General features: G+C 35.8%; 7 protein-coding genes and 1 pseudogene across 17 annotated transcripts; 3 read left to right on the forward strand and 5 right to left on the reverse strand.

The window, feature by feature from the left end:
* The first annotated feature begins 55893 nt into the window (after positions 1-55893).
* On the forward strand, positions 55894-177107 carry LOC123564123 (ubiquitin conjugation factor E4 A-like). Of its 5 annotated transcripts, none has more exons than XM_053536730.1 (19): positions 55894-56004; positions 102209-102328; positions 103155-103448; positions 113159-113262; positions 120193-120357; positions 121180-121330; positions 127988-128193; positions 129179-129361; positions 135111-135228; positions 135915-136130; positions 145641-145898; positions 146562-146818; positions 147742-147908; positions 156353-156545; positions 164076-164189; positions 165093-165344; positions 165681-165932; positions 170848-171005; positions 171248-177107. In XM_053536730.1, exons 2-19 carry the CDS (start codon positions 102220-102222, stop codon positions 171366-171368), a joined length of 3318 nt encoding a protein of 1105 aa, XP_053392705.1. In that variant the 5' UTR covers positions 55894-56004; positions 102209-102219; the 3' UTR covers positions 171369-177107. The 5 variants fall into 5 exon arrangements, with proteins under 5 accessions (XP_053392705.1, XP_053392703.1, XP_053392706.1 ...); XM_053536728.1 differs by having other exon boundaries at positions 55919-56243; XM_053536731.1 differs by lacking the exon at positions 55894-56004 and adding an exon at positions 67693-67711.
* Positions 177108-178198: 1091 nt separating this feature from the next.
* On the reverse strand, positions 178199-197566 carry LOC123562238 (uncharacterized; annotated as a pseudogene).
* A 4938-nt stretch (positions 197567-202504) lies between these two features.
* On the forward strand, positions 202505-259611 carry LOC123564122 (ubiquitin conjugation factor E4 A-like). Of its 3 annotated transcripts, XM_053536732.1 has the most exons (20): positions 213118-213238; positions 216054-216153; positions 216593-216712; positions 224207-224332; positions 230109-230212; positions 232147-232311; positions 233573-233723; positions 234367-234572; positions 235646-235828; positions 236541-236658; positions 237334-237549; positions 239771-240028; positions 241299-241555; positions 244541-244707; positions 246506-246698; positions 250561-250674; positions 251577-251828; positions 252174-252425; positions 253794-253951; positions 254521-259611. In XM_053536732.1, exons 3-20 carry the CDS (start codon positions 216604-216606, stop codon positions 254639-254641), a joined length of 3150 nt encoding a protein of 1049 aa, XP_053392707.1. In that variant the 5' UTR covers positions 213118-213238; positions 216054-216153; positions 216593-216603; the 3' UTR covers positions 254642-259611. The 3 variants fall into 3 exon arrangements, with proteins under 3 accessions (XP_045213395.2, XP_053392707.1, XP_053392708.1); XM_045357460.2 differs by lacking the exons at positions 213118-213238; positions 216054-216153 and adding an exon at positions 202505-202574; XM_053536733.1 differs by lacking the exons at positions 213118-213238; positions 216054-216153 and adding an exon at positions 219115-219292 and having other exon boundaries at positions 216606-216712.
* A 1268-nt stretch (positions 259612-260879) lies between these two features.
* LOC123564121 (uncharacterized) lies at positions 260880-274166 on the reverse strand. The gene is made up of 4 exons (XM_045357456.2): positions 273710-274166; positions 264035-264190; positions 262809-263010; positions 260880-262527 (listed from the first exon to the last, which is right to left on the reverse strand). The coding sequence occupies exons 1-4, from the start codon at positions 273962-273964 to the stop codon at positions 262427-262429; spliced, it is 714 nt and encodes a 237-aa protein (XP_045213391.2). The 5' UTR covers positions 273965-274166; the 3' UTR covers positions 260880-262426.
* Positions 274167-276889: 2723 nt separating this feature from the next.
* LOC123564120 (uncharacterized) lies at positions 276890-312109 on the reverse strand. Its single transcript, XM_053526132.1, has 19 exons — positions 311953-312109; positions 302760-303070; positions 301844-302002; positions 301350-301613; positions 300628-300750; positions 295259-295412; positions 294122-294255; positions 292874-292921; positions 290403-290541; positions 289286-289395; positions 287990-288271; positions 287454-287510; positions 283825-284003; positions 283018-283217; positions 280741-280812; positions 279621-279805; positions 279138-279161; positions 278649-278708; positions 276890-277739 (listed from the first exon to the last, which is right to left on the reverse strand). The coding sequence occupies exons 2-19, from the start codon at positions 303049-303051 to the stop codon at positions 277360-277362; spliced, it is 2862 nt and encodes a 953-aa protein (XP_053382107.1). The 5' UTR covers positions 303052-303070; positions 311953-312109; the 3' UTR covers positions 276890-277359.
* A 3453-nt stretch (positions 312110-315562) lies between these two features.
* Positions 315563-329070, reverse strand: LOC123564119 (heterogeneous nuclear ribonucleoproteins A2/B1-like). 2 transcript variants are annotated; one of them, XM_053536734.1, is made up of 11 exons: positions 328918-329070; positions 324305-324378; positions 323882-324029; positions 323290-323426; positions 322724-322783; positions 321585-321705; positions 320935-321050; positions 318885-319043; positions 317975-318026; positions 317597-317673; positions 315563-316436 (listed from the first exon to the last, which is right to left on the reverse strand). In XM_053536734.1, the coding sequence occupies exons 2-11, from the start codon at positions 324372-324374 to the stop codon at positions 316384-316386; spliced, it is 993 nt and encodes a 330-aa protein (XP_053392709.1). In that variant the 5' UTR covers positions 324375-324378; positions 328918-329070; the 3' UTR covers positions 315563-316383. The 2 variants fall into 2 exon arrangements, with proteins under 2 accessions (XP_053392709.1, XP_045213388.1); XM_045357453.2 differs by having other exon boundaries at positions 317528-317673.
* A 9452-nt stretch (positions 329071-338522) lies between these two features.
* On the reverse strand, positions 338523-384665 carry LOC123564117 (calcium-regulated heat-stable protein 1-like). 4 transcript variants are annotated; one of them, XM_045357449.2, is made up of 4 exons: positions 384515-384665; positions 351468-351630; positions 344314-344436; positions 338523-342819 (listed from the first exon to the last, which is right to left on the reverse strand). In XM_045357449.2, the coding sequence occupies exons 2-4, from the start codon at positions 351623-351625 to the stop codon at positions 342654-342656; spliced, it is 447 nt and encodes a 148-aa protein (XP_045213384.1). In that variant the 5' UTR covers positions 351626-351630; positions 384515-384665; the 3' UTR covers positions 338523-342653. The 4 variants fall into 4 exon arrangements, with proteins under 4 accessions (XP_045213384.1, XP_045213387.1, XP_045213385.1 ...); XM_045357452.2 differs by lacking the exon at positions 384515-384665 and adding an exon at positions 356288-356490; XM_045357450.2 differs by lacking the exon at positions 384515-384665 and adding an exon at positions 353839-353860.
* A 3736-nt stretch (positions 384666-388401) lies between these two features.
* Positions 388402-406377, forward strand: LOC123564116 (active regulator of SIRT1-like). Its single transcript, XM_045357447.2, has 4 exons — positions 388402-388506; positions 397549-397692; positions 403079-403179; positions 403829-406377. The coding sequence occupies exons 1-4, from the start codon at positions 388449-388451 to the stop codon at positions 403973-403975; spliced, it is 450 nt and encodes a 149-aa protein (XP_045213382.1). The 5' UTR covers positions 388402-388448; the 3' UTR covers positions 403976-406377.
* The last annotated feature ends 884 nt before the right edge of the window (positions 406378-407261 follow it).

A 407261-nucleotide genomic window follows, 5' to 3' on the forward strand; every position in this document is an offset into this window, starting at 1 on the left:
GGATATCTCAAATTGCTAGCTAACCTAAAACCAGACAAAGCTGCAGGACCAGACCATTTTTGTCCAGTTGCCCCCAGGAACTTAATGATGAAATTGTTGATGTTCTACTGGTAATCTTCCACATTTTTTCTTCTCAGGCACTGTTCCCACAAAATAGAGATAAGATTTTGTTTGTCCTCTATTCAAGAAGGGGGACCCACATGACTTGGCAAATTATCTGTTATATCATTCACTGTGTAAAACACTAGAACACATTTATGCATCCGATGTCTCTGTCCATCTTTCTTAACGTAACATTCTTTATGACCTCCAGCATGGCGTTTCTGAAGGAGATATTGTAAAACTCAACCAACTGAGTTAATAGGTGAGCTGATTAACAGCACTTCCAGTCGTAAACAAACTGACTTAATTGTACTCGACTTCAGTAAGACTTTTGTTAAGATCATGGTGTCTGTCCACAAGTCATCAAGCGGTATTATGCATTTCTACTTGATAGAAAGTCAATTTGTAGTTTTTGAGGGCGAAATTCCAAAGAAGTACCAATGGCATCTGGGTTTCCACAAGGTTCCATCCTTACACCTCAGTATTTTCTATTTTATATTAGCGATCTCCCATTTTCAATCAAGTCTCAAATCCGACATTTTGCCGACGATAATGTAGTATACATATACCTTATTATGATATCAATTCTGTGGATGGAAACAAAATCCTCCAGGAAAATCTTAACAAGCTAGAACAATGGGAAAATAAGTGGGACATGGAGTTTAATCCTTCTAAATTAGGCACTACATGTCACAAAAATCAAAGCTGTCATCAAAACCAAATATTTACTCCATGGCTATATTTTATAGTTAATTGTCAGTGCAAAATAGTGTGACAGATGTAAAATATCACTTAAATATCTTTAAATGCTAATAAACGCTTAATTTCATAATCATCGCAACAACAAATGAAAACGTCAAAACATAAGCATACAAATACTTGTCCGTCCACAGCTAGAATATGCATATACCATCTTGTCCCTAAGTAATACTATGGAATAACCTTGACCTTGTACAATAACCTGACCACAAAGTTTCAGATGTACTGTGGAATAATCTTGACCACCCTGACCTTGCAGCTTTCAAAGTGGTTGTAGCAACCATAAAGTATATGTACTAGACCAGAGTGCTATGGGTTTTTTATCTTTTAATGCTTATTCTTTTTTAATCACACTTACCATGCTAACATTCCTTTAGCCTTTTCATTTTAGCTGATGTCGGACCCAACAGTCTTTTAGAACTCTTTTTCAACATAACTAGCAAGTCGACGTGTATCCCATGTCTCTATCAGTCGAGAGATGACTTGACATTATGAGAGAGAGAGAGAGAGAGAGAGAGAGAGAGAGAGAGAGAGAGAGAGAGGGAGGGAGGGGGAGAGAGAGAGAGAGAGATTTTTAATACCTGCCTGCAGCCACTTATGAAGTATATACCTACCTTTCATACAGAAATACATTTTCAATTTTTATAAATTAAATATCTGACATGTGCATTGTGAATAAGTTCTTTTTCTATAATTTAATGTTGTGAGCTTGTTTTTGACCTTGTGTAACATTTTTATTACATAGTTTAAAAAAAAAGACAACAGTCTTGATCAACTCTCAAAAGCCGGAAATAATTTAGTGGTTCAAAACCTTTTCATTACCCGTCATACACCGGTCATACACTTCCGTTGCCTCGTCAGATATATACCTTATATGTAATAATATACCAAAACCTAAAATTTTAACTTTTTTAATAAAAGGGATTCACTTACAGTAAATAATGTTTTTGAATACAGGGAGCACTGGTGCACGTATTAAAACCAACAAACAGTAGGTACAGAAAAATACTATCAGTGCAACCAAGTGCCTGTGGGTGTTTTAAAATTCCTTGCTCCGTACTTCCGGTTGAGGCTAAAACATAAATATCAGAACATAAAGTCGGCCAAACGCGTGGCTGTCATCCATCCACTTTTTTTTCAAGTGAAAATTAGGGAAATAAAGTGGTGGTTGGCAGACACATTCCACACCACCTGGGTATTGTTTGTTTGTTTGTTTGTTTTTGGTTTAACGCCGTTTTTCAACAGTATTTCAGTCATGTAACGATGGGCAGTTAACCTAACCAGTGTTCCTGGATTCTGTACCAGTACAAACCTGTTCTCTGCAAGTAACTGCCAACTTCCCCACATGAATCAGAGGTGGAGGACTAATGATTTCAGACACAATGTCATTTTTCAAATAGTCACAGAAAACATACGCCCCGCCCGAGGATCGAACTCGCGGCCCCGCGATCCGTAGACCGATGCTCTACCTACTGAGCCACCTGGGTATGCATCTATGTTCGTACTATACATATATGCTACGAAATTGGATTTAAAAATAGAAATGGATGAATGACAGAGTTCAAAGTGAGGCCCGGTTAGGCTATTTTTGGTCTATAAAATTTGGGTGCTGCGGCCGATTTTCACTTCATCTGGCGTGGAAAGCGACAGGTGCATAGGACCGGAGAGGCGTCTTTATGTAGTCTATAGTATCTGCAATGGTCCATAGTAGTTTCAAAGAAAAATAAGCAAAAACGAGATTTCTATGGATATTCCAACACTGGTACCCACACGTCAATGTAGAATTCGCAAATTTGCACTCCCCTGCCACCTTTAGATAAGAGATTGTTATTACAAGCCGGCTTTGGATTGGTTGAAAAATGTGTAGGAAACCCGTAAGATTCAATGAGACGTAAGCTGATTGGATAAAAAGGTTATGTTTACAATTATAAAATTTGTGTCAAAATCAAGCAATATAATGTTTTCTGAGAAACTTGGAATATTTTACTAGTGTCTGGCTGAATGGTAGACTTTACAATTCTGTATTTAGAAAAGTAGGTGACAGTGGGCATTTTGCCTGTAAATGCCATTCAAGAAAGGGGGTAGGTTTGTCTGAAGAAAAATTGTAAGAAATTGGATCGGATAAGCCTATATAAAATTGCTATTTTTATGTGTCTGAAATGCTGTCTTACTGAAAGAATCACATTTTAATGGTCATTTCTCAATTTTGGGGCATGTGACAGGGTAATTTCTTATAATGGAAGTCTATGGGAAAAGTAATAGGAGTGTCTGACCTGGATAGCGAAATATAGTAGATCTCGCGAAATCTAATCAAATTAGCGAAATCTAGACATAAAATGTAAACTAATGAATATTTTTAAAAATCCTTTTAAGCTTTTATTAAAAATATAAATCTACGCGTGCATGTCAATTTTCAAGAAAAAATATTTATATTAAGGATGGCTTTGAAGCGAAAAACGTATATGGGTCTTGATTTCGCCTGATTATACATGCGCGGAAATCTCAAGTGACAGGTAAAATCAAGACATTTAAGCTTATATTAAGAATATATTTCTTAGTGTGCATGTCAATTTTCAGGAAAAAAATATATTTATATTAAGTATGATTATTAAACGAAAAACTTACACGGATGTTGATTTCGCCCGATTTCATATGCGCTGAAATCTCAGCTGAGAGGCAAAATCAAATCTTAAAAATTTTAAGGAATGAATATTTTTAAATATCCCGTTGAGCTTTTATTAGGAATATATTTCTACGTGTCCATTTCAAGTTTCAAGAAAAAAAGAATAATATTTAGTATGGTGTTGAAAAGAAAGCGTATATGGGTCTTGAATTCGCCTGATTCTGTATGCGCAGAAATCTCAAGTGTCAGGCAAAATCAAGACATATAATCTAAAGTAATGAATATTTTTAAAAATCCTTTTGAGCTTCTATAAGGAATTTATTTCTACGTGTCCATGTCAAGTTTCAAGAAAAAATATTTATATTTAGCATGGTTTTGAAAAGAAAATCCCATGCGTGTGTTGATTTCGTCCTATTCTGCGCGGAAGCAAAATGAAATCGTAAAATTAAAAGTTTGTATTATTTATTAAAATCGTGTTGAGCCGTTCTTGAGAATACAATTCGGAAAATAGAATTGTTTTAAAAGAAAAAAACGTATACGGGTGTATCTTGATGCATTATTCCGATATTAAATCTAAGTTGGATTTTAAAGTTGTTACTTATTTTCATAATAATCCGGTAGTACAATCAATTAAGGAAGGTGTGAAAATAATTGGACCGTGTTGTTGTGGGACTGTGTTACATGCAATGCACGCGGCGGCAATATACAACACAATACACAAATTGTATGCCATGATTTTTTTTATTACAATCAAAGCCATAAATAGATTCTAGTATTTATGCAAATTATAATGTTTCGGAGTGACGTGTTTCTGAAAGCGAAAATAAATAAACAGAATTAGGTAAAAGAATGCTGTCGTTCAGTCTTTTTAATGTCTTAAATCATTATTTTAAATCCATTTCTTTGACTGGAAGGAAGAATATGTTATAATAGTTTGCCAGTGCAAGCATGTCTTTCAATCTAAAGATTCATAACTAAAAACAAAACTGCGATTAATTTAAACACCAACATCTGCTCCATGGCCAAATTCGAGAATCCGTATCTAATGCTAAATATCTCGAACTAGATCTGTCCACTGACCTTAAGTTTAACACACACCTATCTAGATTAACTTCCTACGCAAACAGATCTCTTGGTTTCATTAAACAGGTTGCAGAAAAGTCACAAATTACAAATGTAGCTATAAAGCTACATTTTTTTGTAAATCTAGCTAGAAACAGCTATAAAACCAATAACAATTGTTCAACATATGTAAATATCAAATATAAAATAGTTGTTATCCCATTCAAACGGTTTATGAGATGAAAGACAATCACAAAGAATGGAGATCTATGGAGCAAAGAACTACAAAATACATTATTTTATTAGCTCTTTGTATGGAGTTTCAGTTTCAATACATGTTGCGAAAAGTCAGTACTAAATTTGTGTTATTCTACGATGATTCTCACAAGTGAAACATTCACCAATGATTTATTACAAAATACTGCTGCATTTATTGAAAAAGTGACCGCAAAGATCTTGGTTTTTTGTTATTGTCTTTCATCTTATAAACCATTTGGACGTGATTATGACCATTTTGCATTTGATTTTGACATATTTTGCATTACTGCTTTCGGTTTTATAGCTACTTTTAGCTATATATAGCTAGATTTAGCTATATAGCTAATTTGTGACTTTTCTGGGACCTGTTAAAAGGAATGTAACAACGAAAAATAAAAAAAGTCAGAGAACTAGCATACAAGTCTCTAGTCCGGCCACAAGTAGAATATGCGTCAACTATCTGGAATCCCTACACTAAATCCAACATTCACCAGGTAGAAATGGTCCAGAGACGTGCAATACGATGGGTAAAGATGGACTACTCCCCTCTCTTGAGTGTAACAGCCACGCAGGACGACCTGGGCTGGCGTTCCCTTGAACATCGCAGACTAGACTGCGGCTCATCATGTTTTACAAAATATACCATAACCTAGTTGCAGTATTTTCTATTGCAAGGACGAGCCTTCTAATTAGTTTCTGAAATTTTGTATCGTTATCATAATATACTATTTCATAATCACGTTTTGTCCAAAAAGTTGTTATATTTTGAAGAAAGGAAATCCTCGCGGGCCTCATAAAGTTCAGTGTTTTCTGAATTGTTTTTTCAGTTTTACTTCCACAATGTAGGCAAGAAATTACGGACACCGAAAAAATGCTTGGTCTGTTAGATGCTTACTTTATAAACACACACACACACACACACACACACACACATGTAAACGATACCAATCGGGATGTAAGTTATAAAACTACTAAGTGGGAACTTCTTTATTACTGCACCTACAGTTATCATATTTCTATCAACTCTTATTCTTATCATCTTTAAATTATCCGAGGCTTTAGATTAAAGCTATCTTCAATAGTTAAGCAATGAGATTTTTCACATTCAAAACGGGGCATTTTGTGTTTAAACCAACTGAGGTGAGTGTATAACAAACCGGGTGATTGTGTATAGACGAAACGTGGAATTGTGTGTTTCAACAAAACGGGGAATTAGTGTAAAGACTAAATGAGGTACAAGTGTATAACTAAACGGGTGCATGTGTATAGTTGAAACGAGGAACTAGCTATTAAACTAATATATGCGGAATCACTTGTTGCATAATGTGTATATGAGTAAGGTAAATTGAGGAATTTGATTTGATTTGACGGGTTTAATGCTCGTTTTAGTATTCAGTTATGTCAGGCAGTCAGTTTACTCAACAAACGTTCCTGGGAACATCCAGTAATAGTCTCCCATCCTCCGTAAGAAACTGACAGCTTTCTTACAAAAAGAGACATGGTCGGGAGCAGGACTCGAACCAATGCCCCTTAATCAGTGAGAGCTTACGGTAATTTTAAATCAGTGACCCTAACCACCCAAGCACAGAGGCGGTCAGCAATCGGAGAAATTCTATATTCTGTTTGTAAGCGGTACGTCAGTCCTTTCAAAATTCAACTAAAGTTGCCTATGTCAAATGTTTACATTAAAATTATTGTTTTAAGAAGACATAAAACGATCGAAGAACAAGCCAGATACATGATGCAGAAACACAATATATCACAAAAAATGTATCTGGTTATATCAACTTTTTATTTCGATCAAAAGCATTACTTACAAAAGCGGTTGAACTTCGATATTAAGTGAATATTGTATACTATAGTCCCCACTTATGTTTTAACTAAATTGCTAAGCAGACAATTTCTCCTTCAATTCCGTCTAAACCAAAGAACCGATTTACAGACGCAATATTGTGAACGAACATTCTACCCTTTGCAGAAGAATACTATTCGTTCCAAAGACAGTTATTACTGAATGTGATTGTAAGTACATTAAAATAGTATTACGAATCAAAACATATAAGTGGTTCCTATAACTAAAGAATGATTCTGCTTAAGGAAATCACCCGTATCTGAGCACACTAGAAATAAACAGACAACGGTCCGATCGGAGTTAAGTTCATATGTTTTTCACTTTTTTTACGCTCCTACCTTTGAAATGTTATATTATTATAATGAGTACATTGTATAAATTATAATGATTAAAGCTTTAGATAGTGCCAGTTGCTATTTAATCATGGTTAGTTTCAAAAAGAAAAAGTATTACAAAATAGTAAAAAAAAAATGACGACCGCAGAGTAGGACATAAACCCATGACCTGTACGGATAATGTTTCACTACCTGCTTACGAATGAAGGTAAAATCTCTTAAATATAAGACGAAAAAATATAGTAATAGAGGTGATTAATATGAATAACATAGATCTGAGGTAAACACATGACCCCAAACCAAAAACAGTGACATAGCATTCGTTTTTATTTGCACTTTTTCTCTCTAATAGGCTAGTGAAACTCGATTTTTTTTTAGAAAAAAGACATTTACGGATATTTTCAAAGTAATATTTCAGGTTTTATTATGTAGAGGCAAGAACTCCGCAATGACACGCAGTTCTCGATTTGCATACAAATCGTTATTCCCTGCCCGAGACAAATCGCAAATAATATTAACAAAAAGATGAACAAACATCATTTCGAGGCATATATATTTGGTTAGCGATGGATTTTCATGTTTCTTTTTTCTTCTGTCATGTTTGTAGAAAACCAGGTTGCTTTACACGCTGTCAGGTAATCTTTCAGATTTCTTGGAGGTTATGGGTTCGAATCCCACACTTGGAAAGTCTTTTTTACCAGTTTTCGACACTTTTCCTTTTTGAAACTGATCATTATTTAATAGCAAACTATACTATCTAGAGTTCCAAATCACGAACATGTACAATATAGCATAACATCTTAAAGGTAGAAACATGGAAACTGATACACAAAACTGCTACATTTACCGCAGTTTACTAGTATTTTCAACCAAAAGCAAACGTACATGGCTCTTTCAAACAAAGGACGTGTTGTGCCTGAAAGGTCATGTAAAAATCATTCTGATCAAGGATGAGTGAAATGAAAGCAGTCATAGGTATTGTGGTAAACCTGGGTTTTGGCTCAGAAATATTTTGCTTTTTGTAAATATCTAAATAAATAGTTTTAGTTACCATGTTCTTTTACCGTACATTAAAGAATACATTATGACAGAGCTTTGCTGAAAGTTTAACCCTTATTGAGTAAATATTGGTCGAGTTATTCCCAAAAATATACCTAAAAAACTCCCGACTTCGAGAAAGTTTATCAGCAGAAACCATTAAATGCTCCTAAATACATATTTTATATTTTGCCATGGTATATCCACTTTCAATATATTGTAAATATATGTCTTAATATTTATGTAAAGTTTGAGGACATGACATTATGTAGCTTTAAAGTAATTATGAAAAATCTACTTTGCTTACATTTTTGCTAGTCCACTTCTTACAGACTAGAGCTGACCAATGAAAATATTTATTAACAATATTTAGAGATATTGTTCAGGTCTGAAACTTTACTGTCATGTCAATGATATTAATTTTTAGTTATGTGAAATTTTGTAGATTTTTTAGAATCCTTGTTCTGTTGTAATCCTTTAAAAATGGCCCTTAGATGTGAAGACTGATTTTGGCAGCCATATTGGATATCTTTGGGAGAATTTGTGTGTCCACTCTTTGACACTTGATTTAAAAGCTTTTAAAGCATTATTTGTAATTTGAAATATACTGATAAGGTGCAGTTTTTCTTCTAGTTTGTGTTTATGTAATTGGTTTTTGATGACATTTATTCTGTTTCTTGCATTTGGTGAGAAAAGTTTTACATATTTGGGAAAATGTCATTGACCAATCAGATTGCAGCATCTTGGTGCTTCTCTATAAATATGGGCTTATCAGTTATTTCATGGCTCTTCAAGTGTACACTTTTGGATTAAACACCTCTCTTAGGAAATTATTGGAAATTTGGAGCCAATTTAAGGAACTTTGGAGTTTATTTTTATTGGGGAATAATTGGAAATTCTGAGTTTAATTTATTTGTTTAAGAAAATTACTGGAATTTATATGCATTTTATTTGGACTTTTCCGATAATTTTGACATATTTTTAAAGTACATTATATGTAACTAAATTGCATAACTGGTGTATATATTAATTGCAGAAACTTATTTGTTGACATAATTTATATCTTTGTAGTTGTGAATGTGTGGTTATGAGAGCTATAGGACTTTTGATTTAATAGATTTGTAAAACTGGACTTACTCTTGTGTCTTCATTTATTAATTTCTACATAATGTGTTGACTTTTCCAAATTATAATCTAAATGGTGTTACAATAACTAAACTTATTATTACAGCACTTGGCATTATAATAACTTTGAAATAGCCCAGAATTTAGTGGCTTTATGTAGGAATCTGGCTTTTCCTGAAATTAATTAAGCCAGTGGTGTCGGTCGTCCTGAACATTTACCCCCAAAACTCGAGCAATAAGAACATTGCCAACAACCACAATTAAGGTCCTCGTTGAACAGTTTAACCCCGGGACTGGGGTTTACTACAGTATTTTAAATGCATTTGGTATTGTTGTTTTAATATAATACTTTCATATCCTAAACTATCAAAAAGATAAATGCACTCTTAATAAATGCCGGGTTAGTGTGTTGGCGAAAAGGGCAATGTCTTGAGATCTGTGTTGGTCATTTAAACTGCGTTGGTCACTTACGTAAGTAAGTAAGTCAGAAAATTCTTAATTTATAGCGGCCCCATTTAGCTAATCTATTCGTCTTTGAGGGCCCTCTTTGGATTAGAATGAAGAGTATTTTGATCATAGTAAACAGTTTAACAAAGCTGTAAGCATTGATAGTAATTTTACAAACATGTCTAAACATGATAAACTGGTATTCCTGTTTACTAATCTAAATATGATAAGGCGCGAATTGTCTGCCAAAACCTGCCTTAATATTTTACAGCGTCATATGTATTTTTTTCTATGTAAATTTCTTATTGCATAGGATTAACATGGAAGCCAGTGGCTTCAACTTAATATAAGTATTCTTTACCATTTGACTTCTGTAAGAGCTTGCGAATGTTTTCCATGTTAATTCTATGTTAAGTGCCGTTTTAAGAGTACATTTGTAATTGTGCTGGGGTGCACTTATTACAGTCTCTTGTATCTATTTTATAAAACGCGGCTATATACTATGTTTTAGGAATGGTTTTATTGTATTGTATTATGATTTATACATATATAGAAGAGACGGAAATAAACATAGTATATATATAGTAACAAATATTTAACAGAAATCAAAGAAATTATATATGCATAAAACAAGAGATATGAAATGGAGTTAACATTAAAATCCATTCATCCATCGATCAATTTTATACAGTTAAATTTAAAACATGGCAATGAAAATTAGGTTTTGATTTCTATTGGCAAACAATTCAATACAATTTGCCAGGAATATAAAAGACTATCTTTAAATAGTTCACAGTTTGTATTTGATTAGACTTACACAGTCAGTTGAGATTAAACATTTCCCATTTTATTTATTTATTTTTTTTTTTAAATATATATCAAATTTTCTGTAGCTCCCTTTTACTGTGGCTTATCTCAACGTTAGAGACAGAGGCTAGAGATATTGTAAATTTTATGAGAAAGTGGTATCAGAGAGGATTTTATGGCCAAGTGCTTTACAGGTAATGACTCTAACGACTGATGCCAGTCTAGTATTTGATATATACAGTTCAGGATGTCCAGGGCATTCTTCATAGTACGTAGAGGTAATGCATAGGGGTCTTGGTATCCTCACCTTGATTTTTTTTTCATCTGAAAACCACAAATGGTGCATTTTGGCGTGTATTTGAAGCTAAACATTGCACGAAAACCTTACTCGTTCTAAATCTTTTATATAAAATGTATTATTTTACTATTTTCGTGCTTTGTCATTTTTATCTCGCGCTTCGGGTATCGCCTTCCCATGACAAAGAAGCGTGAAAGACGAAGCACGAGATCACAACGGCGAAGTGCGAAACTATGAAAATTTCAGGCTTTAACATTAGCATTGGGCAGATTTCGTACCAACAATACTGAATCATAAAACAAGTATATACACGTAGCGGGATTGTTGATATAATATTATCTAAACGACATCTAAAACCAAGTATTACACTGAAATCTTGTTTTGATGATTTTTAAAAATGTTGTTTAAGGTCTTTCGAAATATTAAACATATAATTTAGTTACGTAATACGCATTGAAAATATTAAATCACCAATTATATAGAAAGAGCATATTTATCTCACTGTGAATTGATTGTCAAATACTGTAATATCGTATGACTTGTACCGGTGTCAATAGCGTAAGATTTAACTAGGTGTAATTAATGGATTTCTATTGAATTTTATTTTCTGTGGGATAATAGTTGATAATTTCATACACTTAAGTACAATTATAACATATTTCTATGACATCAAAGGCTGAGCGTGAAGCTATTATATCTTTTTTTTTTATTTATATACCGTTACAATAGTTTCGCGCTCAGCTCAAGATAAAGTAAATATTATGCGAGACAAACGTCTGCAGTGCTACACAAAAAGTCATATTCAAAAGCTTTTAGCCTTAAAAATGTATTTTTTCCGATTTCAAACCAACATTTGATTAATTGTTTACACTGTATTATAATTTTGTTATAGAAATTTCCTCCTAGACAGCGTATGACTGTAATATTTCACATGGTCAGGATTATTACAAACTAAGCAATCAGATAGTAGGATTATGAGATAAATTGCAAAACTGTACCTAAATTGTTATAAAACTACAAATACAAATTTTGGTGAATTTCAATGCACGTTAAATCAATTAATCATATAAATCAGTTTGCTAGACAAATAATGTCTATAAGAAACAGGTTCGCTTTATTTTTATTACAAACTCGGATTATAACGAAAACGCACTTGCTTGTACCGATGAGTTCGCTAAAACCGGAGTTTACTGTACTTCAAACATAATATGAAGTAAGCAATGATAGTGTATGAAGCCATCTCCGTTGCATGACACTAGCCAATTAATTGTGTATGGTTGTCAGATTTTCACTACGCAGCTGCGTATTTGCGTAAAGGTAGCTATGCGCTTGATGAGTGTTTTTGCAGAAATATTTCATTTATATAATAAGTATGTAAACCAGTCGACCTATTATACATAAAACATGCCTTCTGGAGAAAACACGATTATCAAATCTTAAATTATCATTAATTTCAAATCTTGATCAAAACCTTGAAATTCATTACCAAAAACAGTGCTACAGACCCGTTTTTGTAGTCATACAATTTTGTTTGTGTTAATTATAGACGCTTTTCCCAGTAATCCAGGTTCGTTTGAATGTATGCTTTATAAAACAAAGTTTGACATGATACTGTTAAAAGTCTCTGATTGTGTATAATAACCAAATATATGATGCTACATTTAGCAAACTTGTTTAATATGGGTATCCCACTTAAGATTATATTGAAAGTATATGCCATGATTTTTTCGCCTGAAGTTTATCCAAAAACTGAATAAATCATTACGTAAAACTGAATAATGTCGTTATCTTTCTGAAAGCTATCTATTGTGTGTGTGTGTGTTCGGGTTTAACGTCTTTTTCAACAATTTTTCAGTCATATAAACACGGGTGTCTACTTGTAGCAGTGAATGCCCAACTTTATAGTGCTGCCTCACTGGAATATCACGCCGTAGACACGTGACATGATACCCCACCCAGTCACATTATACTGACACTACCCTCTTAATTCTGAGCGCCAAGCGAGGAAGCTGCTAGTACCATTTTTACGTCTTTGGTATGACACGGCCGGGGATCGAACCCACGACCTCTCACGGACGCTCTACCAATAGGCTACCGAGGCGGTTCAATAAAAATAATTTACAACATTTTTTTTCACGGGCCCGGCAATAAAATGTCTTCATGTTCCCATTTACGACTGTATTTGAGTAATGAGAAATAAAGATATCGGCAATCATTCAATACATTACATTTTGCATTTTCTGACACCTAGCGAATTCATCTGTGTAGTGTTCTGTTTTCGATTTCATCGTTACTGTCAGTTCAATCAACAGTCTTTTTTTCGCTCTTCTTTCCCCCAAACTATCCAAATTCAATGTTACCACAATACACATACGATGTGATATATTATTGAATTAATAAAAATGATTAGCAATTGAGTGAGGTCGTCCCCTTCCATTAAACAAAATTTCTTAAAACGCAGTTTTGATCAAATTTAACCGTTAAAACAAAAACAACATCACGTTCAGATAACTGTATGCCATATCTATACTTATGCCTGTCTAGAATCGTCGTACAATACAATAATTTCTGACATGTACATATGAGCCTATATGCTTTGTTGAAACATTTTTACATCATAGATTTCAACACATTGCGATTGCTGAAACAAAATCAGTGCGAAAATAGAATAAAAATCCTATGTTAAGATAATTGCATGAGTTAGGTACTGTATGATATAGGTTTTATAATTTTCACGTGTTCTTAATCAGTATTTTAAACGTACTGGAGTCAGATCCTCTTATGCTTTTCTTTGATGTGTAGTAAATAATATCAATCAGTTAATGTACAAATGTTGTTGTTTTATTTTTCCAAATAATGAAACTTATTAAAATTCTCTGGCTTTGCTGTATTAATTACTGTTGAATTTACATAGAAAATTGCATTGTGAGCTGATTATATGAACATCTTTGGAGGTAATACTACATTTATTTTTGTCAAATGCAGCACGGTAATTCAAAAGGAATTAGTATATTTCAGCACCGCGCTTGAAGTTTAAAGTTAGTTAAATGCGATGAATATACATAAAATGTATATATAAAATGTATATTTTGAGTAGTGTTCCTGTATATTATAATATTCTCAGTTTAACATTAATAAAATTATTATTAAGTTGAAAGTTTGTTAAATGCGATGAATATACATAAAATGTATATATAGAATGTATATATTTTGAGTTGTGTTCCTGTATATTATAATATTCTCAGTTTAACATTAACGTTGTCAAATCAAGTCATTAATATAGAAATAAAAGCGCATAACACAGTAAGCCAGAAAAGATATGCGGTAACATAAATATATAATACTGTCTTATGAACGTTAAAAGATATTTAATTGGTAATTGATGAATTAATCAACATAATCTTCTCACTCATGAGCTTATAATGATGAAAATCTTTTCACTCATGAGCTTATAATGATGAAAACATATGTTAAAATAGTGAATATATTTTAAACCTTTGTGTGTATGTACTACGAGTTGTATATACAGGTAAACTGGGGAACTGCAGTAAATGGAGAAAGATACACACTGATGTAAAATTCTGTTTGTGTGTGAGATATGTGTATGACCAGAACCGGCGTACCGGGGAATAAATTTCTATCGCTCAGAATAAGCTCAAATTTCGAGAGATGACTAATTTGAAGGTCAGGAATAACGTGGTATTGTTAAAATGAACTGGGGAATTCCCCGGTTCGAGGCGTATCCCCAGTACGTTGGTGTGTATTCATACGAAATTACCCAGTTGGCAGCGTTTACACACACACACACACACACACACACACACACACGCATACATGTAAACGTAACCAATCGGGAAGTTATAAACCTACCAACTGGGAACTTCTTTATTACTGTAGCTACAGACATCATATTTCTATCAACTCTTATTCTTATCACTTTTAAATTATACGAGGCTTAAGATTAAAGCTATCTTCAACTGTTAAGAAATGAGTTGTTTTTTTTCACATTCAAAACGGGGAATGTTGTGTTTAAACCAGCTGAGGTAAATGTGTAACAAACCGGGTGTTTTTGTATCGACGAAATGTGGAATTGTGTGTTTCAACAAAACGGGAAATTAGTGTAAAGACTAAATGAGGTACAAGTGTATAACTAAACGAGTGCGTGTGAATAGTTGAAACGAGGAACTAGCTATTAAAATGGTGTATACGGAAGCACCTGTTACATAACATATATGTGAGCCGTGCCATGGGAAAACCAACATAGTGGGTGTGCGACCAGCATGGATCCAGACCAGCCTGCGCATCCGCGCAGTCTGGTCAGGCCCCATGCTGTTCGCTTTTAAAGCCTATTGGAATTGGAGAAACTGTTAGCGAACAGCATGGATCCTGACCAGACTGCGCGGATGCGCAGGCTGGTCTGGATCCATGCTGGTCGCACACCCACTATGTTGGTTTTCCCATGGCACGGCTCAATTATGAGTAAGTCAGTCGAGGGATTAAGTTTGATTTGATGGGTTTAACGCCATTTTAAACAGTATTTCAGTTATGTCAAGCGGGCAGTTTATCCAACAATCGTTCCTGGAAAGATCCACTGCTAGTACCCATCCTCCGTAAGAAACTGTCATCTTCCTTACATGAAGTGATAGGGTCGGTTGTAGGGATCGATCCCATGCCCCTTAATCAGTGAGAGATTATAGTGATTTTAAGTCAGCGACACTAACCACCCGAACACAGCGACGGTCAGTCAATAGAGGAAAATCTATATTCTATTTGTAAGTACATGTAGTACGTCAATCCTTCGACATTCAATAAAAAATGTCAGATGTTTACATTAAAATAACTGTTTATGAAAAGACATAGAACAATCAAACAAGAAATATCTTTAAAAATGATGGTCGGCGAATTGTAATAAGGAAAGAAGTTTATGAATTTTTCATCTAACATTCATCTTTCATCTAACATTTTTCAAATTGCAAAACTAAACACCGCACTTTAACAATTAAAATGGTTCTCTTTTAATTTTTCGCAAAGGTTTCGTAGGGTTGCAATTTTGTTTCGTTTATCCTTAGACGAATAATTACAGCACTAGTTTGATGAAGATTCGTGAAGCGGTTCATGGGAAGAGGTCATTAAACGTGTTTATATTTTTAGCTAAATTGGTCCCTATCCCCATTTGTAACAAAATAGCAGGAGACCTTACGATATTGTTACACATCGAGTTTGATAAAAATCCATTACATTTTAGTGGTTAATGCGAAGAATGGCATATCTACTTTTAGCTATAGTGGTCCCTAATAGGGCCCAAGTTCCTATATTAATAAATTTTAAAGAGGACCTTATAATGATGCTCCGGACCAAGTATGAAAAGATCCACCAAGCTGTTGATGAGACGCTGTAAAAAGGCATTTCTATTTTTAGCTCTAGCAGCCCCTAAAAGGGGTTAAATGTCCCAGCTGAACAAAGTTGGCTGCGGGCCTAATAAAGATGCTACAAATCAAGTTTGATTAGAGTACATGAGAAAAAAAAACAATTTAAGGATTTTTTATGTATTATTTTTATTTATTTCTAAAATAGGCCAACTGATCTCGCTTTAACAAATGCATATTCGCTATTCATGAATCTTTGGACAATGACGTCACACCTATAAAAAAGTGAAGGTCAAGCAAAACATACAATTGTAATTATTTTTAATATTTCCGTTTCATAAGCAAAGTTTGACCGTAGTGATATCACATAGATAAACTGTATGCAGCGTACCTTCTTTTCAGTGTAATGAGATTCAGTCATTATATAGCATATATATAATAAAACAGATTTCAACTGAGTTCAATATTTGCATACCATACTAAAGAAAAATATTCATATATAATAAATCAGTTAAATAATTTATAACAAATATATCAAAGGAAACAAGTACTCATTTTAATATGCAATCTGAATAAGTCACAAAAGCAAGAAACCTTTTCATATACAGACGACAATTGCTTGCAACAAGGAAAATCTTATAAAAAGCATTTCTCTACATAAAAGTCTCTTATCACACCCTTATTCATGTGATACGCAGACCGTATTCAGCTCTTTCTTTAATTTGATATATGTTGGTATTTGAACAGGTTTTTATCATATTTATTAAACTTACTTATCATTTTGAGATATATCAATATTCTTGCTAAATATACTGAGCCAAAGTTAGCTTTAAAACTGTGAACAGCGTCGTTTAGGATAAACGCTTTGTCTACATTTCACTCAGCGTAGCACAATCAACAGAGTGAAAGAAATTGACACTCTCGTCCAATCAGGCAGGGTGTTGCATAAATCTTCCATTTTGAAAAATTATCTATAATGCGTTATCAAGTAGTTTGATTTGCAAACTGAAGTCACGTGGCATAGGTAACGAAAACGAATTTAGACGGCGTCGCCGAAAAACGAACTAGATGCATGATGCAGAGATATAATATAGCACAAAACAGTATCTGTTTGTATCAATTTCATGTTTCAGTCACTTTGCATTGCTTACAAGAATTGTTGAACTTCGATATTAAGTATTGTAGTTCCTTCATGTTTTAACTAAAATTTTCCATAAGGCATTCACAGAACTGTGCTAGGCAGACAATTTTCCCGTCAATTCTGTCTAAATAAAAGAATTGATTTACAGACACAATATTGTAGACCAACATGTTACCATTTGCAGTTGTATTCTAATCGTTCCAAAGACAGTCAGGCGCGTAGCTGCTTTTACGCAGATACGCAACTGCTTAGTCAAAATCTGGCAAGCATACCCAAACTGGCTACTTTATTTGATTGCAATAAGAAGTCTATATCATTCAACGATTGCTTATATATTGTTTAAAGTACAGTAAACTGAAGTAAAAGCAAACTGGTTGATTTATCGTGCATTGAAATCCCGCAATAATTGTCTTTGTAGTTTTATAACAATTTAGGTACATTCATTATCCTACTATTTGATTGCTTATTTTGTAATAATCCTGACCATGTGAAATATTACATTCACACGCCGTCTACGCTAACGGTTTAAAGAGTCAAATTTCTATAATAAAATTATAATATAATGTCAAAAATTGATACACTGTTGGTTGAGAAATCGGCAAAGAGACATTTTCAGTGCTAAAAGGTTTTGAATAGGACAATTTGTATAACTCTGCTGACGTAATTTGTCACGCATAATATTTTCAGACATCATAGATATATCTTATAATTGTACTATAAAATTATCAATTATTCCATGGTCCCAATGTTGTAGAAAATAAAATATAAAAGAAATCAAATAATTACACCTAGTTAAATCCTATGCGTATTGCCAAGGTTTGACACCGATACAAGTCATACGATATTACAGTATCTGATAACCAATTCACAGTGAGATAAATATGTTCTTTCTTTATAACTGGTGATTACATTTTTTTCAATGGCCTTATAGGTAACTAAATTATAGTATTATATTTCAGAAGATCTTAAACAACATTCTAAAAAAATTGCCCAATCAAGATTTTTGTGTAATACTTGGTTTTAGATGTCGTTGAGATTATATCAACAATCACGCTGTTTTTAATATTTTTTTCTATGATTCAATATTGTTGATAAAATGTCTACCCAATGTTAATGTTAAGCCTGAAATTTTCGTTTTTTGGCACTTCGCCATTGTGATTCGTGAGCAGGCGATAAAATGCACCATTTGCCGTTCTCACATTGATAAATAATCAAGGGGAGGATACACCGACGCCCCCCCCCCCCCCCCCCCATTACGTCTGCGTACTATGAAAAATGCCCTAGCTACGCGCCTGACAGTATTAACAGTCAAAACATATTAGTGGTTTCTATAAAAATCATTCGGATTAAGGACATTTCGTATATTCGAGTACAACAAAAAAGGCAACATACCACTGAGATTATCTCCCAATCGGGGTAATATTATTCTTGCCTACCTATCGGGGAAAGTATACATTTATCCGAGCACGCGACGGGGAACGATATTCCTGTCTTTCCCTAGGGAAAAACCTTGTCTAAAATAGCGTGCACTAAGATGACGTTACATAGTACTGACCAGTACGATTGCGACGTCATAAACTTTATAAATAATGTCAGGAAATACCCAAACCTATTTGTCTCCACGATCTTTTTTGAACATGATAGGCAAGAAAAATGATCTAACATGTCTGCCTGTGTAAGACGGGGTTTTCCCTACCCTCGGGACAGTGTGTGTGGAATGGAAAACCGAGCGTTAGCGAGGTTTTTTATCCATGCTGTCCCGAGGGTAGGGAAAACAGCTGTCTTACACAGGCAGACATGTTAGATCATTTTTCTTATATTCTTGCCTACCTATCGGGGAAAGTATACATTTATCCGAGCACGCGCCGGGGAACGATATTCATGTCTTTCCCTAGGGAAAAACCTTGTCTAAAATAGCGTGCACTAAGATGACGTTACATAGTACTGGTACGATTGTGACGTCATAAACTTTATAAATAATGTCAGGAAATACCAAAAACCTGTTTGTCTCAATGATCTATTTTGAACATGATAGGCAAGAAAAATGATCTAACATGTCTTATGTAAAAATGAATAAGGTCGTTGTGTATTTGAAAGCCTTTTATTCAATAAAAATCCTTTTTTGTCACAGCCCCGGCAATAAAATTTCTGTTTTCAAAGTTTCCATTAACGATAAGTACATGTGTGATAAGTAATGAAGATATCGGAATTCATTCAATGCATAACATATTGTGTTTTCTGACATCTTGGGGACTCATCTGTTTCTTGTTTCTTTTTTCATTAGCACTGTCAGTTCAATCACCAGTCATTTTCGCTCTTCGTTTCCAAAAAATACAACATTAAGTGCTACCGCAATATACATACGGTATGATATATCATTGGATGTACAAAACTGATCATCAAACAAAATTTCTTAAAATGTCGTTTTTCTACAGACCTGAAGTTGAAGCAAATATCATGTGCAGATAATTGTATGCCAAATTCATACTTATAGTTGAAAGACAGGAATGTCAGTGGCAGGAAAAATTACCCTTGGTATGTGTAGAACGCTGAGACTTTGAGATTTCATACTTTACACATATACGAGACCGTCAATGATAACACTTGATATATTAATAGCCTCGACAAACAGAAACTTTCGTTTTTATGTTACAACTTTTTTGTTTGTATAATTCTAAAAGCGATAGTTTACAAAGGTAAGATGCTTATTAAAACACAGCAAATCATAGACTGTTCTGTAGAACTATAAGTATTAAAATAATGTGCTTCATGTTGCAGGTTCTAGTGACAATTTTTCTACAGGATATATCTGTCTGTAACGTGAATATCTAATTTTATGAAGTTTTTTATTATTATTTTTTTTTGCATAAGAATATAAGCTAAAATTGTTTTGTTGTTGTTTTCCATGTGTTTAATTGTATCACGATCTCCATATTTTGACAAATGTTAATAAACCCGTGCAGCCGCAGCATTATCATTTTATTAGAACCGTCGTAAACTACAAAATATTCCGGACATGTACAACATATTTCGTTGCCTATGCTTTGTTGAAACATTTTTGTAACATGAATTTTTATACATGGCGATCACTGAACAAAATACGCGCGAAAAATAGCATGAAAATTCCGTGTAAAGATAATCGCACGAGTTAGCTATGATCTAGGCTTGTTTAAACAGTATTAACAACGTACTAGAGTCAGATCCTTGTGACCTTTTCTTTGATGTGTGGTAGATAATATCAATCAGATAATGCACTAGTGTTATGATTTATGTGGTCTCTAAATTTGACGAATACTTCACAAATAAAACTGTGTTAAAATATCTCGGCTTTGCAGTATTTATTTCTGTTGACATAAATAATTGCATTACTATTAGACAGCTGATTATAGGTAATGAACATAAAAAATGCAGCCGTTTTGCAAATGCAGGACAGTAATTTGAGAGGTATTAGTATCTACTTTACTTTTGGGAGACCAAAAACTCTGTATTTTATTCCTAAACTGTTGGAGTGAAGTTAGAGGTATGCAACTTATTTCTTTGCCTTAACCAAAAGGAAGCCTCGAGAGACATGCAAACTTTTGGCCTTTTAACAATAATAAGCACCTATGTTGGCTGATTATGAATAAACCCGAGACCCTAATTTAAAAGTTATTAAAAAATGCATAAAGCACGTAAATACAATGCCTTTAGCCAAGAATTTAGAAGAGTTAACGAAATGCAAATAAAGTGCCCCTTTTTAACTATAGACTCTGAGATATAGCTGTAGTGGTGTCATCTGTTTACATATTGCATTAACCGTTGTAAATTCTTTATAGATCTAATACTGACAAATGTTTCCGGAAAAAGCAAATATAAGCACCGCTTGAACTTGAAAGTTTGTAAAATGAATATATAGTGATAGATAATAAATAAACTGTATATTTTGAGTGATGCTGCTGAATATTGTAATATTTTAATACAATATTTCTATTATCAAACATTTTATTAACATGGCAATAACAGCAAAATGGTGAAACGATAAGCCGGACAAGGTATTCGGAAACATAGATATCGTCTTGTGAAAGTGAAAACATATATAATTGGTAATTAATTAATGATCAGCATTATTATTTCACCCATGAGCTTAAAATGAATGTGTTAAATCAGTGATAATGATTTAAACCTTGGTGTGTATGTATTACGAGTTGTATACAGGTTAACTGGGGATCTGCAGAAAATTGCGAAGGTTACACGTACACTCTGATAAAATTCTGTGTGTGAGATATGTGTATGACTAGAACCTGCAAACCGGGGAATAAATTTTTATCGCTCAGAATAGGCTCAAATTTCGAGAGGTGACTAATTTCAAGGTCAAGATTAACGTGGCATTGTTAGATTGAACCGGGGAATTGGCGCATCTCCACTTTGTTGGTGTGTATTCATACGAAATTACCCAGTTGGCTATGTTTACAAACACACGCACACGCACACGCACACACACACACAAAGAGTTTTTGTTTTACATGTGCATTCCCAAGGCCTAAATAATTCTTTGTGTCCGGTAACATGCCTAAAAAAATAGGTAGTAAGTAGGCAGGTTTTTTTTATACATTTTTTATTCAGTGAGACTTTCCGGAAATTATTTTTGTGTCAAAAAATGAATACGAATAATTTCTATCACTGACAATTTTTTAAAGCATAGAATGAGCAGTTTTTTACCTTATTATTAAAAAGTTTTAAAAAATCTCAAAGACCATAAAACATTTAGGGTCTGGTAAAAAATTTAGGATAGGTCGGGATACCGATTACGCACGAAGAATGCAGCGTTGAATATTGAAAAGCTTTACACACGGTACCCTATATTTTAAAATTATCACATACACGTTTCTATTCCCCGTTAAGTTACACTGGTACCGGAAACGTCAATATTTTTCCATATACTGACGCCTGAATTTCATATCGGGTGCGTTACGTGATTCAGTGTCTGTTCTTGCACTATTTTTATCTATTTAGTGCAGTATTGTCAATCCTATTCAGGCTATTGAACAAATTTATGATATTTACATTATATTCATAGGTGTAGATGTGTATGTAATAAAAAGGTTATTATCTTTGCATCGGGAAATAGGCACTCGTTCTTCAGCGTAGGAATAGTGCGCTCCTAAAGTCGCGTAATAGTTGTGCAGTGAAAAATCAGAAAAATCGTTAAAAAAACAGATAGCACAAAAATGTATATCTTTTAACATAAAAACTACAATAAGGATAAATTATTCAATATGTTTATGTTGCTAAAGTTTTAAATAACGAATATTCTTTTTATGTTTTCATGACACTTGTCAAAACTTTATTGTTGTCTCAACTTTGACACATTTATGCACTTTAATCTTTGATAGTCCAGAATGTGCTAAAAGGCTTCTAAATCTATTTGTGATAGGGTCATAATTATGACGTCTGGATAATTTAAATGTTAAGACTTCCTAACTGATAAGGTGTTGATTGCTGTCAAAACTTGTTAATATTTTAAGTACTTGTAAATTCATTACCATGTACGCTTTCTTGAATTTGACTGGTTTATACTGTTAATTACAGTCACTATAAGGGTCATTTTAATTGGTCAGTTATTATATGGTGAGAAAAAATATATTTTCAAGACAGCAGATTTTTAAGGAGAATAGATTTGGATTTCCAAGCAGAAGCACTGTGGTTTCCCACTAGAACGCTAGAATTGTTAATACTTAAATCTTTTTTTCTAATTGTTATATTCTACGGATAACCGTGTGAAAACTGTTAATTGTTACTTTAAACTGTGTGGTTTTCCACTGAAGAAAAATAAAGAAGATAATCTGGAACTATGTTTTAGTATTTGGACATTATAAGTAGTGCCATAATACCTATAACATACCGTCATAAGAGTTTCGGCATTACAAGTATTTCCGCTGAGAACTCGTGCATATTTCCCGATACAAAGCTAATAACCTATAAATATTCCTGTATAAATATATAGAACCAAATACTGAGATAGGTTTGTTCACGCAGTATTCTGAGTATCTCTGGAACAAAACCGAATTGAATTTAGTCGACTGAATTGACGTACGATGAAAGTCACACATTGAATATATTGTGGTACATTACAGTATGTGGCATAGTCTTTCGATAATCGATTTCATATTCGTCAGGTTGCTTTAATGTTTTTACTATTTTTTTATTTTAATTTTTTTTTTCAAGTTTGCAATTAATCTCTGAACAAACTGACTTACTTAAGTTATTCAAACTAGTTCAAAACTATATAGAGTAGAATCGAGATACAAATGTTACCTTTTTCATGTTTGCATAGATGTCTCGTATTCCGGAGGTCGCGGGGTCGAATCCTGTCAGCAGATTTTGACCGTGACTTCAACAGTCCCATCGTTCGGTGCGAGTACTGGTTAGTTTCCAGTAAGCAGTCATCGGGTGTATTTCACAAAATATATTTTAAATGGGAACAAATTTACCATTTAACTGCACTCAATACATAGAACGAATCACACTGTTTCGTGAAAAAAGACCAAGTTAAAACTTGTTAAGGTTCGTTCGCATATTTACCAATGCTCTACACTTTCAGATTATGCATTTGGATACTTCAAGTTTAAACTTCAATGGTTAGACATATATCTTGCAAAATTTGGCAGTTTATTTAGGTTGATTTGATATATTATTGTATACAGCATGCCCTTTCAGTCAGTTTGCTGGTGCTCGACATTTTAGATACATAACAACAGAAGAATCATTTGAGCCCGCTAATCATAATTTACAAATCAGTCTGGAAAAAAGCAACATAAAACTTTAAATGGATGTTGTTTCTTCAAATCTCACAAATTTCTTCATTAAGATTTTTTTTTGTGTAAATTTTTCAATATCACAGTGTACTGCAGACGATTTACTCTAACATTGCTTACTTTACTATGGTCACGTGACCACACTGGAAGTGAACTGTACTTGGATCTACATTGAGCACCTAAATGCTATCGCATTCTGAGTCCCTACGTTTTGTGGGTTTGTCATCGGTAGAATCAAACCTATAATTGTAATTATGCAAATTAAACTGTTGCTCTTTTATTCATATACAGAGTAATTGTACGATAGTTTACAGCTTCTTACGAAGGATCTGAGTGTAATTCTCCAGCTAAAATGGTTTGTTAAACTGCCCATGTGTGGCCAAATCCATAAAGTTTTAACCTTACATAATTTTTTCAACTTTACGGTAAAGAAGGTGTAAAGAGCGGGATTTTACAAAAACAAGTTGCATCCTTCATAACTTAGTTTCAGGATTTCTGTTTATTAAGTTATTCGATTATCCAAATATATAATTAGATTAAATTTGATGCTAAACACTATCAATAAGTATAAGAATAATGAAGTTTTGTATGGCTAATGATTTTAACTAAATACATTGAATTTAACCTGGAAGTATAAAGTTATCAACTGATTTTGAGGAACTTTTAGATTTTGTTCAAACTTCAACTTCTACGGCATATTTGTGTCCCAGGGCGGTATCGATTATACCAGATTTGCCGTATGAAGTGAAGTTTTGAACGTCTGATGATGTGATATCACGAAAGTCAAAACTTCAATCTTTTTACATCTACTATGTCCACATACTCGGCATCAATGACTGAAATCTGGATGGAGGGACATGGCATGATAGTCATTTTACTTGAAAAATGAATAATAACGCGCGATTATCATTTGGTGGAACATTTTATTTTCACTACCAAATAAAACCAATCCGTTTCTGTCGGACACTTAATACGACAATTGCGTTTTACTTAAAACATAAAATGGTACTAGTAGAAGCCTTTAAGAAAAACTTTTATCAGACCGATAAATCTACATATCGACCTCACCAAAAGGCAATAATTGTATAAAAGCACATGCGCAGAAATTGAAAATAACGATTTTGCTTACGAGATATAAAATGAGTTATCATGAATCAGTTCATTCCATTGTTTAGATTACGACTTCGTGATATTTATATTACACAGTGGCGTGCTGGTATGGAACTATGTTCATCGCTACAAATTTATAGAGAATTGAAAAGTTGTTACGAAAAATCGAAATATTTTAGTGTATTAGAAAATGTTAAACATCGAAATATGTTAGCCAAAATAAGATTGAGTTCTCATAAGCTATTTATTGAAACAGGAAGACACAGAGGTATATGTAGAGGCCAAAGAATATGCACATTATGCAATATGGGTGACATAGAGGATGAATTTCATTTTATATTGATATGTCTGTTGTAATGATTTGAGAAATATGTTTATTTCAAGGTATTTTACTACTAATCCTAGTGTTTATAAATTTATACAATTGTTAAACGAAGATAAAAAATCAGTACTGCAAAAGTTAGCACTATTTTGTATTAGAGCCTTTGAAAGACGCGACAATGAATTAGATTAATGTTTCTTTATTACTATATGACTTTGTTATATTGTGTTATTGACATGCTCAGGTCCCTTTATTTCTATTATTAATATCATGTATTCGCTTTCTCTCAACGCATGCATTGTTATTTACATGTATAATACATGTTGTTATGACGATGAGCTCAAGTCTAAATAAACCATATGTTCTGTTCTATAAAAACGCGTGGAAATATGATGTATTATTCAAGCCTTAAACTAATGGGAAAATTGCATTGGACATTATGTGAGGTATAATAATTTAAAATCTGAATTGCACACATTTGTAATCCATGCTTTAAAATGTTCATTAAAAAAATGTTAACATTTTGTGAATAGTTTTATAAGCCGAGGCTGAAATAGTTCGTACTCCGACCAGACCGGGTTTTTTTTTTAATTCTGTGTAAAAAAGATATGCTAGTATTATTTTAAATATGAAAGAAAGAGAAATCAAATGTGATTAAAATCTATAAAAAAATAATAAAGTTAGCAGTTAACTGTTAAAACACGAAAGTTCATTGCTATCACTACCTTCCCGTTTATCCATATTAGGTATTTACCGGGTTTTTTATTGTTTTGTTTTAAACAGACTGAGCGGGTGTGTTTCGGGGGTCCGGGTTCGAAACTTTGCGTAAAAATTTGGAAACGGCACCATTCTTTCATATTTTATACTCCAGTTCATTCATTTCTACAACTTACTGTAACTCAGGGTGTCGTTTCCATACATTCACCCGGTTTTGTTTGAAGCTAAATCATATGATTCATCATTTGAGCAACATTTTATGACATTTTTAGCTCACCTGTCACAAAGTGACAAGGTGAGCTTTTGTGATCGCGCAGCGTCCGTCGTCCGTCCGTGCTTCGTCCGTGCGTGCATCTGTGAACTTTTGCTTGTGACCACTCTAGAGGTCACATTTTTCATGAGATCTTTATGAAAATTGGTCAGAATGTTCACCTTGATGATATCTAGGTCAAGTTTGAAACTGGATCATGTGCCTCAAAAATTAAGTCAGAAGGTCAAATAATAGAAAAACCTTGTGACCTCTCTAGAGGCCATATTTTTCATGGGATCTGTATGAAAGTTTGTCTGAGTATTCACCTTAATCATATCTAGGTCAAGTTTGAAACTGGGTCATGTGCGATTAAAATCTAGGTCAGTAGGTCTAAAAATAGAAAAACGTTGTGACCTCTCTAGAGGCCATACTTTTGAATGGATCTTCAGGAAAATTGGTCAGAATGTTCAACTTGATGATATCTACATCAGATTTGAAACTGGGTCACGTGCCATCAATAACTAGGTCAGTAGGTCAAATAATAAAAAAATATTGTGACCTCTCTAGAGGCCGTATTTTTCATGGGATCTGTATGAAAGTTGGTCTGAATGTTTATCTTGGTGATATCTAGATCAAGTTCGAAATTGGTCAACTTTGGTCAAAAACTATGTCGGTAGGTCTAAAAATAGGAAAACCTTGTGACCTCTATAGAGGCCATACTTTTGAATGGATCTTCATGAAATTTGGTCAGAATGTTCACCTTGATGATATCTGGTCAAATTCGAAACTGAGTCACGTGCCGTCAATAACTATGTCAGTAGGTCAAATAATAAAAAACCTTGTGACCTGTCTAGAGGCCATATTTTTCAATGGATCTTCATGAAAAATGGTCAGAAATTTTATCTTGATGATATCTAGGTCATGTTCAAAACTGGGTTAAACGAGCTCAGAAACAAGGTCACTGCCAAATAATAGAAAAAAACGACGTCATACTCAGTTCAAAACTGGGTCATGTGGGGACAGGTGAGCGATTCAGGACCATCATGGTCCTCTTGTTTTCTTCAGTTTTCTTGTATTTCAGGAACAAAATACCTATTACATAGAGTTAAACCCCTTCTGGAAATGTTTACTTTGATACTTTTATGAAATTTTGTAATTATCTCCCTTTAATATGAAAAGATGTAAAAAGTGGGCCATTTCTTTAGCTTTTGATGTAATTTGTAGTTTTATATTCAAATTTGAATACTTCAACAACTGAAACAAATGACAAGTATGAAAACAGCGCATAGCTTCAAAGTTCATCTATATTCGATCTACCTTGGTTGTGAAATCCAGATAGGCAAAGGGAATATAATAATAATTTCATAAACTTACATTTCTAGTTAATTTTGGCAAAATGTGTATTTATAAATGCAAATCTTTGACAACCTTAATATAAGAGTGTTTATATTCATAACATACTTTAACATACTTAAGCAAAGAAATAATACTTTGTATAGTAAAACACAGCTAAATAGATGATAGGATATTGTGTACTCATTTACTCACCATCTGTTTATGCACTTATGTACTCACTAGGTCAATTACTCAGCATAGATACATGTATTTGTGTACCCGCTCAGTTACTTACTCAATATACTTACATTAATATAGTCACACGGTCTCTTACTCAACATTTGTACATGTATTCTGTACCCACTCCATCACTTACTCAGCATTGTTCATTCATGTACTTACTTGGTCACTTACTCCGCATCTGTACATGTATTCTATGGCATGTACTCATTTGATCACTTACGTAACATTCGTACTATCGTGTATTTACATGGTCACCTACTTAGATTTTTTTATACTCACGTGGTCAGTTCCTCAACATTCTTGCATTCACTTACTCATTCAGCATCCGAACAGGTAGTCATGTACTTACTTAGTTAATTACTCAACATTCACACACTCATGTACTCACTCAACTCGCTCATTTTATTTGTAACTCTCAATTTTTAGCTAGTTTCAGCTAGAACAGAGATTTTATTCTTGTGTATTGTATATAAAACACATTTGATTCTTAGCTACTACGTTTTTATAGAAGATTTTAGTTTATGTAAGGTTATAAATGTATATGATTGGAACGTTATGTATTTTACCTGCAACTGTCAACTTTTATGTAGTTTCATATCGGAGATGTTTTTATTCATAAATGATACTGAATATATCACACATAATTGTTTGTTCAAATGGTTAAAAACAAATGTATTTAAGAAGGTTTTAGGTTTATACGTACAAAAATATAGAATTGTATAGGATTAGCCAGCTATAAGTAATCAAAGTACTGAGAGGACTGATGGGGGCAGTGTTTTGCAGTTTCAAGACTTGATGTAACCCATTCACGTCAGGGGAGTGTATGCAGGCATAATGTAATGCACTTGTGTGTGGCAAAAAATGGAGTGGTCACAACTTTTACAGTGCACAACAATAAAATTTATTAACTTTGTGTTCAATACACTTCTATATTTTGTTCAAAAGGTAAAGATAAAAAATCTAGTCTTGTTCAACAGCAGTCGTTCATCGACAAACAAAACCCTTTCATTGCCAGGTTTGGTAAAATGAAAAAGATAAAGCTATACAATGTATTTCAATTTCTTCAATACTTCTGTTTGCACTCTATGTCCTGACATCATGTGTTCTTAACAGTCTAATAAATAACAAGCAAATTTTGTAACACTTTATGAAAGTTTGGAAAGAAAGTCAAATTATTCCACTATGTGAAAGTTTAAAGGAACAGGATTCCGTTGAACTGACATTGAAAAAAAAACTTGGCTATCTTTTCTAATGTGTACAATACTTATCAATTAAAAAGGTCAGGAATGTTTTTTGTTAGAAATAAGCATCATTTTGATAAGAAGTTGTGATAAGTTAACACACAAACACCTGTAAAAATATTTTTATAGATCTACCTTTTTCCATTCCAACTATTGCTAATATTCCGTAACTGTTTTCTTAAAAACATACATGACATATTCAAGATGATATTATTATTCATATTGTTTGTTATGTTTGTTAGTTTAAACATATTTATTCCCAAAATGAAGATCATATATTGATACAAATGTCATACTGTGATGAAAGCAAAACAGGAAAGGATAAGAATGAAAGACAAGTCTTATAGAATTCTTCTCCTTAGCGGACAAAAATATAACTGCATGAGCATATCGAGCTGTGTTTGTTGATCTAAATAGCATTGTCTGTTTTAATTTTAGGTTATTTAATAAACACCTGTATTTCAAACTATCAATATCATATATATATAATCTTTGCGTTGGCACCGGCTATTCTTTGCTATTTCGCAAAGAGTCCACCGATATGGATGCACCGTGCAACTGTGTATTAAATTTTAGTAACTATTTGAAATTCAATTCATTTTTATGCAACATGTGTGGGTTAACGAATTTTGCTTAACGAATTACAGCTGATTTCGAGATCAAAATATATAATTATACATAATATACAGTCACGAAGGACGGTCCGACCAAGTACATAAATATGCCTTTAAACTTTAACATGTTCTTGTAAAACAGAAGTAATCTGTTCATAGTTTATTTTACGAATTCAAACAATGAGAAAAAAATCTACTGCCGATTATTAGATGATATGATAATTATAAAAGATCAAACTGTCAAATTAACCCCCCCCCCCCCCACTCCCACCCCCCACCCCACCCCCAACCAAATAAATCATAAATTCAAGCTGACGAATAAGTAATGATTTTATTTTCTACCTATTTTATTTCATTTAGAAGACTGTTTTTTATTTTACTTTTGTTATTATTATTTATTTTTATATAGTATTAATTTTTATAAATAACATATCTCTTGAAAATATTTTCTTAGACATGCGAAAAGTATTTCATTTCAGCACTGTATTTTCTGAATTAATATTTTAGAAATAACACCTGCACGGAAAAGATATTTTAACAGAATGCGAATCGGGATCTATAGGATGTTTCCGGATATTTATAGATTCGCCTGCTGATAAACAGTACTGATCGCCGCAAACTGATAAAGTTTCTCCATAATACACATGATACACAACGGTGTCGAGACACGCCAATGAAAAAATCAATAATCTATCGGCTTATCAGTGGCGTTACTTACTTACTTACTTACTTAGTTGCTATTTTCACGCAGAATCAAGAACACATTTTTTGAGCGTACTGAAACTAGTTATTGGATTTCAGAATAGGTCACATGATCAAAACATGTGTAGGTCTCAGAATCGATCACGTGATCAAATCAAGCGTCTTTATTGTTCTTCCGCTTAAGTAGATCTATCATAATTTATATTTACAATGCAGTTTAGTTTTCTTCAGATACTGTTGTTAATATCAAATGTGTAGATCTATTTAATCATATATGGATCAAAAATATAATTGTAAAATGCAATATTAAAGTTATATTGGTAAATACTTTGGAACTTGTTTTCTTTGTGTTGTCAGGTTGGTAATAAACTCGACAAGAAAATTGAAAGACGGTTTGTTAAATTTGGGTGCACTGCCCCAAAAAAAAACGTATAAAATAGTTACTGTAAAGGTGGTCAAGTAATAGTTGATCTACTTATTGTGGGTATTTGTGGCGTGGTTGGATTATGGGCATGGGGATTGTGTTGGTAAATTGACGGTGTAAGGGAAGGGGGATCTCTTAAGTTGTTTCACTTATGTTTGCTGGGGCGCAGTTGGATCGATGCCCTTGTTCAGGGCGGCACGAAAACCCCAAATATACCCAAATCTTACCCAAATATACCCAAATCTTACCCAAATCTTACCCAAATCTGGTCATATATGACTTATTTAGCAATGAATAAGATCAATTTTGTTAATAATGTGTTAATTGAAAACTTTTAAACTGATCTAGAGATATTTTTTCAAAGATTTAGCTATTTTAAACACAGTTATTATGGAGAGAAATGAGTGACCGGAAACACTGGATAGCGCCGAAACATCGGGAAGCACCTTTAAAAAACATGGGATGTTCTGATCAGGTTTTAAATTTTTAAGTGTTATAAATCGATTGTTCATTTAAAAAATATATAATTTGATAAATGTTAGGCTAATTAGATTACATATATTACGGTAGTAAGATAGTTTACATTATGCGAGTGCTTTCTGGTCCGGCGATCCTTTCAATTAGACATAAGAATATTTGAAGATATTTTGAATATATAAGTGCTCCTGAATTTCAAAGTGTAATATTTCATATTTTATGAATTGATTATAATGTTTCCCCAAGCGGATTAATCAGTAATTACCGAAATTAGTACTAACCAACGCACATGAATGTACACTTCACGAATGTAAAAGCACGAGCGGAAATTGATATATTAGATAGACTTCTTTAATTGTAGGGTTAGATTTGTATTTAAAATTAATATATTGTTTGAAAATGTAATAAAATATGATAAATATTTGTCCAATTAGGTCCCATCATTACGGTCATACAATAATATACATTTTGTGCTTTCCGGTCCCGAATCAAAATAAAAGAAACTTTTTTCTAAACGAAATTCAGAGCATAATTAAAACATTTATCATATTTGATTTTGCAACTGGATATATGTCAAAACACGTACAAAAATATACAAACACATGATACTGTTATCATACATATATACATACAAACATAAAGCAGATGACGAACTAATAAGAATTATCATAGCTGTGTTCAGCTTTAACTTAACTTTTGTAAACACAAATTAAAGAAAAGACTGATTTGTAAGTGTTATGAATACGACGATCCAGAATTTCTATACATGTTTTCTTATCATTATTTAACGCACGTTATATATCGTCTTTATTTGCTTACCGGAAAGCTCTTAGCGCATAATGAGGTGCTAATTCAATCACAGCGTGCATATTAGCGATAAATGTAATTAATCCCAGAGATTGCTGTTGTTAAATAATGATTGACACCGAAAATTAGTTGATTTGCGCTGAGATTCACTTACAATGTCTGCTGATTAGGAATCAAATGATTACTGCTTATTAGGCAAGACGACTGATAACATACCATAAGACTTTAAAAAAGTACAAAAACATAGCTGACCTCAAAATCGAAGTATAATAACAATACAATAACTTGTGTCAAAGACCTATCAAAAAAAATTATCATTTTATACTTCTTTCTTTGTGTTCATCTTTTATAAAAACAAAAAATAAAGTATTTGAATAAGTTTTGCTTTTGTTAATTAAATAAGTACATAAGAAACTCCCAATACATTTTCATAACCCCCAAGTATACCCGATGGGTTTTTTATATAATTATTCCTTTTTATTAAGTGAACTTGCGTCAAGCTGTAATAACGTCAGTCAACATAGTAGTAGCTTTCAGACTGATAAACACAAAGTACGTGTCATTCCATGTATCATGTGCATGTACAGCATCAAGAGGTTGATATGTGTAAGAAACATTGTGGTAGTTTTGGAATTCCCTCATTTATAACATGGAGAAAGGAAATATATTTTAAAGCAAATTTAGGATATATTTTTGACGACTGGCGCTGAACATGATAATATGGAATGACCTCGAATACATCAGAAACAAATATACTCACCGCCTCAGAGCGCCTTCAGCATCGTAATCCGTTCCTAGGAATGCACAACATTTTCACAGATATACTAAAATTATATCAGCCTTAAACTCTTCATCAGTTAAATTTCTACCAATTTCTACAACTAGAACTGAACACCCTAAAGTGCATTCAATGCATGGAGATTATGTAATGTTTTTGATGCAATAGTGTAATAGATAACCATAAACAGAAACCTCTACTGGTAAAAAGAACATCTTTTTCTGTGTCTAATTAAGAATAAAATTTAGAAACATGACAAAGCAGCCGATGCATGCATATTTTTAAGCGCTTCCTTTACTTAAAATAACATGGCGGAAGTATATATAAAATGAAAGAAACCTTATGACAGCATATCAATATAGGGCATGCACGTGAAAGTGATTTCAGGACAACAATAATTTCGAGCCATGTTTCTAAGATTTTATCAAGACGAGAGCTTTATTTATTTATAACAAACTGAATTCAGGTTGATACTTGAATGACGTCTCACAAGACAATTAAACGTGCATTTACTTTTATTTTATTATTTGCCCTGATGAGTATAAACGAAACCGGTAGGCAAATATAATGTTACTCATGTAATGTTGTTTACTTTTTCTTTATATATATTTATATATATACATAATTCATAAGAGTACGTCATGTAATATAGACGGTAAAATCGGGATTTTTGAAAACATGATATATATTTCACCTCAAAGGTGAAACAGTTTTTATATTTATCGTGACAAGACCGCTAAAGTCTTTAGAATTTTCAATCTGGTTTAGCTGCTTTTTCTTTCTTTGTAATCGACCGTGATGATCTTATGACAAGTTTATAGTATTTCTTGTTTTCTTTTTCAGTAAGAAATATCAACGCCACATTTAAATGTCACTTTAAACATACTCATCATTTTTTAAAAATAAAATCGTTGATAAGGACGGAATCTTACAACAATTAGTATCATATTTCTAACATGCAGTTTTATGAGGCAACACAGAAAACCAGAATTGTTAAAAACTTAAAAAGAAACATTTTACGAATACATCATAACATGTATCTGTAATTGTTACGAAACACTGTTAAGACATGCAAAGATACACTAAGACATGCAAATACACATAGACTATAAACAACTTCGACGTCAAAGCTTTAGTATACAGAAGTGTCTTATTATTTTTATGTAATGGCTTTATTATACTCCGCGATGTCAAATATGTGATAAGGTATGTTTATTGAAAAAAAAAACAACACAAAAAAAAACAAAAACAAACGGGAGATGAATTTTTAAGACATGCCATGGCAGCCGCAGACAGTTTTCATAAATCACTTACAGTTTAGGAAAGCATTTGCTACAACCTCTGAGCTTTATACGACACAAAAGTTGCACCCGGGACTGGGACGAGGACCCTGCTTTCATAGTCCCATTTTTTTGAGAAAAAAAAAAGATGCCAAAAGTATTGTATTGATATAAAAGTCGTGTTAATTTCTTATACATTACATTTAAAAGATACACTAAATTAGAAAAATAGTGAGATTTTAATCATTCGGTAATGCCAAAAACATTGCAACTAATTTTTTTTAATTATAATCAGAAAACCTAACATTTTAAATATATAATTCATTATAAATCAAAATGGACATTTTCTTCGTAAATCACACGCACACGCACACACACATGTACACAAGATCACACACATTAATTTAAAGCAATGAAGTTTTACAAAACAATGCAATTCAATATTTAATTTATTAGTAAATGATAGTTAAGTATTTGAGATCAAAATCCGCTCTCAACGTTTTCAAAAGAAGTGCACAAAAATAAATATGCTCTTAAACAGTATACATGCATGTAGTTACAAGATTCAACTGTACAAGTGAAGTAAAATGAAAAGTCAGGTTTAAGCCGTGGTTAAACAAATGCATTGCGCCTTTGAAGTCGCGGTCAAACTCCGCATTCGGGATTCGAAACTACGACCTTTAGATAGATAGTACAATGGCAAGTCAAAACCACGACCTTAAAATCAGAAGTACAACTTGTTTACAACAGAAGCACACAAAAATGCACAAGTCCTATCACACTGTAAACATGCATATACATACAACATTCAAAACTACAAACGGAATACAATGATAATTGAGCTTGATACAAATGTATTGCGCCTTTATAACGAATTGCTGAGGTCTCGGTCAAATCCACTTTCGGGATTCAAAACCACGACCCAAAGATCAGAACAAGGGCGTAGGAGCTGGGGCGGCAGAGGCGGCGCCCGCCTCCCCAATATTTCGAGAAGCGGCGGTCGACATGCCGAACTCGTAAATTTTTGAAAAGGCTAGAAAATATAATTGAAAATAAATACAGCGGTCTTCCATTTATCATGAAGTGCATCGGCGACTGAGATGTACACAGAATCTTGTCATATCGCTGACACCTTGCTAGATCACCTTGGTGACAGGGTATTGTACAAATCGATAATCCGCAATGACCGAGGTCGCTGTATTTTCACGCACCGCAGACTCAGATTATAGGCAATACATTAATTTAATTAATGAAAGTTAATCGTATTTAATTGCTTACTTCCAAAATTGCAATTAATGTTGTGTCTCAAATTCTGCCGACAAAGGAGGGTATCTTGAGTAAAACACAAACGCAAATCGGGATCTTTAGATGTCTTTACATAAAATATATTAAATATTTTTGACACTTAAACATATTGTTTGAAAATCAAAGGCACCAATCATAATGATTAAAATCAACGCATAAAATTTAGAAAAATCCGCATAGATTTTACAGATCTAGTTAAATGAACAAATATTACAGATTCTACATAAAAATATAAAGGGCCAATCAGCCTCGCAATTTTGCATTTCCAAATCGATCATTTGATAAAAAGAAACCTGAACTCCGTTCATTCAACCTTAAACAGTGAACCGCATTTTATCTTTATAATGCCATTTAATGACTAAAATGCCACAAGGATTTGATTACCCCTTTAAGTCACGGTCTTGTGCTAGATCCCCTACTTAGGACATTACTGGTTTTACCCTGGCAAGACATTGTCCTAATGGCTATCTAACATCGTAATGCCATTACAGTGTTTAAACATAGTAAACTGTAAATAGGGTTGAAAACTCGAAAAAAAAAATCCCGAGTATGTTCAACAGATACTGAGCAGTCCAACAAGTCGCCAGATTGCACCATTTACTCTAGCTATATGCACAATTTTCCCGGGGCCACCCTGGACCCCGTTCATAGGAGGGGGACCCCAACTCCCCCCCCCACCCCCTGAGAAATATAACTTGCTTTACATTAGAAATACACAAAAATGCACACGTCCTGTCACACTGCATGCATATAGTAACAACATTCAAAAATACAAACGAAGTGCAATGATAATTCAGGTTGAAACAAATGCATTGAAAATTTAATAATGAAAAAGTTGACACCTAACACAATAACATATACCATAAGCAACTGATTTCAATTTTTTAACAACTTCAGAGCGCCGCCTAACAGGCAGGATAGTCGCCAAAGCGATATCGTGTTTCGCTCTGTATTCTTCTTCCTAGTTAGATATTCATATTTGTACAAAAATACAAAAGCGTGCAGTATAACATATATATACGAAACACTGGATTTTTGCGTCTTCGGAGCGCCGCCCTACGAGGCAGGATAGTCGCAAAAGCAAAAATCGTGTTTCGCCCGTCGGTCTACTTCCCAATTTTTGAACTATTAAAGTTTAAGCTACAGAGCTGTGGGTGGGCGTTTGAGTTACGTTACGAGTCTCTCAGATCAAGCATATGCGGTTAAAAAATACCAAGCAAAACATGTTATTACGACAATAAATATAATCACAGGGTTTACCTGTGCATTTCATTTGTTGTTCTCTCTGCAGCTGGGCGTTTTCTTTGTCCAGGTTTTTTGCCGGCAGTCTGCCTTGGTTTTTTCATCTTAAGGGTACCGTTAGTCGATTGAATTTTTTCTCCCTCGGGCTCTGACGGCAGTTTTGTACTCATAAATCTATCAAAAATTTTTTGCTTTTCATCAGAACTTTTATCAAACCAGACATTTTCTGGAAGAAGGAATTTCTCAGAATTTCCAAAAAGTTTATAATTTCCACTACCGTACAGAGCCCGACGGAGATCCACTAGTTGACCCTGCGCAACGGAAGATAACTTATCTACGAGTTCAGGAGCTGATTGAAGTTTATGCTGTGTTTCTTGTTTTAGTCTGTTATTAATTGATTCTGAATTATTATTTGTCCAAAGTTTAGAAATCTTCTTCTCTTTAAGAGGTTTGTAAACATAATCCTTTACCTTTCTGCCAAATATCTAACATAATACGACCGGAATTGTGGGTGGTTTTGAAAATGCAAGGATAAGTTATCTTCACGTTCAGCATATTCAAAATCGTCAGCACTGAACACCAGGCCCCGTGTTCACAAAACGTTTTCAGTCTCAGCTGAGATTGATAATGAAACTTTATTTCTCATTTTTATCTAAATAGCATGTTTAATACTAAATTCTAAGTTAATAACTATTTTAAAGTGACTATTCGGTATTGATGGTCAGACTCATTTGGAATTTAAGCTTGAATGTTTAGCAAAATTGATATTAAAATTTCCAACTCAAACTCAGCTGAGACCGAAATGTGTTTTGTGAACACGGGGCCAGGCCACCTTTGTCTTCATTGAAAATTACCGAAATAATGCTTTGCCTTGTTTTTTCATCAGCCCCAATTCTTTGAAGGTTATGTTTGATGTTGTCCTTCAAGTGCTTTGAACAAAGTAACAAATCTGAGCTAGGGAAACTGTTTTTGAGTGCATTTGTCATAGCCTTTTCGTCATCAGTGCCAAACGTAAATCTGTCAGAACCTAACTGTTCCCTAACATGATTAAAAAATTTTTGATAAGATGTTTGTTCCCCATCCCACTGAAGACAAAGCGGGCCTAGGAAAATAGGATACTGCTGTGTTTTTCTGCTAATGACAGATCGATTTTTATACGACATTGCTGTAACAAAAAAACGGCCTAAATTAAACGTTCGGTCCACCCCTATGACACTCCCTTGCTCTCCTGTACAGTTTTTCTCATATCTAAAATTTGTGTTTTGTGATACAATATCACAAGAGGCTCCCTGTTTTTTGAAAGGATAACCTCCTGTACAAAGTCATTATCATTCAACAAACCTATAACGGTCAAAATGTCATCAGCAATATTTTTTCTTGGTACAGAAACTCCTATATTTGATGATTTTACCTTTTTGGACTGATAATGAAGACGATCCTGAACTTGTCTTGCAGTTTTGGGTGCTGTTGGACTATGGTTTGATGCTAACTCGTTCACAACTTGGGAAGCCGTCTTTAAACCCACTCTTGCAGCAGCTTCTCTTATAATGGTTGGATTTGTTCGCGTATACTCCTCCTCTGAAAATGAATTACCATGAGGAGGTTTCCTATTATTTGATAAACTGCCTAGATATTCTATAACACCTTTCATTTTTAAGTGTTCGAGGCAACCGTCCGCTTCCGTAATAATGCTTACCCGACGCCGGTAACTTGGTTCTTGTTTAAGCGTGGCATAATACCGGTGCAAGGTGATGACACGTTCAGGCTGTGGTTCAAGTGGTACATATTTCATTTTTTTGTCCACAATTTTCTTAATGCAAATGAAACCGTCTTTCTTAAACACATTTTTCATGTTCTTATTGTTATTCAAAATGAAATACTGGTTAACTGTTGTGCCGTTTTCCCACACTCCACAGTCGTCAGTAAATTCCACACGCGAACTTGCATTTGCACTATAATCTACGATCACGTAGACGTTAGATTTTTCCCCGCGCGGAATTGTGTCACATGGTGTTTCTGTTTCCATTATAGCGATTATCACCTCTTCGTTTGACAAAAATCGTCCATTTTTTAAAGTTTTCTTATGAAGGTCACTTGATTTTTCGGTACTATGTATATTGGTAGACTTCTCACTTTCATTATTATTGCTAGAATCGGTTTCTAAAGTGAGAGTATAATCATCACTATCTGTATCATCATCTCTGTCACAGTCAGGATCACTTAAACATTCAAAACGGTTTGGCGTTAGAATTTCCGTTTCTTCTGCCAGAACTGACGAATTTGACGAAAGTCTTCTTCTCTTTGGAACACTCCATGACGGCGATGTTTCTAGAGGTTCATTAGGTGGAGAAGCTGGTTGCTCTGTTGTTTTTTCAGGCGCTGATTTGGTTGATTTCTCCTCTGCAAACCTGGTACACGGAATAGGTTCTTGAGTCGATGAAGCTGGTCTCTCTGTTGAATTCTCAGGGGCTAAGTCGGGTGATTTCTCCTCCGTAGACTTGGCACGCGGAAGAGTTTCTGTGTCAGTTACCGCACTGAAGTGGTTAACAGAGTAATAATCCCCAGGAACAGGAACAGAACCTAACCTGTGCCACAGTATAGCCAGCTCTCTGTCATTCGTCTGGTGGTGTGTGAAGACGGTGTTCAAGAGTGTATGTCCCATGTCTTTCCTCCCATTTGCAAACGGATAGATCACCCTTATCGGCAATGACAATACATCTGCCAAAGCTAAGATGGTCCAGGCACTTGAATCACTTCCTACTTTAGCGGCTGCTAGACATGCACTTTCATAGCTGCATGACAGTCGTTGTATGCTGCGGCGGAGTGAGTGTCTGAGGTAAATATCCATTTTGTTCATAAGGTTAAGACACGTGTGGTACCTTAGTTTTAAACATAGTGTCTCGTTCCCGCATAACAGTATAGAGACGGCATTGAAAAGGCAATCGCCGTCGCCGGAAGTTATTCTTGGGTCGCCCGTTATATCGTCGACATATTCATCGATGACTTGGGCAGCTGTTTGGTCAACATCCGGGAAGTCAGAGGTTTGTTCCAGTGGCACTTCAAACGTTGCGTTGAACAGCATCTCCCGCTGCACCGCCTCGCGTAAATCAATTATGTTCCTCGAAGACGCAGCCTGAAAAACAAATTTAAATAACTATATTTAAAATATCACATTCGTTTAACCCAGTTATCAATTTGTGGGTTCATTTTCAAGTAAGTATATTACAATATGTTATGCGAAAAGCAATTTTGCTCTAAATTTCAGTGACTAAATTTTTAGGTACTTGTCAAGTTTTAAACAAGTGACTGAAATATGATACTACTTCCAAAAATATCGATCACAACATCCGCATTATTTTTACACCATAATCTCTAATAAGTTATTTTCGTTCAAAGCACACAACGTACGCTCACAACGTAAAAGATAAAATGCTACTTTGAATTATTTTCGCATTATTTCTTATATATTGCCTGTTGCTCGTTTGCAGAAATATTAACAGTTTACTGGGAAATATTGATAATTTATTTTATTATACCTCACATAAATGTCCAATGCAAATTTCCCATTAATTAAACTTGAATAATATATCATATTCCCCAGTGATTTTATATCACATGCACAAAATCGTTATTTTCAATTTTCGGGCTGGTGATATGATCCATAATTTCATATCACATGCGCAACAGCGTTATTTTGTTTTTCTGCACACGTGATATTATTGTTTCATATCACCCGTTGAGAGATTGATACTTTCGCTATGGTTATTTTCTTTTCTTATGCTACATGCAAAATATTTCGAAAACAATTTTTCATCAAATATTGAATCGAAACTACAACAATTAGTTTGGAAATGATCTAACTAAGAAAATGAGTGCTCACTCTTATATGTTTCATTTAGAAAAAAAAGTTACCGCCGTTTTTCGAATGCTACTGATTGACGCAATGTTGAAATATTAGAATAAATATAGGGGTCAGCGATATGTAAACGTCTCGACTAAATCTATCAAAAAAGTCTTATTACAGCAAAGTCGCCACAAATTATAAGTCCTAACAAGTAAACACTCTTTAATTCTGTCTGTATTATTTGGTTAGTAATTACTTTTTAATGTTAAATAAATTATTATGTTGATTTCCCATTAATGCTTTCACCCTTATAAGCTTTCGGTATAATAAAATAAATATTGCATTCCAGAGAGGGTGATATGAAAAATGTTCACCCCTCGAAATATGAATATAGACCTCGGCTGGCGCCTCGGTCAATATTCATATATCTCGCGGTGAACATTTTTCATATCACCCTCTCAGGAATGCAATATTTATATAATACCAGTAGTCATGGTTTTTGCATTCAAGCAAGTTTTAATCATAAAATATTTCAGCTGACATTGAAATTGTGTCAGTGAAGTAGATATCCGCATTGACGATTCCATATTAAATGTACATTCTCCTGCCTCTTTAAAAGTGACTTTCATTCATAACTTCAAAACATGCGTATTTAAACAACAATCTTTAAGGGACAGATCGCATACCAAAGATCTATCATGGTTGCTTCCGGACAATGAATGAAAATGAAACATTGCAACTGCTGCCTGCTTGAAACACTGACTACGTAATGACAATTTTCTATATAAAAAAAATAAACTTATACGAAAAAGGGGCACTGTTTCAGACCGCCGTTAGCTCAGTCGGTAGAGCACTCGCCCTGTCAGTGAGGGGTCTAGGGTTTGAGCCCCGGACTGAGTGGACATATTTCTCAACATGTGGAACTTTCATTGTCGATGAAAATAAAGAAACTGTATATATCTAAATGATTTTTACGAATATTGTGAAATATTCAAACTCATATACGTAAATACAGAAAAGTATCGGTACTTGGAGCAAGAAAATTAAAAGTTTTATTCTTATCTTGGAAATTATAAGCTAGAAATAGAAACAAGTGATCCCCACTGGGTAAGATCGTTAGACATCCAAATATATTTTCTTTTAAGCAAATACTACATACTGACGATATGTTGCATACATAATTAAAGGCCAACGTAACCGCATTAAGCGTTTTGACCAATAAAGCATATTTTTGCACATGCAGGGCATGTTCACCAGTATGCTCATTTTAATGAACACTTTCGACAATGTCAATGTCAATTTCACCATGATATGCGTTTTTTTTTCTAGTAGGACTTTCGTCAGCTATGCCAAAAGTGTAAACGAATACATGCATGTTGGTGCACATGCCTTGCAGATGCAAAATATGCAATATTGGTCAAAACGCCTAATGCAGTTACTAAGGCCGTGAGTCGCATAAAATAAATTAATGAATAGCTGCAGTACCTATTTAAATGTCGGTTAGTGGAATTCCGTGTGAATACATCCGATATTAACAAAATAGTAATACAACATAAACTGACCGATTAGGAATTTTGTTAAGTGTATATATAAAACACAATTGCATGTATGTGACCAATCATAATATGACTTATAAGAGTTGTCCGTAACACAGCGCGCTCCACTATTCGGCAATTTGACATTAAAATGAATTTATGTCTCAATAAGAGACCTCTGCTTTAAAAGGAAGATACTCCAAGATATAAATAGACCCTACTACACAGGGGTCGAGTATGGAAGGGATACTGATGATGATGGTAAAGATATATTTTGTGTTTCAAGTCATTATCTTATATAGTACCAATGTTATGTCCAGAAAACGAAGTTTGTCAAAAAATTTAAGTATGAAAGGGGCATTATTTGGTTAAAATTACAATTAGAGTTATGGGGATTGTAACCACACATGCAGATGATGATTATACAAGTCATTACCACAGATATGTCTAAAAACGAAGCTTTCGAAAAATTAATATGAAAATAATTTCAAGGATAACACCTTGGTGAACTTGTCCTTGGAGGATATAATGGGCCCAGTCCCTGACATACTTTGTTTGTATGCTGTACAATGTTTATGTGACGCTACAGTAAGACATAAGGAAAGGTAACAAAGATATGACAGAAAAACAAAGGTTGTCGAAAAACGTTAACCTTAAAGATAACCTAAGTATAACACCTTAGTGACATTGACATTGGATATAATGGACCCTTGACCTTGAGAAATACTGTAACCAAAACAGTTCACGCCGGCGCCGGAGCGGGTAGAATAATTTATTCAAGCATAAAACATTCATGAGAATGTTTATAGCTTACACAAAAATATGAACAGTGTGAACATAGTTCTACGAGAATCTGGAACTAGGTGATACAAATAGAATTTTCCGGAGAGATACATTCAGTGTTACATATCCAGTAATATAATAGACGTTTCAGTTTCAGTTTATTGGCAGATCAGCATTTATACAATACCAATGACGTAACTTCAAAAGCTCATGTCCCCTCTTGTAATATGTTCACATAATTCTTCATTTTATATTTTATAAAAAAAAAAACGATTTAAAAATGATACTATTTTTACATATCAAAATAAACGTCTAAGACTGTAGAATGTCACGATGCATTACTGTTTTAAAAAAATGAAAAATGTAATTAAGAAGAGTCGTCATTATTCGTATTGATCGATCAAAATTTCAATGTCCCATGTTACTTTTGCATTCAGCTCTCTGTGAAGATAGTCTGTGTTTCGTTTAAAGGCGGGAAATTGCACACATGTCGTCTGCAATGTTGACGGAGAGTCATTTCCGGATATTATGCGCAAATTTGTTTAAAAATACTAAAATAACAGAGAAGGAATGGAGAAAACTTTAAATTTAGAGAATTTGTCCCACGCGCGATAAAAATCTGTACTGTTTTTGCGAAAACATATAACATCTAAAGAATTATCATTTGTTCTAATGTTATTTTGGAGAATATACGCTTTTGGTCCTGTATTGAAATGTTGCGTCTTTTCAAACAACCCATTTTATTTATTTCTGTAATCCACAAAATGGGTTGTCCACTCAAATGTCCCCTACAAACGTGAATTAATTACCATCCTCCAAGATAATAAACAAAAGTGTGTCACCAAACTTGCTTAATTAATTATTCATTGTATCGCGAACACCCGATTAACATACACGTGCCGTACATCAATAGGCAATTAAGGACGGTGGGATAATCAAGTCAAAGGTGATAACGTGATCACTACTTAGTACCAATAAAAAGGGAAATAAGGAATGAAAACGTAATATTGTACAGAATGATATTAAATAATCTATACGTATTGTAAAATGATATTTCATATAAAAATGACAGTTGAAAATCTTAAGCTGTAAAGTTATTTCACCAATGAAGGATAAGAAATCAGATTATCTTTATAATGCACCAATTGTGGTTTTGGCGTTATTAAAATGATATTTATTCATCGGTTTTAGGCAAAATTATGTGTAATTCTATACAAAATCTATATGTGCCAATTAAAATGACAGAATGAATATTTACTCAGAATAAAAAATATAGGCCAATTTTTGAAACCATAAAATTGATTTTGACTCTAAATGCATATTTCATCATCATTGATGCAAAATTATTTTTAGCTCGATTAATTGAAAAATATTTAGAGCTATTTGACTAACCTGTGCGTCCACATTCAGATTTGGTTAAGTTTGTGTATGTCAGCTGCTATCTCAGTAACCACTTGTGTTGATGGATTAAAAGTACTGTGAAGAACTGACTTACATAACACAGGACTGATCTATAACTATGTTCTGCTTTTTTTTGTACAAAATTACGCCCATTTTCGACTCATACTTATTCAGTTAACAACGCTGTTTAATAGTCTAGCGTTGCTGTCCTCCGACTCCTCTTGTTTGTATATTTAATTGATACCAATATTGTCTTAAGTTGTAAGAAAGATTAATGAAAACAATATGAAATAAACAATATATGGCTTATTTTCGCAATTATAAAAAGTACTTTCGTTACCGCTTGTTTATTTCATTATTACCCATGCAAAATCGCACGCGTATTTGGCGGGATTTGATTAATAAAAGCTCTTTCGCTTATTTATATATTTTAATTACTTATGATTCGCATTATATTGTTATTAAGAAGAACAGATATCTAAATATCTAATTGTTATCTAGTAATGACTAGTTGAAAATTACTTAATCTTATTTTTATTCATGTCATGCAATCAGATCAATATAATCAATATTATCATTTAATTCATTCTTTGTTACTGGTTATAAAAACTGGTTATTAGATCATTTGAAGCATTTATGACAGTAAAATCTTTAAATTACCGAATATAAAAGCGAATTTGTAGGTTTCAGATTTCATTGTAACTATCCAAACGAAATTGTGTGTACACAACCACATTATGGTGATCTAAATTCTATTTAAGTTTCATAGTTCTAGGTCAAATATATCAAAAGTTATGATACAGAAATTGCCATATATAAAGTACCCTATATAGTTAACACTATAAACTTCTAAGGGCCATAACTCTGGTGTTACTAGGGCAATCTGATTGAAACTTGGCGGCGGGCCGCATAAATTCATAGTGATGAACATGTATATGAAGTTTTATATCAATATTCCCAACCACCACTTCCTAGATATAGCTCCGGACGGACGGACGGACGGACGGACAACGCCAAAACTACTACATCCCTCCGGCTTTCGTCGGGGGATGATAAAAACTAAAATAGCAGCTAAAAGTGCGTCATTTATAGAATACTTTTCGGACTAATAAAAGTTATTTTTGACACAGGTAAATTAATTTTGCTGTCTATTTTCTTATCATTGGTGCGAGATTATTGTTTTTCTTTTTTTTTCGTTTTAACGAGTGTATTGGTATGATTTATTTTGTTATATGAAATAAAATCAAATTAGACATAAAATAAAGTAAATATGGCTTATTTTCGTAAACATTTTTATTTTCGCGAAAGTAAAAAGAAAAATAACCTTATGTTCGCACTTTATGCCTACCGATGATAACTTGGCATGATTTTAATAATATACTTTTATCATACAATTTCCAAAAAAATATTAACCTACCTTGCGCAAACGCTCCATGCCCATGAAATAGTCGAATTCAGTGCCATCTATGGTACGACACGTGACACAGTAATAATCCATGTCAAGGTTTCCCCACAACGTAAAGTTATTGTCAGACATGTTTTGGCACTTGCTATGGTACCACTTGTTGCACAGGCGACACTTAACACGACCACTAACACAGTTAGCATTGCAGACACCACATGGAAATCTACCCACACGTTTTCTGCTAGTAAATTCCATTTTTAGCAAAAATGGTCGTATAGTACGATAATCAATTTAGAATTTCCAGAAGTTCAGTATTTGAGCATAAAGCACAGATTACATAAATGTAGGATGTAAAAGAGGACAGTGACGGCTTTTATACTGGTCACGAAGACCATTCATACCACAGACTACTAGCCAGTCAGTTTACAGACCAGGGGGTATAAATTGCAGGCCCCAGTTTTGCAGACCAGATTTGATAACAAGTACGTTCTAGACTAATAAAGGAAATATTTTACATGTAACAGATGCTTTAATATTGTATCTGGTATTTTTTGATAGGCTTTTCGACAGGAAGTAAATAGATTTGTTTTCATAATATTTTATACGAAATCTAATTACTAAAATAAATTAATAGCCACATTAAAAGAACCATTATGTTGGGGTTGGGGTGAACGTCACACCGCGACACATAGGTCATATGGCGATTTAAAGATTTAAAACACTTATGAATGTACTGTTTTAAAAATCATTTTTCACCAATTCATGTATAAGACGTCTTTATTAGTGATTAAACAAGAATAATTAAGATGCGTGTCTAGTGTTGTTGTTGTTTTTTTTATCTATTTAGGAATTATTTAAAAAAAATGTGAAAATGCTGAAAGAATATGTTATTGTTTCGATGCCCTAAGAATGTAAAATACGAATTTCGTTATTGTTCTGTCTGTGAATATCAAATTAATTGTAGCATTGTTTACTTGTAGACATCATTGGCTATTTTCATTGTCACCTGTATGTTCACAGAACTTGTTATGTTATAATTTCTGGCGATTGTGTGCTGTAACAATATTACACGAATAATATACAGTATACAATTTAACGTTATTCAAACTTTCGGTCAATTTTACAGAACAGTTTCCATGCGCCTATCCAATTATGGTTTAAAATCGAAGAAATCAATGATTTAAATTACATGTTTATTTAATTATTTTAAATATGTGTTTGATTTGTACGTACGTAAGTGAGGTACCATGTACTGTAAATTTTCAAGTCTATCACAGACATGGGCAAATAAATTACGCTCTCGTATAATAAAAAAAGTATATAAATTATATATATATATAATATATTTTCAGCAGTATTGTTAACAGATGATTAGATATTAATCGAGACAAAATTAATCGAGACAAAATATTGATGCAGAAACCAGTATTTCACCAATATTTAACTCCAGCAAATCAGTAAATTAACAGATGCATGCTATAATCAGACATCATAAACGGTGATCTGCAAATTGGACCTCCTGGTCAGCTGATTTATTGGTCGTTTTTTTCCCTAAAATTACCAGTCATATATGTAAAACATTGAGATTTTCTGCTTGATTATGCACCTTCACTAAAATAAAGATTGACATGATCAGATACATAACTATGTTAAAATGAATTAAGATTAATTCAAAATTTCTGACTCTTTTCGTAAAGACACACCGATTTTATTTATTATTATCCAATTTTCAGTAAATTCATATTCTTTCTTTCTTCACACTGGCATACAGGTTACGGTAAAAAATCAAAATTGTACATAAAACAAGTAGAATCATTTGAAAGCGATTTCGCCTTTTGTCTTTATTTATCTTTAAAGAAATGTATCAAATAGCAACATTTAGAATATTTTTCAAATTTTAACCAATAAGGAAATTATTTCGCTCATATTCATCGTATTTTTTTAAAAGAAAACAATTTAGCTTCTAGTCACAAACTTGTTTTCTTTGTTTCAGTATTAATCTATGTCCGTTTTATAGTTACAGTATTCACCTAGGTCCGTTCACAAGTTTAAATTTACAGTAACAGTATTAAACTATCTCCGTTCACAATTTTAAATTTTGAGTTACAGTACAACTTTAATGCTTTAATTTCAGAATTCATCTTTGTCCGGTTTATAGATACAGTACTCATCCATGTCCGTTCACGTGTTTTAATTTAAAGCTTCAGTATTCGACTATGCCCGTTTACAAGTTTAAATCTATATTTACATACTATTTCATCGACGCTTGTTTACAACTTTAATCTTTAAGTTTTAGTATTCATCTTCGTCCGTTTTATAGTTACAGTATTCATCAATGTCCGTTCACAATTTTAAAATTTAAAGTTACAGTATTCACCTAAGTCCGTTTTATAGTTACAGTACTCGTCACAGTTTGTGTTCGTTCATAAGTTTACATTTATAGTAACAGTATATATCTATGTATACTCCGTTGTTATGTGGTTTTGTAGTTACTGATGCTTTTATTGAGAAAAAAGAACATAAATGGCTGTGACAATCGGCGATTACTGCTCCTGCCCGTGTATACAACTACTAGCACTCTTGCCGTCCGTTTTATGTATTTCTGCAATATATTAAATTTAGATAAAAAAGAAAAGATTAACCACTGTCCCTTCAAATATAAAATGTATTTATCAGCTATACCAATACCCGTTTGTGAATTTCTTGTATATATGTTTTGCGCACATGTTATTGCAAAATGTTATTTTGTAATCTGTGCTTCTTCAATAAAGTTATGTTCTGTTTTGTTCTGTTCTGTTCTGTATTTTCAATAGCATAATGTGCATCACATACACATGATTGTTATACATGTGCATAATGTATGTAAATTCTTCATTTAATTTCACTGGCTGGTAGGTGATATTAAAATACGTACTTGAAACGAGTTTGAACGCACGTGTGATTTTCCCACCTAAAACTGAAACTTAACGCCTGACAGGCAGTACATACATATATATACTCTCTTCACATGAATTTCATACAGTTTTATTATCTTGCAATTAGCTATCCCACAGGTATTTGATATTCAATCAGAAAATGAAATAAAACTATCGATGTATCAAGTCACAGAAGCTTCGTATTCAAAAGAACTATCTTCTCTTAAAAATAACGATCTCTAAAGAACACATTTGTTTATAGAAGGGGCAGGGGGCGCGGGGGAAGGGTTGATTTTTGCGGAAGATGCGTACGTTATCTTCTGATTGAATATCAACTTAATGTGGCTAGAAAAGGTGATGATATCAGTTTTCACGACCGTTCTTCAGGATCTTATGTGAAAGAAGGCAGTGAACAGCTCTGTTTATCAAGTGAAATAAATAAGAAATTGGTCCTGAAGTTTCATTTTTCACAAGGATCGTTAAGCGAAAGCAAGTCTAATCACAAGGTGTTATCACGGACAGTTATTCTCATGACCACCGCACTAAAATCGTTGGCATGAATACATTGCTCAATAATTTGGTCATAGTTCAATATTTTCGAATTATTTATAGGAAATTAATTACCAAAACAGTCATAATACGTTCGTTTCACATAATTATAAGTAGATTTGCTCTAAAGATAATATATTTTGAGAAGATTTGGGTAAGATTTGGGTGTATTTGGGTATATTTGGGTAAGATTTGGGTATATTTGGGTTTTTCGTGCGGCGGCTTGTTCATGATCCAATCATGTTATAAATAATTATTATGAATCTTAAGCTAAATGGTGTGTGTATAATTATTTAATAAGAGAATATGTTGTCTCTTGTAGTTCTAGTTAGAACGGTCATTTACATTCGTTTTATGTTTTATGCAATTTTTTATGTTTGTAAATGAATGAGACGTTAATAAACCATAAAATATAAGATCTATGTTCCCTAAGGCAAGATATATTTATTAAATTAATAAATACATCCAGCGCACGGTATAGGCCCCTTCGCCGTAGTACACAACCTAGTGTCACATCGGTAGGTGTGAAATAACGACGTACCATTAACTAACCTGTCAAGTTCTGCTGCTATCTCATGTCTGCCCGGTACACAAAATGACAGGTATTACTTCTTTGATTGAGAGTGATTCAAACACCTAAAATATCTTGTTATTTTAGGTCTTTGCTTATGTCAAGTGCAATACTTTATCAAACATACGTACGTTTCATCAATATTAAATACTTTGCTTGTACTTTTGTAATAATGAAATAAAAAACACACAAATCTGCCTTGATTAAGATGACGGTATAACCATTCGTAAATATATTAGCCTTCCGTCCGTAAGTTTCCGGTGGTTTCCGTACAGTCGGAATTGGCTATTTCCTGGTTCGGGCTGTTCCGGGTCGGGCCGTGTTTTATTAGGTCACAATAGCCTAAATAGTTTTCCCTATATATTCTATATAAAACTGACCTTTTTCAAAGAGCTACCAAACATAGATAGACCCATTTCAGAGAACAAATCCTTACCTCATTTTAAACAGTTATGATAAAACTGATATAAAATGAAGAGAAAAGTAGGGGTCATATATCTTCTAAGAGAGATTTCTCTGGTCACATTTACTTACTGTAAACTGACATCAAAATCACACTGCCGTGACCTGGAAGTACTACTCATACTAAAATTGAGCTTGACTTCACCAAATACAACCTGCTCTCCCATTTTTCCTACCAAAATGTCAACAATACATCCACAATGAAATTTAAACAAAAACTAGCCTCAATTTAGACCTCTGTTGCCATGCCAAGTGAAAAATTAGTGTTCAAATACCTGGCAGCCATTACGCGACTAGACCAGATGGCTCCCACGCTGGTTCCTTTAGTTTAGTTAAGCCTATAAGAAAAACTGTTTTTCTGTAATAGTCTCAATTTCATTTGTATAGTACCATTAACACATCTGCATGAAAAATACCAAGTTTCAGCTTGATTTAATCAGTTTTTCAGGTTTTATGGCATTTTCAGTAACGCGGGTCCCTGCGCCAGTTTTCCTTCAAAACTGATGTCGCGACATAATTTTTAACCAGTTCTTCTAGCCAGAGCTGGTTTTTGCCCTATTTCATAAATTTTTACCATAATTTGCAAGCAAATTACACACTTACACTTTGAAATATACCAAATGTCCCCTCTGAAAGGTATAGATGGGCATAATTTAGAGTGCAAATTTGCATTTTTTAAAAAAAAAATACCCCCAAAACAGTGAAAATGTGATTTTTTGGGTTTTTATCAAGTTTTGCAGCAAAACTTCAATGAAATGCTCATTTTTTACCAAAATCTGACCAAACTAGTTCATTTATATCAATATCTGGACAAATCTCAATTTTTGCCCACATTTTCTATAAGAAGAAAAACTGTTTTTCTGTAATAGTCTCAATTTCATTTGTATAGTACCAGTAACACATCTGCATGAAAAATACCAAGTTTCAGCTTGATTAAATCAGTTTTTCAGGTTTTATGGCATTTTCAGTAACGCGGGTCCCTGTGCCCGTTTTCCTTCAAAACTGATGTCGCGACATAATTTTTAACCAGTTCTTCTAGCCAGAGCTGGTTTTTGCCCTATTTCATAAATTTTTACCATAATTTGCAAGCAAATTACACACTTACACTTTGAAATATACCAAATGTCCCCACTGAAAGGTATAGATGGGCATAATTTAGAGTGCAAATTTGCATTTTTAAAAAAAAATACCCCCAAAACAGTGAAAATGTGATTTTTTGGGTTTTTATCAAGTTTTGCAGCAAAATTTCAATGAAATGCTCATTTTTTACCAAAATCTGACCAAACTAGTTCATTTATATCAATATCTGGACAAATCTCAATTTTTGCCCACATTTTCTTATAGGTCACAATAGCCTAAATAGTTTTCCCTATATATTCTATATAAAACTGACCTTTTTCAAAGAGCTACCAAACATAGCTAGACCCATTTCAGAGAACAAATCCTTACCTCATTTTAAACAGTTATGATAAAACTGATATAAAATGAAGAGAAAAGTAGGGGTCATGTATCTTCTAAGAGAGATTTCTCTGGTCACATTTACTTACTGTAAACTGACATCAAAATCACACTGCTGTGACCTGGAAGTACTACTCATACTAAAATTGAGCTTGACTTCACCAAATACAACCTGCTCTCCCATTTTTCCTACCAAAATGTCAACAATACATCCACAATGAAATTTAAACAAAAACTAGCCTCAATTTAGACCTCTGTTGCCATGCCAAGTGAAAAATTAGTGTTCAAATACCTGGCAGCCATTACGCGACTAGACCAGATGGCTCCCACGCTTCCTTTAGTTTAGTTAGGCCTATTAAGGTTATAATGCAGTAATTCGGTAAAAAAATGTGCTTCCGTGGTCGAAAGAAGTCCCTAATAAATAGATACTAATTTTTCCAATTTCGCGCATTTGCGCGTAAATCGGGGGCCAAATGGGCATTATTTCACTCGTGGAATGAATTTTACATAAAATAGGTCACTTTTCATGCTAATATTCGCATGTTTTCGAGTTGTTTACTTGAAAACGAAAGTAGGGTGTTTATTCTACGGACCGCTTTCTGAAATGCGGCAATATAAGGGTACCTGACTTCAGTTGACTTGCATTTCACTGCATACTATTCAACACCCCTTTTTCTTTTCGTTTTCTTGAAGCAAATGTATGGATATCTTGTGGAAAATAGGTCTACGACGGAGTGAAAATCTATAAACTGTAACAAAATTGTTCTGAAGTAGCTGAGTTTTATATGAAACAAAGAACAATTTCGTTTATTGGTATATAGCCTATAAGAGCTGAAATAAGACTTTTCTCGAAACACATCACAGTTAGTCTTAATAGTCATAAATCGATTGTATATGTTATAAAATGATGTTTTCAATGCAAAATAATCATTAAATTTGAAACAATTTGAATTTTGACCATATTTTCAGTAGATGCGCCTATTTCTGCAGCAATTGCTGCAATAGAAAGGCCAATATTTTGACTCCAGAATGTGCGAAAATGCACAAAATGCATCCATTTAAGTGATATTCATGACGGAATGAATGATATTTCAGAATCAAAGTGAAAAATAATGCATACAGGTGAAACTTTTACCAAAATTTACAATGAAGCGACCATAGATCCTAAATTTAGCCCAGAAAATGGGTAGGGGTTGGCCTCACTTAAATGTCTATATTTCTCTAAAATCTCGAATTTTCACAATGAAACTTGTTAACATGTTCGGTATTACATCTTTCTTGAAAAATATGAAATTTGATAAAAGATATTTCTTATAAGAGCTGAAATAAGACTTTTGTCGAAACACATCACAATTAGTCTTAATAGTCATAAATCGATTGTATATGTTATACAATGATGTTTTCAATGCAAAATAATCATTAAATTTGAAAAAAATTGAATTTTGACCATATTTTCAGTAGATGCGCCTATTTCTGCAGCAATTTCTGCAATAGAAAGGCCAATATTTTGACTCCAGAATGTGTGAAAATGCACAAAATGCATCCATTTAAGTGATATTCATGACGGAATGAATGATATTTCAGAATCAAAGTGAAAAATAATGCATACAGGTGAAACTTTTACCAAAATTTACAATGAAGCGACCATAGATCCTAAATTTAGCCCAGAAAATGGGTAGGGGGTGGCCTCACTTCAATGTCTATAATTCTCTAAAATCTCGAATTTTCACAATGAAACTTGTTAACATGTTCGGTATTACATCTTTCTTGAAAATAGGGATGAAAATGCTATGAAATTTGATAAAAGATATTTCTTATAAGAGCTGAAATAAGACTTTTCTCGAAACACATCACAATTAGTCTTAATAGTCATAAATCGATTGTATATGTTATAAAATGATGTTTTCAATGCAAAATAATCATTAAATTTGAAAAATTTGAATTTTGACCATATTTTCATTAGATGCGCCTATTTCTGCAACAATTTCTGCAATAGAAAGGCCAATATTTTGACTCCAGAATGTGTGAAAATGCACAAAATGCATCCATTTGAGTGATATTCATGACGGAATGAATGATATTTCAGAATCAAAGTGAAAAATAACGCATACAGGTGAAACTTTTACCAAAATTTACAATGAAGCGACCATAGATCCTAAATTTAGCCCAGAAAATGGGTAGGGGGTGGCCTCACTTAAATGTCTATATTTCTCTAAAATTTCGACTTTTCACAATGAAACTTGTTAACATGTTCGGTATTACATCCCTCTTGAAAACAGGGATGAAAATGTTATGAAATTTGATAAAAGATATTTCTTATAAGAGCTGAAATAAGACTTTTGTCGAAACACATCACAATTAGTCTTAATAGTCATAAATCGATTGTATATGTTATAAACTGGTGTTTTCAATGCAAAATAATCATTAAATTTGAAAAAAAATTGAATTTTGACCATATTTTCAGTAGATGCGCCTTTTTCTGCAGCAATTTCTGCAATAGAAAGGCCACTATTTTGACTCCAGAATGTGCGAAAATGCACAAAATGCATCCATTTAAGTGATATTCATGACGGAATGAATGATATTTCAGAATCAAAGTGAAAAATAATGCACACAGGTGAAACTTTTACCAAAATTTACAATGAAGCGACCATAGATCCTAAATTTAGCCCAGAAAATGGGTAGGGGTGGCCTCACTTAAATGTCTATATATTTCTCTAAAATCTCGAATTTTCACAATGAAACTTGTTAACATGTAAAGTATTACATCTTTCTTGAAAAATATGAAATTTGATAAAAGATATTTCTTATAAGAGCTGAAATAAGACTTTTCTCGAAACACATCACAATTAGTCTTAATAGTCATAAATCGATTGTATATGTTATAAAATGATGTTTTCAATGCAAAATAATCATTAAATTTGAAAAAAAATTGAATTTCGAACATATCTTCAGTAGATGCGCCTATTTCTGCAGCAATATCTGCAATAGAAAGGCCAATATTTTGACTCCAGAATGTGTGAAAATGCACAAAATGCATCCATTTGAGGGATATTCATGACGGAATGAATGATATTTCAGAATCAAAGTGAAAAATAATGCATACAGGTGAAACTTATACCAAAATTTACAATGAAGCGACCATAGATCCTAAATTTAGCCCTGAAAATGGGTAGGGGGTGGCCTCACTTAAATGTCTATATTTCTCTAAAATCTCGAATTTTTCACAATGAAACTTGTTAACATGTTCGGTATTACATCTTTCTTGAAAAATATGAAATTTGATAAAAGATATTTCTTATAAGAGCTGAAATAAGACTTTTGTCGAAACACATCACAATTAGTCTTAATAGTCATAAATCGATTGTATATGTTATAAAATGATGTTTTCAATGCAAAATAATCATTAAATTTGAAAAAAATTGAAAAAATTTGAATTTTGACCATATTTTCAGTAGATGCGCCTATTTCTGCAGCAATTTCTGCAATAGAAAGGCCAATATTTTGACTCCAGAATGTGTGAAAATGCACAAAATGCATCCATTTGAGTGATATTCATGACGGAATGAATGATATTTCAGAATCAAAGCGAAAAATAATGCATAAAGGTGAAACTTTTACCAAAATTTACAATGAAGCGACCATAGATCCTAAATTTAGCCCTGAAAATGGGTAGGGGTTGGCCTCACTTAAATGTCTATATTTCTCTAAAATCTCGAATTTTCACAATGAAACTTGTTAACATGTTCGGTATTACATCTTTCTTGAAAATAGGGATGAAAATGTTATGAAATTTGATAAAAGATATTTCTTAATTAATAACCGACCTCGACAGAGTTTTGTCCCTTGATTATCGGGAGGCGTGGCTACAGTCTCTGGCGTACGGTCAATTATTAAAAATACTACGTATTAGCAATTAGGAATGACCTGTCGCTTTTATTTTTAGATTTGGATTTTCCAGCTGTTCCATTTTTGTCGTTTTTATTAATAGATTTGAAAGGTTACTGTAAAAAACCACTGTGACAGGGCACTCTCCCAAAATTTTTAGTATAATCAGGGACATAAATAGATACCTGTAATACATTATTCCTGGTATATAAACATGCAATAGAATGACGAAATTGTGTACGTGACATTTCTATGCTTCATTGTGTCGGAAAGGGCGGATTGGACCGTTATTAAACTTAAACAACGAACGAACGAAATTGTGATTGTGTTGTGATATAGGTTTTGAACATTTTTAATATTATGATAATTGAATAAATTAAAACTGCTTAATTACCAATGTGCCTTTTAGATAATAGTAATGCCTATGTAATTACGTTGTAGGATTATATCACAGGAATTCCACTGTGTATATAACCAATTATTTTGAGAGGAAAGACGTTGTCAAGTTCTATTTTATACAATGAATAGATAAAAGTATTTGTCCGTCTGCTTGTCTATTTGTCGGAAATTAAATAAAGGTAAGATTTAATTTAATAGAAGAGATCGTGTTTGTTATACAAATCCGTTGTATACTGATAAAACAAAGATCGGGTGGGCATACGCCGAGCGTCCATGTTTTTTTTTTTATCAACAGTGATGTTTTTCTAACGGCTTAAACTTTCTTAAAACACAAATGATATAAATAATTTTTTGATCAATGGAAAGGATATAAAACAAGCAATTTATTGATTACTTTTAATCATTATTTCGAAATAATATGGATTAATTTTGAACGCTTAACTTACAGTGTTTTTTCTAAAAGTTTGGAGAATCGCCACGCCGCTATTAAAATCATATGTCATTTAAAACGGTGTTTCATTTTAAAAAGATATTTGAATTAGAAAATATGAAAATCGTAAGCATTTCAAAACTTTTTGAATTTTTAAAATCCATAAATGAGCGAAAAAGTTATTAAAAATTCCGATCCCATACACAAACGATGTAAAAACATTTGTTTTGCCCGTGACGTAACGGCGATCTCTCCTATATCAGTAAGATTTAACCAAAGAGAAATATAACATTGAAATGGTATAACACACATAATTACCATCAAGATATTGTGCGCATTATTTCTATATACTAATTAAAAATTCTAATGTCCCTCATTCATATAATGTAAGATAATTGACTTAGTACTGATAAGACAATATCACCTTTCAGATTATTTAGTATTCAATAATAGAAAGAATTAAGAATTTTTAAAACTTTTTTTTAATTTCTAGCAAACATACATGTAATCAATTTGGCCAGGTTCGCGCCATTTTCCGTCCGAACAGGTATTGTATTCTAGCGGTCTTAACATAAAATTTAGCCTGGTGACCCATATATTTTAGCCATTTTTATGCTCACAATACAATTATCTATACACAAGAAAAACAGGAAAAAATTCTATGAATGAATTTTTTCAAAATTAAAAAAAAAATATTCTTCACTATGGGTATTTTTCACTGAAAAAAAGTTTACAAAAGTAAATATGAAACAATATTTTTTTTTCATTTGTACCCATTATTGTAAGGATAGAGTATATTACAAATATGACTATGATATCAAATAAGTATATAAGAAAATCTGTAAAAAGAAAAAGACCTTATTGTGCTGTCTTGATGTATATTTTGGTTGGTATTTATAAAAAAGCAGAAAATTATGAAAATGTTGAAAAATCGCTAGCAATTTCAGCAACAGTGGGTGTGTTCAAAACATTTTTTCACAAAAACAAGCCTGGTGACCTATTATTTTTATTTGTTCATTGTTTTCAGCATAAATTTTCCTATCATATATGTGAATTTAAAAAAAATCTATGAAAGGAAAAAAACTATAGGAATTCTCTTTAAACATCAACAAAATCGGTAAATGTAAATGTATCGTTTTATTCATGTAACCTTTTATTTTTTTATAAAGCATCAAATGATCAGCAAAAATAAAAGTGGATGCATCTGGAATATATTTGGTATAGAGAAATTTTAATATAATCGACAAAAAACATAAGCACTAATTTTCTTCTGTAAAAGATAAAAAGATACTTGTTTATTGTAGTAGCATGTGCAGTCACAATGACATTGTCGGTCGTAGTTAAAACATATATTTTATCTGATCCAGGGTGATATCTGATTTTTCAAACCATTTCTTAATTGCGCAGTAGTGCCCATATCAGTGGTCAGATTCTTAATACCGTTTTTTTGGTTTTAAGACTTTTTAATTTTCAATTAGCGACTGCTCCTCAGTTTTTATCATATAAATATGGTTCATGTAAAAAGATGTATGTGTACAAATTAACTGTGATAATAGTTAGTCTCCTGTAATTCTGTATTGATATAAATACTAGTTTTGCATAGGAAGTACCTTAGTTGATGTCAGAGGTAATACTTTACAAACACAGGCTCGCACACACACATACATGCATGTACAACACAACACAAATACAACACAGTACATACATACATACAACTTAAGTACACACACGCACACACACACAAACACACACACCACTTGGAATGAACACAACACAAAATACAGCAGAACACACTTGAAATAGCTTTACTGTGATTTTAATAGTGTAATGTACTTTTTAGCTCGACTTTTCGAAGAATAAAGTAGAGCTATTGCACTCGCTCCGGCGTCGGCGTCGCCGTTGGTTAAACTTTCAAACTTAAAGTTTTTTGATAAAGTCAAATATCTTTCTTACTATAAATGCTATTGACTTGAAACTAAAAATAGTTATTTACTATCAAAGTCTACACCATGAGAAACAATTCCCATTACTCTGCTTTAAATTTTGATGGAATTATGCCTCTTTTTTAACTTAGAAATTTTGGTTAAAGTTTTTGATAAAGTCAAGTCAAATATCTCTGTTACTATCAAGACAATTGACTTGAAACTTAAAATATTTATTTACCATACCTGGAGAAACAATCCCCATTACTCTGATTTGAATTTTGACATAAATATGCCCCTTTTTAACATAGTATTTTTGTTAAAGATTTTGATAAAGTCAAATATCTCTGTTACTATCAAAGCTTTTGGCTTGAAATTTAAAATACTTACTTACCATTAAAGTCTACACCAGAAGAAACAATACCCATATCTCTTATGCCCCTTTTTAACTTAGAATTTTTTGTTAAAGGTCAATATCTTTGTTACTATTAGAGCTTTTGACTTGAAACTCTAAATAGTTATTTACAATCAAGGTCTACACCAGGAGACACAATTTCCATAACTCTGATTAGAGTTCTGTCCCTTTTTAACTTGGAATGTTTTTTTACTGGCAAAGCTCTCATTCAGAGTCAAGCACTGAAAAAGTCGAGCGCGCTGTCTTATGGACAGCTTTTGTTTTTTAGATAGTCTCTTGTAATTCTATATAGAATGGCCATTTACTGATGATATATATGAATTTTATTGTTTGTATATATGTATAAAATGGATGAGACTCAAATAAAATAAAAAGAAATATATATACAAAGCTCCGGTCCATTGAAATTTAATTTAATCAGTAATGTAATTAGATCACGCTTTCGCACCTTTTTACGTCCCTTTTACTGATAATTTATTTTTTGTCATTATAATCGCGGGTATATGTTAAATTGTTTTGAACATTTATATATAATCCATTGATTTATAATTTAGAAGCGGACTGAATGCTGTCGAAAATCCTGGTTCTGATTAAATGTATTGCATTTGAATTTTACTTTAGTCTGATAATGTTTTATTGCACATATTATAGAGAATTATAGTTTGGAAATCTCTTGTCAGTATTTGATATCTTACAATATATTGTTATGTATACCATGTATCATTTATATATTATAATATATTAATGCCAATAAACTTGAAACTATATATTTAACATATTGAGAGTAGAGTTCGTGAACTGATATAGATATCAATGGATCGGTTTTTATTGAATGTCATGTCATTAAATTTATATTTCGAAGAATGGGTTTTTATTAGTTCACCTGTCACAAAGTGACAAGGTGAGCTTTTGTGATAGCGCGGCGTCTGCGTCCGTCGTCCGTGCGTGCGTGCGTGCGTCCGAAAACTTTTGCTTGTGACCACTCTAGAGGTCACATTTTTCAAGGAATCTTTATGAAAGTTGGTCTGAATGTTCATCTTGATGAAATCTAGGTCAAGTTCGAAACTGGGTCATGTGCCTTCAAAAACTAGGTCAATAGGTCTAAAAATAGAAAAACATTGTGACCACTCTAGAGGCCATATATTTCATGAGATCTTCATGAAAATTGGTCAGAATGTTCAACTTGATGATATCTAGGGCAAGATCGAAACTGGGTCACGTGCCATCAAAAACTAGGTCAGTAGGTCTAAAAATAGAAAAATCTTGTGACCTCTCTAGAGGCCATATATTTCATAAGATCTTCATGAAGATTGGTCAGAACGTTCATCTTGATGATATCTAGGTCAGTTTTGAAACTGGGTCATGTGCCGTCAAAAACTAGGTCAGTAGGTCAAATAATAGAAAAACCTTGTGACCTCTCTAAAGGCCATATTTTTCGTGGGATCTGTATGAAAATTGGTCTGAATGTTCATCTTGGTGATTTTTAGGTCTTTTTCGAAACTGGATCACGTGCGATGAAAAACTAGGTCAGTAGGTCTAAAAATAGAAAAACATTGTGACCTCTCTAGGGGCCATACTTGTGAACGGATCTCCATAAAAATTGGTCAGAATGTTCTTCTTGATGATATCTAGGTCAAGTTTGCAAGTGGGTCACGTGCCTTCAAAAAGTAGGTCAGTAGGTCAAATAATGTAAAAACGTTGTGACCTCTCTAGAGGCCATATTTTTCATGGGATCTGTATGAAAGTTGGTCTGAATGTTTATCTTGTTGCTGTATAGGACAAGTTTGAAACTGGGTCAACTGCAATCAAAAACTAGGTCAGTAGGTCTTGAAATAGAAAAACCTAGTGACCTCTCTAGAGGTCATACCCTTAAATGGATCTTCATGAAAATTGGTCAGAATGTTAACCTTGATGATATCTAGGTCATGTTTGAAACTGGGTCACGTGCCTTAAAAAGCTAAGTCAGTAGATCAAATAATATAGAAAAACCTTGTGACTTCTCTAGAGGCCATAATTTTCATGGGATCTGTATGAAAATTGGTCTGAATGTTCATCTTGATGATATCTAGGTCAGGATTGAAACTGGGTCAACTGTGGTCAAAAACTAGGTCAGAAACTCTAAAATTAGAAAAATCTTTTGACCTCTCTAGAGGCCATATTTTTCAATGGATCTTCATGAAAATTGATCTGAATGTTCACCTTGATGATATCTAGGTCAGTTTCGAAACTGGGTCATGTCAAAAACTAGGCCAGTAGGTATAAAAATAGAAAAACGTTGTGACCTCTCTAGAGGCCAGATTTTTCAATGGATCTGTATGAAAGTTGGTCTAAATATTTACCTTGATGATATATTGGACAAGTTTGAAAATGGGTCAACTGCGATCAAAAACTAGGTCAGTAGGTCTTGAAATATAAAAACCTTGTGACCTCTCTAGAGGCCATACCCTTAAATGGATCTTCATGAAAATTGGTCAGAATGTTCACCTTGATGATATCTAGGTCAAGTTTGAAACTGGATCACATTCCTTAAAAAACTACGTCAGTAGGTCAAATAATAAAAAAACATTGTGACTTCTCTAGAGGCCATAATTTTCATCGGATCTGTATGACTGTTGGTCTGAATGTTCATCTTGATGATATCTAGGTCAGTTCTGAAACTGGGTCAACTGCGGTCAAAAACTAGGTCAGTAGGTCTAAAATTAGAAAAATCTTCTGACCTCTCTAGAGGCCATATTTTCCAATGGATCTTCATGAAAATTGATCTGAAGGTTCACCTTGATGATTTCTAGATCAGTTTCGAAACTGGGTCACGTGCCGTCAAAAACTAGGCGAGTAGGTATAAAAATAGAAAAACCTTGTGACCTCTCTAGAGGCCATATTTTTCATGAGATCTTCATGAAAGTTAGTGAGAATGTTCACCTTGATCATATCTAGGTAAAGTTCAAAACAGGGTCACGTACCTTCGAAAACTAGGTCAATAGGTCAAATAATAGAAAACTTTGTGACCTCTCTTGAGACCATATTTTTCAATGGATCTTCATGAAAATTGGTCAAAATTTTTATCTTGATAATATCTAGGTCAAGTTCAAAACTGGGTCACATGAGCTCAAAAACTAGGTCACTGTGTAAAATAATAGAAAAAATGACGTCATACTCAAAACTGGGTCATGTGGGAAGAGGTGAGCGATTCAGGACCATCATGGTCCTCTTGTTAGCTCACCTGAGCCAATGTCCGTCGTCCGTCGTGCGGTGTCAGTCAACATTTTCTAAAAAAGTCTTCTTCTTGAAACCCACCAGGCAGAATTGCACCAAACTTCACAGGAATGATCCTTGGGTGGTCCCCTTTCCAAACTGTTCAAATAATTTCATTCCGTGCAGAACTCTGGTTGCCATGACAACCGAAAGGAAAAACTTAAAAATCTTCTTGTCCAAAACTGCAATACATAGAGCCTTGATATTTGGCATGTGACATCATCTAATGGTCCTCTATATAATTTGTTCAAATTTTGCTACTGAGATGAAAAGAGGCCCCGCCCAGGGGGTCCCAAGTTTTACATAGACTTATATAGGAAAAAACTTTAAAAATCATTTTTTCTGAAACTACAAGACCTAGGCCTTTGATATTTTGTATGTAGCTTTGCCTTGTGGTCCTCTATGAGGAGCGTTCAAATTTTATCCCTAGGATGAAAAGAGGCCCCGCGCCGGGGGTCCCAAGTTTTGCACAGACTTATATATAGGAGAAAATCTTCTTGTCTGAAACTGAAAGGCCTAGGCTTTTGATATTTGGTATGTAGCATTGCCTAGTGAACCTCTAACAGAATTGTTCAAAGTATGCCCCTGGGGTAAAAAGAGGTTCCACCCTGGGGGTCACTTGTTATATGAGTTATATAGGAAAAAATACTTCAAAAATTATCAGATCATATTTCCTAGACTGTTTAATTATATTTACCTGATGTACCCAAGTGATTACGGGTCACCTTACAGTGACCTTGACCTACTGACCTACTTTCTTGTTTTTTTAAGATACAGCCTTGAATTTGAATGACATGTACAGTTTTGCATACCGATCTTAAAACTGACTTTCAGTGACCATGAATTTGACCTACTTTCCTACTTTCTAATATTTTAGCATCAGTTTGCCATTTGAAACATGTGGCTCATATTACTCAGGTGAGCGATTCAGGGTCATCATGACCCTCTTGTTAATACTTTGGTAAGAAGATAGTTAAACATGAAATAGTAAAGTTATTAGTATATCTGCGTTTTCCGGCCTGTTCTAATGAGACCACTTTGATGTCCAAAGATTAAGTCTTTAACGACCACACAATAGACAATATTAACGAGAGCTCACGCGTGCCATTGATTAATTAATGAGGTGTTAAAGGATTAACTATGCTATGTTTCAAACGACTAACACGTAATCAACCAGGTGTAAACGTTTCTGTTGATTGTTAAATTGAACAAACCATATTTTAGATTAAATTTATAGTTACGAGTATTTAATTGTGTACAATACTAACAAACTACACACACACGCACAATGTATTCTTACATCATTTTATATACATACAGGAATTAATACTAAATGGTCTAACTCAGTAACAGTATTATTTCCTAAAAAGATCTCCTAATCATACACCTGATCAAAAAGATGCCCTAAATTGTGTTTTTAAAGTCATAATTGCGCTCAGAAACTAAGTCAAAGTAATATTGGATCAAAACATAAAACTATTTTCGAGGGGTCGAAATGTCTTGGGGTTGAAATGTCTTTGGGGTCGAAACGTCCAAGGAAATTCAATTCTGGGGTCGAAGTGTCTTGGGTTCGAAATGTTTTGCATTCGATGTGAAATTCACACAACTTGTTGCACAAGATCATGTTTTTGACACCTTTGAAAGTGGTAAACAAACATATGTAATTGTTATAGATTTTAGCAAGCCATACAGGAAGACCTAGGCTGGCGTTCCCATGAACATCGCAGACTAGGCTGCCGGCTCATCATGTTTTACAAAATATACCATAACCTAGTTGCAGTTAATCTCCCGCCATATGTCCAAATTCCTTACAGGTTAACATAGACACATGCACCCTCTATCTCTACGTCAATTATACAGGTTTCCTCTGACTACCACAAGTAGATTCTACTCCTTCTTTCCTCACAGCATTGTACGTACTTTGGAACAAACTCCCAAGCCACATTGCCACCCTGCCCGACCTTGATCAGTTCAGGCGGGCTGTTGTAAAGATGCAGTATTAATCTGGCTCCCGGTGTTTTTACTTTTTATCTTTTGACTTTTTTTCTCACTATTAACAATTTAATCATGACTAAAACACTTTTCCAGTCTCACTTATCCTGACATGCTTTCACTGTCCGGTTTTATCTCTCTCTCACCTATTTACTAACAATCCGACGTGCACTTATTTCCTGCCTATAACACTCGCGAGAGGGGTTGGCAGTATCCATAGATAGATAGATAGATAGATAGATAATAAACTTGAACAGCTGGGAGTCCGTCCTAAGGCATAACGGTGGATTTCTGAAGGACCGCAAAAATGTAGTCTTACTCGTTCAGTTTACTGGGGTGGCTTATTTTATGAACTGATATTTTATGCCTCATAGCCTTACCCGATCAGCATTTTACTGTTAGGAAAACGAAGACATTAAATAATTTCCAAAAAAGTAATAAAATACTGGTCAAACTTAATGTCACGGTACGGACTTGGTCATGTTTAGGGAGAAGATATGTCAGGCAGCCGGTTAGCTCGGTCGGTAGAACAATCGCCCTGTAGGCGAGGGGACCCGGGTTCGAGTCCCGGACTGACTGCACATTTTTCTCACCCTATGACATTTGGCGCCCACCATGGGACCGTGGCATGCTTGCTTGGTCAGTCTTACAACACTTGCAATATTATGTATACCTCCGGAATCGAGGACGAATTTCCAGTTTGTGGGGGTGTATGTCATGGTGCGGACTTGGTCACGTTAGGGGAGAATATGTGTCAGGCAGCCGGTTAGCTCAGTCGGTAGAGCACTCGCCCTGTAAGCGAGGGGTCCTGGGTCTGAGCCGCGGACTGACTGCACATTTTTGTCACCCTGTGACATTAAATTGCTCCAATAGATTAAACATTAATATTCATGTAGAAACGTCTTAATGAGTTGAATATAACGCATATTTTTAAATAAGAGACTTTAAATCTTCGGAAATATGTTGTGTATAGATGCGAGTGGATATCTACCCAGACACCGGTTTCAATACACAGCTGACTTTTTTTATGATCTGATATTTTATGGTTGTCATCCCTTGAAGCCGCTTACCCGTATCTACATTTTACTGTTAGGAAAACGTAAACATTAAAAAATCCAAAAAAGTCAAAAAAATCTGGGCAGACATAAACATTTATATTAATGTAGAAACTTTAAATGGGTTGAATATAACTCATAATTTTAAACAAGAGACTTAAATCTTAGGAAATATGATGTAAGCAGATGCAAGGAGATATTTACCCCGACACCGGTTTCAAAACACAGCGGAATGCCGATGACCCGAAATTGCAGAAACAAAACTCAAAATATACATTCAAAAAATGTCAGTGAGACTATTTTATGCTTTAATGTCAACATAAATTCATTATCAGAGGTGTAATCATTACAAATATAGTCCTGACTTCCAAAACTCTAAATGCCGCTTTTTTATATTTTGTTTTTTTCATAGTTGCGGCTTTAGAGTTTTGGACCAGGCCTACTATGAAACCATACCAAAATAAAAAGTTGTCCAACTTTTCGTCGCAAACGTAGTCAACTGAAATTTTGAACGAAGAAGTATGGGTATCTTGAAAAAATAATCACTTCTACATCAGTTAACACCATTTGTCAAATTCTGCAAGCAAATCTTACAATAAAATCGCTGATTTTTACAAGTCACTGTTAGATCAGCATCATTTCGGCGGCCATTGTTGAATAGCTACAACGAGATTCTCGCATGACGTAACCGCGCGAGCCGCTAAAATATACATGTAGACCTTGTAAACAAAAGAAATGATTTATACATACAAGTTTTCTTAAGGATTTATCTATGAAAGTAATAATTAAAATCAATTTCAATAAAAAATAACCATTTTCCCAAGTTTTTTTTGCCACCGGGATGCTGATGCAACTTCAAACTCGAAGCGGCACATGTAAGCGCTCTGTTAGCGGTTCGCGCGGGTGAAAGGTCAGTCTCGTATTTCAAAGGAGCAAGATGGCGGCGTAGAGTAAACGTTTCAGACCAGTTCGAAATTGTCAGGTAGTTCTGCCATCAATTATGGGCTTTAATGCGTAAAATTTGGCACAATGGTAGATTTTACTATATATTAACTGATCAGAAAGTGCTGCTGCCGATTTCTTTTAAAATGTACAAACGCGAGCGTGTCAGATTTCTGGCACGATTATTGGTATGATTTCCCTACGGAGTACACTTCAGCGCTCCCGTCCAAATACAGTATATAAACCGAGAGCGCTGAAGATCTTAAGCTATTACAAATACATTGTACATGTTCCAGAAAACGTTCCCAATGGATTTCATTGCGGATTTCCTAACAGAAAAATGCAGAATAAGTTTGAACGTGAAGAGACAGTGACAGTCAGAAGTTATTTTATTAAAAGCCAGTGTCATATATTATTACAGTCAACATTAGCTATGTGTAAGTATGTAAGTTTTGACCAACAGCACTCTACTGCTGCATATCAGATATTCGACTTACCAAATCTGCGGTTCCTCAAGGCTCTGGTCTCGACCCTTGTCTCATTCTTTCCTACATAAGTCTTCCTGACTCCAAACTGTTTGCAGATTATACTACATAGCATATCTGACAGTCAAATCTTCATCAGACTCCTAAACCTGGCAAAATGACCTGCATGCTCTTGAACTGATCCTTTGAATTTTTCACATAGAGGTGTGAAGTGTTACAAATAACAAGGAAAAAAAACCTTTAGTTTATATTTTCCTTTACATCCTACATGGCACTGAATTAAAAAGCACGAATGGCACGTGGTTATTTTTGAAAATCAAGATAAAAAGTTTACCTATTTATGAATTTTATTTAATCATAAACATCACAATTTTAGATAAAATTCATCAAAAAAAAACATACCTTAGAAGGTTTAAGTTCTCAGAAAAGGTCAATAAATAACGATTCTATACAGCCTATTGGTTTTCAAAATGAAGAGTACCCTGATCAGGTGACAACTGCAATGGCGGACAAAATATTGCTGACAGGGGTACCAATTTGAAACTTGAGTGTATAACTTGTGTTCAAATTACGTTGCATGTATTATTTTATGCCAGATCAAAAGAAAAATGGATTAGAAATATTTTGAAATAAAAGATGAGTTCACTGCATTTCATTTGATGAAATTATAGCGTGACAGACTTCTGGCACGATTCCTGGTTAGGTTTCAGCTTCGGATTCGTTTCAGCTCAGAGTTCCGTAACAACATATAAACACCTATGAGCTGAATTTTTTAGCTACACACTCGGGTACACTTCCCCGCCGATTTGGACAATGTTCTCGCTGGTTTTATAAAACTTAACTTTTTCTACATAGCATCCGCTTACAAAAGCTTGGGCTTTTTGTTTTCTGCGCAGGGATACGTGGCTATTAAGATAACTAATTCCGAAATCATCCGGAATGTCCGACAGAAAGATTTCTGTGGCCGCCATATTGTTTATTTTGTTTTGTCCCTTGATTATCGGGAGGCGTGGCTACAGTCTCTGGCGTACGGTCAATTATTAAAAATACTACGCTGGTATAACCAGGGACATAAATAGATACATGTAATACATTATTCCTGGTATAACATGCAATAGAATGACGAAAATGGGATTGTGTTGATCGTGATATAGGTTTGGATAATTTTTAATATTATGATAATTGAGTAAATTAAAACTGCTTAATTACCAATGTGCCTTTTAGATAATATTAATGCCTATGTTTTTATGTTGTAGAATTATATCCCAGGAATTCCGCTGTGTATATAACCAATTATTTTGACAGGAAATGATAAGACGTTGTCAAGTTCTATTTTATACAATGAATAGATAAAAGTATTTGTCAAGTATTTTGGCAAAATGTGTACGTATCAATGCAAACTTTTGACAACTTTAATATAAGAGTGTTTATATTCATATGTTCCCTAAGGCAAGATATATTTATTAAATTGATAAATACATCCAGTGCACGGTATAGGTGCCTTCGCCGTAGTACACAACATAGTGTCACATCGGTAGGAGTGAAATATAAAGACGTACCATTAACTAACCTGTCAAGTTCTGCTGCTATCTCATGTCTTCCCGGTACACAAAATGACCCATCGACTGCCGAAGGTATTACTTCTTTGATTGAGTGTGATTCAAACACCTAACATATCTTGTTATTTAAGGCCTTTGCTTATGTCAAGTGCAATACTTTATCAAACATACGTTTCATCAATATCAAATACTTTGCTTGTACTTTTGTAATAATGAAATAAAAAAACATAAATTTGCCTTGATTAAGATGACGGTATAACCATTTGTAATCATATTAGCCTTCTGTCCGTAAGTTTCCGATGGTTTCCGTACAATCGGAATCGGCTATTACCGTGGTTTGGGCTGGTCCGGGTCGGGCCGGGTTTTATAAAGGTAGCAGATCCGTTTTTGGTGGCTGCTGCCACCAGTGTGAAAAAGAATACTCAGTTTGAGAAATCTTGTCAGTTCTTTAAGACCATACTAACAACACAACCAAAAATAGTTCCAGGCTTTCCAGAGAAACAATTATCTACACAACGTGCAAATATGCAATGCTACAATATATGCCTTAATACCATTTTTAATGTAAAGCAATACAAACTGAAGTCAACGTATTAGTTAAAACAACAACGTGTATGAATACAAATATGCAAATTCATGGTCACGTGAATAAACGATGACCTAATGTCACCTGAACTAGAGCGATGATATTGATTAGCTATTGCATAGTACTAGAGGTCACGTAGCTTATAACGTAGATGAAGGTAGAAACTAAGCCTGGGAATCCAGACTGACAGTTCAAACATGTTTCCTAACCGCAGTGTCACATGTATAACTCCCGAAATTTTTAAGGCTGTATTTGATAAAGAACGATGACTTCTGCTAGTAATAATCCGTGGCTAAAAATAGAAACGGAATTTAAACGGAAAAGTTTCCAAACATTTCCGGTCCATAGACAATACCATGCAGTTTGTACCTCCGATAGCTTTTCCAGCAAGTTGTAACTCTTTATAGATAAGTCAGAATAAACTTAAATGTTCGTCATAGTTATCAAACTGTAAGATATTATATTAATGCAACCCTAGTGATCTAAGAACGTTACTGAATTTTCGACAGCATTGTCTGTTTTCGTTTCAAACACGCAAAAATATGACCACACGTTAATTAGGCTATTTATCGATAATCAGCAGTGATTTGGATTTCCTCAGGCGTTGATATTGCCAATTAACACTAATTAGCGCAAATTTAGTGAGATGATTTATGAACAGAACAGGACAGTAATTTATTGATATAACTTGAACATGTACAGTTCATCGTTATATTAAGAACAAAATATACTAAAACATGCTTAGCAATACGAGGGTGAACAAAACAAAAGAACATTAGTTTAAATTCATTCAATGACCTGCCGTGAGAATCAAATACAAGTATGTTTTCTAAATAATATTCCTTCAGCAATATAAAATACAATATAAGAGACTATATGTATGCATAGATAGACATGTATTCGGTACAATTTCGTCTGACAAAACACGAATTATCAACGTGGAAACCCACAGGTCGCCCAAGCTGACAAATGTTGCAAGCTCGCTTTGACTAAGTAGTGCTACTGTATCACGATTGCATCAACTTGTAAGCTCAGCGATGATATTAATGCTCGCCTTTTTGAAACGGCAATCTGTCAGACTGTAGTAAGTCGTTGGATAACAGATTTGACCAACGGTAAAATTAAATTGTTTCAAGACAGATTCTTCTCACTTCAGCTAAATTCATTTGAGTCGCACCATCAGAAAAACAACATAGTACATTTGTGGCCAGCATGGACCCAGATCAAACTGCGGATCCACACACTCTGGTCAGGATCCTTGCTGTTTGCTAACGGTTTCTCTAGTTGCAATAGGCTTTGAAAGCTAACAGCATGGATTCTGACCAGACTGCGCGGATGCACAGACTGGTCTGATCTATGCTGGGCGCAAACGCACTATCTTGATTTTCTCATGGTGCGTTTCAATATATCTGGGTTGATACAAATATATGTATAAAAATTAAAACGGTCTCGTTTCGCTAGTTACATATTTTTCGCCGATTTTTTTCTCAGTCTGACTAAAATTGTAAGTTTGTCTGACATGTCCAGCATTTTTGCGATGCCTGCTGTTACGTCTAGCGAACTTTTGAGTATAACAGATGGAGTGATAATTAATGCACCTCTAAAATACACTGGCTACAGAACTGACATTCTGAGGTACATTTGTGGTGCATGTTTGTGTTGTTTTCTTTCACAAAAGTCTCGTGAAAACCACAGCTGTCTGACAAGGACTAATTCAGTGTGTATAATAATTCATGACAGTCACTGTCCAAAAGCTTTAGAAAGAAATCTTAATAGCTGAATGATTTGGAGAAAAAGCTTATATTATCTATTTATAGTGAAACATGGTCGATGTAATTTATGTTGTATTTTTCGTCACAAATAATGAAAACGGAACAAAACTATTCATTAAAGACTGAATCAGTGTGTGTGTAAACAATGACTGGCAGTGAAAAAGGATTAATTTTGAAACCAAAGCCGAATATTTTGCAAAACAAGAAGGTTCTTATGGTTTAAATTAACAATTCTTTTCTTTGTAATATTTTACACATTGATTAGCAGCCACCATCAGCGCTTTGAGCGCTTTGATTTTTCTAGTATTTCGGACTTCCGAGCGATGTGTCAGACGGCTTCTGATATCTTACGAGATGCAGACCTGAAAATAAAAAGATACCTGTTTACATCTTACTTGAAGAAAAAATAAAATACATAGTAAACTTCATACAAAGCATAGATTTTTAAATCCACAAGCCACCTGAAAGATAATTTCAGCCCGCGAAAATACATGACATTTCAGCCCAAATTAGCCATATCTCCAACTGGCCTTAAAATGTTAGGGGAAATGATAGAGTCAAATGGCAACTTCCATTCTGTACTCAGTTTCAAGTATTACTTGCAGAGCTGGACAAAAATACCTGTCAACCGATTACTTTTTTCACTATTTTCAACTGTATGAGGCCTATATGACATTTGACAGTTCACGAGAAGCTGAATGCTGATAGTGGTATATACGCATTTCAAGCAGTTATATGAAAGTATTGCCATCAAGCTTACATTCGCATCTGCCAGAATTTCTGCAACATACCATTCTTAAACTTGTTAATCACAAACTCACATCAACAAATATTTCAAACATCAAAACAGCCTTCACTTCAAGGTTTTATCTCTAATGACAGATTTTGACCCTGGCCAATTCGAACCTGTGGCTGGAAACTACCAACTGCTACCTTAATAAGGCTATATAGTATATACCAATAAAAGAAATTGTCCTTTGTTTCATATAAAATTCAGCAACTTCAGAACAAATTTGTTACAGTTTCTAGATTTTCACTCCGTCGTAGACCTATTTTCCACAAGATATCCATACATTTGCTTCAAGAAAACGAAAAGAAAAAGGGGTGTTGAATAGTATGCAGTGAAATGCAAGTCAACTGAAGTCAGGTACGCTCATATTGCCGCATTTCAGAAAGCGGTCCGCAGAGTAAACACCTTACTTTCGTTTTCAAGTAAACAAATCGAAAACATGCGAATTATAGCATGAAAAGTGTCCTATTTTATGTAAAATTCATTCCACTAGTGAAATAATGCCCATTTGGTCCCCGATTTACGCGCAAATGCGCGAAAAATGGAAAAATTAGGTTCTATTTATTAGGGACTTCTTTCGACTACACCAAGGAAGCACATTTTTGACAGAATTACTGCATTATAACCTATAAGAAATATCTTTTATCAAATTTCATAACATTTTCATCCCTATTTTCAAGGAAGATGTAATATCGAACATGTTAACTAGTTTCATTGTGAAAATTCGAGATTTTAGAGAAATATAGACATTTAAGTGAGGCCACCCCCTACCCATTTTCTGGGCTAAATTTAGGCTCTATGGTCGTTTCATTGTAAATTTTGGTAAAAGTTTCACCTGTATGCATTATTTTTCACTTTGATCATTCCGTCATGAATATGACTCAAATGGAGGCATTTTGTGCATTTTCACACATTCTGGAGACAAAATATTGGCCTTTCTATTGCAGAAATTGCTGCAGAAATAGGCGCATCTACTCAAAATATGGTCAAAATTCAAAATTTTTCAAATTTAATGATTATTTTGCATTGAAAACATCATTTTATAACATATACAATCAATTTATGACTATTAAGACTAATTGTGATGTGTTTCGAGAAAAGTCTTATTTCAGCTCTTATAGGCTATATACCAATAAAAGAAATTGTTCAGTCTTTGTTTCAAATAAAATTCAGCTACTTCAGAACAATTTTGTTACAGTTTTTAGATTTTCACTCCGTCGTAGACCTAGTTTCCACAACATATCCATACATTTGCTTCAAGAAAACGAAAAGAAAAAGGGGTGTTGAATAGTATGCAGTGAAATGCAAGTCAACTGAAGTCAGGTACACTCATACTGCCGCATTTCAGAAAGCGGTCCGCAGAATAAACACCCTACTTTCGTTTTCAAGTAAACAACTCGAAAACATGCGAATATTAGCATGAAAAGTGTCCTATTTTATGTAAAATTCATTCCACGAGTGCAATAATGCCCATTTGGCCCCCGATTTACGCGCAAATGCGCGAAAAATGGAAAAATTAGGTTCTGTTTATTAGGGACTTCTTTCGACTACACCACGAAAGCACATTTTTGACCGAATTACTGCATAACAACCCATAACCGACCTCGACAGAGTTTTGTCCCTTGATTATCGGGAGGCGTGTCTACAGTCTCTGGCGTACGGTCAATTATTAAAATACTGCAATTAGGAATGACCTGTCGCTTTTATTTTTAGATTTGGATTTTCCAGACTGTTCCATTTTTATCGCTTTTATTAATAGATTTGAAAGGTTATTGGAAAAAAAATCACTGCGACAAGTCACTCCAAAATTTTTTAGTATAACCAGGGACATAAATAGATACATGTAATACATTATTCCTGGTATAATAACATGCAATAGAATGACGAAATTGTTTACTGCTTTATTGTGTCTGAAAGGGCGGATGGACCGTTATTAAACTTAAACAACGAACGAACGAAATTGTGATTGATCGTGATATAGGTTTTGAAATTTTTTAATATTATGATAATTGAGAAAATTAAAACTGCTTAATTACCAATGTGCCTTTTAGATAATAGTAATGTCTATGTATTTATGTTGTAGGATTATATCACAGGAATTCCACTGTGTATATAACCAATTATTTTGAGAGGAAAGACGTTGTCAAGTTCTATTTTATACAATGAATAGATAAAAGTATTTGTCCGTCTGCTTGTCTGTTTGTCTCTGTTTACTCGGAAATTAAATAAAGGTAAGATTTAATTTAATAGAAGAGATCGTGTTTGTTATACAAATCCGTTGTATACTGATAAAACAAAGATCGGGTGGGCAGACGCCGAGCGTCCATGTTTTTTTTTTTTGTAAACAGTGATGTTTTTCTAACGGCTTAAGCTTTCTTAAAACACAAATGATATAAATAATTTTTTGATCAATGGAAAGGATATAAAACAAGCAATTTATTGATTACTTTTGATCATTATTTCGAAATAATATGGATTAATTTTGAACACTTAACTTACAGTGTTTTTTCTAAAAGTTTGGAGAATCGCCACGCCGCTATTAAAATCATATGTCATTTAAAGATATTTGAATTAGAAAATATGAAAATCGTAAGCATTTCAAAACTTTTTGAATTTTTAAAATCCATAAATGAGCGAAAAAGTTATTAAACATTCCGATCCCATACACAAACAATGTAAAAACATTTGTTTTGCCCGTGACGTAACGGCGATCTCTCCTATATCAGTAAGATTTAACCAAAGAGAAATAGAACATTGAAATGGTATAACACACATAAGTACCATCAAGATATTGTGCGCATTATTTCTATATACTAATTAAAAATTCTAATGTCCCTCAACATTTTCATTTTTGGCATTTTCTTTCATAATACTAACAGTACACGTTCGATATTCCTCACAAATATTTTAATAAGAAATTACTTAAAGGGAATTCCGACAGTTTTTTATGCGCATCTTTCTACGCAGCCGACACTTTCTATGGAAAACTGAACTGAAGTCAACATTTGTTGAAACACGTTACAGACAGTCTTAAATATGAGGAATCTTGAATGAAATAACATTTTTGATAAGTTTTATCAGTAATCAAATGTTGATACTGGTTTATGTTGTATTGACAAGTATCATGCGTGACAGGTATCTTGCTATTTTTGTGGTTGTGTTTTCACATCGCATTTTGGTACAAAGACAGTGTTGTTCATATAATGTAAGATAATTGACTTAGTACTGATAAGACAATATCACCTTTCAGATTATTTAGTATTCAATAATAGTAAGAATTAAGAATTTTTAAAACTTTTTTTTTAAATTTCTAGCAGACATACATGTAATCAATTTGGCCAGGTTCGCGCCATTTTCCGTCCGAACAGGTGTTGTATTCTAGCGGTCTTAACATAAAATTTAGCCTGGTGACCCATATATTTTTAGCCATTTTTATGCTCACAATACAATTATCTATACACAAGAAAAACAGGAAAAAATTATATGAAAGAATTTTTTTCAAAATTTAAAAAAATATTCTTCACTATGGGTATTTTTCACTGAAAAAAGTTTACAAAAGTAAATATGAAACAATATTTTTTTTCATTTGTACCCATTATTGTAAGGATAGAGTATTACAAATATGATTATGATATCAAATAAGTATATAATAAAATGTGTAAAAAGAAAAAGACCTTATTGTGTTGTCTTGATCTATATTTTGGTTGGTATTTATAAAAAAGCAGAACATTATGAAAATGTTGAAAAATCGCTAGCAGTTTCAGCAACAGTGGGTGTGTTCAAAACAATTTTTCACAAAAACAAGCCTGGTGACCTATTATTTTTATTTGTTCATTGTTTTCAGCATAAATTTTCCTATCATATATGTGAATTTAAAAAAAATTCTATGAAAGGAAAAAAAACTATAGGAATTCTCTTTAAACATCAACAAAATCGGTAAATGTAAATGTATCGTTTTATTCATGTAACCTTTTATTTTTTTATAAAGCATCAAATGATCAGCAAAAATAAAAGTGGATGCATCTGGAATATATTTGGTATAGAGAAATTTTAATATAATCGACAAAAAACATAAGCACTAAGTTTCTTCTATATAAGGTAAAATGATACTTGTTTATTGTAGTGGCATGTGCAGTCACAGTGACATTGTCGGTCGTAGTTAAAACATACATACAAAGCTCCGGTCCATTGAAATTTAATTCGATCAGTAATGTAATTAGTCACACTTTCGCATCTTTTTACGTCCCTTTTACTGAAAATTTATTTATTGTCATTATAATCGCGGGTATATGTTTAACTGTTTTGAACATTTATATATAATCCATTGATTTATAATTTAGAAGCGGACTGAATGCTGTCGAAAATCCTGGTTCTGTTTAAATGTATTGCATTTGAATTTTACTTTAGTCTGATAATGTTTTATTGCACATATTATAGAGAATTATAGCTTGGAAATCTCTTGTCAGTATTTGATATCTTACAATATATTGTTATGTATACCATGTATCATTTATATATTATAATATATTAATGCCAATAAACTTGAAACTATATATTTAACATATTGAGAGTAGAGTTCGTGAACTGATATAGATATCAATGGGTCGGTTTTTGGGGTGCAATGCCCCCAGATTTAACAAACCGTCTTTCAATTTTCTTGTCGAGCTTATGACCAAACTGACAACACACAGAAAACAAGTTCCAAAGTATTTATCAAACATAACTTTCATAATGCATTTTGCAACTATATTTTCGATCCAGATATGATTAAATAGATCTACAGATTTTATATCAACAACAGTATGTGAAGAAAACTAAACTGCATTATAAATATAAATTATAGTAGATCTTCTTAAGCGTAAGAATAATAGACGCTTGATTTGATCACGTGATCGATTCTGAAACCGACACTTGTTTTGATCATGTGACCAATTCTGAAATCCAATAACTAGATTCAATACGCTCAAAAAAATGTGTTCATGATTCTGCGTGAAAATAGCAAATACTAAGGAATTGCAACGCCACTGATAAGCCGATAGATTATTGATTTTTTCATCACCGTGCCTCGACACTGTTGTGGATGTGTTTTATGGAGAAACTTGATCAGTTTGCGGCGATCAGTACCGTTTATCAGTAGGCGAATCTATAAATATCCGGCAACATCCAATAGATCCCGATTCGCAATCTGTTAAAATATCTTTTCTGTGCAAGTGTTATTTCTAAAATATTATTTCAGAAAATAGAGTGCTGAAATGAAAAACTTTTCGCATGTCTAAGACAATATTTTCAAGAGATATGTTATTTATAAAAATGAATACTATGTAAAAGATAATAATAAAAATAAAGTAAAAAAACAGTGGTTTACTTGAAATAGAATAGGTAGAAAAATTCATTACTTATTCGTCAGTTTGAATTTATGACTTATTTGGTTCGGGGGGAGGGGGGAGTGAATTAATTTGACAGTTTGATTTTTTGTAATTATTATCTCATCTAATAGTCGTCAGTAGATTTTTTCTCTCATTGTTCGAATTCGTAAAATCAACTATGAACAGATTACTTCTGTTTTACACCAACTATTAAGAACATTTTAAAGCTTAAAGGCATATTTATGTACTTGGTCGGACCGACCTTATTCGTGATTATTTATTATGTATAATTATATATTTTGATCTCGAAATCGGCTACAATCGTTAATCAAAATGTCTTGTCCACAGAAGTTGCATAAAAATGAATTGAATTTCAAATAGTTACTAAAATTTAATACACCATTGCACGGTGCTTATCCATATCGGCGGACTCTGTGCGAAATATGCTTTATCGGCGGTTTCTTGCGTCGGCACCGGCGATTCTTTGCTATAAACAGGTTGGCAGTTATAAAAAGTCAGATAAACACACCAAATTAATTAAGCTATAATGTTTCCAGATAGTCATTAGCCTAGAGCCTCTCTGTGTGTAATGCAGAGAGCCTGCCTGTGCATAAAGAAAAAAAAACTGGTATGCAGAGAGACCGCCGGTGCCACGACAAAACCGAAAGTAAGTGGTTTTGAAAAATTCCATTTACATTTCGGCCTATTTATCTTTATTATTTGGAAGAATATGGTTAAAGACTGTGGAAAAAGTCGGGCTAGTGTTCCATGTCAGTACACCATCAACAAATTTCATCGAGTTGCGAGCAAAATCGCTGATAATTAAAAAGTAAACACTATAAAATATAGAAAAGACAATCTTATGTTCCGCGCTCTTATCTACTTATTTTGAGCGGGCAAATCAGGAGAGATATTTTTTTTTACTTTTTCATGAAATCCGACCTCACAATAGGGCCAATAGAAACGCGTTTATTCTGGAAAAGTACAGCATTTCCCAAACTGAACATGTGCCCTATTCTTTAGTCTAAAGATCAGAACAATATGTATATATGTGTTTAACATAATTATAATGTTCGGGAAATCCTTGAAAAAGGACTGAAGAAAACATTTATTCCCAGATTTTATTTAAAAAAAAAACGCCATATACGCTGATCAAACTTGTATTTATCTGCAGGAAAATTATCGTTTAACGTAAAAAGTGCGCTAAATACTGTTATAATTGCGTGTACATATACGTACTTCATCATTTTTCAGATCGAGTAATTTTTGCTATGGGAGGTATTCCACCACTCCGCGATGATAACTTGCCACAGGTGCCAGTTATATTTTGGCCCCATTTTCTTGGTAACTATCCCTGCAGATATACATTTATGTTACCAGTTTAATGTATTTCATCTATCTGAGGGTGCAAATGGATTCTGATGGTGATATTCGAAGGCAGAACCACCAGAAATCTTGTTCTTTTTCCGCGGGCATTTCGTATCCTAGTTAACTCGAACCTAACTGTATACGCCAATTCGGTAGGTTTATTGATATGACGAAACACGGTTTTCAGAGTGTTTAATGTATTTCTTATATCATGATATTGATAGTTTGAAATACAGGTGTATATTAAATAACCTAAAATTGAAAAAGACAATGTTATTTTGATCAACAAACATAACAAACAATATGAATAACAATATCATCATATATCATGTATGTTTTTAAGAAAACAGTAACTGAATTTTAGCAATAGTTGGAATGGAAGAAAAGTAGATCTATTAAAATATTTTTACAGGTGTTTGTGTGTTAACTAATGACGACTCCTTATTAAAATGATACTTATTTGTAACAAAAAACATTCCTGAATTTTTTAATTGATAAGTATTGTACACATTAGAAAACATAGCCTAGATTTTTTCTGTGTCAGTTCAAGGAAATCCTGTTCCTTTAAACTTTCACATATTGGAATATTTTGACATTCTTTCCAAACTTTCATAAAGTGTTACAAGGTTTGCCTGTTTCTGTTAGACTGTCAAGAACACATGATGTCTGGACATAAAGTGCAAACAGAAATATTAAAGAAATTGAAATGCATTGTATAGTTTTATCTTTTTCATTTTATCAAACCCGGTAATGAAAGGTTTTTGTTTGTCAATGAACAGCTGCAATTGAACAAGACTAGATTTTTTATCTTTACCTTTTGAACAAAATATAGAAGTGTATTGAAAACAAAGTTAATAAATTTCATTGCTGTGCACTCTGAAAGTTGTGATCACTCCATTTCTTGCCACATACAAGTGCATTACATAATGCCTGCATGTACTTCCCTGACATAAATGGGTTACATCAAGTCTTGAAACTGCAAAGCATTGCCCCCATCAGTCCTCTCAGTACTTTGATTATTTAATGTCATTAATAATATGCCATTAAATTTATATTTCGAAGAATGGGGTCTTATTAGCTCACCTGTCGCAAAGTGACAAGGTGAGCTTTTGTGATCGCGCAGCGTCCGTCGTCCGTGCGTCCGTAAACTTTTGTTTGTGACCACTCTAGAGGTCACATTTTTCACGGGATCTTTATGAAAGTTGGTCAGAATGTTTATCTTAATGATATCTAGGTCAAGTTCGAAAATGGGTCATGTGCCTTCAAAAACTAGGTCAGTAGGTCCAAAAATAGAAAAACCTTGTGACCTCTCTAGAGGCCACATATTTCATGAGATCTTCACGAAAATTGGTCAGAATGTTCATCTTGATGATATCTAGGGCAAGTTCGAAACCGGGTCACGTGCCGTCAAAAACTAAGTCAATAGGTATACAAATAGAAAAACCTTGTGACCTATCTAGAGGCCATATATTTCAAAAGAACTTCATGAAGTTTGGTCAGAATGTTCAACTTGATGAAATCTAAGTCAGTTTCTAAACTGGGTCACGTGCCTCAAAAACTAGGTCAGTAGGTCAAATAATAGAAAAACCTTGTGACCTCTCTAAAGGCCATATTTTTCACAGGATGTATATAAAACTTTGTCTGAATGTTCATCTTGATGATGTCTAGGTTAGGTTCGAAACTTGGTCACGTGCGGCCAAAAACTAGGTCAGTAGGTCTAAAAATAGAAAAACCTTGTGACCTCTCTAGAGGCCATATATTTCATGAGATCTTCATGAAAATTGGTCAGAATGTTCAACTTGATGATATCTAGGTCAAGTTCTAAACAGGGTCATGTGCGGTCAAAAACTATGTCAGTAGGTCTAAAAATAGAAAAACATTGTGACCTCCCTAGAGGCCATACTTGTGAATGGATCTCCATAAAGATTGGTCAGAATGTTCATCTTGATGATATCGAGGTCAAGTTTGAAAGTTGGTCACGTGCCTTCAAAAACTAGGTCAGTAGGTCAAATAATAGATAACCTTGTGACCTCTCTAAAGGCCATATTTTTCAAGGGGTCTGTATGAAAGTTGGTCAGAATGTTCATCTTGATGATATCTAGGTCAAATTTGAAACTGGGTCATATGCCGTCAAAAACTAGGTCAGTAGGTCAAATAATAGAAAAACCTTGTGACCTCTCTAAAGGCCATATTTTTCAGGCATCTGTATGAAAGTTGGTCTGAATGTTCATCTTAATGATATCTAGGTCAAGTTCGAAACAGGGTCATGGGCGGTCAAAAACTATGTCAGTAGGTCTAAAAATAGAAAAACCTTGTGACCTCTCTAGAGGCCATACTTGTGAATGGATCTCCATAAAGATTGGTCAGAATGTTCAACTTGATGATATCGAGGTCAAGTTCGAAAGTGGGTCACGTGCCTTCAAAAAGTAGGTCAGTTGCTCAAATAATGTAAAAACGTTGTGACCTCTCTAGCGGCCATACTTTTTATGGGATCTGTATGAAAATTGGTCTGAATGTTTATCTTGATGACATATAGGTCAAGTTTGAAACTGGGTCAACTGCGATCAAAAACTAGGTCAGTAGGTCTTGAAATAGAAACACCTTGTGACCTCGCTAGAGGCCATACGCTTGAATCGATCTTCATGAAAATTGGTCAGAATGTTCACCTTGATAATATCTAGGCCAAGTTTGGAACTGGATCACGTGACTTAAAAAACTAGGTCAGTAGGTCAAATAATAAAAAAACTTTGTGACTTCTCTAGAGGCCATACTTTTCATGGGATCTGTATGAAAGTTGGTCTGAGTGTTCATCTTGATGATATCTAGGTCAGGTTTGAAACTGGGTCAACTGCAGTCAAAAACTAGGTCAGTAGGTCTAAAATTAGAAAAATCTTCTGACCTCTCTAGAGGCCATATTTTTCAATGGATCTTCAGGAAAATTGATCTGAATGTTCAACTGGATGATATCTAGATCAATTTCGAAACTGGGTCACGTAGGCCAGTAGGTATAAAAATTGAAAAACCTTGTGACCTCTCTAGAGGCCATATTTTTCATGAAATCTTCATGAAAATTAGTGAGAATGTTCACCTTGATGATATCTAGGTAAATTCAAAACAGGGTCACGTATCTTCGAAAACTAGGTCAATAGGTCAAATAATAGAAAAACCTTGTGACCTCTCTTGAGACCATATTTTTCAATGGATCTTCATGAAAATTGGTCAGAATTTTTATCTTGATAATATTTAGGTCAAGTTCAAAACTGGGTCACATGAGCTCAAAAACTAGGCCACTATGTCAGATAATAGAAAAAACGACATCATACTCAAAACTGGGTCATGTGGGAGGAGGTGAGCGATTCAGGACCATCATGGTCCTCCTGTTAGCTCACCTGAGCCAATGTCCGTCGTCCGTCGTGCGGTGTCAGTCGTCCGTCGTGTGTCCGTCAACATTTTCTAAAAAAGTCTTCTTCTTGAAACCCACTGGGCAGAATTGTACCAAACTTCACAGGAATGATCCTTGGGTGGTCCCCTTTCCAAACTGTTCAAAGAATTTCATTCCATGCAGAACTCTGGTTGCCATGACAACCGAAAGGAAAAACTTTAAAAATCTTCTTGTCCAAAACTGCAAGGCTTAGTGCCTTGATATTTGGCATGTGACATCATCAAATGGTCCTCTATATAGTTTGTTCAAATTTTGCCACTGAGATGAAAAGAGGCCCCGCCCAGGGGGTCCCAACTTTTACATAGACTTATATAGGAAAAAACTATAAAAATCATTTTGTCTGAAACTACAAGACCTAGGCCTTTGATATTTTGTATGTAGCATTGCCTTGTGGTCCTCTATGAGAAGTGTTCAAATTGTGCCTCTGGGATGAAAAAAGGGCCCCGTGCCGGGGGTCCCAAGTTTTGGACAGACTTATATATAGGAGAAAATCTTCTTGTCTGAAACTGAAAGGCCTAGGCTTTTGATATTTGGTATGTAGCATTGCCTAGTGGACCTCTAACAGAATTGTTCAAAGTATGTCCCTGGGGTAAAAAGAGGTTCCACCCTGGGGGTCACTTGTTATATGAGTAATATAGGAAAAAATACTTCAAAAATTATCAGATCATATTTCCTAGACTGTTTAGTTATATTTACCTGATGTACCCAAGTGATTACGGGTCACCTTACAGTGACCTTGACCTACTGACCTACTTTCTTGTTTTTTAAGATACAGCCTTGAATTTGAATGACATGTACAGTTTTGCATACCGATCTTAAAACTGGCTTTCAGTGACCATGAATTTGACCTACTGTCCTACTTTCTAATATTTTAGCAGCAGTTTGCCATTTGAAACATGTGACTCATACTACTCAGGTGAGCGATTCAGGGTCATCATGACCCTCTTGTTAATACTTTGGTAAGAAGATAGTTAAACATGAAATAGTAAAGTTATTAGTATATCTCCGTTTTCCGGCCTGTTCTAATGAGACCACTTTGATGTCCAAAGATAAAGTCTTTAACGACCACACAATAGACAATATTAACGAGAGCTCACGCGTGCCATTGATTAATTAATGAGGTGTTAAAGGATTAACTATGCTATGTTTCAAACGACTAACACCTAATCAACCAGGTGTAAACGTTTCTGGTGATTGTTAAATTGAACAAACCATATTTTAATTTAAATCCATAGTCACGATTATTTAAATGTGTACAATACTAACAAACTACACACACACGCACAACATATTCTTACATCATTTTATATACATACAGGTATTAATACTAAATGGTCTAACTCAGTAACAGTATTATTTCCTAAAAAGATCTCCTAATCATACACCTGATCAAAAAGATTCCCTTAATTGTGTTTTTAAAGTCATAATTGCGCTCAGAAACTAAGTCAAAGTAATATTGGATCAAAACATAAAACTATTTTCGAGGGGTCGAAATGTCTTGGGGTTGAAATGTCTTTGGGGTCGAAACGTCCAAGGAAATTCAATTTTGGGGTCGAAGTGTCTTGGGTTCGAAATGTCTAGCATTCGATGTGAAATTCACACAACTTGTTGCACAAGATCATGTTTCTGACAACTTTGAAAGTGGTAAACAAACATATGTAATTGTTATAGATTTTAGCAAGCCATGCAGGAAGACCTGGGCTGGCGTTCCCTTGAACATCGCAGACTAGGCTGCCGGCTCATCATGTTTTACAAAATATACCATAACCTAGTTGCAGTTAATCTCCCGCCATATGTCCAAATTCCTCATAGGTTAACATAGACACATGCACCCTCTATCTCTACGTCAATTATACAGGTTTCCTCTGACTACCACAAGTAGATTCTACTCCTTCTTTCCTCACAGCATTGTACGTACTTTGGAACAAACTCCCAAGCCACATTGCCACCCTGCCCGACCTTGATCAGTTCAGGCGGGCGGTTGTAAAGATGCAGTATTAGTCTGGCTCCCGGTGTTTTTACTTTTTATCTTTTGACTTTTTTTCTCTCTATTAACATTTTAATCATGACTAAAACACTTTTCCAGTCTCACTTATCCTGACATGCTTTCACTGTCCGGTTTTATCTCTCTCTCACCTATTTACTAACAATCCGACGTGCACTTATTTCCTGCCTATAACACTCGCGGGAGGGGTTGGCAGTATCCAGAGATAGATAGATAGATAGATAGATAATAAACTTGATCAGCTGGGAGTCCGTCCTAGGGCATAACGGTGGATTTCTGAACGACCACAAAAATGTAGTCTTACTCGTTGAGTTTACTGGGGTGACTTATTTTATGAACTGCTATTTTATGCCATCCCTCATCACTGGCACCAGACCAGAAAGAAAATGCCTCTGTACATGTTATACCTTACATCTAGGTATCATATAAGAACCATGGTCGTGAACGGCAAAATATACTAACCCATTTCAATCGCGTATTTCATAACTAAAACGCGCAGTTCAGTAAATATGTACTATTGATATTAAACACGTGGTAATTTATCTTCCGTTGTGTACCTGTCACATTTCTTCAATACTTCTTATCTTAGAAAAACAACGTGTAGTTTATAGTTTTTTTTCAACGGTACACAAAAAACATGCTTGAACTTCCCTGGTAAAGTTCCGGTCTAGATTACAGACACACTCTGATTGGCTGATGTGAAAAAATGTATGTCCGTCGTCATTTTACTACACGTGTACGTTTAAATATTTATATGCAGCATAAATGTGCAAAATAAATTAAATAAACAGAATACATGTATACCAATGTATGATTTCAAAGTCAAAAGCATATACAAGATGAATTTCATTCATCATTTTGAGTTTTATTGTAAAACTGTGAATATATTGCATTCTGTTTTTGTTTGTTTACCTTTCGCTTAACATGTGCACACTGCCGTGACCTCTAGACCGGATGTTCATTAGGGGAGTTCACGCAAGTTTTTTCTGTAACGTTGACAAAAGCATAAAATATGTGGAGAATCTCTGCAATATGGAATATTGAGACAATGTGACAGGTGCACGAACGAAGATAAATTATCGCTTGTTTGGTATCAATAGTACACATTTACTGAACTGCGTCTTTTAGGTATGAAATATGCGATTGAAATGGGTTAGTATATTTTCCCGTTCACGACCATGGTTCTTATATGATACCTAGGGGTAGGGTATAACATGTACAGAGGCATTTTCTTTCTGGTCTGGTGCCAGTGTCCCTCATAGCCTTACCCGATCAGCATTTTACTGTTAGGAAAACGAAGACATTAAATAATTTCCAAAAAAGTAATAAAATACTGGTCAAACTTAATGTCACGGTACGGACTTGGTCACGTTAGGGGAGAAGATATGTCAGGCAACCGGTTAGCTCGGTCGGTAGAGCACTCGCTCTGTAGGCGAGGGGTCCCGGGTTCGAGCCCCGGACTGACTGCATATTTTTCTCACCCTATGACATTTGGCGCCCAACATGGGACCGTGGCATGCTTGCTTGGTCAGTCTTACAACACTTGCAGTATTATGTATACCTCTGGAATCGAGGACGAATATCCAGTTTGTGGGGGTGTATGTCATGGTACGGACTTGGTCACGTTAGGGGAGAATATGTGTCAGGCAGCCAGTTAGCTCAGTCGGTAGAGCACTCGCCCTGTAAGCGAAGGGTCCTGGGTCCGAGCCGCGGACTGACTGCACATTTTTGTCACCCTATGACATTAAATTGCTCCAATAGATTAAACATTAATATTCATGTAGAAACGTCTTAATGAGTTGAATATAAGCATATTTTAAAATAAGAGACTTTAAAGGTGGTCAATCACATTTTACACTATTTAAGCAACATTTAATGACATTTTTTACTTTTTGTATATTCTGGTAGAGAATTATTTAAGGAACAAAAAGACCGATTACATAGAGTTAGATTCCTATTTGAAATGTATATTTTATTATTTTTATAAAATTTTGTAATTACTCCCCTTTAATATGAAAGTATATAAAAAGCTGGGCATTTCTTTTTATTTCGATACAATGTCTAGTTTTACATTTGCATTTGATAGACATATCAACTATTGAACAATCTGAACCAAAATGCAAGTTTAAAAGCTGTGTGTAGCTTCTGAATTCATTTATTTCCAATCTATCTTGGTTGCGCAAACAAGATAGGCAAAGGGAGGTAATAATAATTTTTCAAACTTGCGTTTCTAATGAATTCCATCTAAATACATAATTTTTAATGCAAATATTAAACAAATATATTACAGTATGTCTAATATTTATACATTTCCTTCGGCAAAGTATGTTTATCAAATTTATACTTATGATAAAATAACTCTATCTTCGTTGGGCAACCAGGATAGGAAAATGAAATTTTAAAAATACCTCCAGTGAAAATCTGATCTGTATTAAGTGTTAAGTGAACATAAATGAGTGTAAATGATCAGATGCTAAAGTTTCGAACAAATCCGTTACATGGCCAAAATCTGATTATCCACCTTTAAATCTTCGGAAATATGTTGTGTATAGATGCGAGTTGATATCTACCCAGACACCGGTTTCAATACACAGCTGACTTATTTTATGGTCTGATATTTTATTGTTGTCATCCCTTGAAGCCTTACCCGTATCTGCATTTTACTGTTCTTCTTCTTCTTCTTCCAATAGTATGCTGGGCCCTCTCTGGAGCAACATCGCATATGTGACCGCTGTGAGGCGCGGCGTGCAAGTAAAATGGTTAAAAGCTGATAAAAACCCCTAGTTTGGGTGTCTAGTGGAGTCTGGCTACTCCAGCCTTGAAGGACTCCAAGGTCTGGGCGGTCGCGATGGACTCTGGGAACTGGTTCCACAACCGGATGCCAGCAGGAAAGAACGAGTGGCGGTACACGTCAGTTCTGCAGAAGGGTAACATGTACTTCTGGCTATGGCCACGAGTGGACAGTGCTGCTGGGTGTAGATATGTATTCCGGGGAATGGCAACTAGGTCGTTGGTAATCCGGTACATCATAACCAGTTTTGCATCGGTCCGCCGCTGCTGTAGCGTGTCCCAGCCGAGTTTCTGGATCATTCCACTGGTGCTACTGGTCGTTCTGTAGTCGCCCATAACAAAGCGAGCTGCTTTACGCTGTACCCCTTCCAGCTGGGTGATGTTCTTGCTGGTATGCGGGTCACAGGCTGGCGAGGCATATTCCAGTATGGGCTTGACTAGGCCGGTGTAGCACTGGGCCTTGGTGTTTCTAGGGCACCTGGTCAGGTTTCTGCGGAGAAAGTCTAGGGTGTTGTTGGCCTTTCTCGTCTTGTCTTCTATGTGGGCATTCCAGGTCAGGTTGACTGCTATGGTCACTCCAAGGTATTTTCCGGTTTTGGTGAAGTTCAGGTTTTGGCCATGGATGTAATGGGAGGCTTTGATGGAAATTTCTTTTCCTGGAGACGCGTATCACTTCGCATTTGACAGAGTTAAATGACATCTGCCAATCAGATTCCCACTGATGTAGCCGATCAAGGTCTTCTTGTAGTAACAGGGTGTCCTGGACAGTGCGGATCTTCCGATAGAGGAGGCTGTCGTCGGCAAACAGGCGTGATGTGGATGAGACTTTCTGCGGTAGGTCGTTAATGTACACGAGGAACAACATGGGCCCCAGTACAGTTCCCTTGGGGACACCAGAGGAGACATCGGCTGAACTTGACTGTTGTCCTTCAACGATGACCTTCTGGGTTCTGTTGGACAGAAAGCTCTGTATCCATTTCAGGGTGTTGCCGTGGATACCATAGTGGCGCAGTTTAAGGGACAGGCGCTGATGCGGGACCTTGTCAAAGGCCTTGCTGAAGTCCAGCAATATGTCGTCTATCTGTTCCCCTTCATCGATTCTTGATGCTAGGTCTTGGAGGGTGACTATCAGCTGGCTATCGCAGGATCGTCTTTTCCGAAATCCGTGCTGGGCATCTGATAGTATGTTGTTGGCATCAAGATGTTGCATGACCTCACTGTGGATAATATGTTCCATTACTTTGCAACAAACGGATGTAAGGGAGATCGGCCGGTAGTTCGCTGGGTTGCTTTTGTCTCCTTTCTTGAAGATTGGCGTGACAAGGGCCTTTTTCCAGTCATCTGGTACCTCTCCCTGGTATAGGGAGGCTTGGAAGATTAGGGTGAGTGCTGGAGTGATCTCAGCTGCACATTCCTTGATGAAACGGGATGGGATGGCATATGGACCCTGGGCCTTGTGTGGGTTGAGATTCTCTAGTAACTTAAGTACGCCTCCCCCATGTATGGTGAACAATTTCATTCGAGGACGCGGGCTGCCAGCCATAGACGGCATGTTGGACAGGTCTTCTTTAGTGAATACGTCACAAAATTGATCATTCAAGATGGTGGATTTGGTTTGGGCATCACTGTATGCAATCCCATCTTTTTTCAGTAGGGGGACCCCACTGCTATCACATTTCTGGCTGTTAATATATGTGTAGAGTTTTTTGGGGTTGGCTTTACTAGACTTAAGTGAAACCATGTCATTGACGTAGCTGCTACGGGCTTGTCTGCTCTCATACTGGACTTCTTTCTGGAGTTGTTTGTAGCGTTGTATGTCCTCTGTGTTTCCGCTCTTCTTGGCTCTCCGGTGGGCTCTCTTCTTCTTACGTGAGAGACGCTTGATCTTCTGGGTGATCCAGGGTTGGTGAAAACGAGCAGATGACATCTTCGATGGAATATCGCTATCAATTATGTTGGTGCAAAAGGTTGAAAATTCGTTCCAGAATTGGTTAATGTCAGTATCAATGTTGTGTGAAGTTGTAAATGAATCCGAGAATGATTTGGTATTTGATTTCATTTCGGTAGGTTGGCCCGTGTCCAGAGAAGAGAAGTAACTTCCTCTTTGTTGGCTTCTTCCTTGGAGCAAGGACTTTTGCCTCGGTGAATACTATGTCGTGGTCAGTAAGGCCTGGCATGGGTTTGGTCTTGCTTACAAGAGAGGGTTTGTTCGTTAGAAAAACGTCCGGTGTGTTGTATCCCCGCGTTGGGAAACTGACAGTTTGTTCTGAGCTGGTGTCACACATGGTGTCCAGGAATAATTCACTAAGGGCGTGGTTGTAGTTGGACCCTGTGACTGTGTTGTTGCTCTTGGATACTGCTGGTGTAGTCCCTCTGATATTCTCGCAGAGCTCTTCCATGTATGTCTGGTCACTACTTGGTGGTCTGTATAGCGCATCAATTATGAGCGGTTCATTGTCGGAGCAGGTGAATGATGCTGCTGTGAATTCAACTGAGGTCTGTATGGGGAGCTGATATATTTTCCTTGGCAGCTATTATAACACCTCCATTGGCATCAGTTGAACGGTCTAGTCTAGAGATGATGTTGTATCCAGGCGGAACAACCTCCCTTTCATGTATGCCGGGATGTAGCCATGTCTCGGAGCCGATGATAATGTCTGGGTTTTACTCACTCAGCAGTAGCCAGAACGCCGACTTCTTCGCTCGAATGCTTTGAAAGTTCACAGTCAATACTCGGAGTGTGTTAGGCTTGCGTCCAGATTTCTTCACTGGTCTTCTTGGGGATGAAGTGAGCTGTGGTGAGCCTATAGAGCTGTCAAGGGAGCTAAGGCTCGATGTCCTGATAGATCTCGGGCTGACCATTCTGGTTGATGGAGGCTGTCCGTCCAAGTAGTTGGATAGGATGCTGTAGGAGTTTTCGGTCATGATTGATGTGGCTTGTGTGTCTGAAACATATGTTTCAAATAAGGAAGTAGAGAAATTTGGGATGCCGCGTGTAAAACATATCCATGTGACGTTGGATGTGATACCTTGGTATACAGCTTCTGGCATGTTCATACATCTGGTGTGGTACCAAGTGTCGCAGGAATCGCATGCGGTAGCTCTCTGGTTGGGCTTACATGGTTTACTGCAAACACCACAGGAAAACTTGTAGTTAGGGCCTGGGTTAGGGTGGCAATCACCAGCGAGTGTTACCCGAATATTCTGTATGTAGAATAGTAGTATTGTTTACAATAAAATTAGGAAAAATTCCTAAAAAAATACGATGTTTTGGGCAAAATGGTCCAGAAATTTCAGTGGTTCTGTTGCATAAACTAGTTCTCTAGTAAATCTGATGTTTTCCTGTCAGTTGCTGCTGCATATCTTGGGGGAAAAATCAACTTTTATCTCTCCGCTCTGCAAATTGCATGCGCGCCTCACAACGACCTTGAAAACGTAAACATTAAACAAGAGGGCCATGAAGGCCCTGTATCGCTCACCTGACCTATTGACCGAAAGATCATCAAGAATAACATTCTGGCCAAGTTTCATTAAGATATGGTCATAAATGTGGCCTCTAAAGTGTTAACTAGCTATTCCTTTGATTTGACCCTGTGGCCTAGTTTTTGACTCGACATGACTCAGATTCGAACTTGACCTAAAGATCATCAAGCTTAACATTCTGACTAAGTTTCATGAAGATACAGTCATAAATGTGGCCTCTAGATTGTTAACAAGGTTTTCCTTTGATATGACCTAGTGACCCAGTTTTTGACCACACCTGACCCAGATTTAAAGTTGACCTAAAGATCATCAAGATTAACATTTTGACCAAGTTTCATTAAGATAAGGTCATAAATGTGGCCTCTAAAGTGTTAACCAGCTTTTCCTTTGATTTGACATGGTGACCTAGTTTTTGATCCTACATGACCCAGATTCAAACTGGACCTTAAGATTATCAATATAAACATTCTGACCAAGTTTCACGAAGATACAATCATAAATGCGGCCTCTATAGTGTTAGCAAGCTTTTCCTTTGATTTGACCTGGTGACCTAGTTTTTGACTCCAGATGACACAATATCGAACTCGTCCAAGATTTTATTGAGGGTAACATTCTAACCAAGTTTCATTAAGATTGGGCTAAAAATATGACCTCTAGAGTGTTAACAAGCTTTTCCTTTGATTTGACCTGGTGACCTAGTTTTTGACCCCAGATGACCCAATATCGAAGTCGTCCAAGATTTTATTGAGGGTAACACTCTGACCAAGTTTCATTAAGATTGGGCCAAAAATGTGACCTCTAGAGTGTTAACAGTCAAATTGTTGATGACGGATGACGACGGACACAGGGCGATCACAAAAGCTCACCTTAAGCACTTCGTGCTCAGATGAGCTTAAAACCCTGCAGTACAAGTTTGAGCATAGGAAGATGTAAATGATGATATTTAAGCAACTGACTTACCTCATATTGAACGGAGCCATTATACGAATGTTAAAGGTAGCATTTCTATTTCTCTTGCCCTTTGGGAACTTCGATGGATCATAGTCAGCCGGATAGTATTTCTAAAAATAGAAACAAATCTGCACTTAAAATAAAGCTTAAATACAGCATGTCTAATAAAAAGTTGATTTGATTTTGAACTTGAAAGAGTTTTGGCCCATTTCTACCTCGAATGTTTTTTCTGCATGAGTGGCGGGGGCATATAGATTTGCTCTTGTCCGTGCGTCCGTCCGAAGTTCGTGACGCGCCTAGCTCAAAAAGTATTTGATATAAATTGATGAAACCTTGCATGAGTCTTTATCATGATATGAACTTGCGCACCTTCTATTTTTCGTCTGGCTCCGCCCCCTAATTTTAGAGCTATGGCCCCTGAAATAGTCAAAAATGCACATTTTCACCTTGTGACACGCCTTGCTCATAAAGTATTTGATATAGATTCATGAAACCTTGCATGAGTCTTAATCATGATATGAACTTGCGCATCTCCTATTTTTTATCTGGGTCCGCCCCCTATTTCTAGAGTTATGGCCCCTGAAATAGTCAAAAATGCACATTTTTACCTTGTGACACGCCTAGCTCAAAAAGTATTTGATATAAATTAATGAAACCTTGCATGAGTTTTTATCATGATATGAACTTACGCACCTCTTATTTTTCGTCTGGCTCCGCTTCCTATTTTTAGAGTTATGGCCCCTGAAATAGTCAAAAATGCACATTTTTACGTTGTGACACGCCTAACTCAAAAAGTGTTTGATATAGATTCATGAAACCTTGCATGAGTCTTAATCATGATATGAACTTGCACATCTCCAATTTTTAATCTGGGTCTGCGCCCTGTTTCTAGAGTTATGGCTCCTGAAATAGTCAAAAATGCACATTTTCACCTTGTGACACGCCTAGCTCAAAAAGTATTTCATATAAATTGATGAAACTTTGCATGAGTCTTTATCATGATATGAACTTGCGCACCTACTATTTTTCATCTGGGTCCGCCCCTATTTCCAGAGTTATGGCCCCTGAAATAGTAAAAAAATGCACATTTTCACCTAATTATGTGCCTCACTCAGAAAGTATTTAATGTCAATTCATGAAACCTTGCATGAGTCTTTATCATAATGCGACCTTGCACACTTGGCATTTTTCTTGAGAATTTAAGCGTTTATTACAGAGTTTTGGCCCTTGAAATAGCCAATATTGAACTCGTCCAAGATTTTATTAAGGGTAACATTCTGACCAAGTTTCATTAAGATTGGACCAAAATTATGACCTCTAGAGTGTTAACAAGCTTTTCCTTTGATTTCGCCTGGTGACCTCGTTTTTGACCCCGAATGACCCAATATAGAATTCATCCAAGATTTTATTGAGGGTAACATTCTAACCAAGTTTCATGAAGATTGGGCCAAAATTGTGACCTTTAGAATGTTAACAAACTTTTCCTTTGATTTGTCTATAGGGGATATTCCCCTAGAATCTGATTCTACAGATACAGATCCATACCCCGAGACAACCCTGTAAGGAATTGTCTAGGGGTATGGACCTTCTTTTTCCTTATATTGTGGGTTATCTAAATCTTTAATTTTGTTGCATATGAAATATCAAACAAGATTTAATCTATATTCACCTTAAACTTGAATCTTAATGTTTTTGCAGATGTCAACGTTCGTCCAAAGTTGAATTGCACAACACCTTTTGTTCATTTTGACATTTATTTGAAGATATAATCTGAATTGTATTGAAATAATTACAATGTAATACAAGCTACTTAGGTGTTCTGAATTGGTCTGAAATGTGGGTCAGCGTTAAAATTTTACAAATATTACAAAGTAAGCTTTTCGTAAATCAGAAATGTCTTTTTTATTGAGAATCTAAATATATAAGAATTTATTTGCTGCCACTTGCATTTTTAGCTCGACTATTCAAAGAATAGTAGAGCTATTGGACTCACCCGTGCGTCGGCGTCCGCGTCCCGATTTGGTTAAGTTTTTGTATGTAAGCTGGTATCTCAGAAATCACTAACGGGAATGGATTGAAACTTCACACACTTGTTCACTGTGATAAACTGACTTACACTGCACAGGTTCCATAACTCTATTTTGCTTTTTTACAAAATTATGCCCCTTTTTCGACTTAGAAATTTTTAGTTAAGGTTTTGTATGTAAGCTTGTATCTCAGTACCCACTAATGGGAATGGATTGAAACTTCACAGGGCCTGTATAAAACGCGAACGAATAACGCAGACAATATAGTTATAGAGGGAAAACGCAGACGACATTTTTGGAAAACGCAAACATGCTAATAAAACAATATTTAATTGTGTGAAATAGGTTTTGGACAATGTATAATCATGAAAGTGATAATAATCAATAAGATAATTAATTCATTGGTTTTGTATAGCTCTAATAGATCTAACTGAGAAAAAAAATCCAAAGGATTGCGGGACTTTTTAAGGGGTCAGTTTGGACATGGAATTTCTTTTCACCTCCTGCAACGTTGTATTAAGAATGTGAAATGAATATAAATCTAGCATTTGTTTTAGACAAAGAAACAACAAAACATGTAAATATGAATTTTTAATAACACATTTATTTAAATTTACAAATATTAATCAAATGAATGTGCGGATGATATATATGATATATAGAATTTTCAGTTAATGTGTTCAATAATAGATCGTATCAATTGAATAATATTTCAAATTGATTACCCACTAGAAATCTAGATTATTTTAACACAAAACTTGTTAGATCTATTGTACATAATTAATATACATATAATAAACAAGTAACCATTTCTATAATTAAAGCAAGTAACAGAGGACTTAAGTATGCAATAATATGTTAACAGTGAATGTAAATATAGAATCATAGCAAATTGATGATAATCAGAATGACATATTCATTTTAATATATTTCATAAAATTGTATATGTACAATACATAATACACCCAACAAATAGTTATCTTCATGCAACAAGTACATAATGCACCTAATTAATTATTGCCTGCATGCAAATACATGTACAATTTAAAGTATTACATAGAAACCTTAAAAAATGGTGTCATTTAATCTCCATATCAGCAGAAACTACAATAAAATGAAGTGTCCGTGCCGACAACAGTGGATGGTGCTTTTGCACATGTGTTATGATACCATATATTGTACACATTCCGGAAGATGGCAAGTACAAAATTTTTCTATAGAAACTACTTTCGTGTTTTTAGGAAATAGAGTAACAGTGTGTTTGTCTTTTGAACCATTAACCATGAAAGCGGACATCTGAGGGACAAGTACAATATTGTTGTCATTTCAGCAGCAGCGTAACCACCTAACCATCAGCATCATCCTCAACATCATCGTAACATCACCAGCATCAGTAATATCATAAGTCATATCAAATTATATGTAATAAGTAATATTGTATAATAATTATATATCAAATTACCTCGGTGATTCGTTATGCACTTTCGAACACAACCTTTCTATATCGGCTACGACAACTGCTGGTGGTTTTGATCCTATGTCGTTTGCCCCGACCATAATGACCACTACCTAAAACTAAAAAAAATAAAATAAAAAGATCTGACATGGTTTCCCTGTGTTGTACATTTTTATTGATCGCGGGGAGGCCGCGATCATATTGAATAGGTAAAGTATATGCGCGCTGGGGAAAATATTTCATGATGGACCCCCTCTGGAAAATCTTTAAAAAAGGAAAGAAGACAAGAACGAAAGAAAATGTTTTTCGAAAAAGGCAACATTAGGACTGCATGTAAAGTATATGCGGCTGCTGCTACATACGACCCCGACATAATTCATACTATTTATCTAAAAGAAACTAAGAATTTTACCTTCAAGAAAGCTTGATATTATCATTTTCCCAAATTTAACAGGTTAGTCCATAAAACTGTCCCAGAATGCAAAAAATGAAGTGCTAAATTTCAAAATTTCCAGGGTGTGTGTGTGGGGGGGGGGGGATCGGACCCCCTCTGAAAAAATTGGCTGTGTCCGTGCATGGTCACTATACCTGTCCAGTACTGGACATTATGGTAAACGCTTCTTTCCTGCACAAATGGCAATTTCGCAACTTCTGTCCGGTTTGTACAAATTTCTGGCCGCGATAAACCATTTGACTTGTTGTCATATTACATGCCTTAAAGAACATACGACATATATATTATATATATCGTCTGCGTTTTCCCCTTATAACTGTTATGTCTGCGTTTTCTAACCGATTAATGCATACATATTTATGCACAAACACTGCTGTCTGCGTTTTCCTTATTCAACTATCTGCGTTTTCTAACCGATTAATTCCCTAAAAACAAACAATCTATATAGTGTCTGCGTTTTCAAGCTCACATAAATTCAACGACAGAAGCATTCGACATATATATGCACATACACTATCGTCTGCGTTTTCCCTATACAAATATATTGTCTGCGTTTTCCCTATACAACTATATTGTCTGCGTTTTCTAACCGATTAATGCCCTTATAACATACGACATATATATGCACATATTCTATCGTCTGCGTTTTCCCTATACAAATAACCATGAAATATTGTACTTGTCCCTCAGATGTCCGCTTTCATGGTTAATGGCATTAATAGTTGTAAAAAATGTTAGGTATTTATCTAGATAATACACTAAACTGGCATGCTCAGATAGACAATGTATGTAAAAAATTGAATGCAAAAATTGCACTTCTGAAAAATATCATCTTTTATCTTAGCGAAGAAGCAAAATTGATGTACTATAATGCATATATCCTTCCCATTCTCGATTATTGTTGTACTATTTGGGGAAAAGATACAAAATGTTACATAAATAAAGTGCAAGTAATACAAAAAAAGAGAGGCCAAGATTATATACTTAACAGACCGATAAGGTTATCTACATTAGACCTTTTTAATGATCTAAAATGGCTTAAATATAGTAACAGGGTAAAATATCACACAGCTGTGATGGTTTACAAATCTATGCATAACATGGTACCGATCTACATGACTGAAATATTAAGTGTCTCAAATAATAAATTGCAAAATCTACGATCAACAGCTCACAAAGATCTTGTTTTGCGTATAACACCTCGTACAAATTATCTTAAAGATTCATTCTCGTACTTCAGCGTTAATATTTGGAATAAATTACCTGCTGAAATTAAGGAATCAAATACATTACAAACATTCAAAATAATATAAAACAACATTTGTTCATGTTACAGTCCAGTGCTTAAAATAATTATATTATTACAGTTTTTACATATCATGATGTCAGTAATTTTTTTATTATTTTGTTTTGTTGTTGTTCGTTTTTCCTCTTTAATAGTCTTATAATTATGTGAGTGTCTGTCGGATGGATGAATGGGAAGCTTCTAATCGTATTTAATACATTGATCATTGATATATATATAAAAAAAAATTTTAAATATGATTTTGTGAAATTTATCGTAAATGTTAGTATACATGTGTATTGTTGTTGTTGTTAACTGAAGGCCATACTGAAAATAAGTTTACGTTTCATTTTCATGTTATGTACACTTTGTATGTTACCTTCATTAAATAAAGATCTTATTATTATTATTATTATTATTATTATTATTATTACAACCGATCTATATATAGTCTGCGTTTTCAAGCGCACAGGCATACAACGACAGAAACATACGACATAATTATATATGCACATACTCTATCGTCTGTGTTTTCCCTATATAACTATATTGTCTGCGTTTTCTAACCGATTAATGCCCTCATAACAAACAATCTATATAGTGTCTGCGTTTTCAAGCTCACATTCATTCAACGACAGAAGCATACAGTGCTTTAGGGTATAGTGGATTTTAGGGTATAGAGGATAGAATGATAAATTTTATATTTAGACTTGAATTATTGTATAACTTTTCATATCATTCTTTTACTGGCATGCAAACAGACATTCTGACATACGTTTTAAATATTTGCTTGTTGTGTTATTTTACATATGTCATCAAATGTAAAATAAATTTATCCCCTATAGACTAAATCAGTGTATATGTAAAAAACGTCAGTGAATGAAAAGTATTTGATAGAAATTTAAAAAGCTGAATGTTTTTGAAAAGAGAATATATTATTATTCTGATTTATAGTAAAGAAATCTTGGAAAGCTTGTCAAAATGTGGATTTCCAACTAATAATGGAAAAAATAACCAAAGCTATCCTGTACACCCTAAATCAGCGCATATGTAAACAATGGCTTGGAGAGAAAAAACATGAATTTCTATTAAAAGGTGAATGTTTTAAGAAGAATAGATGTTTTCTGTCTAATATACTGAAAAAAAACCTACTTTTTTCATTTCTTTGAATTGGAATGCAGGAAAAATTAGTTAGCTATCCGCTATACTCTGTACGACATATATATGCACATACTCTATCGTCTGCGTTTTCCCTATATACACGGGTAAGAAAATGTTCCGCACTGAAATGAAGGCATCTTGCGCAGGATGTTTACAAAAATAACGAGCAAGGCGAGTAAAATTGAATGTTTTTGGTTATTGTCTTTTTACAGTAAAAAACCTTTTAGAAATCGGGGAATGCAGGGGGATGTAGTTGTGTCTTGCCGACAAATTCATGCCCAGTTTGTGAAGAAATATGTAATACTATTATTTTGCGCGCGTTATTGTAGTAGTAAGACAAATCTTCTCAATCCGAACTTTGTAATACAGTGCTTTAGGGTATAGTGTATAGCTATAACTAATTTTTCCTGCATTCACTGACGTTTTTTACATATACACTGATTAAGACTATAGGGGATAGCTTTATTTTACATTTGATGACATATGAAATCCACATCTTGACAAGCTTTCCAAGACTTCTTTACTATAAATCAGAATTATAATATATTCTCTTTTCAAAAGCATTCAGCTGATTTAGTCTAGGAAGTGTCTAGGGGTACGGATTCGTACCTCTAGAATCTACGGATCCGTACCTCTAGACACGCCTGTTAGGGGTTTTCTAGGGGTACGGACCTCCTTTTTCTAGAGATTTAGGGTTATTTACATCTTAAATTTTGTTGAAAATGGAATAACAAATAACACTTAAAACTTGGATCTAATTGGTATACAGAAACCAGCATTCACCCGATTGTTTATCTTCTCTTTCAAAACTTAAATAACCGAGGAACTCCAAATGAATACACTCACGGGGAGGAACTGTTACACGAGACTCGGTTGTGGAGGATATCATGTTACAGATTTAGCTCTTGTTGTAAAATTGATTCGGAATATCCCGAGTACAATGCACGATAAGCCATGCTTGTGAAAATAAAGTGCAGAATTTTGCGTTTGAGAATAACAGGTAGATATATGCCCGTGCAGGAAGGTTTTCCTGTTCTCAGGAAATCCCAGGATTATCCTGGGATATCCTGAGATTCTTTTAGCAAGGCTGCAGAAAAGTCCTGAAGACAGGACTTTTACACTAAAAGACAGGACTTTTGATAGAAAACTTGTCCTGTTCACAGGAAAAAGACAGGACTTTTTCTAAAAGGTACAGGTTGGAAAATCTGGTGATAAATTTGAAACATGATCTTGTAATGGTCTAGTAAGTTTATTAGCCCACCATCATCAGATGGTGGGCTATTAAAATCACTCTGCGTCCGTGGTCCGTCCGTCCGTCATTCCGTCAGTCCGTGCCCGCGAAATGGTGGTTAAGTGACTGCATAACGGTACTTTCTCTTTGGTGTCATTCATTCCGTTCTGTTTATGTGACCTTTTTCTTTTTATGTGACTGTTAGAACAATAGAGAGAACAATGGGGGTGTCACATAAATACCGTTTCGTTAGAACGTCCGTCCGTCCGTTAACAATTTCTCGTTATCGCATCTCCTCAGAAACTACTCGGGGGATTTTGACCAAACTTTGTCAGAATGATGTGTTGGTACCCTAGTTGTATCCCCCTGAAAATCAGACTGGTTCAACAATTTATGAGTGAGTTATGGCCCTTTGTTTATTTCTATATTTTACATAGATTTATATAGGGAAAAACTTTGAAAACCTTCTTGTCCAAAACCACAGAGCCTAGGGCTTTGATATTTGGTTTGAAGGATCATCTAGTGGTCTTCTACCAAGATGATTCAAATTATTTCTCTGGGGTCAAATATGGCCCCGCCCTGGGGGTCACATGGTTTATATAGACTTATATAGGGAAAAACTTTGAATAACCTCTTGTCCAAAACCACAGGGCCTAGGGCATTGATATTTTGTATGTTACATCATCTAGTAGTCTTCTACTAAGATGATTCAAATTATACCCCTAGGGTCAAATATGGCCCCGCCCTGGGGGTCATATGGTTTACATAGACTTATATAAGGAAAAACTTTGAAAATCTTCTTGTCCAAACCACAAAGCCTAAGGCTTTGATACTTGTAATGTAGCATCATCTAGTGGTTCTCTACCAAGTTTGTTCAAATTATCCCCCTAGGGTCAAAAATGGCCCCACCCCGGGGGTCACATGGTTCATATAGACTTATATAGGGAAAAGCTTTTAAAGTGTTCTTGTCAATAACTACAACATTCAAATTTGGACCACATGTATATTTTTGAGTGGCGAGATGAACCTTGACATGAGTTGACCTTGATTTTGACCTAGTGACCTACTTTCACATTTCTGTAGCTACAGCCTTCAAATTTGGACCACATGTATATTTTTGAGTGGCAAGATGAACCTTGACATGAGTTGACCTTGATTTTGACCTAGTGACCTACTTTCACATTTCTGTAGCTACAGCCTTCAAATTTGGACCACACGCATAGTTTTGTGCACTGGAAAAAACTTTGACCTTGATTTTGACCTAGTGACCTACTTTCACATTTTTGAAGGTACAGGCGTCAAATTTGGACCATATGCATAGTTCCGTGTTTCAAAATGAAATTTGACATTGATTTTGACCTAGTGACCTACTTTCACATTTCTCAAGCTACAGCCTTCAAATTTGGACCACATGCATAGGTTTGTGTACCGAAAAAAACTTTGACCTTCACGTTGACCTAGTGACCTACTTTCACATTTTTGAAGGTACAGGCTTCAAATTTGGACCATGTGCATAGTTTTGTATTCCGAAATAAAATTTGATCTTGATTTTGACCTAGTTACTTACTTTTACATTTCTGAAGCTACAGCCTTCAAATTTGGACCACTTGCATAGTTTTGTGTACCGAAATGAACTTTGACCTTTACATTGACCTAGTGACCTACTTTCACAATTTTAAGGTACAGGCTTCAGATTTGGACCAAATGCATAGTTTTGTATTTCAAAATAAAATTTGACCTTGATTTTGACCTAGTGACCTACTTTTACATTTCTCAAGCTATACCCTTCAAATTTGGACCACATGCATAATTTTGTGTACCGAAATGAACTTTGACCTTTACATTGACCTAGTGACCTACTTTCACATTTTTGAAGGTACAGGCTTCAAATTTGGACCACATGCATAGTTTTGTATTCCGAAAGAGAATTTAACCTTGATTTTGACCTAGTGATCTACTTTTACATTTCTCAAGCTACAGCCTTCAAATTTGGACCACTTGCATAGTTTTGTGTACCGAAATGAACTTTGACCTTAAGATTGACCTAGTGACCTACTTTCACATTTCTGTAGCTACAGGCTTCAAATTTAGACCACATGCCTAGGATTGTGTACCGAAACAAACTTTGACCTTGACATTGACCTAGTGACCTACTTTCACATTTCTCAAGCTACAGCTTTCGAATTTGGACCATATGCACAGTGTTGTGTACGGAAATGAAATTTGACCTTGAGCTAGTCAATAAGTCTTGAAATTTGGAACACTCAAAAATGGCACATTGGTTGGCGCCAAGATCACTCTGTGATCTCTTGTTTAATTACATCCTATATTGAAGACCCCTGTTTTGTGAGAAATTGTTTCATTAAGCACATGTGATTGTGGTGTTGTCAGTGTAAAAGGAATGAATATATTATTCTGTATTTCTGGTAAGTTAGCAAACTATTTCTGTACCATACTATATAAACTTCTTCATTTAATGATTTATAAAACAATAAGTTATTTAGAAAAGTATTTTTCTATAAAATCAGTCAGAGCATTAAAAAGTGAAATGTGTTAGTACAGTTTAGGTTATCTGTACATGTCTGATCAAAGACAGTTTCACTCTAGTGAACAGATCATAGAATGATAAAAGCTTTTTGCTCAGTATGAAGCTCATAATTTTATGACTCTATATACTGAATAGTTTTTTCACCTAGATGTTTTGCCAAGAGTGCACATTAAGAGTCTAGTGTAAATCTGAGCTGATTTATGATGTACCAAGAAAATATTTCTGCTATGACAGGTTGTATTGTTTCAGTGTACATGATATATACTTTTTAACTACAAAATATCTTTTAATACATTTATTGGAAATGATAATCCTTATATTCTTTCTGTATAAACCATTGAAATTTAACATTCAATTTGTTAACTGTATTTCCCACCAAACAGAATTTCAAATCATGTTTACAAGGTATTCAATTACATGTCCTGGGGTTTCCTGAAGACAGGACAAGTGTCCTGAGATTTCTTGACATCAGGAATTCCTGGGATTTCCTGAAGACAGGACAGTTCTCCTTAAATTTCCTGACATCAGGAATTCCTGGGATTTCCTGACATCAGGACAATTGTCCTGGGATATCCTGACTTAAAGAATTCTCAAGACATTCCTGGGGTTTCCTGAGAACAGGACAATATATGCTTTTATTTTCTGACATCAGGAATTCCCAGGACATGCATTCCTGGGATTTTCAGGATAGCAGGATAGCATAGCTTTTCTTTGAATTCTGGTGTCCTGTATTTTCCTGTTCATAGGAAAATCCTGGGATTGTCCCATTCTCATTTACCGGCGTGAAAAGTCCCAGGACTATCCCAGGAATTCCTGAGGTATTTTCAGGACATTATCCCAGGATAGTCCTGGGACTTCCTGGGATAATCCCAGGATTTCCTGTTCTATTTTCGCACGGGTAGTTCTGTTATAAATAACGATTTATGAAATTCTGACATGTTCATAGTTCAATAAGTCTGAGGCTTTGGTACCATAATAAATTTGTATTTTAATCCACAAAGATAAGCTTTCATATGGCATGCACACTAGTAGTGGTAGAATTATGCTTAATCCAAATAATAGGTGATAACCTTTTTGCTGGTCACTGTCCTTAGCTGGCCCAGTAAGCCAAATGAATGAGGCTACATTACATTGTGAAAGTTTAGTTATACATAACAGGTTAAGTTGTTTGATTAGGAAACTCACTTGCAGTGTGCACTGAATCTGAGCTATTCAAAGAATAAGGAATGTGCAGGCTGATCTGTTTGCTATTCAGTCAGGAAATTTTCAGTGAGCGCCCCTTCAAATAATAAATAGTACTGTCCAAATTGACTGATAAACAAGTCCATTTTAGAAATTAAGCAGGGTAAATTACTAAAAGTTAATATATTGTTGCAGGTTGAAGAGAGATGGCTGAAAAGGATGATATTGCAAACAATCCATTTGCAGCTTTATTCCCCAGTCTTGACCAAGCTCGGCTTTTTGTTGCAAATAAACAACTTGCTCAAAAAGAAAATGGTACGTCACTTGTAATAAAAAATATAATAGAGTTGTAATAAAAGTAAATTTATCTGAGATGGTGTATTTTACATGAGTCAGTTTTTTGCCAGACCTGGATCACCAGAGACACGTGAGATCCAAGTGTGATCTATCCTGGGGAGTGTTAAAATTCTATGAGAGCTGAATGTAGCATCCTAGATCAAGCTACTGTTGTATTTTATTGTCTTTTATGTACTAAAAGTAATTTACAAAAAAAAACCCAACACGAATAGCTTTACAGAATGCTGATATTTTCAATTGGAATATGCCTCTGAAGCGTCATGACATCATTCTTATTTATGCATGTTGGATACCTGCACTTGGTTTACATAATTATGCAACTTTTTGCTCAAATAAGCGAAATAAAATGTTAAAAAATGAATACAAAAGGCATGATATGGGAGTGGAATCCAACATAGTACAATGCGGACTTTGTGTTTTGCCAGTTATATATAATATGAACTTGTATTTTTCTTTACGGAATTTATATACATTTTGTAGGTATATCTATATGATAAAAAAGTACCTTTACTTGTGAAAACAGTTACTTACTGGTCATGTGATGCTTTTAGAATAAGCAATAAGCAATTGAAAAGTAAAACAGCTTGTTGGTTAATTAGTTGAATTACCTTCTGTGATTCAACAGTTCTTTAATTCCTCAAGCAAGTCCAATAACATATTTTTAATATTAATTCTATATATTGCAAGGAAGCCATCAAACTAGGATGTGAAAAAAGAAGACTTCTTCACTGAAATAATGACTTATCCTTGACTTAATTCAAAGTTTATCTTTTGTCTGTTTTAGCTGCAATATCTACCAAGCCTACAGGGAGTATTGAGGATCATTGTACTGACATAAAGGAACTCTCCCAACTGAAGATACAAATCAGTGATCTACTTGAACAACCTACAGGGAGTATTGAGGATCATAGTACTGACATAAAGGAACTCTCCCAACTGAAGATACAAATCAGTGATCTACTGGAACAACCTACAGGGAGTATTGAGGATCATAGTACTGACATAAAGGAACTCTCCCAACTGAAGAACCAAATCAGTGATCTCCTGGAACAAGTCTTCCTTATCACCCTTTACAATGGTAGGTCATAGAAGTATTTAAAAAAATACCATATTTAAACCTGGTTATAATTGCATTGGGAAATAATTTCTCGAGATGGTAGCCTGAGTAAATATGTTAAATCAGGGTTCAGTTATATATTATTTTGAGTGTACTCTGTTTTTATGAAGAGAAGTGGATGAAAAGCACTATATATTTGCAATGTATGGCACTAAAGAATAGGTTGACATGAGGGGATTGCATGTTGCCGATTAATTTAGGAGTCTAGTGATTAATTTTGTGTGTCTAATTATCAGTTTAAGAGTGTATGAATTAAGTATAACGCCTTTCTGTTATATCATTTCAATTCAGAAAATTAGTAAAATAGTTAATCAGATGTGGTATCATTCTTCTTTGGTGCCTGTATGGCGCCAAATAATATATATTGCTGTGTTTTAATGAAAATAATCCATACAGTACCAGAAATATTTGGTAAAATGCAGATCTTTTGCAGGTGTTCAATAAACTTAAATTCATAACAGATATTCAGCCTATTACATCATCTAAGTCTTCAGTGTGAATTGAAATTCAGTGTTCAATATTTGCATTTGGGCAACAGTAAAAATGTTTACATATTGCACAATGTCATTATATATTGAATACATGCAGCTTCCTGTATATAAAATCTCTTTGTGTTTAACCCTTACCCTGCTGAATGTCTATAATGAACTTGTCCATCTTACAATTTGGACCGTACCATTAACTGTTAAATGGGGTGCTTACCATAAAGATACTGGTTGAACAGCGAACAGTGTAGATCAGACTGCATGGATGTGCAGGCTGATCATGATCTAGTAGTCACTGGTCGCAAAGGCAGAATCAATCGTGTCCAGTATGATAAGGGTTAAGACTTTATTGCTTGAAAGTTCATAAACATACAGTCATAGATAAATGACACAGTTTACATTTGTAATTCATCAAACCTTGTAATATTCTAGAGCGACACAACAATTTCAGGTTTGTATTTAAGATTGTCATATATTGACCCAGCATGTGTAACAAAATATTTTTCTGTCAACCTGCTTTGTAGCTGCCTTTTCCTGATAACCTTAGAATTTCCTTTATCCACGCAGTACAAAATGTACCCATTCTGTAGCATAACCATGCATAAATTCCCTAAAGAACCCCCGCTGTGCGGATATACACATGCATTCTGTGTCCGTCACACCTTTTTGTACCAACAATGATTTCAAAACCAATGAAAGGAATGTTATGAAACTTGACACAGTTACAGATGGGACAGAATTATTGTACCCCCACAAAACGAAGTTTGGGAGGTAAGGTGTGTGTGGTGGGGGGTATATAGGCGTGAGCTTGGCGGTTGGTCGGTCGGTCCGTTGGTTTTTGTGGTTTCCGGATGATAACTCATGAAAGGCTTGACCGATTTGAATAATATTTGGTGCACAAGTGTAACATCAGAAAATACAGGTCAAGTTCGAATTTGGGGTCAATAGTCAAGGTCACAGTGACCCTGAACAGTTAAACAGTTTCCGGATGATAACTTGAGAACGCTTGGGCCTATGATCATATATTTTGGTACACGGGTGTAACATCATGAAATACAGGTCAAGTTCGACTTTGGGGTCTTTAGGTCAAAGGTCAAGGTCACAGTGACTCGGAACAGTTAAATGGTTTCCGGATGATAACTTGAGAACACTTGGGCCTAGGATCATAATTTTTGATACACAGATGTAACATCATGAAATACAGGTCAAGGTAGACTTTGAGGTCTGTAGGTCAAAGGTCAAGGTCACAGTGACTCGGAACAGTTAAACGGTTTGCTTTGGTCTAGGATCTTAAATTTTTGTACACTGGTGTAACATGATTAAATACAGTCATGTTCGACTTTGAGATTAGTAGGTCAAAGGTCAAGGTCACAATAACACGAAACAGTTAAATGGTTTCCGGATGATAACTTGAGAACATTTGGGCCAAGGATCATGAAAATTGATAGCGAGGTTGGTTATGACCAGCAGATGATCCCTAATGATTCAGCAGGTCACAGGTCAAGGTCACAGTGACCCGGAACACTTAAACGGTTTTCGGACAATAACTTCACGACGCTTGGGACTAGGATCATAAAATTTGATAGGGAGGTTGGTCATGACCAGCAGATGACCTGTAATTATTTTGGGTTCTAAAGGTCAAAGGTCATTTAAACCTTTTCCGGACAATAACTTGAGAACGCTTGGGCCAAGAATCATGAAACTTCATAGGGAGGTTGATCATGACCAGCAGATGACTTCTATTGATTTTGAGGTCAAAGGTCAAGCAAGTTCAGCTTTGACATAGGCTTACTTCTGTGACAAGGCCATATTGTAGGGGTATAATTCGTCACTCCTGTAACAACTCATGTTAACCATTTCTTGAATTTTCTTTTTAGCTCACCAGTCACGAAGTGACAAGGTAAGCTATTGTGACCGCTTGATGTCCATTGTGCGTCGTGCGTAGTGCGTCGTCAGTCGTGCGTCGTCCGTCAACAATTTCTAAAAAAATCTTCTTGAAAACCACTGGGCAGAATTACACCAAACTTCACAGGAATGATCCTTGGGTGGCCCCCTTTTAAAAGTCTTCAAAGAATTGAATTCCATGCAGAACTGTGGTTGCCATGGCAACCGAAAGGAAAAACTTTACAAATCTTCTTCTCAAAAACCAGAAGCCCTAGAGCTTAGATATTTGGTGTGAAGCATTGCCTAGTGGACCTCTACCAAATTTGTTCAAATCATGACCCCCGGGGTCAAAATTGACCCCGCCCCAGGGGTCACTTGATTTTACATAGGAAAATCTTAAAGAACCTTCTTCTCAAAAACCAGAAGCCCTAGAACTTAGATATTTGACATGTAGCATTGCCTAGTGAACCTCTACAAAATTGTTCAAATCATGACCCCCGGGGTCAAAACTGACCCCGCCCCAGGGGTCACTTGATTTTCACTTGATTTTACATAGGTAAATCTTCAAAAAGTTTCTAAAAATAAACCAGAAAGCCTAGAGCTTAGATATTTGACATGTAGCATTGCCTAGTGGACCTCTACAAAATTTGTTCAAATCATGACCCTCGGGGTCAAATTTGACCCTGCCGCAGGGGTCACTTGATTTTACATAGGAAAATCTTCAAAACATTTTTAAAATAAAACCAGAAGGCCTAGATCTTAGATATTTTACATGAAGCATTGCCTAGTAGACTTCTACAAAATTTGTTCAAATCATGACCCCCAGGGTCAAATTGACCCCATCCTATGGGGTTACTTGATTGTATATAGAAAAATCTTCAAAATTTTCTTAAAATAAACCAGAAGGCCTAGAGCTTAGATGTTTGACATGTAGCATTGCCTAGTGGATCTCTACAAAATTTGTTCAAATCTTGACCCCCCCCCCCCCCCCCAGGGTCAAATTGACCCAGCCCCAGGGGTTACTTGATTGTACATAGGGAAATCTTCATAAATTTGCTAAAAATAACCCAGAAGGCCTAGATCTTAGATATTTGATATGTATCATTGCCTAGTAGACTTCTACAAACTTTGTTCAAATCATGACCTCCGGGGTAAAATTGGCCCCGCCCCAGGGGTTACTTGATTGTACATTGGAAAATCTTCCAAAAAATTTCTAAAAATCATCAGTTTGACATTTCAAACATGTAGCTCATATTACTCAGGTGAGCGATCCAGGGTCATCATGACCCTCTTGTGTAGTTTAGCAAAACATTACTATTTTAAATTAGGTTGACACCATCTCAGACAACCAATAAGACAGCCACTTTTCACAATGGCCGTCAAGAAGTCAGTATGTTCAGTTTTTCTAATATACTGGAGAATGTACAAAAGGTTTTATGTAAGGTTTTGCAGTGTTTTGACGGTTAATTAAACAATATATTATTTAAAACATACATTGGGTTTACAGACAGGATAGCTTAAATTGGTATCAATAGTATATACTTGGTATAACGACTGGCCATTAAATTTATCTAGCGGTATAGAAAGGCAAATATGTATATCTTTGGCATACTGGCGGGCAAACTTGGCTTTTCATACATGCCACTATGGATGTTCTTAGGATACAGACAGGCAAAGTGTGTATAAGTGATATATAGTCAGGCCATTTTTGGTATCGTTTGTTTACAGACAGTCTCCATCCCATCCGAGCCTAATATTGATGCCACTATTGGTATCGAGGGTATACAGACATGCCATTCTGGGTATCCTGTGTATACAGACTGGCCCTACTTGCTTAACATACAGACATCTAGGGAAAACCTGGCTATACATATAGACAACATTAGCAGTGTGGGGAAACACGTGACTTTAAAAGGCAGCTTACACGGAAAAATGGCCGATCATTTCTCCGATTCGCATGGAAAATCAAGGTATTTCTACTGGTAAACCTTTGTTTTAGGTGTTCTAATATATCCTATCATATGCCCCTTACCTTCCGATTTCCTCCGGTACCCATACTTTGTTCCTTTCACCTTTATTTTCCGAGAACACTTGGGAAGTTTGAATACATTCGCAGTTTTTGGGATGACGGTATCCACGGACCGACACAATTTTGTCCAGAAAATACAAATTACTGAACTAAATGACAGTACAATTACATGAAAAGTTAACCAAGTACCCTGTTCAACATAAACATGTAACGAACTGGCAAAAAGCAAAGCTGCCAAAAAGAGAATGTCGAAATCTACGAAATGGCGCTGAACACGTACACAGTTTTCAAAGGTGCTGTGCACGTACAGGATCAACTATTCTATTTTATATTATGTATAGAAATACTTAAGTTGCCGCGAGTTTTTTGTATTTACACACACTATATGATTGTTTTTCGTTATTTATAATATTGTGACGTCTCAGCTTTAACTTAGTACGTCACCATTGTTTTACGTACCGATGCCAGATAATTCTTTTTTTGGAAATCACAAAGATTTAGGCTAAGTCTGTGGGTAGATTATAGCACAAAATATAATTGTTTTGTTTAAACACAACAGAGAATATTGGCAGAAAACTCTGATTTACTCACTCGGCCATAGCTGTGTAAAAGAATGTACTGGAAATCATTTGAATACACAGCACTATTTATCATATAAAGTGAATTTACTATGCCTTCTAGTTGTGAATAAGGAAACCGCTTTGGTAGATTTATTTTCTTTTGCATAGACGCTCCTTGCCCGAATCAGATGTGTTTTAATTGGCACATTAATTATCTAGGAGTTCGGTGGCATGCTCCGCCGGAAAATTGTTTGGTAAACATACGCCCTGTACTACATTCTGGGCACATCTGAGCACCTCGCCAGCAACACATTATTGTCAATGTATTTTTATACATTTATTTTGACTTTTTTCCAGCATTTGAAATTGTGATCAGATGCCGATACTGACCTATTTCACTCACAGTTTCCCGTAGAACGACTTCTAAAGAGACACTAAGAAATAACAATGCAAAATAGGAAGAACTGATTTTTATTTGTCCTGGCCATTTCCACAACTCTGTTATATTTGAAAATACATCCTGAACTACACTTTTGAGAAACAATTTTTTTTACGTTTGATTTCTCACACTTAAAAATACTACACCATGCACAAAATAGTTCCAATAATTGTCTTGACTTTTAGCTATTCAAAGTTTGCCATGGGGTTCAGTTTGAGTAGTTATACCTATTAATTAACATTCCTAATAACCGCTACATATGTTATTCGCATTTAACAATTTTTGGTAACTGTGTCTGATAGAGAGAGAAAAGGTGTATTCCGTTTCTGTTACATTTATAAATTTATAAATATAAAGAGCAGGCTTTTGGTCAGAAAAGGTCCATATTCTGCATTTCTGTGAAGCGAGTGCATTGATCACGTGGTCTACATCAATGCAGACATCCTTGTGAATGTGTATCAGAGCTAGTAAAGCATTTTATCACTCGTCATTGTTGAACGAAGGTAGTTTTTGAATGCGTTTCATTGCACTGAATGAGCGTTCGCAAAATGCAGATGTTGGAGGCATGGTCAGAAACACAAACAGAATAGTGTTTACACACGGATACAAGACCTTGCTGGGAGGTAGAAGAGTGGTCTGAAGTCTGTGGTTTTAGACTGACAATATTCCAGTTTACTTTCTACTTTGTTATCGCCGGAAAGTCAAAAGTGCCGGTGCCGGTGCCTATTTACACCGCATATGCACCAGATCTTCACGGCAAATGTCAGATACATGTATTTAAAAATGAGATAACAAAGTAGAAAGTAAACTGGAATATTGTCAATCTAAAACCACAGACTTCAGCCCACTCTTCTACCTCCCAGCAAGGTCTTGTATTTTGTAGAATGTGAGTTATCTATCACAAAAGCAATCTTTAAGTGCAGTGTGGCGGCTGTAAAAAGTCTCCCAATACTTGGATTCAGTGTTGTTATATTTTCTGGTCCTTTGGGATCATGGAGTACATTCAGCATAATATTATGTGTAATAGAGTTCCGCTAAAGCCGGTGCTAGGGAGGCACATTTCATTACCTCTCATGAACAGACTCACTAAAACCGTGTCTGCTATTATTCTTCTTGGTTGCATTCTTTGCTTCCAAAGGATCTTTTTACAGATTCTATTGCCATTTCTAGACAAAATGGCCGATAAATACATTGTATACCGTAAACTGCCAATAATCCAAATACAAATTCTGCATCATGGTTGTCTCTATGCATTTGATTTCCAACACACCTTGGTTTAGATGTTTTAGTGCCAAAGTCTTTGATCATACGCATTGCCTTTTCGTATCGGGCAAGCCACACTGCCCAGTCATTCCGCTAATTCGAGGAAACATGTATCTTTGTCTCTGTAACGGCATTTAGTAAGTCCATATCTTCCTTCTGCAAAAGGCTCGTCAGCGCTACGATGATACTTAACAAATTTTCAGATACAAGAGAAATGATAAAGTCAAATCTAAAAACTGCAGCAAAATACTGGCCTGCCTTCTCATCTCCATCTTCACGCAGTGTTTCCAGAGCATGGATTACCACTGGAAAGGTGCTCTTGAACGTGCAGAGGGCATCAGTTCGTCTTGACCACCGAGTCTCAGAAGGGTTCACATTTTAGTACGTTGCTCCATCTCGTCCATTGAAACTGCATCCATTCCCAGTTCCTCGGTAACGCTACCGATCGTTTGCTGAGTAATCGAACAGAAAGCTTATCTTGCACATTTGGCATCATGGTTCGGACACATGGGATTTTAAAGCTGTGTACTAAGGCTAAATTCAAACAACGAGCCTTGCAATGTATATCATTTGCATGTGGAGATCGTTCTTTTATAAGCGTTTGCACACTACGGTATTTTTATGTATTAATGCCCCATCATAGCACTGTGCTGTTAACTTTAAAATACCTAGATCAGCTTCTTGCAAGAAATCCAAGATATTTCGATTAACTTTAACACATCTGATCGATTTGCACACAATAAATTCTATAGGAACTCTTTACAGAGGCACATGCATCATCAGTAGGCCTAATCCTAACGCATAGCGAGAGTTGTTTCTTGGTTGATTTGTCAGTTACTTCGTCAACAATGGTGGCAAAGAAAGAAGCATTTATACAGTCCGCTTACACTTTTTCTCTTATTTGTTTAGAGCAAATTCCTATTATTTCATTTTTTTTAATGTCAGGAGTTTGAATTAGATCTCTATATGTGCATTGTCAGGAGATGTGTTGTTTTTTTAATTTATACTGTGCATGGCCCAAGTGCTCGCTTAAAATATCACCATCCTGTGCAAATGTGTGAACATTGTCATGAAATTATTAACCTCTTCCGTATGGTCGTGCATTGCTATATTCTGTTCCGTACAAACAGCAGTGACCTTTATTATTTCCCCAAGTATGTATCTATTTCTTTGTACTACATTCTTTGTTGATTCAGATATTTTCTTGTTGATCGAATCATTTTTTCCTGTCTTGATAGTCACATAATTTCCCCCTAGGACCGACGCATTGCGGTGACAGGATTTTTATAACGTCTTTAGAGCCAGATGGAAAAATTCTTCGAATCTGTCACTGGTAGTTCTAATATGAAGGTTTTCTCCCTACCGCCAATGCGCCAAAACAATACGTAGTTAGCACAATGTACTTCGTCTTTTGCGATAGATCTATAAACAAAACCACTTGTACCCGGACAGTCATTTTGCACTGAACGTTCTCTGTTTATCACCAAACATTCTGAAAATATGTAAATAAAAACATGAGTTTCATATAGAAAACTAGAGAAACTAGGAAATATATGTAACACCCATCATCCCGTACACCCTCGTATTTTATTGCATATTTGGCATTTTCGGGGATTTTTTTACTCATATTTGAAGAAAACGTGTAGGTACGTGTCTAAAGAGCCTATAGGAAGCTACGTCAGTGTCTCCGAGACGTCATATAACAGTATGTAATTTGATTTCGTAGCGTCATCAAGTGTAACCGTTGATATTACTCTAAATACCGCGTTTATGTAATAAAATTGGGTAGAAATGCAGTCAACCTATAGAGACATTGTAAAAAGGTTTTCTTTTTATTTTCATTTGTGTGTTCTTTCATGAACGTTCAGAATTAGATTATCCGGACAAATATAGAATGTCTGCTTCAGTGCCGTCCATGCATGGACTTTGTAGATCCTGTTTTTCAGAAAATGCGATTTTATCCTTTGACACAATAATTATATAACGTAAACAAACTTTAACTGTATTCACTTTTCTCAAATTAAAGCTTACATATATTTTGCATGTATCAGTGTATAGAAATACAAATACAGTTAATAAAAATAGTACTTACAAACAGATCTACAGCCACTTTATCATTTATACGAATGTCATTCCGTAAAGTTAACCAAAACATTGAACATAAAATGAAGTACACAGTAGCAGCAAAAGAACTTCTTAAAGTAATATTTACACATCTGTTTAGTATAAATACATTTGTGTATGTATAAACAAGTTTAAATACAGAAGCCTCGTGGCAACAAGTATTTCTATAGTATAAAATGGAATAGTTGTTCCTGTACGTGCACAGCGCCTTTGAAGACTGTGTACGTGTTCAGCGCCATTTCATAGGTTTCGACATTCTCTTTTTAGCAGCTTTGTTTTTTTTTGCCAGTTCGTTTCATGTTTATGATGGACTAGATACTTGGTCAACTTTTCGTGTGATTGTACTGTCATTTACTTCAGTAATTTGTATTTTTTTTGACAAAATTGAGCCGGTCCGTGGATACTGTCATCCCAAAAACTGCGAATGTATTCAAACTTCCCGAGTGTTCTCGGAAAATATAGGTGAAAGGAACAAAGTATGGGTACCGGAGGAAATCGGAAGGTAAGGGGCATATGATAGGATATATTAGAACATCTAAAACAAATGTTTATAAACAGATATACCTTGATTTTCCTGCCGAATCGGAGAAATGATCGGCCATTTTTCCGTGTAATCTGCCATTGTTAGTCACGTGATTTCCCACACTGATTAGGTAGCCTTGATACAGAGCTAGAAATGTGACTTTAAATTTGAAAGACCAAAAAAATAATACACCATTCAAATATTTTTTAAGATAGTGTTAACTATTTCTTGATTACTTACAAAATGATTTGTAATTGAAGTAAGGTTTTGAAATTAGAGTTGTATTTATGTTTACATGATTTTAATGTTTCTCATTAGTCCAATATTTACAGGTATTTTCATATTTAATTGTTTATATCACCAGAGACGGAAGAGTATTCCTCTCGGCCTGCTCGCTGTGTGTACATGTCGGGTCTAGCAGACACCTTAGTTGGGCAAACATGGTTAGACTTAGAATGTCTGGATCTGGTAATATATGTATATAAATATGATTTTTTTGTGTATTCACTTATTTAATAAAGACGCGTCAAGATATTTCCTGCTTCTCCTAACAAAATAATTGTATTTGTAAATTATAATTCTATCAAACTTATTATAACCCTTACAGAAGCAAGCCTCTGTGGCGTACATGCTGCGTATTTGCTGTGTATATGCCGCAAACACAGTAGTACGCCAGAGGAGTACATTTTACATACACCGCATGCCGCGTACATGCCGCGTACTATTTCGACAGGTACACAGCATGTACGTAGGAGGTCACTAGTACACTTCAAGTACGCAGCACAGACTCTGAAAATTTAAGGAGTACACTGCATGTACGCAGGAGGGACTTGTACAAGAAAATAGTACACTGCATGTACACCGCAGATACTTTGAAATTTGTGCAGTACACTTCATATACGCGGGAAACACTTGTACAATTTCTTTTGGCATTTTTACTTAGTTTTTTTTTTATAAGTTAAAGTCTGAAGTAAACTTCATATACGCGGGAGGGACTTGTTCATTTTCTTTTGGTGTTTATACTTTGAATTTTTTTAGGTGAAAGTCTGAAGTACACTTCATGCAGGAAGGATTTGTACATTTTTTTTTTTTTTGGAAGCAAGAACTTAATTTCCGAGTAACTTTTATCTTAATAGCATAGAATAGGCCTAGTTCAGATTACCCATACCGAAGAATATTCCTCCGGCCATTAATCGATAGCGGTCAGATTTTCTATATAGAAATAAGAAGGGCATGTACACATTTTACTTAATAACAAAATTACTAGAAATAAGAAACCTTAGGTGCAAAAATATTACCAAAGTTCAACATTTGATTCATCACAAGGTTTTTTTAAATTAAATTTTATCTTAATTTTTGATTCGTTCTTCGCATGAAGTTTGATGCCATCATTTCGTCATTTTTTCCCTTCTTTTTTCCATATAAAATGTGCAAAAATCTCAAACATGCGTTTCTTCAAAGCATTTTTTTGTATAAAACCATTGATATGAAAGCTTAGGTGCAAGAACTTTCCTACTCTCACTGAATTTATCTTTTGAATGATATTTATTTCATTTTTGTGAAATAAAAATTTGATTCGTTCTCAGACGGTTTATTTTCACTAATTTCGAAGAAAAATTAACTTCAGCGCGAAGTTGTTGTTGTAGCGTCATAAGCAGACGGTATTATAGTATGCCGCGTGAACATGCGGTATTGTGATCAAAACGTAAAAGTAATGATTTAATCATTTAATGTAATTTTACTTCGCGAGTAATTCATTTTTTGTTAATATCACAAATTAACAATATAAGAAATGCAATTAAATATTGCAATTAATATTTCGGTTCTAAAAATACAATACAATATATACAATACAAAATCTTTTATTGCATTAAACACACCAATGTTTATAGCAATTGACAACTAACATTTACAAATATACATTACAAGACAAAATCCAATATGTAGAAGCAAGAAAATGATTTTTCCAGGAGCAATATATTATAACATCCCTATTAGTGGTAATATCATATATATATTTATATATTAACCAGCAGACTACTATGGTTCGATTCTCTGGATATTTGCATAATAAACATATTTTGCAACATTTATAACTGTTTTTCTATTTTTACAATTTAGCAAAGATTCAAACTTGTTGAGTGTTGGCCAGCTACAATAATAACGTGGCAAGAACTTTCTCCGAAGAGTTGTATGTTTCGGACAGACTAATAAAAAATGGAACTCTGATTCGACCCTATTCATATTGCAAGATTTACACAATCTCTGTTCCCTTGGAATGTTATTATATCTGCCTGTTTCAATGAACAATTTGTGGGATGACACCCTATATCGTGTTAGGGCTACTTGTAATTTTCTATCTGGTATAACATCCAAATACTTTTCTTGGCAAAACTCAAACTTGAACAATGCATACGATTCTAGGCGTGGGGAGTTATTAATGTTGAAATACCAAGATTGGCAGTATGTATCAAAAATTCTTTGTTTAATTTTCAAAAAGGTAAGTTTATCCATTGCCTGGTTGTTCCAAACAAAACCAAACCCATTTTGTTCTAAGATTTGTTTGACGTACGAAGCCCAATTTTTGTTATTGTAACTTATATTGTTATCGGCGTCGACCTTAAGAACACTGTATACTTTGTGTAAGTTTGATGAGGTATCCTCCTTTAATATCTTTTGCCAATACCTAAGGACAATGATTTTACGAAAAATATGCATAGGCAGTCTACCGAGTTCCCAATATAATGCCGCAACGTTTGTCGACTTTCTAACACCTAGCAGACGACGCATAAATTTCAGATGCACCATTTCAACGTCAGTCGCAGGATGCACTCCCCATATTTCAGCGCCGAAATTGAGTATAGATCCTACTAAGGTGTCAAATAAAGCAACTTTTCTAGAAATTGGAAGTTCAATTTGTTCCATAATAGAGAAAAGATTGTACAATGAAATTGATGCGTGTTGCGCTATCAGTTTTTGCGTCCTCGACCAGTTACCGTTTTTGAACAGTGTAACCCCCAAATATTTAAAGGATTGAACGGTTTCTAATTTGTTACCATATATGTACACGTCACAGGGACTCGATCTTCCATTCTCGAATACCATTGCCTTGGTTTTGTTAACATTGATGCGCATACCCCAAGTATTACAATAGGTCTCAACGTCGTGTAGCATAGATTGGAGAGTTTCTACTGAGGTCGCAAACAGTACCATGTCGTCTGCGTACATTATAAGAAATAATTTGACATCGTCTATTGTGATTATGTTATTCAAGTTCGAATTTATATTTTCAAGAATGTCGTTCACGAAGAACATGAATAATAACGGGGAACTCGGATCACCCTGTTTTAATCCGATGTCTGAACTGAAGAATTTAGACAAAGTTTTATAACGGACACATGACTTGACGGTACTGTACATTGACCTCATTTCTTCTTATGTTGTTGTTCTCACCTTATTTCATATACATTTAAATATCAGTGTCAATTATGCCAATTATGTCAATTAAACACTAAAAGAGATAGCTTTCCTAACGACCCTTTGATCACAAATGCAAACTGTCGTAAAAAGGTAAAATACAGATTTTGTTGTATATATTTTACTTAATAATTTTTAGTAAATAAATTCAAGGTCCGCCTTAATCAAATTAAAGCTGGAATATTTAATTATGTCCGGAGCATTTTTGTGTACAAGAATGTTTTTGCAATGTAAATAATATCTGCATTTAAAACAGAATTGAATTTTACTTCAGTAACTTAATGATATATTTTTGTTTTCGTGAAAATTTTACCTGGTTTCATGATCTTTTCAGTTATCATAAATGTCGTCGTGATTAACTTACTTTCATAATTTATTGTACATGTTCAATTCAAGATAATTTTACATAAAACTAATTTCTATACTGTAATCCTATTGAATGATAGTTTATAGAAGTAATAAAATGTTATAATGCATCACGCATAAATCCTTTTTATTGGACCTGTAATAAAACTTGCCAATTACCTCTAAATAAGGAACGTTAAAACAACACAGACGTTTATAACACTGATAAGGCTATAATTGCTTTTGAATTACGGGTATTTTTGTAATTACAAGGTATAATTATCATGCGATTTTAATCTTACGCATATTTTTTATTTTGCAAGCAGTTTTCATATATTGGTGGAATATGTGTAGTTATATTAAAATGAATAATGTCTGCTTGAATACGGCAAAATACCTGTACCACGCTGATTGCCACTATCTTTTTTTTTAATTTTACAAACTTCCTATTTTACCAATATTTTAAGAATTACTGAATTGATATACGTGTGATGTTCAACCATTTCAGAATAAAATAATTCAAAACCTACACCTGTGTAATTATAAATTGTAAACAGCTGTTTAAAAGAAAAGAAAAAATAACTTACGTATGTATTTTTGTGACATAAGAATGGACGTGGTAGTGGCAGCAGGTATAATACGTATCAATCAGACAATTTTAAAATATATTCGTCAAGTTTATTTGTATTTTGTGACTTCCCTGTTTGATATTTGTCTTTGTTTTTTCTTTTTTTTTGACAAGAATGTGTTATGGCCGTAAAAGTTATAAAATCGTATAAAACATGGTTCGATCTTCTTTTTCTTTGGGGGGGGGGGGGGGGGGGCGCGGTGGTACCTAGGTCTTTTACACATATTATACTTAAAGACAGCGTTATTTAAAACAATGTAAAATCAGATCATATTTCTTAAATATATATGTCAGATTTTATTTTTCAACGACAGCATATTTTATAGATGGGAGACGCCGTAAAAATATCAATGCTTGTGCTATATAAATATAAAAGGAAGTGTCTATGGGTACGAACCTCCTTTTTTCTAGAGATTAAGGGTCATTTACATTTCAGATTTGGTTTGAAAATGAAAAAAAAAAAAAAAATAAATAAATAAAAGACTTCATCGATATTTGCCTTTAACTTGAATCTAAATGGTTTACAGATAGCAATGTTCACCCGATTTGTTACATTGTTTTTCGAAAACATGTTAAAATATACATTCTTCTTATATAAGAATATGTATGAAAATAATTTTATATGAAAGTATGGCTTTTATTGCTGATAGATATGTTATATTGATATAAAAATTAATTTAATTATTATAAAATAACATGTTAAAAATGCTATGGTTCAGAAAATTACATATTAAACATTCTTTTGATAAAAATGACTTGTTTTATTTCTAATGAAAAATCCCTTTTCCATAGTTTGTAACTCCAGTGACATTTCAATTAAGCTTGTTTAATTATCTTATGAAAAACCTTCTCTTTTATTACACTTGATATTGAAATAAACATCCAGGTGACAATACCCGGAGGCAGTAGATATCGACATCGCAATACCGGACACCTGTTACCAATACCAAGTAGCTGTTGTCTCCCCTGATATCGATTTTCTGCAATATCGGTCATGAGGTCAATTCTTCTTCATGGGTATTCTGAACAATGAAAATTTACCAGATGCAATGTTCATTTGTGAAGCTTACATCTTAGTGATTTCTGAGCTGCACCTTGCATGCAGTGTAAAAATATATTCTTTTTCATTCTGAATTAATCCTGGAGCTTTCTAACTTGGATAATTGAAAAGCATTTGCATGTCAAAAGTGTACTACAAACGTACTATCGGTGTATGTGCGGTGTATATCCTGCGTACTATTTAAAGCCCTTGATGTCATGTACGCATCATATACGCTGTATGTACACAGCAAGAGTACGCAGCAGGCCGTTTTCTTCTGTAAGGGAAGTATTAATGATGATGGATTCAATCATTTTCTCTGAAAAGAAATACTGAAGTACCTGTTTTTAGCTCACCTGTCACAAAATGACAAGGTGAGCTTTTGTGATCGCGCAGCATCCGTCGTCCGTCCGTGTGTAAACTTTTGCTTGTGACCACTCTAGAGGTCACATTTTTATAGGATCTTTATGAAAGTTGGTCAGAATGTTCACCTTGATGATATCTAGGTCAAGTTTGAAAGTGGGTCATGTGCAGTCTAAAACTAGGTCAGTAGGTCTAAAAATAGAAAAACCTTGTGACCTCTCTAGAGGCCATACTTTTCAAAGGATCTTCATGAAAGTTAGTCAGAATGTTCAACTTGATGATATCTAGGTCAAGTTTGAAACTGGGTCACATGCCTTCAAAAACTAGGTCAGTAGGTCAAATAATAAAAAAACGTTGTGACCTCTCTAGAGGCCATATTTTTCATGGGATCTGTTATGAAAGTTGGTCTGAATGTTCATCATGATGATATCTAGGTCAAATTTGAAACTTAGTCATGTGCGATCAAAAACTACGTCAGTAAGTCTAAAAATAGAAAAACCTTGTGACCTCTCTATAGGCCATACTTTTCAATGGATCTTCATGAAAGTTAGTCAGAATGTTCAACTTGATAATATCTAGGTCAAGTTTGAAACTGGGTCACGTGCCATCAAAAACTAGGTCAGTAGGTCAAAAAATAAAAAAAAAACTTGGGACCTCTAGAGGCCGTATTTTTCATGGGATCTGTATGAAAGTTGGTCTGATTGTCCATCTTGATGATATCTAGGTCAAGTTTGAAACTGGGTCAAGTGCGGTCAAAAACTAGGTCAGTAGGTCTAAAAATAGAAAAACCTTGTGACCTCTCTAGAGGCCATACTTTTGAATGAATATTCATGAAAATTGGTCAGAATGTTCAACTTGATGATATCTAGGTCAAGTTTGAAACTGGGTCACATGCCATCAAAAAGAGGTCAGTAGGTCAAATAATAAAAAACCTTGTGACCTCTCTGGAGGCCATATTTTTCATGGGATCTGTATGAAAGTTGGTCTGAATATTCATCTTGATGATATCTAGGTCATGTTCAAAACTGGGTCACATGCTTTCAAAAACTAGGTCATTAGGTCAAATAATAGAAAAAACCTTGTGACCTCTCTAGTGGCCATATTTTTCAATGGATCTTCATGAAAATTGGTCAGAATTTTTATCTTGATGATATCTAGGTCAAGTTCAAAACTGGGTCACATGAGCTCAAAAACTAGGTCACTATGTCAAATAATAGATAAAATGACGTCATACTCAGTTCAAAACTGGGTCACGTGGGGACAGGTGAGCGATTCAGGACCATCATGGTCCTCTTGTCCAATGAAAAGATCTTAAAGTCGTTATTTATCTGTGTGAATTCTACAGTGTCATTGCTATACAATATATATTAAATTATTTAACTAATATTTTCAGTGTCTTTAATATGTTTTTATTCACACATACAGGATAGATATGATGCCTGACTTGATAACTACTTATACACTGGAAAAATGAAATGTTACCTTAAAATGTTGCATTAAACTATATGAATAACTAATACTAGTCTTGTTTAATATATGTATACAGGCTGTGTTTGAGCGTTTATTGCTGGAGAACCCTGGTGCAGAGGTTATATCCACCAGAAAATGTCAGAAAAGACCTACCGAGGCATCTCTAGCGGGAGAGTCACAGGTCCTGAGATATCTGTACCAGTGTTTCGAAAGATGTTGCAACCTTAAGGCAGATAATCAGGTATAAAAATTCAGATTAGATTATTCCATTAGGACCATTACTCATATTAACAAGGGTTTGACTTACTGGATATTTCAATTGTATAACATAGCATTCTTCAGCTAATTGCTGGGGTCTCTGTGGCCGAGTGGTTATTGTCCCAGACTTCGAATCACTCTCGTGGATGTGGGTTCGAGTCTCATTCTGGGCATTCCTTCATGTGAGGAAGCCATCAAGCTGTCTTACATAAGGCCGATGGTTCTACCCAGGTACCTGCCCATGATGAAATAATGCAAAGAGGGTCACCTGAGGTCTTCCTCCACCATCAAAATGGAAAGTTGCTATATGACCTGTAATTGTGTCGGTTTGACGTTAAACCCAGGAAAAATGAAAAAATCAGCAAAGTGCTTGGTTAGTGTTCTGAATCATAATACGTAGGTACTTCATATAACACAAGGAGACTTTTACACACTGGCAGTTACTTTAGCACATTGTCCCAGCAGAACAAGAGAACAATCTTTCCAAATATTAGATCTACTCTTTTAGGTTAGTTTTCTTTGTAAATATGCATCATCACTTCATCTTTTTAAATAATATATGTTTAATATACATGTATGTACATTTTAACTTAATTGCATGCTGTATAGAAAATTGTCAAAAACTGTGGTTATCTACTTACTGTGAAATCATTTTATCTCCAAACAAAACAAGAATTGAGTGTAAGACAAAATGTATTTGGTTTCATTGATTTATATTTTTCCTTTACGCTTAATTAAATATGATCTATAAAGTAATTTTATGTTACTATTTAAGACCCATTCACATATATTTTCAATATTTCAGAATGCAAAGTTTGCAGACGTTCTACAGAGAAGTATTGAAGTGATTTTGTTGAATGCTAAAACATGTATGCAACAGGCAGAACTGTACCCGAGTCAAGTGTTATACCAGCAGTTTATAGATCTTTACATGGAGAACAACCATTTTCTATCTGGTATGTAACTGACATTAATTATAAAATTTATAATTTATTAAATCCATATTGTCATATGCAAAGACTTTTTTATTTACCGAAATACTTGGTAAATATCTGCATCATTCCCCCCTTAAATGAAACCTATTTCCCCCAGTTTGTAGACAAGTCCACTCAACATCTTTAACAAAGTTTTTTTTGTGGGCAGCGAAGCGTGACCACAGATTTACCATACCGCAAATTTACGGTCAAAACGCTTATCCGAAACCGAAGAACAAGTAGTTCCATGTCCTCCATAAATTTTATGTAATTCAAGTCTGTTTTACTTTCAGAAAGCTTCTGAGATTCAACTTTACCAAAAATGCACTGCTTAAGTACAAATCTGTCGTAATCTATATTTTATAACAAAACAACGCGTATGAAAATGAGCATGCTTGCTTTGATCACATGACCAAACAATTCTTCATCACGTGATCAAAATAAACTAAAATAACCTACAAAAATAGTATAGTACTTCAGCACCATCCGCGTAGATCTATTATCGGTATTAAAACCAAGTTGCGTCTTTTGTAAACGTTTTAAATTAAAACTCAGTTCCTGCTAGAAAAGTTAATCGAAATTGTATTATTATAACAACACCAAAGAGCTTGTTTTGGTCACATGATCAGAAAACATCTAACTAGCACGGCGTGCGTTCTATTTTCGGATAAAATTGCACCCATGTATCCATTGAACTTTGTAGCATAGAAATGGGTTTATGGAAAGATGTATTGCATGAAATCAACAGAAGAGGTGTTATCCTGTTTATTTTTCATAGAGAAAGATACGATCCTTTCATAATATTTACGTAAATAATTTCTATTTGCACAACTTAGGAAAATAATTGCAGCTGTAACGGAGGGGGTGAACAATTCGTACCTGTTTCCCGAAAATACGAACGTATGCACTTCAGTTTGATTTAATATTACATTCCAGCTGGTGTTTGTGATTGACATATCATTAAAGGGTATAATAAATTAAAAAGAAACATTATTTTTAACAAATTCGCCTTTAATCGCCAGAAGATTTGCGGTGTTTTTGTCCCCAAATATTCACGTTCTGGCGTACGATTTCTTCTCGGATAATTATACAATAGCGGGATTCGGAAGACTGCAATGAAATCATTTGAGATCATTCAAACTAAGTTAGAAAAAATTCAATTTTCAGTATTTAAATTTGAACAATAAAATTCGTAAAAAGGTCCTTTGGAAGCATAGAATGCAACAAAGAAGAATAATAGCAGACTCTGTTTGATTGAGTGTGTTCATGAGAGATAATGACATGTGCAACACCTCTTACACCCCCTAGCACTGGCTTAAGCAGAACTCTATTACACATATGTTGAATGGACTCCATGATCCCAAAAGACCAGAAAATATAACAACACTATTTAAAACATGCATATTGTCATGTTTATGAGGCATATGGGTGGTTTTCAAAATAATGAAGCAAAAGTGTGACATAGGGGTTGAAAATTCAAACTTATTTCTGATGGTGGTCATCTATTTTTTATTATAGCAAATACTTCAAATTTGAAGGAAATAACTTTGGGGAAGTGTTGAGAAATGCCAATAAGAAAATATTTCAGCCTTTAATTCGAAAGTTCAGTGAATTTCCAGTAAGGTGGGTGATAAATGTTGCATGGTTTTATGACAAGGAAATATGTATAACAGTAATTTTTTCAACATAAATGATAAGTAATGGGTGTATGTGTACGGTTTGAAACTTATTTAATCATATGTTTGTGGACATTGGTTTTTAAAATCACCCTTTCTGCACAAATTTGACATGAAAATAAAACTTTACCTAGAAAAGTTGTTGCTGAATGCAAAATAACTACCATATAATTATAAAACCAACTTTTTTCTGACATGTTGCATGTTTATAACCTTATGCCAAATTTCAAGAATGTCCAGTAATTCTAATTTCTAGAATTGTCTACTCAAAATTGAGTTTTTTTACAGATGCACAGGGGACACATACTGAAGATCAGTGTAATATTCATCCATTATTAGTTTTCTATTCATAAAAGACTACTGGTAATAAACTTTAGACAAATACTATCAAAAAAAGTTATTCCATAAAATAACTACAAAATTGAAAATTTTCACTACAAAACCATGAAAATTCAACAAAATGTAATGCTTTAAATGAAAAATAAGTGACTTTATACATAACTAACAAACTGAAATCATTTAATTTAAATGAACTGCTTATTCATATTAGAAAAATGACAAAATACCATGCATGATAAAATGGAATAGTAAAATTCATACATACTTTATAATGTTACTAAAAAGGGTGCACAGGGGACAAATTGTATCAAAATATTTATTCATAGAATATGTTCATGGTAAGTAAAATTCTTTTAACTACATAATATTTACTAGTGAACATTTACATATTTAGGTAAACTTAAGAGCTTAAGAAGCAATAAAATTGATATTTCCACTTTTAAACTTGAAAATTGGCAACTTCGGAAAAAATGCAAACAATGAATTTTTAATTGTCCAGGGTTTCTTATATAATGCTAAATTATCAAGTAATGCCTAAATTTTGCATACACACTGCTAAGAATAAAGAAATGCCACCACAAATTACAGTAATGCTATGATAATTGATATATGTCATAAAAAGGGTGCACAGGGGACATCACTTTTGGCCTTGTGAATGTTTAAACAGTCAGTAATATGTGAAGTTGAAGGCTGCTTTTGTATCTGTTGTAACTCCCTTTCAAGGAAAATAAAGTAAATCCCATTTTATTTAAAGAATAAAAGATATCTGACACTTAACAACTGAAAAGGTGCACAGGGGACATTTTTAGGTGTATAGACATTCATCAAGTTTCTGAGAAAGTCGATTTATTAAAGAAAAAAATCATACTGTGTCTTCACAGCTGAAAGGATAAAGATCTTAGAAAAACATTAAGACTTTAGAAAAGTAATAGGGTTATGAAATTGTAGTGTTCAACATTTAATTTAGTATTTTTTTCACTATTTTTCGTGAAAAGGGTTCCATCACAAGATGTGAAATAGTGTTAACAATAAGATGTAGGTAAAGAAAAGAAGTATTTTATTTAAATGTGCAGAGTTTAAGTTACATTAAAAAGCCACAGCTGTAACAATAAAGCATGATTTTAAAAAGTAAACCTCAGTTGAAAACTATACTTCATGTAAAATGTCACACTTTTTTGGGTGCACAGGGGACAAAATTAGCTATATAATTTAATATAACTTTAAAACTGCTTGAGCCATCAAGATAAAATTCCACACATTTATTGAGTACATTGATTTGGATATATTTTGCTCCAAAACACATTCTAAAACTGAACTGAATTAAAGTAAGGTGAGAGAGAAGAAAAAGCTTCATTATTTTGAAAACCACCCATATTATATTAATCTTCAGCTGAAAAATGACTGAATGCAGCCGGAAGATCATGATGTGTGCTGATATTGGAGATAGTAGTAGTTGTTTTGGTTGTTTTAAAATTGAAGGAAACATTTAATTTCATTGTTAATATTCTTTTATGGTTGCTTTTAGTTTAAGAACTATTCTGAAATGTCTTTTATCTATGTAATTTATGTATGATATATTCATAGCCTGCTTTTACCAAGATGAGATCTCATTTGAAAAAATAAAATAAAATAATCACCTGTCAATGTCACAGGGGCCTAACATGGAAACCCGTTTCTGATCAATAACTTGCGTACCACTTGACCCAGAATGTTGAAACTTCATAGGATGATTGGACATGTAGAGTAAATGACCCCTATTGATTTTTGAATCCCTTGATCAAAGGTCACTGGAACGAGAGCTTTGAAAACAGTTTCCAACCAATAACTTTAGAATCATTTGACCCAGAACCTTCAATCACGATGATAGGAATTACAAAGTTGATGACCCTTAATGTTCTAGGGTAACATGACTTAAGGGGAAGTTCACAGAGCATGAAGATGAAAAAACTCTTTCTGGATCAATAACTTGAGAATCACTTGACCCAGAAAGTTGAAACTTCATAGGATGATTGGACATGCAGTGTAGATGACCCCTGTTGATATTGGACTCACTCGATCAAAGATCAAGGTCACAGGGGCCTGAACATGGAAAACGGTTTACTTGAGAACCATTTGACCTAGAATTTTGTAACTTCATAGGGTGATTGGACATGCCAAGTAGATGATCTCTATTGCAGCCAATCATTAGTATCTCTTTGTCTTTCACTCCTATCCTCTATTGACTTCTTGCCTGTTACGAATATGCATTAGGGGACTAGGGAGACATGGGCAACTTCTAATTTGAAATTTAATTGCCCTCATTGGAAGGAGGAGAGGTATATTGTAATGTTTGATGATGGATGTTGGTAAGTCTGTAGACAAATAAGTTTCCGGGTGATAACTGGAGAACTCTTGGGCCTAGGATCATCAGATCGGAAGTTTTGTCATGACAAGCAAATGACCCCTTTTGATTTTGAGTTCAGTAGGTCAAAGGTCAATATGACATTGACAATAGAACTTTTTTGCAAGAAAAAAAAATCTAGATTATGCTTTGGTCTTAGATCACATTTGATACGGAGGTCATCTAAGACTGGTAAATGACCCATGATTATTGATTTAAAATCAATAGGTTAAATGTCCAGTAGGTAGTGACCAAATAATTTCTGTTCCTTGCCAGTTAATTCATGCAAGTGTTCTTCAAGCTCTTGTTATAATTAGAATCTCCAAACATCACATAATTATCAATTAGTGCATGACATTTGCTCACATTTACTGTTATTCCCCTTGTTCCAGTAAAACAGGGTGTTTCCCATTGATTTGTTAAAAAAATGCTTATAATTCAAAAAAGATTTTGAGCAAAATTAACCAAACCTCACAAAATTTTCAATAAGCACATGAGCTTTGACCATATATTATTTTATTCCCTTTGACAGAGTAAAAGCAAAGATTTTACCCTTGATTTGGTAAAAAAAAAATGTTGAAAATTCTTATTAATCAAAAGTAGTTTAACTAGATTAACCAAACTTAAGCTAACAGTTCATGCCCATTACCAGAAGCAGTCAACCCCTGCCCACATCAGTCCTCTCAGTGCTTTGATTTCAAAATTGGTCTGTAGGTTACATACAGAAAGAAAGGTTTGGAATGCATATGGGTAATGTTTAAGGTCACCATTATTAATCCCCCACCACAAGTGGTGGGGGATTATAGGAATGTCTCCGTTCGTTCGTCCTTCCGTCCTTCTGTCCTTCCGTAACATTTTGTGTCCGCTCTGTATCTCCTAAACCCCTTGAAGGATTTTCATGAAACTTGGGTCAAATGATCACCTCATCAAGACGATGTGCAGGACCCATGAGTCAGTCATGTTGGTTCAAGGTCAAGGTCACAACTCAAGGTCAAAGGTTTGAGCCTTCCATTTCGTGTCCGCTTTGTATCTCCTAAACCCCTTGAAGGATAATCATGAAACTTGACTCAAATGATCACCTCATCAAGACAATGTGCAGAACCCATGAGTTAGCTATGTCGGCTCAAGGTCAAGGTCACAACAAAAGGTCAAATGTTTGAGCCTATCATTTCGTGTCCGCTCTGTATCTCTTAAACCTCTTGAAGGATAATTATGAAACTTGGATTAAATGATCACCTCATCAAAACGATGTGCAGAACTCATGAGTCAGCCATGCCGGCTCAAGGTCAAGGTCACAGCTTAAGGTCAAAGGTTTGAGTCTTCCATTTCGTGTCGGCTCTATATCTCCTAAACCCCTTGAAGGATTTTCGTCAAACTTGGATCAGATGATTACCTCATTAAGAGGATGTGCAGAACCCATGAGTCAGCCATGCTGGCACAAGGTCAAGGTCACAACTGAGGGTCAAATGTTTGAGCCTTCCATTTTGTGTTCAGTCTGTATCTCCTAAACCCCTTGAAGGATTTTCATCAAACTTTGGTCAAATGGTCACCTTATCAAGAGCTCATGAGTCAGCCATGTCAACTCAAGGTCAAGATCACAACTCATGGTCAAAGGTTTTAGCTCTGTATCTCCTAAACCCCTTGAAGGATTTTCATGAAACTTGAGTCAAATGATCGCCGCATCAAGACGTTGTGCAGAATTCATGAGTCAGCCATATCAGTTCAAGGTCAAGGTCACAGCTAAAGGTCAAAGGTTTACCCTTTCACTATCCATAACAGTGGCGGGGGATTTAGCTGTCCTTCAGACTGCCTTGTTGATTTTGCAGTAAACTTCCCCACCATTGTTCAAAGTGTCATTGTAGCCCACTGGACCAGCAGTCCATAGGTGTAAATGGTTGATGATTCGTTGATCTGTGGTACTTTTATGATTGTATGTGAATTTTAAAGACTAGTGATTTAACTTCAAGTAGAAGTTAATTATTTTTCAAATGAGAAAAGAGCCATTCAAATGCAACTTAAATTGCAGCAAAAGCCATGGTTTTCATGCAAGTTCCATGTCTCTTTTAAAAACATTATTCAACCAAGACTAAGATAAAAACTTTAAATACATGGCAGTAAAGTCATTGCTGAACCATTTTTATTTATTTATGTGGAAATTTTTTGCAAAATTCACTGCTTAGATAATGCTAGTAGAGCACCATTATTTGTGAAAAACCATCGAAAGTATATATTTCCTATTTATAGACAACAGCCTGGTGAAGGAATTCTTCACTCGTACAGCAGCAGAGATTCACACTCACTCCGAGGATGGTACCCTGCTCCAGGTTTTCACACCTGTCCTGGATGTTATCAAAAGCAAGTTCCAAAATGAACTGACACTGATGCATCCTGCTGTTAGCAGATATATAGATCTACTCATGTTCTTCTCAAATAGTGTTCCACTAGCAGAGGTGAGTTGTCTCGATCACATGTTGTGATGGGAATTCAAATTTTGACAGAATATCCCATTTCTGGTTTGTTTGTTTTGGGTGGATTTTAAGACAGACTGACACTGTTGAAGGCAGCTCTTCCAATGACCCTTCAGGCATTATTTTAGGCCTAGTTTTGCACCTGGGTTGAACCAATGACCAGGATTATTTTCATACTGGAAAGACTTCACCACCTTAAAACCTCTGGTTGAGTAGGAATGGATTTGAAGTCTGTGCCCTGAACAACTGTTCTGTAAATACTTCTAGCAAAAAAAGCTCTTAATCATTCATGCCCTTAACATCTGAGACTTCTAGAAAGAAAAACATGCTCGGTGCTTCACAAAAGTGCACTAATCAAGGAGAAAATGACATTGTTAGGTAAAAAAGAAAATGGTAAAGTTTCTTGTTTAAAGTGGGTAGTTGAGGAATGTCCTCACCTGGAATGGATAGAACAATTTATTTCCAGCCAAATCATGGCATCATTACCTCCCCAGCATTCAGTCTAGGTGGATACTGCTGGAAACAGTACCAATTTAAGTAATTTTTGTAGTCTAGCCTGCTTACCACTGCGCCACTGACTCCCAATGTGTGTGCTATTTTATACATAACCACAAAGTCATATTTACAATCTGCAAACATATAAAATCTTCTCCTTATCAAAAAGTAAATACAAAGAGGTGGTGGTGTTCAGGACCTTATGCAGCTGACATTGCTTGTGTTAGTTGAATAAGGATAGAGATATTACGTTGTTTTTTTTTTTCAGTGAATTATTTAAATATTGGAGTGAAATATATCTGTATTTTCGCAATGAAAAATATATTGAAATTTTGTTTGATCAAAGTATTTTTCATTCATGAACACAAGATCTTGCATTTTCACCCATGTCAGTCATTAAAATATTGCATCTGGTATATATTGTGATCTTATACAGAAACAAATAAAATATCTATCTTCTACATATTTTCAGACATTTATGGAATACACGACTCCAGAGAAGATAACGAAAGAAAAGGATTTTGAGTTTACATTGCTTGGTTCTGTTCTTGGTTTGAGTTGTATTCCAGAAATCAATAAACCCATTGATCTGTTCAACAACCCATCCAGTACCTCCAAACAAGGACATGATATTACAGAGAGAGATATTTGGCAGGTAAGTTCTGTTCCTCTGATATGTGGACTTTCAAAAGCATAGTACAAAATTAATGTTGGTTAGCAGTGTATTTAAGAGTCTTTTAAGGGTTATTCTTTTTTCAGTTGAGGATTATTACGTTTAGACCTATTTGTTTTACATGTTTTACATCAGTTGTAGAGAAAATTATCTTAACATATGTCAACTGCCCTTGAATGACCAGCACTTGCACCTTGGTAAGGAGTTGTGAAGACCATAGTTAAAATCAGCTCACACCAGAATCTGAGCCGGCATCCTCCAGGTCTTGAGTCAGAAACTTAGGATTTCTGTATTAGATTACTGTACAAAGATATCTCTTGATCGATTTTTAGCTCACCTGTCACATAGTGACAAGGTGAGCTTTTGTGATCACCCTTAGTCCGTCGACCGTCGTAAGTCCGTGCGTCCGTTCCGTCCGTGCGTCAACAATTCCTTGTCTGCACGATAGTGGTTTCATTTATGATTTTATTTTAACCAAACTTGCACAAAACTTGTATCACCAGAAGGTCACGGTTTCTTTCTTGAACTGGCCAGATCCCATTATGGGTTCCAGAGTTATGGCCCCTGAAAGGGCCAAAATTAGCTATTTTGACCTTGTCTGCCAATAGCAGCTTTATTTATGATATGATTTTTACCAATCTGGCACACAACTTGTATCACCACGAGATCTTGGTTCCTTTCTTGAACTGGCCAGATCCCATTATGGGTTCCAGAGTTATGGCCCCTGAAAGGGCCAAAATTAGCTATTTTGACCTTGTCTGCCAATAGCAGCTTTATTTATGATATGATTTTTACCAAACTGGCACACAACTTGTATCACCACGAGATCTTGGTTCCTTTCTTGAACTGGCCAGATTCCATTATGGGTTCCAGAGTTATGGCCCCTTAAAGGGCCAGAATAAGCTATTTTGACCTTGTCTGCACAATAGCAGCTTCATTTAAGATTTGAATTTAACCAAACTTGCACACAACTTGTATCACCATAAAATCTTGGTTCTTTTCTTGAACTGGCGAGATTCCATTACGAGTTCCAGAGTGATGGCCCCTGAAAGGGCCAAAATTAGCTATTTTGACCTTGTCTGCACAAAAGCAGCTTCATTTATGATTTGAATTTAATCAAACTTGCATAAAACTTGTGTCACCATAAGATCTCGGTTCCTTTCTTGATCCGGCCAGATCCCACAATGGGTTCCAGAGTTATGGCCCCTGAAAGGGTCAAAATTAGCTATTTTGACCTTGTCTGCACAATAGCAGCTTCATTTATGATTTGATTTTAGCCAAACTTGCACACAACTTGTATCACCACGAGATCTTGGTTCCTTTCTTGAACTGGCCAGATTCCGTTATGGGTTCCAGAGTTATGGCCCCTTAAAGGGCCAGAATTAGATATTTTGACCTTGTCTGCACAATAGCAGCTTCATTTAAGATTTGAATTTAACCAAACTTGCACACAACTTGTATCACCATAAAATCTTGGTTCTTTTCTTGAACTGGCGAGATTCCATTATGAGTTCCAGAGTGATGGCCCCTGAAAGGGCCAAAATTAGCTATTTTGACCTTGTCTGCACAATAGCAGCTTCATTTATGATTTTAATTTAATCAAACTTGCATAAAACTTATGTCACCATAAGATCTTGGTTCCTTTCTTGATCCGGCCAGATCCCACAATGGGTTCCAGAGTTATGGCCCCTGAAAGGGTCAAAATTAGCTATTTTGACCTTGTCTGCACAATAGCAGCTTCATTTATGATTTGATTTTAACCAAACTTGCACACAACTTGTATCACCACGAGATCTTGCTTCCTTTCTTCAACTGGCCAGATTCCATCATGGGTTCCAGAGTTATGGCCCCTTAAAGGTGCCAAATTGGCCATTTTGGCTTTTGCAGCCATATAGAGACTTCATTTATGGTTTTATTTGATACAAACTTCCAAAATATCTTCAACAACAATAAATCTTGGATTCCATGACAAATCAGATCCAATCGTAGGTTCCAGAGTTATTTTATATCTGATTACCTCCCCTGATTGTAATCAAAATGGATTTATATCAGTAAGTACTTATAGGACTTATTTGAAATTTCATTATCGTTATTAGTTGGACAGAGACAATCAGGGTAGATAACTATGGACTGGTTTTATGTCAAATTACCTCCCTTTATTTCAAATTAAAATGGGTATATCTCCATAACTAATGAAGATACTGATCTGATATTACATTTATGTCAGCAGATTTATTTGGCAGATCCTTCTTTTGTTCAATTACAATATTTTATTTTTTTAATTACTTCCCTTTTACGTTACTATAAATAGCTTATTTTTAGTAACTTTTTTATTATTGGCCTTGGGAAAAACCGAGACCACTTTTCTGTGGTACAACATGGATGGTACCTCCAATTTTTAGCTCACCTGTCACAAAGTGACAAGGTGAGCTTTTGTGATCGCGCGGTGTCCGTCGTCCGTGCGTCCGTCCGTCCGTCCGTAAACTTTTGCTTGTGACCACTCTAGAGGTCACATTTTTCATGGGATCTTTATGAAAGTTGGTCAGAATGTTCATCTTGATGATATCTAGGTCAAGTTCGAAACTGGGTCACATTCCGTCAAAAACTAGGTCAGTAGGTCTAAAAATAGAAAAACCTTGTGACCTCTCTAGAGGTCATATATTTCACAAGATCTTCATGAAAATTGGTCAGAATGTTCACCTTGATGATATCTAGGTCAAGTTCGAAACTGGGTCACGTGCCATCAAAAACTAGGTCAGTAGGTCTAAAAATAGAAAAACCTTGTGACCTCTCTAGAGGCCATATATTTCACAAGATCTTCATGAAAATTGGTCAGAACGTTCACCTTGATGATATCTAGGTCGAGTTCGAAACTGGGTCACGTGCCGTCAAAAACTAGGTCAGTAGGTCAAATAATAGAAAAACCTTGTGACCTCTCTAGAGGCCATATTTTTCATGGGATCTATATGAAAGTTGGTCTGAATGTTCATCTTGATGATATCTAGGTCGAGTTCGAAACTGGGTCACGTGCCGTCAAAAACTAGGTCAGTAGGTCAAATAATAGAAAAACCTTGTGACCTCTCTAGAGGTCATATATATCACAAGATCTTCATGAAAATTGGTCAGAATGTTCACCTTGATGATATCTAGGTCAGGTTCGAAACTGGGTCACGTGCCGTCAAAAACTAGGTCAGTAGGTCTAAAAATAGAAAAACCTTGTGACCTCTCTAGAGGCCATATATTTCACAAGATCTTCATGAAAATTGGTCAGAACGTTCACCTTGATGATATCTAGGTCGAGTTCGAAACTGAGTCACGTGCCCTCAAAAACTAGGTCAGTAGGTCAAATAATAGAAAAACCTTGTGACCTCTCTAAAGGCCATATTTTTCATGGGATCTGTATGAAAGTTAGTCTGAATGTTCATCTTGATGATATCTAGGTCAAGTTCGAAACTGGGTCACGTGCGGTCAAAAACTAGGTCAGTAGGTCTAAAAATAGAAAAACCTTGTGACCTCTCTAGAGGCCATATATTTCATGAGATCTTCATGAAAATTGGTCAGAATGTTCACCTTGATGATATCTAGGTCAAGTTAGAAAGTGAGTGATGTGCCTTCAAAAACTAGGTTAGTAGGTCAAATTATAGAAAAACATTGTGACCTCTCTAGAGGCCATATTTTTCATGGGATCTGTATGAAAGTTGGTCTGAATGTTCATCTTGATGATATCTAGGTCAAGTTTGAAAGTGGATCACGTGCCATCAAAAACTAGGTCAGTAGTCAAATAATAGAAAAACCTTGTGACCTCTCTAGAGGCCATATTTTTCATGGGATCTATATGAATATTGGTCTGAATGTTCATCTTGATGATATCTAGGTCAAGTTTGAAACAGGGTCATGTGCGGTCAAAAACTAGGTCAGTATGTCTAAAAATAGAAAAACCTTGTGACCTCTCTAGAGGCCATACTTGTGAATGGATCTCCATAAAAATTGGTCAGAATTATCACCTTGGTGATATCTAGGTCAAGTTTGAAACTGGGTCACGTGCCTTAAAAATCTAGGTCAGTAGGTCAAATAATAGAAAAAACATTGTGACCTCTCTAGAGGCCATACTTTTCATGGGATCTGTACGAAAGTTGGTCTGAATGTTCATCTTGAAGATATCTAGGTCAAGTTTGAAACTGGGTCAACTGCGGTCAAAAACTAGGTCAGTAGGTCTAAAATTATTAAAATCTTTTGACCTCTCTAGAGGCCATATTTTTCAATGGATCTTCATGAAAATTGATCTGAATGTTCACCTTGATGATATCTAGGTCAGTTTCGAAACTGGGTCACATGCGGTCAAAAACTAGGCCAGTAGGTATTAAAATAGAAAAACCTTGTGACCTCTCTAGAGGCCATATTTTTCATGAGATCTTCATGAAAATTAGTGAGAATGTTCACCTTGATGATATCTAGGTAAAGTTCAAAACAGGGTCACGTACCTTCGAAAACTAGGTCAATAGGTCAGATAATAGAAAAACCTTGTGACCTCTGTAGAGACCATATTTTTCAATGGATCTTCATGAAAATTGGTCAGAATTTTTATCTTGATAATATCTAGGTCAAGTTCAAAACTGGGTCACATGAGCTCAAAAACTAGGTCACTATATCAAATAATAGAAAAAACGACGTCATACTCAAAACTGGGTCATGTGGGAAGAGGTGAGCGATTCAGGACCATCATGGTCCTCTTGTTAGGTGTATTTTGACATATCTATACCTTGTAAGAATTTTTTTTCTTTTTGGTTAAATTTCTTCCCTTTGTTGTTCCTGTCCTTTGGACTTTGATATTTTACTGAGGACCTTCTTGTCCTCAAGTGCAATGATAACAGGTGAGCGATATAGGGCCATCATGGCCCTCTTGTTTGTGAGAACTCTCATATTTTTGTGTAATATGTTTTATATTTACATCGGTGACTTGAACGCCTGTGCTCACATGTGCAATTTATGTAGCTCCCAACCAATTATATATTATTGTCTGTGTTTGGATCAGTCGAAATAGTGGATATTGCGATCATTTTCCTCACCCTTCTGGGACAAAGAATGATCAGTGTCTTACTATATATTTAAAGCCGTATAACATTTTTTTTTACTTAACAGGGAAAAAAAGGATATAGAAACACAGAAAAGTTGAAAGTCTGGTCCACTTGTACTATTTGTGCAATCAATTTATAATATGTTGACAAGATAAGAGCTTACATCTTTGCTAAATTATTTTACAAATTGAAAGAAACTGAAATATATATGTGCTCAGATTTCCTTTGGTTTGATATGAATTTGCTAAGTAGGTGGGATACAAACAATAAATCACCGGACTGTTCTAGGGACCTCTGTGGCCGAGTGGTTAAGGTCATTGATGTGGAATCCTGTACCCCTCAACTGTGTGGGTTCAAAACCACCCATGAGGTGTAGAACTCCGCATGTGAGGAAGCAATCCATTAGGCTTATGAAAGGTTGTGGTTCCAGTCAAATGCCCGCCCATGTCTGAAACAATACCTGAAGGGGCACCTGGGGTCTTCCTTCACCAACAAAGGCAAGAAAAGTTGCCATATGACCTAAATTGTGTAAGTGTCTCTCAAAAACAAAAGCCAACTTACCACATTCTTATGTTAGTTAAAACTTAATACAATTTTCTCACAAATTACTACAAAATGTAAACAATAATCAGTTGTGTTGTTGTTTTTTTTTTCAGCAATTATCAGAGATCAGCCTGGGAGTATATCAGCTGCTGTTCAACATAATAAAATTATCACCTCTACTTAAACATAAAGTTCTCAGATGGCTGGGCAAATGTCTTGCTGAAAACTCAGGTAAATTTATTTCACTTTATGAAATATGTAAACAAATGTTTCAAAGACAGTGCTCATACGCCTTTTAAAAATGCTGTTCTGCATTCACTACTTTCTATTATTGTATGAGCTTCTATTTGTGTATAAATCTGTTCTAATGGTCTTATGTAAATGATATACAGATTGTAGGATGATTAGAAATTTAACAGAATTTCTGTTGATACAGAAAAAAAAATGGACATTGTACAAAAATATTGTTTCTGCATATGAATAAGGAAAAAGATACAATACTTTTGTGCCGATGGAACAACATGAAGAATAGATAAAGTAGACAAAAACTTACAGGAATCATTTAAAACTGAAAAATGTTAAAAATTAAAATGGTTCCACTAATACATAAGAAGGATCTGTTAAAATGTTGTCATACTAACTATTTCATATGATCTTTTGCTCAGAAATCATAATTATTCGCTAGGGACTAATTTCCATTGGTTTAAATCCAGGAAATTTATCCAAATAAACAGAAAAATCTTCCTTCTATATTGTGTCTAAAATTTGAAATCAGCAAATTTATGTCGTTATAAAATAGCCTTTGACAGTTGCAAAATTTTACAGCCTCGAAATGAAAGGTTTTTACAGTATTCTATTTACACATTTGCTGAGGTAAGAATATATTTGACTTTGATATGTATGTTATCTGATTACAGGGAGAACAAAGATCTGGTCGACACATGCTCCACAAGTATTAACACAGCTCCATGTGAGTGATGGCTTCAGTTTGAACCTCTGCTGTGTCATGCTGAAACTATGCCAACCTTTCTCAGAAGCATGCTCACAGAAACTGCTCAAGATACAGCCGAGCTACGTACGAGCCGTAGCCTCAGATGAGAATGACTCAAGACAGAGAAATATTCATGCTGAAGGTACATTAGGTTTTACAACATAACTTTTTCATGTAGCTACTGTAAGTGATGCCAGCTGAACCTGGCTTAGTGGCCGCCTGTATTAAACACCTTGCCTTATTGTGAAATACAACTTGAGGGGAGCGGTGGTCTAGTGGTTAAGGTGTTAGCTACTCAGCCCCACTGGGGTAACGACCACACCTTCTCATATAACAACATTACAGGTTTTTTGCCTGGAAACGGACTCGAGAGTGGTTCAAATAAGCTTTAAGCTTTTGTCACAGTCAAGCTAAAGTAACTACTTGTCTTAACAGCCAGTGAGCTAGCTTCCCAAATTGAATTTTTTGCTCAAATATTTTGTTGCTCTCTTGGGTAGTTTATTAATACACATTGTAACTGCATAGGCAATGCTGCAGCTGGTTCAGATGTATGAGTTTGTAAAACTAGTCTTGTGTGATCACACTGGTCCTTTCTGTATGATGTCTGTTTCTTTAGCCAGATAGTATCTTAGACATTATGTCACAATAAAAAACTTTATAAAAAGTTAGAAAATTATGGCCAGGGTTTCCACTGCAATTTGCCAAATACGCCAATGGCGAAAAAAAAAAGTGGCGGAAAAATATTTTGCCGTAAATGTATTTTTAGCTCACCTGAGCACAAAGTGCTCAGGGTGAGCTATTGTGATCGCTCACCGTCCGTCCATCCGGCGTCCGTCCACACTTTCCTTTAAACAACATCTCCACCTAAACCAATTGGCCAGTTTTGATGAAACTTCACAGGGATGTTCCATGGATGGTCCCTTTTAAAAATTGTTCAAAGAATTGAATTCCATGCAGAACTCTGGTTGCCATGGCAACAGAAAGGAAAAACTTTAAAAATCTTCTTCTCAAAAACCAGAAGCCCTAGAGCTTAGATATTTGGTGTGAAGCATTGCCTAGTGGACCTCTACCAATTTTGTTCAGATCATGACCCCGGGGTCAAAATTGACCCCGCCCGAGGGGTCACTTGATTTTACAGAGGAAAATCTTAAAAAATCTTCTTCTCTGAAACCAGAAGCCCTAGAGCTTAGATATTTGACATGTAGCATTGCCTAGTGGACCTCTACTAAAGTTGTTCAAATCATGACCCTGGGGTCAAAATTGACCCCGCCCCAGGGGTCACTTGATTTTACATATGAAAATCTTCAAAAAAATTCTAAAAATAAACTAGAAGGCTTAGAGCTTAGATATTTCACATGTAGCATTGCCTAGTGGACCTCTACAAAATTCGTTTAAACATGACCCCCAGGGTCAAAATTGACCCTGCCCCAGGGGTCACTTGATTTTACATAGGAAAATCTTAAAAAATCTTCTTCTCAAAAACCAAAAGCCCTAGAGCTTAGATATATGGTGTGAAATATTGCAAAATGGACTTCTACCAAATGTGTTCAAATCATGACCCCGGGGTCAAAATTGACCCCGCCCCAGGGGTTACTTGATTGTACATAGGAAAATCCTAAAAAATCTTCTTCTCAAAAAGCATAAGCCCTGCAGCTTTGATATTTGACATGTGGCATTGCCTAGTGGCCTACTAAAGTTGTTCAAATCATGACACGGGGGTCAAAATTGACCCCGCCCCAGGGGTCACTTGATTTTACATATGAAAATCTTCAAAAAATTTCTAAAAATAAACCAGAAGGCCTAGAGCTTAGATATTTCACATGTAGCATGGCCTAGTGGACCTCTACAACATTTGTTCAAACAATGACCCCTTGGTCAAAATTGACCCCTCCCCAGGGGTCACTTGATTTTACATAGGAAAATCTTCAAAAATTTTCTAAATATAAACCAGAAGGCCTAGATCTTAGATATTTGACATGTAGCATTGCCTAGTAGACTTCTACAAAAGAAATTCAAATCATGACCCCTGGGGTTAAATTGGCTCCGCCCCACGGGGTTACTTGATTGTACATAGAAAAATCTTTAAAATTTTCTAAAAAAAAAATGGAAGGCCTAGAGCTTAGATATTTGACATGTGGCATTGCCTAGTGGACCTCTACAAGAATTGTTTAAATCTTGACCCCCGCCTCCCCCAGGGTCAAATTGACCCAGCCCCAGGGTTACTTGATTGTACATAGGGAAATCTTCATAAATGTGCTAAAAATAAACCAGAAGGCCTAGATCTTGTTCAAGTAAGCAACACTACTCAGGTGAGCGATATAGGGCCATCATGGCCCTTTTGTTTTAAATGTGTATTTCTTTGTCTAAAGTACTCTCTATCTAGCCTAAAAACCAATATTACCCGCGGCTGTTTCCGTTCTTAATACACAATACACAGCGTGTCACCAACCATTCGATATCCATTACATAACGCTGCCACATGTCTCTCGATCTCTGACTTTAAATTAAACATGCGATAAACCAATGACAGCTTTGGATGTAGAACGCGTGACGTATTTTATCGGCAAAATTATTTAGCTACGCCTCTACATGTCATTGTTGATTAAAGTAATTACTGTCAGATATCGTCAAAGAAATGAAAATCATGTTTCACAGACTGACGTAAAAGGCAATGACAGATGAAATCAAAGCACTCAAAGCGCTGATGGTGGCTGCTAATCAATGTTTAAAATATTACAAAGAAAGTGACAACTGAGGAATTGTTAATATAAACTATAAGAACTTTTTTTGCATTTTTTTAATATTCGGCTTTGGTTTCGAAATTAATCCTTTTTCACTGCCAGTCATTGTTTACTTAAACACTGATTCAGTCTTTAACGAATAGTTTTGATTATTTGTGAGGAAAACGACAACATAAATTACATCGAAAATGTTTTACTACGAATAAATAATATAAGCTTTTTCTCCAAATCATTCAGCTTTTAAGATTTCTTTTTAAAGCTTTTGGGCAGTGTCTGTCATGAGTTATTATACACACTGATTTAGTCCGTACCAGATAGCTGTGGTTTTCATGAGACTTTTGTGAAAGAAAACAACACAAACATGCACCATAGATGCACCTCAGAATGTCAGTTCTGCAGCTAGTGTATTTTAGAGGTGAATTAATTATCACTCCTTGGCAAAAATGCTGGACATTAAGTCAGACAAACTTACAACTTTAGTCAGACCGAGAAAAAAGTCGAAAATATGTAACTGGCGAAACGAAACCGTTTTACTTTTTATACATATATTTGTATCCAGATATATTGAGACGCACCATGAGAAAACCAGCATAGTGCGTTAGCGAACGGCAATGATTCTGACCAGAGAGGTGTATGGATCCGCAGTTTGATTTGGGCCCATGCTGGACACAAATGCACTATGTTGTTTTTCTCATGGTGCGACTCGAATGAATTTAGCTGAAGTGCTGCTGATTATCGATTTTCTATAAATAGCCTAATCAACTTGCGGTCATATTTTTGCGTGCTTGAAACGAAAACGAGACAATGCAGTCGAAAATTCAGTAACATTCTTAGATCACTAGGGTTGCATTAATATAATATCTTACAATTTGATAGCTATGACAAAATTTAAGTTTGTTCTGGCATATTTGAAAAGTATTACAACTTGCTGGAAAAGCTATCAGCAGTACAAACTGGTATTGTCTATGGACCGGAAATGTTTGGAAACTTTTCCGTTGAAATTCCGTTTCTATTTTTAGCCGCGGATTATTGCTATCAGAAGTCATTGTTCTTTATCAAATAAAGCCTTAAAGGTCCATTACTAAGGGAAAGTGAGTTGGCAATTTTTTTCATAGCCAGTGCATAGACTTCTGCAAGACACTAAATAATGAAGATTGGCAGGTCAAAATTTACAGAAGGTCTTTGGAACTCAAAGAAATGTATGTGTATTATGTTGAAATTTCAATGAATCGACGGAATGCCCCCCCCCCCCTTACAGAAGAAAAAGGCCTGCTGCGTACTCTTGCTGTGTACATACAGCGTATATGATGCGTACATGATGTGTACTGAAATCAAGGGCTTTAAATAGTACGCAGGATATACACCACACATACACCGATAGTACGTTTGTAGTACACTTTTGACATGCAAATGAGCTCTGCCGCGTACTACTTGCTGCGTACATGCTGTGGACTACATAGTACACAGGATGTACGCTGGAGGAATTTAGTATGCGGGAAATAGTACGCAGCATGTACGCGGCACATACACTTTTCACATGCAAATGAACCTGCGGTGTACTACCCCTGCGGCGTACATGCTGTGTACTCCTGCGGCATACATTCTGTGTACTCCTGGCCCGAGTCCTGCGGCGTACATGCTGTGTACTCTTGTGGCGAAACTGCTGTGATCATGTAAATTCCTTACCCCACCAACTTTCTTATGCAAATGCTGATCATTTGGACAGAAAAAAAACAGAAAAAAGATAAGTGACATGCATCAATAAGTATTTACCCTTACCAAATAATGTAGATTGATGTAATCAAATAAATTAGTATGCTTTTCTTCATCCACTTTTCAATGAAATAAATCAGTTTTTGTAGCATGTAATTTGGTAAACATCTGAAGAAAATGGCGTAACTGCATCAAGGGGAAACAACTTTAATGCAACTAAATATAAGTGTTATAAAGTTCGAAGTATCTGCGGTGTACATGCAGTGTACTACATGCAGTGTACTATTTTCTTGTACAAGTCCCTCCTGCGTACATGCAGTGTACTCCTTAAATTTTCAGAGTCTGTGCTGCGTACTTGAAGTGTACTAGTGACCGCCTGCGTACATGCTGTGTACTCGTCGAAATAGTACGCGGCATGTACGCGGCATGCGGTGTATGTAAAATGTACTCCTCTGGCGTACTACTGTGTTCGCGGCATATACACAGCAAATACGCAGCATGTACGCCACAGAGGCTTGCTTCTGTAAGGGCCCAGGTCTTTTTAACTTTCTTCATACTTCATAGAAAAATAATTGTACATATACTGCGATTTATTTCGAATTTCTACATACCAACTTTCATTTTCAAATAAAATGAAATAGTTTCTGTGTTTTTTAAAAGAAATTAAAATGTTCACTTTCCTTAATATTGGACCTTTAAATTTCGGAAGTTATACATGTGACACTGCGGTTAGGAAACATTTTTGAATTGTCAGTCTGGATTCCCAGGCTATGTTTCTATATACATAAGCGACCTTTTTCAACGTTATAAGCTACGTGACCTCTGGGGCAGTACTATGCAATAGCTAATCAATATCATCGCTCCAGTTCAGGTGACATGAGGTCATCGTTTATTCACGTGACCATAAATTTGCATATTTGTATTCATACACGTTGCTGTTTTAATTAAAACGTTTACCTCAGTTTGTATTGATTTTAGCCACCGAATTTACATTAAAAATGGTATTAAGGCATATATTGTAGCTTTTCAAATTATGCACATTGTGTAGATAATTGTTTACCTAGAAAGCTTGGAACTATTTTTGGTTGTGTTGTTAGGATGGTCTTAAGAACTGACAAGATTTTTCAAACGTAGTATTCTTTTTGACACTGGTGGCAGCTAGCAGCCACCAAAAATGAAAAACGCACATCAGTTATAAATTTCATGGCAACGTTTTAACGAGCGGAATCACGAAAGTAGTATCAAAGTAGCCATTTCAAAGTTATATTTTGTAGCAAAACTTCGGAATGAACGACTGACGGGATGTATCTGCGATAATTTCCAATAATTTTTAAATCATGATCGTAGATTGATTTTGGCAAATTCCAATGAAAAACTGCGATAAACAAGCAGAAATCAATAGTAAAAATTAACTCTGGTCATAGAAAATACATTATAAATTTTCATTTTATAAATAATGCTAGTCTTGATTGCCTTTTTATACACCCGAAGGGATGTATTATGTTATGACGCTGGTGTCCGTCTGTCCGTTAGCAATTTCGTGTCCGCTCTGTAACTCTTGAACCCCTTGAAGGATTTCAAGAAAACTTTACACAAATATTCACCACACCGAGACGATATGCAGAGCGCATGTTTTGGATGTCTTGCTTCAAGGTCAAGGTCACACTTAGGAGTTAAAGGTCATATCAGTTTGTTTTGTGTCCACTCTGTAACTCTTGAACCCCTTGAAGGATTTCAAAGAAACTTGACACAAATGTTCACCACATCAAAACGACATGCAGAGCGCATGTTCCGGATGACTTGCTTCAAGGTCAAGGTCACACTTAGGGGTCAAAAGTCATATCAGTTTGTTTTGTGTCCGCTCTGTAACTCTTGAACTGCTGGAAGGATTTCAAAGAAATGTTCACCACATTGTAACGATGTTCCGGATGACTCGCTTCAAGGTCAAGGTCACACTTAAGGGTCAAAGGTCATATATGACTTTGCTTTGTGTATATTGTTCTGCATTGCAGTGCTCTTGTTTTTATTTGGCAGATCTCTTTTTTTGTACTTACAATAGTTTTTTTTTTTAATTACTTCCCTTTTATGTTACTATAAATAGCTTATTTGAACCTTTTTTATTTATTGGCCGTAGGGAAAAACCGAGACCACTTTTCTGTGGTACAACATGGATGGTACCTCCAATTTTAAGGTGTATTTTTACATACCTGTACCTGGTAAGGATTTTTTTGTAGACTCTGAATATTATTTTTGTGGACTAAGATTTCCTTTTGTTGTTCCAGTCCTTTGGGGCTACAACAGTGAAGTTCTTAAAATTTTGCTCCCATCCTATGATGTAAGCCTTCGGGCGTATATTGCCCCGCTTGGCGGCGCTCTTGTTTTTCGTTTGTCACACATTTTCGCGACCCCAATTTCCAATTAATTTTGGTCATTCAGAGAAGACCTCCCTATGCAAATGTATTTTTTAATTTTTGCTGAGAAGTGCCCAACTATTTTGGCAAAGGAATAATAATAATATTTTCTCAAAATTTAGACCAAGAAACACACCAGAGGCCACCATTCCATGCATACCTGTATTTTATAATTTTCCCCTGACCCCCAACTCATAAAGAGGGTACTAAACCCTCCTTTACCTCAAAATTTTGGACCTAAAAATGCACCAGAGGCCACTATTTCATGCCTGTATTTCAAAATTTCCCAGGGGAAAAGCCCCTGACCCCCCCCCCCCCCCCCCCATCGAAAGGGTTCTAACCTCTCCATTACCTCAAAATTTTGGACGTAAAAATGCACTAGAGGCCACCATTTCATGCCTGTATTTCAAAAATTTCCAAGGGGAGAGCCCCCTAACCCCCCCCCCCCCCCCCCCATCCCCCATTAAGAGTTTTACAATCAAATAATGAAAAAAAAAAACCTGTAAAAATGACAAATTGTTGCAAAATGCAAAGTGTGTTGGAGAATACACCTTCTGGACGCCCCCTCCCCCTATGTGTCGTTGACTTCGATTTTTTGTGGCGGAAAAAAAATTAGGGCCAGTGGAAACCCTGTATGGCAGAAAATGATTTCGTTGATTTTAATATAAGAAATATAAATAATCATACATGTATTATCTATTATGTGATTTTACCAAATGAAGCACAGGGTATTCAGTCAAAAGCTGCAGAAAAAAAGTTTGCCCTTACAGAAGAAAAAGGCTTGCTGCATACTCTTGCTGTGTACATACAGCGTATATGATGCGTACATGATGTGTACTGAAATCAAGGGCTTTAAATAGTACGCAGGATATACACCGCACATACACTGATAGTACGTTTGTAGTACATTTTTGACATGCAAATGAGCTCTGCCGCGTACTACTTACTGCGTACATGCTGTGGACTACATAGTACACAGGATGTACGCTGGAGGAATTTAGTATGCGGGAAATAGTACGCAGCATGTACGCAGCACATACACTTTTCACATGCAAATGAGCCTGCGGTGTACTACCCCTGCGGCGTACATGCTGTGTACTCCTGCGGCGTACATGCTGTGTACTCCTGGCCCGAGTCCTGTGGCGTACATGCTGTGTACTCCTGCTGCATACATGCTGTGTACTCTTGTGGCGAAACTGCTGTGATAATGTAAATTCCTTACCCCACCAACTTTCGTATGCAAATGCTGATCATTTGGACAGAAAAAAACAGATCAAAATATAAGTGACATGCATCAATTAGTATTTACCCTTACCAAAATAATGTAGATTGATGTTATCAAATAAATTAGTATGCTTTTCTTCATCCACTTTTCAATGAAATAAATCAATTTTTGTAGCATGTAATTTGGTAAACATTTGAAGAAAATGACATAACTGCATCAAGGGGAAACAACTTTAATGCAACTAAATATAAGTGTTATGATTTATTATAGACAATGTGTGCGTAGTATGTATTTATTTTCATTAAAATCCATCTGAGAACAATCTAGGACTGGAATTATATAAGCATTTATACACTTTTACGTCCATAAAAAGTAGCGCACCAAAAAAGTTCGGATTGTTTTTTTTCCAATGGGGCGAGCGCAATTAGCCAAAAACGTTCTGAAAATATACGAGCGGCAAATCCGATGAACAACTTTTTGTTTTGGTGAGGCATTAATGAGTTAACATAATGAGCATTAAAGCCTTTATAAAACATGATAGAATGGTGTTTTGCTTAAGAGTATTCAAATAACAGTGAGAGCTATTAATTCTTCTCATTCGGGCACTGTTGAGGCATTATCTTGGTAATTATTTCATGTATTACAAAATGTAATGCAACGAAGTTCAAATAAGGCTTTTCAATTATCCAAGTTAGAAAGCTCCAGGATTAATTCAAAATGAAAAAGAATATATTTTTACACTGCATGCAAGGTGCAGCTCAGAAATCACTAAGATGTAAGCTTCAAAAATGAACATTGCAAATAGTTTGGCAAATTTTCATTGTTCAGAATACCGGTAATCTGAACTATTCTATGCTATTAAGATAAAAGTTACTCGGAAATCAAGTTCTTGCTTCCAAAAAAAAAAAAAAAAAAAAATGTACAAATCCTTCCTGCATGAAGTGTACTTCAGACTTTTACCTAAAAAAATTCAAAGTATAAACACCAAAAGAAAATGAACAAGTCCCGCCCGTGTATATGAAGTTTACTTCAGACTTTAACTTATAAAAAAAAACTAGTATAAATGCCAAAAGAAACTGTACAAGTCTTTCCCGCGTATATGAAGTGTACTGCACAAATTTCAAAGTATCTGCGGTGTACATGCAGTGTACTGTTTTCTTGTACAAATCCCTCCTGTGTACATGCAGTGTACTCCTTAATTTCAGAGTCTGTGCTGCGTACTTGAAGTGTACTAGTGACCTCCTGTGTACATGCTGTGTACTCGTCGAAATAGTATGCGGCATGTACGCGGCATGCGGTGTATGTAAAATGTACTCCTCTGGCGTACTACTGTGTTCGCGACGTATACACAGCAAATACGCAGCATGTACGCCACAGAGGCTTGCTTCTGTAAGGGTGGGTACAAGTTCTTTCAACATTAGTGAATGCCCTCCCCTGAAAGAAAACTTGACTAAGTCAATTGGCTGACAGATTTAGATAAAAGTTTGGTTTTTCACTGCTGTAAAGAACAAGAAAAAGCCATCTCCAATTAAATCATCAATTTGGGTTTCATTTTATCCTAGAATTGATCAAGGAGACGTGCCTGATCCCGCTCGAGGAGAACATATCTCTGACAGAAGAGGAGAGCTACAGTTTCATCACAGAGTGTTTCTTCCTATGCCATCAAGCCATTAATCAGGGATTCCATGTTATACATGGGATGTTCCTGAAGCTTAATCAGAAATTACATCGTATACAACGGGATTATCAGGACATGAGACAGCGGTATCCCAATGACGATGTGGAGCCAATGAGAAAAGCCAAACTACAGATGGAAGAAGGTAAAGTTATTTTTCTAACATAGGAAAGTCAAAGAAGGATGATGATAGACTATGACTGTTTAGGAATAATTAATAGAGTGCTATAATTAAGTACCATATATTCCCTGTTTCCTCTAGTTTTTTAGTAAAAAGCTATAAATCCAAATTTAAATGACTGAATTTTAACAGTTATAGCATTACCTTAGTGCTTGTATTCATCTATGGCCTAAATTAACTTAAATTCTATTTTTGGAAACAGTGGGGTAGGGGCATCTTTTTAGGGGTGGGTGTTAATAATGGGGTATAAGTTATAATGAAAATACCTTCAAGCTGTCTACCTGACAAATGCAAAATTATACATCTGCTGCTTATACTGTAATTTTTATGTTTTTACTAATACATGTACTTTAAAACATTGTTTTAATTGGTTACTAACTCATTACAATAAAAGCTAGATAAGCAAAAAATCCCTGCTGTTGATATGAATAACAATACAGCATATAATGTATATTGTGCTGCTAGATGTCTGTTTGCATCTTCTTGCTGCTAGGTATATAGTGTTACCTTTACCTTATGCATATTCATGAAACAAAGTTTTTAATTCATATTTTTGTACAAAATTAATGTATTTTAGTACTGAGCATGTAATATTTTTTTATTTTTTCCTTTTTTCCTTTTTTTTAGGAATGAAATTGTTCCTGTGTATCAAAGCAGCATTGACTGAGCCTCATATGTTAGAAATGTCAATGAACTTCCACATAGCAACTGCCACCTGGTTGGTCCAGGTTGCTAGGGTGAATGAGGTCACAAAATTTGAACCAGTCACATTCCCTCTACCAGAAGAGGTGCCCACAGCACTTGGCTGTATGCCAGAATTTATCGTGAGCAATGTAACCGACTTCACAATGTTTCTTCATAGATTTAAACATGAGATGTTTGAGGTAGGTAGATAAATTATTACATATTTTATAAACCTGTTTTGAAAAATGGGACATGATATATGGAATGGTGTTTGTCTGTCCATCTGTTCATCAACATTTTCCATTTCCAAACTGTAAGTCAGAAAATGTAATTGTTACAGCTTTCAAACTATACCGGATGACTAAGCATGACTTGAGGAGGATCTTTGTAGTTTCGGGACCAATACTGGCAATAGGTTTGTTTTCTTTATTAAATTCAGTTCAGTTTGTTGATATTTTGTCTTAGTATCCCTCCTGCCCCACACCCCAACACCATTCACACCTCTCTTCCTGTGTAAATTTTTTCCCTTTTACTTTCAGTACAGTTTCTTATATTCTGGCATCCCTCATCCTTCACCCCACACACCTAACCCACTCCCCTACCTCGCTGCCCCTGTATTTTTGTTTTGAGCTTTTAGTTCACTGCTTGTTTCCCAGTGTGCTTAGGAACAGGCATATTGTGCCCCATTTAGCAAAGCTCTTGTTAAAGTTTGCAAATAGAAACTGTGTATATTTTATCCTACAACTCGTTCCCATGTGGTAAAGATGATAAATTTACAAGCAGTCTTACAAACAGACAGTTTTATCAGAAATTTTCTTGTAAATATTTATTCAATACATTTGTTGTTTTATTATGCTCCTTATGTATGTTGTACCATTTAAATTGCCTAAATTCTAAATTGATCAGTACATCAGAAAAGTTAGTAATAAAAATCTTGTTTAAAAAAGAAAAATGTTACTGTAAGTGATTATACCTGACATACTATAATTATACATAAAAAGTAGGGTTTTTTTTTTATGAAACTCACCATTATATGTATTTTGGTTGGTAGACTAAAGTGATTCTGTGGCAGATATTCTCCTATGATTTTAATGTCTTTGTCTTACCGGTATTTATATTTCAGTCTGGAGGAAGAGATCTGACACATTTTATGACATTGATCCTGGTGTTTATGGGCAACCCTGAACGTATGAAGAACCCACATTTGCGAGCAGAGCTAGCAGAAACCCTTGCAGCATTGATGCCTCAAAATTCTAATGTGATTAATGGCAGTAAAGCAGAGTTTGCAAAGTAAATTGTTAACTGAAAATTATCAAATTCATTATCAATATCATTACAAAAAGATCAATCCTGCGGGTCTTCATGCAAAATATACCACATACCTTTAATACTTAGTGTACATGGAAGTCCAATTATATGAAAATCTTACAAAGTTCACTCAATGCTTTGTGAGAAAAGGAATCATATAAACTGTGAAGTCCCTTACAGAAGAAAAAGGCCTGCTGCGTACTCTTGCTGTGTACATACAGCGTATATGATGCGTACATGATGTGTACTGAAATCAATAGTACGCAGGATATACACCGCACATACACCGATAGTACGTTTGTAGTACACTTTTGACATGCAAATGAGCTCTGCCGCGTACTACTTGCTGCGTACATGCTGTGGACTACATAGTACACAGGATGTACGCTGGAGGAATATAGTATGCGAGAAATAGTACGCAGCATGTACACGGCACATACACTTTTCACATGCAAATGAGCCTGCGGTGTACTACCCCTGCGGCGTACATGCTGTGTACTCCTGCGGTGTACATGCTGTGTACTCCTGCGGCGTACATGCTGTGTACTCCTGGCCCGAGTCCTGCGGCGTACATGCTGTGTACTTCTGCTGCATACATGCTGTGTACTCTTGTGGCGAAACTGCTGTGATAATGTAAATTCCTTACCCCACCAACTTTCGTATGCAAATGCTGATCATTTGGACAGAAAAAAAACAGAAAAAAGATAAGTGACATGCATCAATAAGTATTTACCCTTACCAAAATAATGTAGATTGATGTTATCAAATAAATTAGTATGCTTTTCTCCATCCACTTTTCAATGAAATAAATCAATTTTTGTAGCATGTAATTTGGTAAACATTTGAAGAAAATGGCGTAACTGCATCAAGGGGAAACAACTTTAATGCAACTTAATATAAGTGTTATGATTTATTATAGATGATGTGTGCGTAGTATGTATTTATTTTGATTAAAATCCATCTGAGAACAATCTAGGACTGGAATTATATAAGCATTTATACACTTTTACGTCCGTAAAAAGTAGCGCACCAAAAAATTTTGGATTGATTTTTTCCAATGGGGCAAGCGCAATTAGCCAAAAACGTTCTGAAAATATACGAGCGGCAAATTTGATGAACAACTTTTTAATTTGGTGAGGCCTTAATGAGTTAACATAATGAGCATTAAAGCCTTTATAAAACATGATAGAGTGGTGTTTTGCTTAAGAGTATTCAAATAACAGTGAGAGCTATTAATTCTTCTCATTCGGGCGCTGTTGCGGCATTATCTTGGTAATTATTTCATGTATAACAAAATGTAATGCAATGAAGTTCAAATAAGGCTTTTCAATTATCCAAGTTAGAAAGCTCCAGGATTAATTCAAAATGAAAAAGAATATATTTTTACACTGCATGCAAGGTGCAGCTCAGAAATCACTAAGATGTAAGCTTCACAAATGAACATTGCAAATAGTTTGGCAAATTTTTATTGTTCAGAATACCGGTAATCTGAACTATTCTATGCTATTAAGATAAAAGTTACTCGGAAATAAAGTTCTTGCTTCCAAAAAAAAAAAAAATGTACAAATCCTTCCTGCATGAAGTCCCTCCCGCGTATATGAAGTTTACTTCAGACTTTAACTTATAAAAAAAAAAACTAAGTATAAATGCCAAAAGAAACTGTGCAAGTCTTTCCCGCGTATATTAAGTGTACTGCACAAATTTCAAAGTATCTGCGGTGTACATGCAGTGTACTATTTTCTTGTACAAGTCCCTCCTGCGTACATGCAGTGTACTCCTTAAATTTTCAGAGTCTGTGCTGCGTACTTGAAGTGTACTAGTGACCTCCTGCGTACATGCTGTGTACTAGTCGAAATAGTACACGGCATGTACGCGGCATGCGGTGTATGTAAAATGTACTCCTCTGGCGTACTACTGTGTTCGCGGCATATACACAGCAAATACGCAGCATGTACGCCACAGAGGCTTGCTTCTGTAAGGGGTTGTTTAATTTTGTTGGCCTGAAATTTTGTGGTTTCGTCTAGAACAGCTTTTTTATGGAATATAAATTTGTCAGTTGTTATACTCGGCACTAAATCACAGTTTTTTGGGGTTTTTTTGAAAATATTTTACTCATCTGTATATTTCAAAATCAAACTTTGTGTAATAGCTTTTCCAGTGATCCACTAAAATTATATTTAGAAATTGAGGGGCCCACAAAGGGGCAACTAAAATTCATTGTTTTGCATTGCAGCAGTAGATAAAATTGGCACCTGATCTTTTTCTTTATAAAAGTCGAAAAATATCACCTTACTTACTCTAATAATATTTTTAAGTTGCTTACATGGTTTCATGTATATCTGAAGTACTCTTCCTATCTTTTTCCCTACAGTAAAAAAAACAATTGCTTAAAGGTGCTCGCTACAGTTTTTCCGGACGGGTTGATATTTACCCTAACACCGTGCCAATTTGGTTGTGTTTCTAATCGATGTAGCTCATTGCAGAGTTGGAGCGGTCTTCTGTGCATGCCCGGAAGCGATTATCTAATGTCACGTACGGCAAAAATTTGCAAATTATTGTATGTTCGCATGCATTTAATGTATAATGTGTATAATACACTGACTACAGGTTAGGGTAAGTATCACCATGGTTACAAAATATATACATTTAAAGTACTTTTAGTTCAAATTGCTTCAGTCCGACATATACTGGAGTCTGTAATTATGTCTCCCCCAGGAGACATATTGTTTTTGCCCTTTCCGTCCGTCCGTCCATCCGTCCGTCACACTTCATTTCCGAGCAATAACTGGAGAACCATTTGACCTAGAACCTTCAAACTTCATAGGGTTGTAGGGCTGCTGGAGTAGACGACCCCTATTGTTTTTGGGGTCACTCCGTCAAAGGTCAAGGTCACAGGGGCCTGAACATTGAAAACCATTTCCGATCAATAACTAGAGAACCACTTGACCCAGAATGTTGAAACTTCATAGGATGATTGATCATGAAGAGTAGATGACCCCTATTGATTTTGGGGTCACTCCGTCAAAGGTCAAGGTCACAGGGGCCTGAACATTGAAAACCATTTCCGATCAATAACTAGAGAACCACTTGACCCTGAATGTTGAATCTTCATAGGATGATTGGTCATGAAGAGTAGATGATCCCTATTGATTTTGGGGTCACTCCGTCAAAGGTCAAGGTCATAGGGGCCTGAACATTGAAAACCATTTCCGATCAATAACTAGAGAACCACTTGACCCAGAATGTTGAAACTTCATAGGATGATTTTACATGCAAAGTAGATGACCCCTATCGATTTTGGGGTCACTCCATTAAAGGTCAAGGTCACAGGGGCCTGAACATTGAAAACCATTTCCGGTCAATAACTTGAGAACCACTTGACCCAGAATGTTGAAACTTCGTAGGATGATTTGTCATGCAGAGTAGATGACCCCTAACGATTTTGGGGTCACTCTGTGAAAGGTCAAGGTCACAGGGGCCCGAACATTGAAAACCATTTCCGGTCAGTAACTTGAGAACCACTTGACCCAGAATGATGAAACTTCATAGGATGATTCGTCATGCGGAGTAGATGACCCCTAATGATTTTATCGTCACTCTGTTAAAGGTCAAGGCCACAGGGGCCTGAACATGGAAAACCATTTCCAATCAATAACTTGAGAACCTCTCAACCCAGAATGTTGAAACTTCATAGGATGATTGTTCATGCAGAGTAGATGACCCCTATTGTTTTTTGGGTCACTCCGTTAAAGGTCAAGGTCACAGGGGCCTGAACATTGATAACAAGTTCCGATCAATAACTTGAGAACCACTTGACCCAGAATGTTAAAACTTCATAGGATGATTTTACATGCAAAGTAGATGACCCCTATCGATTTTTGGGTCACTCCATTAAAGGTCAAGGTCACAGGGGCCTGAACATTGAAAACCATTTCCGGTCAATAACTTGAGAACCACTTGACCCAGAATGTTGAAACTTCGTAGGATGATTTGTCATGCAGAGTAGATGACCCCTAACGATTTTGGGGTCACTGTGAAAGGTCAAGGTCACAGGGGCCCGAACATTGAAAACCATTTCCGGTCAATAACTTGAGAACCACTTGACCCAGAATGTTGAAACTTCATTGGATGATTGAACATGCAGAGTAGATGACCCCTATTGATTTTGTGGTCAGTCTATTAAAGGTCAAGGTCACAGTGGCCTGTTCATGTAAAATCATTTTTTGGAAATAACTTGAGAACCACTTGACCTACAATGTTGAAACTTAATAGGATGATTGGACATGCAGAGTAGATGACCCCTATTTATTTTGAGGTTACTTGATCAAAGGTCAAGGTCACAGGAGCCTGAACAGTGACTTGAGAACCACTAGGCCAAGAGTGTTGAAATTTTGCGGGATGACTGGACATGCCAAGTAGATGATCCCTATTGCAGCAAACCATCAGTGTCTCTTTGACTTTCGCTCCTGACCCCTATTGACTTCTTGCCTATAGGACTTTGCATTGGGGGAAACATGCGCTTTTTTACAAAAGCATTTTTTATGTCTCCCCCAGGAGACATATTGTTTTTGCCCTGTCCGTCCGTCCGTCCTTCCGTCCATCCGTCCGTACGTCACACTTCATTTCCGAGCAATAACTGGAGAACCATTTGACCTAGAACCTTCAAACTTCATAGGGTTGTAGGGCTGCTGGAGTAGACGACCCCTATTGTTTTTGGGGTCACTCCGTCAAAGGTCAAGGTCACAGGGGCCTGAACATTGAAAACCATTTCCGATCAATAACTAGAGAACCACTTGACCCAGAATGTTGAAACTTCATAGGATGATTGATCATGAAGAGTAGATGACCCCTATTGATTTTGGGGTCACTCCGTCAAAGGTCAAGGTCACAGGGGCCTGAACATTGAAAACCATTTCCGATCAATAACTAGAGAACCACTTGACCCTGAATGTTGAATTTTCATAGGATGATTGGTCATGAAGAGTAGATGACCCCTATTGATTTTGGGGTCACTCCTTTAAAGGTCAAGGTCACAGGGGCCTGAACATTGAAAACCATTTCCGATCAATAACTTGAGAACCACTTGACCCAGAATGTTGAAACTTCATAGGATGATTTTACATGCAAAGTAATGACCCCTATCGATTTTTGGGGTCACTCCTTAAGGTCAAGGTCACAGGGGCCTGAACATTAAAACCATTTTCCCGGGTCAATAACTTGAGAACCACTTGACCCAGAATGTTGAAACTTCTTGAATGATTGACATGCAGAGTAGATGACCCCTAATCGATTTTGGGTCATCTGTGAAAGGTCAAGGTCACAGGGCCCGACATTGAAACATTTTTGGTCAATAACTTGAGAACCACTTGACCAGAATGATGAAACTTATAGGATGATTGGTCATGCAGAGTAGATGACCCCTAACATTTTGAGGTCACTTGTTAAAGGTCAAGGCACAGGGGCCTGAACATGAAAACCATTTCCATCAATAACTGAGAACCTCTCGACCCTGAATGTTGAAACTTCATAGGATGATTGTTCATGCAGAGTAGATGACCCCTATTGATTTTGGGGTCACTCCGTCAAAGGTCAAGGTCATCAGGGCCTGAACATTGAAAACCATTTCCGATCAATAACTAGAGAACCACTTGACCCAGAATGTTGAAACTTCATAGGATGATTTTACATGCAAAGTAGATGACCCCTATTCGATTTTGGGTCACTCCATTAAAGGTCAAGGTCACAGGGCCTGAACATTGAAAACCATTCGGTCAATAACTTGAGAACCACTTGACCTAGAATGTTGAAACTTCGTAGGATGATTTGTCATGCAGAGTAGATGACCCCTAACGATTTTGGGGTCACTCTGTGAAAGGTCAAGGTCACAGGGGCCCGAACATTGAAAACCATTTCCGGTCAGTAACTTGAGAACCACTTGACCCAGAATGATGAAACTTCATAGGATGATTGGTCAGGCAGAGTAGATGACCCCTAACGATTTTATGGTCACTCTGTTAAAGGTCAAGGCCACAGGGGCCTGAACATGGAAAACCATTTCCAATCAATAACTTGAGAACCTCTCGACCCAGAATGTTGAAACTTCATAGGATGATTGTTCATGCAGAGTAAATGACCCCTAATGTTTTTGGGGTCACTCCGTTAAAGGTCAAGGTCACAGGGGCCTGAACATTGATAACAAGTTCCGATCAATAACTTCAGAACCACTTGACCCAGAATGTGGAAACTTCATAGGATGATTTTACATGCAAAGTAGCTGACCCCTATCGATTTTTGGGTCACTCCATTAAAGGTCAAGGTCACAGGGGCCTGAACATTGAAAACCATTTCCGGTCAATAACTTGAGAACCACTTGACCCAGAATGTTGAAACTTCGTAGGATGATTTGTCATGCAGAGTAAATGACCCCTAACGATTTTGGGGTCACTGTGAAAGGTCAAGGTCACAGGGGCCCGAACATTGAAAACCATTTCCGGTCAATAACTTGAGAACCACTTGACCCAGAATGATGAAACTTCATAGGATGATTGGTCATGCAGAGTAGACGACCCCTAACGATTTTATGGTCACTCTGTTAAAGGTCAAGGCCACAGGGGCCTGAACATGGAAAATCATTTCCAATCAATAACTTGAGAACCTCTCGACCCAGAATGTTGAAACTTCATAGGATGATTGTTCATGCAGAGTAAATGACCCCTATTGTTTTTGGGGTCACTCCGTTAAAGGTCAAGGTCACAGGTGCCTGAACATTAATAACCAGTTCCGATCAATAACTTGAGAACCACTTGACCCAGAATGTTGAAACTTCATTGGATGATTGAACATGCAGAGTAGATGACCCCTATTGATTTTGTTATCAGTCTATTAAAGGTCAAGGTCACAGTGGCCTGTTCATGTAAAATCATTTTTTGGAAATAACTTGAGAACCACTTGACCTACAATGTTGAAACTTAACAGGATGATTGGACATGCAGAGTAGATGACCCCTATTTATTTTGAGGTTACTTGATCAAAGGTCAAGGTCACAGGAGCCTGAACAGTGACTTGAGAACCACTAGGCCAAGAGTGTTGAAATTTTGCGGGATGACTGGACATGCCAAGTAGATGATCCCTATTGCAGCAAATCATCAGTGTCTCTTTGACTTTCGCTCCTGACCCCTATTGACTTCTTGCCTATAGGACTTTGCATTCGGGGAGACATGCGCTTTTTTACAAAAGCATTTTCTAGTTTATACCTGTGCTCCAACTCTGCATTGAGTCACAGCTGTTTCTAATCCCATGCCGTACCCATACTGTACATCCGTATTCGTAAACTATAGGTTTTATTCGGAGAAAGGCAGAAACTTCCATCGCTCTATGACATCAAAATGCTTCAGAAACACCTTAAAATCTGCTTATTAAGAAATCTGCTGTTTGATAATTTGATATATCTCTAAGTCATTAGCTCAAACACTGAAAGAGCATTTCGTACCAACCTGCGTTAAATGCCCGCCACACCCCACCTCGTAATTTGATTTAAGCGAAATCTAGTATGGTGACCTATCAATTTTCTTTTTGTTTTAGATTAGGTAGACATAACCAAATGTGTGTGCAGAGTTTGATTAAATTCTGTTATGTGCAACTCGATAAAATAGCAGAAGTACCAACTTAAAATTTACAAAAATATACAAAAATAGCCCTTGGGTCTGCTGAACAACTATTCCTTTCTTTACAAAATCATTTTCTTTTAATTTCTCTGAGCATGTTTGAAATAGATATATTGTTTTCCATTATAAAGATGCTTAGATATCAAATTTATGCTGAATATTGTACTTTACTGAAATATATTTTAGGATTATAGAAATTTTGAAAAATGTTAAAAATAGCACGATCTAAAGGCAAATTAAATTGAAACAAAGCTGGTGACCTAGTATTTTTATTTCTTTTTTTAATACATCATAAAATGATCTTTTAATGCAAAACATTTCATCAAAATCTATTATTGAGAAAAAAGTTACGAAACTATAGCGAGCATCCTTAAGGTTGCAAGAAACAGAGCAAAATGCATGAGGTATCAAGGGTTTTGAAACACAGAAATTGTAAGGAAAACAGCCAGTTACCACATGAATTGTTCATGCAAGCCAGAATGTTCAAGCTTTCAATGCCTGCAAGAGCAGTACTTCATAATTGTAACTGATAAATACAAGTGAAAAGCATTGTAGTGTAAACATATTTATTTTTATTTGGTACAATGTACGTACTAATATTAGTTAGTCACATCCTTAAATGCAAAAAGAACCTCGGCTGTAAAAAAGATTTGGTCTGACTTCCTTCTACGTAGACTTCCTTCTACATAAACTTTTACTGAACAAAAAAGCTGATGTTCCATGCTTTTATGATGTAAGAAAGTGAGCATGTTGATATTTCAGTCTTCATCTAGAACAATTGTTTGCAAACCATCCTCTGATTGACCACTTAGCAGAAAAGTTGATCCACGTTTTCGTGAGCATAGAAATGACAGGACAGAGTGTGGACTTTGAACAGAAGTTTAACTACCGACAACCAATGTATCAGGTGCTGCACTATATCTGGGGAAAAGAAATTCATCGAAACTCTTTCAAGGTACTTTCTTCTCTTGTATACATGTGGTGCAGGGAAAACATTGATCGCTCAAACTTTGAGTGGGATGAACAAATTTTCAAGTTGTCCAGGATTTTAAGTGATCCAACATAAAAAATATAAGAACAGGAGGGGAACATATTAATTACTCGAGTCAGCACTGGAACTGAGCCATTGATGCTGGAGCCAGCAGAGTTTAACTGTGCATAGTGATCTGGCCTTATAAAGATCTATTCCCTTACAGAAGAAAAAGACCTGCTACGTACTCTTGCTGTGTACATACAGCGTATATGATGCGTACATGATGTGTACTGAAATCAAGGGCTTTAAATAGTACGCAGGATATACACCGCACATACACTGATAGTACATTTGTAGTACACTTTTGACATGCAAATGAGCTCTGCCGCGTACTACTTGCTGCGTACATGCTGTGGACTACATAGTACACAGGATGTACGCTGGAGGAATTAAGTATGCGGGAAATAGTACGCAGCATGTACGTGGCACATACACTTTTCACATGCAAATGAGCCTGCGGTGTACTACCCCTGCGGCGTACATGCTGTGTACTCCTGCGGCGTACATGCTGTGTACTCCTGGGGCGTACATTCTGTGTACTCCTGGCCCGAGTCCTGCGGCGTACATGCTATGTACTCCTGCTGCATACATGCTGTGTACTCTTGTGGCGAAACTGCTGTGATAATGTAAATTCCTTACCCCACCAACTTTCTTATGCAAATGCTGATCATTTGGACAGAAAAAAAAACAGAAAAAAAATAAGTGACATGCATCAATAAGTATTTACCCTTACCAAAATAATGTAGATTGATGTTATTAAATAAATTAGTATGCTTTTCTTCATCCACTTTTCAATGAAATAAATCAATTTTTGTAGCATGTAATTTAGTAAACATCTGAAGAAAATGGCGTAACTGCATCAAGGGGAAACAACTTTAATGCAACTAAATATAAGTGTTATAAATTTCGAAGTATCTGTGGTGTACATGCAGTGTACTATTTTCTTGTACAAGTCCCTCCTGCGTACATGCAGTGTACTCCTTAAATTTTCAGAGTCTGTGCTGCGTACTTGAAGTGTACTAGTGACCTCCTGCGTACATGCTGTGTACTCGTCGAAATAGTACGCGGCATGTACGTGGCATGCGGTGTATGTAAAATGTACTCCTCTGGCGTAATACTGTGTTCGCGGCATATACACAGCAAATACGCAGCATGTACGCCACAGAGGCTTGCTTCTGTAAGGGTTGGTTAAATTTTCTGACATAGAATGTAAATAGCTAGATTCTCTATCTTACACTTTTAAAAGTTGATTACAAGTTATTGCAAAACATCTGCCCTTTAGTAAGGAGGGTATCACTCAAATCCTAGATACTGTGCAGTATATTAGAATCATGAGCTTAAGGTCGGTGGTTCTACCCAGGTCGCCATCGATGCTTATAAATAAATAATGTCTGGATGGGCACTTGTGGTAAAGTTTCCTCTACTCATTTTGAAACATCAAAAGTACAAGTGAGAATATACCACCTCGGTAGCCTAGTGGTAGAGCGCTCGCTTCACGTGCTAGAGATAGTGGGTTCGATCCCTGGCTGCGTCGTACCAAAGACGTAAAAAATGGTACTAGTAGCTTCCTCGCTTGGCACTCAGCATTAAGAGGATTGTACTGCATAACTGTATACAAATGAAATTAACAGACCTGGGTGCAATTACAATTATAATTTAATTAATCATAATTAATTACAGTTTTTGTACCCCCCGACAACAAAGTTGTAAGGGGGGGTATACTGGTTTCAGGTTGTCTGTCTGTCTGTCCGTCTGTAGACACAATCTTGGGTGCACCATCTCTCCTCATCCCCTTGACACAATTTAATGAAACTTCACACAAGTGATCAGTAACAACAGTAGTTGTGCATGGGGCATGTTAGGTTCTTTCAGAAAAAAAAATTGCAGAGTTATGGGACTTTGTTTTTTGTTACTATACTATATACATAGACACAATCTTGTGCGCACCATCTCTCCTCATCCACTTGACACAATTTAATGAAACTTCACACAAGTGATCAGTAACAACAGTACTGTAGTTGTGCATGGGGCATGTAAGGTTCTTTCTGAAATTTTTTTTGCAGAGTTACGGTACTTTGTTTTTTGTTACTAAACTATATACATAGACACAATCTTGTGCGCACCATCTCTCCTCATCCCCTTGACACAATTTAATGAAACTTCACACAAGTGATCAGTAACAACAGTAGTTGTGCATGGGGCGTGTTAGGTTCTTTCAACGACAAATATTGCAGAGTTATGGGACTTTGTTTCTTGTTAACATACTATGTACATACAGTCTGCATATGCAGTCTTTTGCGTGCCTAATCTTCCGAACCCTTGCACACAATTTAATGAAACTTCACACAAGTGATCAGTACCAACCCTAGTTGCGCATGGTGCATGTTACGTTCTTTTAGATAAATATTCTGCATAGTTATGGGACTTTGTTTTTTGTTACTGTACTGTATACATACAGTCTATATACATACAGTCCACATAATTATGCAATCTTGTGTGCATCAAATTGCAATGTACTGTGTCAGTGCATGCGAGGGGGGGGGGGTACATTCATCACCTTTAGTGATAGCTCTAGTTCAATCAATTGAAAATAACTAATAGTTGAGACAAAAATCAATTATTTTAATTGTAATTAATTAATTAAAATCCAAACAAATAACAAACAAAATAATTGTCAGTTAAATTCAGTTGCTCTTCAGTAACATGTAGCAATTTGTCACAAACATATGGCAATTAAATATTGGCAAAAATACAGGTTATTGTGCAGTAGCGGTTATCACCTGGGGGTATAAATTTCACACTTGCTGGTCAGACTTCAGTTTCTAAATATTTGACTGGAAGTACATATAGGAGAGATCGTGTTTGTACACAAATCCGTTGTATATTCTATTTTTAGAACTGATAAGACAAAGATCGGGTGGGCAGACGCCGAGCGTCCATGTTTTTTTTTTTTGTTAACAGTGATGTTTTTCTAACGGCTTAAACTTTCTTAAAATATAAATAATATCAATAATTTTTTGATCAATGGAAAAGATATAAAACAAGCAATTTATTGATAACTTTTAATAATTATTTCGAAATAAAATGGATAAATTATAAACGCTTAACTTACAGTGTTTTTAGCTCACCTGTCACGAAGTGACAAGGTGAGCTTTTGTGATCACGTGGCGTCCGTCGTCCGTCATCCGTCGTGCGTGCGTGCGTGCGTAATCCTTGTGACATCTCTAGAGTTCACAGTTTTCATGGGATCTTTATGAAAATGGGTCAGACTGTTCATCTTGGTAAATTCTAGGTCAAGTTCGAAACTGGGTCAAGTGCCATCGAAAACTAGGTCAGTAGGTCTAAAAATAGAAAAACCTTGTGACCTCTCTAGAGGCCATAATTTTCAACGGATCTTCATGAAAATTGGTCAGAATGTTCACCTTGATGATATCTAGATCAAGTTTGAAACTGGGTCACGTGCCTTTAAAAACTAGGTCAGTAGGTCTAAAAATAGAAAAACCTTGTGATCTCTCTAGAGGCTATATATTTCACAAGATCTTCATGAAAGTTGGTCAAAACGTTCACCTTGATGATATCTAGGTCAAGTTCGAAACTGGGTCACGTGCCATCAAAAACTAGGTCAGTAGGTCAAATAATAGAGAAACCTTGTGACCTCTCTAGAGGCCATATTTTCCATGGGATCTGTATGAAAGTTGGTCTGAATGTTCATCTTGATGATATCTAGGTCAAGTTTGAAAGTGGGTCACGTGTCATCAAAAACTAGGTCAGTAGGTCTAAAAATAGAAAAACCTTGTGACCATTCTAGAGGCCATATATTTCACAAGATCTTCATGAAAATTGGTCAGAACGTTCACCTTGATGATATCTAGGTCAAATTTGAAAGTGGGTCATGTGCCGTCAAAAACTAGGACTGTAGGTCAAATAATAGAAAAACCTTGTGACTTCTCTAGAGGTCATATTTTTCATGGGATCTGTATGAAAATTGGTCTGAGTGTTCATCTTGATAATATCTAGGTCAAGTTTGAAACTGGATCACGTGTGGTCAAAAACTAGGTCAGTAGGTCTAAAAATAGAAAAACCTTGTGACCTCTCTAGAGGCCATATATTTCATGAAATCTTCATGAAAACTGGTCAGAATGTTCACCTTGATGATATCTAAATCTAGTTCGAAAGTGGGTCACGTGCCGTCAAAACTAGGTCAGTAGGTCAAATGATAGAAAAACCTTGTGACCTCTCTAGAGGCCATATTTTCCATGGGATCTGTATGAAAGTTGGTCTGAATGTTCATCTTGATGATATCTAGGTCAAGTTTGAAAGTGGGTCATGTGTCATCAAAAACTAGGTCAGTAGGTCAAATAAAAGAAAAACCTTGTGACCTCTCTAGAGGCCATATTTTTCAATGGATCTTCATGAAAGTTGGTCTGAATGTTCATCTTGATGATATCTAGGTCAGGTTTGAAACAGGGTCATGTGCAGTCAAAAACTAGGTCAGTAGGTCTAAAAATAGAAAAACCTTTCGACCTCTCTAGAGGCCATACTTGTGAATGGATCTCCATAAAAATTGGTCAGAATGTTCATCTTGATGATATCTAGGTCAATTTCGAAAGTGGGTCACGCGCCATCAAAAAGTAGGTCAGTAGGTCAAATAATGAAAAAACGTTGTGACCTCTCTAGAGGCCATATTTTTCATGGGATCTGTATGAATGTTGATCTGAATGTTTATCTTGATGATATCTAGGTCAAGTTTGAAACTGGGTCAACTGCGATCAAAAACTAGGTCAGTAGGTCTTGAAATAGAAAAATCTTGTGACCTCTCTAGAGGCCATACCCTTGAATGGATCTTCATGAAAATTGGTCAGAATGTTCACCTTGATGATATCTAGGTCAAGTTTGAAACTGGGTCACGTGCCTTAAAAAACTAGGTCAATAGGTCAAATAATAGAAAAACCTTGTGACCTCTCTAGAGACCATATTTTTCAATGGATCTTCATGTAAATTGGTCAGAATTTTTATCTTGATAATATCTAGGTCAAGTTCAAAACTGGGTCACATGAGCTCAAAAACTAGGTCAATAGGTCAAATAATAGAAAAAACGACGTAATGCTCAAAACTGGATCATGTGGGAAGAGGTGAGCGATTCATGATGGTCCTCTTGTTTCTAAAGGTTTGGAGCATCGCTACGCCACTATTAAAATCATATGTCATTTAAAACGGTTATTCATTTTCAAAAGATATTTGAATAAGAAAATATGAAAATCGTAAGCATTTCAAAACTTTTTGAATTTTTAAAATTCATAAATGAACGAAGAAGTTGTTAAAAATTGAAAATTCCGATCCCATACACAAACGATGTAAAAATATTTTGTTTTACCTACCACCAGATAAACAGGTGTTGATGCGTGACGTCAGGGCGATCTCTCCTATAGCAAGTATTCCTTGAATGATCAAGATTCAGATGAACGAAGCACATACAGTGTTCATAGCAGGAGATTTAATAACATTTTCTGTGGTTGTGCCCCCGTAAAACCCAAATAATTAAATTCTGTGGTTGAAAGTCAGAATCTCAAAAATTGACTTGAAAAACTAAACCCCAAGTACCAGATCCCAAAGCAGTAAAACATTAACAATTAAACTTATACATGAAAAATGTTCAGAAATGAGAAATGACATTAAGTAACATCATGATTCTATTTGTGAATATATTGCCAAATAATTAAAAAAATAATTAATTATTTTCCTTAAAATAATTGTAGTTAATTAATTACTTCTGTAAAAAGCAAGTAATTATAATTGTAATTTAATTGAAGCATTTGTATTTTAAATGTAATTATGTCTCCCACCACACAGTGGTGTGGGAGACATATTGATTTACTCCTGTCTGTGTGTGTGTCTGTCACAAAGCTTGTCCGCACTCTAAGTCGAACAGTTCTCACCCGATCTTCACCAAACTAGAACAAAATGTGTTTGACCATAAGACCTCGGCCAAGTTCGATAACTAGCCAAATCGGCTCAGGCACTTTGGAATTATGGCCCTTGAATTACCGAAAATCCCTCATTTTGCATGCACTTTCATACAGGCAAAACGTACCCTATACTACTAATTAGTAGTATAGGGTGCGTTTTACCTGTACGAAAGCGCGTGCAAAATTAGTAGTTTAGGGTACGTTTTGGATGCACGAAAGCGCATGCGCAAGATGATTAGGCAGTTGTGGGAGACATGCGCTTTTCTCAAAAGCATCTCTAGTTAATTAATTACTTTTGAAAATAATTGGTCCCAAGTCTGGTAATAAATGAACATGGAAGTTTCAGAAGAACTCCAGATGAACTCTACAATCAATGCAAAACTGTTTACTTCACTGCCTTAAATTTGAATATTTTGAAACAGCACAATTTATTTTGTGAAACAGCAACAAAAGGACCACTTGCATGAGAGAAACAGGATTGTTCATGTGCTTAACGTTATTTGTTGAGAGGGAGGGCCACTAAGTTAGAGTCTTGCACCATGTTCCTTTAATTTTACTTCAACAACATTACATTGTATGTTTTTAGCTCACCTGAGCACAAAGTGCTCAAAGGTGAGCTTTAGTGATCACCCTTTGTCCAGCGTCTGTCCGTCATCAACAATTTTACTCTAGAGGTCACATTTTTGTCCCAATCTTAATGAAACTTTGTCAGAGTGTTGCCCTTAATAAAATCTTGGACGAATTCTATATTGGGTCATCTGGGGTCAAAAACTAGGTCACCAGGTCAAATCAAATGAAAAGCTTGTTAACACACTATAGGTCACATTTTTGGCCCAATCTTAATGAAACTTGGTTAGAATGTTACCCTTAATAAAATCTTGGATGAATTTGATATTGGGTCACCTGGGGTCAAAAACTAGGTCACCAGGTCAAATCAAAGGAAAAGCTTGTTAACATTCTAGAGGTCACATTTTTGGCCCAATCTTAATGAAACTTGGTCAGAATGTTAATCTTGATGATCTTTAGGTCAAGTTTAAATCTGGATCAGCTGGGATCAAAAACTAGGTCACTAGGTCAAATCAAAGGAAAAGCTTGTTAACACTCTAGAGGCCACATTTATGACTGTATCTTCATGAAACTTAGTTAGAATGTTAAACTTGATGATCTTTAGGTCAAGTTCGAATCTAGGTCATGTTGGGTGAAAAACTAGGTCACAGGGTCAAATCAAAGGAAAAGCTTGTTAACACTTCAGAGGCAGCATTTATGACCATATCTTAATGAAACTTGTTCAAAATATTAATCTTGATGATCTTTAGGTCAATAGGTCAGGTGAGCGATACAGGGCCTTCATGGCCCTCTTGTTCACTTTCAGCACACTGCTATAGCAGGAGATGAGTTTTAACCACTTGTCGTGGAATTTGTCATCTAATTCTAGAACATTTACATGTGCCTGTGAAATTGATGCAGCCTTGATTTCTTTTTACAGGGATTGGCTGATTCTGCAGAAGAGAATATAGAGAACAAAGACCCTCCACTATTCCTCAGATTTATCAACCTTCTTATCAATGATGCCATCTTCTTACTCGATGAAGCATTAAATGTAAGTACTAACTAATGGTTCATATTTTCCATAACAGTAGTTTCCATCTGCTACTTTTTAAAGTAGTCCTTTATGTTCCAGTCAAAATTTGTTCTATACTGAAGAATTCAATTTAGTGTTGATTCTTTAATCATTGTGCAATACATGTACATTATATATCTAAAATTGAGCCAGTAAAAAGCTAAGGTAATGTATGTGATTTTTATGGTAAAAGTCATTAGGAAAATGTTCTTATTTTCCTGACAGTATATACAGCTCTGATTTGATGTTGCTTATTTACCCAATAATTTATGACACTCTGATTTGATGTTGCTTATTATCCTGGCAGTGTATGAAGCTCTGAGTTGATGTTGTTTACTTTCCTGACAGTTTATGAAGCCTTGATTTGATGTTGTTAATTTTACTGACAGTTAGTGAAGCTCTAATTTGATGTTGTTAATTTTACTGACCATTTATGAAGCTCTGATTTGATGTTGTTAATTTTACTGACAGTTAATGAAGCACTAATTTGATGTTGTTAATTTTCCTGACCATTTATGAAGCTCTAATTTGATGTTGTTAATTTTACTGACAGTTAATGAAGCTCTAATTTGATGTTGTTAATTTTCCTGACCATTTATGAAGCTCTGATTTGATGTTGTTAATTTTACTGACAGTTAATGAAGCTCTAATATGATGTTAATTTTCCTGACAGTTTGTGAAGGTCTGATTTGATTGCTTACTTTTCTAACAGTTTTTGAAACTGTGATTATAATATTATGTTGTTGTCTTTTCTGGCCATTTATGAAGCTCTGTTTTAGTGTTGTTTACTTTCCTGACAGTTTATGAAGCTTTCATTTTATTTTGTTTATTTTTCTGACTGATTATGAAGCTCTGATTTGATGTTGCTTATTTTCCTGACAGTTTATGAAGGAACTGAAGGAAAAGCAAGCTGAGAAAGACGGGGAGGCCTGGCAGGGTATGGACCCCAACCAACAGCTAGAGCTGGAAGACAACATAAGGCAGCTGGGTATGATGGCACGCTACCGTAATGTGATGGGAAACATGACCATTCTAAGTCTGGAAATGATCACTCGGGAAAACCAAACAATCTTCTGTCATGAAAAGATAGTAGACCGGATAGCAGCCATGTTGAACTATTTCCTCTTGCGTTTGGTAAGTAGTTTGTGATACATGTATGTGCCTTGTTAAACTGTTTTTGCCACATTTAGGTTAGGTGCTAAATATCAGTCACCTTCTTTCTCTTGAAAAGTTATTTGTTGGGGAAACTTACATGCAAGACCAAAAAGAAATGGTAACAACAGTGTTAGTCAGAATATTTCAGTTGAGCTCATATAAAGTGAGTTTCTGCTATAGTACATTGGTAAAGCATGTCTGACTTTTCTTGTTTATAATGTTGTTTTCTTACTTTTGGATGAGTAAAGGAAAACCTAAAAAAATTATTGCTTGTATTGTGAAATACTTTTACTTGACTTTACTTTTACTCATCAGGTTGGACCAAGACAGAAAGATTTTAAAGTGAAGGACAAAAATGAATTTGAATTCAAACCAGGACAGTTAGTGTCTGATATAACAAAAATATATCTCAATCTAAGTAAAAAAGAAGGGTTCTGTGAAGCTGTGTGCGGGGATGGACGGTCATACTCAGAAAAATTGTTCCAGCAGGCCATTGATGTACTTCTGAAAATTGGCAGTACGCCTGTACTAATCAGTGACTTTGAAAGACTTCGTGTAAACATTTGTGTAAGTATCTGTGAGTGTGTATTGTTACAAGACCTGTTTAAGGTTTCATGTTTCCTTCCTTTATAATGTTTGGAGGCATTGTTTGACTGATGGTGAACAGCTTACAGACATGAAATAGTACTTGCTGTATAGATGTAAACTTTAAACCATGGACTCTAGTGTTCACAAGATTTTCCTTTGATCTGGCCTACTGACCTAGTTTATGACCCCACATAACCCAGTTTTGAATTTGATGTAGATATCATCAAGATAAACATTCTGACCAAGTTCCATAAAGATTGGATCACAGCTGTAGCCGCTAGAGTGTTCACAAGCTTTTCCTGTGATTTGACCAGGTGACCTAGTTTTTGACTCCACATGACCCAGATTCAAACTTCAGCTACAGATCACCAAGACAAACATTCTGACTGAAATTCTCATGAGTTTCAAACTTAAATTATGGTCTCTAGAGTGTTAACAAGATTTTCCTTTGATCTGGCCTAGTGACCTAGTTTTTGACCCCACATGACCCAGTTTCAAACTTGACCTAGAAATCACCAAGACAAACATTCTGACCAAGTTTCATAAAGATTTAGTCACAACTGTTGCCTCTAGAGTGTTCACAAGCTTTTTAGCTCACCAGAGCCAAAGGCTCAGGGTGAGCTATTCTAGGACCCCCAGGGGTCACTTGATTTTACATATATTTCTATAAGAAAATCTTCAATTTTTTTTAAAAAATAAACCAGAAGGCCAAGAGCTTAGATATTTGATATATAGCATTGCCTAGTGGACCTCTACAAAATTTATTCAAATCATGACCCCCAGGGTCAAAATTGACCCCGCCCCAGGAGTCACTTGATTTTACACAGGAAAATCTTCAAAAGTTTTCTTAAAATAAACCAGAAGGCCTAGAGCTTAGATATTTGACATGTAGCACTGCCTAGTGGATCTCTACAAAATTTGTTCAAATCATGACCCACCAAGCTCAAAATTGACCCTGCCCCAGGGGTCACTTGATTTTACATAGGAAAATCTTCAAAAATTTTCTAAAAATAAACCAGAAGGCCTAAATCTTAGATATTTGACATGTAGCATTGCCTAGTAGACTTCTACAAAATGTGTTCAAATCATGACCCCCTGGGTCAAAATTGACCCCGCCCCAGGGGTCACTTGATTTTACATAGGAAAATCTTCAAAGTTTTCTAACAATAAACCAGAAGGCCAAGTGCTTAGATATTTGATATGTAGCATTGCCTAGTGGACCTCTACAAAATTTGTTCAAACATGACCCCTGGGGTCAAAATTGGCCCCGCCCCAGGGGTCACTTGATTTTACATAGGAAAATCTTCAAAAAATTTCTAAAAATAAACCAGAAGGCCTAGAGCTTAGATATTTGACGTGTAGCATTGCCTAGTGGACCTCTACAAAATTTGTTCAAATCGTGACCCCTGGGGTCAAATTGACCCCGCTCCATAGGGTTACTTGATTGTACATAGAAAAATTTTCAAAATTTTCAAAAAATAAACCAGAAGGTCTAGAGCTTACATATTCGACATGTAGCATTGCCTAATGGACCTTCACAAAATTTGTTCAAGTCTTGACCCCCATAGTCAAATTGACCCAGGCCCAGGGGTTACTTGATTGTACATAGGGAAATCTTCATAAATTTGCTAAAAATAAACCAGAAGGCCTAGATCTTAGATATTTGATATGTTACATTGCCTAGTAGACTTCTACAAACTTTGTTCAAATCGTGACCCCCGGGGTAAAATTGGCCCCGCCCCAGGGGTTACTTGATTGTACATCGGAAAATCTTTCAAAAATTTTCTAAAAATCATTATTTTGACATTTGAAACATGTAGCTCATATTACTCAGGCGAGTGATCCAGGGTCATCATGACCCTCTTGTTCTTTGGTTTGCCCTGGATACCTTGTTTTTGACCCCACATGACCCAGATTCAAACTTGACCTAGAGATCATCAAGACAAACAGTCTGACCAAGTTTCATAAAGACTGTGGCCTCTAGAGTGTTCACAAGCTTTTCCTTTGATCTGGCCTACTGACCTAGTTTTTGAAACCACATGACCCAGTTTCAAACTTGACCTAGAAATCATCAAGACAAATATTCTGACCAAGTTTCATAAAGATTGAGTCACAACTGTGGCCTCTAGTGTGTTCACAAGTTCCTTTATTTGACCGTGTGACCTAGTTTTTGACCCCACATGACCCAGTTTCTAACTTGACCTAGAGGTCATCAAGGCAAACATTCTGACCAAGTTTCATAAAGATTGAGTCACAACTGTGGCCTCTAGAGTGTTCACAAGCTTTTCCTTTGATTTGACCAGGTGACCTAGTTTTTGACCCCACATGACCCATATTCGGAACTTAAACTATAGATCGCCAAGACAAACATTCTGACTAATTCTCATGAGTTTCAAACTTAAATTGTGGTCTCTAGAGTGTTAACAAGATTTTCCTTTGATCTGGCCTAGTGACCTAGTTTTTGACCCCACATGATCCAGTTTCGAACTTGACCTAAAGATCATCAAGACAAACATTCTGACCAAGTTTCATAAAGATTGATTCACAACTGTGGCCTCTAGTGTTCACAAGCTTTTCCTGTGATTTGACCAGGTGACCTAGTTTTTGACCCCACATGACCCAGATTCGAACTTGACCTAGAGATCATCAAGACAAACATTCTGACCAAATTTCATAAAGACTGAGTCACAACTGTGGCCTCTAGAGTGTTCACAAGCTTTTCCTTTGATCTGGACCACTGACCTAGTTTTTGACCCCACATGACTCAGTTTCGAACTTGACCTAGAGATCATCAAGACAAACATTCTGACCAAGTTTCATAAATATGGGTCACAACTGTGGCCTCTAGAGTGTTCACAAGGCAAATGTTGACGCACGACTGACAATGACTGGTCACAATAGCTCACCTTGAGCACTTTGTGCTGTGGTGAGCTAAAAATCAAGGGGTGAGTACAAAATAGGTCTAAGTGCATGTAAATAAAGAAGTGCTCAGACTTTTTTGCACATTTGTGCAGATGTGTGGATTTCATTTTAAAGATGAAATGAGTGGAAATTTTTTATGTTCGTTGGGATAAAAGTATGTGGATGACACAATCACAAAATCAATGAAAATTAGTCCCCCGCCAATATTACGGTAATGATTTCACAGTAGATATTAAAAAGGCCAATAAGATATTGGAGTTTAGACCTAACTTCCAAATGAAAACAAATACAGTTGAAACACGGTATCTTGAATTTAAAGGGATTGGGCGTTTCACTTCGAGACAACCCAAATTCTACTTAAAATGATATTTTGTGCATGTTTTTTGTGGACAGGACTCAAAAATATCTTAGAGATAGCCGCAATTTTGATATAAGCAAGTTGTAGATATGGAGTTCCAACTGTATAAGACTCACCAACTTTTTAGCTCACCTGTCACATAGTGACAAGGTGAGCTTTTGTGATCACCCTTCGTCCGTCGTCAGTCCGTCCGTGCGTCAACAATTTCTTGTCTGCACGATAGTGGTTTCATTTATAATTTTATTTTAACCAAACTTGCACACAACTTGTATCACCATAAGATCTCGGTTCCTTTCTTGAACTGGCCAGATCCCATTATGGGTTCCAGAGTTATGGCCCCTGAAAGGGCCAACATTAGCTATTTTGACCTTGTCTGCACAATAGCAGCTTTATTTATGATTTGATTTTTACCAAACTGGCACACAACTTGTATCACCATAAGATCTTGGTTCCTTTTTTGAATTGGCCAGATTCCATTATGCGTTCCAGAGTTATGGCCCCTGAAAGGGCCATTATTAGCTATTTTGACCTTGTCTGCACAATAGCAGCTTCATTTATGATTTGAATTTAATCAAACTTGCACAAAACTTGTGTCACCATAAGATCTTGATTCCTTTCTTGAACCGGCCAGATCCTTTAATGGGTTCAAGAGTTATGGCTCCTGAAAGGGCCAAAATTAGCTATTTTGACCTTGTTTGCACAATATCAGCTTCATTTATGATTTGATTTTAACCAAACTTGCACACAACTTGTATCACCACAAGATCTTGGTTCCTTCCTTGAACTGGCCAGATTCCGTCATGGGTTCCAGAGTTATGGCCCCTTAAAAGTCCAAAATTGGTTATTTTGGCTTTTGCAGCCATATAGAGACTTCATTTATGGTTTTATTTGACACAAACTTCCAAAATATCTTCAACAACAATAAATCTTGGATTCCATGACAAATCAGATCCAATCGTAGGTTCCAGAGTTATTTTATATCTGATTACCTCCCCTGATTGTAATTATAATGGATTTATATCAGTAAGTACTGATAGGACTTATTTGAAATTTCATTATTGTCATTAGTTGGACTGAGCCAATCAGGGTAGATTACTATGGACTGATTTTATGTCAAATTACCTCCCTTTATTTCAAATTAAAATGGGTATATCTCCATAACTAATGAAGATACTGATCTGAAATTTCATTTATGTCAACAGATTTATTTGGCAGATCCTTCTTTTGTTCACTTACAATTTTTTTTTTTTTTTTTAATTACTTCCCTTTTACGTTACTCTAAATAGCTTATTTTTAGTAACTTTTTTATTATTGGCCGTAGGGAAAAACCGAGACCACTTTTCTGTGGTACAACATGGATGGTAACCTCCAATTTTTAGGTGTATTTTGACATATCTGTACCTTGTAAGAATTTTTTTTTCTTTTTGGTTAAATTTCTTCCCTTTGTTGTTCCTGTCCTTAGGACTTAGATATTTTTTCTGAGGACCTTCTTGTCCTCAAGTGCAATGATAACAGGTGAGTGATATAGGGCCATCATGGCCCTCTTGTTGGACTAAACTTTCTTCTTCAAATATTATTAACTATCATTGTATATATTGTTAATATATGTTACAGGAAGTAGGTCGAGCACAGCAAGAAGAGGAAGAGCTTCTAGCTGACCCTCCGGAAGAATTTACTGATCCCATCATGGGAACTCTGATGAAAGACCCGGTAAAACTTCCAACATCAGGAAATATTGTTGACAGAGCTATCATATCAAGGCACATTCTCAGGTATTCTTGTATATTTCCAATATTATTATGATCAGACTTAGCAATTATATCATTAAGGTTTAGAGTTCATCGGCTAGGATCAGAGATAGGTGGGGTAATAAATTAGTGTTTAATATCTGGGGAAAATAGAAATTCTTTCGATTTCATTGTAAAGGTTCTTGCAGCTGTATAGCCTTCTTACTGGTTTTGGGTTCATTGCATTCATTTACTGACATTTAGCCACATTTTGTGTGCAATTTCAGTGACCAGATGGATCCCTTCAACAGACAGCCACTTACATTAGACATGGTGGTACCAGTAGACGATTTAAGAGAGAGAATACATGCCTGGATAAAGGAACAGAAATCAGAAAGATCATCTTGATATTTACAGAATAGATTTATACACATTCTTACACAGAGTTTTATTTAAAAAAAAAGTGAATACCGATTTATAGAGTGAGGATAGGGCTATATAAGGATTTCACGGAATCAGAAGTGAATAACAATTCACATACACAGGATTGGGCTCAAAGGAACAAGCTGTGTTATTTGTATTCAGCATCTGCTAATTTTGTATTTTCAATCATGATATATATTTTACCATTATTAGCATGCATGAAATGCACAAGGGTAATAATGGGTCACTCTGTAGACACTGAATCATTCCATATTTGTGCCTCGCTATATATTTCTTTTTAAGCTTTTTTTGTTAAAAAGGGTGTTTCTTGTGGCATTGTTATACATTATTACTTCTTCTAGTTGGGGCTTCAGTAGCAGAGAAGATAAAGTCACTGACTTCAGGTCATTTGCTGCTCCCTGTTGTGGGTTTGAAACCTTGTATGGGTTGTAGAATCTTCATTTTGAGGAAGCCATACCGTTGGCTTACGGAACGTTGGAGGTTCTACCAAGATGCCAGCTTGTGCCTGGGGTCTATCTACACGGCTGGAAATTTGCTGTGTGACCTAAAGTTGTGTCCATTTGATGTTAAACCAAACAACAGAAAAAATACTTCTTCCAGTGGATAAATTTCAGATACATTTGCACAGTTTTCTTTTAGTTTGTCATTATTTCATCTATATTTGTATGAATATTTGCAAAACACTGCTAGTTCAAGTGACTCCCTGCTGTGTAAGAAACTGGAGCTATATATGTCCTGTGGCAAAATATGCTGTTATTTTCCTGTAGATTTACGTCACATTTTTGTGCCCCCCCGCTTGAGTGATGGGGGCATATAGATTTGGTCTTGTCCATGCATCCGTCCGAAGTTTGTGACACGCCTAGCTCGAAAAGTATTTAATATAAATTGATGAAACCTTGCATGAGTCTTTATCATGATATGAACTTGTGCACCTCCTATTTTTCGTCTGGCTCCGCCCCCTATTTTTAGAGTTATGGCCCCTGAAATAGTCAAAAATGCACATTTTTACCTTGTGACACGCTTAGCTCAAAAAGTATTTGATATAGATTCATGAAACCTTGCATGAGTCTTAATCATGATATGAACTTGCGCACCTCCTATTTTTCATCTGGCTCCGCCCCCTATTTTCAGAGTTATGGCCCCTGAAATAGTCAAAAATGCACATTTTCACCTTGTGACACGCCTAGCTCAAAAAGTATTTGATGTAGATTCATGAAACCTTGCATGAGTCTTATTCGTGATATGAACTTGCGCACATCCTATTTTTCCTTTGGGGCCGCCCCCTATTTTTAGCCCACCATCATCAGATGGTGGGCTATTCAAATCACTCTGCGTCTGTGGTCCATCCGTCCGTCCGTTAACAATTTCTCGTTATCGCATCTCCTCAGAAACTACTGGGGGGATTTTGACCAAACTTTGTCAAAATGATGTATTGGTACCCTAGTTATGTCCCTCTGAAAATCAGACTGGTTCAACAATTTAGTGAATTATGGCCCTTTGTTTATTTTTATAATTTACATAGATTTATCTAGGGAAAAACTTTGAAAATCTTCTTGTCCAAAACCACATGGCCTAGGGCTTTGATATTTGGTATGAAGCATCATCTAGCGGACCTCTACCAAGATAATTCAAATTATATCCCTGGAGTCAAATTTGGCCTCGCCCCGGGGTCACATGGTTTATATAGACTTATATAGGGAAAAACTTTGAAAAACCTCTTGTCCAAAACCACAGGGCCTAGGGCTTTGATATTTTGTATGTGACATCATCTGGTGGTCTTCTACTTAGATTGTTCAAATTATCCCCCTAGGGTCAAATTTAGCCCCGCCCCGGGGGTCACATGGTTTTCATAGACTTATATAGGGAAAAACTTTGAAAATCTTCTTGTCCAAACCACAAAGCCTAGGACTTTGGCATTTGTAATGTAGCATCATCTAGTGGTTCTCTACCAAGTTTGTTCAAATTATCCCCCTAGGGTCAAATATGGCCCCGGCCTGGGGGCACATGGTTCATAATTATAGACTTATATAGGGAAAAGCTTTTAAAATCTTCTTGTCAATAACCTACAACATTCAAATTTGGACCACATGTATGGTTTTGCATGGCAAGATGAACCTTGACATGAGTTGACCTTGATTTTGACTTAGTGAGGTACTTTCACATTTCTGTAGCTACAGCCTTCAAATTTGGACTACATGCATAGTTTTATGCACTGAAAAAACTCTGACCTTGACATTGACCTACATTTCTCAAGCTACAGCCTTCAAATTTGGACCACTTGCTTAGTTTTATGTACCAAAACATACTTTGACCTTTACATTGACCTAGTGACCTACTTTCACATTTTTGAAGGTACAGGCTTCAAATTTGGACCACATGCATAGTTCTGTTCCGAAATAAAATTTGACCTTGATTTTGACCTAGTGACCTACTTTCACATTTCTCGAGCTACAGCCTTCAAATTTGGACCACTTGCATAGTTTTGTGTACCGAAATGAACTTTGACCATAAGATTGACCTAGTGACCTACTTTCACATTTCTGTAGCTACAGGCTTCAAATTTAGACCACATGCATAGGATTGTGTACAGAAACAAACTTTGACCTTGACATTGACCTAGTGACCTACTTTCACATTTTTGAAGGTACAGGCTTTAAATTTGGACCATGTGCATAGATTTGTGTTCGAAAGTGTAATATGACCTTGATTTTGACCTAGTGACCTACTTTCACATTTCTCAAGCTACAGCCTTCAAATTTGGACCACTTGCAAGGTTTTGTGTACTGAAATAAAGTTTGACCTTAAGATTGACCTAGTGACCTACTTTCAGATTTCTCAAACTACAGCCTTCAAACTTGATGCACATGCAGTTTTGTGTACAAAGAACTTTGTCCTTGAAATTGATCTAGTGACCAACTTTCACATTTCTTAAGCTACAGCTTTCGAATTTGGACCACATGCACAGTGCTGTGTACGGATTTGAAATTTGACCTTGAGCTAGTCAATAAGTCTTGAAATTTGGAACACTCAAAAATGGCACATTGGTGGGCACCAAGATCACTCTGTGATCTCTTGTTAGAGTTATGGCCCCTGAAATAGTAAAAAAGTTCACATTTTCACCTTGTGACATGCCTAGCACAAAAGTGTTTGATATAGATTCACCAGGCTTAATCATGGTATGAACTTGCGCACCTCCTATTTTTCATTTGGGTCCGCCCCCTATTTTTAGAGTTATGGCCCCTGAAATAGTCAAAAATGTACATTTTCACCTTGTGATGCACCTAGCTCAAAAAGTATTTAATATGAATGGTTCAGAACTTGCATAAGTCTTTATCATGATATAAACTTGCACACCTCTAATTTTTTGGCTGGCTCCATCCCCTATTTTTAGCTCGACTATTCAGAATAGTAGAGCTATTGGATTCGCTCATGCATCGGCGTCTGCGTCCAGATTTGGTTAAGGTTTTGTATGTAAGCTGGTATCTAAGTAACCACTTGTAGGAATGGATTGAAACTTCACACACTTATTCACTGTGATAAACTGACTTACATTGCACAGGTTCCATAACTCTATTTTGCTTTTTTACAAAATTATGCCCCTTTTTTGACTTAGAAATTTTTGGTTAAGGTTTTGTTTGTAAGCTGGTATCTCAGTAACCACTTGTGGGAATGGATTGAAACTTCACACACTTATTCACTGTGATCAACTTACCTACATTGCACAGGTTCCATAACTCTATTTTGTTTTTTTACAAAATTATGCCCCTTTTTCTACTTAGAAGTTTTTGGTTAAGGTTTTGTATGTAAGCTGGTATCTCAGTACTTACTAATGGGAATGAATTGAAACTTCACATACTTGTTCACTGTCATGATCTGACATGCACTAAGCAAGTTCCATAACTCTAGTCTTTTTTCTTCTTCAAAATTATGCCCCTTTATTGACTTAGCAGGTTTTGGTTAAATTTTTGTATGTAATCTGATATCTCAGTATCCACTAATTGGAATGGATTGAAACTTCACACTCTTGTTCACTGTCATGATCTTACATGCACTGTGAAGGTCCTATAACTCTACTTTGCATTTTTACAAAATTATGCCCCTTTTTCGACTTAGCAGTTTTTGTATGTAAGCTGGTATCTCAGTATCCACAAATTGGAAAGGATTGAAACTTAACACACTTGTTCACTGTCATGATATGACATGCAGTACAGAGGTCCTCTACTTTGCATTTTACAAAATTATGCCCCTTTTTCAACTTTTGTATTCTTTCAGTTGACAAGGCTGTTGAATAGTCGAGCGTTGCTGTCCTCCGACAGCTCTTGTTAAAGTTATGGTCCCTGAAATAGTAAAAAAATGCACTATTTCACCTAATTATGTGCCTAGCTCAAAAAGTATTAGATGTAAATTCAGAAAATCTTGCTGGAGTCTTTATCGTGATGTCATCTTGCACACTTGGCATTCTTTATGAGAATCTTAGCTCTTATTACAGAGTTATGGCCCTTGAAATAGCCAAAATAGTGGATTTCTTGTTTGTGATGCTCATAGCTGAAAAAGTATAGGGCCTAGAATAATGAATCCTTTTCATAAAATGTTTTTTGAGGCTATACCCCATTAAGACTGCAAACATTTGAATTATTGGGCAAAATTTTCCAGTATTGTTGATACGATTTTTTTCTTCCATTACCTGTTAGAGATTATCTGCAGTCTGGAATTTGTCTTGGCTGTTCTTTATATGAAACTTTCACTGGCTGAAGGTGTGGATGGAAATATCTGACTCTAGGGTAACTGTAAAAGCAGCAATTTACCACAAAACATTTACTCAAGAGGGAGATATTTCCACCTGCACATTCAACTATAGATTCCTTTTCTTGCATACCATATTCTTTAATTAATGGAACAAATAAGAGTAGACAAAAGAGGCACTTTTTTTTTATAAAAGTAGCAAATGAATTACCACATTCATTCATAAAACTTGCAGCATTATTGTAATTGACACTATGCAGTCACTTCTGGTTAGTTAGATGTGCAGAACTGCCTTAAAACCTAACATGTCTTGGTGTTTGTACACACAAACATGTATACATAGGTACTACAAAGTAATTGTTTGTATTTTCAAATATAAATTTGTGTCTAATGTATGTTTTAGTCTTTCACTATCACAAAGCAGGAGGTTGTTAGTTTGAATGAAATGTTGAAACATATATTTTAAGATATTATTCAGATCCATATTGTACAATAAATGAGCCGCGCCATGAGAAAACCAACATAGTGGGTTTGCGACAAGCATCATTTGAGCCGTGCCATGGGAAAACCAACATAGTGTATTTGCGACCAGCAGTCTGGTCAGGATCCATGCTGTTTGCTTTCAAAGCCTATAGCAAACAGAGAAACTGTTAGTGGACAGCATGGATCCTGACCAGACTGCGCGGACGCACAGGCTGGTCTGGATCCATGCTGGTCGCAAATACACTATGTTGGTTTTCCCATGGCGTTGCTCAAATGATGCTGTATATAACGTTGAAGAGTGATTTATATATTTTAATGTTAGAACACTTGCTAATTCTGTACCTACTTCTACATAAATAACGTAGTACAATTGTATATACATAATGTCATTGAAATGTGCAAGCATTGTTTTTAATAGTTGTTTTTGTTTTTGAATTATATGACTGACCTACAAGTAAAGTTAGTGCTAACAAACTATTTTCTTTTTCTTTTTCTTTTACATCATATGTATCCTCTCAATGTACCCTTTGGAGGTCAGAGTTGGGCATTATCCGCTGTTTAGGTTATAAATGATTGAATTTGAAAGATAGAGCTAAACTTTTTTAAAGATTTTTTGTTCTAGTTTATATTTATTTTTATTAACTAGAGAAACTTACGTTCAAGGACTCCAAGTATATGTAGTCAAGTTTAAGGACCAGTCCAAAATATCCCATGGTACGAAGTTATAAAACTTCAGTTCGGTCTCTGAAGCCCAAATATCACTCTTTGGTTGAAATGTTTTCAGGATTATGAAAATACTAATACAATATTCAATATAAATTATATCAATTTTGATCTTTTACGTATACTTTTAAGAAATGTATATTTGAGCCGTGCCATGAGAAAACCAACATAGTGCGTTTGCGACCAGCATGGATCCAGACCAGCCTGCGCATCCGTGCTGTTCGCTTTCAAAGCCTATTGGAATTAGAGAAACTGTTAGTGAACAGCATGGATCCTGACCAGACTGAGCGGATGCGCAGGCTGGTCTGGATCCATGCTGGTCGCAAAGCCACTATGTTGGTTTTCTCATGGCGCGGCTCATTTAACCTTTAGCCTGCTGGTGGAAAGTGATTCTGCTTTGCGATCAGTGCAGAACAAGACCAGCCTGCACATCCGTGTGACTTTTGATCCATGTCTTATCACCAGTATTTAACCCTTGGTAAGAAAGGCCTTAACCTTGTTAAAATCCACCTCGTACAGGATTCAGCCTATCGGTCTTCTTTTTAGGAACCTGAAGCTCTTCCATCACTGCACCTTTCACTTTGCCTTTTTGCAGTTTGTAAATCACTTCCAAACTTCAAATAATACCAATAACAATGGCAGCTTTTCTGTTTCTATGGCAATGGAATAACTGATACACGTATGTTACTCTAGTTAACAGTGATCAAATCAGTTCAATTCTGTCAGTACAGATTAAATTGTTTTATTTATCCCATCTTTAAAATACTTTTCTTGGAGCCAGGCTCCAGTTATATGTAGAACTAATTTGAGTCCATGCACATTCAGGCAAGCGTACTTATGTAAAAATGGCCAAAAATGACTGACTTGCAAACTTAACTAAACTGAAACACAGTATATTACAAGAAATTTATTCTATAGAAAGCCATTTGGGTATACAAGTGTAATGAAATACTGTTTGGAAATAACAAAATCGTATAACAAATGCTTAAATAAATACGTTTATCATACATAATTTATCATGTAATATGATAACTGGTCAACAGTAATGTATCATAAAAAAGCACTGATTTTTTTTGGGACTGGCAATAATAAGTCACAGTCAAACCTGTTCTAACCTTTATCATGCTGGACACAATTGGTTCTGCCTTGTGACCAGTGTAGATCATGATCAGCCTGCACATCCATGCGTCTTCAAGATCTCCACTGTTCGCCATTCAGTCAGTATCTTTTTGGTAATCACCCCTTTTTACAGTTAATGGTTCTGTCCAAACTGAAAGATGGACAAGTTCATTATAAAAATTTTGCAGGGTAACAGTTAAAGGCTATCTCTGAACAGAGACCACCTTGCTCTAAAGAGGGCTGGTTTTGTTTCCTGTTTTAACATTGACAGTGTAATTTAACTGTGAGTCAAATCCACCCCTGAATGAAGACCACCTGTGAATAAAGACCACTTTTAGTCTCTCCCAAGGGTGGTCTTTAGACAGGTTTGACTGTATTTAGAACTGCCTATAATGCCTCATTATGGAAGAATAAACTAGGAAACCACTATACTTTACATAAACGGAAAAACTTTGGCACATGACACTGTTATGCTGAAATATTGCATCATTATATCAGGATGTACGTTTTTTTATTATGCAAAAATAAAGTCAATATTTGCACTATATTAACACATTTTGTGTGGATTTTTATCTGTTACTCAAATTTATAACATTTATGTATAAAATGTAAGTCGGGAAATTAAAAGCTTTATTTAAGCTACAGTGAAACACCACTCACTTGAGCATCGATAACGCAAGCCGCTAAGCTCACGGGTAATTCATTTGGTCCCCGCTGATTTCCTTATATTTTCTATATTTGGATTGCTGGGAACACCTTACAACTTTTGGCTGTAATAAATTAAAGAGCATCCCAACTGCCTGTGTGCTAATCCAATGCTCTTACCACTTAGCTAAAGAGTTTGATGCATTTGTCAGAGATTGGCTTGAAATGTACAGGCTATGTGTAAGCGACTGTAACACACTGGATAACTCAAGCAATTTAATAATCCCCTTTGAGTGTTGGTATTTTACCTTACTGCTGTCATACTAAAAATTTTCTTTGTAAAGAGGTTATTGCATAGATCACATAAAAAGCCGTGAATTTTGCATGTTTTTGGCAACAACAAAAAAACAACAAGAAATATGTATCATTTTAAGCTGGGACTTTCTAGTGGAAGTTTTGTTTCTTAACAAATATTTTACCCATTTTCAGTTAACCAGATAGCAGTTAAATGCTTTATGTACATAAAATATTTGGCAAGGGAGCTTATCGAAGCATACAGAAATCAATATGACATTAACTGCAAAAGACATTAATTGGCACATATCAAACAAAAAATGCAACAAGAACAAATGTTTAGTTTCCATAGTAACAATAACAAATGCAATACATTTTATTGTAAATTACACTGTTATAACGGGCTAAAAACATCATGTACATTATAAAATAATGTACATGTTTCAATTACTGGATATACATGTAATCAGGAAATTCTTTAACTCTGCAACTTAAAGCTTTGTTATTCTGTTGCTGTTTTTCTTAAATATTTTTTTTAATTGAATGAAAAATGTGGATAGGAACAGTTGTATTGAGAAAGTAATACTGAACATGAGGTTTTGATTAACCTAAAATTGACGTCTGTTTCCGTCGTAATGAATGTAGCAATTTATTGCCTGATATTCTTCGGTTATTTTCCTGCCATGCTGCACCTCCAGTTTCACCTAAAAATAAAATTTGAAAAAAAAAAAACATCAGGATTGTGGTTCAACATTAGTTTTGCAGAACTTTCTGCTAGTGGTCCTTATCGTCAAATGGGGGACTCTAAAATTGGAAACTTAAGGCAAAAAGGGCTACTTAAACAAGAGCTGTCTCCGTAGGATGACACATGCCCCCGATGGCACTTTGAATGAATAGTTATGGCCGATGTTAGAGTTTAGGACCTTTGACCTATTGAGCTGGGTCTTGCACGCAACACATCGTCTTACTGTGTCACACATTCATGCATAGTTATTTTAAAATCCATGCATGAATGACAAAGATATGGACTGGACATGCCCATCAATGCACTATCATGAAAAATGATCTTTAACGTCTAAGTGTGACCTTGACCTTTGAGCTACGGACCTGGGTCTTGCGCACTGCACGTCGTCTTACTGTGGTACACATTCATGCCAAGTTATTTGAAAATCCATCCATCGATGACAAAGATATGGACCGGACACCCCCATCAATGCACTATCCTTTAACGTCTATGTGTGACCTTGACCTTTGAGCTACAGACCTGGGTCTTGCACACTGCACGTCATCTTACTGTGGTACACATTCATGCCAAGTTATTTGAAAATCCATCCATCGATGACAAAGATATGGACCGGACACGCCCATCAATGCACTATCCTTTAACGTCTATGTGTGACCTTGACCTTTGAGCTACAGACCTGGGTCTTGCGCACTGCATGTCGTCTTACTGTGGTACACATTCATGCCAAGTTATTTGAAAATCCATCCATCGATGACAAAGATATGAACCGGACACGCCCATCAATGCACTATCCTTTAACGTCTAAGTGTGACCTTGACCTTTGAGCTACGGACCTGGGTCTTGCGCACTGCACGTCGTCTTACTGTGGTACACATTCATGCCAAGTTATTTGAAAATCCATCCATCGATGACAAAGATATGGACCGGACACGCCTATCAATGCACTATCCTTTAACGTCTAAGTGTGACCTTGACCTTTGAGCTACGGACCTGGGTCTTGCACACTGCACGTCGTCTTACTGTGGTTCACATTCATGCCAAGTTATTTGAAAATCCATCCATCGATGACAAAGATATGGACTTGACACAAAAATTGCGGACATACCGACAGACAGACAGACGGTTCAAAAACTATATGCCTCCCTTCAGGGGCATAAAAACTGACAAGGAATCACTTGGTATAATACAAATTTATATGAAATGCCTTTTCCTACAAAAAAGTAGCAGTTTTTATTACATATTCTCTTTTTTAATCATGTTCACAATTGATATGAACATTCAGTAAGAAAAATATAAGGTTATTTACCCATTATAACATTGTACTCCTGTCTAACAGTGTAATCTCAGGGTACACCAGTTCCTAGCACATTGCCAAGTTTAGGGTTTTCTAGTATATTGTGTGAAATAGTTTTGAGGTTCAGAATGCATTTTTATACTTTCTTTCATGTCAGTTCCTTCTGTTTGATCAATTCTGTTGACTAGTGAAGTTAAATGTAATCTGTTGGCCTGAAAATAATTGAAAAAAAAATCTTCGATATTTCTATTCCTGAAAGACTGGATGTTTCTGTATATTACAGTACTTCGATAGAATTCTGAATTTAAAAAAAGCAAAGTAAAAGTGTAGTGGTCTATCACCAATAACAATAATTACATGACTCATTATATAAATCTCCACTCCATAGTTTGTGCTATAGGACCGGTCTATAATTGACATGTTAACTGGGCTGTTAGATCAAAAATTTAAAAATGAAACTGAAAGTTCATTTCTGATGTTATGTATAAGGAATAAGGTCAGTAATTCGGTCGAAAATGTGCTTCCGTGGTGTAGTCGAAAGAAGTCCATAATAAATAGATCCTAATTTTCCCGTTTTTTGCGCAAATTCATGTAGAACGAGTGCTTTAATCATCGTTTTTCACTACTAGAATACATTCTGCATGAAATGAGATGGTTTTCATGTTCTGACACCCCACATGGCAAGTTTTGCAGATCGAAACCGGAAGTAGGTGTTTATTGCGCAGACGAGAGCAAATATGCGCCATTTTTAGGGTAGCAGACCACAACTGACTGGCATTTCACTAGGAACTACATAACCCCCTATTTTCTTTTCATTTTTTCATTAATTTGTGATAGAACTTTCATGAAAAATAGGTGTAGGAAAAAAAAAGTGATGTTCTCTAAAAATACGTAAAGATGACCTGAAGTTGTCGTTTTTTATATGAAACAAAGAAGGATTTGAATTACTGACCTTTAACCGATAAGAGCTGAAATAAGACTTTTCTTGAAACACATCGCAATTAGTCTTAATAGTCATAAATCGGTTGTATATGATATAAAAGGGTGTTTCCAATGCAAAATAATACTGAAATTTGAAAATTTTTGAATTTTGAGTAGATGCGCCTATTTCAGCAGCAAATTCCTGGGATTAAAAAGCCAATATTTTGTCTCCAGAATGTCAGAAAATGCACAAAATGCATCCTTCTTATTCATGACGGAATGAATGATATTTCAGAATCCCAGTGAAAAATAATGCAAACAAGTGACACTTTTACCAAAATATACAATAAAAGGACCATAGGGCCAAAATTTAGCCCAGTAAATGGGTAGGGGTGGCTTCTATTAAATGTCTATATTTCTCTAAAATCTCAAATTTTCACAATGAAACTTTGCAATATGTTTGGTATTACATCTTTCTTGAAAATAGAGATTAAAATGGTGTGAAATTTGATAAGAAACATTTCTTATAAACACTTAATGAATGGCGTTCCGGTCAGTAGTCAAAACTATTTGTTTTCGGACCTCAGGCAATAGTTTTCACTATTGACTGGCAAGCCATTCATTGACTGTATAGTATATACAGTTGAAACTCAATATCTCGAAATCACTTATCTAAAAAATTAGGTTTATCTTGTAGACAATTTTATGTCTCATCCTAAAAACATGTGCACAAAGTATTATTTTAAGTAAAATTTCGGGTACCTGATCCATTGGAATTCAAGATACCAAGTTTCAACTGTACTTCAGGAATTTCTGTTGCAATATAAATAGCATAAAAACAAGAGCTGTCCATAAGACAGTCAAGCTCGACTTTCGAAATATTGTCCCAGAAGCAGGAAAATATTACCCAAAAAGATTAAACATCAAAACAGTTTTAAGTTCAAAAGGGGACATAATTTGACCGAAATGCATATCAGAGTTATGGGACTTGCTGCTATCAACTAGTTTAATAACCCCGAAGGCACATGTGAAGTTCAATTCAATATCTGCATTAGTTTTGGAGATCCATCTTTCATGTAAAACTTTAACCAGCATTTTCTAAGTCCAAAAGGGGGCATAATTTGCCCAAAATACATGTCAGAGTTATGGGACTTGATCTAGTGAGGTTGGTAATTGATCTAGAAAAAGAAAAGATAAGTTTCAAATATATATGCCTTTTAGTAATAGCTGTATGTACTTGCATGCAAAACTTTAACCAGAATTTTCTAAGTCCAAAAGGGGGCATAATTTGCCCAAAATGCATGTCAGAGTTATGGGACTTGACCCAGTGTGGTTGGTAATTGATCTAGAAAAAGAAAAAATAAGTTTCAAATCTATATGCCTTTTAGTAATAGTTGTATGTACTTGCACGCAAAACTTTAACCAGGATTTTCTAAGTGCAAAAAGGGGAATAATTTGCTCAAATTACATGTCAGAGTTATGGGACTTGATCTAGTGAGGTTGGTAATTGATCTAGAAAAAGAAAAGATAAGTTTCAAGTATATATGCCTTTTAGTAATAGGTGTATGTACTTGCACGCAAACTTTAACCAGAATTTTCTAAGTCCAAAAGGGGGCATAATTTGGCCAAACTGAAGGTCAGAGTTATGGGACTTGGTGCTATCAACTGGTTTTATAACCCTGAAGACACATGTGAAGTTTCAATTCAAGATCTGCATTAGTTTTGGAGATAGTAACTTGCATGTAAACTTTAACCAGAATTTTCTAAGTCTGAAAGGGGGCATAATTTGCCCAAAATACATGTCAGAGTTATGGGACTTGACCCAGTGAGGTTGGTAATTGATCTAGAAAAAGAAAAAATAAGTTTCAAATATATATGCCTTTTAGAAACTGCTGTATGTACTTGCACGCAAAACTTTAACCAGAATTTTCTAAGTCCAAAAGGGGACATAATTTGGCCAAACTGAAGGTCAGAGTTATGGGACTTGGTGCTATCAACTGGTTTTATAACCCCGAAGACACATGTGAAGTTTCAATTCAATATCTGCATTAGTTTTGGAGATAGTAACTTGCATGTAAAACTTTAACCAGAATTTTCTAAGTCCAAAAGGGTGCATAATTTGCTCAAAATACATGTTGTCAGAGTTATGGGACTTGGTGCTATCAACTAGTTTTATAACCCCAAAGACACATATGAAGTTTCAATTCAATATCTGCATAGTTTTGGAGATAGTAACTTGCATGTAAAACTTTAACCAGAATTTTCTAAGTCCAAAAGGGGGCATAATTTGCTCAAAATACATGTCAGAGTTATGGGACTTGACCCAGTGAGGTTGGTAATTGACCTAGAAAAAGAACAAATAAGTTTCAAAGCTATATGCCTTTAATTGATGGCTGTATGTACTTGCATGCAAAAACTTAACCAAGGTGTGACACCGACGCCGAAGCCAGGGTGAGTAGAATAGCTAGACTATTCTTTGAATAGTCGAGCTAAAAAGAGCAGAGCAGATTTTTTTTTTGGTTGGATTTAACGTCGCACCGACACATGATAGGTCATATGGCGACTTTCCAGCTTTAATGGTGGAGGAAGACCCCAGGTGCCCCTCCGTGCATTATTTCATCACAAGCAGACACCTGGGTAGAACCACCGACCTTCCTTAAGCCAGCTGGATGGCTTCCTCACATGATGAATTCAACGCCCCGAGTGAGGCTCGCACCCACATCGATGAGGGTCAAGTGATTTGAAGTCAGCTACCTTAACCACTCGGCCACGGAGGCGCAGATTTCTTAAGGAAATGGAGTACTTACACAAACCAACTCACTTTATCAATACTTAATTCAGAGTTATATGAAAGTGTGGATTTGTTCTCTACCACTTAGACCGCAAGTAAACAACTTCTTCACAAAAGGCTGGAGAATACAATCAGATCACAAAGGCCGAGCCAGCATTTTCTTGAAAAGTTTTACTGATGTGAAAATTGCATTTCAATAAATAAGTTCTTTGAATTTAACTAGCTAAAAAGATGAATTGTACCAACACTCAGTAAAAATACCTTTTGAAGAGTGGTACTTACAGGTATAATTGGTTTCTCCATGAACGTATGGAGAGTATTCCGGGCTGATGACTCCTCCTCGGGATGAACAAGTTTGATCCGTGACTTGTGCATTGAGGGACACGGTGGGGGATGACGCACAGGATTTAAACTTTTACTACCTCCAAAATTCTGAAATATAAAGTGAATTAAACTAAACTGATAACCTACACAAACTGTTATAATGTAAAGAGAAACTGGAAGTAACCATTGAATATCCATTTACTGTATCATAGTCACAAAAGTGTTCTTTCTCCTTTATTTAATAGGAGTTATAACAGTTTTGGCGTCAACCCTTGATATATCTTAATGAAAGCCTTGAAAAAACATGATTGTTTGGTCATTTCATATCAACCCAGTGGCATTTTTGAAAAGAATTATAAACCTGTAACGGAAAGCACACGGGCAAAATTTGAAAAATCCTGATAGAGGACCATAAGATGATCTCACATGCCAAATATCAAGGGTCTATGTCTTGCAGTTTTGGTCAAGAAGATTTTTTAAGTTTTTACTTTCGGCTGCCACATGGCAACCAGACTTCTGCATGGAATTAAATTATTTGAACAAATTTGAAAGGGGACCACCCAAGGATCATTTGTGTGAAGTTTGGTGTAATTCTGCCCAGTGATTTTCAAGAAGATGTTTTAGAAAATGTTGACGGACAGACGATGAACGTCACACAACGGATGATGCAGGAAAGACAATGAGCGGTCACAAAAGCTCACCATGAGCCTTTGGTTCAGGTGAGCTAAAAATAAAAACCAACCTTGTTCAGTTCTGCCTTTGCTTTACTCATTTTTTTAACACCTGTACCAGTTTAATTGATGGCAGCTGACTATGGGCTTCATTGTCCAGTTTCTCATCTTCACACTCGCTTCTCTGAAAAAGCAAAATAAAAATTCAACTAGAAATTGCTTTTGTAAAAAAGCACATGTCTCCCCCAATGCAAAGTCCTATAGGCAAGAAGTCAATAGGGGTCAGGAGCGAAAGTCAAAGAGACACTGATGGTTGGCTGCAATAGGGATCATCTACTTGGCATGTCCAGTCATCCCGCTAAATTTCAACACTATTGGCCTAGTGGTTCTCAAGTCACTGTTCAGGCTCCTGTGACCTTGACCTTTGATCAAGTGACCTCAAAATAAAAAGGGGTCATCTACTCTGCATGTCCAATCATCCTATTAAGTTTCAACATTCTAGGTCAAGTGGTTCTCAAGTTATTCTCCAGAAATGATTTTACATTACCAGGCCCCTGTGACCTTGACCTTTAATAGACTGGCCCCAAAATCAATAGGGGTCATCTACTTTGCATGTACAATTATCCTATGAAGTTTCAACATTCTGGGTCAAGTGGTACTCAAGTTATTGATCGGAAATAAAACAATAGGGGTCATCTACTCTACATGATCAATCATCCTAAGAAGTTTCAACATTCTGGGTCATGTGGTTCTCTAGTTATTGATCGGAAATGGTTTTAAATGTTCAGGCCCCTGTGACCTTGACCTTTAACGGAGTGACTCCAAAATCAATAGGGGTCATCTACTTTGCATGTACAATCATCCTATGAAGTTTCAACATTCTGGGTCAAGTGGTACTCAAGTTATTGATCGGAAATGGTTTTCAATGTTCAGGCCCCTGTGACCTAGACCTTTGACGGAGTGACCCCAAAAACAATAGGGGTCATCTACACTGCATGACCAATCATCCTATGAAGTTTCAACATTCTGGGTCAAGTGGTTCTCTAGTTATTGATCGGAAATGGTTTTCAATGTTCAGGCCCCTGTGACCTTGACCTTTGATGGAGTGACCCCAAAAACAATAGGGGTCATCTATTCTTCATGACCAATCAGCCTATGAAGTTTCAACATTCTAGGTCAAGTGGTTCTCTAGTTATTGATCGGAAATGGTTTTCAATGTTCAGGCCCCTGTGACCTTGACCTTTGAGGGAGAGACCCCAAAAACAATAGGGGTCATCTACTCTTCATGACCAATCATCCTATGAAGTTTCAACATGGGTCAAGTGGTTCTCTAGTTATTGATCGGAAATGGTTTTCAATGTTCAGGCCCCTGTGACCTTGACCTTTGACGGAGTGACCCCAAAATCAATAGGGGTCATCTACTCTTCTTGACCAATTATCCTATTAAGTTTCAACATTCTGGGTCAAGTGGTTCTCTAGTTATTGATCAGAAATGGTTTTCAATGTTCAGGCCCCTGTGACCTTGACCTTTGACAGAGTGACCCCAAAAACAATAGGGGCCGTCTACTCCAGCAGCCCTACAACCCTATGAAGTTTGAAGGTTCTAGGTCAAATGGTTCTCCAGTTATTGCTCGGAAATGAAGTGTGACGTACTGACGGACAGACAGGGCAAAAACAATATGTCTCCCCCAGAGGGGGGTGAGACATAATTACTTTATACATCAGTCTGGGGTACTACTTCAACAAGTAACATTTTAGATTACAGTAATTTCCATTCTGAGGTACATCTGAATAATATAAACTGTATTAGTTTTTAATTTTGGTCAACCTGTTGTCAGTTCCAACCGCTTTTTTTTATTATTCTGATATTTCTTTAATTTTGTTTTATAAATGCTTTCTGAACCAGTAAAAAGACCAGTAAGTAATTTTAGTTAGTGTTGTTATATTGTCTGGTCCTTTGGCTCAAGTGGCAAATGACAGTATGGGTCCTGTAATAGAATTTTGCTAAAGTCAGTGCTGGGGGCCATGAGGATTGTTGCACATTTCATAACCTCATATGAACTCAGTCAAACCGAGTCTGCTATTATGCTGCTTCATTGTGTTCTTGCTTCCAAAGGATCTTTTCAGAGATTTAATTAAATATCACTACAGCAGTCTTAAGTTTAAGTGCCATGTGGTGGCTGTAAAAGGTCTCCCTGTACTTGGACTCAGTGTTGTATTTGTATATTGAAATTTTATAAGTTGGCGCTAAGACAGTTTAGCTGGGTGGTGCACCTGATTGGAAGAGCCTGATGATAGCCCTGTTAGTCCAACTGATTTGATGTAATCTTAGGAAATACTGAGATAAATTTTTCATCATATGGGCAATTCTCGATATCGACGTTATAGGATAAATCCTGTTTTCCGGTATTAACTACCAATAAATGCCCGTTCCCAGTTTAATGGTGATGGAGGGTATCGGCCCTTATGGCGGTAGTGTATAGATTATCCCTTTTTTTCAAGTTTTAAACAAAGAAAATGAATAAAAAAGTATTGCAGATTATCATTAAACATTGTTGTAATTAAGATGTAGTAAAAATATCCTCAAAGTTTACTTTATTTTTGAAATTTTATCTTTTATTCCACACTGCCACTTCCGTGGCTCGATACCGAAGGTGTGAAATTATTCGCATATTTCAAGGTAAACGGATTATTTTTGAAAAAAATGTTGCTGAGGTCGCAGAATAGTATTTCCATTGTGAGCATGGTGAGAGAGTAAGAACTTTCCAAATTCCTCATCGTCTGGCAAAAATAATCGCTAATATTGTACATGGTCTTTATATCGGTTAATCTCGCCAGCCCCCTTGACCCTATTCATGGAAATACCGGAAAACAGGATTTATCCTATAATGTTGATATATGGTCATTATCCCCACTTGCGCCAAACACTCGAAAGACCAAAATAATTGAAGCAATTTTCCAATTGTCACTGCTGCCGACGCTTTACATGCTATAGATTTAAATGCCGATTATTTCAAGAATTGGCCATAAATTCAAATAAAACTTACTTATGTAAAAATTATCAAATAATATCCAAAGTTACGAATTTTCTGGCGATTTAAACTTATGTATGTACAGTACATACCTTGTATACATGCAATAAAACCAATAACTTTACATGACTGTGTACTCGTGGGGTTAATGCAGAAAGGAGATAAGTGCCTTCTTTATTCTTATACAAATGTCTCCTTTCTGCATTAACCCCACATACTGTGATTCATCCTCCATTATTATGGTCCTTCAAAGTTTACACGTTTAGATTGCCAGTCACAAATATAAAACAATCTGAACGTCAAATTATTTTGAATAATAGCCCTGTTAACCATTAACTTAAATTTTGGTGAAGAAATTCCATACTCAGAGCAAACATTTACCTAGTGTAATTTTCAGCAGTGTCTCACTGCCTTCTTCAGCACTGACCGACCGGTTATGGTAGGTCACGTGACGTAGGAAGGTCACGTGTTCGCAGGAGAGGTCCGTAGATGGGGGGAAGCTCCAGGCCCTCGTCTCGATTGAGCGATGGTCTCCGCTGTTTTATTTCTATAGCCTCTTTGACTTTGCGTTTGATAAGTCCACTTTAATCGTTTGTCAGAATCTTAGTGTTTTCTGATTTGATGGTATGTCCGGTGTTTTGACAATGTTCATGTATGGCTGAATTTGTTCTGGTCACATGCTCTTCTCCTACGTCATGTGACCTACCATAACCGGTCAGTCAGTGCTGAAGAAGGCAGTAAGACAAAGCCGAAAATTACCCTAGGTAAATGTTTGCTCTGAGTATGGAATTTCTTCACCAAATGTTAAATCTAGAGCATGGGAACAACATCATCAGTTGTATTAACTTAAATGATCTTTTAAAATATAGAGGCCAACAAGTCGGTACTTGAATCAGAGTAAATCCCTTACGGAAATCTTATAGTTTGCCACCAACACTTGCTGCGATCATGCCGCGAATATCCGGCGAACATGCCGTGAACACTTTTGATACAATTGGTATAATTGTTCGCGGGATGTTTTTTTGGTGTTCACTTTTCACATGCAAATTAGTTTTGCCGCGAACAAGTTGCTGTGAACTTCCCGCGAACAAGTAGCTGTGAACTTCCCGCAAGCAAGTTGCTGTGAACATCCCGCGAACTAGTTGCAGCGAACATCCCGTGAACTAGTAGCTGTGAACACCCCGCGAACTAGCTGAAAACCATCTCTACAGAAATTGTGTAAAACAAGAGGACCATGATGGTCCTGAATCGCTCACCTCTTCCCACATGACCCAGTTTTGAGTATGACGTCGTTTTTTCTATTATTTGACATAGTGACCTAGTTTTGGAGCTCATGTGACCCAGTTTTGAACTTGACCTAGATATAATCAAGATAAAAATTCTGACCAATTTTCATGAACATCCATTGAAAAATATGGTCTCTAGAGAGGTCACAAGGATTTTCTATTATTTGACCTATTGACCTAGTTTTCGAAGGTACGTGACCCAGTTTTGAACTTTACATAGATATCATCAAGATAAAAATTCTGACCAATTTTCATGAAGATCTCATGAAAAATATGGCCTCTAGAGAGGTCACAAGGTTTTTCTATTTTTATACCTACTGGCCTAGTTTTTGATGGCACGTGGCCCAGTTTCGAAACTGACCTAGATATCATCAAGGTGAATATTCAGATCAATTTTCATGAAGATCCATTGAAAAATATGGCCTCTAGAGAGGTCAAAAGATTTTAATAATTTTAGACCTACTGACCTAGTTTTTGATAGCAGTTGACCCAGTTTCAAACTTGACCTAGATATCATCAAGATGAACATTCAGACCAACTTTCATACAGATCCCATGAAAAGTATGGTCTCTACAGAGGTCACAAGGTTTTTTTATTATTTGACCTACTGACCTAGTTTTTTACGGCACATGACCCAGTTTCAAACTTGACCTAGATATCATCAAGGTGAACATTCTGACCAATTTTTATGGAGATCCATTCACAAGTATGGCCTCTAGAGAGGTCACAAGGTTTTTCTATTTTTTGACCTACTGACCTAGTTTTTGATGGCACGTGACCCACTTTCGAACTTGACCTAGATATCATCAAGATGAACATTCTGACCAACTTTCATACAGATCCATGAAAATATGGCCTTTAGAGAGGTCACAAGGTCTTTCTATTATTTGACCCTACTGACCTATTTTTGATGGCAGTGACCCACTTTCGAACTTGACCTAGATATCATCAAGATGAATATTCTGACCAATTTTCATACAGATCCATGAAAATATGGCCTCTTAGAGAGGTCACAAGGTTTTTCTATTTTTAGCCTACTGACCTAGTTTTTGACACAGGTGACCCAGTTTCGAACTTGACCTAGATATCATCAAGATGAACATTCAGACCAACTTTCATACAGATCCCATGAAAATATGGCCTTTAGAGAGGTCACAAGGTTTTTTCTATTATTTGACCTACTGACCTAGTTTTTGAATGGCACGTGACCCAGTTTCGAACTTGAACTAGTATCATCAAGGTGAACATTCTGACCAATTTTCATGAAGATCTTGTGAAATATATGGCCTCTAGAGAGGTCACAAGGTTTTTCTATTTTTAGACCTACTGACCTAGTTTTTGATGGAACGTGACCCAGTTTCGAACTTGACCTAGCTATCATCAAGATGAACATTCTGACCAATTTTCATGAAGATCTTGTGAAAAATATGGCCTCTAGAGAGGTCACAAGGTTTTTCTATTATTTGACCTACTGACCTAGTTTTTGATGGCACGTGACCCACTTTCGATCTTGACCTAGATATCATCAAGATGAACATTCTGACCAATTTTCATGAAGATCTCATGAAATATATGGCCTCTAGTGAGGTCACAAGGTTTTTCTATTTTTAGCCCTACTGACCTAGTTTTTGACCGCAGGTGACCCAGTTTCGAACTTGACCTAGATATCATCAAGATGAACATTCAGACCAACTTTCATACAGATCCCATGAAAAATATGGCCTTTAGAGAGGTCACAAGGTTTTTCTATTATTTGACCTACTGACCTAGTTTTTGAAGGCACGTGACCCAGTTTCGAACTTGACATAGATATCATCAAGGTGAACATTCTGACCAATTTTCATGAAGATCTTGTGAAATATATGGCCTCTAGAGAGGTCACAAGGTTTTTCTATTTTTAGACCTACTGACCTAGTTTTTGATGGAACGTGACCCAGTTTCGAACTTGACCTAGATATCATCAAGGTGAACATTCTGACCAATTTTCATGAAGATCTTGGAAATATATGGACTCTAGAGAGGTCACAAGGTTTTTCTATTTTTAGACCTACTGACCTAGTTTTTGATGGCACGTGACCCAGTTTCGAACTTGACCTTGATATCATCAAGATGAACATTCTGACCAACTTTCATAAAGATCCCATGAAAAATGTGACCTCTAGAGTGGTCACAAGCAAAAGTTTACAGACGGACGGACGGACGACGGACACCGCACGCTCACAAAAGCTCACCTTGTCACTTTGTGACAGGTGAGCTAAAAAAAAAAGCATGTACAGAAAAAGTGCCAAAACAAATAAATTAGTAGGAATCAGGGATATAAATTTATTGAATAAACTTGAACACTAAGGTTATATAACAAATCAGATCGTCAATGTCTGAACTTTTTCATATCATATTTGGAGCATTTTAAACAAAATTTTAATGATAATTAAAATATGTTTGAATTTTAACTGTTACTTTCATTTCAATAACAGTGTCTGAGTGCGTATTCATTTCATCCCAATGTTTTCCTTCACACTGCTTATAAGTTATATGTATCACTACAAATCTGTCATAGATTTACATGTTTTATCAGACTTATGAAGCTTAGAAATTGTCAAAATAAACTAGGTTTATATTTCTTTTTAGATAATCTGACACAGCTTTGCAAAAGGTTAAGCATATCTATTTCATTTTCAAAATTCCTTATGTTTACTGAGATATGTGAGTATTGATATTAAACTTAAATTTTCTGACTTACCACAAAAAAGTATATATTTCCTATCAGCCTCTAAACATCACTTATGAAAACTGTCTGTAATGCACACAGATTTCCTTCTAAACATGTCCAGAATATCTGGTTGTAATTAACTTATCAGACTCATACTGTGACCTTACAGATAATGTTACAAATTAATTGATCTACAATTACCTGCTCTTATAAACTCTCTTCAGTAACAGTTTACCAAAAGATTATAATATTCTAAGTTCTTCTCGCGAACATGCCGCGATCATTGGTCTTCCTGCGATTATCCCGCGAACTAGTATCAAACCAATCGCGGCATGATCGCGGTAGCAGTGAATGTCCCGCGAATACTTCCTGCGAATAGGTATGTTCGCGGCATGTTCGCAGCATGTTCGCGGCATGTTTGCAGCTTTTTGACAATACCTTAAGGGTTAATTCATCAAAAATTAATGCCTGTAGGATGATTCTGGGCTCTGGTGGAAGGGTTTAAAACCCTTTTTAAGCCCCTCTTCTTATGGAATTGCTGCTGTACAGCAGCTGCTCAATTTGTTGCTTCACAGTTTGTTCATTAAAATGGTGACAGATCTAATTATATTGTCATTATCGCTGTAAAATCAATTTACAGCCCAGTGTTTTAGTGTCTTAATTTGTATGGAGTTTCTCCCTGCCAGTGCTTATCTAATCTTATTTTGAAGTCAATTACACTTTTAGCATCTACAACATACTGTGGTAATTCATTCCATGGTTTGATAACACGATGAGAAAACTGGTTCAGGCAAAACGTTGTTCTAGAACATGACATTTCAAGTTTTAGGTTATGTCCTCTTGTTAAAGAAGAGTACTTGAAAAATCTCTCAAAAGGACAGTCATCAATTCCTGTAACGATTTTAAAAACTTGTATCAAGTCACCTCTTAATCTGCGATGGTGAAGACTGGGTAATTTTAATTTTTTCAACCGTTCTGTAAATGTAAAGTCTTTTAAAGATTTGTTGCTCTCTTTTGAAGTCTTTCTAGACTGTCTATATCCTTAAGTAAATATGGGTGCCAGACATCATTTGCAAATTTAATATGAGAGCGAATCAATGCAGTGTACAGCTTCATGAAAGTGTATTCATCGATAAATTCAAAACTCTTGCTGATAATTAAGGGCCAATACCGTATGCTGTTTGCTTTGTTGATTTTTGTCGAAATATGCTTACTGAACTTCATGTCTCTTTCAAACATAACACCAAGATCACATTCTTCCTGTGCCACTTTAAGACTGTTGTTACTCATTTTATACCCGTTTTGAGGATTTGCATGCCCATAATGGATAACTTTACACTTATCAACATTAAATTTCGATTCCCATGTTTCAGCCCATTTCATGACAGAATTAAGGTCATCTTGGAGTATATCAGAATCACTTGCTGGTGCATCAATCTTAGTGTCATCAGCAAAAATTTTAATGCTGGATTTTAAATTCTCTGTGACGTCATTCACGTATATAACAAGAGGACCATGATCGTCCTGAATCGCTCACCTGTTCCCACATGACCCAGTTTTGAGTATGACGTCGTTTTTTCTATTATCTGACATACTGTCCTAGTTTTTGAGCTCATGTGACCCAGTTTTGAACTTGACCTAGATATCATCAATATAAAAATTCTGACCAATTTTCATGAAGATCCATTGAAAAATATGACCTCTAGAGAGGTCACAAGGTTTTTCTATTATTTGACCTATTGACCTAGTTTTCGAAGATACGTGACCCTGTTTTGAACCTGACCTTGATATCATCAAGGTGAACATTCTCACTAATTTTCATAAAGATCTCATGAAAAATATGGCCTCTAGAGAGGTCACAAGGTTTTTCTGTTTTTATTCCTATTGGCCTAGTTTTTGACCGCACGTGATCCAGTTTCGAAACTGACCTAGATATCACCAAGGTGAACATTCAGACCAATTTTCATGAAGATCCATTGAAAAATATGGCCTCTAGAGAGGTCAAAAGATTTTTCTAATTTTAGACCTACTGATCTAGCTTTTGACCGCAGTTGACCCAGTTTCAAACCTGACCTAGAAATCATCAAGATGAACATTCAGGCAAACTTCCATACAGATCCCATGAAAAGTATGGCCTCTAGAGAGGTCTCAAGGTTTTTTTATTATTTGACCTACTGACCTAGTTTAAGATGGCACGTGACCCATTTTCAAAATTTAACTAGATATCATCAAGGTGAACATTCTGACCAATTTTCATGAAGATCCATTCACGGGTATGGCCTCTAGAGAGGTCACAAGGTTTTTCTATTTTAAGACCTACTGACCTAGTTTTTGATCGCAGTTGACCCAGTTTCAAACTTGACCTATATATCATCAAGATAAACATTCAGACCAACTTTCATACAGATCCCATGAAAAATATGGCCTCTAGAGAGGTCACAAGGTTTTTTCATTATTTGACCTACTGACCTACTTTAAGATGGCACGTGACCCAGTTTCGAACTTGATCTAGATATCATTTAGATGAACATTCTGACCAACTTTTATGAAGATCATTCATAAGTATGGCCCCTAGAGAGGTCACAAGGTTTTTCTATTTTTAGAACTACTGACCTAGTTTTTGATCGCACGTGACCCAGTTTCGAACTTGACAAAGATATCATCAAGATGAACATTCAGATCAACTTTCATACAGATCCCATGAAAAATATGGCTTTTAGAGAGGTCACAAGGTTTTTCTATTATTTTACCTACTGACCTAGTTTTTGAAAGCATGTGACCCAGTTTCGAACTTGGCCTTGATATCATCAAGGTGAACATTCTGACCAATTTTCATGAAGATCCCATGAAAAATGTTTTCTGACCAATTTTCATGAAGATCTTGTGAAATATATGGCCTCTAGAGAGGTCACAAGGTTTTTCTATTTTAAGACCTACTGACCTAGTTTTTGACCGCATGTGACCCAGTTTCGAACTTGACCTAGATATCATCAAGGGGAACATTCTGACCAATTTTCATATAGATCCCATGAAAAATGTGACCTTTAGAGTGGTCACAAGCAAAAGTTTACGGACGAACTGACGGACGGACGACAGACGCTGCGCGATCACAAAAGCTCACCTTGTCACTTTGTGACAGGTGAGCTAATAAAAAGCACTGGTCCTAGCACAATGCCCTGGGCCACCCCACTACAAACTTTTTTCCAGGTTGATATACTCCCTTTAACTGATACACATTGTCTTCTATAGCATAACAAGAGCTGTCTCCATAGGATGACACATGCCCCCGATGGCACTTTAAATGAATAGTTATGGCCGATGTTCGAGTTTAGGATTTTTGACCTACGGAGCTGGGTCTTGCGCGCGACACGTCGTCTTACTGTGTCACACATTTATGCGTAGTTATTTTAAAATCCATGCATGAATGACAAAGATATGGACCGGACACGCCCATCAATGCACTATCATGAAAAAAGACCTTTAACATCTAAGTGTGACCTTGACCTTTGAGCTACGGACCTGGGTCTTGCGCATGACACATCGTCTTAATGTGGTACACATTCATGCCAAGTTATTTGAAAATCCATCCATCGATGACAAAGATATGGACCGGACACGCCCATCAATGCACTATCCCTTAATGTCTAAGTGTGACCTTGACCTTTGAGATATGGACCTGGGTCTTGCACGTGACACGTCGTCTTACTGTGGTACACATTCATGCCAAGTTATTTGAAAATCCATCCATCGATGACAAAGATATGGACCGGACACGCCCATCAATGCACTATCCCTTAATGTCTAAGTGTGACCTTGACCTTTGAGGTATGGACCTGGGTCTTGCGCGCGACACGTCGTCTTACTGTGGTACACATTCATGCCAAGTTATTTGAAAATCCATCCATCGATGACAAAGATATGGACCGGACACGCCCATCAATGCAATAACCTTTAATGTCTAAGTGTGACCTTGACCTTTGAGCTACGGACCTGGGTCTTGCGCACGACACGTCGTCTTACTGTGGTACACATTCATGCCAAGTTATTTGAAAATCCATCCATCGATGACAAAGATATGGACCGGACACGAAAAATGCGGACAGACCGACAGACCAACAGACTGACAGACCGACAGACAGACGGTTCAAAAACTATATGCCTCCCTTCAGGGGCATAAAAAGTCTTGAATCCATTTAAGAACATTCCCCTTAATCCCAAAAGATGAGATCTTATTTGCTAACCTTACATGTGGGACCTTATCAAAAGCTTTTGCTAAGTCAAGATACACTGAGTCCCAGCTTTGGTGATTTTCAATATAGTCAGTCCATACTTCCATCACATTGAGAAGCTGCAAAGCACATGATCTGTTAGTTCGAAACCCGTATTGATAATAAAATAATATAATATGTTTGCGAATAATTTTTTCCAAAGTTTTACACACAATAAGTTGTTTCTCTGTGGAGTACATTGGGATTTTCAGCACACTCTTCTAGATATGACTCAAGTCTCTGCACATGTGTGTATAGTTCAAGATAGGAAGCCTTGCCCGAAGTGACAAGCCACCAATACGGACCTGTGACTTTGACATACACTGTTGTAAGGGCCCTTAACATTGTGTTTACAGTCTCAGATTGTAGATCAGCTTCTACAGATTGTATTTTCTGATTTGGAGTTTGGACAGTTTTCATTACAGCAAGGAAATCATCTTGGTGCAAGAACACTTCTGCTGAAGTTTGAAACAAAGAACTGAATCGATTGTCTCGGTAATTTCCAATAATTGACTTGATACCGTTACTTGCACAATAAGCCTCCCATCTGTCCCGTAAACCAAGATGGTCACCAGCGGGCCCAAAGATATCTGATGCTGTGCGGGAAATTCGTTCAACAATGGTTTGTTTTTTCGACCAGAACTTAAAAAATGGCAGTCTATCTCTTCCAACTGGTCCTTCTGAAACAGTGAGTTCTTTCTCATACTTTTTCACATCATCAACCACATACCTATCAAACCCAAGCAGGACATGACAAGGCCGTCGCGGGCGGTCCGGCCGGTCCGGCCATGGCCGGACCACTTTTTTGGCCGAGCATGATATCGGCCGTACCAGTTCCGCATAAAATTTCAGCTTTTGCTTAGATTAAAAGTGCCGAAATATTGCCTTGCAACAAGCGGTATCTGTCATGATTGCCCGCAGGGTGTGAAAACTTAGGCACACTTTGTGTCAAAAGTATCGACCCTGCTTGATTGGATTAATCATAATTAAACGCTTATCTGATATATCTTTAATCCGGTATGATATATAATATATAATAATTGCTTTGATGGGGAAAAAAATAGATGTATGTTTAAAAAATGGAAACAATTGTGTTTTTCGCATTATAATAAAACAAAACTTACCCGAAAGATATATAATTTCTTCTAATTATTTTGAATAATCTTAAATAATTGCTTTAAATCAAATAAAATGCTGACGTACATCTCAACTATAAAAGAAATGTAAACTTTGTTTCTATCTACTCTAAATTCTGAAACAGTATGCTTAACTTGTTGCTTATAACGTGTTGCTGCAAAATGGACATACCTGAAATTCCAAATCAACCTAAGACATATAAATTTCTGAAACGCACCTTTGGTCAGAAAAATCCAGTGAAAAGAGTAGACCAGTAGATCGTGGTTGCATTACGATGAAACTAATGACCTCGCTTATTGTCATGTGTGTATGGTTGCTCACATAGCCCTTTACTCCATAGATACGCATTTTAACGCATCTATGCATTACTCCATAGATACTCCTTTTAACGCATCTATGCATTACTCCATAGATACGCATTTTATCGCATTCTACTACACTGATAGTTTAAATGCAAAATACCAATAAAATATATTGGCAATGAAGCCCACAAAAGCATATTTGTGAAGTTTAAACTGTTAATAAAAGATCAGTTTCAGAAAATCTTGTGGTTATAATTGTAATTTATTGATAATTATCACTTTTAATTCAGGTGGCATTTTCTGAAAATCACACTGACTTTATATATATTAGGACAGCTATTGATGGATGGAAAAGTACATAGGTGACCAAAAAACAAGTTATTATTTGCATTCTATCATTCAACTATGGCAAATTATGTAAAAATGAGACATAAGATTGGTGTAATAAAAGGTGTGGTTACCATAACAACCATTAAAATCCATAGATCACTTGTCAACATATGGAATTTATGCTAATTGACCTGGACCCCTTGGAAGTGTGTTTATTGTGCACAGCTGTCAAAACAAAGCAATTAGGGTGTTGTTTGCATCATTATTTATGATGTGGATCAACAAATTTTATAGAAAGTGTCTTTGATCAGTGCTTCTTATCAAAACATTATGTAATTAATTAATTTTATGATCTATGAAGTTCTGTAAGTTTGGTAGGGGTGTAGATTTTAATGATTATAATTAAATGGGTTTGCTTATTTTGAAAATCACTTAATACAGACCTTTCTAGTCTTTCATTTACCTTCAATTAATAAAATTGTGCATTTGTAACAGTAAAAATATTTCTTTTCTGTTGTATCACATGCATAAAACAGCTAAATTATAATAATATTCTAAAGTCTTAGGTTTGTAGCTTTCTATTGTGAAAAATATTTATCACAAAATTATGAAAATTATACCATCAGAAAGGAAATTTAATTCTAAAAATAAATTATGTTGGATGCTAAATGGTTAAAACAAGTATTCATAAACTAATTTTGATCTGAGTAACACAGGTATAAATTTTGCATTTTTCTCCAATAACCTGTATGGAGATAGTGTACAGATAATGCTACTGAGTGTATTGGGTATCAATAATCAATACTATTGTATCTGTATGGAGTAAAGGGATAGACGGCAAGTTGTCAAGTTCGAATCTTGATAAAGCCTTCATTATTAATGCCCCCGTCTGATGAGACTCAAAGAGGGGTCGAAATAGTTTTCTTTTGTATTGGCTGACACTCAGAAGTAGGGCTGGGACGATTTCAAAATTTTGAAACCGGTTAATCATTTGTTTGAAATCGAATCGAACCGGTTAATTGGCCGCCATATTGAAAATGCTCTTTCTGATGACCTATCAATGTACTTCCAGTAGCTGACTTCATTAGGAACTTACCAACTTGATCGTTTGCAAGCAGTGTGACAATTAATAAATCATATTTTGGTGTATTTTATTTCAAATATATCACGACATGCAAATCTGAGACTATTGATTATGTTCAGTCGATGTGTTTTTGCGGAAATATACTGTGGATCTATGTGCTGGTTAAAGAAATGTATAAAGATAAAGTACGACTCGTGATGTTTATTGTTTGAGAGCGATTACTGGTTTTGCAAAATTGAAACCGGTTTCACATAATAATCGAATCAGATCCGATTAACCGAGTAATCGTCCCAGTCCTACTCAGAAGAGTAATGCATCAACATTCATTGGGCAAATGTCGGATAGTTATCCTTGAAAACTGTTATAAAATTGACTGAAAATCTAAATGGAAAATGCTTTCAAGATGCAAGGAAAATGCACTTACAGGCATCCCAAATCTTAAAACCCCCCTTTCGAGCTCTCCCCCCTCTCCTACCTTCGGCACTCGCGGGACGCCTTCGACGTCCCATGGCCGGACCACTTTTTCGAAGCCGGTGATGGCCCTGCATGAGCCATACAGTGAAACTGAAACACAGCTTGTTTTTCAGTATCACTGTTACAGTTAGCAAGTACACTATCACGCCACTCGTTCAGTAGTTTGTCCGCAAGATAGTTTCTCAAGTGAATTTGCAATAAACTGATCAGTTGTCTCCCCTTGTGAACAGTTTTCATCATCAGCACCAGTCATTGTTTCTGCCAGCTCAGACATTTGGTTTTTAGTGACGTTGTTTATTACCTCTGCCGTTTCACACGGTACTTTGGTAAAGCCAAGGCTCATTATCTCCCCTGTGTCTAATGTGACAGACGTGTCGACAATTTTTTCCTTCTTCCGCGTCGTACCATCTCTGCTTATTCCTATATTATGCGCATTTTCTATTTGTTTCGCTATAAAACTCTTTGCCAAATAATGTCCTTCATCTACGATGTTACGTACAGTGCTTGCCGTTGGTAAATCCATTTTCTGAAATGTATAGTTGAACAGGTGTTTACTGACAGCTGCAATTGCATCCGGAATTTTCTCCATGCCAATTTCTAAACCAAACAGTTCCATCACACACAAATGGAGATTGTTACTGAATGACCCATCATCGTTTCTCATTACATATTTAACATTTCGTTTTCACTAGTCAGAAAATCTATTTCATCTTGTTTCTTCCGTAGTTCTTGCTTAATATTTTCATCTGTGTCCTTATCACAAAGTTTTCGCAATTCACTTTTGTAGTAACTTACTAGCTTTTGAGATTTCATCTTTTTATGGCTTGCTTCCCTTAGTTGCTCATTAGCACTGGCAAGAGTCAAATCACCAGATTCAAAGTGCTGAAGTTTTGATTGAAGTTCCTTATTCTCAGCATTCACAGATTCCAACATTCGCTTCTGCTTTCAGGTAAGAACTTTGTAGTGTTCTAAGACTTTTACGCGTAACTTTCGCATTTTCATCTCTTTTGGTCACATTACGTACAGAAAAATGCCCTTTTACCATTTTAAGATGATCCAGTGAATCCTTTTCATTCTGCACAAGACTTTTGAGCACATTCAATTTTTTTTTGTTGCTTTGAAATTTCTACTGTAGACATATGTATATTTTGAAGGGGGCTCATATTTCACTACATATTTTTCATTTTGAACTCATTTAGGATGAAAACAAACATATTTTTGTCCCAGGTCCGATACTGGTGCCTGTGGTTCAGCCTTCTCCTTATTGGATTTCACCAAGTCATCATTTTTCAAATTAAATACATCACCTTCAACTTTGTTTTGTTTTTAACATATCTCCAGAAGTGTTTTGGTTCCGTTTTTGCTTTTTGTGAGATCATTTTTTCATAGCTTCTCTTACTTTTTTTAATACACTCATTTGCAGCATTTCTTACTCTTTTATATATTTATAATAATGAACAGCACATTCTCACATTTGCAACGTGACCAGTCCGTTTCCCGAGGAGAAGGGCTTTCTAAGAGCAGTCAAAGATTTATCTTGATTGGCCCATGGGTTTCCAGAATCGGGCAAATGCGACAATTGTGTTTCCATGTTTACTTTTTTGAAAGTTGGTGCCGAACTTACAAAATCCTCCAATGTGAAGAGTACCTGCTTGTACCCGGTCTTCAATCTTATTTCCCATGATAAAAGCAGTACCAGTCATTCAATACCATTTGGATATGTTTAGTTATTTCCATCGACTCGTGAATGGAGTGACGTGTTCTCTGAAAGCGAAAATAAATACATAGAAATAGGTAAAAGAATGGCCCCATTCAGTCTTTTTACTGTCTTAAATCATTTTTTTAAATCCCTTTCTTTACCTGGGCAGAAGCATATGTGAATAGCCAGTACAATCATGTCTGTAGATACAAGATACAGTACAAGATACAAATTTTATTTAAAGTCGGTGTTAATATACAGACAACATTAGCTATGTATAGCTATTGACCGACATAAATAACAATAGTATATTTAATAACATAATAAAGACGTAACTATTTAAAGAGTTACAACATTAGCAAATCAAAGTTTATAAATAGTACATGAGTTATACATACAAATTGGTTAAACCTGAAATACTGTACATATATAGATCTGTTAATCTTGGCCTAAAAGCTAGTTAAAAGCAAATAGGTGTTAAAACACTGAACTGAAAAAGATCACTAATGCGTTCTTAGAAAATGGTTTAAGACGTCTACCACATCAAATCAGATTTGTTATGGACTGATTAACAGCTGTATTTCAGAAGTCAATAAAAGAAGCTTTCTACTTAAGAGCAGACATGCTACAGACTAAAAAATAAAGCAAATCACTGAGCAACTAAAATGTGCATAATTAAATACAAGCAATCAGCATATGAATAATACTGAGTAAACTAAACACTAAATGTTTGACAGAGGGCGGAAAAAGCAAGAGTGAATATAACAGAAATTATATGAGAGCAACAAGAACAAAGCAAACAGCACATGCATATACTAGAAAAAAAAACAAGTCTATATACCAATAAAAGAAATTGTTCTTTGTTTCATATAAAATTCAGCTACTTCAGAACAATTTTGTTACAGTTTCTAGATTTTCACTCCGTCGTAGACCTATTTTCCACAAGATATCCATACATTTGCTTCAAGAAAACGAAAAGAAAAAGGGGTGTTGAATAGTATGCAGTGAAATGCAAGTTAACTGAAGTCAGGTACCCTCATATTAACGCATTTCAGAAAGCGGTCCACAGAATAAACACCCTACTTTCGTTTTCAAGTATACAACTCGAAAACATGCGAGTATTAGCATGAAACATGTCCTATTAGGGACTTCTTTCGACTACACCACGGAAGCACATTTTGGACCGAATTACTGCATTATAACCACAAAAAAACATATTGGTTGACAGAGGGCAGGAAAAGCAAGAACTGAAAAATAACAAAAATAATTTAATTAGAGCAACAAGAGCATCTACAACTCTGCCCGTCCCACGAGCTAATCAGACTCCAGAACTGATTTAGCCCTGTAACATCTCTGAAATGTTGGGGTAATGAGTTTCAGAGTATGGGTGCCGTGGAACGGAAAGATTTGAGACCATATCTTGTGCTTCTTACCTGTGGGATTTCAGCAGTGTTTGTGTATCTAGAAGAATAAGAATTATTTTTTATTTTAACAAAATCATGAAGATAAGATGGTGACTGCTTGTTAATTATCTTGAAAGTTTCTATAGCCATATATCTTAAGGTAGTTCTGCACGTTTGAAAAACCGGAAGTGATGGCGTAACGTCACTTTTCTGGAAAATGTAGAATAATGCCTGGATTCGGCTTACGGAAACGAAAATCAGTTTATGAATTAAGGGCAACCTGTGAATAAATGTATTAAAATGGTACTGTTACTATCTTTCTAAAGTTAAAATATGATATTAAAACATTTTACACTTTAAATAATTCAAAAAATATGTCTTAAAATTAGCTTGAAATAGGCAGTTCACTTTAATCGTAGCCACATATCTCAAAAATAAGCACACGGACCTATACATTTTATTTCACCTTATTATAGGCCATATGTTTATTTATGACTGTAAGAAGTTTCATTAAAATCTACATTGTAGAAATATTTCTATTCGCGAAAATGTTTTGAAAATTGCGTTTTTCCCATAGACTCCCATTATGAAAACTTGCGTGAGGTCGAAATTTTTCAAATCAGTCTAGCAAAAAATCAAGCACGTGACCCAATCTTTTTTATTTTCTGAATTTTCTTGGTATATTCCAAAGTTTTGAAAAATCAGAGTTTAATCAAATTCTACATTGTAGAAGAAATTTCGATCCTAACGTGCAGAACTACCTTAACTGTCTAACTTTTAGCTCATCTGATTTTTTAGAAAAAAATGGTGAGTTATTGTCATAACTTGATCGGTGTCTGCGTTGGCGTTGCCTGGTTAAGTTTCATGTTTAGGTCAGCTTTTCTGCTAAACTGTCAAAGCTATTGCTTTGAAACTTGGAACACTTCTTCACCATCATAAGCTGACCCTGTACAGCAAGAAACATAACTCCATCCTACTTTTTGCAAGATTTATGGTCCCTTTTGTACTTAGAAAATATCAGATTTCTTGGTTAAGTTTTATGTTTAGGTCAACTTTTTCTCTTAAACTATTAAAGCTATTGCTTTGAAACTTTCAACACTTGTTCACCATCATAAGCTGACCATATACAGCAAGAAACATAACTCCATCCTGCTTTTTGCAGTAATTATTGCCCCTTTTGGACTTAGAAAATCAGTTTTCTTGGTTGAGTATTATGTTTAAGTCAGCTTTTCTCATAAACTATCAAAGCTATTGCTTTAAAACTTGCAACAGTTTTTCACCATCATAAGTGGACGCTGTACACCAAAAAACATAACTCTATCCTGCTTTTTGCAAGAATGATTGCCCTTTTTAGACTTAGAAAATCATGGGTAGGATAATATTTCTATTATACCAAAAAATCAGATGAGCATCAGCACCCGCAAGGCACTGCTCTTGTTAAAGTTGGGAGTTTGGATTTACTTAAGGTATTGGCCCCAAATAGTAATGTTTAAAAAATGGCATTTGCTTGGTATATTCTTAAAGTTGACCATGTTTCGCACTGTGTTGCAAATTTTAAACAACTTTTACCGTGCCTTTTTTTGTAAATTTTGTATAATTTATGGTATTTCCTCAAGCTCAAGTAGAGACAAATTTCAATGTGATGGCCACTATCTAAAACATTTGCAGAGAATTTAATACAGCATTGATTATGCTAAAAGAAACTTCAAACTATTGTTAAACAATTATAAAACACAAAATAAAACTGTAAATATCATTTTTTTCTAGGATGCCTCAGGTAAACAGATTTAATGAGACAGAATTCTAACTCCAACATTGAAAAAATAAGGTCGAATCCAGTGGGTCTGTTTTGAATTTTGCTCACTTCATTCAAAAATAACCTTGGGGCAGAAGTAAAACCTTACTGCATTTCTTCCATAATATGTAACCTAAAGAATAAAGGCAAAATAGAGAACTTTTAGTGTACGTAACTCAGTATTTTTAAAGATATCTGACTCTTCCCCTCCTGATTCAGAGGTAAATTCACTTTGAACAGCAAGAAATCGCTTACACATGTATAAAATGAAAATTTTCCACTTTTGTACAATACATCCATAATAAGTCTTGAAAGAAGTAAAAACTTACTAGAAAAAAAGGAAAATATGGAGAAAAAAAATTTTGGTCCCAGTGGGGCTTGAACCTACGTCCCCCTGAAAATTGCAGTCAAAGTAGGTTTATGGTAGGAATAGAATACTCTTCAAAAAGGAGGTACTCTATTATGGGTCCAATACCTTAATAGCTCTTCATAATCTGAATGATAATCATTGTAGATGAATCTTAAGGCCTTTTTATACGCCCGTTTGAAAAACGGGACGTATTATGGGAACGCCCCTGGCTGGCGGGCGGGCGGCGTCCACAGACTTTGTCCGGAGCATATCTTCTACATGCATGAAGGGATTTGGATGAAACTTGGCACAGTTGTTCACCATCATGAGACGGAGTGTCATGCACAAAAACCAGGTCTCTAGGTCTAAGGTCAAGGTCACACTTAGAGGTCAAAGGTCAAATTCAAGAATGACTTTGTCCGGAGCATATCTTCTTCATGCTTGGAGGGATTTTGATGAAAGTTGGCACAATTGTTCATCATCATGAGACGGAGTGTCATGCGCAAGAACCAGGTCCCTAGCTCTAAGGTCAAGGTCACACTTAGAGGTCAAAGGATACAAGAAAGAAAACTTTGTCCGGAGCATATCTTCTTCATGCATAGAGGGATTTTGATATAACTTTGCACAAATGTTCACCACCACGAGGCGGAGTGTCATGCGCAAGAACCAGGTCCCTAGGTCAAAGGTCAAGGTCACAGAGGCCAAAGGTCAGATACAAGAATGACTTTGTCCGAAGCATTTCTTCTTCATGCATGGAGGGATTTTGATTTAACTTGGCACAAATGTTCATCACCACGAGGCGGAGTGTCATGCGCAAGAACCAGGTCCCTAGGTCTTAGGTCAAGGTCACACTTAGAGGTCAAAGGATACAAGAATGAAAACCTTGTCCGGAGCATTTCTTCTTCATGCATAGAGGGATTTTGATATAACTTTGCACAAATGTTCACCACCACGAGGCGGTGTGTCATGCGCAAGAACCAGGTCCCTAGTTCAAAGGTCAGTGTCACACTTAGAGGCCAAAGGTCAGATACAAGAATGACTTTGTCCGAAGCATTTCTTCTTCATGCATGGAGGGATTTTGATTTAACTTGGCACAATTATACACCATTATGAGACGAAGTGTCTTGCGCAGAACTTTCCCTTCTTTAGAATTACTTCCCTTTGTTAGCCCACCATCATCAGATGGTGGGCTATTAAAATCACTCTGTGTCCGTGGTCCGTCCGTCCGTCATTCCGTCCGTCCGTCCGTCCGTCCGTCCGTCCGTTAACAATTTCTCGTTATCGCATCTCCTCAGAAACTACTGGGGGGATTTTGACCAAACTTTGTCAGAATGATGTATTGGTACCCTAGTTGTGTCCCCCTGAAAATCAGACTGGTTCAACAATTTATGAGTGAGTTATGGCCCTTTGTTTATTTCTATAATTTATATAGATTTATATAGGGAAAAACTTTGAAAACCTTCTTGTCCAAAACCACAGAGCCTAGGGCTTTGATATTTGGTATGAAGCATCATCTAGTGGTCCTCTACCAAGATGATTCAAATTATTTCTCTGGAGTCAAATATGGCCCCGCCCTGGGGGTCACATGGTTTATATAGACTTATATAGGGAAAAACTTTGAATAACCTCTTGTCCAAAACCACAGGGCCTAGGGCTTTGATATTTTGTATGTGACATCATCTAGTGGTCTTCAACTAAGATTGTTCAAATTATACCCCTAGGGTCAAATATGGCCCCGCCCAGGGGGTCATATGGTTTACATAGACTTATATAGGGAAAAACTTTGAAAATCTTCTTGTCCAAACCACATAGCCTAGGGCTTTGATACTTGTTATGTAGCATCATCTAGTGGTTCTCTACCAAGTTTGTTCAAATTATCCTCCTAGGGTTAAATATGGCCCCGCCCCGGGGGTCACATGGTTCATATAGACTTATATAGGGAAAAGCTTTTAAAATGTTCTTGTCAGTAACTACAACATTCAAACTTGGACCACATGCATATTTTTGAGTGGCAAGATGAACCTTGACATGAGTTGACCTTGATTTTGACCTAGTGACCTACTTTCACATTTCTGTAGCTACAGCCTTCAAATTTGGACCACATGCATAATTTTGTGCACTGGAAAAAACTTTGACCTTTATTTTGACCTAGTGACCTACTTTCACATTTTTGAAGGTACAGGCATCAAATTTGGACCATATGCATAGTTTTGTGTTTCAAAATGAAATTTGACATTGATTTTGACCTATTGACCTACTTTCACATTTCTCAAGCTACAGCCTTCAAATTTGGACTACATGCATAGTTTTGTGTACCGAAAAAAACTTTGACCTTGACATTGACCTAGTAACCTACTTTCACATTTTTGAAGATACAGGCTTCAAATTTGGACCACATGCATAGTTTTGTATTCTGAAATAAAATTTGACATTGATTTTGACCTAGTGACCTACTTTTACATTTCTTAAGCTACAGCCTTCAAATTTGGACCACTTGCATAGTTTTGTGTACTGAAATGACCTTTGACCTTTACATTGACCTAGTGACCTACTTTCACATTTTTAAGGTACAGGCTTCATATTTGGACCACATGCATAGTTTTGTATTCCGAAATAAAATATGACCTGGATTTTGACCTAGTGACCTACTTTTACATTTCTCAAGCTACAGCCTTCAAATTTGGACCGCATGCATAGTTTTGTGTACCAAAACAAACTTTGACCTTTACATTGACCTAGTGACCTACTTTCACATTTTTGAAGGTACAGGCTTCAGATTTGGACCACATGCATAGTTTTGTATTCCGAAGTAAAATTTGACCTGGATTTTGACCTAGTGACCTACTTTTACATTTCTCAAGCTACAGCCTTCAAATTTGGATCACTTGCATAGTTTTGTGTACCGAAATGAACTTTGACCTTAAGATTGACCTAGTGACCTACTTTCACATTTCTGTAGCTACAGGCTTCATATTTAGGACCACATGCATAGTTTTGTGTACCGAAACAAACTTTGACCTTGACATTGACCTAGTGACCTACTTTCACATTTTTGAAGGTACAGGCTTCAAATTTGGACCACATGCATAGATTTGTGTTGTGTACAGAAATGAAATTTGACTTTGAGCTAGTCAATAAGTCTTGAAATTTGGAAACTCAATAATGGCACATTGGTGGGCGCCAAGATCACTCTGTGATCTCTTGTTGTTACTATAAATAGCTTATATTGTAACTTTTTCATTACTAGTTGTAGGGAAAAATCGAGACCACTTTTCTGTAGTACAACATGCATGCTACATCCAATTATGAGGTGTATTTTGACTAATCTCTACCTAGTAAAGATTTTTGTGTGGACTTACAATTTTTTTTTGGATTTTTTTTTTTTTTTTTTTTTTTTTTTTTAAGATTATCTTCCCTTAGTTGTTACTATACTAATAACTTATATTGTAACTTTTTTATAATTGACCGTAGGGAGAAAACAAGACCACTTTTCTGTGGTACAACAGGGATGTTACTTTCAAATTTTAGGTGTATTTTAAGGTATCTCTACCTGGTAAGGAGTTTTTTTGTGGACTTAGAAAAACAAATGACTTACAATGATTTCTAAACAACCACAAAATTAAAATTCCATTTGCAAATACAGGTGCTAGAGTAAAGAAACTTGCTGTGACGGGACCCCCCATGAGTGGTGGGGGCATATAGATTTGGTTAAGTTTTATGTTTAGGTCAACTTTTCTCCTAAACTATCAAAGCTATTGCTTTAAAACTTGCAACACTTGTTCACCATCATAAGCTGACCATGTACAGCAAGAAACATAACTCTATCCTGCTTTTTGCAAGATTTATGGCCCCTTTTGGACTTAGAAGATATCAGATTTCTTGGTTAAGTTTTATGTTTAGGTCAACTTTTTCTCTTAAACTATCAAAGCTATTGCTTTGAAACTTGCAACACTTGTTCACCATCATAAGCTGACCCTGTACAGCAAGAAACATAACTCCATCCTGCTTTTTGCATTAATTATTGCCCCTTTTCGGCTTAGAAAATCAGTTTTCTTGGTTGAGTATTATGTTTAAGTCAGCTTTTCTCATAAACTATCAAAGCTATTGCTTTAAAACTTGCAACAGTTTTTCACCATCATAAGCGGACGCTGTACATCAAGAAACATAACTCTATCCTGCTTTTTGCAAGAATGATGGCCCTTTTTAGACTAAGAAAATCATGGGTAGGATAATATTTCTATTATATAAAAAAATCAGATGAGCGTCAGGACCCGCAAGGCGGTGCTCTTGTTTAGCTCACCTGTCACTTAGTGACAGGGTGAGCTTTTGTGATCGTCAGTCATCCATCGTCTGTCCACCATGTCCACAATGTCTTGTCTGCACGATAGTGGTTTCATTTATGATTTTATTTTAACCAAACTTGCACTCAACTTGTATCACCATAAAATCTTGCTTCCTTTTTTGAACTGACCAGATCCCGTTATGGATTGCAGAGTTATGTTCCCTGAAAGGGCCAAAATTAGCTATTTTGACTTTTCTGCACAGTAGCAGCTTTATTTGTGATTTGATTTTTACCAAACTTGCACACAACTTGTATCACCATAAGATCCCAGTTCCTTTCTTGAACTGGCCAGATCCCATTATGGGTTCCAGAGTTATGACTCCTGAAAGGGTCAAAATTAGCTATTTTTACCTTGTCTGCACAATAGAAGCTTCATTTATGATTTGAATAGAATCAAACTTGCACAAAACTTGTGTCACCATAAGATCTTGTTTCCTTTCTTGAGACGGCCAGATCCCATAACTGGTTTCAGAGTTATGACCCCTGAAAGGGACAAAATTAGCTATTTTGACTGTGTCTGTGCAATAGCAGCTTCATTTATGATTTGGTTTTAACTAAACTTGCACACAACTTGTATCACCACAAGATCTTGATTCTTTTCTTGAACTGGCCAGATTCCTTTATGGGTTCCAGAGTTATGGCCCCTGATAGGGCCAGTATTAGCTATTTTGACTTTGTCTGCACAATAGCAGCTTCATTTATGATTTGATTTTAACCAAACTTGCACACAACTTGTATCACCATAAGATCTCAATTCCTTTTTATACGCCCTAAGAGACGTATTATGTTAGCGCCTCGGTGTCTGTCTGTCTGTTGGTTAGCAATTTCCCTTCCCCTCTGTAACTCTTGAACCCCTTGAAGGATTTCAAAGAAACCTGACACAAATTTTCACCTCATCAAAACGATATGCAGAGTGCATGTTTCGGATGGCTCACTTCAAGGTTAAGGTCACATGACTTTGTTTTGTGTGTATATTGCTCTGCATTTGCGTTGCATTGCAGTGCTCTTGTTTTTATTTGGCAGATCCTTCTTTTGTTCACTTTCAATAATTTTTTTTTAATTACTTATTACTCTGTTATGTTACTATAAATAGCTTATTTAGTAACTTTTTTATTATTGGCCGTAGGGAAAAACCGAGGCTACTTTCCTGTGGTACAACATGGATGGTACCAACAATTTATAGTTGTATTTTGACATATCTGTACCTTTAAGAAAATTTCAACTATATTTTCTCATGATTCTTTTGATTGATCGATATAGGGCCATTATGGCCCTCTTGTCTATGTATTATGGGTTATTTAAATCTCTAATTTTGTTGCAATAAAATATCAAATAAGATTTAATCAGTATTCACCTAAAACTTGAACCTAAATGGTTCACAGATACCAGCGTTCTCCCAAAGTTGAACTGCAGAACACCTTTTGTGCATTTTGACATATATTTGAAGATATAATTTAACTTGTATTGAAATAATTAATTAAAACAATGTAATACATGTACTGGCTGCTGCGGTATGGTGAATTTGTCTGAAATGTGGGTCATTGTTAACATTTTACAAATATTACAAAGTATTAAAAAATTAGTATTTCATAAATCAGAAATGTCTTTTCTTTTATTGACGGTCTAAATATAAAAAAAGTATATTTTCTACCACATGTACCACTTGTATATTTTTGTAAAATTGATTCAGAATATCCGAGTAAATGCACAATAAGCCATGCTTGTGAAAATTTAGTGCAGAATCATGCCTTTTAGATAGGCACTTGTAGTACTGTTACAAATAATAAATTATGAAATTATGACATGTTCACAGTTCTGTAAGTTTGAGGCTTTGGTACTATAATAAATCTGTCTTTTAATCCACATAGGTAAGCTTTCATATAGCAAGCCCACTAGTAGTGGTAGAATTATGCTCAGTCCAAATAATAGGATGTTATGACAATGTGGTAACCATTCAATCTGACTAAAGTACTTGATCTTCTAAACGAAGATCTGAGAACGACCCATTCACATTCGTCTTCTGTAGATTTTTGATTTCCACTATTGCTATTTTTATTTTATCCAATCAAACGACTTGTTTGAATGTTAAAGAGTAACAAAAATGTGCAGTCATTCCAGGGCTCGAACCCGGGACCCCTCGCTTACAAAGCAAGTGACCTACCGATTGAGCTAGGCGGCTATCTGATACATTATGACATAAGAATTGTAAATATCAAAAGTCAAGGCTACAGGTAGATTTGCAAGATGTTGTAAGTTAGGCTCTGATTGGTTAGCGAAAGGGTCATCAGAACGAGGCAATGAATAGGTCGTTCTCAGATCCTGTGCGTAGCGTAGTAGGAGATGTACTTTAGTCAGATTGGTAACCATTTTACTGGTCACTGTCCTTAGATCATAATACAAGCTGGCCAAGTAATCCAAATGAATGAGGATAGATCATGTTGCATGCACACTTGAAATACACTTCTCACAGTTAGCACCAAGAAGGCTTGTTGTGTCTCTCGATAAATTATTTTATCAAGCATTGTTTCTGTGCCATTAAAGGGGACTAAAGTCACAAAGTCTTTCCCTATTTACTTTTTGAACTGTGAACTGCATAATAATGTAACGTTTTTCAGGCTGTCTAGCATCCCTAAAATTCCTACTTTTTCCCTTTTTTTTCAATTCGGCTAAAAAGGCCCTATTTTTTCACAAAGATTCTTAATTTTTTAACTTTTTTGCAATGATCAAAAAGAGAAAATGTTTTAAATGTTGTTTAAAAGTTCTAATTCAGAAAAAAACAATTTAGCACAGTTCAAAGCAGTTTACCAGTGGATCCATGTGTTCAGCTTGTTATTGGTTGTGACTAGATGACAGAGATAGGATTTCTGAAGGTAAAATGTGATACTTGAAAGATCTATTTCCCAATGAAGCTTATCTGAGGGATATTTAGTGCTCCTTCACTGGAAGTGTAGCATACATATAGTGCAGAAGTAATACCTAGTTAATAGGTGTTTATAGGTGTAGACATAATAACAAATCAGGTCAAATTCTGATTATTTACTTGGCCTGTTCTTCATAATTATGTAATATGTGATCACAGTTCAGATTTATTCTTTATACATGTATGTATTGTTTGCAAGCTATACAAGTTTCTAGTCAAATATGTAACTGATGCCCATCAACATTTTTAGCTCACCTGTCACAAAGTGACAAGGTGAGCTTTTGTGATCGTGCGGTGTCCGTCGTCCGTCCGTGCGTCCGTAAACTTTTGCTTGTGACCACTCTAGAGGTCACATTTTTCATGGGATCTTTATGAAAGTTGGTCAGAATGTTCATCTTGATGATATCTAGGTCAGGTTCGAAAGTGGGTCACGTGCCTTTAAAAACTAGGTCAGTAGGTCTAAAAATAGAAAAACCTTGTGACCTCTCTAGAGGCCATATATTTCACAAGATCTTCATGAAAATTGGTCAGAATGTTCACCTTGATGATATCTACGTCAAGTTCGAAACTGGGTCATGTGCCGTCAAAAACTAGGTCAGTAGGTCTAAAAATAGAAAAACCTTGTGACCTCTCTAGAGGCCATATATTTCACAAGGTCTTCATGAAAATTGGTCAGAACGTTCACCTTGATGATATCTAGGTCAAGTCCTAAACTGGGTCACGTGCCGTCAAAAACTAGGTCAGTAGGTCAAATAATAGAAAAACCTTGTGACCTCTCTGAAGGCCATATTTTTCATGGGATCTGTATGAAAATTGATCTGAATGTTCATCTTAATGATATCTAGGTCAAGTTCGAAACTGGGTCACATGCGGTCAAAAACTAGGTCAGTAGGTCTAAAAATAGAAAAACCTTGTGACCTCTCTAGAGGCCATATATTTCATGAGATCTTCATGAAAATTAGTCAGAATGTTCACCTTGATGATATCTAGGTCAAGTTTGAAAGTGGGTCACGTGCCATGAAAAATTAGGTCAGTAGGTCAAATAATAGAAAAACCTTGTGACCTCTCTTGAGGCCATATTTTTTGGGGGATCTGTATGAAAGTTGGTCTGAATGTTCATCTTGATGATATCTAGGTCAAGTTCGAAAGTGGGTCACGTGCCTTCAAAAACTAGGTCAGTAGGTCTAAAAATAGAAAAACCTTGTGACCTCTCTAAAGGCCATATTTTTCATGGGATCTGTATGAAAATTGGTCAGAATGTTCATCATGATGATATCTAGGTCAAGTTCGAAACAGGGTCATGTGCGATCAAAAACTAGGTCAGTAGGTCTAAATATAGAAAAACCTTGTGACCTCTCTAGAGGCCATACTTGTGAATGGATCTCCATAAAAATTGGTCAGAATGTTCACCTTGATGATATCTAGGTCAAATTTTAAACTGGGTCACGTGCCTTAAAAACTAGGTCAGTAGGTCAAATAATATAAAAACCTTGTGATCTCTCTAGAGGCCAAACTTTTCATGGGATCTGTTTGAAAGTTGGTCTGAATCTTCATCTTGATGATATCTAGGTCAAATTTGAAACTGGGTCAACTGCGGTCAAAAACTAGGTCAGTAGGTTAAAATTATTAAAATCTTTTGACTTCTCTAGAGGCCATATTTTTCAATGGATCTTCATGAAAATTGATCTGAATGTTCACCTTGATGATATCTAGGTCAGTTTCGAAACTGGGTCACGTGCGGTCAAAAACTAGGCCAGTAGGTATAAAAATAGAAAAACCTTGTGACCTCTCTAGAGGCCATATTTTTCATGAGATCTTCATAAAAATTAGTGAGAATATTCACCTTGATGATATCTAGTTAAAGTTCAAAACAGGGTCACGTACCTTCGAAAACTAGGTCAATAGGTCAAATAATAGAAAAACCTTGTGACCTGTCTAGAGACCATATTTTTCAGTGGATCTTCATGAAAATTGGTCAGGATTTTTATCTTCATAATATCTAGGTCAAGTTCAAAACTGGGTCACATGAGCTCAAAAACTAGGTCACTATGTCAAATAATAGAAAAAACGTCATACTCAAAACTGGGTCATGTGGGAAGAGGTGAGTGATTCAGGACCATCATGGTCCTCTTGTTATTAGACTATTAGATGTATATTTTTTCCCACTGCAATTTTTTGAGCTGTCAATGCTTCAAATTAACAAATTGTTTATTGTGGAATGTGATAGCTGAAAAGGGTGAAGAGGAGACGATTCTTGAGATTTTTCTCACAATCATGCACTGATGTTAACAAATGTATGGCTTGGAAACAGTTTTTGTGAATTTGCTAATTTAATGACATGTGCTGGTTTAATTTGTATTTTCTAAGTATATCAAGTACCTGATGTCCATGCTGAATGTTGTAAAACTATGTATTTGTTGGTGATAAGTGTGTTATAATTTCTGTACAAATTAATCATAGTTATGAGTTTGTTGAACACATGTCTTAGTTCACTCTCATTTTGTGTACTCTGATATGCACTGTTGCTGGCAATACACTGTACTCCAGTTGACAGCATTTCTTACTTTTTGGCCTTGTTTCATTGTTTAAGAAATTAAAGAATAAAAAAATATGGCGTGGATTGTGATGGCTATAAGGGGAGAAGAGGAGGCCATAATTAAACTCTTTACACTCAGACGTAGTAAGTGTATAGCTAGTGACACTGTGCTCTTTCTAATGTGTACTTTTAGTCAAAGTAGTTAATTCTCATTTCTGTTTATTTCCAGGATACAGCCAACAATAGCTGAAAACAGTGGAAAGCTGGTAGACGTCTTTTCTGTAAATAAAGCACTATTTGTGAGTTACTTTTATGTCAATCACATAAAGGTAAGCACATTACATGGTCTTTAAACTCCATATTTTAATTTGAAAATTCCTAAATTTAGCCCTAAAATTTCCTTAAAATTGTACTAAATTCCTAATTTTAGCCCTATTTTTTTGTACAAATTGCCCTAAAATTAGCCCTAATTTTTTGTCGGGGTATGCTAGACAGCCTGGTTTTTCCAAGAAACTTTGGCACTACTTTTATACCATAGTGGTTCTTAAATAACCTGTTGGTGGCAAGTGATTCTGCCTTTACAACCAGTGCAGACCAAGATAAGCCTACATATCGGTTCAGGGTGATCATGGTCTGTACTGTTGGCTATTCAGTCTGGAAATTTTCAGTGAGCACCTTTCGAATAATGAATTGTACTGCCCAAATTGAGTGATAGACAAGTCCATTTTAGAAATTAAGTGGCTTGTAAAGGTTAATATATTGTTGCAGGTTGAAGAGAGATGGCAGAGAAAGATGATATTGCAAACAATCCATTTGCTGCTTTATTCCCCAGTCTTGACCAAGCACAGCTTTTTGTAGCAAATAAACAACTTGCTCAACAAGACAATGGTAAGTCGCTTGTTATGAAAAATGTACTAGCGTTATTGTAAGAGTAGCTTAATCTGGGATGGTGTATTTCACATAGGTCAATTTTGCCGGACCTGGATCACCGGATGCACACAAGCTTCAAGCGTAATCTATGCTGGTAATTCTATGATGGCTGAAAACAGTATTTTGGATCAAACTGCTGTTGTAATGACCATTTTATTATATACCCCCATGTACTGAAAAGCATTTGACAATTAAAAAACGAACATCATAGCATTACAGGTGATTTTTAGCTCGACTATTCAAAGAATAGTAGAGCTATTGGACTCACCCATGTGTCGGCGTCTGCGTCCGCGTCCGCGTCCCGATTTGGTTAAGGTTTTGTATGTAAGCTGGTATCTCAGTAACCACTTGTGGGAATGGATTGAAACTTCACACACTTATTCACTGTGATAAACTGACCTACACTGCACAGGTTCCATAACTCTGTTTTGCTTTTTGACAAAATTATGCCCCCTTTTCGACTTGGAAATTCTTGGTTAAGGTTTTGTATGTAAGCTGGTATCTCAGTAACCACTAGTGGGAATGGATTGAAACTTCACACACTTGTTCACTGTGATAAACTGACCTACATTGCACAGGTTCCATAACTCTATTTTGCTTTTTTACAAAATTATGCCCCTTTTTCGACTTAGAAATTCTTGGTTAAGGTTTTGTATGTAAGCTGGTATCTCAGTACCCACTAATGGGAATGTATTGAAACTTCACACACTTGTTTACTGTCATGATCTGACATGCACTGTATAGGTCCCATAACTCTACTTTGCATTCTTTTTCAAAATTATGCCCCTTTTTCGACTTAGCAGTTTTTGGTTAATTTTTTGTATGTAAGCTGGTATTTCAGTATCCACTTATGGGAAAGGATTGAAACTTCACACACTTGTTCACTTTATGAGCTGATAAGCACTTTGAAGGTTCCATAACCCTTTCTCCCAGTTTTACAAAATTATGCCCCTTTTTCGACTTTTGTATTCATTCAATTGACAAGGCTGTTGAATAGTCGAGCGTTGCTGTCCTCCGACAGCTCTTGTTTAAATCTGAATACTTCCATCTAATATGCGTCTGAAGCGTCGTGATGTCATTTTTACTTACACATGTTGGATTTCCGTGCTTGGTTTACATAATTATGCAGTTTATTACTGAAAAAGCATAAGAAAATGTTTAAAATGAATGAAAGAATTTTGTTATGATCAGTAGTTTGCAATTTTATGTTAGAAGGATGGTGAAGGAGAATTTTAGTTTTTGCCTAGACACAGGCATGATGTGTTTGTTTTGTTTGTTTGTTTTGGGTTTAACGCCATTTTTCAACAATATTTCAGTCATGTAACAGCGGGCAGTTAACCTAACCAGTGTTCCTGGATTCTGTACCAGTACAAACCTGTTCTCCGCAAGTAACTGCCAACTTCTCCACATGGATTATCAGAGGTGCAGGACGAATGATTTCAGACACAATGTCTTCTATCAAATCGTCACGGAGAACATACGCCCCGCCCGGGGATCGAACCTACGACCCCACGTTCTGTAGACCAACGCTCTCCCTACTGAGCTAAGCGGGCGGGCTTGGCATGATGTGTGGAATCCAACATAGTACAAAAGGAAATTCCTTTTTTTCTGCCACTGAGTCAGTCACTGTATGGTAACTACACCGGTAGCCGTGTGTTTGGATCTGTCCAATATGGCCGCTCAAATAAAAAACATTGGAACTTCATATAAATTCTTGAAGATATTTACTACACCTTGCTATGTTTTGTTACCAAACTTTGTTCAGTAATCGCGGTAATGTCTAAAGAAGTAATCGCCGGACTGATATGACGGTCGAAATCATATTTAGCATAGATATATCTTATTAACTCAAGGAAATTGTCCAGTTTTCGGTCAGATGTTCCAAAATTTCATTCTTATTACCTGTTAAATTGAAATATTTGGACTAAATGGATGTAAATATACTTTAGGATAATCTCTAGTATAAGTATGCATAAACTGTGATATGTACAAAACACCTAAGATTCAAAAGGACACAAAACGTATTGTGTAGTAAAAACATGAATGTAATGGTTTGGATAACAAGTGTACACCAGTTTGGATGACTTAATCTCTTTGGATGTTTGTGGTTTGGACTAACACTTTTAACTGCTAATTTTGAAATACTGTTTGTTTCTAAGTAATGTTTTCATATTTTACAATGGTACATGTTCAAATATATCTTCCGGCATACCAAGCATGGTCATCAAGCATTTATTTAAGATTATTTTAAATATATTTTTATAAAATAGGGATGTATACTTTAAAGAAATACACTCATATGTTGATCAATATGAAGGCTGAGAATAATTTTTTAAATGAGTATACACATACCCTTGCAGATGACCATGAAAAAAATGTGTTAGAACTGAGTAAATGATCAATGCATGCTGAAGACTGCTTCAGTTCGGTAGACATTGACGCACACCTCACAAGTGATATATTTGTTAGCACTTGCCCAAATGAACATCCTCGTGGAAGCCGTGCTCCATGATCTAACGGAATTACGTTACGCGACAGGTTTGATATATAGTGTTTAATTAACACATGACTTGTACACCTTATCATCTTCCTGTATGTACTAACAAGTTTATACCCTTGTGGTGATTTTGTCAATGACAGTTCCAAGGTGACGTCCAGATGATTGTTTGTTTCTTTCTTCTACTTTACAAAACTAATACATTATAGTATGTCTTTATATTTTGAGAATAGTTTAAATAATGCACACATCCATACATACACTGCCATACGGTTCAGTTTCAAGAGGTTTTGATCTTACAAGTACATCATGGTATTTCCTATTAAAAATGTTTCCCATTTTAAAATTTCTTTTCTCAAGCGTAGCAGTGAAATTTTCCAGTCTAAAACACCAGTGGGAGAGGAATGGCTGCAAAAAGCAATGGTTAACACCAATCTTCGTTGGAAATTCATACGCACATGCCTAGTTCTACATAAGATAGGCTGCAAGTGCATGAATACATAATATTGTTAATTAAGCAAGATAGTTAGTTAAATAGTTAGGCCCCATTAAAAGCTTTTTTTTCCTGTTTTCTGATCTTACATTTCATGTCTGTCCGTCCGAGCTCACATTTGCATACTTAGGTGGCTATAGGAACAATAGGTAACTGTACTTTTTCTTTGATGTCATTCATTCCGTAAGGCTTTTATGTGGCTATTTTTCTCTTACATGGCTAAAAGAACAATAGAGAGAACAAAAGAGTAGCCACATAAGTATCCATATGTAGGAACTGCCGCCCATCCGTCTGTCCGTCCGCAATTTCATGTCCGGTCCATAACTCTGTCATCCATGAAGGGATTTTAATATTACTTGGCACAAATGTTCCCCATGATGAGACGACGTGTCCTGCACAAAACCCGGACCTCTAGCTCAAAGGTCAAGGTCACAATTGGAGGTCAAAGGTCAACACGGCTTTTTTCCTGTCCGGTCCACAACTCTCCCATCCTTGAAGGGATTTTAGTATTGCTTGGCACAAATGATCCCCATGAGGAGAGGACGTGTCGTGCGCAGAACCTGGACCCCTAGCTTAAAGGTTAAGGTCACAATTGGAGGTCAAAGATCAACAAGGCTTTTTTCCTGTCCGGTCCATAACTCTCCCATCCATGAAGGGATTTTAATATAACTTGGCCCAAATGTACCTCATAATAAGACAATGTGTCATGCACAACTTTCAGACACCTAGCTCAAAGGTCAAGGTCACACATAGCAGTCAAATGTTAACATAACATGAACAGGGTCTGTTTCGTGTCCAGTCCATAACTCTGACATTCATGAAGGGATTTTAATATCACTTAGCACAAGTGTTCCCCATGATGAGACAACGTGTCATGCGTAAATCCCGGACCCCTAGCTCAAAGTTCAAGGTCACAATTTGGGGTCAAAGGTCAACAGAGTTTTTTTCCTTTCCCGTCCATAACTCTGCCATCCATGAAGGGATTTTAATATTACTTGGCACAAATGTTCTTCGTGATGAGACAACATGTCATGCGCAAAGCCCAGACCTTAGCTCAAAGGTCAAGGTCACAATTGGAGGTCAAAGGTCAATAAGGTTTTTTTCCTGTCCGATCCAGAACTCTATCATCCATCAAGGGATTACAATATTACTTGGCATAAATGTTCCCCATGATGAGACGACGTGTCATGCGGAACACCCAGTACCCTAGCTTAAAGGTCAAGGTCACACTTGAGATCAAAGGTCAAGAGGATTTTTTTCCTGTCTAGTCTATAACTTTGTCATGTAAAGCAGGATTTAGATATCAGTTGGCACAAATATTCCCCTGGATGAGACAACATGTCATGCGCAAGAACCAGGTCCCTAGGTCTAAGGTCAAGGTCATATTTAGAGGTCAAAGGTCAAATTCAAGAATGACTTTGTACGGAAAATTTCTTCTTCATGCATGGAGGGATTTCGATGTAACTTGGACCAAATGTTCACCACCATGAGGCACCCTTGTTTTTAGAATTACGTCCCTTTGTTGTTACTATAAATAGATTTTATTGTAACTTTTTTATTACTGGCAGTAGAGAAAAATCAAGACCACTTTTCTGTGGTACAGCATGCATGTTACATCCAATTTTTAGGTGTATTTTGACCTATCTCTACCTGGTAAAGAGTTTCTTGTGGACTTATATTTTTTTTTTTTTTTTTTGTAAAGATTAATTTCCCTTTGTTGTTACTATAAATAACTTGCATGATAACATTTTTATAATCAGCCAAAAAAATTCAATATGAAAACAACTGTGGGTTTTTATATATGCACATTTTAATCCAAGTGTGTTGTAATAACATATTGTACTAATAAACTTTGATAATGTGGCAGTTGACCTCAATAGAATCGACACTGTTTATTTTCCAATACAGGTAAATCCAATAATTGCTTGACAATAGATTTGTGACGGATCATCTTTGAACACCCCTGGACTTATTGGACTCAACTGCCACATTATCAAAGCTTATTAGTATATATATTACAATATTGTTTATACATCATTGACAGATACCAGTTCATTATGTTATACTGCAGTAGAGAAAATTAGGTGCCTTCCAGTAGGGGACTTTGTATTGCATGGCAATACTTCATTCACTTGTTTGGTTACTAATATACTGACTTCTGTTCTAATTTCATGATTGTTTATAATGCAACTCGATGAAAAAAGGCAAATATCAAGTTTGATAGTGCCAACAAAGATCAGCTATTCAAATGCTATGTCACTTTATAAATGCTAACTGAATGAATAAATGACATAAACAAGTACAAAAGGACCAACAATTTTGGTAAGATGTATGATTCAGTTATAGAATTTTCCCATCTTCTGATGCTAAATAAGATACCTGCTTACATACATGAACTTAACCATAAGTTCTAAGTCAATATAGCGGCACAATGAATTAGCAGGAGATTCTTGGAGCCTGTGCACTGCATGTCGGATCATTAGAGTAAATAAGTGTTTGAAGTTTCATTTCATTCTTAAAAGTGATAAATGAAGCTTAATGCTTACATACTAAATAGTACTTGAGTACCAAAGCTAAACCAGTATTTCTTAGCTAAAGGAAGAATGAACTTAAAGTCAGACTTGCAGACTCTTACTTTGCATGTTAGATCATCACAGAGATGTGTGAAGTTTTGATTCACTGTAACTATTGATTATTGAGATTCCTGCGTAGGTACAAAAAAGTTACAAAACACAATTTTGTAAATCGGTAAAAGGGAATCGGGAAAAGGGTCATACCTTTGTACAAAGCAAACTAGAATGATGGAACATGTATATTGCATATCAGATCATCACATTGAACAACTTAGTTTCAATAAATTCCCAGTAGTCATTACTGATATAACATCTTAGAAATAATTAACAAAGAGCATGCCGAAGCTAACGAACGGATGTGAACAATAGCCTTTTGTATTCTTCAAGTAGTCGAGATAAATAATCTTTTGGAATGGTGAAACAAAACTAATGTTTTAAGGGGTTGCATGTAAGTTGGTGGAGGAAAAGGCAAACAAACGTTATTATTATTATTGTTTTGGGCCTTTTTTCGAAGCATTTACTAATTTCTCTTCTAAACAAGCAGTTGAAAAATAGGATAAACAAATGAGTATTTATTAAGAAAAGAAATCAAATTACCTTCGAGACAGCAGGTGGCAGGGCTTCAAAAACGAACGAATTTGATATCTAACAAACCTGACACTCAAACATACTTATGCTGCTATTTGTTAAAGTCGTTTTATCATACATATCAGGTTATATAGTGATTCATTTTGAAAACGTTCTTGGAAATAAATTCGTTATAAAACCTAACACATTATTATGCACCGGTAACAAAAATAATTACAGTAGGTGCAGTGTTCATTTATACACAGTTCTTCCTTTTACCTTAGATATTTACTTTTATGAACTGCAGTTTATTTCTTTCTTTAGATTTTACGCAGTCCTTACAAAAAGTTTCCCAGAAATAATTGAAGGAGATAGATGTGGTTTTATCAACTTTGATACCGGTCTACCGTGCAGGAATGTGAATTAAGTTGCGATCCAAACCAGTGCATACACTAATTCCAAACCGTTAACAGTTTTTCATTTACTTGTATCCAAACTGTTACACACTTGATACGTGTGATTGACTTTGGATGGTACTTTTTCGCAAACATACTATACTTTTAGTTTAGAGACCGATGACAAGATATGTGAAAATGTTTCTTCTTTCTTTTTAACTCATTTTTCTGACGATACAATTACAAGAGTTTTGATAAGATCATTTAAAATTTTCGTTTTCGCTTCTTGATTGCCATAATCTGCACGTTTTTATCACTTACTAACTTGAACTGACATAATTTGATTGTTTTATATTGAATAACTTGCACCTTAGAATGAAAACTGAAAACATAGTAATTTTTTATGTATAAAGATTTGTTAAATCGTACAAAATATCGAAACTTACGTGATGTTTTTGACATTTTTTGCTCGGAGAGGCCATATTGGACAGATCCAAACACACGGCTACCAGTGTGGTTACCATACGGTGTTAGTATTTACTTGTGAAATACAAGCCATATTTTTGTTTACAGAATTTACATGGGTATATAATAAAAAAAAAGTAACTTGACTTGTGAAAACTTAAATATCACTTTAGATTTTCATTTTTTAAAATGGTCAGCTTGTTTACTGGTCATGCAATGCCTTAAGAATTTATATATAATAAGCAATTGAAAAATAAAACAAGGTTGTTGATGAATTAGTTGAGTGGCTTTCCAAACATCCTGATCAATGATTTAACAGTTCTTCTAATGCTTGAAGCAAGTCCAATAACATAATTTTAAATTACAAGGAAGCCATCAGACCAGGACATAAAAAAAATAAACTTCTACCCTGAAACAATGTTTTAATCTTGATTTTAGAGATACAATTTTTTTCTGTTTTAGTTGTGATATCTACGGAGCCTTCAGGGAGTACAGAGGAACAATGTCCTGACATCAAGGAACTCTCCAGACAGAAGACGCAAATCAGTGTTCTGCTTGAACAAGTCTTCCTTATCACACTTGATAATGGTAGGTCATATAAGGATAAAGAAAGCCTAAGAATAAGTTAATTTCATATGAAAACCATCCTCAAGCCTTTTATAACGCTGAAAGAATTTTTAAAATCAGACCACAGTTGAAAAAGATATAGCAGTTTGAAATTTAAGAAAACTGCTGAGCATAGAGGCGGCCATTTTATGTGTTTATGGCGTCATTTTCAAACGTGTCTAGAAATTTAATAAATCTGCAATTTTGTTAGCTCACCTGTCACATAGTGACAAGGTGAGCTTTTGTGATCACCCTTCGTCCGTCATCCGTCGTCAGTCCGTCCGTCCATCCATGCATCAACAATTTCTTGTCTGCACAATAGTGGTTTCATTTATGATTTTATTTTAACCAAACTTGCACACATCTTGTATCACCATAAGATCTTGGTTCCTTTCTTAAAGTGCCCAGATCCCATAATGGGTTCCAGAGTTATAGCCCCTGAAAGGGCCAAAATTAGCTATTTTGACCTTGTCTGCGCAATAGCAGCTTCATTTATGATTTGAATTTAATCAAACTTGCACAAAACTTGTGTCACCAAAAGATCTTGGTTCCTTTCTTGAACCGACCTGATCCCTTAATGGGTTCTGGTTCCAGAGTTATGGCCCCTGAAAGGGCCAAAATTAGCTATTTTGATCTTGTCTGCACAATAGCAGCTTCATTTATGATTTGATTTTAACCAAACTTGCACACAACTTGTATCACCACAAGATCTTGGTTCCTTTCTTGAACTGGCCAGATTCCTTCATGATTTCCAGAGTTATGGTCCCTTAAAGGTCCAAAATTGGCTATTTTGGCTTTTGCAGCCATATAGAGACTTCATTTATGGTTTTATTTGATACAAACTTCCAAAATATCTTCAACATCAATAAATATTGGATTCCATGACAAATCAGATCCAATCGTAGGTTCCAGAGTTATTTTATATCTGATTACCTCCCCTGATTGTAATCAAAATGGATTTATATCAGCAAGTACTTATAGGACTTATTTGAAATTTCATTTTTGTCATTAGTTGGACTGAGCCAATCAGAGTAGATAACTATGGACTGATTTTTTGTCAAATTACCTCCCTTTATTTCAAATTAAAATGGGTATATCTCCGTAACTGATGAAGATATTGATCTGAAATTTCATTTATGTCAGCAGGCTTATTTGGCAGATCCTTCTTTTGTTCACTTACAATAATTTTTTTTAATTATTTCCTTTTTACGTTACTATAAATAGCTTATTTTATTATTGGCCTTAGGGAAAAACCGAGACCACTTTTCTGTGGTACAACATTGATGGTTCCTCCAACTTTTAGGTAAATTTTGACATATCTGTACCTTGTAAGAATTTTTTTTACTTTTTGGTTAAATTTCTTCCCTTTGTTTTTCCTGTCCTTTGGACTTAGATATTTTTTCTGAGGACCTTCTTGTCCTCGAGTGCAATGATAACAGGTGAGTGATATAGGGCCATCATGGCCCTCTTGTTTTTTGTTGCTATGGAAACAATATGGCTGTCATTTTGATCAAATATTTAATTGCTCATAACTTTCTCATTTTCAAGTCGATTTTGAAAATTCGTTCATTTCTCTAAATGATTAAAGAAATCATAGTAGATCACCATGAAAACAACATTGTCTTTCCCTTTAAGATATACCATGTTTTAATTAATAGATCTATATTTAAACACGAGAAACCAGTTTTTCCCCTGGGTAATAATTTCTCCAGATCATAGCCTGAGTAAATGGTTTTATGTGGCATACAATATATTCAGTCTATTTAAATATATTAAAACATGGTTCTGTTATATATTATTTTGAGTATAATGTGTTTTATGTTGGAAAGTGGATGAATTAGGAAAGTACTATATCTTTGCAAGGTATGGCACTATATAATAGGTTGACATGAGGAGATTGCATGTTGTGCAAATTAATTTAGGAGGGCATAGACATCTAGTGAATTACTCTGTGTGTAATAGTAAGTTTAGAGAATATTAATTAAATATAACACCTTTCTGTTATATGATTTCAATTCTGAAATGTCTTTATTATAAAATAGTCAGGGGCCTCCGTGGCCGAGTGGTTAAGGTCGCTGATCACTTGCCCCTCATCAATGTGGGTTCGAGCCTTACTTGAGGCGTTGAATTCTTCATGTGAGGAAGCCATCCGGCTGGCTTACTGAAAGTCGGTTGTTCTACCCAGGTTCTCACTCATGATGAAATAATGCACGGAGGGGCACCTGGGGTCCTCCTCCAACATTAAAGCTGGAAAGTCACCATATGACCTATCATGTGTCTGTGCGACGTTAAATCCAACAAAAAATAAATAAAATAGTCAATGAAATATGGTAGCACTCTTCTTTTGTACCTGTATGGTGCCAATTAATATATATTGCTGTGTTTTAATTGAAAATTATCCATACAGTACCAGAAATATTTGGTAAAATGCAAACCTTTACTGGTGTTCTATAAACTTAAAATAACAGATATTCAGCCTTTTTACATCATTTCTCAGTCTTCAGTGTGAATTGAAATCAGTGTTCAAAATTTGCATTTGGGCAACAGTCAAAATGTTTACATATTGTACATGGCATTATGTATTGAATACATGCAGGATTTTATTGCTTGAAAGTTCAGAAACTAATACAGTCATATATAAATGACACAGTTTACATCTGTAATTTAACCAGCCTTGTAATATTCTATAGTTACTCACAACACAGCCTGGTTTGTATTTAAGATTGTCATATTGACCCAAAATGTGTGACAAAATAGCTTTCTGTCAACCTGCTTGGTACTTCTGTGGAAGGTATTTCTCTGCATGTAGCTCCCTTTTCCTCATAACCTTAGAATTTCCGCCATCCTCGCAATACAAAATGCACCCATTCTGTAGCATATATTCCCGAATGATCCCCCTTTGTACAAGAAGGAGGGAATATAGAAGTGGATTCTCACTTGTCAGTTGACACTTGGGATAGATTGGCAACAACAGGAAACACAGAAAACATCATTACCTATATCTTGAATTTTTTTTTTTTTTTTTTTTGTAATTTCCATTATTGTACGCAAGGTCTGTCTTACAGTAACTTTCTGCCACAATGTTTCAGAAATGCTAATATACTTAGAGGAAGATGTATCATTATACGCCCGTTTGAAAAACGGGACGTATTATGGGAACGCCCCTGGCAGGCCGGCGGGCGGGCGGCGTCCACAGACTTTGTCCGGAGCATATCTTCTACATGCATGGAGGGATTTTGATGAAACTTGGCACAGTTGTTCACAATCATGAGACGGAGTGTCGTGCGCAAGAACCAGATCCCTAGGTCTAAGGTCAAGGTCACACTTAGAGGTCAAAGGTCAAATTCAAGAATGACTTTGTCCGGAGCATATCTTCTTCATGCATAGAGGGATTTTGATGAAACTTGGCACAATTGTTCATCATCATGAGACGGAGTGTCTTGCGCAAGAACCAGGTCCCTAGGTCTAAGGTCAAGGTCACACTTAGAGGTCAAAGGAAACAAGAATGAAAACTTTGTCCGGAGCATATCTTCTTCATGCTTAGAGGGATTTTGATATAACTTGGCACAAATGTTCACCACTATGAGGCGGAGTGTCATGCTCAAGAACCAGGTCCCTAGGTCTAAGGTCAAGGTCACACTTAGAGGTCAAAGGATACAAGAATGAAAACCTTGTCCGGAGCATTTCTTCTTCATACATAGAGGTTTTGATAACTTGGCACAGATGTTCACCACCACAAGATGGAGTGTCATGCGCAAGAACCAGGTCCCTAGGTCTAAGGTCAAGGTCACACTTAGAGGCCAAAGGTCAGATACAAGAATGACTTTGTCCGAAGCATTTCTTCTTCATGCATGGAGGGATTTTGATGTAATTTGACACTTTTGTACACTATCATGAGATGAAGTGTCATGCGCAGTTCCCTTGTTTAGAATTACTTCCCTTTGTTGTTACTATAAATAGCTTATATTGTAACTTTTTCATTACTAGTCGTAGGGAAAAATTGAGACCACTTTTCTGTAGTACAACATGCATGCTACATCCAATTTTGAGGTGTATTTTGATCAATCTCTACCTGTTAAAGATTTTTGTGTAGACTAAGAATTTTTGGGGGGATTTTTTTTTTTAAGATTAACTTCCCTTAGTTGTTACTATAAATAACTTATATTGTAACTTTTTTATAATTGACTGTAGGAAAAAACCAAGACCACTTTTCTGTTGTACAACATAGATGTTACTTTCCATTTTTATGTGTATTTTAAGGTATCTCTACCTGATAAGGAGTTTTTTTGTGGACTTAGAAAAACAAAAGACTTACAGTGATTACTTAACAACCACAAAATTAAAATTCCATTTGCAAATACAGGTGCTAGAATAAAGAAATTTGCTGTGACGGGCGTATATTGTGACATTCTGGCACTCTTGTTTTTCCCCTGATTTTGTTTCAGTAAATTAATGTAATTTAGTTTATCTGTTAGTTGGCCAGGGGAATTTCAAAATATTTAACCGAAACATTGTGACAGAAAGTAACTCTTAAAAAGTTTGTTGTTTTAATGAATGTGTTGTAAGAAAATGAATTTTAGATCTGTTTATAAGCTTCAATATTTGGTCATTCCTGCTGTGAATGCAAATAATTGCAGTAGAATATCCCTGCACAACCTCTGGTACCAGATCAGAAAGAAAATGCCTCCGTACCTGTTATACCCTACCCCTAGGTATTCTATAAGAACCATGGTCATGAACGGGAAAGCGCACGTACCCGTTTCAATCGTACATTTCTCAACTTAAACGTGCAGTTCGGTGAATGGGTACCTAGTATATTGAACAAGCGATAATTTATCTTCCATCATGCAGCAGTCACATTGTCTCAATATTCCATATTGCAGAGATTATCAGCATACTTTATGCTTTCGTCAACGTGACTGAAAAAACTTGCTTGACCTTCCCTAATGAACATCCGGTCTAGAGGTCACGGCAGTGTGCACATGTTTGGCGAAACGTAAACAAACAAAAACAGAATTTAAAAAAATCACAATTTTACACTAAAACAAGAAATGATGAATGAAATTCATCTTGTATAATGATCTTTAATTTGAAATCGTACATTGGTCTGCATCTGTTCCGTTTATTTTATTCATTTTGCACATTTATGCTGCATTTTCACATTTTAGCGAACATGTGTAGTAAAATGACGATTGACATACATTTTCACAAGAGCCAATCAGAATGGTTTTGTAATCTAGAACGGAACTTCACCAGGGAAGTTCAAGCAAGTTTTTTGTGTAACGTTGAAATAACTAACTACGCTTTGTTTTTCTAAGATAAGATGTATTGAAAAAATGTGACCGGTACACAATGGAAGATTAATTACCACTTGTTTGATATCCATAGTATAAATTTACCGCACTGCGTGTTTAAGGTATGAAATGCGCGATTGAAACGGGTTAGTATATTTTCCCGTTCATGACCATGGCTCTTATAGAATACCTAGGGGTAGGGTATAACACGTACGGAGGCATTTTCTTTCTGATCTGGTGCCAGTGTGCACAACCTCTGTAACAAAAAATAGCGCTTAGAAATACGAGACCAAAAAATAATTCACTGGTCAAAGATATGGTTAGCTATTATCTGATTACTTACAAAATGAATTGGAATTCATTATTAAAGGTTTTGAAATTACAGTTCTATTTAAGTTTACATGATTTTACTGTTTCTAATTAGGTCCATATATACTTGAATATGTAATTGCTTATATTACCAGAGGTTGAAGTGGATTCCACACGGCCTGCTCGCTGTGTGTATATGTCGGGCCTAGCAGAAACGTTAGATGGACAAACGTGGTTAGACTTGCAATGTCTGGACCAGGTAATGTATACCCTCATGATTTTGTTTTGTATTCACTTACTTAGTAAAGAAGAAAAGAAGAGTCGACATATTTTCTACTTTTCCTAAGATACACAGTCAAACTCGTTTTATATGAACTCATCTGGACCTCAGAAATATGTTCATATCAAACGAAATTCATATTAATGAATGTATGACTCACCAGATAATTTGTCCGAGCAAGTTGGGCAGTATCACCAGTATTATTGGTGTATAGATTCTGATATATGGAAGTAGTTAATAGTTTTAATCTGATTAAGTTAATTTAGTCAGATAACATTGAAATTACTCAACAAAAGTCATACTTAAACACGTAAAACTATAGGTCCAAAGCGCCAAATTATATTCACCTCCAATAATTATTCTACTGAGAAGTTTGTACTATATAATCATTCTTAGAAGGATAAAAGTTTGTATATTTTATAAGGAACGGGCAACCTGAAATGACAGTAGAATGTCAATAATGTGTTTAAAATTATTGACACCTCTTTAAATCTTGACCTGTCAATTAATTAAATTGTCTCATATTGACATGATACACTAAGAACAGAGTATTTGTTTTTGAATAAGTATGAACTTCTCCATTGTTCAATTACCACGCGGCACACGGTTGACAATATTATTATTTCAGCACATGTTATTTACTTTGATTGAATATCAACACTGTACAGTATTAAACAGTTAAGCGTTATAAGGGCAAATGGCCAACTTCTAAAACTAATTTGTATCAAAACAATTAACCTAATGGGGATTCAAACATGTGTTTGTATCTACTGATTATTTGTACGAAGCGAGTTCGCTATTACCGAAATAAATTTACAAAGGAAATAGAAGGATTTGGCTGGGGAGTCCAGATTTTGTTCATTTTATTCAAAAATTCATATCAAGCGAGTTGGTATTAAGTGGACTCGATTGTAATATATTTGAGCCGTGCCATGAGAAAACCAACATAGTGGGTTTGCGACCAGCATGGTCAGGTTCCATGCTGTTCGCTTTTAAAGCCTATTGGAATTGGAGAAACTGTTAGCGAACAGCATGGAACCTGACCAGACTGCGCGGATGCGCAGGCTGGTCTGGATCCATGCTGGTCGCAAACCCACTATGTTGGTTTTCTCATGGCACGGCTCATTTGTAAATTACAATTCTGTCCAACATGGATATTAATGATGATAGGTTCAATCTGCTTCTCTTAAAAGAACTGAAGTTCCAATTTTTCTATGAAAAGATCTGAAAGCCATAATTTATCCACAGGTGTGAATTCTAGAATGTCAGTACCAAAAGTATACATTAAATTATTATGTCTCCCACCACACAGTGGTGTGGGAGACATATTTATTTACTCCTGTCTGTCTGTAGTTCTGTCAAAAAGGTTCCCAGCACTTCTAATCCAGTCTTCACCAAACTTCAACAAAATGTGTTTGCCAATAAGTCCTTGGCCAGGTTCGATACTAGCCAAATTGGCCTAGGTACTTTGGAATTATGGCCCTTGAAACTTGTTTTTGATCATCAAAGCACTCAAAGGCTGATAAGGCAGTTGAGGTATTTGTGCATGGTTGATTCATATACTGCTATTCAGATGATTAGGCAGCAATATTTTCAGTGTATTTACTAAATTACGTTTTTAATTCACACATACAGGTTAGATAGAATATCCAGCTTGTTTACTACTTGTACTTAATTTTACTAAAGTTTAGCCTGCTGTTGGCAAGTAATTTTGCCATTGCGACCAGTGCAGACCAGGACCAGCCTGCACATCCATGTTAGTTAACTTTCAGTGAACACCCCTTTCAATAATGAATTGTACTACCCAAATTAAATGATAGACCTGTCCATTTTAGAAATTAAAGTAAAGATTAAAATGTTGCATTGAACTATATGAATAGTTAATACAAGTATTGTTTTATGTTTGTATACAGGCTGTGTTTGAACGTTTGTTGCTGGAGAACCCTGGTGCAGAGGTTATTTCAACCAGACAAAGTCAGAAAAGACCTACCGAGGCATCTCTTGCGGGAGAGTCACAAGTTCTGAGGTATCTGTACCAGTGTTTCGAAAGATGTTGCAACCTAAAGGCAGATAATCAGGTATAAAAATTTAGATGAGACTATTCCATTACTCACAAAAACAAAGGTTTGACTTACTGGATATTTCAGTTGTATAACATAGCCTTCTTCAGCAAATTGCAGGAGGCTCTGTGACCAAATGGCGAACGTCACAGACTTCAAATCACTCATGGATGTGGATTTGAGTCTCACTCTGGGCATTTCCTGATGAGTGGCTGCCATCAAGCTGACTTACATAAGTTCAATGATTCTACGCAGGTGGCTGCCTTTTATGAAATAATGCATGGAGGGGCACCTCCATCAAGATTGAAACTTGCCATATGACCTATAATAATGCTGGTGTGACGTAAAAACGCAAGAAAAACAGCTAAGAGCTTGGTTGGTGCACTGTATCATAATATGTAGGTACTTCATATCACCCAAGGAGACTTTTGCACACTGGTGATTTCTTTAGCCTATTGTCCTGGCAGAACAAGGGAACAATCTTACTGCTTATGGCCTTTTTGGTACAAGATGTACTCTTTGAGGTTACTTTCCTTTTTAAATTGGCATCATCGCTTCATCTTTTTAAATGATATATGTTAAATGTATATACATTTTAATCTATGGCATGGTGCAAAGAAAACATGTCAAATACTGTAGTTAACTACTTATTTCAAAATTAATAATTCTGTAGAGGATTTCATGGATCTGTCAAACCACCGAATCATATCCTAGTGAAGAAGTAAATTTCCATTCGTTGAATTCCATGAAGTTACAACCCTACAAAATTGCTATATTGGCTCAAACCGAAAATTTCATGCCTACAGAATTAAATGATTTCACATTATATTTATGCCCATCTTCGAAGAAAAGTGGGTATATTGCTTTGCACCTGTCGGTTGCATTGGACGGTTGGTCCATAGAGCAAATGGTTTCCACCCAATAACTTGAGAACCAGTTGACCAAGAACCTTCAAACTTGGTTATAAAGTAGATGAACCCAATAGTTTTTTGGGTCAAAGGTCAAGGTCACTGGGGCCTGAACAATTTCCACCCAAGCCGTCATGGGGGGAATATATGTTTTACAAACAGCTCTTGTTTCTTTGAAAAGTTATAGCTTTGACTGACTAGTGCCCTAAAATAGCTGACAAATACTCCGAGCAAAACCAGAATTGCAAGTAAGATATAAAAAATTAGGTTTTATTAATATATATTTTTCTTTATGCTTGATTAAGTATGATCTATAAAGTAATTTTATGTTTCGATTCAAGACTCGTTCACATATATTTTCAATATTTCAGAATGCAAAGTTTGCAGACGTTCTACAGAGAAGTATTGAAGTGATTTTACTGAATGCTAAAACATGTATGCAACAGGCAGAACTGTACCCGAGTCAAGTGTTATACCAGCAGTTTATAGATCTTTACATGGAGAACAACCATTTTCTTTCTGGTATGTAACTGACTTTTACTTTAAATCCATACTTGTCATATGCAGATATGCAAAGATTTTTTTCTTTACCAAAATACTTAGCAAAATTTCTGCATCATTCCCTCCTGAATTGAAACATATTCCCCCTCCCCCTCCCCCTCCCCCAGTTTTAAAGACAAGCCCACTTAGTATTTTAAACCAAGTTTTTCAAAATAAGCCTGTAGGTTACGTATAGAAAAAAGGTTTGGAATGTATATGGGTCATGGCTAAGATTGTCATTATTAATTTTGCAGTAAACTTTCCTATCATTGTTCAAAGTTTCACTGTAGTCCACTGGACCAGTGGTGTAAATGGTTAATGATCCCTTGATCTGTGGTTCTTCTATGATTGTACGAGTTTTAAAGGCTAGTGGTTTAATTCGGGGTAGAATTTAATTATTTTACAAATAAGAAAAGAGTCATTCAGACACAACTTAAATTGTAGCAAAAACAATGCTCTTCATGCATGTTCCATTGTCTTCTGAAATAAATGCTTGAAATACATTGCATTGCTGAACCATTTATTTATTTGGTACATTTTGTAGTATTGACTGCCTAGATGAATCTAGTCGAGATCCATTATTTAAAAAAAAAAATCGTGCAAAGTATATGTTTGCTATTTATAGACAACAGCCAGGTAAAGGAATTCTTCACTCGTACAGCAGCAGAGATTCACACTCACTCCGAGGATGGTACCCTGCTCCAGGTTTTCACACCTGTCCTGGATGTTATCAAAAGCAGGTTCCAAAATGAACTGACACTGATGCATCCTGGTGTTAGCAGATATATAGATCTACTCATGTTCTTCACAAATAGTATTCCACTAGCAGAGGTGAGTTGTGATGGGAATTAAAATTTTGACAGAATATCTCATTTCTGGTTTGTTTGTTTTGGGTGGATTTTAAGATGGACTGACACAAGTAAAGGCCTTTCTTCCAATGACCCTTCCTGCATTATTTTAGGCCTAGGTTTGCAGCTAGGTCGAACCAATGACCAGGATTACTTTCACACTGGAGAGACTTTACCACCTTCTTAAAACCTCTGGATGAGTGGGAATTGATTTGAAGTCTGTGCCCTGAACAACTGTTCTGTAAAAAAGCTCTTAATCATTCATAATGGTACACTTATCAGTGTAGACAGTGCCCTTAACATCTGTGCCGCAGAAACTTCTAGAAAGCATGCTCGGTGCTTCACAAAAGAGCACTAATCAAGGAGAAAATGACATTGTTAGGTGAAAAGAAAAGGTAAAGTTTCTTGTTTAACGTGAGTAGTCTACGAAAGTCCTAACCTGGAATGGATGGAACAACTTATTTCCAGCCAAGCCCACAGCATATTTACCTCCCCATTATTCAGTCTAGGTGGATACTGCTGGAAACAGCACCAATTTAGTAAATTACCCAGCACTGAACACTAGTTGGGATATCAGCCGCGACCGGAAATAGAACCTGTGCCACTGACTCCTTATGCATTCACAGGTGTTGCTCAGGTAAAAGAGGTATGTTATGTTGTGCTGTTATATACATAACCACAAAGTCATGTTCACAAATCTGCAAACATGTAAAATCTTCTCTTTATCAATGGGACACAAAGAAGTGATGTTCATGGCAGTTTTTCTTGACCATGTGCAGCTGACATTGCTTGTGTTAGTTGATTACGATTGGATATATTATCTATTTTTCAGTGAATTGTTTATATATTGGACCAGGAGTGAAATATATTATCTGTATTTTCACAATGAAGAATATAATTTGAAATTTTGTTTGATAAGAATATTTTTCATTCATGAGCACGAGATCTTCACCCACGTTTATTTTGCCAGTCGTTGAAATATTGCATCTGATCTTCACTTGAAAGATATTTCAATCTTATACAGAAACCAACAAAATATCTTCTGTATATTTTCAGACATTTATGGAATACACGACTCCTGAGAAGTCAACAAAAGGAAAGGATTTTGAGTTTACATTGCTTGGTTCTATTCTTGGTTTGAGTTGTATTCCAGAAAACAATAAACCCATTGATCTGTTCAACAACCCGTCCAGTACCTCCAAACAAGAACATGATATTACAGAGAAAAATACGTGGCAGGTAAGTTTTGTTTCTCCAGTTAGAGGACTTTCAGAGACATAGTCTGGTATTACTACTGTTTAGCAGAGGACTTAAGTTTTTTTTGAGGAATTCGTTTTTAACGGAGAATAAAGTTTAAACCTCTTCATTTAACGTTTAACATATGTTGCAGAAAAATTTATCACAACTAATGTCAAGTATATACATGAACTCTCATAAAAGCTACACTCACTGAAGCATCCATGACTTGAGCACCTGTACTTACTATGACAATTAATATAGTCCCTTGCCATTCTAGTTATATTGGATTGCTCAAACTGCAGACATGGAGCGATCATTGTCTTACTATAATATTATATGTAAAGCCGACTATTCTAGAGACCTCTGTGGCTGAGTGGTTAAGGTCACTGACATGGAATCATGTACCCCTCAACTGTGTGGGTTTGAAACCACACCTGGGGTGTAAAACTTCTCATGTGTGGAATCCATCCATCTGACTTATGAAAGGTTGTGGTTCTAGCCAGATGCATGCCGGTGCTTGAAATAATACCTCTAGGGGCCCCTGTGGTCCTCCTCCACCAACACTAGCTAGGAAAGTTGCCATATGACCTAAATTGTGTAAGTGGATCTCAAAAACAAAAATCAACTTACCACATTCTTATGTTAGATAAAACTTAATACAATTTTCGTAAAAATTACTACAAATATAACAGTAAACAATTGTTTTATTTAGCCATTATCAGGGATCAGCCTGGGAGTATATCAGCTGCTGTTCAACATGATCAAATTATCACCTCTACTTAAACATAAAGTTCTCAGATGGCTGGGCAAATGTCTTGCTGAAAACTCAGGTAAATTTATTTCACTTTATGAAATATGTAAACAAATGTTTCAAAGACAGTGCTCATACGCCCTTTAAAAATGGTGTTTCTATTATTGTATGAGCTTTTATTTATGTATAAATTTGTTCTAATTGTCATTATGTAAATAATATCCAGATTGTAGGATGATTACAGATTTACAAGGAATTTCTGTTGATATAGAAAAAACATGGACATTGTACGAAAATGTTGTAACTGCATATGAATAAGGAAAAAGATACAATACTTTTGTGCTGAGGCAACAACATGAAGAATAGACAAATCAGACTTAAAATTTTCAGGAATGATGCAAAATTGAAAAATGTTAAAAATTAAGATTGTTCCGCTAATACATAAAAAGAGTCTGTTAAAATGTTGTCATGCTTGTTTCATAATTATGATCTTTTACTCAGAAATCATTATTAATTGCAAGGGACTAGTTTTCATGATTATATAAATCCAGGATATTTATCCTACAGAAAAATCTTTTTATTTTTGCCTCTAAATTTTGAAATCAGCAAATTTATGTCATCATGAAATTGACATTTGACAGCCACAAAATGTTACAGCCATGAAATGAAAGTATTATACAGCTTTCTTTTTACACTTCTACTGAGGTTGAACAGTTTTTCACTATGATGTGTTTGTTAACTGTCTTGATTACAGGGAGAACAAAGATCTGGTCGACACATGCTCCACAAGTATTAAAACAGCTCCATGTGAGTGATGGCTTCAGTTTGAACCTCTGCTGTGTCATGCTGAAACTATGCCAACCTTTCTCAGAAGCATGCTCACAGAAACTGCTCAAAATACAACCAAGCTATGTACGAGCAGTAGCCGCAGATGAGAATGACTCTAGACAGAGAAATATTCATGCTGAAGGTACTTTTGGTTTTGTAACATACATGTAGCTTTTTCATGTAGTAACTGTGACTGCTGCATCTGATGCTTTGTAAGTACAGCTGAACCTGGCTTAGTGACCGCTTGTATTAAACACCTACCTGCCATGATTGTGAAATACAATTTAAGTGGTTGTCTGGTGGTTAAGGTGTCGGCCTCTCAACTTCGAGGTCATGGGTTCGAGCCTCACTGGGGTCACTACCATGCCTTCTGATATGACACCAGTACTGGCTTTTCCAGGATACAGACTCAAGGAAAAGTTTTAATCTTCAAATTGTTGAACTCTAATTTGAATTATCAGGCCATACCAAATTGATTAATAGTTCTTTGGAAAATTTTCAAAAAAAATAGGAGCGGGCTAGCGAAATTTTTATTTTATTTTTTTTTTCTCAATTTTGATTTTTTCAGAGGCGGGTAGATTTTACATGGAGCGAGCGGGCTTTTTTTTTTTTTTTTCCCCAGCTTGAACCCTTGAGGAGGCAGCTATGATTGTATATAAAGTTAACATTTCTTTAGAAATAACACAGAAATCAAACATTTACAGTGTGGGTAACACAGTATATAGCTTTTCTATATGTTTTAAAGACTACATGAATGATTTTGCAAATAAATTCTTGCCAAAACTCACTGAATCACTTTATTTTTTTTATTTTGTAATTTTAATTACTAAGGAATGAGTGTCTTATTTTTAATTTTGATTTTTCTACATTAATCTGAAGACGTGCCTATTTAATGGCACGGGATGAGGAATATTAAACACAAAACAGGCACATGATTGTGTGGAGTAACATTTCTTCTGAAACACAGTTAGATGGCTTTGACACATGAACAAATTTGTGCCCCTAGTGGAACTCCAACCCATAGAGGTGAGGGGAAGTAATAAACCACTTGACCAGTGCGACCAAACGGAGTTGGGCATACAGATGCTTCGACATTGCTCGAATCGATTTGGAATAATTTCTTAACAGATCATGATCAGGCTAGCTTAAGCTTTTGTGGTAGAGATTCATTTCAGGCAAAAATAATAACAGGCGGACAAAGAATGATCCCAATATGGCCACCCTTAAAAGTGTTGTTTGTTGTGCTTTGACTGAACTATAAATTTAGAGTTGGGGAAGTCTGTTTTTTTCAGTTTCTTTCGTTCAATCAATTTACAGCCAATTTTAAATATATCCTGGCGTCATGTGTACAAACAGGCAAAACTGGGGTTACAAAAGGACAGATTTTGTTAGAAATTATTTTCATATCAACACTACTTATTTGAAAAGCTAAACAATTTTTAACTTGACTAAATGTGTTTTGATAGAATATCTGACTGCTGTACTAAAGAAGTTACGTTCAAAAAGATTTGGGCCGAGACAATGTGATAGGTCAGGATCTGTGAACAAATATTTTTTTAAGATAGTAGTTGGCCTCAGCTTTGGGCTCTAGATCTAACATGCTGAATTAAACAACTGATAACAAATGGTTTGAAAACTTTATATCTGAACAATATTTCCAAACATTTTTAACTGCATCCCCGTGCAGGTCTTACAAGTCGGGCTTCGTTCTTTTCACTGTATTGAACAAAAGTAGAATGTGCCTATTTCATTACCTACCGGCACATCGAAGGCCATGTGTGGCACTAGCACAGACACTCCAGATTTAAAACAAATGATGAACAACACTATAATTCCTGACTTTTTGAGTTTGGATCATCAGCTACATGTATTACAGACGCATGAAATCCGATCAATATCACTTTGACGCATTAAAACAGTGATAAAACCTGTTTTGCCGTTATTATTCCGGACCGCGTAATCGAAAAAAAAAAAAAATTTCGGAGATTTTTATGTACGTGCGGGTGGGTAATTTTTTTTTTTTTTCTCGGGAATGAAATTATTCATGCGGTAGTTCCGACGAACGACATATCAATTTGGTATGGCCTCATTGTTAGTTTAGTTAAATCTAATCTTATGAAAAATTTACTCCATGTAGATATAGTATCAGTATATTTAAAAAAAAAAATGTTTGGACAAAAGTTTGTTCAACATTGATGAATGCTGTCCCCTGAAGGAAAACCTAGCTACCTGTAAGTTAATTGGCGGACAGATTACATCATGCAAATACTAATTGTTACTAGCTTTACATAATATTTTTTGTTTTCACTGCTGTGAAGAACAAGAAAAAGCCATGTCCCAGTTTGGGTTTCATTTTATCCTAGAATTGATCAAGGAGACTTGCCTGATTCCGCTGGAGGAGAACGTGTCTCTGACGGAAGACGAGACTTACAGTTTCATCACAGAGTGTTTCTTCCTATGCCATCAAGCCATCAATCAGGGATTTCATGCTATACATGAGAAGTTCTTGAAGATCAATCAGGACTTACATCGTATACAGCGGTATTATCAGGACATGAGACAGCAGTATCCCAATGATGATGTGGAGCCAATGAGAAGTGTCAAACTCCAGATGGAAAAAGGTAAACTTATTTTTCTGGCATGGGAAAGTAAAAGAAGAATGATGATAGATTGTGTACTTTTAAGGGTGATTAATACAGAGCTGACTTCAAATCACTTGCTTCTCACAGATGTGGGTTTGAGTCTCACTCAGGGCGTTGAATTCTTCGTGTGAGGAAGCCATCCAGCTGGCTTACGGAAGGATGGTGGTTCTACCTAGATGCCCATTCATGATGAGAGGCACCTGGCGTCTTCTTCCACCATCAAAGCTGGAAGCTCGCCATATGACCTATAATTGTGTCAGTGCAACATTAAACCCAACAAAAACAAAATAACTACCATATTGTCCCTTATTAAGGCTTCCTGTTAAGGTACATTTGAAACAGGGGTGCTGGGTGCATTTATTATTATTAAGGCCCTAAAAGTTACAATTTTTAGCTCATCTGATTTTTGGGAAAAAAATGAGTTATTGTCATCACTTGATCGTCGTCGGCGTTGCCTGGTTAAGTTTTATGTTTAGGTCAGCTTTTCTCCTAAACTATCAAAGCTATTGCTTTAAAACTTGCAACACTTGTTCACTATCAAAAGCTGACTCTGTGCAGCAAGAAACATAACTCCATCCTGCATTTTGCAAGAATTATGGCCCCTTTTGGACTTAAAAATTCAGATTTCTTGGTTAGGTTTTGTGTTTAGGTCAACTTTTCTCCTGAACGGTCAAAGCTATTGCTTTAAAACTTGGAGCAGTTATGCGCCATCAAAAGCTGACACTGCACAGCAAGTACTATAACTCTACATTGCTTTTTTGCAAGAATTATGACCCCTTTTGGACTTTAAATCATGGTATGACAATATTTCTATTACACAGAGACAAAAAAATCAGATGAGCATCTGCACCCGCAAGGCGGTGCTCTTGTTTTTTAGTAATTATAAGCTGTATGTCCAAATTCAAATTAATGAATTTTAATAGTTACAGCATTATCTTAGTGCTTGTATTCATTTATGACCTAAATAAACCTGAATTGTATTTTTGGAAACGATGGGATAGGGGCATCTTTTTAGAGATATGTGTTAATAATGGAGTGTAAGGTATAGTGAAGATACCTTCAAGCGCTCTACCTGGCAAATGCAAAATTAAACATCTTGCTACTTATACTGTAATTTCTATTGATTTTTAGAATGAATACTGTTGAACCTAACACCAGTTTTTAAAAAATTCACATTTAAGTATACAAAATTTCAGTGTATTTTAATACTAAGTATGTACTGCTTCTTACTTTTTCCCTTTTTTTTCAGGAATGAAATTGTTTTTGTGTAATAAGGCAGCATTAACTCAGCCTCATTTGTTAGAAATGTCAATGAACTTCCACATAGCAACCGCCACCTGGTTGGTCCAGGTTGCTAGGGTGAATGAGGTCACAAAATTTGAACCAGTCACATTCCCTCTACCAGAAGAAGTGCCCACAGCACTTGGCTGTATGCCAGAATTTATCATGGGCAATGTAACCGACTTCACAATGTTTCTTCATAGATTTAAAGATGAAATGTATGAGGTAGGTGAAATAATTATAACACTTTTTATTTGTCCATTTTTATAAAACTGGACCTAATTTATTATGGAATAGGGTTTGTCTGTCCCCCTGTCTGTTAGTAAACAATTTTCCATTTCCAAAGTAAGTCAGGAAGTATATTAGCTACAGCTTTGATGAATAAGTGACAGTTTAGGATGATCTCTATACTTTCAGGGCCAGTAGGTCTGTTTTTAGCTCACCTGTCACGAAGTGACAAGGTGAGCTATTGTGACCGCTTGATGTCCGTCGTGCATAGTCCATCGTGCATAGTGCGTCGTCCGTCAACAATTTCTAAAAAAATCATCTTCTTGAAAACCACTTGGCAGAATTACACCAAACTTCACAGGAATGATCCTTGGGTGGCCCCCTTTCAAAATTATTCAAAGAATTGAATTCCATGAAGAACTCTGGTTGCCATGGCAACTGAAAGGAAAAACTTTAAAAATCTTCTTGTCCAAAACCACAGGGCCTAGGGCTTTGATATCTGGTGTGTAGCATCATCTAGTGGTCCTCTACCAAAATTGTTCAAATTATCCCCCTAGGGTCAAATATGGCCCTGCCCCGGGGGTCACATGGTTTATATAGACTTATATAGGGAAAACTTTGAAAATCTTCTTGTACAAAACCACATGGCCTAGGGCTTTGATATTTGAAATGTAGCATCATCTAGCGGTCCTCTACCAAAATTGTTCAAATTATTCCCCTAGGGTCAAATATGGCCCTGCCCCAGGGGTCACATGGTTTATATAGACTTATATAGGGAAAACTTTGAAAATCTTCTTGTACAAAACCACATGGCCTAGGGCTTTGATATTTGGTATGTAGCATCATCTAGTTGTCCTCTACCAAGATTGTTCAAATTATTTCCCTGGGGTCAAATATGGCCCCGCCCCAGGGACCCCAAGTTTTACATAGACATATAAAGGAAAAAAGTTTTAAAATCTTCTCGTCTGAAACCACAACACTTAGATCTTTGATATTTGGTTTGTAGCATTGTCTTATGGTCCTCAACCAAAATTGTTCAAATTGTACCCCTTGGGTGAAAAGAGGCCCTGCCCTGGGGGTCCCAAGTTTTATAAAGACTTATATAGGAAAAGGCTTTAAAAATCTTCTTGTCTGAAACCATACGACCTAGGCTTTTGATATTTGGTATGATGCATTGTCTAGTAGTCCTTTACCAAAATTGTTCAAATTATGTCCCTTGGATTAAAAGAGGCCCCACCCTGGGGTCACTTAGTTATTATGTTAGTTATATAGGAAAAATATTTAAAAAATCATCTGATCCTATTTCCAAGACTGTTTAATTATAATCACCTGATGACCCCAAGTAATATGTCACTTGACTGTGACCTTGACCTACTGACCTACTTTCTTGTTTTTTAAGATACAGCTTTGAAATTTGGATGACATGTACAGTTTTGCACACCGATCTTAAAACTGACTTTCAGTGACCATAAATATGACCTACTGACCTACTTATAATTTTAGCATCAGTTTGCTATTTTAAACATGTGGCTCATATTATTTCTTTTTGTTAAAGCAAATTGTTATTCAGGTGAGCGATATAGGGCCATCATGGCCCTCTTGTTTACTTTCAGTTCAGTTTCTTGATATTGTATCCCTCATCCCCATCCCCACTATACCTCTTCGAACACCCACCACCCCCATGTAACTTTACTTGCTTTTAAGTCTGACTTCTTGATATTATATTCTGATGGTGGTGAACAGATAGCTCAGTGGTTTGCACACTGGCCTTCCAATCCTGAGGACGGGGGGTTTGATCCCCAGCAGCTACTCGGGGAATTTTCAGAAACGCTTTTCAGTGTCTCCCACCCAACTAGAGGTGTACTGGTCAGGAACCCAGGCAATCCTTGCGTGTATCAGTGCTGTATACTGGGCACGTTAAAGAACCAGACTGTCTATTCAGAACGAGCTAGGCTAAGTTAGCCGGACAAGCCTGTATCTGATTTCTGATCTCTCTGTCGTGGGGGATTTGTCTCACTCTGTCCCTCTGGTCAGATCACTCTGTGTCTGCACTAGTAGAGGATGAATTATGCGCCCTGTGTAGCTGCATTTGAACTATGTAAAGCGCCTTTGAAAGTGAAATTGATCATGAAAAGGGCGCTATATAAATCTGGTGTAATAAATAAATAAATATCCTTTGTCCTCATCCCTCACCCTGATACCACCTGTCCCACCTCTCTGCACCTGTAATTTTTGTTAACTTTTAGGGTCAAGTGCTTATTTCTTTCTGCTCCCAAACTTCGACACCACCTCCCCTTCACCCTCCAGCTACACAGACAAAATGCAGTTAATTGCTGACAGCTCTTGTTTTTCTGTTCTATCCCAGGCTGCTTGGGAATGGATGTATTAGAGCACTTGTTAAAGTTTGCAGAGTACTATATATAATTTATCCGCATCTCTTTCCCATATGGTGGAGGTGATTGGCAAGTACTGTAAAATCATTTAATTTCGTGGGCATGAAATTTCGTGGTTTTGGTCAAAATGGCAATTTTGTTGGGACATGAATTCGTGGATTTCAACTTTTAAACATAAAATAAATGGGAATTTTAATTGTTCGTTGGGATTGAATTTTCTGGATTGGCTCAACCACGAAATCCACGAAAATTAGTCCCCCACGAATATTAATGATTTCACAGTAGTGGATTTATTAACTGATTGTTTTATTTAATATCAGATTTTCTTGTAAATATTTTTTCTGCACATTTGTTTTATTGTGCTGCCTTTTTATGTTATGCTATTGAATATGCCAAAAATTTAATATGATTTGTGCATTTTATAAAACTAGTGATTAATATTTAGTATGAAAGTAGTTATACCTGGCATCCCATACTCCCAGAGAGAAACTGTTAAAAGTTATCTTTTTAACAAATTTGTCGTTATATGGATTGAAAAGATTAATGTTAATATCTCTTGTATAAAAAATGAATCTTATTTATATTCCAGTCTGGAGGAAGTGGTCTGACACATTTTATGACGTTAATCCTGGTGTTTATGGGCAGCCCTGAACGTATGAAGAACCCACATTTACGAGCAGAACTAGCGGAAACCCTTGCAGCATTAATGCCTCAAAATTCTGACATGATTAATGGCAGTAGAGGAATGCTATCAAAGTAATTGTTAACTGAAAATTAGTAAAGATCATGTTAACTGAAAAATAGTACAGATCATGTTAGCTGAAAATTAGTACAGATCATGTTTGCTAAAAATTAGTACAGATTATTTTAGCTAAAAATTAGTAAAGATCATGTTAACTGAAAATTAAGTACAGATCATGTTAGCTGAAAATTAGTACAGATCGTGTTAGCTAAAAATTAATAAAGATCATGTTAACTGAAAATTAGTAAAGATCATGTTAACTGAAAATTAGTAAAGATCATGTTAAATAATAATTTGAAAAAATCATGTTAACTGAAAATAAGTAAAGATCATGTTAACTGAAAATCAGTAAAGATCATGTTAACTAAAAATTAGTAAAGATCAGTCCTGCGGGTATTTATGCAAAATATATCACACACCTTTAATACTTAGTGTACATGGAAGTCCAATTATATGAAAATCATAGAAAGTTCACCCAATGCTTTAAATGGGAAAAGGAATAATATAAATTGTGATGTTTTCTTTGGCATGAAATTTTGTGGTTTCGTCCAGAACGTTTTTTTCATGGGATATAAATTTGTCAATTTCTGTTTTTGAATGGCCACAAGGGCCTGGAAAATTAGTTCCTAACAAATATTACAGGTTGATGTGTTATACTCGGCACTAAGTCACAGTTTTGGTTTTTTTTTTTTTGAGTTTTTTATGCCCCCGAAGGGAGGCATATAGTTTTTGAACCGTCTGTCGGTCTGTCAGTCTGTCCGCAATATTCGTGTCCAGTCCATATCTTTGTCATCCATTGATGGATTTTCAAATAACTTGGCATGAATGTGTACCACAGTAAGACGACGTGTCGCACGCAAGACCCAGGTCCGTAGCTCAAAGATCAAGGTCACACTTAGACGTTAAAGGTCATTTTTCATGATAGTGCATTCGTGTCCGGTCCATATCTTTGTCATCCATGGATGGATTTTCAAATAACTTGGCATGAATGTGTACCACAGTAAGACGATGTGTTGCGCACAAGACCCAGGTCCGTAGCTCAAAGGTCAAGGTCACACTTAGACGTTAAAGGTCATTTTTCATGATAGTGCATTCGTGTCCGGTCCATATCTTTGTCATCCATGGATGGATTTTCAAATAACTTGGCATGAATGTGTGGCAAAGTAAGACGACGTGTCGCGCGCAAGACCCAGGTCCGTAGCTCAAAGGAAAGGTCACACTTAGACGTTAAAGGTCATATTTCATGAAAGTGCAATGATGGGCATGTCCGGTCCATATCTTTGTCATTCATGCATGGATTTTAAAATAACTACGCATGAATGTGTGGCACAGTAAGACGACGTGTCGCATGCAAGACCCAGGTCCGTAAGTCAAAGGTCCTAAACTCTAACATCGGCCATAACTATTCATTCAAAGTGCCATCGGGGGCATGTGTCATCCTATGGAGACAGCTCTTGTTTAAAAATATTTTACTTGTCTATATTAATATTTCACAAACAAACAGTGATCTGCTAAAATTATATTTAGAAATTGAGGGGTCCGTAACATGGCAGCTAAAATCCATTGTTTTGCATTGCAGCAGTAGATAAAATCGAGAGGTCATTGCTTCATTGTAATTAATGAAAAGCGTTGTGTATAAAGCATATTTAATTTTATTTGGTATAATGTCAATAGTGCTATTAGATAGTCACACCTTACATGCAAAAAGATTCTCAACTGTAAAAAATTTTTGGTCTGACTTCCTACTACATAGACTTTCATTGACCAAAACAAGCTGATGTTGTTAGAAAATGAGCATGTTGATATTTTTAGGTATTATCGAGAACAGTTGTTCGAAAACCATCCTCTGATCAACCATTTAGCAGAAAAGTTGATCCACGTTTTCGTGAGCATAGAAATGACAGGACAGAGTGTGGAGTTTGAACAGAAGTTCAACTACCGACGACCAATGTATCAGGTGCTGCACTATATCTGGGAAAAAGAAACCCATCGAAATGCTGTCAAGGTACTTTCTTCTATTGTATATTTGAGCCATGCCACGAGAAAACCAACATAGTGGCTTTGCGACCAGCATGGATCCAGACCAGCCTGCGCATCCATGCAGTCTGGTCTGTTCACTTTTAAAGCCTATTGGAATCGGAGGAACTGTTAGCGAACAGCATGGATCCTGACCAGACTGCGTGGATGCGCAGGCTGGTCTGGATCCATGCTGGTTGCAAAGCCACTATGTTGGTTTTCTCATGGCACGGCTCATTTGTTTAACAGGAAAACACTGATCACCGGAAGTTTAAGAGATCAAAAGTATGAGTTAGAATACATGAAGTAGTAAATGAACATGAAGTTTCACAAGGCCTTCAGATGCACTCTAAAATCAATACAGAACACTTGCTTCAGCTTTATTTACTTCTGTGGTTTCCGTTTGTATATTTCAAAACACTACAATTGAGCCGTGCCATGAGAAAACCAACATAGTGGCTTTGCGACCAGCATGGATCCAGACCAGCCTGCGCATCCGCGCAGTCTGATCAGGATCCATGCTGTTCACTTTAAAAGCCTATTGCAATTATAGAAACTGTTCGCAAACAGCATGGCTTCTGACCAGACTGCGCGGACTATGTTGGTTTTCTCATGGCACGGCTCAATTTATATTTGTGAAACAGCAACAGCAGGACCAATTGCGTGAGTAAAGAAACAGGGTAAGGAGCATCCATGGCCAAGTGGTTCAGGCCACTGACTCTAAATCACTTGCCCCTCACTGATGTGGGTTTGAACCTCGCTTGAGATGTAGAATTTTTTCATGTGAGGATGCCATCCAGCTGGCTTACGGAAAGTTGGTGGTTTGACCTAGGTGTCCTGTGGTATTGAAATAATGTTTGGAGAGGTGCTTGGGTCTTCCTCCAGCATGAAAAGCTGGAAAATAGCCACATTTGAGCCGTGCCATGAGAAAACCAACATAGTGGCTTTGCGACCAGCATGGAACCAGACCAGCCTGCGCATCCGCGCAGTCTGGTCAGGATCCATGCTGTTCGCTTTCATAGCCTATAGCAATTAGAGAAACCATTAGCGAACAGCATGGATCCTGACCAGACTGCGCGGATGCACAGGCTGGTCTGGATCCATGCTGGTCGCAAAGCTACTATGTTGGTTTTCCCATGGCGCAGCTCAATTATGTTATAACTGTATCACTGTGACGTTAAACCCAACAAAGAAACAGTGTAAGGTTATTCGTTGTGAGGGAGGGCCACCATGTTAAGAATCTTACACCATATTTCTCTAGTGTATTGTTTTTCATTTTCAACACAATCCTGTAGCAAGAGTTATGTTTTGAGGAATTATTATGTCTCCCCCAGGAGACATATTGTTTTTGCCCTGTCTGTCTGTCTGTCCTTCCGTCCGTCCGTATGTCACACTTCATTTCCGAGCAATAACTGGAGAACCATTTGACCTAGAACCTTCAAACTTCATAGGGTTGTAGGGCTGCTGGAGTAGACGACCCCTATTGTTTTTGGGGTCACTCCATCAAAGGTCAAGGTCACAGGGGCCTGAACATTGAAAACCATTTCCAATCAATAACTAGAGAAACACTTGACCCAGAATGTTGAAACTTCATAGGATGATTGGCGATGAAGAGTAGATGACCCCTATTGATTTTGGGGTCACTCCATCAAAGGTCAAGGTCACGGGCTTGAACATTTGAAAACCATTTCCGATCTATAACTAGAGAACCACTTGACCCAGAATGTTGAAACTTCATAGGATGATTGGTCATGAAGAGTAGATGACCCCTATTGATTTTGGGTTCCTTCCGTCAAAGGTCAAGGTCACAGGGGCCTGAACATTGAAAAACATTTCCGATCAATAACAAGAGAACCACTTGACCCAGAATGTTGAAACTTCATAGGATGATTGGTCATGAAGATTAGATGACCACTCACTGGCACCAGATCAGAAAGAAAATGCCTCCGTACGTGTTATACCCTACCCCTAGGTATTCTATAAGAACCATGGTCATGAACGGGAAAATATACTAACCCGTTTCAATCGCGCATTTCATACCTAAAACACGCAGTGCTGTAAATGTGTACTATGGATATCAAACAAGTGGTAATTTATCTTCCATTGAGTACCGGTCACATTTCTTTAATACATCTTATCTTAGAAAAACAACGCGTAGTTTATAGTAATTTCAACGTAACACAAAAAACTTGCTTGAACTTCCCTGGTGAAGTTCCGTTCTAGATTAAAAAACCATTCTGATTGGCTGTTGTGAAAATGTATGTCAATCGTCACTTTACTACACGTGTTCGCTAAAATGTGAAAATGCAGCATTAATGTGCAAAATGAATAAAATAAACAGAACAGATGCAGACCAATGTACGATTTCAAATTAAATTTCGTATACAAGATGAATTTCATTCATCATTTCGAGTTTTAGTGTAAAATTGTGATATTTTTAAATTCTGTTTTTGTTTGTTTACGTTTCGCCAAACATGTACACACTGTCGTGGCCTCTAGACCGGATGTTCATTAGGGAAGGTCAAGCAAGTTTTTTCTGTAACGTTGACGAAAGCATAAAATATGTTGATAATCTCAGCAATATGGAATATTGAGACAATGTGACTGGTGCACGATGGAAGATAAATTATCGCTTGTTCAATATGCTACATATCCATTCACCGAACTGTGCGTTTAAGTTGAGAAATGTACGATTGAAACGGGTTAGTATAATTTCCCGTTCACGACCATGGTTCTTATAGAATACCTAGGGGTAAGGTATAACACGTACGGAGGCATTTTCTTTCTGATCTGGTGCCAGTGTGACCACTATTGATTTTGGGGTCACTCCGTCAAAGGTCAAGGTCACAGGGGCCTGAACATTGAAAACCATTTCCGATCAATAACTAGAGAACCACTTGACCCAGAATGTTGAAACTTCGTAGGATGATTGGACATGCAAAGTAGATGACCCCTATCGATTTTGGGGTCACTCCATTAAAGTTCAAGGTCACAGGGGCCTGAACATTGAAAACCATTTCCAGTCAGTAACTTGAGAACCACTTGACCCAGGATGATGAAACTTCATAGGATGATTGGTCATGCAGAGTAGATGACCCCTAACGATTTAAGGGTCACTCTGTTAAAGGTCAAGGCCACAGGGGCCTGAACATGGAAAACCATTTCCAATCAATAACTTGAACTTCTCGACCCAGAATGTTGAAACTTCATAGGATGATTGTTCATGCAGAGTAAATGACCCCTATTGTTTTTGGGGTCACTCCGTTAAAGGTCAAGGTCACAAAGGCCTGAACATTGATAACCAGTTCCGATCAATAACTTGAGAACCACTTGACCCAGAATGTTGAAACTTTATAGGATGATTGAACATGCAGAGTAGATGACCCCTATTGATTTTGGGGTCAGTCTATTAAAGGTCAAGGTCACAGTGGCCTGTTCATGTAAAATCATTTTTTGGAAATAACTTGAGAACCACCTGACCTACAATGTTGAAACTTAATAGGATGATTGGACATGCAGAGTAGATGACCCCTATTTATTTTGAGGTCACTTGATCAAAGGTCAAGGTCACAGGAGCCTGAACAGTGACTTGAGAACCACTAGGCCAAGAGTGTTGAAATTTAGCGGGATGACTGGACATGCCAAGTAGATGATCCCTATTGCAGCCAACCATCAGTGTCTCTTTGACTTTCGCTCCTGACCCCTATTGACTTCTTGCCTATAGGACTTTGCATTGGGGGAGACATGCGCTTTTTTACAAAAGCATTTTCTAGTTATGGGATTTGTTCATCTAATTCCAGATTATTTACATATGCCTGTGAAATTGACACAGCATCAATTTCTTTTTACAGAGATTGGCTGCTTCTGCAAAAAAGAATATAGAGAACACAGACCCTCCATTATTCCTCAGATTTATCAACCTTCTTATCAATGATGCCATCTTCTTACTTGATGAAGCTTTAGATGTAAGTACTAACTAATGGTTCTTTCTTTCAGTAACTGTAGATACAGTGGAACACTGGAGGGGACTATAGGAATACCCTCCCTCCGTCTGTCCATCTGTCCGTCCACAAATCTGGATCCTGCAATTACTCAAAAAGTATTCAAGCTAGGTTCATAAAACTTAGTATGTGAATAGAGGGCAATATGTAGATTATGCTTATACATTATTTTATGCTTGTAGGTCTAAGGTCAAAGCCCGCCCGCTTAGCTCAGTAGGTAAGAGCGTTGGTCTACGGATCGCCGGTCGTGAGTTCGATCCTCGGGCGGGGCGTATGTTCTCCGTGACAGTATAAACACATGTGTCTGACTCATTAGTCCTACCAACACTCGATACATGGGGGGAATTGGCAGTTACCTTGCGGAGAACAGTTGTACTGGTACAGAATCCAGAAACTGGTAGTACACTGCCCGCCGTTACATAACTGAAATACTGTTGAAAAAGGCGTAAAACAAAGAACAACATAATCAAAGGTCTAAGGTCAAGGTCACTAATGAAGGTTTAGTAGAAGTTTTTCTGCTCCATTTGATTTTGCTTATTTTCGTGACTGTTTACTAGGCCCTGATTTGACTTTTTTCAGTTTTCCAGACAGTTTATGAAACTGATAATTGAGCCACGCCATGAGAAAACCAACATAGTGGGTTTGCGACCAGCATGGATCCATGCTGTTCGCTAACGGTTTCCCTAATTGTAATAGGCTTTGAAAGCGAACAGCATAGATCCTGACCAGACTGCGCAGATGACTGGATCCATGCTGGTCACAAAGCCACTATGTTGGTTTTCTCATGGCACGGCTGATATAATGTTGCTTATTTTGTAGACAGTTTGTGAGGCTCTGATATTTGATGTTGTTTATTTTCCTGAAAGTTTATGAAGCAGTTGAAGGAGAAGCAAGCTGAGAAAGATGGGGAGGCTTGGCAGGGTATGAACCCCAACCAGCGGCAAGAACTGGAGGGCAACATCAGACAGTTGGGTATGATGGCACGTTACCATAATGTGATGGGGAACATGACCATTCTAAGTCTGGAAATGATAACTCGGGAAATCAAAACAATCTTCTGTCACGAAATGATGGTAGATCGGATAGCAGCCATGTTGAATTATTTCCTTCTGCATTTGGTAAGTGGTTTGTCATATATATGTAGTACTACATGTATTTGCCTTGTTGAACTGTCTTTGCCACATTTTGGTAAAGTACCAAATATCAGTCACCTTATTTCTCGTGAAAAGATATTCATGGGGGAAGTTACACGCAAGACAAAAAAAGAAATGGTATCCAACAGTGTTAGTCAAAATATTTCAGTTGAGCTGATATAATGTCAGTTTCTGCTATAGTACATTGGTAAAACATGTCTGGCTTTTCCTGTTTATAATGCTGTTTTCTTTCTTTTGGATGAATAAAGGAAATAAAACCTAAAGAAATGATTGATTATAATGTCAAATACTTTTATTGATTTTTTTCAGGTTGGACCAAAACAGAGAGATTTAAAAGTGAAGGATAAAAATGAATTTGAATTCAAGCCAGGACAGTTAGTGTCTGACATTACAAAAATATATCTCAATCTAAGTGACAATGAAGAGTTCTGTAAAGCGGTGTCCGGGGACGGACGGTCATACTCAGAGGACTTGTTCCAGAAGGCCATCAAAGTACTTCAGAGGATTGGCAGTACGCCTGTACTAATTAGTGATTTTGATACACTTCATACTAAAATTTGTGTAAGTATCTTTGTGTGTGTGTTGTTACAAGACCTGTTTAAGCTTTCATGTTTCCTCCCTTTATCATGTTTGCAGGCATTGTTCAACAAAATGAATGCAATACTGTGGTAACTCCTATAAAATAAAGAAGGACTTACGACAGTATTGCGTTCAACCCTAAGATGGTGAACAGCTTACAGACATGAAATAGTACTTGCTGTATACATGTAAACTTTCTCTAATTGTAAATAAGATCCGTAAAAGGTTTCATTGGAATGCAACCAAGCAAAATAATAGCAGACTTGGTTTGATTGAGTCTGTTCATGAGAGGTAATGTAAGGTGCAGGTAAAGAATTATCATCTGTGTAGAAAAAATAAATCAAACTTAATTTCAGTAAGTCAATTTTCACATTCCCTTGCAAACAGCAGATTGAATATTTGAAAGCTATGGTGAGTATTGGCCCCAAAACAACTTTTGTGTTTGTCAAAATTTATTTGATCCCATTGCTTTGTAAAAGTGAGTGTAAAGTCCAGCAGTTGTGTGGTGACAAATGTTTGCAAAGATTATGTCCTACTCCTCTGTCTCATGTTATGAAATTGTAAATTACTTGCATAGAGAACATTTTTGCACTGCCAGAATATTGATCATTATTTAAAAGTAACAGTAATTTTAAACAAAGAAATATGGAATGGAAATGGAAACAAATGTAACAAATTTTGGCAGATTGGTAATTTCTTTGTAAATGAAAAATGTTTGACAGTGTTACATAGCTAATTGTGACAACATTAACAAATGAATGATTCTTTCGGCTTTAATATAATGTGGAATCATTTTATTTCATGGGTATAAAATTTCATGGTTTTCAACGAAATGGCATTTTTGTGGGGATATAAATTTGTGGAATTCAAATTTTGATGATAAAATAAAGTGAAATTTAATGTGTTCATTAGGATTTAATTTAGCGTATTGATGCATGAAATCTATGAAAAATTGTCCCCCATGAGTATTACTGATTTTGCAGTAGAAATTAAGATGGCCAATAAGATGCGGAAGCTAAGACACATCTTCCAATGGAAAACAAATGAGCCGCGCCATGAAAAAACCAACATAGTGGCTTTGCGACCAGCCTGTGCATCCGCGCAGTCTGGTCAGGATCCATGCTGTTCGCTAATGTTTCTCTGATTGCAGTAGGCTTTAAAAGCGAACAGCATGGATCCTGACCAGACTGCGCGGATGCGCAGGCTGGTCTGGATCCATGCTGGTCGCAAACCCACTATGTTGGTTTTCTCATGGCGGGCTCAAATTAAACAGCAACATTTAGAACTAAACCATCTTCTTCAAATATTATTAACTATCATTCTATATATTATTGTTCATGTATTTTACAGGCAATAGGTCGAGCACAGCAAGAAGAGGAAGAGCTTCTAGCTGATGCTCCAGAAGAATTTACTGATCCCATCATGGGAACTTTAATGAAAGACCCCGTAAAACTTCCAACATCAGGAAATATTGTTGACAGAGCTATCATCTCAAGGCACATTCTCAGGTATTCTTCTTTGTTTCTAGATTGTTGTGGATAATTTCTGTTGTTAATAACTGGGAAAGATTGAAATTCTTTTAATTTCATTGCAAAGATTATTTCAGCCGTATAATGTATAAGTGGAAAAGTTCGCGACATGGACATGTTTGCAAATTTTGCAAATTCAAGAAATACACAAAAATATCTGTCAGTGTAGATTTCTACATTCACCAAGACACGTCATTATAGTTATGTAAAGATAAAAAAACTTAGCTTTGGTTCCAAACTTAGCGAAGATTTCTGCTCACGAGATATCTGGAATCTGCAATACAAAAACTTTTTGACAAGCAATTATATCCACTGATACAGTAACGTTGTTACTGGTTTAGGTTTAGATGTATACAAGCAGTTGAAGAATAAGATATTATTTAACAAATTACTAATTAAGGCACTTTCTTCAATACTTGTATCATGAAAGAATGGTTGGAGTCAGTTCTCAAGATATTTTGTTTTAGCCATATAGGTGTGTTTGTTTCAAACCAGTTAGTTTTTCAAAAAGTTGCATAGTTTTAGCCACATTTTGTGTGTAATTTTAGTGACCAGATGGATCCCTTCAACAGACAGCCACTTACATTAGACATGGTGGAACCAGTAGATGATCTAAGAGAGAAAATACATGCCTGGATAAAGGAACAGAAATCTAAAAAATCATCTTGATATTTATGCCCCTCTTCGAAGAAGGTGGGGTATATTGTTTTGCAGATGTCAGTCGGTCAGTCGGAATGTAGACCAATCCGTTTCCGGATGATAACTCAAGAACGCTTGGGCCTAAAATCATGAAAGTTGATAGGGAGGTTGGTCATCACTAGCAGATGACCCCTATTGTTTTTGAGGTCTGTATATCAAAGGTCAAGGTCACAGTGACCCTGACTAGTATAACGGTTTCCAGATGATAACTCAAGAACGCTTGGGCCTAGGATCATGAAAATTGATAGGGCAGTTGGTCATGACCAGCAGATGACCCCTATTGATTTTGAGGTCTGTATGTCAAAGGTCAAGGTCACAGTGACCCTGAATAGTAAAACGGTTTCCGAATGATAACTCAAGAACGCTTGGGCCTAGGATCATGAAAGTTGATAGGGAGGTTGGTCATGACCAGCAGATGACCCCTATTGATTTTGAGGTCTGTATGTCAAAGGTCAAGGTCACAGTGACCCTGAATAGAAAAATGGTTTCTGGATGATAACTCAAGAACGCTTAGGCCTAGGATCATAAAAGTTGATAGGAAGGTTGATCATGACCAGCAGATGACCCCTATTGATTTTGAGGTCAATATGTTAAAGGTCAAGGTCACAGTGACCCTGAATATTAAAACGGTTTTCGGATGATAACTCAAGAACTCATAGGCTTAGGGTCACAAAAGTTGATAGGGAGGTTGGTCATGACCAGCAGATGACCCCTGTTGATTTTGAGGTCAGTATGTTAAAGGTCAAGGTCACAGTGACCAGGAACAGTAAAACGGTTTCCAGGCAGTAAATCAGGAACGCTTGGGCCTAGCTTAGGAAAATTGATAGTTGGGTTGGTCATGATCAGCAGATGACCCCTATTGATTTTGAGGTCATTAGGTCAAAGGTCAAGGTCACATTGGCCAGGAACAGTTAAAGCAGTTCTGATCTTCTTGTCTAAAACCACAGAGCCTAGGGCTTTGAAATTTAGTATGAATTATCATCTAGTGGTCCTCTACGAAGATGATTCACATTATTGCCCGTGGATCTAATATGGCCCAGCCCCGGGGGTCACATGGTTTATATAGACTTATATAGGGAAAAGCTTTTAAAATCTTCTTGTCAATAACCTACAACATTTAAATTTTGACCATATGTATGGTTTTGAGTGGCAAGATGAACCTTGACATGAGTTGACCTTGACCTTGACCTAGTGACCTACTTTCACATTTCTGTAGCTACAGCCTTCAAATTTGAACCACATGCATAGTTTTGTGTACCGAAAAAAAGTTTGACCTTGAAATTGACCTAGTGACCTACTTTCACACTTTTGAAGGTACAGGCTTCAAATTTGGACCACATGCATAGTTTTGTGTACCGAAATGAACTTTGATCTTGAGATTGACCGAGTGACCTACTTCCACATCTCTGATTGTACATTTCATTGACTTCAGATTTGGACTGCATGCATATTTTTGTGTTCTGAATTGAAATTTGACATTGATTTTTACCTACTACCTACTTTCACATTTCTCAAGCTACAGCCTCCAAATTTTGAAGCACATGCATATTTCTGTCTACCGAAATGAGCTTTGACATTGATATTGATCTAGTGACCTACTTTAACATTTCTCAAGCCACAGCTTTCAAATTTGGACCACATACACATTTTATTGTACCGAAATGAAATTTGACCTTGATTTTGACCTTGAGATAGTCTTGAAATTTGGAACATTCAAAAATGGCTCAGTGGATGGCACCAATATCACTTTGTACTTTCTTGTTAGGTTAAAGGTCAAAGTCAGATTAAAACAGAATGGTAGAACTTTAATTTACAGTGAGCATATAATTTCTGTTCCTTGTGCAATTACTAAATGCATCAAGGGGGGCATTTCGTGTTTGACGAGCTCTTGTTACAGATAGATTTATACACACGCTTACACGGAGTTTTATTTATTTAAAAAAAAAAAAGTGAATAGGGGTTCATAGATAGGGAATAGGGCGAATATGGCTTTCACAGAAGGGAATAACGATTCACATGGACTCAAAGGAACAAGCTGTATTATTTGTATTCAGCATCTGCTCATTTTGTATTTTAAATCATGATTGTTATTTTTACCACAATTAACATGCATGAAATGCACAAGGGTAATAATGGGTAACTCTGTGGGCACTGAATTATTCCATACCGTTTTCTTGCTATGTATTTCTTGTTGAGATTTCTTTGTTGAAGGGGGTGTTTCTTGTGGCATTGATAACATCATTACTCCTTCTGCTGGGGGCTTCAGTAGCAGAGAAGTTAAAGTCACTGACTTAGATCACTTGCTGCTCACTGCTATGGGTTTGAAACCTTGTATGGGTTGTAGAATCCTTCCATTTTGAGGAAGCCATCTTGCTTGCTTAACGAAGGTTGATGGATCTACCCAGATGTAAGCTTGTGCCAGAAATAATGCATGGAAGGGTACCTGGGGTCTTTCTTCACAATCTAATAGTGGAAAGTTGCTTTATGACCTATAGTTGTGTCAGTGTGATGTTAAAGGCAACAACAACAAAAATACTCCTTTTCAGTAGTTTATCTTTGTGAGAAAATTCCAGATACATATACACTGTTTTTTCTTTTTGATTGTCATCATTTACATCCATATTTGTATGAATACTTGAAAAACAATTCAAGTAAATCCCTGCTATTAATGAAACTGGAGCTATATGCTGTTATTTACTGTAGATTAAGGTCCCATTTTTTAGACTGATTTCTGGAATCTGTGAGCTTGACACATCATAACTGGAAGATTTTTGGCAAAATTCTCCAGTATTGTTGATACAAATTTGTTTTCTTCCCTTACCTGTTACAGATTATCTGCAGCCTGGAATTTGTCTTGGCTGTTCTTTATATGAAACTGTCACTGGCTGAAGGGGTGGATGGAAATATCTGGCTCTAGGGTAACTGTTAAAGCAGCAAGTTACCACAAAGCATTTACTCGAGAGGGAGATATTTCCACCTGAACATTCAACTAGTTATAGATTCTTTTTCTTGCATACCATATTCTTCAATTACTTGAACAAATAGAGTAAAACAAAAGAGTAAAGCAAATGTATGTCTTTTAGGCACCTTTTCTATTTAAGAAGCAAATGAATTACCACATTCATTCATAATTTGCAGAATTATTGTAGGTTTTTCGAGATAGTTGACACTTTGTTGTCACTTCCAGTTCGTCAGATGTGCAGAACTACCTTAAACCTAACATGTGGTAGTGTTTATACACACAAGCATGTTTACATAGGTACTATGAAGTAATCATTCATATTTTCAAATATGAATTTCTGTCAAAAATATCTTAAAGTCTTTCACTATCACAAAGCAGGAGGTTGTTAGTTTGAATGAAATGTTGAAATAGATATTGTTAACGTGTTATACAGATCCATTTTGTGCAATAAATGATGCTGTATGTAACTTTGGAGAGTGCTTTATATATTTTAATGTTAGAACACTTGCTAATTCTGTACCCACTTCTACAGTACATAACATAGTATATACATAATGTCATTGAAATATGCAAATATCTGATTTTTTGAAAAAAAATGATGAGTTATTGTCATCACTTGTGCGGTTGTCGGCGTCGGCGTTGCCTGGTTAAGTTTTATGTTTAGGTCAGCTTTTCTCCTAAACTATCAAAGCTATTGCTTTGAAACTTGGAATACTTGTTCACCATCATAAGCTTACCCTGTATAGCAAGAAACATAACTCCATCTTGCTTTTTGCAAGATTTATGGCCCCTTTTGTACTTAGAAAATATCAGATTTCTTGGTTAAGTTTTATGTTTAGGTCAACTTTTCTCCTAAACTATCAAAGCTTTTGCTTTGAAACTTGGAATACTTGTTCACCATCATAAGCTGACCCTGTACATCAAGAAACATAACTCCATCTTGCTTTTTGCAAGAATTATTGCCCCTTTTGGACTTAGAAAATCAGTTTTTCTTGGTTAAGTTTTATGTTTAGGTCAGCTTTTATCCTAAACTATCAAAGCTATTCCTTTAAAACTTGCAACACTTGTTCACCATCATAAGCTGACCCTGTACAGCAAGAAACATAACTCCATCCTGCTTTTTGCAAGATTTATGGCCCCTTTTGGACTTAGAAAATATCAGATTTCTTGGTTAAGTTTTATGTTTAGGTCAACTTTTTCTCTTAAACTATCAAAGCTATTGCTTTAAAACTTGCAACTCTTGTTCACCATCATAAGCTGACCCTGTACAGCAAGCAACATAACTCCATCCTGCTTTTCGCAATAATTATTGCCCCTTTTGGACTTAGAAAAATCATTTTCTTGGTTGAATATTATGTTTAAGTCAACTTTTCTCATAAACTATCAAAGCTATTGCTTTAAAACTTGCAACAGTTTTTCACCATCATAAGTGGACACTGTACATCAAGAAACATAACTCTATCCTGCTTTTTGCAAGAGTGATGGCCCTTTTTAGACTTAGAAAATCATGGGTAGGACAATATTTCTATTAAACAAAAAAAATCAGATGAGCGTCAGCACCCGCAAGGCGGTGCTCTTGTTTTTAATAGTTGTTTTTGTTTTTGAATTTTATGATTGACCTACAAGTAAAATTAGTGCTAACAAAATGTTTAGCTATTTTTCTTTTTATTTTACATCATATTTATCCAATCAGTGAACCCTTTGCAGACCAGAGTAGGGCATTATCAGCTGTTTTAGTTATAACTGATTGAATTTGAAAGGTAGAGCTTAGTTGTTGTTACCTGGAGAAATTCCTTACAACGTTCAAGGACTCCTTCAAGTGTATAATGTCAAGTTTAGGGCCCAATCCCAAATGTCCATGGTATGAAGTTATAAAACTTTAGTTTGGTCTCCAAAGCCCAAATATCACTCTTTGGTTGAAATGTTCTCAGGATTGTGAACTTATTGATACAGTATTCAATATAAATTATACTTTATTTGATCTTTTACTTATACTTTTAAGAAATGTGTATTAAACCTTTAGCCTGCTAGCGGCAAGTGATTTTGCCTTTGCGACCAGTGCAGACCAAGACCAGCCTGCACAGATGTGCAGGCTGATCATGTCTGCACTGTTCACTATTTAGTCAGTAATTTTTCAATGAACAACCCTTCAAATAATTAATGGTACTGCCCAAATTGAATGATGGACCAGTCCATTTTAGAAATTTAGCACGGTAAAGGTTAACCAAACGAAATGATTGAAAATGAGATTCGAGCATGGAGTCTGCTCTGAAGTTTAATTTCCTCAAACCCCAGTATCAGTTGATGTCGGATTTGGTCTTGACATTGACCAACGGTATTTCATTCTAAGATTTTTGACTTTTGATCCGTGTCTTATCACCAGTATTTAACCCTTGGTAAGAAAGGCCTTGACCCTTGTTAAAATCAGCCTCATACAGGATTCAGCCTATCAGCCTTCTTTTCAAGAACCTGAAGGTCTTCCATCACTGCACCTTTCGCTTTGTCTTTTTATATGCCCGTCTCTGAAAAAGCGGGGCGTTTTATGTGAACACCCATGGCGGGCGGCAGTCTGCGTCCAAAAGCATGTCCGCTCTCTAAGTCGAACAGTTTTCATACAATCTTCACCAAACTTGCTAACAATGTTTGTGGGCAAAATATCTTGGCCAAGTTTGATAACCACTCAAATTGCCTCAGGCACTCTTGGATTATGGCCCTTGAATTACTTGAAATCTGCGAAATTAGCCTTGTTCGTTTTGATCCGATTGTCAATTTCATCCCACATGGAACCTCACAAATACCTTGATTCCTTTTTTTTTTTTTTTTTTTTTTTGGAGGTTGGGGGGGGGGTGGTAACAAGGCATACAACATCAACATTATTACCTTTACTATACTTAACTGAATATTTAGACATGCATATTTTGTGACAGTCTGGCACTCTTGTTGCAGTTTGTAAATCACTTCCAAACTTCAATTAATACCAGTAACAACGGCAGCTTTTCTGTTTCTATGGCAATGGTATACACGTATGTTACTCTAGTTAACAGTGATCAGATCAGTTCAATTTGGTCAGTAAAATGAAATTATTTCATTTATCCGATCTTTAAAATAGTTTTCTGGGAGCCAGGCTCCAGTTTAACATATGTAGAACTAATTTGAGTCTAAGCACATTCAGGCATGCATAATTATGTAAAAATGGCCAAAAATGACCTGACTTTCAAACTTGAGTAAACTGAAACAAACACAGTATATTACAAGAAATTTATTGTATAGAAAGCCATTTGGGTATACAAGTGTAATGAAATACTGTTTGGAAATAACAAAATCTTATAACAAATGCTAAAATAAATATGTTTATCATACATAATTTATCAAGTAATATGATAACTGGTCAACAGTAATGTATCATAAATAAGCACTGAATTGTTTTTAGACTGGCAATAATAAGCCACAGTCAAACCTGTGTTAAAGACCACCTCTGACCAGAGACCACCTGGCCCTAAAGACAGCTGGTTTTATTTCCTACCGGTATTTTAATATTTATGGTGTTACTTGACCTGTGGACAAAGATCAGCTGTGAAAAAACACCACCTATGAATAAAGACCAGTTTGTGTCCCTCCCAAAGGTGATCCCTATAGAAAGGTTTGACTGTATTTAGAACTGCCTATAATGCTTCATTATAGAAGAATAAACTAGGAACCACTAATACTTTACATAAAAGGAAAATTTTGGCACATTACACTATTATGCTGAAATATTGCATTGAACATTCTCATATCAGGATGTTCTTTTATTATGCAGAAATAAAGTGAATATTTGCACTATGTTTACACATTTTATGTGGATTTTTCATCTGTTACTCAAATCTATAACATTTGTGTATAAAAAGTAAGTTGAGAAATTAAAGGCTTTATTTAAAGCTACAGTGAAACACCACTCGCTGGAGCATCGGCGACGCAAGCCGCTAAGCTCACATGGGTAATTCATTTGGTCCCCGTTGATTTCCTTATATTTCCTATATTTGGATTGCTGAGAACACCTTAGACTTTTGACCGTAATGGATTAAAGAACATCACAACTGCCTGTGGCAGGATTCGGACCCGGGTCGCTCGGGTGCTAGTCCAGTACTCTAACCACTTAGTTAAAGAGTCGACTCCCTAACACAGTTGTCAGAGATTGGCTCAAAACGTACCATGCTGTCATACTAAAAATTTACTTTGTAAAGAGGTTATTGCATAGATCACATAAAATGCTGTGAATTTTGCGTGTTTTTGGCAACAACAACAAAAAACAAGAAGTATGTATCATTTTAAGCTGGGACTTTCTAGTGGAAGTTTCGTTTCTTAACAAATATTTTACCCATTTTTAGTTAACCAGATAGCAGTTAAATGCTTTATGTACATAAAATATTTTGGCAAGGGAGCTTATCAAAGCATACAGAAATAAATATGACATTAACTGCAAAAAGACATTACTTGGCACACATCACACAAAAAATGCAACAAGAACAAAATGTTTAGTTTCCATAGTAACAATAACAAATGCAATACATTTTATTGTAAATTACACTGTTACAACTGGTTAAAAACATCAGGTACATTATAAAAATAATGTACATGTTTCTATTACTGGATATACATATGTACATGAAATCAGGAAATCTGTTAACTCTGCAATTTAAGGCTTTGTTATTCTGTTTTGTTTTTTTTTTTTCTTAAATAATTTTTGAAATTAAGTGGAAAATGTTGATAAGAATAGTTGTTTTGATCAAAAGATGCTGAACATGAGATTTTGATTAACCTAAAATTGATGTTTGTTCCCGTCGTAATGAATGTAACAATTTATCGCCCGATATTCTTCGGTTATTTTCCTTCCAGGCTGCTCCTCCAGTTTCACCTAAAAATAAAATAATAATAAAAAAACATCAGCAGGGTTTATTCTTGATTTTGCAGAACTTCCTGCTAGTGGTCTCTACCGTCAGATAGGGGACTCTTAAAATTGGAAAGGCAAAAAGGGCTAGTAACAAAATTGACGAGGAATAGCTCAGTATACAAATAATTTATATGAAATGCCTTTTTCTGCAAAAAAGTGGCAAGTTTTTATTATATTATTGTCTTTCTTAATCATTTCTGCAAATACATTATGAACATTCAGTATGAATAATATAAGGTATTTACCCGTTATAACATTGTATTCCTGTCTGACAGGGTAATCTCGCGGTGCACCAGTTCCTAGCACATTACCAAGTTTACTGTGTATTCTAGTATATTGTGTGAAATAGTTCTGAGGTTCAGAATGCATTTTTATACTCTCTTTCATGTCAGCACCTTCTGTTTGATCAATTCTATTGACTAGTGAAGTTAAATGTAATCTGTTGGCCTGAAAAAAAAAGAAAATTCTTCGATATTTCTATTCCTGAAAGATTGGTTGTACCCGTATACAAATCTATTATGATCGCGGTGTCGTGAGTTAATCCCCGAGCAGGCATATGGTCTTTGTGATGATTTGATAAATGACATTGTGTCAGAAGTCATTCGTCTGCTGCCTCTGATTCATGTGGGGAAGTTGGCAGTTGAATAGGATTGTACTGGTACAGAATCCAGGAACACTGGTTAGTTTAACTGCGTGCTGTTACATAACTGAAATACTGTTGAAAAATGGTATTAAACCCAAAACAAACAAAGTATATTATAGTACTGTGTTTGAACAAGTAAAAATTTGTCAAGTAACAAAACATGACTAGCTCCATGTTGGGTCTATGCTGGTCTTATATTTACGCATGACTGCGTCCATAGTTTGTTGCTATAGGACTGGTCTATATGTGACATGTTAACTGGCTATAGGACTGGTCTATATGTGACATGTTAACTGGCTATAGGACTGGTCTATATGTATCATGTTAACTGGGCTGTTAAATCAAAAATTTAAAAATGAAAATGTAAAACTTCATTTCTTTTGTCATGTAATAAAACACATAATGAATGGCTTTCCAGTCAATAGTCAAAACTATTGGTCTGCGAACTTCAGGCAGTAGTTGTGACTGTTGACTGACAATCCATTCAGTAACTATAAAAATATACTTTAGGAATATCTGTTGATTCAAAGAAAAAAAACATATAACAGATACCTTGAGAAGATAGAGTACTAGCTCAAACCAACACACTTTTTCAATAGTTAATATGGAGTTATTTGCAAGTATGGATTTGTTCTCTACCACTAACACTGCAAGTAAACAACTTCTCCACAAAAGGCAAAGGTGGAGAACACACTGAGACATCACAAAGGCAGAGCCAGCTTTTTCTTGAAATTTTTTACTGATGTAAAAATTACATTCCAATAAAATAAGCTCTTAAAATAGCTGAAAAGATTAATTGTACCAACATTCAGTAAGCTGGGTACTTACAGGTATAATTGGTTTCTCCATGAAGGTATGTGTATAATGAGTATTCCGGGCTGATGACTCGTCCTCGGGATGAACAAGTTTGATCTGTGACTTGTGCATTGAGGGACACAGTGGGGGACGACGTACAGGGTTCAAGCCTTTACTACCTCCAAAATTCTGAAATATTATGTGAATAAAACTAATAACCTACACAAACAGTTTCTTCTGTTATAAATTAAAGTGAAACAGGAATTAACCATTGAATATCCATTTAATGTATCATAGTCACAGAACTGTTCTTTCTGCTTTATTTAACAGGAATTATGACAGTTTTGCCATCAACACTCAATATATCTAAATGAAAGCCTTGAAAAAACATGATTGTTTGGTCATGTCATATCAACCCAGAGGCATTTTTGAAAAGAATTATAAACCTGTAACAGACAGCTTACAGTGAACAATTATGAGACACAGACCAGATCAAACTAAAAGTTATTAGTAAGGTCACAGGTCACCAAATTATATTTTTCAGAAAAAAACATTTTTTCATTTAAATTAATTTCACGGTCCACTTTTCTACCTTAACAACGTGACTGTAATCAAGCCAATAACTATATCTTTTCAAATTACATACAATTATAGATATGTCATACCTTAAAAAACAGGAAAATTGAAAATAATAGAATTATATATACCTGCGAGTACACTGATAAACAAATGTATATAGGTCCTTGCAAATTTATTTAATCTAAACAATTTATAAAAGTATAAAATATAACACACATCAGTTGAAATAGCTCCAAATCTTATCGAAGAACATTTATTTTTGATACGAATTATTAATGTGTACAAGGCCAAACAGGTCTATGACATGTAAAGGGATTTTAATAGACTTCAAATGCCATTAGCAAAATAATATATGAGGTCATTTAAAGTTATAGTTTCTTTCATTCAGCCAATAGAAGATCTAGAGAGAATTAGTTCCGTCAATACCATGTTTAGAAATCAATACACCATTTTAGTTTTTATACAAAACATTAAAGTGTATGTTTGACTATTGTGAAAGGTAATACCTTATTTACATATTTGTTACAAACCGATAATCTTTTAATACCTGTCCTATGTTGGAAACGTACTGTTTTTATGTTCAAAACATGAATGATTTAATACAAATTTTAAGCTGTTCGAAGTATTTTACCACAAAAGAAAAAGACGTGTAAATGTTCTGCATGGTTTTTAAGCAGATTAATTCTAGTATGGTATTGCATACTTAATTTGAAAATAAGTTTTATCTTACAGTTTAGTTTCAATTTAAATACTTTTCATTTACAAACCTATTTATTATGCATAGACTGAAATGCACTTTGTTATAATGTGAATAATTATATCATGGTTAGAAAACAACTGTGCGAGGACCTACTCTACCACAGACTGAAAGCATTCTGACATAAATGGTATTACATTTTACTTGAGAGCTTCTGCTTCCATGTGGTTATGGTCCACCACTTCTAATTACAAGTTCCTTGTATAAAATGATGACGGGTATCTTGAGTTTCCCTCCACCAGTTTAGTTGAGAAGTAACTATTTGACACAAACGCTGGTTATGCCACATTAAGGTATATCGCAGGTTGCAATTAATGCAACAACAAAAAGATTGAACTTATTCTACTCTTTCTGCAGCAGACGGACAGTTGCAAGTAAACTTTACCATGCAGACGGACAGTTGCAAGTAAACTTTACCATGCAGACGGACAGTTGCAAGTAAACTTTACCATGCAGACGGACAGTTGCAAGTAAACTTTACCATGCAGACGGACAGTTGCAAGTAAACTTTACCATGCAGACGGACAGTTGCAAGTAAACTTTACCATGCAGATGGACAGATGCAAGAAAACTTGACCATGCAGCCAGACAGTTGCAAGTAAACTTTACCACGCAGACCGACAGATGCAAGAAAACTTTACCATGCAGACGGACAGTTGCAAGTTAACTTTACCATGCAGCCAGACAGTTGCAAGTAAACTTTACTATGCATAGGTATTTGCCTAATAGCTTGAAACATTTAGGTTGATAAATAAAATTAAAGTCTGTATTTTCTGATTAGCATCAGCCTCAACTAATGATTTAATTTCTAATATTTTTGATACATCATTTTTGGTAAGAGTTACAGTCTGTGGAGTTCACCTGTTTTGTTATGCATACAAGAGACAAATTTGACGTTACTTTGCTAGGGGTTTCATTTCCACATGCTGAAAAAGTGCTGGCACCCTTACTAGACACTTACATTTACTTTTTTGCTTCATTCTTACCAGACCTATTTATTTCTCTGCTACAAACACAGTAGGAGAGCAGATATGTTTTCATTCCATGTTGTTAGGTCAACAGTAAGTCAATATCATTCCTTAGCTAGACCCCAGTATCTGTAAATGACAACTAGTTGGTTGTCAATTAACCAAACTGTTTTATCTACAAATTAATGTTTTGTGATAAACCATATTTATCGGTCACACACATTTTGAAATCACGAAATTTGATTTCTATTGTTAAGTTAATAGGTTTATAAAATTGAAAAAAGAATAATCTGAATAGATGAAGATTTTTCAATTACATCCTTTTCACTCCTATTCTATAAAATGTCTGACAGGGTCATTAAAAGTGAAATACGATTCCTAGTTTCTGCCAGCATTTATGAGTATTTTTTATGTAAAATACAATAAAATCTCGGCAGGGAGCTACTTATCAATAGATTATGATTTATTTGAGCTTTTTGTCATTGTTTGTATTTTAAAAACACTTCATATTTGATAATGAAAAATGCAATATATTTCATATACAAAGCTTTTCATATAAAATTTTGTATAATATTACACATGTATACATTGTATCTGGTTTAAGATTTTGTTCCTTTTGATAGTGAAGATTTTTAAATATAAGTGCATGTACATTGTATCTGCGTTAATATTTTGTTGTTTTTTGTTTATAGTAAAGATTTTATATGCTGCAGTTAGTTGTACCTTTGTATGAGGGCTGTTAAAAAATTACGACATTTGATGTCATTGTAATTTGCAGTCTTTGTGTAATTTGGTCATATATACTGTAAAAGCAGAAATTTTCGCAAGGGTTTAAATTTCGCTATATTCACGAGGCCTTACATATCACGAAAATTAATTCTTGCATAAATATTCACCATTAGTATAATTCAAATTCAAGTAGGATACCATTTTTACAATTTTGCAAATATTAAACCTCGCGAACATACTCAAAATTTTGACCCTGCGAAAATATGTGCCTTTACCGTAGTTCACAGAACTTTTGCCAATAAGTTAAGTGTATGGAACATTTTAATCACTACTGGTACATTTTCACAATGATAGTCTTATACAACAGTTACTGGTCTACTAGTTAATGAGAAAGTAAGTGCAGCAAGATATCCAGGCAATGTGTACCAGAATTATGGTGCCATGCAGCTGTTAAGGGCACAAGTAAACTATGTTTGAAGTAAGAAACTATTGCTGTTTACTGTTCAAAGATAAATTACTTCTCACAGTATGATTAACTTAGTAGATTGGGATGATGTATTTCTTATTTCATTTTATGATGTTGAAAATTCATAAACCAACACAGTTTTGTCAAAACATGTTTCGCTTTAATAAGCTTCTTCAGTTGACAATAACATACACAATGATACGTGAAATACGGAAATGACGTCGACGCTAATTTATTGGCAAACTAGAGACATAGTGTTTTATTTTTGAACAGCCCTCTGGCCCCAGTGGAATTTTAACCATTGTTGTTTATCTGTTTCACTTAATCAAAACAACATACAAAGTGCTGGGCAGACTTCAAGAAAGTTTTGAGCTAAAGCGGAAGCCATGAGATACTTGGATGTTAAGCTATGAATCTTTTTGTCATCTAGACATGTGAAAACCATGCACATGAGTGTACTGCAGGAAGATATAAATTTGTTTGTTTGTTTTGGGTTTAACGCTGTTTTTCAACAGTATTTCAGTTATGTAATGGGGGGCAGTAAACCTAACCAGTGTTCCCGGATTCAGTACAAGCACAAACCTGTTCTCTGCCCGAGGATCAAACTCATGACCCTGAAATCCATAGATCTGCGCTCTCTCTAATTGAGCTAAGAGGGTGGGCAGAGGATATAAGTAGACTAGAGCAATGTCTGTTTTTGCTGATAAATACATAAAAGACTGCAAATTTTACAATGACCTCATTAATTTTCTTGTTTTGGCAATGTACTGACTTGGGTTAAATGAGCCCTGCTGTAATGTGCATATTAAATGCCTTTCTGAGGGGAAAAAAAGATTTTCAAATAAAAAAAAATACTGCACAATTTTATAATTTTAGCACACTTTTTTTCTTCACAACTTATTCTAATATTACAATTAATAACCCAGAAGCTGCATTCTTTCCATAAATTAAGATTGTTTGATATATTAATGTCAGTTTCACAATAAAGCAGGATAAACTGATTACACAGAACAGAAATATATATTTATTTTAGACTGTACAAGCAAATGGTTTTGATACTCGAAAGATGTTTAAATATTTACCCTGTGATCAAAATCTCGAAACTCTACAGGACTTGACAAGTGGATTGGGCTTGATCGCTATTTAAACATTGTTGAACTGTTTCAAGTAGTCATTGAATCCCCGCAACAATTATTGTGTATCACTTGAAATCCGAAATCTCTTCGATTTGATATTAGATTGTGAATATTGGCAGACTTATCTGACAGCATATAGATAGATGAATATTTAATATGGAAGAAAAAGCTTTATGTTCTAAAACATGTTAGAGTAAACTTACTTTGTTATTCAGTCAATAGTTTAACACTAAATATTGCTTGACAAAAGTCAAAACTTAAAGAAAAAAATTAACTGACGTTGTATGGCTTTCAGGTCAATAGTCAAAACTATTGACCCTCAGTCATTCAGGTCAATAGCAAAAAAAAAAAATTGACCTTCCAACCTAGGGCAATAGTTTTGTCTATTGACCAACAAGTCATTCAATAAGTGTATAATAGTATAATTTAAAACTCTTGGTAAATAAGTACTAATGTTGAATGGAGGAATAAGGGTAAAGACCAACACACAGCCTCAAAGATGAAGTCCCCGACCTTTGGTGTATAAAACTTTCAGTTTTGATATTAAACTGTATTTTACTATTCTTTGTAATTTACAAAATGTATGCCTAACAAATCTTCTAACACAACACTTGATGTTTTGCCAATATCTTTAAAATAATTTTTAAGGTTGTAGAATATTTACAATATTGATAATAACAATGTACCTAAATTCCAACTAAATCAAGTCATAATATAACTGTAGTCATTTTAGAAACCTTTCCTCATTTTTTAATTAAAAAAAAATATTGCTTTGTTTTTATTGGACAAGTGGTAGTCTCATATAAAAAGAAATCAAAGTTGTACTTACTATGGTCAAAGATTCGACAAAAATTAAATTATGTTCTGAGATTATGACAGGACTTTTTCTTCTTTTCAGCAAAATTCATCGAGTCTTATAAACGAATTCTGTATGTATTTTTGTGGCTGTTAAACTTAGTTACCCAGTATGGTCACAATATGAATAACAGCATAGTTCCATTTAAATGAAATTTGGAATATTTTACCATTTAAATGAAATTTTGATTTTTTTACCATTTAAATGAAATTTGTAATTTTTTACCATTTAAATGAAATTTGGATTTTTTTATATAACACTGTTACTACTTAAAGTATATTAATTTATAGAAATGTAATTTCAGTATAAATGACGTTTTATTGAGTACTTGCTTTAGAAGTTGTAAAAGTTCTTATACGAGTATTGAACATACATTTTGAAATTTATACCTTATCAAAAATAAATCCCTCGGATTATTTCTTTTCTCTTCGCTGGATTATTTCTTTTTTTCTTCACAAAAAAAAACAATTCAGATATATATTACATTTTGTCACAACTCGTATATCTTTCCAGAAACAAATTTACAGCAAGTTTTTCTAAACATTATCAAACAAATCCATTGATCTAGTGACAGACACTCAGTAGACATTTTACATTGCTACTATGGGATACCTAAAGTGGCACTTGCAATCTAATTGAACACAAACAAAACATTGGACCAACTTCAAAGATGAACGTAACTGGTAATTCATTCATTCTGCCATTGCCAATTATGTTATCTCAATTCGATTAATTCTACCTATTCAATATTGTATCAAACCGTAAATCAAACAAAGCAAGGTATAAATGTCTCTATTTTATTATGCACAACAAAGTCTGTTGACTATGACAGCCATAATAGTTGAAATAATAAATTTCTTACATGAATGAGACCTGCTGTCAGAACCTGTCAGATTTCATTTCTTTTTTAGAATTGTTTGCTTTTGCTTAAATCTCATTTGAAGCCTTATTTTTGGATTTTTTTTTAATTTTAATTTTCAGCCTTTATTTGGTTGAATATGTTTGTGTGTTGCTTTGAGGAAAAAGTTAGAGTACTCATCAATCTGCCTGTATGTCTTCCTTTATCCATTTTTAAAACCAAAATTATAAGAAAGAGGTGTTTTTCATACTATTCAATCAACTTTCCATTATGACTGGATACTTAAAATATATTCAAAAAGTTGTCCCCCTTTAAAATTGAATGCAGTTAAAAAATTAAATAATTTCAGCACTGGAACATTATTGCAAATGCATCAAAACGAAGATATGTATCAGTTCTTTGATAATGGAGTTTTTTTTTTTTTTAAAGGTGTTGCCCTAGGTCTGGAAGTGTGGCCCCTTTATGCAGTCTTTTTCCAGAATTGTATAATAATTTATATGTATATATATGGTTGTAAATCGAGTGTTCGATCACCATGTAACACAACACACCAATAGGTAATTATTTATATTTTATTTTTAAATATGTCACCAAGTTTAATTAATAACAATATATATCTGGCAATGCCCAGACAGTTTTTATGATTTGTCCAATTAGTTTTACATTGTGACAAGGGGTTTCTGATAGCTTTTATTTGACCAGCAGGCTTAATTTATTTGCTTTTATACATGTGAAATTCTCAATGTGAGTATTGCACAAAATATGATACAATAAATCTAATCTATTTACTAATGATCTTTAGAGAGTTACATTAAGGTTTGTTTAATAAATTAAGGTAAATATAAAGTTTAAACAACAATATCTGAAAAACCAAATGTTCAAAATTTACAACATAATATATATATGAGTTAATTGAGACTTGTTTTGTAGAGTAATATACAAAACAAAATCTTGTTTTATATGCTGTTCAATTTTCATTTAAAACGACCCTTTCTTTCTATGATTTTGGTGTTGTTTGAATTTTTTTCTCAAAATATGGGGCTAACCATTAACAAAAGGTTTTGAAAACATTGTGAAAAATTACTGGGATATCTGCCAATACCTAGCCATATACCCCTAGCTTAGATTTTGAAGCAATTTGTCTCGTTCAGAATGTTGAGCTTTCAGTAACAACATTCTGTTAAATTAAGAAGCAATTTTCTTCTGTAAAGTGTCTGTCTGTCTGTCTTTGTCTGTCTGTAGCTATAGTAAATATTCTTTTAGACCTAAACATGGTTACGTTGTGTTTGATCGAACTTGCTGATAATTCTTTGACACAGTATTTTGTTTTTTTGTCATTCATTCATACGTAAGTACAACATTAGTGTGATTGTTAAAGGTTTCTATTGTTTCATACATTCCAAAATACACATAATTAGCACTAATGTAGTCACGCAAGATAAACAGTGAATGTGGGTATATCACAGACACAACAAGATTCGTCTACTTTTTATGGAACTTGATACTTTTTGTAACACTTAAAACGTAAATTGATACACTATTAATGAGCTCTTAAAGTATATGTCTATTTGAAAAAAAATCACACCGGTATTTTTGGTAGTTTAGTCTTAATGTTACTCATTAGTAAAACTCCCCAATATTTTAAATACCAAGTGTAATTACTGTATTTAAAGTGACTTATAATTCAAGTTGCTTATAAAGTAAACCATACCAATTCACAGCTGCCTTTAAAGGTGGTCAGTCTGGTTTTGTAATGGGGTTGTCTGGTCATTTAAACTTACTAGTATGACACTTGCCTGAGGTTTATAGATGATTTTAGCATATTAAGTGTAAGGAATCCAGACATGTAAGAAAAGTTTTAAGCTTTTTAGCAGAAGTATAACTTTGCATAAGGAATCCAGGCATATAAGAACAGTTTTATTACATTTGTCAAAGGTTTTAATACACAATTATATGTTTTAACAGCAGTTTTTGGCAATGTTCTTAAAATGATCTATACAAATTAAAAATTTCCACTTTGTAATAAAATTATGTACGAGTGCTGTAACTGCTGTTTTATTATTTATTCAGTCTTTTCTGGTAATTTGAATGTCTCAACATATCATCAACTCATTTATGGATATCAAATTTTTTTTTCAATCTCTGTGGGGTGCCATTTTACTACTTATTTACTATTTTATGATACCTTAAATTCATTTTGTGATATCATTATTTTTCAGACATCATAAAATTAATTTTAAAGCTTCCATAAAACAATTTAGGGATATCATTTTTTTATTATTTGATATCAGTCTTAATATCAGTTTTATTTTTTATATCATTATGTTCAATTTCATGATATCTTTTATTTATGATATCAAAATATAATCTAAAAAGAATTTAAGGATTAAGGATGTCACAAAATTGATTGCTTTTATGATATCTTTAGATTGTTTTTATGATACCATTTAATGAATTAGAGATATCTTAAAATTAATCTAATTGTACTCTTCCTGTGTGGAGGTAATAAAGAATTCTATCTATTAAATAGTTTAAAGTATAACAATACTATTGTCTACAAATAATTGATATCCATAAATCAAACTTATGATATTATTCAATCACACATTGGGATAAATTATTTACTGATATCATAAAATCAAAATTGGATTAAGAAAATCATTTAATTAAATCAAAAGCATTTAAATATATCCAGTATTATTTTTTATTTTGTGATATCTGTTATTCATTTACAGTAAGTTTAAATCATTTTATGATAAAAAGAAATAAGTTTAATGATATCTTGAAATATAATTTGTGGTATTATTTAATAAATTTTATTTTTAAGATATCACTGAATGCATTAAATGGCATCACATAATAAATATCAGTATTCCATTGTGAAATATGATGTCAGCGAGGACATTAAAATTTTAATGATAGATGTCACATTTTAATGATATCATACATTGAATTAAGGACATCCCAAAATGAATTTAAGTTAATTAAAAGCCAATTAATTGTAAAATGGCAAAATATGTGTATGTTAACAGAACCAGGTTCATAAAAATTGAAATGTGATCTTTGACATTTTGTAGGCAGATATGAAGTATATTGACAAAAGATACAGACGATCCTATTTATTGCAGAACAAAACACTATTTGATTATCAGAAACAAATCATTATTCAATTATCAGAATATCCGAATACAAAACTTAAGTTACAGAAACAATCGACCGTGAATGATTAAGACGAATTGATCTGAGAACGCACAACTGTAGATTTGCTGTGAATATAACAAAAAATAGCGCTTTGTTTTGAACAAAATGATTGGTGATATCATAGAATTAAATTAATTTGTAATTTGAAAATACAAACCCTTTTGGATGAAGTAATATAGCTGTCATTTGCGCACCACGGCGGTTTACCGATCTGCATTGTGGTTCGATGCATGGGCCGCATCCCGCGAATGCGACCTGCATTATTGGGTGCAGACTGGGCCCTTAACTGTCTGTCTTGATATGAATAATGTGAAATTACGGGATAGTAGCATCCTCCTTCAGTTAATAATGTTACAGCCCTTTTCCCTTGGCCATTGCCAATCGTCACTTGGCCCGGAGTTTTTGTCAACATTTTCACATTAAAACCCAATTAAAATCCAATCAAATTTACAAAATCCACTAATTACATGTTTGATTGCGCATTAAAGCTATCCTGCCATGCAGACGACAATAAACGCACAGCGATCCAATAAATCGGCTCGTCAAATCGATTGTAAATACTCCATTTCAATAGAGAACGTGGTCGATGTTGACACGGGGCGAATAACGCATGACATGACGCTAACTACGCTGACTTCCTGGTTACTGTTGCCAGAAAGTAATTCTACAAAACTTTACGGAAAAGTTTAATTAAACATGAAATGGTTGTAAACAATGGTGTTGTTTTGAATATAAGTTAAGAATTGCTGTACCTAACACTTATTTAGTTCTTGATAAGAGCTAAACGTTTAATCTGCAAACTGTCCCCGTGCCTATGCGCATTGATTTGAAAAGTAGGCGTGGTTTTACATCAGATTTTAACTTTCACTTTCGTTTTGGCACTCCGCTGATCATAATTTGCAATTTAAAGAGAGCACTGTTCATTACAAATTACGAACATATCTTGCTAATTATGTGCCGTGTAAGAAGAATGCTTCGACATTGATACACAACAAATAATAACTATATGGGGCTATTTTGCACGCGTGCCGCTACTGTCTTTAGAAATCGCTTGGAATGTTTTCACACAACTAACATCAACTGTTTACCTCCCCCCCCCCCCCCCCCCCCCCAAAAAAAAAAAAAAAAAAAATAAAAAAACGCAGAGTGCATAACCCATCGTCAAGCTCGCATGAATTGTTAACCTCATTCAGACGACATGCAGAGTGCAAGAATCCGAGGTCAATGCCACACTTGAATGTCAAAGATCAAATAGCATACATTTGTTCCCGGTCCATACTTTCTTAACACAACTAGGATTTTCATAAAACTAGACTCAATTGTTAACCTCATTAAAATAGGACAACAGAGGGAGTGCACAACCCATGTCGCTACTTCTAAGGCAAGGCTTAAAGGTCAAAGGTCATGATCACGATATTTTACTTTCCCTTATCAAGGCGGCGCCTGGGTGTATTAATAGTTCTGCTTTATATATTGTCCCGTTTGATCTTTGGCCTTATGCGCGGATAAAAAACCAGCGATACTTCGTGTGATGTTCCATTAACTGCTCCAAATTACACACTGAGCATTTCATACAAGAGTTTCGTATGTATTTGAATAAAAGACAATTACAATTTTTTGGATAAAGAATAGAAGATACACCAAGAGACGGGTTTAGGGTGTGATCATTTCATTCTCAAAGAGTTATGCGTACGCAAGTTCTCGTAGATAGTAGATACCCCGCGGATTTCAGTTCGTACGAACATCTGCCAGGGCTGGTTGGAGTAAAATAGATCACCTTTTTATAAAGGTAAATGATACTAACAATCTTGTTTCTGTGCTTTGTAGATTGTATGCCAGAGTATGTGACTGAATAAAACCTCTATAGGGGCCTATGTAAAGAGCTGAAAGCCTTAATCTTGAGACCAACGTCAAATTCAAACGTCTTAAGACCGTTTTCAAAATTCAAAAGATAGGAGTTGCAGAACTTTAAATCTGTTGACCAGTCTCAAAACAAAAAAGTCTGATAAATGAGCCGTGCTATGAGAAAACCAACATAGTGACTTTGCGACCAGAATGGATCCAGACCAGCCGTGATGGGCGATTGAACAGCAAAAATGAGGGATAGTGTAATCATGGTAATCAGTCCATTTCTTCATGACATCAAGGTTCTCGCCGGGACGGCTCTTTCTCAGATGTTTTCCCTTTTTTTCTTTTCTTTTCTTTTCTTTTTTTCTTTTTTTTTTTTAAATAGATGGTAATTTTGGATTTTGCTCAGGTACAAGCTGCAGCGGGATTTGTAATTTTGGGATTTGAATAAATCTTTGAAGTATAGGAACAGTAAGTCTCAAGTCGGTAGAAGAATTTTATGGACGGGACAGTTCGATTTGACGATTTTTTAAGACTTTTTCTGTCAGTAAAAATTGTCAGGGGCTGGAGTCCAAAGTAATGGCATTTATTGAAGGTTATAGTCATCTGGAGAGGTTTTGTATGGTTGATGTTCCGCTACTTTTGCATGCGTGTGAAGTTAGTCGAATAATGGTATATATTTCCAAAAAATAAGAATGAAAACTTCCCACCAAACAAGGCCTAAGAATATCAAACCTTGTCGCTCAGTATATCATTGAATCGGGCAGGTCAATTATTGAGCCCATTGATTCAATATATTCATTTACCGCCTCGGTCGCCTTGCAGAGCGTCTGCTTCGAATGTGAGAGGTCACGGGTTTGATTCCCGGCCGGTCATACCAACGACGCGAAAAATGGTACCAGTAGCTCCCTTGCTCGGCGCTCAGCATTTAAAGGGGAACCGAGGGAATGAGGTGTCGAGTGTGATTGATTTAAGTTGTAGAACTTGTTTCAGAATCGACCAATAAAAAAAAATTGTATGAAGAATCATTCACGGGGTTTCTCGAAGCTTGGGCTAACGAACGATCAAACTTCATATCATAATCGATAAACTGTTGGTTAGGCCATGACATTATTGATACCATACCGATACTGCAGAATGGTTTGTGGTAAAAGAAACTTTGTATGACAGGTGAAAGTCAAAAGTAAAGGTCACCTGATTTGACATCTGAACTATTTCCGACCATTATCTTCTGAAATCGGACTCCGTTTTTGTGTTGACTCGTTGTCTCTTCATGGTTCCATTCCATTTTATGACAGACAGCTTAGTTACCTTGGGTAAGTAACAACAGAGCGCATATAGTGAAATAGTGCATATCGGAGGAATCAAGAGCCACCACTGGAGTGATTTAAAGATGCAGTGGACCAGTTCGAGTCATATCTAGTAGTAAAAGTGCATCAACCCACGATGTAAAAACGGGACATACTTATAATAAAGAAAGAACAACACATTGAACAAAACATTTATTTCTGACAATAGGAAAATGTAAGTACATGTCTCTTCTCATCATGATTTTATTTAAATCACTATCAGTTCACTATGTGACACAGACCATTTAAAAAGTTAAAGACTAGACTTAAGGCCAACAACAACCCCTCTGTTCTATTCAGATGTTGTTTTTTCTTTTAAGTAAAACTGTCTTAAAAATTAAAATTTTAAAAGGTTCAATTTAAAACAAGAAGGGTAGTTCCACTTTACAGGCAAATATTGATTTTTCCCCAAATTAAGCACACTTTTTTCATGTAACTGTATTTCACTTGCTTTGTGTCATCAGACATTTTAAGACACTCACTTTATACAAAAGTTTCAAAACAGCACATAACATTCTATACACCATACTACTTCACAATGCCTTTTTTTACCTCTCTCAATATTACAACATTATGTTCGTCTTTATCCAGAGCATCATTCTTTCTCTGTTCACCATAACTGACCTTGTCTATTTCCTTTATTGTAACCCCTCCCTCTAGATTGTCCTCTCCCGCCTCCCCCTCTACTGCTAAACTGACCCCCTCCTCCACTGTATCCTGTACTGTAACTCTCTGATCTCCCACTGTAATTATCTCTCCTGTTTCTGTCACCACTGTCTCCGTAACTACCACTTCTGTTGCCATAGTTACCACTTTGATTACCTCCATGACTACTTCCGTAGCTTCCTCCTTGACTACTTCCATAGCTACCTCCTTGACTACTTCCATAACTACCTCCGTAGCTACCTCCATGGTTACCCGAATCACGATCATGACGATAACTACTGAGACCCTCTGCGACCATTCTTCCAACAGAATCTCTTCTTTCAACTAAAATATTAAAACATTTTATTATTTGTATTCTGTAATTGCATATACCATCTGAATAATCTGACATGCCTAAAGCTGTATAAACTTGTTATTTGCCAAAACAAAAAACACTTTTTTCAACTAAACCAGCATTACAGTGAAACACCACTCTATTGAGCATCAATGACAAAAGCATCCAGACTCACTGGAACTTTCATGCTGTCCAAGGCCAGTTTCCTTAACTTTTCTACATTTGCATTGCTCAAAACCCCATAAAACTAAAGCACTTTTGCTTTTCATATTGCAACTCAAGTGAACAGTGTTTTACTATGTGTAATCATTATCAATCATTTGAGACATGTTACCAAAAAGTGTGTTGCTGGGTTTATTGACAAAAAATAAATTTCTGACTAACAAACAAAATTCAGAGAAGCTTTAAATTTATCTTATTTGAAGAACAACTAATTCATGTCCCAATCATAAACCAATCTGGCCAAAACCCAGACATTTTGTGCATTTCACAGTACATCTGTATATATTTTCTTATGTGAAGTATTGCTTCATGTAAATTTAAGGTATGACATACCAATCAAAGTCTTAACAGTATAACTAGATTTCAAATGAGAAGTTCTCAAAATACAATTGAAAACTCTTTTAACTTAAACACTTCACGAAATATTTATTAGCAGATTTGCCAAAAAGAATTCTTGTGAAATCATTAATATTTGTGGGGGTATAATTTTCATGAACAGTAAGATTCAGTAAATCCAAAAATTAAATCTCTACAAACAAGTTAAATCTATTCTATGCTAGAAGTTTGAAATCTACAAATTTATATTCCTTTGAAAAAAAACGTATGGGCAAATACCTCAACATTGTGCCCATGAAATTAAATGATTTTACAGTACATATAAATATCTACAAACATACCAGTACTGGTGTTTTGCTGTGACCCGTAATAATCAGCTCTAGTATCTCTCCTCCCTTGATCTGTAATTACAAAATAGAAATCTGACTATGCCAACAAATACAACACCTACAAAGCCTCGTCAATTCTTCTTAAACATATATAGGTGAAAATAAGTTTCTATTTTTAACTCTTGAAAAAAAAAAAATTATCACCATGATATGTCAGTTAGCAGCTTTAGTTTAACATGAAATAAAATTAGTTACCACATGTCAAGAATAATCAGTAACTACGGTCATTTTAAACATTCGGTTTTAAGTGTAACAAGAAAAGAAAATTTTACATGTACTCAGTTTCTTCTATTTAGATCATACATTTCACCTCGGGTAAAAGAACACAATTTTTTGCAACAAACAAACATGTAAAATCAAAGAAGAATAACTTTTAACAAACAAATAAGTGTTTCAACATGCAAGAAACAGAAAAAAACCTGTAACTAAGTTACTTTATACCTTGTACTTGTGGTTCCTGAAGTTCTTCAAAAAAAACTTGCAATTGTTGTCATCATAAATTATTTTGACTCATTATATGAAGAAAACATTAACTTAGATAACTATACTAAAATCTTCCTTGTTTGTTTGTTTGTTTTGGGTTTAACGCCGTTTTTCAACAGTATTTCAGTCATGTAACGGCAGGCAGTTAACCTAACCAGTGTTCCTGGGTTCTGTACCAGTACAAACCTGTTCTCTGCAAGTAACTGTCAACTTCCCCACATGAATTATCAGAGGTGGAGGACTAATGATTTCAGACACAATGTCGTTTATCAAATAGTCACGGAGAACATACGCCCCGCCCGAGGATCAAACAAAATCTTCCTTGTACACACATGAATGTTTACTGCACATCATTCATCCAGAGAGGCATTTACTAGGAAGTTATAAGAAATTCATTTTATATCATTTATAAGTATCTGATTTAAAATCAACTGAACTTACCTCCCATAAATTGTCTTTTTGCCTCCTGTCCATATTCTCTTGTCTCTGCAGGTCTTTTCCTTGACTGGTCTCCACGACCTCTGCCACGCCCTCGTGATGGACTTCCTCTCCCACGAGGGCTGTAATGACTACTTCTTGACTGTTCCTCATGACGTGCATTGTAGCCTCTATCACCAGAATCTCTCCTGTATGTAACAGAAGCTCATCTTACTACACATTATTACACACAATCAACAACACTTTATCATAAAGAGAGGCAGTAGTCTAGCGGTTTAGGTGCCAGCCAGTCTATCCAGAGGCCATGGGTTCAAACCACACTAGGGTCACAATCAATACAAACTATTTATGAAATGTTAACAGGCTATGGTTTTTAATCTATTGTTCTTTTTCAAACAGACTTTGGCAATTTGTCCATGTTTAGATGTAAAGTAGCTCAACTCCCACACAACTTTTGATAAAACGCAGAAAATGGTAAAATAACACAAGGAGAATATGCAATTTGTTGACTGTCATTACCGGTCCACTACCTTATAATAATATACCCTATTACCAATGTTTTGCAATCACAAGTCAAATACTTGCAGAGATGCTTGTGACACAAACTTTTAGGCCCTTTAAAGGTCAGTAACTCCGGTCTGGCATGACACAAATTCAGGCGGCTGGGCAGACATATTTTTCACTAAAAAGCTCTGGTCTGGTCTGGCTGTATAAAATCCCAATTAAAACACCAAGGTGCAGAACTTCATAGCTGAATGACAATCTTGTGATGTTTGATGACTCTGGGTCAAATAACTTTTGAGATATGCACAACACAAAGTTACACAGACTGATAAAGGCACAAGGACAACTCTAAGTGACCATCTCTAAAACTGCATGGACAAATTATATTTGAAGGAATTCAAAATGGACAAATTATATTTGAAGTACATGTATATTTTAAGGAATTTGAAAGGGAACAGCACATGGAACATTCCTGTGAAGTTTGGCTGATGCTGGCTTGGTGGGTTAAGAGGAGATGTTCTTTAAAGAAATTGTGGATGACAGACCAATCGACAACAGATATCCAACAATTCTAAAAGCTCACTCCATGCTCTGGTGAACTAATATACGACAAACTAACCCAGTCATTTTCTCCTCCATGCGAGCAATGGTTGTCTTTAGATACTCCATCATAGCCATAGGATCATCTGCCCTGTAAGGATAAACAAAACTTTCGTATGTGAGGTATACCTATCTAATTACCAAAAGAAATCTACAGAAGGACACTTAAGGTATTAAATTTTACCTTCTCAATTTTAAACAAGAGGGTCATGATGACCCTGGATCGCTCACCAGAGTAATATGTTTCAAATGTCAAACTGATGATTTTTAGAAATTTTTTGGAAAATTTTCCGATGTACAATCAAGTAACCACTGGGGCGGGGCCAATTTTACCCCGGGGGGGTCATGATTTGAACAAAGTTTGTAGAAGTCGACTAGGCAATGTTACATATCGAATATCTAAGATCTAGGCCTTCTGGTTTATTTTCAGCAAATTTATGAAGATTTCCCTATGTACAATAAAGTAACCCCTGGGGCTGGGTCAATTTGACCCTGAGGGGGTCAATATTTGAACAAATTTTGTAGAGGTCCACTAAGCAATGCTACATGTTGAATATCTAAGCTCTAGGCCTTCTGGTTTATTTTTAGAAAATATTGAAGATTTTTCTATGTACAATCAAGTAACCCCATGGGGTGGGGCCAATTTGACCCCGGGGTCATGATTTGAAGAAATTTTGTAGAGGTCTACTAGGCAATATTACATGTCAAATATCTAAGACCTAGGCCTTCTGGTTTATTTTTAGAAACTTTTTGAAGATTTTCCTATGTACAATCAAGTGACCCCTGGGGCGGGGTCAATTTTGACCCTGGGTCATGATTTGAACAAATGTTGTAGAGGTCCACTATGCAATGCTACATGTGAAATATCTAAGCTCTAGGCCTTCTGGTTTATTTTAAGAAATTTTTGAAGATTTTCATATGTAAAATCAAGCGACCCCTAGGGCGGGGTCAATTTGACCCCGGGGGTCATGATTTGAACAACTTTAGTAGAGGTCCACTAGGCAATGCTACATGTCAAATATCTAAGCTCTAGAGCTTCTGCTTTTTGAGAAGAAGATTTTTTAAGGTTTTCCTATGTAAAATCAAGTGACCCCTGGGATGGGGTCAATTTTGACCCCGGGGGTCTGATTTGAATAAATTTTGTAGAGGTCCACTAGGCAATGCTACATCGTGAAATATCTAAGACCTAGGCCTTCTGCTTTATTTTTAGAAATTTTTTGAAGATTTTCCTATGTAAAATCAAGTGACCCCTGGGGCGGGGTCAATTTTGACCCTGGGGTCATGATTTGAACAACTTTAGTAGAGGTCCATTAGGCAATGCTACATGTCAAATATCTAAGGTCTAGGGCTTCTGGTTTTCAAGAAGAAGATTTTTTAAGATTTTTCTATGTAAAATCAAGTGACCCCTGGGGCGGGGTCAATTTTGACCCCGGGGTCATGATTTGAACAAATTTGGTAGAGGTTCCACTAGGCAATGCTTCACACCAAATATCTAAGCTCTAGGGCTTCTGGTTTTTGAGAAGAAGATTTTTAATGGAATGCATGGAATTCAATTCTTTGAATAATTTTTAGAGAAGACCATCCAAGGAACATCCCTGTGAAGTTTCATCAAAATTGGCCTGTTGGTTTAGGAGGAGATGTTGTTTAAAGGAAAGTGTGGACGGACGGACGACGGACGGACGACGGACGGACGGACGGTGAGCGATCACAATAGCTCACCCTGAGCACTTTGTGCTCTGGTGAGCTAATAAAAAACCCGGATGACCAAAAGGAAGTATAAATATAACATACAAAACGAAAGTCATCATTATACATAAAAAGGAACATATATAACTGAATGTATCTGCAAATAACTAACGGAAGTTACAACAACAAGAAACTGCACAAACTGGTAAACAAATTAATTGGATTATTTCTAAAGCAATAATTGGTATTATATCTTTTAACAAATTGAAATACTTCCTTCTTTATTTCTCATTCTGAAATGACACTTCCCTGTTTATTTCATCAACTTACACCAATGTTGATGACGGGTAAGCCTACTTGTGCCATCAAGAAACAGTGCTATCATATCTGCTTCCTCATTTTATATATAACAAATATTTGAATCACAATAATACACAAATGCTCTTAAAGTTTAACATATAGTTTTTATAACTATATGTACAAATCTTACATAAATTTTACAGATATTAAGTTTTGACTGTTGCCAACTCATTCCAAACCTTTGTTAACATTTCTTGTATTCAATATTTGCAACTTATATCTAACTAATTATTAATTTTGCTAAACATGCCTGCTTGTTGATGGGGAGGAATATCTTTGTTCTGATCTGTACGAGCTGGTAGACCTGTTCGATGGCGATCTGTCCGTTCTGTATGGAGACTGTCTAGACTGCTCTCCTCTGAAAGACGGATTTCTTTCTTCTCTTCTCTGCTCATAGCCTTGCTTTCCACGACCTCTACCAGCCCTTGAACGTTGTCTGCCGCGATTATTCTGAAAAAACATGGCAAAGTATCCACCTGACAAAAGTGTCGCAACTGTGTGCCCTAAAACACTGGTCTGTTCATTTACCATTTGACGTTAAAAATCAATATAGCATCATAACCCTTACAAATTATGGTCTCTTCAAAAATTCCTGTCTTTGTGTAAATAATGACAGGGGAATTCCAAATAAAGGTTTTTGGGCAGACAAATGCAATGTGGGCCAATATCGAATCAAGGGCTCAACAAATTGTTTTAAAGCAAGTAGTCCTGCAAGACTAATACTGTCACTGAAAGTGATTCAATACACAGAAAGCAAATACTCTGCACATCACCTTGATGATGTAACAGATAATACTAGTTTTATGAAAATCCTTCAAGGGGCTTTTACAAGATATAGACACCAAATTACAGAATTTGTCCTACCCCCTCAGTATGACCTGACATTTGACAAAAGTACCAAGGTTATTCATGTTACCATTGTGAACATTTATCATTTAAGTGTAGTTATTTGAAGATCCATTATACAGAACTAGTGATATGCCTCGAAATATAATTACAGACTCAAATATAACAACCCAAAACAATGTGTCTTCTGGTAAAATAAAAACAAAATTACCTCTCTTTTTGGAGTAAAGTCTTTGAACTGACCTTCATGGCTTGCCGGACTCTGATAGCTTCCTGCATAAAGTCGTAAAGGTAAAACGTCAAGTAAAGTCTGTATAGGAACATTATAGCAATAACTTGTAGATACTATGTATAGGTTAAAGATAATAAATATAACGAATTTTGAATGCACTGAATTCTTTTAGCCATACCAAGTTTGTCCTTTAAAAAGCAGGGTTTATGGTAACCAGTTACAATTTTTGTAGTAATTCAAAATTTTGACAATTTCTACTTGAATAACTTTATCCTAGCCATAAAAAGTTGTGAAGTTGCAAGAAGTAAGGATTTGGTACATAGCAAAACAGCATCATTGAAACAACTGTTAGAAAACTTCAATTCTTTATATTATAACCTGTAACACAAACACAGTAAGACTGTATGTAATATTGATTGCATCACACCAACAGGGACTGTTCTATGTTAACAATACTAGCAACAGTCACAGAAAGACATTTTACAACTGCCATACAGCACAAACTGAGCTATTACATATTGTGCCGGCAATGGCTTTACATGTTGTATTTTGTTCTCAGAAAACATTTATCTACAGCTTATCTGGTTCAATAACTGACCTATTTTTCTTTCCCCTCCCTGGAGATATTTATGTACAGATTACATAGTTTAGGGCCATTTAACAACCTTCTTCTCTGAACCTTCCCTAAAGATATTTATCTACAGCATACCTGGTTTAGAACCATTAAACAAACTATTGCTCTGCCCCCACCCTAGAGTCATTTATATCTAGTTTACCTGACACAGGGCAGGGTTTTCCCTCGGGTTTTTTATTTGGGAGTCCATGGACTCTCATGGCTGCTAATTTAAGGGTCCCTAATAATTTTTGGGGGTCCACAAAGTATTGATCTTGAAATGGACATTATTACTATAAAAATTTACCCTAAAACCGAATGAACTTTATCGTATCTTTTTAATTTAGATAGCAGTTGATTCAATATTTCGGAATGGTATCTTTCAAAATGGCATGAGCTTCTCAATTCAGACTGATTACAAAGGAGGCTTCAGTGCAAAGGAGTTTCGTGACCGATTACAAAAGGTTTCATTTTATTTTTGTTATTACTATATCATACGTTTGTCGGGAAATAGCTTTAAGCTAATGTTATTTGTTAATTTCATATCCGACCTAAAATAAAGTTTCTTGTATCTTGTATCTTGTATAGTCTTTTTGTTATGATCAAATAGCCAGTAATTACCGGCAATAAACGTGTCACCTCGTGTCAATTATGTTGTTCACAGTTTTATCTCAGTTAAAGATAATACTCGATCCTTAATTAGTATCATAATTTCTGTGATTTATTAATATTTTTTCATCAAAATACTTTAAATTTATATGAAATTAATGTTGTTTAAATAAAAAAATAAACCATTCGATCTTTTACGGAACGTAACGGCAATCTTAGATTTTAGCGGTGACAATTAGCGCGGAGAGTAGTTTCCCTTTACCAAAATGGCGAACATCGATAACAAAACTTGTTTATAGGAATAAGGTCAGTAATTCGGTCGAAAATGTGCTTCCGTGGTGTAGTCGAAAGAAGTCCATAATAAATAGATCCTAATTTTCCCATTTTTTGCGCAAATTCGTGTAGAACGAGTGCTTTAATCACCGTTTCTCACTACTAGAAGACATTCTGCATGAAATGAGACGGTTTTCATGTTCATACACCCCACATGGCAAGTTTTGCAGATCGAAACCGGAAGTAGGTGTTTATTGCGCGGACGAGAGTAAATATGCGCCATTTTTAGGGTAGCAGACCACAACTGACTGGCATTTCACTAGGAACTACATAACCCCCTATTTTCTTTTCATTTTTTCGTTAATTTGTGATAGAACTTTCATGAAAAATAGGTGTAGGAAAAAGTGATGTTCTCTAAAGATACGTAAAGACGATATGAAGTTGTCGTTTTTTATATGAAACAAAGAAGGGTTTGAATTACTGACCTTTAACCTATAAGAGCTGAAATTAGACTTTCTCGAAACACATCGCAATTAGTCTTAATAGTCATAGATCGGTTGTTTATGATATAAAAGGGTGTTTTCAATGCAAAATAATAGTGAAATTTGAAAAATTTTGAATTTTGACCATATTTTGAGAAGATGCGCCTATTCAGCAGCGATTTCTGGGATTTTAAAAAGCAGTATTTTGTCTCCAGAATGTCAAAAATGCAAAAATGCATCCTTTTGGTCTTTTCATGCGGAATGAATGGATATTTCAAGTCCAATGTTAAAAATAATGCAAGATAAACTTTCACAAAGTGATACAATACAAGGAAGGCAAATTCTGCACATAACTTGATGATGGTTCTATAAATTTTATGAAATCTTCAGGTTTAAAATTAGACACCAATTACAAGAATTTGTCCATACCCCCTAGTATGTGAATTACAATCAGTTTCTTGTACATTGGAACATTGAATCATTAAGTGTAGTATTTGAAGATCCATTATACAATTTTATAGCCGAATAAGTACAGACTCAATATACGACCCGAAAAATGTGTCTTTGTGTAAAAATATAAAAAAATCCTAATCTCCTTTTTTGGGTAAATTTGTTGAACGTGACTTTCATGGCGTTTCCGGACTCTGATAGCTTCTGCATAAATGAAGGTATTTAAACGTCCAATGAAGTCTGTATGAGAACATTTAGCAATACTGTTTATTGTAGGTTAAAGATAATAAATATAACGAATTTTGGAATGCACTGAATCCTTAGCCACTACCAATTTGTCCTTAAAATAGCAGGTTATGTAACCATACCATTTTTGTATATTCAAAATTTTTGTCAATTTCTATTGATAAACTTTATCTAGCAAAAAAGTTGTGAAGTTGAAGAATAAGGATTTGGTACTAGCTAAACGCATCACTGAAACAACGTTGAAACTTCAATTTTATATTATACTGTAACACAAACCAGTAAGCTGTTTGAATATGATTGCAATCCACAAAGGGATGTTTCTATGTTAAAATGACTAGCAACAGTCACAGAAATACATTTACAACTGCATACAGCACAAACTGAGCTATTACATATTGTGCGCAACGCTTTACATGTTGTATTGTTCTCAGAACATACTACAGCTTATCGGTCAATAACGACTATTTTCTTTCCCCCGATTATTATGTCGAGTACATAGTTTAGGGCCATTAACACCTCTTCCTGAACCTTCCAAAGATATTTAACGCTACCTGGTTAGGACCATAAACAACTATGCCGCCCTTCCTGGGATAATATTACCCGACACAGGGTCACTGAATGAACTTTTTCTCCAACCCCTCCCTATATATTTATCTGCAACTTACCAGGTTTTGGGCCACTAAATGACCTATTTCTCTGACCCCCTCCCATGAGGCATTTATCTGCAACTTTATCTGGGTTAAAGCTACTAAATGACCTCTTTCTCTCATCCCTCCGAGGAGAAATTTATCTGCAGTTTACCCGGTTTACGGCCACTGAATTACCTATTTCTTTACTTCTACCTGGCAACATTTATGTGCAAGCTAGCCTGGTTTAGGGACACTTAACAACCTATTACTCTGATCTCTGCCTGGAAGTATCTATCTACAGCTTACCTGGTTTAGGCCACTGAATTGACCTATTTCTTTGACTTCTGCCTGGAACTATTAAACCTGTAATAAGGGAATTCAAGCAGAATACATCTGATTTGCTCGGAAATCATCTCAGTACTGTTTACGACCATGAAATACCTATTGTTTTGCGCAGGAGAATTAATACTGTAAACTTAAATATCTGAGTTGAATCTAATTTGCATATAAACTCAATTGCTACATGCAAGCTTAAAATCATGCATTTATATGTTCTTATTAATACGTGGTTAAATATAAACAATGGTATTTACAACTTAAACCTCTCAATGCTATGGCTAAGAAAAATGTGCTTACAACTATACCTCTCAGTGGATAGTGCAAGACTATGCTCATGACAAGATGACAGAAATCAGGAATTGCACAAATTTAAGTTCGGAGCATTTCCGAAACAGATGAAATCTGCAACTACAAGTTTCTGACAATGGAAGTCAGTGAGTTTTTGTCATTTCAGTTTTAATGCTATGGTCAAACCAGATTAAAGTGGCAGAATCAAAATTTACCTTTTGGAGATGCTTTTGGAGGCCCCATAGCCCCTGGACTTTTCGCGCTGGCTTGCGGCGAGGACTGAACAGTTCCTGTTGTATTTCTACCCTGATTTCCTCTCTTTACTATACCTCCTCGTCCCCTTGTTGCACCCCCAAATCCCAGGGCTCTATTTCTGATCTTGGCTGCCTGAAAGCTACCTCTCTGTGCCATACCCCTACCTCTTCCTAAACCACGTCCTCTAGACGACTGTTGTCGTCCAAAGAAATTTTGCGACCTAGGACTTCTGTATTTCTTTTCTGAAAAATAGGTTTTTAATGTTTTTAGTACTGCAAATGACATATGTCAGAATAATAATTACATTTTAAGAACTTTTTTTTCCATTTTGGATTATATTTAAACTTCAGGCTTAAACACTGATATTTCAATGCAACGTGCAGAAAAAGCATATCATTATCAGTAGAACACAGGCATATCGCGCTCCTCAAAAGATGTGCAGTCAAGCAAGTTGGTTGCATGGTCAAAATCCACCAGAAATATTTTGAATTGTAGGTCAGCTCGGGTGCTTTTTGGTGTTATTCACTCCTTTTGAAATTATTCATATAATGAAGCATCTCTGTGAAAAACATGAAGGCCAGGACATAATAGATAGCATGCTAAATGCAGAAAATTGATTTTAATAAGCTTTCTATGAGACTCGATTCACAATCAGACATACACAAAGATCAACAAATGTTTTTCACAATCAAGTGGACCTACACAAAATTCAACTACCGATATTCACAATCAAATGGATAAACGCAACAACCAACCATCGATATTCACAATCATTTACATATTCAACCTAATGACAAATCCATGATTTAATCCCAAGCATTTATATATTGTATATTCATCTTTTATGATTTCAGCAAGTATTACAGGAAGTTTATATGCAGTTGAAACATTAATGTAAGCTCTTAATCAGGGTTAAAACCTTCCTATTTACCCTAAAAAGACACCATAATTAGTTATACCTAGAAAACCCACTTGTCAGAATGATTTTTTCTTGGTTTTTGATGATTAAGACCCCATTATGCCCCTCCTGATACTGGCCATTACCTGGGTAGAATCACCAACCTTCTGCTGATGTCCTCACATGATAATCCTAGCAGGACTCAAAACAACAGGTGAATAGCAAGTGATTCAAAGGAATGACTTAACAACTCAGCTATGAAGGCCCATTAGAATCAGGCAAAAAAAAAGATCAACTAAAACATTGCAATTATTTAATGATTTTTGATCATATAGCAAGTTTTGTATTAAAATCTTACCAGAATAAAGCCTGAATATCTTCAGTTGACAGTCTTCGATAAAGACATCCTTGTTTGTGTCCAAACATTGTATGCATGCTTCTTCTGTGTCAAAATCCAGGAGTACACTTCTGAAAGTGTGTTGTATCAAAACTAGTTAATATCACATAATGGTGCTTCTCGAGTAAAGCCAATTTAAAACATAAAACTTTTCTTTAAAACAAGAAATGATTGGCTACATGTAGTTTGTATACCCATAACTTCCTTTTTATTTCTTAGTTTACTGAGTCAGCATTAATATTTATTGAACAAACATAAAATTCTGAAAAAATTCAAGAAAAAAAACAAACCCAAGTCATTTGGATCTACCAGCAGCAGCTGACAGAAAGACCAACAATGAGCAAAACAATGTACCCCGTCTTCTTCCACAGGGGCAGAAATTCTCAGAAACAGAAGTAAATACAAATACACAAAGCCACTATATTTTAGTATTTCTGAAAGACATTTCTGTATCTAATAAAATAAGCAAAAACTATGCCGATTGCAAACAATTCTAGTAAGTCCAGTGCTTGTTTTCTACCCCAGTCCCAACGGCAAATAGTATGTTCCACTTCACAATTCAGATTTTTAACAATGCATTTTTCCGAATTGTAAAGGCCCTGGTCTTGTTCCCAAATCAGTGGGAAAAAAACACTGATGTCTTTCATCAGCACCATGAATTCCATGAAGGACAGTTTTCCTGGTAGAATATCATCAATGTCTAGCATTGTGCAGAGTATGCTCCCCTGATACAAATACTCTCTTGTCTGTACAGCAGAAAAGCCTTTCTGATTTCCTACACTTGATAGGACTGTCTTCTCTGATTTACTTATATTTCATATCAATATTAAAGTTATGAAAACGTAAATGATTTCAAATCTACCAGTGTATTAAATTTTTACAAATATTACTTCTTTAGTGTTTCTAGTATCGCATAAACAGCAGCAATGGTGGTTTTTTTTTTAATTTTTGTATGAATTTGTAAATTCATTCCATTGCAACAGGAATGTTCAAATGTCAACTAAGTAATGCTCTTTTTCAGCACAAGACTTGTATGAAACAAAAGAAGTAGGTGAAGTGTTACCATGTTAAAACTTACCCAACTTTCTTTCCTCCATCAGGCAAATCTTCCATACTCAATGTGATCTTTTGTGCCTCAGGAAAAAGTGACCTAATTGTGTCTTCAGTGACATTAGGTGGGACATTTTTCACTGCAATCTGACGTTTTCTCTTCTCAACTGTAAACGGTACAATCCAAGGCATATTTGCCAAGCTCGGATGCAAAATCCATAACTACACAAGAATGGATTGCAACCGATGAGGGCAACATATGCAGCGTACCTACTGAGTATAATTCCAGGATTATCATTACAATGATACTCAGGTGAAAGGAACTTTGTGTCCAATCAAAGGTCTATGCATGAATCTGTACACTCCAGAAAGTATGTACAATCTACATTGCATAGAAAAATCAAAGAATAAAATAGTTTGTAAAATTGTGGCAAGCAAACTACAAAGATAGTATTTACAGTATAGCCATTTTTTGTGTGCAAGGCTGGACATCTGGAGATGTTTTTCCTTCAACAATGAGATGTGCACATGCAGAACTCAATAAACTTGAGTGGTTCTTCTATACGCCATAATCATTTTGAACAATACATATATGATCTAATACACAGTCAAACCTGATAGTTTGTTGATAAATTCCTCAGACAAAAGCAATTTGCTATTTCTGTTATGAGGCTTTTCTTCTGTAAAAGGGGTAAAGAAATTCTAAAATAAACACTTGTTGACATGTATTCATATCCTCTACAGTTCAGTAAAACTGTTAAAATTTTGGTGTCCATTGCTGGGTTAAAACTCATCTTGTGTACATTTCTGCTTTATATGCAGTAATTTTGACAACAAGACGGATGGAATAACAGTGCTGCAATGGTTTATAAATAGACTTTCTTTTCCAGTTCTCATGTCCTACTGTTGTAAGCATACTGAACGACACAAAACAACATGTCATTTCTATCATAAATGAAATCGCCATTTCGAGGTTTGACTGTATATTTAACTCAAAGACTATAAACTGAACAACACCAAGATAAACATGGCAAAGCCAGCATATACAAACTCTGAAACAGCTGTCCGTGTAACAGCTTTATCTCTATATGCCTGCTGTTGTTTTTTTACAATACAAATTCTTGTTTGCATTACACAAGTATATCAAGCTACAATGCATTTTGATGTCCACAGGCTAAACTACAGCTCAACCTCTCTAAAATGAACATTGATGAGTAAGCTATATGTATCTGTTGTACAGGAGGTTGCCAAGGAGGACAACTTTAAAGCTAAGAATTATATTTCAGGGGTATGGAAATACCTGCCTTTGTACAGAAATATCTGTTTCCTTAAGGTGTTGTTTTACTGTATAACTTTAGAAATATATCTTTGAGTCTTATTGCAATGATATGGTAGGTAAATATTTCAGTAATATGCTTATCTTTGCATCTTTCTCCTACTTCAATGCTTTCATTTCATCTGAGAAAGCCTCGGTCAGATTTGATTGTAATTCATTGTTTGTATTTTCTCACTTATCTTTTTTTCCAGTTTACTGTTTTTTTTGTTGTTGTTGTTGTTGTTGCTGATGTTATATACCATATCAACAAAAATGTTCAATTCCACTTTTTATATCATGACTGATTAACTATCAGCATCCTAGAAAGGTGCATGATAATAATATATGTATACAGATGCATGCATATTAACAATGTCTCTTTCATACACTGAGCGTCTTCATATCAATTTATCATCAACTGTTCAGTTGAACTTTGCTTTTAAGTACTCATATACACAAATGATGACTCGCATATTTCATTTCCGCAGTTTCTGTTCAATTTATGGCACTTGTCATTTTGTTAGCGCTATTTCATATCATCTACATACAAATGTAGTTGTCTCCCCTGCTGACTATCTCATTTAGATAAGCTTGTAGCTGTGTAAATTCTTGAAGCTTCTTCAACAAACATTAAACTTGACAGTTTATTTCACCTGTTAAAATTCATAACGCTTCTTTTATACATTTTCAAGCTGTTTACATCAGATTTTTCTATATAGTTTTTCCACATATATCATCTCCTTTAACCTTGAAATCTTGCTTAAAAGTTTATATGACCTTCAATATCCTGAATAATATTATCTTTCCATATGTATTTCATCTCATAGATCATGTATTTTCTTTCAATCCATTCCTAAGGTCCATCAACGGACTGAGTCCATATAAAATCCATACAGAGCTTGTTTCTTTTTTTTTGCAGTCAAATCTACTACAGTTTCTCAATATTACTACATTTTCCTTTGGCTGTAGTAGGCCTGTATCAAACTGGCTTTGGTAGACTAGATACCTCAGTGGCTTCCAAACTCCGTCCCTATCAATATTTTTCTTCAATTTTCAAAATACATTTATACATAGGTCCTGGAACATCCCAATATACCCTGAAAACAAGTATTTGGCATCCAAACGTTCTCCCTGCGTATCTATTTACCTTACTACGAGTTCTGCATAAAATAATAAATACTTACACATATCAGCCTTTAACTTTCTGTTCTCATCAATATACTGCTTGCATTCTGTAAGTAAAACAAGAAGACTGATCTTTCTGGATTCAGGTGAATTATCTATTAACAAAAGATGAAACAGAAATACCATTGTCTCTCAATCAACTTTTTAACAGTAAAATTTTGGTAGGCAGTATCTTTACACTGTTCACTGGTTTCTTTTTTCTTTTTTTTTTTTTTTTGGTTTAACTTAACACTGACACAGTTATAGGTCATATTGCAACTTTCTAGCTTGTAATGACTGAAAAAGATCCCAAGATGACCCCAAACTCCCATGTACTGTTTGGACAGGCAACTGGGTAGAACCATCCACCTTCCATAAGCCAGCTGGATGGCTTCCTCATATCAAAGAATTCTACACCCAATTAGGGTTTCGAACCCAAAGTGTTGAAGGTCAAGTGAATCTTAGTCAGCCACCTTAACTACTCAGCCACATACCAGTACAACACTGGACAGACAAAATGTCTTTCATTTAAAAGACTAATCACAGAAAAAAAAGTCATCCTGTCAGGGATAAAACCTGCAACCTTATTTAAAACCACACTCATTTAGTTGTTAGGCAGGAATGCTTAGTGTCTGGTCCACCTTTTATGCAACAAGGTTTTTCCCTGATTTCTCTTTAGATGTAAAACAATACAATTGACATTAATCTTTACCCTGCTAAATTTCTAAAATGGGCTGGTCTAACATTAAGTTTGGGCAGTATCATTTAATATTCGAAGGGGTGTTCACTGAAAATTTACTGTGTAATAGTGGACAGTGTGTCCAAAATCAGCTAATTTATACAATAGGAAGTATCCCTATCAACTTGAATATTTAATAAATTCAAAACTTACTGATATGTATGTATTTGAAATGTTCCCAATACCATACACTTAGTTAGAATTATGTCTTGATAGTCAATGATTTTCAATTTAGTACTATTTTCAAACATTAATTTCTTCCTTATAAGAGTTTACACATGTGTTACATTCATATCTTTAACCCTTATCATGCTGGATATGATTGGTTCTGCCTTTGTGACCAGTGTAGATCATGATCAGCCTTCACATCCATGCAGTCTGATCATGATCTGCACTGTTCCCTATTCAGTCAGTAAATTTTTAGTAAACACCCTTTTGAATAATAAATGGTACTGTCCAAATTGAAAGATGGACAAGTTCATTATAGAAATTTAGCAGGGTAAGGGTTAATGCTGATTCATACAGTTACCTTCAACAGCATTGTTGAAAGCTTCTGGAAATTTGACAGACATGTCTCGACCATCAATGTGAAGATTTCCAAGCCTGTATGCGACACGGATCAGGAATGTTGGTGTTGTTATCCCCAATGGCAATCGCACAAACCTGTAATATCGCATTTCTATTTACAAACTTCTCAAACTGTGCAAGCATTCATGAGAAGAACTTGTTCATTCTCTGATGTTTTCGATTTATAGTTTGGTTATAGAAAAGCAACTGTTATAATGAATACTGGAATTATAAATGTTTAACAACATACAGTACAACTTGTATAAAGAGACCACCTAACAGAAGGACAATAAGTGGTCTCTTAACAGGAATGGTCTCTTAATACTACATAACTTGTTCTTTAACAACACATTAAAAGGAACTGAAAAAGTGGTCTTTTGATGCAAATGGTCTCTTAATAGTCATGGTCTCTAAAGCCTGACTGTATTGTAAAATCATCTGATTTCATGGGCATGGAATTTCATGGTTTTGACTAAATGACAATTACTCTGGGAAATATATCTATGGATATCAAATGTTGAACATAGAAGTATGAGGATTTTGTTTAAACATTGTGATTAAATTTTGTGGATTGACATAACTGCAAAATCCACTTAAACTAGTCCCATATGAATATTTATGATTTCATTAAATGTATCTATCAAACATGATAGTAAAGTTTGAACTCAACAAATCCGTATTATTTTAACTTCTACCTAACCTGTTATTACAAACTTGTAAGTTTACAAATTGTCAGCGTAAAACATTTGACAATGTGTTAAGTTATCCCATCTGAACTGCTTACAACATTTTTCTTCTCCATTTCTAATAAATTAATGTCAACTGATATAACAGACTTATTATAACAGTACTTTAATCTGCAATGTTGTATTCAGCTCTAGTGGATATTACCTGACCTCGCCCCGAAAAATTCAGTTGGAATGGCAAACTTACTGACGCATGAAACACTGGGATGCCATCATTGCGATATTTCCTATTGAATATTTTTCTTTATCCGATGGGAGTGGAATACAGGGTTTAGTATTTGTTATTGAAATGCATTTTTGAGACAGAAAATTGTATAATAAAATAGTCTATTACTTAAAAGTTTAATACTAACCCACATTTTTCCTGCACAACTTTTCCGCCTGACTCTTTATCTTTCAGTTCAAACTTTATCTCAAAATTGTCACTCAGTTTCAGTATTTCATGCAGCTTGTCGGATTTCAAGTCCATCTGTCGTATTGGGCCAATGTTCACGGTTAAATTACGTACTGAAAGAAAATGTAATGGTCATGAAAAGAGAACAAACCAGCACTAAGTTATCTGCTAAGGCCTATGATTTAATATAGTTTTGCAATTGTTTCTCAACTACCAATATCTACACTGAAAATGTGATTTCAATCAACAACTTTTCTTGAATTTTGTGGGGGGGTTTTGTTCAATATTTATTTCAAATGTAGAGATAGGAATAGATCTCAAATAACCACCTGTAAATAAATCCATGGGTGACCATTTTGGCACCAGACAGAGGAACATGTATTGAATTTATATACAACAAGAGGACCACGATGGTCCTGAATCGCACACCTTTCCCCACATGACCCAGTTTTGAACTGAGTATGACGTCTTTTTTTCTATTATTTGACATAGTGACCTAGTTTTTGAGCTCATGTGACCCAGTTTTGAACTTGACCTAGATATCATCAAGATAAAAATTCTGACCAATTTTCATGAAGATCCATTGAAAAATATGGCCTCTAGAAAGGTCGCAAGGTTTATCTATTATTTGACCTAATGACCTAGTTTTTGAAGGCACGTGACCTAGTTTTGAACCTGACCTAGATATCATCAAGGTGAACATTCTCACCAATTTTCATGAAGATCTCATGAAAAATATGGCCTCTAGAGAGGTCGCAAGGTTTTTCTATTTTTATACCTACTGACCTTGTTTTTGACCGTACGTGACCCAGTTTCGAATTTTTTTAGTTATCAAGGTGAACATTCAGACCAATTTTCATGAAGATCCATTGAAAAATATGGCCTCTAGAGAGGTTCAAATGGTTTTTCTATTTTTAGACCTACTGACCTAGTTTTTGACCGCAGGTGACCCAGTTTTGAACTTGACCTAGATATTATCAAGGTGAACATTCAGACCAACTTTCATACAGATCCCATGAAAAATATGGCCTCTAGAGAGGTCACAAGTTTTTTTTTTTATTTGGCCTACTGACCTAGTTTTTGTCGGCACATGACCCAGATTTTATTCTGACCTAGATATCATCAAGGTGAACATTCTGACCAATTTTCATGAAAATCCATTCAAAAGTATGGCCTCTAGAGAGGTCACAAGGTTTTTCTATTTTTAGACCTACTGACCTAGTTTTTGACCGCAGTTGATCCAGTTTCGAATTTTTTTAGATATCATCAAGATGAACATTCAGACCAATTTTCATGAAGATCCATTGAAAAATATGGCCTCTAGAGAGGTAAAAAGGTTTTTCTGTTTTTAGACCTACTGACCTAGTTTTTGACCGCAGTTGACCCAGTTTTGAACTTGACCTAGATGTCATCAAGATGAACATTCAGACCAACTTTCATACAGATCCCATGAAAAATATGGCCTTTAGAGAGGTCACAAGGTTTTTTTATTATTTGACCTACTGACCTAGTTTTTGTCAGCACATGACCCAGTTTCAAATTAGACCTAGATATCATCAAGGTGAACATTCAGACCAATTTTCATGAAGATCCATTGAAAAATATGGACTCTAGAGAGGTCAAAAGCTTTTTCTATTTTTAGACCTACTGATCTAGTTTTTGACCGCAGTTGATCCAGTTTCAAACTTAACCTAGATATCATCAAGATGAACATTCAGATCAACTTTAATACAGATCCCATGAAAAATATGACCTCTAGAGAGGTCACAAGGTTTTTTTATTATTTGGCCTACTGACCTAGTTTTTGTCGGCACATGACCCAGTTTTTAATCTGACCTAGATATCATCAAGGTGAACATTCTGACCAATTTTCATGAAGATCCATTCAAAAGTGTAGCCTCTAGAGAGGTCACAAGGTTTTTCTATTTTTAGACCTACTGACCTAGTTTTTGACCGCAGTTGACCCAGTTTCAAACCTGACCTAGATATTATCAAGATGAACATTCAGACCAACTTTCATACAGATCCCATGAAAAATATGGCCTCTAGAGAGGTCACAAGGTTTTTCTTTTATTTGACCTACTGCCCTAGTTTTTGTCGGCACGTAACCCAGTTTCAAACTTGACCTAGATATCATCAAGGTGAACATTCTAATTTTTATGAAGATCCATTGAAAAATATGGCCTCTAGAGAGGTCACAAGGTTTTTCTATTTTTCGACCTACTGACCTAGTTTTGGACCGCATGTGACCCAATTTCGAACTTGAACTAGATATCATCAAGATGAACATTCTGACCAACTTTCGTAAAGATCCCATGAAAAATGTGACCTCTAGAGTGGTCACAAGCAAAAGTTTACGCACGCATGGACGACGGACGCCATGCGATGACAAAAGCTCACCTTGTCACTTTGTGACAGGTGAGCTAATAAAAACAAAAGAATATCAAAACAAGAGGACCATGATGGTCCTGAATCGCTCACCTCTTCCCACATGACCCAGTTTTGAGTATGACGTCGTTTTTTCTATTATTTGACATAGTGACCTAGTTTTTAAGCTCATGTGACCCAGTTCTAAACTTGACCTAGATATTATCAAGATAAAAATTCTGACCAATTTTCATGAAGATCCATTGAAAAATATGGTTTCTAGAGAGGTCACAAGGTTTTTCTATTATTTGACCTATTGACCTAGTTTTCGAAGGTACGTGACCCTGTTTTGAACTTGACCTATATATCATCAAGGTGAACATTCTCACTAATTTTCATGAAGATCTCATGAAAAATATGGCCTCTAGAGAGGTCACAAGGTTTTTCTATTTTTATACCTACTGGCCTAGTTTTTGATTGCACGTGACCCAGTTTCGAAATTGACCTAGATATCATCAAGGTGAACATTCAGATCAATTTTCATGAAGATCCATTGAAAAATATGGCCTCTAGAGAGGTTAAAAGATTTTAATAATTTTAGACCTACTGACCTAGTTTTTTATCGCAGTTGACCCAGTTTCAAACTTGACCTAGATATCATCATGATGAACATTCAGACCAACTTTCATACAGATCCCATGAAAAGTATGGCCTCTAGGGAGGTCACAAGGTTTTTTTATTATTTGACCTACTGACCTAGTTTTTTAAGGCACGTGACCCAGTTTCAAACCTGACCTAGATATAATCAAGGTGAACATTCTGACCAATTCTTATGGAGATCCATTCATAAGTATGGCCTCTAGAGAGGTCACAAGGTTTTTCTGTTTTTAGACCTACTGACCTAGTTTTTGACCGCACATGACCCTGTTTCAAACTTGACCTAGATATCATCAAGATGAACATTCAGACCAATTTTCATACAGATCCCATGAAAAATATGGCCTTTAGAGAGTTCACAATGTTTTTCTATTATTTGACCTACTGACCTAGTTTTTGACCGCATGTGACCCAGTTTCGAACTTGACCTAGATATCATCAAGATGAACATTCAGACCAACTTTCATACAGATCCCATGAAAAATATGGCCTCTAGAGAGGTCACAAGGTTTTTCTATTATTTGACCTACTGACCTAATTTTTGATGGCACGTGACCCAGTTTCGAACTTGACCTAGATATCATCAAGGTGAACATTCTGACCAATTTTCATGAAGATCTCAGGAAATATATGGCCTCTAGAGAGGTCACAATTTTTTTCTATTTTTAGACCTACTGACCTAGTTTTTGACCGCATGTAACCCAGTTTCGAACCTAACCTAGATATCATCAAGATGAACATTCAGACCAAATTTCATACAGATCCCATGAAAAATATGGCCTTTAGAGAGGTCACAAGGTTTTTCTATTATTTGCCCTACTGACCTAGTTTTTGATGGCACGTAACCCAGTTTCGAACCTAACCTAGATATCATCAAGATGAACATTCAGACCAAATTTCATACAGATCCCATGAAAAATATGGCCTTTAGAGAGGTCACAAGGTTTTTCTATTATTTGCCCTACTGACCTAGTTTTTGATGGCATGTAACCCAGTTTCGAACTTGACCTAGATATCATCAAGGTGAACGTTCTGACCAATTTTCATGAAGATCTTGTGAAATATATGGCCTCTAGAGAGGTCACAAAGTTTTTCTATTTTTAGACCTACTGACCTAGTTTTTGAAGGCATGTGACCCAGTTTCGAACTTGACCTAGATATCATCAAGGTGAACATTCTGATGAATTTCCATGAAGATCTTGTGAAATATATGGCCTCTAGAGAGGTAGGGCTCTCATTGATTGGGTCTTAGGCGTATCGGCGATACCGATATATCAGAAGACAAATATCGACGATACATCGATATATTGATTATTAAGTTAGATTAACGACCTATTTGTTCATATGCATACTATATACCTTCCTGTAAATGCTATTTCTAGTTTTATTGCCTACTTTCCATATTTCTGTTTGATTGTGTTGTATTTGTAGTTATAAAATAAAAGAAATACATAAAAATCAATAACATCTTTCATTTTTATTTTGCCTTCACTCCTTTTTTTGCATTTATTCAAATTTACAATTTTGTGAACTTTAGTTGTTTTTTAGGGTCTGAGTGTTTATTTGGGTAGTTTTTTCTCTCTGTAAAATATCGATTTTTGAAAATGGGAATCGATAATCGATCGACAAAAAAATATCGTTGATACATCGATATCGTTTCTATCGATGACAGCCCTATAGAGAGGTCACAAGGTTTTTCTATTTTTAGACCTACTGACCTAGTTTTTGAAGGCACGTGACCCAGTTTCGAACTTGACCTAGATATCATCAAGGTGAACACTCTGACCAATTTTCATGAAGATCTTGAGAAATATATGGCCTCTAGAGAGGTCACAAGGTTTTTCTATTTTTAGACCTACTGACCTAGTTTTTGAAGGCACGTGATCCAGTTTCGAACTTGACCTAGATATCATCAAGATGAACATTCAGACCAACTTTCATAAAGATCCCATGAAAAATGTGACCTCTAGAGTGGTCACAAGCAAAAGTTTACGGACGGACGCACGGACGCACGCATGGACGGACGATGGACGACGGACACCGCACGATCACAAAAGCTCACCTTGTCACTTTGTGACAGGTGAGCTAAAAATACTAGTTCACTACTTAAGAGTATCTTTAACCTTTAGCCTGCTGGCAGCAAGTGATCCTGCCTTTGCGATCATGGTCTGCGCTGTTAGCTATTCAGTCTGTAAATTTTCACTGAAAACCCCTTCAAACAATAAATGGTACTGCCCAAATTGAATGATGGACCAGTCCATTTTAGAAAATTTAGCAGGGTAAAGGTTAAAATGCAACACTTACATTTTGCTATTGATGCTGGGAAAGGTCGGTTAAAAACTTGTTCCTGATCTGGTGTATTTGTCTTTGTCACCTCTGGAGATGAGCTTGGTGTCGGAGATGGCTTCGTGTCAGCAACAGACTGGTCTGCAGTAAAACAAAAACATGTGTCCCATCTCTTTTCATTCAATTAAAATACCATCAAAGTCTTAAAAGATATTTAACCCTGAACAGCAAGTATTTATTCGATCACTATAACCTACTGACGACAAGAAAACCTATTTTAAGGTAGAAATTGTTTTAATTTTCATAGTCAAGCCTAAAGCTTTATGGAAAACTGTAAAATCACCTGTTTTTGCAAGGCCAAAAGGTTTCAACATTTTAAATTGAAATAGGTTTGCAGAGTAAAATATTTATGAGTGATGGCCATCTTGAGAAACATAGATGACTATTCTTATAAACAGATGCACTTCAGCCAGTGTATTTTCACAAATATGGACATTTGAGTCACAAACATTTCTGGTTTTATGTCATTAATTGTAATCAATTATTTTGTTTTTTGTCACGTTCAATGTCACACCGACACAAAGTATGTCATATGTTGACTTTTCCAAGCTTTTGATGGTGGAAGAAGACCGCGAGTGCCTCTCTGAGCATTGTTTCAGGCATGAGTGGGCACCTGGGTAGAACCACCAACTTTCGTTTGCCAGCTGGATGGCTTCTTCATAAAGATCAAATGAAATTACCTTTGGTTGGTGTGACAGGATCAGGAGGTGTGTCAGCTGTTTCTTTTGCTTGATCTGTTTCTGCTGATGATGCAGTTGTGTCTTCTGTATTTATCTTTGTTTCTTCTTCCATGCTTTCCTCTGCTGCGGTAACTTTGTCAGTGTCTAGTGGTGTCTTTTCCTCTATGTCTGTCTTTGCTGCAGCAACATTGTCAGTGACCAGAACTTCTTTTTCAACATTAGTATCATTTGATTCTTTCTTTGTGGTGGCTAATTCACTGGTATCTACAAACACATAACAGGTCCAGCAATACAGTATATACCATACAAAACATCTAACAATTGACAAAATTGTTCTTGGTTTTAATACCTTTTTAACTGCTGGAAAACCTTACCATATTTTAACAAGAGGCTACTTTATACTGGTTCAACTGTAAACAGATGGATGATATGAAAGACGAAAAACACAGTTCAATATCCCACTTCATTACAGTGTAACAAATCTAAGATTTTACCTTTGTCTGAAGTTAGCTTTTTCTCATCTTCTGTGTTCATTTTAGTGTCAACTTCAGATACGGTAACATCTGTTACTTCCTCTTGTCCAGCTGTCTCTGTTTCTTCTTTCTCAGCTACACCCTCTATCATCACTTCAACTGTTTCTTTTGCTTTGTCTTCTGTATTTTTTAGAGGAAAAATAAATTAGATCAGTTATTATATGCTATTCTTACATACCTAACTGTATGTATGTGATCTACATCTTCAACACAATATCTTATATTCTATATAAAAGTATTCCTTAAAATAAAGTTAGACTGAAATTAGGTACAGGGCCATTTACTGAACTTTCTGCCAGACACCAAGTACTCATTGCAAACAACCAACACTGGAAAACACTAGTACACTGGAGAATAAGACACATCCTAGTGTGCACAGTCAACACTGATAACAACAGGCCCCATGTTCACAAAACATTTTTTGGTCTCTGTCGAGTTCCGAGATGGAACTGTTAAAAGCAAATTTTACAAGAACTTGGAGATAACATTCCAATTTTGATTGACAATCAATTCTAAAAAGTCATGTGAAAATAGTTATTAACTTACATTTAATTCTAAACATGCAATTTAGATATAAATGACAAAGTTTCATAATCAAACTCGGCTGAGAATGAACGTGTATCCAGTACCCTGGTGAATACTGCTCTAGCTAGAGTGGGAGCGGTGGTCTAGTGGTTCAGGTGTGGGCCACACAATCCAGGGGTAGTGGGTTCGAGCTCACTGTGGTCACAACAACGCCTTCTCATATCACACCAGTACTGGTCTTTCCAGGAAGCGGACTCGAGAGTGATTCAAATAAGCTTGAAGCTTTCATCACAATCCAGCTAAAATGAATTAGTATAAATTAAATAGCTAGAATGTTTTGTCTATACATTACCATGTACAGCTATTTCATCTTTAATCTCTAAATCAACTGTAATCCCTTCTTCTCCTTTATCTTCATTTGCAGGTGCTCCATTATCTCTCTTTTCTTCATCTCCCTGTGGTTCACTGCCTTCCTCGTTCTCTGTTTCTTTCGTTTTTTCACTATCAGCCGCTGCAGCTGTATCTGTAGTGTCAGTTAGAACTGATTCCTCAGTATCTGCTGGCTCACTGTCTGATGGTACATTCTCAGTACTTGCTTTTTTTGCAGTTGCTGATCTTCGACCTCGCCTCGCTGTTCCAGGCATGATGAATAAGTTACATAAACTGTAATAAAATTTCAAACTGAGTTTAACTGAATTTAGTATCAACTGGTTTCAGTCCAGTGATAGTGTTCTGATGCTTGAATGTCTTCAATCAAAATGAAAATACATAGATAACATTGAGTAATTGATATGGATTATATATGTGTGTTCACTGTTACAAATACATTTATTTTCCCTGACTGAATATACTTTCTTTGTTTCTAATGTTCTAATAATTGCTGAGTGAATACATAATTTTTCATGTTGTTAAGTACGGACAAATGGTGTTTAATATGATTACTGACATTTCTAAATACAGTTGAAACTCTGTATCTCAAACTCATTTATCTAAAAATTTTGGCAATCTCTAAGACATTTTCAAGTCCCATCCAAAAACTATTTGCACAAAATATGATTTTAAGTCGAATTTGGGTTATCTTGCAGTAACACAAGCAATCCCTTGGAATTCAAGAAACCGAGTTTCAACTGTATTTTATAGTAAGAATAAATTTGCTAATGCAAATTTCTGCTTCAGTGAGGGTTATTCTAATCAAGGCCCCAACTGGTACATATACCCTTAAAAGATTTTAACATCAGTTCCTTTTGTTTTCTTGTTTTGATGAATGAGATAACTTGTATTACTGATTAACACAACCAGTATGCAAAATATTTATCATTTTGTAATTTTTGCCTTTTTGATTCTGGTACAATGCGCACCTGGGGACCCTCATCTTTTAATAGTTTGCATCCTTTGTGAATTCTATGCATACAGGACAGAATGTAGACCAAAAATACTCATTGTACAGTTGTCTGAATAAACAGTATAGACTAGTTTAAATCAAAGAAGTTTAAAATACACAGAAGGCCACATTTAAACAAGAGATCACAGAGTGATCTTGACGCCCACCAATGTGCCATTTTTGAGTGTTCCAAATTTCAAGACTTCTTGACTAGCTCAAGGTCAAATTTCATTTCTGTACACAACACTGTGCATGTGGTCCAAATTCGAAAGCTGTAGCTTGAGAAATGTGAAAGTTGGTCACTAGGTCAATGTCAAGGTCAAAGTTTGTTTCGGTACACAATCCTATGCAAGTGGTCTAAATTTGAAGCCTGTACCTACAGAAATGTGAAAGTAGGTCACTAGGTCAATCTTAAGGTCAAAGTTCATTTCGGTACACAAAACTATGCAAGTGGTCCAAATTTGAAGGCTGTAGCTTGAGAAATGTAAAAGTAGGTCACTAGGTCAAAATCAAGGTCAAATTTTATTTCGGAATACAAAACTATGCATGTGGTCCAAATTTGAAGCCTGTACCTTCAAAAATGTGAAAGTAGGTCACTAGGTCAATGTAAAGGTCAAAGTTCATTTCGGTACACAAAACTAAGCATGTGGTCCAAATTTGAATGAATGAGTTGGGTTTTACGGCGAATCGACATAAAAAGGTCATATATCGCCGATGGTCCAAACTTGAAGCCTGTACCTTAAAAATGTGAAGGTAGGTCACTAGGTCAATATAAAGGTCAAAGTTCATTTCGGTACACAAAACTATGCAAAAGGTCCAAATTTGAAGGCTGTAGCTTGAGAAATGTAAAAGTAGGTCACTAGGTCAAAATCAAGGTCAAATTTTATTTCCGAATACAAAACTATGCATGTGGTCCAAATTTGAAGCCTGTACCTTCAAAAATGTGAAAGTAGGTCACTAGGTCGATGTGAAGGTCAAAGTTGTTTTCCATACAAAAAACTATGCAGGCGGTCCAAATTTGAAGGCTGTCGCTTGAGAAATGTGAAAGTAGGTCACTAGGTCAAAATCAATGTCAAATTTCATTTTGAAACACAGAACTATGCATATGGTCCAAATTTGACGCCTGTACCTTCAAAAATGTGAAAGTAGGTCACTAGGTCAAAATCAAGGTCAAAGTTTTTTCCAGTGCACAAAACTATGCATGTGGTCCAAATTTGAAGGCTGTAGCTACAGAAATGTGAAAGTAGGTCACTAGGTCAAAATCAAGGTCAACTCATGTCAAGGTTCATCTTGCCACTCAAAAATATACATGTGGTCCAAATTTGAATGTTGTAGTTATTGACAAGAACATTTTAAAAGCTTTTCCCTATATAAGTCTATATGAACCATGTGACCACGGGGGCGGGACCATTTTTGACCCTAGGGGGATAATTTGAACAAATTTGGTAGAGATCCACTAGATGATGCTACGTTACAAGTATCAAAGCCTTAGGCTTTGTGGTTTGGACAGGAAGATTTTCAAAGTTTTTCCTTATATAAGTCTATGCAAACCATATGACCCCCAGGGCGGGGCCATATTTGACCCTATGGGTATAATTTGAACAATCTTAATTGAAGACCACTAGATGATGTCACATACAAAATATCAAAGCCCTAGGCCCTGTGATTTTGGACAAGAGGTTATTCAAAGTTTTTCCCTATATAAGTCTATTGACCCCCAGGGCGGGGCCATATTTGATCCCCAGAGAAATAATTTGAATCATCTTGGTAGAGAACCACTAGATGATGCTTCAAACCAAATATCAAAGCCCTAGGCTCTGTGGTTTTGGACAAGAAGGTTTTCAAAGTTTTTCCCTATATAAATCTATGTAAAATACAGAAATAAACAAAGGGCCATAACTCACTCATAAATTGTTGAACCAGTCTGATTTTCAGGGGGACACAACTAGGGTACCAATACATCATTCTGACAAAGTTTGGTCAAAATCCCCCTAGTAGTTTCTGAGGAGATGCGATAACGAGAAATTGTTAACGGACGGACGGACGGAGGGAATGACGGACGGACGGACCACGGACGCAGAGTGATTTTAATAGCCCACCATCTGATGATGGTGGGCTAAAAAGTCATTGTTTGCTGTCTCCCGACCCTACTTTTTAAAGTTGGGTAGGTAGGCAAGTAAATCTTTTTTTTTTTGGGGTGGGGGGGGGGGGGCGGGGGGTGGTGATTATACTTTCACCACAAGATAGAATATTATGATCGTTTCTCACAGAATATTTTCTTCTGTAAAAATAAGACAAACCTGTATCTGTTGTATAAAAGGATGAAATTAAATAATACAATTTAAACTGTCTTACTTATTATTTAGCTTACTTGAAATATATGCAAACAAACATAGTTTTAAATTTGGCCGAATGGCAACAAGAGATAATCTCGCATAAGCTCATGTTAGCGCATTATCTTATTGAAGACCCTATGGGTATAATTTGAACAATCTTAATTGAAGACCACTAGATGATGTCACATACAAAATATCAAAGCCCTAGGCCCTGTGATTTTGGACAAGAGGTTATTCAAAGTTTTTCCCTATATAAGTCTATATAAACCATGTGACCCCCAGGGCGGGGCCATATTTGATCCCCAGAGAAATAATTTGAATCATCTTGGTAGAGAACCACTAGATGATGCTTCAAACCAAATATCAAAGCCCTAGGCTCTGTGGTTTTGGACAAGAAGGTTTTCAAAGTTTTTCCCTATATAAATCTATGTAAAATACAGAAATAAACAAAGGGCCATAACTCACTCATAAATTGTTGAACCAGTCTGATTTTCAGGGGGACACAACTAGGGTACCAATACATCATTCTGACAAAGTTTGGTCAAAATCCCCCTAGTAGTTTCTGAGGAGATGCGATAACGAGAAATTGTTAACGGACGGACGGACGGAGGGAATGACGGACGGACGGACCACGGACGCAGAGTGATTTTAATAGCCCACCATCTGATGATGGTGGGCTAAAAAGTCATTGTTTGCTGTCTCCCGACCCTACTTTTTAAAGTTGGGTAGGTAGGCAAGTAAATCTTTTTTTTTTTGGGGGGGGGGGGGGGGGGGGGGGGGGGGTGATTATACTTTCACCACAAGATAGAATATTATGATCGTTTCTCACAGAATATTTTCTTCTGTAAAAATAAGACAAACCTGTATCTGTTGTATAAAAGGATGAAATTAAATAATACAATTTAAACTGTCTTACTTATTATTTAGCTTACTTGAAATATATGCAGCACATCATATCGCAACTTAAAAGAAAAAAAATTACCTGCATTTTTGACCAATAAAAAATTCTGAGGCGCAGCATTTAGAGCGGGTAGGTAGGGAGACAGCAAACAAACATATTTTTAAATTTGGCCGAATGGCAACAAGAGATAATCTCGCATAAGCTCATGTTAGCGCATTATCTTATTGAAGACCCTATGGGTATAATTTGAACAATCTTAATTGAAGACCACTAGATGATGTCACTTTTTTGATGTACTTTTTAAAGTTGGGTAGGTAGGCAAGTAAATCTTTTTTTTGGGGGGGTGGGGGGGGGGGGGGGGGGGGGGGGGGGTGGTGATTATACTTTCACCACAAGATAGAATATTATGATCAATTATGATCATTTCTCACAGAATATTTTCTTCTGTAAAAATAAGACAAACCTGTATCTGTTGTATAAAAGGATGAAATTAAATAATACAATTTAAACTGTCTTACTTATTATTTAGCTTACTTGAAATATATGCAGCACGTCATATCGCAACTTAAAAGAAAAAAAATTACCTGCATTTTTGACCAATAAAAAATTCTGAGGCGCAGCATTTAGAGCGGGTAGGTAGGGAGACAGCAAACAAACATATTTTTAAATTTGGCCGAATGGCAACAAGAGATAATCTCGCATAAGCTCATGTTAGCGAATTATCTTATCAAAGCGTTTGCCGACTTGATCAGTTGTGATCAAATCAACAGACGCTTAATTTAAAGTATTGCACTGGAAATACAGTCAGTGCGTAATAAACCGACTCGGGTCCAATTTCCAAACAACGACTTGATTTCTCAGACTTCCAATCATAAATTCATTCCTTCCCAGTGTAGAAAATTCTAATAACATAAATAAAACACCATTATCATTATAAACAATCTGTAAGAAAGTTTTTCACAACACAAAATTTTAGCCTTCTGGTGTCTGTTTCATACACTGGTAAACATACATGCCATATCTCCCGCCAGGAGGATTTTTCTCCCGTATTTTCAGTATATCTCCCGGTCTCCCGCCGGGACATGAAAACCTCCTGTAAAAAAATAAATTCAGAAAAAAAGTCCTCTGTCGAAAAATCGTATCTCGGACCCAATGTAGACCTTAAGAAAATACTTGAAATTCAATATCGAGTAGCCCGGAAATACACTTCAAACATAATTTTCATAGTTGTCTATAATCCCTAGCTTGTTTATCGAGAGATACACGCCTGAGGCATTAATTATCTTACCACCTACTGTCACCATCTGCAAACAATTAACCATTTAATCTTACCCGTAGACAATTGTAAACATGTGCATGCGAGATTTTAGACTGATTCAATAACATCAAAGCCACTGATCCGTAATTTTTCAAAACAATATGTAAACCAGTCTTAAAATTACGTCATTTTATCGCCACCTGCCAAAGTGTACTTTCGTTTTCGCTGACCTTAATATTTATCGGGAAACACTCGTTTCCCGTATTTATCGAGCCATCAGAGGATGAGACAGGTTAGTGCTAACACTGAGTTTATGTTTCTCAATTTAAATACTTGCACAACATGCAGAAAATCGACAACAATTTCACAAAATTGGCGAGTTAATGTCACACTACACAGAATTTCGGACAAACATGAATTCGGATAAGTGAATTTTATGAAATAAATTGCAATTCATATTGCCCGAATAATTGACTGCCATTCCTTTGTGATATTGTCACGTTGCAATAATTAACGGGAAAACAATTCCCAGGTTAAATACATGTAAAGAAATGACTGCCCTTAAAAGACTGTTTTGACATGATATCTCCGCAATCTTTTGAGTATTGTATGCTTAAACATGTCAAAAAGATCACTCTCCCCAGATGCAGAAGCATCAACACATAAAGCAAAAACAAAGTTCCTGGTTCAATCTTTCATGGAATTCTGAATTTACTTGGATTAAGTTATAATCATGCATTCTGTACACAACTGTTGGCTCCACTCATCAATTCAATGTAAAAAAACTTGATGATTTTTTTCATGGAAACAGCTATTTAGCGCGTAAAAAGTGAGCAAATAAAAGTCTCCCTTATTTTTACCCAAATCTCCCTTAAAAAAAGCCCTGCTGAGGCAAAACTCCCTTATTGACCGTCTGAAAATTATAATATGGCATGTATGGGTAAAATGAGATCTCATTCAGTTGCCACGTGATGTTGGCGAGATTTGCTCTATATGCCTTTCAAGTTGCCGATCTATTTATTTTTATATTGATCAGGTCGGCATGACGTCACATCCGGAGCAGTCGATTATGCAAATTACCTTGGAGGTGAAAGCAGGACCTCGCAATTCGTAACGAATGAACTAGCGATGTGGGTTGTAATGTCTTTATTTTCAAATAAAACAAATCAAGAGTCATCTTTTTTATTATCTGCAGTCCTTACGCTATGGTACAATCTATATATTTTTCAAAAAAATGTAGGGTTTTGTGATAATTGATTTTGTGGCATTTTAAAACGGTCTGGAAAAAGTGACAGATTATGTATTGTCAGCTCTTCGGCGCTACAGAACAGTTATAATTAACACAAGTTCTCAAGCTTATTCAACATTTTCTCAGTTTGCATATATACATATTAAAATAAACTAAATATCTGAGAACATAACATTTTTTATTCAACTTCTTTGCTTAAAATCGTAGCAGTTGTTTCTTTCATCTTTCAGAGAATCTTTCAAATGCTTGAAAAAGATTTTTTGTTTGTTTGTTTTCTCAAGAAAGAACAGATCAAATAAATAAGCAAATTAATTTTCTGATTTTTTTTATGTCTTTTTAAAATAAGCTGATTTTCTAAATGTTTTAATGCTCTGAAATAATTATATTGTTGCCATTTTCTGAAATGTACTTTGTGCGATTTATTTTATTTAGTTTATGTAAAATGCTATAATTAAGTATGAAAGTCACTTAAATAAAGTTTAAAAGTTATACTTTATTCTATATGTAAACTTATTGCAGTCATTTTTTTTTTCTTTATTTTTTCTTTCTTTATTTTTTTTTTTTTTTTTTTGAAGAAATGTACTTCCGGCCAAAAATTAGTTTGGTGAATTGATTTTAAAATTTCAAATGAACTATAAGCTCCGGCCTGTGTATTGATTAAGGTTTTTTATGTTGTAGCTCAATTAATCCCTTTGTCAGTTGACACGCAAATAACAATAATGTGCATCTTCCAAATATCATAAGACCCTGAAGGCATACATCAAACGGATGACAGGAAATTACCATAAGGCCCCGAAGGGGTACATCAGAGGGATAAAACAAACAGGAAATCAATCTATTAATGATAGTCATTAGGAACTGATCAAAACTGATTTTCAATAATATACCACATACTGATTGGTTTCCATAGTGATTTATGACTTATAACTGGAATGAATGCTTTAATTTTGTGGTATGTGGAAGCAGTCAATTGTGGCAGTCTAACAATTAACAAAAAATATGGATATTGAAAACTACAAGATATGACTAAAATTATTCTAGACAAAGCGTGCAAATTATCGTTCACAGTTTTAAATAACTGACAATTTAATACAAAACAGAGTTCAGTATTTTTCATTATTTTCGTAAATGGAAGTCATCAATTTATTAATACGTCCTGGCTTTTCGTAGAAAAGAAACTAGCATGCAGTTATTATATATATCATTTTATCTCCACGTGTAACACAGTAGCTCTAGATGTCCTATTACATTAAAAACAATTGTAACATGTAAAAAAACACCTTTGTGTAATACATGCAGTTAAAGATCTTTTATTGTGATCCTGATACGCTTCGAGGGAGAAAAAATCCCTTCTCCAGTATTTACGTATAGTATAATGTACTATTAAGCTTTAAATTATGACACCTCTCATTAAATCTCATACGAATCAGAATTTAGGTAAGAGGTGTTGATTTAATTAAATTTGGCGTGACTGAATCACTTTTGACACCACAGTATAAGCTATCTGGCTTTCAGAACTATTTTAATAGCAGGCTACAAAATAGCACGAGAAAAGTGTAACGAATGGAGAAACCTAATTTAGATGAGCTAGATTTTCTGTTTTATTTATTTTTAAAAGACCTCCAATTTTTTTTAATTATAATTTTCATCCAGTCCGTCACAAATATGAGACCTTGCAGCTTACACGGATCAATGATGAATATCACGTCTGAAACCTAAAAAAGAAATATTTCTTTCTCGAGAGTGATGTCTGGAACATCATGCTATATTATAAATTCACTGACTTATTTATATTGCCTAAAATTTTACTTTAAGCAAAGAAAAACAACCAGCACTAGTGAAACATTAAACGCTTTTCAATTACAATTTAGCGTTTGCTGTCACCTCCGCTTGTTGCTATGCAACGCGATACGCTGAAGTGCCCGGATATCCGACCTGATCAATAGCTATTTGTTTCAATATATAGAGACCTGAAGTGTGGCAATAATTAAACTTTGGTTGCAGTTCATGTTACTTATTTGTACTGATGCAGGAATCAGCGCTTATTTTGAACTGGTACAAACATTTGCTTCACAGAAACTTTGGTCGCTTTTTCATTAAATTATGTTATCAGTGATACATGTTCAGATTTTGATATGGTGTGCTAATATGGAAAAATATGTGTATCAACTGTGAAGAAAAAATCTGCTGCTCCGAATAATTTCCGCCTTAATATTACTGCCCAGAAGGCACACTGTACTTAGTCCCTGCGTTTACTTATTTAGTCCGATAACTAAACTAGAAATTTAGTATCCGAAATAGCGAAATCCGAAAAATGAAGATTCACACTGTTTGGATTTCCTAGATTAGTAAAACTATTTTCAAGAGGGTTCATAAGGAAAACAATTATCGGCAGTATTAATACAAAACAGCTGTTTTACCTTGAAAGAAAATGTGTAATAGTCCCACAAGAGTTAAAATAAACAGCAATTCCTCGCCGCACAAAAATCCGACGAATCAATATGGATGACCTCCCTTGGGAATCGCTAAAAGCTCGTATACGACTTTTTCGGGACCCTAGTTGGGGTCGGGGAATCGTCCGTAACCGCTAAAATAACACTTTGATTTTTGTCAAACAAATGATGTGCTTGAAATACTTACATGTCGTACGTAAACTAAACTAGTAGTTTACTGAATCCCGCATATGCTACACTTATTAATTTGCAATTTTGAATTGGTGAACTGAACTCCGATTTTTATCATCGAATACTAGTGAACAAGAGACCAGTTATGATCAGAAATTGATTGTTGGGAGTATCTCCGTAGATGTAGATGTATATGAGACATCACTTTCGTTTTATCTTATATAGAGAGAATGTCAGAAATTCCATGACCAATAATATTTTACAGACTATTTTCAAATAAGAACAACGATACACATGTACATATAGGCTACATGTATTTATTTTCTGAAGGCACAAGAACATTAAGAGAAAGGTGTCAATATTAAGCAGAATCTATGTACATGAATATTTTACTAGTATCTAAAGAAGTTAAAACACTATACCTAATGCTGCAAAAAATTAAAGATGGTCATATGGCACGGCAGTGCTAGGTATCGGTCATCATGTTTTAATAAAAAAAATCTGCTTTTAGTAAAATCATGGTCACTCATTTTTGAAAGGATAATTATTCTTATATAGAAAGTCATTTCCTTGTATAAATATTGCATGTTACCCATTCATTTTGTGTACGGTAAAATACATTCAGGTAAAATAAAAACAGGCTCGAGTGTACAATGTCAACTGATTGTTGTGTTGTTTGTATCGCTGAACATTATACTCGTATCCTATGGTTTCTGTAATTAATATTTTGGTCTGCATTTTAAAATCTTTAAAAATAGTTTTCAATTAATCATTATAAGCGCTTGTCAATGACATGAAAAAACATGTATCGCCAGTTTTTTTAACATCTACAAAGAGAGTCTTCAGTCGCAGATTCAGTGTTACTATAATTTTCTTGTCCTTTTGTTGTCATAGCATATATTTATGTATGTATATAACAATGTCAAACCAGTTAAGATAGCCTCACTCTTAGTCGTACTCTTATAAATTCAACAAAACAAAGCATCTGTATAATACAAATCCGCTAAGGTGGGTGGCTAAAGGCGTGATGGATGTTGGACATTTCAATACCGTTCGTGAAAAAAAAAACTGAATCAAACTGAGTCTACCATTAGTTTGCTTGGTTGCAATCTGTAACATTCAAAGGATATTCTTGTAGATTTTAGTTTAACTTAATGGCTGCTAATCTGTTGCAAGTCGACGTCGGCTGCGTTCTTTGATTGCACATTACATGGCTTCCCGTTGGACTTTTTGTCTTTGTTTTTATTGTACATGGATGTGAAGCAGATCGCAAGTGCAGAAAATGTGATTTTTCTTAGGAAATATGTTTTCCTTTTCCTGCAGTCTGGTTTTCTTTTTCGATGTCGAAGCGTTTTTGATCGGATGGTCTTAAGATTTAAAAGTAGTACCCGATTATGCCTCCGTCGTCTGTCTTTAGAGTGTTTTCAAAACTAATCTGGCCTACCATCAGAACACGGTAAGACAGGTAGAAATGACATATAGAGACAACGTGTTGTGAATATAACCTTATTTTGTTGGTAGAGGCTCAAGGCACTTCTGCAGAATCCAATGTTGGTTGTTGTGGAGGTGGGGATTGTAAAATGAAGACGTATAAATGCCATAGTCGTGGTTTCTGTTGTAGCGTTTCTCAAATGAAATTACAGCAAATCCAGTATGTTGTTCATTTTCTTGGTTATGATGCTTTTGTGCTTAACTCCAGCCTCCTAGATATTTTTGACGATGCTATCAACTTCTAGATATAGCTTCTTTGAAGAGCTTATGTAAATACTACTTGTAACTTGTTAAACGCTACATTTCCATGAGTGGAAATTAATGCCCATTTTCTTCTCCTAAAAGGGTAATTTCATGCCAGACCTCTTCTCCTAAAAGAGCGATATGTCAATGTCTTCAGGTAGAAATGGTGACAAGGTACAACTGAGATTATTTCAGCCCTTTACGGGACCTCTTACAAACAAAACGGACACAAAAACGCCGGCGTAATAGCTTCCTCTACAATAACAGTACCTTACGGCTCTACTTCAGATATATTCTGACCTCCTACTCGTCTGTTCGTCCATAATGGTAACTGTTCATTTTAATACAAAAACTGTCTAAAGGAAACTGCTTTTGAAACAAGTTCTGACTAATAACAGTTTTACTTGACCATTTTAGTCCCTTCCACATAATACTAGACTGCAGTTATGAACGAATGGCCATTTCATGTCAGATATTGAAAGCCCGCTGTACAGAACTTGAGAAATCTACAGATAGTACCTAAAATTTTGATATTCAATGTAAATGACAGCTTAGTACATCAATGTACTAAATATGTATTTCTTATAGAAACAGGAAATTTTGAAATTTAAGATCATGGCCATCAGTGAGTGGGCAACTCCCGTATTGACTGGGATTTCCCAATTTTTAATCTGCGTTAACTCAGGTCTCCTTATATAAATATATTCAGTAGTGTATGCCAACTCCGATTGAAACACTAAAGAGCATGTATTGAAGATTCCGTGGTCTCGGTCAATTCAAACTTTAAAAGCAGTCTTAAATTCATAAAATTGAAAGACGACATAATGGTCTTCAAGATACTGAAATCTTGCCAAATATTAACCCCCAGGGAAGTTATCATTTTTTTATTATAAACATGCACAGCACTTTACCATCAATATTTTCCCTCTCATGAATGCACTCAAAGCAGCTGCTCGTATGTTATGGATGAGATTTATGCAAGTTGTAAACCGTTACATATTTCTGGAATTACTCGCTTCGCTTAAATTGCTGGGTGAATAGATGTATGCGAATAGATATATGCAGTATCTGCAAATAATATGACTTCCAAAGTATTCACATTCATTAGGTACGATTAGAAATGAATACAGTGAAATAGACTCAAAGGCGGCATTTAACTTTGAACCTACTATTTCGCGCAAAATCGATCTTGAAAGAGATCAAATAGGTGCAAAAAAGATAAGCCTGGTTCAGGAGCACTACAATGAATATAGCGAGATAAACCAAGTGACATAACTCTGGGCTTACTTTTCGAACAGATAAACATTCGGAGTAACTATGGATACGATTGTAAGTTTGGTGCTAAAAAGACGGTGCCAAGTGTTCACATTACATTTTATTCAAAGTACCCAGAAAGTCAACCAGACATACAATATGAACAATAAGCTTGGTACTGCTCACCCTTTAGTTTCATTAAAACGGTATAAGCAATATAGTCCCCAAAAACTCCTTTTAGGGGCCACAACTCTGTGAAGAAATATCATTTAACAGGGAAGTGTTAATGTAAATGGCCGCTGTACTGATCATTTCTACATTTTCTGCAAGTTTCAAAGTTTTGTGACAGATGGACAGACTAACAGCATAAATCAATATGTCTTCTAATATACTGGGCTACAGAATACAAAAGACAGAGTAGATAGGAATGATTTTATTTCACCAAATAAATCTAAAACGAAACAAAAATATTTTACCTCCAATTTAGAGTATACTTAAAACAATAAAAATGCCTGGATTACAACAGCATTACAAAACTAAATTCTTTTTTTTATATTATGAAATGTTCACAGAAAATCTTGACAACGCGGGGCGACATTTAAAAGCTATTCAAGCCAGACAGAAAGCCAAAAAGGTAAATAGATTTGGTGTAGAAGCTAATGCAAAGTACAGCAAGAGTAAATCGGTTAACACTAACTTAACAGTACTCGATAGGAATATGTTAAATTTTCTTGGAGTATCAGTACGCTATGTCTGTATAGTACCAACAAATTTCAGTTTTATTTGATTTCCAAAGGAAAACGTGACGACAGTTTCTCTGCAACGTAAGTTTCTTGATTCTTTTTGTTTCAACATCTCTTGTTAACCGTTTACTTGCACAGCGGTCTTTAAATTTTATTCAGTCAGCAATGTTTGTTAAACAAAAATCAAAGGAGTAACACTAACTCTTTCACATGACGACGACTATGCAGAATGTCTTTTATCCTTGTTTGAACACCATGAGGATGTTATGTTTACATAATTCTATTGAACTAACTGACATCTAGTAAAAAGAGTGTATCAATAATCAAATGAAAAATTCATCAACTTTAATGACAATACCATTGACAATGATTTTACAAAAGAATATACTGAAATAATAACCAATCACTTTCAAGTCTCTATGCATTATCTTTACATTAGAAACTAAATAATCCACAAAATAAATTTCAGCCACAGATTACGATGAGTTTCAGATTTTTAGAATCTTCCCCAATTTCCTCCGCCACTTCGTCCACCACCACCATAGCCACCTGCAAAGAAAACCAGTACAGATACTTTATAACTGCTACTTAATACTCTCTTTACCTTCATAAAAAACAAGAAATATTACTTCTTGGAAATGTACTCTTATTACACATTCAGCAATGGAAACTTTAACTACTGCAAATCTAGCAAGAAATGTTCAGAAAGTACTGTGGTCTGAAAAGAAAATATTGCGTAACAGCTAATTGGGGAAAGAGATTTTAGTTTTGCATGCTTTGTTGGCAAATAAAACACAGTTTTGAGTTCAGGTACGTAGTAATCTAATAACGAAGGCCGAAAGCACGCAAAACTAAAATCTATTTCCATTCTAGTATGTTTCCTTTGTGCTAAAAGTAGGTCATTTTGCAAAACGTGTTTTAATCGACAAAATACACCGTAAACTCCTTTGTTTATATTAAAGAAAATCTTAAGTGTTAGAATTGTATTTAAAACATGCTTCAATTTATCCACCATGATAAATTCCCAAGTAAGCTATGAAAAAGAAACCTGATAATCACACAACTTTACATTTTTCTTTAAATGTTCAGGGTCTCGAGATAAAAAAAATCCTTTCTGCAGCCAGAAATACTGATCATTCTAGGGAAACATTTTACATAACACACATATATATATATATATCAATTTACAAATAAATGGATGAAATTGTTAATGCCGCAGTTTCAAAGTAAAAAATTGTAACTTTTCACAACACACATCATGTTAAGAATTGTGGTAAACGTTATAAATGACCAATCCAAGAACCTTGACCAGTCTATGTATATATACAGAAAATATCTACAATCAAGAAATGTAATACAGGGCATTTCAAAAACTGCCCTTACAGCTACAAGACCAATCACCTAAGTGAAAACACAGGTGTCATTAGTGTATATATAGAAACATCAATAATCAACAAATTTACGCAAAACAGGGCAATACAAAAACTGCCCTTACAGCTACAGGACAAATAACCTAGGTGAAAACACAGGTGTCATTAGTAATAGAAATATGTTATATATGTGCAAGAAAACCAGAGCTCGGAAATAAGAGATAGAATCTACGCTAATGGGATTGACACAATTCCATATTGTGGCATTACCTTGAGGTGTACCAAAAGGTTTTTTGGGAGACCCCCCAAAATCTCCTAAATTGGATTTGCGCTTCGCACCTAGTTGAAAGTTACCAGCTCCTGAGTATCCTTGGTTACCATAGCCACCACCATAACCGCCGCCGAAATCTCCATATCTACACAAGAAAACAAAAATATATGTGTATAAACAGAAAAGCTTTACGGGTCTCTCAATGAAGAACTTCATAACACAATTATTAGATACACATTCAAAGAAAATTTATATACCTGCCTGGAAAGAAAATTACACTAATTGCCGAAGGCCTGTTATGGTAAATTTCAAAGGAATCTAAATGAGGAGACATAATATTTAGTTGCAGGTTCATAACGTTAGCAAAAGGATTCTGCTAAATGGAATCTGTAACTTTTTGCACCAACTCTATATACAGTGATGTGTAATTTGTCTAGCAGACATACCCTCCTCCAAAACCTCCGCCATATCCTCCCATGCCCATTCCTCCACCACCACCTGAAATAACAAAAACAGAACATATGGCTTGTGACAATACCGTGTATAATTACTGGGAAAAAATTCAGAATTATTGAAACTCAACCAGACCCATTTATAGCAACCACAGAAGGGACCGACTGAAACTGGCCACTATAGACAGGTGACCACTGTATCCAGGTTGTCAATGAAGGGCCTCATTATGCTTGGCCTTTACACAAAGAAATTAAATCATTATGTCACATACAGTGTTCTAGACTGTTTCATCAAGTTAATATTTTTTACACTGGTAGTAGTGTACAAAAATGAAATCCTGTGATCTGACAACACAAGGATTCTTGTGACCAGGACATTGCATTTAGGTGGTTTATTTTCTAGCTGTGATCACATTAGGCAGGACCAATGCTATATAAAATTCATTATTTATAGCTAATTGAAAAGTTGACCATTCAAAGTAGGATTACTCTAATTATAGCAGGTTAAACTGTATATGAAATATCTCCTCTGATAAAATTAACATGTTTAAATCAAGTCTGTTAGAACTCAAAATTTCTCCATTTCTTAAGTTGGTTCCATTTTCATCATCAAGTTGCAATGTTTTTTCCATCTGTCCCTCAGGGCCAATTACTGGTCCTGTTTCCAATGCAAATTAGGCTTCTTTTTTTTTTAATTAAAAGCCAAACATTCTTAATCCAAAGAAAAAATTCCAAGCTGAAATGAATGTTTAAAAAGAAACAAAACTCTTGCATGTTATTTTTTTTTTCACTTATGACTGTAGGCCTGTATCTTAGCAACCCAAGACAGAAATCCTAAAAGATAAATTCTCTAAATTTCACCGAGGATACATAATTCAAAGAACACCAAAACCTTTCTGCTTACCTCGGCCATATCCTCTACTTCCTGGACTCATTGACAACAGAGGCTTGGGTCCACTACCGCCTCCACGGCCACCACCACCACCACCCATGCGTCCTCCTGCAGTATTAGGTCGTTTACGATTCTGTTGTTGAGGTCTGGAGCTTTGCGACTTCCTCTCTTCTATAAAACGTAAAAGCACCAATATGAAAAGATGGCATCAATATAAGACCCTAAAATCACCAAAACATTCTTTCTGGAATTATGTGACAAATTATTCAGCGATGTGATTGCACACTGACCAAAAACCAGGAAATAAGAGGATACTCCCTACAATCTTAAACAATATTACAATTTTTGCACTTACCTTGCCAAATCTAACAACTTCATTTTTCAATATTTTCTGTCATAAGATTTCTTATATAATGTTATGTAAATTATGTTACCCCCATACCCCAGAATTATGCATGGAATGGTATGCTTAGAAAGATTTCTAAGGAACATCTCCATGAGAATGAAATTGGCCAGGCTGTTTGCGAGATGTTTTGAACCTCATACATCAAATGATCCTATCAGCTCACCATCAGCGCTATCAGCAAACATAAAATCCATCATACAGCTCATGATTTACTGTAATTTGTAGCCCAGTTGAACTGTTTCAAACATCAAATCAAGATCATTCCAGAAAATAACAGGTTGTTTGTTACCCTGTTACAAAGTATGGCAAGTAGTGGTACATAGTGGTTTGCGGTAAGTTAAACCAAGTTTCCACCAATATCAGGGTTTTTTCTAGCTAATTTGGGAACATAGCCTATACCCCCAAAATTGGGAATTTTGATGAGTAAATGTTCCAAATTGGGAAATATTTAGTCCCATAGGATATAGTAAGGATGTGTTTAAGCACTTTCTCATACACTTGTTTCACATTGTACAACCTCTTTAACATACTTCCATTACAAAATTGTCCATAATTTGGACAATGTTTGTGCAATTTTGATGGAAATTTTTTCAGAATGTAGATTGGGAATTTTTGCACACATTTTGGGGGAAAAAACACATACTTTTTGGCATTGGGAATATAGCCGAATAACGGCTATAAAAATGGCGGAAAAAAACCCCTGAATATTCCGGCTTTCTTTACTCAACAAGGTATGGAGGTCAAAACTAAATTCCTACTTTGTAAAGCCACATTCATCCTGAAGATAATTCTCATGGTTCATACAGAATATCAGAGACAAAATTCAAGTACTTTTCAAGGACTTTTTACAATTTTTCAAGCACTATTTTTTTTCAAAACCACGACCTAATCTGAACAACTTTTATATGTAATGCAAAAATAAAACAACCATCACTTGTCACACCTTTGAAATGACATAATTCGATTATTAGATTGATGTGATTCACTATTTTGCTGAGGTTTATCGCTTTTCTTGTGATTTTTTAGCGCACTCCTACTAATGATACCTCAAAATTGTCACACGACATACAAATACACTTCGTTCTGACTGCTCTATAGGGCTTCAGCCACTGTTAATATTCGTCTTTTGTCCCCCGCTTACTTGAGTAAACACGTTTATTTTTCTTACTCATTTTAATTCACTGGAAACACTCGCAAATAGCTAAAAATTGCAAGTTATTATTCCCCGTACTTTTTTAAACGGAAACGTGCAAACGGTGATACAGTAGAAATAGCACTCTGTAAATATCGATAAAGTGTGGCCGTAGACCACTATAATAGCATACGAGTGACCCGATCCTGCAATTTCACGAATTTATTTTCATTTTCTCCAATTTATTTTAAGCCTTAAATTCTTTTTGCAAAGCAAAGTTACGGAAAGAATATTTTAAATGAGTGAAAGGTCAAATTCAAGGAGTTTTTTTCAAAATTCAAGTACTTTTCCAGCTTTTTAGGGTTTTTGTCATTTTCAAGGAGATTTCAGGGACTACCATCGAATTCAAGGACTTTTCAAGGCCTGTGTGAACCCTGATTCTGTATTAAAAATAAGAATCAAGCCATAATTATGTTATAAACCATTAATATGGTCACAAGCTTTTGTATCAGAGAAATGTTTACCAAAATCGGGGGCTGTTCTGACTAGTTTCACCTTCTGTCCTTCAATCTCTATCACATTGTTTGCCTTCAGCGTCTCCAGCGCTTTTTCTGCAGTTTCAAATTCCAGACATCCAAACCTGTCATAGATCAAGAAAATTGTCATTTTTCTTTACAGGACAACTATGTTACTTGAACAAACAAACTTGTATTTTTTTGTGAATAACTGTACTGTACGAAGTAAAATTCAACATTATTTAAAAAGAAAGCGGTGGTTATGTAGTTAGGGGGTCGTTCTTAACACTGCGATTGTTGGTCCAAGCCATGTTGAGGTCACGACAGCACCTTCTCATATGACACCAGTACTGGTTTTTCCAGGAAGTGGACCTGAGAGTGATTCCAGTAAGCTACAAGCTTTCATCAGACTCAAGCTAAAATAAGTTAGGATAAAGTATAAACTAAACAGGAAACTACATTATTATCATCTGATAAATGGCCTACCAATGTTTTTACCATATAAACAGAAAGCAAACTACATATTTTAAGATACAAACTTATTTTTGACATTCTGTTATATCAATCACTCAAAATAATACTTTGGTAAACATTTCATATTTCTGTAACACAGGCTGATAAATAAACTCCCAAAATTTAATAAAATAAAATATCATTACCATTGGAAGTTGTGTTGTCTGAGAGTGATTTCTTTAGCCTCTGGAAATTTCTCTACAAGCTGGTCTTTGCCAGTGTCCTTGTCTACGTAAGTTGCAAACAGGCTTCTCTTCATCTTCTCAGCTGAAACCACAAAATAAGTTTCTGAACTTCCTACTTAACTCTGCGACTCAAAAGTGCCTATTTACCATTTTAGTACACCAGGAGCTTTGTTTTGTTCAGAGCTTGCAACATTGTTTGTCAACTTATAAATGCGAGTAGAAATTAGCTCTGGTTGAGCGGAACTTGCAGCAATACAGGATAAGCTTGATATTTTACCTAAAGTGAAATAAATAAATCCAATCTATGACCTATTGGCCCCCAAAACAAAAAGGTTCATCTAATGAGCACAGGCAATCACAGTATGTCTGAAGACTTCTTCAGTTATTCAGCAGGAACCATTTCCAGTCTCAGTCACTGTGACCTAGACCTCTGAAACAGTAAGGGACATCTACTAACAATAGGCAATCATCCTATGAAGTTTGACAACTGTAGACCAAAGCCGTCCCTAATTATCGAGAGGAAATCATTTTCAGTCTTGACGTTGACCTTTTGAATTACTGACCCAAAATATAAGGTATCATCTACTGACCAGTGGCAATCAACTTGTGAAGTTTGACCTCTGTAAGACCACACACTCATTATTGATTAGAAACCAAATGGTCTACCTACTAATGGACAGACAAAAGACCGACAATAAGCAAAACAAGAGCTGTTACTAATGGTGACAAATGCCCCCGCAGCGCCTTGACCTTTGACCTGGTGACCCCAAAGTCAGTAGGGGTAGTGTACTCAGTAATATCAGCATGTGAAGTTTGAAGGTCCTGGGTGCAGTGGTTCGCGTGTAAAGTGCCTTCATGCAAAAAGTTAACGTTGTGACGAACGAACGAACTAACGGATGGAGAGTTGAAAACTAATATGCTCCCTTCCGGGGCATAACAACATTCTCCCTGTTATTAGAAAGGGGGCATACTTAAGCATCTAGCTCTTTTAAGACAACTATTCCTATTAAAATCATACAAGAGCAAGAAGAAATAACAAAAACATCAGATACCGAGGACTCGCCTTTTAAAACCCAGATCCACAAAATAAATTCACTAACCTTTCTTTTTCTCTTCTTCTATTTTCACCTTCTTGGCCTCATGTATCTGAGTCCTTACCTCTGAAATGATAAATACAAAATAATTCAATGGACTATGGGCAAACTGACAAACGGACAGTTTGTTTGTTTTGGGTTTAACGCAGTTTTTCAACAGTATTTCAGTCATGTAACGGTGGGCAGTTAACCTAACCAGTGTTCCTGGATTCTGTACCAGTACAAACCTGTTCTCCGCAAGTAACTGCCAACTTCCCCTCATGAATCAGAGGTGGAGGACTAATGATTTCAGACACAATGTCATTTATCAAACAGTCTCGGAGAACATGCGCCCTGCCCGAGGATCGAACTCACGACCCCGCAATCCCTAGACCAACGCTCTACCTAATGAGCTAAGCAAACGGAGAGAGCTGAAAAAACTTCGGGGCACAGTGCCCTTCTATTCTGCTCTAAAAAATTCCTATTATAATTTATACATCAGTGCAATAGCATGTAGTTCTTTTATAAAGTTTGCCAGAGAAAAACATCCAATCAAAAGTTTTGCTACATCAAAGAGAAGATGAATTTGTTACCTTCCACATGTCTCCTTAGCTCGTCAGGGAACTTCACAGAAACATCTCTAGAAGGACTGAGCTTCAGGTTTGTCAAGCGGTCATACAACACTAACAAGTACTCTTGGGTTCGGATTTCAAATGGTAAGGTAATGTATCTGTAATAACAACAACACTGATTCAATGCTAGTGTCACAGCAAACACAGAAAGTAATTCAATTACAATTACTCATTTTTTCCTACAAAATATAAACATTTTTAACATGATGTATGTTTTTTTCCAGCAGTAACAATTTCAGCAGTAATAGTTTATCAGTTCAGTCTTAAATGTACTTGATCCAGTACCAGTACTAACTTTTTCATCAAATAACTAGCAACTCCCCATAATCAGGAGATCTACAAACGAGTTGTGTGAAATTACCATGCAGAAAAATCCCCTTCCTCCAATGATTAAACTCTTGGCCTCGAAGAGACAACAAAATGCCCTGCCCCCTCTGCAGGTTGCCCAATTAATTTAGGTACCTTAATTATATACAGCAGGCAATTTTCAGCTGCAAGTAGTTCACTATTAGTAAGTAACTATTAAAATATGTCAAAGTAAGTGCACGATTACCCAAGCTTGTCAGTCTGATCAGAGTCGAGAATGGGAACAGTATCAAAGGTGATATCAAATCTCTGAGCCATAGCCATCAATTTGTTCAATTCAGGTGTAGACAAATCCTCCTGACGAATAGGCCCAACAGTAAAAGTGATTTTTGAAACTGAAATAAAATCATTTAATTAAAAAAATAAAATATGAATTTATAGTTTATAAAACATTCACTTTCAAAAATATACAAAATAAAATACTCTTAGTCTGCTGTAAAATACTGCTTTCTTCTACATAATTGAGCAAACTTACAATTTCAAATTGATTTTATTCTTCTTTGTTAGAATTCAAATATACCTGATAAACAAATTTTCCCATACAGACATACAAGAAAATCAAGACTGATTTGTTATAAATCTTAAGTTACATGTTTTAAAAAGCACCTACTCTTTCTCACTACTCCTGGCTTTTTCTCCACTTCCTCATGACCATCGTTTGTGGCACCATTTGCTGTCATCTTGCTGTAAATACAACTAAACTGTCTTAGTGAATCAGCTTTACTTATGACTTAGAGGCACTTAATGGGATTTACTTTTAAAAATGCAGCCAGATTCTGGCTGTTTCCAATCTAAAATAGAACACAGTTTGATATAGGAATCATCTAGGTTCAAACATCCTCATACCAGCCAACTTCCCCCAAGTAAAAATTGCACTTCAAAAGGAAGGAGCCTATACCCTATTATTTGGGGAAAAATAGCTAGGTATTTTCGAAGTGGCTACGAGTCGGACCTTATTTTGGGAATGCCAGTAGCCACCAACACCGGTTCAATAAGGAAAATACCGTAATTTGTCTTAATAATAATGAAAACTTAACAAAATATAATTGATGCCTTTCTGAATAACATTTTAAAATGTGTGATAGCAATTCGATAACTGTTAACTAGTGATGGGCCGATTAGCGGATATAACTGTTTGACGGCTAGAAAAGTCCAACCGATTCCGATAATCGATTATGTTTTCTCCGAGTCGATAGCGGGTACGAATCTACACGGGTATGAACGAAGGTTTCCGAAGGGAAATACGTTGCATGAGAATTTATGTTTACCTTGAAATATCCGAAATATGGACTACCTGCATACATAATGGATAAAACAGAAGTATGCGGACAATCAAACGTTAGTATTGGCTTTGACTAAATACAGAGTTGGTGCGCCCGTGATATATTACAGACTCCGGTATATACCGGTTTAACTAAATTTGAACAAAAATACCTTAAATGTATATATTTTGTAACCATGGTGATTCTAACCCTAACCTTTAGTCAGTATATTATGCACATTATACACTAAATGCGTGAGGACATGCAAGAAAATGAGTATTTTTGCCGTCCGTTCCATTTGATAATAATTCCGCGCATGGGCTGAACGGCTGCACCAACTCTGCAATGAGAAACATTCGTTAGTATTTCGTTTCAGTTATCCAATGAAAATGGATTTAACATCTTACAGTTAGGCACAGCTGTTAACATGGCGGCGTCCATAGCTTCAATAAAAGTGAGGCAAAATAAATTAGAGAAACTTTGATAAATTTTCGTATTTTACAACAGTATGCCCGAGGGAATTTATCTGTTGAAACTGGACACTAATGCCGTCAAATTTCCGTGTCCATGATGTAATTTCAATGGAAAGAACTTTGGTGTTTTTATGCAGTTGCAGTTGTCATCGAATTGTCATGATTTTTTTCTGCCGAAATTCCGTTTACCCAGTACCGCTGACCAGTGTACATAAAAATAATAATGGAAACAGATTAAACTCTGATTTTTATCTGATCATTTTTTTACCAAGCTTCATGACATTGTTATATGCCATAGCAACAAGTAGCTGGAACATGGTGCTACACAGTAGTGTCAGGCTATGGTAACCATTGTATGAAAATATTTATATTACCGAAAAATAACTGAATTCATTTAATGATTTTCTACAATCACTATTTTTGTCAGCCAGAGAAAGACTGAAATATCTGTACTTCCTTCCTGTATGCTAGATATGTTACAGGTACAGGTATACCAGTCAACTGTCACAAATGACAGCTATGAGTCTATGATACATGTACACCAGATTGCAATTTATTGTTGTTTCCCTGTCTGCAACTAATTAGTCAATTCTAAACAAGTTTCTGTTTACCAGGAACCAGCTTTAAAACATCTGATTAATGGTAGTTCTTAATTTTTCAAAAGAGCATATGAATTTTAAGTAAAACAGTCACTTTAAAGACATGACTATCTGAATAAACAAGTATGAAAATAAATAACATTCAACCGATTATTTTTCAGATACATCGCATCGGTTTGCTAACCGATTCCAACCGATAATCGGTTGGAGTTTTCCAACCTATGTCCCATCACTACTGCTAACTTAATCTAATGAATAACAGTTTACAAGATAGCAAAACTATTGTTGAAATGCAAAAAAAAAAAACCCTAGGCAGTGCAGTAACAATGGTTTGGAAATTTTAAGTTAAGTCAAAGATGAACTAAATCGACTTAGTTCTCTACACATTCCAACTAAAACTACTAAGACACGCTGCGACCTCCCATGGTTAACTCCCAAGATCCTTAGGCAAATCCGCAAGCGTGATAAAATGTATACTAAATTGAGGAAATCCAACCAATCCCCATGTAAAAGTAACACCTTCAAAGCCCTTAAATATAGCATCCAAAAACAGCTAAGGAACTCATACTGGTCTTACCTAGAATCAGTCATATTCATGGACGATTCACAACCAGGTAAAAATAAGAAATTCTATTCCTTCATAAAACATAAGAAAACAGAAAATTGTGGTGTAGCACCTCTTAAGCATGAGGGTCTAACATATACTGACCCTGCCACCAAGGCCAATATACTAAATAGGCAATTTGAGTCGGTCTTCTCAAAACCACAACCACTCAGTTTGAAGCAACTCTGCAAAAAAGTTACTACAAACACTTCAGCACCCAACATGCCCATGATCTCCGTTACAGAAGAGGGTGTTGATAAACTCCTGCAGGGGCTCTCTCCAAACAAAGCCTCTGGCCCAGATGAACTCTCACCAAGAGTTCTAAAAGAGCTACACCACGAGATAGCGCCCATCCTTACAATTATATTTAGGTCATCCCTGGAAACTGGCTGTGTCCCGCCAGATTGGAGAAGTGCAGTTGTCGCCCCTGTTTATAAGAAAGGCCCGAAATCCAAGGCCAGTAACTACAGGCCAATATCTCTCACCTGCATAGCTTCCAAATTATTGGAACACATTCTAGTCTCCAACATCATGACACATTTTGACAATAATGACCTCTTAAGCCAGTACCAGCATGGCTTCAGATCTAAGCATAGCTGTGAATCACAACTGATCAGCTTTACACAAGAAGTTTACGACAACCTTGAGCAAGGTCAACAAACAGATGTAATAGTAATGGATTTTAGTAAAGCATTCGACAAGGTTGATCACAATAAATTGATATTTAAACTTAATGAGCTGGGTGTCCACCCTCTGGTATCACAGTGGATAAAGTCATTTCTGAAGGGTCGAACCCAAAGAGTAGTTGTAGACGGCTGCACTTCTGACACCCTGCCTGTCCTGTCCGGTGTCCCTCAGGGATCCGTCCTAGGGCCCTGTCTCTTTCTGACTTACATTAATGACCTACCAGATTCTATTAGAAGTAAGGCAAGACTGTTTGCAGATGATACCATAGTATACCTTACAGTAAAGTCCTCATCTGATGCCCAAACACTACAAAAAGATTTGTACGCCCTTGAAAAGTGGGAACAGGACTGGTCAATGGAATTCAATCCAGACAAGTGTGAGGTGCTGAGAATTACTCGCAAACGAAACCCTGTCATGTTTCCTTACACCCTGCATGACAAGGAACTGAAATCTACCGATACCTCTAAATACTTAGGTGTTACACTAACTAAAGACTTAAACTGGTCTGAACATATTAATACTATTTCCTCTAAAGCAAACAACTCTCTTAAATTCATCAAAAGAAATGTTCAGACAACAAACATAAAGGTCAAAGAGAAAGCCTATAACACCTATGTCCGTCCACAACTCGAGTATTGCTCATCCATCTGGCACCCCTGGCAAAAGTCCCTCTCATACAAAGTCGAAAAAGTGCAAAGATCAGCTGCACGGTTTATCTTTAACGACTATTACTATACAAGCAGTGTAACCCAGATGATTAACACCCTAAACTGGCAAACTTTAGAACAACGGCGCATACAATCTTCTCTCATCTATTTTTACAAAATCCGAACAAATCATGTATGCGTGGACCATAACCATCTAACTCCGACCAGAAACCTGAACTACCTAATTCCACAGTCACGTACTCAATACCACATGAATTCCTTCTTCCCCCGTACAATCAGACTATGGAATGGCCTTCCCCAATATGTACAGTCCAGCCCCAGCCTCAACATATTTGCTGAGCGGCTGGCCACTGTACATCTGCAGTAACTTCCTTCACTATGTTTTTTAACTTAGCACCTGTAGTAATTTTTATTCTTTGCACCTAATGAGTTTTCTCATTTTTAACACTGCCCAGACAAGCGCCTTCCAGTCATAATCGTTAATGATTGTTGGAAGTATCGTGTAGATGTAGATTGGGAAAAACAAGATTTTTAAAGTACTAACCAAACAGCCTAAGGCTTGAGGTTTCCCTTCACCTATTCATGGACCAAGGGAGGCAACTCCAAAAAAAGCAAAATTATCCCGATGCTCATTCAAGTCTATCTATCTATTTATACTGCAGCGCTCCTCTCTGCGAGTATTACGTGCAGCTGATTCAGTTCACAACTGAAATTTTACAATTTTGTAAACTTCCGTTCACAACGGCCGATATCCCAAAATTATGGTAGTGTAAATTTTCCACCACATCACGATTTTTTCTTTGTTTACCCCACCCACCAAAAAATGACTGGGAGTGGAACTGGAAGAGAAATTTTGCAATATCACATCACATATGAATCTGCAAACAATTATAAGAGAGTTCAAAAATGTAATAAGTTCGAATAGAATACCTGCTTTCTGGTGTTTGAGAATTGAAAAACGGAATACTTCGATGAAACAATATTAGCTGGCCGCCCACGCTGCGTGTTTGCGCGCTGTTCACGTGATATCTCGCGATAATAAAATAAATAACTCAAAGAAATATTAACTTCCACAAAGTCTAGTAAAAAGTACCAAGGACGTAAAGATTGACGCCCTTGAATGAATTAATAAATATAATCTACATATTCCCCGTATTTATTGAGTTTTTCTGTCTGTCTGTCTGTCTGTCTGACTGACTGACTGACTTTCCTACTCCACTTTCAATGCGGAAAAAAATATATATACTGTATAGATCTACTGTAGGCTACTCAGTACAGTATGGACAATTTTTTCCAAACTCTGGTGGACGGTTTGTCATCAGGTGAGTTAAATGATTAAAACCACTGCTTCAGCTATCTAGGGATTGTGGTTGGAGTGCAGGAACTTTTTGAATTTAATCCACAGGCAATCGGCGTGTGACTTTGACCCCTTATGAATGATGGACCCCCCACCCTGTTCTCTACAACCCAGATCCCCAACATAATAACAGAAAAACACATTTCCAAAAAAAAAAAAAAAAGCTATATATAAAAAATAATAAAGGTATGGTACTTTACGGCCAAACATTAAGGAAAAAATGGAATGGCCTCAGTAACGATCTCACTGCATGCGTACACAATTTTCGGTCGATTTTTGGAAATCTGGTCTTAATCAACGCATAAAGCATAAATCTTAACGGTAAACATGCACTTTGGTCTCAAGGCTGCATCATTTTGATGCAGCGAGACGCTATTCTTTGACAAAATCATCTCGTACACGAGGTGACCTAACCCGTATATTTCTCGGGCCAATAGACAAGTCAATGGCAGCCACCTATTCCCTTCGTTATTTCCAAGCACAGTCGTGGCCATCCTTTAGAAACATAAATAATTAGTCGCTTACCTATAATACTTCGTCCAGTTTCTCGCATCTCTTGTGCTTTTTTGCTGGTTCAGTTTTTATAGTTATGGCAGTTTATTAGGTCTTGGCCTAAAACAGCAGCTGTCACATGGTTTTTTATTTATCAGTATGATATTTTATAGAATTGTTGTTAATACATAGTCCATAGTCGGTTCAAAAGCACATGGAGTGCTTATGTTGTATTGTTACTTATCTTGCCGACTCAAATATCTTATCTTTAACTTCTGGTGCCTTGAGGTTTTACCACGATAATAATGGCGACTGCGCACATGGCAGCACGCCACTGTCTTCATTTTTTTTTTGTTCTGCTGCTCTTTTCCGCATACCAATGTTGAATGGCACTTTTGAGTCTTGCCACGGAAATAAAAAATTGCTGATTCCAGGTACTTGAAATTGCATTTTTAGACGTTATTTATCTAAGGTTTATATACAATAATAAAACGAGTTTGTAATGAGGATATAATAATTCAGCAAACACAAAAGGAACTTGCGTTGTGATGCATATGGTATATGAATATTTAGGTGTCTTTGTGTTCTTTCCTAAAATTTAGGTGCCTTATATTTAGGACTTATTGTCTTTTATAGGATTAGAGAGAGAGAGAGAGAGAGAGAGAGAGAGAGAGAGAGAGAGAGAGAGAGGGAGATATATATATATATAATATAAAAAGAAACATTATTTTACTAGCTGGCGCTTACCAACCGGTCTCTCTTCAGTAACAAGATCCGCCTTTGACAGGGCTCGAACTTCCGACCCCCTGAATGTGGAACAGATGTAGATCTGCGGAACAGATCTGCCTATAGGCTTAAGTGTAATTGTTCAGTGGATTTTTTCTAACTTACAATAGTAGCTTACACATCTTACACTTAAAACTACAAAACAAATCTATCTCTGATCTGTCTGTTGTTGTTGTGGACTTTTTAAATGACAATGAATAACATCGAAACGTTTTTCAGTTGTTGTTGTTGTGCTGGCAGTGAATATGATCGAGAAGTACAGCAGTGGCTGTTGTTATGACAATTGGTAGGGTCAAAAGATAATAGGTAAGGGTAGATTTCTCGGAAGCACAGAGCACTAAAAACACAGCCTCAGAGCCACACATTTGCAAAGTAGGCCCACAACAAAAAGAAGCTGTAACGGAAAAATATTACAGACGGGTTGCTTCAAACATCTAACAAGTGCATATAAATTTATGCCAAATACAGGTAAGGGATAGAAAGGGGGTGGGGGAGGAGGCTGAAGGGGAAAGTAGAACAAGGATGAATATACAAGACATAATTCTGTTGTTGCTGTACTGGCAGTGAATAGGGTCGAGATGTTCAACAGTGAATAGGGTCGATACGTAATTTAGTTATTGTTGTATTGGCAATGGATAGGGTCGAGACGTAATTTAACTATTGTTTTACTGGCAATGGCAGGATCTAGACGTAATTTAATTATTGTTGTACTGGCAATGGATAGGGTAGAAACGTAATGTAATTGCAGAATAGTGTCGAGGCGAAATTAAGTTGCTGTTATATTGACAGTGGGTAGGGTCGAGACGTAATTTAACTGTTGTTGCAGCCTGTACTGGCAACTGACAGGAGCGGACATAATTCAATTATTATTGTACTGTCAACGGATATGGTCTAGACGTAATTCAATGGGGATAATAAGAACAGAGTTACCTCTGGTTATCTCCACAGAGGGCGCTGGAGAAATAAAGGGTAAACATCATCTCGCCTGACCTTAGATTTACTATAGAATGTAGTAGAGATTCTGCGTAATAAACACTAATTAATTTGTAATTTCCTAGGTATTTGACCCTAAACACTAATTAATTTGCAATTTCCTAGATATTTGACCCAGAACAAAATAAAATCTTAGAAAATAGTCAAATGAATTACTTAAACACATTTATTTAAAGGATTGAATTTGATTATGGTTCAGTATTGTTGTGTACCTCTATGTAAGGGTTATGAAGGAATTCATTTTCCAAAAGAACAACATTTAAAAGGATTGATGGAGAGTAGCAGTAAACTAGAAGATCCTGGGAATAAGACAAAACTGTGGCAACCTAGTAAACATGATATTGTTTCAAAATATTAAGATCTGACTTGCCAAAAACAAAACTTAATCTTGGGTCAAGGATTACATTTGTGTGCTTCAACATAGCTAATTTCCGCAGGTGTATTGTTGGTAAACTTGCATAACTATTATTGTTTTGCGCAGAAATACTAAGAAATATGAACTATTAATGCTGGGCTGTTATATATTTATTTCAACTACATACAATTATTTATCATAGAATGAACATCATATTGTACTGCAAATGTCTACATATATCATCATCAATGTTATTTCACAGATGATCAGCTATTTATTTCCGCAGATACTTTTTGTAGAACAGTTCTAGCTTTGTGTTACAGTACTCATGATCTAGTTTTGTACAAAAATATCCTTGAATATATACATAATGAAAAAGCAATATTGTCTTTTACTTATATACATCTGTCCCTGTATCTGATAATAGTAGTTTGAAGTTTTCTTTAGCTCAATTTCTCCGTCCGTATACTCCAAGTATGGAAACAATTTCCCAGGTTGGATCATTTCTTCTTTCCCAGCATATGGACATTTAACCTCAACTATTGTTTGTTCATTGATGACTCCGTCGGGTGTTGCAGCCAGATATGGTCTTTCTCTACATATGAATAAACCACAGTTGTTAACACTATATCCCGTTTGCTTTTCAAATTTCTTAACTGCTGTTTTTTCATATTGCTTCCCAATTTAGGGAAGTGGATCCTATGGTCTGCTTGCAGTTGGTGAAACGCTTCAGTGGACCAGTCGGAACCCAGAGGTTCTGGTAGGAGAATATATGTTCATCCCTGAAGTCTTGATTTCTGTCATATGCTTAAAGTCTGAAAGTAAGAAAAAGATAGACACCATAAATTCCTCAAACAAGATATAGTGCTAGCATAAGTCATTAACCTGTAAAATGTTATTCAAAGGGCTACTCTCCAGTATTATTGCTTTGTGTAAGCAACACTAAATCTACAAATAATGAGATGCAATAAAGATAGCATCAATAAAACTTGCAATATACACCATGGCCTACATGTACTGGTTTCTCAAGGTTTGAATAGATTAATACTATTTTTCTGAAAATTATTTAATTATAACAACATAAAAACATACCTTGTTAACAAATCTTCCTTTCTGCCTTTGATTGATGCCCCTCTTTTTATTAATTTTCTCTGTAACTGTATAACTTTCCATCCAAAATATTTTGATTTCTTCTCAGAATCCATTGCAAAGTGTAGTGAGATAAGAATCTGGGTCAGCATTGTTTACCCCTTATTTTACTAGCGCCACCTAGCGAGTAGCTGGCTTATTATCCCCATTGCTGTTGTACATGCGATGGATAGGGTAGGGACATAACACAATTCTTGTACTGGCAATGGATAAGGCAGAGACGTAACACAATTACCGGCAATGGATAGGGCCGAGACGTAATTCAGTTATTGTTGTTCTGGGAATAGATATGGTCAAGACGTAATTCAGTTGCTGCTGGTCTGGCTTTGGACACAGTCGAGACGTTATTTAGTATAAGTCGCCACAAGTTGTTAAGAAGCAATGATTAAATGTGTATGTATTCTTCCCAGGTCGCAGTTAAATATAAGTCGTTAGGAAAAACTGGTCATAAATAGTTAAACACCCAATATTAAAACTAAAAAGCAAGGTTCATTCAATTCCCTTTTGGTTGTTACTCTGTTTTGCTATGGCCTAACCTTAGCTTCGATGAAAATATTCTGTTTGATACACATTCCAACCGTGTATATCCAGTAACACCAACATGCGCAAATGACATATATTATTCGTGCAAAATATAATGCTAGAATGCGCAAATAAATGGCGGAAATCACCGCAGAAAGTACACTCGGTGAGTAAACTGGCTAATGTGTTACCTCATAAATAGTGCATGGGACACATTTTTGTCTATTCCCTTTCATTATTAAGTGTCACAAGTCGTTCGACTCATGTGATTACTATAAAATGCGGTAAAATATGCATTACTGTATAGGCTGACGAAACACAAAATTCGCCTTAAACGTTTCGCAGATCGTCAATCTCACGAATGATCTTGAAAAGCAATGATTTACTGGAGTATCTACTTATTGTCGATTGAAACACAATGTTTTCTCAGCCGTATGCACGTATTCAGTTGTTTTTATACTGATTAGTACAAAAGATATTGGCCAGTTTACTCACCGAGTGTACTTTCTCTGGCGATTTGCGCCATTTATTTGCGCATTCTGGTGTTATATTTTGCGCGAATGATCTGTTATTTGCGCATGTTGGTGTTATTGGATATACAAATGTGTACACGATAATTCTATAATTTCATTTATTACTTCATGCAATCCACTGTCAGTGTTTTTCAAGTATTAATTTTCAGATCTTTTCAAGGCATCTTCCAACGTTTTAAAATAAACGGGCGCAAAGTCTACGCTGTTATATCCATCAGTCAAGTCAACTGATATTAAAAAAGATCGAGTATAAGTGGCCAGCGGAAGCTGAAAGACAGCAATAATCCCTACCACACGGTTGATAATCGTGCCACTGGTACCAATATGAAAATGATCTAGATCAGAATTAAGTTAAAACACAACTGATACAAAAAAATCTTCAAAGAAAAGACAATCATGTCATACAATGTAACTTTATTTCATTGAAAACCTGTTTTTAGTACTCCAAAATAAGAATACATTTTCTAATATTTTGACCTTTCACGCAGTGGCTGCACGAAACAAGGCATTGCTACCTTGAAGGTAAAGGTGAAATTTATTTAGCGTCATTTTGTGAAACAAGAGGGCACTGAAGACCCTATACCGCTCACTTGACGTAATTCTTACCCCAGACAACCTAGTACCTAATTTTGCCTAGGTTTCACAGAGACATACATTTTGACCAAGTTTTACAAATCAGGTATATCATTATCTAGGTTTTTCAACGACTTCACCTAATGAAATAGTTTTTAACCTCAGGTGCCCCATTTTTGAACTTGACCTAGATTTCACACAGACACACATTTTGATTAAGATTATGATCATCAAGTTGAAACAGTGGCCTCTAAAGTGTTAACGAGGTTTTCCAATGATTTGACCTAATGACCTAGTTATTTCCCAAGTGACCAGTTTACAAATTTATCCTCGAGTTTAAGCAGGAAAACATTCCTCCAAGTCTAATGAAGATCAGGTAGAAAATGTGACTTTTTGAGCGTTAATAATGTCTTTCTATGATTTGAGCTAGTGATCTAGTTTCTAACCTAGATAATCCAGTTTTGAATTTGATAAGATTTCAAAGAGACTAAAAACACTCTGACATTTTTTTTTCATGAAGATGAAATTGACAATGTGGTCTCTAAGTTTTAACAAGGTCATTCTATTATTTGACCTAGTGACCTATCTTTGAGCTCAAGTAAACCAGTTTTGACTTTACCTAGATTTTATAGAGAAAAAGAGGGTTTTGCATTGTGTAGTAGTGCTTTACCAAGATTGTTTAAATTATCCCCCCGGGGTTAAAACTAGTCCCGCCCTTGGGGCACATGGTTTAAATAGACTTGCACAGGGAAAACAATATAGGCCACGCCCCGGTTGTCTCTTGTTGTACATAGACTTTTGTTTTTGAATTTTGAAGCAACGGCGAAGAAATTTGGACCACAAGTATAATATTTGATACAGGTTTAAATACTCATCTTGAATAGTCTTAATCGTGACCTACTGACCTACTTTTTCGTTTTTGAATATACAGCGTAGAAATTGGGACTACATGTATAATTTTTGATACAGATATCAATACTGATCTTGAATAGTGACCTACTGACCTACTTTCTTGCTTTTGAAGGTACAGCATAGAAATTTGGGCCACGTTTGTAACTTTTGATACAGATTTCAATACTCATCTTGAATAGACTTAATCGTGACCTACTAACCTTCTTTCTTGTTTTTGAAGCTACCACAAAGAAATTTAGACCACCTGTATTACTTTTGATACAGATTTCAATACTCATCTTTAATATTCTTAACCCTGACCTACTGACCTACTTTGTTGTTTTTGAAGCTAAGCAAAGAGATTTGGACCACATGTATAATTTTATAACAGATTCCAGTAGTTACCTTGAAAAATCTTTACACCTTAATTTTTGTTTTTGAAGCTTTAGCAAAGAAATTTGTTCAAACAATCAACTAAACCCAGGTGAGCAATATAGGGCAATTATGGCCCTCTTGTTTTATGATTTGACCTTGTTTTTTTATTTCAGGTAAACCAGTTCTGAGCTTAACCTAGAATTCATAGAGACAAACATTGTAACAAAGTCTTATGAAGATCAAATAGAAAATGTGGTCTATACAGTGTTAACTAGAAGATGTTTTTTTGTAGAAAAGTGCATGTCTCCCCCAATGCGTAGTAGTAATAGGCAAGAAGTCAGTAGGGGACAGGAGCAAAAGTCCAAGAGACACCGATGGTTGGCTGAAATAAGGATCATCTACTTGGCATGTCCAATCACCCCTAGACGTTTCTACAGTCTAATCATCCTATGAAGTTTCAACATTCTGGGCCAAGTGCATCTCAAGTGATTGTTCGGAAAGAGTTCTCCAAGTTCAGGTCACTTTGCTCAAGTGACCCCAAAATCAATAGGGGTCATCCATCACCCTATGAAGTTTGAAGGTTCTGGGTTAAATGGTTCTCAAGTAATTTATCAGAAACGGTTTTCCAATTTCTGGCCCCTGTGACCTTGAACTTTGATCAAGTGACCCAAAAATCATTAGGTCATCTACTCTAAATTTCTAATCATCCTATGAACTTTCAACATTCATGGTAAAGTGGTTCTCAAGTTATTGATCAGAAATTGTTTTCCATGTTCAGACCCCTGTGACCTTGACCTTTGATCGAGTAACCCCAAAAATGATAGGGGTCATTTACTTTGTAAGCTCTATCACCCAATGAAGTTAGATGGTTCTAGGTCAAACGGTTCTCCAGTTATTGATCGAAAATGAAGTGTGACAGGTAGATAGCCCCTGTGACCTTGACATTTGATAGAGTGACCCCAAAAACTATACGGGTCATCTACACTGTAAGTCCTATCATTCTATTAAATTTGAAGGTTCTGGGTCAAATGGTTCTCAAGTAATTGACTGGAAATGGATTTCCATGTTCTGGTCCATGTGACCTTGACCTTTAATCGAGTGACCCCTAAATCAATAAGGGTCATCTAGTCTGCTAGTCCAATCATCCTATGAAGTTTCAACGTTCTGGGTAAAGTGGTTCTCAAGTTATTGATAGGAAATCCATGTTCAGGCCCCTGTGACCTTGACCTTTAACAGAGTGACCCCAAAATCAATAGGGTTCGTCAACTCTGCAGGTCCAATCATCCTATGAAGTTTCAACATTCTGGGTCAAGTGGTTCTCAAGTTATTGATCATAAATGGTTTTCCATGTTCAGGCCCCTATGACCTTGACCTTAAATGAAGTGACCCCAAAATCAATAGGAATCGTCTACTCCATATACCCTACCATCCTATGAAGTCTGAAGGTTCTAGGTCAAATGCTTCTTCAGTTATTGATCGGAAATGCAGTGTGACAGACAGACTGACAGGGCAAAAACAATATGTCTCTAGGTTTTTCTATGATCTGACCAAGTGACCTAGTTGAAAACCTCAAGAAACAGTTTCAAAGTTGACCTCGATTTCATACAAAGTTTTATGAAGATGAGGTAGAAAATGTGGCCTATAGACTGAAGTGTTCACAAGATTTTCATGCCCCAGATGACCGTTTAACCAACGCATCCAACATTTTATTGAGGGTAACATTCTATGTTTCATCAAGATCTGGCCAAAATTGTGACTTCTAGAGTGTTAACAATCAAATTGTTGACAACTGATGCCAAGTGCCAGACACAGGGTGATCACAACAACTCACACTGAGCACTCTGTGCTCAGGGGAGCTTGCAATGAACAAAAGCTCTGTGGAGCCTTAGATTTGTTTTGGGTTTAGCACCATTTTTAAACAGTATTTCAGTTATGTAATGGTGGAATGTTCCTGGATTTTGTACCAGTACAAACCTGTTCTTCACAAGTAACTGCCAACTTCCCAACATGAATCACAGGTGGAGGACCAATGATTTCAGACACAGTCTTTTATAAAAATCGTCATGGAGAACTTACGTCTTGCCTGCTGATCTCCTCATGACCCTGCGATCTCAAGATCTGCACTATCCCTATTGAGCAAGTGGAGTGGGCTGTGGAGCTTTTGAGTGACCATATTGTAAAAACAGTTATACCTTTCCCCCAGTAATTTGCTGGTAAACTGAGGCAATCAGCCAGGAATTGAACCCAATCTTTTGAAAGACTTAACCTTTACCCTGCTAAATTTCTAAAATGGACTGGTCCATATTTAAATTTGGGCAGTACCACTTATCATTCACAGGGATGTTCACTAAAAATTTACTGACTGAATAGCGAACAGTGCAGACCATGATCAGATGTGCTGGCTGATCTTGGTCTGTACTGGTTGCAAAGGCAGAATCAGCCAGGAATTGAACCCAATCTTTTGAAAGACTTAAAGGAATATTAAAGAAAAGAACAAGCCATCTTCATGTATAATTTGTGCCAAAATTTTTATTTGATATTAGTGTTGATGTATAATACATACTGAAAACTTAATTTAACCAGTGATAAAACAGAACCAAAATCAACATGCAATTTGCCTGAAAATAAAACATGCAATTAGCCTGAAAACAGAAGGACTGATAAATTGTTTTGCATTAAATGAGCCGTGCCATGAGAAAACCAACATAGTGGGTTTGCGACCAGCATGGATCCAGACCAGCCTGCGCATCTGCGCAGTCTGGTCAGGATCCATGCTGTTCGCTTTTAAAACCTACTGCAATTAGAGAAACCGTTGGTGAACAGCATGGATCCTGACCAGACTGCGCAGATGCGCAGGCTGGTCTGGATCCATGCTGGTCACAAAGCCACTATGTTGGTTTTCCCATGGCACGGCTCAAATGTATTTCTGTAAGAAGAAAACAGAACTACACTTCTCCAAAACTTAGCATAATGGTGTATACACCAGACCTAACACTGTGTGAGATCAGTCCTGTTTTTGTAACATCTGCTACAAATTTTGAATTATTTTACTTAAAATAAACAGTACTGCACGTGCTTTAAAATATTTAGAGGAAAATGAATATTTTGCAAACGAAAATTTACAAAGAACCAAAAACTAAAGCTACAGCATTTTTTTTTTGTTTAACTGAACGTTTTGATAATAATTCAACGTTATGAAAATGATCAAAAATTATGTATGTGTTACTGAATGAATATTATGATTATTTCCAATTATGAGCAGTCAATTATGATGTAGAAAAAATAATGCAATGACTTTGGAACTACATGTAATTGACTACTTGGTACAAAATACACATATACTGTTACATATTATTGAATCCTTACCTAGAAGAGTTATATTAAAATACAAGAATAATACAGGTCTATTTTCTCTAAACAGACTTCCTTAAAATACTGCATTCATCAACTTATCAACATTCAAAGACAGAAATTTAGACTTATGACAGGAGGTGAAAATGGGCATTAATCATTCACTTAAGACAGGAACCTCAAAGTAATGCAACCTGTATTATTATGTTTTTATACACTTAAAAAAAAATTGTTTTGGATAAAAAAAGTGGCCACAGGGACATAACTGGTTATCAGATTTGGGTTATATACATTTCATTTACGTAATGTTCCCATGTTAACCTAACCAGTGCTCCCGAAACTCTGTGCAAGTATGGACTTATTCTTTCCAAGTAACTAACATGAAAGGATACATGAAAGGATACCACAAACCTTCATTACAAGAAGCTTCAAAAGAAATTTTGTGAACACCAGTCCATTAATTCTATTACATCTACAAGTTAAAAGCAGACAAGGAGCACAGACGAGCTTAACTTAGAATTGAAGATGTTACAAAAACTTTGCAGGGTGAGATAAAAGCCAAAAAGAGAAGAATTGGTTTATACTAACTGAATTCAAAAAGAAGTCATTTTTTTCCCATAAAAACTGAAATTCACAATGATAATAAATACAGAATCAGGACCATCAAGGAAATTATAACAATATCAATTCAAAATAAAAGTTAAAAAAATATATAAATACAATGTCAGCAAATATACATTTTGGCCATCTGTAACAGCTGAACAGCAGTAAACTTAAATACAAATTTAAAATAGTAGGACCGAGTTTTAATGAAGGTCTAGCACTTTTATAGGTATGATACATCATTCAGTCATGATCGAACAATTAAAGCTGCCACAATGTAAATTTACCGGTGTCTTAACACTGAAACAAAGTACAATAGCAGTTGCTTTTAAAAACTTCAATAATTCAAACATACACATTTTCACTAAATTGTTATGTTACCCAACAATGAACGAAACACAGAAAAATCTGCCATTTTCAAAAATAAGCCTATCATGTTATGAAATAAACTTTACTAACCGACACTTTTGTGTTTTTTATAGTCCCATTCAAAATTACCTTTCGACAATGGTTACGTTTCTAACGTTGAGCTGTACAAAGACTTTTTTTTATCCTATAGCAGGAGCCATTTACAGGCCCCTTCCCCCTCCCACCTCAAAAAAAAAAAAAAAAAAAAAAAAAAAAAAAAAAGAGGAAGAGGCCCCTTTCCCCTCTTTGTGTATTGATATGAATAAAACATCCCTATGTGTACATTAAGAAGACTGGGTATTACATAACCATTAATCCTTTCAATTTCAATGAAGATATGTACAACCTTTGTCGAAAGCCATTTTGCATTGGACTAAACACTGTTGATGCGAGTTTATTTTTACTTTCAAATATCATAATTTTCAAACATATTCAATCAAATCTTAATTGATGTATAGCACTTAAATTAATAACAGCAGTTAAGAATTCATGGTACTGAGGAAAACCAATTGATAAGCAATTTTTCTGCGTAGAAATATGAAAATACTTGTAAACAAATAGGTCATGCATAAAATCTTAACAGCTAAACCAGCACTCACTCATAAATCGCAGCAACAAATATATACATTTAGCTTTCATTGTAAAAATAGAGAATGACACATGTCCTCTTAAATGGGACAAAGTCTTCATGTTTAATGATAATTCTAAAGTTATTAACTTAATTTACTGATAAATACAAGAGTGAACCATATAAAATCTGCTATTCAGTAACTGTGAGCTCAAATAAAAAACAACAATTTACAAAACTAGGCCTTGTTCAATATGAACAATTATTTAGCACATTGTCTAATTTTTACTAACATACATTTTTTTTTACAGAATTGTTACTAGCATTAAGAAAAATCCAAGAATCATCACAGAGTGAGGTAAATGTGACTAAATGTTTTACTTTCCGCACCAATGCTGCCAATATATATCATTGGATTGCCTGTTCAAATGATGCACCAATACACACCAATTCTGACATGCCATTCTGGTATTGAGAAGAATAACAGGCTCCGTGTTCACAAAGCATTTTTCGAACTCAGCTGAGTTTGAGCTTGAAAATTTATTATTAGTTTTACTAAAACTTCAAGACTTAATTCCAATTGAAACTGACCATCAATACCGAAAAGTCATTTGAAAATAGTTATTAACTTAAAATTTAGTTTTAAACATGCTGTTTAGATATAAATGACAAACAAAGTTTCGTTATCAAACTCAGCTGAGACTGAAAATGTTTTGTGAACACGGGGCCAGGTCATCATCAACCCTAAAATTTGATTTATGCTGCAATTTATGAATTATACAGCCAAGTTTCTGGACTTGGAATCTTCGTTTTAATTAATCACATCCAAAGACCAATCTGTACATACTTCATAGAGTAAGTCATGCCTTAGTTTTCTACACAACTTGCCTACAGTAAAGCTTTATACACAAAGTACCAATTAAATCTATGACATACCCTGAGAAACCAAGATATTTTTAACGATGGGATATTTTGCTCTTTATGAAAAATTGAGCTAGGAAACACCAAAGTAAATTTAGTATAATAATCTGCTTGGTATTTCATATCTTTGTGGACTGTGTGAAAAAGTACTTTTTTTCATTATTTAAGCCAAAAATGACAACGAAATTTTTGAAGAGCAAAAAGCTGTACAACTCATTTCACTACCAATCAAGAAGTTGTTGAATGATCATGTGAGAAAATACTTATTTTCTGAGAATCACATAAAAGAGATTGAACAATTTAGCTTTTATCACCATCTGAGACGTACCAAAAATGGAATTAATAGTTTTTTCCAAGAACAGCAATGTTATAATAATTTATACAGTCTAAATCCAGTTATATTCATATATTATACCACATTGCCTCATCCTAAAATTTTACGAAAAGTTCCATTATTATAAATAAACCACTTAATCATATTCAATCATGTCAGTGTACTCTGGATTTTTATATTGCTAATCAGTTTCATTACATGTCAGTAACTTCCTTCCCTTTATTATTCGCGGGAATATAAATCATTACATATTTGATAGTTTAAATAAATAGTATGAAGTTAAGGCCAATTAATTTTCTGTTCATTGTAAAAAATGTTTTAAAACATGCAAATTCAGACAAATCTTTTTTTTTTGTTCTATATAACAATGCTTTTACAATCAAGAGTACCACTGTAAACAACTTGCTACTTTGCATATCATTTCTGTATGAAAGTTAGTTCAACATTGGAGCAACTCATGGTCTTGGCGACTGATTGGAACTCCATGTCTCGTGCGACACACCCGGAGCAAGATGAGTAATTGCCACATGTACAGCCTGTGTCTTGGTTTTATTAAAAGGCAACGGTAATTTCCTGAATGTGACATCGTCACCTTCTCTAGGTACATATTCGCCATCAATACTGAAAAATAACCACAGAAAGACATGACTGACCTATATACAACAGTAGAAAATGGCTCAAAAACATCAAATTAATTCTATCTTTATCCCTTTTTGTGTTCTATCTTGAATTCCGATAAAACCCGAGGTACATGTATAATTGCTTTTTGTGATAAGGAGAATTCCACTGAGACCAGAACTGAACACACGAAGCTTAAGGTAGTTCTGCACGTCTGATAAACCGGAAGTGATGGTGTAACGTCATTTATCCGGAAAACGTAGAATAAAGCCTGGATTTGGCGTACGGAAATGAAAATAATTTTATGATTTAATCAAAACCTGAGTAAATTTATTACAATAGTACTGTTGCTATATTTATAAAGTCAAAATATGATATTAAAACATATGACACGTTAAATTTTTTTAAAAAAATGTCCTAAAATTAGCGTGAAATGTCCGCTTCACTTTAATCTTGGTCAAATATCTCAAAAATAAGCACACGGACCTATACATTTTATTTCACCAAATCATAGGCCATATGTTTATTTACAACTGTGAGAAGTTTCATCAAAATCTACATTGTAGAAAAATTTCTATTCGTGAAAATTTTATGAAAGTTATGATTTTCCCATAGACTCCCATTATGAAATACTGTTTGAGGTCCAAATTTTTCAAATCAGTCTAGCAAAAAATCAAGCACACGACCCTATCTTTTTTATTTGCTGAATTTTCTTGGTATATTCTGAAGTTTTGAAAAATCAATGCTTAATCAAATTCTACATTGTAGAAAAAAATTTGATCCAGACGTGCAGAACTACCTTAAACATAACTTCCTCAAAACACAAGGACCAAAATGGTCCTGGGTTGCTCCCCTGAGGAACATCGACAACCTTTCATGAGGAACATTGATGATCAGTGTAAGTTATTTCAAAATCAACAATATACATTGTATTACAAAGTTTGGCCTGCTATAAGTGATTTTTAGACATATGACATTGAACTATGACCTCGACCTTTGAGAATGGGACCGTCGTCTGAAATAAAACAAGAGCTGTGTAATGTGCTTGCCTATTTGAAGCCCTAGCTTCCACCTAACACTTGCTTACATACAGAAGCTTTAGCAAAACTTGAAAAGGGGGCATAATTTTGCTTAAATGTAAGCTCGAGTTATGCAACTTACGATGTGGGGTCATCCCATGATGCGACAGATGTGATTGAGATTGAGAATATGAAAATGTTTGGTCATGTAATTTTTCTGAAACATGTTTACATGCGAAACTGTTACAAGACTTATGTGATAAAAGCGGCATTACTTTGACAAAATATAAACTTGAATAATGTAACTTGCCCTGTGAGGTCAACGTACGATATGTGTGAAGTCTGAAGGCATCTTGCTTTGTCATTTCTGATACATACCGTATATCTACATATGCAAGGGTGCCTTTTTAAAACTTCAGCTGTGACAACTCTAGTCAGTCTCAACAGACAAACCAGCAACAGAAAACTAGCAACTTACTCTGATATGTGTACAAATATTTTATCATTTGTATTGTCTTCAATAATAAATCCATGGCCCTTATTTCTACAGAATTCTTGCACTTTGCCATAGCAAATCTCCGCATCCTTTGCCCTCTCTGTTCTGAAATATTCAAATGGCACCATTATATACCTTAACAAGAGCATCATGATGACCTTGGATCGCTCACCTGAGTAATATGAGCTACATGTTTCAAATGTCAAACTGATGCTAAAATATTAAGAAAGTAGGTCAGTAGTTCACACTCATTGTCAACTAGAAGATGCTTTTGTAGAAAAGTGCATGTCTCCCCCACAGCATAGTTGTTACATGTATAGGCAAGAAGTCAATAGGGAACATGAGGGAAAGTCAAAGAGACACTGATGGTTGGCTGCAATAGTGATCATCTACTTGGCATGTCCAAACATCCCACTAAATTTCAACTTTAGGGGTCTAGCAGTTCTCAAGTTATGAATTGGAAACTGTTTTCCATGTTCAAGCCCCTTTGGCCTTGACCTTTGATCAAGTGACCCCAAAATCAGTAGGGTCATCTACACTGCATGTTCAATCATCCTACTAGGTTTCAACATTCTGGGTCAAGTGGTTCTCAAGTTATTGACTCAAAAGTGTTCAGCCCCCTGTGACCTTGACCTTTGATGGAGTGACCTTAAAAATAACAGGGTCATCTGCTCTGTAAGTCCTTTCACCCTATTAAGTTTGAAGGTTCTAGGTCAAATAGTTCTCAAGTTATTGATCGGAAATGGATTTCAATGTTCTGTCCGCTATGACCTTGACCTTTAATAGAGTGACCCCAAAACCAATAGAGGTCATCTTCTCTGCATGTCTAATCATCCTATGAAGTTCCGACATTCTGGGTCAAGTGGTTCTCAAGTTATTGATCAGAAATGGTTTTACATGTTCAGGCCCCTGTGACCTTGACCTTTAATAAAGTGACTCTAAAATCAATAGGTGTCAACTGCTCTGCATGTCCAATTACCCTATTAAGTTTAAACATTCTGCGTCAAGTGGCTCTCAAGTTATTGATTGGAAAGGGTTTTCTAGGTTCAGCACTCTGTGACCTTGACCTTTGATGGAGAGATCCCCAAAACAATCAGGGTCATCTACTCTGCATGTCCAATCATACTATGAAGTTTCAACATTCTGGGTCAAGTGGTTCTCAAGTTATTGATCGGAATTGGTTTTCCATGTTCAGGCCCCTGTGACTTTGACCTTTGATGGAGTGACCCCAAAAACAATAAGGGTTGTCTACTCCATAAGCCCTGCTACCCTATGAAGTATGAAGGTTATTGGTCAAATGGTTCTCCAGTTATTGGTCGGAAATGAAGTGTGATGGATGGACGGACAGGACAAAAACAATATGTCTCCCCCAGCGGGGAAAGACATAATGAAAGTCAGTGTTAAGACTGGTGTGCAAAACTGTATAATTATGTCATCCAAATTTCAAGGCTGTATCCTATAAAACAAGAAATTAGGCCAAGGTCACAGTCAAGTGACCCCTAATTACTTGGGGTCATCAGGTAATTACATGTATAATCAAACATCTAGGAAATATGATCAGATAATTTTTGAAGTATTTTTTTCCTATATAACTCATATACAAGTTTCACCCAAGGGGCATAATTTGAAAAATTTTGGTAGAGGACCACTAGGCAATGCAATATCAAAAGCCTAGACCTTGCAGTTTCAGGCAACAAGATTTTTAATGTTTTTTCCCTATATAAGTGTATGTAAAACTGGAGACACCCCCGGGATGGGGCCTCTTTTCACCCCAGTTTAGTAATTTTAACAATCTTGGTAGAGGACCACAAGGCAATGCTACATACCAAATATCAAAGGCCTTGGTCTTATGGTTTCAGATGAGAAGATCTTTAAAGTGTTTTTTTCCTATATAAGTCTATGTAAAACTTGGGACCCCCGGGGTGGGGCTCTTTTCAACCCAGGGGCTGTTTTTCCTTTTGGCTGCCATGGCAAGCAGAGTTCTGTGTGGAATTCAATTCTTTGAACAATTCTGAAAGGGATCATTCCTGTGAAGTTTGATGTATATCTGCCCTGTGGTTTTGAAGAAGATTTGTTTAGAAATTGTTGACGGAGTGACAACGCACATCACACAACAGACAATACATGACTGAAGACGGACATTGAGCGGTCACAAAAGCTCACCATGAGCCAAGCTAAAAATACAATCAGAGAGCTTGACTATAAGAAAACAAGCAATAGTAATGTGAGTTAACAACTTCACCCTCTAAGGGACATTTTTCACGAACAAGAGCCGTCCGCAAAAAAGCCAATGCTCGACTATCCCAATTGTTGTTCCAGAAGCAGGAATATTACCATAAATATTAACATATCTATAGAGTTAAATCCAGTATCTGCATAAGTGTTGGAGATAGTAACTTACAGGCAAACTTTAACCAGATGTTTTTGACATAATGTTGCAAAATACATGTCAGAGTTATGGGACTTGATGCTACGACCTAGTTTTATAAACCTGAAAAAACATGTGAAGTTCAATTCAATATTTGCATTAATTTTTGAGATAGGAACTTCAACTTGTATGCAAAACTTTAACCAGGATTTTCTACGTCCAAAAGGGGGCAGAATTAGGCCAAGATGCATTGTCAGAATTATGGGACTTGATGCTTCCAGCTAGTTTTATAACCCCGAAGACACATGTGAAGTTTCAATTCAGTATCAACATTAGTTTTGGAGATAGTAACTTGCATGCAAAACTTCAACCAGGATTTGTCCAAAAGGGGACATGATTTGGCCAATATACATGTCAGTTATGGCACTTGACCCAGTGAGGTTGGTTATTGACCTAGAAAAAGAAAAAAGTTTCAAAGTTATATGCCATTAAATGATAGCTGTATGTACTTAATGCATGTCAGAATTATGGGACTTGATGCTATCACCTGTTTTTATAAGTTGAGCTAAAAACACTTGCCAGATTCTACAAATTCCTCTACAAATTAGGGGACAATATACTAAACAAGAGCTGTCGGAGGACAGCAACGCTCGACTATTCAACAGCCTTGTCAATTGAATGAATACAAAAGTTGAAAAAGGGGCAAAATTTTGTAAAATGCAAAGTAGAGGTATTGAACCTCTGTACTGCATGTCATATCATGACAGTGAACAAGTGTGTGAAGTTTCAATCCTTTCCAATTTGTGGATACTGAGATACCAGCTTACATACAAAAACTTAACAAAAAACTGCTAAGTCAAAGGGGCATAATTTTGTAAAAATGCCAAGTAGAGTTATGGGACCTTCACAGTGCATGTTAGATCATGACAGTGAACAAGTGTGTGAAGTTTCAATCCATTCCAATTAGTGGATACTGAGATATCAGATTACATACAAAATTTAACCAAAAACTGCTAAGTCGAAAAAGGGGCATAATTTTGAAAAAAAAAGAGAGTAGAGTTATGGGACTTGCTTTGTGCATGTCAGATCATGATAGTGAACAAGTATGTGAAGTTTCAATCCATTCCCATTAGTAAGTACTGAGATACCAGCTTACATACAAAACCTTAACCAATAATTTCTAAGTCGAAAAAGGGGCATAATTTTGTAAAAAAGCAAAATAGAGTTATGGAACCTTTGCAATGTAGATCAGTTCATCACAGTGAATAAGTGTGTGAAGTTTCAATCAATTCCCACAAGTGGTTACTGAGTTACCAGCTTACATACAAAACCTTAACCAAAAATTTCTAAGTCGAAAAAGGGGCATAATTTTGTAAAAAAGCAAAATAGAGTTATGGAACCTGTGCAATGTAAGTCAGTTTGTCACAGTGAATAAGTGTGTGAAGTTTCAATCCATTCCCACAAGTGGTTACTGAGATACCAGCTTTCATACAAAACCTTAACCAAATCGGGACGTGGACGCGGACGCCGACGCATGGGCGAGTGCAATAGCTCACTATTCTATGAATAGTCGAGCTAACAAGGCAATCATTATTTAAGTCACTCATATGATTTTGAATTCTAACATGGCTTGATTTGATTTCCAGTTAAACCAACAATGAAATCAAGCTCTGTATATTCTTCAATAAACAATGGTTGATGCGCGGACCGGTAAGAGAGCATTATGACATCAATTATGACGTCAAATTGCTGCATGGTGTACGGTTCATTACTCCTCGGGTAAATGAAGTCCAGCATAATATTTATCAAACATGTCAATGAGCATGTCAGAATGAAAACAATCAAGGCCTTCTTGTGATTTATCGTCTAATTTACCACGGTTCATTGTTCAGGCCTGGGATTTGGTCAAAAATCAAAAGCCTGAAAGTATACATTCTAAAGCCTGAAATGTCCTTTTTCAATTAAATTATATACAGTAATTCACGCAGACAAATGTCTGAAATCAGGACCAGTCCTGAAAAATCATAGGCCTGATCGTTCAGATGCTTCAGTAACCACTCGGGCAAACACCCTTGTGGTTCAATTCCTACGCATCTGAACTCTGAACTGTGGTAAATTAGACGACAAACCACTCAAAGGCCTTGATTAGGTAAAAGGAGAAGTTGTATAAAGGTATTTCTATTTTTATCTCTGGCAGCCCCTTTAGAACTATATAAACAAACATGCGACAAGCCCACACAAGTCTTAAAGATTATGTTTTGGTGGTTTGTACTGTTGCAGTTATGGGATACTACTGACCTTTACCCTGCTAAATTTCTATAATGGACTTGTCTATCTTTCAATTTGGATAGTACCATTTACTGTTAAAAGGGGTGCTCACCAAAATATATGACCGAAATGGCGAACAGTACAGATCTTGATCAGATTGCATGAATGTGCAGGCTGATCATGATCTACACTGGTCGCAAAGGCAGAATCAGTCGTGTCTAGCATTAAAAGGGTTAAAGGCACAAGAAACTAAAGCAATCTAGTAATCACAGGTTTCCTATGCAGTCTGACCACTGTAGACCAAAGTGTTCTTTAGATATTGATGCGAAATACAATTGTCAACCGATGACCGATGGACTGACATACTGACAGACACCATGAGCAAAACAATATTATACCCAACACAGAGACTAATGATATGAAACATTACCTGGCCACCTATAAAGGCAGAATTTTTCTGTAATTAATCTCAGCAGCGGAAGGGAAGGGGCGGAAGGGGCGAGGGGATAAATACAATGCAAATGAGTTTATTGGTCTCTCATTCTAATATTGATTAGTAACCAACAGATGAATCCAGAACCAACAGACATCAATGAGGCAATTAACAGTCTCCTGTATAAAATCAGGGCATTGATAAACTAACAAGAGCTGTCCGTAAGACAGCCAAGCTCGACTATTCGAAATATTGTCACAGAAGCAGGAAATTATTACCCAAAATGTTAAATATCAAAAGAGTTTTAAGTTTCAATTTAATATTCTGTATTAGTTCTGGAGATAGTAACTTGCATGTAAAACTTTAACCAGGATTTTCTAAGTCCAAAAGGGGGCATAATTTGCCCAAAATACATGTCAGAGTTATGGGACTTGACCCAGTGAGGTAGGTTATTGATCTAAAAAAAGAAAAAATAAGTTTCAAATCTACATGCCTTTTAGTAATAGCTGTATGTACTTGCATGCAAAACTTCAACCAGAATTTTCTAAGTCCAAAAGGGGGCATAATTTGGCCAAAATGAAGGTCAGAGTTATGGGACTTGGTGCTATCAACTAGTTTTATAACCCCGAAGACACATGTAAAGTTTCAATTCAATATCTGCATTAGTTTTGGAGATAGTAACTTGCATGTAAAACTTTAACCAGGATTTTCTAAGTCCAAAAGGGGGCATAATTTGCCCAAAATACATGTCAGAGTTATGGGACTTGATCCAGTGAGGTAGGTAATTGATCTAGAAAAAGAAAAAATAAGTTTCAAATTTATATGCCTTTTAGTAATAGCTGTATGTACTTGCACGCAAAACTTTAACCAGAATTTTCTAAGTCCAAAAGGGGGCAAAATTTGGCCAAAATGAAGGTCAGAGTTATGGGACTTAGTGCTATTAACTAGTTTTATAACCCCGAAGACACATGTGAAGTTTCAATTCAATATCTGCACTAGTTTTGGAGATAGTAACTTGCATGTAAAACTTTAACCAAAATTTTCTAAGTCCAAAAGGGGGCATAATTTGCTCAAAATACATGTTAGTTATGGAACTTGACCCAGTGAGGTTGGTAATTGACCTAGAAAAAGAATAAATAAGTTTCAAAGCTATATGCCTTTAAATGATAGCTGTATGTACTTGCATGCAAAAACTTAACCAAGGTGTGACGCCGACGCCGACGCCAGGGTGAGTAGAATAGCTAGACTATTCTTTGAATAGTCGAGCTAAAAAGATCAAATTACTGATGCTAAGATTGCAATTCCCTGAACAAATTGTGGAATAGAGAAGACAAGGATCAAATTTCAACTTCTGATTTGTTTTGATTGCATTGTACAATGTCTCTTGCAACATGTAGCAGTTCCATGAACACTCCCACACAATTAAATATTGTACATTTAAACTAGAATGTGTCTGTAGGACACAGGGTGTGCCCCAGCTTGTACATTTGTTACAAATAAGGGGCAATATATCAAATGTTGGCAGTCTTTAAGGGGTACTATAGCCTCAACAAACATTTATATAAAGGATTCATTCTTCTAGGCCGTATATTTTTTTAGCTATATGAACATCACAAGCAAAAAATCCACTATTTTGGCTATTTTAAGGGCTATAACTCTGTAATTAGTGCAAAAATATGCATTTTTGACTATTTCAGGGACCCTAACTTTGGAAATAGGGGGTGGAGCCATACGAAAAATAGGAGATGCACAAGTTTATACCTTAATAAAGACTCGTGCAAGTTTTCATCAATTTATATCAAATAATTTTTGAGCTAGGCATGTCACAAGGTGAAAATGTGCATTTGTGACTATTTCAAGGGCCATAACTCTGGAAATAGGGGTGGGTGGGTGGAGCCAAACAAAAAATAGGAGGTGCGCAAGTATATATCATGAAAAAGACTCATCAAATCGTCATATCTTTCCCGAAGGGGTCTAACTCACCACCCCATGATCCGTAGATCAATGCTATCCCTAATCACCCAAGAATGCTACAGTCATACAATTATCTGCTGCAAAAAGTCTTACTGTGAGTAAGTTCTATTTCTTCGAGTTGGTACAGGACTCGGCACTAGAAACTTGTTGTGAATTGGAGAGCCTACAGGTGAATGTGGAACTTGCTCTTGGGAAACTTGAGAAATCTTGGCATTATTAACAGCCTGCGCATCTGGTAACCCTGACGACATCTTTCCTGAAATAGTAACAAACAATGTCATCATGTGAACATATCGACTATATCTCTATAAATACAAATTAGGAAGTGTCTGAAATTAACATAAAACAATTATATAGCATTGGTAGAGATTACAGAACACTACTGGAAATCATACATTAATTTGTCCATACAGGTGTTCCAATTCTCAAGTTTTTTTTTTCATTTCCAGCTTATATACAGGTCTCTTTATACAAAAATAACAAAAAGAGGGTAAACTCCTACATCAATTCTTCATCATACAACACATTCCAACAGCATTTTAGCAGAAAACTTCCACTTTTAATTTTGTTTCAAGTGTTAATAATTCAAAACTGTTCTCATTCAGTCAGGCTTTACAACCACTGAAAATACAATTACCTCTGCATTAACACTTTTTTCTCTCTCTGAAAATGATTTACACATATCATAATACAACATAACTAAGAATTCCAGCAAGATTGGTGTAAACAAATCTATAACTGATGCTGACATACTGTGGAGTTGTTTCTAGGATAAACAAGTTATTATAAAAACATTAATCCTTTTTCATGTTAGTAGGACATATTATCTAACTACCTCACAAATGTATCAATAAATTATTCAGGATAGAATATAAAGTTCCAATAAATGGCAAAAACTCATTTTAGACAAACAAATTGGTTAGAATGACCCTCACTTCTACTTCAGCCTCAACTATGAAAATGCATCTTTGATTTGTTTCAATGTAACATACATGTACAACCACTAAACAGTTAGGCACTTGTTCAAATATATATTTAAATGTCCACTTGTATTGGAAAAGTTTATGCTACTTTCAGAGAGAAAGCCCAGGGTCATTATACTAAGGCTGGAGACCAGTCTCAGAATGCAAGCATGCTATTGATCAATTTCAAGACTGTGAACAGAACCATCCAATCAGATGCCTGAGTCTTCAGACTGGTTTTCAAACCAAATTTTCTTTATAGCCTAAGAACTCTCTAACCAGTCTGAAGATTATGCAAATGATAAGGTGTAAACTGGATGAACAGCAACAGGTTATTTTTTCAATCTTAACTATACATTTTCGTGAAGGAATGCTATTTTGAAAGGGAATGATAGTAAAATTTTGCAATTTCTATGAGAAATACCTTCAATTTTACGATCCCCAGTTAACAAACAGCATCAAATAAGATTTAGCATGAACAAAACAGATATTACACATAGTTTTGTCAGGCATTTACTCTCTAATCAAGTACAAGCTGCAAGCTTCAATATTCAAACTGCTAATTTAAAAGTATTAAAAGATCAAAATTTAATACGTTGAAAAATCCAAATTCATTGAATAAGAGTACCCTCAGTATTTTTTTGTAAAACACATAAACCTACATGTATTCTGAATAAACTGGAATTATTGTTTTTTCATGCCGAGTTCCTCTGGACCTCTGTGCAGTCTAAAGAACCAATATTCCAAGTGACCATGCAAGCTTGCTCCCAGCAACTGTCACTTCAAAGAAAACCACTTTCCACTGGAACCACTCCATATACAGCAATAAAGAATTCTCTCAGACTTCAATACTGAGAAATATTAATTAACTACAACATAACCTATGTTTAAACAACGCCTCCTTTGAGCAAACACCTCTCAATGAAGTTACAACTATTAGATAACATTTTCTTATGTTGCGTTCACTTGACATGACGAAAATATTTACTGTACACCCGATGAAAACTTTGATACAAATATTGTGTATAAGTATATAAGTGCAAACATATGACAATATTTTGTTCAAATGCAGAGAAGAATTATTTACGTAAGAAATTCTTATATACTATTCTTATTCTAAAAGTACATGTAAACTGTTATAAATGTTGTCAGCATAATGCTTTAATGATATATGTGGAGCTAATCAAGCTAGACTTCAAACAATTTCATCTCTTCTTTTTTTTTCATTCACAACTTTATTACAGCATGTTTGATTGTAAATTTTTCTTTGTTTGCTTTTGTCCTTGTGAAGTTTTTTTTTTTTCTTTAAAAATCTAATACATTAAAAATCAATCCAAATATAAATTCTAAATCAATACCCTATATAAATTTCTGGTTCACATCATCAAAAATACACCCAGACAAAGTTTGAATAGGAGCAAATGTAATTTGCACCAGTCCTACATGTACTTAGTAGGCACAAAAAATACACCCTATGTAAATTTCCCTCAATTTTGATTCACCTGATAAAAGATTTCAAAACCTTTGCGCAGACACAAGGCTTTTAGCACAAATTTGTCATGGGTGCATGTGTTGCATTATGGGAACGGCACTTTAATCAATAAACCTCTACAGCAGGGATCAAGTTTGGCTCAATATTCTGGGAAAAGTCACTTCTCCTTCAAGAAGTGGGGAAACTCTTACAGAGCAACAGCCTCTCCACAGCAAATATACATTCGCATTCCCATGTGTCTGCTCTAGAGAAGTTCATGCAGTGTAAAAACAGTTACTGTACATAAAATTTATACATAATTATATAAATACAACTTGATGTGCCAAATTATCACAATAACATACACATATGTCACTTTAAATTAATTCTGAATTTTAAAATACTCTACTTATTGAGCAGATTATTGAGTCAATTTTCTCAGTTTTAAGACAATCAAGGGCCATAACTCCAAAACAACACAGACTATCTGGCTGGTTATGGAACTTGGCCAGGAAAATATACCAACATTACAAACAGTCTGTATCTGGCTGGTTATCGAATCTGAATGAGATATTATGGCCATAAACATTATGACCAAAGTTTGGTAGCAATGGATAAGAACTACCGTATTTTAAAATCAGATAGCATTTTGAGTACCTCAAGGGTCATAACTCAGGTAGGTATGCTCAAGTTAGAAAATGTTATTTTTTGCAGACACCATCAGACCAACTCTGCTGCCCTACTCATCATTGAAGTAGTCCGTTTTCAAACTCAGTGTTTTGTTCATAGGAGATAACTCCGGAGACTATTCAAATTTTGTATAATTATGTCCCTTTTCTTCGCAAAACACAGGATAATTAGAGCCAAGAAAAATCGGTCAGAATAATTAACAAAATTTAAAAAGATTATCTAGTTGGTAGCCAGACTAACCATTGCTGATGATCCCATAATACCTCCCATTTCACAGAAATTACATTCTGTTTTCCCCTTGTTGATTTGCTTAATAACACACCAAAACCCATTTACAGTGTCTGCTGCTATCTCATAAAAGTTCTGTGTTTCCTAGGAGAACTCTAGGTGTATCAAATAATGTTTTCCTTAATTTTCTAAATCCTTCTGTAATCTAAAATAGTTTACGATGCTAAAAAAGATAGTCTGAAAGTGTTTACTGTTTTACTGCTGATAGCTTATACAAATATCTACTTAAGACAATTCTCAGCTGACTTATCAAAAGATATATAAAATGTCAGGTACAATACATCTAATGCATAGCAAGACTCGTCTAATGACAGGAGTCTCCAGAATAGTTCTGTTATTTCCGTTTAATATACGAGAAGATGAAAAGTTTTTGTTTCTTTTGGGTTCAACGCCCTTTTTCAGTTATGTAAAGGCGAGCACTTAATCTAACCAGTGTTTCTGGACAAACCTATTCTCGGCAAGTAACTGCCAACTTCCACACATGAATAAGAGGTGGTGGACGAATGATTTCAGACACGTCTTTAGTCAAATTGTGACAGAAAATATATGCCTCGCCCAAGGTTAGGATCGAACTCACATCCCGCAATCTGTAGATCTGCTTTATATCTATTCACTAAACCTTTACCCTGCTAAATTCCTATAATGGACTGGTCCATCATTCAATTTGGGCAATACCATTAATTATTTGAAGGGGTGTTTTATGAAAATTTACTGACTGAATAGCGAACAGTGCAGACCATGATCATCCAGCACGGACGTGCAGGCTGGAGGCATTTTTAAGAAGGAATGTAATGTAGCAGTAGGTGGGGGGGGGGATGGGAGGTGGCGTTGTTTGATAGAGGTGATAGAATGCTAAGTAGGGTTGTGTGATAAAGGTGACAGAATGCCAAGACACACGGAACTTTCTTTATTTTCCCTGTTGAGAGGGTGGGGAGTAATGTGGATTACTGCACTCCAGAAATCCCTTCATAACCATCTATCTTTATTAGAAGTTTAAAGTCAATGCAAAATGTACCTTGAATAGTTTTGACCTTGTGCTCCTGATAGAAATGACTACAGATTAGAACTCAATTTGTGACCTTAACCTTTGACCTCCAACCTATTTCATATCATCATCATCTACCTATAACATATGCCAAGTTCAAAGCCAATACCTTGAATGTTTATGGAGTTGTGCTCCCAACATAAAATATGATGGATGGAGAGATGGATGGACAGATGCACCCATCATCACATAACATATCAGTTTTTCCAAAACAGGCATATAACAATTAACTAAATAACTAAACAAATCATTCTCTTATTTCTTCAACATTTTTACAAAAACATTAAAAATACTTATTAAAGTCAACAATAAATTATGCTTTACCTAAAAGAAAAAAGATTTTTTTTTCCACTATTAATTTTGCAGAAACTCTCCAGTTGACCAACAAAGTTCACTAGTACCTATTATTTCAACAGCAGTGAAACTTTTCAATTCCTTCAGAAGAAAAAACACCTACCTATATTTACTTCCAGTTTGCTATCAAACGACCATTTTCCAATGAATTCGCCTCGTTATATTTCTATGTAATCTGAATACTTCCTGTCATCTACATAAAGCAAAAAAATTATCCACCTTGCCTATCACTGTCACCAGATCAAGAATTAATTCAGTGATTAGTCCAGCTGGAACTTTATTGATTTCTATTAAATTCTAAGAGCAACATTATTACTACACCATTGTATTAGAGGCAAGATATACTAGTAAGACATGAGAAGAAACAAGTGAGCTCCGTCCATTGAAAGATCAATCTTTCTTCTAAAGTATAAAATCTCCTTTGGATTGTTTTCTACAAAATGCACAGAAAATATATCATTCATAATATTTACAATGTGAAGCTCAAAACAAGTGTTTATAGGTGTCTTGACTGACGTGCATACAGTGTGGGAATGTTGTGGCAGATTGCTTCATACAGCAGCAGCACTTGGCGCTGAACATTTTTTATTGAATATCTACAACATGTACTATCTGGGCGAGCTATAGAGTAACAGAGTGGTGGAATATTTATATTACATAAATTTTGTATTCTGGCACAAAATTTTGCAAAGTGTTCTATGATTTACGAACTATATCAAAATAAACAAACAAACAGGTAAAATAATAAGACTATTGCCCATTAATGTGTGTGTGTGTTCGGGTTTAAAAATCCCTTACCGAAAGGGGCATTTGTCATATTTGCTGTCAAATGAATCATATTTTTATACTGAAACTTAATTATAAACTAGAAAATGCTTTTGTAAACAAGAGGACCATGATGGTCCTGAATCGCTCACCTATCCCCACATGACCCAGTGTTGAACTGAGTATGACGTCATTATTTCTATTATTTGACACAGTGACCTAGTTTTTGAGCACATGTGACCTAGATATCATCAAGATAAAAAATTCTGACCAATTTTCATGAAGATCCATTGAAAAATATGGCCTCTAGAGAGGTCACAAGGTTTTTCTATTATTTGACCTAATGACCTAGTTTTTGAAGGCACGTGACCCACTTTTAAACTTGACCTAGATATCATCAAGGTGAACATTCTCACCAATTTTCATGAAGATCTCGTGAAAAATATGGCCTCTAGAGAGGTCACAAGGTTTTTCTATTTTTCGACCTACTGACCTAGTTTTTGACCGCACATGACCCAGTTACGAACCTGATCTAGATATCATCAAGCTGAACATTCTCACCAATTTTCATGAAGATCCGTTGAGAAATATGGCCTCTAGAGAGGTCACAAGGTTTTTTCTATTTTTAGATCTACTGACCTAGTTTTTGACCCAACGTGACCCAGTTTCGAACTTGACTTAGATATCATCAAGGTGAACATTCTGACCAATATTCATGAAGATCTCATGAAAAATATGGCCTCTAGAGAGGTCACAAGGTTTTTCTATTTTTAGATCTACTGACCTAGTTTTTAACCCCACGTGACCAGTTTCGAACTTGACCTAGATATCTTCAAGGTAAACACTCTGACCAATTTTCATGAAGATCCATTGAAAAATATCGCCTCTAGAGAGGTCACAAGGTTTTCCAATTTTTAGACCTACTGACCTAGTTTTTGACCGCACGTGACCCAGTTTCGAACTTGACCTAGATATCATCAAGGTGAACATTCTGACCAATTTTCATGAAGATCCATTGAGAAATATGGCCTCTAGAGAGGTCACAAGGTTTTTCTATTTTTAGATCTACTGACCTAGTTTTTGATCCCACATGACCCAGTTTCGAACTTGACCTAGATATCATCAAGGTGAACATTCTGACCAATATTCATGAAGATCTCATGAAAAATATGGCCTCTAGAGAGGTCACAAGGTTTTTCTATTTTTAGATCTACTGACCTAGTTTTTGATCCCACATGACCCAGTTTCGAACTTGACCTAGATATCATCAAGGTGAACATTCTGACCAATATTCATGAAGATCTCATGAAAAATATGGCCTCTAGAGAGGTCACAAGGTTTTTCTATTTTTAGATCTACTGACCTAGTTTTTAACCCCACGTGATCCAGTTTCGAACTTGACCTAGATATCATCAAGGTGAACATTCTGACCAATATTCATGAAGATCCATTGAGAAATATGGCCTCTAGAGAGGTCACAAGGTTTTTCTATTTTTAGACTTAATGACCTAGTTTTTGACCCTACGTGACCCAGTTTCGAACTTGACCTAGATATCATCAAGGTAAACATTCTGACCAATATTCATGAAGATCTCATGAATAATATGGCCTCTAGAGAGGTCACAAGGTTTTTCTATTTTTAGACCTACTGACCTAGTTTTTGAACCCACGTGACCCAGTTTCGAACTTGACCTAGATATCATCAAGATGAACATTCTGACCAACTTTCATAAAGATCCCATGAAAAATGTGACCTCTAGAGTGGTCACAAGCAAAAGTTTACGGACGCACGGACGCACGGACGGACGACGGACGACGGACACCGCGCGATCACAAAAGCTCACCTTGTCACTTTGTGACAGGTGAGCTAAAAAGCGCATGTCTCCCCAAGAAGTCAATAGGGGTCATGAGCGAAAGTCAAAGAGACACTGATGGTTGGCTGCAACAGGGATCATCTACTTGGCATGTCCAGTCATCCCGCTAAATTTCAACACTCTTGGCCTAGTGGTTCTCAAGTCACTGTTCAGGCTCCTGTGACCTTGACCTTTGATCAAGTGACCTCAAAATAAATATGAGTCATCTACTCTGCATGTCCAATCATCCTATTAAGTTTCAACATTGTAGGTCAAGTGGTTCTCAAGTTATTTCCAAAAAATGATTTTACATGAACAGGCCACTGTGACCTTGACCTTTAATAGACTGACCCCAAAATCAATAGGGGTTATCTACTCTGCATGTTCAGTCATCCTATAAAGTTTCAACATTCTGGGTCAAGTGGTTCTCAAGTTATTGATCGGAACTGGTTATCAATGTTCAGGCCCCTGTGACCTTGACCTTTGATGGAGTGACCCCAAAAACAATAGGGGTCATTTACTCTGCATGAACAATCATCCTATTAAGTTTCAACATTCTGGGTCGAGAGGTTCTCAAGTTATTGATTGGAAATGGTTTTCCATGTTCAGGCCCCTGTGGCCTTGACCTTTAACAGAGTGACCCTTAAATCGTTAGGGGTCATCTACAAGAGTGACCCCAAAATCGATATGGGTCATCTACTTTGCATGTACAATCATCCTATGAAGTTTCAACATTCTGGGTCAAGTGGTTCTCTAGTTGTTGATCGGAAATGGTTTTCCATGTTCAGGCCCCTGTGACCTTGACCTTTGACGGAGTGACCCCAAAATCAATAGGGGTCATCTACTCTTTATGACCAATCATCTTATGAAGTTTCAACATTCTGGGTCAAGTGGTTCTCTAGTTATTGATCGGAAATGGTTTTCCATGTTCAGGCCCCTGTGACCTTGACCTTTGACGGAGTGACCCCAAAATCAATAGGGGTCATCTACTCTTCATGACCAATCATCCTATGAAGTTTCAACACTCTGGGTCAAGTGGTTCTCTAGTTATTGATCGGAAATGGTTTTCAATGTTCAGGCCCCTGTGACCTTGACCTTTGATGGAGTGACCCCAAAATCAATAGGGGTCGTCTACTCCAGCAGCCCTACAACCTTATGAAGTTTGAAGGTTCTAGGTCAAATGGTTCTCCAGTTATTGCTCGGAAATGAAGTGTGACGTACGGACGGGCGGACGGGCGGATGGACGGACGGACAGGGCAAAAACAATATGTCTCCTGGGGGAGACATAATTCTGCATATTCTCCACCTATCTACCAAATTTCATTAAAAAGTCTTGTTTACTTTTTAAGTTACTGCAGAATCAACATTTTTTGTCATATTTTTTTTGCTAAAGCAACCAATTTTTGTCATAGCAAAAACATGAGCTGACATGCCTATTCTCAGTATTTGCCATAGATCAATGTACCAAACTTCATGAAAAAATATCTTTATACTTTTATAGATACCACAGGATCACACTTTGCGTGACTGAAAGTTACCACTTTTCAGATTTGAAGCGTTAATGGTCCTGCTGCATTTTATTCTTTTTTAATATGTCCTTCATCAAACTGAGAAGCACTGTTTCATGGTGAATGTATGGCGCCAAATACAGTAGGTCCGCGTGAAAGAGTGTTATAAGTTAGTGTTATATATGGGAGGGAATAACTTAAAAGTGGTTAGATGTCTAACAAGTTATTCAGCACACCTAATAATCAATTCAGAATATAATTTATGACTTAAGTCTAGAACTGTTCTGTTCAGAAAATTAATGTCTTATATAAAATAGGAGATCAAATTTTATAGCTCTTTTTCACATTATCTGTCTGGCGCCAAATGATTTGTCAACATGACATCAATATTGCTGTGCTTAAATGAAAATATGCATGTTTTTTTCCAAATTAGAATATTCAACAGGGATTGTAAGGCTAGAATTACAAAGTCTGTTGAGATCAAATAATCTGTAACAATGTTAATTACTTTCTACAAACCCACACTGATATTTTCTCAGAAAACCATTTTCTCTCTAGGCTCATCTCAGAGGCAGAGATAAAAGATACTGTAAATTTTTCAAGAAAGTGCTATTAAAGAGGATTATATGGTAGAGGTATTTGTTTTGGAGGACTCTAACAAATTATGCCAGTCTATGTAAAGGCCTGAATGCACTCCTGTTGACTGTACTAGTCTTAATCTAAATCTAGTTTTGAACTCACAGCCTACTTTTGGTGTGTAGCCCTAACCATACTTAGATCTTACTATGTCAGTTACTTTCCTATAGACTCGATATTCTATATTTTCAAAACTTCCTGATGTTAACTTAAAAGAGACAAGACATTTAAATTCTGTCATTGCTTTTTTCTGAACGAATTTCAATAATCTCCACAAAATACATGAAACCATTAATTCCATGTTCTGGAGAAAACAGACCTCGAGTGTCTCCATATAAAGCTTCTTATTAATATATTAACATCATGTGCAAACAAAAATAATAATTGTCTCCATGCTTCAGAATGTCTTCGGGGAAATTAAAAATAACGTGAACAACTGCGCAAATATTTCCTCAACATTCTGATGTAATATTCTGAAAATTCATTTTAACTTAAAACAGGCTTTCAGAAACTTAGTACACCAATGTTTCAGCCACTAGATGAGTAGATGTAGCACTCCCCAATATCCCTCCAATCTCCACATCTAAAGAAAGTTAACAAGACATATACATATTTCACCTTTAGCCTGCTGAATTTCTAAAATGGACTGGTCCATCATTCAATTTGGGCAGTACCGCTTATTTGAAGGGGTGTTAACTGAAAACTTACTGTCTGAATAGCAACAAGAGTGCAAGAATGTCACAATATACGCCCGTTGCAGCAAATTAGCAAATAGCAGCTGCGTTTGCAAATGGAATCTTAACTTTGTGGTTGTTTAGTAATTATTGTAATTCTTTTGTTTTTCTATGTCCACAAAAAAGCTCCTTACCAAGTAGAGATACCTTAAAATACATCTTAAAAAAAACCTGTAGAGATAGGTCAAAATACACCTCAACATTCGTTGTAATATGCATGTTGTACTACAGAAAAGTGGTCATGATTTTTCCCTATGACTAGTAATGAAAAAGTTGCAATATAAGCTATTTATAGTAACAACAAAGGGAAGTAATTCTAAAGAAGGGACCTGCGCATGACACTTCGTCTCATAATGGTGTACAATTGTGCCAAGTTACATCAAAATCCCTCCATGCATGAAGAAGAAATGCTTCGGACAAAGTCATTCTTGTATCTGACCTTTGGCCTCTAAGTGTGACCTTGACCTTAGATTTAGGGACCTGGTTCTTGCGCAAGACACTCTATCTCGTGGTGGTGAACATTTGTGCCAAGTTACATCAAAATCCCTCCATGCATGAAGAAGAAATGCTTTGGACAAAGTCATTCTTGTATCTGACCTTTGGCCTCTAAGTGTGACCTTGACCTTAGACCTAGGGACCTGGTTCTTGCGCAAGACATTCCATCTCGTGGTGGTGAACATTTGTGCCAAGTTATATCAAAATCCCTCCACGCATGAAGAAGATATGCTCCGGACAAAGTCTGTGGATGCCGCCCTCCCGCCCGCCAGGGGCGTTCCCATAATATATCCCATTTTTCAAACGGGCGTATAAAAAGTGAAGACCAAGAGGAGCCTGCACAAATCTTGGTCTGCACTGGACACAAAGGCAGAATCACTTGCCACCAGCAGACTAAGGGTTAAACGCACTGGCCTCAAGATCGTACAACAACAAAGGAAAAAGAGAAAATTTTAAGGTATCAGGAAATCAATGCTATATTTCAGAAATTCTTAAGAAAGCTTTGTAACTTAATTACTGACAAACTATATGTTATGGAAACACATGAGAATTTATTAGTTGATTTTACTAATTTTTACACTGAATATTGAAAAGCGTTTGTAACGCTTTAATTGAGGTAAATCACCTTAATTATAAATATGCATATTTAACAGTCGTCACATACGTATTTCTAAGTGGAGTATTGGTAAAGACAGTGGGAAAGTTTTATTGCCGCGGCAGCCCGGGTTCGATTCCCTACTCGGACATTTTATTTTTTTTCTTGATTTGGAATTTTTAAGATAGTTTAGAAACAAAAACTCATATTCTTATGTTCATAATATGATCAAACTTCAATTTCAAAGAAAGATCATTTTTAGTCAAAATCAGAAGGGCAATGCCTTTAAAACACCCTTGTGTATTCTCATTTGCCATAACAGAAAGGAGATAACTAAATTAAACAGAGCTTTAAAGACAAGTTCTGTTAATATTCAAGTACATATGTATTTACAATATCAAAACAATATAAATAATGTTATTAATGATTTTCCTATTTTCAACAATTACTAGACTTGCTTCTGTTAAATTTAGATCATGTAGATTGTGTATCATGTAAAAACATATTGTAGAAGTTGTATATACCATGTTTTTCACTCCATGCTCGAATAATACTTGTTACTATAAAATTGCCATTAAATGACATTCCTATCTGTACTATACCTTATTATCACGATATTCGCGTGCATTCATTTTAACTCTCCCAACCTTCACAATTTTCTAGTACATGTATATGCTATTTATACAACACACGACAAGAGGACAGTAGGCTATTCTTATACGAATTAATAAACCGGATTACTTTTACGGAATATTGTAGGTAAGCTTCAGAACTCATTTAGTATTTTTACTTTTAGATTTTTTAAAAACTTTATATAATTATGTTTTGAAGACTACTCACTTTTTTTTGTTCAGATCAATAATAGAATGTATCTATCAATTTTTCTATTTCACGTACTCAAAATATAATGTGTGTTTTGACTCTTACGAAGTGTATGCTCTGTTCTGCTCGTACATGTAAAGAGAAAGTCCGATCTAATGTAATTTTACGGTTTGTAAAATTTATAAGTTGTAATAATTGAAGTCATTCTTTGTGTATCTTACTAACTCAGGTAAAACAGAATGAAAATGTTGTATACACCCTTTATCTATTTTACGTCGTGCTTGAATAACAGATATTACTATAAAACTGCCATTGAATGACATCCCTGTCTTTACTATACTTTACTATCACGATATTCACGTGCAATCATGTCAACTCTCCCAACCTTCAACTTCAAGTTCAAGTTCAAATACATGTATATACAAAAGACAGGTGGTTAATAGTCTATTTTTAAACGTTTTTCTCTATATCAGATTATTGTGATTGAATATCGTAAATGAGTTTCAGAATTCAATTGGATGTATATATGTGATGAAGACCACCCACTTTCTCCAAAACGCAAACATAAGTTTGTTGTTGTCTTTTTTTACTATTATTATTCATAACGATAAGACATTGCCACAAAAAATCCATTGTACCCATAACCTAGAATGTTCCTATTATTTTTCTATTTTACCGTATTACACTATTCTTAGCTATAATATGTGTTTTGACCTGCTATGCTCTGCTCTGTTCATATATGTACAGCGAAAGTCCAATTCAATGTAATATTACGGTATGTAAAGTTTATAATTTATAATTGAAGTCGTTTTCTTGGGTATTTTCATGTGAACTCAAGTAAAACGCACTATAAGGTTGCATACTCTCTGTATCAAATAGTCATCTTTGAGAATACTCTAACGTATTCTAATTCATGCTTGAATAACACTTATTACTATTACTACGAAATTGCCAATGAATGACATTCCTCTCTGTACTATACTTTACTATCACGATATCCACGTGCAGTCTTTCTAAATCTCCCAACCTTCACCTATATGTTATTTATATACCCGACAAGCGGTCAGTAATGCTATTTTTAAAGGAGTGAATTATTGGTTTTTCCCATATCAGATTATAGTGATCTTGAATATGTGTTAAAGACTATACACTTGTTTGCTTGTAATGTTCATACTGTTTAGTTAGTGTCATTAAAGTCTATTATTCTTATCCATAATATAGAATGTTCTATTAGTTTTACTGTTCACATTTTATTATACTGTACTAGTAGGCCTATGTTTTTTCTCTTACGAAGTGTATGGTAAAGTTATATCTAATGTAATTTTACCGCATGTATTATTTACAAAATTTAATTGTAGACGTTCTTGTCACTGTACTATCGGACATTTTTGTATCGACGGATATACTGTTCGATTGGATCATGCATAAAATGTATATAATTATCTATGCAAAATTATATTTGTATGAAATATGCATGTGTTTTAAAGACAAAAGCAAACGTAGTTACTCCATGATACAAAGTTTTAGTATGAAAGAAGTGATATTCTATGGTAATGTATACCAGATACAATTTTACTTGCTATGGTTATAAAAAAAAAAAAAATTAAGAAATGATTATAATACTCATAATATAAATATTACTATATAAATATTGTTTTCACCTTTTACTTGAAAGAAGCGACATTTAACTTCAATATAGCATAATTGAAATTAATAAAATATTCACTTTTTGGACAGTGATTACATGTTATAAGTAAAGATGTACATGTAGCTCGCATTGTTTACAACGATAATCATAATAACGAAAGTAGTTACGATCCTAAATAACTTCACACAAATTAATATTTCCTCAGGAAACTCTCATCTTTTTATGCTTCTTTTTTTTCCTTTTGCTATGTTTTTTGTTCTTTCCATTTTTCTGTTTGAGAATATGCTGCTGTACTATTTTTGTGTCGGCTTATGTGGTCATGTTTTGTGCTCTGGTCCTCTCTGGCTTCGGTGTGGGGGCTCGCGGGGGGATTACATTTGCGCACTTGTTCTATTTATTCTTGCTAAGCTTGAACTTCACATTTTTTACTCGTAATATAACTCGTGCGCGAATCGAGGCGACGACTCAAGATAGTATCAATCTTAAACCGTATCATAGCTGTGGCTTATTTATAAACAACGTTTTGCGATTTGACATTACATTAATATTCACAGAATTGTTTATATATAGGTTTCTGCAGTTTGACATGGTTTTGATAAAAATAGAATCGATTCTATATCAATCATTGGTTGCAATTTGGATTGCTACTTTAATACGTTTGTCAGGAGATGTTCATCCAAATCCGGGACCAAACACCCCAGATAATTCTTTCTCTAGTTCATCTTCATCCGTAAACCTTCTCAAAAATGGCCTTAGTATAATGCATTTGAACATTCAAAGTCTTCGTCCGAAAATAGATCTTCTCGAGATCGAAGCCCAATCCTATGACATAATGATTTTCTCAGAAACTTGGCTTACATCAGATATCGACAGTAATGACCTTAAAATTCCGAACTTCGGTCTCCCGTTCAGAAAAGATCGAGTTGATAGAATTGGCGGTGGTGTTGCAATCTATTTGCGTGATACCTTACATGGTAATATACGAAATGACCTCATGATCAACGGATTAGAGGCTATCTGGATTGAAACAAATATAAATGATAAAAAACAACTAGTAGGCGGTTTTTATCGACCACCGAATGCCAATAACGAATACTGGTCACTCATAGAAGAGAGTTTTGACAGGGCATATAACACCAAACTTGAAAATATAATAACAGCAGGCGATTTTAATATAAATGTAGCTGGCTCGCATTCACATAAAATCGACAATTTAGTTGCGTCTTATAATTTTGAACAATTGATTACAGAACCTACCCATTATACGGAAAATTCGAACTCTGTTATAGACTTAATTATTGTAAAAAATAGCAACAGCGTACTAGCTAGTTTTGTAAATGACCCATTTATTCCTGACCTTACCAGATATCATTGTCCCGTTGTTCTAGTCTTAAAACTAATCAAAATGAAAAATGACAGTTTTAAGAGAAATATTTGGAAATACGACCAAGGGGATTTCAATAATTACAGATCTATTTTAGGAAGTGTTCACTGGGATTCTATTCTTTCAAATTATAATATGGAACATATAGCACTAAGCATAAACGAAACCATTATAGACGCCGCAAAGAAATCAATTCCGAATAAAGAAGTAACTATCCGCCCAAACGACGTTCCTTGGTTTAAGAGTAATATCCGTAAACTAATTAGAAAGCGAAACAGATCTCACAAACAAGAGGACCATGATGGTCCTGAATCGCTCACCTATCTCCACATGACCCAGTGTTCAACTGAGTATGACATCGTTATTTCTATTATTTGACATAGTGACCTAGTTTTTGAGCACATGTGACCTAGATATCATCAAGATAAAAAATTCTGACCAATTTTCATGAAGATCCATTGAAAAATATGCCCTCTAGAGAGGTCACAAGGTTTTTTTTCTATTATTCAACCTAATGACCTAGTGTTTTTTGAAGGCACCGGACCCACTTTTAAAACTTGACCTATGATATCATCAAGTGACATTCTCACCAATTTTCATGAAGATTCAGTGAAAATATGGCCTCTAGAGAGGTCACAAGGTTTTTCTATTTTTCGACCTACTGACCTAGTTTTTGACCGCACATGACCCAATAACGAAACCTGACCTAGATATCATCAAGCAATTGAACATTCATCACCCAATTTTCATGAAGATCATTGAGAAATATGGCCTCTAGAGAGGTCACAAGGTTTTTCCTATTTTTAGACCTACTGACCTAGTTTTTGACCCCACGTGACCCAGTTTCGAACTTGACCTAGATATCATCAAGATGAATATTCTGACCAATATTCATGAAGATCTCATGAAAATATGGCCTCTAGAGAGGTCACAAGGTTTTTCTATTTTTAGATCTACTGACCTAGTTTTTAACCCCACGTGACCCAGTTTCGAACTTGACCTAGATATCTTCAAGGTAAACATTCTGACCAATTTTCATGAAGATCCATTGAAAAATATCGCCTCTAGAGAGGTCACAAGGTTTTCCTATTTTTAGACCTACTGACCTAGTTTTTAAACCGCCACATGACCCAGTTTCGAACTTGACCTAGATATCATCAAGGTGAATTTCTGACTAAATTTCATGAAGATCCATTGAGAAATATGGCCACTAGAGAGGTAACAAGGTTTTTCTATTTTTAGACCTACTGACCTAGTTTTTGACCCCACATGACCCAGTTTCGAACTTGACCTAGATATCATCAAGGTGAACATTCTGACCAATATTCATGAAGATCTCATGAAAAATATGGCCTCTAGAGAGGTCACAAGGTTTTTCTATTTTTAGATCTACTGACCTAGTTTTTAACCCCACGTGACCCAGTTTCGAACTTGACCTAGATATCATCAAGATGAACATTCTGACCAATTTTCATGAAGATGCATTGAGAAATATGGCCTCTAGAGAGGTCACAAGGTTTTTCTATTTTTAGACCTTATGACCTAGTTTTTGACCCTACGTGACCCAGTTTCGAACTTGACCTAGATATCATCAAGGTGAACATTCTGACAATATCATGAAGATCTCATGAAAAATATGGCCTCAGAGAGGTCACAAGGTTTTTCTATTTTTAGATCTACTGACCTAGTTTTTAACCCCACGTGACCCAGTTTCGAACTTGACCTAGATATCATCAAGATGAACATTCTCACCAATTTTCATGAAGATGCATTGAGAAATATGGCTCTAGAGAGGTCACAAGGTTTTTTCTATTTTTAGACCTTATGACCTAGTTTTTGACCCTACGTGACCCAGTTTCGAACTTGACCTAGATATCATCAAGGTGAACATTCTGACCAATATTCATGAAGATCTCATGAAAAATATGGCCTCTAGAGAGGTCACAAGGTTTTTCTATTTTTAGACCTACTGACCTAGTGTTTGACCCCACGTGACCCAGTTTCGAACTTGACCTAGATATCATCAAGGTGAACGTTCTAACCAATTTTCATGAAGATCTTGTGAAATATATGGCCTCTAGAGAGGTCACAAGGTTTTTCTATTTTTAGACCTACTGACCTAGTTTTTGATGGCACGTGACCCAGTTTCGAACTTGACCTAGATATCATCAAGGTGAACATTCTGACCAACTTTCATAAAGATCCCATAAAATATGTGACCTCTAGAGTGGTCACAAGCAAAAGTTTACGGACGCACGCACGGACGATGGACACCGCGCGATCACAAAAGCTCACCTTGTCACTTTGTGACAGGTGAGCTAAAAAGCTAAAGAAAACTAGAAAATGCTTTTGTAAAAAAGCGCATGTCTCCCCCAATGCAAAGTCCTATAGGCAAGAAGTCAATAGGGGTCAGGAGCAAAAATCAAAGAGACACTGATGGTTGGCTGCAATAGGGATCATCTACTTGGCATGTCCAGTCATCCCGCTAAATTTCAACACTCTTGGCCTAGTGGTTCTCCAGTCACTGTTCAGGCTCCTGTGACCTTGACCTTTGATCAAGTGACCTCAAAATAAATAGGGGTCATCTACTCTGCATGTCCAATCATCCTATTAAGTTTCAACATTGTAGGTCAAGTGGTTCTCAAGTTATTTCCAAAAAATGATTTTACATGAACAGGCCACTGTGACCTTGACCTTTAATAGACTGACCCCAAAATCAATAGGGGTCATCAACTCTGCATGTTCAATCATCCTATGAAGTTAAAACATTCTGGGTCAAGTGGTTCTCAAGTTATTGATCAGAACTGGTTATCAATCTTCAGGCCCCTGTGACCTTGACCTTTAACGGAGTGGCCCCAAAAACAATAGGGGTCATTTACTCTGCATGAACAATCATCCTATGAAGTTTCAACATTCTGGGTCGAGAGGTTCTCAAGTTATTGATTGGAAATGGTTTTCCATGTTCAGGCCCCTGTGGCCTTTACCTTTAACAGAGTGACCCTAAAATCAATAGGGGTCATCTACTCTGCATGACCAATCATCCTATGAAGTTTCATCATTCTGGGTCAAGTGGTTCTCAAGTTACTGACCGGAAATGGTTTTCAATGTTCGGGCCCCTGTGACCTTGACCTTTCACAGAGTGACCCCATAATCGTTAGGGGTCATCTACTCTGCATGACCAATCATCCTATTAAGTTTCAACATTCTGGGTCAAGTGGTTCTCAAGTTATTGACCGAAAATGGTTTTCAATGTTCAGGCCCCTGTGACCTTGACCTTTAATGGAGTGACCCCAAAATCAATAGGGGTCATGTACTTTGCATGTACAATCATCCTATGAAGTTTCAACATTCTGGGTCAAGTGGTTCTCTAGTTATTGATCGGAAATGGTTTTCAATGTTCAGGCCCTTGTGACCTTGACCTTTGATGGAGTGACCCTAAAATCAATAGGGGTCAATTACTCTTTATGACCAATCATCCCATGAAGTTTCAATATTCTGGGTCAAGTGGTTCTCTAGTTATTGATCGGAAATGGTTTTCAATGTTCAGGCCCCTGTGACCTTGACCTTTGAGGGAATGACCCTAAAATCAATATGGGTTATCTACTCTTCATGACCAATCATCCTATGAAGTTTCAACATTCTGGGTCAAGTGGTTCTCTAGTTATTGATCGGAAATGGTTTTCAATGTTCAGGCCCCTGTGACCTTGACCTTTGACGGAATGACCCCAAAATCAATATAGGTGATCTACTCTTCATGACCAATCATCCTATGAAGTTTCAACATTCTGGGTCAAGTGGTTCTTTAGTTATTGATCGGCAATGGTTTTCAATGTTCAGGCCCCTGTGACCTTGACCTTTGACGGAGTGACCCCAAAATCAATAGGGGTCATCTACTCTTCATGACCAATCATCCTATGAAGTTTCAATATTCTGGGTCAAGTGGTTCTCTAGTTATTGATCGGAAATGGTTTTCAATGTTCAGACCCCTGTGACCTTGACCTTTGACGGAGTGACCCCAAAAACAATAGGGGTCGTCTACTCCAGCAGCCCTACAACCCTATAAAGTTTGAAGGTTCTAGGTCAAATGGTTCTCCAGTTATTGCTCGGAAATGAAGTGTGACGTACGGACGGACAGACGGACGGACGGAAAGGGCAAAAACAATATGTCTCCTGGGGGAGACATAATAATACTGAATATTATTGGGCAAAATTTCGAAAAATTAGAAATGAGGTAACGAAACAAATAAACAAGAGGACCATGATGGTCCTGAATCGCTCACCTCTTCCCACATGACCCAGTTTTGAGTATGACATCGTTTTTTCTATTATTTGATATAGTGACCTAGTTTTTGAGCTCATGTGACCCAGTTTTGAACTTGACCTAGATATTATCAAGATAAAAGTTCTGACCAATTTTCAAGAAGATCCATTGAAAAATATGGTCTCTAGAGAGGTCACAAGGTTTTTCTATTATTTGACCTATTGACCTAGTTTTCGAAGGTACGTGACCCTGTTTTGAATTTTACCTAGATATCATCAAGGTGAACATTCTCACTAATTTTCATGAAGATCTCATGAAAAATATGGCCTCTAGAGAGGTCACAAGGTTTTTCTTTTTTTATACCTACTGGCCTAGTTTTTGACCGCATGTGACCCAGTTTCCAAACTGACCTAGATATCATCAAGGTGAACATTCAGATCAATTTTCATGAAGATCCATTGAAAAATATGGCCTCTAGAGAGGTCAAAAGATTTTAATAATTTTAGACCTACTGACCTAGTTTTTGACCACAGTTAACCCAGTTTCAAACTTCAACATCAAGATGAACATTCAGACCAACTTTCATACAGATCCCAGGAAAAGTATGGCCTCTAGAGAGGTCACAATGTTTTTTTATTATTTGACCTACTGACCTAGTTTTTTAAGGCACATGACCCAGTTTCAAAATTGACCTAGATATCATCAAGGTGAACATTCTGACCAATTTTTATGGAGATCCATTCACAAGTATGGCCTCTAGAGAGGTCACAAGGTTTTTCTATTTTTAGACCTACTGACCTAGTTTTTGACCGCACATGACCCTGTTTCAAACTTGGCCTAGATATCATCAAGGTGAACATTCAGACACACTTTCATACAGATTCCATGAAAAATATGGCCTTTAGAGAGTTCACAAGGTTTTTCTATTATTTGACCTACTGACCTAGTTTTTGAGCTCATGTGACCCACTTTCGAAATTGACCTAGATATCAACAAGATGAACATTCAGACCAACTTTCATACATATTCCATGAAAAATATGGCCTCTAGAGAGGTCACAAGGTGTTCCTATTATTTGACCTACTGACCTAGTTTTTGATGGCACGTGACCCACTTTCGAACTTGACCTAGATATCATCAAGATGAACATTCTGACCAATTTTCATGAAGATCTCATGAAATATATGGCCTCTAGAGAGGTCACAAGGTTTTTCTATTTTTAGATCTACTGACCTAGTTTTTGACCGCACGTGACCCAGTTTCGAACTTGACCTAGATATCATCAAGATTAACATTCAGATCAACTTTCATACAGATCCCATGAAAAATGTGGCCTTTAGAGAGGTCACAAGGTTTTTCTATTATTTGACCTACTGACCTAGTTTTTGATGGCACGTGACCCAGTTTCGAACTTGACCTAGATTTCATCAAGGTGAATGTTCTGACCAATTTTCATGAAGATCTTGTGAAATATATGGCCTCTAGAGAGGTCACAAGGTTTTTCTATTTTTAGACCTGCTGACCTAGTTTTTGATGGCACGTGACCCAGTTTCGAACTTGACCTAGATATCATCAAGGTGTACATTCTGACCAATTTTCATGAAGATCTTGTGAAATATATGGCCTCTAGAGAGGTCACAAGGTTTTTCTATTTATAGACCTACTGACCTAGTTTTTGAAGGCACGTGACCCAGTTTCGAACTTGACCTAGATATCATCAAGCTGAACATTCTGACCAACTTTCATAAAGATCCCATGAAAAATGTGACCTCTAGAGTGGTCACAAGCAAAAGTTTACGGACGGACGCACGGACGAACAACAGACGACGGACACCGCATGATTACAAAAGCTCACCTTGTCACTTTGTGACAGGTGAGCTAAAAAAGCAAAAGCGGACTATCAACTAAATCTTATAAACAGGATTAATGATAATTCATTAACTGTCAAGGAGTGGTTTAAAACTGCAAAAAATGTAACTAAAAACCAGAAAAACACTGATACTATCCCAACATTAATAACCCGAGATCTGACTGCCTCAACAAATACAGAAAAGGCGGATATTTTAAACAATTATTTCTGTAGTCAGTCAAATACAGATGATACTAATAAAATTTTGCCGAATATTGAACAACCCTTAAACACTCTTTTATCTACTTTGCAGATTTCGAGGCAGATGTTATCGACGCCATTAATCAAATGGACTCATCCAAAGCTTCTGGCCCTGACCAGATAAGCCCAAAACTGTTAAAAGAGGCATCCGTGGAACTTTCAAGTCCTCTTTCGCAATATTTCAACATTCTTTTAGCGAAATCTTTCTTCCCAGATGAATGGAAAAAGGCAAATGTTACGCCAATTTTTAAAAAATCAGATCCCTCTAATCCTGGAAATTATTGACCTATATCTCTATTAAGTTGTGTGGGTAAATCAATGGAACGTTGTGTACATAAGCATGTTTATTATCATTTGATAAATCAAAATCTACTTAGCCCATTTCAGTCCGGATTCATTCGTGGAGATTCTACAACAAATCAGTTAGTTTATATCTATAATGATATTTGCAAGGCTCTTGATGATGGCAAGGAGATACGAGTAGTTTTCTGCGGTATTTCAAAAGCGTTTGACCGTGTTTGGCACCATGGATTAATACATAAATTATCGTCTTTTGGAATAAGGGATTCCCTTTTACAGTGGTTTACATCATATTTAGAAAACAGAAAACAACGCGTAGTCTTAAAAAACTCAAATTCAAAATGGAGGAACGTAATGGCCGGGGTGCCACAGGGCTCGATCCTCGGGCCTCTTCTTTTTCTCATTTATATAAACGACATTGTGAAAAATATTAAATCAAACATTCGATTATTCGCCAATGACACAAGCTTATATCTAGTAGCTGACGATCCAAAAGACGCCGCATCTCAACTCAACTCTGACCTCGGTAAAATACATCACTGGGCAAAAACTTGGCTAGTTGATTTTAATCCTAATAAAACGGAAACTCTTCTCATTTCTAGAAAGTATAATAAACCTCACCATCCGAACTTATTCATGAACAATATTCTTATAAAAACAGTAGAAGAACATAAACACTTAGGAGTCATATTTTCAAGTGATGGTAAATGGCGCCCTCATATTTCATCCGTTATTACTCGTGCATGGCAGAGAATAGGAATACTAAGGTCGATGAAATTTATTATCAATAGACAATCGCTCGAACGCCTTTATAATCTTTTATAAGACCACTTCTCGAGTACAGTGATGTCCTTTGGGACAACTGTACTGAAGAACTTAAACGCAAACTAGAAGCGATACAAACTGAAGCAGCAGGAATTATTACCAGTGCGACGAAGCTCTGCAGTATTAACAACCTGTATACCGACTTAAAGTGGGAAACACTATCTAACAGAAGAAAGAAACATAAACTTATACTATTCTACAAAATGAAAAATGACATTACCCCAAGCTACTTATTTGACCTTATCCCTCCTTCTACACAGAATAGATATCAATTAAGAAATAACACGAATATTCCCTTATTAAATTGTCGTACACAATTATATAAAGATTCTTTTATTCCATCCGTGATTCGTGAATGGAACGTGTTGTCCTAAGAAATCAAAGCAAGTCCTTTGTTAGAAATATTTAAGAGACGCTTAAACAGCAACATAACCAAACCCCCGCCGCATTACCTTTCAGGAAGTAGGATTGGTCAAGTACTACATACTCGTCTCCGTCTAGGCTGCAGTTCCCTAAATTATGACCTTTTTCGAAAATCAATTTCAAATAATCCTTATTGTATATGCGGTGAACCAGAAACAACAAATCACTACCTTTTATCATGCCCGATTTATATACCACAAAGACAATTGCTCCTAAATGAATTACCTTGTGCACCCACTATTGATAACTTACTGTTTGGTAACGAACACTTAACAACGACTCAAAATATATCGGTCTTTACTAAAGTGCAACAATACATCGTTGCCTCGAAGCGATTCTCCACGTGACCGGCATACCGGTGCGTGCGGGTGACCATTGGCGCCGACTGGCCGCATGCAGCACATTCTTAGTACCAAGCAGCATTTCTCAACTATTTTCACAATGTTCATACTTTACTAACTAAAAAGATATAAAAAGAGTTTAAACTAACAAATAATTAGACAAACACCATATTCTTTTACACTATATCCTTACATGTTTTACTGTCGAGGAAATGAATTAATATAAGTTTTCGCTGAAAACTTGTTTTCAGATCCTTTACATCATTTTGATTGTAAATGTTACTGTATATATTTATGTACATGATATATCTAATAAATACTGTTTAAACTAACAATTACTAGACAAACACAGAAAATTCACATTCTTGGATTATGGAAGGCTTCAAATTTTGTGCAAAACAACTATCCAGAAGGAAAATATAAATGCATAACTGCATGGTTAGTTGAGCATTACTTTCAGCCTTATAGAAGAGCTTAAACAGCCAATGCAAGAACAATTGAAACAATATTTTCTACTACAGACAGTAATTTACTAATCTTTGGCAAAATTTAATATCCGATTAACAATTACCACAATTAGGAACTAAAAATAAATTATACAATTATGTTATGTTCATGAGCAAAAATGTGGCAGCACAATATTATGACCATTTAAAGCCCAATCAACAAATAATATATGTTGATTGGGCTTTAAAGGGTCATAATATTATAAATTTCATGTTTATGTCCAAGAAATCAAATGTTATCACAAAATTATTATCATGGTTCTTGGTGCAGATCTTATGTTGAAAAACTTTTAAATACATAAATCAAGCACATTTATTACACAGCCAAAATCTATTCAGTATACATTTTTTGGTGTGCATTGTGTTCAAACGATTAATGCCCCTTCTGATCTCTTGTATTTTTTCATTCATATAATGTGTTTAACAGCAATATGTCCCATTCACACTCAGTTAACAATTTTCTTCTATATTTTCTGACAACACAGTCACACAGAGAAAAGGTAGTCTTCCACATGTAGCTTCTTATTCTTGTCTGCACCCTAGAGGAAAATCACAAGTCTCTTACAGCCTTAAAAGCCTGAAACTACCTACTACTTAAAGACAATTAGTGGCTATCATTAACTTTTACTAAAAACTTTCTAGGCTTCTGGAAATTCACTTCTATGTGTCTCTACCAATCAGGAATATAGAGAGGAATTGTTGCAGTCTTAATTGGACAAGGAAATCTGTCATTTTTTCTCTGATACTGTAAAATTATTAATATTTCTCAGGGACAAATTTTCATGGATTTTAACCCTTACACTGCTCAGTTTCTATAATGAACTTGTCCGTCTTTCAATTTGGAAAGTGCTATTAACTGTTAAAAGGGGTGGTTATCAAAATGATACTGACTGAATTACAAACAGTGCAGATCTTGATCAGACTGCACAGATGTGCAGGCTGATCATGATCTACACTGGTCGCAAAGGCAGAATCAGTCGTGTTCAGCATGATACGGGTTAAGGTTGCATGAACCCACAAAAAATTAAAACCCCAATGAACATATGAAATTCCAAATAATTCTAATTCCACAATTTGACATCCACAAAATTCATATTAAAGGACATCAGATGTTGAGATCTCCAGACTATATTCAGAATACACTTACATAAATCAGATTATCATTACAGTAAAAGCTTCTGTTCCTAGCACAAGGAAAATAATTACTGTCCAGAAACAGTTCTCAACTTAAGTTAACGCTGCAAAATATATAAATACTAGAAAACTGTAAATTGTGGATGGTCACATTGTATCTATATAAAGAAAGCAAATCAGCATCAGTTTAAGACAAAAAAAAACAACCTTTGTCACTATCATTATTATATACTTACCAATAACATTCCATAAATCATGTTTGACCCTTTTTTTTTTCTGAAAACACGTATTTGCCCCCATGTTCTGTCCAGGTCTGTCATAGGTAAATGGGTGTTTTCAGACTCAAGTACACTATAACCTTATGACATTGACCCTTCATTAAATGACCCCAAAATGGAATAGGGGTCACATTACGATCAAAAACAATCATTCTATGACATTTAATGACAAAAGGCCTAAGCTTTCTTCTGTTTCTGATTGGAAACATGTCATTCTAAGTCATTCTAACCTTGCCTTTGGCCCCAAAAACATTAGGGGTTAACAAATAACAACAGCCACTCATCCTATGAAGAGTGACTATTATTATGACCAAGCATTTTCAAGTCTGAGTGGAATTTTTTTCAGTTTCATGCCAAAATCACTGACTATGGCATTGACTTTGAACCTACTGGCCTCCAAGACAATAGGGGTCATCTACTGACCACATGCAACTATCCTTGAAGTCTGACTGCCATATGTGTGCTCCAGGTAATGCTTCATCCTGGGGATAAGTACCCCCAGATTTGAATGCATGGGTATAAATTGTAACATCTGAAAAAGCTGGGACTACAAAAATGTTCATGATGAAACAACGTATGGACAACACGCTCGACTATATTCGACAATATCTTGGTATGTGACAAAATGTGGTAAAATTGCTGTGTGCTAATACACTGCCTCCCAGAAAAAATGAAATATTTGTTTGTTTTGGGTTTAACACCATTTTAACAGTAATTCAGATATGTAACATTGGGCAGTTTTCATTAGTATTTCAGGTATGCAACAGCGGACAGTTAACTTAACTCTTGTGTCAATACTCAACTGTACTCAGCAAGTAACTGCCAACTTTTCTGCATGAATCTGAGGTGGAATTATTTCAGACACAATGTTCTTTATGAAATTGAGTACATACTAAAATCATAAGAATTCTAGAACAGTTTTGGTGCATTCAGACATATATTTGAAGATATGACCTAGCCCATTTTAGAATATAAATCTATATGTTAAATTATGTTTCAGCTTGTGAAAAAAAAAGTGCTTGCCAGCTGTGCTACTGCCTGTTCATGGGTGAAAATGAAATGTGCAACATCCCTCACACTCCAAGGCACAATGAATTTTAATAAAACTTGGTGAGGAAAGCAATATAATATATTTATTATTTAACTAAATTTAATCAGTGTATGTTTAAAAAAACAAGCAGTTCTTTTTACAAACTCATTCTTTTTACAAGTCAACCCTTTTGAGTTGTTTGTTTGATAATGAGTATAATTAAAACTTTTATCAAAATATCTGAAAAGAACATGATGAAAGACACCGTTACTGAAATCAAGCAGAAGTACACTATGTGACCATGTATAAACAGATACATCATATTCGCTTCCCTTCCTCATATTTATAAACATTGTCAGTAATTAACGATACAACAATGTTGCCACTCCACTCCAGTTAACTGATCCACACCAAGATCTTCAAAACGGAATATTTCCATCGCCATTGATTGAAAGTCTAATACAACAAAATAGGAACAAACTTCCCATAATATACATGTATGTCAGTACAGAATATTTTTTATAAACAATTCTTTTTTTCTAATATTTGTTTTTGTGCGAATGACTACTTTTTCTCACTTTTGTAGATATATGTGCAGGAAACTGAAAAAACAAATATCAACTTGATGTGACTTTAGGTGAAAAACTATGTGCAGGAAACTGAAAAAACAAATATCAACCTGATGTGACTTTAGGTGAAAAACTAAAATTGTGTCCATAGGACACGGATGCTGCCACATACAGCACCATCCTCTAAATAGCAAAGTTTTTATTATGAAAGGGCCATAATTCTAGAAAAAATACCCACAGAAAAAAGTCTATCATTTATGGTCATCGTCACATGAGGGTAATTCATTTGTGAAACTTTCAAGAATACCCTTTCAACTGTGTTTGCAGACACACAAGATTTTTATCTATATTCTATATAGCAAAACTATTAAAAGGCCATGATAACTGTGGTAAAAAAGTCACAGAAAAAAATTGGTCATCTGCACATCAAAGTTGTACATTGGTGAAAGTTTGAAGCAAATCCTGCTAATAGTGTCTGATAAGTTGGACACACAAGATTCCGTATGTACATACTGCAGCAACACTATATGCCCCTAACATAAATGTGTGTTATGTGTGTGTGTTTGGGGGGCATAAAAACAACTTTCTAAAACATGAAGAAACATCGGCATTCACTAAATATCAAAAATTGCTGACAAACGGATGTTTTTTATAATTGATCATAAATATGAATGTCAAATGCATTCTGCTTGATTTAAATGTAAGTTACGGTCAAAAGACTTCATAGCTTTATCACAGCAAGTGGTTCCAACATTGTTTAAGTGGTGAATTATGCACAGAAAATGTTGATAAGTATCAATATTTCCGTTAAAATACTGACGCATGGGTGAAAGTTGAAAATTTTGAAAAACCTCAACATTCAGCTGGGGAGCCTTGGGGCCAACAGGGCCCCTGCTGAGTCCAGGGCAAAGCCAAAAGCAACTTACAAGGATTATTTATAAAATCCGACCATGATAATATTTTTCTTCTAAATTCATTCTTTATAATATAAAAGATTTGACAGTTCCGTGTTTTGGTGAAAAAGTGAATGGATGTAAATTTCAATTTCAAAGTGTGGACAAATCTTCAGTGCTTTCAGTAAGACAATATGTTCAATTGATGTGTAAAATAGGTTTCTTTATCCGTTGTTGGTATTTAACTTTCGCCTTTTAGTCACTTCCATCGTGAACTTGTTAAACCTTCCGCAAGATATTTTGCGGAAAACTCTAACGGGAAATTTAGAACTTCGATAAGACGTTGGACTATATGAAATGTAAAAATCGTAAAATATTGAAGTCGGACATTTACTTATAGAACTAACCCTACCTCCTGCCCTGAATATCTAAACAAATTAACACGATTTGGAAAAACGACAAGAATCTGAAGCTCCAGCATATGCCTAAAAAACTTTTATCCTTGCTGCTGCCAATGTGAATCTACAGTCGCTTAAAAGCACTCCAAATTATGTTGTTGTGCTAGTTGTTTGGAGAAAGTTGTCGAGAAAAATATTGAAAATGTTGAAACAACTGGTGCACTGGAAGTAATGAGAGGGCAAATGATTATACCTCCCCAGCCCCTTAGTCTGAAGCATATATGTTCCAACGTCCTCTCATCCCCAGTCTCCAAGATGAATAAGATACAGGACACCACTGAAGGTGTGGAAAAACTGCTCCATGGCCTATCCCCACATAAAGCCTCAGGACCTGATGAATTATCCCCACGCATCCTAAAAGATCTCCACCATAAAATTGCTCCTGTACTTGCCCATATATACAGGTTATCTCTCGAATCTGGCCTAGTACCCAGTGACTGGAAAAAAGCCCCCGTATTTAAAAAAGGTCTCAAGTCTAAACCTAGTAACTATCGTCAAATTTCCTTAACTTGCATTGCTTCTAACAGGGGTCTAGCTGGGTCCAATTTTTTGGGAGAAGTCACTTCTCCCTCAAGCTGATTTAGGGAGAAGTGGGGAGAATTTAGGAAGAAGTGGGAAGACGTTTCCTACCGCAAAGGCTGTTGAGTGATTCGAAAGGTGGCTGTAATTTTCTGGTTTCTAGATAAAGAACATTGATGTGACCATTCATTTTCTTAGTTAGATCATTTCCCATACAGTGGTTATTGTTCCATTACAAAATTCTGAAAAAAGTTGTTTTCAAAATTCAAGCTGATGCTGTAAATGTAACCCGCCGAATTCTGGTTATATCTTGTAAGTTGAATGAAGCGTTTATTATTAACACTGAGTCATCGCCTCGGTGAATCATTGAATGTCAGTATCTCACTCGAATAAAACTGAAAGTAATACATAATTCAAATCAATTCATCGCTGGAAGTCAATTTAACGTAGTTAATACATCACATGACTTTCTTTTATCATAGATAGCAAACAATTGTGTACAATATTCCAATTAATCGCATGATTAATCAGCAGTTTCTTTATAAAACATTGTTTTATGCTCTTGAACATGTTGACAATTAAAAACGCGGTGTCAAAGATGTAACCGCGGCACTAATTGGCTAAACACAATCGACTCTGGTGTATCGGATAATCTGATTCGCTTTCACATTTCTCAGGAAAATATTGCAAGTACCAGAAGTAGGCGAAGCTTAAATTATGCTACCGGCGTGTGTTTGTGTATTTCAACACCTCGTTATGACACTGTGTGAATTGTCAACAGTCTGGGCAGCAGTAATAAACAAGTGCGGAAGTCAAAGAAAATCGGGCACCTTGCATTTCGCTTTGAGGTTAGATCTGAGCAAAGTTTGAAGTTCCAAAGCGCCTATTTCGCTCAAGTCACCCACTCGCGAGAGCCCTGTTTTAAACTCCTTGAACACATTGTTGATTCCAATCTTATGACCTATTTTGACAAGCATAAGCTACTTAGCTAGTTCCAGCACGGCTTTAGATCAGGTCACAATTGTGAGACTCAGACAGCTCATTAATTTCACTCAGCAACTTTACAATAACACTGAACAGGGTCAACAAACTGATGATACTGTCATGGACTTTTCAAAGGCGTTTGACAAGGTCGATCACATTAGATTAATTTATAAGCTACAATGCCTTGGTGTCAACCCACAAATTACCAAATGGGTCAAATCTTTCCTGTCCAACCGATCCCAGAAAGTCACTGTTGATGGTCATTTTTCCAGTGAACTTCCTGTACTGTCTGGAATTACCCAGGGGTCTGTTCTTGGGCCATGTCTCTTCCTGGTTTATATCAATCAGTGCTCACGCTGCCAATCGACATCATCGCTAAATGGCGATTATTTTATTCAAATGTCGAAAATGGTGATTAATTTATAAAAATGCTAAAACAAAAAATATTGCAAAAAATTGTCATTAAACTGCCGGAACATAGTTTTATTGACAAAAACGTGCGAAGTCGGTAGCAGGAAGTGCATATGCCCAGAGGCATAATTATCCCCTCGAAACAGTGACTTTGACATGCTTAATTGAACACAGTCTGCAGTTGATTGACTGGCCGGTAATTATCGGCAATTAGCGTGACACCTTGTGTCAGTTTTGTTGTTAAAAACTTGTGAGGCAGCTAAATACCTAGGCATAACCATTTCCAAAGATCTAAACTAGTCCAAACACATTGACAATATTACTTCCAAAGCAACTTCCACTCTTCGCTTCATACAATGAAATGTCAAAACTGACAATAAAAAGGTCAAAATTGCTGCCTATAACACCTATGTCTGCCCTCAACTAGAGTACTCTTCAAGCGTCTGGCATCCTTGGCAAAAAACCCTTTAATACTAGCAAAGTCGAAAATGTTCAAAGGTCAGCTGCTAGGTATGTCATGTACGACTACAATTACACCAGTAGTGTTACACAAATTTTGAAAACATTAGAATGGAATACACTCCAATATAGAAAGTTACACAATTCATTAGTAATGTTTTATAAAATAAGGACCCTGACAGTTGCAGTCAACCAATCTCATCTTATTCCAACTAGAAACCTAAATTACTTAATCCCCATGTCTCACACTCAGTACTTCTCTAACTCCCATTTCCCAAGAACCATCCGACTCTGGAACTCCCTACCAACTTATGTCAAATCTAGCCCCAGTCTCAGTATCTTTAGAGAGTCTGGCGGTGGTCAATATGTAATTCTATTGCCTCTGTCCTATTTTAACTGTAGTGTGTAGCATACTGTCTTTTTTAGCTTTTATTCTTTTAACATAAAAAAATAAATTTGTTACATATCATTTCTTTAACCGTTTCTCTGACAGCGCCGCCCAGTGATAGTCGGAAATCGACGGTTGGGTGAAAGATGTAGATGTAGATACAAGTGCGCATGTTATGTTAGACCTATACCCCACCCTTTCGCTTTCATAAATTCAATTGTTTCAAGACGCAAACAGTTTTACTTGAACATGTTGAATTGGAATACTAATAGTCCAAATAATTGTACTCGAGAGTTGAATATCGTTATATTATTTTGACTTGTCGATATCCGCCTCCGAGTACAAACCAGAAAAGGTAAAGAATGTGGAAGCACTGTCCTCTTCTTTGCGTAAGTAAGACCCAATGGAATCCGTTGGGCGGGAATTATGTTACAATAATGCAACGGATAAAAAAAAGAAATACATACATAGAAAGCCTGTAATTTTTCCTTTTCAATGATGTATATATTACCGAGATTTCTTGAGAAAAATTCAAAATATGGCAGTTAAAAAAATGCCAAGGTTTATTTAACACGAGTGTACTACATATCACAGACACTTGGGGGCCAGCACCCCTCCCCCTCCCATGCCGCCCCTGACAACCTTCAGTCAATACATTTTTGTTTTTTAAAACAAACTGAGCACATGTCTTGATCATCCAACGACTTCTGTTACCATTTCAACATGTTTGAAAAATTCCCATACTCTATCAATGCTCAAAAAAACTAAAGACAACTTACTCCGAGCGTTTTCAACACAAACTAGCTTGTCCAAGGAATAGGAGAATAGATTCCAGCTTAATATCAAATTTACTACACAGAGCCGGGACACAGACAATATCGTTAGTGGTTAAAATAAAAATACTCGCCCATCGCGTCAATTGCCGCGGTGGCCGAGAGAGTACAGACGCTGGTTCTGTGAGCTTACTTTTGGACAGGGCCACAGGTTCGCTCCGCGCTATGGGCGATCTTTTTTTTCCTTTTTTAGGCATTTTTTTTTATATCTTGAGAATTTATTGTTTAAAAAGAAAATGAAAATATTATATTAGAAAAAGAAAAAAAGAATGCCCGAAGCGCGGAGCGAACCCGTGGCCCTGCCCAAAAAAGTTCTTTTAAACCCAGCGTCTGTACTATCTCGACCATCGCGGCTGTTGACATTCTAGGCAAGTATTTTTATTTTAACCGCTAACGATATTGTCTGTGTCCTGGCTCTGCGTAGTAAATTTGACTGCGCAACATCAAGCTGGGATTTATTCTCCTATTCCTTGGACAAGAAAATCGTGTTTACATTGTGAAGTAAGTTGTCTTTAGTTTTTCTGAGCATTGATAGCATATGGGAGATTTTTTAAACATATTGAAATGGTAACAGAAGTTCTTGTATGATCGAGACATGTGCTCAGTTTGATTTAAAAAGCGAAAATATATTGGTTGAAGGTTGGCAGGGGCGGATTGAGAGGGGGACAGGTTCTGACCCCCAAGTGTCTGTGCTACATATTGGAAAATGGCCGATCACCAGTAAACACATTACTACACGAAGCGTTTTCATTGGTCACGCCTCCGACCGCCATTACATGAAGACGATTGAAACGTTAGAGGTTTAAATTTTTTACAACAGAAATTCTTGATAAATATGTCCTGTTCAAAGATTATGTTTTTTATTTACTATTTATGATTAAAAACAACAGGTAAGCAGTTAGGGCTAAAGAAGAATCGTGACTACTGATAAATCGTAATTTCAATTGACCACAGTTTCCACCACAGTTTTGATTGTTTCTGGTTGAGACCTCTAGGTAGACAACGTAAAATATCAAAATGTAAAATCGGTCTGCCCGTCTCATTATTTAGACTAGAATACTAACTAAGAAGAAAAACCTGTCGACAGTCAAACGTCTGACAGAATCAAATACTAAAAAGACGCTACTTAAAAGCATACACCATTTCACAAAGCAAATAACATTTATACCGGATAAATCCAAATATTCCGAGCAAAATTTTTTTTTATTTTTCTGTCACACTTTTCATGAAAGTCTATAATGCAAAATAATAAGCTTGTATTATGCGAAACATTTGGAATATTTCCGCAATATGGTTTCGTAATATCTTTTTAAATTTTAAGTTTTTAATAGGAAATGTCCAAAAAAAGTGATATAATTTGAAGTTATTTTTCAAAACAAAACCAAATTTCTTAGAGATTATTTACGGGCTGGTCTTAAAACTGGACACCGATCCCAGGTACACGCTCTTTTGCAACTAGTCTGTTACACTGATCTGTCTTAGCGAATACAGATATGTAGTGTTATTGTTTGTGTATATAAGCTGTTTAGAACCCAGATGTAAAGCACCCATATGTGCGGGAATCTTATCCCAATGTTAGTAATTTTTAGTTGGAGGAGTTGGGACTTGAACTCACGACCACTGGTTTCGTAGTCAAACAGTGTAACAACTGGACCACTATGTCCGCTCTATGACAAGCAGTAAAGTGTGTGTGTGTGTGTGTGTGTGTGTGTGTGTATATATAAGTTTATTTATACGTCGCCACCGTGATAACCCATATGGGCGACCCTCCAGAAGACTGTTATAATATAGTAATGTTAGTAGGAGGATAGTGCAAGATACAGAAGATGCCCCAATTTCAGAAGCTTACCTGGTTCTATAGCATGCCAGATATAAAGCACGCATACATGGGACTCTTATCCCAATTATGTCAGTAATTTCAGTTGGAGGAACGGGGGCTCGAACTAACTAGCCGCCCAGTGATAGTCGGAAATCGACGGTTGGGTGAAAGATGTAGATGTATGACAAGCAATGAAGCTACAAGTTCCTTTTATTGATGCATTTGGTATCACGTGGTCAGGGACTGAGCCTCCTACTCCACGTCCCCCTGTTCCCAACTTCACCCATTTCCTCGCACCCAAAACGAGGTCGTGTAATGCAAGTAGGTTAGTAGTTTAACTTTCCAAAATCTGATGGTTCAACACAGATTTCAACTTCAAAGCAGGTACTCTGCTTTATCCGACAACAGACATCTTGCTGAGAGCCAGAGGTTATAGATACAAAAACTGTACTAAACATTAGTCAGTTATTGGCCTTTCCAAAAAGTAGCACTCGAATACTTATCTAGAATGTATTTGAATCTTTCATGAATTAAAATGATAAAATACATTAAACATCAATTTGGGTTAAAAGCACTTTGTAAAATTAAGGTATCCGATCCACAAATAAGAATTATTTGACAATTATGTTATATATATATTTTTTTCACTTTATAGTCTTCAATAATACTTCAACAGAAATCAAGTTATTACAGTGTAAGATTTATAATTTAGCAGTCAAAACATGACTGTAATGATGCTTGCATATTACTTATGGCCATTTTATTTACTGATTCTTTCCTTGCAGAAAAATCTTTTTCAAATGATACAAAAAAAAAAAACACATGGGATCACCAGGCATCAAGATGTTACCTGTTTGTAGATCGGATACCTTAAACTGGACCAAACATATAAACAATATAACAGCAAAGGCAAATAACTCATTAAGATCATAAAAAGAAATGTCAAAACGAGCAATAAATAGGTCAAACAAGCAGCTTATAACACCTATGTAAGACACCAGTTAGAATACTGCTCCATTGTCTGGTACCCCTGGCAAAAACACCTTAACAGTAAAATTGAGAGTGTCCAGAGAGCTGCTGCTAGATGTGTCTGTAACAACTACGACTTTACTGATAGTGTAACTAAAATGATTCAAGAACTCCTGTGGAAATCTATAGAACATCGTAGAATTCAAAATTCTCTTATCTTTTTATATAAAATCCAGTATAATCTTATCTTTGTTGACCACAATCACCTGACACCAACAAGAAACCTAAATTTTCTCATACCCCAGTCACGCACCCAGTATCACTCAAATTCTTTCTTACCCAGAACCATCAGATACTGGAATGCTCTTCCCATATATATTCAGTCAAACCCCAGCCTAAATGTCTTTTCTGGCAGGCTGGCGACGGTCACATACCAGAGCTCAGTCTCCCCTTGTTTTTATCCTTCTTTTAGCACACTTTATATTGTTCTATATCTTTTAAACCTTACTGTTTTGACTTTACACAATTGTAAACTAACACACTGTTTTTTCCAGACTCACGCCTCCTAATCATAATCGTGAACGATTGCTCGGGAGTAACATGTAGATGTAGATGTAGTGTATTTATGATATTAAAGTCACAAAAAACACATAAACGCACTGAGTGTTTTAAACACGTAAATTTCATTTCAACACTCAAAAAATCATACAATGCACATTCTAACACGACCTAATTTATTTTCCTATTAAGCAGAGAAGACTGAAACTGTGTCATTATGCTAAAAAATCATTTTCCGTACATCACAATTTTAAGGTCAGTGGGCGCACTGGAAAAGAAAAGCACACAAAACAAGCAAATGTTTGGTGTATATCAAATTCAAGAATGTAGATGATAATAAATTGAGACATCGTGTTAGAATCTAAATATTACACCTCAAGCAATGATTTTCTCTTAAATAAAATCACTGTTGTCGTTCAAATGCTTCATATTAATTATATCACTCGCAATATTCCCTTGTGATATGATTTATTCGCATATGAACTCCAAACAATCAGTTTATTTAATGATAAATCACTGTTTGTGATATATTCTTAAATAACATTATTGTTTGTCATACCTAGATAGAAAAGTAAAATATATGAGCATTTTTTATTTCGAGAAAAGTATTGCACATCCATAAAAATTGCAAGTAGTTCTGTTATTATGGTGATTTTTTTTCTATCAATAGTCAGATGTAGAAAGTATCCCTGATTCTATGTTAAGTTTATCGTCAGATACGCAGGCAGATGTCATCAGTAGACAGTCAGTTTTTTAATCTAAAAGATCTATACAGACTTTTCGAAACTCAGATCTATAATTATCAAGAACAATCGTACTTTTTTTCGAAAAAAGAAGAAAGATAAAAATTGTATATCAACATATTAGCTTTATTCAACTGAAGCTCTCTAGCATATATACCACCATAGGAGCAACATACGAATTATCCATGTTTAATACATCGTCCAGATAACGTGGAGTGCTATTAAATGCTCATAAATTTTACTTTTCTATCTAGGTGTGAAAAACAATAATATTATTTAAGAATATATCAAACATTAATTACTGTATACATAATGATTTAAAGATTTCAAGATTTATTATTAAACAAGTCATGGTTCATAAGAACATGTGGCATAAAATACAAAATAATATAAAATATGAACATGTAACAACCGGAACATAAAAAAAATTATACAAAGTAACAGAAGAATGAGTAACAATTATAATGTATTCAAAATACATCATTCAAGGATTCCGGACCAATGCAATTAGCAAATGTCTAAAAATCCGTGGGAGAATGACTAGCTTCTAAACAGCCACAACTTGACCAATGACTAAGACGTATAACCTTTCAGGTAGTTATATTTTACAGTAAGATGATTTTTATGCGTATTTTAAAGTGTTTGTTTGTTTGTTTTGGGTTTAACGCCGTTTTTCAACAGTATTTCAGTCATGTAACGGCGGGCAGTTAACCTAACAGGTGTTCCTGGATTCTGTACCAGTACAAACCTGTTCTCCGCAAGTAACTGCCAACTTCCCCACATGAAACAGAGGTGGAGGACTAATGATTTCAGACACAATGTCGTTTATCAAATAGTCACGGAGAACATACGCCACGCCCGAGGATCGAACTCGCGACCCTGCGATCCGTAGACCAACGCTCTTACCTACTGAGCTAAGCGGGCGGGCTATTTTAAAGTGTATAATTCATCTTCGTTGTGAGACTACTCAATTTGGTCACGGAAGTTACGGCTTTTAGTGCAGAACAACAGCGATGTCTACATCACTTGTAAAACAAAGTTTATCGTTGTTTGACGATGACTTGAACCAAGGTTTCGTAGTTGTAGTTTATTTAAGACTTGCTATTAAATATCTATGTAGATCATCTCACATCACAAATTTTAAGAGAATTCTATTTACCATGTGCTTACATTGGTGAAAGGTATTTAGATAGGAAAAGTAATCGGACAAAAGACCTGTATGTTTAGACAGAACTTCATGCGCATGTTATACCTACAAACACAAATATGTTTAGAAAATTTAAAACAAAATGAAAAAAATTCCTTTGCTATTGAATTGACAGCAAAATCTATAGTTAAATTGGGTGTACTATCCTTTGTAAAAGTTTTGTACCATTGTCTACCATTTCAAAGAAGTATAAAATACACAGAATGGCAACTGGCTGTAATCTCGCGTGAGCTCGTGTCAGAGCGTGATTCGGCGTTATCTTACTAAAAACAAACATCGGCGAGCATGCAGTTACAATTTGTACCTTTAAAACTACATTTAAAATACATGTTAGCTTCTAAAACAAAATTAGTTTAATGAGAAATGGTCTTAAGACACGAAGAACAGGGTTTTTTTGCCATCAAAAGGAGCGTGGTCATACGGTGATAATTATTTTACCGATGAATAATTGCTTTCGCATACAAAATGGCGCGTGGAGAAAGCGCCACTTCCGGTAACGAGATCTCGTTTTTTTGTCACGGGAGGTTGGCGAGATTTGCTCTATATGCCTTTCAAGTTGCCAATCTATTTATTTTATAGCTCTTTGACCATTTCAACTGGGACTGGGTAATGTCCAGCTATCCTTTTTTACATTGTGGGGCAAATGTCCTAGGAATAAATGTCTGGATCTGCAATTACGCACTTTAACGACCATACAATAGACATGATCAGGTCGGAGACATCCCCTGGATTGAGAGACATTCTCTCGATCTAAACATTGTCTCTCGTTCGAAAGACAAAATGTCTTTCGATCAAAAGACTCAAACTAGCTTAAGCAATGAAAATCATTGAAAGAGTAATTAAAACTCTCTTTTTAGAATGCGCAAATATATTTCAAATATAGAAAATTATCTTTCTTTTATCAAATTTTCAACATCAAAATTGTTTTGGGAATTTTGTTTAAGCATTAAAATGCTTAAGCAAACTTCTATGACAATGTGTTTCTTGTAAAGTTTACTTGAAATAACAAGTTGTTTCAATGAATAAATAATGTGACTGTAATGAAATGATTGTTTCAATAATGTTTTCATGTTTTTTCAACACTTAAGCTAAATACAGTCTTTCGATCGAAAGACATTTTGTCTTTCAAACGAGAGACAGTGTTTAGATCTAGAGACTGTCTCTCAATCCAGGGGAAGTTTCCGACCTGATGATAGATGAGAGTAAACACGGTTAATCGGTGAAGAGTTAACGATAAGAGTACCTTTAAATGACTCCTTCTCGTGAACCGCTTGATGGATCTTTATCAAACTTGGTTTGTAGCGTTTCTGTCCCAAATTTGTTCAAGTGGGGATGTTTGGCCCCTTTTCGGGCCACTAGAGTTAAAAATAAAAAAAAACAAAACAATTTTAACCTTTACCAGTCAGGGGTGTAAGTTGTAACTGTTTTAAGTTATGTAACCGATTTCAGTTACTTTTTCAACATAATTCAAGCATTTTATAACCTGTATTAGTTATAAAATATAGTTAAATCAGGTAAGTTATTCAAAAAAAGTCTTTTTGCTGTTCTCACAAAGTGACCTTTAAAGTGAAATTAGTAGCAAACTGTGGTTAATCCAGTTCTATTTTAATGTGATCATGACCTGATAAGCATAATCAGATGTTATGGGTTTTATAGCTAGGGCTGTCATTGATTGGGTCTTAGGCGTATCGGTGATACCGATATATCAGAAGACAAATATCGACGATACATCGATATATTGATTATTAAGTTAGATTAACGACCTATTTGTTCATATGCATACTATTATACCTTCCTGTAAATGCTGTTTGTAGTTTTATTGCCTACTTTCCATATTTCTGTTTGATTGTGTTGTATTTGTATTTATGAAATAAAAGAAATACATAAAAATTAATAACATCTTTCATTAGCTCGACTATTCATAGAATAGTGAGCTATTGCACTCGCCCATGCGTCGGCGTCGGCGTCTGCGTCCGCGTCCGCGTCCCGATTTTGGTTAAGGTTTTGTATGTAAGCTGGTATCTCAGTAACCACTTGTGGGAATGGATTGAAACTTCACACACTTATTGACTGTGACAAACTGACTTACATTGCACAGGTTCCATAACTCTATTTTGCTTTTTTACAAAATTATGCCCCTTTTTCGACTTAGAAATTTTTGGTTAAGGTTTTGTATGTAAGCTGGTAACTCAGTAACCACTTGTGGGAATGGATTGAAACTTCACACACTTATTCACTGTGATGAACTGATCTACATTGCACAGGTTCCATAACTCTATTTTGCTTTTTTACAAAATTATGCCCCTTTTTCGACTTAGAAATTTTTGGTTAAGGTTTTGTATGTAAGCTGGTATCTCAGTAGTTACTAATGGGAATGGATTGAAACTTCACATACTTGTTCACTATCATGATTTGACATGCACTAAGCAAGTCCCATAACTCTACTCTCTTTTTTTTCAAAATTATGCCCCTTTTTCGACTTAGCAGTTTTTGGTTAAATTTTTGTATGTAATCTGATATCTCAGTATCCACTAATTGGAATGGATTGAAACTTCACACACTTGTTCACTGTCATGATCTAACATGCACTGTGAAGGTCCCATCACTCTACTTGGCATTTTTACAAAATTATGCCCCTTTGACTTAGCACTTTTTTGTTAAGTTTTTGTATGTAAGCTGGTATCTCAGTATCCACAAATTGGAAAGGATTGAAACTTCACACACTTGTTCACTGTCATGATATGACATGCAGTACAGAGGTTCAATACCTCTACTTTGCATTTTACAAAATTATGCCCCTTTTTCAACTTGTATTCATTCAATTGACAAGGCTGTTGAATAGTCGAGCGTTGCTGTCCTCCGACAGCTCTTGTTTTTATTTTGCCTTCACTCCTTTTTATGCATTTATCCAAATTTACAACTTTGTGAACTTTAATTGTTTTTTAGGGTCTGAGTGTTTATTTGGGTAGTTTTTTCTCTCTGTAAAATATCGATTTTTGAAAATGGGAATCGATAATCGATCGACAAAAAAATATCGTTGATACATCGTTTCTATCGATGACAGCCCTATTTATAGCTTCAAAACTTTTGTGTAAAACTTTATCAGCCTTGCGTAAAAATTTTTACTTCATAGCTTGAAAGATAAAAGTTCAAGGATTCAGGAAATAATTGTATTAGTCTCATGCAAAACGAGGAATTGGCACAGGAGGGCTTTGTAATATTTTATGATAACTGAAACAAGTTGTGAAAGTATAAGCAATAACTCAGATGGGTTATAAACCGCGATAACTTGAAACAGTTACACCCCTGACTATTTACCCTGCTAAATTTCTAAAATGGACAGGTCCATCATTCAATTTGGGCAATACCATTTATTATTCGAAGGGGAGTTTAATGAAAATTTACTGACTGAATAGCGAACAGTGCAGAATATGATCAGCCTGCACTGATCAACCACATTATTTGACACAGTCAAGGACCATATAACTCTTGCATCAGTATTTCATGTATAATGTTCCGTTTTTATACTTACAATTTCAGGTCGATTTTAATGCACTTTCGCTATATCTCTGTTACTACTCAATGCATTTGATTCAGATTTAGAATTATAGTTCTTCCACGTACAGCATCATCTTTGCAATATGATTTTACTTAGAATTTCAGAATAATTTTGATTCTTTTTGACCATTGTGTAACAGAATGGATTTGATTCAAACTTAAAAGGTTTGTTCCACATCATTATCCACATCATATGACACATGGTCCATAACTCTGGCACCAATATTTTATGAATTATGTGCCCAATTTCCCTATTCAGCATCGAAATAGTGGAGCAGGCTGTTTCCTGTGACAACTCTTGTGTAGTTTAGTAGTTACAGTGACAGTTTACCCTGTCAGATAAAAAATCAAGAATTTAATCAAGCAGCTAGTAAGATAATATCTATAAGTGGTTATAACTTATATCTGTGTTGTATTTTCAGTATAGTTCCTTATTTATGCCATACCTGGATGGACCTGATGTGAAATACAAATATTTTCATTTTGTGAGATCATGTTACCAGTATATAAAGAATTGCTATAGATGAAAAGTTGAAATTTGCGATAATAGGTATTATGCCAGAAAATGTTAATGTTTCCACCAAATTCTTTACAGAACAAAAATGGGATCTTTTTCTTGATGAATTATTTAGTAAAGGTCAAGATGAAGTACTAATGAATGGAACAGGGTGAAATTTATCTATCCACACAGTGGATTTCGAGGGGTGAATGCGACAAAGTGCTAAGTGCATTTCATGAAATTTTACAGGAGAAGGAAAAAACATTTCTGTTGCTTTATAATTCTGACAGCTGTTGTAATATTTTTAAATCTGATTAAAAACAACTTTATTTTTTAAAATCTAGTGGAATTTTTAAAGAAATGTCTGACAGAAAAGAAATTTTAATCAAAATGTCACTTAGAACTTTTTCGCACTCCAAATAGATACAAATTTTCAAAAATTTAAGTGCGACAAAATTCTAAGTGATTTTATATTTTATTATTAAAGGGACATAAAATTCATCTTTTTGTACCCAGTTTTTTGTAGTGTTTGAAATCATTGAATTAAATGAACCTTACTAAAACCATGTCACTTATAACTTTTTCACGGTCATTTTTGTTTACTATTATAAAACTTTGTGACTTCGAAAAGAGTCTAAGTGACATTATAAGTAAGCCTTTACAATGTATAGGTCATCCAAAGTTTTTGCTTTTGAGCGTATTTTTCTTTAGGAGGAAATATTTTTCATGTATCTATTAAAACAACATGGTGTTTGATGGCTGGACACAAGAATTGGGCCCTTTAATTTCTTTCACAGTAATCAAAAGTAGTGTTCACTGTACAGAGCATAGCATAACGAATGAAACTGCTTTATCTGCTGATAATCATTTCAATAATACATGAAAATATTTATCACACTAAGAAACAACACATAACTGTTTTCCATTTTATTTATTTAAAGCTTTTAAACTTAGTAATTTCTCAGACTTACAATTACACTGAACAAAAATGGCTAGCCAATCACAATGTATCTTTATAAATTATATTCTTTGGCTTAGTTAGTGTATCAGTTTTATGAGAATTATAAAAACTGTATTTCAGACATGACATTTTCCTCAGAGTTAAAAATTCATGCATTCTAATATGACTAGCAATGCATTATTCATCACAACGTTATTATGTTAACATCATGTCAACATGATATTTAGCACCATTTAGTGCTTTCAAATTTGATTCAGTATTTTACCTAATAGCATTTTTAAAATGAAATGTAACACTGCACAACTGTCTAGATTAATTTACACACATACTAATTTGGTATATTCGCTTTACAGAATAATTTGCCATCATTTTCGCCCAAATTGAATTCTTCCCCAATACGTATTACCATTTCCAGTCCTGGTGTGTATAAACAAAGGAGCGTGATTACATGCCATGCATATACTGTGTATGTAACACAAAGAAACAGTTCTATAATATTTATCTAAATTTTACGACAAAGACATATTAGAAAGGAAATTTTCTATAGCAAAATTATTTATACAATCTGGCAGTAATAATCGTTCGAAATAATTTCACTCGAGCTGCGCCCTTGTGAAATTATTACACCTGATGTATAACCACCTATCATGCATAAATAATGTTAAAACACTGCTTTGGTGTAAATTATTTCTTAATTACTGTATCACTAGAATTAAATATTTCTAGAAATATTTACAAATGTTGAACAGCTGGTATTGTTCAGTATAATGCTTTGATTCAGTAAAACAGTTCTTTTTCAATAGCAAAATGTTTTTTTCCTGTAAAAAAAAATGTTTACAATAAATAATGTTGAAATCATCATGCATTTTCCTATTCTGTACTTAGATTAATGTTGAGTACAGAAAACAGTGTTTCAATTTTTTTTGGCCCAATGAAGCTTCAATACTTTATTGAGAAATATACATATAAGTTGGAAAGCTTGTTTCAAGATCTAGCCTCTCAAAACAGTATAATTAAATAACTTAACCTGACTAAATAATCTATTATAAGAGTTAGTCTTAGTTACACTACACCGTATAGCGTTAACGGATGTTTAACGTATAACAAAATTTCAAATCCGTTCGTTCCATTCGCATGCGTTTCTTTTCCGTTTCTCATGCGGCATCTGCACTCCTTGTTCTGCGAAATTTGTTCAATCCAGTGGAAGGTTTTGAGCATGTTCAAAATTTAGAACGTACACCACCGGACAAAGTTGTCCGTTAGATGTACGGTAGCAATGCGCTGATATGTGTTTTGTTCGTTACTCGTGCGTTCCCTATTCTGAACTTGACCGGTTCGCATCCATTCTTGTCAGGTTCACATTCGTTCTTGTCCGGTGGACCTGATTCATGGCTGGACTACTACCGAATGATGCAACAGATGTAACCTATGTTCAACGAACGGTAACTGACAAGAACGTTTTGTGAGTTTCTCATGCGTTGCGCTTTTGTTTTACACGGTACAAGTCTGTTATTAGTACGGTGATATCCGTTAATTGAACATTGTTTGTCCTGTATATATGCGTAAATCTTGTGGTCATTGTGTGTTTTATGCGCCTAATACACCGATCGCGAGAGCATCGAGCAGCAGTGGGGAATGCCTTTCATCACCGGATAACTTTCTGTCACAGTTTTTATATACATTTGGCATCCGTTAACGCTATATGGTGTAGTGTGACTTACACATAAGGAGTTAATGTCACTCCACATTGCAATTTCTATGCAGTGCAGGACATGCATACTAATAACACACACTACAAATCAGATAACTGTGAAATGACAAAAAGATGAGCAATCAATCTAAATTCCAGGCCAAGATGAACTTATTCGTATATTCTTGTGATTCAATCATATACTATGAAAATGCTACAGTACAACTGTATACTGTGATTCACGTTAAACAAGAACTGTACAACTGTACAAACAGTCATAACTTGCCGATCGGTCACACATGAGTAAAACCGGAATCCACCTAAAACCTAAAACACTTTCCATAACTGGAATACACCTGTATCTTTTTAATTAGAGGTATTTCTGAAGGTTTTTTTTTATAATTCAATCATATATATCATAAATAATTAACATATGAAAGTAAAATAAAATACGTCCACTCAAAACAATAACTGTGCAGGAAATTATCATAACCGAAATACACCCGTATTTTATGAATAAATGGTACTTTTGTAGAGTTTATTGCAGAACTCATTTGTATATAATATAAATAATTAATTAACAAAAGGAAAATAAAATATGATGATTTGTCAGTTTCCGCATATTAGTTGTGTGCTAAATTACACGATTGTTCTTAGTATTCATATATTACTATGTAGTTATGTACTTTTTGTTTTGTGTGGTAGTATTTTATGAATAAATGGTACTTTTGTAGAGTTTATTGCAGAACTCATTTGTATATAATATAAATAATTAATTAACAAAAGGAAAATAAAATATGATGATTTGTCAGTTTCCGAATATTAGTTGTGTGCTAAATTACACGATTGTTCTTAGTATTCATATATTACTATGTAGTTATGTACTTTTTGTTTTGTGTGGTAGCAGCACATAAAACACATGACATGCTGCTGAAATAAGAATAATGTCATTGTATTTGGCAGGCATCGTGGGATCAGATTCTCCCTTAGCTGTTGCAACAGAGTATACTGCTTGGATCAGGGGTAGTTCCATTTGTACACCTGACCCAGGAGGCAAGATTTACAACACGTTAGTCAGAACTAGTGCAGTTGTACATATAGAAATACTTTTTGAGTTCAAATAAGTATATTTCACTAATGTATACTTTTCCCTGTCCTCATTTAGATAAAAAATCTTGAGACAAATGTTTGAAATAAAAAAAAATCAGACAATTTCATCTGAAGAACTTTAAATGCATTCTGTCACTTAGCACTTTTTCACAGTAAACAATACTTGGTTTACAGCCACATGTTTACTGTGAAAAGTACCAAGTGAAAAAAAAGGAGACTAAAAATCAACTGTTTGTCAAAAAAAATAATAATCCTTTATACCAGATACTGATAATGATATCATACTTAAAGAAAAAGCAACTAAATGGCACAATTGTTGAAAAATATTTGTCACTTGGTACATATACTAAGTGCAAACTTGATATAGTTCGGTGCGAAAAAGCGCCAAGTGAGGTAAGGCACTTAGCACTGTGTCGCATTCAAATGGTATATCATTTTCACTTAGCACTTTTTGACCATTTTGTTATAAATTCATTTAATGACTTGCTATAATCTTGATATTTTTACAGGACATGGGCAAGGTCATAAACACTTGATATATGAAAAAAACTGATTTTTTCAAAAAATGTCACTTAGCACTGTGTCGCATTCACCCCTCGATTTGTTATCAGTAAAGTCACAGGAAAATGAAATTGTGACTAGCAGTAATTGGTAATAAAATATTTATATGGGATAAAGTCAGCTCTGGCTTGCTTTATTTCTCAATAGTTATATACATTCGGCAAGTAACATGTTTGGCAAGTAAGTCATTAAAACAACAGCTGAAAGTTCCATTATTTGTTTAGCCTTAATATTTCGGCTCCTTGATACAGCTTATTTTGATATTTTATGATCTGAGATGATATAGTCCTGGTTTAAATATTTTTTCTGAAAAACCCGTTCCTAACGTAACTATTAAATTCTCATTAAAGATCTATACTCTTGGGGGAGTTGTATTGATTCGGAGGTGAAATATTGTTGAGAAAGTGGCTTGTAAGTCAATGTAGGTCTTCAAAGTATTCATAACAATGTTTAATTATAACCACTTTTCTCTGTATTATCTCTGTGTTATATGCCAATAACATGAAAATTATTTTTCTTAATTTCAGAACCAGCCAAGAAAAAAAAGACTAAAGACCCTATGTCATTAATTAGTACAAAGAAGAAGGGCGTAAGAAAGGAATTGAGGAAACTTCAACAAGAAAAGCAAAGGAAAGTTCCAAGAAAAACTTCGGGTCTTTCAACATATAATGGTACAACATTCTTACTTATATAGAAAGGAAATTTTATTTAAGGTGTGGACAGTCTAGTTCATAATCTCATACACAAGAATCAGTTTACTGTTGGATGTTACTTTGCATTTAGTTTGGAATCAGTGAAAAAGTTAATCCAGTTTTAACAATGATGAGGGCTATTGTACTCACCCTTGTTTTGCTGTCGCTGTTTCATTCAGGCTAAAAGTTTCATGGCAAGTTTCTCAGTCTCTCTATATCTTCTTAACTACTGCTGCTGTAATTACTAGTATCAAACCTCACATAAAGGTTAGTCTTGATATGGGGCAGACATATTATGGTTAAAGGTCAGATGTTTCAAAGGCCAAGGTCAGTGGGATTGGATATTGTAATAGTGTTGGCTAGAGTTTTATGAGAAGCTACTCAGTTTCCTTATTTCTTCTAAACTACTACCCCTATTGCCATCAAAACTCGTAAGGATTTGTCTTTGTAAGGGGTAACCATCATTTGGTTTAGGGTCAGGTACTCCAAAGGTCAAGGTTACTGAGGTCAGATGTTATGAGGACTGATTTTCACTGTATCTTATATTGTTTCTTAGTATACATCATAACCCATTAAATCTTTAAACAACTTCTTCCTCTTGATGGACTTAATTGATCTGAGATACCCTTTGTTGGAACGCTCGCCTGTTTGTACAGTTGATTACATTTTTGGGGGGCAGTTACAGCTAAAAAAACAGAAAATGCTTTAAATAATTTTAAACAAACTGCTAATAGACATTCACCAAACTTGAAGCTCAAAATGTCAAGGTCCTCCTCAAGTGCGCATCATGTTTCTATTGCATTTCATTGTTTTCTGTCACATTCACTTCTTTCATACAATCAAGCTTGTGGTCTTTCCAACAACTATAGTAATAGATTAATCCCTATTCTAACACGATCCGCAGCAATTGCTATATAAACATATAGCGAAATCGCCTATACATGAATCTACGATAAAATATAGTTGGCTGTTACATTTCACCCCCTTATGATTGTAACATAAGAGATTCTACTTCAGTTCCATTACATACGAATTATTTCAGGGCCAAACGGTTGAAAACAGCATTTCAAAAACATAAATATAATAAAAAGTCATACTGACCTATGTGTAGGTCTGTAAAACACGCTCTGATCTGTACGAGCGAATTCATTTAGCTTAATCATGATTCAGCGGTGACGTCATAAATGTATGACACAAAGTATGACGTCATAATGATGTGACGTCATATAAAAGTTAATCTCGTCACTCGTAATACAGGGTCAACTCGCTTATTTTGATGATTCTGTTCATAATTAGTTTGCGAGCTGTTAGATTACTAAATTATAAATACTTCTCAAAATTCTGATAAAAAACAAACAAATATATAATTATACGTTCTATAAGCTATGCAACACTTTCTACCCATAGGGGGTAAATTGTAACAGCATATGACCCGAATGACGTATTACGCTGAAAATGTAGTACGTACTGTAAAATGCGAATTATTTGCGTTGTTAGAATCGAAATAATAAATATGTTCCAATAACTTTATCAATTAATAAAACATGGGCAGTCGTTTGGATGCGAATAATTAAATCACTCGTGCTGCGCACTCATGATTTAATTATTACGCATCCAAACTCCTGCCCATATTTTATTAACTGATAAAATAAAGGAACAGATTTATTATTTCTTAATTACTAAGTATTAATTCATTTAAGTCTAGAGCACAAGAATTACTGATAGGATGTAAAACCATGATACCTTGTATGTAATGGTTGCCAGTTTGCACTTCTTAGATGTAAGATAATAAAAAAAATCTTCCCAATAAGCGGAATGAGTAAGGTTAATGCAGTATATGCTTAAGGGATGGCAATTTTAAAACTCAAGATTATAAAGGCATCCCAGTAGAAAATGAGAATGTCCTCTTTGTACTGGAATGTTGTGGTTCTACAATGTTATACAGCGTATAAGGATATGATGCCCTACCGTTAGGACTACCAAGACCCTGGTGCTTTGATTACACAGACAAGAGTGTAGAGATTCTGACCAGACTATCACAGCTTGATTCAGCAACAAGAAGGCGCAAGCACGGTACATATTGAAGGCTCATTATGGCTTTTTTATGTGTTCCACATTTTTGCATGACATAGTGACTGGGCTGGATCCTTGCTCGACTTACGGGATAGATGTGTTTCATCCCGCTTCGTTGCGCATCTGCGGTCTTGGTACTTGCTGACTTGTGTCTTGCTTCTTCTGTTCTTCTCCAGGGCACAGTCGTTCCGTATCACTTCTTTGGGTGTGCCACAGCACATGTCTGGACGTGGTTTGTTTGTAGATGTCCGGAAACCCAGCTTCCTTCCCGATCCACGCATTTCCCACTTCTGGTTCATTTAGCAGGCCGTGTGCTAGGGTGTGGTCTTTTCCCCTCTACAATGGGTGAATTGGGTCCTTTCTTGGGGTTCGTGGTTTCTTTCTCTCCTTTCCAAGTATCTGCCAGCTCGCGCAAGACTTGGTCATGGCGCCAGCAGTACGTCCCTGTGTCAACGCAGTTTTCAGATGAGAGTGTGTGCTGGGGCTGCCCTTCCATTGCACAGGGGCAGTTGGTCATCTGCAGTTCCACCTTGAGATTTGCTGGTGTTGGAAGTAGGTCATACACTGACGAAGAAGGAGGCGGTTGAAGTGTTTAATTCCACAACTCCGCCGGTAGTGTTCTTTCTGGATGGCCATTTTGTCATGCACCTGCACTGCTCTGCACGGATCTTGCGACCTGCTTGATCCTTCTCCGAACTCTTCGACAGAACCTTTTTCCAGCTGTTGCCTGTTCCGGTGCTGATGTCTTGTCAAACCCTTCTCTCCCGATGTGTTGTACCACTATTCCTGGCTTAGAAGCTCAGCCGGTCAACGCTTGCGTACGGCCACTTTCCTGTTCTGACGTCTATGCCCGCTTTATGATCTTCATTGCGGATCTCAGGGTGAGCAGGAGTCTTGCTTTTGTCACCTTGTACTCCTCGTTAGCGCGTATGGCACTGGAGTTTGTCGATTGCCATACACCCAGTGTGGTAAAGATGTGTAGCGAGCCATCTCTTGAGTATTGTAACAGTTTGCTCTAGCGTTCGATCAGGCTGTGGTACTTCTACACATGAGTGGCATACAGTTGAAGCAGCCCATGCTGGACTCAGGCTTTGAATTTTCAGGAGTCAGCTGTTATCTTCTGGAGACATCGTGTACTGCTCCCTCGCTTCTTGATGCCTGTCGGTAGTGTAGAATCAAACATTGCCAAGGCACTTGATAGGGTGTGATAGGGATGGTTCTTCCCTGTATTTCGAGTTTAAATCATCGGTGACTTCCCTTCCTTATCCTAGCTCTGGACTTCTTTAGTTGAGTATATGGGCCCATGTGCAGTCTCATCGTGCTCTCAGATCCCTTGTTGGCAGTGTCTCGGTGACTGTCATGTCATCCATAATCCCTGTTTGAGGTAGACGATCCAGAGCTTGTTTGGGCCTAGACTCCCTTCTGCTGCCTTTAGTCATTCATGCCAACAGAAACAGGATGTGCAGCCTGGACTTACCTTTTCAATGGATCCATAAGTTGTAAATGTCAGGAGACCTCTGTTGTTGCTGAGATATGGTGACTGCTTGCGAACTGTTCCGGGATGTGGTGTGTGTCAGGCCGCATCATAGACGGGGTATAGTCATGATAGCCAGTCCAGCTATTACGTTATCTCTCTGGTTGATTCTTGCTGTGCGCAGTGGGTCAGGCGTGTGTGTTGACCCAGAACAGGTAGCTCCTTTTGCATGGTGTCAACGTGTGTTGGCAGCGGTAATTGGCATCTTGTGGATAGAAAAATATCTTTCCTCAACTCAGTAGTGAGATAGTTCGGAACGTTTGATGTCTGTGGTCCTTCTCTTTGGGCAAGAGCTCTGTCTCTGCCAGACTTTGTACGTACTTTCTTCCTGCAGTCGCGTAGAACCATAACCTGAAAAGCTTGGACACTTCTTATGACTTAGGAGCCGTGGGCTGGAGATGAGCGGCAGTGCTTCTTAATATCTGTGATTTCTCATGACAGCTCTTTCATATCTGAAGGACTGTGGGCTTCTGCAGGTGGATTCTTCACATGTCAAGCTCTCGCCTGAAAGATCTGAATGACGTTGTGGGTAGCTCAGCTCTGCTTGATGCTCTGTAGTTTCAGATTTTCCTACTACACAGTTTGGTGAATTTGTGGGGTTGTTGATGAAAGTGCTCTTTTCTGGTTTAACTTTCTTTGCCTTGGGTTTGCTGTGGAGAGCGATTGAGTCTGGATAGTGTTCTCTGAGCTCTCCTAACCTTCCTCTCTGCTGGTAGCGCGTTGATTTGCTCTTCAAAGACGGAGTTCGACCTGAGTTTCTTGTTTACTGCTTCGATTAGGTCTGGGTTGGTAGCAATTTGGTAGTATTTTCTTAGGCAAACTTTCTTTCCACAGCATATACAATGGTGGGGGGGCCTGCAGCGTCTTTCAACTCACGCAGAGTGCTTGCAGTATTTTATCCACGTCATGTCAATGCCCCAATCTTCTCATGATCTTTGGCATGCATCATCTTTCTCTTCTGCAAAAGGTTCCCTGCTTTGTCAGCACTTCTTTGTGTCTTCAGGCGACCCTGTCCATGCCAGGGAATGCAGTGTTCATTTGTGTATTGCAAGAGACATGGTTTCTTATAGCGTCTAATATGGGCTCTTCATGATGGTACTCAAAGTTGGGAATTTCACGTGGCTGTTGCTCTCGAAGATTGGAGGTCTCTCTGGGTACTGATCATCGTTGCTCTGAAGGAACAGGTTACCTGCTGTACCCTTCTGTTCACACCAGGCGATTCTGATGCCCTCAGTAACTCAAACAACTGCCGTCAGAAAACAGGGGCTGAGAGGTCTCAGTACTGGGGTCAACAGATGCTATCCTCCGTCTCACCAGGTAAACCTGTGCGTTGTCTCTGTGCATTTCCTTCGGCAGCGCTCTTTGCTGATGGATTTTCAGCCGTGGTTCTCACAAACTTTGCCACAATGGCAGGTGAGGTGCTGCAACTGTTCAGTCTTGGACGGTCGAGCGATTCCTGAATATCGTCCTGTGGCCATCATCCCCTCGGAGCCTGGGGTTTCTTGAGTGTTGTGTTGAATTGGGCTGCTTCACAGAGTGTTGAGGTTGCGCCTCTCAACACCAGTCTAGTCTTACTAGATGTAGAATAAAAAAATCTTCCAGTAGCGGATGAGTAGGTTATGCAGATTGCTTAAGATGGATTTTACTCAGATTATAAGATCCCAGTAAGAAAAATGAGAATGTCCATTTTAGTACTGGAATGTTGTGGTTCTACAATGTTATATCAGCGTATAAGGATATGATGCCCTACCGTTTCAGACTACCAAGACCCTGGCTGCTTTGATTACACAGACAAAAGTGTAGAGATTCTGACCAGACTATCACAGCTTGATTCAGCAAACAAGAAGGCCGCAAGCACGGTACATATCTGAAGGCTCATAATGGCTTTGTTTTAAATGTGGTTACCACATTTTTGTTATGAACATAAAATATATTCTTTTCTTGTTAAAATCATATTTTCAATGATTGTTCTCTAATATATATGCCATAAGTTTGAAGATTTGATTCATATTGAAGAAAGTATTACTGAATCCATTATTTTGAGTACCTCCCTTTTTGGTAACTGTATATGTTCATGTGTAAAATTAAAAGTGGTGCTTTACTAACCATTTAATTATGCTTAATTTCTACTTGAACACCTGTTTTGCCTATTTTTAACATAACATTTAAAGCCGTGTGGAACTTTAAAAAGCTAGTACCCTGTTCATACAAAAACCAGAAACTTTCAAATATGTTACATGAGAATTTTCAAACAAACAAGTTCTATTTCTGTAAAAAGAAGTCTTTCAAACAAATGGTTTGGAAAAGTATTGATGACTTTGAGTATATAATACAATTTACTAGATAACTACCACACACCTGCTTAATTCCTTAAAAGCTTCAGGTGGCTTTCTTTTAGAAGTTTTAGGAGCTTGTAAACACTATGGTAAGATTTTTTGCAGGTTATTATTTCTGATTTGTAGAAGTTTTATCACCAGTGCACAACAGATTTATTTATTTATTATTCAGATATCTGAACATCATGGTAAGAAAAGGCGGCGAAAGGCAGCACCTGCCAAAGACAACAAAACAGATGAAGAAAAATCGGCATTCAGTGAAAAAGACTTTGAAGCCTTCTCGAAAGAATTTGATTTTAGCAAATTAAAGAAGACATGATGAAAAATTAGCAGTTTTATATCTGTCAATATGTTATAGTATGATGTAGTATGCTAGTAGCCAATTTACAGACCCTGACTACAGCTACATGAACTAGGTTAACATTTATGTTATTGCTGTACTGACATGAGAGCAGTCCCCGGACAAAGATCATACAAATACTGTGCTAGAAATGTTAAAGTAGGTCTGTAATAAAAATGTGGTTAGTAAAAAAGACTTTGGGTCTGTTTCTATTGCGGCATGGAGTTTTCCGAGAAATGACGTCACTTTCATGCACATTCAAGGGGCCCACCAACAGGGGGTACATAAATCGTCACATTTTAAACACTGTCAGCAGTAATGGCCGTCCGCTTGTTTCTCATGTATATAAATCGAGACCTAGACGTATAGACAGAAAATATCAGTACTCATTACATAATGATAATGTCTGCGAGTCTGACTAATGCAAAATCCTGCTATTACAAATGCCTCTGGCCCAGGACAGGCATCTCTTATGCATGCTCATGTAGACAGATACCCCCATCAGTGATAATATAAAAACCTACTCATGTTGTGAATCTTAGAATTTTTAAAGTTATACATATACCTATAAAAAGAACGAACTGAACAGTTATCAAGAAAATATGCATCTCTTTGATGAAAAACGATCACCAGTAAACAAAATGTGAAAATAAAGCATTTAGGGAGAGTGGACGGTGATTACTACTGTCCGGGGACTGTTCCCCTGCCAGTATTCTTTACATGACCTAATCTATTTTCCTATTAAACAAAGAAGACTGAAACTGTGTGTTTCAGTTATTAAGTCATACTATAGAATGTTGTAGTGGCGTGCTGGAAAAGAAAACTACACAAAACAGGCAAATATTAGAGGATGTAGATAATAATCCTTGATAGAGTGTTAGAATCGAAATATTAATAAAATTATTTAATGTAACATTTAATCACAATGCATCTGAACTCCAGACAGTGATTTTATTTAATGGAAAATCACTCTTTTTACCAGCTTATAAATTATAATAAAGCTAATATTACATGGAATGGTTTCAAATAGTTGAGCAAAGTGCCATTAGACAAAAAAGATATGTTTTAAGACTTTAGCAATTAAAATTTCATAAAACATTACATGCCGCCTTCAGGAAATACTTCTCTGTTATGTCTTAGACTGTAGAAAAGTATTGGATCTGTAACCAATGATTTTCAGTTCACTTATCTGTAAATTATTCCAGGTCATTCTACATCTGTTAAGTGAATTTGTTAGGTAGATCATTTATTTGGCCAATACAGTGGTTGCTATAACACTTTTTGCTCTCTGTGAGCTATTTTAATTGCATCTCTGTCTGTCCACACTTTCCTTCAAACAACATTTCCTCTGAAACCGTTAGGTGGAAGTTGATGAAACTTGGCCCAGATGTTCCTTGGGTGGTCCTCTTCCAAAGTTCTTCAGACGGTTTTGCTTTGTTGCACATAGGGCCTGTCAGAGCTAAAAATAGAAAATTTCAAACAACATCTCCTCCTAAACTGCTGGTTTGGTTTTGAAATAATTTAAAATAAATGGTCCTTATGTAACCCTCTAACAAGATTGTTCAAATTATTTTAATTCATCAAAACACAGCTGTCAGAGGGCATGGTCACTTTTCCCTATATGTATAAAGTGGAAACTTTAAAAATCGTCTTCTCAGAAATAGCTGTCCCAATCTAAAAATAATTTTACACAAATATTTCTTTGGTGAGCCTTTACGAATGTTTTACAAATTATTTTGTTTTGTCAAAAAACATGGCCACCAAGGGTTATGGTCACTTTTCCCTGTATGTGTGTAGTGGAAACTTGTTTGATATTGTCATATCACAACATTTCACAAGTGTCATCCCCCACCTCCCCAAATCCCCCCATACACATTACCTGGCTGTATGTAGATGCATTTAGTAAAAACTTTTAAAACATTCTTGTCAAAAACACTATTTCAAAATAATTTCACAGACATTTTCACTGCAAAACCATTTACCAAAACTGTTCAACCAAGCAGGGTAACTCAGGTGAGAGAATCTAAGGCCATCATGGCCCTCTTGTTATGTATTCACTTCACTGTGCTTCAGTACTGAAAACTACAAACATACCGGTAATTCTTTTAGATTGTCAATAACCTATGTTATAATGCTTTAATTAAGTACAGTCACTATTGATGTGATTATAATTGCTCTAATTTGACTGTAAGTTTTAGAACATCATCATTATTCTGTTTGATTTTTATGTTGACTTACAATGACTCTACTTCAATGACTATGTCATACTGGTTAGTGTATCTAGATGTAATTTAGATTGTGCTACAGAAATTCATTAGAATGGCAGTCTCGTATAAATTATGCTAAAATTGTTGCAATAATGAATAAATTTAAGAACTTTATTTGTTATCATAGTTTTATTTGAAGGCACAAGAACCGTCTAGTGACTTTTATACAAAATCTAACATTTTATCATACCTCAAATAAATATTCAATTTAAAATTTCCATAGACCATCAGGGATTTTTTTAACACTACATTTCAAATAATCACAAGGTGTGAATATTGTTTCCCAATTCATCTGGTAAGGTGGTATTTGTTTCTAAAACACCTGTACGGACAAGCATCAAGGCTGGAACAAAAATATGTATTTGAGCCACACCATGAGAAAACCAACATAGTGGCTTTGCGACCAGCATGGATCCAGACCAGCCTGCACATCCGCGCAGTCTGGTCAGGATCCATGCTGTTCGCTAATGGTTTCTCTAACTGCAGTAGGCTGGTCTGGATCCATGCTGGTCGCAAACCCACTATGTTGGTTTTCTCATGGCGCGGCTCATTTGTTACTAATCTGAAAAGAAAGAGAAAAAGTTGCTATCTAAGAATTTCAAGGGTAACTTTTTATTCTGTTAAACTATCAAAGGATGGGATTTCCTGTGTACTAAAACAATTCAGGCATGCTTGTGTGATATGGGATATTGTTTGCCTGTGTAAATGTTTTGATCTATTCCCCGAGTAGTTACTTAGATGCCATTTGGAACATACAAAAATTGGATGCAAACATAGAAGATGATGCAGATGAAAAGGCAAGTGTGCCTATCCTTTTAAGAACAATGTCACCCAAAAATTACGGAGAGCCGTTATATCAGTAACACAGGGTATCTGACCTTTGATCGGACTGAAAATTGTGCTCAGAAGTAGTCTCATTATAGGAAACATAAATTTGTGCCATGTTACAAGAAAATTTCAGGGGTTGAATATAAAGTGATTCTGTCATCTGTGCAGGC

The sequence above is a fragment of the Mercenaria mercenaria genome, chromosome 2, assembly GCF_021730395.1.
Source record: "Mercenaria mercenaria strain notata chromosome 2, MADL_Memer_1, whole genome shotgun sequence".
Lineage (NCBI taxonomy): Eukaryota > Metazoa > Mollusca > Bivalvia > Venerida > Veneridae > Mercenaria > Mercenaria mercenaria.

What these genes read in the sequence shown, in the direction of transcription:
- LOC123564123 (XM_053536730.1), top strand. Translation starts at nt 102,220, where the DNA reads ATGGCTGAAAAGGATGATATTGCAAACAATCCATTTGCAGCTTTATTC. An exon ending in CAAACTACAGATGGAAGAAG is followed by an intron (nt 145,899 to 146,561) that starts GTAAAGTTATTT and finishes CCTTTTTTTTAG; the next exon opens with GAATGAAATTGTTCCTGTGT. An exon ending in GACTTCGTGTAAACATTTGT is followed by an intron (nt 165,933 to 170,847) that starts GTAAGTATCTGT and finishes TATATGTTACAG; the next exon opens with GAAGTAGGTCGAGCACAGCA.
- LOC123564122 (XM_045357460.2), top strand. Translation starts at nt 216,604, where the DNA reads ATGGCAGAGAAAGATGATATTGCAAACAATCCATTTGCTGCTTTATTC. An exon ending in CCTTATCACACTTGATAATG is followed by an intron (nt 224,333 to 230,108) that starts GTAGGTCATATA and finishes TTATATTACCAG; the next exon opens with AGGTTGAAGTGGATTCCACA. An exon ending in CAAACTCCAGATGGAAAAAG is followed by an intron (nt 240,029 to 241,298) that starts GTAAACTTATTT and finishes CTTTTTTTTCAG; the next exon opens with GAATGAAATTGTTTTTGTGT.
- LOC123564121 (XM_045357456.2), bottom strand. Translation starts at nt 273,964, where the DNA reads ATGTTGACAAAAACTCCGGGCCAAGTGACGATTGGCAATGGCCAAGGG. An exon ending in ATATTACTTCATCCAAAAGG is followed by an intron (nt 264,191 to 273,709) that starts GTTTGTATTTTC and finishes ATAATATTTCAG; the next exon opens with AATTTTGGAGGTAGTAAAGG. An exon ending in TGGAGAAACCAATTATACCT is followed by an intron (nt 263,011 to 264,034) that starts GTAAGTACCCAG and finishes TTTTTTTTTCAG; the next exon opens with GCCAACAGATTACATTTAAC.
- LOC123564120 (XM_053526132.1), bottom strand. Translation starts at nt 303,051, where the DNA reads ATGCCTGGAACAGCGAGGCGAGGTCGAAGATCAGCAACTGCAAAAAAA. An exon ending in AATTCAGTGGCCTAAACCAG is followed by an intron (nt 284,004 to 287,453) that starts GTAAGCTGTAGA and finishes AAAAGAATTCAG; the next exon opens with TGCATTCAAAATTCGTTATA. An exon ending in AAAAAGACAATTTATGGGAG is followed by an intron (nt 279,162 to 279,620) that starts GTAAGTTCAGTT and finishes TTTTTTTTGAAG; the next exon opens with AACTTCAGGAACCACAAGTA.
- LOC123564119 (XM_045357453.2), bottom strand. Translation starts at nt 324,374, where the DNA reads ATGACAGCAAATGGTGCCACAAACGATGGTCATGAGGAAGTGGAGAAA. An exon ending in AGAAGAAGAGAAAAAGAAAG is followed by an intron (nt 321,706 to 322,723) that starts GTTAGTGAATTT and finishes TTGTGGTTTCAG; the next exon opens with CTGAGAAGATGAAGAGAAGC. An exon ending in CAGAACAGCCCCCGATTTTG is followed by an intron (nt 319,044 to 320,934) that starts GTAAACATTTCT and finishes TACGTTTTATAG; the next exon opens with AAGAGAGGAAGTCGCAAAGC.
- LOC123564117 (XM_045357449.2), bottom strand. Translation starts at nt 351,625, where the DNA reads ATGTCGTCAGGGTTACCAGATGCGCAGGCTGTTAATAATGCCAAGATT. An exon ending in AGAAATAGAACTTACTCACA is followed by an intron (nt 344,437 to 351,467) that starts GTAAGACTTTTT and finishes TGAATATTTCAG; the next exon opens with AACAGAGAGGGCAAAGGATG. An exon ending in ATATTTGTACACATATCAGA is followed by an intron (nt 342,820 to 344,313) that starts GTAAGTTGCTAG and finishes GTTATTTTTCAG; the next exon opens with TATTGATGGCGAATATGTAC.
- LOC123564116 (XM_045357447.2), top strand. Translation starts at nt 388,449, where the DNA reads ATGTCTACATCACTTGTAAAACAAAGTTTATCGTTGTTTGACGATGAC. An exon ending in TGACGATGACTTGAACCAAG is followed by an intron (nt 388,507 to 397,548) that starts GTTTCGTAGTTG and finishes TCTTAATTTCAG; the next exon opens with AACCAGCCAAGAAAAAAAAG. An exon ending in ACAAGAAGGCCGCAAGCACG is followed by an intron (nt 403,180 to 403,828) that starts GTACATATCTGA and finishes TTTATTATTCAG; the next exon opens with ATATCTGAACATCATGGTAA.